The sequence below is a fragment of the Falco cherrug genome, chromosome 10 (genome assembly GCF_023634085.1).
Source record: "Falco cherrug isolate bFalChe1 chromosome 10, bFalChe1.pri, whole genome shotgun sequence".
In the NCBI taxonomy this organism is placed as follows: Eukaryota; Metazoa; Chordata; class Aves; order Falconiformes; family Falconidae; genus Falco; species Falco cherrug.
Window position 1 is genome coordinate 27,600,000 of NC_073706.1, and position 467,943 is coordinate 28,067,942.

Below are 467,943 nucleotides of genomic sequence, written 5' to 3' on the forward strand. Positions count from 1 at the left end.
CGCGGGGGCGCGCCGCGGGGGCCCGCCCTGCCCGCGGGGGCTGTGCCGCGCCTCGCCGCGCCGGCAAAGCGGGGTCCCGGCCCGGGGACCGCGGGCTGCTTTGTACGGCCGGCAACCGAGACAGACCCCGCAGCGCGTCGGCTGCCGCCTTCTAAAACTCGGAGTGCCGAGACGCTAGGTCCGTCCTGGCCGGAGGCAGCCAAATGGTCCAAACCCCCCCGAGGCGGCAGAAAGCAACCACGGCCTCCATGGGAGCGACCTCGGGCTCCACGGGAGCCGGAGAATCCCGGGGCAGAGGTGGGCCGCTCCGCGAAGCCGGCATTCCCTCAGCAGCCAGGCCGAAGGAGCGCTGAGCAGCTCGCACCGCGGCCAGCTGCCCCGGCCCCGGTGCGCAGGTGTGCTCAGCGTGCAGTTGGTACACGGGCTATCTGTGCTCCGACCCCGCTTACCCCACCGTTTGTTGCCAAAAAGGCTACGTTATGCCGTGCCCTGTCCCTGTATGCTGTTTCTTTCACAACTAAATATTGCACAGATGGACATGCATCAGCTTAAAAAAAAAAAAAATAAACATCCAAAACTTAGGAAACATCCTACATAAGCTTGCACAGCTCATATTAATTCAGATTACAGTGCATATAAAGTATTATGAGAATTGTTGTAAACAGTCTTTGCTTATGCAACCACATGTTACTTTTTCCAAATGGCTTCTCCTTAATCCAGGCCATGAGAATAGGAGCTGTGTTCACATAATCTGCAGCAAATGAGTAATCACAGAATGGTCAAGGTTGAAAGGGACCTCTGGGGATCATCTGGTCCAACCCCCTGCTAAAGCAGGGTCACCTAGGGCAGGCTGCACAGAGCCATGTCCAGGTGGGTTTTGAACATCTCCAGAGAAGGAGACTGCACAGCCTCCAGGGACAGCCTGTGCCAGGGCTCTGTCACCCTCAGGGTAAAGATTTTCCTCGTATTCTGAAGAAACTTCCTGTGTTGCAGTTTGTGCCCATTGCCCCTTGTCCTGTCGCGGGGCACCTCTGAGAAGAGCCTGGCCCCGTCCTCTTGACTCTCGCCCCTGAGATATTTGTAGACACCCATAAGATCCCCCTCAGCCTTCTCTTCTGCAGGCTGAACAGGCCCAGCTCCCTCAGCCCTTCCTCATCAGGGAGATGCTCCAGTGCCCTCATCATCTTCTCCGCCCTCCGCCAGCCCCTCTCCAGCAGTTCCCCATCTCTCCTGAACTGGGGAGCCCAGCACTGGACGCGGCACCCCAGGTGCGGCCTCACCAGGGCAGAGCAGAGGGGCGGGATCACCCCCCTCGACCTGCCGGCCACGCGCCTCCTCGTGCACCCCGGGGTCCCGCTGGCCCTCCTGGCCGCGAGGGCACGCCGCTGGCTCGGGGCAACTTGCTGCCCACCGGGACTGCCAGGGCCCTCTCCGCAGAGCTGCCTCCAGCAGGTCAAGCCCCGGCCCGTGCTGGTGCCCGGGGTCGTCCCTGCGTCGGTGCAGGCCCTTACCCTGCCTTTGCTGAACCTCATGAGGTCCCTCTCCGCCCAGCTCTCCAGCCTGTCCCGGTCCCGCTGAATGGCAGCGCAGCCTCTGGGGAACCAGCCGCTCCTCCCAGGTCTGTATCATCAGCAAACTCGCTGCGGGCACGCTCTGCCCCTTCACCCAGGTCATGATGAGTAAGTGGAACAGGCCTGGACCCAGCACTGACCCTGGGGGGCACCGCGAGCTACAGGCCTCCAGCCAGGCTCTGCCCGCTGATCACAGCCCTCTGAGCTCTGCCATTCAGCCAGTTCTCCATCCACCTCACTGTCTGCTCATCTAACCCACACTGCCTGAGCTTACCTGTGAGGGTGTTGTGGGAGAGACAGTCAAAACCTTTAGAGGTCAAGGTAGACAACATCCACTGCTCTCCCCTGATCTAGCCAGCCAGTCACTCCATCATAGAAGGCGATCAGATTAGTCAAGCATGATTTCCTGCTCCTGATAACATTCTTTTCCTCCCCAAGCTTAGAGATGACCTCCAGGATGAGCTGTTCCATCACCTTTCCAGGGATGGAGATGAGGGTGACCGGCCTGTAGTTTTCTGAGTCCTCCTTCTTGCCCTTTTTGAAGACTGGAGTGACATGATTTCATCCTTATTGTTAGATGTGTACTCATGATTTATCTACTCCATACTATTTAAACCTAGTACCTAAGTACTTATTGACAGCCTACTTAGAATCACATAACTCTAAAGTCTTTATCATAACTGTTAGTGCACCATTTTTCAAAGACACTATTTCTCAGAAAATACACGCTTATTGAAGCTGAAGCATGATCTGATCATCTGCCATATAGGAAAACCAACTCAGACACTCCAAGGTGTGAGTCCAAATCTCCCACCATCCTGATGAAAGGTTTTACTGCTTTGTTCTGCACTATCACAGCACCGATGTTTTCTTTTTTTTTTTTTTTTTTTTGTAGTGAAACCCTGACATGTGGTAGGCAGCCTTACTGATTGTAGAGATGATGAAGCTTTTTTGTTTCAGCTTCCCCAGTATGGAAGAGTCCATTGCAGCAGAGATATGCAGATGCATAATTGCAGTTAGTGCACATAGAAGAAAATGTATTTTAAAAAAATCTCTATTCAGTATATGCAAATTAAAGTTTCTCAGATTATTACAGAAGTTAATTTTGGGTGCATTTTGCAAAATCACTTTGTGAAATGTATCTGTGACACCAAATGGAAGTAATGGGGAAGACAATAATATTTCAGTGTGAGTACAGCAGTGTATTTTGTCCAGTCTCATTTTTGAAAACAGCTAAAAAATAGCGGGGCTTTAAACCTTGTCTATAATAAGTACCGTATGAACTGATAATCGCTGTAGGTCATTAATGATAAGTTATAATGCAATAACAGTGCACCAAGTGATTGCCCTGGTTTCGGCTGGGATATAGTTAATTTTCTTCTTCTCAGTAGCTGGTGCAGTGCTGGGTTTTGGATTCAGTATGAGAGCAATGTTGATAACACACTGATGTTTTCAGTTGTTGCTAAGTAGTATTTGTACTAAGTCAAGGACTTTTCAGCTTATCAGGCCCTGCCAGGGGGAGGGCTGGAGGGGCACAAGACATGGGGAGGGGACACAGCCAGGGCAGCTGACCTGAACTGGCCAAAGGGATATTCCATACCGTGGAATGTCAGTATATAAACTGGGGGCAGCTGGCCAGAGGGGGCTGATCGCTGCTCAGGGACTGGCCGGGCACCGGTCAGCAATGTGGTGAGCAATGGTGTTGTGCATCACTTGAGGGTTTTTTCCCCTTCCCTTTGGATTTTATTCCTCTCCCCTTCCCTCTCCTTTTCTTCATTATTATTATCATCATCATCATCATCATCATCATCATCATCATCATCATCATCATCATCATCGTCATCATCATCGTCATCGTCATTGTCATGATCATTTTATTTTATTTCAATTATGACTTTTTATTATCTCAACCCTCAGGGTTTACTTTTCTTTTTTCCTGATTCTCCTCCGCATCCTGCTGCAGGGCTGGGGAGGGAAGTGAGTGAGCGGCTTCATGGTACTTAGTTGCTGGCTGGGGTAAACCACAACACTGATGCATTCAATATAAACTGCTGCTTGTAATAATAATTAAGCAAATTTTGTATCAGAATTTTAAACCCCATTTCTTTCAGAATAGGGGAAAACCAGAAAAATACATGTAGAAGTTAGCAAGCATGTATTCTGTAGGCTGAAAAGAGTGGTCTCTAACCAAATGGCAAAGCACAGTGTGAAAGGCACAGATTTTCTTAATTTTTGTGCGTTCTATGACCTCCATACTTCTGATGGAAAGGTCTCATGCCATCATCATCCACCATATGCCATTACCACAAGCTGACTTTAATGACAGCACAGCAAAGCGCAGTATTAGAAAATTATTTCAGATGCCATCAGAACATAAAATATAGAGCATTCAAAGCACACTTGTCTGTGTTGATCATCTGTGCAGTATACAGTTCTGTCCAGTGAACTCAAAATAGCAATATGTTGCAATGTAGTATTATCTGTCTGAATTAGTCTTATACTGCACTAGGACAAAATGTCTCGATAAAGCAGACTTATCACAAAGATACAGTGCGAGTTACCAAGGCTGTAAAATTTCTTCAGGATCTCAAGAGCCTCTGAAATTGTGGGAATACTGTGAATCATAACGGTCTGATTTTTTTCCAGATAACTCTTTCAAAGTCACAATTAATTTATCCCTCCTAAATTATTTATCAGCAGGAAAATATAATAGTGACATAGTATCACGATGCATTTGCATTTTAATGTAGCAACATAAGTTTGCTACTCAAAGAACCTACCAAACTGGTTATTCAAAGTACCATTGTGAATTTTTCATCACAGGAAAAAAACGAGAAGATACCAACACAAACATGCTCTAGTCTGGGAGTGCTGAATAAATTATTAAAAAAAAATCAAACACAGACTTGCATGAACTAATACTAAAAAAAAGTATTTGAAACTCTTTTACTCAACACAAAGAAGGAGCATGACGCAAGGTTATAGAAATCTGTAAATAAATAAATACAAGTGTCTGCAAAGCTAAATCATGGTTTGGTATCTATGAGAGCACAAAACAAATGCCTACATACAATCAGAAAAGAAAACAAAAAAAGGAAACAAAAGAAAACAGAGAGATCCAGTTCACGCCACATTTCCAAGCAATACTAGCAAGTTTAGTTCACAGGAATCTTCCAGAGATTATACTTCACTGCATCTCTCTAATTTAAAGCAAGGCCAACAGCTGTAAGAACTCTGTGCCTTGTATTGACCGACTCATAGGAAACTTAAATTTTGCATCCACTGCCTGGACTAGGTTCCCCAGTTTCCCTGCTTTGAAAACTGAGAAAACTGTCATTGGCAGAAGCGTGAGAGGGCAAGTGTCAGGCCAAAACCATGAAGTATCACTAGAAATGAGAACCATGCTACGGGAACACTGTTCATATAGAAGCTTTGTTTCTGTGTGCATAGCTTCATCACGACATACCTCTGAAACAGAACTGGTTTTAGGCAAACGAGAGTCATGTATGTTTATTTCAGTCAGCTGCAGACATGTTATGAAGGTTGGGGTTTTCTTACATAAACTAAAGCATCTACTTACACAAGCTAGCTACTTGTGAGGACTATATGGATGCTCACTTCTATTTCTTGCTAAAGGTAACCCATTTAATGAAAAGGGAGTCAACAAAAATTTTACTTTCTGTGCTACCAGAAGTATGCACACAGGCAGTTTCTGTTCAGCAAACTTACGCTCTCGTAATATTTCAGTTGTGCTCATGCTGATAGGAGTTTACAGTCATACATAAAGAAGGTATTTATAAAGGGTGTATTTAGGACATTATGAACATTAATAGCTCTTATTCTTGAGCTGCAGTGCATTCAACTCACAGTTATATAAACTAAAATTTGCAAGCATACCTCTGTATGTGATGTGGTACAAAAGATGCAGTTTTACAGAAAACCCAGGGGCTTTGTATGAGCAGTAACTAACACAGTTAAAACTATTTCTTTTCTAATTTGAGGTACTATGGTTCGAAGTTAAGGGTCTGATCAGAACTAGTTAAACCAGTTTAGGAAAAGTTCAGGAGCTTATTTTCAGCTGTGTATAAAAGCTAGTTAGAATATTTAAAGATATCTTTGGATTCAAATCAGAGTAAACACCTCATGAGAGGAAACTTACAATTTTACTTTTCAAAGAACTGATAGAGTTTTTCATCAAGTGCTGCTTTTGTCTTTTACTAATAAATCAACTGATTGAACATACTTATTTAGTGTTGTGAGAGGCTTTTAAATTTACTTCTGAATGTATTTAACACATAGTAGGTATCAGTGTACAAACTGAATGGGTAACATGTATTGTTTGCAATTGAATGTATTCTGCTACCTTCTGTATGTTTTTCATGCTAATGTGCTAATACTTTGGTATTCGGAAGTGACTGTTAGGTTTACAAAGTATGTTCAGTAAAGATTACTCAATTGCTAAATTACGGAATGGAAGAGACCTCTGGAAATTGTCTAGTCCAGGCCCCTGCTCAAAGGAGGGCCATGTAGAGCAGGTTCATCAGGGCTGTGTCTAGCTAGATTTTGAGTATCCAAGGACAGTGACTTACACCCTTTCCGGGCAACTCATGCCAGTGTTTGACCAGCCTCGCAATAAAAAAAGTAAAGATTTTTTTTCTTTTGTTTAAGTAGATTTTCCTGTATTTCTGTTTGTAGCCTCTTGTCCTATCGCTGGACATTACCGAGAAGAATCTGGCTTCATCTTCACTCCCTCAACCAGGTACTTACACATACTGATAAGATCCCCTGAGCTTTCTCTTTTCCAGGCTGACCAGGTCCGGCTCTCTCAGCCTGGCCTCACATGACAGATGCTCCAGCCACTTGATCACCTTCATGGCCCTTCACTGGAGTCATTCCAGTGTGTTCTGGTCTTCCTCGTACTGGGACCGTAGAAATGACTCAGCAGTGCTGAGGAGAGGGAAAGGATTAACTCTCTCAACCTGCTGGCACTGCTTTTTCTGATGCAGTCCAGGAGGCTGTTGGCTACCGTGGCCATGGGGGCACATTGTTGGCTCATGGGCAATGTCCTGTCCAGCTGGATCCCCCAGGCCTTTTCTACAAAGCTGCTTTCTACCTGGTTGGTCCCCAGTCTGTGCTGGTGCATTAGGTTTTTCCTTCCCAGCGCAGGGCTTTGCATTTCCCTTTGTTGAACTTTTTAAGGTTCCTGTCAGCTGATTCTTATCTCTTGCTGCATGACTACACACAACCACCATTTCTCCTTTTGCATTCTTGCTGTGTTACTTAAAAGCAGCAGAAATAACCATCATGAGATCGAAAGTATTAAACAATTTCATACTCTTTATTTTGAAAAAAACTGATTAAAATACCTTTTAACTGTACCGGCTACCATGCCGAGTCCTGTCAGCTTGATATTAGTGATATTTGTGTTTGATATTTTCTCTCTTCTTTGTTATTGAAAATTTCTGATGTGATTGCATTTTGGCATATCAATACATTTAATTGCATTTTAGTACATTAACTATACTGATAAACCTGTGGTTGATAGGAACAGTTGCTAGGAATGACTGATGTCTCTGAGGAGTGCTGTAAGGTGAACTGATCCTTTAAGAGGAAGGACGGAGGCTTACTTACGACTTGATCGTGTGAGACTTAGGTCATCACACCATTTAAGAAATGTGGCTGTCTGGATCATATGACTAAAATAAAACAGTTCAGTAAAGGACAAATTTGTTATAGGATAGACTTGTTGAAAGGAACCATGTATTAAAGATGTGAAAGTTTTTGCTCAATTAGAAGCAGAAGAGTGGCTGAAAAAAGTTGTGAGACAGGTAGCCCTGTTACAAACATAGGATTAAAGGGAGCCTAATCTGGTGCCCGCTATCACAGGCACTAGGTCACACAAGTCCCTTTGTGAAATGATTGTGTTCCATTTTCAACACAGTTGTACTTTGCTTCTTCTAACCTTCTTTTAATTTGCAGCCTAAATGCATTTACCAATATACACCTTTATTTCTCTGCCAGCACTTGCCTTTTTATCCAATAATCCATCGCCACAGTTACATTTGTAGAGAGCAATCTTATCCCATTTCAGCTTTCATTTTATCAGGCTAGAATAGCCATGTCCTATAACTTTCTCTTGTGTAGAGAATCTCTTAATCATTCCAGGAGCCCATCTTCATATCATTTTCTGATTCAATTCAAAATTTTATACAATATTCCGGATGAAGTTTTGCTGAGATCTTACACAGCAAAAATATTTTCATACCTCTACTGAAAGAAGATCATTTGATGAAGCTTAGGCTTATACTTGTTTTTTCTCATAACTACCTCATGTCAGCAGTTCATAAAAAGTGTGACTTTGATGAGAGTATTTCGATTTCCTCTTCTGTCATGTCAAACGGTTGAGGTTCTAGCACATAGTGCTGTTATTTGTTCCCAAGCACAAAACTACACATTTCTATATCAATGGAAATTTTCTCATTTCTATTACTCTAGGCTATGGGCTCTTTCAGTATTAATTCTAATTGGAAATCTTTAATTATCTGTGTTGATGATGTTTCTTCACTTTATTAGTGAATTTCGTTAGCATATATCTATGTCAACATTATTTGTAGCCATTTCATTTTGTGCCAGCTCATTTCATGCTTCACTTTTCCTCTTTATTTATTAGTTTTCCATATCAAAATGTTGAAATCTGTATACTTTTTTTGCTTAGTAATTATATAACATACCCTGAGATTTGATACCTTCGAACTCACAGTCATTTCTCCCTTCTGTTTCTCTTTTAGTTATCTTTTTCTTGCATAAGCTTCATAATTTTTTCTTAAGGACTGGTTACACACAGTCAGCTTTTAGCTCACATAAACAGGAATAGTAATTTCTCTACCTGTATAATTATATAAACTATGTAAGTACTCATTTATGATTACTTCATAATTTTTGATGGTGTTCTATTAAGCAGTTTAATAATAGCCTTTAACATAAGCAGAACATCCTGTCTCAATGGTATTTTCTCCAGAGTGATTTCTTTATAGGTTAGTGTTTCTGATTTTGTGGGTTTGAAATAGTTAATGTGTTTCCCAAGTTTATGCTTTCCAAAATAAGCCATTTCATGCTTTCAGCTGTGAAAGAAAATAGTACCACTTCAGCAGTCATATAATCACTGTTTCCAATGTTTGCACTTTGATGGTGTTTATTGGATCTTTTATCCTTTAATTGATAATGTTGTGTTATATTCGTTGCAACTTGGCACAACAGGGGCAGATCCGAAGACTGAAGCAATCAGTCCTGAGGCTGCTCTTCATCAAAGGCCTATGCAGAGAACAGTGCCCATGTTCTCAAGAACAGGTTTCAGTATTGGAAGAACTGGGACAGAGCTATTTATGCCTTGACTATCTGATGACAGGGATGGGTGAAGTTGAGTTCTGAAGATGATGATCCACCCAACAGTGATCAGTTACCTCGATGCCATTGCAGCATGGTGGCCTAAGAGCCTGTGTCTCCTGTGAAGTCTCCTGTGGCTGCCTATAGTAGGCAATGCAGAATGATAAGAGGCATCTGCAAAGCAGGACCTCCCTGCATGAATTGCCATGCCATGCCCTGTTGGCAGCACTCCTGGTTGCAGTGCTCCCTCGGACCGTTTAAATTTCCCACAGTTGCTCCTGGCAATTCCCAAGCCACATCAACCTCGGCTGCAAGAGCTGCTGGCTCCTGGTGGGGTTTTCGGCTCTTGCTAGGGTTTCCCTGACTATGGGAATCCCCTCTCCACCTCAAACTAGTGCTCAGCCACAGAACTTTCTATCACCGCCACTGCATGCCTTGCCAACCAAGTGTACACTGTTTCCTTAAGCGTCTGCTATGGGCCATACTTAGGGCAGCATTGAGAAAAGAGAATATTGGCTCGGTTTAGCAGTTATTATCTTCACCGATACCCGCTGAGCAGATTTACAGCAAACGAGAAATGTAACCTAAGTTTATGATGCATGATGCCACTGATGCTGAGACACCTCTGATAAGATTAATTTCTCATCAAGCAGTGAACAATATGAATTTTAACACTGAAAAATGCTTTGCTCAGGTAAGTTACAGTAAGTTGAGCCACGTACTAGAAAGCTGTTTAATCTTCATGTTAACATTAGCCATATTAGGCCATAATATTATGATCTTGGAAACTCCACCAAATGCACTGTTGTAACACCTGTTGCCATGACACTATTTCTTTTTAAGACACTTGAATTTGGGTGTGTCTATGGTTTAAGTTTTAATTGCAGCTGTGGTATTGCTACAATATTGCTGCAACCTCAAACAGGACTTGACTTTTAAAGCAGAGTAATCAGGTCTTCAGGTTTCCAAGGATACAGCCATTTTTTGCAGAAGATTCTACGGATATTTTGAATGGGCAGAACTTAAGGATACTGGACATTTGTCAAGGATTTCAGTCCTAAGCAGACAGCAGAATGTTCAGAAATGCCAAACACTGTAACAAACACACACTAGTTAGGGCAGTTCCCAGAAGATTCAGAGCTAATGTGCATGTGCTGTAGCAATGGTTTGCAAATGGACAATACACCCAGCAAACTCTGTGTCTGTGTTTGAGTTAGAGAAAAGGCTTTGTTTTCTCATGAAGAATATGTAGAGGTGGTCTACTGCAGCCTCGATGTGTTAGGCTCACTGTTTATGTGCTAAATAGATGGGTATATACTTCTATCCAGGCAGAGACTAAAGAGCCCCAACCTAAGAATATCTGTCTAAATGCAATAGTCCTTACTCCACCATAACGACTCAGAAGTATATCTGAACTGTGATTTCGTTTTGGAGAAGTCTAAAGATCCAGTAATCTGGCAATTAAGGTACCCACATTTGTATTGACAGACCTGATTTCAGTGCTCATTCTGCTTGGTTAGTAACTTGTGTTAATTCTTTCTCCCATGGTCCTTGAGAGTGACCTTGACAGCAGGCTGCCATAAAACCTGGGTGCCAATCTTCTGTAATATCTTACTTGTACTGTTTTGTTTTATATAATATATTCTTCAGAACAGGGATGTGGATGAGAGACAGAATGTGGATTAGAAAAATCTGATTAATTTCTCCTCCTAAGGGAGGAAATGAATACCATCGTCCTAAGGAGAGAAGCAGCTTTCTGTCATTTGGGGTGTAAATTACATTTGTCTCTGTTCTTGGCAGGCCCAACTAGCAGGATTAGACATGAATGCATTGCCTAGAGAGCCAGGGTTTCCAATCAGGGGCTGAAGCAATCAGATGCTTAAAAAGTCAAACACCTTGCAAACCTTATTCAGATTGATGTGGTGAAATTTAAGGCTAAAGAGTAGAAGAAATCAAACTGACTATTTTCCTTCTGTGAGACATTTTAATAGCTGCTCTTATTTGACAATGGGTCAGAATCTCCAGTCTTTGGCCATACTCTGGATATGACATTCGGGGTGCAGTTGGAATTTAAATCTTGTTTTCTTTTTTCCTCCTCCTTAATGCAGGATAATTTTGGCCAAAAATATTATGGCATAAAATATTATTTTGTACTGTGAGACTGTTCTGTCAAATCCTGTTTTCCCTGGTATTATATCAATTGCATTTAGCTTAACTATTTCCATTAATTAAATGCCTTCACATTCTTTGGTATTTCATGGGAATGAAAACTGTAGCACTTGGTTCCATTAATTATGCCTGAAGTAAAGCAATCGATTTGGTAGATAGAATTTGAAATAAATCAAGCCTTCATATTGCCTTAAAGAGACTAAACTTTTCTTTAATTTCCTCTGCTTCTCATTCTTATTTCCTCACGCCCTTATCTTCTCCTACTAGACTGGATGCTCCAATCTCATGGAATCTCTTAGAATCACAGAAAAATTTTAGTTGGAGGAGACCTCATATGGTCTGACCCCCGACTCAAAGCAGAACCAACTCCAAGGCCTGAACAAGATCAATCTGTCTGCCCTGGCTGCAAAGCCCCCTCCTTCTGTTACTCTATACTGATCTCATCTCTATTTTTTCTGTAAATGCTTAAGCATGATAAAGGACCTGTAGTTGTTTTGGAATTAACCTAGACACACTAGAAGCATAGTGCTTGGGTGTTTCATTTTGTTCTTTGCCATAGCATGTAGGTGGTGAGTTCTGCTGTGCATCTGTGAACAAAGGGTCATGTACAACCACACCACTGTAGGGCTCTGTACTTCCCAAACCCTAAACTATAATGCAGGTAAATGCACCCAGCAGTAATTTAGGACTAAATACACTCCAGAGATGTAAATACACTCTTGAAATTAATACTCAATCCAAGTATTGAAAGACAAGAAATTTCAGAACAAAGGTTACCTTGAAAAGAAAACCAAACTATGTTTGATAGAGCAACACATCTCTGGCACTCAGTGGTGATACCAGACAGAAGTTATGGGAGTGGCAGGTAAAGGTATTTTAGGGTTTGTGATCTTCAGTTAAATTTCATGTAATAGCATGAAATGCCTCTGCTTGGCTGTTATATCACTGGAAGGGGGAATACAAGGATGCAGACAGTTCTCAAAGCATAGCAATAGCACTGACCCTGTGGCTTTTTAAACAGGATTACATGCTTGTCAGTGAGTTAGGAGAGTAGTAGCCAGCTATGCTGAGAGCTACAGGCAGATCGATATCTACTTCTTCCCCTTAGAAATGTCATTAAATGGAGCTTTTGCTCGTCTTGCACCCCCTCTTAGAGGCCTTTTTCCATTCCAAGGTCCTACCCAATCATCTAGGGTTGTTTGCTCAGGGCCTGGATGCACCCCACAGGAGTGCAAAGCATGCAAAGACCCCTAAGCAAAGTCCCAGCGGGCTAGCAGAGACATATGTCCCAGAAGCAAGCACAGTGGAGACATTTAACTTAAGCTATAATATATTATAAACCACATCGCAAGCTGAAAAAGCCTTACCTCTCATCGCCCAGCTAATTAGTTTGAGTGCAGTGCCGTGAGGATGCAGTGATACTGATTCCAGTTCTGGGGTTAGCACAGCCAGCTGGGCTATCTGATATCTCAGTAATCTGGAAAAAACACACATATAGTTTACCTTTGTAAGGGATGGTAGCCTAACTATTTCCTTTGACAATTTTTAACTCAGTCAGAGGAGCATTCTTTATCTGAAAGTCTGAAAACAAACACTTTTGGTCATCTTTTAACTGTAAATGCTGCAGCAGAAATAATCAGGAGTCATATTCCCAAAAGCCTATGCTTTGGACAAAGTCACATACTCTTTTCAAAATGACAGAATCTAGAAAAAAATAGATGACAGAGTTAGCTGTTTAGTTGTCCTGGAACTAAGAAACAGTGCTAGGTTTTCTCCACTGATCAAACTTGCTGCCTTAGGGACATACCGACGGTTTGGCTGATTCCCAGTCTTTTCTACCTGAGTGTAGATTGGTGGTCTGGGAATGCCTTTGGGCTCACAAATACAGATGTGAGCTCTAGCCCTATCCTGATTCCACATTGGGGTGTGACTTGACTATCCATCATCATTTCTGTCCTTTTCTCTCATGTCTTGGTTTACATGAGAATAAAATCGGGGGCTGTGGTTAGAAAGAGGCTGGAGTGCTCATTAACTTCTTTATCTGTGCAGTCAGGGGACAGGGACTCTGAGGTCCACCACAGTGCACAGTTCAATATAGTCTTCTGAAACAGTCTCTGTGGCTTTTACCTCACATTTCTTTTAAAGTTTTTCTTCCTACAGAGAAGCTCCTTTCTAGAGTTTTTTACTAATTTCCAGTTTTCCAGAAAAGTTGTGAAATACTATTTCCAGTCTTTGTGCACCCAAAAGTTGTCCAAAGATGTAAATGGAAAATCTGTTTTTATTCTTCTTCCTTTGTTTGTACATGTGGGATCATCCCTTCAACATGAAAGAACTTGTTTTAATCCCTAATCTAATGCGGAAGACTTTGAGTTTCTATTACAAGGCTTCAGCTTTTCCAGGCTGGGAAACAGTTGGGGGTTTTTTTGTGTTTTTTGGGTTTTTTTCATTTTGCCTTTCACATATCATATGCAACATACGGTTTCACCCTTATGTTTCACATCTTATCTTTCATCTACCTCTTTTAATCTTCTTTTGGGCCAACTTGCAGTTACTCTTTGCCCCAGCCATCACAGTATTTCTTCATGAGTGTTCTTTGTTTCCCTCCAGTCAAAGGTGCTACTGCTTGTTGGTTTTATGTTACTTTTTGGCAGGCTAATCTTGCTTATAATTTATGTCTGGAGCCATATCCTAATTCTTCATCAAATGCATTTGGTTTTAGGGTTCTGCAAGTATTTATCCCACAGCAGGGCATTCATTTTACAAGGACTGCCTGTCCTAGCTGTAATAATCATTTTTTGTAGTCCCTGGTGCATTTGTGGCTAGCTTTTTATACTGCAGTTCTCAGAGTAGTCAACGCTACCATATTTGATTTGTTCAGCCATATCCTTTAGTAGAGGGTCAGCCTCACTTATGACCAACCCTTACGCCTTCGTTTACCCTAGTTTCTGGAGGAATCTTGCCATATACATCAGCATCCTATTTTCTTTCCTGAGCTGCTATCTTCCATTTCTCTGGGATATTTATTATTTAGGACTTGTGTCTTTCTATTGACATTTCATAGTTTCCTACATACTTTTTTGAAGAAGTGCTGTAGGCTGATTATTCCAGACATACTCCTCTAGTTCTTTAGACACATTTACCATGCCCTGGAGCTTTCTCCAGAATACTTCATTGTTTATAAAGCCACTTCATTTGCAGCTCCTGAGCTCTTTCTGATTGTGGTTTCCTTCTGACAGGGAATACAGTGTTTCTGGGATTCAGGGACTGTCTTTTTTATTCCCAAGTCAGGCTATTTCTACTGCCTGGAGAGCAGTGGAAGACTTGTGCCCAGATGCAATTTGAAGTTACGTAATCCCAGCTGAATGCTGGAGAGTTCGTCTTTCAAGTAATAAAATATTCATTTGTTCCCACTGACATTCTAAAACCCATTAAAGAAGCATTTATACTCATTTTTCCATTTGTTAAAGCTTATGTTTAGAAAACTCAGATTTGGATTTTATTTAATCTGATGGCTTCATTTAAAACTTTCATAATGATGGCTTACCTGTGTGAAACAAAAACGACAACAGAAAGTGCTGTGTTTTGAAAATGACGGTGATAATGATCATTTGTTTTGAAAATATGTGAGTATTGTTGAAATATTTCAGATGGCTCTTCATGTTAAATCAAGCACTTCTCCCTTGAAAGACAGGATATTGTTCTTTGACTGTGACAAATCTCTCAGAAAGCTGTTGCTTGCCACACCTTTGGTAAATTAAAAAGACATAATGTTGGGTGAAACTGGTAATTGTTTATGGAAACACCTCATAAAACAAAGAAAAAGTTTCATCACTGCTGAATGGAGTTCTCCAGAAGGAAAACCTTTTTCTAGTAATTCTTAACAAAAAAATGGCTCAATGAAACATTTGCTCTAATTTTCTTGTAATAGTCCACACTGAGGGAAGTCTAAAGAAGTTAAGGCTGATTCTAGGTGAAAGGAAGAAAACTTCCCCCCTCACGGAGAAATTCTCAAGTGTTGCCAGGCACAAAAGGAAGGTATACATATGTAACTTTGGCACAGAATACCCTCGGAAGGACAATTGATACAGGAAACTCTAAACAATGAAAGAGACTAGAAAGTTCCTGGAACTTGTTATTTTCTTAGGTTTTCAAGTTGTTGCACAAGGATAAAGAGGGTTTTGGTTCACAGAATGTTGCCGCTGAAGCTAAAGTTGCTTAAATCCTTCTGTGATGGAGGAAGTGGCAAAGTTAGGGAGGACCTAAATTCTTGTTTTTCCTGGAAGGCTTAAAATGTAAGAAAATAAGAGTAAGCTGACTACTTCAGCCAGGAGGATAAAAAATAAATACCAGAATTGATTCAGAAAGGATCCTATGTGCCATACCCAAAGCATGTGGGGATAGGACTCTTCTCCAGTTAACAAGTGACAGGACAAGAGGAAACAGCCTCAAGTTATGCAAGGTGAGGTTTAGATTGCATATTAGGAAAACTTTCTTTGCTGAAATGGTGGTCAAGCATTGGAACAGGCTGCCCAGGGGTGTGGTAGAATCACCATCCCTGGAGGTGCTAAAAAACTTGTAGATGCAGTGCTTAGGGACGTGGTTTAGTGGTGGACTTGGTAGTGCTGGGTTAATGGTTGGACCTGATGCTCTTAAAGGTCTTTCCCAGCCTAAATGAGTTTATGATTCTATGATTCTATGATCAAAACAAATCTTGTTCAGCTCAACCTTCAGATGATCATTTAGAAGCAGTAGGAGTTGTGTTCATTTAGGGTGCAGCTGCATAAGCCTTTTACTTCATATTAGGCATGCACTTCCAAAGTAAATCTCCTGATCCTCTCCAGTGATCATGCTTTGGTTCATGCAGTGGAACAACCTGAAACTAGAAATTTACCCTGGGAGCCCTCCTAATGTACCCCAACAACTAATTCACTTGATAGCATTGGAGTAGTATCCCTGAGCACTGGAGTAACCCTTTCCCAAGACACATATAGAGTGAAATCAGGCCCAAAGAATCAGCTGCTTTACTTTACAGATCCATTCCTGCTGCGCCATGGTGCTTGCTAATACAAACCAAGGCCACAGTCACAGATACATGTGTGTGTTTGTGTCATGTATAATCACACTTGCCATCTCTAGTCATTAAATAGTACATATGAGAAAAAGCGTGAGATCCCTTTTTAGAGTGTGTTGGTTTGCACACATTGCAAATAATTGGTTTCATTGTGGATATCTAAACAACTAATTTCATTGTGGATGTTTATACAAGGATGAAATATTTATTCTAGGCATTAATAAAAAAAAGAACTTGGGGAAATAGTGTTACAAAAGAATGACACATAAAGAAGGCTATAAATTGTATTCTATTAATTCATCCATTCTGCATGAAAATAAATAGCATGCAGTGACTGTAGTCTCAGTGAGACTCTGTACTCTAGGTATGGGATAATTATTTGGGCTTGTAAAATCACAGGCTCTTGTAGTGTTTTTATGGTTCTCTCTCCAATGATTCTACATTATAGACAGAAAGCAGAGCTGACCCAGTTGCTGTGCAAACGGGTTGCACTCCACAAGCCTCAGACAAGGTCACATTCTGAGAAGGGCACTTCATTCCAATGGCCAGGATATATCTGCTTGCAAATATTTATCCTTTCTGCAGTATATTTGGTTCCTTGGACTCAACAACACTTAAAAAGAAATCAGGTCACTATTTTAGTTTTATTGATAGTGAAACCGAGGTATGGAAAGGTTAACTGACTTGCTGAAGGCTAAACAGCCTGCCAAGGTTAAGAATAAGATTCAACCTCCTAAGTCCACAGTTGCTGCTCTACTTTCTAAGCCAGACTGCATCCAGCTCTTCCCTACATACATATCAAAATATTATAGCATTATGTTTATCTAATGGCTTCAGCAAATGTAGCCATGACTACTGAAAAGCTGAGTACATGGAAAGGCTGCTGCTGAAAGTTCTACAGCCTTGGAGAGAAGATATATGTAGAAGAAATAGCATATTTATGACTCTTCTCAGATAGAGTGACCCTGAGCATTGTGCATTCTGTTGTGCCCTGCAGATGTCCATGTGCTATTGAAATATTGGTTTATATTTTCAGTTATATTTCTCCTGATGCACAACTGGGATTGCGAGTAGATTGTTTGCTTTACATTTACCTTAGTTCCCCCGTATTTGGGGTTAGCACATGGCCCAGCAGTAGCCCAGGTTACATTACAGGAGCTCTGCAAGCAAAATGGATGCATCTGCAGTGATAGCTTTAAACCTTAATTTTTTGATCATACCTACCCCTACAGTTATACAAGATAAAGATTAACATGAAGTGCAGTAACGTAACTGAATATCTTTGTCACACTGAACTTCTGTGTGCTGAGTGCACATTTAAGTATTTTAATAGGATGACTTTAAATCTAAGGACCCTTCTGTAGAGATGATGCAGCATCTGAGCTGGTTCTGCTCTGTGTGTCCAAAACTGACTCTGCATGTCCTCTCACACAAGATGTATTCTTTTGTTTAGCTCAGCCTGAAATGTCATTCTTTTTGAAAACATTTGCTTTCTTCCAGCAAACAGAGAGGGTGCTGGGCAAATTTTGTCCAGAGCACAGAAAAGTAGCTGAAATGTCAGTTTTCTTTAATTAATTTTCCTCCATCCAATTTATTATTGGTAAGAAGTTATATACCTGATAGAGCCATCCACTTGCAATTATGTCATTTGCTGATGCAAATTATGTAAGTCATATTCATGAATGGGCTAGTCACAAGTAGAGCAAACTATGTTGTGGATTGTTACTGATGACAAAACTCAATACTCATGATAATAAATGGTGCTCTGTACTGATCATAGGAAAATAGAATCCAGTGAAATGGGTACCTGTATAACGTATGAGTCATGCTAAATACTGAGTACTGATGTTATCTTTCTCAAGGGAATTATGAACCTCATTCTTAGAAGGGAGAAAAGGAGCATCTTTCCATTCACAAAGATGACTCAGAAGATGGCTATGCATTTCATAAAGCATGTTCATGCAACTCTCAATATGGTTTACAGGCCTTAGCTCCTGCTTTCCCACTGACTTTAAATCATCTTGTTACCCTAACAGCAGGTGACTGCAAGAAACTGCCACTGACAACATGAACCACACTACCTTTACCTAGATAAATGTATATGCTTTGCACAGTGTGGTATGATACCTTAAGGCAAGAAGCTAGGGGAGCAACTTTAGCATGAAGTTTATGCATTAATGCGTTGTGTCCGTATGTGGGTAGAGACATGCAAGGAGTCTGTGGTCTACTGTAATTTAAACCTTTAAGTCATTAATTTGGTATGAGCTTTATACTTGCCTCAGACCTGTGCTCTTTTTCCCAGCTAGGGAAATGGATTAGAGCTGCTGTATGATGGGCTCCCATCTACCAGTTCTGATGGTGAGTACAAGTGCAGCTGTACACAGTCAGTCTTCTAGTGTCATTTCACTTCTCACCTCTACTCCCTTTCTTCCTACTTGCTCCCTCTGCACACAGCCTACTCGCTAGATTAGATATATGTGACCGCAATTTAACCCTTTCACCCCATGACATCTGTGTAATTCTCTGCTGCAGCTAGGAGGACAGAGAGGACAGAGAAAATAGTGGGGTTAATAAAACAGAAACCACTGTCAGAGAAGGCATAATGCTGGACAAACTCCAGCCTGGAACACAAGAACAGCTATGCCAGTAGATACCCTGGAATAATATTCTGAGGAGCAGTTCAGAGGCAAATCTGGAAAGCTGCATGGTGAGGATGTAGCATCAGCATTTCAGTCATATAAGTGGTACCTGCCACCTTAGTTTTTAATATAGAGAAAACTATGAAAGTGTTTCTGAAAGTTTATTAATAAAATTGCTGTTATGGAGGATACTGCAATAGATGTCATGCTGATGATATTAATGTTAAAAATAATCTAACCCATGCCCCTTACTCTAAATCAAGTTTTCTAAAAACTACTTTTTGGTTAATTAAATCTGTAATTCTACAGATAAAAATATGACAGGTGAGAATACTTTAATAGATTTGTACCTTCCGTTTGATTTTTCTTTTCAAAAGCTCCCCTGACATCAAAATCATTACTGGAGAAAATATTAATACTGCAGCATGCACTTTCACAATTCTATGTGCACTGATTTCCTGACATGTATAAATCCTGAAATATGAAAAAGATTTGTGTGTGTTCAGTTAAGGACATGTCTATCATGCTCATAAGTAGCAAACACTTTTTAATGCACCAGTAACTGTGTGGGACTTTGCTGGGAATGCTTTTACAATTTTACTGTTTAAATTATTTAGTGTTTTAAATCATATGCAGGCAGAAAAACTTAGAGCAGAAGTGATCTGTTTTAAAAATGGCTAGTGGAGCAGATTCTAGAGAACAGAAGCTAAGTTACTCCTAATATCAGGTCTTACAGGAAAAAAAAACCTCCAATGCAAGAGCCACAGTGAACAAGTATTCTTGAGCATTCTCTCTGTATAGCTTTATTCACTAACAGTGTCACATGAAGGTTAGAAAAGCAGCTGTTGAGTCATTCCTGTCATGAAACAATGCTTCATACAGTATTTTCTAGAATCTCTCATGTTGCAGTCTCCCAAGTTTCAACTTTCTTTTCTTTTCTTTTCTTTTGTATTCTAACCCTGGTTAGCGCAAACTAGAGTCTCAGTTGCTTTTGTTCAATGCATTTGGGTACACTAAAGGCCAGTTTTAGGTAATTTACAGCTGTGATCTTGTGCTATCTGAAAAGAAATAGACTCTTTACATGTTGTCTCTTTATGTCTGACTCTGCCAAAAAAGAATTTGACATCCTGATGATCACCACGAACAACTGGGCGTTCAGCTTTACCTCGAACTGGAACAACTTGTATGAACAGAAACTTAACGTCAAGGGAAGGAAGGGAAGGGATAACGAATGATATGTCACAATAGGGCTTACTCTAATGTGAGTCTAGAATGAAAGGAACAAGATGCATAGTTGTCACTACAGGGGAGAGAGAACAGAAAAAAAGTTTAGGATGGATATTAAGTTACTACAAAAAGTAGGCAAAGCCACTCATTCCCTAAGGGTAAACCTAAATTTCAGACTTATCAGCAAGATAGTACTGGCCTCCAAAATCTTCATTTGTTTCATTATCAATGAAAATGTTCCTGTGTGTCACTGCTGCAAGTGGCAGAAGAAATAGGAAGTGAATGGTGGGACCGAGAGAGCCTTATACTGATGAATGACACCTCAGTTAGAGCTCTCTCTGGGAAGGACCATGCAAGAGTAAGATGAGTTGCTTGCTGAAAATAAAAAAGAACCCAAAAGAATGCACAGTATTTATAAATGATGTAAAAACTTGCCTTCTGCGCAAAGAAAATGGACCTTGTCAGAAGTGTCTGAGACACGTGAATCACCTCTACCTTCTGCCATATTTGCACCAATGTGAAGGAGAATGCTGAGTAGAAATAAGCACTTACAGATCCACACAAACCACACACCCAACAGTGAATATTGTTCTTAGAAGAAAGTATTGACCTTCATTGCTAAAATGTCCATTATGACCTAAGTCCTGTACTAGTTTGAGACCCTCAAAGGTCGCACTTGCCAGGAGAGGTGGTAATTGTGAGGGAGCAATTCCAACATCAGAGCAGTTGTAGATACAAAGAGAGTGAAATGTGAACACTCACACAGCTGTACAAGTTGGTATTGCTGTGGCAGTGTGTAACTCTCCTACTTCCCCAGGAAAAATACAACCTCTCAGCTGGAAGGCCTTTTGCTGTGCTCTTACACTATGCTTATTCTGTGCTACAAAGCAGAGCCTAGTCATACTTCCTCTCTAGAAAGGCGTCAAGAAAGGACACCTTAGCCACATGGAAATCAATAGCTGTGGTCTCTATTTAAAAAAGGAAATGTTAAATCACCCCCACACACACACTCTGAGCACAATTTTCAAGACTTTGAGCAAAACAAGAAACCTCTTTGCCTTTGTTTCCCGGTTTGTAGTGCTGGACTATTACCTGTTTGGAACTGACATTATTTAACCATGAAGGTATTATTTGAGTAATGCTTATTACATGGTTTAAAGTTTTATAGAATTTGCACCTTTATATTGGAGTATTCTGTGGTTTCAGCACTTATTTTCCTAGAATTAAAATCACTTCCTTATACAATCTGGGGGATATCAGTTATCTGAAACAAACATATGGTATATGCGTACGCATGCTAGCAAGTTTTTTTCCTTGTTCTTTTGAGAGGGTTTATATTGATTTTGAGACAATTGTGAAAGTTGTAATGAAAAAGCTAATGGAAGTCTTTAACCTCAACGTGAGAGCACCATCTAGAGGCAAGTAACATGTCCAGTACCAGCCTAAGTGTGCCCAAACTGGCAATAAACTGACAAACTGCTTTTGAATATGGAGAATGCTTTGGGAAAATAATCGAAAATTTCTCTGTATTAGGGGTTATTTTTTCCACTACATTGTTTATTATTGAATTGATCTCTCTTTTCAGAGAGAAGGATGAGAGAAGTCAACGTTCAAAAGAGTATAAATCGTTTCATGACATCCATGGTTGAAGAATGATGCAGTCTTTCTTCCAGTTCTCTGGAAGCATGATTACAGTTGTTCTACATGCTGAAACATATGATATTTGTGTTTCCCAGTCTGAGACAGGTGTTAACGTAAGGATTTCTTCAAGCAACAGTCCATACCAGAGTACTAGAGTACTCCACCATTTAGCCGGATAGGTACATCGACATCAGCTATATTACCGTTCGCTCAGACCACACTAGCATCAACAGAATATCTTCAGACAGCTTGGTTTTGGGCTCCACACCATGGTGAAGCTCGTGCTACCAGGTCTTCATTATGCTTGCTATATTAAGTAGCTGGATTATAAAGAGCCTGAATGTGTCTGTTCCCATCACTTTTGCAACTTCCCCTAGCTGTGCAGATATGCCTTAGATAGACATTTTATGGCATTACAGTATACCTTATAAATTCAGTGTAGTCCTACTGATACCACAGCAATACTCAGTGGTTATGAGGATTCCTCTAAACCAGGGTGACAGAGCTCCCTGGTCCTGTAGCCCTTTTACTTTCCACTTCTTGTTCTTTCTCTTCCCGTAGCTCTATTCCCTTCTACCTTTCTCCATACTTAATCAGGGGTAAATTACTGTAAGGGACAGTTAAAGGTGGCCAGCAAGGGACTTTCTAAAAACTCTTAATTATTTTTTTCTGTTTATTTACATTGGCTAAAGGAAAAACAAAAGGGTTTTGTTTTTTTCTAAGTGAAAGAGGTTCTTTCTCCTCCCATGTTCCTCCCTCTCCCCTCACTTAATTTTACCTACCTTGTCAGGTTTTGCTCAATCTCTTCCTGGAAAAAGACGTGTCCCCTTCGCTTGATCATGCACCATAGATGTGGGCAGTGAGATGACAAATCTCAAACAACTGTTTCCTTCTCCAGTTGACTCACTGGTTGCAGTGGTTAACCAGGAGCTAAAAAAAGAAATAAAATATTAAATTAATGACCTTTTAGTGAAAAAATTATTTAAATTATTCACCCTCTTACTTTCTTTCTCTGGGATGTCACTACCTCCTTTTCTGTCATCATGAAGTTTCCTAGGATAGGTAAGGTCTAAATTTTATTATGAAAATACTGGCTTTTACTTTGTATTTTTAGCCTTCCTTAGTGTTTGCTGAGGAGAATAAAATCTAAGAGGTAAGGAATTGTTTTTTTCTTTTAGGTTTATGTCTGGAAATCATGTGGCCTGCACAAAGCACCTGCAGAAGGTTGAATGTGTAGCATCTGTTCTCTGGAGCTTGATTGGATTTAGATTCCTGTGCTAGGAACAAACGTCACTTGACAAAATGTCACAAAATACAGTTGTGTCCACTCCTTGTAAGTCTAGCAGAAGGCAAAGTCAGCTTTAAATGTTGAAGGAGAGTTAAGATTTTCCTGGAATTGCAGTTGAAATCTATTTGAAGGATAATTTCAGGTCTATACTTTGATAGATAGATAGATAGATAGATAGATAGATAGATAGATAGATAGATAGATAGATAGATGACTATACTGTATATATCTATATACAGATACCAGAAGATAACTGAAACTGAAGATATTCTGAGAATAAAATTACATCCTACAGGATATATGTAAATGTCCCCAGGGAAAACAACATGAAAGATATAAAAGTATAATTTTATTCTCATTGGAGAATAAGAAACTGTCAAGGTATTTTGTTTCTGTATTTTTTGGGTTTGGGGGTATTTTTTTTTTTGTACTGGAGGAACTAAGTGGATAGTGGGAAAGTTATTTTAACACAGATCAGTGATTCTCAATTCTTATACGTTGGATCACATGATATAGCCCAAGTCCTAAAAAAGTGAAAGATAAACATTTTCAAAAGCTTCTTAATTACATGGTTTTTAAGTATTTCAAGTTCTAATTCCATGAAAATCATGTGATGGTTATGAATAACGAACAGTTTAACACGGTGGCTTTTTGTAATGAACAGATCTTGGAGATACATGATTTTGGAGGTTACGATTGTATTGCTGCAGCAGAGTACTGATATAAGGGCTATTGTGTGAATCACTATTACTACATGTACTTGTTACTTATGCCTGATTTATCTCAAGTATCTACAAATTTTGTTCATATAGGCCTAGTTCCTGTTGGTTTATTCTGGGTAGAAATCTGACAGTCCGTGCAGCTGATTAGGAATGATCAGATGCCTAATTCATGCAGCTCAATATTTGTGGCAATGAAACCTAGCTGGGAGGGGGAGTCGACAGGTAAGGCAGTAACTTCCTAAAGCATTCTTTCTAAATCTGTAAGAGTCCACCTGTCAACACTTAAACTGAACACAAAAATTAGCTACAACACAGTCCGGATTCAGCTTTTATGCACGCACAGTTCATTGACTTCATCAGAATTACTGCAGGGTTATCTTGGCCCAGCTTGTCCTTGTTAACACAGGAGTGACTGTGGAAAGATTCTGTCATATTCTGTATTATTTGCATGGCAAATTGTTCAGATATTTTTTCTTAGGAGTAAGCCTTTCAGCTGTTTTCTTCTTGCACATGTGAGAGATTTGCTTCTCACTAATAAGAGTGAGGCATCCCATATTTTTGGTTTCACTAGCCAGAGCAAGCCTATTCACAGTGTTGCTGATGATTAGATGGCCATACACTTATGTTAAAGAAACCCTTTCCCTTCCCTCCACGAGAGGGCTGCATTGCTAACGGCATACTCAGATGCCTTCACCCAGATGCTTTTTTAGCTGTCCTTCAGTAGGTGTTTGTTCTGCAACTTCAGTGTGTGTAATAGAGAAACGTCTTTAAAATAAAATACAGAGGGAAATGTTTTCTTTTTATACGTATTTTCCAACCTATCACGATCCACTAGCACTAAAATCTGGAAAAAACATGTTTGATAGCATAATTAGGCCCTGATATACAAACAAAGTGACCTTGCTCAGCTTTCTAATTGCAAGAATTGAAGAATATCCATGTAAAGTTTATAAGCAATTTACCCCCAGGCTTCTTACCATTTTAAATCATTTCCCCAGCAAGTAAACCCCTATCCTGTCTGGTGGTACATGGGACACTTGAATCTTTTATTGTGGATGTCATCAAAGGAAACAGCTGTAGAAGAGAAGATCCCCAGGTCAAACATCAGTCAAACCCTAAGTTCCAGAACTTATCCCTATTCTAGGTGTTGGAAGGAGTCACTTAGAAACCCATGGCCTCCCTAAAATTTCACCAGCTCTGCAGGGGCACAATTTACAGACCTTTTTTTAATTTAAACTTTCATGGTTTTGAATAAAACCTAAGTCCATTGATGACATCACTAAACTGACATCATATATCAAAATTTAATACAAAATTGACTTCACTGAGGGTAGGCTTCCTGTTGTGCATCCTTACCTTTACAATGGTAAAAGAACTGGTTTTGCTAATGAATGCCTAGTTGCCTTTCAGAACAGAAAGCTGGGAGCTAGGGAATTTGATCTATAGGCCAAATTCTCCTTTTGGGATCACTGGCACAAGTGAAGGGAGATTCCCTAGTGAGAACCTTAGGCTTGTAAGAGCAGTGCTCTCTAAGGAAACTTACATGAGGTTCAATGCTTGTGAAACTACAAATAAAAACCCCCAAAATCCTGGCACTCTGGTTTCAAGACACTTAAGAAAATCTGATCCCTCTAATTTACACCGAAGGAAGTCACTGCCATTGAACCCTTGAAGGTGTTGTCAGAGCTCTTGGGTCAGAAAACAAAAATATTGAATACATGTATAAATAATCTGTATAATATACGGTAAATGAACAGAAAAGCATTATAAAGTGCTGCTTCGCCTTGCTGCATGTGTGATTTAGACAGTATGATAAGTTCAAATTACACCTCCTCCCGCATAATATTTTGTAGTTTTGATTTGTTTTTCTGGTTCTAAGAAAGATACCTGAAGAAATCAATTAGCTGTACAGATGTAATCATAACATGAGCCAAGTAAAATGCATGCTATGCAAAGAATGACCTTTGTGATACAACCATCTCAGCAGATCCACCCCTCATTACAAATACATGACTAATAGTATAGTTTTAATTATAATGGAACACTTATTGTTGAGATGCTGCAAATGCACCAGATTTTCAAAAGCTTTTGTATTTGAATGTTTTGCAGTGCTTGCTGGAACCCCTTGAGAGGCAAAAATTTTCTGTGAAACTTGGCAAAGCCAACTTGTAGCCAAAATATTGCATGATAAAAATATAAAATGAGGTAAAACACATTGATTTAAAAAATAAAAATTACATGCACAAGTTTTCTTTCTTTTCAGATAAATAGTTTTCCAGTAACTGGCTTCTTTTTCTGATGAAAACAGAAAGTGAGGGGACAAAATCCTTGTGGGAAACTCATGCTCCAGTGGATGATATCTCTTGACATGAGATATTCTTAGGAATACAGAGATTACTAAATCAGGTCATACTCAAGGTCCTGTTTGTCTTCTTTATCTACTTTATTAGCATATTCAAATAATTTTGAGAGAGAAGTGAAGCTGGATCTTCTTTATTTATTTTGGTTAATCTTTCCGTTTTTTGTTATTCCATTTTAATTCTTAGGGCAACCCATGTATCTAAATAAAGCTTGCTATCATATAAGACACCATATGACCCCCAAGAGCCTTTTTCAAAGACTGATACAACTGGTTCACTGTCCTCCAGAGCAGAGGCTATTTCTGCTGAATGCTTTGCTTAGTGTAAACAAAACTAAATACTGAAGATCCTTTAAGTACCTTACATAACTTATTTCTGTAATTACAATATCACTTTCCTTGTATATTAATGGGGTTTGAGATGTCTAGTTCAGCTTCCTTTGTACAGCTAAATCTTCCTTATTTTCAGTCAACATCTCTTCATATATATCTTTAAATGAAACATCCTTTTTCCCCTCTTGCTTTTTATTTTGCATACAAAACTTCAATGTAACTACCTCAGCCTGGAATCCTTTTTTTTTAAGAAAAAAATTGCTGCAGAGATGTGGTGGAAACCATGATCTAACTTGTCTGCATGTCTTGCATATTTTTCCTTTCCTTTAATAAGCATGATCCTGGGAATTACAGGTCAATCAGCCTCACTTTTGTTCCTGTACAATCACAGCATGAGACTTGGGAGCCATTTCTGGGCACATAAGGAGAAAAGTGACAGGGAATACCCATCATGGCATTGACTGGCCTGAAATGGCTGTGAGATGAGAACAGCGGATATTGTCTGCTTTGAGTTTAGCAAAGCTTTTGACACCATCTTCCACTGTATTCTTGTACCAAGATGGGATTCAGTCTAGACAGATGGACTACTAGATGGGTGAAAACCTGCCTGGATCAGCAAGCCTAAAAAACAGTGGTTAATGGTTTGTACTTCACCCAGGGGCCAATTACAAGTGGAGTTCCTCAAGGGTCTACTCTGGGACCGATCTTTTTTCGTAACTTTATCAGTGACCCAGAGGATGAGAACAGAATGTGTCTTCTGCAAACCTGTGAGTGGCACCAGCCTCGGGGGGTGGTGTGTGTGTGTGCAGCTGACAGCTCAAAGACAGGCTTGCCATTCAGAAGGATGTAGCATTAGATTAGAGGAATGGGCTTAAAGGAACCCCATCAAATTCAGTAGAGACAAATGCGAAGTCTTGCACCTGAGATGGACTAATACCTTGCAATAGTAAAGGCTGGGGACTGACTGGCTACAGCAAACACTGCCAGAAAGGACCTCTGGGTCCTGGTGGACAGTGAGCTAAACATGATTCAGAAGTATGCCCTGGCAGCAATGAAGGCTAAGAGCATGCTGGGCTCTATCAACAGCAGCACAGCCAGCAGACTGGGAGAAGGGACCATCCCCTGTTACTCAGCACACTAGGCTGCACCTGGAATACTGTGTTCAGTTTTGGGGCCCCCACTAGAGAAAAGATGATCAAACTGAGCAAATCCAGCAGAGGACCACCACAATGGTGGGGGGCTTGAATCACGTGCCCTATGAAAAGGAGATTAGAAAAGCTTATTCAGCCTGGAAAAGGCTTAGGAGGGCCTAGTAACAGCCTTTCTGTACCTGAGAGGAGGTTGCCAAGAATACACAGAGCCAGGCTTTTTACCAAGGTGCATTGTGAGAGAATGAGAGACAATAGCCACAAATTGAAATATATGAGATTCTGACTAAGGAAGAAAAGGTTCCCCTTAAAGGCAATTAAACACTGAAACAGGTTTCCCAGAGAGCTTCTGAGATCTTTGTCTTTGCAGATTTTCAAGATCCAACTGGATAAAGCCCTGAGGAACTTGGTCTGAATTCATTGTTGACCCTGCTTTGAGCAGCCAGTTGAACTGCAGGATTGCTGAGCATCTAAATGATTCTGTGAAACAGGAGATAGTTTAAAACCTCTTCTTTTAAAAATGTTACATGGACAGTAGTCTTTTCTGAGTATTGAGAAATTTGAAAAGCCCTTTGTATTGTTTCATGGTCTGTACTAAAAAAATAAAGATGCAAGATATTTCTTTGGAAATGCAAAATATTGATGTGATATCATCACCTGGGTACTCTAATGCTATTTACAATGCAGCCACAGAAGCTGAATGACTTGTTAACACCTGTGTTTCACCATCACGGAAGGACTAGGATGGAAGTAAATGCCTGTAACGAAGTATTTATCATACTTGTGCAGTGAGGTAACACAAAGAAGTGTTTTATTACATGGAAGTGGGATTGGCATCAGCAATAACAGCTGTCAGTACGAGGCTCCCCAGAAATCCAAAAAATGACAATAATTCCATTCGGTGTTCATATTTTTGCAAAGAGCTTTTACTTCATGCTTCAAAAGAGCAGAGCTATAAATTAAGCAGAACAATATGTATTCATATTTCTTCAGAAATATGGTACATAGTGTGCCATATGACTGATTATAAATTAGGAATAAAAACCCAGTAGAGAACCACAACAGAGATGAATAAAATAGTGAAGGCTGGTGGAAAGAAAGTAAGTATGTCTCTAGAGCACAAAACATAAGACACACATAGAGTGAAAATCTGGTAACATCCAAGAAGCTTCAAAAAACAGTCTGCAGATTTTGTATAATTCCTCTGTGAAGATCAATACAGGGAAGACAAGATCAGATTGCAGCCCTAGTAGAGTGGGAAATATGTCTCTCTTGCAGGTGTTAGATCACTTGTGGCAAAGAGCTTGTAAACATTACATAATTGAGCAGTAATAGACTCATAGCTCTGTGGTCTGCACTGCTGACTGGAATGAAGGACTTCACATACCAAGCAAGTTCAGCTTTCGGTCTCTGCAGCCATGTTACGCAGTGTGGACCACTTTTATGGGAAAGTATCTCCACTTAAACTCAGTGATACAGGTTATACTTCGGATCATTCTAAGTAGATTTCAGCTTTGAGATTTGTGGACATAGTTTTTCCTATTTCTGTTTGCTCATCTGTAAAATGCACAAAGTAACTCTTCCCTCAAAGATTGTGTGAGAATTACCATGAACAAGAGACCTGTTCAGGCCTTAGTGATAATACAGGTCTAGAGCACTCTTTCCTGAAAGGATATTATTCCTCTAAGTATATCCTTAATGTGATGAGGTCATATTTAAGCATGTGTGACTTCAGAACTGCCCATACGAATGCAACGTCTTCTGTTTACATTATTAGGCTGCTAGGCCGCTGTAGCAGTGACATACGTGATTGCTCAGCTTGAGAAGGCAGTAACAGAACATAAAATTGTATGCATTAAGGACTCCTGTGGTATTCTGTTTCCAGATACTTCCAATACACAGCTTCATACTTCAATACAGCCTTAGAGTGTCGGAGACTTAGCATTTGATCCAAGAATGGCATTTCCATTTACAATACACTGGGTCCAGATTTGTGTACAGTTGCTCCTTTAAGAATAGGTTTCAGAACTCCAGACTGAGACCTGTCCTTTAGTATACAGTGCTTCTTAAATACTACCATTTTCCAGAGGAAAAAACAATTCTCCAGCTTCTGTTGTAACCTTAAGTTCAAGGACAGTCTTGCAAATGTGCATGATTCATTTTGAATATTTGCTCCCCCTCATATAACTCAGCCATGTGCATTCAGCCTTGTGCGTCAAAAATATGCCCTTTTGAGTCTACCTAATTTAACTTTAGAATCAGTGTTACAGTCTGATATTTCAAATCTGCTCTTCTTTTTAAATGCACTTTATCTGCAGCCAAAGTCCAAATCCTCAGATGCTGAAAATTAACATTGCTCCTTTGAGTTAATACAACTATGTCAACTGAACAACTGTGAGTATTGACTGTAAGCTAGAGGGATGCTCTAATTTTACACTGGTGCGCAAAGAACCCAATTTGAAGAGTGAACGAGTATGTTTAGAGAACAGAGTTATGTAATTCATCTATTTTGGGGATTAGCCATTCCTGAAGTTCTGAAAAAGGTAACTGGGTTGGGCTATTTATAGAGTCTGTTCTTATAGTTACAGCACAGATGCTAGCATGGAACAAAAACAAACGGTTAGTTCAAGCCATCTCCTCTGTGCACCTTCATAAATTTATACTCTCACAAATGTTTATAGGCCTCTCAGAATAAAAGTGATTTGGGGGTCTAGGATGCTATTGTTGCCTCAGCATCTGTTTGCACATTAGTACGCCCTATTTCCTATTAGCTTTTGACAATGACTTTGCTTTTCAGGCCATTTGTACTACAGAGAGATGCAGACTCCTTTTAAAGGAGTTTCCCAGTGCATGAGAGAGGAGAAGGGGCACTAATCTTGGGAAAATTCATGCAGTAATTGCCTAAATTATTCTGATGTTTCATTTCACAAGGCTCCAAGGAATGATGATTCAGAATCCTTCCTTTACATGATTCTAAGATGCATTGTAGGATCACTGTAAAACTACAAAGCCCTTTTTTACTGCTACAGGATGATGACTGCAGAAGAGTTAATGGAACAATGCAATCCATACTCAGGAGTGTACAATCTTGAGGTTATGCAGAACTGTACAACTTACAGGAAGGGAAGAAACAGTTTGTAGCAGAATAGTGTAAGTTTGGGTTGCTTCTTACAGATTCTGCTTTTTTATATATAAATATTTGTCTATATACAGTCATTGTTATTTTTTCTTACATATTGAAAAACAGCTGTTTTGGTAGTGGACAGTAAGAAGAGGGCAAGAGAGACAAGAAGAGGAAATTTACCTGGCTGATGGAGAAAAGCTTGTTCCTAACAGGCATTATCACAGAAAAAATCAAGTTAGGGACAGGATTCTATAGGGATGACCATTTTAAGGACTATGAAGCATGGAAAATGAAGTGACTTGCTTAGGCAGCATTGGTTAATTCTTACCTTCACTAACCTATCCTGTGAGATAGGGAGATCACAATTTAAAACAAAGGATAGCAAAAAATGAGGGCAGAAATACAGGGTTATGTCCTTTACTACTCAGCATCCTATATTGCCATTTGTGCACAGTGCAAGCTAAGCAAATTTTTATTTGTTTGCATCCTAGCCCAAACTAGGCTAATTTTACATAGGCCTTTTACAAAAAGCCCAGAAAAATAAGATAGTCTGAATTTCATATGGAAGAAGAGACAGCCTAGGAATAGATCTCAGCAGAGTCTAAGCAGAGAACTGAAATTTAACAAGAAAAAATTTAAATTGAGATACTCTGCATAGCTCTGTGAGAGAGGAGAAATATGCATGTCAGGAAGATCTAAAGAGACACAGTGACTAGTATAGTCTATGTAATTCACTGAAACTACCACTACAGTTAATAATGATGCTCTCCTCTATTGAAGATTGTAGTCAAAAAGGTCAGAGTGATGATCTATAAAGCCAAACTCCAATTGTTTCTTCTTTTGAATCTCACTGGCTCAACAGGGGGACTGAAATGTAGAGAAACAAAGAAACAAAAAGCAAACAACTGTTAAACCCTGAGACCCATGCATCTTACCATAAAGTGTATTTTCTCATAGACCACATTGTCAAATCTAACCGAGAAAAGACTGAAGTAAAAAGCAGAACAGGAAGTGACTGATGCTCAAAATGCATATAAGGTGTTAGACTTCTTGATGAAGTAGATTATGAGAATTCCTATAAGAATTTCATGTTAGTACTGACATTTCAGGGAGGTCTAAAAAGAAAAATTAGTTTTGAGAAAATTACTGATCAATATAGAAGGATTTAAAAATATACATATAATGCAAATAAAATGCATGTATTTAAAATGTCTTGACTTCTGTAAATGAAAATTATTAATTCAAGAACTTGATTATGACAACTATTAATAATCTGGCTAATAATTTAGAGAAAAGGATCGAGTAAACAAAGCAGGGAAAATGCAGGAAAAGTATTATCACTTCAGAAACAGCATAAATATATGTACAAGTGTATTAAGATAATATATTGATGATACTTCAGGTTGAAATATTTAACTACTGAGTTAATATTCAATGTCTTGTTCCTAGAAGGTTTCATTTAAAGGACTTTATTTCTGGGACAAGATCTTTAATCCATAACTTAAAACATTTTATTTGCTATAATAAAAACTTTGTATAAAATAAAACACGTTTTTCATCCTTAGTAGCAGCATTATTAAAGGGTCTTCATCTTCTTGCATGTTTGCATAGCACCTAGCACAGTATTTTCTTTCAAAACCCAAACAAACCAATGAACTTTGCCAGTTCTCTCTGTTTTCAAGTTTTTCAGCTGACTATGTGCTAAGAGTTTTTTCAGGACATGCACTGGATTAAAGGAAAGGTCTGAAATGTCATTATTCATTTGTAAATTGTACTCGTCATTCATGAGATTTCATCAAGCTCCAGATTACTTACTTGGATGCTATCTGCTCATCTGCAGTGACTGCAAAAAATATGGGAATATGAACTTGAAATGTCTTTTCAGTAGAAAGGATAGAAAAATATATGGCTACCTGCATAAAAATGCAGACCTTCGTTGTTCCATCCTGTATCATCCTGAGTTTTCAAGGTTATTTTATGCAGAGCTAGCACATTCATTCTTACAACGGGTTTGTTAGGTCAAACCTGATACCTGTAGATATCTTCTGCTCCCTACCTCCCAATTTCAGGATCAAGTGGACACTAATATTTAATTACTCAAACCTTTTTTAGTAGATACCTTAACTGCTTTTAAAATTATGATTTTTCACAATGTGCATGTATGTGCCTGTGTGAGCAGAAATATGCTGAAGAGAGGGTTCCTGAATCCTGAAGTCTTGATTACTCAAACCATTTTTAGTAGATGCCTTAATTGCTTTTAAAATTATGATTTTTTACAATGTGCATGTATGTGCCTGTGTGAGCAGAAATATGCTGAAGAGAGGGTTCCTGAATCCTGAAGTCTTGAGTGAGGTGCTTCAGACTGGAAAAGGCGTGGGCATGGATTGTAGGCTCACCCCTGTTTTAATGTTACATGTATTTCCCTCTGAGATAACTTATGCTTTCAAAATTGGTATCCTTGTGTGGCTTGTCAGGGATGCCATGTCGGTTTCAAGGATGAGAAAAATCAGCATGAGCCCCTCATCAGAGCTCCAACCACATTGCATGTCATTAAAAGGGAACTCAAGCCCGCACAAAGTATTTAGAGCTAGTAATAGCTCAATACACACTCTGGCCTATATATGTGTGCATATATGGTATTGATCCCAAAAAATCTGATGATCCAAGAGCAGTTTTGAGTACTGTGCCAGCTTCCTACCTACTGGAAATTGTTATAAAGTACTGTATCATTCATTATAGCAAGGAATTCAGCAAAGCATTGACAGTACAGCATTTCAGTGTCACGAAGGCTAATATCCCACTAGGTAACTACTGACTGTAAAATAATTCATCAGAGCATTTAAATCCAGAGTAAAACCTATACTTGCACACATGATTCTATAAATACTTGCATATTTAGTTTACAATTCACTAACAGTACTTTAAAAATGTGCCAATATGTATGTTTCAAAACCACAGATTCTTATTGTTCATGATGCACAATAACATTTTCGTTACTGACCACTGAACTATGTCTCTGTAGAGACTAAGAGGTACCTCATCTTCATAACTTCCCTTAACACACATTTTAACATTCCTCCAGGCTGCTCTGGGCTGCCTCATCAAGCTTCAGCTTCTTCTCATGAGAGAGAGATGAGGTAAGCAGGGGTCTCCATTTAGGCTTCGAAACAGCCATGTAATGCTATGTGAAATGCTATGCAGCCATGGTATAGGGTGGCATGCTGAGAGCAAACACTCATACATCCATGATCATATCATCAAAGCCTGGCGTGTCCATGATAGGTCAATAGAGAAATTCCATGATAAATTGGATAGCTCTATTAGACACCATGGCTAAAGTGCATTGAGATCAAAATGGGGTGTCCATTCAGACACTGTGTATGTTTCACTTAATCAGTGAAAACTCTACAAATGATCTGGATCACTATCAACATTACAGTGGCCATTTATCTCCCTAGGTAAGCACAGGTACTTAAAGTCTGGTGACTGTGGCTGGAATCTACCAGCTTCTGTTTTCTCTCTTATCTTTTTCTCAGTTGTGCTTGTATTTAATTTGTCTTTGCCTGAATGTCCATAACCTAGAAACAAATACCATCAGTATATGCTTTCCTCAGAAAGAAATCGGGGAGATTCAGGAACATTGTGGTTTTCAGATGAAAGATTTTGTGCAACTGGAGAAAAAATATACTGGCAAGCAATTATTTCTAAATTCATATTTGCCAGTAGCTGCTAAAAACACATTGTGTGAAGCAGATTGGACACAAATTAAAACTGTGACAGGCCATCTTTTGATTTTCACGTAAGTCTCTGTGCTGTTTTTTCTCTAATTGGAAACTGGCATGCAGTCGAAGTTTCATCTAGCTGCAAGAACCCAAAACCCACCTGAAGATGCCCAACATTGCTTACATAAATTACCAAACACACTGCTGTGGTATTTGAAAAGCCACAAATCTTGTCAATCAAATGAAGTTCTGAAGAGTTTAGTGACTGTCACTTTGGCTCTTCATTGTGTCAAGACAGAAGCATTCCTTGGACACATTTAGAAAGGTTGCCTCACCAATCATCCAGTGTGTCACCAATTACTTTGTTTCCTTGCTCTATTCTCTTAGCCATAGTGGCAGTTAAAAAGCATTTTATCTGGAACTACCCACTGGAACACACAAAGTTGACAAAACCTGCTTTTGTACATAGCACAGGAATAACCTGACTGCAGTATTTAAGCCTTAAATCTAGAGGATGAAGAATTCTGTAGGAATATTAATACACCAGGTTCCATTTGTGAAAATATGCTTTAGTCACTTAAGAGTATAATTCTAGAACACTTTGTCCTTTAGCCATATTCAGTAATGTACCTCATGATGTGTTTAATTTCAAGATGCATATAGTATTTTTCCCTGACAAAATGAATAGAATATATGAAGTAGATTATACAGAATTCAGAAGTTTTAGAATATGACAGTTGTTCTCCTACCTAGCTGTAAAGTCTGTCTAATTGCTTTCTGCTTGTTTTCAACCCTGGAGTCTGATTACATCCAATGGCACAAATTCAACGTTAAGTTGCACACCACCTGCAAACAAAGCAACACAGAGATTTTTTCATGCACAGTTGTTTTCAAGTATCTGTACAATCTATAAGGGAAGGTCAGGGAAAGGTAGTTAATGTGACTGATCAAGAAGAAGTCTTGTCAGAGGAAAAGGCTGTGGTCAGCTCTTCCCTCCCATACTGTCATTCCAACACCTTCAGTTCTTCAGTCCTCTCCCTCATTTTCAGTAATGCCATGCCCTTGTTTGATGTCTGTAAAGCCTCATGGCACAAAGAAGCCATTACTGTAATAAACTCTGGAGTATATAGCCATATTTTCTCATTTCCAGTATAACATTCTATGGGTTTAGATGATGATAGAAGAGATTAGATCTAGTCTGAGACAGTTTGCTGCCGTACATGAATAAATAATCACAAATTTGAACTACAATGTTCTAAGCATTATTGTATTTCAGCCTAAGCCTCAGAAGTTACCCGCTCTCACTTCTTCCTCTTCCAAAGGAAAAGAAATTTCAGTATTGATAGTGCAACATATGCACCAATAGTTTGCAATCAATTTCTGAATTGGTTGCCTTTGTCTGGCAGACACCCGAAACATTTAATGTTTTATAGTTTCTTGACTGCTCTATTCAGCTGTGCCCACTGTCTCATGCACTGGCTCATTCATAGTCTGCTGTTTTCAGAATACAGAAAAGAGATTCAGATTCCACTGTGTTTTCCCTCCTCTTATCCCAAAAGAAGCAAAAAATTTCTCCTGTAGGTCAGTCCTCATTTGTAGGCAGTTGACATGTATCCTCACTAGTAGAAGGTAATTTCCTAAGAAACTTGGGGCATTTTCACCCATATTTTACCATTGTATTTATACACATAGCCTTATACCTGCAAAAGATCATGAAATGCCTTTTCATTGAGGAGACAGTATTTGTTTTTCTTTCTGTCATAAGAGTTTATCTACCTCTTTTTTTACCGTATTGTCTGTAAATTTGGGTGATCTTAACCCTCCTACTAAACAGAATTTCTGCAGGTGTTAGCCCTGATTTCCTGGGTTGGACTTTTCTGTTAATTAGTGCCCAAAAGAGATCTGAATTTTTTAAAGAGATGCTTAAGAAAGAAAAATTTGAATCTGAATGTGAACCTCCATCTTCCTGAAACATTAAAAGAGCTCAATACCATTTTCAGCTAGCTCATCATTACACAGTGGATATGCTGTATCCACACAAAAATATACACAATTAGAGTATTTTGTAAAAGAACTACATTCACTTAGGCTATTATCTGTCATTCCCACATTTGAGACGCCAAGTTTAGATGTAGATGACATGGGATAAGCTATTAGCAGCTGTATTTTCAAGTAATCTAACTTCTGGATATCAGGGGCAATAATCCAAATCAAGTAAGTTATTTTTTCTACATAAACAGAAAAAGCTATGCCAATTTTGAACTGCAATTTAAAGTTTCTTTAATTACCATCACAAGCTCTGGTTATTCACAAATAGTGGGGTTTATATTTCATATTTTTATTATTTTTGTATCTTCACTCATCTGAGGCAAACAGTGCAATTCTAATTTGTCTTGTGTATTTTTTCACATGTGAATATTTCTAAAGCATCAAGTTTAGTCATCTTTGTTTGGGATTTTAGGTACAACCTATCGAGTACCTTTGAATAAAAATGACAGTGAATAAGACATCCTATTTCAGAGTTGTTTTAAAGACTAGGTAAGCAGCAAATAAGCCAACTAAAATTACATCTTTTTTAAGCATATCTGCACTAACATACTATAAGCTGTCCAAAGTTAATCAAGTATTTTCATTTACAACATCATACTCTGGTGTTTTCTCAGTCTCACTTTTATTCAGAAGTCCAGCCTGGGATCTCTTCCAGATTTACGTTTGTGTTGTAAGGGATGCAGCTGTAACTAAAAGAATAACGTTGGCAACTGAAGTCTGCCAACACACATTTTGTAATTGTTACTAATGGTTTATTGCCCGTTTTCACTATCAGTTGCTGCCAGTTTCCATGAAAGTATGATTTTTTTGTGTATGGACACTAAATTTTCTAATGCTTGTCCTTTAGTTAAGTCTTTGCTGTTATATGCTAGAGGTTCCATATGAATGCCAGGCCTCTGTAAAAATACTGTCTTGAGGCTTTGAGTTAAAGGTTTTGCAAGTTTGTTATGGTAAAATCTAAAAACCTGAGCCTTTCATTATCAACTGTGTAGAAATTTTTCAAATCCTTTCCTGGCATGCCATGTCCATTGTGCACTTTTAGTCACTACAGCCTTCATGTTAGTAACCCTAGTAGTCACATCTGCAATAGAAATCTCTGAACAAAACATATCATCCCCATAAACTTCTGTATATTTTTTATGTAGGTGGAAAGATAGTGACAACCGACAATATAATGTGGGATGCCATCTCTACCTTGTTTCCTTGAACTTGTTTAAGTGGACTATTTCTTTATTTCTCAGGTTACTATTTACTGAGGGAACCATCAGATCTCTTTAGAGCTTTGTGGATTTTCTGGTTCTTCCTTTCCTTTCCCCATGAGAATACCATCTATGTAAATCAATATTATAAAATATCTTTTTTACCTTTTTGTGAAATACAAGAGGTATATAGCATAACTAAAAAACCAGTCATGGTAAAAGCAGTAATAGCTTCCAAATGGTGTGTTAAAATGTGCAGATGTAAACTTTTTTTTTCCTGGAGAAATATGCTGGAACTCAGAAAAAGCAACTAATGTAGGAAAAATATCTTGCAGCTAAAAATAATCTTTCTTCATACATATGGGAAAGTATTGCTGATTTACACATTTCACTTCTTAGAATGTAGGCAAAGGGTTCTATATTTCTTTTCTAAAATTTATAAAGTACTAATTTATATCGCAGCCTTTTCAAATGCCTCCATTTTATCTAGTGCATTTGAGAGATTCAGGGATTTTAATAGGTATAGGTATAATGGAACAGGGAGAGTCTAACACTGTATTTTAACAACTTTTCAGTACCATCAGTTTCTCATTAAAACCACGATCCTCTATCATCTTCTGGTTTCTGCTCCTCTCCAGTATATTCTTTCACAAAGAAACCTAGTATCTGACCTGAAGTGACAATTCTTGTTTCCCACAGGTATTACAGAAGTCAACTTTTCAATATTTTGTTTTAATTTTGCATTTGTAGATGACTAACCTCACTGTCTAATGTAAGTTTTACCTGCCTGCATTTAACAACACAAAGTTTTCTTTGCAAATGCTTCCAACAGCTTCAGAGATCATGTTATCTTGCGCACAAATCTATGAGTAATAGGGAATCTGAATTTAAAAGTCAAACTTCTTCACAGCTACCCAGGATACTTTCTTTTTGCTGAGACCTTTCTTTTCCCTGTAAATGCCAAATTAACAAAAGCATCCGAGGGTGGGTACATGAGGGTCAGGAGGGTGTGTGTTGAGAGTGACATCAACTGAGACAATAAAAGGGCTTCTAAGTTACTTAGAAGCTCTATTTTAAAGTTACATTTAAGGGGTCCACTAAACCAATTCAGTAGTCTTTAAATATACTTGACATCAAGAGACAGTCATCTGCCGACATACCCAAACCAGAAATCTGTTTAAGACACAATCTGGTAAGTATATTCTATTTTACTTCCAAGTGCTCTAGAAGACTTATTTAGAAAATTCTACCATTGATTCTTTATTAATTTTTATATTAGCTTTTTTTCAGACAGTATTTAAAAAAAAGTTAATATTAGTGAGATCAAACTGGTTTATTATCTGAATCAAATTTGTGAAATGAAAAAATCTGAGACAGTGAGTTAGAAATATCTTTAATCTAAGTCCTGAATTTATAATATTGGGTTAGATGGACTGCTAGGACCACATTCATACTATCATGTAAGATACCATGTAATAAATGCTTTTCTGACCTAGAGTAAAGCTGCAGAAAATAATTGCAAAAATGACATGGTGGAGTTCTATATTTATATTTCTTATATATTTACATTTCTTAAGTTTCAGTTACTCTGTATCAAATGTCTTCAGTTATAACAAAAAGATGCCTTTTCAGGCTGCCAATAGTGAAAACCCAAGCTGGAAACTGGTATTTGGACTGTGTCATTACTGCCTGTTGTAGTATCATCAATAATAAATATTTTTCAAATATATCAAAGTGGCAGTTTTGCTGATGATGCACAAAGCAGAGTGGAATTCATACTGGCAATGCAGGTTTATCACTGAAAAGATGAGGGGCTCAGTTCTGATTTCTTTTATGCAATTAAAGGGGAATGACATAACTGAGTAGAGTTATGCCTCTATGCAAAATTGCCAAGGAAAGTGTCAACTTCTTCATTCTAAAGGATATACAAAAGAAGTAGATAAAAGAACAAAACTGTCAGCTTCCATAGCTATATAAAAGTATTTCAACATACTTGGAGCATATAAAGTAGATGATGATGACAATAATAATAATAATGATAATAATAATGATGGAAGAACATGGTGCTTTTCTCCCAGTTATCCAACAGATGGGCACCTATACAGTGATGATGATGCAGGGCAACTAAGGCTGACAAAAGTCTGTAGACTTGCCTGTGAAGTAACATTAAGTTGCTCACAAAATTAGTATTAGAACTAAATCCTTCATTTGCATTCCTTGCTCTAATCCATTTCACAAACTCAAAATTTTTCAAAATCACTTTTCTGATGTCTGTCTTCAACTTTTTTCTAAACTAATTTTCTTTGGAATTAACAGAAATTACTTGAAATACAGATTTATGCCTGTATTCATTTCTATCTTTATAGACAAAATGACCTCTATAAAAAATCTGGCCAGGACTGCAATCATTTTATATGCCATATGCTTTTTTACAAACTCTGATGGAAGACCGATGATGTAAGTACATTTTTATACACTTCCAAAGTTTGGAGGATGACTTTAGCTGTTCTTGAGAATATGACTGGTTTGTCTGTACCTAAGTTATGTGTATGAGAGTTTTTCTGTCTCTGCTTTTGAAGACTTTGGCCAAGCTGGCCAAATTCTGTCCTCTAGATACAGCTGTAGAGATCTCAAATACTCTGTGTTCTTACACATTTTTGGAAAATAGGCAGCTGAGTAGAGGATGAAAAATCAGGTAAGTGTTCTTAGGAATATCATTGGGTAAACTGCATCTCTTATTAGACGCTTAGCGGGGGGTCTACACAGGATAACATCTTTTTTACCATGCGAGAATCTAGCTGGAACTCAGATAACATCAATCAGCATTGAGACACAAATCCACAGGAAATCATGCTTCCTTGGCTCTAGTGTTCACGGAAAATTACCACTGCATAAATACTATAGTTCTATTAATAAATTTCCTATTATCATATAAGCCCCAAGTTCATCTACAAAAGCCAAAATAAATGATGAATATATAATCAAACAATACAGTTATAAAACTGGACTACCCATTTTTCATGCCTTCTCACTAACATATCCATTATTAATAAAAATCACCATCCAACCTCCATCTCTTCTCCGTATGTCATTCTATCCCTTACAGATTAGAAAGTTATGCTCTGCAGCTCTGTATTGTGATACCTCACGAAAGTTCCCAAATCTGGGTTTCTGAGTGAAGATCTAGAATTCAAGAAGGGCCATTATTTGTCTCTTTCTTTGCTTTTCTTTCATGCAGGAAAAGATCAGTGAGTGAGATGCAATTAATGCATAATCTTGGAGAGCATCGACACACGGTGGAGAGACAGGACTGGCTTCAGATGAAACTGCAGGATGTGCACAGCGCCCTTGAGGATGCTAGGACCCAGAGGCCTCGAAACAAGGATGATATTGTCCTGGGTGAGATAAGAAGTCGGAGGCTGCTCCCTGAGCATTTGCAGGCAGCAATGCAGAAGAAATCCATCGATCTGGGCAAAGCTTACATGGATGTACTCTTTAAAACAAAGCCATAGTGAAAAAAACAGAGCATTGTGTCTGTCCAAGTAAGCATGTGTCTGTATATCATTGATCAATTAGGGCATTTTATTATTATTTATTCAAACTGCAATAAGGATTAAAGGCTGCACTCAAGATTGCAAGATTGTAGTAGTCCTATTGAGTTAGACACTTCACAACCAAATAATAAATGATAAAATGCATTTACAGTCCACCTGTGGCCATTGCTGCTAATTTCTGCTGATTAACTTTTAAACAGCTAAAGTATCTTAGAAATTTCCAGCATAAAAAAAAACCAAAACAGTAAGAAAGTTGAAAAATCATTTAAGACCAGTTCTACTACTTTTACATAGACAGCAGTTGTAGTAATCACTAGTTCTGCTTGCACTGTTAACTAAAAATGACTAAATGCAATAGAATTTGTCTCCAGAGTAAGGCACCATTTTGCCTAGGGCTAAATTTTGTTCAACTTTGTACTAATGAAAATATGTAAACTTAAATCCACATTTATTTTCAGAAGAAGGCCTAAAATCAGGTGAACATTAATTACATAGCAAAAGCTGCATGATAGTAATTTAGGATTAGAAAGTGCAATCAAAAAATGAAAGGCAAAAAAAAAAAGACAAAAAATTAAAGGCAAAGCTTAATCTTAAAGTACAATAGGATAAAATAAAAAAACCCACAACCGTATGAAATAGAAAAATGAAATTTTGCAAAATACTGAAATGAAGGGAAGATTTAATTACCTTCCCCTCCTCCAATAGATGATAACCTATAATCAACTGCAGAAACATTGGGAGCAGAGATGGTAGCACTTATCAAAACAGGGCCCTAACTATAACACTGGGAAATGATTCTATACAAGACAATTATAACTGAAACAAAAATCTTGCAATATGTATTTTTTGTCCCTCATTTTCTCTGTAAACTGTCTATCTCTGAATTTCTGTATGTTGTGTTAGGCTTCATGTGTAAGTATTTTTTATTTGTGAGAGCAGTGGCTCTCATAAATAAAATTACTCTTTTTCACATGCACTTTTTTGTAGAATTGGGATCTCACTTTCAGATCCTCAAAATTAGAACATGCAGAAATCAACCTGGGAGAGGAACTATTAGCTGTAATACATTTAAAGTCTAAGCAGGACTCAAAAAGAATCAGACATAATAGATGGGGAAAAAAAAGAATTATGATAACAATAATTTTAAAAAGCAGCAAATTAAAATTATTATGAATGGTATATGCACATATGTGCTTAAAACCCTCAATCATTTCTGACTAATAAGAAAGTTTTCTCAGTAGGAATAATGGTGGTTGCCTTCAAATTTGCCATTATTTGAGCTCAAATCTAGATGAATTGCTGCTCTAAGCCAAAGTGTCTCTATGTATGCTCCCGTATCACTTCTTATTTGTTTGTTTGATGTCTAGCTTACTTTGGGGAACCTAGCAAAAAACTTATAAATCATTGCAAATATAAACGCAATCTGCTGAAGGCTAGAAAGGTACTTGTAACTAGTGAACTGTAGTTCATGATCTTGGCTATACTTTCAGTAATGTAAAGGCTCTGATGCTGCAAGCAGGTAGTATGTCTGTGCACATCGGTGCACCCCACACACAGGCAGGGGTTCCATGCCACTTGTCTATTTGTAGAATCAAGGCCTTAAAGTGCACTTTCTATTTATTCTTTTAACAGACCTCTGTGCTAATTTAAATAAAATTGCATTTTTTAACTATGTCTCACTTATGTATTACTAAATAAAGTGGACCAAAAGCTCTTGGACATTCTTTTAAAGCATAACAACTGGCTGACCTGTACAATTCAGCATTTGGGGCAAGATTTTTAAGTATTACATCAATATAAATACAAAAATCATGAAAGCAATTTTTCCTTTGGTGTTTCCTGTGCACAAAATGATATTGATTGTTAAACAAAAGGTGTTTACCTAGCAAAAGCTATTTATGTACCCTTACAATAATGACACATGCAGAAACTATATAATCTTCAAATGCCAAACTCAGAAACTGTTTCATTTTGATCTAAACAAATAATATTATTATCTAAACAACTTGTTCTTCCTAAACTTCAGCTACCCAGTAGATGAAAGATGCTTACACAAATATTTAAACTTTCTGTACATTTCAAAAAATACTTGTTGCTTATAAAGGGCTTCAGGTTTGGAGAGGTGATGCACCACTGACCATCATTTAGCTAGAAACATGGCCACAGCCAAACTATGCTTAGCATTGTCTCATTTATGGCTGAAGTCATGTTTGCTTTGCCCACATACAGTATGACTCTTCAGAAAGACTAAAACCAGCACAGTGGCAGGTGAATTAGTGCTAGCTAATGCCCATTAGAAAAAAGAACTAATTTGAATTCTAATACTTACTAATGGCAGTTATCTAGAAAACAGACTTGTTATGGCTTTTCAGCTCAAACTTCTGATCAGTGTAGCAGCAGTCAAAAGAGAAAAATATTCAGCGTGGGGCAGAGGATGTTACAAAAAATACTTTAATACCATGATACATTGCTAAGATTCATCTTCACCTGGACTAATGTGTAATTTTGGTCATCTTGCTTTCATACATGAAGAGGACTAGGAAAATGATGGTGAAAAATAATAGGGCCACTGAAACACCTACATATGATAATAAATGGTAACAACAGCAGTCAGAAAATAAATAAATAAAAAGAGGCATGATAAAGATATGACGAATTAACAGTACAGAGAGATAAATGGTATTGCCCATCTATCTTTCTAAGAAAAAAAAAAAAAGTGGAAAATTGAGCTTGCACATGGATGAATGTGGAGTTTTTAGCTAGTATGAGCCAAAATCTCATCTCCAGCCAATGGTCATTGAAGGAGACAGTGGCATGACTCTTGGGGATGCTTGTGTTGTTTTCCCACGCATGCACTGGAACGTGCCTTAAGTCTATGCCGGGGTGTGTACTTGCATATAAACAAGGTAAATACTAAGTGAGCCTGCACTTCACAACACTCAGATATGCACGTGACTGCCAGATTCATGTAACTTCCTATGTCCCCTGTTATAGTGAGATTCAGTTAGAAAAGTATTAGGTCCACATCTCTTCACATCCACAGGATCAGCCTTCCAAAGATAGGGTCTTTGGAAGTCTTCCTCTTGAAGGCCTCTGTCCTCCCTGAGGAATGTGGTTTCTATGCACATACTTCCTTTCAAGGCAGAAAACCTTGCTTTATGATCTGACGTGGGCTTTTTGCCAAGACCTGTGTCCTCGAAGACTTAACCTGTGCAGATGGGTATCTACTGTACACACCTGGTTTTTATAAAATTTTTAGTGAAATGAAATATAATTGTATCTTTCACTCATGACTCATTGAAACAAAAAGCACTAATATCAATATCCACCCTTATGGGAAGTAAAACAGTCGCATGTGAAAGAAACCCAAATCCATAAAAAATTAACAAAGCCAAAATCACAAGGACTCTAATAAAAACTAGATAAATTGTAAGATCTGTAGGTAAAACCTACTGCTGGTGATTTAGCTGCTAGTGATTTGGCTTTCTTAGCTGCTTCTCAGTTTTTCTGCTGTAAATAATACTGCTGTTTAATATTGCTCAGCTCACTATTAAACGGCAGGTAACATCTGACTCCTCCCCTAGTTAGCACATTCTAACAGCTTTTGTGCAAGTTGCTTGGCCGTCACTGTTCTACGGGTGGATTTCTAGAACTGTGTAGTTTATCTCTGTGGCTATTGTTAAAGGATGGAAAAGACAATTAATTTAACAGATTCATGTTTTGCTGTATATTGTAGCAAAGCTTCTGTCTTTTATGGGGCACTTTGGTATAGCAAAGGCAAAAATCTTTGCTCTCTTGCCCCTCTTTCCCTCCTCTCCTTGCTGTACATAAGGTGTATAACTTGTCTAATATTTCCTGCCTGAAGCAGTCAGATCTGCTAATGCATCGGGCAAGTACAGAGGTGTACATTCACTTAATCTGCAGTTTAATGCTTAGGTGCCCCTGAAAGAGTAAGATGCTCTGTAAGATATAGAAGAAGCACACAAGAGGCATTTGCTGTACAGTTCCAGTCTCTGAAACCTGCCAGTAAATTTGTCGGTTTCCTGCACCAGAGGTTAAATCATAACCCCTGCTCAAGGTGAATACACTCACCAGCAGGATATCAATTCATGTTGCCTCTTACCTGCGTGTTTTCCCTGGGAGGTTTGGCCCAAGAGTGGCTTAGAAATGACATTTTATGAGACTCTGAGAAGACCCCATACATGGTGGTTGATCTTCACAGTCGGGCTGCCCCAAAATATCCACTGTGCAACCCGACTGGCTCCCCACAGTGCACAAGGGAGAACAGATAAACATTCAAAGGTTTGGGCAGAGATTTGCTCCTTCTATTCCTCCTCCCAAACTGTCTGCCAATTCAAATTTGCTTCCATATACTTATTGTCTAGAGTCCTACAGTCCTTTCACCTGATACAGAAGTCAAGCTCTGCCTGTATTTAATAATGATGCTATAGAGAATATCTTAGAAAAAAAGAGACAAATGTTGTCTTTAGATATGAATACAGTTGGGTCTTGGTATTGGTTTATTCTGCCTCTGCGAGGAGTGCAAAGGGCTTAGTGTCACCTCAACAACTGTGGCACTTCAGTACACTGAAGTTGCTTACAGTGTGGGACGTGATAATTCTGCTAGGGTATTATGGAATGAAAGCCACATCTGCTAATTGTATTTCTAGATAGGCTGCAAGGTTACACAGACTCTATGTAACCTATAGGGCTGGACAGGCCTAAAAATTATAGTTGTAATGTAAGTCAGGAACGGGTTTTAGGATGAAGGCTGAGACAAAAGAGATGTCAGCTCGTCTAGCTGAACTGCATTATAGCCTCCTTTGGTTTTATTTTTTTCTGTGCCAGGCAGGTACAGACAGACGATGGTGCCAGAGTACCACGGGGTTGGAGTGAGGTCCGGGTGCTCGGTACGTGCCGCCGTGCAGAACCAGTAACGGTGGCTCCTCACGACACCCGTGTGCAGGCACCGACGAGCCCCGGCACAACGGCAGCCGCCCAGTTACCGCCCCCCCGTGCATCGCTGCAGGGGAAAGCGTGGCTCACCTGCCTCATCTCTCCTCACCGCCTTCCCGCGGCCGCAGGCGGGAGACGAGAAGCGGCTCTTCCCGCCGGCGGGCGGCGCTCGCTCTCCGGCACCGCCTCACCGCCACCGCCTCACCGGCCCGCGGGCCGGCAGCCTCCACATTCGGCGGGGCCCCGCTTGTTCGGCCGCACACCCTGCTGCGGCGCCCGGCGGAATCGCGGTACGGGCCCCGGAGAGGGAGAGGTAGCGGCCCCTCGGGCAGCCCCGGGCTCGGCCCGCCGCCGCCCCACAGACACCGCAGCGCCCGCCGCCTCACAGCGCCGGCCCGCCCCTAGCAACGGCGTCGCCTCGCCCCGCCCCCTGCTCCTCAAGTCTCGTGAGACCTGGGCGCCACCGCCTACTTCTCCTCTGAGCGCCGGACAGCTCTCGCGAGACCTGGCGGCGGCGGCGGCTGCCGGGCCTGGGCGCAGCGGCCGGTGGCGGCGGGAGGCGGTGGCCCGGCCGGGCGGTGAGTGGCGGGCGGGCGCTGCGCGGTGGGGGGGCTGCGCGGCGGGGGGGCTGCGCGGCACAGCGCTGGCCGGGAGCTGTGTGCCGGCGCCGCCGGGCCGCTTCCCCCGCGCCCGGGGCCGTTGCTGCTGTGGCGGAGGGGGCGGGCGACGTGCCCCTCCGGCCCGGCGCTGGGCCCCCTCGGGGCTGGCGGGAGGCCCGCCCGTCCGTGGCTCTGCCGGCCCCGGCCCGTGAGGGAGCGGCGCGGTGCTGTAGCCGCCCGCAGGCGGCTCGGAGTGCCCCAGCCGGCCGCCCGAGCGTGGCACCTGCCCTCCGGCCTGCCCCGGCTTTCCCCGGCCCTGTGCTGGAGCCTCTGCGCTTTCAGGGCATGGCAGGGGCGCCTTCGGCCGGGGGCTGTGCCGCGGTACCGCTGGGACGTGCGGTGTCACGAGCAGGCTGAACACTGCTTAATTTACCAGTCTTAATCGTATAATGTTTGTTGGTAAAACCTGCAGTTGCTGCCTGGGCAGTACAGACGCACTGTTACTGCTGAGGGCTGCTTGGTAGCGATCGTCTGATTCCTGAGCATCCTTATTTTACATAATCCTTAAGCATCGATTTGCCTACTCAAGCTGTCTTCATAATGAGTTCGATGTCTTTATAAAACTTTTTTTCACGTAACCGTCTTTTATTTGCAGAAAATACCAGTTGCTTGTATGACAGATCTGTCATAGCACAATTATTTGTTGCAGTTGCCTATCATTACCTTTTTTTTTTCTTTAAATTCACTTTTGTTTCTAGCTATTGCTTCTGCATCTCTTTCCTTCTTATCTCTGATCCCATCGAATGTGTCACTTCAGAACTCCTCTCTTTCAGAATTTGGATCCAGCTCCATCATAAGACCTTTTCCAGGTTTGTGTCTGTGGGTTGTCTGCCTTCTTTGCCCAAAGAAGTGGTTGAACATTGTATCTTTTTGTTCTTTACTCATGGCTGCCTCTTACGAATTCGAGTACATGATTAATACCTGGCTCCTTGGTAGCCTTTTGACTGTCATCTCTGTTCTTCTTCTTTTTGTTTGCCTTTTTCCTTCATGAATCATGTGTAATGATTCATTTAAAGAGTACTTATTTCTGTTGTTGCTTCAGCTTTGGTGATCCTTTTCCTGGAAGACCCTCTCTTTCTCTCTGCAATTGCTATTGAATTAGATGATCCAGAAACATGAATTATCAACTTCACATTAATCACAGTTCGTGACTTGATAGCTCACACTTATTTTCTTTTATCTGAACTGAAAAAAAAAATAAATTGTCACTGCATCATCTTGTGTCGGTTACCTTGAATTCCTATAGCTTGAAAACAAGTACAGTCAAAAGGAACTGGCTGATTTTTCTTTTCTTTTTTTTTTTTTTTTTTTTTTTAACCATTTCTCTGTAGTTAAGGCAGATTGTTCCATTGTATTTGTTTTGCAGGTCTGTCAGTGTGGATTTGTCTTTGACTAGGTCTCTTTCTTGCAAAGCATCAGAGATAATTTTTTTCTGTTAAGATGCACAAATCTTCTGCCAAAAGCCTTTGCATATTATCTCTTGATTTGTACCGTTTCTGTCTCAAAAACTCATAGTCTATTACATGCTGCCTGTGATCATCATTGCCATCTACCGATGTTTAAGACTGTTCTTACAAGTTTTTTCAGCACATATTTGTATTTATGCTTTTGCCCAGTGTGTTAATGCCAGGGAAACTGGGTGTTGAGGAAGACAAGTTAAAGCAGCTCTCGTATTGCACATTAAATTCGTTCTTGAATCCCAGTTTTCCTTTTAGGTGCAATTGCGTTTGAAAATGGTGAACAGCTGATGTGTGGATGACACTGCTTATTAAATTAGTCACAAGTATAGTCACCACTGATTTTGCTGTCACTTTGTTATAAACTGTATGCTTTCGTAGGTTGTATGCTTGAGGCTGGGGCTGTTTTGTCCTGTGTGCATATGCAAAAACCAAACCCTCATATGCTAATTTCTTTCAGCACAGCTTTCCTTTAGCACTGTTGCTTAAATCTTGGCCTGGCTGTTGTTTATCAATAAAAGTATGTATCTTTAAAACACATATGGAATCAAAAGCTAATTTAGAATTCATTTAAGATCTGAAAAATCATTTGGGATTTTCTTGTTCATTTGAGATGTATTGTCACTGCTGGGTACCACCATGGGTGTAGACCTTCCTTGTTTCAAGAAATGTAACTGATAAATTGTTTCACGCTATTCATTTTGTTACTGATGCCGAGTGTTACCAAGCCCTCTGTCGTGTCTGCCTTCTGTTTTTGTATTGGTGGGCCACAGGTGATAGGGCTAGTAGTAGTGGCAAGAAGTTAGGGTTTGTGCCTTTTTCCTGCAGTGATAAGCACAATTTTGCTTTTGTGTGGGAGAAGTTGCTAAATCCACTGCGCTTTTTACAGGTTTACCTAGGTTGTGTTTACACAATGAATCTTAATACAGAGGAGGCATTAGGAATCATCTGCCTCTTGCTTTTTAGGCTTCCGATATCAGATAGGTGTTTTATAGTCGCGTTCCTTTTAGGAATTACAAAGTTAAAGCTGACAAGATAGTCACAGGCTGTCTGTTGCTCATGGTGCTATAGAAATAGGAATATCATCAGCATCCCATGACTGCTCAATTATTATTTTTTTTCCTTCTTATTCATCAAGAGACACTTAAATCCTGACCTGCTATGTTAATCTTGAAACTATCGCAGAGGATGTCTCTTAGCTATGCTTTGATCAGTGTTGGTTTGATAACATTTTGATGATGATAATTTATAAAATCTACTTTATATGGCTGATGTCTGCCCTAGTTTGCAAGAAACTCACTTGGCAGGTATGGATCTCCATTATATGTGGTGTCTGCACTATAAGCATGTGTGCTTTGAACTGTATTTCTTAATTAGGATGTAATGTCACTGTGCTTGCATTCCCTGTAAATCCTACTTGTAGGTTAGTTTTTGTTATTGCTGCTCTTGTGCTTTGATGACTAGAAGCAGCAAACAGCAGACTGTCACCCCTTACAGGAAGTCTACATAATCTGAATCTTGGGAGTTTCAGTGTCACAACTGATGCCAGGTTTTGTCCTAGCTGGTTACATGTCTACTGGATCTTCCAGATCATCCTGGTTCGCCCTTATGGTGTATTTCATTGATGGAGCAGGTTAGAGCAGATGAGCTTCTGAAACCTGTCCTACTTTAGGAAATGCTTCTGACCAAGGTGTAAAGCTGAGTAGCTGCCTGAAGTATTACATGTTAGTTATCTGAATGTTGTCCTCTATACTGACAGCTGGGGCAATCGGTTCTTTGTTCCATCTGATGAGCTGGCGTCCGGAAGATGACATCCTGGGTCTCTGTCTCAAAACTTCAGGCTATTTTAATAGTGTTCTTCAGTAAGACCCCAAAGCTTTGCTGCCTTACAAGTTTTCTCAATAAATGTAGTGTGGCTGGCTGTCTTGAAGTGTACTGATAATTAGTTGAGATTAGCTTTACTTCTTTCCTGAAAGACTTCCAAAGCACACTTTCCCCCTGCTCACTTGCAGTACCTTGAAAAGTGAAAGTCCTGCATCTCACAAAAATGTATGTCCGCTTCTTTCCAGCATCTGATATTGCCTAAATCTTGCTTAATCTGCTGTGCATCTTTGGTGCATTTTATTTTGTCATGGCACAAAACTGAATATGCTTTAAGTGTTATTAATATAATAATATATTCTACAGCTATCACAAGTTAGTGTATGATACATCCTTTCATGAGCTCTTCAAGTAGTGGTGTAAACACATTAATTACTGTATTTTGCAATGCCTAGGGTGGCTCTACCGCATAAACTATTAGCTTCCACAAACCCACTGGGTGTCTGTCTTTACAATTCCTTTGTGTTCCAGTAGTCTACAACTTTGAGAAATGAGTGAGGATTCTGGCTTCAAGTTGATGTTAGCAAATTGAAGTGTTCTAGCTGTCTGTGTTGACAGCTTTGAAAGTTAGTCTACTTCCTGATTTACCTATTTTACACAGTTATTCTGTGTAATAATTCTCCAGAGTATTAGCTTTCTGCAGAGGGGTAAGAAATCATTCTTTAAGCCTAGAGAATTGCTTATTAGCTAATCAGAATGGCAATCAGTTTGGCCAATATGATAGTGTTTTGTGATCTACAAAGGATATTTGGATTTGATTATTTTTTTAAAATTTTATTTCATGTACTCCCAGTGCCTTTTTGCCTTTACAAACATTTCAGATCAGTTTCTTGATTTCATGGGAGGCATTGAATAGTACTTGTGGCGATGTACTCTTGCTGGTTTTTTGTTTTGCATGCAAGACCAGAATGTTCAGCAAAAAATATTTTCTTTGTGGCCCACGATGTGAATTGAAAAAACCCAACCCAAAACTAACAAAAAAACCCCAAAACCAAACATTTGAACCACAGTTGAAACATTCTTTTCTGTTGCAGGGAAAAGTGGATTTGTTGGTGTTCAAAAATTTATCAGGAGGACTAGTTAGTTAGTTTACAGAATTTATATGGCATTTGTTAATTGAAAAATTTCTATTTTCAATAGAGAAAAGCATAAAAAAAGTTTCCTTATTTATTGTCTTACAGGTTTGTTAAAACTTGAAATAAAAACTGATAAATGCGTTTGCTTATAATCCACACAAAAGCTATCAACAATGGTCAAGAAAAAAACCCAGCTGTGTTACAGCAAATTGTTTCTGATAGAAGTGTTATTTGTTAAGATCCTGCTGAGTGAAGGATGGAGGGAAGACTGTTTCTTGTTCACAAGCTGATAGTGTGACATGCTTTAACTGTATTAGAAATTCCACAAAGATGTGGCTTTGGATGATTTCAGATTGTTTATCTTTTAACTGTGTTCTAGTTCCGAGTTGTGTGCCAGTCAGGTACTTGATCGGTGACACTGCTGGGGTTCTTCATATGCTTTAAGTTGGGAAAAGGGAACACTGATGTTCGCGAGGAGCAGTCCCATTTGTTTCTCTTCTTCTGTGTCCTTTGGCTTAAGCGTGTAGCTGTATAGCAAAGCAGATTGAGGAACTGATCCTACTTAAAACCATCTTTTTCCTTGTGAACCTATATCCTCCTGTTGAATCTATTGCTTTCATTAAATGAAAGATGGGGAGGAGGCAGAAAAAGTGAGAGAATTTAAGAAAGTGATTTGAAGTTTTCCTTTCAGCTGCAGTTCTCATGAAAACAGCTGCTTTTACATGTCTTTTCAGTGTGAAATTCAAATATTGACATCTTGCTTCAGTGAAATTAGTAAGAACTAGCTGCTGGATGACAACTGGTTTCTGATAAGGCACCTGCTTTGGTCCATACCTGAGAGGATGAGGTGTTTATAAGTCTATTAGCTGGCTTTAAAGAGAAGAGAGAAAAACGAAAACTTGAAAAGAAACGGGTGGTGCTAAATGAGCCCATCACTGTGGTGCTTGTCGGAGCAGGGCCCTGTGCTCCTGTGGCAATCGGTAGCAGGGAGTGATTCCAGAATGGGAGTTGTGGTGTTCTGCTAGGATAATGCTGGTCTTCACTTCTTTTTCTAACCAACACTGTTAACGTGAGTAGGAAGACTCACTGTATACCTTGCTCGAGTGACTCCATCTAGCGAACGCAAATTGTTTCAATTCAGGATACAAGGTGCCTTTATTTTTGTTTTGCTTGTGTATGAAAATGTTACATCATGTTGCACCTAAGTTCTGAATGACAGCTGGCCAAGTAACTTGTGACTGGATTTATAAACCAGCCTTCCTTCCCCCTTCCTACTTAATAATACTTTTTCCATTCTGAAATAGGTTGTAGGTTTCTCCATGTTAAGGATCTAAACACACCTGATAAATGTGTGTAAATCCTATAACCTTCTGTGTTTGTGTAGTATTGTCACGTGTTGACTGTGTTTTGATAACCTGAATTTCCAGGTAATACACAATGAAATGCTTATCAGAGCTTTTTGCTTTTTTTTTTTTTTTTTTTTTTTTATGAGAAAGTTGAGTATTTTCTATAATTGTAAATAAAATGTTTTTTCCTTTCCAGACTCTATATGGACACCTGACCATATGAGTCTTCCAATCCAAGTGTTTTTAATTATAGAAGCTGTAATGGCGGGGGGGGGGGGGGGGGAACCATAACCCTGTGGTGGAGATTGTATACTTGGTATAAAATCTGTTTTCTTTGTTAGAACTGAACATGAAGGAAAAAGTCATATACAACTGACATTTTTAAGAAGCTTGTTCTCTACTGTTCTCTTGCAATAAAAATTTGAGTTTGGATTTAGCTAAAAGAATCAAATTTGTCAGAAGGGCTCTTTTATTTTCCACGATTAGAGGGACGTTTTATTTGAGAAGCTACCTTGTTTCAAAGAAGTTGCAATTCCTTTGGGACTCACTTAAAAAAAAAAGAATCAGTTTCATTGATTGCAATAAAGGGGTGTGGGCTGGACATACAATGTTTCTGAAATATTTAGCTTAAAACTTCAGAGAAACATAGTAGGCTTATCTGTCTGTAATTTAATTTCTTTTTTCCAGATGCTGTACAATCATCAGCTCTTCACTTGTGGCTACTTTTTCATTTTTGTAATCAGATCATTTGGAACTATATAACTCAAGTCTTGACACAAGTGTCACTTATAGGTATGACTTGAACACCAGTCATTGAAGATTGGCTGTCTTCATTGACAGTCACAAAGTTGTTTTATCTATGAGTGAATTCTGGTGAGTTGAGCATAATACTGGAGCCCAGTCAAGGAAGGGTAGGCTTATAATGTCTGGTTTTCTATTAAATTTTTGTGACTTTTCTGCAAAAGTCAGTGAAACTGGACTACATTGAGTGTTTCTAAGGATTGCTATTTGTTAATCTTATTCCTGTTTTCCTCTTGGGCAGCCATTCAAATTATAAAACTTGGTCTCTCTTCTACAGTTGGGATCATTCTTTGCATTAACCACACATTTAAAAGAAAATTATGATGTGTTTGCCTTGTGTTTTATGACCAGTGACTTCTCTGTTTGGACACAGTGAAATTAATTGTGGCAAAATTGAAGTTGTCTGCCAACACTTACAGAACTGTATTTCTTATAACAAAATCTTCAGTGCAAGTATCAGCAAAACATATAGAATGTTATTATCAGGCAATTTAGAAGTTGTGCTTCTGTATATCTTGCTTTCTGCAATCTTTATTTAAAAAAACAAAGCCTAACAACACAGAATTCTGCATGTCTGTAATTTTTTTTGTGTGTGGCATTTAAAGGTAAACACTACTCTCTTAATGTAGGTTGTGAGTGCTGCATGTATGCTTTTCAGAGCAGTAGTGTGAGGAAGCTGGCAGTGGAATGGCAGGACGGCCTCATCCTTATGATAGTAACTCCAGTGATCCAGAGAATTGGGATCGGAAATTGCATAATAGACCTCGTAAACTTTGTAAACATTCAAGGTAGGTGCTATGTACCATCTATTGCATCTCAAAAACCATAATAAAAAGTCCATTCTAAAGGCTACTGTATCTGGTTGTGGCAAGTCCTGTCATAAATTTTGTAGTTCTTGAAAGAGACACTAAATCCTTTAAAATATATTTTCTAACCTAACTGATTTGTCAGCTTCCCTAATCCATGCTTAGATTTGTTTTGCTGTGGGTGGGATTTTAGTCTTTTTAAAAAAACCTAAATGCTTCGCGTGTATATCAAGACACCAGTTGAGTGACTAAATATATGCATTTTCTTGCGGTGCTTGCTGGGAGTTACTTCTCTTCATCATTTTTTAGTTGTTGGTACTCTGTGAAGTAGCATACTTAAAATATGTGCAACTTGTTCATGGCGATAACTGATAGTTTAGTTGCTTGCATGCAAGTGACGCGCTCTAGTACTTTCTTTGTAAAGCTGTGTGTCAGATCTTGCTGTTGCCTGCATCCCTCACTATAAGAATGTTTTTAAAATGCGTCTTGATTTGAAAACATAATGAAGTTAATTAGTGTCTTCCCAGCATATAGTGCTCAAAAATGAACTAAGCAAAGCAGTTAGTCACCTAACAAATGTATGTGAAAAAGCATGTTGCTGGAAATATATATAAGCATCCAGATAAATGTGTATCTTCCAAGTACATTGCCCTTTTAGAAGTACTAAATATAACTAAAACATCTCTGATAGCTAGCTAAAAATGTTCACGATTTAAGCTTTCACACTCCCAAGATGATAGGGAAAGAGCTAAGGAGCACATTCAGTAACAGCAACTTAATTCACATTTTTATTTCATAGGTTCAGATAAATTGGACTCAAGCATTGCCCAAAGTATTCTATGGACAATTAAGATTTTGGGTTATTTTTCTGTCATTAAATCTTGGATAATTGTGAGACATCCAAAAGGGCAGGAAAAAAGAATGCACCAGTAATTAAAAGGCTCACAGGGAGACCCACATAATTATAGGCCTGTCTGTGAAGCAAATAATGGAATGGTTAACATGAAACCAAGGAGGGTGGCTGGTGCTGCCAGTTAGTATAGGCTTATCGAATATAGCTTTGTACAGTTGACGTTTTTATTAAGATGACAGTGTCTGGTAAGTGGTTGAGCTGTGTTTCTTATTTAGGATTGAAATGTGGCGCAGTATCAGCAAATGAACAATATAGGTATAATAGGACATTGTATGCAAGTTGAGGACTGTTCGCTGTCAGGTCTCGGAGTGTGATTGTAAACGGGTGATTCATTGCTGAGTCCGGTTCATGGAGTTCATCTCTGATCCCGTGCTACCTCCCATGACTGGTGATCTGGAATAAAACCTAAAACTGATATTGATGCAGATGACCCATGATGGGGAGCCCTAAATAATGAAAAGAAGTCATGTGATCAGAGCGGTTTGATAAACTGGGTGGAAATAACTGCATTCTTCATATGACTAAATACTGAACTTAAACGTATAGGAAAAAAGAATGTAGGCCATTTTTGTAGATTGTATCAACTCACGATCATCAGCGGTATTGGCACCGTAAAGAATATGGACTCAATGGGTAGTCAACTGAACCGAAGTCTGCAAGACCTGAGTCTGGTCAAAAGGACTAATGGAGCTGTTGGATGTATAGTGGAGTTATTGGAAGTCTGGTATCAGCAGTTCTGGGAAGATATTGATTAGAGGGGTTCTGAGACACAGAAGTTACTAGGTATTTTTTGAGACGGGGAAACTCAAAGGTTCAGTAATGACATCTGAATCAGATCCTCGCAGAAACGGCATTGTGATGATGAGCTGTAGTCAGTAGGTAGATTTGTAATAACATGTCGTAGCTGGAAGCTGAAGCTGGGGAAATCCAGTCCAGAGGAGCAGTGTACATGTCTTAATGTATGTGGTCTGTTGTGGATTATCTATTTTGGGAAAAAAATTTAAGTAAAAAGCTGTGCAGCTTTAGGAAAAGATTATTAGATGCAGATAGGAGTTAACTCAAGGAAGTCTATGGCCTATGCCTTTCAGAAGGGTTGCTGTTGATCATTTGGTACGGTCTGAATTCAAGGTTTACGCATCAGCTGCAATTATTTATAGGCATAGATTTTATGCCTTCTAAGTTGGACATATTTCTGACAAAACACAATTTGTGTTTCCATTAAGATGTTGAACAGCCAGTGTTTTATGGAAGCTTTTAGTATGTATGATAGGGATATAGTAATCAAGCTAACATCTGATTTTTTTTTCCCCACCAAATAATGTAAGCTTGTTTTGGAAATGTTTGAGGTCATAACAGAGTAAGGAATAAATTAAGGAGAAATATTTTGTTACCTTGTTCCGTTGAGATACTTGATTACTTCAGAGAATTCAGTTATTGGAAAATGGTGTACTTTATTCAAAAGCCTGAACAAAATAATTGGATTTTGGGTGGCTGAATATAGACATACTACTATCATTTCTGACTTCATTGACACTTTTTCTCCAGACAAATTAAAATCTGTGCAAAAAATGCATTTTTTCCCCTCAGACTGCTTTTGGAGACATATGTTTTAATGATACAACTTGAACAGAACTGCTTTGTTAAAAGGTTTGAGTACTGCAGTCTTATTTGTCTTGCACTTCAAAAATATGCCTTGTACAAAATAAGAAAAAAAACTGCCTGGGGTTTGAGAAGTGTAATGGTGAAGTAAGAACTTTAGAATAAATCTCAACAAGGGAGTAATGTTTAAGATGGATGCTTAGCTTGTCACTTCTTGGTGCTTTGGAGTGTTTAATCCTCTAGCCTTAACATTCTTAAAATAGCTTAGATAATTTTCTAGACTCATAGAAAATATAATCTAGGACTGTGAGCTGTCCCTCTGCACGTAAGGATTTTGTGGCAGCAAGGATAGCCATGGGACTTGGCTCCCTTCACTGTGCCGCCTGTGTGAGGCAAAGGACGTGTGGCAAAACTGTCTAAGGGGGTGTATGTATTAAACAGTTGCACAGGTTAACATGATATCTTTTTCTTTCTGGTCTGGCAAGTTTCCAATTTTTTAAGCCTCTGGCGACTTGCACTGTTTTTTTCTCTTCCTTTTTCTTACTTGTTCTGAGATGGGCAATGTAACAGAAAACTCTGGAGACATTCAGAAAATAAGGATCAAAAATATAATGGAAGTGATCCTTGGTATAAACTTAAAGAGCCTGACAGGATGAAATTATATGGTATTAAAGCTGGCTAATTAATGATACAGTCTTGTTGGTCCAAGCCATTACAAAAAATCTTTGAGATTCTTTTTATTTAAGTACCTGAACAAGATGGAACAAAACTTTCAGAAACCATATGTTGACTAAATGTTAGCTTAGGTTCAAGTCAATGGTCTCTGAATTCATATTTTCATTATTAGATATTGCTGATCTGTATTTTCTATTTTATTTTTAACTGATTACTAGCTTCCCACATGTAACTTCTCTGTAATGCTCTCATACTTGTTGGGAAACCTTAATTCTGTTGTGCTAAGTGCTTTCTCTGGAGTTGTGAAAAATCTGTGGCTTAAATTTGCCTCTTTCTTAACAATTGTCCAGGATTTAACTTTCAAAATTTGCTTCTGGTTTAGGCCCATTTGATAATCCCTTGTTTGTTCATTCTGTTGATAGTGTTAAAACTCTTGCCTGCCCTACTGCATTAATGAACAAAATGTGGCTGTGGTGTGATTCTGTTGTCTTCATTCTTGAACCTCTTGAGTCTTTCAAAAGCTTCAACAACTTTGAAAAATTTTCTAGAGATGACAAGTTATGGTGCAGATGCTGAATGCTGAGATTTTTTTTCCCTAATATTATTTTTGCATGCTGGGAGGATGCATTCATGAGTTGTGAATGGAACTGCCACTTGCCTCAGCATTTTGTAAGTACACGAAGCATCCCCAGAAGAGTCCTTTTCTCATCTCTGGATTGATATCAGAATGTATAATCTGTTTTCTGCTGCAGGATGGGCTTTATTTTTCTTCATGAAATTTGGATTTCTGCAGTTGAACATTTTAGAGCATGGGCCAGGCCTACGCCATGTATGACATGAAAATAATTTAGGCCTGCTTTTGCCATGGGTGCAAATGAATGGATGAATGTGCATCATTTGCTTTAACTGCAAACATGCTCGCTTTTAATTGCAAACTGGTATTGGCAGATCAAGATCTCCTCTTCATCTAGCTTTTGTTGGCACCAGGATATAAAACCCTCAGAAGAAACTGAGATGGGCCGGGAAGAGGTGATCTTGGAATCTAGAAAAATGGGCTGCACTCAGTAATGGCTTTCAAAAATATCAGTCTGCCAATCTTCTGTAAGGTATCTAAGGTATAGTGAGTGATCTTAACCAGTTGTTTTTGTTGGGTTTTTGGGAGCTTGTGAACACTGCTGAGAAAGAAAGTTTAGTGACTTTCTGTGCAAAAGCACACACTAAATCCTCTTGAAATTCTCCAGCACACAAATGACCTTTTCCAAATATAGTCATATGTTTTTTGTGGTGGACTTTGGCATCATGTAAAACTTGATGAGACCCTGATTTTTTTATTAAAACACAAAGCACTTCCAAGGTGAAGCAGTTAAGCTCAGAACTTGAGTTTTTACGGACAGCTCTTCTGCATTGTTGTCTGCTCCATTCTGCTCTGAGAGTAGAAACTATAACGTCTAGATAGAGGTTCAGTAAGTGTTTACACTCAGTCTTTTTTAATTTGGACGTCTGAAGCTAGTTTTTAGTAGATAGAGGTACTTTACAGTTCCAAGAAGGAGAACATGCTTCTGAGTTTCTTAAACCTTGATTTTTACCTAACATCCCATTTTGAAAATGGAGTAGGAATTGGCGCATAAATAAAGGCAGCCCATATTCCTCTATGGAGGGTCGTGTATTTGGGTAGCTTGACAGAAGTCATACAGTGTGAGAATGTATACCTACCTAAAGGTAACTTCCTTGCTGTATGAAAAATCCCTTTAGTAACTGCACACTCACGGGAATTTTTTGTTGTTTTCTTCCTGAAATGGAACGGAGTTACTAAGAAATGTATTACAGTTGACAGACCCACTGAAGACCAAAATTATCTGAATATTTAAGAATTTTGGAGCAGGGAAGTGTTCATGGAGTTGTTGTGTTGAGATGAGGGACGATCTTATAGTGCTCCCCACATTAAGCAGAGAGAATTCTTTCTGAGAAGTTCCTTAGTAGGTTGAAACCCAAGTTAAGTGTGACTGCTGGGCTGTGCATCTACAAGGTTTTCATGGATGTGTGTCCTGGACTGAGGGGTAGTTTTGTGGGAATCAGGAGCTAATCTGTCCATGGCATGTTCTTTCTACCTGAAATTAGGAGTAAAGGCGAACAAAACATACTAATTCTGCTGTGGATAAAAGACCTTGCGTAGGGAACCAGTGCTGAAAAAAACTGGGTGCACTTGTACTTTTTCTTGCTGTGGAGCTGTTAGAGGCAAAAAAAAAATGCCCGAAAGAAGGTTTTTCCAGCATGTATTCTATATAGCTTGTTACAACCATGTCGTCCATCGCTTTTTTCGAAGGGAAGAAGAAAGGCTTGCAAGACTGGGGGTTATTCTGCCCTGGGGCATGGGAAGGGTGGTTGTGTGAACCCTTACAAGACCCTAAACCCAGAAGAAAATTCATGGGCTCAGGTAACTGAAACTGTGTGAGCAGAAATTTTCCTTCCGTGTCTAGAGCTGACTCTTAGTCAAGAATGCTAGTGCTTTCCTGCCTTCCTAATCACAAGTCTCTTGGTTTTGTTACGTCCTCTTTATAACAGCAGTCGTTAGCTCAACAATCCCACTTGCTCCTTCAGCTTTCATCATATTTTATTTTCTACTCTACTGCTTATGACATCTAGATTTTTATTTATTGTAAGACTTGCTTTTAAACTATTCCTCCAGTGCATTGCAGCTCCTTAAAACAGCCTACAAACATTCTGAAAAGAATAATTAAAAAAAAAAAACCAAAGAAAAAGCTGTAGCATAATTCTTATCTTCCCCCAAAGAAAAAACCCTTAGAAAATTTTATCCTGACATGTATATTAGTCTGCTTCCTTGTTTTTTGTGCTTGGTGGGCTCGACTTGTCAAGCATTTGGTTGACTTATTGATGTGAAGATGCGCTGCAGCAGGACTTGGTGAACCGATTTCTGATTGGTGAACATACTGATTCCTGTAACTAAATATCTAATATTTAGATTGTCACAAAGCTTAGATTTTCCTGGCTTAGACTTAACTACAAACATCCCTTTCCCAACAAGAAATGGAGGCTGTGCTGCCTTGTTCTCAAAAGGGTGTTGCTGTACCTGCTTATGAACTCAGCGGAAGGTGAATTCCCTTTAAATATCAATCCAGGCAGACTTTACAGGAACGAATTAACTGTTGCCTGAAACTTGCATGGATTTGTCGATCTTAAGTGATCGTGAACACAAATGAGAGCTGTGACGAGAGAAAGTTAGCAATAACCTTTTTCAGATGTGGGGTTTGTGTGCTGAAACCCGACGAGCTGGCAGGACTAGAAATAGCTTCGCAGATGGTACTTGGCAGGGTACGGAGCAGCTCGCCGCTGGCACGCTCGCCTCCCTGCCTGTCAGTCGCGGTGCCCAATGGCTGCGTAGGGATGGGAAAACGGCAAGTATGGATTCAGCTCACAGGAGGCTGCGAGGTCAGACGTCAGGATTGCACTACGCATGGCTGAGTCGGTGACTGTGAGAAATGGAATTGAATTAATATCTAGAGGGGTTTGCGTCTTTGAACACTTAATGGACTGTATAGCTGTGATCTCCTGTGCTTGAGGGGAAGATGATGGAGGAAAAAGTAAGGCTCGCTGCTGGTGCGGTGAACTACTGAAGAATGATGGAAATGGCAAATATGCTGAACTTAACAAGTAATGCCAAAGGATGCTGATCTGGCTTGCAAAGCTGCCTTCTTGGAAGGAACAGAATTCCTTTGTCCTCTGATCTCAAAATTATTTCCATGCTTTTGTGTTTCCTCCCTGATAGATGCAAGAGGAAGGTGCGTATCTGTTAAGAGAAATAATCTGTGGGCATTATTCATTCAGGAGAAGAATGAGGAAAAGGAAAAGTGCTGTCCTTTGTGTGCACTGGTCAATTGAAATGTCTGCTGACAAAGAACAGACTTCAGGGGGAGGAAGAAGGGCATAAGCACTGTCATTGTGTAAGTTCTAGCAATACGAGCAGGACAGATTTCTTCTAAAGCCTTATAGAACTGTATCCATAACAGCGTATGGATAAAGCTGTATATCCCTGTTCTACAAGTGCTGCTTCTGTGAATTGTCCTAGGAAGGGATGGGATCTAAGTTTATATTAACTTTTATTAAAATGTAAGCTTTAGACAATAAGGGAGAAAAAAAGGGGGAAATCTTGGTTAATATTACACTGCTGTGTCCCTTTCATTTAAATAAGGTTTTAGGGTGGGTTTGGGGGTAACAAGTTTATTGGTTTAACACCATAATTCTGTGTAGACAAGAGGCAGTTTTATAGAATAAGTATGTTTGTTGGCAGCATTTAGTAGGATGCACATGAAGTTTGGGTGTTGGAATGCATGCTGATTGTTTTGACAGTAGAATTAACTCAGTTTAATGACTTCTTTTAATCATTAGTAATGTATTCAGAGCAATATGTTGTTATGTATAAAGACAAGCTGAAGATCTCCTTCCACAGATGACTCCAAAGCATCATTAAATTGAAGAGCATTTACATTTTTTAAAAACAGCTCTTCCCTTACTGCAAAAATAGGAAGCATATCAGTATGACAAGTGTGCTGTTTTTGACGGTACCATTTTTCCTTCTTTATATCATATTAAATAGGTTTGCTTAAATAAAGTCTTGAACTTACTTTGTTTTCTTTGCGAGGTGGCTGCTTTTAAAGAAAATGCCTTTTCCCTTTACAAAGGCAGAGCTTCCTTGATCCTTGACTGAGGGGGAAAATAAATTCTATCACCAGCTTAAAGTTCTTGAATGGGTGCAGTGCTACTGTCCCAGCGTTCCTTTGGAGCCAGGGAAAACTGTGTATTGAATTTTTGAAGATTGTCTAAATAGATCCGTATTCATAGAGCTGGTTTTGTGGTGGTGCGTTTTTGTGGTTTGCTTGTTTTTTTGTTTGGGTTTTGTTTTTTGGTGTTGTTTTTTTTAACCTGTAGGGAAGTAATTGGTAAAGCAAGATTCTCTTACCTTTCTTTTTTGGTATTAGATGGGCTGCATGTGTGGGGCTTTTTCCAGTTCTAGTGAATGAGGAAATGAGGCTGTGCATTTAAAATATTGGGGGTTCTTTTTTCTCTTGCAGTTTTAAATTAAATGCAGTATGTTATTAAGTGTACAGGAGAACATTTTGCTTATAGGCTGGTGTTGTGCTTTAGTCATTGCCTGTAGCTTCTACAGCACAGCGTGCAGCTGGTGGTCATCAGCTGGGAAATTAATTGAAAGCTGACACTGCAAATACTTCTTTTCAGAGGGAGATAGAGATCTGAAACTATAATGACTTTCTTGGCGACTTGATGTAATGCACCATGCAGAACACCACTGACTGGTGTAGGCTGAAATTACAGATTAATATAGTATGGTAGCCAGGTGCTGCATGAGACTAATGGCTTCCTAGCACTTTTAATTACCCGCAGTTCACTGCTGTGTGAGAAGTAGTGCTGTTTTATCTGGTCTGTATAATGCTTCTGTGAAACACAATACTTCTGAATAGTTTGCCTGTTCTTGCAAATGGGGCAGCTCTGCTTTTGTCAGTCACTTTTCTGTTGGTGTAGGTAGATAGCTGTGTCGACACAACTGTGGAACTCCATAGTGAACGTTGTTTGTCTTGCCCCCATCGCTGGGGACAGGTTTGTGATTTAAAGGTCTACACATTGCTGGCATAGAGCGAAGGGGTTTTGTTTCCCTGCAGCAACAACCTACTGTCCCCAGGGGCTTTGTTAGGGGAGAAAAACCAAGTCCTTCAGTGAAAAAAAATTGAAATTATTTGGTAGTCTTGATGTATTAATTCTTTTGAACACTTGCAGCTTCTTCTAAAAGCCTCTGTACAGGAAATAGAAGGCACAGGTCTTCTTTCATATGTACTAGCCACAGATGTAGCTCCTTTTTCAGACTGGTGGAGTAGCTCAGTGAGACAGTTTTCCTAGTCAAATATTGCAGGATAAAGCCCGTGACCATCTCTTCTGATGTATTATATTCTACCTCTTTATTTTCTCTTTCTTCAGATTTAAACTCACTTTAGTTGTCTTGTTTATTGCAGAGCAAAGTTGTATTTCAGTGGTAGTTCTTACCTGAGTACACATACTGTCAAGCAAATGGAACTTCAGAATTTTTTTTGGTATATTTCCAATAGATGAAATTTTATAATTTTTTTTGCATATTGTGACTCAACTGTGATGAGATTTAAGATTGACATTTTAGACAGCTGTTAGTAAGATGAGTGAAGTCTCATGATTCAGATGGTGATGTCTCAAGCCAAACTGTTTGAATTCTCTGAAATCTTGCAATTTTAGCTTCCATCTTGCATCTTCTGGCTAATAGATAATGTGCCAGTCTCACAGCATTAATCTGTACGTTAAAGGGAGGAAAATACCGCACAGAAGCAAGCAAATGAATAGTGTGGCCAGCTACAATTGAAACAGCTCTTTCAAATTATTTACTAATCTATCTGTTTCAGAAACGATTTAATATTTAAGGATCCTGTCCTCCTCCAGCTGGCAGCCTCCGCCTCTTTTGAAGTGTGGTGTGCTGAATTGCTGGCTGGTGTGTCTGTGCTCTGAAGGGATGGACGGGGCTGGCGGCAGGAGGCACGTTACTCTGCGCACGCTGCCCTTCTCTTCCCAGGCTTGCTGGCTATACGTACCGAGGCAGAGGTAGCCCAGTTCCAGTACTCGGAAGGTATAGCTGAAACAGTCGTGCCTGGCGTGTTTAGTCCTTCATTCAGACGTGACTAAGGAGGAAGTATGATGCTCGCTGAGTCAATGTTATTTCCTGTAGCACCTGTTTTTCTCAACTCCTGTAAAGAGATTATTAACCAGGGTTCGCCGTACTTCAGTGTGAACTCTGAATCACTGGTTAGAGGGTAATGTGGCTTTAGATGGTTTTCTGGATTAAGAATCACATTTTAATTGCCTTCTCTGTTAAAGGGTAATTCATATTTGCTCTGCCGAAATGCGTGATAAGCCTGCATATCCTTACAGTGGTTCAGTTTCATTTTCTAGCGTGTTTCCCTTATTTAAAGCAACTAGAGTGCTTTAGCTATTGAGAAATAGTGAGTCATACATTTTGATACCATAAAACGTGGCACCTGCAAAACTCTGGTTTCTCACAGCATGGTTAGAAATATTATCAGGGCTGGGATCAAAGCACTGCTTTAACAAAGGCCTAATCACATGGGGCTTTATTAGGATTTGCTGAGATATTTTGTCACAGGACTGCTATGTATGTGTTTGAGTACTCCACATGCACAGAGCCCCCCACCCCGCCTCCCTCTTCCTGGGATAGCTGGTTGTACCATGATGTGCAAATATAAATGCACAGATGAGATACAGAGGTTTGGTGGTTGGTTGGTTTTTTTTTTTGTTTTTTTTTTTAAAAAAAGGTTTGACCATTTCTTGGGAAGTTAAGCTGTAGTAGTAATGAATATCATCATGTATAAACAGGGGTCAGACTTGAGTTTCAAGTTAAATTTTAATTATAGGCTTTAGTCAGCATTTCTGGTAACTTGTGGATATATTTTGTAGCTATTAAACTGGTTATGTATTGTATGCATGCATATATATATATATATGGAAGAGAAGGTGCAAAGGTTTTCCGAAATTGTTGATGTTCTTGAAAGGGAGGTTTGTAGATCTCACTGTGGCAAACTTAGGTACATTTCACTTCCATAATTCCAGAATTTACCGTTCTCTAATAGAGAAGTAAAACAAGTAAGGAGACATGGCAGCCATGCTGAAATGCTATATATCTTAATACATTTTGCATTGCACTGCTTTGGAAGTCCTGAGGAAAATTCTATTTCCTTTCATTAAAATAGGTTGGATCATCTTTATTCTTGGACTGAGCGTTTCCAGCCATAAGCAGGGCTTGCAGTTCTTTTACCTTATTCAATAGACCTCCGGCTGACTTCACATCCTAAAGATGCATGTCTTACTGCAGCATATTTTAAGCTTGGCAGGAAACAGTATTGCAGTAGAATCTCTCTGCACCAAACTTCTGCTTTATTGGATACAGGATCCTTCCCTCACTCGGGTGGGGTGGGGAGAAGCTTGTGTTCCTTAGTTGAGAGGCAAATTTCTTATTCTGTGCGTTGTGCTAATACTCACTCTGTGCCAATGTAAACTCCATAAGCTCTATCATAGCCTGTTTGTTCCGATCTAAGCTCCTCTTACCGGTCACTGAAAGCTGAAATACGTCATGCTGGATATTCACTTTTTCAAATAGTCTTGATTTTTTTTTTGGTCATTACTTCTAAGCAACTCAAAAAGAGGATGTTCTGCTCAACTTGCTTGTACAGTTCTTGCTTTTAAAATTTATTGTGCTTTTTGTAGCCAGGTGGTTATTTTTACCTCTTTGTGTTCTTGAATCCTACAGTATTCCTAGCAGTCGTATTTAAGGTCTCTTGGTAAAAGCTGTGGGATCTGCAGGCTTTAAGTGGGGCATTGATGCTCCTGTGGGAAATTATGACCCTTCTTTGTCAGACCTTGTAGTTGTGCAGACTTCTGTCTCTGTTATCCAGTACCTGAGGCTTTTGGAAAGTTCTTCATTTAAACCCATAAGTAAGGAGTGCTGTCAGGCCCACACTTGAAAGGCAAATAGCAAAGGAACTGATTTAGGAATTCCAGTGGGGTGCAAGGACACAGGTATGTCCTTGCTGTCCTGATATAGAAACTTCTTATTTAAAGAGTACAGATAAAAGGCATAAGTATTTTTTGGTAAAATCCAGCAGTAGCTGTTGCAAGTTGATATTTAATTTTTTAGGTAGTTTCTGAGAGTATTGGAACTTGAAACTGACTGGTTTTGTTGCAATTAAATGATTAATTGTGAAATGTAATCAGTATCTTAAATTAAGGAATATAACAACTTAATCACGGTCTAAAAAAAAATCTTAAACTGTTACATCAAGATTTGTTACTTTAGGCTAGATGTCCTAGTTGTTACTGACAGTGCTTTAGTATATATATCTTGTCTTTACTATAGTCCATATGTTTGCTGTCTGGGTTGTGGTGGCTTACTATTGTTCCTCCTAAGAGGAAAGAATGTGCAGAAATAAACTCTTGGCTAGTATGCCGTGGCTTGGTGTATCAACTAGTTTAAGGCTGACCACCTTTCTAAAGGGCAAGCTGCAAAACAAAGTAAAAGTCAGTATTAAAAGCCTGTGTTCCAAGAGGGGTTTTCCAAAACAGGTTCCACAGGAGAAAAAAAATGACCCCTAACTTTTAATTTCATGGTTTGACTAGAATGTTTAATTTAACAGTAAGACCCAAAATAGAATTCTCAGTTGGGTTTGACTTACCTGTCTGGAAGGGATTTCTATGAATACAGGTTCACAGGCAGGCTCAGCTGCTCATGCAGTGTCTCTGTAGATCACACAGCAGCAAACAGGTAATTCTTGCTGTCTACTTAATGTTCCAGATCATTACTTGTGTTTGTAAACGTAAATGTGGGTACAACAATCAAAGTGGAGGGGGATAATACTAATCTTCAAAGCAGGTACATGGAGTGTGAATGCCTTTAAAATTTGAGTGCGTGTTTCTGAAACTTTGAAATGCTGTATGTTTCTCTTATTTCTGTTTTCAGCACCTCATCTCGTATTGCTAAAGGAATAGACTACACAAAAATGAGCCTCCATGGCGCAAGTGGTGGACATGAGAGATCAAGGGACAGACGCAGATCAAGTGACAGATCTCGTGACTCATCCCATGAGAGAGCAGAGTCTCAGCTCACTCCATGCATCAGGAATGTCACTTCACCAACAAGACAGTATCATTCTGGTGTGTGCAGATCTGTAGCATTTCAAGGATTAAAATTCTTCATTACTGTTTTGTTAAAAGAATATAATAAAAAGCATTAGTTGTTGATGATACAACATATGGATTCTTTATGTGTGCCCTGGGCTGCAGGTACCCCTTTTTTTGATAGGTCGTAACTTTTTTCTTCAGTCTGCAGTGTGTATTCCTACTTAGCTCTTACTTAGTTCAAATCACAAGAACGGTCTAATTCATCTAAGATGGTAATTAACTAAACACTTCCCCTTCACTTGGTAGGGTTTAGGTATTTAGAAATACAGGGAACACTTCTCTCTTAAGTGACAACTTGGTTTGTTTCTTTGAGCTGCAGCACTGAACACCAACTGTGATGCATTGCTTCTGTTATGTTGAGTTGCTTTTTCAGTACTAGAAAGCTGAATTTCTCTTGTAACGGCTTTGGGGAGGTGAGGTGGCTTTGACAGTGATAGAGACCTAAGGATCTCATATATGGACAGTCATTTCTGAAGGTTTCTTTAATTAGAATAGATTTAATTGAAAGAGTTTGTGCTTAACAATTTGCAATGTTTTGTGCCTGGAAAGACATCAACTGCATAGAGCTCATGTAAATCTATAACTTAATTTCCTGTTTCTTCTCCTTCTACCTCATCCTCACTTAAGATCGTGAGAAGGATCATAGTTCATCTCGACCAAGCAGTCCTCGTCCTCAGAAGACTTCCCCTAACGGTTCTGTTGTTAGCATGGGCAACAGCAGCAGGAACAGTAGCCAGTCAAGTTCAGACGGGAGCTGCAAGGCTGGTGGGGAAATGGTATTTGTATATGAAAATGGAAAAGAGGGAGCTCGGAATGTAAGAACTTCTGAACGAGTAACACTCATAGTGGATAACACCCGATTCGTTGTAGATCCTTCTATCTTTACGGCACAACCTAATACAATGTTGGGCAGGTTGGTATCTTTTGTTGTTGTTGTTGCCTTAATAACTAGCTGTAGAAGAGAGCCATAAATGCCTTGTAGATATTAAAATTGTTTAAATAGCTCTTGAACTCATATTGTTACAGCTGATCTGCTAATGTTTAATATTATCAGTTTGCGAAGGTGTTTAAGTAAAAAATGATGTAAGTTCTTCTCTATATCTGGCAGAGATGCCAGCAGATTTCCTAGAGGCGAAAGAGTTTGTAAGTAAATTAACATTTCATGATGTACTCATTTCCTTTTATCTTGCTGGGCATTGCTTCTGTGTTCAGTCTGATGCATTCCATCTCTTGATTTTTAAAGCTATCGCTTCATGAAATTAGTGAGTATAGATAGCTTTTCAAAACAGTAAGGAGGAAAACCTTGAAGGAATTTATTTTGCTTGATGTACCTACCCTGACAACACTGAAGCTCAGCACTTATCTTCTGAAATGCTTTTTGGACAGGGGCGTGTCAAATAGTATAATGGATCAGATCCTCTCAGCAGAGACCTACATGCAAAATGGTCAATGCATGTACTATTCTCTGCAGAAACTGTAATGAGCAACGTAATTAACGTGCTTACTTGGTGGGAAAGGATTCTATGCTTTACTCAAATACTGGCTGGTTTTGCTTTGTCCGAATGTAGAGAGCACTGTTTACAAAGTTGCAGCAAGGAAGAGATGAAGGGTTATGTCCGTGTCACTTTGGATTTGGCTTTTTTCGTTAAAATGTGGCTGTTTCTCAGCCCATAAGGGTATAATCTTATTTAAGATATATAGGTATATGTAAAAAGCTGTTTGCCAAAGTACAGCTAATAAATGTGATCAAACAATTTCTGCTTTAAGTCACCACTGTGTGGGATAAAGAGTACCTCAGTTCCCTGTTTTGTGAAAAGTCAGGGAAGAGTTACAGAGAAAGCAAAAAATGTTTCTTTATATAAACTGTAAAGGGAAATAATTTAATAGAATTAAATCAATGATGTAAGACACTTGTGTATGTCTAATACGTGCATACATATATACATGTAAATATCCAGACCAATAAACTGGGAGTGTATCAGCATGAAGTTACGGGGTGAGAGTTCCCTTTTCCATGCCCAGCCCTGAAGCGGTGCTGCCTAACGCGCCACACTTCTGTGTGCGCGTGTGCGCTGCTGAGTTATTCTCCCTTTGGGATTGGTTCAAGGAACAAGCTTATTTTATCTAATGGTAATTCAAAAGTAGGTTAATAAAGATACGGAAATACTGCTCTAAAACACAAGTTATTTATAAACCCGCTTTCCCCCAAAGTCAGTTCACAGGACACTTCACTGTAGTGTCCTAGCTTGAATGTCCCAGCCTAATAGGAACAGCTTTGCTAGGGTTCTGGGAGGCAAAAATAACTGTAATAAGAATGTATTATTTGCCTTAAGCCTATAGCTCTTTCCTAAACGTTCTTTCTTGTCTTGAAGAGTGGTCAGAAAACACATGTCAAATCATGAAGTGAAAAAAGTTACTCCTTTCCCCATTATAAATGCCCAGGGTATGCCAGCTCTGTTTCTCTGGGTTGTACATACGAAAGCAGAGCTTTGCCATCGGGGTATGTTTGTAAGCAAAATGAAGAGCAGATTGGTAATAATTTTTGGAAGGTTAGGGTGTAATTCTGTATCAGAGGTGTGTTAAAAAGTCAGATACTGTTTGGGACTTGCAGTTTTCTCCTTGGTCTAACTTTCCTTGCATCTGTGAGGGAAGAAATGTACATGCTACCCTTAAGTATGGGTATCTTCTATCAGAATGTTACTTTAAAGTTTGAATTAACTAAATCCTTTAAATGAAATTGAGGCAAGTTGCACGTACTTGAACACAAGTTCAGTTTCCTTAACTACCTTAAATGTCTTTAAATAATGAGAATTCTACAACAAAACCTGTTCTGCCACATAACCCCGCAAGTATCCCACAAGCAGACTTGTTTCAGGTTTCCCCCACTTTTGGCACTGGCAGGAAATGGCCTGGTCTAACTTCTGTTTAGATCAAAGGATATTGGCAAGTTAAGATGGAAAAATAAAACTAGACTTTCCCAAGTTACACAGGCCTGCTTCCTATTTTCTAGTAGTCTTGCTAAACATAAATCAAACTGAACGAGACGGAATAGGCTGGGTTGGTTTTTTTGTTGTTTTTTCCCTACCGTTTCAGCACAATTTTTGACATCTTAGTTTTCAGATTTACAAAAAAAAAAAAAAAAAAAAAGTAGTCACAGTAAGGGATTCTAACCAAATTACTTCTGTTCTTGAGCAGGATGTTTGGATCAGGCAGAGAACATAACTTTACACGCCCTAATGACAAAGGAGAGTATGAAGTTGCTGAAGGAATTGGTTCCACTGTGTTTCGTGCTATTTTGGTGAGTTTTCAGGGGCAAGTACTGTTAGAACAAGCACTGTGAGTATTAAGAGGCGAAACGTCTTGATTTAGCCTTACCTGCATATCTGGACTGCGTGGATGGAATAAATACCGTTCTTCTATATTGTTCTCTAGAGGGGGAAAAAATGCTTGATATGAAAACACGCCTAGATTTTCTAGACATGTACATGTGACAGCAAGAGAGAGAGGAAGCACGCCTGAAATGAACTGAGCAGCTACTGCCTGCTAGAAATTTTTTGACCACCTTCTATGCATCTAGTTCACCCTAGTTCAGATATATTCAACCCTTCTTGTGCTTATTAGATGAAACGGAGTACTGAAGTTAACTTATTGCAGCTAACAGGAGAAAAGCAAACTTCAGTCTGAGAAGAAAATGGCCCCTTACGTGTTTCAGAGCTACACAAAGCAGAGCTGCCATACTGCTTGGTCAGCAGAATCGGAATAGCAAAAGCTGAGTGAAGTATAGATAAAATACAGTATACACACACCGCAATAATCAGTATTAATAACTGGCACCTAAATAACAATTTCAATCAGAGCTCTGCTCTGAAAGCAGCTCAGAAAATTGTGAGTTTTATTGTCCTCAGGTGTATCAACGTTTAATATCTCTTCCTTGTATACATTTTAGGGGGCTTGCTTGTGGAGAAAGAATCATAACTGAAATTTTGAAATGTTTCTGTCGGTTAATGTTGAAGTGCATTGTGGTTTTTGTTTGCTCTGTTACTGTAGGATTACTACAAGACTGGAGTGATACGCTGCCCTGATGGGATATCTATTCCTGAACTGAGAGAAGCGTGTGATTATCTCTGTATCTCCTTCGAGTATAGTACTATTAAATGCAGAGATCTTAGTAAGTGCAGAATTTATTAAAATGATTTGAATTATGAAGACTAACTTAAGCAAATATATAGGGGGGAGTAATTCCAAATTGTATCTTTTATTGAGGTAAATAACATGGCTGACACTACGTGAGCAAAATCCATCCCTTTTTATCTCTTACGGAATAAAGTCTCAAAAAGGATGGATGTACACTTTTTGGAAAACATTGTTTCTGATACTTTGGTGTCTGATAGTCATGTTTTTCTTCTGTGGCCAGCTAAGTGAAGTACTACTGATGCATTTGCAGTACAGATACAGTAACTTCAAGTGGCATCTTTATTTGCAGAGGACAGGGAGGATGATTTGTTTAACTTCTTGCTGAAGAGAATTAAGCTGTGTTGCTAGCAAAAGTAGCGCAGCTTCGCTGGTGGTGTAGGGTGCCTCGTGGTTCCCAGCGTGTGGTGTCTCTTCAGCTCCTTCCTTCCCTGAGCACAGCCAGAGTTATGGCCAGTGTTTACGTGACCTGGCCTGTGCCTCTGCTTCCTTTGGTCTCGTGGTGTTTGTGCAGAGCCCGGCGCAGGGCCAAGCAGTGGCGTTCCAGCTGGGAGATCTGCGTGGGGCACCTGTGCCGTCACCGGCAGCGCCGTGCCCTCGCGGCGTGTTGCCTGCTGAGTCACGCTCTCGGTGCACTTTGTCCTTAGCAGGAGGATTTAGCAGCTCATGCTGTGAGGGTTTTGAGAGGCTTTGGGTTTTAAGCTACTGCTTATGAAAAGTGGGTTGCGTGCTGTACTCTTTCAGCAGCTGGCTTAGAAAACATGTCTTTTGGGAAGCCTGAGAGAAGTCTTATACACAATTACCAAATGTTTAGTAGTAGTAAAAGCTGAAGGACATCTCCTCAAGGTCACTCCTCTGCCTGCCCAATGTTATGTCAATATCTGCAGGACAGTCAGTTTGAACTTCTGGTAAACATTTGAAAATGTTCTGATCTTACACAAACCAACAGATAAGTGTCTTTACGGGTGTCTGCAGTAAATACTACAAAATAAACAGAACTGCTGTTTCTTATTCCTGCCTTCATTTTTTTTAACAAACTTCCAAATGTGCCTATGCTTAAAACTTTGCTTCAGGTGCTCTCATGCATGAATTGTCAAATGATGGTGCTCGCAAGCAATTTGAGTTTTATCTAGAAGAAATGATTCTCCCATTAATGGTAGCCAGTGCCCAAAGTGGTGAGAGGGAGTGCCACATTGTTGTGCTGACAGATGATGACGTTGTTGACTGGGATGAAGAGTATCCCCCACAAATGGGAGAGGAGTATTCACAAAGTAAGTTTATTTTCATTGTTTCCACCAACCCACGCTAGGGTAGGGGTAGCAGTGAATGTGCTGATTTAAGTATTTTGTACGTAAGTGCTGGCAGCAAAGCCTTTTCAACATCCTTAATGTCTCATAAAAACAGCCTTACTTTTGGTAGCTCTGCTTTTGTATTTTGCTTCACAGAAGTCTCTGTTGCATGTTACGTTCAAATCTAATTAAAGAGAGGAGCTAGTTTTTATTATTAAGGTATTGTCAGTCAACGAGGGAGAAGGAAATAATTTTTCAGAAAGAGCTTGATGAGAAAAATGGATAGGAGTCTTGTTTACTGTTGGAGAAGAACTAGAGGGTGGGGGTTTTGTTTTTTTTTTGGGGGGGGGGGGGAAGTCTGTCAGTATTTTGGAAGTATAACAGTTTGGTGTATAGATGAAGTAAAGCACTTCTGAGTGACGTGCCCTGCCCTCTGTCAGTGCTGTCCTTGTAGCTGAAAATGTTCCTTCAGTGTGAAAATTGAAATTCAGGGGTTTGTGGGGGCAGGTGGGAGCTGGAGATACTTTGTACTCCGGTAGTATAAAAACTTCTTAGAAGTCTCTTGAAGGTATTACAGTTTCTGTTTGGATTTTTTAAATTAAAAACACCAGTAAAAACAACCCAAAAAAACCCCCAAACCTGCAGCCTCTCCTAAAGAAGGGTGGTTTGATGGAAGTAGAGAACAAATGTGACTAGTGAGTGTTCTAGTGTAGTAACGCAATTGGCTTGGGTTTCTAGAACCTTCATGTCTCAAAGATGTCAATTAAAAATACCCCCCACCCTAAGCGATTAGTTAAGCACACCCCTGCCTTTTCCACTTTTCATGAACAGTAGATTTGGATCTCTGCAGCTGTACAGGGTTGATGACCCCAGTCCCATCTTTTAAGGTGCTGTCATCTAAATTTCAAAGGTGTCCTCCTCCTTCAGCTTCACAAATCTGGGGTTTTTGAAACTGATTTGCAGATCTCTCTTGCATAATGGCAACAAGATGGGAAGATTTTTTTTTTTCTTTTGTCTGCAGGAATTCCATCAAAAAGTGAAAAAATGGAGGTGTCTTTTTTTTTTTTTTGTTATTATTTTTTTTATTATTATTTTGGTGCAGGTGGAGTTGGGAGGTTTACTCTGAGATTTGTTCTATTGCATTCCTAAATCCAACAAAAAAAAACCCTAATTGGATAAGCCAGACTAAATCGATAGGGAGAAAAGACATGTGCAAGCAGCCCAACTCACAGTGCCTTAAGCCGGTTTTCTCAAGAGTTCTTGAGTCTCTCCCCCTGTTCTGAAATAGAAATACTAGAGTAAAGCAAAACAGGGAAAAGGATAACTCTCTTGTGTTTTAAGACTAAAAGTTTAATCTTTCAGTACAATTTTTCCTCATTAAAATGTATTTTTAGTAATTTACAGCACGAAGTTGTACAGATTCTTCAAATACATTGAAAATAGAGATGTGGCCAAATCAGTTCTGAAGGAAAGGGGGCTCAAGAAGATCCGCCTGGGCATTGAAGGTAAGAGAAGCATGGCATGGCTTGCACACTCACTCTTCTGGGAAGGTCTGCTGCACTTCTCTGCTTTACATTTGTGTTTGCATTCTTACAGCTTCGTATATTCTGTTCTTGGTCTGGTGTCCTTTTCAGGACTTGAAATGAAAAAAATTGTGGCAAGTAAATACTTTCAAAAAGTTTACAAAACTATTAAATGGATCGTTGAAATGCAAAGAAACGTTAATCTGAAATAAACCTCGTAAGTTAGGAGGCTGATCTGTAAAATCCCAGCTCTGGCTTTGCAAAAGAGATCTACATTAACTAGTCAGATTTTTATTGTGAATGCAACAACTGGGTTTATTTACACTTCATTTTCCTTCTGATCATTGACCCCAAATACTGAAAAATCCAGCCTTTATAATTTGCAGGATTTCCATCATTCACTCACCAAGTTGTTGTTATTACGTTTGTAATTTGCAAACCAAAAGGAAATGCTTTTAAGTGTTTGTGATCTCTAAAATAAGCGAGTTCAGCTGAAAAAGGTGTGAGCCTTCAGACTGGCATGTCCTTCAACTACACAAGAACCGGTTTTGTGCATAATGCTGGCTTGTTCCAGATTGTTTCTGCTGGCACTTTGTGTTTTAGGTGAAGAACGACTGTTTGACTAAACTCTAATGCTAGTGCCCTGTGATAATATGTAACTTCCTAGTAATGAAAACTATTGCTTAGGCAGTGGGCAGAGATGACTTAACACAACATAAGCAGAATTGAGAATTGGTCTAAACGAGTGTATTTTTATCATTTGGGAGAGCTGGGAGGAATGTGTGAGGATTCCACTTGAGAGCTGAAACCAGAGCCCAGAGCGATGCTGTTCTCTGCTCCTTTCCCACTTTCCAGGACACAGTGCCTGAGAAACAGCTGGCTGCTCTGGCTCGGGGAAGGAGCCACTAGCTGTGCCTGTGAAGCCTGGAAGCAGGGTCTGGTGGCATTACGTTCTGTCGATAGCACTGTAGTCCCTCTCCTTACAACCCGGTTGCTAGCTAAGCTGCTGTTGCACAGATAACGTTAAGAACACCATGATGGCACCTGTTCCCATTCAGGATGCCGACGGTGACAACTGCTGATCTTTACTGTGCGCCCACACACTGCTGTCTTGTAATAGAAAGCCCCGAACTACACAGTACAGAAAAGGTGACCTGCTGCTGTGCTCTGTTTCTTAGGTTACCCGACATACAAAGAGAAAGTGAAAAAGCGGCCGGGCGGAAGGCCGGAGGTGATCTACAACTACGTCCAAAGACCATTTATTCGGATGTCATGGGAGAAGGAGGAAGGAAAGAGTCGCCATGTCGACTTCCAGTGTGTGAAAAGCAAATCTATTACAAATTTGGCAGCGGCGGCAGCAGATATACCCCAGGACCAGCTTGTAGTAATGCATCCCACCCCCCAGGTAGATGAGCTGGATATTCTGCCTATTCATCCTCCACCTAGTAACAGTGAGATGGATACCGAGGGACAAAACCCACCGCTCTGATCTCGACTCTTACTAAAACAAAAGCATGCTACTTACTTTGAAGTGACTCTGTACTCAACTCATACTATGCTGCAATGCCAGTTTTTCCCATTGTGTAACGGTGTTTAGGATATTGCAGTACAGACCTTTGACAAGACCAAAGGAAGCGCCCGCTTGTTTTTGGAAGAGTACAGATCAAACGCCCTGGGGTTACCGTTACATACATGTACATGTTTACTGGTAGGTTTGTGACATTGGTGATTTGTATGCTGGACTGTCCTCACTCTCAAGCCCATCCAAACCCATGGGATGCTGGTGGTTGGTGTACAGCGGTGGTGTTACACTGGCGTTAGAACGCAGAGTTGGAATTGATAGTAGCACTTTACAAATGGTTGATAAATGGAATTTGAAGCCATTTTTTATAAATGTATTGCACAATACTAACAAAGTGCTTCTATCAAAAGTATTAACTGTAAATAGTTTTGCTCTGAATAGATTGACCCTTTTCAAGTTGTTCTACATGGTTGAGCACAAAACTACTTACTACTGGGTTTTTGGATTGAGGACATGATTCAATTACCCATGTAACATCTTGTTAAACTCTAAGTTCTTCAGTGAATTTTTTCACTTGTTTGCAGCATGAGCCATGTTCAAAAGTTGTGAACGACAGAGAGGGGCTTTATCTTAAATCTTGCCTTACCTTAATCTGTTCACAAATATTTATTTAATACATTTTTCATAAGTGTCATAAAATAGGAAAATGCAAATGGTTCATTCTTCATTTATTAATGATTGTAAACAAGTTTTTCATGCAAATAAAGTTTCCATTATTTTAATGGGTTGGTGTTATCTGTGCATGAGACTCTGCAGTTACTTTTCTTTCCTCAGGGGAAGATGGTTAGTATTAAAGTGAAAACCCAGGTATTCAAGAGAAAGGGGGTAGTGTCAGACTTTACTGTTGTTCTCGGCTTCAATGTTATGCTAAGAGTAAGTGCTAGAGAAGCTGTAGTAATTTACTGTAGGGGCAAGGTCCTCTACATGTATTTAAGGCAGTGTTATGTAATCCCCTTTTCCCCCTAAGGGTGAAGAAATGGTAAACACCAACGGCTTGTAGCATGCACCTTTCAGCAGGGTTTTTATCAAAGTAAAAGCTCCATCTTAGAACAAGGGAAACATTTATTTTAAAAATATTTAACTGTCTAATACATTACACTTTAACAATATTTATAGTAAAGGATTCTTACAAGAAAGAATAAACAGCTTTATGGTACAATTAGTATAAGAAAGATCCACATGGGGACTGTTTTGCAGTGTAAAAACACACCATACATCTGAAATGGTCATTTGCATATAAAAGCTACCACTGATGCCAGTGAGTTGCACAGTGATTTTTAAAAAAAATTTCAAACAACAAAATCCAAAATATACAAGTATTGCAAGCTATACACAGCTAAACAAATCAACACAGAGAACACTGTAGCAGGTTATTCCACATTGTCTGAAGTTACACATGGTAGGATGAGTTGCTTTCTGATACAGCTTTCATGTAATTTGTACATAAAAGCTTCTCAGTCCAACATGTTTCACAGACTGCAGAACTCCACCAGTAAATGCACTTTGATACTCAGATGTTGAAGCCAGGTGCATCATTTACAAGGGCCACGGCAAGTCACTGAAGTCTACAGGGCCACCAAGACCTGCATCTGCTTCAAGAAGGCTCATTATCACTGCCATGGCTGCTTCATCGTTGCTGGGGCTGCTTGATCCTTGATCATTGTCAATCATGTCAATGCCTATGTGAGAGTTCTCCCCTGTAAGCATAAATACAGTAAGTTACCAGGAGTTCACGGTGCTCTGCTGATGCAACTTGCTGTGGGCACTCGCCCTGTGACCCGAGGTAGAATGTCTGAACAGCCTGAACCATTTTGGGAGTATGAATCTGTCTGAGTCCCCGGCTGCCTGTTTCAGTGGTACCACCACTACCTGGGCAGAGGACAAAGGTTAGGTCACTCCTCAGGGAAAAAACACTGTGCCACCTAAGAATGATCCTACGTGCTATACTTCAAAAATAAATCTAGATCAACATCTAAGAGCCAGCCTAGCCTTTTTGCTTGTCTTCAGTTGTTTAAAAACATTCACAAAAAGCAGGTGAGGAGTTCAGTTAATTCACAGACTCAGCAAGAGAAGAAAGGCTTCACCTGGAACTAAAAAAATTACAATATAAAGTAAGCCAGCAAAATAGACTGCCAGACTGCTCTTCAGGCAAACAGAGCAGCAGGTTATGGGCTTTATGCTGCCTGTGGCCAGTAAAAGCGAGTTATTGCTAAAACCCACCAGCTCGTTACAGTCGTCTGCACGTAGCTGGTACCGAGGGATGTTGGCGTGTGCCTTCACTTACCGAGAATAGAGGAGTTGTCAGAGTACGGGTAACCAGAACTGTCTTGGATTTGCCCAGACAGTAACCCAGCTGAAGAAATGTCTGGAGTGCCACCATTTAATATCTTGAAAGAAAAAAATAGAAGCCATGAAACAGCATGAAATCTTGCGTTACATCTCAAATATATCCCTGTATGGGGATTTTTAATATTGGGAAGATGGGCTTTCCCAAAAAGAAGCTAGCTAATCAGACTAGTTGTAAACTAGCAGCTACTACCCTCTGTATTACTCCCATCAAGCAGGTGTCTGGTGGCGATATGCTATCCATCTAAAAGGAAGAGATCAAATCAGTGCTACATGCTAAACTTGAGAAAAGCTACTGGGAAAAGTCCTGAGGTGATTTCTGTGGGTCAGCTTTGTAAGTATTCCATCTGCAAGTGATAGTAATTACAGCTAACTACAGAATACTTCTGAATTCACAAATACAGTAAAGTACTGTCAACCAAGATCCCTAACTTTAAAAGGAGAATCATCCCAGGTAGAGAGACTGCATGGGCTCAGCATTGCTCCTGGATCGTAAGTCCAACCAGCTTTTGGTGTGGAGCAGCACAGCAGCACTGCGTACACCAGAGCTCACCAGGAACAGAAGAACCTTCCCTGGGATTCTTAGTAGCAAGGGAATAACTGAACTGGAACCATAGTTTTCAACTGCTCAGACATGTCTACACTGGAACATAAGCACTTGTGAGCTCCCTTCTGAGGGCAGCATCCACTGGAACTTGGGATACTTCTAGCAAACATAACCTTCCAACGAAGGAGAAATGCTGAGGGGGTAACCCTATTATAAACACACAACTCTCCATGTGTATTTTCCTTTATTACATTACAGTAGCTCCTGCTATATGTAGGTGCGGAATTATTGTAGGGCAGAAGGAGCAAGAATAACTGTTCCTAGGATTACAGCTCAGTTTGTTCTTGAAATAAAACTTGAAGCTGGAACAAAGAGAGTCAGGAATAGAACAGAAATATTTACTGACAGCTACATGCTCTAGCACAAGCAATTCTTATGTATAGTCATCATGATTTCTGGGGGGAAACAAAGTCAGTCTGAGGCAGTGTTCAAATGCACAGAAGGATTTAGATAAGTGCTCTTCTTGCTTTGAACATAATTACCATAAGCAGCAATCCACTAGACAACTTAAATGCAGCCAGTACAAGTGTGTTCAGGTGGTTAAGTGCTGGTAATGGTATGTAAGTGCTACTCAAGCTGTCTTAGCACAAGGCATGGTCCATGGTATTGGTTATAAACTAAAACTGTCAGTGCGCAGTAAAGCATCTAATTGTCATATTTCGTGCTACAGCAGTACAGTAGAATTGCTGTGATTCACAGAACGGTCAGGGTTGAAAGGGACCTCTGGGCATCATCTGGTCCAACCCCCTGCTAAAGCAGGGTCACCTAGGGCAGGCTGCACAGAGCCATGTCCAGGTAGGTTCTGAATGTCTCCGGAGAAGAAGCCTCCACAGCCTCTCAGGGCATTCTGTCCCTGTGCTCTGTCACCCTCAAGGTACAGAATTTTTTCCTTATATTCAGATGGAAGCTCCTGTGTTGCAGTTTGTGCCCGTTGCCCCTTGCCCTGTCGCTGGGCACAGCTGGGATGCGCCTGGCCCCGTCCCCTGCCCGTTCCCCCCCAGCACCGTGATGGCCAAACGGCAGCACTTCCAGCGCCCACCAGTACGGGGTGCTAAAGAGTTTTTGGAGCATCAAGAGATGGGACAAGAGCTGTTCCTTGCAGCTCTGTTAAAAAAAAAATAAAATAATTTATATACCTAAAGAGCAGGTGGATTTCAAAAGCTGCCAGTGTTTAAAAACTACTGGTCTCTGCACTGTTAAGAGATTTCAGCCACCAGAATACTTTGATTTTTCCAGCCAAGCAGCCAGGAGTTCAACATCACCAGTAATTCTATAAGCATCATCTCACATTATTTGCCACTACTGCTACATGAGTGTTTGGAAAGCCAGTTCTTACCTTCTTGCCTCCTGGGGAGGACGTATCAGGTGGTGGTGTGCTGGTAATATTCAGGGGACTTGAACCGCAGCTAGAAGGTGATGATCCTCTTATCCTAGAATATTGATAAAATAAGGAATTAATTTACCAGCAACTTTGAGACTCAGGTACCAGAGACTTGGAGTTTCAAATGCTGGCTTTATTATCAACAAGCATAAGGTGTTAACAAGCATGAACTTCATTTTCGTAACTTCCTCACCCTTCAGCGTTACTCAAATCAGCAGATGCTACATTTTTATTTGCAGCTGATAAACAGTTATGTAAATTGTCCAGCTTGCTCAGCCTGCAAGCTCTTCCTCCTCCTCCCCTGCATAGCCTTCACAGTGTCAGAAGGAAGGTGTACTGGCTACCCAGGAAAGCCTCATTTTTTGTTTTTTACTTCAATTTAGACCAGCTAAGAATTTGAGCTGCCTCAGTCCCAATAACCTAAAGTCCTTAAATGAGCTACTGCCACAGAGCTACACAAATACATTGAACATTCGATACAGTTACTATTTTTTTTTTTTTTTTTTTTTTTTTACAAACTGGCCAAAGCAGCACTTTTCACTTCAATTTTCCATAGCTTGATCAAGTATTTTTTTATTAATGAATAATGTACTAACTAGAACCAACAAACCTCTAGACCAAAGGGAGGAGGGGTAGTTACAGAGAAAAGCAATGGAAATGGGAACCTTATCCTTGGCAGAGCTCCCCTGGGAAAGCTGAACAGAAGGCAGCTTGGAAAATAGTAACAGCTGCTGAAAAAGGACTGGAACTAACCCAGGGTCTTGAAATGAAATGAAAACATAAGCAGTAAAGCTATACTACTACACTCACTGAGGCTAATTAAGTGTTTTACAAGTACTAAAAGGGATGGTTAAAGTTTCTAAGTGTAGGTTCAGTCTTGGTGTGCCTTTTTTTTTTTTCTTTCTTTCTTTTTTTCTCCTTCTTCCTATTCTTACGGACAGGAAAGAAGCTATATGCGATAGGTCTGTTGCTCCCTTAAACAATACTGTAAGTAGTCCCTGGCTTGCAGCAGAAACAAAACTACGGGAAACAGACTGAATGTTTTACTGCCACTAAACATCTGCTGGATGAGACCACTTTTATAGGAAAGGGAATAATTCCCAAGAGGAAATTCATGAAGAACTGGGATTGTTAGCCAATAGAAATCAAGTGACAACCACTGAAAGTAGCTGCTCACACAGGTGAGAGATAAGACTGCTGCTCTGAGATACAGCCGTGTATCGCTACAGTCCCTTACTGAAGGGTGCTGCAAAACTTGTTCCACCCAGAGACGTCCGTCTCCGAGACGGACGGACTGCCCTGGGAAGGCAGAGCTTCATCATCGTGTCCCACGTCAAAGAGCTGTGGGAGGGAGAGCTACAAAAGCTGAACTTACATATCTAGCAACTTTAAAAGCATCTGAGCACAATGGATCACATCAGAACAAACCTTTTCTTCTTTTTTTTATTGGCATACAGTCAATAGCTTTGCCATTTGGAGGTTGTGCCACTCACACCCTTAAGTCATTGGGAAAAGAATGGTCTTGGAAAGGAAATTGTTTCTAGTTAGCAGTTCTTTTTAACTAGTTTCTGGTAAACAGATAATATTATCACCATTACAAAAAAGTTTCAATATTAGTCTTTTACAGTAGAAAGCTGAAAGGCTGTAACTTTCTCATTCTTTCACCATGGGCTTTTGATGGCCTGAAGCGTTCTGAATAGGCACCTGTAGCTGTCTACTTATAAAACACAACTGTATCATTCCATATTCAGCTTGAAGAAAGACTTCCTTAATATCCTCTTAAAGAGCAATACCAATTTTCCTCTAACTTCATACCATTTTCTCACCTGTGAATCTCCATGATTTCTTCAGCAATCATCCTTCCTATTTTACCCGCCCCAGCTCTTGTTCCACCTGGAATTCCAGGCACAGTAGGATGGGTCCTCTTTGGGCCACCTGAAATGAAACCTTAAGGTCAGATAAAAGCTCCCAAACCATTTCTAAAAAGCATTTGTATTTAGGCACGCTTTGACAAGCTGCAGGATTTTCCCCTATTTATTTACAATTCTACCAGCTGGCAAGTACTTTCAAATGTACGGAAAGCTCTGACTCGCACTGAGCTATGCTGTGTCTCTCGGACACGCTGCTGCGCCGGCAGGTCCACAACAAGGTACGCAGCATACCCTGACCCTTATCAGACTCTGGCTGTTCCAAGCATCTGGTGGTGCCTCTTCTCCTGAGCTGGCACAGAATAGCTTGTCAGACTTGCTTTATCCTGTGCCTGAAGAGGTTTATCTCCAAACATGCTTGTTCTTTTCTTTGTGTCAAGACCTTGCTAGCACATATTCCATTCAATACAGGATAAGCCCAAGCCACCTGATGAATATAAATAACCCCCCTGTAAGTAACTGCAAGTATCTAAAAACGGAGGAAAAAGTGAGGGCCGAACAGTTAGAAACTCACTGTTACTTTAATGTGATTTGTCACTTGCACAACACTTGAGAGGTGGCCAGGAAGGAGCTCGACACACTCCAAGGCACAGCAAAGAAAAGATCATGTACTGAAAGGGCAAGAGAACCCTTAGCATGGCTTATCCATAATGGATAATTGCTGCCTTTTAGAAATTTGTATTTAACGATAGCAACCCTCAGCACCTGTGGCTCAGACCCTCAGGAGATGAGAAGGTTCACCTAAAAGGTCATCAAATCCTTAGCAGAGCCAGAACCGCTGGAAATTAAAACTCCACTCAACTTTCTTTTCATCAGGGAACAAGAACTGTCCGTATGACGACATCATACATACGGTTTCTTTCCAAAGGCTGTTTTGTGGCAAAAATAAGCTTACCTTATTTCTATGTAATAGTTTGTTCTATATTTTTTTCCACTCTCAGAAGGCCCAAGTCACCACGTGACTGCCATTACTCCACCTTCAATTACTAACCATCACGCCTACGTGGCAGCTTCCATTCCTACCCGTCAGCTGTCCCATGTGTTGCCACCCTTCCCCCTCCAGCTTCACTTACTGAAACTCATTTTTCACAGAGATAACTGAAAAGCCCAGCACTGTTCTGCTAAGTGGATTGTGTACAGCTTACAAAGTAATTCCAGACATCGATATCCTTGCTCGACAGCTATAGAAGCAGAGCTGACAGAAGTTATAAAGGCATAGCTGATAGAAGTAGCATCTAGTAAATAGGGCCTCTAAAAGCAGTGGCTCCCAACTCTTTGGAAAGAATCTCAGTATTATCACCAGCTTTCTATCCCCATCTTTCATCCACAGGCTGCCACTGCATCCTTCTATTCTACCGCACTTCCACCCTGCTCTGTTATTAAATCCAGCGCTGCTGTGCATTATGCTGCACACCACCTGTCATAAAAGATGGTTTGGTGATCTGCGGCATTCCTAACAAGCCCACGATGATTACTAGAGGTCAGTTTTCAAGTCTTGACAAGAAGTCACATTAAGGGCACGTGAAGGGCATTAAGCCAAACGGCCAAACTATACAATCCATTTGCCCTCCAAGCAGTCATCCACACTGACCACAAAGCTTGAAGTCACTCTTGGACAATGTTCAAATAGCACCATCCATGGAGGCAAACCCCTTGTTTCTCCCCCACGTCACTCCTCCAACCCTGTTTGCATTTGTTTCTTAACTGGCTCATTCACTTCTCTTTGACCACCTTCCATCCAGAGCTGGTATTTAAGTTCAAACAGAGCATGAACTGCATTAGCACTTTTTTTGCCCTAAAACTTATTTTTCTTCAGGATATTAACAAATTTTCGATGCAAAAGGGCAGCAAATTTGTACATGCAGGATTAGCTGCTATAACAAGGCATGACTGCCAGTAATTCCCGCAGTACAGCAGTTACCTTCTCCAGCCTGAAGCACACTGTCCATGCTGTGTGGAGAAGCTGCAAGCTGTGGGAAGGCTGCGTCTCCACTCTCAAGTACGTTGGTGCTGTGGATTTCAAGAATTGGAAGAATCAGTGATAGAAAAACCTGCAAGACAGCTACTCTGCCAGTGCATCAGAATGGAATGCTTCAGGATTTAAGTAGTTTGTGAGCCACTATCGCCTCTGTGAAAGAAGCACTGTGATTGACACCAAGGCTAGACAAACAACAAAAATAAACCATGTTACAACTCAAAGTGGGCAATGCAGAACCCGAGCAGCTTCTCAGAAGAAAATTCCTCTACCGCAGTTATTCTACTGCAAAGTCACTGCACCTGTACAGAACCCTTATGGAAAAAGTGGAGGAGAAGCCCCTCCCAAAGCAAAGAAGTGCATCTCCTCTAAGTCCTACAAAGACTGGGACTGCAGTTTTTCCCAAAGAAAGAAAATATCTATTTTTTTTCTATTTTATATTTATTTATATTGTATAGGCTTTAACAAGCAGATATTAAACTACTGAAATTAAACTAATTTCCTTCTCCCCAGGTATGCAGTTCTGGGTGTTACCAGAGGAAGACACCTATTGTCACAGAGAAGATGTGCACATATTTGGGTCAAATCTAATCTGAAAACAGGGCAAAGCCATCAGTATTTACATGCATCCGCCAAGAGAAAAATACTTACGAAACGACTGTATTTGTTGAGACAATGTATTCTACTTCTTTGGTCCAAGGGTTCATGAAACTGAACCAGCGACTCCGCAATGTAATAAAAGAGCCATCTTTTATTTTAAACTTGTAGCAGTTAGTCGTAATTTTTTCTCTTGTCTGCAAAACTAATGACAGGCAGAAAGCAAGTTACCCTCTGTCAAACAGGCACCACTACTGCATAAGCAGAGCCCTTATCAGGGAAAACTCAGTCAACCCCTCCCCTTCAACCCTGAAGGAAAATGTTGCCTCTGCAGTTATCCCCCCCACCCAACCTGAACCTCAAATAATCACTAAAAATCCATGGAAGTCTAAGATAATCATATTGTTTGGCACATGCAGCACAGTGTTCTTGACTGAAGCATTTGCAAACAAAGAGGTATCCAAATCTTCTCCAGTTTTTGGGGTTGTTGTTAATACACAATTGTTCCCAATGTTTTTTAGAAAATTTCTTTAATAAATTGTTAATAATCGTACCTTGTCTATGACATTCTGCAAGGTGTCCTATATCATCTTGATGAAAATATTCGTAACACGAAGTACCTAGAAGTTCCTGGGGTAAGTATGCCAGAATGGCTGTCGCCCTTGGGAAAGGGAGGGGGGGGGGGGGTAGAAAATTTCTTTTAAATTGAAGTATTAGTGACAGATTACTAAAACTCACACTGAAGCTGGGTAAGGCTCAAGTAATGCAGAAAAGTATTTCCAGCTTAGAAGGCAAAAAAAATAAATGATTAAGAATACTGTTTTTAATTCTCAGGTAATTAAAAAAAGTACATAACACCAACAGCTATTATATTTGACCTATTGCCACTGGAAGGGATGTAAGACTTTCAAAAGCTTTGGAGATATATTGTAATTTTCAGAATTTAAACCTAAATCAAGCTGCCTTGTCACAGTCAGAAGATAATACAAGGTGTTCTGCATAAAATACCATCAAAAACCAAACAAAGGTTTGAAGAACTGCCACATTCCCCGTGTACCCATGGTGCAGCTGCTGCACAGAGGCCAAATTGTAGCATAACGAGTGTTTCAGGAGCATTTTCTCCCTTCAAATCCTAAGCCTTAAGAGTGGGACAAAAAACCTACCCCAGCAAACCCTGCACCCACACCCATAAAAAAGAAAGGTTAGCAAATAGAAGTTTCCTGAGAAAGCACTAAGAGACCTACTATGTCTCATGATCGTGTTCGATTGAAAATGGAGAAGCAAATAAACGAACTTATTGTTTCATCAGAACCAGCCACAAAGTCAACTCATTTTCTTCCTCCTCAGAAAACTTTACAACGACATACACCTGTGATCTGCAACATGGGAAAGACATGGATTCCTGATCTGACTCAGTAGTGTTCAAGGAGCTGCTGGCAAGGATGGAGGACATCTAGGAAAAAAAAACTTTGTACATCAACATGGTAACCCAAGCTTTAAACTAAGTCCGAGAGGAAAACGCAATGTAACACTGCAGTAAGTGACAGTGAGCCATACAACAGCCCAACGCAAGGCGAAAGGGTCGCTCTCGACAAGGAAAAAGCTACTGTGGGCCAGTATGCTCAACACCCAGAGATATGCATGTTAAAACAAGACTACAAGAATTATTTCTTGACTTGTTAGTGGTTTAGAAGGTGTAACAACTTCACTAGGGTTGCTCACCTAACCCAGAATACCAACATGAAAAACAAAACAGATGGGGAGGCGGGAGAAGAAAAGAGAGTTGCTGTCACCTTGTACATTAGGGATCTGTACATTTGCCTTCTGCCCTCAAAAGATCACATACCCTCAAAAGTATGGCTTATCTGGGAAGGGACAGCACATTATTGCTACCACTGTGCACAGAACACAGCCACCACCCAGGGAATTCACTCTAAGACTTCCTGGTGCAGGAAGAAACAGTTGAGAAAGGAACAAAGCAGGACAAGCCATCCAGGTCCAGAAAGATCCTGAAACGCACACCATTTAATTCAGAAGACAGAACATGGTCACAATCAAATCTGCAGGAGCCCATGTGAAACTCCTCAAGAACATCAGAGCAGAAAGTACCATGGCTGAATGACTCCAGGTAAGAGTCTGAGATGCTCCGTAGAAGAACAGGAAGCAAACAAAAGTACTGAACTACAGCAAACTTTGATTTTCTGTGTTTTCCTTGGGGAAAAAAAAATTACTGAAGTAAAAAATGATAGTTCCTTGAAGAAATCAGAGTGAAAGTCACAATTCCAAGCTACTCCAATGCAAATTAAATAGGAAGGGTAGTAAGGAACAAGCCTAGGTAGATCATCACCTCTTCAGCAGTCTCAAAAAAGCCCAGTGTAGAAATCAGTACATATTAATAACTATGACTAAGAACAGCAGGAAAAACACTGAAGCACAAACCCCATGGTATTTAAATGCAGGGCGTTTTTGTATTTTCCCCAGGCACACTAAAAGCATTCAGCACCCGTCGGGTGGCTTACACCTGATGCCCTCATTGACAGGGCGCTCTATGACCTCGGCCTTGGAGAAGGAACCATCACAAGTATTCATGCGACAGAAATTTTCAAACTGGCTTTTGTCTGGTGAATGTTATCCCAGGACACTGAAACTGCTGACACCTCCAAGACTGCTTTGATGAATTATCTGAGAGCCTGTGGAGAACCTCAAAGCAGCAAAACGTAGAGTCTGTCTTTAAAAAGGAAGAGCTAGGAACTAAGTCAACCTTATTCCACTATTTTTCTAAGAACTTTAGTAACCAAGCCTTTTAACAATACTGCAGTGGTGGGAAACCTGACAGTCATGGGTAACAACCACTGTGGGCACCACCAAGTAACTGTAAAACCTCTACATTTACTGTCATAGAAGAATAAACAGGCTTTTTGAGAAGATGCACGAAATTACAGCAGATGTCAAAAGACTTGCTGAATTCAGTATCTGACCATATTCTATTAAGCAAGGAAGGAAATCGTTCTTGTCCTTGAATCTCATCCTTTCTTTACTTTTTCTCCATAGGTTGCTTCTCCCAACTTAACAAGGCAGCTTTGAATTCTGAAGCTGTATACTATGTCATCTGCACATGTAACTTAATTTTACTTTCAAATTCACCATCCAGATTCATTAAGAGTAGTGAAGGAGTAAGAGGTGGGATGGTTCTCTTTAGAACTCTCTCCAGTGTAAACTGCCATTTGGACAGTAACTGTCGAGTTTGGGCTACTCTGCAGTAGCCCAGCTAGCTCGTACCTAATCTACAGCAGCTCTTCTCCAAGGACCATGCAATCCAGCAGGACAAAAAGTTAGGGTCACAGAGAGTTTTAAGCATCTTTCCCAGATTCCCTTGGACAAATGATGAAGTCACAGTGCAAGTCTATATGAACAAAAAATCCCAACGTAGAAATAGATTAATAATTTTCAACTTTTACAGGTGCCTAAATATTCTCCAGTGGAAGCACAGATCATAGGATGCCAAGTTTAAGCCTACAGATGAGGTTTTCTTCTAAAAAAAAATAAGAATAAATAAAATATTCCCCAAAGAGACCTTTGAAGGAGTATACACATTCCAAGGACTGTAAACAACAGCTGGAAACAAGTGAATAAAAGCATATGTGTTTAAATCCAGTGGGCCAGTGTTTTCTGAGTCTTATTATTTTAGAAATACTTCAAAATTCTCCATCAGGGGAATACGTCTGATCTTTTGAAAATAAAGCTCATTCATGCCTTGGCCTAACAGAATGGCACACCTGCTGAGCAGCAGAAAGGCTACGAATGTTCTCATAGCTCCCAGAGTGATCATCTGCACCAGTCACTGCTGCTGAAGAGCTGATACTTTAAAAAGCTTTCTATTAAATTAAAAACAAAAAAAACCAAACCCAAATAATCCAACCAAAACCTGCAAACCCAAACAACCCAACCACTCCAACCAGATAGATAACATTAATAAAAAAATTATCTTTATTGCACTTCCCCTCCAGACTATCAGCTCTCAAGTCCACTAGAATTCAGCTGACACACCGCGGCACCCCTGAAAGAAATTCCAGCAGGCAGATTCTGTCAGATTTTGGAGCCCGGGGTTTCATACATTGCAAACAAACGAGCCTAAGCCCCAGGCAACCTGAAACAGCCTCACCTGGGCAGCACCAATCCATCTTGGCAAGGGAGGGAACCAAACAATCCCTCTCCAACCAGCCCAATGTAACCCCTCCACTAACATCCTTCACCCATCATTTCTTCCCTTGACGATGCCAGTTATTCTGAAGGAAGACCCAGGTCATGTCTCTCTGCTACTTCATAAAATTTAAGCAACTTTGAAAAAGATAAGAATTAGCTTTCTGGATAATAAATAAACCTGATATCTGAAAGAAGATACCACACTGGTACAAGTTCTCAAACCTTTTCCAAGAAGTAAAGCTTATGAAAAGCTTGTTCTTATACGTACAAAAGATTACACATACAGAAGTATTAATTCAGCAGAATGTGTCCGAAAATAAATGTATACACTATCAAAGCCTAAAGCAGCCTGTGCAATAACTTAACTACATAGTCTTTGCAAAAGTCTTCTAACAACAAAGAGGTAGTAATTACAGATTCCATTTTCAAAACAGGACAGCATATTCTTCTGAGGATTACATATATACATTCCCTTAATAATGGCAGAAATGATCCCTGGATTATTCCGTCTAGTAAGCCATATTACTGGAGGGGTTTGGGGGTTTAAATTTAATCATTAGCAATGAACAATACCTTTGAGCTCTGTCTCAAAAACCAAAATCACATGCATTCAGGATTCAGTAAAAAGCTGAAAACAACAGTCATTTCTTTTGTCAGTAATATTTACACTGCTTTAAGTAAAGCTGTCAGCAAAGCAGTACTGAACAGTGACTTACTGTGGAAGTTACTACAAGTATTCTTACCTCTGATCTACAAAAACAAATTTCCCATCTATTGCATGGCGAGAAACATATTCTGTAGGTTTCACCCTGATCTCCCCGTTGACTGGCTGTGGCACTACATGAGGATGCAGCCGTCCAATTGCAACAAGACAGCTTAAATTACAACCCTCGTTATCTGGTTCATTATCTTCATCTAGTCCCATTTTTGTTGGCGGCCAGCTTTTTAAATATCCTGTACTATGAATAGTGCAAAAGCTTTTGCGATCTGCTGTAAAAAGAAAAGAACAAAAACCAAAACCAGCAGTTAGATCATGGATAGTGCTTTGGAGAACTTCATCTCAGTTCTGCTAATAACGCATCTCCTCTATTATGCAGGGAATTTGGGAATCTGTTCACCCAGGGATTTCCAGCGCACCTGCTTCTATGCAGCTAATCTGAGGTAATTCAATAAGCAATTTATCTCTGCAAAACCACTGTTTATACTGAAACATCACATAGTTCAGCGCAAGGTCACTTTTGATTAAGTAGAAACTGCATCCCATTTTATTGGTTCAGCAAAGGATGCAAATAATCTAAAGGATTGTTGAAGGAATTAGTATATTAATAAATAGATGCCTTCTTTTTCAATTCAGCATGAGGCTCCTACAAAAACCAGGAACAATTTGTTTGGCCGAATATACCCTGTTTGAGGTGTACAGGGGATAGCTGTACACAGGGGCGAGGATGAAGGTGCACAATGACAGGTAATGCAGTCAGTGTTGGAAAGGAGAACTATTCCTCAGCACTGAGCAAGCCTTTAAACTGCAAGGAAGACTTTCACAGAGAGGCGGGGTAAAAGGCTTATGCTCAACTGCACAAACCGGCTTCCTCACGAACGAGCACTTTAAAGCATCATCCCAGGTTGAAGCCGTGTCTGAATCTAGCAGGAACTACTTGGGACAGCTGCCACATCCAGAGACAACACACTGAAACTGCCTTCAGTTCTCTAGTTGACACTTTCCACTAACACCAAAAGTATATCCAATGTATTAGGAAAAAAATAATATTATTATCAAAGAATAAATTTCTGAATTTGGACTAAATACATATTCCAACACCTCTAGAGTAACACCCCACAGAGGAAAAAAGTATTACCAACTTTGATAATGTTACGATCAAATATTTCTGGTATAAAAATGCTATGTTTCCAGTAATCAGAATGTACCAGAACCACAGATGAACTCAGAATAAACTAATTTTTCAAGGTGGATATCCATCCAAATACCACTTGTCAAACATGGAGCAGAGAGATAGAATGGGTAACAGCTCCCCTTTGTTGGAGACACTGCCTAGAAGGTCAAGACTGAATGTTATATGATCAATGTCTAAAGAAGATGCAATAATGACACCACAGCTGTCAGCACGAACTGACTGCAAAGATTTCAAGAAAGCCAAAATCTCTTCTCTGCTTTATATGCTAATACACTGTATAAGAGCTGGGGGCAGGATGTGTGTGTGCAGTATGAATAACAGGCCTAGACATAGTTCAATATCTTAGTAAGAAACACTGACAGGGTTCAGTAAGAAAAAAATAAGTCAGCCACTGCAAGCGAGAAATTGTATTAAAAACCCAAACCTGACAGCCATTACATTTGGCAATAAAATGTGTAATTGTTACCTTTCTTCTTTGAACAGGTTGAAGGAAAATCCTTGTCTTCTACTTTCACTGAAGGTCTATTGCACTTCATCCTACAAAAGAAGGACCTTCTTGCTCCAGAGCATAGTCGTGATGGCCCAGGTGTTATATCAGTCTTAACTGGGAGTCCAGCTGTAGCAAACAGAGGAAGTGAGGAATCCTCCTTTGTCAGGTAAAAAGTTAAACCACACAAATGCTTACATCCTATAACCCAACTGTACAGTGTTTCAGCTTTGCTGGGACTTTTACATCCTTCCTCTGAAGCAGAAGTCCTTTTTGGAGATTTTCATGTAAGTGAATATGTGCAGGACTCAACTGACCACATCAACATTACAATTTCTGATTACACCTTCTAGTGTGAAAACACCGATGTATGCTTGAGAGCACAGGGTCTAAATGCAAAAAATAGCAAAAGATTGTACAAATCCACACAAGTTTTGCAATAAACACTGTGATTTCTTTGACCACTAATCAAGTGATTAAAAATAGATTATTTATCCATAACTAGTGCAGTACTTCAAACATGGTGCAAGTACTCCATACACTCGATAGGACCCTTCAGACTGGAAGTCTTATCTACCACTACACCCACCCAGACAGCACATATGTATGTACAGAGCAAAAAAGGCCCAGTGCCATTCCAGGTCCATCTCAACTGCTGTTTCTAGACATCAGATTTTTTCACTGTTCTGACGGAAGGAGGTAAAAAAGCAGCAGTGACCTACACAGAGATCGCAAATCCCCAAGACCTCCAGTTACGTGCAAGAAGCCTCTCTAGCCTCACAAGCCTCACAGAAATATGTGCGTATGAACATACCCTAATGGTAAGCCCTGACCTTGACCATATTCTTGCAGGAGACTCTTAAGATTCTTTTCTGTGGAAAGGAACTGGAGAAACACAGTACCGAAACACCTATCAACCCTGGGAGCCAAGAGCAGAGCACCGGTACAAACACAGCTCCGGGAAGATGCCTGGCGTGCATGAGGAGCACAGGTATTAGCAACACCAGGTATGCAGCTAGAGCTGCAGGGGACAGTGCTCCAAGAGCTGGTGGAGGATTTAAATCGCATACCAACTTTTCCACAGCTTGCTATCCACTTCAATCATTTCTGCATGGGGACACGTATAAACAAACAGCTATAAAACACGTACAAAAACTTCTAAGGCCCTGTAGGCTTTTAACACAAGGAGGAAAACAACGATGCCAATGTTCTAGTGTAAAGTGTGCCTCCCTTAAAATTAGAATTGAGTGAGGTCACCTCAAGGAGGTCAGACTGTCCTGTACCACATGCACTCTAAACTGCTGTTCAGTGGTGAAAGTACAAGCTGTGCCTGAGTCACTCATGCCAACATAAAAATAAATACATACATACTAGTACTCTTTAAGAATATGAGTTCTTGAAATTCTACCAATCAGTCTATCATAGCAGATGGGAAGACTGTAATTCATAGTATTTATTTTTGCCTAACTTTGTCAGAGGCATGCAAAAAAAAGGAGCTAGCATTGGATATACATGCGTGACAACCAGACAAAACCAGGAGCCAGAAAAAACTTCAGCTGATCCAGCTGGAGCCTCTAGGCTCAATGCCCTGGAATGATCTCTCCCAGCTTCAGTTTCTGAAGTTGAGCTGGTGGCTTCTTCGAGATGAGATCCTAGATCCTAGAGATCTCTGCTCCTGACAAGCATGAGACTTAATGACCTGGAAATCTGCAGTTGTAACATACCACCTTCTACTTAAGCAATGCAGATGCCTGTTAAGAGAGTGAATTAAACACCTACTCGCCTCACAAGCGGCAGAGATACAGAACTGCTTTAAAATACCAGAGCAGAACAGGGCTAAGAGACATAGTAGGAAATGATTCCAAGAATCAGGCCAAAAACCTTGCTAAGAGAAAGGTTAGGTCATTGATGGAAGTGACAATATAAATAAATAAAAAGAATCCTCTAACTTGACTGACAGCTAAGGATTACCAAAATTAATACCAAGTGTACCCTGACCATTAAGAACAATGACTTAGAACAAATGCTTCATATGTTTTAATGGGAAAAATTAAACTTTTGTTGCCTGGAAAAGAGGATACCTCACAGGTGAAGCCAGTAAAACTAATAGATCTATACTGCAGCGCACACCAAACCAACCAGCTTCTACACTCAGGTGTCTGTTTCAGACTGTTTTTTGGGTATTGTCCTGCAATCCAAACCGCACCCCCACACACACTCACTTTTGACATGGCAAATATTTAGCAGTAGTGCAACTGACTACATGCTAGTTTTTCACTCACTTTTTGCATCTATAAGCCTTTCTCGAGGCGCAGTGTCAGAAGAAGAGAGCTGCTCCTTCACTTTGGCAATGTCTTTAGGATGAAGGTAATCAAATAAACTTTGACCAATCAAATCATTCTGTAGAGATTGAATAATCAGTCAAAAATGAAAATACATTGTTCAGTAACATTTTCTCAATTTTAGCAATCATTATAAACAATCCTCTTACATATAGGCCTAACCAAGGAACATCAAACATCTGAGATCCAGGAGTTAACAGAAAGCATGCTTTCTATGTATATTTAAGTTATTACTACATTACATAGTAATTTCATAAGTGTTAGCACGAATTTTGCAGGAATAGCATGCTCAATCCACCACCACCAAACATTCTGGTTTCTCTCCAGTCTCACTTCATATGCCACACATTTGAAGGAAGAAGTCCTAACTGCAGATGTTCTCTCTCGATATTTAGATAATGAGTAAGTAGGTAGTATACACCTAACTAAAGGCTGGCTGAAGTAAACTTCTGAAGCTACTTCAGTTTTTAAATTTATTGAGGAGGGCAGATGACAGAAACAGTGGAAAAGATTATTTATACAACTTATTGTATATAAGTATGTAAATATAAATTATTTATACAATATATGCTGCAAGTTAAGCCTCACGTTAAGCATATATTAAAAACCTGGCTTTGGTATAATTGCTTCCCAGTTTTCGTCAGTTAAGTATGCTAGAAAAACCAGAGCGGACAGGAAGACAACAAAGTCAAAAAAATTCACGTGAAGCTACCGGAAGAACCTCACGCTTATTTTTCAATATTTGCTTACGTCCCAATTAGATAATGCTTTTGCAAGCCTGAGGGTAATCCCTGATCAGAATGCAACAATCAATGAAGAAAATTTAGTTCCTTTTCACCTCCCTAGTTTGAGCAGAAAACAGAAACAAATCTTCTCTAATGACATGGCAGAGCAAAGCTCTTTCTTCGCAACAAACCTCAGCTTTCCCGACAAGCTGTTCACATAAATACCCCTCCATATAAAAGCATAATCATAGAAAAACCCCACACCCTTCAAATCTTTTAAGGCCTAACACTACTTAAAATGGAAAATAATACCTGACTATAGTTGAGGATCTTGAAGACAGATTCTGAAACAAACAGTATCTTCCCTCTGTCACAACCCACAACAAAAAGAAATCCATCTGCTGCCTAATTAGGGGAGGGGATAAAAAAAAAAATAAATTACTGAGTTAAACATCCTCATTCCATCATTATAACCTTTAAAAACACCTCACATACAGTAGAACTTCTACACTAGGAGAGCTGTCTTAACATTTAGAGATAACTGAGTCAACAGGCAAGATATGAAATTACAATGAAGCGTTTTTGCATCTGCAAACATTTTTTGGCATCTTTCTGGGCATCAGGCCAAGAATGTAAAACTATTTCTATGAGGAAAAAAAAAATCTATGTCTTGTCCAATAGAATTATGATTATGTTTAATAAAGCCTTCAAATTAAAATAATATTTTAACTGTATTTATTCCATAGTTCCTCTGCTAGAAACCGGATATAACCTGGGTATTTATTTATGTGTCTGTAGGCAAGTAATTCCCATGTCAATAGTACTCTTTTTCAGTCACGTAAAAGCATGCAGGATTAGGCCCTAATTTTATAGCTTTAGAGTCACAATGCTGCAGAAATTGAATTCTGCATATGCTGCATCTGGACACTGCAGTGCTTCAGAAATTACACAACCTACAAGAAAAGCTTAACTATTGACAAATGATACAGGCTCTCCATGCTATAAAAGAAGTATACAGCAAGCAGCCAAACATAATAAGTCACGTTACATCAGTGACCTCAAAAAAAAAAGGTGTTTGTTATATCACTGTACACTGAAAATCATGTCAAGGTAGGCCACAGCAGAAAGTCTGTAAGAAAATAATTTATGTGATTTTGGTAAATTCCATGAAATAAATTTAAGAGTCTGGTGGTTACCATCAAAATACCAGTTTCCTCAGATCTCGCATATTTTTCCGCTTAAATTAAGCGACACTAGTCATCATTAAAACCCACTGACTTTATGCAGTAGGCTTGCAGATTTCTTTGTTATCCTCCATATTCAGAACATTCTCAAGCTGAGATACAAGGCCGAAAAAACCTGGTGTTTTGCTTTGGGAGAGTTATATTCACAGCCATTGATAACTCTTAATTAAAAACTGAAACGTACCCTGAGAATAAGGTGTTTTAATTCATCATCTGATAGAAAAGCAGGCTTATAGTTTGCTTCTGTATATGGGTTTGCAGCACCTAAAGAAAAAAAAAAAACAAAACACCAAACAATACCCATGTCACAAACTTAACAATACATACTTAGAACTAGCAATTTTCCTTTGGCTCCTTCTTACACTGTTACTCACTGCAGGTGTTCTTGAAAATGAAAGTTGTTTTCTGGTTTTGATTTAACATGAGCTCTGTTGGTATTAACTTAAAAAAGGATGAAACTTTTTTGCTTAAGCACAAATACTGTGTTATGTAGTAATGCAAATGGAATGCCTTCTGAGATCTAAGTGTTCCTTGACATATTTTTTAACGCAAATGGTGTCCTTAATTTATGGTCCTGCCTCAGAATTGGGGTGTGGATTAAAAAAGATATTAAAGAATAAAAACCTTCAAGCTATTTCTTCTCTTTATAATTTATAAAGTGACAAGGTCACATAAACAGTCACTTAGGAACTTTACAAATCAGTTCTCTCATTCCATGCCAAAGTCAAAAAACAGCATCAGAACATCATCTCGCAATGTCAAAAGCCCAAAATTACTAACAAATGAGGCAGCTGCTTAATAAAGAGTAATTCTTCTCATTCTATTCTCTTCATAAAGACAAAAGTCAAATTAGGAACCACTGAAGTGCTATGAAGTACTAACCTGATCAAATGCAAGTGGCAGAAAAAGTGAAACCTTTCAAAACGCTAGGATAAATGATCGGAAGACACCAATTCTCCTAGAAACTAGAACTGTGACTCTTTAAATTAGCTGCATCACTATCTTTTCTCAGGGGCGTATTTCTTGAAGGCTTAAGCTTTCATCACTGATTGTGCCCAAGCACTGATGCACTCTTTTGTGAAGCTTTAGGACATACAGGAATTTGCAACAACCCAAAATCTTCCAAACCTGCATGCTTCCCTTTAGGTTCTTCAACAGAAACTCGTTAGAGACTAGAATTGACTTTTCAAAGTACTCTCCCTCCTTTCACACAGAGCTAAAGGTATGAACACAAAACCTGAGAAGTCCTGTAGGAATATTACTTACACCTAAAATCTAACCTCTCTGTCCAACAGGTTTTACACACTGCCTGCTTAAGAGCACTGCCCAAGAACACTGCTTGGTGCTACAGCCGATCCAGCCACTCCAGCCCTTTGCTCCCTCCCTCCTCCAGCCTCCACTGCCTTTCTATCATTGCATCTAGCAACGGTGCTCAATCATGTCAGAGGATGTCAAATTATTCTTTTCTCACCCACAAGTTTTCCCAGTCAGATCAGGATATTACACCATGAACCAGTAAGCTATAACCAAATATGCTGCATCATTGCTAAGAAAAGGAGAGAAGTCCTCTCAAAGTGTATTAACTTACTCTTTTGGCAAAAGGGCAAGAAAGGGAGAGAAGAAGTATGGCTTTGGGGAAATCCCATTCTGCCACTCTCCTACAGTCCTGCCCACCCACCCCCCTCCACCCACCCCACCCCCACCCCCAGTCAACTTACCACGTAGTGTTTTCATGTGCTGGACAGCCATCCTCAAGACAGTGAGTTTATCTAGCTTTCGAGACATAGCGTTGCACGTTGGTACCAAAGATGCCAGTTCATCTATAAAACTGTTCATTTTATCTCTACGCCTTTTTTCAATTTGACTATGAGCCTCCCTAGAAGAGTAAGGCGGTACAGAAAAAGGGAGAGGCATGAGAAAATAAATTGCATTAAAACCCACAAATATATATATATTGCATTAAAACCCACAAATATAACCTCCTGATAATTAAGTTACCCTTTTATCCTTGTGAAAACTACATCTACATACAGAATTCTTCAATCATTTTATGTTCATTATTTGGATGAGTAACACAAACAATAGGCAAAGCTGCAGCACATGGTTCTGATTTAGCAGAACACACATACAGTGTGGGCCATACAGTACACTGAATCCTCAGTTCCAAAACAATCCACTAAACGGTACAAAATTATCTTGAGATTTCTACTGTTGTACGCCACTTTTGTTCTTAGAATATACACTGAAATGTAACTGGAATCAGAAAGGTCACAGATAAGCAAATTCCAGTATTTATGTAAACACTGAATAAAGCATTCAATTAAGAATTTGTGATCAGTATACTATATGAATGTACTAAATATTTAAAACTACCTTTTGCTGTGGCAATGTAAGCCTCCTACTCATCCTACAGCTTTCCACTTGAAGTATTTGAGATACCTCTGAACTAAAGTCTTCCTCACCAGGAAAAACAATGATGAACACTAAATGATTTAAGTTTTGTTTTATATTTTCCCGGTATCAAAGAGTCACTGTTAACAGTTTCACAGCCCACTACTGAGTTTGAAATAAACAAGATGAAGAATATAACATAATCAGAAACATAGAGACTTCAATTTCAACATTAACGAAGTGACTAAAACCAAGTTACCTACCAATTGGTATCTGCACAAAACTATGCAGTTTATACAGGCAAAAGGTTAACAGTGCAAATATATAGAAAAGCAAGAGAAGGTCAAAGCTGGAAAAAATGATTCTTAGGATAAGAAATATGTAAATATGTAAATATTTCACATAGGCAAAAAGGCAAGAGATAATTCTTTTCAGTATACTTGTTTTAGAGTATTACCTTGCATTTTTTATTCTGCCTTGTTGGTCTGTATACTCCAATCTGTTGAGAAACAGTATCACAAAGTTACAGTGTGGAAACCACTAAACCCAATTATTTTAACGTATCTTACATACTACTGATCCTCACAAAAATCAGGGGGGGGTTAATTTGAACATTTATTTAACCTTTCCTCAGAGAAGATAATTATTTATAATATCGTGGCTCAAAGTATTGGGGGTTTTTTTGTTTGTCTGTTTTAATTTGTTCAACAATCTTAAGCCTTTGTCCCAGCAAAGAAACAATTTGGGACACATGACTACAGTGACACTGAAAACACGTATCTACACACAGGATCCTATGTCAGTACTGTGGAACTAACACTTTAGCGACATCAACAGTACCTTCCATGTTGGTCATCTTTATCTGTATCCATACCTTCCCTGCAGAAACAGAATAAAGCAATATATCACAAATTAAGCAGGATTAGCAAAACTTATCAGCTTATCATAAAATTAGAATAAAGTATTCCTGTCATCTTTAAATCATAAACACAAAAATAGGAATATAAAAGTGAGAACCTGGAAGGACTAAAGAATTTGTGTGGGTTTTGCAATATTAAAACATTTTCTTAAATTAGTTGTGTCTCCTTCGGAGCTAATAAAACTTCACAGTTCGATGTGTTTGACAGTAAAACATGCTGCAGTTCAAAGCTATCATCTGTTATAAAAATGTTTTTAGTTAACTGGGATGGGGGGGGGGGGTAAGATGTATCAATGTAGATATTTTTTCATGCCTTCATCAGAAACAGGGCTACTAACTTGCGTTTACTAGAGTTAAAAGGTCAACCACAGGCAGTTAAAGTGCCTAGCATATAATTCATAAATTGTCCTAATTACTTTGTGCAGATGCCTGTGTGCTCTACACTTAGGTTGCCTTATGGCAGCCAGCCAGTTTTGGAGTAGGAGATGGTAATAATTTAGACCAACAAAACATTAAGATGACCAAACGCATGGACAGAAGGAAAGACTATGACAAGCACATTTGAAATTAGCGTCAACTACCACTGTAGATACATGGCTTTTGTCTCAACATGACAAAAAAAAAAAGAAAAAAAAGGAGGCATAAAGAATAGAAAGGATCCCTCCCCCCCCCCCCCCCCCTTACATTTTAATACTGTAACCATAGGTACAGAAATAAGGAGAGGAAAGTACAAGTCTTCACAGCCATATCTGGCAAAAAAAGTTGAATGCCTAAGACTACAGTGTTGGTAAATAACAGGAAGAAAATGTTTTGATATACATAAATCTGTACAACTGTGTTTAAACAGCCACCTTTAGGCCTAGCTTATTCTGGTTTAATTCCTACCTGGAAATTTAAAGTAAGTGGGAGGGAAAACACCAAACATCTTTTTCAAGTGAAATCAATTATTAAAATATTTATACTTACTCAAAAGGAAAGCCATCAAGTCTGAAAAAAAAAAGGAAAAATAAAGTATACCACATATAGAAAATAAGAACATCTTGCATTTTCTGCTGAAGTTCTCAAGCTAATTTATATTCTTATTTGAAATAAAAAGCACAACGAAAACAAGACAATAGCAGTGAACACATTCTGAGGAAACAAACTTGTTCAAATTCATCTGCTTTCTGAAAGAATAATTCTGCTTTTTAAGAAAAGATAGCATAGTTCATTACACTTAATGTGAAAAACTAGTAAAACAACTAACCTAAATTATGTTATGCAAATCACTGAGATATTGTTTCATCTTCAGAAATGAAAGATCTGTGCTTTATGCATGTTGCCCTTGTGGTTAGATAAATGGGATTTCAGAGGACTCTAAGGTCAGAAATAAAAATAAAAATAAAATGAAGTATCTCATGTTTCTCAGTCTTTGATTCTGCCCAGCAGGACAGATAAACATTTTCTTTTAGTCAGTATTAAAGTCCTAATTCTGAACTTTATACAGACTTTATCATATCATAAAGAAAATTACGCAGAATTTCTACATGCAAGCTAATTGTTGGCATCACTTCAAGACTGTAAAGTGACCTGAAATACCACTGAGCTTTGTTAAGAGGCTGTTTTATAAAAGCCTTAGGAAAAGTCTTCTCATATTAGCCATTAACATACCAGTTATTCCTGTTCAACGTGAGACATTAGCTTTCCCAAAAATAAACATGGTAGTCTTTCATATATTATTCATGGCACTTCTATATCAATTATCTTTGCAATTGGTTTTTAAAAGAAGCTTGAATAACGCGAAAGGTTTTCTTCATCTCTCAATTTGCACATTTTGAGTTACTGTCTTAGGCAATAGCTCAACGCACTTCTGATGCTCACAAAGAAAGAGCACGCAGGTCTGTAACAGGACTTGGAAACAGAAACGAGGCATCGGTTTCCCACTTGTGATGCCACCTTTAGCTACGGGATTGCTTGTAACAAAATTCTTTTTAGCCTTAGAAAAACCCTGAAAGTAAAAAAAATTCTAGAAGGGGTATAAGGTAAGTTATAAACGCTTCAGGATAGTTCACTTTCTTATCTTACATTATTTCAACTGAAAACACTACTCCCAAGAAAAAAATTAACTGTTTATAGACCTGTACATGAAATCTTGGATTCTGGCGTTTGACTAAAACAGCCTGTAGTGGCAAATGGACAACCTTCGCTGAAGTGACAGCGAAAGGTTGACAGGAATTTTCCGGGAAAAGTGGCAGGAGAAAGAACTGACAAGAAGCTGGTGTGGAGAGCTGAAAGCACAGCTGATCCACATGCCTGCTTGTACACGTGGTGAACAAAGAACCACGCTAGAACAGCCAGGCTCTGCCTTCCTTATTCCCTGCCTTCATGGGTAAATGAAGCTGGACACTGACAATTTATATAAAAAAAAAATTGTTATCAGGCAGCAAAAGCTGAACAGTAGCATTTCTGAACATTTATCAATATGTACGTACATAAGGAAGGATCAAGGAAGTCTACCTCAAGTTCTGTTTTAAAATAGGAATATTTACTAGCCACCGTTTCCTCTGCAACACAACATGAACTGTGGTATGACGACAGCTGTTGTAAACTTACTTTACTTAGTACTCAAGGAAACAGTATTATACGTATTTTTTAGAAAAGCACAACCTAAAGGGCAGAACTTACAAGAGCAAGCTGCCTTTTGGAAAAGAGGACTTGAGCAATGCTTCCTACCCAGAAGAATAAAGATGGAGAAATCCTTTCTAGAGAAGAGGAAGTTGGTAAGATTGAGACTGTTCGCTGAATTTTGTAGTAGTCAATTCAACTAGAGGGACTCATACTTCTCAGGAAGACTAAATGCCTACTAGAGGGGGGGTACATATGCAGTATGTCCATAGTCTTTAAACAGTACTTAAAGTTTTATGTCTAACTTCTCCTAGAAATACATCCTACGCACAGGGAACCTAATTCTTGTCATGCTCAGCATGCGTTACAAATTCTACCCCTCCCTGCAAGAACTGCCAACGATCCAAAGGCCCACAACAATAAAAATCATGCCGAGTTACATAAAAATGGACTATGTAGCTGTATTAACAACGATGGGACCCATTCCCAAGTTAACCTGCAGCTACTAGGCTTTGTAACATTGCAACACACTTGAGGTTTGCACAAGGACTTAAGAATAAGTAGGTTGATCTTGGTGTACCTAGTGCAGAGGTTATTACACATTTGGAAATCTAGCAAACTTTACTACAACCTTCACTATTCTAAAGTTGAGTTGATGTGATTTTTTTTTTCTATTTCAAATACCTGTCTCAGGAGAGAGAAGCTGTGGCTGGGATAGTGCTTCTGAGCACTTATTAGCCAGCTTCCCTTAAAGAGAAGCAGCTTTCTTGAACAAAGCCACATTCTACCACCAATTCAGAAGAAACCGGATTTTTATTTTGTCAGGAATAACAGCCTGTTATTCCTAATCGAGGACCAATACAAGACTGAATCAGTTGATGAAATCAAAGGCAGATCTACTGCCTCAAACCTGAGACTATTCAGATCCACACTCAACTGGGAGACCAAAATAGCACTGTCAAGCAAAGGTTGGCAGCACACTGACAGGAAGTGACTAAAAAAGGCAAAAAAAAAGGTGAAAAAAAGGAACTACTCCCAGTTTTGCTTCTGCTTTTTAATGAATTTATTATCTTCCCTCCTGCCAGCTGACACTTTTTCCTATGTAAATGGTCAATATAATCACCCTTCACACCGTACATTTCAACAGTATTAATTTTCCCCCCCTTACCAGCCAAGGGTTTCTTTGCTCAGCCTCCCCCCATCTGATAGCCCTCAATTCTAGCTGCACATAGATGAAGGCTTTCTTTTTATTATTTAGTAATGAACTTTCCTTTTAGTGCATAGTAGCTTTTTTCTTTATTAAAATCTTGACAACAGGTTGTCAAGAAAAGGTTATTTAGAAATTGCTAGAAGTATTTCTATCATCTCCCCCACTGTATTGTTGTGTTACAACCTCTTTTAGCAGTGTTAAATTAAGAGAAATCCAACTTACTGATAATCGGTAGAGCTTCCCTTTCGTTTCCTATTACAATCCATTCCCGAAGTGCTAAGGGAACTGGAAATCAAGTCAGCAGGGTCTGGTGACATAAAGTCACTAATTGTAGAAGATATGTCCATCCTTTGGTCTGCCATTGGATTGTCTAACATTAGGGGGGAAAAAAAATATTGAAAAACCTCCCCACCAACCCAAAAAACATTGCATTAATAGAAGCAGAAACATACATATTTTTGATCATAACAAAAACAACAAAAAGATCAGATCTCCAACATAGTGTTCTTTAAAACTGCCAGAATCACAATTCTATTATTTCCTTTTGCTGTAAAGCAGATAAAAGGCAATTTCTCCTTTTCCAGTTACTGGTGTATTGAATCTTGCACACAAACCATGACCATTCTCAAAATACGCTACTGAACACAACTGTTTTTCAGGAATTGTCAACATTATCTTTATCAAAGCCAGGTTTACACTTATGTTAACTGGCCAGCCAACGAACATACCTAACGTAAACAACAGGGTAAGTTCTGTCTGTCTTTCGCTGAGTGGGAACACGAGTTCTAGTATGTCTCTCCATTTGAAGATTACACTATCGAAGTTCATAAGCTTTGAGAGTTCCAATTCCACTGAATTTCACAGAACAGAAATCAGAAGTTTTCCATAGAAAATCAGGTTAAACACACCCCTACCCACAGCAGATGACAAATAAAAAACTAATCACTCGATGGTCAAAGAAGACTAGTTAAAGGTACAAACTAATTTAATTAGCTTTTTCATCTAAAACATACACATCTTAATCCTCTAGACTGCCAAATAATTATACTGTTGAAAGAAACCCTGTGAAAAGGCCATTCATAACTAAATGGCATTAGCTGTGACACAGAAGAGCTTTTACCTGAAAGCCTGTCTTGGAAGCCTAGGTCCACCTGGGGAAAGATGATGATGCTCAGCCTGAAGCAGCTGATCACCTTAAAACTCTTCCATGCCTCATATTCTCTTAGTCAAGTACTTTCAAAAACCTGAATGGGAAAAAACCCAGCAAGGTTAAACACTTTCAAAACAAGTTTGTTTAGCACAATTGTTTTAGGCACAGTTTAAAACAGCAAATAGTCATTTTCTACTCAAGGACTGAATTTTAGTTTCCTCATAAAGCACAGAAGCTTTATCCATCACCAAAAGGCTTAGATGTTGGGATGTGCATCTCCAACAGCCCAAGCTTTGGAACAGAAGGAATCTCTTCAGCATCACGACCTTCTGGCCCTACATTTCACTCTTTGGTCTTGAACAAAATCACTCCGCTCACAAACAAAGATCAGATCTTAACACATTTGTTGTCAGATGTTACCAGAACGAGTCAAACCGCTGTTACAGTGCAAAGGACAAATCTTCATTTGCTTTATCCCTTCCCTTGCTGCTGCCTCACTATTAAGGTGGCCCTAGCAGTGAGACATTTGTGCTTGGCTTACTATTTTAGTTACCCTTGCAACAGTTGGTATTTTCAAAGGAAAGGCAGTTAAACATTGTTCTGTTCTGCAGGCTTCAAGTTTTTAAATAAAATCCACACCCCATACTGTAACTCAAGTCCTCAACTATGCCTCACAGCTACGCTGTAAACTTAGTGGTGCTCTGCAGGTGGATGTCCTTCCCTTCCAGACTTCTGTCACAAAACAACTTTTCCAGCCAAACTTACTATGCTAGACTTAGAAACAGTTTTAAGCCTGCCTGGTGCAAAAACCCTTTGAAAGCCTTTTGGATACACTGTTTTCTGGTTAATGCATCTGTGACATCACGACAACCTTTCTAACCTGTGACAGCAGAACTTCCCAATTACACAGATCGGCAAGCTCCTGTCACACTCAGAAGTCAATCAACCAGTATTGTGTCAACACGAACACACAACTGATTCCAGTGAATCACATACATGGACATGCGAGGAGTTATAAGCTACAGAAACCTCACAAAACTCTAAATCAACGGTATAATTTTATTCAGCTCTGCCAGAATATTCAGAACGTATAAACTTTCAAAAGTTTAAGTTACCTAAATTACTGATCTTGTTACAGTAATAAGAGTCAGGATCAACAGCTCTTAAATCTAAGATCAGGCAAGTCAGTGCCTTAATACCACCAACTTTTGAACAGAGGATCATTGTTGTTCTAGAAGCAGTGCTTCCAAATTGCGCTGAGGGCTCACCATCCGTATTAGCCGACAACTTCTCTATGGTCCTTTCTCAAAAATTAAAAGGCAGTCGGGTTACCTGCGAATATGTGGACACACCGGTACAAGTAAGTTATGAGGCCAGCTGACACCAAATGGTCACTGACAAAAGCTAAATCAGTACAAATTTAAGTCAAATTATAAACTGCCATTAAATCCATAATGACACTCTTTTTACAAGGCTTTCATTCACACTAATACAGTTACTTGTAGATCAAGCCTTAGTTTCTTCCTATATCAGCCTTTTCCTAGTTGGCTGCTTTGTCCCTCTTACTCAAAATAATCCAACAACTATAAACTCTGTAATGTTACTGTGGTTTATGAAATTACTGCAGCTTAATTTACAAAGCACCAATTAAACCACAGTCACTGACCGTTTCTTTGTGCTTGGTTCAGATCCAAAACCATTATCTTCAGTCTCAGTTGATGTGCAGAAGTTAGTTACAGCTGAACTTCATGTGGCCAGTGGCTAAGCCCTATGAGTTCAGTGATAAAAATTCTGTCACATCAACCTACCTACAATGCCTCTTTTTTTATGTTGCCCAATTACTCCGCATCCATGATTCAGTCTTGGAACCCAATATAAAACCCAAGCACTGTATAATGCACATACTAGAAACAAGTAATTTTTAAAATTTATGGTCCAACCACCTACAATTAACTTCAGAAGCTCCTGAGCGCCTCTATATGTGACCATAATTGTTGAACTTGCATTTTACTAAATATAATTTCATAGATCACTTACAATGACTTCAGATGGAAAGTTGTGATGAGCTGCAACTAAAAAAAAAAAAAAAAAAAAAAAAGAAAAAAGGGGGGAAAAACCCACACAGGGGTTTGTAAGTTTAACAGTCCTTTCCCTTTAAGAATGCCTGCCACAGTCAGCATTTTAGCTTAATAAGCAGAACACTGCATAAGTCACTAGTATGCTTCAATGAAAATAAAAATAAAAATAAAAATTGCTTTGTTGTTCATATTAACACAAAAATTCCAAAGCAGTTTTACAGCAAAAAAACTTCAAATCAAGTATCCATTCAACTGGGCTGCTATTTTAAGTTATAACCAAGCATCTACATTTGATAGATTCAAAGCAGCTATTTTAAGTGTCTTGACCATTTAAGCAGAACAAAATTACATAAACAGAATTCTCAATATTGGTTTTTTTGTCAAATATTGTCAGTATTTCACGTCAGCCCTTTTTCTACCGTGTCCCAAATGCTCAGCCCAATCCTAACCACCATAGCCCTACATTTTAGCATTACAGGAGTTAAGAATCACTCATGTCTCTTGAAATCAGGTTTAAAAGTTAAGAAAATGTCAACCCAATGATCAGAGCAAAAATCAGCATGCCCTGCTACAATAAACAGTGACCAGTTTAGAAACATGGTTTTTTGCAAGGCTTTCTTAAATTTCTGACAAATTGAGTATTTAACTATTTTTTCAGCCTCCAGCTATTAGCTGTTCAGTAGCTCAAAAAAGTCCTCTACGAGAAGGAACACAAAAGTTACCCATTTATATAAGCAAAGTTCAAATCTTCCATTTACGATGCCCAGGCTGTTGCCAAAGTGCCCCAAGGACCTACTTGAAAAAAATGCCGTGTAGCCTACTTCCTGATTAACTTCTCCTGTAGATGAGAATCAAATGATATGTTGTCATTGTATCACATGACAGTGTCTGTCCACAGCCTGTTTGGGACTCCTTCCTTCAGGATTCCCCTCCTTTGCACCCAATCTTTCTCCAATCCCTGTAACAAGGCTACTGAGACAGTAAAAACAAATCTTACTGTTCATCCCTTCAAAAAAAAAGTTAGATGACATGTGACTAGCTTAATCATGCAGCAAAGCTGATCACGAGTACATAAACACCTCTGAGCAAATCAAGGTCACAGCTAAAGTAGGTCAACTACGTCTGCCAACCACCCATCTGGAAGTCAAGACCTCTTTACACAAGCACCACCAGTTTCAGTTACCTCTAGGCAAGAGTCAACTCTCTGCAAGATACAAACATATTTATTGTAAAAGAAGTGCAATTCGTAACTTCATGAATCACACAAGCGTCTCGTATCGTAAAAGCACTATTTTGCAATGACAGAGGAAAACCGTGGTGTGGTTTCCTCAAGTAGCAATTGAAAAGACACTCATTGTCCCTCTGTGTAATGACTGAACCAAAAACAGCTACAAAAAGGAAATCATCTGCTTCCCTTCGCAGCAGTACTCCATCTCCAAAGTTAACTACCACAGTACAAACTAGCAGGAAAACAGAAGGATTATTTCTCTTTGCTCCCTGTGTATCTTCGCAAGGTGGTGTAGATGTGTGGCTCTGGACACGTGCACACTCAGTAATGGTGAGAGTTTCTGCTCAAGGGCTGCTGGCGTCCCTCTGATGATTTCAAGATGGGTACTGGCACACACGGGCATGGCTGCTGGAAGTAACAAGCAGATCCTACATCAGAATCTTCAGTATGAAATTCTCTGTAGGAGTCAAAGGAAGATCTCAGAACTAAAGCAGTGGTATTTTCCTTTTCCTTCAGTACTTAATGAGCAGCTGTCAGAATGCTTCATATTTCCCTGATATATGGACGCCGTTTTGTTTTAATGGCACCTCTCTGTTCCTTGAAGTCCGTAACGCTATTTGCAAGAACTCTCTGTACTGCCAGAAGATAGAAAGCCCTGTGGCTCTCGTACATGCAGATGCACCTCACCCTCTGGAACAAAGAAGTGCTTTTACCCTGGTTTGCTTGTTGAGGTCATCCTTTTACCACTCACCATCCGCATGTTCGCCAACCTCTGGCAGCCTGCGACCCACATCTGGGTTTGGAACTCTTCCAGACCCAAGCTCTTAGCAAGATCAGTAGCTCGTGTTTTGATCCCGTCCTTAACCACACACAAAGAGCAGCAGCGACCCAACAGCTTCCTGCACCTCTCATCTCGGCGGCTGCGGCTACCCAGCCCCTCGCAACAGGGCGCAAGCATCCCCCTACCCTGGGGAAGGCAGAGACACAGCCTTCAGCTGTTCAAGCGACTGACCATCCCAAAAGTGCTCCCCAGCCTTCCTAAGGAAAAAGTAGCCAGCTGGAGGGAAGCAGCCCATGAATTGAAACCAGCCACAAAGCTACAAGATGAACCATTTTGACATGGGGGGGGGGGTGGGGGGAGGGAAATTCTCCAATAAACAGAAGAAAAACTCCACATGCACACAGAACACCCTTCAGCTCCAGGAAGTTAAAGGCATTTTCTCAATAGATCAATATACTGTCCACACACACTCCGCCAGCAAACCCAATTCTGTTCATTGCTAGCATCTCTGAGAAAAGACAGAACAAGTCATATCCTGGCATCACCTCACAGGAGTTTTCCAGACTGTCATAGCGATAATCGAGCCACAGGAAAATATTCTGAATTTCACCCTGTTCACAGATCACTCAAGACTTCCAGTTCAGGGCCTCAGATCCCATCTCTCCTTGCTTAAAAGGGGAAACACTTAAAACTTTTACTTCTGGCTATTTTAACAAAGGACTTCTCTGTTGCTCCAAAACCCGGAATAAGTGGTAGCTAAAATAACTTTCTCTTGCAGTGGGGAGCTCTGAACTAGACCCAGGAGCACAGAAGTGCCTGACCAGTGCTCAGGGAAGGGGAAGGATCTTTGTCCTCAGCCTGCTGGCAACACTGCTCCTAATGCAACCCAGGAGGCTGCTGGTTGTCTTTGCTGCAAGGGCAGCACTGCTGGCTCAGGGACCCCCAACATCTTTTCTGCCAAGCTGTTTTCCAGCTGGTCAGCCCCTAGTCTGTACTGGGGCATGGGGTGTTTCCTCTCCAGGTGCAGGACTTGGCATTTCCCTTTGCTGAATTTCATAAGGCTCTTCATGCGGTTCTTGTTGAGAGTTTTCTCTGGCCTGTAGAGATCCCTGTGGCTAGCAGCACACCCGTACGTGGTCTATCCATCACTCCCTCCCTGTTTTGCATTGTCTGCATCTCCAAGTATGAAGCTTCAGACAGCATGGTAAGATAGGAAAAGAGGTTGGTTCTTGAAGGAGAGCCAAACACATTTAACCCCCCCAAAAAACCCAATCTCATGTTCTTCTCTCAGTGAAGCAGAAAAATGTCTGTTTCAAGGCTGGTGTAGTCCCATGACAAGGCCTCATGGACAGAGGTACGGACCATCTTCACAGCAGAGAATGAAAACTGGAACAAAAGCAAAGTCAACCCATCCCACTTCCAGGAATCAAACCTATTTAGACTGAAAGTCTGTGCTATGCATGAAGTATTTCCCTCCCTAGTAGGGGACTGGTACATAGCCCTGCTGATACAGTCTAAAGTCTAGCATACATACACTGGGTCTGGAGACCGTATCATCAGCAGCAGCATCCTGACTAATCAGTTGACCTTCAGACACAGATTTTTGTTTCCTCTCACACCCCTCTACCTATACAGCAAATCCCAGTTAAAAAGTCTTTTCAACAAAGCTTGCTAGTTTGCAACCATTACTGAAAGCTTGATCTAGTATAAGCTTCTCATCAGCCAAGATTAGACTCTTTGAGCTCTTATTCTTTGAAGTAAGCTTATGTTGGCCTGTTCAAATATTTCATTTTGGACAACCATCAAAAGGAAACGTCACAAGGGAACTAACCAAGCCCTTGTAAAAAGGTGGCGATGCACGCTCTTGGAAATGAGCACTAACACACTGCTGTTACCGAAGGAACTTGCCCTGCTTCAATAATCAATCCTCCAGCACATGTACTCCTTAGGTTTCCAGAAACTGCCTCCACAAAGAAAACAAAATGGACCTGCCTTTCTTGGAAGACCAGGTTTCAAGGGATTGCTGCAGGACACCTAAGAAACATGGCTATTGCCTACACATGAAGCAAACTACAGCCTCCTGGAAACAACAAGTACTGGTCCTCACATCACTAGACACCGAGTATAACTGTAACAGTGCCGAAGGAATTCCTACACTCAGCCACAGTGGCCAGAATGAGATTAACCAGTTCAGGCACCTCTGCTTTGAGCAGGAACCAGTGAATTCTGCCTCAGAGTGCTGCAAATATTTTACTGGGTGCCTTATAACATTTTACAGACACACAGAGATCTCCACAAGTATTCTAGGAAGACATTTTTGGATTTCCTCTCAAATGTCAAGATGGATATTTTAAGGAGGCTTTTACAAAAAAGTATTGCTGTAATACAAAATCTGTAAAATAACAGCTGATCTCCTACAAAGAGTAGACAAATTAAACTAAGAATTCAATTAGCACACTCCTTTGTGCCTCTGGATCCCTTATTTTAACAGGTCCTGCTGATCAAAACCATCCAGTTTTATTTCATTGGAAATGAATACAGCTGAAATGGAATAAAAATCAGTTACTCTGAGAAGAACTGCTCATAAGAAAAGGACTAAGCTCAATATCACAAGTGTTTTAATTATTAAAAAAAAACACCAAACACAGCAACAAAAATACCCCAAAATTCAAAACTTAAAGACAGCGCTACAGACATTTCGTTGAGCACAGCACCCCAGAATTTGTGCAGTGGAAGTTACAGAACAAAACAATTGTATTTTACATTTAAAAATAGGGTCCGCCAATGCTAAAAGCAGGTAAAGTAAGTTCACAAAAACTATGTTACGATGTAGTATTTAATATTCATTTATTCCAGTCTCTCAGAAGACACTGTGCATGTGTGGGAAGGAACCAGGTATTATATTTTCAACAGTGGGGAGGGTAGGAAGACTTAAAAATTAACAGACAACAGAAACTTTTAAGTCCTTTGGGCCAGAACTATAATTCTACTCATTTAACTCCAAAATCAATTACTCTTAGCAATGACAGACCCATACACAGTTAAAGTGGAAAACAACAACAAGAAAGTCTACTCCCTCAATTACTGAAACAAACTTAGTTGAAGTTCTCAAACCGAGTTTCCAAGGCAGGTCCAGCCTCCAACTTGTGAAGGATGTACTGTTCCACAACCACTGACTGCAATCCTTGTTCATCAATCCTAAGCCATCCAAAGGATCGGGGGGTGGTGGTGGTGGTGGTGGTGTAGGGTGTGTGTATGTGAAAGAGAGGGAAATCCATCCTGCCATACGGGTAAATCAATTATCCAGCATTAACACGTTTTAAGTAAAAGCTTAATCAAAGGTACTGTTGACTTCTTTAGTAGCTTATATATTTCCAGCATGCTTTGATCAGAGACCTTAAAAAACCACAAGAACCCCACAAAACAACAAAAACCCTCTCAACTGAGGCGGCAGTGGTTCTGTGAAGCATCCCAGGTTGTACACAACACTTCTGTCAACAAAGTAAAATGTCTTACCTTGTACTGCACTTCAGAGTCAACTTCAAAGCAAAAATTTTTAGAAAACTAGAAATTTATCCCTAAGAGGACTGTACACAACCTGGACTGACATTTCCAGAGCAGGAGAAGCATACAAGATAACAAGTAGGTAAGCTACTTAATTCACTTCTCATGTTTACACAAACAGTGGGAATTTACACATCGCTGCATCTTTAACTCACAACTGGGAATGCCTACCTTGTGCACTTGCAGTCTAAAAGATGCAGCTTTCTGTTTCAAGATTTCACCTGACTCCTAAATATCAGCACTAGTTTATAGCAGATGGATGCTTTAGATACAAGTTTTCAGGATATCTTAACCCTTCAATTATCCATACTGAACAAGCTAAGCTTCATGCATTTAAATATGCATCTTATAATTTGGGGCTTACAAATAAATACCCCAAACCCCAACTGTTCATTGTAAGTATTATTACAACTGCGATATGCTCTGGGCAAGCTTAATTTTCTTACTGTAGCTAAGGGAAGCCCCTGTATCCTCACAATTTAGCAAATCTTCTTTCTGTAGTTCATGATCTCCAAGGTTGTCTTTCAGCGGCAGGAAGGTAAAATCCTCTCACAAGCTAAGAAATGCATCTTCTAAAAGGCATCAGTATGAAATACCAGCCTCCTAAACACTTCCTCATTTACCTCAAAGGCAGAAGCTGTATGTCACATGAATGTGTAGTACTTATCCAATTCTAGGATTTCTTCCTCAAGCTTACAGCTACTGCTTGTGCTTTAATATAACTTGCAATAGGATGTCTTGATTTAAAGGTTTCAAGTGAGAACAAGCTGTAAGTCAATCCACTTTTCCCACTGGCAAAGCACTACGTTAGTACTCCATTAGTTACTCCAGCATCCAGTCACCAAATCCTTCTGTGCTTTTGTCAGGTTTTCATTTTCTTTTTCCCTCCTCATCCTACAGCATTACAGGCACCAAAGCTCTGGCATGACTAATACCACCCAAGTAACAATACCTCACTTGACTTTTTAAAGTTTATACATTCGGAGATGCTGGCCATTTTTCAGTTTCACAGGTTGAGCCACTACTTTTAGTCTTTGAAGTACATTTATTAAGGTGACAAAAGCTAATTTCACACATTTTCTTTTGGGTTAAATCACTCCGTCCAAATACTGTTAGACATACTGCATACAGCTGATTCTGTTTTCCAGTCACATTATTACTACAAACAAACTCAAACGCCTTTGGCATGTGAGAGACCTTTCATGCAGAGATCTATCACCAAACAACTAAAGCCTTCATATCTGCAGGGAACAAAGCATAGCAACAAAAGGGGAAAAAACCATCACAAAAAGGAGTGTAGACACAGGTGGTTGTATTTATACCTTTTACTTTCATTCCCAGTTTTTGCACGCTCCCTCTAGTCCTGCTAAATTCCATCTCTGGCTGGGAGAAGCCAACCCTGCTGTCGGCACTCTGCCAGCCAAACAAAGAAAAGTCAACAGGCTGTCAGTTTCCCTTCAATCCTAAAGTAAGCCTTGGGAAAATGGAAATATTCTCAACCTGCCTGGAACCAAGCTGGGGTATTCCCCACTCGGCTGCTTCACTACTGTTTCCTCTAACACATGTGAACCTGACAGGTTCGTTTTCCCCTTCTGGTTTCTTAAAAGCTCTTTTTGACTTAACTTTACCCAAGATCAGCTGTCAAACACGTATGCATCACATCCATATGAACATCAATATTTCTTCCTCCAGACCATCTCAGTACTATATTAGAGGCTCAATTTAATTTCTGTTCACCCACTATACCACTGGGTTTTGGATGGGAAGAAATCACAGCTTTTTATTAAGTATACGAGTAGGCTGTCTGCTAAAAAAAAAAAGTTGCAGATGAATGCACAATGATGGCATAGCTACTGTATGTGTTAAAAGTTTCTGTGGAAATGGAGACATTTACAACTTTGAATTATTTACAAATTTCCAGTTTTAAGAAAATAACTCCTCACCCCACACACTCATGCAAACAGCCTCAGCTACCCATCTGCACCTGGAGTCCCTTTGATATATGCAGAGGAACAATAAACACTAACATAAATAAGCTCAGCAGTTTGGTTCCCTGAAGCTACACTATTTGCCAGTTAAATCCAAATTAAAATTAGTGAAAACTGAGACACTGTGACAAATTAGCACTTGCATGTTTCCCATAAAACATGCAAAGCCACAAACATCAAAAAAGGATATCTATGCCATTTTCAGTCTTGTTCAATGTTTCAGAAATAATAACCTCCCCCATTACTGAAATCCTGTTTTTCAAATAAGTGATCTACTGCTACCACTGAGAAAGGCAGCATTTCAGCACTATGACAGCTCATACTGTGCCATTATCTGACACTGCTCTTCAGAGAGATTCAGATAAAGCAGTCAGGAACTGCAGCAATAGTGAACACTGAGAAGCAGGGCGAGTACCCATCCCCTCCCCCCCCCCCCCCCCCCCCCCACACACACACACAGGGCCAGCAGTAACATTGATACAGGGCGTTATGAGCAGCATCGCTATAGCTGAAGAGTACCCATCCACCGCCCAACCAACAACAGTGCTTGGTACTGCTACAAGGCAAGCATGACTGCAGGACAGCTTCTTCCAGTCTCACATCATTCTTTCACTAGCTTCAAGTGATTAAGAAACCAGAGCAAAACTAAAATAAGTCCTTTAACAGAACATGAAAAGTAAAGTTAGATGCATCATCATACAATACACTGAATGCATCAGTGACATACTCGGGTTTTCTTCCGCCACAGCACTAGCTACGTTTCCTTCTCTCTTACTTGGATAACCAGAATGTGCAACGTGACATATCTCCACGCTGAGCCCCGAACACCCTACAATGTGCATTTCACTAAAGCCAGCATATGGGAAATTTTTGCTCCTGAGGCTTTTAAATCACAGCATTCAAAGTAGACTTAGTGGAGCAAGTCAAGTGAGAATTTAGGGAGAAACCACGCAGAATATTTCTCATCTTTTACATTCACGTCCAGAATGGTAAGTACCTCAATAACAGCTATATGGCTTGGAAAAACCTGTACTTGTCTAGCACAGGATAAGCACGAGATACTGTTGAAAACTTCATAGAAAAGTTCCACAAAACAGCTGATATAACATCTTGGTGCCATCAAAGGGATGGCTTCACTCCCTTTTTTCTTCTCTTCTCACCCTTCCCCCATATTCTCTTCCAGTACTCCAACACAGACTTTATATAGTCTCCAGAGCCTGTCTGTACAGCGTGTTGAATTCATCAGGCTGAATAATAATAACCTGACAGAAAGCACAGTCTTCTGGGGGGTTAGCAAGCTCAATCATCTTACTGAAAAGTCAGATGATACTTAGAACCAGCACAAAGCAAGGGGTGAGACATGCCAGAACAGGGGAAGGGCCAGAACTGTCCCTTTCAACAGCAATAAAAGGTCAAAATATCTGTTACATCCCTTAAACGCACTTTTCAGCTTATTCACAGCACTCTTGCGGGATTCGTTTTCAACATGCAAATCCCTGCGTAGTTTGAGCACAGAAAGGTATGCTGAAACCTTTTTACTGGATCCACACCTGCACTGTGACATTTTCTCTGTTCAGGAGTTCACTCTTTTGTGAATGACAAGTATGAATATATAGGCACAATAGAAGAGTATTCCTATCCACTCTGTATTCATTGCTTCAGTGGGAGTATAACGTTCATTTCCTTGTGAAAGGCCTAAAGCAATAGCAAAGCCCTTTACAGAAATGGCTGATAAAACATACTTATTTTTTGTACATCTATACATTAATGCTGATGTTAAGAACCACCAAATTTCCAAACCTGTGACATTCAGCTGCCAGAGATGCATCCGGATACAAGTCTCAAGACTTGCATTTTTCCAGATGGGCTTTAAAATCTACACTTTCTGATTTAAACTCACATTCAAGTTTGAATATATACTTTTACATTATAACTGAAACTGAAAAAGTGTTTTAAAATTGCTGTTGTATTTAGAAAAAAGACTCACATTACCAAATCATGACAGAGACAGAAGAATGATCAGGGAACACCAGCAATTCACTTAACACCAAGAGTCCTTATGCTATGCAGACATCTCTTCTGTTACAAAGAAAAGAAAAAAAAAACACAAAAGAAATACCAAAAAACCAGCAAGTGGGGAAGAACAGTGTGTCATACACACACACACACAAGATAAAAAATCCTGCCAAGACCAAACAGGGGCAAGAGAAAGAAAACTTCTTCAGAAAAAAAACCGCAAGAAAACCCAGCCACACAAAACACCAAAGGACTCTTGATGAAACTGAAGGCTGAGGTTTTTTGGTGTTTTGTTTTTTTTTTTTAACAATTGCTTTTGCTTGGATCAAAGATCCACCCATGCAACAACCACCTCCCCCTCCAAACCAAGAGGGGATACAATACAGAGCAAATGGACATCTGACTAACAGTTGCAAGAGGAAGTTTTTCCAACCCATTGTTTTGTTCCAAAAGAGAACATTCCACAACCTACGCAGTCCGATCCCAAAGGGCCTAGGAAGAATCACTAGACAGTTCACATTCCTCCACAAAAAGTTTAAGTAGGTTTAGATGATCTTATTTCCACAAGTAGCAGACTTGTGCCAAATATTAATAATGCAGTGCCTTAATTACAACTTACAAATGCTCATAATTATTTACAGCTCCTGAACAGTATGGGGGACGACTTGGATATCACTCAAAAAATCCACAGCAATTAAATTTATTAAAAAATGGAAAAAACTTTCTAGTTTCACTGAGTGAAACAAGACAGGCAATGAGTCTTGAAAAGAATTATGAAGTAAGCTAGTGACAGCACCAAGGTCTAAAAAATTACCAGATGTCACAGGGACTTCAACCAAGCTTTGTTCGGTAGGTTAAAAACAACCCAGCTCTTTGCACATGAGGCAGTAGGCTATGGAAACTCTCTGCCAAAAAAATAGGAAGGCTAGAAGTTCATGTGGTTTCCAAAGAGAGGTAAGACTAGGTCTTTGTTGCAGTGTGCAATGATAACTCTTACCTTCTTTCAGAATTAGCAAAAGAACATTATCTCAATTTGTAAGTATTCAAGGAAAACATCTACTTACGAGTAAGACATACATAGAATACCCATAGTTAAAGTGTGAAGTATAGAACATGCTCCAAACCCCTTTCTAGGTTACCTCTGGTTTACGTCAACTAACTTGCCATATGTTAGCACCATAATATCACTTAACATCAGGTGGAAGATTTGAATTCAGTCAGTACACATTACACTGAGTTTAGCGTGGCAAACGTAAAAGCTTTGCTCATCAGAAAAAAATAGTCTAACATAGAAAACAATATGTACATGTTTGGTATCAGCTTTCACAAGTGGAATTTCAAACCCAGTTTAAACAACTAAATTCCTATGCAGCACCTAGAAACAGCAGCACTAAGCGGGGAACCATGTAACAGCAGGCACAAACCACCCAGAACACTCAGAACGGCAGTCCCATGCTTCACCTTGCTAAGCACTTCAGTTAATACACCCTGTTCTCTCACCTAAAGTCTTACCTACAGTACGAAATTACATTTCAAATTGTCTAGAGCTCACAATTCTCTTAAAGAGGCCAAAGGAGCCAGCAAAGGAGGGAAGCTGTTACTGATAACACACGGGAAATCCCAACCAGACAAAAATGCTTACAACAGAGAGAATCCTGTATTTCAGGGGATCACACACTAATCACTAGATATAAATACTTCTGCCTTTTTTCAGAGTCCTGTTTTTCTGCAATGCTCCCTTTGAATCGATCTAGATTCTCATGCACTGTTTTGCCCTGACTAACTGAGAAATACATACACTTTTTGTATGAGCTTTTGCCTCAGTCATTCAACTAGTGCTCAACTGGTTTTTAGGGATATCTGCTAAAGCCCCTTCAGCTGTCTTCAACAGTTCTGTCTCCTCTTCCATATGTGTTGAATTTATTCTTTGTCCCTAGAGATACAAGCTTAAGTTCACAGTCAATAAATTCTGAAGTAGCCGACTAAACAGACAATATTGACCTTAACTGACAAATATAAGTATATTTTAATTATCTTCACGTTAAATCTTTTCCTAGTATGAGTATCAGCTTCTCAGGTTTCTCTCCCCCTTTTGCCTCCATCAAGTATCAGTACTTGAAATTTTGTTACTATACAAAGGGTTGGTATTAAAACTTTGTATTACCTCAAAAATAGAGCAGCATTGCATTTTGCTCCCTTTAGTCATCAAGATGACAAACCAAAAGCGAGCTTTTCCTATTAGGATTGCTGAACAAAACTCTCAGGTATTACATTTTATCTGCGCCTTACAGAATAACAATATGAGAAACCCCAGTAATGTGTTTAACCTTTTAAGTTTTGTTTTGAAGAAAGGTTGAAAGAGCCTGTATAGATACTCCCTTCCTTTCTACTACAAGCTTTTCTGGCCCTGCTTCTCCTTCACAGACCAGTTAAAGCTGTACGCCCTTCAGCTTCCTTCTACTCAAGTACATAGCAGCATAGAGCTAAGTTTGTAAGTTTTATCTTAACAGAAATATCAGATACATTCCCATTTGTTCCCTCGTACAATCATATACTCTGATCTCCTCTGTAAGAGGAGGCAACCCCATCTACTATTTTATGCAACAAACTGCTATGCTGTAAATCAGGCCAAAGTTTGTTTTAGAAAGATAGCCTGGATGAACTGGGATGTTGCAAGAATCTATTACCTTCCTCCTATCTTTTCTGTTCCAAAGCTTAGTTCCACTTACTCAAAACTCCCAACTTTTCTAGTCTGAATTTGAGTAAGTCACCTATCAGCTACTAAACCTCATTTAATCTTCTACCAGGTAACCTCATCGGTCATTAATTGAAAGATGAATCCAGTGAATTGCTTTTTCCTCCCTTAACTAAGTTTAGTTGCATTCCTTTGATCCCACATGGTGGGGTTATGTTTGCAAACACAGTTCATTCCTTGAACTATTTTCAGTTGTCTACTAACACTTCATGAAATCCGGGAAAGTATTAAAGTTAACACATAACCAACATCATACATAGATCAAACCACCTTTGGATCCAGCTTGATATCCTTGTTTACCAAGCCAAAAATTCATTTGCCCACCTCTCTAACACTGCACTGGGAACACCCAGTCAATAAAGTCCTCCTACCCTCAGTCACTTCAAACCCTCATCTCCAATGATATACAGATATATGACTGTTTGTCAGCTAGCTAGAAATGGCATGTATATTTCTTAAGCAAGATCTTATACAGCAACACAGACTGTTGGAGCGAGAACTAAACAGACCAACCTGCACCACTTGGCAGTCTCATTGGTAAGAGTCTCTTCCATCATCGTACAATTGATACGGATCCCGACTAGTGTAACATCAGGGACAAAGCCAAGTGGAAATTGCCAGAAACAATGCTACTGACTAATCCTTGCTTAGATCACAAACAGTAACTGTATGCATCAGTTAGCTACTTCATTTAATATACGGCTACGTCTTGGGGCGATTCATGTGACAGAATTCTTACACTTTTTTATTACGTGAGAAGTTGCAAATCTAAACACTGAACTGTTTGTAACTGAAGTGTGACTGCAAGAGTTGTTAACCTCCAAGCTTCACCTTTCAACTGTGTACTCCCGTGCAGCACTGGTACTTCAGTTACCCCACTGTGAACTGTCACAAGATCCAAAACGGATTAAAACTAATCCTGCCAAAACATAATTTTTAAAAAAGCTCCAAGTCTGAGTAGATCTCAGTAAGGTGATTCAGGGAGTCAAACAATTACCAATATTGTACAAAGGAGGGGGAGAGATGATGAACTCAACAGTAAGTGTACACGTAACTTTATCTAGCAAACACATACCTGAACATGAGAACACACAGGTTAACTTCTATAGAGATATTATAGAAAGAATAAGCCTACAAAGCTTCCAGTGTAATAAAAGCATTCAAGAAACAGTCTGAGAAGTGGTATTTATTTTGTCTGCAAGCTGCCACTTGGTATAAATTTACTCCTTTTATAGAAGGCTCTTTTATCAACACCTGAGTTAAAGCAGTCTCCAATACACAGGAGCACAATTAGGAAAAAAAGTCTTCATGAATGCTCTTCAACATCCAGGCAAGTTAGGTTTGAGAAACATCATTCTGTATTAGAATGGCACATAAATGCCATCAAAATACAATTGTACTGATATGACTCATGTTTACAGACTGAAAAGCAGTAATGTGAAAACTATGAAGATGAGCAGCAAAGACCACCACAGGAAGCCAGCAGGACTTAACTGACCACCCCTTTTAAGAGTGGAAGACAATGATTAGCTCACATGTGGAAATTATCTGGATGAGTATATTTTTGGAAGGATGTGTGGAAAATACAGAACTACACCATAAAGAAAGGCTGAAGAGAAACTTACATGCTGTTGCCAAACAAAGACTCAGCCAAATTACATCACAGGGAGGTGTCAAAGGGGATACGCTGTGTTGTATTTAAAAGTGGAAAACTATGGTACTTTGCTACAACATGCAGTTAGGCTTGCTAGAAAGGGCAATTAAAGTTAACTGTTAGCCCTAGTTAAAGTTATCCCTAATGTTTCTTCTTTAAGTAAAAACCTTCTAGTCCACCAAGATTCTTCCAGGTGTTCAAAGGCCAGGAAAATTCCTTTTCCTGCTCCCTGAAAGCCTCTGAAATCCACTCACCAGCTGCTCGAACAGACAAACCTGAGAACCTGCACCAATATTATTCTCTGACCTGGTTGCCAACACAGCACCATTCCCAAACACTGCCATCGCAACAAACACACACACACACACACAAAAGCAAAGCACTCACAAAACTCAGGCAAAAGGATAACAAAAAGCCAACACAGGCAACTGTAAGGGGAAGAAAAATCTTTTTTTGGGTGTGTGTGTGTAAATAAAGTCTGAGAGCAGTTACCAGTTTTTCTGAAGTCACCAAAAAAAAATTCAGCAGAAAAGTTAGTTTCATTGACAAATAAAAGAAACCAGTATTTTTCCAGGTCTGTCAAGGGACACCATCATTCCAATATGTTTAGGGCTACAGGGAGCTTGCAAGCCACAGAAATATCCTAAAACTAGAGGACAAGTCAGATGACCTACAGAATATTTGTTCTAAAAAATAAGTATGCGTCTGAAAGCTGTGCCAAAGGAAGTAGATTACACAATTTTTGCAGCACACCATGAATGAATCCATGGAACTTTTACTACTTGCCTAAGCAAATCCTGTTCTAAAAACACATTAATTTTGCCTCTAATGAAAAATTTTGCCTCAAAAGTCTTGTAAAGTTGAATAATTATCAGTTCACCTAGACACAAAAGATGATTAATATGCTACAACACTATCTAGATCTCTAAAGATATACCAGTAGGCACTTTTCCCTTTTCTTTTGTTACACTGAGGATTTTTTTTCCTGCTTCTTTCCAAGATGTGCAACTATTTGGCCCTTACTAGTGTTTGTACGGTCTATGAAAAAAGGTAGTCATTAATTCATTTTAAGTAGAAGGCATGGGTTCTTCTGTTGTCTGCTGACTTAAACCATTTCTTACTTTCTGTTTATATTCCAAAGTAAGTTAAAAAGTTTCAGTAAACCTTTTTAAAAGTGTGTATCACAGCCATACAGAAAACAGATTTTCACTTACACTGAACACAAGGACAATTCTCCTTAACGGCTATTTGATAAGAACATCATGAACAAACTAAGGTGCCAATATTTCACTAAAGGGAAGCCCGAGTAGGTTTGAGAGTGCTTTGCTTCCAGAAAACAGAATATGTAAACAAACTGACAGCAAGATGAGATCCATGCCAAGTTAGAGAATCATTCTTAAACAGCAACTCAAGATTATTATTTTTCTAAACAGACAGATCCTCTCTGAGAACAGAGCAGAGGTGTGCACAATTAGTGTACTAAGTCTAACCCATGTAGTGTCTTTGTGGAAACAAAAATGTTCTTCCTTCCAGTCTTCTTCATATATTCCACGTCCCTCAGATTTCCTGGCAAGCCTAACTGGAGATGCTGCCAAGTCTCTCCCATTTTTAGATAAATTATCAGCTTGACAACAACCTGGATGCATAAGTTTTCAGCTGGCAGAGTCAGGTGATCGTGGTAAATAAGCTACTGAGAGATTTGCTTTTCTGAAACACTTCTGTATCTGTTCATCTGGAAACCCAGAAGCACATGGGCCAGTAAGGGAAAAGGGAAAGAAGTCAGGGGTCTAGCTGAGTTACTCTCTCTTGTTATGATTTTTTTTTTTAATGGCACAATAAATAGCAAAGAGTTCCGCTGTACAGCTCCACAGATGAAAGCAAAAAGTTGCTTACTTTTCTTGCTTCTGGGTATTAGTATCAAAACCAGATTTTTTTAAATCAAATTTTTATGTAGACTTATGAAAGAAATGATCCAACACAACTTAATCAAAAAACATCCTCCTGTAAAAATCCTCTTCTACATCAAGGTTGCAGTGTAACATACTTCAAACAGCACTCTTCATGAGTACTGCCTCTCCTACTCTTCAGGGCTACTCATTTCAGGAGTTGTGTCATTGCCTAACCTACAAAAGCAGAAACATTTATGAAGCCACAAGTTGTATGGTATCAGTGAACTGAGCAATCTCAAATCAATCTCTGGTTGAAAAAAAATTATCCTTGAGCTGCAGCAGATTCCCCAGTGCAGTACATTTGCCCAAACACACGTGCCACCCTGGAGCAGCGGGATAGGATACACAAATAGAAATGGTTTGCCAGGAAGGAGTTGGAGCGTTGATGGATTGCCCATAGCAATCCAGTTCAGATGATCACCAAAACTACTGTCCAAATTCATCCCGCTTTCAACGAATGTTGCAAAGGATTCACGTTACTACAGGACAACTGCTGGGCACCAAAACCAGAGGATTCTTTTTGGTCATGGGTTTTTGCTTTTTGCCCTGCCCAAGTACCTAAGCACAGCTTTGGTAATACTGCCCTGAGCCACGGCATTTACCACACAGGTCCCTGAAAGTCTGCAAAAATTCATCGGTCAGACTGGAATTCTTGGGAGGAAGACAAAGGACGCAGCCACAAACTCACCCAGTGGCAACAGCCATATACAATTGTTAAAATTTGCTCCAAGCTGGTTAGACTACAATCTCTTCTGGGATCAGGAATGTAGAAACATCAGTGTCTATAACAGCCAACTGCTGTAACGTTCTCCTCTCTTCCACCCCTCTCCCCCCATCACCTTATTCTTGATGATGACAAAAGCATTAGAGAAAGACATATAAAGAGTTACTCCAGCTAAGAAAAAGCAGGCATTTGCTATGGAAGAGTCTCATGGTCAGATCAGATGAATGAAGTAACCCCTGTCCTAGTTTAACAAATAATGCAAGTACAGTAATTGAGATCTCTTTATTGCTAGCTGGGATATCTTAAACAGACTGAACTAGATTTTTAAATGCTCTAATAGTGAAATATCCATCTTTCTTCAGACTGTTCCTCAGCCAGACAAGCTGACCAAGATGTACGTCTCTGATGTGGAAAAACAAAAAAATATATATATAAAGCCCTAGAATTTCTAACAGAAGTGAAACAGAAAATTCCAGCATAAATCCAAACTACCATAAACTCATTGATCTGATTTCTCTCTTCCTATTGGAAACAGGAATATCTAGTTGCTGGCCTTGTATTTCTAAAACACAAATAACTTCCAGAACTTCTAGAATTTGCACCCCAATGGCATAGCAAGCACTTAACACTTTGAACAGATTATTCATCAACTATCAGAGCACTTCAAGCAACTCCAATGTTTCTATGTGTCAAGTCCCTCTAAGAAATCACTTAACTGACAGGTTTCTAAAATAAACTGTAATATTTAAAGGCTAGTTTGATCATTGCAGCAAAATATTTGTTTCAAAACAGAGAAACAGGAGAAACCCTTAGAAAAACCCAAAACACCCACAACACTATTTGTAATAAAAAATTTCCAAGCTAATGCACAACTTCTAGCATACATACTTCACAGGATTTTTCACTAAAAATGGCACTCTGAGAATGAAGGGCTGTAACATACATAATTTAAAATTTCCTGATTTCACAAAAAATCGCTAAAATACTATGTAAAACATGTTACTCTAAATAAAAGTTCTGTAAATTTTGACAGCATCCAGCATCATAAAACTTCACCTAGATTTTAAAAATTAAGGTGATGAAGATTTTCAAAACTCACAAAGCCATAATAAACTGGAGATAGATTAAAACTACAGTATAACGTTACTCTAGAACAGTAAGTTTGCATAATGACTGATAGAACCTCAGAACATTAAGAAAAAAAAACCCCAACTAGATACCAGAGCCTTCTAAGGTCAAACTCAAGTTTAAATTTCTGGATTTATGAGTTTGGGCCATATCTCAAGTGTAACACAAAGATATTCTAAAGTATGTTGACAGCACAGTGTTAATCTGACTTTTTTCATTAACACACTGAATTCATATCATCTGTAACAAACCAATTTGTAAACTCAAATTCAAAAATTACATGACATGACTTGGCAACAAAACATACTGGGAAAGGGAGCAGAGGAAGAAATAGGCATCCTGTTTCTCAGTCAACAGTTCTAGAACTGCAAACTGGAAAACCCAACATGGTCAAGACAAGGTCAGAAAACACATTCTAACATAAACCTCAAAGCCTAACAGCTGATTTTTTTGCAACATATTCTAGACCACAGAATTTCTCTCTGAAAAATGACTAGGCCATTCAAGTCTATGAGCAAAACAAATACTATTTTAAAAGGTTACACTAAAACTAACATGCCAGTGGCCAAACTGCATCATAAAGTCCAAATCTCAGGGGGATTTAAAATACAATTATCAGAGGTCCTTGAGCGAAAGGTAAAAATAAAAGCAGAACTCAAACCAAAGCCATTTTGCTGTCAGTCTCAACACAAGCACAATGGATACACGCAACATAAAAAGTAATAAAGCTCTTCCCCTTTAATATATAATTTCATTTCAAATTGGGACAGAAGTCCTAAACTTCCCAACGCTCTAAGAAAAATCCATAGATAACAGAGAAATCCATTCATAACAAGAAAAAAACCCAACCAAACTAATTCAAGGAAACTATAAAACTAACACCTATAAAAGACTGAAAAAAACATTTTTCAAAAAAATTTAGAATGAAAGTTACTAGTTTTATTTTCTTGTGTTTTTTCTAGGAAAAAAACTTTTCCTTCTCACTTCACTCCATTAATATTCTGCAGCACACCATTATTTGGCAATTCCTACCAAAGTCTTTCTGATCTTGTCCTTTTTTGTTAAGACAGACTACAAAACACAAAGCTACCTTAAGGAAGCTTGTGAGATAAAAAGAACCTCAGATCAAGAACAACACTCATTTCTGAGTTCTCCGATAGTCTTATTTCATTCTCCCTCCAAAACCTGTATCAATCCCAAATGGCTAAGACTAACTTCAGAGTTTTCCAAGTAGTCTTGGAAAGTCAGTCAAGACCACATCCAATCTTTAGAACACACGGATTCCATTAACTTATTTTTAGCTGACACAATAAGGAATCAAGGCAAACGGCTGCAACTGAAAAGCACATACGACCTACTGTATAATGCCTTCCTATGAAAGTGATTTGAGGGACATGACGCCAATACACTCTTGCTTGAGAACTGCCAGACATGTTCAAACTGCCTTCCAGCGTTACAGCAACCGCACGTTGGAAGATGTATTTCCATCACAGCCGCACCAAGTAAGGACTGTTAAGGATTTCGCAGTATGTTTGGTGCTTCCTTTACACAAGGTGCCACTAAACTGCCTGTACCTGTGGGAAATAGGGCCTGCTAACATTTGCAAGCAAAATACCGTCAAAACAAACATGAAAACTACAACCCTCTTCCTTAACTGCTCATATGTATATGAATGAGCTTCTGTAAAATTAGAGACCATCAACACCTTAGACCACTAGAAAAGCAGCTTGTTATTTCACCATTCTAAAAGCCTGCCAACGATATTTCTTGCTCTATAAGTAGCCTACTGGCACCATTCCTTACAGAAGACCAACCTACTAAACTACAGCATGGCTTCAGCTCAGGGTCACAAGTTGTTCTAACACCAGCAGCTGACCTAGAAGTGTGTCTGACATCAGAGACACTGAATAACAGCTTCTCAAATGGCAGGAGACTGAAAAGGTTACAAATTCTGTATGCGTTGGCTAAGAATTATCTTTTTGCAGCTGCAAAGGAGAAAAGATGACCTGAACATAGAGAAGAAAAATGAATCCTCGCAGGCAAGGAAGGGGCAGGGAACACACACAATCCTGCACTGTACAAATGATGAAGACATTATGAGCCAGCTCTTGAACTGAGTTAAACTATACATCCACTACAGGAATTTTAGCAACAGTTAAAATAGATTTGAAGTAATATCAAATGCAACAGAAACTATCTATATTCTTTGGGACAAAGATTGAAATGTCAGACTGTTTTTTTAATTAATGAATATTCCAGAATAACAAAGCCTGAAGATGCTGTTTTGATCAGTGTTCTGCTGCAGAATGGATTAAAAAAGAAATTACATTTCTCAACATCTGGTGAAAGATCAGGTTTCCAAGGAGATGAAGTCTGGGCCTTGGATAAGTAGCCTTGCTGCATTTTTCCAACGAACTGAGGTAAAAAAGGCAGGTGGAATACGCACTTCATGCCAGCAAGCTATTCAATTTAATACCCACCTCATTCAATGTAAAGTTCAATTAAGTATACACCACAGGTTATCTGACAGTATTCAAACTGATTAAATACAGATACAAACAATTTGACAATTACAGCTGGGATCTCATCCTCCCACAAAAAAAAAACCAACAAACCCCAAACCCAACAAAACTTAAATAGGCTTTCTATATAACTCAATATACTAACTCTTATAAAATGAAGATACTTCTCTTTTTAAGAACATCAATTTGTGTTATGTTCCAGCATCTTGAGTTTCACCCATGTAACACCACAGGAGCAGGCAAAAGTCACCAGTCTGCGCTTTATCTAAACCTGGAACATGTTTACTACTACAATGCAGAACTACCACATACATACATATATATATATATATATATGCACATACATAATACACAGACACACATCAGGCAGAGCATACTTCTGCTTTAGTTTAGTCTGTTATCTAAAAATCTATCTATAGCAACTCTTAAAAAGACTGAAAGACCAGATCAAAAGCTCTTTCGATGCTTTTGAAAATGCCATAAAACACCTTATTTGCATCTTCAAGCACCTCCAAAAGATAGACTCCTAATTTCTATCGGCTTGTCAAGCAGAGCTTTCAACAGCTAAGCACAAAAGTTGATGCTGAGTTCCAGTCAGTATCATCTCAGCAACTACATTTATCAAAATCTACTGGTTTAGTCTGATATTTTCCAAGTATGATGACAGCCAAAACCAAAGGTTTCAAACAATATTTAATGTATTAAATAGAGAAACCTTAAGTATGAAGGTTTAGTATTAAGAAATATTAAGCATTCTGTAAACTTACTGGGAACAACGAAGCTATGTAAGCCTAAATATATATATTTATTTTGGGCTTCTTTTTGCAGTCATTTGCATAGTATATGCCTTTACACATCTTTTATTGAGAACAACTAACTTGAGAGAACTTCCTAATACCTGGGGATACAGGTAGCTGCATTTTACTGCTTTTCTGCCCTCTTGCAGAAACAGAACTATGTACAAAACTGACGTGATAACGGTTAAAAATGAAAAGCATACAAGTTACAGTACTAAAAAAAGGAAGTCACTAAAGGATGCACCAAATTTGCTGTTTAACTTACCAACAATGTATTCCTTCATGTCTTCCTGTACCTCCTGTCGAAGTGTAACCATACACACAACTGACTCCGAGCTAAAACCAGCTTAAAATACTGAATTTTAGCATGAAAACAGCACTTCTGCAGTCATCTAAACAAATTAACCTACATGTCTCTTGGTATTCCCAGCATGCTTGATATCAATTCACTTTGAAAAACAGTCTTACCCATCTGCAGTACACAGGCTGCAGCTATCACACCGCATCTCAGCTTTGTCATCGTAGTCTTGCATAGCATTAAGGAACTCTGTGTGACTTTAAGCTTTGCCAAATAAATCCAACTAACGTTCACTTGTTCCTATTCTTGGTTTCCCCAAAAGAATCTTTGAGACCAGGTATTTGAAGAAGAAAAAAAAAAAAAAGGAAGTCTCCAGTAAACCAGTAAACCCCTACAAACATCACCTCCTAATACATCCTTAGCAATGGTCCCCAAAGACAGCAAGCTTCTTCATAGCAGGTGGTGACAGTGGTGTGGTAGCAGGCTCTAACTTCAGCTCTGGCTTTGTGGAATCCCACTTACAGCCAAGGTAGTTTACCAACACCCCCGTGTCTGCCCAAAGGGCCTCCTAGGGAAGAACAAAACAGCTATCCTGAGGTTCTTTGCAGTACTTTCTTGTCTAGGCAGTCTCCCAGCGTACTTCCCTTACAGCCCTTGAGCCTATACAGTGCCGCACACAACTATCATGCAGACAGGCAGTGGAAAAGCAGTGTGGAAGAGAACACAGGATAAAACAGCACATTAACCTATAACCACCATACTTTACGGGGTTATTTACACATTTCATTGCTACAAGCAGGCACAAAAAAAAGCCATGAATGGTCGTAAGAAATAGAAACTCACAAAGCTTCAGAAGTAGTGAAGACTCTCCCTTAATAGGCAACTGCTGTTTATTCAGATGAGAGGGCTAGTTTCTGACACACTGAATAGCTATTTAAATTTGCATATTCCTAGAGCATACAAAACATACATTCTTTCCAGGGCAGCGATTAACCTCAGCCTTCTGCAAGACCATGCACAGAGGCAGTTTGCCAGCATTAATAGTTAATTAAAACAACCAACCTTTCTTCTTTCCCCTACAAACTTAGCTGCAGCCTGTGTACTACCAGTTGCTCCCATTTAACAAGTCTTTTTGATAGAAGACAGACTAAACAGACAGGGCATGTATTTTAATACTAACCTACTAAAAAAAAAGAGAAAATGTAGTTTCATTTTTAATGTTCCTGGCCCAGCATTTTGAAAACAATTCTACTTGGAGACTGAATGAATTCTGAGAAGAGATTAGATTGAAATTAGATTCTAAATTGGAAATTGCTTAAAAAGATGATCAATTTCTGTGATTGACCCTTTATCCCTCAGACACTAAGAAAATAAGAACCCTTGCAAGCATATTTGCTTCAAAAGCAAGGAAAAACACCCACTTGCTTCTTCACCGTTATTTTCAAGTACTAAAAATCTTTCCAAAACTGTTATAATTGAGGCACCGGAGCAACAGAAACCTCAGCAATTAGAAAGGCAAAGCCATTCCCCTGCCTGCCCCGGCGCAAAGCCCTGGTCCGGGGCAGCCACCGCAACATTCCCAGTGCCCTGCACTCACGTTGAGGAAAACCGTTCGTTCCCCCTTTGACAGCAGGGACGCACCTACCAGAAGGAGCCCGAGCAGCGCCAGGACGCGCGGGTGGCCGCGAAGCCTCAGGGGGCCACCGAGCCACAGGGCGAGGAAGCCCCGCGCCCCACACGGCGGGACCGGCCACCGTGCAATGAGGCCAGGACCCACAGCCAGCCCCGACCGCCACCCCGGTGCGGGGCCTGGCCGCGGGCTAGCTCCATGGCAAGGCAGGGCACGGCACCCGACGTACCGAGAGCCGCGGGGCGGGCTGCGGGACAGAGGCGCAGGGAGCCCCGCCTGTTGCAGGGGAAGGGGCGCCAGCGGCTCTGCCCAGCGACTTGCCCCAGCCTCCGTGGCCCTGAGAAGGAGACTCCAACACGGCAGGAGCCCGGCGCTGCCTCCGCCGAGCCCCCGGCCCGCCGGGTCTGCCCTTCTCCCCCCGCTCCGCCCCGCCGGGGCCGCCCGCCAGCGGTGCCCCCGGCCCCCGCTCTGCCGTCGGGCTCCGGGCGAGCGGCCGCGAGCCCCGGGCCGCCCGCAAACGGCCCCGCTGGCGTCCGCCCTGTCACCTCCGGGTCCCGCCACACCGCCCGGGCGGCCCCCGGCCCGCTCCCGGGGACACCGCGCAGCACCGCCGCCGGGGGACCCACCGACCCCCCCGCCGGCCCGGCCCCCTCCCACCCGGCGAGCCGCAGCCCCCAGCCCCTCCCGGGGCAGGTAGCTCCCAACGGCCTGCCGGAGCCGGCGGCTCCGCCGAGGTGGCGGCGCGGGGTGGCCGCGCACCGGCCTCCCGCCACGCTGCAGGGGGACGCGGTCTCCTCAGGCGGGGGCGCGGGCCAGCCCCGCCGCCGCCGCCCTCCCGGCGCTCGCCCCCCGCCCGTCAGCGGCTCACCGCCAGCTCCGCGAGCCCCTTCACCGCGCCGCGCCCCGGGGAAGGAGGAGAAGGTGGGGGGGGGGGGGGTGTGGGGGGGGTGGTCGCCGTCCCTCGGCAACGCACTGCACGCCCGGAGCGGCGCCCGGCGCAGGCAGCCCCCGTCCCTGACCTACTTTCCGCCTGGCTTGCCACCCAACGGCGCACCACTAACCTACTTTCCAGCCAATGGCACCCTCCTCCGGCCCCAGACCGGACGCGCCCACCCGCCAACGAGCGAGCGGCTCCCCGGCAGCCTTGCCCAATGGCCGACCAGCAAGCAGGCAACGCCCGCCCTCCTGAACGGCAGCTAATCCCCGGGCGCCCCTGCAGTGGGAGCCAATCAGGAAGGCGGTTGGTAGTTTTGATCCCGCCCCCAGCCGAGGGCGGAGTTGGTGGGCGGAGGGAGGGGCGCGTGCGCGGTGATGGGTTGGGGGGGGGGCGGCCAGTAGAGGTGTGGGGGACCCGGATGTGGCGGGCGCGGCGGTCGTGTGGTCGCGGGTTCCCTCAGCCGGGCGAGTGCTGTGGGCAGCCGCCTCTCGCTCCCTTCCCCGCCCCTGGGGCTTGCCCGTGGTTCTGCGTCAGTCGTGTGACGCTGGCCTGGCCGTGACGTTACCTCTGGAGGTGTTAAGGTCACACGGCGGCCGCAGCGCCGCTGCCTCTGGCGGGAGGTGTTGCCTCTGCCTAGGCCTCGCCTCCCTCAGTGGCAGCAGCGCGGGGGCCAGTTCGCTCCCTGGGGGCCTGAGGGAGCCAGGCGTTGCTGGCAGCCGGGCAGGAGGCACTGCTGCCCGGCTTTGGCCTGTTGGTGCGGGCTCTCCGCCCCTGCGCTTCCCTAGCGCGGAGTCACCGCCGTCGCCTTGTGGGGGCACGTGCTTTTTAGCCCGCCGCTGCCTCAGCTGTGTCCATAGGCCGCGGCATCACTCCTGGTGTTGGCAACCTGCCTTGGTAGGTCCCGACCTGTGCCTGCCTCACGTCTGCATACGCAGACCTGTATGCAGTGTCGTGCCCGTAAATCGATGTTGCACCGCAAGCTTTGTGAGTCCTTGCACAATAGCCTCACAGCACCCATCAGGTATTTCAGAAGTGTGTTTATAACGCTGCAATTAGTTTTGTTACCATAAAAGCTCCATCATCTCCCAGTGCGATCATATAATGGGGATGATTGGACACAGCAGTAATTTTACCCAGCATGTGAAAAAGGCTAGTGGTGGAACATAGTAAAGCCATCTACTGTACCATGTTACAGTCTAAATTTAGATAATCCACGCAGCCGTGTGGAATGTGAAGGGGATGTGTTGCAAGAACATAATCACAGCATAGCTGCTTTCAGATGCAAGCATTTGCTAAATGTGATAGTATTATTGCTAAGTCAGATTATCATTGCCACATTATAATTGCCTTAACATTTCCTGTCCTGTTTTGCCACAGCGCAAATGTTTGGTTTACATTCACTAGTATAACATCACTGGAGAAGCTTGGGTTGCAGCATTATCACATTGCAGTGTGATTGTGGTTATTCCAGTCCACTATTGCAGAGCATGAAGTCATCCTATGACAGCAGCAGAATTTGGTTTCTACCTAATTAAATTGGGGCTACAAAAGCAACAAGTGGCCCCTGCTGGATGCAAACTTCCTGTTCACATCAGGATATTCCTACTCGAGGAAAAACCCTCCAGCAGCATAGGTTAAATGAAATACCATACATTAGCAAGATGGAAATGTATACCATAAAGGAAAAAGAGAAAATGCCTCTTTTTTTTCCCCCGCAGCAACTGTTTTAGTGGTGTTGCTTTGATTTGTTTTAAGTGCACAGAAGTTATGGAGGTGGAGAAGTCTCCTTGACTACTTCTTTCTCACAAGTCTTTGTAGTTTTCATCATTATTTCTACCCACCTGTAGAAATAATGTTCCTTATGGACTCAATCGCATACAGTCTGTTTTAATGAGCCCAGTGGCTGTTGTAGGGAATGATGCCAAGAGTAATGATCTTTAGCTATTTCTGTAGGAAAGCAGCTTAACAGGCCATATGTCATATTTCCCAGTAAATGATTGTTTTGAGTTGTTTTTATGCTATAGTTTCTATTCATGAGATATTAAAGAAAGTAACAGCATCTGGTTAGTCAAACTCCAGTTTTCAGCGTATGATGACATGTATCAATACTGTTCTGCACCTTTCTGTACAATAGATTTTCTCTTTAAGTTCAGTGCAGGGAATTTCTTTCTGTAGGTTAATAAGCATGTTACGGGTGACTATGATGCTTTAAAATTTTAAGGGTGCAAAGTTTATCAATGAGGAGCTAAGAAATGACAGTTTGAAGTTTAACAAGACCTGAGTTCAGCTACTGTTGCCAGAAGAGTGTTTGCATCACCATTCTACCATGCATTTCTAAACACAAAAAGCATATAGAAGAGGTTAGGCTTGAGCAACGATAGAATACTTTCTCCATGAAGAATATTACTTGAAGAAGCACTTGAAACTGAGATCATGGCACAAAATGTGGAAGCTACTAGAAAGACCAGCTCAGTTGTGTGCTCTGCTCAGGGCGCTCTGCACAGGTGTGTCTGATACATCAAAAGCATTTCCTCATCCAGTTAAATCTCACTTGATTAATTTCAGATTTTATGCTTCTTTAAAAGCAGGTAGTAAATTAGGTCTTAAGGAGAAATTGAGCTGCCTCCTTAACTATGTTAATGTGTTAATGGTTACACCATATTTAAACATCAGAATTCAGACTCATTACTGGCTTAAAATTATGATTTAAAAGCAGAAAGAGAGTATGCTATGTGCGGATTGTACTGAAAAATGTGTCTTATTAATAGAATTTTGGAACAACTAGCCTATATTCCAACCAAATGATTTTCTTTACTGTATTCACTTTTAAGCGTTACAGTAACCACTTTCCTGGTCTTAGGATTTTGACTTTGTGTCAAGAAGAGTAGATACGATCGTCATTAAATGCAGTCTAAGACATAATAAGGCTATGTGTCAGTGGTGTTTAGAATCTGCAATATTTCATTAATTTTTTTAATCAAGATATCTAATTCCATGCACAAAAAGGAACTAGTTTCTCAAACGATAACCCAAAAACTGATACGTTTTTTTGTTTGTTTTTTTTGGGCAGGGGTTGCCTTCAAAGAGTCCCTGATATATCTCTGGAACAACAACAGATGTTCAGAAGTAACCAGCCAAATTAGTCCTTTGATGTTTTAGTTGTGTTTTCTCTGAAACGTTGTTCATGACCCTGATTACAGATATGGAGGGACACATTCTCTGCGTCTTTGAAGCACAAGTTTTTGTAATAGAGTTTGGAGATAATATTTTCTGTGTTTATTTTTTAATGTCTTCCCAAATATGCCCAAGATGTGTTAGATATTTTAGCACCTAACTCTGAATCCAGCTGCTTTACAGCATTTTAAGCAGCTGCTTTTTATTTATAGGGTTTCAGACATGCAGTATTAACTTGCCAGTCTTATCCTTTTATCCAATCTCTTTCTCCATTTGACACTTGACAAACAAGCCATGATCTTACCTGCAGCAGGAGAAGTTATGGCTCATAGAAAATTAGCAAGACTTAACAACTTGAATACCTGGATTTCTTGTTCTGTCTATACTTCAAAAAAACAGACATACTGAGCCGTATTTCTCACCCTGTTACACAAAGCTCGTGCCATGCTTCAACCCAGTTACAGAAGAAACTGGAAACTATGGCTTGGACTGTTTGCAGAGTGATGCAAAAAACCTCATAGTGGTGGTCTATTTACCACGGTCTGTCATGGCTCATGTGGCTGGCTCAAACCTCTTCAAAACAAAAGTTTTGTCTTAATGAGCTATTGCTTACTCATTCTTTTCATGGTTCTTTAAATTCTTGAGTTATTACAACATCTAAGCCAGGGGAATCTTGGGTTTTCTGCTTTTGTTCATGTAAACACTTGTTACTTTAAAGAGTGTACCTCCTAACACAGTATTTCCAAATTTGAGCATTAAAAATTCTAAATATAAGGCAATACATGTTGACTTTTTCATGTGCCTGCTTTCTTCTGAGCTTTTTAAAATCCAGCCTTCACTTTCCCAGCCCTGGTTGTAATTTCAAGGGCTAGATGGTTGTTTCAGACAAAAGGAGAAGATTCTTAAACAATCCATGATTTCAGCCTTGGGGTCTCTAAGAACACCGATGAATATTCTGAGACTCAATAGGAACTCACAAGAGTTGGCAATCCAGTATCTGGCAGCATTAACAAGAACAGGAAGAAGAATGTAATGAGGAAAATGAGGCTAAAGCCAGGGAGTTAAGAAATTCTAAGTACTTCTCTGCAATATTTTTTCAATCTTTAAGGAAGGCTCAGGAAAAAGAATTTCTATCTTTATCTGGATTCAAACTCAGTGGAGGTCAAAGCACTTTCAGAGTTTTTACTTCATTAAAAAATATATGGAATTTAATTAGTTTTTTAGAGACTGGAAGTCTGAATTTGAAGTAGACATGGTAAATATTAAATATGTTAATAAAATTTTGGTGAATAAAATAGTTCAAAAGTCTCAAAGGCTGCAGCCTTTGCAAATAACATTTTTTCCATTAGGGACTTGTCTTCCTACATTGTTGGTTTATTTTTTCATTTTTCCAAAATGTTATTAAAATGTTTACTGAAGTTATATTTACCATTTTTGTTGAGAAAAAAAATATCTGTATCCATTCCTGGAGTAATTTTGATTCAACACCATATTACTTTTTTTTTTTTTTACGCATCATTTAAAAACCTGGAGTTAGGTGGTGTGAGATTCTTGCCTCCCCACAAAAAAAAAATATTACAAATTCTAGAAGCCATTTTGTTAGAAAAGATTTAGAACAAAGACAGTCTTGCAATTTCTGGCTGCATTTCTTCAAGATTTGTTGAGGACACTAAGATTCACAATAGAGTTTTACTGCCTTTTTTTGGTAGGGGGTGTTACAATTTTCTATGGTCCATTGGTAACTGCATCTTTGAATAGCATTAATCTGTTTCTTACTAGCAAGGAAAGATAGAGCCTTTATAGCTCTTTTTTTTTCTTTTTTTTCTTTTTTTTCTTTTTTTCCTTTTTTTTCTTTTTTGTATCTGTCTTGCATTCTTATAAGAGTAGTGGCAGCTTCACTTGAAAAGTGGTATGAGAAAGATAATCTTTCTCTCAGAATAGTGAAAAAAAGGTCTGTTAGTAGTTGATGCATTTCAGGAAAGTAACAACACTCCACTATGGTAGGGTAAAGCTTAATTTATTATTGGAATAAAGCTTTGTTTAAGAATTGCAAAATCCATCAAATCTGTAAGCTAAATTTTACTGAGTAGCCAGAACAAGGCAGTACTTACGCAGCTTTGACTTGAAATGATGCTAAGTATCAGTGAGAAAAAAAGCAACAAGAAGGCTTTTCCCTTTGATAAGGAAATGAACAGAGAAAGCTTTTCAGCGTGTTCTGGATTTGCTTGTTTTAAGGGGTAAATAAGAGGCAGAATCAGTTGAACAGGAAGGGATAGCTGGAACTCCAAATATTATTTAAATATTTGAAGAGTAACTTTTTTTTTAACAATTAATAGCCACAGACTGTATTAATTAAATAAGTATATTATCCCCCCTTTTACAGATTGGAAGAACAGGCCTGGAGATTAAATGAGTTGGCCAGGGTTACACCCAGACAGGAAGTCAGACACAAAGCCACAATTAAAACTGGAATACCTCCTGGCAGCCTTCTAAAGAATTTGGTAAGCCACTCAGCACCTCTGGTTATTTTTTCATATCAGTTACACAAAACATTTTAGTTGTTTTCCAAATGCAAGGAAAACATGATGCTTAGGACACATACTCTGAAAAGAAGCTATGAGGTACTTAAACATTAGGGGCTTGATTCTATTTTCAGTTAGTGCAGATAACTAATAAAAGCTTAACAGTCCATGGTTTTATTAGAGGATAGTACAATTTGGATCCATTCCTTTAGGATTCCCAGATTGCCAGGCTATAATATGACAATGGGACTGTGATTTTATTTTTTAGCATTTCATCTTGTAAATATACTAGACCTCATTCTGAAGTTTTTACTTAATTCTTACACAGTTAAAATTCTGCGTTGATTTCCTACTGATTCCATCAGGCATTTGGAGTAAGGCCTGCAAGGTTAAGCACACGGCATAGGTCTTACTTCGCCTTAAAATCACGTGTTTCTGTATTCTTGACAGTGGTTTAGGGTAACATGCTTTCGAAGAAGTGGTTGGCTGTCTACAGCAACCATCTTCTCAAGAGAAAGAGCAATGCATCTTTATGTTCAGCATGAGCTATGACTTCTCCATTGTCTACAGACAATTACTGAAGTAGTCTATTAATATTGCTTTGATATATATTAACATTAGGCAAACAACATTTTTGTTGCCAGAGAAAATGCATGCCAATTTAAAAACGGAGGAAAAGCAGACTATTTCTGAGGCTTATGGGCATATCAACCAGTAGGTGTGCCTGGTGTGTTGTAAATGGGAAAGGTGGGAGGACTCCGTCTTGTTATTAGTACATGCAGAAAGACAGGAAGTACTTAGGGAAGGTTTCCCTCTTGTTCTGAGTTCCAGGAAAGTTATTCAGCCAAACACATGAATCACAAAGCAGACTAGAAGGGAGTTTCTCTGTGGCATGAAAATAACAACTGCATTTTAAAGCCTGAAAAGTCAAACAATTTGGTGCTTTTGTTCTGCTGCAGATTTTTAATGGAAAATAACAACCCCAGGAATATTTGGCAATGGAAAGTCTTAGTGCATGAAATCTGAAGTTTATATAAGAGATACCATCTTACTCATCATCTGCTCTATTTTAAGCCCTGCTCAGCATGAGGACTTTCATTTTGTGATCTATTTGGACAGCAGCTGGTACGTTAGAGTTTTACATTAGCTGACATCTTTACAATCTAAAGGATACTTAACATAATCCTGTAAAATCTATTCTCATAGTTCTGCTCAGTCACTCATATTCCATCTTAGTGTGTTGTCTTTTCCCATGTACATTTTCCGTCCATTTCATGTTAAAAATAATGTCAGTGTATCAACTGTATTAAAGTTAGCCCACTGTAATGTTTTGCTGAGATGTGATCAAAATATATATATATACAGCATATGCCATAAAATGGATGTGCCATTTCAGTGACTGAAAAAGGCAACAAAAAGGAATCCATAGTAACATATGTTGGGGATAAATTCCAGCGACTAGCACAAATAACAGAAAAGACAGTATGTGTTAATTAATTATATACAAAGACAAACTACATACATGACTTATATTCACTCGGAGTTGTTTACATTGCAGAAGTATAAAATGGATGCCAAGTTACAACCTAATTCCAAAATCTAGCAGTTATCAAGTAGTTTGCCTATTGCCATGAAGTCCTAGGACTTTATATATCTGTTCATGCAGAGGGAAGTCTTTTCTATCTTTGTGGATTTTAAATCCCAGTCAGCTCTAAATAAATGACAAAATAGTCACAACAGAAGCTAAAGACACCTGTTCCTGAAGATGCTTGGGAAAAAGACTGATGAGAAGAAAGGATGAAATATGGGCACTGTTGAGGATGGCGTTGGACCATTGTACACAATTTGAAATGGAGCTACCTGTCCAGCCACCTTGCAATGCTTTTCTTTATCTTCCCACATCTTCATAGACCATATTTGGGCCCCACCAGCCCTGAGCTCTGATGTAGTCACTTGCCTTGCATGCTCAGGAGTATGTGAGGAGTGGGAACTGAAGCTGGGAGTACCAGAATGTCACACTGATGAGTTCAGGTGCTGTGAGGGTAATTTGACTCTTTTCTCAGCAGTAAAACTGTCTAAGAAAGGTAGAAAGCTGCTTTTCTTTGCATATTTTATTTCATGCATGAGTGAACTGGCATCCATTGGGTTTTGTATGTTCAGCTGACCTTGGTTGTTGAAATCTTAAGCACCAATGTCATACGGAGGATTCTCACCAGGACTGTTGCTACAGTCTTTTGGATTTTGGTGGGATGGATTTAATGAAGGAAAACAAGGGGACTTTAAATTCCACTTCTCCATCATTGATGGTAGCCGGGAGGTTCTGCATCCTATGACTCACAGTGTGTTCACTCAGTCAATCAGCTTCACTTTCACGCTGGACTTGCATCGGCCCCTCGTTTCTCCCGGAGCTGGCCAAACAACCCAGAATGATCTGGACTGACTGATCTTGAAGAGGGAGCGCAGAGTTCCAGTCTGTTTTTTACTGTGTGTAGGATGTGCTTCTGAGTCTGCGAGTCACATGAAAGGAAGTTTGCTGTGAGTCTTGACCTTATTGCGTTGCAGCAGATTTGTACTTAAAGCAAAGCTACCACATCTGATACAGGTCCCACCCTCTCCACACCCACTTCATTGACTTCAGAAATCTGATTATTAATTTTGCGTATGTCACTGGGAGTGGCATAAATATTAACTATTATTGTATATTGCACTTCTTTGATAGCCATCTGATGTTTATATTTCTGTGTGTGGCCACAAACCTGGAAGTTAGGGCCTTCATAGAATGGTTGATACTATTATAAATTATGTTCCTATTTGCAAGCAATTGTTTTTTCTTTTAACTTCTGAAAAAAACACTAGTTCTCAGACAGCATGAGGAGCCAAAAGATACTCTTTAACATTGTGGGATCAGAAAGAGCATGAAAGTGACCTGTTACAGTATTCGTCTTAGACAAAGCATAGACCTACGCACTCATCCATGAACATGGGTTTGAAGACAAGCAAAGAAGAGAACAGGAGGACTGGTCTGGATAATATTTACACTGTTCTTAAGTCAATCCTGTTGAAGTTTCTTAAAAGTGTGATATTGCAGCTTGAACATGCAGTCAGAGTGAGTGTAGGCAGTATGACTACAAAGTTTAGTGTTGCCAGATAAATAAGGAGTTGGGAGGCTGCCTCATGGGCCCAGGGCAGTGCAGGTGGTGCTACAGATTTCTGGAGGATAGTTAATCAATACACTTTAATAAACAAACAAAACCCTCTCATTTTTTAATCAAAAAAATGCCAGTGGTCAGTTGCACTTCTTGTGCAGTATTACTTCAATGATTTTCATGTAAAGCGAATGAAATTTAAGATACTTACTTACTTTTAATAATTTAAGATTCATTTACTATGTTTATTTCCCCTGCCATTTTTTTGCTTGCTTGGATGTGTGGGAAGTTGTCTATATTTATTTAAAAGTTTTGTATCGTCTTTAGGTGTCCTACGGATCAACATATGAACCAGAGATGGAGAAGCAACCCATGAGATTACAGAGGAGTCTTAAAAACTTAATGACAGACAAACTTGCAACACCCAACAAAATAAAATCCTATTCAGTGGTTCTTCACATGCTCCTCCTGCAGGCTGTCTCCGTCAGAGAGCTGAACCAGGTGGCTGAGCCTGCCTCCATATCAAAGTTGGCATGATACTTAGAACTCTTTTTCGTCTGTGAAAAGAAATTCTATGCTAAAAATCTTTTCTGACTTTTTAGGAGAGTAATCATCCTTTTAGGTATGTGGTTTTCTACTGTTGTTTTAGACTTTATCTTTTAATTATTTCACACTCCCAAGTTGAAAGTAGAAGCTTGGGGTAGCCAATTATTTTCAAATTCCTTGGGTTTGCTCTCATAATCCTTATGCTGTGTCATACTTAATTAAGTTGATGGCATGAGGTAGTGTACAGTTTTCCCTACATAATTCTTTTAATTTTGTTTTGGAAAATACTAAGCCTGTCATAAATAAGACTTATATCATCCCTAGTATAATTTTACTAAAATATACTATAATATAAGTACAGTTTCATCAGGCTCCTTCTACTCCAGATTCTAATGAATATTCTCTAATGTTTTGTTCGCAGTTTAATATCAAATACTGGTTACATGACTAGAAAATGTAGGGAATAAAAAAAACCAAAAAAAAAGAACATGTATTTATGCATGTATAAATGCCAAGCATGAAAGGATTAGTAAAGATGGATAAATATACTCATTACAGCATACACTTTGCTGAAATAATGAATTGAATGTCTGCTCTTTAGAAATCTGATCTACATCTCAGTAAGTCAGTTGAAAGACTCCCCTAAGTGATCTTTGTATCAGGTCTTCACTGAAAGAAGAAAATGTTCTTGTGTGTTTCTTTCAGGTTTTTATGTGTTGTATTGGGAACTGGATGCAAAGCTGTTGTTCAAGCCAAGGACAGTATCTGTAAGTATGCAGACCAAATTATTAGTGAGTAATGAAATGCAGTCCACAAAAAAGGCTGAAATATTGCCAGTGTTCCTAGCTTATCAATGCCCAATTAAGTTCCTTTTGTATTTTAGTAGTACCTACCCATTTAGTAAACATATATTTGCTACCCATGCTAAAAGTTATAAGGAGATCTCATGCCTAGGACACAGAAGAGATCCACAGACTCGTGAAGTTACTTCAGACCAAATCCTTTGTTTTCAAAGTGAATTATTTGCTTAAACATTTCTGAATATGGGTCTCTGACCTTTTGTTTATTTGTAGTTGAATGGGGATAATATTAATTTACTTTGGGTATTGCTTCAAAGCATCCTTTTTAGTATTTTTAAAGTCTCTCAAGATTATCCATCGAGATACAAGATAAAAATGCAAATCATTGTCATGCTCTTTTTGCCAGTGTTCTGTTGTGGTACACCTAATTCTTTTTTCATGTTGGCTTTTTGTTTGTGGTATTAGGTACTAGCTTGAGGTTCAGAGGATAAAAGGCTAAGATGCCACAAATAATAAGTTAAGATAATCAGTAATTATATTAATTAGCCAATATGAAGGTTTTGCCACTAATGAAAAAAACAGACTTCTATTACTTGGCCTCTGTTCAAATATTTTTACTTATTACATTTGGTATTTCTCATGAATATTGAATTAGTGAGTTCTGAAATACAACTCAAAAAAAAAAATTAATCACACACAAAATGGAAAATGAATTGTAGCCAGGATTCTCTTAGAACACTAGAAATGCATTCTGCTATAAGTTACATCTCTTGTAACCCTATGGAATCCATTTGGATTTTTTAACAAGCTGTATTTTTGTGTAACTTTTCTAATATATTAGTGGTATTGCAGTAATTAGTATAGTGCAGTAGTAACTCTCATTAGGAGTGGGTTCTAGTATGCCAGAAACCATACCAGCAAAACAGAGAGGTGGTATTTTTGCAAGTGTTTAAGCAGCACAGGAACCTGTTCCCATTTAAAAAAAAACTGTGTAGACACTTGGAAATTGCTGTTTTAATGAAAGCCCATAAGGCACGGTATCTTATCTACATAATTATTTCAAGAATGGAAAAATGGAATTTCTTCAAATTTCATCCTGGTTAAAATGTTACAGTTTAAGTGTAGGATTTGGTTATTTCCATGAACACAATAATGAAATTTAAAATAATTAATGATTAATGTGGCCTTAACTAAGCATATCTGCAGATATATACAAGGTAGCTCTGAAACTGAAGATTCCAATAAGATGAGAAAGAAATTGCAAGAAAACATTGTGCAGACAGTATCTTCACTTTTTGTGGCATTAATCTGATCTTAAATTTAAAATTTTGTGTAGATTTGAAAAACAATTGTGGTAAATAGGGAAAACAGATGGTAGTATGGTGAAACACATCGTGCATGTGAGGAACAGTGAATGTGTATTTCATTCAGCTAACATAGGCCCAGAAGATGTCTTTAGTTTTGGCATACAATTCGTTATAACTCAGCGTCTGGGTTTCCTAGCATCTTATCTAGGGCATTTTTTTTTATTTTTTTTTTTGCTAGTACAACTACCAGAATGATAGCTCAGTTATTTATAACCCTGGTCAGCACAGCCATGCTGACAGAAATCTGCAATATATTTATGACCTAAGGGTCTGTGCTTTGCTTCCATAAAAACTAAATAGACATATGGACAAAGAATACAAGAAAAATTATGTTTATCATAAAAGCTTGCAGAATTAATTTATATTTTTTTTCTTGTCCCTGGGAAAGTAAAGCTGACATATCTCGCATGATACACAGGATCCTGGGAACCTACAGAAAAGAAAGGGCAAACCAGGTTTTCCTCTAAGGATATTAAGCCTTGTGGATCCATATGGCCTCATTGCACGATTTTGAAGTTTGTATACAAGTTTGTGGTGAGCTCATTTTAGGAAGTGTGGTGTTGTCATTTGGATCATCTGGGCATATAAACGAGTGTGCCTTAGAAATACTGCTGGCTTGGAGGTGAGCTTGGCCTTTGAAGCCAGGAGGGCAACCAGAGGAGAGTTCTGATTCTGTAGTAACCACTGGGCTAAAGGAAAGAAGAAAAGAGGTCTGATCAATTTGTCTAATGATGCTAATGCTATAAGACTAAGAGAGTATCCGTTTGATCATGCTGACACATTTTGGCTCTTTTGAGTCATTGCACACCTGTGTAATGTAAGTAATGTGCACATATGTTGTGTTTTTTGGGTGTGTATATTCATAATTTTATTTCTCAAGTAGATATAATTTGTTGAGATGTATTCCTGAGGAGATTTTTCTTCTGCTGTTGGTCATAGCTTGCTTATTACAGCAAGAAATACATATTTTCCTTTTTTCCAAAGGTGTCTCTGAGGGTGACTGTGTTTAAGGATTGCAATTATGGTTGGTTAAACAATGTTTTGTGGGTTTGGCCTGTCACAGAGGAGGCAGTTAAATATGCACATGCCTTATTATTTTAAGGCAGATAGTTTGGTCAGTAAATCATCAGCTGAGTGTCTTAAGCATTTCTGTATCTGTTAAATTTGGGGCTCTCTCCACATGGTGAGAAAACATTCTTGATGCTTGGAACAGGCTAACTCAGATGTCGCTGGCCGTTGGTTGCATAATCTCCATAACTACAACCTTAGTCTAAGGAAACCCTTCTTCTTCAACAGGGCCCTTTAGGTTTTCATGCATATTGTTACTGTTCCTTTTCACATAGTAACCATTTTTACCTCATTTTGTCTCTGCTTTTAAACTAGTTCAGATGCACTCAGTGCTTTAAAAACAAACCTTTAAAGGCATTTCTCTTTATTTTCAGTAAGAAGCCACAGTAAATGCTATATGCTTTTAAGCATTCAAAAGGCTTTGTGGACTTTGCTTTCTGTGTTGTTAATGCAGTTGGTACAGATTCAGCTAGCTTTCATGTGTAGCAAATTCATCACATATCTATTTTCTGTCTCTCAGCACCTCTGTTAGTTTGATGTCGGGCTCTCACTAGCTCTTTATATTTCCATGGTTACAAGTAGTCGCAAGGGTTCTGTTAACCCCCAAAGGCAGAGTGATTATGTCTTTTTTTACTGTAAAAAGCATAAAATTAACAAAATAGACTCTATATATATAATGAAAAGATTATTCTGAACATTACAATAAAAACTTGTAAAGTTAATTTTCATTCACTCAAAAAACATTCAAGTCTTTTGCCACCATTATGACTATGTCACATTTTTTGTAAAGATGAGTTTCTATTCAAAAAAAGAGGGATCATTTTTTCTTTCACTTTTAATCTTGACTGAAATCTGCAAGTTTGAAGGCAGTGGCTCTAAGGTAAATAGTGCAGGTTCAGACCTATCCTATACTTAAATAATCACCGATTAACATTAATCGTTAGCATGTGTACTATTGCTTGTTTTTAAAGATAGAAAAAATGGAGCCGCATGCTAACTTGCCCAAGAACACAGTTGTAGACACATCCAAGTCAGACTGACAATTTCAGATCTCAAAATGCTGTATTTCTTTCTAACAAGAGGCTGACAGGAAGCCCTTGCTGACTTTCAGATCTCATCTCTGGTCAAAGCCTAGATCCTTCCCAATAAATTAAGTGCAGAGATTTGCACCTTCTATGACTGGATAAGAGACCCTTAATAGGAGAAGGCAGCTGGAAGGAGCTTTTTTTTTCTGAGAGGCTTTCTTTAGATCAGATTAAAGCAATAGCAGGTTTGAGGATTTTGATAAAGAATAGACTGACATAGCTGTGATTTGTTATAGTCTCTTATGATGGAGAGCTCTGAATCAAAGAGAGGTTTCTGGATCTTCACTGGACAGAACAGGTAGTGAGTTACTGAGGGCAGAGAGGTGAGAGGGAGAGTTAGAAGAAAGATGGAGAAAAGTGTCTAACAGGAAAAGAAAGAAGTGTTGACCGAAATTGCAGAAAGTGACCCTGCTAAATAGTGGAACAGAGCTCTGCCGGGGAAAGAGAATGAGACTTTCTGTCATCACCTATATAGAGTTAGTGCCTCAATGCATAAGGAAAAGTGTTAGAATCTTCCTAATTGAAAAGGAGAAAACTCCCCCTTCTGCTTTCTTTTTGGTTTTCTTTTTAACTGGAGACAGTAAGTTTGCTGAGTCACGAAATCGTAGAGGAATAAGCTGCTTCTATGTTAAAATAACTAGTAACACTGTAAAATAACTTGTTTAAATAGTACAGCTATAGGAGAAAGAAGTGTGTTAATGGGAGAAATGAGCCAGAAAGCACGTATCATATGCTATATATTAATTTGAAAGATAGACAATAGTAATGACACAATATTCTTTAATCCTCAAAGTGTATTACGAATGTTGATGGATGTTCAGAGTTGCAGTGGAATGTGTGAGCACCCTGCGTATATTCAGATATAATGTATGAGAGATAAGAAATGTATTATTATGCAGTGTATCTAAACACTTCTGAGCAGAAACATAGTCCAATTACACATGTGAACAATTACTGAAAAATGGAACAATAATAAAGATAACCCAAACTGGAACATCTCTAGTGTGATAACTGCGCTGGCTACTTCCTGTTGGTCAAGGGTGTAACTTATATACTTCAGATGTTAGATTGTCAGATAATGTGTGCATGTCTCTCATGATGACTTCTTACGTATGGAGCAATAATAATTACGTATAGCAAGTGTTAAGACCGTTCTTCCAATCTGACAGTCAGGTCAAGTGTAAGCCCAGGCAGGGAGATGTGTGAATCTGAACCTGACTGACTAGTTTGGGGCAGAATGCCACCAGAGCCACCAAGCATCTAGAAAGGGAGCATAATCATAGCAAAGAGCAGAGTTTGCTGACATGACTTTTTAACAGCCTGTTTCAGATCCCCCAGTGACTTTAATGGCTAGTTCTGCTGAACTGGATGCCAAGAAATGGAATCTATTGGATCTCGGGATTTTCTCCCTGCCAGGTTCAAAGTTCTTAACACTGTGGATGTATTAGTTTGCTCCCAAGAATCGTTTGGGTGTTTTTTAAGTAAGGGTTATATGTCTCAAAGTTGGGGGCTACTACTCAGTTCATCATAGAGTTTTCTCCTAGTAGTGCACTTACAGAGAGATGAAAATGTTCCCCCACATTTCTGTGACTGTATTTTTATTGAAATCAGAGCAATTTGTTTCAAACTTCTTGTGAGTATATCTGTAAGAACAGCAGTGCAGGATACTCAAAATGTTGCAGTCAGAAACTGCCTAGATAAAATGGTTAGAAAAGGAAAGTATTTGGTAGATGTGTAATTAGTTAGTGTGGAGTCCTTCTGGAATCCTGTAAATCAGCATGATAAACTCAAATTATAATAGAGTGTAGTCAAACTAATTCTTCTGTTTCCAGAGTGGGAAAATAGTATGTTTGGAATTGAAATGGATCTTGGAAGTTAATTAATTCTAAACTTACTCTGCAGGATATCAGAATATGCTAATATTTGCTTAAAATATTGTTACTTTCTAATATTTCATTACATCAGTGTGAAGTGCTTCTAAACTTCTTAGTATTGTTCAGTCCTACATCTGACTGCAGTAGAATTTATGAGTAGCTTGTGAATCTATATGTATACATATAAATTTTCCCCCTCAGAACAGTAGCTTTGCTATTTGCCTGGAAAAGATCTTTGGCCTCTCTATATTGCAAAAAGCATTTTCTACAAACATAATTTTCCAGGAGATAAAAGAGGCAATACCTGTCTTTATTTCCATCATAGCCTATGCTAGCAGAAGTCCTGACAAGGGTAAGACAAAGACTTTTCTTTAAAAGCAAAGACAGATATTGCTGTTAGGGATGGGAGGTTAGAGCTGATCCTTTGCTGAGTGCTTCAGGTGGCAATGAGGCTTGGAGTTTCTGACTGCTTACAGGTTGGGGTGAGTCCCTCTTTGGCATAATTCCTGATCATACTGTAAATATGGCTATATGAATAGTAGTGGTTTGTAAGCCTTTTACTGAAATATTTACATTTCAAATTGGAAGAATTTTGTTCTTTTGTGCCCACAAGAACATTTGTTTGGCCTAACCTGTCCTCACTTGTCCAGCTATTCTGTGTTTGGAAAGCAAACTTTTGGGGTTTAGCTGTTTATTTTGTCATGAACTTACTAAGGTTCTAAACTCAGCTGCAACCCTCTGATTACCATGAGGGGCCAAGACCCAAAGATGACCCCTTTGCAGGGTCGTTTTCAGGAAATCTTTTTTGTTGTAGCAAAATTTAATAAGTAAGAGTTTTCGTGTTATTCTACAATATTTTTACATGTTTCCATTATCATTGTTCACTCTGCACAAAACTTAAAAACACTTAAAGCAGACGACTTTCCGTGTTGTTTGTATACCTTAGCAGTGCTTAGCCTAGAGTTTCACTGTGGCTTTCTTTTTTGCTAAAGGAGATTCTGAAGTTGCTAGGACCCCATTGTGCAAAGCAATATGCAAGACTTCCTTGTTCATGAAGTCTAGTTCTGGTGGTGAAGGTGAAAAGACTGCCATGGAAGCCAGGAGGGAGGGTTGTAACAAATTTTATTAAGGTTTCTGACTTGTGAGGGACATTTTTATAAGTTTTCACTTTTAGGTAACAAGCCTAGAGTTTGTTAAATACATACAAGAAGCATCTTAAAGGAATAGACATGGGAAGGCAGTGTCATAGAGAAGTGAAACTTCAGATTTTTAACTCACTGAAGCAGGAGATACCACTCAGATATCAGAGTATATGGTTGTCTCTCAAAACTGTAATTACCTAGGTGTTTATTGAGGTTACACAGTGAAAATTAGATCAGATTAGGAAAAAAACCCCTTATTTATAGCAAATATAAAGTGGAGTATTAATAAAGATCTTTCTACAAAGAAAGCAACAGCAAAAACATAACTGCAATTTAGTTTTGTTGCAGAAATATGTAATTGTGTTTCTCTTGTGATTAGAAGATTATTTTCTATCCATAAACACTTAATGAGTGATAGATCAGGATCTAGAGGAGTGATTGTAACACAATTCAGTGCCCTGTAACCTCCAGCAAATTAGCCTGTGGTCAGTCTGGCTCTTTTCTGGTTGCTGTGCTCGAAGGTACCGTTTGTGATGTCTCTTGCATATGTTGAATAGACCAGGAGAGGGCAGGACTGCCTAAGTGTAGTCACTTCCATGGGCCTGACAGGCATCTGTATTGTGTAGTTAAATGAAAATAAGTGGAAAACGAATCTATGAAGAGATTTGGTGATAACTGTAGTTTAATGTTCACCTAAAATCAATTTCTTAGATATTCAGAAACTACTTATATGTATTTTCCACATAGATCTTTCATTGCTGCTCTTCTATCAGTGAACATTTCTGAAGGAAATGCTTTCTGGTTTTTAAGAGCACTACTAGGGCAACTCAAGCATTTAACTGGATTATTCAGTGTACACTTGAAACAGAGTTGTCATTTCCACTACTGAAGGTTACTATGAGTCTGGTTTGGTTTTGCTTCTAACTATAGTCTGGCTGCTTTTATGGTTTCTAAAGCAATTAATGTGATGGTGGTGGGTGCCTTTTCAGGTTTAGAATAAAAAAGTACTTGTTTTTAATATATAGGAAAATATTAGCTTTTTAAATTAAAATTTAAATTAAAATCAGCATTTCTCTTGAAAACATTAATGGAATGGAATGCAACAGCTATTTGTATTTTCTGTAGAGAATCTGATTTAAAGGCCATTAACTCAGTGGTTTAAATCAATCAATGCACTTTGGGTAAATTTGGCTGTTGATACAGTGATTTTTTCAGAACAAGGCCAAGCTTCTTCCCAAACAGTTTGTAGCTTGGGTAGAGAGCAGGGACAACAGTCACAGAGCAGGTCTTGGGGCAGAGGGGAATGAGTGGGTGAAGGACAACTGAGGAGACCGTAAGATTCACTGTTTGATTTGATACTGTATTTTTTCATTGTTGTAGGCTCTTTCTAGCAATAGAGTCTACTGCTTTTCTTCCTGGGAATTAGATTGAAACATATAATCAAAGAATGCTAATATTTATGCTCCAATAAAAATTATTCATGCTAATGGTAAGTAGCTTCTGCTGTAGTAAATATTTTGCAAGAAAACTGCAAGTATTGGTTTTGAGCCTTTTGGTGACTATTTTTAAAAAATGGCAAGAGTGTGCTTAAGCAAGTTCTTGAGATCTACAGAGTAACATAGCTGGCTGAATATGTTATCAAAATGAAATGGCTAAAATGGTGTCATTATCATAGTCTGGAGGTAGAGTAGGCAGAAGGATTCTGGAGATATTTAAATCACTCACAGTAATAGCAAAACAGCCTTTTGATGGTAAATAATACCAATATTACGCTATGTTGCATAAGTACTATTTTAGGAATTATAAATAGTCAATATTGACGTCTGTCTAAACTAAGAGAGAATTATTTGGGTTTTGTTTGAAATTGTGGATCAGGAATGCAAACTTTGATATGAAACAAGATTTGCAGATCATATGGAAGCTGTCTAAACCTAACAGCTGTCTCTTCAGCAAGCTGGAAGATAGTTTGGTTTACCAGAATCTCTGTTCCAAAAGTTGACAGTTTAAATCCTTGCATTTGGGCTTATTGGACCAGTATTATGTCATCTGTATGAGCAATTTTGACTGCATTGCTGTTTTACTAGATACCATCTACTAATTCGGAATGAATATGGACTGCCATAATTCCTTGCATGAGCAATAAAAATGTTGCAAGCATCGTGACTTGTATTCTTCTAATAGCAAATGACTTTTTATAAGTTGAGACCTCAGTTCTTGAAATTCAATGATAAACTAATATAGTTGTGTAGTATTTTGATACCAACCCCATTACAGATGATCTGTATCTGTGAGACACAAAACCCAGTACCTATCGGCTGTGAAGCAATTAGGATCTGTAATATATTGCAAGCACAGAATACACATTTTCCTGTAGAACCATGCATCAGGGTCCAACTGGTCATTTAAACAGTGTTGTTATGTGGAAGGACAAATCTTGAAAATCTGAACTGAGTGTAAACTGATTCAATGCGTGTTCCTGCGTTCGCAAGCCAAATGTTTTGAAAGGGCACCCTCCTTTGGTTCTCAGCATGTGAACTTGGCATCCCAGACCTGACTATTCCTACACACATACTCATTTTCACTTCAAATCACTTTAGCAAAAGCACCCAGCTAAAGTCTAAAAATGCTTCTAATATTAACTTCATAGCTTCCAACTTCCCATTTCACCTTTTCAACAGGAAGTTATATTCTGAAGGCCAGAATAGCGCTGTACTAAAATCTGTACGTAGGGAGCCAAATAAATATAGCATCTTGAGCTAATTTTTAGTTGTTTGAAATGCAAATAAACACAAGCTTTACTCATCAGTGTAAACTTGCTGGATGATTCAGACAAACAGATGAAGGCAAGGTTGTAATTCTCTGAAAACATTTTGAGAATTGAATCTGATATTTTTTTTTAAAGCCTTTTCTTCTACAGACCTAGGACAGTATTTGGTATTTTTTTATGTATTCATTGCAAGGATCTTAACAGGTTTAGATACAAAGTGCACTATTAAACTTTCTGAAGTGAAAAAATTGCTGAAATTAGTATTATGAAACCCCAAAAGTGAATGCTTATATTTCAGTCACATTCGCTGGATGCTGTTAATACCAGAGGAATATGGTTGCTGTTTCTGTGACATGTGTTTGCTTGAAAGAAAGTAAAACATACCATAACTGGCAATTATGAAGGCTTGCATTTTCCCCCTCAATTAAAATCATGGCTTATTTTGCAAGTCATCTAAATGGTGAAACAGAACATAGATTTACAGAAATGGTGGTTTCATATCAGGTAATATATATAGAAAAATTATTGAGTAATGGTTTCTGCTCAGGTTTATCTGCTCTCAGAATCTGTTACTCCTTGTATATGAGGTGCCACAAACTTCTTAAGTGACTATATAGTTATTATGTGATCATATCTCATGATAGATGTGGTCAATATTATCCGAATGATAGTAAGGAAGTGAGCAGAGTAGAGCAAACCTTAGTACCCCTGGAGGCACTGGTGGCTTCCTAGGAGCTTTGGCTTCTTCAGAGAAACAAGATCATTTCTGCTTTTACTGGATCTCCTGTAGATCCAGTGTAGATCTATCTGATAAGAGTACTTTTTCCATAACTAGCTTTCTTACCTTGTTTCTGAGTCTCAAATATTTGGTGACAGTGACAAGTTGTTATTTCAGACTAGATGGTCATGATTCATATCCTACTTCAGCAGAAGCAGGTTTGCTTTCCTTAGTGAGAAAATCACGAGATATGAGCTTCTCTTTGCTTTTTAGTTTGCCACCTCCAGTCTGACTATAATTTTAGTAGCATAATAAGATATCCCTATGTAAATCTTTTTTTTGTTCATGACTTCTAATTCAAAATGTTCTAATATAAATTGTTAATGAATGAATAATGTTTGAAGCCATGAATAATTATGGTTGATTTATTCAACTTACTTTCACCTGTAATCTGGCATATTTTATATTACCTGTTTGGAATTTAAAAACTTATGAACAGCCTCAAGCATTTCCTCTCATGTTCTCCTTCTCTGTCAGATAAATTGCCATATAAACTAATGAACTTTAGAGAAATTAGCTTGCTGAGACCTTGTTTTTTTCACAGTTCCCAAGATTTGTGCTACAATAAAATTCATTAGTCTCTTCACCAGGGTAAAATCTTCATTACTAACCACTGTTAATGCCCTAGTCAATTTTCAGTCACTTCTTCAAATTAATTTAACCTGGAAATGCTTCTTGAATGAGTGCAAATTGCATAGTCTATTCTCGAATACAGTGATTGTGTTGTATTCTGCATCAAACCTCATACAAGTTGTGTTTAGAGTGTATTTTTCTTCTTGAATTTCCAACAGTGACTTCTAAAGAGTTGGTTTAAAGACTTGAACAATAGACAGTAGCTGGGTTAGTCCTTTGTCATATGAAAATTTCAATTATTTTCTTCTTTTGGAAGTTGTGAGTGTTTCTATAATAAAGTCTTTACTCTTGTATCTTCAAAACAGATGTCCAACTGCTAGAGATCATTATGATTGCATCTGCCTTTTTTTAGAACTTCTAGCATGTTTAAGACAGATCAGAATTCTACCTGCATATTTCTACTATTTCTAAAAACAATAGTTTATTCCCTTGAGGTTATGGAACATATTTGGTTTATTCTGTTTCTAAATAAAGAATGTGTATTTACTGTATCTAGAAAAGTTTCCTCTAAGAGATTTTTTTTTTGTTGGCTGGTTAGCTTTCACTTGAGTTGGAGTTCTGAAGCTGTGGAATCTATGTAATGTTGTATTTTGCTTCTTCAAGTCTTATGATTTTGGCATGAAGTGGGAGATTATTTTCATCTTAATTTTGTGGACACTACTTAGCCTTGCCTTTTGAAAGGCATGATGTTTGATGCGGTATACAAGAAAATCACTTTTTAAAATGAACTTTGAAAAGTTCATTTAAAAGTCTAAATGAACTAGAAAACCCTTAGATGCTTCAGAATATCACTTTCCGTCATCCTTTCATTGTGACTGTAATTCTGCCTACTGAAGTATCATCTCACACAGTTTCTACTCAGCCACACCTTCTCTCTATTTGAGATCAGATGTTCTGCTTCCCAAGTTGGCATTGTTTTCAGCTTGAGATAGTATTCACGGGGTCCATTTTTGAGTGGTAAGTTGCTTAGAGGTTTGCTGTATTAGAGCAGCTCTGGTTTCATGTATGTTCAGGAATTAATATAACGCTTTTGTAGGGAAACGATACCATGATATTTGTTATGAAACATGACAGAAGGATTGTGCCCAACTGGCAATCCTTTACCAGCTGAAAAAAAAATCAAGAAGTTTTTGGAGTTTCCAAGTTAATTTGCATTAAGAAGGTGAAGTCCACGGTGGAGAATTCTGTTGCTCTGCAGAGGTACAGGAAGGTAGTTCACTCTGTTTCCTTCCTCATTTAGCCTTTGCTTCAGCGTTCTCCATTTTTGCTGACTCCCCCTTTCTCACTGTTTGCATGTACCCTCTCCTCTGTTTTGTAGTATTTGTCCTTTTCTGGGCAAGTCCAGCGGTTTCCTCTGTGCTAGAGCTGATGGATGAAATGTCAACCTAAACCGGACCAATTCTGTCAAGATGCACTTTCTATTAATTCCTGGAAAACAAGGTGAAACTGAAGTTGGTCAATTCTACTTTGACATTCTCTCTTCTGCTGTTGCTTCAGCATGTTGGGGATGCTGCGTGAAGCCAGACAACAAAATGCATAATGACAAAATGAACTTTGCATGAGATAAATGAAAGGAGAGAATGTTGCCTTATATGAGATATTCCTGCTTTAGGGAAGAGGACTGGCACCTTGACTAACCCTGTTGTTTATTCACTGAAGAAATAACTTAGACCTTTGCAATCTGGTTAATGGGCTTAATTTAGAACAGCATCTAAATACTTCTAAATGAAATGCTGATTTCAATTTTTAAAAACCATAAACTGTTTTTCTTTTTGTAAGCAACAGACAGGTGCTAACTCTGTTTTTAATCTAGTTGTTTCTGTGATTAATATTTATGCTAGCTGTTTTCTAGCAGTATGACTTATTTTGGCCTCTGTCCACCTGAATACTGACCCGTAACTTTTGTTATCAAACACTGCGTAGCAAGGCTGAAATCTATCTGTAATTGGCACTATAGGATTGTATATTAATTTCTCCAGTGCTGAATAATTTTTCCCCTCTTCATTTCCTTTCAGTCTTCTCATTTTTTTACTGTTACATTACAGTGATTAACTTTTTCTGTTTCTTTTTAATGCAAACTACCCCTTGGCTTGTGTATGTGTACATACTTTACATACATAAACACTGTCTTTACTAGGAAAAAATTATAGTACTTCGAAACTTGTCCAGCTTCATTGTCTTGATGGTAGAATCTGTTTTCAGACTGATAAACTGAAATAAAATGTGATCTTTATATTTTACACAGAGACAGGAAGTTAGAATTTAATTTCACATATGAGTTGTGTGAAACAGTATTGTAGAATCATCTGAAGTTTTATAGAAATTTTATATCCTTCAAATCTAACTTACTTCATTAATGGTAGAGATTTCTGCTCTCAGTTTGCTCTGAAAATTCCACCTACTAGCATTTGAAGAATTTGTTTCATGTAACTGCCTTCAAGTTGTTTTCTGTATTTTAAGATAAGTTCATTGAGGCAATTCTTAATCTTTGAAAGTACAGGCATTCAAACTAAGAGTAAAATGATAGAATCAGATTGTGTTATCATCGGATTGGGGATTGCCAAAGCTTACAAATAGTTACATATTATTTTTTAGTTATTTAGATGATTCCCTATGATTTAAACAGTTCATATTTCCTGTAATATTTAAGCATACTATTGAAAGCTATGAAGAAAAGAAAACCTGGAATTCAATTATATAGTATATACACTACATAATATATAAATCATTTATCCTATAAATATAAATAGGAAATAACTTTTCTGAATTTAATGTTATTATAAAGATAAATAATTCTGTTTTTCATAATTCACATTTTATCTGTGTAGCTAGCATTTTTATTCCAATTGAAAACTGGCTTTTAAAAAAGCCAAATGTAATCGTTTTTACTACAGCTTGTGTGTCGTGTGGGTGCTGGATTCCAAACTGCTGAAGATGTTTCTTGTCTTCAGTTTTACTCATTCAAATATGGTTGGAGAATTAATAACCTTGTTTTTGCTTTCTGACAATTTTTATTTTTAAAATTTGATTTTGATATATAAATTTTTATATTTGATCTTGAAAGATTGTCATCTGTGATAATCAGAATAATAATGAATTTTTTTAACTCTTTGGGGATGGTTAAGTCTTTCTAGTCTGATGATTGGAGGGATAACCTTCAATTGCTTTTAATATTTTCTGAATGTAAGCATTTTATATGAAACTTCATTAAGCTGAAGGGTCTATGTTTGCATGTGCAAATTTTTAATAGAAGCTTCTTCATTGGGTTTGTGAAATCAGGAGTTTCATAGTTGGCCTTTACATCTGACTTCACTGCCAGATGCAGTCCTTCTAAAGGCAGCAGATTTGCTAAGTCTAAAACTTAGTACTATTACTATCAAATATACTGCTGTAGTGTCAGGAAAAGAGAATTAGTCAGATCTTGAATATGGCACACATATTCCCAATGTAATATTTACTGAAAAATACTTATTTGAAATTATTTTAAAACATTGCACTAGAAAAGGTATTGTTCCAGATTTACTTTTACAGAAAGTTAAAAATACGAATTATCATAAAATCATTTAAGTTTTGAAATCTGTTCGTCTTATTTTCCTCCTCCATTTACTATCTTCAGTATCTCCAGGGGTTTCCCCCTTTTCTTTTGGATGTATTTATCAGCTACTGGTATGGTCACTAAATTTTACTGTATCGCATGGGTATAGCTGGCATGACACTTCGATGGCCTATTGAACAAGCAAAACACCTGTGCAACATCTTCAGCTGTACACCAGTTTACATGTGTGATTATTAAGTACATGGTTATAAAGTGAAATGCAGGCTCTGCCACCAGCCTGGAGTCTCTGGTGTGGTCTTATTTCACAATAACTGGTGGGGTTTTAGGTGACTTCTATGGGAAGTTTGTTTCAGCAGGCTCAGTCATAAAAATGAGAGCAGCACGGATCTGCCATTCTATCCCTGTGAATGGCATAGGGCTCACTGCAGCATCAGCTGTGGCAAAACTCCCCTCTGCCCAGCCCCTGTGCTGGCCAAAACTTTGATCACTAATGTCCTTGAAATTGTTGCAGTATGTTTTGTCACATTCTTAGGTTATATGTATGCACAAGCCTGGCATTCAAAAGAGTGGCTTGACTTGTACTTCAGCTCCAAACATACTTGTTGCAATCAGAGGACCCCTTTTTCTGTTTCTGTAAACTAAGCCACTAGGGTTTTCCAGGTACCAGGCATGGCTCAGTGCCACCACATCGTTATGCAAAATTAGGGCTTAGAGCAATCCTGATAGCTGGTGTGTTATGTACATGTAAATAGCTAACAGTTCTATTTCCTCTTTTTGTTTTTTAGAAGTAACTCCCATGTGAGCATCCCAGAAATGGCATGTATCCAGTGGGTTCCTCATACCTTCAAGCAACACTTTCTCTTCAATCAATTATACCCTTAATTTAATGGCCTCTGACAGTAAACTATTTTGGAACCCCTCTCCCAATGGGTAGAAATACATGCTGTTTTAAAAAGTGTTAGGCTATCAGCTGTGCCAAGAAATTCTCTGGCAAGCGGCTAATTATGTCCAGCTAGAGCCTGACAAAAAATTTGCTTCAAGCCACAAGTCAGAGGCTTAACCATTATTCGTGGCAAGTTACTTTACAGCTTGTGACTTTGGTTAGTTGGGTGGGAATGTGGCTGTGAAGCAGTGTTCTTTGTTTGAGACACAGGCCCCCGCTTTAGTCAGCTTATAGAGCCATACGTAAAATGGCCTCTTTGCTTTCACTTAACAGGATGCCGGTCACCTTTCTGCTCTGCTGAGCACCATTTCATGACTTCACAGCCCAGGAATTAAACCTAACACACAAAGCAGCTTTACCAGTAATTGTCTGCAGATTAAATTAAATGCCTGTTCTCATACAGTGTATCTGAATTGTATCAGACCCACTTCTCAGTTTACACACTTGTTCCTGTTAGTAAGAGGGAGCTGCTGGAAAATGTTGCAGTCCTTGGGAGCCAGTCTCTCAGTGATTCGATGAAAGTACCGGGGATTTTGTGTGTTCAACATGATGTTAATTCTATTGTGTTTCATAATGAAAAAAAATAGCTTAGTCTGCTAGTATCACACCGATGTATTTTATCCATGGTAGCTACTGCCAGTAGCTGTGTTTTATGCTGCGACTTCTAAATTCCCACTGTCCCAGTGTACGGCAATTTGAAATTTTGGTTTTATTTTTGATCAAAGTTTTGAGGAATGAGTAAGATTAAGATATTATTTTTTTTAAGTAGATAAATTGGCATAAAATAATCTTGACTAGTTTAATTAAGTTATGCCTTCTTCCTTTCACTTTTGTGCATTACATTTTCATATGTGGAGAGTATAGATCTATTCGTTTCAGGCAAAAAACATTTAAACATAAAATTAAAGAGCTAGTCAGTTTCTGCTGAAGTGGGTTTATGTATGTATGTATTCTGTTTTTATTTTCTCATGGTTGTTTATTGTATAACTGAATTGTGCAACTGTTCCAGAAATGCTTGACTCAGAATGTGCTGCAGCCTGCTTTTTTACTTAAAAATTTTATCTCACTGTTGACTGTCCAACTGGTGTAGCTGATGAATGTTTGGGGCTCATCATCTTCTTTAAAATTTCACAACCTCTAATTTCTCATTAACAGTATGCTTTATGATTGCCAACCTTATCCCACCAATCTTTCAAAGACCAGCACATTATCACATTACTCAATATAATCTTTGCATACTTTCTGTAATGATGTTATATGTGAAAGTAATCTCGAAACTTGGGTTTGGGGTCATATTCGGGAAAGATGCAAAGAGAATATGGACTTACCTTCACGTTTCTTGATGCAGGGAGGTCTGGTGAAAAGTTGACCCTGATTCATTCAGCTTCAGTCAGATTTTACAAATGCTCCTGAACTATGATCGTTTTATTTATGAAAAATGCCAAAGATCACTCCTTTCAGAACAGTGTAGTCTTTAATGACCAGACAGCCTTTGGAGTGAGTTGGTTTTTAACATTAAGATCTAAATTCCTCCAAGTTTTAACATGTTCTTGTGAAGCAGTTAATCGATGGGACAACACTGAGTCATTTTTAAGAGTGGGTCACGAACGAAGGTACTTTCTTTGAACTGCACACTATTTTCTAGTCAGAAAAGGAGATAGAATAGACTTTTGAAAATTAAATGCAGGTTAATTGTTTTCTACTAATCTTTAATATTTTAAAAATTGAAGGATTAAGCTTTTTGAGTTGCACAGAATATGAAACTAGTTACTGAAGGAAAAAAAACTTACAATTTTTTTTCTTCTTAAAGTTGATTGAAAAGATGCATATCATACCAGGTATCTTGTGTGCTGGCATTAGAAAGATTTACAGTAAATGAAGTATTTTATTTACTGCAGTACAGTCATCTTCAGACCATTTTTCTTGCCTTTGTGTTAACTGATACTTCTGAAATGACTGTTGAGTAGGTGGGAATGCATGATGTTCTCTGAGGTCTACTGCACTTAATATTTTGTTAGAAAGACTGTCTTTCATTCCAAAACCATGGCAAGTTTTTACAAAATGGTTCTAACATGAGACAATATTGATGTATTCTTTCCTGAACAAAATGCCAAGTCATGGCTTTGTCAGAACTTGGAAAGGAAGATTACAATATACCACTGGAAGTCTCCATCAACATAATGGTGATTTTCGTCAGCAACGCAAGGACTTCAAGAAAGAAAAGGAAAATCTGAAGATTATGTTTCTACCAGGAATGTGACATCAAAGTACTTTCTTAGGAAGCACCTGAGGATGTATGTCTTGTGTCTGCAGAACCAGCTGCACAGCCTCCTTACAGCACATCATTTGTATTCTCAGCCTGGCTTTACCAAAGGTATATAGTTAGGAAGATGAAAGTACAAGCAAAATGAGAACCCAGTCTAAAATGCTGTTACCTTAAATGCCATGCTATCAGGGCGGTATGTACATGATCATACAAGTTATTCCACACTAGACTTCACTTCATTGCCTTTGACTTACGTTTTTTTTCCCCTCTTGCTAACATGGTAGATTTACTTCTTCCTACTCAACCTCAGTCTGATTCAGCTTTTCTTCTCCATTTTGTTCTCCATTCACATGACCAGAACGCTCACTCAGGCCCTTATCATTTCATGTCTTGACAACTCCAGTCATCTTCATTCTAGTCTCAACAAATACTGACTTGCAACATGTGTATGTTTTTAAATATTTTTCTTCTTGTTATTTTGGTGTTCCATTGTTCCCTGTCTTGTACTGTGGAATTATTTGCTTTAACTTTTTAGACCGCACCTTACAATCTCTTATACGCTTGAACTGCTGACTGTATAGCATCTGCAATGCCAGCCTTTATTGCCTTTATAAGTGTTTCCAACAAGTATCTTTAAATTTCCCCCTATGTGATTTAATGTGTGTAATTAAGTAAAAATCTTCAGTGCTATTTCACTGTCCTTTTGTACTTTCCGAACTGGGATCTCTAAATTCTACTGCAGTTTGACTATATAATAATAGTACTAACCTATCATAATTTACAAAGCATGTGGGAATTCTTGGCTACTACCAAATGTAGCTCTGGGACTAAATTTGACTAAAGACAACATGACTCTTATTAAATACACAGTATTCATGTGCCTTAAGTACAGCTTATCCATTACAATATTACTCGTATTAAAACTTACCGGGAGAATGTTGTAACTGAATGTCTCATTCATATCAGTCCATCTAATGTACTTTTCTTGACAGTTCTTTTCCTTATGCATGCCAGTAGAGCATAAGCATCTCTTAGTTAGATACCTCAGGCTAACATTATATTCTTCTGACATCCTCAAAACTGCTCTTTACCAACAGCTTAAAAACAACAGACACCCAGATTCCCATAATATTATCTATTCTTAGCTAGCTAAAAAGTTTGCCGTGCACAATCTGCTGCCGTGCACCATGCCGACATGCAGCTCGGTAGCTAACCCCTTACAGGTTTTAACACAGTGTTCACCTGTCTCCCTCCCTCCTGATAGAGTTCTCTCTGCTAGCACAGGCGATGGTGAATTTTGAGGTTGACATCCTTGCTCTCATTGGGTTTTGCTTTGAGTTTTGTAACTGTAAGGAAAAGATTGACTTGGCTCAGGTTCCTGGTGCCAAGAGAGGATTTTCATTTCAGACACAGGTAAACTAGGCACGGAGATGGATATGAACTGTCAAGTGATCTTCTCCTATATTTTCTGTAATGACTGGCAGAGGTAGCATCTTCACTTTACTTTCTGTCCTTGGTGATCTCTTTGTAAGGTGCCTTGCTTTGCCCCGGCATTTTGTACAGGTCCTGGGTGCCTGACTTAGAGTGCTGCTTTCCATTACCTTACAACACTTAAAATTAGGCATTGCAGTGTTGAATGGAACAATATTGAAGCCCCTTTGTGGATTATGGCATAAATATTTTCTGAGAATGAGAATTAAGATCATATTCACAAGAATCTAGAGTTGTCTAATGGTGAAGATAATCAACTAATAGTGTTTCCGAATAAGTGTATTTTCTGAGAATGAGAATTAAGATCATATTCACAAGAATCTAGAGTTTTCTAATGGTGAAGATAATCAACTAATAGTGTTTCCGAATAAGTATAAGCAGTTTATTTTTTTTTTACATAATTTGCTAGTGTCATAATTTTCTAGGTTCCTCTCTCCAGTTTCTGTCTGCCTGTGAAATCCCACAATTTTGTAAGAGGTGAAATATTTGGGGGATGAGCAAGTGGAAGGGAAACTTATCTACAGTTATCTACTTATGTATCACAGTGGCTTTGAACTACTTCATTACACGTTCATTAGTTCATGTTACAGTTGATACCAAGTTAATCCTATTAGTATTTAGAATGTTATACAGCTTTGGAAGTGATAATATGAGAGGCTTCTGGAAGGAACTAGTTTGTAGCCATAGACTGCTATGAAAGATTTCTTATTATCTTTGTTCCAAGCTGGGAGAAGGAAACCATGGTTGAAGACTCTTAGGGATCACGAAGGAGATTTGCATTATTTTGTTAGAAGGAAATGTACTATAAGCAACCACAAAATAGTAATGTATCAGACTACTGTAAGTAAATTTCACAAATAGGGCAATGGCAACTTCCTAAGTACTTCTTTCTAACCAATGATAGCATGATCCAAGACACTGTTTCCCATGTGCAGTAAATCTTCTCTTTCACTTCTGATTTAATTTTGAAGAGTGAATTGTATTGAACTTCTCTTGGCAATTTAGTTGAGATTTCTGTTTAGCCTGGACAAGATAATCATAGAAACTAAGTTTACAATATCATGATTAATCACTACTGTGGCAGAGGGGAAGAAAAAGTAGAATTTTGAAGCAGCAAATTTTAATTTGCAAATGTATAACAGTACTGTATGGCAGTGATTTCTGATAACTTTTAATTGTGAAAAGGCCTCGGGGAAAGTCACCTGAAATTTAAATATGCAGATAAGTATTGGACCAAGAATTAGTGTAGGATTGTAAAAGTAGAAGGTAAGGAAAACATGGCAATAAAAAATGGTGGGATAACGGCTGTCTATAAGGATTCCTATGTCTGTAATCATTAATAAATGCAATCTGTGAGTAGTCTGCAAAGGTTTTTTTGCATTCCCAGACTATGCATAACTGCGTTAGAAAGTGTTTAGGTATAAATTTAGCATATTTAAAGAAACATTCCTTAAAGAGTATTTGGGATTGAAAATTACACTTGTAGACAATGTAATAAATGCAAGAAGGATGTCTTTTGAAATGGACCTTTATTAAACTTGATCACTGCAAAATAAAAATCCAATTAAGGCATTGAAAAGATAAAGACAGACCATCTGTGATGGAATTTGCCACAGATCTAATGGTAAGCTAATTTTTCAGATAAAGTGGGTACCGTACTTCTCAAAGGATGAAGTAAAGAAGTTGGAAATCATTTTAGATTGATTTTTTGCCAGGAATATGAACAAGTTAGATAAAAGCAGTGGAAACAATGCTTGTAGGTCAGTTAAACACAAGGTTATAAATACATTCTTTCTAGATGGTGACATTGCATTCCACCTGGTTTCTGCAAATGCCTCAAGCGATGTTGCGGGAAATGTAATTCCTACCCTGAGAAATCTTACCTGATTTCTAAACTCTAGGAGTGACCATATGCACTAAACTTCATTTTGTCCCAGAGCTTATATTAGTGTGCATGGCATAATGAGTTTCATGTGATGGAGCAGAGGTAGCTTTACTTAACTGAAGACTGTTTTCCACTAAAAACTTATTCTTGATTGTTTGTACTAACGGAGGAAGATAAAGTCTGTTTTGCTAATTTTTTTACAGGTAAGTTTTCAGTTTCTTGTAAACAAATTCCTTAACCAAGAAAAAAAGATTGTGTAACTCCATAGAGAACTAATTAGGAAGAAAGGTTGGATGGTGATTAGATTGCTTCACATGGCCTGGTCATAGTTACTATAACAGTGTATGGTCATGACCTGCTTTGTAGCTCTGGCTACACAAACGAGGCAGCTGAGAAAAATTGAGACATTTGCTTAGAGCTTAGCCTAGATTAGATGAAGGTAATAGTGTGGTGCTGTAGGTGCTTTTTCAACTGCTGAACTTTGCCTGTGCAGACTGATAAGTTATGTAATAAGAGTTTGATTTGTAGATGAAAAACTTTGATTTATAGATGAAAAACTTGCAAAATTGTCCTATTAGTAAAGTTAGAAGAATTTCTCATTACAGTACCTGTTAAAGAATTGTTGATCTTCTGCAATATAGACCTAATTTATTCAATAGCCAGCTATCTAATACCTAGGAGGTATGCTTCAAAGTCAAAACATTTTTTAAATACTGTTTAAACCCCTAAATAGCAGAGAATAGTCTGCACAGAAATCGTTGATTCTGTGTATTGTGTGTGAGCAGCTGTATCAACATGATCAGTACCAGTAACTCTCCTGAAATGTTATTTAGATCTTGTCTGTCTGGAGGTGATCAGGAAAATTAACGGTATTAGGACTGTGTGTGTGATTGAAAAAATTTAAATCCCACCTCTTACTTGACTTATCTCCCCTTCTCTTCAGTAAGCTTTACTAAAGATGTTTAACTGCTTAGCTTACATTAATATTGTGTATTCCTGTAGTGGTGAGCTTGCTGTGTAGTTATATATTCTCTAATTAAGATAAAAGGTCTTAAAAAGAACAAGTAGAAGAACCCTGTCATGGAATATAGGAATAGAAAATATATTCTACAAGGAGCTAAGTATGATAATAAACATTGAGATACGTGTTTAAGCTCTGAATATAAAACCAGCAGCCTTCTGATCACATCATTCTACTTAATACTGTTAAGCCTGCATATATCAAATTTTTGTATTTATGTAGTTGTAATTATTTCAAGGATGGCTCTAAATACCTCCCAGTCTTTGTAATTGGCTTCTTTATTTTATCTAAGCTTTCTAGACCTAGTTAAATTTTTTTGCTATGATAGTCAAAACTAAAGGTGCCACCTGCCATGGCAAGACTCATAACTAATCCAGTATTTGCTAGTCAAGTGAAAAAATTTAGTATTACCGTAAAGTAAGCTGCTTAAGTACTTTATTGCATCCATCTGCTCTTTTTTTGTTGTTGTTGTTTTCTTTTCAAAATACAGGGACATCCAGACCACAGCTATTTTTGATCCTGTCAGCTGTCATTCATGTGTAACAGAGAGGGAGGTACGTTGCATGAATAATGCTTGAAATTTGATTTCATTGGCCAAAGTGTATCTCTTTATTTTAGTATGGTTTGTTTTGTTTTGAGTTTCTCTTACCTCCTTGATACCATGGGAGTAACTTTAGGACAACCTATTGCAGTGTCTCCGCTTGAGTTAGTGAATCAAGAGGCAGTGCAGGAGACACATTCATTCAGACAAAGTTTGCAGAGCTAGTCTCTGAAGCTTTTTCCACCCCAGATGTTTTGCTTGAAGCTGTTTTTAGGTATAAAGCCTCATTTCTGACCTTTGTGAGGAAATAATGAATGGTAGATGACAGTTAAAGGCCAAATGCCAGCTATATTTGTTACCTTTTGCAATACTGCTTAAGTAAATGAAGTTTGTGAGAGCCTTAAAACAGCACTTAATCCAGAGGTGGCTGTATACAGAAATTGCACCATCTTTCATAGCAATTTTGGTTTGTGGTTGGCAGATCGATGAGCCACAGTAGTCAAACTGAATCCGAAAGCGTTCTTGTGGATTAGGTTGATGTCACTAAGGTCAGAGGCTAGACCTAAAGTACGTATATGCATGTATCTCTGTTCTTTGTCTTTTACATTTTTACTATATAAAAGTCTGCCCTAATATATTCACCTATTTTCTGCCTTTCTGCAGTCCTCAGTGATGATAACAACTATGCAGGCATTAATGCACACTGTGTAATACACACAGTATTTGTTCTATTCTTAACATGCCTGATTTATTTTATATCAACCTATGGGCCTCTGTCTACCAAAGCACTTACAAGAGTCCATAATATAAAAACAGTGAACACTTCGTTGGCGTTTAATTAGTGTCAGTACTGGATCTATGTAAAACTAAAAGTGCAAAAGCAAACATAATTTGTGCTGTGCTACATAGTATTGATATCCCATTGAGTCCTTTTCTTTAGGAACAATTGTCTTAGACACAACAAATGAGATATATTTTTCAGTTTGGACACAAGTTCTTAGTCACTGAAGAGAAAATGGAAGGGATTTGCTGATAAGCGGTCCTATCAAGAGAGACCTTAAAATACAGGAACTACATTTCTGCACTAATAGAAACTGGTATAAGATCTGGTATGTGTTATCGTAGAAGCCTCTCAGATTTTTTGTGTTGGTCTCAAAGATGCCTGGCTCAAAATTTGATGTCAGTGAGCCTACTGGCATTTTACAAGCAAAGATGATCCCTACCAATTTCAGATAATGCGCTTAAACCTATAGTCCCAAAGAAAGACTTGTTTTTTAATAGTAGTAATCCTTTAATTGTCTGGGTGTGGAAACACCACAGGGCCTCTTCTGGATTCCCTGATGAGAGGCTTTCTGTGTATAATCTGTTGCAGATGTTTTTAAAAAAACCTCGTTATAAAGCTCAGTAAGTTTTTAATCTTTGAATATTTGTAAAGCTACTATGTTCAATGCATTTAATGATATAAATTCACTTTATGCAATGGATATTAAGATGTAGAGCAAGCACTAGATGAAATAAGAGTTAAACAGAAGCTAGCAGAAAATTTTGTCCATTGGGAAACAGTGCTTTAGAACTGTATGTAAAGAAAATATAAATTATGTGGAAAGAATAACAGAAGATAAGGATATAGGCTTATTAATTTTTATTCACATATGTCACCTAAGAAGATGTTTACAGAAAGTGTAAAGCTGCAGTGCTGTTGTGTCTTTTAGGCCCTGATAGCTTGTCCTTTCATTGGGCTCCAAACTACTTTCCTGCAAACAAATGTAACATATTTGTAATATTAAAATATTTACTAATAATATTGTTTTCTATGCTTTCTTTTTGAGCACCTTAGAGTTAAAGTACTCTAGGAGTAACCAGCAACATTTTTTGACAGCAGGTTGAACCAAGGATAATAAAATTACCCTGGCTATCCAGAGCTGGAAACATTATATTAGCTTAGGAAATCTTGTGCACTATCTGCCAAGCATGTGATCATACAGCACATAAAAGTGCACTGAATTGTACTTTATTTAGAGTGAAGTACATGAAATACTTTCCTTAGAACTTTTTTGCAATGTAAGATATCTAAAGGTAGTGAAAGTATTCTTGCTTCATAGTCATTTTACTCGTTTATTTGAACTGGAACGTCCATAGAAAGCTTGTAGTAGGACTGGCTAGAGCTAATTTTAAAACTGAAAAGAAATATTTTAAACACAGAAAAGGTTATGGATAAAATGAGGCAAACATTTAAGAAGCTGCCATCAAAATTTACTTTTTGTAACTAAGTTTCTGCATTTATAACTAACTCCTGCATTGTAGAAAACAAAAGTAAAAATATTGGTATAATTTTCTTTCTGTTGACCTTTTCAAATATATTTTAAATCAATAAAATATGATAATGTCTCTCAATGTAAATCAAGAGAGAGTATATATATTCAAAATGATCAAACTTTTGATGCTCCTTACCCCTTCCTCCCTCCTTATTCCTTTTTACTCACTTAGGTCTTTTTTTCCTAAGCCTCATGGTTCTGCATATTAATTTTTTAAATTTTTTTTTATTTGTCCCTTTATGAAGGCTATTTTTCTTTCCAAAGAAAGGAATCTTAAAGAACAGCTTGAAGTATAATGTACTGTAGATGGCTGGCTGAATCATTAAATCCCTAAAATACTTTTTAACAACTGAAATCTTTAACACAAAGAATAAACTTCTTTGCAGTTTTTTGTTGCAATATTTGATTACCTTTTTATCAAATACTATATATAATTTTGCTCTAACAGTCTTTTCTGAAATTAGAGATGAATTCACTGTTTAACATTTCCTATCTGTTCGAGATACTTCTGCCAAGATGAGGTATTTTAAGAGAGAAGATAATATTAATCCTCAGTTTTATATACTATACCATTGCAAGTAGACAAGATTTTTATACTGTAATAAACATGTGAGAGATGCGCCTATTTTAGAAGTTGTTGATTCTATAGGAATATACTGAGTTTTCAAGTCTGATTTGGGGAAAAGCTACAATCATGTCAAAGAATTAGCAGGAAAATCCTTATATGAATGTTATGTGCATTTTAATTCAATTTCAAACAACATTATTTCCTAGGTATCATTGAAGCTGGTTTTAGCAAAGGCTAACAACTTGCCATGATGGAAGAAAAGGTAAAATACAATGTATTGCACTACAGCAATTTAGTGCTAATATTCAGTGCTATAGTAAGCATCTGAAAGACATTGAAGGCTGCCCAAGGCAGCATTCTGCCTTCAAAATAAGTGAAAAATTTCCATGCAGTAATTTGAGTCCTGCTTGGGGCTATATTAATGACTTCCTAATTCCTCTAAATTTTATTAAAGATAACACTAAACAAATTTTTAATCAAACTAAATGTCGAATTACAGTTTTATTAAAAGTAGCACTGGAAGTTTCTTGATGACATTCAGTGACATAACTGACAATGATTAGGAATTTCATGATATATTCTTTCCTTTTACATTTTTGAGACATTTGATCTAAATAAATTTTGAATTGATTTAGAATTTAAGCAGAAGACCAGGATCAGGCACTTTTTTTTGCTGCTCAGTGAACATAAAATCTGTGGACTTCCTCTTCAGCTTCCTGATCAGTGGAATGGGAATAATACCATAGTGGAAATTTTTTTAGAGTGGAAGTTTTTGAGAAACTTTGACGATTAAGTACAAAGTATTGGTTTTGAAAGCTAATCCATGAGCAAAAAAGATGAGTAAGACATGCCTGAGGAATAAAATGGTTCTGTCAGGGGCGCACATGGTACGAACTGCTCTTTATGTACAGATATGGGGCATTATTCCTGATTGTGTTACAGAGTAGAGTGCAGGACTCAGAGAGTTACAAGTGCAGTAGTTTGGTGTTTGGGCCCCGGCATAAATGACATCCAGGGTAGTGATTGTATTTTGGTTTTATTTTTTGAGTGTCTATCACAGAAGAAAAACAAAGCATAGTGGATCTTAAATTTTTATCTCTTCTGTTTCTATCCCCCAGACCGCTGTTTGTTTCATAGACATTTATCTGAACTGGATGTACAACTCTTAAGATGTTGGGCATAGCCCTTCCAAGTTCTCATGTCCCTCAAGTTATACTCTGAGAGCAGTTATTCAGTTACGCTCTGTCAGCGAACTGACAGACTCCGATTGCCCTAACCAGCCAGTAACCATCTATCTCTTTAATTTTCTTCTGCAACCTCTTTTTGCCATCCCAAGCATTTAGATGCCTGTGTTTGAAGTCAGCTCTGGTGCAGCATTGTAACTTTTCATCAGACTGCTGTGAAACAGTCAAGTTGTGAGAAAGAGCTGTGAGAAGTGGAAGCAACGAGACGGTGAGAAAGAGCTGTAAGACGCCTCACTGGGGCCTCCAGCCTTACACCTCTACCCACTGACTCACAAGCTGCATTTAAACTCAATGCCTTGGCTTCCTGGCTTGGCCTGGCACCTGCCTCATTGCTACAGACTTGTCTGGCAATCTGGACTCTTGCCCAAGACCATTGCCATCACTGGACCTGCTTTGCTCTTCTTGTTTGAGTGGTTGGGGAACGGTGTACTTTGTCAGTGAGGTCACTGCCCTGCTTGCTGTGCTATCACCCTCAATGCCTGGCTTGCCTTCCTTTATGGAGCAAGGGCAACTGGAAGCATGTGATCATCAGGCAGTGTTTATTTTGGACCAGAGAAAGTACTAGACTGCTTATATCTTTAAACCACCTTGTTTACTTAGGTAGCATGCTAATTTGCCTATTGTTCTATATGGTCCTTAGGCAGGGTAATAAGACTCAAAATGCTCCTTTCTAATCATGGAGGAAGAGACAGTCCTGGTCTTTCTGCATTTTTTTTAAACAGTCAAATATATTAATAGTTAGATGGGCCTGGATGTTTTTGTCATTTAAGTAGAAGCGCATCTGAAATACAGGCAGGCATAGAAAATAAAAGCATAAACCAAAGGTATGTTCTACCATGAGTTATATAGAAAAAAATAAATTTGATATAGAGAGTAGCCATTCCACTTCTGTGCTGCCTTAATGCAGTGATCTCAGAAGTCTAAGTGAACAGGAACTACTACTTTGGATGTTTTTCATTCCTATTGACTGATTTTGGGGGAAATTCCATATAAATCAGCATTTTAATTAAATTGTTAAGGTAAATCCTTCTAATATAAGCATAGCTTATTTAATATAGATGTATATCTTGTGCATGTATTTTCAGATTAATCATAAATTTATTTTCTGAAAGGTGGAATTCTACATGTTGAAACATGAACTTTTGTTTGCTTGCCAGAAAAGTGAATTTTTGAACTATGCTGCTGTTTGTAGCTGTTAGAGATGCAAAGTAACAATATACACACATGCACATTTATGAATATACCTATTGCTTTGAGGAAATGCCCATATTGATTTCTAATTGTTTGTGTAGTATTTCAGTGATTGGTACTGTGGTTCTACCCTTAAGTACTTAATTGTACTTATTTCTTCTGGTCACGTTTTATTACTAAACGCTGGTACCAGCAATAGTTAGCCAGACCAATAGTAAAGGTCATTTATTTTACTGGATGTTTCTTTGTGCGCCGTTTAACCTTAAATGGAGTAGCATAGATTCACTTCACAAGACACACCAGATGTACAGCAGGGTCTAGTTTAGTCACTACATCGGTGTTTGTGACTCTCAGGGAAAGGAAAACAGATGCCCATGCTTAACAGAAAAAGGCTGCATCTTATCTTTCATGTCTCTAAACAAAGTATTATTTGTCCTCTTTCCAACTTCTTGCCTTTGTTCTGGTTCATTTTGTTAATGACTCCAGTGGTACTTTTGCATTTGGTCAGTCAACACAGAGGATCTCCTTTTTCATTAGCCATAGAAGTTTCTCTTCACCCCTAGTTTAGTGAAGCATTCCTTCTCCAGAGTCTTGGTGGTTGTCCTTACTCCTATCAGCACCGCACACTCACCACATCTTCGCTAAATCTTTTACCACCTCCACACTATCAGTAGCTGATGTTTTTTCTGTTGCTTAGACTTTTCTGCTGGCTAGTCTAATGCTTTGATTAGCTTTACTTTTACATTAGCTTACTGATTGTGACTCTCTGACTAACTGCCCTGCTGGGTCTTCAGCTCTAGGTTTCTGCCCAGCTTTGAGTCCCAGTACAGCTCCTGCTTCACATTAATGCACAGCTTCTGGGCCGACTTCAGTGTTCCTTTGTCATCTATTTGCAAAATTTCACTCCTACTCTTGGCTTGAGTCACAAGGCTGCTTTGATATTCTCACACTTTTTCACTTGCTTTTCTGCTTCCACGGATCCCTCTCCTGCCCCCTTCTTTCTGTCTTAACTTTTTGTCTGTCTCTGTCCATCTGTCTTCCTATCATCAGGAACATATTCTTGCTGCTAGTTCCTTGTCCATTGCAAAGCAATCTCCCTTATTTCTTTCCCCTCTAAATAATTGCTGGCCAATATGCCATATCCAGCTGCCCTTTTTCGTTCCTTCTTTCGTTGATCACCTTGACTTGTGCCTCATATTAAATTACTGAGTTGAAAGGTGAGAAACTTGAAAGCAATATGAAACGATGTTTTGGGACAGCACATTGTTTGTGGAACATCAATATGGTCTAGATTGTGTTTCCTTTCAGTCAACAATAAATCATCTGCTGATGTGGATAGAGGCAGTTGTATGCTTTGTATTACTCTAAAGCATATATTTGTATCATGTACTGTTCCGCTACGGGACTCTTTTCTTTGTGTTAGAGACAGAAAAACAAGTGAGACCTGGTTTGCAGTCCTACATACTGAGAAGGACACATCTGCTCTGATGTTTAAGAACTTCTAACTGTCATATACTTTATAGTCTGGAAATGTTTTCCAAGACATAGATAAATTACCTTTTAAAGAAGATGTGAATAGATTACAGAATAGGTGTTGCTATGCATTCTTGACATTCTGAAAAAGCATAGGTAACCAGTAAAACTGTGATGTGTTCTTTTAAATATTAAGGCAAAAATTACAATTCTGGTCACAGTTTAAGTTTGAAATACTTCAGAAGAGATAGCAAGTAAAGTAGTTCTATGAACACCTACAAAAGCTCCTCAATTTGTGCTCTTGAGTATAATCATTGTTATGCAGGCCATGCAATAAAAACAGCAGATAGCTGTATGCATACACCTTTTGCAGTACTAGGGTAAGTTCCCAGTAAAGCATTCCTTTTCATTTTGTCGCTTCTGTTTCATAAAAGTGATTTTTTTAAAACGTGGCATGTTGATTTCAGATTACATTTTTCATGTAAAAGTTCTTTAACTACCAGCTCTGCAGACTTGTTCTGGTTACTTGAAGTCAAGGTTGTGCAACCTTCAGTAGTAAAGATACATCAGGCAGAATGTAGGTACCAGTCACAGAAATTGCTACACACAGCTTGCAGACTTGGCACACTAATTAACTTCTGTTAATGATACGTGAGGCAAAGAAGCCATGTAAAAAGATAAAACTAAATGCATGGAAAGCAGAAGTTTAAAATAGGAATGTACTATTTTTATAGAAACACTTCTCTGACTACGCTTTCATTTTAGTCTTATTAGTTTAATTAAGAATGAAAAATTTTCTGGTTTGAAATATACCTGACAGAAAATGAGTAGAGGTAGGAAGAATCTTACAAAAGGAGAGGGCAGGGGAAAGGCAAAGCAGAGGTACAGGTATTCCCTAGCAGATGATTTTTTTGTACATACAGCATGAGTCAATACCAACAGGGGTCTTAAGTCTCCTGAATCCCTCCACTCCTAGTAATTCTACTCCGAAGTGTGGGGGCTGCAACAGGAGGACATTTTCCTGTTTAAGAAGGGGAGAGAAAAATCTGCTAGGCTTTACTGGGAGCCACATTTAAAGGAGGAGAGCTTGCTTCCTTGTGACATTACTTGTCACTGTCTAAGCGTGTCATCCTTAGTTTATGCTAAATCATTTACTTTCCATGTGTCATGGCTCCAGAGCATGGGAAATACACTAAGGCTGTAATACCATTTTTTATATTAAGAAGACAGTTTCTGACTATTAGCTGAATTGGCATGGAATTCTTTTTCTAGTGGAGAGCATTGCTTCATGGTCTAAGAACAGGGAAAAACAGGATCACAGTTTATTTTTCTCACAAGTTTGTAATAGGTGACAGCTTAGCTGCTGGCATTTCATTGGGTCAGTGTATCTTGGCAGATGCTTTTGTGTCTTATATAGACTCTACTGTATGGGATCCCACCTACTGTGACTTTAGGAAAAAAACATAAGTCTTACATATCAACAGACTCAACACATCTCATTTTATACCTGTCAACATACTCAGAAATCAAGTATATTTGCCCAGACATCTGGACTGTTGAAGTATAATGCCCATTTGAAACAACATTGAAGAAGTTTAAATTGCAGCTGGTTAGAGAAAGATCCCTGTACATCTGCCATCTGCCAAAGAGGATAATGTATTTTGTAACTGGCATCTCTTATTAATATTGTAGGCAGCAAACCTTGCAGACAGGGCAGGAAACAGATCCTGACTCTGACGGTATTCTGTGCAACCCTAGGAAAATGGCTTTCCCCATGGAAGTAGGCTGTCTGGCCCACTGGCTTCTGACGTTGTGTACTCAGAACCATTTTGTACTGTTCTGTCACTTTTCTGGTGAAAAAAAAAAGAAAAAGCTACATGACTTTAAAACATACTCTGATGAAAAACTGCCTATGAACTAAAATAATGCTCTTGAAGAAAAATTCAACTGCATCTTTTAAACTTTAAAATAAATCAAGCCTCGTTTATGATAAGGGAAGAAGGGGATCTTGATGATATTCCTGCTTATCCTTTAGTTCCTATCATAATTAACAACAAAGCTGACTGTGATCCTCAGGCTGCTTTTACAGTCAGTCAGTATTGCTGAGCTCTACAAGCTAGCAGGGAGTGAAACAAAACTTTGGCCACTGCCTTCTAAGCGGACTCTCCAATAACCATTTTAACAGTCCTTTTTCCCTCATGCAGCAATGCTTTCCCACAGAAGTTTGCAGAGAGCAGTGAATTGCTTTATACTGGCTAGTATTTAGTCTGCAGTTAAAGGCTTTGAGATTTTTCATCTAGCACTGATGATATCTCTTTGTAGCTCATTAAGCTCTGTAACCCAAGTGAAAGACGCCAAAGGAGTTGTCTGAAGCAAATGCACACTTGCTTCTTGCTGTGGTGTTATGGTGCACTTAATGCCATGTGGTTATCTTGAATGATAACGTATTTGGCAGGGAGAAGAAAATATCTCTGTGGAGATAGCGGAGGGAGCTTTTGTAGTGTGAACTCAGGTCACCCTTCTTTTTGTAGCTTTTTGTCTGTTGGTGAATTTTAAAGAAGCCCTTAAGGATTTGGCACAGAATAAAAGCATTATGCTAGCTTCTCAAGTCAGACTATCCCTTCACCTTACTGCACACCCAAACCTCATTTGTGTTGCTTGTTTTTCTCTCAGCTGGACTGAAGAAGGAACTTGCATAAAGAAGAGTGAGGTGGAAAATCATCATTCTGAGAGTCAGGTTTTTTCTGATGTTCTGATTTAGGGTTTTTCTGTAAAACTCCCTCCACCCATTACAGGTAACTAAGATTTGTAATTGGTGCCACGAGCGGCATAAGTGGTTATCCAGCATTGTAGTACCTCATGCAGACTGATCTTCAGAAGAAATCTGTTACTTCTGATAGAATTAGGCATATCTATGATGAGTAGAATGTAAGCTGGATGTAGCTACTAGTTTCAGTCTCAGCATTCCTGAAGTTTTCTTGTCAAACTGACAGTGCTCTGCTTCTTCTCCAGGTATTGTGTTTAATAAGTACATAATCTCTACAAGGGGTACTGTTATTTGAAAGTCAGAAGTTGATTTATGTTATTGACTTATAAGAGAAAAATTTGCATCTATTTTTCACCTGGGTTTTAAGTCCTGATACAGCAAAGGCTGTTTCCCTTCAGAACATAATCCTGCAAGTACCTAAGACTTGCTTTATTTGCTTTTCCACAGCCAATAGTTTTACTGTCACTAATTATGCTCTGTTTTTATCAGAAAACCTCGTGTAAAAGGTATTCACTAACCATTTAACAGCCATATCAGATTTACGGTAGCTGTAGTTTTGACAGGGGCATCAATACATTTTCGTGGTTTTATCATACATTAAATTCTCAGTAGCTGCCTTTGATAGTTCTGACATAGAGTATTATGTGGTAGAGAGAGGAAGAATACCTGGAGGAAGGTGGATGAATGGTAAGTGGAATTCCTATTTAGAACAGGCATCTCACACTGTACAGGCTTTAATGGTACTATTACCAAAGACCTCTTGTCTTTAGTGCTTTAATGCTACTATTACCAAAGACTTCTTGTTTTTAGTGCAAACAATCCAGTAAACAACTCAGTAACACCATTTCTGCTGTTCTTCCCTTCCAGCTGTGGGCCCTCGTGGCTCCCAGGATGAGGTCAGAGAAAGCCCCTCACTTGCTCTCACAGCTGAGGCTGATAATTGCAACTGATACTCAATGCAAAGCAGGTGGGTGTCTAGGGGAAGCTGCTTCTCCTTTAGCCCATGTCGAAATTTGGGCTGGTGTCTTTCTGTATAGTGACTGACCTCCAATGTTAGCTGTACTAAAAATATAGACATTTATTGGACTTTACAGAGACAACATCAGAGCAGAGCTTGTTAGGTAAGACTGACTGTGCTCTTGTCCTTTTCTTTAGTTAATAGGGAGATAATGCAGCTGGAAACAATTAAAAGTGGTAGGATTTTGCATTTTCTAAGTATGAGTTGATAAGCAGATACTTTTGGTATCTTAAGTACCTATATTCAATCTTTCAAGGTTGTTCAATGTTTTCAGTTCTGTCTGCCCTTGAGAACACCTGAAGATATTCAGTATCACTAGGATGTGCTGAGGCATTTTAGAGCTAGTCCTTAATATCTGTGTTGGTGTAGCTCACTTTGCTCTATTAAAATGGCCTTCTTATTGCTGTAGGCTGTGGTAGCTTAAGTACAAGCACAGACATGCTGCTGTGTTAACTGTTAATGGATTGATTGGTCTCTTCAGGTTACCTGTATTAGATATTCTTTGGAATAATTACACTATATTAAAATAAGGAATGGGCTAGAAAATGAAACAGTTCATGAGAGACCAGTAGCTGATCTGTAGCAAAGCGGTGATCAGGTAAATTAGGCTCTAATGAGTTCAAAACAAACTCTAAAAGTTGCTGTGCTGGAAACAGTGGTGTGAAAATGTTTATATGGGGTAAAAAGTCCTGACTTAATTTCAGAGACTTCTGCAGGGTTTTGTTTATATGTCATTGAAGTATAAAACGCTGGAGACGTTACCTGCTTAGATTGCTATACCACTTCAGTCTCTTCAGCTTTCTCTATGTGTTTTAACTTATTCTTAGCTTTTTTCATGTTTCTCTTTGCAGTGGTAGCTAGAATCTGTGGACCTCTTTGTGTTGGTGTTAGAGCTTTGCTTCATAACTAACAGCCTTAGTGCTAGGCTTTGGAAACAGCACTGTTTTCTGGAGGGATGACCTCCCCTTGTAGTACATCCACATAAAGCTCCCTACTCAATTGTTTGTGTCCTTTGGATTGAGACCTACTTACAACTGGGAAGGCCTGAATTGCTGGTTTACTTGATCTTGCTTTAATGTAGTGCAGGGGTTATGGTGGTGGAAAAAATGCATTTTTCCAGTGATGTTTGGTACAAGACTTGACCAGTGGTGAAGTTCATCAAATTGCCAATATCCTTCTAATCCTTTTGCAACATGACAATTATCACTTTTAACATTGCATAAATGTTGAATATGTTCAGAAGGGTTTATCGTCTCTCCCTTTTCCCCTTCACTGTTTGAGTAGGGGAGGAGCAAAGAAAATTGCCATTAGCTATTGAGGAGGAGGAATAAAGTGGAATTCCTGCTCTTGCAGCAGCTGCAGGTAGCAGGGAGTGAAAAAAAGGTGGGGACTCTCAGGCTAGGCTGGCTGCAGGAAAGCAAAGCTTTGTGTGTTCCGTGGGACATGCAGGAATACTACATTTACCAGTCCTCCCATGTCACTTGAAACTGGAGAAGTTTGTAGAGTATCTCAAATGCCTGACATTTAAAAAATCAAAACAAGACCAAACCCATTTTCCTTGAAACTCTGTCCATAATGAATTGTGTTATGTTTTGTTGTGTGGCTTTGTTGGTGTTTTTTTAAGGGGCAGTAAAGCTATACAATTTTTCTCCTACTTCACATTTTTCATGTATAGGATTTAACATGAAATTCTGGTTTGTTTTACCCTTTGATAGCCCGTCTGAGTGATTTATAAAAACTTTTACAGAGGCACCTCCATCTTTGATGCTTTGTTAGGAAGCCAAATCCCTCCAGGTGGCTTAGACAGATGCTAGCACCTTGACTACGCCCTAGTTTGTATACTGTTTTAATAGTTACTAATTACCTATTCAATGTCATTACCATGTTTCTGGTTTTGGCACAAAATTAGGGAGCAAGTTACAACAGTCACTCAGAAAGATCACTGTGTATTCTGCCAAGAGCAGAAAATAAGGATTGTTAGGGTGCTTGCAAGGTATGTTGAGAAGTTAGTGTGTGTACTTAGCTCTTAGAATGCAGAAAGTCCAAAATAAACATGCATTCTTTATGATTTGTTTCTGGACTGGAACTGAAGAACCTGAAAAATTACTTCTTTTAAGTGCTAGAGAGCAGATCTACTTTGGAGAAATGGCATATTTTTTACAGTTTGGGATCTCTCATTGAACAAAATGAAAGCTCCTCAGACGCTTTGCAGAAATTTGTAAATTTTCAAAAGTTGTAGTGCTGAATATTATTCCAAGACCAAAGCTGTTAAGGCAAAAAAACCCACCCCGGTCACTTATAATGTTAGAAGCTATTCTGTGTAGTAAATCAAGTCTTTTTTTATTGTGGAAGGAAATAATCCTTAACAAGATATCAAGGAGAATAAAAGGTTTTCTTTTCATTTACCCCCCTGACCCTGCTGTGTATGTGAGACCCATTTCATACCAGGGCTTTTAAACCCTGTTAATTCCCTTGTTCAGACCCCTTTCTGAAGAGTGTGAACGTCCTGCAGAGAGAGATGGTTTCAGAAGGGCTAGTTATTTGGGGCAGAGCACCATGTTAAGGCACATGCTTCTAGTTTTAGCCCTAACTCCTCAGACACTGCCCTGTGGGTAAGTGCTGGTGCTGCACTGCACAGGGTAACCACAGATGAAATACCTTTCATTGCAGATTGGCTAGGACTTCTGATCTGATTAATTGTATGTCTACAGCAGGAAGTTTTCCTGGCATAACTAAGATGATTAGTGGTGTGATTTGTTTTGGGAGCATTGCTGTGCTGATAAAAGCCTGTTTTATTTTTGTAAAATGCAACAGTGGAAACACTAAGGGGGTTTTGGCTGGCTTATTTAAACAGGAAAAAAATTTATAGTGAGAAGTCAACCAACCCCCCTCTAGTAAGATCTTATCTAGAGCAGAATACTTAATTTTTACATTTAAATTGCTGTTTAGTTTTCAGAGTTCGCTTCCACATGAAAGATGTAATTAATAATTACCAAAGCTATTGTCTGGACAGTCTTTGAGGCAATAATCCTTGTGCTTGAATTTATTAACCCATAGACAATCCACATTTTGAAACCTAGCTTTTGCATCTGTGCCATCTAGTCACTCTTTTAATTCCTTTGTCCTTGATTTACAAATAATCCCTGGAAGAATAAGGGCAGTGCTCAGTGTGAATAAGAGTAGAGGGACTGAGCCTATCATCTATAAAATAAAGTCCAGATTCTGGATCACAGGACCTGAACCCAGCTTTTTCCCTTTACTGCTGCTGGTGGGGAGCAACTTGCCTCAGTCAGCGCTCGGGACTGGAGGAAGCTTTCCCATATATAAAATTTTTCTGTCATCCATCATGCTATGCATTTCTATAACCTGTTGCTTCTTATTTCTCACTGGTGCTTAGTCTGAATTTTCAACTGAAAAATAGATAAAAGCTTGAAGAACCGGGGAGAGAGATTTTGTGCTACTGTGGGTGTCAGTATCTGCCCGTATGTTCACACTGCACGCTTGATCTGAGATACAACCTGCCGTAAGTTTGGTCTCAGGTCTTTTTGGTGGTGAATGCAGACTAAAAGTTTATTACTTATTCCTGCAAATATGTTGCTTTTTGCTTCCCCATCAGTTCTCCACCTGTTTCCTGAAGCGGCCTTGTAAGCTGGACTAGTGTAATAATTATCGCCTGACAAGTGCAAGCTGTGGTGCCCAGGGAGGGGGGGAGTGGAGAACTTCAGCAGCAGGTTGTGGTGCAAAAAGGTATGGTAAGACACCAGGGTGCTCTAGGCTGGCTCCTCCACCTGCAGGGAGGTGTGTGGAGCTGTGCTGTGCAGAATTAATTGCCAGGATAGCCCAATCCTATATCTTAATCATCATGTTGCAGAGATTTATTTGAATTACTGTGTCCTCAGTGGTGATCCTGTGTGAATCATTGGAGCTTCTGAAAACGTAGCTCTTTCTGTACAGGAATAAAAATCAAAGCTACCTTATGCTTTTTTCACAATGAATTGTGGGGAAAGTTTGTGTCCTTGTAAGTTCATTGGGGAAATTACGTGGGAGGTCAAGTAACAATGTTTAGCCTTAGGCTTACAGTCTTTTTAAATATGAAAGGAAGAGAATTTTTTTATTTGTGGCTGAGAAATTGGAGCCTAGGGTAACTCTGCAGTTAAAGCATATCCTTGGGGCCAGCACTGCCAAGAACACAGGATAGGCTGTTCTCCAGTCTACTTATTTTTGGACAGTATCTTCTGACTTATGGACTAGCATTCACTATAGTGCTAAATGAGAATAGAAATAGGGAATACATGAAATTCAACTTGCAGGCTAAATAACAAAGTGTACTGACTTTGTTAACAGTTTTTCTTTCTGGCCTCTCTTACAATAAAGTTGTCTGCTTAAAACTTTATAAGCTTTGTATTTTTATAATTATTGCTGAAGCGGTGTCCATTTCTTGGCTAAATTAAGGCTGTGCAGATGTACTTAGAATGCTTCCTGGCTTTAATGGAAGTAGGAATTGAAAATACTTGGAGCCGGTACATTTGTTGTTTTCCAGTTAAGGAAGCTGGCAAACGATGTTACAAATTTTTGGAAGAATTGCGGTTTTACAGACAATGAAAGCAGTAGTTAGAACAACACAATGTCTAGATACTATTGCTAAGAACATAATTATGATCAGTTTTCTGTTGTATAACTGATAAGTAATATGAAAACCTCAAATAAATTATAATTGTAGGATGATACAACAAACAGCCCTGAAGTCTGACAGTTGCAAGATCAAAAAGGCTATGTGAGATCTTGCATATTTCTTGTTTAAAGAAACTGTTCCATGACACAGTAGCTGTAGGCACTGTACCATCTAGGCAAACAAATCTCACGAAGAAGCTGTCTGGTGTAGAAGTAAGTAACAGTTTGCAGTACAAGCTCTGAAAATCCAACAGAAGTGAGCACTTAAAATATTGGCATTTGGAGATTGATTTCTATAATTAATTATCTTACTTGTTTTTTAAAAAATAATGCTTTCTTTTTTTTAAACTTATATTTACATCACCAGAAAGTCCTGTAAGTGCCTTGCAATTATTCTGTATGCTGCCTGGGATGTTTTTAATAAACAGAAGCAGCTGAACAAAATCCAAGCTTGGAAATGGTGGGAGAATTGTCACGTGTGCGTACAAATCCTGGAAAACAGGTACCTCTGACAAGTATTTGGGTTTCCCAGGTTATAAGCTGAGGGGAGTGAGTTTGCCTTTTGTTAATGGCTGTTATTTTAATTTTTAAAAAACAAACCCAGTATTTATGGCTATAAAGCTTCTGAGAGACTCTGATAGATAGAATCAAAGGTCTAAGGCAGTGTGGACTCAGAATCTTAACTTTTTTTTTTTTAAGTGTAGTGTTTAGCTAGTCCATCTGCTTTTGAGTTCATGATGGAAGATGTGAGTGATAGAGAAATGAACTAGATGTATTATCATCAAAACAGAAACGTGCAAACATCTAGGCTGAATCTTGGTATAGAGAGATTATTTTTGAACATAATATCTGAAAATCTTATTTTGGCTCCTTTAAGTCTGAGAGTTTCTGCTGAAAAAAACCATGTGAATCTTCAAGAAAATTACAATGTCCTCTTTATTAGTTATTACTAAGGTATTATTTCTTAAGAATTTGAAGCATAGTAAGACACGACTCTGTAATAGATGGTAGACTTAATTTTTAAAAATATCAAAACGTTCCCCTATTGTTAACACATTTTGTCCAGGCAAACCTTCTATCTGCTAGCATATAAAAGTGCCTGCAGGAAGTGTTTCTATAAAAAAATTAGTCACAGATCTTTACTTGCTTACCCAGTTGTTGACCACTGCATGTTGTAAAGTAGGCATGTTCCCAAGAAATGAAAAGCTGGGAAAAGTGGTCACAAGAGCACTTGTACGTCTTCACCCTCGCTAGCTTGAAAACTGCAGATTCTCTTGTGGTTGGCACCCAGTACAAATGGATTGCTTGTGAGAGCAGAGGGATGCCCACAGTGCCTCCAGAAATTTGAAATTACAGCAAGGATATCTGATTTTCATTAATGGTTATTGCTTTTGTGTGAAGAAGTTGTTTGTAGCTACTGACTTCTCTTTGATTAGAACGGAGCAGACAAGTTCAGCTTTCTGAAACTTTGAGCTTGTGTTAGGTTTGCATGGCAAAGTTCGGGGTTGGTTTTTTTGGGGGGGAGGCTACAGGGGTGGCTTCTGTGAGAAGCTGCCAGAAGCTTCCCCCATGTCCAACAGAGCCACTGCCAGCTGGCTCCAAGATGGACCCACTGCTGGCCAAGGCCGAGCCCATCGGCAGTGGTGGTAGCACCGCTGGGATAGCATATTAAGAAGTCGGGGGGGAGAAACAGCTGTGCCAGTGGAAGAGAGGAGTGAGAATATGTGAGAGCAACAACCCTGCAGCCCCCCAGGTCAGTGCAGAAGGAGGGGCAGGAGGGGCTCCAGGCACCGGAGCAGAGATTCCCCGACAGTCCGTGGTGAAGCCCACGGTGAGGCAGGCTGTGCCCTCAGCCCATGGAGGTTAATGTGGGGCAGATCCCCACCTGCAGCTTGGGGAGGGTCCCATGCTGCAGCAAGGGAAGAGTGTGAGGAGGAAGGAGCAGCAGAAACAGTGTGTGATGAACTGGCTGTAACCCCCATTCCCTGTCCCTCTGTGCTACTCAGGGGGAGGAGGTAGAGAAATCAAGAATTAAGTTTCTGATCTGTTTGATCTTTTGTAATATTACAAAATAACTTTGTTCTGGTTTCCTCTACCATTGTTTGTATCTCCTCGCTGCTTCTCAGGAATGGTACTGATTATGTGAAGCTGAGTCCAGCTCCAGATCTGGTTTTGAAACTCTTTGTAATTTTGGCCAGATGGCTTGTGGCTGTTGTGCACGCTGATGCTGCTGAGAGTAGCTGTGATCAGGCTACAATGCAGTTGCTCTGTAACTGTCCATGCCAGATCCTCAACTTGCTGACAGCTCTGTTATTGTGTAGATAGTGTTTTCAAAAAGATTTGAACAAAGTACAGACATTAATTGAACAACAAATTGGCTTTCATCTCACATAATTGAGACTTCTGTTACCTGGAAGGAACCTCAGTGTGATGGAAGAGAACACAACAGTATCTTTTAAATTCATCTCACTTGATTTGGTAGTTTTAATGCTTCCTTTTTTTATTAAGTAACTTATACCGACTGGAGGATGGGAGGAGAAGGCATAATCCCCATTAAAACAGTGGAGAATGGTGAAGTACAACCTAACAGACAATGATCTTTTCAGCACCAGCAGTGGTCTGGAGCCAAGAGAAGACACGTGCTTGCAGCTTGAGCCTATAGGCTAGTCATGCATGTTTGAATTTTCATAAGTTGGACAAGTGAGGTCTCCTGAGATGTTAATTTTAAGTAGTCCCAAATGATCATGAAAACTCCTTCAGAAACAGAAATGCTGAGTTCTTTATGGTGTAATGTTGATTCAAAGGAAGATGGGTAACATTAGACATCTGGACTTTATTCAGTGTTTCAACCAGTTTCAATATGACCATTTCCTAGATTTGACACTTATTTTATATGTTGCTAAGGCCTCTTTCCATCTAAAATTCCTAGTTTATGTGTATGCAAACCTCAGTTTACTGTTAACTTGATGTAAGTAACATCATGACTGTATGCCAACATCTACTTGTCCCCTTAGCAATACCTATATGAAGCATACAACCAGAATGTAGGCTATAATGCTGTAGTGAAAACTCTCAGCTGATGGTATGTGTTTTAGTAGGGAAAGGGTTAATTCATGACAGGAATGCATTTTTAATTTTAAGGAATAAATAAAGGAAACTGTTGGGTTTTAACAGCTGGCCAAGAGTGCTCAGAAAGACTTGCAAGCTCCTACAGCAATTAATCCAGATCAAGAGCGGATTAACTTTGAAGTTTAAAATATCCCCCATGCCTGAGGAAGGACCAGTTTAAAGTGCTTGTGAATGGGGTAGATAGCTGATTTGTAAGAGTGGGAGTTAATTTATGGATATGAAATCTGCTTTTTGATTTTGTAGTCTGGACTTTTAGATTGTAATCTTCTGTAGTAGATCAGTAGCCTGGTTGGATATGGAGTGAAAAATATCATAGATCATCTTAGATTAGTATAGACTGTAAGAAATATAAATTACTTGACTTGCTATGTTTACTGCCAGAGCCAGGAGTTTGAGTTTTCCAACTTTTGATAATCAAGATTTCTAAATAGACCAAAAGTGAATTTGAAAAATCTAAAATTATTTTTATTTTCTTACAATTGCTATTTCAGCTTGAAAAATAGGTTCACTTTTTAAAAGGAACTTTTGGGGGGAGGGGTAATATCTATAATGAGCAGAATATCCTGCTAATTGTAAAGTGAGTGTTGCAAACTAATCTGCAAGTGTATTAGTAAACTTCATGCCAGTTTCTGAAGATTTTAAATTTTCTGGAAATAAAATTTCAATAAGGGTTTTTTTTATGTCTTTGAATAAAATAATCTCATTGAGATAATAATGTGTATTATCACATCAACCAGAGTAAGTGACCAGTCACAGGGAAAAGATTTTTTTTTTTTTTGGACTGGTCTGAGCTGTGTAAATTAACAGCGATTGTTTTACATTTTGAGCAGGCAGCTTCCCCCAGTCTTCCTGTTACGACTGCCTTGCATTTTGATGGGAATATTTGGTTCTCAATCCTTGCCAGTGTTTCTAAGAGGCTCTTTGACTTTTCTATGATTATTTTCTGTCATAAAACCATGAAACTCCTACTGCCATTTTCATTCTTTTCACTGTCCTCCTTCCTCCCCACAAAAGCAGAAAGCGAAGCTATTAAGGAGCAGCCGTCGTGTAAGCAAAGGGAATTCTGACAGCTTTCCCCTGTGGACTGAAAGTCTCTCAGTCTTTGTCTTCCCACACAAACTTCAGGCGTCTTTTTTGACATGAACATATCCTTCTGTAAAACCCTCCTTCATGTGCCTTGATGAAATTATGCCCACCATTGACTGTAATGCCAGGAGCCTGTAGTGACAACAGAAAATTGATGAAAGGTAATTTGGAGAAAACCCTTGAGCTCACGTGCCTGTACTCTGTCTTATTAAGACTTGCTGTGTGATCTCAAAGTAGGGGACATGATAGCATGTTCCTAGTATGAATAGTTCTCAACCTGTATGACAAAGTACTGCAACAGAACTGAAAGTGTTACAAACATCTGTTCACCAGATAGCCATGGATGTATCATTACAGTAGGCACCGACAGCTTTGGTGTGTTGGAAGGGGAATAGGGAAAGCATTTAACTTCACAGAATGTGGAAGGGTGTGGGAGATGGGAATGGATATGGAGGTGTGATGATGGCAGCTACTTCTAATGAAGATCTCTGTGTCATCAAATGATGTTCCAAACAAATTAATAAGAATACCAACAGAACAGGACGCTGGCTTTGAATGTTAAGATGGAGAGGAGGGTGAGGAAGAAGAGTCTCATCTTGCGCAAAAGGACAGAGAGGGTAATTGGTTCAGAAGAATCCTCATGGATGGAGCTAGATAGCCAAGAGCTTAGGCTAAACTAGTTTCTGAAGGAACAAAGGATCTTGCTGAAAAATATGATCTAATATTGCTTTTTCTTGTTTAATTGTCCTTTTTGTAGGTTGTCATTTGGAATGTAACATTTTGCTGTGTTAAACTTGGACTTAAATTTTCTTGTTGGAGCATTTCATCAAGTGTGATCTTGGGTTTTTGTTCCTGTTGCCCAAGTCTAGACTTGCCTTTAGGATATATGCCATGACATGCTTTAGAATCTGGTCCCCTCATTTTTTGAGGTGTTTGTGCTTAGAACATGCCAAGTCTCCTGCATGGGGTTAGGACGCAGCTACTACCTGTATCTGTGAAGCAGAGCATGGGGAAGGAATAGCTGATGTGTGTTGTATGTCTGTCTTATGCTGACTTGCAAGGCAGTTAGGTCACGCATCTGGATCAAGAATTGGATCATACTCCTCAAAGTTGTAGAACAAACCTACTGTAGTTATTTCAGAGGCAATGAGCCTAGGCAATGAGCCTATGTATATAACCTAATGTGCAGTTGTAGGTAAGTGGAAATGCATACAAACTATAATGAATTTGGGAATTTAATGCTTAGGGGAAGGTTACAGAGGTGAGAGTCTTCAGAGTTGGAGTTCCTCTGCAGCCCTGCTCAGCTGGGGAAGCTAGGACATGGGCTGAGCTCAGGATGCTCAGTGTATTCTTGCAGTTGGGCTCACCTTTCTGTGCTTCAGTCTAGGTTTTGGGTTCGGGAGGCAAGGTTTCTGAGCAGGATTTCTGCTAGAGTCCTGCTCCGCCTGGAAAGCGTGAGGCTGTAGGTCAACACATATCTGGGGCTAGGCAAGCACTGTGCTTTGCTCTGGGATAAGGTTGAGGGCTTTCAGAGATGGAATTGCATTGGAGTCTTGTCCAGTCCAGAGAGCTGATGGCTCAATGTGGAGTTTAAGGGCTGATATTGCTGAAAATCATGTTGGGAAAAACTTTGTAAGAGCAAGAGCAGAGTTTGTGCTTCTCACAAGATTCAAATTCACATTTATTATTGGTTTTCATATTAAAGATATTTTCATTTCAAATCTACAAGGTAAGATGAATTGAAGATTTTATGCAACTCTAGGATGTTATGATTTTTAATGTTAAATGTTAGTGTGTTGAGTGAGATATCTTTATCACCTACTTAAGCCTGAAATTCTGCACTTTTTTCATGTTATTTATTTTGGAAAACATAGTGATGTGTTCTTCTCTCGCTAGTTTAAATGAAGGAGAACAACTTGGCATTTGTAATAATCAGACTGACTGACTTAGGGTGGAATAGCAATTAATTCAGCACAAGCCAAAACCAGGAGATTTCAAAAAAAAGTCAGCATCACCATGTAATGAGAAAAACTATACCAATTCATGGATGCCAATCTTTTAAAAGAAAATTCTGCAAAACTTGGCCTGTATTGCGTATTAGCCCCTGGCTGGTTTAATTTATCTGGCACATACTCAACTCTGACACTAGCTGATCATATTACTCAAAAAAAAGGGGGTGGTGGGGAAATGTATCATCTCTGCACCAGTGTTTTTATATACATACCCCTTCTGTGTCATAGAACAATATGCTGACAGGTGGTACTTAGTCATCTGTTATGTCTGTTGATTATATGCTTTGATCTAAACTTTATTTTGCTGCTCTTGGAGCTGTTTCTTAATCCATTGATAAAACCTGCTTAATAAGCACTTACAAGAGCATTGACATCACCAGAAACAGACTGTTGGTGAAATCATGACGTGATGCCTGTAAACCCAAAAGAAGCTTTGTATTCTAGGCTTTAAGCAAAATACTTTTTCTGAGAAATAAGTAACAAGCAGTTGTATACTTGCTTTGCATAGTTAAGTCTGATGCTTCCTTGTGTTCGTTTCAAATATATCAATTAGGAGAGGACAGTTCAAATATCTGCTTTCTTAGGAGGAGTTTGTATCTTGCCATGCTAAAAGCTTCCTTTTCTGTGTGCTAAGACTATCTGAAACATTATTTGATCTTCCCTAATTATGTGTGTAAATATAATTTTGTTGTCATGAAGTAGCTTTGAGAGCCATTACCTTGTCTTCCTGTGGCTTGCTGTGACTAAAGAAAGCTGACAGTTTGCCATGAGAAGTGTGGGCAGCTAAAACACGGCACACTTTTTGTTTTGTTTGGGCTTTTTGGGGGGAGTTTGTTTTGTTGGGATTTTCTGCAAAAGGTAATGCTTTCTGGGTTTTTAGTTTGAGGGTCCTGTTACTCATTAAATTCCTTTTGGTAATGACACTGTGACTAATCAGAACCAATTACAGTAATCTTAGTATATAAAACTTGATGGGGGGGGGGAACTATAAATCTTTGGTATCTTGAGGACTTCATTGCATTAGCATTTCAGCAAAATCAGGTGTTTCCTACTAAGCTGTATGACCATGTCTGGCCAACTCATACGTCACCAAGCTTCCCTAAGAGGGTCACGCAGTACAGTTTTGCTTGCCATCAGTTGGCTGGCAAGTCCCTTCATCCAATTATCAAGGCATATTTTGTCAGCATGCAAGCAATGTCTTCTGCCAGCTTTGAGAGCTTTCCAGTCCTGGAGATCTGCAAGGCTGCAGTGTTGGAAAACTGATTTTTTTGGCATTCTCTTTGCTTGGACAGCTTGCTTGATGCCCTGTGAAGGAGTACTGGAGAGCGCCTAGGTAATTAATTTAAACTAGGTGGGTAAGACTAAGTGACATGATATTATAAGAAATTGTCTCCTTTTAAAAGATCCATCCTCAAACAAAATATTGAAGTTTCCCCATGGAAGTTGTTAGACTCCCTATGGGGAAATTACATTTATTTTAATGCAAGAAATCCAAAATAATGGAGATGATTATGGACAGAAACCTGGAGGTTTCAAATTCTTAATCTGGCCATAATAACACATTGAGTGTTGCTGCTTAGATTCTCATTGAGTTGTGTTCAGAATAGCTCTTTTGTCTTTTAAAATAAAGTGACAAGGAAGTTAGTCCTTATGTTTTTTTATTGCCCCTGTGGCTGTTCACTTGAAAATGGGAGCAAAGTATTTTACAAATTTTGCCCTACAAGATTATGTAAGTGAAGTACCTGTGTTCCTGTATTTTTTTTTCTTTGATAAAGCAGAATCTAATAAAATTCCTGAGCAGGTGTTTAAAATATGAGTTCAAATTTTAAAATAAAACTTTTTTAAAAAATCATTTTTTCTTTCTTTCTTTGGTTTGACACAGGAAAGGCTGATTTTGAAATGTAGGCTAGAGAACTACTGGTTAAACTGTAAAATACTGGGAAGCATGTTAAGACATGACAGTGTTGCACAGTTAACAATCGTTCTGTTTTGGCTTGTTGCCCCTAGAGACACACTAAAAAGAGGAGGAGAGGGGGTGAAGCAAGCAATTTAGAGCTTATGCTTAAATAAATACAGATATATTTTAAAAATAAAAGAAAACAAAAACCCCAAACCGCAACCCTTCAGAAACTCCGCAGTCTCTGGAAATCTATAACAAAAATACTCCCAAAAGACAAAATGCTGTTCTTTATCAGGTATTTCTGCCCGCCAGACTTGGCGACATATAAACTGCCAGACATACCATCTGTCACGCAGCCATTTCAGCGTTGGGCACTGTCAGGAGTGTTTGCACAGCTCAGAGAGGGCACAGCAAGGGGTGGGTGTATGCTGGTGTGGAGTAATGCTTGCTTGAAATGTGGGTTTTTTTCTAGGAGGAGAAAATGGAATTTGTGTGTATGTATTGGGGAAAAAAGCAATATGTATTTTATCTTAGGAAGTTCTCAACTGGAGAAAGAGAATGGTTTTTGTGGGTATTTTGCTTTCTTCCCGGGAAGGCTTTGGGCTTCCACATAAGGTGATGAACATGAGGGGAAAACCCCTGTGACTTAAGCATATACTTCAGGTATTTTTTAAAATTAGTTGTTAGTTTTGATTAATGTTCATCTTCTCTGTAGTGAATACTGTAAATGTTTATCAGTTTGAATATTAAAGAATGTGATATTTAACTTCTGGCTGATGAATATACACACTTCAGTGGTATAAGAAGGTGTATATTGGGGAAGCATTTAATAGTTTCATTTGGTCTTTTTTTTTTTTTCTTCTTTCTTTAGTTATGAGAGTGTCCCAAGAACCAGTAGGCTAGAGGAAAAGAGCTTTTCTTCCCTCCCAGCTCTTCTTTCTAACTCCTTTGTGTTAGGAGCCTTCTCCCACTTTCACCCAGATGCCTTCCCCACCTACATACATACTGGGATTTTCAGTCATGTCTGTCCTCGTTGTCATGCACAAGAAGTGTTCCGTTACCACTTCCACCTCTTTTCTTTCCTACAGATCTCCAAAAGCCTGGCGAGAGTCCTTTCGCTTACTGTTTTACAACATCCCCGTGTTCATCACGTGACGCTGCCTGTGCCTGCTCTGCTTCCTATTGCTGGTAGTGCAGTAGTGCATTTTGCCACCCCTAGTTTAGGCTGCAAAATTAAATTCTGTCTGTATTAATGTGAGTCAGTGCCAGGTGCAGCAGAATACACCTCAGCTTAGCTTCGATATTGCTATCATTCAGTGACGATGAAGTTAACGTTCTTATTTAAAAGCTGCTGGAGAAAGACTCCCTAGAGGGCTAGCCCTCAGCTCACAGGCAAGGAATTGCAGATTTTCAGGGCTTCAGATGAAGACATCTATGCAGTAGTTTTATGTGAAGGATCTTAATGAGAAGGTGCAGTGGTAAATAAGGCAATCAATCGATGCAGTAATTCTGTATTAGCTAGAAACATTTTTCTTGATGATGGTCCCACACTTATGGAGTTTTTAATGTTTTGTAAATAATAAGTTGTCATGGTTGATGTTCTGGCATCTGAAAAAAATTGAGATCATGGCATAAACTAGATTATTAGCTAAATGTTATTGTGAGCATTTTTACACTTTGATGCTGAAGTTATCATCTTGGATTGCACCACTGGCAGTCCTCTCAGATGACTGAGCCAATTCACTTTCCCAGAGTGTCTGCAGACTTAAAAATAGAATATCTTGTCTACTACCATCTTCTGATTAGAAAGTATTATTTTACAGCTGTAAAGAAAAAAAATATTTAAAATTCAGAGTGGAAACACATGTTCAGCTGGAGAGAATACTAGAATTATTCAGTGGCTGTGGATTTGCCATACATTTAGGACTGTGACTGTGAAAACTTGAAGTAGTATTTCTGGCTTGTTGTTTTCATTTGTTTTGTTGTTTTGGATGGTGGTTTTGCCTTGTTTTTTGTTATTATTATTCCTTTTAGACAAGCAGATTTTAATAAAAGCTTTCGTTTGTTGGGGGTGTTTTTGTATGTGACATGCTAAAAGGAAAACTGGTTGCAATGCGCGTGCTGAAGAGGGAGGCCTAGGCCAGGAGTCAAACATTCCACATCAGTCTGCAAGGCTGAAATGTTTGTAGTTTAGCATTTTACATAGTTTTTGTTGGAGTCTATCCAGATATTTGCATGTGAATAATTATTGCTCAATGACAAATTGTGTTGATACAATCTAGTATGTCGGGAAATTTCCACTCTGGTATGGTCCTGTGCCAGGTATGATACCTTTTGGGAATACTAAAAAAAAAATTATGCATTTTGGCCTCAAAAGATAAGTGGACAGCAACAGCAATTTTCTATAATATTGGAAATATCGCAGTTTCTATATCCCTAATTGGAGGCTATTTGTATTTTTTGCTAGTTCATGTGAAGATTGTAATACAAAAATCTGAAACCATAAACCATCCATCAGCGTCTGTCAGATACTTGTCCTCTTAGGAACAGGAGTCTCCACATATATGAGTACTTAGGCTATCCATGCTCCAAAGGGTGATTCTGCAAACGTGGCACTAAGTAGCACTTTTTTCCTAAGCAGTTCAGATACCATTGTGAAATTTGCTTTGTGGATGTTATCTGCAAAGCTGGGGTCTGGCTGCATGGCAAGTCCAGTGTAAAAGCTAAGAGCTGGATTGTTTCATCATGTTCATTGTCTGTGTATGTTGGAACCAGTTTCTTTTAAGAACAGGAACTGTTTTTCCTTAATGTTCAGGAACTACTGTGTGTACACATTTGCTACTCAGCTGCAAACTGAGTAACTCCTAGTTTACACAGTATTTCCAAAAGTATTCTAGCACATTGTTGTAATGATACTCAGTGCTGCACTAAATCAGAATAGCTGATATGGTAATTAACTAGAGCCAACATTAGCTCACAATAGAAAATGGTACCTATTACACAGCAGCTAGTGTGCTCTGGGAAGTAACGAATTCCATTTTAAATCTGCTCTTCTGCCTTTTATCTTGTGTATTTTCTGCTGTGTAGAGGCTATTTTGGAGGTTGTTAGTGGACACATTTCTCAGTCTCATTCACCTCCCAGAGCTCTCTGCAGCAGAGCTCAGCTTCTAAGACCAACAAAGCTACTGAAACTCTGGCAACAGCAACCTGCTCCTACAGTAAGTGCAGTACGTCTGGTAGTACAGAGCCATTATTTTGTAAAGATTCACCTAAACCTTTGGGCAAACTGTGATGCTGTAAGGAACAATCTTATGCTGGAGTGGATGTGTAGAAATGTTCTGCTTTAGAAAACCTGGGCTTAACAGGTTGACATATACTTGACAAAAACGTTTGAAGGAAAGCAGATCTGATTCAAAGACCGGTGCAGCCGTGCAAACACGTTTTAAGCACAGTGGATGCTGGATCAGGCCTCTTAAGTCCTTCCTGCTTCTGAGGTTTTTCAGGCAAGGCTTGGAGCTCCACCGCACACACTGTGGGTGGTGAGAAATGGAAGAAATTCCCATGTTCTGGATTTTAGAGCCAGGTACTGAAAATCAGACATGCAAAAATCAATCGGGAAGTTTTCGTATGAAGTACTGAAGAGTGCTTCAGTGGGCTAGCCTTAAAGGTAATAGCAATAGGTTTCCTGTGTTATTATTTTCCCCTCTAACAGCCTTTGCAGCAGAATCTGTGTAGAAGAAACTACGCCTGAAAGAGGTGTGTGAAAATGAAGTATATCTGTGGTATATTTGCCAAAATGAAGTATATTTGTTGTACATCACAATAGCATTCTTTTGCCTTCTTGATAATATAAACATTTCAGTGACATAAAATGCTAGTTGTTGAGCTGACTGACTAAGCGAAGAAGGGCCTCACACTTTTCAGCCTCAAAACTTCATGTAAAAAATCAGTTTTCTTAAATAACTGGATATGTGATATCTAGAATTTCAGTATTAAGTTCAATGAGGACCTTTCAGATAATTTAATGCACTTGTACTCTTGATAAGTGTTTTTTATTTGGCAGTGAAACAGTTGTAGGAACAAGGATTAATCTGTGTGTTTTGTGAAGAGATTACACTTGCCATTTGTTGCATTTCATGTTTATGTTGGAATACCTCTGACATTAGGAAGTAAATCGAAAAGACTTAACTTTTAAAATGACAGCTGAAGTCTTAACACTGAAAGCTTTTTGATGATTAGAAGACGTGTTTTCTCTTGAAGAGTGATATGGGAAAAGAAAAAGTGTTAGTGCGATTCAGGTCTCTGTCAACATTTTAATTACACAGCTCACAGGTTTTAGTCACTGTGCTTAAGTCTGGCTTTGTGTGTAGTTTTTATTTAATTCCGTTACATCATTTTGTAGTTACCTACTGACCAGTGGGCAATGTCACACTAATGTAGTACGTAATAATGTTATTACTACTTGGGAGCAGGGTTTGTGGGGTTTATTTTGCTTTTGATTTGGTGGTTGGGGGGTGTGTGTGTGTGTTAGCTTGTTTTTTTAGACACAGTGAAGGGGAAAGATTTCAAGGTAAATTCTCAGTAGTTGGCAGGCGTATGATTATAAATGTTTTGTCAAGTCCTGTGTAAACTCTTACTTCACCTATTCTGTTCCTGTGTGACAAGTTCTGTTTTGTGTAGCAATTTGAGTGGTGATAGCTCTGTATGTGTTTGGTCCCATGGTTGCGTTTGTTGACATAAAATATTGGCTTGCACACCTTGTGAGAAAAAGGTAAGTGTCTTTGATTTCAAGGGCTAGCTCTGTTTGTATGGAGCTGATGATAACGCTTTTAACCCCTTCAACACCTTTCTTGTAAGGACCCACCGGGATACAGATAGTTTCTCTACTTGGCATGAAGCACTGTGGCTGTTGTAAGAATCACAGAAACAACTAACTAATCTATCCACCTTTCAGGAACATTGTTTTTCAGCAGGGGTAATACATATAAATAGATGTATATACATATATGTACTTGTCAGTCCCTCTTGTTCATGTCTTACAGTCCTGAAAGGCTGGAAACATCCAAATTTAAAACCATTAAATACATTGCTAGTAGAAGTAACAAATACAGTTTTAGTAGCTTACTAACATTTCAATGTAGTTCTTTTACATACTGAATTCCACAAAATTATATTTATAATATAAATTTATATCCTTTATAAGGATATAAAGATGCTTTTGCCAAAATCTATCCAAGAGTGATGGAAACTGGTCAAAACTTGGAAGTACAGGAGAATAATGACATTTTACTACAGCAGCTTAGAGAAGTCAGATTTGTCATTGTGATGACATGGGCACATACAAATTTCATTTTCACAGACTTGCTGGAGTTGCTTGTAGCACAATGCGTTTTCTAATTCATACTGTCCTTTGAACTGTGTATTTATTTTCTTTCCTCCTTTTTCATCGCCCTTTTTCCTTTCTTGTTTCTTCATTTCAATGTCACTCCAACTTTTTCTGCCCAATTCTTTCTCCCTCAATCTTTCTTTTCACTTTTCACTCCGTTTCTAATTTCGCTTCTAGAATTGTTGCTAAAGTAATGTAGAATTCACAGAAACTAAGGGCTTATTTCTGTCACAGAGTCTATTTCCTGCAAAATAATAATATTTAAAGATCTAAGATTTGCTTTAAGGATATAGAGTGTACCATTCAAGTCACAAGGACTAGAAGATCAGTTCAGGACATCACAATATCTCTAATCTAGTTTTCTTTTGTGATATCTTGATTTGGTTTTGATGTGAAAAGGCTTCCTCTGCTTAAGCAAAACAGTTCCATAGGGAAGCAAACCGCTTTGCCATAGCAGAAGCGTTGTGGTCCTGGTGCTTTGCCTGTGCCAGGGTCTGGGAAAGCTAGCTGCTGCTGGGGAGGGGGGCAGCACCTAGCCGGGGGTAGCTACTGCTGGGGAGGCAGAGCCACCCAAAAGCCATGCTTGGTGCCCAGCCCTTCCCACCATTGTACCTCTTCAGCTGGCTCAGTGTTGTTCTCGATTCCCTTTCCTTTTCCCGTTCCTGCCAGAAGATCTGGCTGGCCCTGGTCCCATATTCTCACGCAGGCTTGCTTTGCTGCAGAGGAGCCCCGAGCCGATGCTGTTTGTGTTGGTTGCTCAGTGGTTTATGTGAATTGAGTTACTGACCTTTCTGCTTCCTCAGAGGCAGTGATTGCTTCACAGCGGACATCACCTTGTGAAAATAACATAGCTGGGAGCTGTAGGAACTGAATGAGTGAGCAGGAAAACTGGGTGAGCTTTCGGTTCAGCCCAGGGTGATACAGCCGGTGTGTGGGAACCATCCTTTTGCCTTTCCTCCTCTTCAGTGCTAGAGGAGTCCTGCTGCTGGGGTGATGTCCGGGTTTTGGCTGGGGTAGAGTAGCTGGTGCAGTGCTGTGTTTTGGATTTAGCATGAGAATAACATAGATAACACACCGATGTTTCTAGTTGTTGCTAAGTGATGTCTGTACTAAATTAAGGACTTTCCAGTTTCTCAGCCCCTGCCAGTGAGAAGGCTTCACAGGCATGAGAAATTGGGAGGGGACACAGCCAGGACAGCTGACCTGAACTGGCCAAAGGGATATTCCATCCATGGGACATCGTGTTCAGTATATAAAGCTGGGGGGAGTTGGCCGGGGCCTGCCGATAGCTGCTTGGGGGCCGGCTGGGCGTCAGTCAGCAGGTGGGGAGCGATTGTATTGTGCATCACTTGGGGATTTTTTTTCCTTTTGGGTTTTGTTCCCCTCTGCCTCTCTCTCTCCTGATTACAGTTGTTGTTGTCATTATTATTAGATTTAAATTATTAAATTGTTTTTATCTCAACCCATGGGTTTTACCCTTTCTCCCAAATCTCCTCCCCATCCCTCTGCGTGGGGGGTGAGCGAGCAGCTGTGTGGTGCTTAGCTGCTGGCTGGGGTTAAACCACAACAGGCGAGCAGCCTCGCAGAGCATGCAGGCAGTGCCATGTCAGTCAGTGATGAACTACAACATACAACCTCCCTGGTCTATAGATGGCATCATGCAGTACTGCCACCAGTAAGGATATTTCCATGTGACATTATTTTATAGATTTTCTTACATGATGTTTCAATAAGAGATTGGGCTGACTGTTTTAATATATTTTTATGATGGACTGAATGATCAGCTACAATTTCCTGCAATTGCCTGTAGTGAAACCTTGGACTTAAGCAAGTTCTTCTCAATTGCCCCGCTTTCTGAAGATTTTCCAGGAAACAAATCTGTTTATATGCATCTATCTTATACGCAAGGAAAAGAACAAGTTAGATCTATGAGGAGCTGAAAACCAAAAAATCCTCCATGCTCTTATAATAAAACAAGAGCAATAACCCAACATTTTGTGTAGTGCAGAACACTGCTGCGACCATTTGTTACTAAATATTATGGAAGGATGCTGAGGGGTGTACATAAACCAAATCTGCTTATTTTCCAATAGTAGATCTCGTAGTATTTTTCTTGGCAATCATACTCATCCTCCTCTTTCAGACCATCTTTTTTTTTTGTTTCTAGACAAATATCTTCGCTGCTTCAACATACACCTATTTATTTAGTGGATTCTTTTAAAATGAGTTAACATTTCTTGCTATCAAAGTTGGTACACTATTAAAACTTCCTTCAGCTAGTCACTCTGATGAAAAAAGTGTTGTTCTCCTTCCTACTCTGAGGTTTTTCAATGATTCATTTCTCTTTGGAAGTATTATTGGGTTTGATCTCATACTTAATTTGCTCTGCATTTCTCATAAGCTTGCAGAGTGCTGAGAGCTTGCTGGTTTCAGAAACGTGCCAGTGTTAGTTTTGCATTTGAATTGGTTGCTGTTTACAAGCCAAATGCTAACGGAGCTGGTTGCTAAAGCCTCACTGTTGTCTTTTTGGGAGGATTTTTACAGCGGTGTCAATGGATATAGTGATACCAGGCTATAGTGTGCACAGCAGAGGTTACACAAGTGATAAGGACAAGACCTTCTGGAGTTATAAGGCCTTTTAAGAAAGGCTTCCAGCACCTTTCAGGCCTTGACAAAGCTGCTCACCTGTGAAAGCTTTACCAGTAGCAACTTGTTGGAAGGAAAGCAGATCCAGGTGACTATTGTGTAAATGTGGGGAGACCTTGTCTGAAAGGTTGTTAAAGGGAGAGAAAATTAGAAGAGGGAAAGTAGATGTTTTAGCTTGTCCTCATTCTGGGGCTGTTTGTACACATGTATGAGAGAGCTGTCCGTGAGAAATTGAATCCTGAGATAATTTCACACTTGTGACTAAATGTATTTAATTAAAGTTATTTATTGCTCTTTCTCCCTGCTCCCACAAACACATACTCAGTATCTTTATGTGACTGTTAAAGGGTCATTAGAGTAGAAAAGAAAGCATATGTTTTATTCCCTGACTATTGGGGAAAAAAATCTGGCTAGAATTAATAAAAATGCCAGGTTTCAGATGTGCTCCAAATGACTGGGGATATGCAAATGAACACTGATGGGGAAATGGCTTCAACTTGTAACTGTCTGTTGGCTAGAGCTGTTTTTCAGTTCGTTTTGATCATAGATGTTTTGAAGAAACTTTTCTTATTACTGCATATTTTAAGGATTTTTTGGAGAGATGATACGAACTTTCTTGTAGTTTTGTTGTGCGGGGGTGGGTTTTTTGTGTGTATGGGGATTTTTTAAGATCTACTTAATTTCATCCCCCAGTAAGATTCTTTTCCATCTGGGTGGTCTTAGTTTCATTTTGAGCAAAATACAGTTTACTATTCTGACCTATTCAAGGAAGTGTCTGTGCGTGCATATCACATCACACACAAATACCCGTATCAGACTTAAGGCAGAATATCAGGCCTTACTTTCCAAAATCTCAAAATTAGAAGATGCTGCTCCTTCAGCCCTAGTCACAAAGCTGAAATTATTTTAGAATTTCCATTACATCTGTATCACTGAGAATTATTTTTCTCCCTGCAACATGGAGAACTTGGATATGAAAAGTCTTCATTCCTAAAAAGAATTTTGGTGAAATTCTTATTTATTTGATTTTGAGGGGGCAAAAATTCTTAAGTAAATGAAAAAGTTGTAAGATGTAATTTTTATAATAGACTTCTAAATAAATGCAAAGGTATTAACAAGCTGATTTACCTGGGTTTGGCTTTATATAATGAAATTATAGTGAGAGAACACCCAAAAGGTTACCTTGTTCTTTTTTTCAGCATACATTCTGAAAGCAGAGTTCGGTCAATGTCATTTAGTAGCAAAGTAGCTTAGCCTTTTCTACAAGTCCCTACTCTTCTTGTGGGTTGTGGGGTACGCTTTTTGGCCAGTTATCTTCAGACAGCCATGAACTATAAATGCCAAGTTACCATTCCCTGAGTTAAAACAGTAGCTTCCTTTCACAGATCTAGTCTCACTTTTTGTTCCTGCTCATCTTGCATGTTTTGTATAGGGCAGATGGTGGGGAAAAGGAGGAGCAGCTTAAAGTGTGCTCAGTATCCACTGAATTAAAAAATTACCCTTATCACTTAGATGAGTACAGTTAAAGCGTGTTACCCCGCTTAGATTTCGGCTGGTTTTTTGAGCTGTGCAATGCATAGCTGCAATTGTGCAGAACTGTAGATGTAACGTTCCCTGAGAATTCTAGTTTCAGGTCAATAACCTTGTCTCTGTACAGTATATAAGAATTTCAATGTATGCTATTTCAGTAGCCCTTGGTAAGCTGAAATCAATATGGGTTCTTGCACTTTTAAACAATATACTGTATAAGAAACCATGCAAGGCAATCTCTTGGGGGTTTCTTTTTTGTTGTCATTTGAACTATATGTAACAGGAACCACAGGGAAAAAAACCCAAAACTTTTCAAAGAACATATTCACTAAAGTGCTTGGTGTGATTCAGCATTGCCTTGAAGGGCAAAAAATATCTTAAAAGTTCAGGGGGAAAGAGGGAGGTACACAGAAGGGTGATTGTACCCAGTCATTTGAGACAAATGTCAACAGCTTCATGCTACATGAGTCAGGTATTTATGTCATAATGCTTACATTAGAGAAAAATAAGTGTTTTCTTTCAGGTTGAGGATGTATACAAAGTATAGAAGGATTAAATCACTGGCTACATTTACTATTAAAATATATATATGTCGGGTACAACAAGATGAAGCACTACCTGCACTATCTTATTGTTTGTATCTCACAGACAAAAGTGCTTCTATCTGTTGATGTTAAAATGAATCATGGCATTAAACTTATAGAAGCAAAGTGAATTTAAACAAAAACGCCTGCTGTTTATCAGACACCTCCAAAACCTTGTGTTATGAGGAGGTGAAAAGTAGTTAACAGCAAGTAGAAGAGAGTGCTCTCTTATCTGGTAATTCTGTTTCAGCCTTGTACTAGCAAACTTGGACACTATCATTGGGCAGAGAGAGAGAAGAAAGTTTTTATAGCTCTGAAAGGGTGTTATACTATGGTAGTAACTACTACAACATACAATATTTTTTTTCATGAGAGTGGTTTTTGAATCCTTTTTGTTATATTCCCAGCCATATTCATGCTGTGCCCTTGGGATGGTTATTCTCCAACAGACAAATGTATGGCTTGCATGTCTGAAGCAACTGTGAATTTTTGGCAACAAAGCCGTTTTTCTTGCATCAAGTGAATGAGTTATATTCAAACAAATGGCATGGTTTTAAAGATAGGTGGTGTGGAGCAGTGCTCTGTAAATTTGCTTGCTTTTGGGTAACTGCTGACTTCCCACTGTATACGAGGTATGGAGTCATGGGAGAGCCGTCCCTGCAGACACATTCTTGTTCACAGGGCCACGTAGGTTTTGGGTGTCTTCACAGAAGTAATTTCAATAAACATGCATGCATTCTGAATGTCGATCTGGTATTCTAAAAGGGGATGTGAAAAAAGCCCGCTCCCAATTCCTTTGCTCTGGAGTAAATATCAAAAGAGATTTAAAGGAAAGAGAAGGGAATGCTAACATGAGTCTGCAGGTTCAACGCTTCAGATTGCATCTGTGATTCCCCGTCTGAAGTCACTGTCCTATTGCTCAAAATGTTTTCTGTTTATTAATCTCCCAAGAAAATGCTTTTCCAGAGTTAATGCTTCAGATCAAATCTGGAATAGGCATTAGATTTTCTTTCAGTGAGTAAGAAGTCACTTGATATTTCAAAAATTCTGGTAGCTGAGGGGATAAAAAACCCCTCATTTGAATCTGTAGATTTTCTTTTGTGAAATATTGGAAGGCAGTCTGTGGAAGCTGGTACTGTCCTGGTTGGAAGAACCCTGTGATTGTTCTCATGGTACAGCTTTGAGTTGTTCACAGAAAAGTTTTTCTATGTCTTATACATAGAAATATTTTACCCTACTCTCTTTATATATTTTTAAGGTGAGGTTGGTTCACCACCATCTTTTTCTCTGGAGGCTGTGAATAGTTTGGATAGTTTCTTAGAAAACAGATTTAGTTCTTCTCAAATAGTAAATTTATATCTGTATAGGCATTCAGATCACAGTTTCTGGTGTTTGTCAGTGCATGGGAAAATAAGGGATCCATAAATCCATAACTGAGAAAATTCACCCCATCTTTGATATGATTTTTTTTTTTTTTTGAAAGTGAAGAATGAATGACTTCATTTCCCTTGCGGAACTTGTCGGTTCTGTAATACAAGTGCTTTCCCTAAGTTACTCATACTACTTTGAGTAGAAAGATCAAGTAGGGACTTGAAAGGAGATTGAAATGAGACTCCAGTGACAAAAGCATCTCCCATCAGCATAAACAAACACAGAATTTTGGTAATAAGATAATCAATACGACAGTCAAATGCATTAAATTGCAAATGCAACTGATCATAAAATACAAATTGAAGTCAATCATTTCTATTCAGATTTTTGAATAACATAACCTAAATATCAGAAAGTCCTTCCATATTTATTTCATTTGTGAAAGTGAGATGTATGAATTACTAATGTGTTCTTTAAGAAAGATAACTTTTTTCCATAATGATTCCAATCTCAATGGTTTGAAAGCAATCAAGATCGTGTTGCTTGCTTCATACTCTTCTTTATGTACTTTTCTGGGTTTAGAATTTCTCACTATTTTCTCTGTTTAGCATTCCCAAATATTAAGCATTTTTCCCAAACCGACCGCTGTAGTGCAATCTGAAATATAATTTTCTATATTGGAATTGCAGAAAATATCATGTATATGTTTTCCAAGTGCTTTGCAATGTAATTGGTCCTTTCGTTGTGCTTAGCAAACCTAGGAATGATTTTCCCTGCAGATAGTCTTGAACACAGAAGCTATAAACTCAAGAATTCTCATAGCAACCCATTTACTGTTAATGTTCTCCTGTACAGCTATATTTTGAAAAAAGAAAAATCCTATTAGGTGATAATGGAAAAAAAACCCCAAACAACAAGCTCAAAATCAGCTGAAGTGTATTTAGAGACGGGTCAGTTTTTAGAAGGAAAATGATAAATTTTAGACAGGTTGCAAAATTAAAGGCAGTGTGTGTGTATGGTGCATATTTTAGGTTTTTGTTTGGCTTTTTTTTTTCCTCATTCATCACAGATTCTGGATCTGAGCATTAGTTATGTTTATCCTTTAATCCTACTGTCTGGGTTTGTTTATGTAAGATTTATTATATAGCCAGGGTGGGTAGTTAAATTAAAAATAAAACTGACCCTCAGTCAGTGCAAGAATACCTAAGAACAGATTACTTCACTCTTACATAATGAATTGAGAATAAATTTGTATGAGTTGGGCTCCATGTTTCCTGAGTCAACATGAGACGGAAATTACTGTCAGTTGTAATTATTTTTTTTTTTGCACTTAGCTTTTTAATGTATGAACAGCAAAACAAGGAGGAAGAGTATCTGTGTACTTTTTCTAGAAATATCTTAAGATAGAAACTCACTTAATGACCATGTTTTATTGTTCAGTTTATTAAAAATCTATTATAATTGAATGTACTTACTACTGTCTGTGTACAAACCTCACCCAATAGGATTTTTGTTGGTTCCTGGTAACCTTTACAGAAAATAGTTAATAGATACCAGAAGCATAGGGTTTGGGTGAACAAACATGAAAACCATAACATTGTGAGTGCTCCCCCTTTTTTTTTGGACACAAAGCTAATTTTAATAGGTATAAATTGTATTAGGAATTGAATGTATTTACCTTAAAATAATTGTTGATATTACAGCTTGTTCTGCCAGGGCTCTGTAGTTTGAGGCTAGGTTCCTGGTGCTTTTTGGCTTGGTTTTTTTTTTATCTCTTTATTTCATGAATGTGCTGAAGCAGACTGGAAATAACCACATTGCCTAGTTGTCTGGGCAGTGACTGAAATAATAGTTGTGGAAATCACAGAGGTTTTCACTTGGTGTGCATTTTGTATTCTGTACTCATAGGGCAAGCGTAGAAAAATTGTGGTGTGTTTGTCCTCATGTGCTGCTAGGAGCTACGGATTAAATTTATCCTGGTTTAAAAGACCTACTTGAGGGGGTTTTTTCCTCCTTAAAATCCCACTTAAATCCTGTTTTAATGTCTTAAGTAGGATTTAAATGATGTCTAGTATATGCTCTTTGTAGAGAGGGAAAAAATGATCCTATAGGTTACTAGGAACATAACATTTAGCAATTTCATCAAGCCATATGTAACAAGATTTCAGAGCCACTGATGGGATAACCTTTTGTGAAATCCTAACTGTATATTCTTTGATTAATTGTTTCCACTTAATTAAAAAAACAAAGGAACTCAAATGGTTAAGTGACCTAGCTTAGGGTCTTAACCAGTGGATATTACTAGCTCTGCATATTCTCTGACTAGTCCTTGTGACTCCCTATACACTTAGTTAATTTTAAAATGTTTTGTTTCATTTTGAAATAATTCTTTGGGAGGTGTTTTATTCTTTGGTTTTAACATTGCCACTTGTGAAACACTCATGCAAGCAAAAGGCAAAGTAAATTTAAATCTGCTGTAGCAGAAATAGTGAAATCAAAGCTGTTTAGGGGGGGAAAAAAAACAAACAACAAGAACAAAAAAAACACACCAAAAAAAAAAAAGCCAACAAACCCAAACACCAAAAAACACCAAAAAACAAAGCTGAGGAATCTTGCCACCCCAGCTCGCTTGCTTTGATCCCTCTATTGGCTGTGTATTTGTATAATTGTTCATGAACAATCTAGGTGGAAATGTCAGTTTTCAATTATTATATTTTTAACAGCAATGCAAAGAGGTTAAAAAGCCTAGTGATGACTCTAAATCTGAAAGCAAAAGTTTAGTGGGGTTACACGGTTGTTCTGAGCCATGGTATTGGTTGTATAGAGGAGACGTAAGCTTATCCTGAAAATATGTTTTCATTAAAGTCATGTTTCTTTGCTGTGAGTGCAGCAGGTTTATGGGGTGATGTGGGTGTGTGGTCCTGTGGTTAGAACAGGAGAGTACAAGTAGGACAGGAACTCTGACTGCACCAGCTCTGCCATTAACTCTCTGTGATCCTGGGCAAACCAGAAAACCTCTGCTGTTTGTTTTGCCCCATTCACACTGGATAAAATGCTGATTTCAGAATGAGCCAAGAACTTTAGTTAGCAGACATTTGATTTGCTTGAGAGTCTCAGAAAAGGGATACTATGGAAGCTTGAAAAGACACTTAATTATTCAGCTAGACTACAAAGTTTTCCAATACCCCAGCACAGTTATGCAGTGAAAGATACTGCGTTCTCTTGCTGTGTCAAGAGTAGGTGGTTTTGGCTTTCAAAGGCCAGAGCAGCGTTTAATTTACAGTTTTAAATAATTAAATATGAACTCATACATCTGTACAGTGTATTATTATTATAAAATATATTTAGGATAATATTTTTTTTGTCAGCTCACAGTTGGTTTATGACAAAGTCTGAATCTAATTCATTGCTGTCACAAGCTTTTTAAGGTGTGGTATGAGTGCAGGTTTTACTTAATTTCCCCCCTTAGGCAAAATATTTGTTAGTTAATTATGTGTAATAATTTTCTATCTTTTTTGCTCATCTTGGGAGCACTAACAAACAAATCAGGACATATGTCTGTCAGAAGCAGCATGAACTGACAAAAGCAGAACAAATCAGTGGGTGGGACATGTGGCAAATGTTTTTTTGAGGCTTTGTATTCAGAGGGATTTGGATAGCAAGACTGACTTTCTGCACCTGAAACCATTACTGAAGTGATGAATCAAGCCTGAGGTGTAATTTAAGGGAGGGTAGTTTTAATGCAACGCAACAGCCCTACTAGGAAAATCAGGATTTGGGGGTCTCTAAAATAATAATAGTAAAAAAAATCAGAGTAGGGTGGTGGTTTGGTTTGGTTTCTTTTCCTCCATGAAATATTCTGCTGAAGTGGAAAAAATACATTTAACAAAATGGTCATTTAAACATTATTTTGGTCAAAGCATAACATAAGACAAAGTCAAAGTCATTACGTCAGCAAAAAGTGGATTAAATTTGTTTCATCTTTGCTAAATACAAATGCTGTGTGCATGGGGAAAGGGTTGGTGATACAGATTATTAAAACACGGTTGTAAAACATGTATTCTCTATGATTGCCTTTGTGTACTAGTTAACGAGAAAAGTGTTGCCAATCGCTTTACAAAATTGGGCTTTAAAACATTAAAGTTTTAAAGTCACAGAGAGTCTAGCTTCTGTATGGGCTACCATTTGTAATGTCTATGTTTGCACCATGTGTAGCAATTGAAAGCAATTTGGATTTAGAAGGACTGCACTCTATTACCTCTGTGACAACAGGAACTACAGCTTCAATTAGTGGTCAAGCCATTACAGGAGGCATAGTACATTATTGTGAGTAAACACAGGATAAAGCGGGCTGTGTTTGGCCTTGAGGAGCTTAAAACTGAAAGACGTGCTGACAAACCATGGGCAAGATAACAAGGTCTGCAGGCAGTAGGTTGATATAAAATGCAGATGTATTTGCAAGAATAAAATTGTTTTATTTTCTGTTTTGCTTTGTCTTTTCCAGGGCAGTCATTCTGTTGGCATTCGGGAATTCCAGATCAGGACAAGAAGATGAAGATGAGAGCAGGGTCATCAGAAGCAAGTGTTGAGAGGTGAGCATTTCATGAACTCTTGTTGCCTGACATACGTGACAGGGTGTTTTGCATTACCCAGTCTAAATTGGTTTGACAAATACTAGTTTCTCAAAAGATCTGACAGCAGTTGTAGGGTAAGAAGATTGTAATTATCCAGACAGACTTGTCCAAAACTAATCATTTGAAACCAACTTTACTTCCTCTAGGAAAATGTTACAGGTGGCATGGATAACGAAGGTCTGGCTGGTACCATGTAAGGTTTTTCATATCATCCTGCATGCTTATCAGGCAGCATCTCATTTGTTACATGGACTTGCTGAGACAATTCTGAAATGCATGTACTAGTTGGCTGGTAAAGCGTGTTCAAGAAACTGCTGTCAGTGATCCTCTGTCAAAAGAGAAAGTTGTTTTAATGGCATTTACGCAGGGTTTGCACTTTTGGGTTGAGTACAATTTCATGCTTTCCTTGCTGATAGGGATGGTAAAATAAAAAGGGAGCATATTGTATTGGCAGGTGATGCTACGCTACAATCAATTTGAAAAATGGCGATAGCTTTGAAAGCTGTGTACTAAAATAATATTGAGGAAAATAAAAGAAAATTAATTAAGAACAATTATCAGATTATGCAGATTAGAAAGGAATAGTTAGATGGTCATTCCATAGGAAAAAATGCATTAAAAATTGCTGGGGCTTCTGGTGGACTGTGATGCAAATAGTGGTCAATATCATCTTTTTGGAGGAAAAAAAAAAAAGACAAATGGGGATGTTTAAGTAGATGTCATCTGCAGCTGATGTAAAGTAATCCTCTGCTCCATTAAATGTTCCTACAGTTTCATCTGAAATACTTTTTTCTGTTATTAGCCTTAAGTGGCTAGAAGAGTAACAGGTTAAACATCAGGAAAGGTTTTGTTAACTTCAAAAGTAGTGTAGTACTGGAATGATTGCTGGGTTGGGGAGCTTCCATTGAAGATCTTCAGGAACTTGTTACCTCTTCATTAGTTAGGTGTGAGTTGACTGCACCTGAAAAGAATGGGTGTGGGCAGCCCAATTAAAACCTTAAACCTCTTTTGGACCCATTTTCTGCATATCATTCATATATGCATATGAAAACCCTGCTTTTGAATTCCCTTATCCATTGTTCATGCTTAGCCCAGAGATTTGTGATTTTAGTGGGATGTAAAGTGAGAAATCTGCACACACTGCCAGAAGGCACTGGTGTTTTGACACTTCCATTCAGTAATGTTGCCTGAGAATCTTTTGAGGAATGGAATAACTACATGCCTTGGACAGCACTTGCTCTGAATTTTACAAGCCAGATGTATTTTAATACATGGCTCAGTTCGTTATGGTACACTGAGTTCATTTATAGGTTGTGTTACATCTAAGAACTTGCTAAGGGGCTCCTTCGTGGCTCCGGTTCATTGACAATCGCAGCTTTGCTAGGTTGTGATGTTTGTTTGGGAGAAGTTGGAGGTGAACCAAAATCAAGCCTAAAGTTGGGATTTTCTTAATACAGTGAAATATGTTCCAGATAACTATTATTTATTATTTTTGAGGGGATAGTTTTGTGTCAGATTCCTGTGGAAAGGGAAAGGAAGTTCTCATACCTTTTTGCAGTCTCAAGTGTACATTTCCAGGTATTTGAACAAATACGGTCAAGTAAGTGGTAGCTTTAAACTGCAATTTCATGCCTCCTGAATGATCTAGATCATCCTGGGAAACATATGTAATTTCAAATTACTACTTCAACAGTGGGAAACTTTTGTGATATTTTCACATGACATCTCTAGGGTCAACCAAGGAATTCAAACAAAGATCCTTGTAGAGAATACAAGGAAGGCCAAAATGTGAAAAACTGGTTGGATGATAGCTGAACCGTGTCTCTAGAGCTCTGGTTTGTGCCAGTGAAAGGCAACTGCTGAGAAACTGTTTAATAAGAAGCCAAGAATTCTCTAGTTGTGTGTCAGGTTTTTAGGTGGAGTACATGAACCAGTTTGGGTCTCTACTGTATTCTCCCAACCTCCTCTATAATCCCGGCTATGAATTATAGATTATTTTATTGCCATTGTTTCCAAAGAACTGCTTATCCCCTGAAAATTACCTGCAAGCATGCTGATACATGTCGAGTTCCAACCAAAAAAAAAAAAAAAAAGTGCATAGATATGACCTGAAGAAAGCAGACCTTTGGACTGCTTTCATTCAGGTTACATAAGGTAATACTTTATTGCATTCTGTCAGTTGTTAGGAAGCTTAGGATGACACCATTTCCTAGGATTTAAATGATTAATTAGAAGCTTGGGTTGAGATATAAAATTAAATACTTGTACCAGTATGGTCAGCTTGAATTTTACTAACTGAAACTGTAACGGACTGCTGTGTAAGGCCAGACATTCCCACCTCGAGCAAAAGTAGAAATGCAATTGATATGCAGCTCTTCAGCAAAAGATAAAACAAAACCTAATTGCTTAAATCATGCTTCAGTTCTATTTGCAAAATATTTCTAAACCACTGGACTGTTTCCCTTTTATTTTCATTACATGACTTGAAGATTTTTGAATTTGGTAGTGTGTTGGATCAGTGTTCTGATGGTGCTCGCTTGTTACAGCCTGTAATGGTTCCTGTGATCTCTGGCACATATAAATGGTGATGGTAGGAGGAACAATCATAGCTGTCACCTTCTTCTGCTGCCTGTCTGCAGTCTGTGATCTCATAATAGAAAGGGATGCTTGTGTGGGGCCAGAAATCTAGGCCTGAGAGTGTTCTTGCTTCTGATTGAATTTAGTATGTTCTCCCACGAGATGACAGGGCGCTGTGTGGGGCTGTGGGATCCTGTGGTTATACTTGGCACAGTGCAGTGGTAGCCTCAGGTTCCAGTACAGAAAGCCAAAGAAAAGCCAAGCAGGGGAAAATCAGTGAAGAAACCTTTCATAGTTTATTGAGGCCTATTAAGGAGTGCAAAACACAAGAGCCTTATGTCACTTCCTATGTGGTTAATTTCTAATGGGGAAGAAAACCACTGAAAGTTGACAGATGTGGTATTTATTTGAGCTACTTTTATCTCTTTCTCATTTGGCCGGGAAAAACTTCTAGATCAAGGAATGTAACTTTCAAAGCAAATACTTGTGGATATTTTTTTTATTTATTTTTTTTAAATATTCAAAATGAGATGGTTCTGGTCACGGGTTTTGGACATGACCTATCCAAGCAAAACTTTGGTTGAGTGAATAGGCACATTTTTATGAATATTTACATAGAGAGCAGCAGTGAGGAGCTGGATAGAAGAAACATTTTTGAGATTAAGCAAGTCTGAAGCCACAAGTGTTATAGCTATGCTGGTGAAGTAATAGTTTAACCCCCTGAGTATATTACCTTATACTGAGAGTGTGCTGCTAATGACTGCTGTAAGAGGAACATAAATTATGAGAGGTGGGGCTTGGAAGAGCTCTGAAGCAAAATCTCTGATGTTGGGACCTCTGTTATACCATTTGTTCTGCATTTCTGGTGGGTTTTCTTTTACCCTGATTAGACCCTGACACTGATAGTGCAATTTGGATGTTGTATGTCCCATTTCTGTGCTTTTGATGTTTGGGGCATGAGAACAACATGTTTCTGCCCTACAAAAGTGGGCACTGGTGGTGATGTAGAATATTCCAAAATAGTTTTCTATGACACAAAAGTCTCTCTCCTTGCCTAGTATTTTAAGTAAAACACAACAGTAGATGGGTGTAGGCTGGTATTCTTGTCGTACTGAGAAAGGACAGCATGTCAGCTTGAAAAGCACCACCATTCAGTCTCTCCCCTCTCCCCCAGCAATGAAGGCACCTAGCCAACGTTTGGGGTTTTTTTACAATTGTTAGGTTTTTTTCAGTTGTGAAAGACAACTTGAGATTCCAGGCAAAGGTAATTCAAATACAGTATTAAACCACGCTACAATGTGTGTTTAGAGTGGACTGCTGCATGTTTTAAGTAACCACTGAGGTAACATACCAGAAAGTCTGCACTGCAGAAATACTGGTGACTTTCCAACTAGTAGTTAATTTGGCTGAATAGTTTTTACCAAACTGCCCCAGAGAAATTATCATTAACAATTAAAATAACAATACCATATGCTAGTAAAGACATTTTCAAATATCAAGAAGCTGCTTAACTATCAATTATGCTTCATTATGTGATTCCTGATGAATTCATCAGCTAAATTAAGCTTCATTAAGTGATTCTTGCAGTATCGTTCAGAAATGTTTTAATTATATCTCTTTTAAATACAGGGAAACTGAGGTAGGCAATTCAGGTGGTTTGCTAATGGCCATGTACAGCATTTACTGGATAACCAAAATTGAAGGCTAGGTTTTAAAACCTCTAGCGCTGATTTGAAACCTGTTTTAAAAACAAAACAAAATCAACACACACACACACCCCTGCCCCCCAAAAGCACAACACTACAACAGACAAAAAAAATAAAAAACCAAAACCCTACCCCCATTAAAAAAAAAAAAAAAGCCCAAAACAACCACGAAGACAAAACAGCCAAAACCAGAAAAACTTCCATCTTGTTTTACAGAATCTTCCATTTGACTGTACTAGTACCCAGACAATGTCTGATAATGATTACATTTTAGAAAGGGTTTTGATATGGGATAGAAATTAAAACAAACTTTTGTTTTTCAGACCAAGTTTTATTAGTCATGGTTTTGCCATTTGTAGGCTCTATGGTGTATGTTTTACAACTGTTTCTCTAGGCCAGAAATGCAACATCTTTTCTGTTGGGAACATTCTCATAAAGTGTGCGTTTTGACCTTTACAATTCATAACAGTAATGCATCCAAGTCATATAAAGATCTTTAAAATCCCACTGTCTAGATAAAAGCATCCACTACAGAACTCGCCGCCACTTCAGCTGAATGACCTGCAGAACTGGTAGTATAAAATAGCTGAAAAATAGCACCCTAAATTTGATTTTCCCCTACCACCTCTTTCAGATTTTCAACTCGCTGTAAAAAGTGGCAGGACTGAACTTGTGCAAACAGGCTGATGTCTTTGAGTGTGGCTGAGAAGCACAGGGAAAAGGATGAATAAAATGTTTCTCTAGCTCTTGCATAACTGCATCAGACACGTTATGTGCTTCCCCCAGTCCCTGAGCAAACCGGGGCAGAGGAGCAAAGCTGTGACTCTCTTACAGCTCAGCCAGTGGTGTTCGTGTTGCCTTCTGTGCATGACTTTCTCTGCCTTCAAGCACAAAGAAATGTACCCCTTGGTGAGGCCATATTTAAAAGTGTAATTTAACCCATAAATGAAGGCTGATTCTGTCCTAGGGACTAATGTTTTCTCTGGAGAGAGGGGAAGAAAGCAGCCTTTCAAAGCAGAGTCATTTTGTCTCAAATTTTATTAAAAGTGATTAGGAATCAGATTCTTACTGTCATCTAGTTAGTGTGTCTTAGAGGACACCACAATTGCAAGCAAGTGATGCTAGCTCATGAGATGCTGGTGGGTTTCTTTGCTGCTCTTCAGCTGGACTCCGTGACAGGCTGCTGTGAGTGCAGCCTCAGTATATGTAACACATTGTTATACAATTATTATTTTATTTATAAGACAAATATTGAATACTGTTCAGAAAATAATAAACTATAAGATTGTATTGTGGTGCAGAGCAAGCAGATGTCAGAGCTTCCTTTACTTTTTGACTAAGCAAAGACTAGTGGTGTCCTTGTGTAGACAACACGTAACTGCTAGTCATGACTGTTTTGAAGAGCAGAAAAACAATAGCTGATCATTTACTTAGAGCAAACTTTCAGAAACTATCTATTGCACATCCAGTAATGTAACATGTTGGACTAATTCTGCCCTTCTATAATACATAGGTAGGCTAAACACTGCAACTACCTATAGGCTGTGTTCCTTCCTTTCCTGAGATAATTCCAGTTCTCTTTTGATGGAGTAATGCGTGTCACAAGTTAGTTATAGTTCTCCTTACAAAGAGTCCATCTTTGAGTATTCTTGCATGTGTGTTCCACTGCTGGCTGCGATAGCTTGTGTGCCAGATGCCTCTGAACTGGGGATGTATGGAGTAGCCCTTGCAAGGGCAGCACGTACAGCCCTCTCTGCCCGAAGGGTGGCAGGGCTCCACCCTGACCTTTCTTCTCATGACCAGTGCTGCCAGTTGAATCTTCCCCATGTTGCCTGAAGCTGAAGTTGTTCTTGCTCCAGCTGTTTACATATAAATAACTTACACCAACTCCATTAATTAACAAGTATATAAGTGGGGTGGGGAATGGATGATGACAAAACTCGTTTTCTTCCAAGTGGGAAGGAATTTTATTTTTCATCGAGCCCTAGGGTGTTTTATTTGATACTCTACGGTATTGACACCTCTGAATTTCCAATATTGCCCTTCTTGCATCTGGAAAAGTGTATCACTTCGGAAAAAAAGCTCTCTGAGAGAAGATGAAACATTTGCAGGCTTTGAAGGCAGATCGCTGGGCTGGTGGAAGGTCTTGATTGCTGAGGCCTCCACTGGAAAACATGTGCCCCATGTTTGAAAAATGGGATTTTTATTTGGAGAATCTCATGTGTGTTTACTCTGAGAAGAGGTGTGAATCCCCTTTCTGATGGGGTGCTTAGACTGCTGGGTACTGTAGCCCCTAGGTGACCTTTGAATGAAAGTTGGTAGTTCCTAAGTCTGCTGGCTGGGGGGTGGACAGGAAATCCAAGAAATCAACTTACGCGCTCTCACATGCTGGATCAAAGCTAAGCTTCACACAGCCCCCTCAGCTGTCAGCAACACTAAGTCCTTCAGGTACAGCTGTCATGGTGGGGTGATCAGTGTTCCAGCAGGACAAGACTGTGGCCACCCCTACAGCCATGCCTCCTCCCGTGTTTGGATCCCAGCGAGCACATATATTCTGTTGTGTGGCTTGAGACTTTTATCATCATTTAATTCATTCTGTGCTCAAGCAGAATCAGTATGGCTGTAAGTTGAGGGACTCGGATCCTAGGTCTAAGGATGACCTTGGATCCTAGTATGTACCTGCTATGGGTCCTAGTGGAGATGCTTCTCCCTCTCACATCTTTGTCAGCACTCGTTTTCAATGAAGGGAAGGACAAGCTGAAGTACTGCAGAAATACACAGAAGTTACTGGTAATCTATGTGAAGATGTTCCATATGTAACACCTGTATACTTGTATGGCCCCTTTAAACCTTGTGAAAAGGCATTTAGCAGGCCTCAGGTCCTCTGACTTGTATAGCTGAGAATGAAAACAGAGAATACTATAGATCTAGGGGTTTCCTTGCATCTGATGTCAAACATCTTAATTATAACTGCAGCAACTAAAAAGCCACGATGGATGCAACCTTCCTATTTGGAAATACAAAAGTGGCAAGGCTTTATACTTCCTTAAGGATTCTGGGATAGTGCTTTATGCTTTAAAAGGCATATTGTCCTCCTAAACAGGCAATGCAAACTTCAGCAACAGAGCCATCAGGACCAAGCCAGAAATACTGAAATCTAGAAGGGATGTCAGAGTTTGGGGGGGTGGGGAGGAGCAAAATGCACTTGTTAGTCACACTGTTATATTAGTTGCCTGATATTTTGCAGTAGCTTGAAGAACTGCAGATTATTAATTGTCTGTATTTCTTTGTTCACTGTGCTTCCGCAGTGACTGACCCTTGATCTTCAAAGGCTGTTGGATGTCAAGTGCTCTGATGTTAGGTGAAATCGTACTGCTTTCATCTCTTCTATTTCCACCATATGCAGGGATTCCTCTTTCAAGATGGTATGGTTTAAATGACTTGAACACACTTCATCTAGAAGCTGTGGAAGACGTTTCATAAGCTTCAAGAAAGCTGTGCTTTGCCTCCAAGAGACAAAATGGGTTTGGTTTGCTGACCTTTCCTTGTTAACAGAAACTGAACACCTGAATGTTAAAATCAAGTTTCAGTTGGTTTCTCTAGCATCCTTTCCTTGAGTCAGCAGTGTATCAAATCGATGATGTTGAGCTATATCGCTGTGAATGATTAAGCTGCTACAGGACTGTGGAGAAAACTTGGCAGAGGTCCTGGTTTCTGTCCATTCTCTTTCTATTTTAGAAGGAATTAAGCTGGTGTTTTCCATCCAGCTAAACGTAGGCTTTTACACATACATTTACAGCATAATTTTACCTTTTTGAAAAGGGAATAAATTATTGTTGGCGTGGATCTGGTTTTTGCTGTTAAAGCCAGGCTTGCAGGACCAAACGGAATGAAAACAACTTTTCTTTAAAACTTGGAGATGTTGCAAGGGCTGATTCAGATGCCCTTTACATCTGACGGGTTGAGTCTTCTCTGTTGGAGGCCTTGAAGAGCTGTCAGTCCTTTAAGTCTGACTGGATTGACTTGGAAGGCTGTGAAGATCGCCCTTAAAAGAGAAATAAGCAAAAATATATTGTGGTTGAACTCTAAGGATGAATCGCTTCAACAGATGTAGTTGCAAATGTAGGTTCCTTCTTCCTCCATTACTTTTGAAGAGTAGGTCTGATCAAAGCCTGTATTTTTCTCCTGAATGGCTGTGGGCATTTTTATGGCTCACGTATTATAGCTGAGCTGTATTTCTTTCTTGATGATTGGCAAATAAGGTTGGAGGATGATACTTGCACAGAACTGTAACTTACCTAGCCGTCATTGCATGTTTATGGATAGCAATTCCTTTAATGCCTTAATTCCTATGGAGCCGCAAGTAGTAAAGACAAGGTAGTAAATTCTACTTGCTCAAAGTTTACTTGTAGGTGAATGTATATTGAAAGAAGTAAACTGAAGAGGGATGATCGAGTGCTGACTGTTGTGGTCTGAAAACACACTAAAAGCAGAAGTGTGTGACACTTGAAAACCCTGATTCAGGACAGGAAGGCTTTGCAGCTGGTTACACAGTGGGGTGTTGCTCTGTGCCCTCATTTAAGCATTAGGTGGCCACTTAAAAAATAACATCACTAGGCTTTTGCCCTTGTGAGTGTGCAGGCTTTGTTATCTTATAACATGACTTTTAAGGAAACAAAAAGCAAAAGAATGTGTGAAAGCATTCCAGTGCATCTGGAATGATCTTCTGTAGCTTCACAGCTTCTCAGTGACAGGCAGACAAAGGCGTCCCCCTCCTGCCATTGTGCATGTGCTCCATCAGGAAGCGCTGGCTGGCCTGCCACCCTCTGAGAGAGACCTGGAAGCCCCAGCAGTCGAGGGGATGGAGAGGTAAAACGGCAGAAACATCAGTCCAGAAAAACACTCTGCACATAGGTGGACACACGTATGTGTGTGTTGGATGCTACCTGTTGTAAATTAGGCTTTGGAATCACTGAATCTATTTTAATTAACTTAAAGGAATCATACAAAAAATTACCTACATGTCTTAAAAGCATATTCTACACCTTAGAATTAAAGGTATTTTGCATATTTTAGGGGTGCTAATTATTTCCCTTCCCCCACCCTCACCCTCCAACCTTAACGTTTGTAGTATTTTTCATAAGTTTGTGATGAAGGTAGAAAAGATTTGGTGTCTGTAAAATATCTCACAGAAGCTAGCACTTTGTAGCTTTGATCTAGATGCAAGCAGGAAAATGAAAATGCTTGTCTCTTGTCCTTCATTCTGTTTAGACAGTAAGTAAGCAATGAGAGTATGGAAAATGGATGAGTCTTTAAGTATTTTCATTTTGATAAAACCATGTTAATGATAAAAGAAAATATTGAAAATGCTATTATACAGCTATGGTTCTGATTTGACACTATTCAGAATAACATGTTCTGAGTGAGAAGACTCAAAACATAATTTGCATCGCCTTGTTTGCTTCTGTGTCTTGGAAAATAATTGCCATTAATTTCAGGAAAGAATTACCAACTTCAATTTGTTCTCCTTCACACATAAAAATAAATGTAAGGTTTGTTTTGTGGACTTGTGGAAAATATGTCTCTGGCTAGATTGTGCATTTCCAGGTCAAGGTTTCAGAGTCAGTTTTATCTGTGTAAGGACTGTAGAATTTTGATCAGTGTTTAAAGCATGGCTATACAAAAAAAAAAAAAAAAAAAAAAAAAAAAAAAAAAGACTCATTCTCCTACTTGCATGCAAAGCTTATGTGCACTGATTTGTTGTCTTTTCTCCAATTAGTTCAGCTGTTTAAATATCTTTCCAGAAACCGAGGTCTTTAGTATATTACTAATTATACTTCTCCAACTGCAAATAATTTATTTATAGAACTCTTTCATGCAAAAAGATAGAAAATAGCATTAGATAGGTAGTCATTGCTTTGATTAAGTGCTTTGAGTTACTTCTAGTGAAGATAATATAATCATTTTGGGGTGGTTTTAGGCTAAGAATGGAAGACCAGACCACTGGCCTTAGCTCTAAAGAGGAAGATGTGTATTTCTAACTGCATTTGACGTGTATAGCATACATGAACAGTAATTTTGGAGTTTATGAAAACTCTGTCTCTTTATACCTGAGTAGATAAGTCCTCTCCATCCAAAGCATTCCCATTTTTCATGTCTTTGAATTAAGAACAGGAATCCTTATGCTGTGAGATTTATTTGATTGGAGGCCTGCTGTGTGACTTCTGTCACCACTTTGGACTTTTTTTTTTTAATTACAGTAAAGAAAACACGGTATGACCTGAAAAGCTTTGTAAATTAGGCAAGCCTCTGTTTCAATCAGATGAAATAAATTAATATATCCTTCACATTCTAAGAGGTATGAGTCAATTTTAAACCAGTTCACTTTTTTTAAACTTTGGCTGTTACTGTAATTTCAAATCTGGCTTTTTAAAAACTAGGATCAATATCCCACTGTAAAGCTTGGCTTGGGACTGCTGCTTATTGCCTGACTGTGTAAGTGCCATGTAGCATCAAGACATCATCATCATCAGAAATTGGCACAGTTATAGCAACCCAGGCAGGACCTAGCAAACAAACATGCCTCCGTTTCTTGTTTCTCCTTTGTAGAAGGTGCAGTGTGTGTTCACTGGGTGGTGTTCTGGGTGGCGTACCAGGAGCGTCAGATAGAGCCTATGCATATCTTAAAAGCAATCTCTTCAAGCAGGCTGTTAGTTCATCACCACCATGTTATTCATGTACTGTTAGAATGATAAAAGCTAACCCATCCTCACTCCTACATACTTGCCTTCAGAGTCTTTTGTCTTGCAGCTTCTTAGAAGTTATTGTAAGTACTTGCAGCTGAGGGGGAGGGGTCACCAAAGGAAACTCATTTTTGGTCTCCTCCAATTCTTCAGCTGGGTTTCAAGTGGTCAGTCTCCTCAGGAGGTAAATGGGATCTGTTCCCTCTGGAGCATCTGCAGTCAGTGCAGCCTGAGATGCTGGGCTAAGGAGCTCACAAACAATGCTAGGTACCTCTCTGTCCCGCTGCTTTCATTGACAAAAAAGGGAGGAAGTATCTGACAATGGCAAAATCTGTCTATGTTGTGCTGAGAGGAACTGAGAAGAATCATTAGTCATTATTTTAATTACTTTTGGGCAGGAATGCATTTGATGTTCATCTGTGAACAGCACCCAAGATGTACTGAGGAGTGTCTTGGAGTAGTATATCCACGTGACATTATGGGTACTAAGGTACCATAATATATTCAGAAATTGAACAATACTGCTGTGAGGTAACTATTATCCTCTCTGTACATGAGCACACAGAGGAGTAAATCGGAAATTAACCCCCTTTCATCCAGCTGGCTGTGTGGTGGTTGTCAGCTTTGTCCTTCACAAGGTAGGGGAGCAGATGATGCTGTTCTCCCTCCACAAGCAAGCATAGGCAGTGGCAGGGGGGTGGCCTTCGCAGGTTAGCAATGTTGGGCAGAGGCAGGCTACAAGTAGATGCACTATGGAGAAATACAGACCTACTACTTTTCCATTAAAATTCTGCTCCTCTGAAGTGCATTTCCCTAGCTCTTCCTTCAGCGGTAGGACTGCAGGGCCCTTACCTACTGTAAAGCCGTAGGTAGGGCGTCGTGTAGCTGCTCTCTGCAGTGTTACCAAGAAAAATTGCTAAAATATAAAGGCTTAAAAGATTTGCATGAAATTGTATCTGGTTATCTTCATTCTGATGTGTCATTTAAAATGACTAGCTTTAACACTGGTATATTAAGCTCCAAGCATTCTCTTCCATAGACTAATAAGGAAAAGAATAATAACACCTATTGGTTTCCATTACTATTATTTCATGGTTTTTCTGTCTGACTTTGAAAAGTTTGTGGCAGAGATTTTTTTCTCTTTTCTGATCCCTGCTGATAAGTTATGAAGGATACTGCCAGTAATCCTTTGTTATAATTGACAGAATCTCTGTGCCAATTCATTATTGATCTGCATGCAAAGATGTGCAACAACTTCCCATCAGGGCTTGATTCCACAGATTATACAACGTGAAACTTGCCACCTAGTAACACACAGAGGTGAAAAGAAGGTATTATTTGCTACAGAAATACTGAATAGTCTGAAGTATGGTGTGGGTTTTTTTAAACTAATGTTTGCTTGCAGATGATCAATTGTGACACATTGTGCCCTTCCTTAGGTAGTCAACATCGCTTCATACTACTGTTTATTAAATCCTCATTGGTCTACAACAAACATGCTATTCACTCTCTTCAGTTAGTCATGGCTAGCCTGACAGAGGAAGGCTTTCACTCCCATTTCTATGACCATCCCTTGTACACAACTGCTAAACAATGGTGCACCAACTGCAGTAAACGATGTGATCAATTTATAGTTTGAGCCACAAAAAAATATATAAATTTTAGCAAATATTAAACTTAAAATGCCATTCATGGTGCTACTGAAATCTTAACCTGTTAGTGAAGTTGATGCAAACACCAGGTTTATCTCTTAGTTTCTCTTACATACATTAAAGAAGGTTCTTTAATGTGTAAAAATGATGCATAAATTATGTAGTTAATATTGTTACTGCCTAAAATTCAGTTTCCTGTTTCATGCTGAGCTTCTGATACGTCTTTGTATTCATGTATGCCACTTAATGCTCTGTTGAGCAATATTAAAATACGAAAATCATCCAATAATACAAAACATTCACAGTAGCATCGAGAGCCCATTCACTGAAACCAGGCATTTCCTGCCTTTTTTGTTTGTTTACCAGTTGTATGTGATGCTTCTGACTTCTGGATTACATCTCTTGCCTTCTGCGTTCAAGTGATACCTAAGAGAACACCAAGTTTAGCAAGAAAAATTTCAAACAATAGTAATGAAAAGTGTCATTCTACCTCGTTTTCAGGTCTTGGGGTGCTTGCACATGTTCCTTGGAGTTCTTGCTTATTGCCTTTTTCCATGCTCCTCTGGATTCATAGGGTTTATCTCACACAGAACCAATAAGATTAAAATATCAAAATCAGCCACTATTTCTGGTTTTATTACTATTTCTCAGGAGTCAATCCATAAACAAATTGAAGCTTTATCAACCTTCTTTATAGCTGCTGAAATTCAAAGAATATGACTATCTGTAGAAAATACTCATTCATTGAGTATTTAAGCAAAATGCTCAGGACAAGTCTTGAAAATATTTCAGCAATTAAAATTAATCATGACCTAATTAAATGACTTCCTACTTCATTTCACACAGTCATGACCCTCATGACATCTCCAACTGTGACATCTCTGTCACTATTTCCATTTAACCTCAGCCAAGAATTTGGGACGTTTGCCATAACGGAATAGCTAAAGCAGACTTTATCTATGTGATTCTTAGCACCATCAAGTCCACTAGTGTCACGTTTGTGGTATGCCTAGAGGCACTCGGTATAAAGTGGATCTTTTATAATAATTAGGGCAGCAGAAGAACAATATACATACTGTGGTCTTACAGTCCAATGAAAGAGGCCTTTGTAATATTGTACATTTAATTATGTCCAAAGGGTTAAAAGTAGCTGTTTTCTACCACGATAATAAATAACAATTTCTTTTTTAACAAGAAACTTCTTATAGAACCCTTTCAGTGTAGAAGTTCTTTAAGGAAAAAAAAAAAAAACCCAACAAAATCCAACCACCCAACCAACCATACACACACCCCAAAATAAACCCCAAACACTTTGTCAAGCTGTTTTCTTGTGTTACTTTTCAAATAGAATATTTTTATCAGACTTGGCAAAATTAGCAGGATGAATGTTTCAGAATTTGCATTCATGCTTTGCGTATAACAGGCTTTTTGTTTCTTTTGCATGTAACTTGGCATTCTCTCTCTATTTCATTCCTTTTGTTTTTTCCAGTTTCTTTCATTACAGTTGCAGCCATTGGCCACCTGTTTATTTCCAGAATCTGCAGATATTCTAGGCCAAAACGTTATATATCACTTTTTTTCCTAACGACATGTACAAGCATTTATTCCTATGTCCATTTTTCTTACACTCAAGGTGAAAACAAGGTTTTCTGCTTTCTGCTGGATGCTGTAGTGTTAAAATGCTGCAGCTGAAGGGAGTTTTTAGGAGTCTTGTGCTGAAACTTGGGGATGCTCTTGGGGAATGTTTCCCTGGGATCTAGTCAGCTTCCTTTTAATTTTTTTCTTTCTGGTGGCTGACAAGTAGCATTCCTTCCTTAAGAGCAGCAGGCTGGGAGTTTTTTGTCTGAGAGTGTACCATGTGTCTTAATGTTTTTCCTTAAATTAGGAACCTTTCTCTTCACTCTCCCCACATTAAAGTGTTGGGGACTTGTTTGAGTCTTTCCCTCCAATCACACAGTTTGAACACTGTGCTATTGTACCAGACTATCAGCTCACTTGCAGTGTTTTTCTAGAAGAAAATCTAAATCATTCTAGTGGAGCTCATTTTCAGTTTGTAATGATTATTTTTTTTCTTAATATAGAATGCTTTATTGGGAGAACATTGATTTCACATACCTTCTAGTGATGCAGATGTAAACACCTAGAAGAAAGCGCTTTTTTTTTTTTTTTTTTTTTTTTTTGAACTGGCCTGGAAATGATTTTGTGGGAAGATATTCAATTCCTGGGTGTGAAAGGGTTCATTCATTACGCAGAAGAAATATCTGTTGTTGTTTTCCTATAACCATAGCAAGACTGCATAATGAGGAAAAAACCTATGGATCCAGTAAGGAATCTGGGACACTGTCTACTGGTCTTAAATTATCTCAGCAGACACTCATCTCTGTTCTTCATTCAGTTCTCCCTATTGGCAGCTCCCTGCTCATTCAAGAAGCTAAATTATGATTGGATTCCATTAACTTCTTGCATCCTCTACTTTGCTTTTTACAAGGTTTGTCTTTTCCCTGCAAGAATCTTAAATAGATGAAAAATACAATAAAATAAGTAGGACATATTGTTTGAAAGTGATCTGATGTGAATGGACTTAAAATACTGCAACATCCGTGTGTTTGTGTCGATGACTTCTGAAGCGTTACAAATGAGCGATTTTGTGACAAAGATGTAAGTGCAAATAAATACATCCTTCAGGTTCAGAGGAGAACTTATATGTAGATGCTTTCATCTTGCCCCTTCAGGATATCCTACACCTTTTCCCCTGACATTCTGGTTACACGTAACACAGCGTTTATATGGCAAGGCTGGCAAAAAGGGGTTGTACAGCGGGGAGCATGGATGTCTGTATGCACACAGGCTGCTGTGCATCTGGATGTGGATGTGAATTCTTGCCCCATTCTGAAAGGGAGCCTAGTGCTTAAGAGTGTTTTGAAAGATTTGCTTTATATTTTGGAAACTCTCCCATACAATTTGCTGTGTTTTGGAAAAGTAGGTACATTAAATCTGGATGTGTAACATCGAAAATGCTTTGTAATTTAATGCTCAATGATATAATTAATCAAAGCAGTTTTAAAGCAAGATAAAATCAAGCACACTATGACAAAACATTGGTTTCTAGATGAGAGTTATTTCATGCTCCTGGTTTCGTAAGCTTTTAAAATGGAGCTGGGGGGGCGGGGAATAAATTGTCAATGCTTCATATCTCTTCTAGAAGCAATTTTTTCAAGCAGGTCTAAACTATTCTGCTTTTGAATGCTAGCTACTGGAAGCTGATCTTTATTATGCTGCTCCTTTATTATACAGACTGTTCTAGGAATTGAATACCAGCTTAGTGTCCTGTGCAAGACATTTTCTGTGTCTCTGTACCTGTTTTATTGTAGCAGTTGAAAGGATGGTTGTCTGTTTAAAATCCTTTCCACTCCTCCTCTATTCAGAATCATCTTGTCCTTCTGCCGTGTCAGATGGTAAGATTACAGTTCCTGGCCATTACCAAATGAAAGGTATTCAGACAAGTTGCGGACAGTCACCACACAGGAACAATGAAATATCTGTTCCCTGGGTGGGAGCTAAGGGATTCATCCTCTTTCTTTTGTCAGTTGGTGGAACGTACTAAGCTCTTGCAGTTCAGTTTTTCTGTTTTCTCCTCTGTTACTAATCTTTTAAGTATAGCAAGAAAGAAGCTTGCTAGAGAGTTCATCTACCGACTGTGTCACTCTAAGACTGACTAATAAATCCTTTGAGCCTGTTAACATATTTGTTTATGGGTATTTTTAAAGTGCTAAAAAGTATAAAAAACCAAACCCCTTCTAAACTTCCAGAATACAAATCCTTGTAAGGAAAAGCACTGAAGCTACTGCAAGAAATTAGGTTATATCGAGAATGAGATTTATCTTATTCAAAATGTGATTATTTTTTTTAATTCTTTTTTTTGGGGGTGATGGTGTATCTTTTTATATTCTTACGGGCCTGAACCTGTACCCAGTAAAAACAATGAAGTTTTTGCCATTGACTTCAGTGGGAACAGATTAGTACCAGTCAATATTAGAGCAGTTACGCAGATTTCATGGTGTTGCTAAACTAAAAGAAGTTCAGTGAGTGAAATGTATTTCTGAAGTTATCAAAAGCTTAAAAAATTACTATCTCAAAATATGTATATTTTATTATGGCTGTTAAGCAGAGCTAAAGGATGAACACTAAATCCATTAGTGGTACTTAATCCTTCACCAGAATATTTCAAAACAAATTAAAGAAATGCGGTGTATCCAAATGAAAGCTTTTTTGTTTTAAGCAGAACACTTTCTTGTTCTGAGCAGTTTGTGGGCTTCCTTGTTGCAGTCGTATTGCTTAAACAGATGATGGCTAATGTAACACTGAACTTATACTAATTAGCTGTCTTAATTTTACATTCAGCAAAGCTTATTGGCACAGAGAATAATCAGCCTGTGCAATTCAGTGCCCTCAGAGGTGCTCACAGCAGCCTCTAAGTAACCTGAGAGATGCTTTTCTCCCTACAGGACCTATGTAAGACTTAATGCAATTAACTCCATGGGCTCTGGGCCCTCTAAGGATGGGAGTTCAAGGCTTCTCTAGCATGTGGGCAAATCTCTTCTGGGACCTCTGCTCAGAGCCAGCATGGTGTAGAGGTGGCATATGAGGCACTGGAGATGCTTGTGTGTTTCAGTCCATCGGTCTTACAAATATTATTTGTCTTAATGCTCAGAGTGCTTAGTTTTTAAGGTATGTTATCTTCAGAAAACATTGAGTCAGTGAAGCGCGATTTACTTTGATTTTACTAGAGAGGAACTGAGGCACAAAGAAAGGGCTGATGAGGTGAGTTGCAGAATCCTGAGGGCAGCTCCTCGTGGGCAGCGGAGTGTGTGAGGGGACCCGGAGCTTGGTATAAGAAGCCATCCTGCTGATCAGTCAGTGTGCGCAGCACTGGAGAAAGCCATTAGGAAGCACTGCGCCAGGGGTGTGTGTAAAACCACACCTCAGGGCGTGTGAGTGGGAGAGGAGGAGTAGTCCCAGCTTTGAAGTCTCATCCAGAAAGCAGGTTACCCAGGTTTAGGCCCCTCCTTTGCCTAAGGGGATCCAAACCCACTGCTCCCACCTCCTTCTGGAGCTCCTTCATCTTTGTGCTAGGGGCCGCTCTTGGGTGGCAGTTATCTCCGCCCTCTCTGCTGAAGCTGTGCCCACACGAGGTCCTTGCAAAAGCATCCTGACCTTCCCCTTCTTCCATACCTTCAGTGAGCACCAGAAGCTGCCTTGTGCACCCGTTCCTTGTTGTAGGCTGACCATTCCCTGCTGTAATGGACGTGGTTAAAGCTGGCCTGAGCAAGCGGGGTACCAGCCTGGGAGGAGATGTAGCGTGGCAGCTGGGCACATACACACGGGGGAAAAAATACCCAACTTTCTACTAGCAGCACAACATTGGAGGGGGTCCTTCAAGCATATTTTTTGCATTGAGAAGGATGTGAAAAAAAATGGAACTTCTCCACCCCCAAGTTTCAAAAGAATAAACATTTGTTGGGAAGCATCCATGCAAAGCCTTTTGGCATATTTATACTCATATGGATGTGACTTTGATTACTCTGCATTCCTTATTTTTCAAGTGGAACCATACAATCTAAGGCTAATTAATGCCAGTATGAGAAAGAAAAGGCATCTAGGACTTTGCCGTTCTGATCACAAAGTTAACGTAGGACTTCAGTATTGAATGTTTTGGACAGGACACTGAATGAAAAGTTATGCCAGTACAATTTGCTAAGCCATGACATTTAACTCGGCATTTATGCATCATGTTACAGCTGTTCTGGCTGATATTACATACTTAATAAGCTTTTCATCTGGAGATCTAAGAATGTTATACAAACAGTAATTTATTTGAACTTTCCTATGTCCTGAGAAACTTCCAGTTGCAGCTTTATAAGAAATAAAAGCAATAAAGTAGATTTTCTCTAGCAAGTAGCTTTGAACATCCAACTTTAATGATACCCTAGCAAAGTTCTGGTTTTGTTTATATTGAAAGAATTAAATGTACAAAAGACAGACACTTAGGGAAAGGCTTTTCTTCCTTCACAACCATCTTTTTAAAAATCAGGTGTTAGCAGTTAATTGTGGAATACTCTTGTTTGATTTGTATTGGCAAAAGCCACATATTTTTCATACAAGTTGCATCTAATTCTCTACTAAATCTATGAACATGTATCCCAGCCTTTTCCCCAAGGTTGTGGGAGTGCAGAGTAACACAATAAACTGCTTAATAAAACGAGTTGTTTTGACTTCTTGAGCTCTTCTTGCTGTTGCTTCTCTCTGCTCCTAGAAACTACTGTATAAAAAGCTGTGACGCTTTGCATAGTCTTGTAAGCACAGCCTGTTTTCATGACTAGAGCTCATATGTGTATAGCATGGATGCAAATGTTCAAAATGTAAATAGGTTTTGATCCTAAGATCAAAGTGTGTCTGGAGTAGAGCAACTGAAGTAGCTGATATGCAAACTTACTGTCACATACATCTCACCTAGTGGTCAGGGGCTGATTCCCTGCATATGGCCAGAGAAGAGAAAGGCAAGGCTTGTTTCTATAGGAAACCGTGTAGGGGAGGAAGAAGCTGTTGCATCTTCCATAGAGCTGAGTTTATTGATACTCTTAAGCATGAAAAAGGGATAAAAAGATTTCTTGAAGTGAATTGCTAAAAGTGTATCAGGCTGGACTACTGTGAAAATGTTGTAACCAGCGCAACTGACTTGCATGTCTACCTGGCGCTTTTTCAACTCTGCTTTTCATGGGTCACATAGTGTGCCCCAAAGACAGCAATTCAATACCCAGCCACTTGCCGCTTTAAACCTACATAAATATTTAATTTTAAGCTACTCTGAAATCAAACCAACTTAAAATTATAGACTGGTTTTATGCACCATAAATTCTATCTCAGATACATCCTAGAGATTGAGAGTAACAGCACTTTGCTATGGAGTTCTTTTTTTAGGAGAATCTTCATGATTGTTTTAAGAGCTGCCACCTTTGTATCATGTGTTATAGTAAGCCACCATTGTTTATCATATGCAACAAAGGTTCGTAATTCTACAGGGGGAAAAATTTTTTGGTGGTTTGGTTTGGTTTGGTTTCTTTTGCTAATACACTAATTGGAACATCTGGAATCATTAGAATATTCAATAATACTCCAAAGCTTTGCTTTTCCCGAGGAGGTGTATTTGAGAAATGCTCACCGAGGCATAATATATCATCCTTGTAGTTTCCTGTGGTTTCTCTCTCAGCCCTCGTAGGAATGAAGTCATGAGACTAAGTTGCAGGCTACTCCAGGTCTGTAGCTCAGTGAAGTGCCTGGTAAGTTGCTCAGTTACATGGTTCTGTTCCTGGTTTAACAGCAACAAAGTGGAGCTAAAAAGCGTCTGAGTGAATAATTAACATTTTCCCATAAATGTGAGATCTCCTAGAGGGAGAGTCTCTGTTCAGAAGTATTATGGGGCTTGCACTGTGCTGCTCCAAGACCTCGAATTCCTGAGGAAACGTGGTGTTTTGGCCAGAGGAGTCGCCCCTCCTACTGCTTGCCTTCTCCCAGGAGCTGGTTGCCTCCTTTCCCCTGCTCCCAGTCCCCTGAGGTCACTGGCGCCCCGTGGAGCCTGAGCAAGAGGCACACCGAGGGGACTGGTGCCTTGTATTAAGGCCCAAGAAAGCAGGGGGCAAAGGGAGAAGGAGGATTTACGTAGCAGGGAGAGAGGAAGATGCAGCCATGTGAAGACAGCAGATGTTATCGCTGCTGGCGTGGATACTGGATGAGCGGATTGAGTTGTTAAGTATAGATTATATCTTGTAGCAATTCTCACGACTCCTAAAACAAGTCAAAATTGCCTGCAACACAGCAGATGATTTGTATAAAAGATTAATATAGTTTGTTTGCCTAATAAGGCCCCTTTCCAAGACACTGCAGCTCCTCTATGTCTTGCTTTGGCTTCCCTACTGAACCAAGGCGAGAAGGAGGGTGACTGTCACTACGATACTCACGAGGAAATGTTTGGCCTGTTCAGCTGCTCTGTGTGGGGGGGGGAGGAGGCAAAGTCCTTGGGCAAGCTGTGTTGGATGCAAGTTAGCTGCAGCTCTCCTTAGAAAAGCCAGGACTTTTTTCAAGCACTGGAACAATTAGCTGATGAGGTGTCTAGCAAGGAAGAATTTTTTGAAACATGTTAAAACTGCTGCAAACCCCACTCTGTAATGCTCCTTCCCCACATTTCTTTCCTCGCATGCTGTCATGCAGTTGCATGGGAAGAAGGCAGTGTCACAGTCAGCTCTTGGCTACTTCTTGCTTTGCTGCTACGGAAACCCATTTCTCCTCTCATGGCTTTTCTTCAGAGAAATGGGGCTTCTGCTTGCTTCCCTCAAAAAAAGTTATTCCTACGCTCAGCCTCCATTCTCCTCTCAGCCAGGGGGAATGAAACACAGTCTGGATTCAGGCATGTCTGCAGTATAGTTTCACCTTGAGGTAATTGTTTGCTCTTTAGAAAGGCTAGTCTGGACACTCCCTGAATGTTTGTTTTCAGGCTATAAATGTTTGCTGCTCATGGTGAAGATGAAGATGTATGAATTTTCTGTATATATAAAATTAAATAGATTTTTTTATATGTATGTGTGGTGATACGGCCTTGCATCTTCTAACTTGCTGACATTAACTTTTGGCAGATTTTTTTCTTCCATGAAATATTTACTGGGCTAAGAGGATTTTTTTAATGCTTCTAGCAATGAGTTTTGGCTAGAAGTCCACCCAACAGTAATGATTGGTTCTTTTCTTCCCTTTGCCAAATGATAGGGAGGAAAAAAGGGGGGATTTATATCAATGCCTTACATTTGTGTGTAAGTGGATTTCTTCCCTCTAGATTGCTTTACTAGCACAAGATTAACATTAAAGCTTTCCATAAACATCTGTTTTCATGCAATTTTGCTCCATAAACATCTCAAAACTATCAGCGCAGCACATCTTGGGGACCTGCATGTACCTCTCCTCTTCCTGCTTCTGTGCTGTGTAGTAAAGTCAGGAACAGAATGATGACAGAGGAAAAAATGGCACATTTCATGGCATGATTCTCCGAAGTCAGATTACTGTTCATGTTCACTCTTTGTGTGGACGCATCTTTCCTCACGGGCAGGAATATTAAACCTCCTGAAGTGGATGGAGTTACTGGTTCTAGGCCTTTCACTGGGTAGGCTTATAGGACAAAATAATAAATACATAATAATTATTCACTCCCTTGGCCAGTAGTTGAAGTATGAACCTCAGATATGAGTTTGGTTTAGCCTGTGTTACACGTACTGATGGATTGGTTTTATTCAGTGAAAGCACACTTGGTTAGTTTACACCACTAGGAAGAGACTGGGCCGGACAGCAGAACAGCAACCCATGTTAGCCTGTTGAATGGGAATTCTGGGGTCCCCTGGCAGTGGATCTCTGAGTTAGAGTCAGGAGAATATGAACTTGGGTGGTAGCCCAGCTTGCATGCTCTGCCCCTCCACCTGTCAGCAAAGTGGGGCTCTTGTGGGCACCTCACTTGTTTGAGGTGGATGGATCTGTCGATGCTGCCAAAGCACTTCTGTTATCAGCACTGGCGTCTGTAATATTAATTACAGTAGGTCAAACCTCTGCCAATCCTGAATGCAAGATTGCAGTGCTGAGGTTTTTTCCTTGATCAAAGGTATGGATAGGTTTCCAAAGCCAGGCAACTAGGGATCAAGCATTTGCATACAGCGTTGTTTCTGCCAGCTACCTTTGGATGTCTTGTATTCTTAGTATCCTGGTGGAATAGTAGAGCTAATCTTATGCCTTTAGTAGTGGTAGTTTTTGACTTGGATTTCATTCTGTGAAAGCAAATTGGATGCAGGAGCACTTCTTAGAAAGAATCAGGAGTTGTGACAAATGGGTTTGGTTTTTTTCCTTTTTGCAAATTCAACATCAGCCGAGCATCAGCTAAGTCAGGCAGTTGGATTTGTGGAAATCTAGGCATTCAAAATAAACCTTTGTGATTATGTTGCTCAGTTGCTCTGTGGACCTGCTCAGATGTGGCACTGAGATGTGTGTGCTCAACATCATACTATGGTGTATGAATGTGAGCTTTTAAAAACTAGTTCAGTGGGGCAATGCTGATTTAATTCACTTCCAACCCATATATTACTATGACCTAGAAAAGGTGTGCTTAGGAACGATCCTAAATATTTGCATGTCTGTTGTCAGTCTGTATTTCAATAAGAACAGGACACAATTCTTTGGAATGGCAAAAAGGTCACCAGTAGTAACTGTAGACAGGTTTTAATGTATGAAATTGCAAAAATTCTCACTACAGAAGTTTTCTTCTTGTCTAAACCAGTATGTTTCCCTTCTTATTAATTTACAGCTTTAACTATCAAAGGCATAATGTTTGAATTATGTAGCAGGGCTACAATTTTCAAGAAAAGTAAGTGATTTTGGACTGTTTTCACATGTGATTTTCAAAAGCAACAACCTTTTGGAGGACAGGTCTCACTGGGAGTCAAAGACACTTAAACCTGTACCTCTTCTGAAAGCGGGACTTGGGTTCCAAAGTAGAGAGGTGACTTTTGGTGTCTTATCCACATGCTCTCTCCCTTCAGCAAAGGAAGCCCCTGTGGGCATACTCTGGGGTGGAGATGGTGTTTGATTTGAAGTCAATGACTGTCAGTCCTGCCAGACCGGTTGGCTTGTGCTAATCCTTTTTCAGAAACAGGGCCAAGCTTTGGCATGATGCTCCAAATGGCGTGATGTTTTCTTAGCATCAAGAAAGATGGTTGAATGCAGTTGCTTGGGGACTACTGTTCTAGTATTTTTTGAAATAGTAATTGCTGGGGGCGGGGCGGGGGGGCGCGGAATAGAGGATAATGCTATTTGCTGAAAAGAAAATTACACATGGGTGTGCCCAAGTGACAAGTGAGCAGCAGACTTTTCAAACAGCATGATTTGATGAATGTCTTGTTGTAGGCTTGTATTTGTTTATGGATAGACTGCACTCATGTGAATGTATGACACTCATGAATGCCATGGAAATTTTAACATTTGTACTTTGGGCTGGAATTTGACCCTTATTACTCCTAGCAAAACATGCAGTGGATTGTTCAGCTGCATTTCATACCCTTAAGGATTTAAAAAAACCCAACCAAACCAAAACCACACACCAAACAACAACAACAAAAAAAAAACACCAAAAAAAAAATCAGAGACAAAACTACATTTTTGGCCAATCTTAATATACTAGAAGTTCTTTATATTTGAATACTGAATGTAGCTGAATCTTTTAGCTTTTGCACTTTTAGCTTTTGCACTTGTACATGTTTAGGCTCGATTTGCCAGTGAACATAATAATAGATTATTTAATTAAGAGTCATTTAAACTGAAGACTGATTACACACTGCTTACAAACATTCCATGCTGAAATTAACTTAATTTTTCTCCTTAGTAATTTGAATTTGTACTTGTCCTTCATTGACATACTTTTTATCTAGTGATGTCAAAATGATATTCATACTTTATATAGGGGATCAGGAGGAAAAATTAAATCAACCTTAGTCATCTTGTGTTTAACCAACATGAGTTCTGAATTTTTGTAAACTTTATGCTATTGGAAGAATTCCTTGGGGATTGTGAGGTACTTTTGAAGCCTCTCTCTTCTATTTGAAGTGTATGTTAACATGCACAGAATTTCTTTACTTCTAAAGAAATCTTGACTACCTGTCAACTTTAAAGCAAAGAACAGGAATAAGATCTTTATTAAGTCCTCTCATCGCTCATAATTGAGCAGGATTTTAGTTATTTTGTTCAATAATTGACTATATTATCGTTAATATAACTGTATATAGTAATCATGACGTTCACTTAATCCACATTCAAATGCATTTCTTCTATTTGCAGTTCATTTTTAAGACATATTTTGCAATACTCTAATCTGGTTTGGTTAGTGTCTCTGACTGCCATAAGAGGAGATACAATCCAATCAGAAAACAATAGGAAAAGAGCATATGCATGTCATACACTAAATCTATGTAAAGCCATATGGAATGTTGAAAGCAACTTCCAATTGCATTGTTTTGCCATTACTTCCATTTCTTGCATTTTTTCCATCTAGTAAGTAACTATTCATGGACTGCTGTTATTAAAGCTCATAATTCAATATCTAAAATGCTTGCAGACTTAGACAGTAGGTTTGGTACTTTCCATTCTTGTGTTTGATATTTTGTTCATTAGCAGTTTGAATAAAAATGTAAATTTCTCAGGTTAATTATAAACTATGTATCATGGCTGCCTTCCCACATACAAGCTTTTGGTGAGGAACCAGCCTGTTTGGAACTTGTAGAGCGCTAATCACAGTGGGCTCCTAGACAACAAAGCCAGCCATAATGTTCACTTGTATTATATAATAACGAAGGCTTTCATCTAGACAGATCAAAAGATATATGATAAAATGTTTGGAGTTGTTCCTTTTGAGCCCTAGTGAAAGATGCAATCTTTCTTAGTATTGAATATTTGTGTAATAAAGCCTTTTGTGGCAATACAGATCTCCATAGCAGTGCCTTTCAGTAACTTTAAAATATTCCATTTGTATGTTGAGGGTTTTTTAAGTAAAGATGAGAACCTTGGGACTGAGCTCAGTTCAAATGGCTGCACTGGCCATAGTCCGTCTAAAGGAAATAATCTTGCCTTAGGTGCCGTAGCTACCGATTCTGTTATCCTCTTCACCTGAAATTGCCAGGTATGGGTGATGGAAAAGGAGAAACTTTCATGTTGGAGCCCATCTGAGAGGAGCCCAGGCAGGCTTCGTAGGGATGCCTGGCACTAGGTGAACCACCTTTGTCAGACTCTGCACAAAGGATTTTGCTTTTGCTAGATTGGCATATCACAATACAAAAGCCTTGTCTGAACTTTCCCAACCAACACTGTTCTCCACTGTACATCATGTGAAAACTAATTGGCTTTTCACTAAGGCATGTTTTAGTGCACTGATACTTGGCTGTTTTGATGAACAATGTGAGTGTCCCGATTTCTGGTATCCTGTGATAACTATCGCAAACTTTAGGCCAAACTTCTGTTTTTGTTTCCATGGAGCTACTCAAAATCTTTTGGTGTCATTTGAACTGTTGACAAAGTTTGGACTTTCGTGATCAAGAAATCTGAGAGAACTCTCCAGACTCATGATTTTGAGTAGCGTATAACATAAATATGTAACAGTAGTACCTAGAGAAAAAGATCAATGATAGAGCTGGGTCCCGAAGTGAAACATAAGCAAAACTTATTTTTTATTGAGTCCCAAAGCTATAGGTTTGCTAAGTATATACTGCTAACAATACTGAAAAAATTTAGTTGGAAATTGATACTCCGGGACAGATCTTTACAGTATGTGTGGTTTTTCTTGTTACAGATACAGATATCCGGGAGAAGGAGAATGAAATGTGTTTATAGAAATAGCAGCTATTTATGCCACTAACATGTAAATGAATCAAAAATCTTCCTCAAACCATAAATTCTCAGAGTATAAAAGTATAGGCTTGAGACTATTAAGAGACTGGGTTATGAAATGCAATAGTCTAGTACAATGCTTTCCTCATACTCTTTGACCTCCTGTATTTCTTCAATAGCCTGAATAAGCCTGCACATGTTACCTGGTATACGGCTCCCGTGGCAGTAAGGGGTGGAGATGGATTTATACCTTGCCTGTACCACATCACAGCCTGGAAGCGTGGGTCTAGCAGAGGGGGAAATGGATTGGGAGTTGGGAGAGTTGGCTTCTGATCCCATCCTTGTTACTGACCTGCCGTGCACGCAGTTCAAGTCACTGCAGCTCCTGTGCCTGTCATCTCAATTGTCTGGCTTGTCTGGCTGTACAGTGGTCTCATCGGAGCAAGGGCTGCCTTGTCCTGTGTCTGTTAAAAATACATGGTGTAACAACTTTCTATCCTGTGCAGTCCTATTCCTGTACAAATGCTAATAAGAATGGTATTATTTAGTTGTAGCTGAAAATGTACGAATTAATCATTGGGTTAACTGGATACATCCGTCTTTCAGGGCTTCTAACTTGTCTTCTTCTACAAGCAGATTCCGATATCCTGGGCAAAGCAGTGGACCTTGTGCTCTTTTGCGTAAGCTGGATGTCTGGTTACCCGTCTTTGAACTAGGAAAATGTCTGTTCTTCAGTTTTATAAGTAAAAGAAACCCTAGAATACCGGTGTGAAAGCAACCTGGCTGGAATGCTTGTGACTTAGCAGTTGTAAGCCTTGAGTGGAAAGTGTGTGGCAGATGACTTCTGAGCAGGCAGGTATCTCACACCCCTGTTATTTGCAAAGATGAAGCCCAATTGCTAATGACTGGAGGAAAAGAAAAAGGGTTGGAAATTCTGTGGGGAAAAATATTGGAGGGGAGGGGCAATGAGAGAGAAGTTAATAACTACATATATGTTCTATAAAGGTAAACTATTCCTTTAGGCATACTAAACCCATAGGAGTTGATAATTATGGAGGTGGTTATGAAGGTGAAATGCAGAAAGGAGCATAAGTACAGGTCCAATTAATATTGTCAAAACATGGTAATTGTAGATCACTTAATCTAGTTAATGAACACATGTGAATCACTTCAGTGACACATGACGACAGACTTTAAACAACTGAAATTTAAATCTGGCTCAGTTGGCTTGTTTTACACAAACTAGTTTCCAAAACATACTTAGAAATGCCATTGCTCATGCTTTGCAAGCTGGCTTGTGTAAACTGGAGTAATAGGTCTGGATTTGCTTTTACCTTAAGCTTGCCTATTAAATTAAGCGAAGTACCCCGTTTACTTTGTAGGGTAATGTAGGTAAACACTTAGAGCAACATGACAACATCCCAGATCATAAAACATCAGCTAAGGCTTAATGATCTAGGAGAGGAGTGTGTTGCAGAGAAACTCTGATGATATAAACTGTGTATCATCTAGGGAAATATTTATTCCTCTATATTTACCAAGTATAAGTTAAAAGTGAAGGAAAAAAACAACTTGAGTGTGACACTTCATTTTCAAATTTTCAGCACGCTAGCCTATTGCAAATTCTGCAGTCACTGGCCTGTGTAGGAAAATCACAAGACTGTCGTTGATGGGGTTTTCCTAGAGTTTACCTGGCTGCAGTGTTGATGCATTGTGAAGATGCTGCCACATGGACTCGGGTCCCTCCCAGGCTGCTCTTTGTTAGGTGGTTGTAGTGAAACAGTTGGAAGCACAAGATGCACTGCGGTTGTCACAGGCTCAGAGTTTTGTCCTGTGTTAGAATGCGGGAGTATCTGCCTGCTACTCTCCTACAGTCCAGGCTTCTTGCTGGTTTTTGTCCTTTCTTGTTTGTTGGTCGCCTTCAGCTACCTCCTCTCCAGTTTGGGTTTCCTGGGCTCGGTGCCACACTGTTCTGACACTGTTTCATTCTCCACACTCTTGTCCCTGTCTGTCCCTACTTAGGCAGTGCAGAGGCAGGAAAGTTTTCCTTCCTCACCAGAACAGAAAGCAGCAAGGTCCGTGCTTGTTACTACCCTGCCTCGTTTATAAATCCCTCTGAGCCATTTTCTTACCTAACTGTACACCTGACAGGTAGGGAGCAGGGGATACTCCTTTTAAAAACCCACACCCTGAAATCAGTAAACGTGTGAAAACTAATTCAAAAGAATCAGATTCTTCTGTTTCACATTGGAATCACCTACTGAAGGTCATTAGTCAGCTCTGAGAGGGTTAGGAATAATTTACAATATACTGGCTTCAGACCTGCCTCTTCCTGTATTAGCCTAGGAAAGACTTCTAATCAGCTCCCTTGTGGATGGTGGACAGCTGTATGTACTGTTCTGTGTGTTACAGATGCAGGACACCTGGAGCTGTGCACACTGTATCTTTGAAGGATAGCAAAATTAGAATGCCTGACCCTCTCTTATCTGGTCAGAGTAATTTTTTTTTCTAAGGCCAAGCAGAGAATAGAAACACAGAAAATGTGCAGGGACAGGATTATAAAAGAAGATGACAAGCCTGGCTTTAAGCTTTTAACCTGCTGGTGATTCATGAGTCATCCGGTCACTCTGAAAAGGAAACCTGTAGTAGATTTACAGAGAGACCTTACTGTGAGAAAGTGAGGAGCAACAGTGGAAAAAAAGGGAAATATAAAAAAAGCTAGAAGTTTGCAGCTGAAGGCAAATTGTTTGCTTCTGTGCTAGTGGTAGGAAGAACAAGCACCAATGTTTTCAAAAGGTGATCTGTGTCTCAATTTTCAAAGTCATTTCCCGTCTGTTCTTAAGATATGTCTATCAAGTGGAGATTCAGTGGAAGGCAGGAAAAAAAATTATTAGGTTACACTGATAATTAAATGCATAAACTAATAGCCTGATTACATGTTAAGAAAAATACACTCTAAGAGATTAAAACAAGGGGATTACATTACATTGAAACAGGGATTAAATATTTTTCCTAAAGGCTTTTAACACATTTTCCAAAGACCTGCTTATGAGCACAATTTGACTGCTGAAAAGTATTTCTTTTAGAGATAATAGACGAAATAATCACATAATTAAGCCATGTGCAGTGCTAGTAAGCTGATGATAGTATGTTTCAGATATGTAAGAGCTCTTTTTATGAGTCACAGATATTTTGTGTGTGTGTGTTTTTGGTTGGTTTTGGTTTGTTTTTTTTCCCAATAAGCTATAAAATCCCAAGACTGACTTAGCAGGATTGTGTTCTGAGATCACTCTGCAGTGGTTTCACTGGGCTCTTAAATGGGAATGATTTGAAACCATTCAGATAAAGGGAAGCACGTACACTTCAACGTTAGGGGAACTGAGGCACAGAACAGTGAAATTGTTTCTCGTTATAACAGTACCTAGAAGGCCTTGAGTAGATCAGGCCTCCTTCTGCCAGACAGCGTACAATCACACAGTATCTTTATCAAAAGCTTTTGCTTCAAGGGAAATAAGTACCACTCATTTACTCAAGTTATTCTTCGAACCAGGAATAGAAACTGTATCTCTCTACCCCAGTGCTCCACAGTAACATTCCCCCCAAAATACCATCGGAGGAGATGTGCTTCTTCCTGGTGTAAGAAGTACTTGCCTCAAATTAGGAGAAGGGAAAAATTCAGAAAGTTACTTGAAAATATGTTTAAAGAAAAAAAAAAAAGAAAAAAAGAAAAAAGAAAAAAACAAAGTGGTGGGAGCAGGCAGAGGAGTTGAGCAACAGTGGCATACAACAGCTGGCGAGAGTATGTCCTTAATCCCTCTGACATGTTATTACATAAAGAACTACAAAAATACTGCTGAGATTGCTACGTACTACACAAATAATGAGTTTTTGCCAAGACATAGAAAGAAACTTACTTCAGGTTTCTTACCAAGTAGGATCCTAATACTGAATCCGCGGAGTCCCACCAATTTGAATGAGACTATGTATGGCATTCAGAGCAGATGCTGATGAGTAGAGGAGGAGCAGGTAGGCAGGAAGGAGCAAAAAAAAGTCATTGGGAAGGGAACTGTTTTTCAATGGGTTTCTGGAACACTTTCAAAACTGAGAGAAGGGGATTTAACAAAAATGGCCAAATAAAACCTAACGTGTAAACAAGCTGGTATGTAGGTAGTGTCTAAAGCCTGAAGAAGTTATATTTTAAGGTTATATTCTAATGCCCTGGTAGTTTTAGTACTGTACACTCCTAGAAACTGGTGGTCAACTCAGTAATGTTTTTCAGCACGTGAAAGGGTGTGACAATCCACTCTGCATGGAAGGTTCTGCTCTGATGCATTTACACAAATAATGTATTAAATTATGCAGGCAGTGTTTTTTAAATACTATTTGATAATTCTGCTTGAAGATATTTGGCTAATTGGCATATAGAGCCCATTTTCCCTTTGAGATTATTAATTTTTTCCTTTCTGTTAAGCTTCCAAGTTCATTTAGCAATGTGAGTTTGTATAAAAGAGCTAACATCTGTGTAGACTCCCTGCACTTTGCAATGCTCATTTCTTTAAACTCTGTATGCTAGCTTAGGAGCAATAATATCAAGTGACTTCAAAGGACAACTGCTTCCAACAATCCGTAATGGCTTGTATTTCAACCCAGTAACCAGCATAGCTCACCAGACCTGTTATTTTATTTCAAGGCCTGTGCTGCTCTTTTCATGTATTGAGCTACAGTCCCAGCTCAATGCAAATGAAAGGGGGGCCAAAAAAATGCCCAAAGTAACATAGAATTGGGATGTGTATGGGGGGTGTGTGTGTGTGTCTGTGTACTTGCCTCATGTCAGAAAAGGATCTGTCACTGTAAATCAACCAGACTGTGATTTGGCTGGCTACATGCTGCTTTAGAATAAGTGGCAATAATTAATAGGTCATTCATTTTGCATGTCAGTGGTGTTCATTACAGTAAATGTATTTGCCTCCCCGCTTCCCTCCCTGTTTAAGGCATCAAATGATATCCCTACAAAGTGCTTATTCAAACTGGCTCTTACATGTGTTAAGGGCTAGAAATATATCAAATTTGACACACAGTTTTCATTCTGATAATATTGCTTAATAGTGGATTTCTGAAACAAGGTCAAGGCTGAAAGCTGGACTTATTTGGGGTTTACTATAGGTGACTAACTGATGTCAACGAAACTTCAGATCCAGCCATAGCCTTCTACCAGAAACCTCTTTAGACTGTGAGGGGTGAGGGGGGTGGGGATATTTAGTCTGAACTGAGCTTTTGCCAACATGCGAGTCAGCATAAGTCAGTGCCCATTGCTGAAAGAATCTGTCCTACCTTTCCAAGTGCCTTCAATTTCTCATTTTTACCACTGTACTTTGTCATCAGCAGAAACGTTTGTGTGACTGTATATTGAGCTACATCAGGCACTCATCTAAATTAAAGCTCATCCATTTTTTTTCTGATCTGGTTCACTATCTGGTCCCACAAACTCTTCTATAGGCACAAAAGAAAACGCCATGTAGGGTCAGAAAAAATGTGGCCAAGGGCAGCAAACAGACAGGACTTGTGTAGTAGTGCTTGATAATGCTTGTTTAAAGGGTGCCTGAAACGAAGGCCTGTTTCTACTCTGATTATGTCTCCCAGGCAAAACTCCCTTTGATTTCTTGTAGGTATTGTGTCTGAGAAAGGCCTGGCAGCCTCAGTCTTTGGCAGTTCCTTTGAGAAGCAGATAGGGTGTGAATAAATAGGGCAATGTGGTACTATACACAGATTTATCTGAAATGGATCATGAGGCTGTTAGGTTTTATACTTAATTCATGGCTATCTGTATCTGCTTGTCTGGTCTTAGGATGAGAAGGATACTACACTGGACTTGACTCTGGAAGATAGGAGAATGGTATTAAAAAACCCAACCAAACACAAAAACCAACCAACAAAAATCCCCTAAACAATAAAAAAACCCAAACAGGTGTTGATTGGAGCTTTTACCTCTCTCTTGGAGGTGTTGGACAGTAGACTTCTGTCATGATGTTGGTTGGGATTCTTTTCTGCTGCTATCTGTGCCTACCATCCTCTCAGAATGGGAAAAGGAGGTAAAAATCCTGCTGTTCTACCTGTGATTCTGAATCAGCTCTCCTAACCCTTGGCTATGTGCCCAGCCAAACCCCAGAGCCAAGTTCCCTGTCAAAGCCAAGCATCCTGTGGCTTGTCTCTATTATGTAAGTGAGGATATACAAGTCCAGGAGAAGATGGGAAGGGAAAAGTACCTGGTCCAATGCAAACAATGATTTCCTCTTGTATACTAATGTTTTAATAATGGTTTGGGAGAGAGAGGGATTTGTGAAGATGTTTGAATTCAGTCTGTGTGCAGGAACTGAAACTGAGCCCATTGCAATTGCATTTGTAACTGTTTCAATATCAAGTAAATATACCCAGTTTCACCTGCACAATATAGGAACACGTTCAAATACATGCTGGTAGGAAGTCACTGCAGCTCACAGAAAAACCTTGGGACTACAGTGCCACCTGCAGTGTTCTCACCCCTGTCCTTGTGGGACAGAGGTCAGCAGCTCAGCAGGGTCATGATCTACCGCATCACATCTGGGGTGCTGAGAGGCCAAGAGCAAGCACTGCACGGTGCCCTGCACATGCTGTCCCTTGGAGACCTAGAGCAAAAGTGTTTGGGGTTTTTCCTAGCTAAGGATGGGTAGGCAGACTCTGCTTTGCAACTTTGCATTTCCTGGCATCCTTCACCTCACACATCACAAAATACCTGACGCCTATATCAATAGTGTAATGATGTACGGCCTGTTGCAGCTTATTTCTACAACATGCTTGCTTTTTATTTGCTTGGTGTGGCTAATGGGAGAACTTACGTAAAGCAATTTCAGGTTTATTGCTTACATCACTCACCAGAGAAGCTATCAACAGATACTTGCATCACCCACCCATTACATCCACATTGGTTAGTATGATGCAGGGCAATGACATCACTCCCCTACCCCCTAACTTACCCTTCAGGTCTACTTCCATGCAAGTATTTTTAATTGCAGAGTGGGGTGAAATTCCTCATTCTGGACATGTGCCAGCACTTCTAAATGCCAATACACTGCCCCTGCAGTGACTAGGTCTGAGGAGTGTGCACTCTTACTTGTACCGGAGGGAATGCCTCGTGCCATCAGGTGAGGGGATAAGCTGTCATGAGACAGACTGCAGAAGTCTGACTTGGTGGATCTTTCCACTCACTCTGCAAGAGCGTAAATGACACCACAAAATAACACAACAAAATCCCAGACCTGGTATATATGTATTTTGGTTTTAATCGCACTCAATTGGGAACACTTATTTAGTCTTATTAAGAGTTTTATTGGCTCTAAAAATAGGTTCTTAAATATTTCCCAACGTTGACTAAAATATGAAAAACAATTATATAATCAGTGTTTAAAATAAACCACAGTTTGTTATAACTGAGACCCATTCAGTGGAATAACATTTATCAAGAATGATAGCATATAGGGAATTGCACAGCCTCAATAAATCCACAGACAGTATTTCTCTGATTGCTTTCAAACTGACCAGCTGCAGAGCGTAGCCTTCTGTTCTCCAACAGAATTCCTACCAGCAAGAACACTGTGAAAGAGTGGAACCTGGTCTTTAGGTGAGGAAGCTGCAAGGGTTTTAGTTGAAAATAAAGAACTGGTCTACTGCTGTACCCCTTCTTTATACTTTCTTATTGTTAAATGAAAACTTTCATAAATAGCCTTACATAAATAATAATCTCAGAAGTTTTAAAAAGTTCACACCATCAGTCGGACCTGACTCAACATTCTCTGGTCTCTCACTGCTTAAGCTGTTTCTGCAATTATTCTGGAATACAAGAATCCTTAACATCTCTTATTGTAAGAGCAGGTTTTTCAGTAAGTTAAGCTGCAGAGGAAGGTTTGGCAGTTAAGTGAAATGCATGTTACAGCTGATGCCATATTTTTTTATTGGAATAACTGAAAAGATCAAGCTGTAGTGCAGGTAGGGCTTGAGTCATGCTTTTATCGTTGCATCTCTTGGCCTGATATGAACTGTGCTATTAAAAACGGTAGCTCAAGCCGATTCTGTACTTTGTTTATCTACAACCAAGCTCAGCCAAATATCAGCTAGCCTAGTGAAAAAGCTGTAGGTGAAGGCTGTGTACATAGAGACACTAATTACTTTCAGTGCCTGTCAAACAAACATGGACACTAATAGATTTCTTAGTATGCCTTTAAACAAAGCACTCTTATCTATGCATAAGAAAAAGCACTACGCAGAGCAAATACATGTTAATCTGTAGTTTTAGTTTGTTCTTTTTTTTTTTCTTTTAAAAAAGTGATTTATCACCCCTTTTCGTTGCCAAAAGGAACTGCAGTACCTGCTGAAAGTTTGCGCCCTGGGCGAGCCCAGTGTCGTTTCAGGGGTACTGTGACCCCTCTTTTCTTCCGTAGCGTTTAAAAGATCAGCAGCTTTAGTCTCAGTAACTTTTTGCCCGTGAAGGCGCCGGGTGTATCTGTAAGTGACAGGCAGTATGACCCGCCACCTGACTTCGCTGAGAAGCTGTGAGGGCGATAACTGCTGGCCCCTGTGCCGGCCGCCCGCTCGCCCGGCGCTGGCCGGGGGGCAGCCTGCGCTGCGGCGGGCAGGTGCTGGGCAGCCCCAAGGATGAACAGGCCCGGCAGGAGAACCGGCGGGCAGCAGGCGGCGGGGTTTGAGGAGCGAGCGGTGCCAGACGTGAATGAAACACAAACATGCTGCGGGTTTCTCTTCCTTAGATAAAAGCACCGGCGAGCCAGCCTAAGCGCTGCCCGCGGAGGGCGAGTCAGAACAAGTTTCAGCTCCCGAGCTGCAAGGCAGACGGCTCCTCCGTGTGCTTGCCTCCCGCGGCGGCCGGGCCGCCCGCCCGCAGCCCCGCACCGGCTCCCGGGGCGCCCGCCCGCCCGCAGCCCGGGCGCTAGACGAGGGACTCGCAGACGGGCAGCGAGTCCGAGTCCTGGCTGTGCATGGAGCTCAGCCCCGTGTCCGAGTCCTCGTCGTTGTCGGCGCGGTCCTTGCGCAGCGCCCGCGCCTGCTCCACCCAGCCGGCCGCGCTGCCCCCCGCCGCCGGCCGTCCCCCGCCCGCCGCCCCCCGCGGCTCCGCCGGCGCCTCGGCCGCCACGTCCAGGGTGCCCAGCGTCTCCAGCAGGCGCTGCAGCTCCCGCTCCTTGTCCTCCCACGCCCGCTGCGTGTAGTCCAGGTCGGTTTTGACGGCCTCCAGGTCCGTGCTCAGCTTGAGGCCGATGTAGAGGCTGGTGCTCAGCTGGGTCTTCACCCGCTCGTGCTCCAAGTGCAGCTCGCCCTCGCCGCCGCCGCTCAGCTCCGTGGTGTCGCAGTCCGTCTCGGCCAGGCCGGGCCCCGCCGCCAGCTCCAGCTCCTCCCGCCGCCGCTTCATCCAGCGCTCGTTGAGCTCCTCCTGGATCTCGGCGGCCAGGTGCTCCAGCAGCTCCTCCTGCTGCGCCCGCTGCTCCTGCAGCTGCAGCACCTCCTCGCACTTCCTGGCGTAGTCCTCCTCGGGGCGGCCGGCGGCGGGCTGTGTCTCCCGGACCGGCTCCGGCTCCCCGCCGCCGGCCGCCCCCACCAGGTAGGTGTCCTGTACGTAGTTGACGCCGTGCCGCTTCATGCGGTCCAGGTGGATCTTGGCCTCGTACCTGTCGATTTCGCGGTCCAGCTCGCGGAGCCGCTGGATCTGCTGCCGGATGGTGTGGTCCTGCGAGAGCACCAGGTGCACCAGCGTCTCCATCCTCTCCGCCGACGAGGCCTCCCGGGCCAGCGGCTGCTGCCGCTTCTTGTTGATCTTGGCCAGCTTGCGGAAGGCTTTCCTCACCACCCGCCGCTGCCGCTCCTGCGTGAGCGCCAGGCTGGCGCGGGCCGCCCCCAGGCCGTGGCCGGGGCGCTCCTTGCTGAGCACCACCCGCGCCTCGGCGCTGCGCGGCCCCGCGTTGGGCAGCGAGGCCTCGCTGCGCACCAGCACGAAGCGCACGTTGTCCTGCTCGTCCCCCCACGCCACCCAGAGCCGCAGGATCTTCGTCTTGTTGGGCAGGATCCGCTCGAAGCCGCGCCACTTCTCCACGATGCAGTAGGAGTGCGGCGGCCCCGACAGCATCCCGCCGCCGGGCTCGGGCAGCGCCGGCCGCTGCCGCCGGTGGTGGCTGTCCTCCAGCAGCACCCGCACCACGTCCGAGCAGGTGGTCCGCCGGGAGAGCCCGGAGATCAGCTTCTCCTCCTGGCAGATCCACACCGAGATCTTCCGCTCCTCGGGCTCCATCGGGGGCGGCTGCGGGCGGCCGGCCGGGGCCGCCGGCTCAGGGCTGGCGGGGCAGCTGCTCCATGGGGAGCGCTCAACGGAGGCGCGGCGCCGCCTGCCCGCCCGGCTTCAGCATGGCCGGGACGCCCGCCCGCGGCACCCCGCCCGTGCGCTCCGCCGGCCGCCCCACCCCTTCCTGCCCGGTGCGCCGGTCCGCCGGGAGGGGCCCGGCCCGCTGCGGCGCCCCGCTCCCCGCCGCCCGCGCTCTGCCGGGCCCCGCCGCCGCCGCCGCCGGGTTTTCCTCTCCCACCACGTGGGCGCCCCCCGCGGCTCACGCCCCGGCGGCCGCCGCCGGCCCCCGGGCAGCTCCGCGCCGCACTCCGCCGGCGCGGAAACTTCAAGGCAGGTCGCCGTCGCCGCGGTGTCCTTCTCCCCGCCCTGCCTCCGCCGTGAAGGAGCGGCGTCGAGGGATCTTCCAAAGTGCCGAGGGACAGGAGCAAATCCTGGAGCTTCAAAGCAAAAGCCAGGACTAGTGAGGAATTTCCAGTTTTAGTCCATCGCCTGCCTGTAATTAGGAAGTTCATGTTTGTAAAGCACTTCGCAGATGAAATATGCAAAGGACGGGAACGTCTAAGTGTTATTAAAATACTAGCTGAGCCAGATTTTAATGGGAGCTTGCCGTGCGCTTTGATGGGAACAGGATTGGTCTCCGAGTGCGGATTAAAACGAGGAGGAGGTGTAAAAAAAAAGGGTAATAAAACGCAGGGTTGCGGCACTGATTTTCACAGGACGATTGCATTGCGGGGTTCACAGACCTCTGCTTTGCTGCGTGGCTAGGAGGTACTACAGTGGGTAAAGGGGGTGCACCCTCTAAAACCTGAGGGCTGAGCTGCACCTTCCAGGGGATTTTTGGAGCCAACAAAACTGGCACACCGTGCAGAGAGGACTTTTGCGTGAATAAGGTTTGTGTTCCAGCCAGTGGAACAGAACGGAGTTGCAGTGTTGTAGCCTGACCGCTGTAATACTGCTGTTCAAAACAACGAAGCTGGGGCATGCACAGTAGCGGGTTGACAATTACGCAGCCCAACACCCCCTTTTCCCCTAAAGTACACGGGCTCGGTGTGGGCAGCTGCTGCGCTAGCTTCTCCCGTATTTACGTGGAAGGACTAGTTCTGGGGAGGGCAGCCTGCCTTCTGCTCTGGCTGCGTAAGGCAGCTAATTGCGACAGTGGTTTCTGCCGTGCGGCCTCCCGGCTGGTGAGGAAGTGGGCTGAGGGACCACCGAACGCCAGCATTCCTGGAGCCGGAGATCACGCGGATCATGTGCCTGCTGTTAATGCCCCTTTCCTGTATTACTGCAGGTTAAATGATTCCAAACTGAGGTGGCCACTGCGTGTTGCAATAAGGGCACACAAGGCAGGGGTGTTGGTAACAGACTGAATTTGGCTTCCTCACCCCAGCTGCCTTCCATTGAAGTTGCCTATTCCTATCCAATGGTAAAGTCTGTCGCTGCCCATTTCAGGGGCAAGCCGTTTTGCTCTCACAATGTATCAGAAGTGCTAGATCGCTCTGCTTTTTTTGGTATAGAGTGAAGCGTTTCCTGATACAAGGTTATTCCCAAGATGCAGTCTTTTTGTTCAGTGCATGGATTATACCTAAAAGCATCGTTCACCCCAGGGCAGAGGCCGGTGGGTCCAGTTGTCGACAGCAGTCCTGTCAGAGAACAAAATGGCCTTAGCAAAGGGCATCGTAAGGACGCTGGGACAAACCCAACAGCTCGCACTGCCCTGGCAGCGTGGTAAGGTGTTGGACAGGAATGGCATGTGAAATGGGACTGTACAGTTCAGCTTTGCCTCTGAAAGGTTCAAGATGAAAAATACCCCGAACACTCCACAAGAGCAGGCAAAGAAAAGTTTCATTGCTCTCATCAGGCTGGCAGAAACTTGGCAAGAAAGACCATTCCTTGTTGTCTTCTGCAGAATCAGGTGCAGCAAAGGGGTTAATGAGGCAGTGAGAAATTGTCTGATTCCTTTACGGTGGTTCCTTGCCTTTCCCATTTAGTTTTGATCTCATTTTACATGTATTTCCTATGGGAATGTCTGTACCTACTTTGTTCTGGCAAAAACAATACAGAAAGAGCAGGGTGTGATGTGAAGAGACATCTTATGCTCCCCACAGGTCAGGCTGCTCCAACTTGTCTGACTGCCTGTATCTATCCAGCATCCCAGCCTGGCTTTGTGCGATGAAATTGGCAGGTGATGGTTCTGTCTTTCCTTGACCACATCTCTGTGTATGGAAAAGTGGCTCTGCCTCCCCAGTGGAGCCCCCAAGGCAGTGTTGCCGGAGAGAGGACAAAGATGTTGGCAATTTGGAGGCAGTAAGATTAAGGAGGCAACCAGGTACCTGACTTTGGTAGGATAAGCCTATCGGATGAGTGTGTATATATAATCCATGGTTAAAAAGCTGGCGTTAGAAATTTACATTGTTAGATCCCAAGTTTAACTCTCAGGAATTTTGTTTCAGGCTGTCTGCAGACTCAGGAAACTGCCACCAAAGCATCAAAAGTTCACAAGCTTAAGCACGTAAACACCTATCTGAAGCAAAGTTTGGGCCCTGCAAGGCTGAATCCCAAAAGGTGACTGAATGTGGGCAATTCTTTGCCTTTCCTCCAAGGATCTTAAAGCATCCTACAGAGGAAGGTGATGTTATTATCTCATTTTTACAGATGAGAATGCTATGACATTAAGGAGTCAAGTGCCTCACCTAAGGTTATATAGCAAGGCCATAGCAGTGTCATGAAGCAAATCAGGTTCCTTCACTCTGGTGCCATTAGTCACTGAACTTGACTGCCTAGTGCTCTGCCTCCTTCCTCTCCTTCTCTCCTTCTTTTAATTATTCCATGAGAAAGGGAGATGAGGAATGCTTTAGTTCAACGACTCCAGGCAGTGATGAAATGAAAGTGCAATCTCAACAGTCAATATATTCTGTATCTCGGGTGAGGCAACAGAAGACGGTGGCATATAGGCTACTTCAGACATCTCCTGCCTGGTGAAGTCAAGTCTCCTACTTCAGTTGACTGTGCCTGCAAACCTGCAAGCCTCAGCAGTGACGTGCAGAAAGGCTGTGTCATTAAAATATCAAATTGGAGGGAAAGACAGCTCTCTTCATTCCCTTCCCCGCAGAACAGTGATATATGAGGTCTGCTGTAATTTCTGAGTCAAGCATGTTGCACGATTTAAAGCTTAAAAATGTAATAAACATGATCTGCTGTAATCCAGAGGCTGTTCCTATACTGCTCTATCAATGCAGAGCTGTCAACAGGCTCTGTTTCTGAAACACGGTACTCCTTGACAGAATGCTGTCTAGAACATCACTTCATGGCATATATTTCTTTGATTTCTTTTATGAGTTGCAAAAATTCAAAGCTGAATATACTCTTTAACAGCCACCTAACTGCCTAAAGGAGATTTATGAGCTTAACATTTCAGGCTGTGTTGAAAAGTCCAAGCCCAGGTATAGAACAGTTTATTTTTACCATTGCAGTAGAATTACAAATGATGGGAAATCAGCTGTGTTCTGGTATTTCCCATGAAGTTCTTTCTCTTCCTTCCTTTTTGTTGAGATGTGCAAGTAAATTACCATATCTTTCATGATAAGAACAGCATTTCCCATTACAGGGTTGGATAGTGTTGCACCTGTTTCTTTTTTTAGTCTGTTTTTATTTTGAGCTGAGCTAACAGGATGAAATTGCAGCCCTGATATTTTTAATAAATAAAATGGTGTAAGACTTTATCTTGAATACTTTGAATCTAAAACAAATAAATAAAAATGTATTTCCTGCTTCCACAATTCCTATAGCAGGAAAGTGGAGGAAATCTTAGAAAACTGTATTTGAGAGACAGAATTAATTTCTTTCAAAGGCATTTAAGTGGAAAAAAGTGTAGGATTCAGATTCAGGATATTTTTCTTTTTTTCCACAGTGAAGTTGCTTTTACTTTTTAGATCATGCTCAGGACAATTTACTTATTTTTCCTGAGGTTACATTTCAAAAGAACACAGTCTAAGTGAGATGAGTGAAGGCAGGCTGCAACTGGTAATCTATTGAGCCATCCCTGTCTGGAGAAGTTATTCTTTGTTGTGATGCAGAACAGCAATGCTGCTTTCCCGGCTTCTCTTCCTGTGTTTCTGTTAACCTTATTTTTGTGAGGTTTGGCTGTTGGTCCCGTAAACTTGTTGCTTTCTAACGTTTTGCCTCGACATTGATGAAATCCTAGAACGTAATTGGACTGGTAATGTTAACAGACTTCTGCAGCGCTAGCCTGCCTTTACAGATATATGAACAGTGGAAGGGGCTACTTGAGCTTACAGGTCTCTCATGGGTTCTTTTGTCTTTTGTACCTAGTTTTTCCTGAAAGTATAAAGCTGAATAAACAAATCATGTTGTGAATAACCAAATCATCCCTAGTTAGCATGCACAGAATGAAGCACTTGAAAAACTACCTCTCTATTAGCAGGAGTATCCAGGCTTTAGTCAAAACAGTTGGTAGGCTTGAGACTTTCATTTGAAAGAAGGTTGTTCAGTTTGTATCTGAACAGCTTTAGACATGAGAGAAAGCTTACTTTCTGGTTTTCTGTTGAAGCCGCTGAAGGAACCAGCACTTTTGATAAAGATGACTTCTAAGAGAAGGGTAATGAACTCTTGATCTACTTGTGTGAGCTATAAGGTCTGCAAACTCTTGATCCGCTTCCTTCAGTATTCTTGCATCTGACATGTACTGTCTTGCTTCTGAATGTCACCTGTGCAACCAGTACAAAATTTGGAGTAATTATTTGCTTCGCATCACTGGTGACACTTACGTGCTAGTGTGATCCATTTGGGAAGACTGTGGTGTGGTCTGCTTGGATAATAGCTGCCAACGCTGTGTTATACTGCTTTGATTACTTTATCCAACTACTTCTTTTTAACGTGCACACACCCAAACTACAAACAGGTATGTCAGGAAGAAACTCTTCCCGTGAAGTCAGTGGGGGCTACATGGGTAAAAACTTCTGCAGTGCTTTGAAAATGCAGGTACACCTATAGACTACCATTAAAGAAAATTATAATGATGTATATTTGTATTACAGTACAGCCTGGAAGTCTTGATGTGCTAGATGTGATGCAAATGCATGGGAAGAGACTGTCCCTGCCTTGAAGGCTTAACCAATGCCATGCAGCAAGTTAGGGGCACAGCAAAGATCAGTACTAAGAATACAGATTTCCAGCTTCTCATCTTTGACCCAAGTCTTTAACAAATTGGTTTTGTTTGTTATGTGCCTACGATTCTTAGGATGGAAAAGAATGCCTCTGCCTCTACACCTTACACCTCAGATTTTCTTTTCTTACTGAATGATGTTTAGTATAAATGAAGGAGAACAAAAATAATTGAGCAGAGTAGAAAACAACTTTTTTCCTTATAATGTGCATAAAAGAGATACAAAGCTTTGATTCTAAGTCAGTCAGTGGAGATGCACTAGCATGCTTTGGGGGAAAATATGAGAAAGATTAGATTCAAATGATGGCTATAACCCTCCTTCTCCAAAAAAAGTTAAATGTATTTTGAAAATGGTTTTGAACTATTCCTAATAGCTTAGTCTTAGCTTGAATACTTAGTCTTCATTGATCAAAAATTATCAAAAAGGGATACAGAGAAGTTGTCCAAGCAGCCAGGGATCAGGTTAGGAAAGCTAAAGCCCTGATAGAATTAAATCTGTCCAGGGACATCAAGGGCAAAAATAAAAGCTTCTATAGGTACATTGGTGATAAAAGGAAGACTAGGGGAAATGTGGGCCCTCTCCAGAAGGAAACAGGAGACCCAGTCACCCAGGAGATGGAGAAGGCTGAGGTATTCAGTGACTTGTTTTGCCTCAGTCTTCACTGAGTGCTCCAGCCACGCCACTCAAGTCACAGAAGGCAAAGGCAGGGACTCAGAGAATGAAGAACCGCCTGCTGTAGGAGAGGATCAGGTTTGAGATCATCTAAGGAACCTGAAGGTGCACAAGTCCATGGGACCTGACAAGGTACATCCACAGGTCCTGAGGGACTGGCGGATGAAGTTGCTAAGCCACTATCCATCATATTTGAGAAGTTGTGGCAGTTCAATGAAGTTCCTACAGACTGGAAAAGGGGAAACATAGATCCCGTTTTTAAAAAGGGAAATAAAGAAGACCTGGAGAACTACAGGGTGGTCAGCCTTAACTCTGCCTCTGTGCCCAGCAAGATCATGGAACAGATCCTCCTGGAAACTATGCTAAAGCACATGGAAAATGAGGAGGTGATTGGTGACAGCCAGCATGGCTTCACTAAGGGCAAATCGTGCCTGACAAATTTGGTGGCCTTCTACAACAGCGTTACAGTGTTGGTGGATGAGGGAGGAGCAGCTGACGTCATCTACCTGGACTTGAGCAAAGCATTTGACCCTGCCTCACATGACATCCTTACCTCTAGACTGGAGACACATGGATTAGACAGGTGGACCACTCAGTGGATAAGGAATTGACTGGATGGTTGCACTCAAAGAGTTGTGGTTAGCTCCTCGATGTACGAGTAGAGAGTGTTGATGAGTGGTGTTCCTCAGGGGTCCATACTGGGGCTGAGGCTGTCTAACATCTCTGTTGCTGACGTGGACACTGGGGTTGAGTGCACCCTCGACAAGTTTGCCAATGACACCAAGCTGTGTGGCACAGTTGATGTGCCAGAGGGAAGGGATGCCATCCACAGGGACATTGACAGGCTGGAGAGGTGGGCCCATACAAACCTCATTGAGTTCAGCAGGGCCAAGTGCAAGGTCCTGTATGTGGGTCAGGGCAATCCCAAGCACAAACACAGGCTGGGCAGAGAATGGATTGAGAGCAGCCCTGAGGAGAAGGACTTGAGGCTGTTGGTGGTTGAGAATCTCAACATGTCCCAGCAATGTGTGATGGCAGCCCCAAAAGCCAGCCCTGTCCTGGGCTGCATCAAAAGAAGTGTGACCAGCAGGTCAAAGGAGATGACTCTCCCCCTCTGCTCTTGTGAGACCCACCCTGGAGTACTGCATTCAGCTCTGGGCTCCCAGCATAAGAATGACATAGACCTGTTGGAGTGAGTCCAGAGGAGGGCCATGAAGATGACCAGAGGGCTGGAGCACCTCTCCTGTGAAGATGGGCTGGGGGAGCTGGCACTGTTCAGCCTGGAGAAGAGAAGGCTCCTTGTAACCCTTATAGCAGCCTTCCAGCACCTAAAGGGCCTTCCAAGAAAGCTGGAGAGGGACTTTTTATGAGGTCATGTAGTAATAGGACAAAGGGGAATGGCTTTGTGCTGAAAGAGGGTAGATTTAGGTATTTGGAAGAAATTCTTCTCTATGGGGGTGGTGAGGCACTAGAGCAGGTTGCCCTGGCAGTGTTCAAGGCCAGGTTGGATGGAGCTTCGAGCAGCCTGGCCTAGTGGAAGGTGTCCCTGCCCATGGCAGCAGCATTTGGAACTAGGTGATCTTTAAGGCCCCTTCAAACCCAAACCATTCTATGATGCTCAATGCAAATATGACACTTAAATATTTAGCACTTGTAGCTTCTTTGCTTTCACATTAAACAGTTATTTTACCCTTGAGAAAATGTTTGAGGCTCTCACAGTAATTATTTCTTCAGTTTTGACCATTAAGCTCAAAGCAGATGTACTGGGTCATTCATTATCTTGTTGAGATTTATCAGGAAGGCTTTTAACTACTTCAGGGCCAAAATATTCCTGCTGGTTTTCCTCCCCTCCTACCAATTTGTGAATATCCATTAGAATATACCTTCCTTCTGAGTAAGTAAGCAGCGTGGTGATATGGTTTCCCATATAGGCACTCAGATGTCCTTTTTCAGATCAGTTTTATAGGTACGGAAGGGACTTGAGCTTTCTGGCCTTAATGGGGGTGATGGTTAGTGAAATGTTCTCCTGCTGTTTGTTCTGTACAGGCCAGGTAGAGGAGCTGCTCTGTCTGCCGGGATTGATGAAAAAACTCCTGACAGGTTTCACTGGGAGCTGGCTCTAGAGTGCCGATAGCTGGAAACATTAGTTAGGCATGAAGCAAACATCTGTTTTCATGCTGGCAATGTGAGTAACATGGTTCCTTAACGTAACTGCCGTGAAGAAAGAGACCAACCCTGGCGTTACGTTTTGGAAAACATGTCTGGCTCACATGTGCTCACAGGTATACTTATGCACTCCACTTCTGTAGGGCAATTCTTGCAGGTACAAAGAGAGGGGTTGAATTTAATGATATATTATTTGAGCTGGAGAACAGTTAGTGACGTACATTCCTGTCTGTGAGTACGAAGTGTCTCATTCTACTGCCTTACAAACACATTCACTCCGAAATTTCTAAGAATCAAAAGATTTGTGTGCAAACATCATTGTCTGTATATTGTGTATGAAACTTTTCTGTGTTTAGATATAGTGACATCCTTTTCTCCAGGGAAATGCATTGCAGGGAGCTTTCTAAAAGTGTCAGAAACCACCCTGAAGTGAAAGATGATAAAATCAGGATGTATTATTGCAGGAAGATGTTTTGGCAGATTAGAATGAGGACAAAGGAATTCTCAGCCTTGGAATCAACAGAACTTTCAGCATTTCCAGTATTACCATGAAATTGTTTGATTTTGAAGTCTGTCCTATAAACGTGCTGAACAGGCAATCCATTTTACCTGTCCTGTTTGTAGGATCAGTAGTTAGTTTCAGCTTTTACAACACAGACGTATTCAGATAAGGGTTTAAATATGTGGCTATGAATCTATATATAAGAAGTGTAATTAACTCTTCAAGTATAATGAAATCCTTACTGAACTGAAGCTGTGAAATTATTATGTTCTCCAGCTTCTTCTGTCCAGTGGAGATCTAACTCTCTGCAGAAAACATTCCCAAAGCTTTACTTCTGAACTTTTGTATTATTACCTTAAGACATTTATTTGTATCTTTAACCCATTTCTAAACATTTTTCTTTTGTATTCTTGGTAGTTCATCATAATATTAGCCTAACTTGAACCAAGCCTTTCTGAGTACCTCAAGTGAGTAAATAAAACTCACAGATGGGTAAATATGGATGCTTTAGAAATGATTTCGACAAAGGATAGTGCAAAAGGACTTAAAGAGAATATGAAGTTGGATATAGACTCTCTATATTCCTGTGGCCCCAAATCCCATTCTGACATCAACAGTGGCAACTGGATTAGGTCCAGAGGCCAGAAGTTTCTTTAGAAAGCAAGATGATTTCAATGATGCTGTTCTTTCCCTAGAGCGGATTATGTCTTGGATGGGTTCCACAGACAGAAAATAAAATGAGATGTAGCTTAAGCTGGTGGAAAAAGTTGAGTGGTGATACGCAATATGAGAAAGGAACCTAGGTTAAAGTAATGTGGAAAAAGCCTTGGAGCTGGGTGTATGCAGCAGGGAAATAAGGTGTGTTATTTGTTGAAGCGTGGCTTTCCTGAGAGTCCCAGGAACATGGTGTGATGTAAGGCAATGGTCAGTTTTCCTCAGGATGGCCCAGCACAGGCCTGACGAGTAATATTGTAGAAAACCTGAATTGTTTAACGCTTGTTATATTGCTATAATAAAAATGGTTTTGCTTTATCCTTTTCCTCAGCTTAATAAGACAGCATGTTCCCTAGCTAAGCTGTAAGTATGATATCATAATGAAAACAATGGAGAGACAACAGCAAGTGCAGTGCAAGGAAAATGAGAAAAGAAAAATTCAGGGGATGTCAAGACAATCAGTTGAATCTGGCAGTTTCTAGAGTTTTGTTCTAAAGGAAGTGACAGCAACATTGATAAAAACAAGAATTGACACAGCACTGTAAAATATAGTGAATGATCCTGGCAGAAATGGGGACCATATCTAGAGGCTGCATCTGTGTAGTGGCAACCAAGTTTTTAGAAGGCCTAAATCCTTGCAAAACAATGCAGGTATTACATGCAACAAGTGGAAAGACTGATTATTAATGTGCCTGCTCTTCTTTATAATGCTGTGACTTTCACACAAGATTTTTCAGGTTAGCTTACAAATTGACAACTGTATTAGAAGTGAGATTGTATCTGCCTCATTTACTTGTTGCTCAGGAAAGAATGGTACTCCATCCATCATCAGTTCCTTGTGCTGCAGTGGGCCACTGCATTGTAATTCTCATTGTAATTGTAAAGAGCATCCAGTCTTACCCTTTACTTCATGAACAATTCTCAGGGAGTCTCACGGGGCTACTGAGGTGGGTGTAGATTCTGCTGGCTGCTGCTGGCAGGATGCCTTGCATGCATTTCTACTGAGCACTTGTAAAGTCAGTTGTCAAAAGCAGACTATTCAGTGAGAAAAACAACACCAGCAGGCCTCATTTAGTGTTTCCTGTTGACTGGCCGTTAATGACTGAAGAGTCATAATTTTTTAATGGTTTAATATTTACCGACTGAAAAGGCTGCTGTTGTAATGGAGCATATGTATTTTGCATCTAGTGAGGGCTTGAGACTTATGTATCACTAATTAGCACATATAATAATAAATAAAGTTAATTTGGGTGGGTTTTATATGCAGAAAACAAGTCTATTACTTCTACTAGGAATATTCAACATAAATCAGATTTTTAGTAGCTTAAAGTAAATTAACTTCTTAAAGCTATGATGACTTATGTCAGCTTAAGGTTTGGTCCAGACTCTTTTTTGAAGCTGTATTTCCTACAGTTTCTTGTTGATGTAATTCGTGGCAACCGTTGAATCCTGTTTACTTTGTTCTAGCAAGGAAACTTACTTAACTTGATTTCATTTACCATGATAAGACGCACTTTTAACTCTAAAACTTTGCCAACTACTTGTTCTTAAGAAGGCGGTGCTGTTTTTAAGAAGTGTAAACTGATACTATTTGAACTGAAAAATATCTTAACTGCAGATTTGAAATCTCACATTGCAAGTCCTCTATTCTTCTCCATTTCGTTTCTATCCTACTTGTACCAGCATCAGTCATTGGTTTTGGCAGTGTTTCTTAACACAGATATGAGGAAGGAAATACAACCTTTGAGCAGGAGAAGTTCAGTGCCTTTTCTCCATCCTGGAGTTTTAGCACTCTTGACAGCTTGAGGTCTGTTTTTCCTAAGGAACTTGTCAATGACAAGGAACTCATAGACATATCCTCAGACTTGTCACGTTGCTTACTGCTTATTGCTCTGTGCTTTGGGTATGCAGCGTTCTAACATGCTTCTTGGCTGCTGCTGTATGTGATCTAGCTCCACTGAACCACTCCGACTCTGGGCTATGAAAGCTGCTATATAAAAACAGCAAAGCAAACCAACCAATTATAAAAAAAACCCACAAGCCCAAACAAAAAAACTCACAACTGAACCCATCACTGTGGTGGTGGTTTTTTTCAAGAAAAAAAAGGAGAAAAAGAGGACGAAAAGGGAAGTTTGACATATTTTGGCAGAAATCCTAACATTAGTAGCGTAGAAGCAGTGTCAGGAGTGAAAAATAGACCTTATTGAAAATCCCAGGAGAATTGCTTTCTGAATGAGTGAAGGCTTGATCCAGAGAGATCTTGGGTTGCTGCCACAGGCTTCAAGGAAAGCTGGAGATGCCCAGAGCTATATGGCACAATCCTCCAATCTTCATAGCCTAGGAGAAGTTCAGGTCTCATCTTTCCCTTATTAGAATACATGCTTACTCATACTGCAGCCCAAATTACGATATGCAGCCTTTTGGCTGAAAGTTGAAAGGAAGCCGAAATCCTGTATCGGGGTGTTTGACAGTGAGGTTCTTAAAATACATCAGACAAAATCCTGAGAACTGGAGCCTACCTGCAGCTTGGTGCCCTGGTATAACACAATGATCGATGTGATAGAAATGCCTAGATAGTCACAAAGCCAGTCACCATCTTGAATGAGAGTGGACTGGTATGAAAACTTTTAGTCCAAGGATTGAAATGAAACCTGAGTGAAGAATTCGTTGAGCAATTTCCCCGAACTTTCTGTTATATACAGTTTTCTGTATTCGTAGGGCTAATTGTGGTTACCAAATGGTGGGTGGAGGCCTTTGGGTAAATAGAGTTCTACAAAGGTCACAGCCAGGGCCAGGGTGCTGTCAGGCTGGTTACTGTATAGGCACATAGGTAAAGGTGTATACTCTCAGGAGTGGGACTAGCTAAAGGTATGCTGGGGGATGAGAGCAGCTAGACTTCTGTTTTAGAGAGAACGAGGATGCAGAAACAGACCAGGCAAGTTTGAAAATGTACTGGCTCTGGATTTCTGAGTCTTACTTTGAAAGCCACCTTGTAAGCGGTGGACTTGCCTGAGTTGGGGGGAGTTGATCTGGCAGCCCCAGCCTAGGGCACAGAGGGTCAGCTTGGTGCCCTGAGGCCAGAGGTGCCATCCTCTGCTCTACTGCTGCCCCCAGTACCGGCCACAGCAAGCTGGTGCAGGCCAGCTCAAGAGGCAGTAGCTCCCACAGCTATTCCTTTGGGGTCTGTTGTCCTTCAGTGGCCTATTCCCACAGCAGTGCAGCATCTCCTATAGCTGATGCGCCGCAGTTGTCCAGCCCGCAGCCAGGTGTGGCTGGCTCTGTTTGAAACCCGAGTTGGTTTGAGGATGAATATGGATGTGTAATGGAATTGACTTTAAATCTCTCTAGTGTTCTTTGGCTCCTGCCTTTCTTTTCAATCAGTACAGTAGAAAATTCTTTTGAAGGGAGATAATTTTACAAAGTGCTGAGTTCAGTGTTCCAGAGCCTCTGGCATTCAGCAGGAGACTTACATTCTTTTAATCTATCTCCTGTGTTCCTATATTAAAGGAAATGTTTTCAAAGTGATTTGAGCAAGTTACTTGTGTGAAACCTGTTAACAAATAATAGGCTATACGCATGTAACTGTTATTTCACTTTCAAAGTTTGCCCTTAGGAGCAGAAAAGATTTCTCATTGCTAGAAATACTTTTTTCCTTTAAAAAAAAAAAAAAAAAAAAAAGGCTCTTGTATGTGATTTTTCATTCCTGTCTCTCTTCTGCTGGCTTTATTCATGCAAACCTCCCACCAAGGTCAAGGGGAGTTCTGGCTGATTTACAGACTACAGGAACTGGGAAGTTGATGCAGATTTAGTGACTCTCCCCATAGGACTGAGGGACATAGTAAAGGCAAGAAGCAGGTCTCAAACACAGGAACCTCTTCAGTCATTTCCCCTTCACCAGTATTTCACTCTCGGAGAGAGAACCCCCCCCATTGTTTGAAGGGAGAATTCTTGAAGAGATCCTGCCTGCATGATTGCAGCATTTTCCTATCGAAGATCTGATCTTGTATCATGTGTTTGGGCTGGTTAACACTCCTGTTTCCCAGTGGGTTGGAGAATGCTGAAAGTGATGAAGTCCCACAGACAGTTTTGGTAGGCTGTAGTCAAGGTGAAAAGTGTGTCATAACTATGCATATATGATGTTGCTTCTTACAATTTCAGTTTTGGTAAGAAATGAGATTTCTTCAACGTTTTATATAAACTAAAAATAGGCAAAATTACAGCTATGACAAACTGTAGGACCAGCTGTGCAGTAGTATCTATCCACATGGTGTGTTGTGGCAAACCCCAGGTTATCCCTCTTCCACAGAAAGGTTAGCCACCTCCTGTTACTGAGGAGCAGCTAACATGCACTGATTTGTTCCTGTGTGAAGCAGCAGTTCACAGCTTCCATGGTCTACAGTGTCCAAGACAATGGTAGGACCTGCATTTCCAGGTGGGAATGCAGGGCATGAGTGCACCAGAGTTATTTGGGAACGAGTGAAATGGGCTGGGAGTAATGTGGGCAGTACAAACTTTTGTATTGGTTTCAAATATTAGGTGAGAAGCACAAGGATCTTGGTGTGTAGCATGAGGTAAGAAGTAAGAATGTGGGAAGGTAGTGCGCAGGGAGCAGCAGTTGTGTAACTGGTAGATAGCAGAGGATATGTGATGGGACAGTCATGGAGCAGCAGCTTTATTTGTATCCATCAAAAGCATGGCCCACCAGCAGACCACTGGAATAAAACATGTCATTATTTGTTTTCATTTATCGTTACTTCCTATCAGGAGTAATTGAGAAAAAAGACTTTTTTTGTGGTGACTCTGCTGTTGTGCTTTCCAGTCTCGAGAGTCTGCGTCTTGAGCTGACATCTGTTGTAGACCAAATAATTGCAGTCTGGTATTTGAAACCCTGGTCTTCTGGCTCATTTGGTGCATTTTTGGGGATCAAGTGCCTGAGAACATTTTAGGCAGTCCCAGCTTTTAGCTAAGACTTTACTGATATTTGGTACTTAGGAAGATCTTATTGGCTCTGTGTAGTATAAATCTGCAGGACTATGGCCAATCTTAAAGCACTGTCATTTTGAGTCCTCCAGAATTTCCTTAAACTGGTGGAAACCTCTCTAGATTACCATAGCAGGGAGCAACAGTGATCAAATGGGGCACAGAACATGTTTGCTATTCTGCCTTAATTTTCTGTTCTGAGAAACTCCCTCTGCTTCCCTTACCTGTCTGTACTTGGCAGCGTGCTCCGCTCTGGGCTTGCTTGGTGCTGCAGCGGGAGAGGCTGAGGTCACAGAGCTGGCTGTATCAAGAGCAATATGACAGAGCTTGGAGGAGTCCTGTGTGTGAAAGAGATGGCTGTGCCGGGAATGAACAATTTGCTGTCTGCTCAGCACAACGTGGTGCTGTTTCTGCGGTTTTGGTATAAGCATAAAAGTGAGTGGTCCACAAAGAAAAAGAAAAGAAAAACAAAAGCCTGGAAAAGAAAGGGATATCACTACTAACACTGCTCCTTGGGCATTCAGACCATGATCTTTTGCTGAGTGGGGTGTGTGCACTGTTGTTTAACTAGTTTTGCATCGTTTATTTGATCTTTCCAGTTGGATTTGCCCAAATACATCTCCAGCGATAAAATGTGGCAATGTAACTTACCAGTCCTCCCTCCTGGAAAGAAAAGCCCACTGCTCATTTGTCTTATTTCACATTCCATCAGTACCTCCACTACCACCCTCTTCTGTGTAGAAGTAATTTTTCTGCGAGTCTTTTTCATCGTTACGAGCTGGTTCTGAAAAACTATGTACATTGTTGGGCTGAGATGTAGGCCCACAGTGAAGTAGTAGGATTTCTTCCCAACAAATACTGGAAACCCTTCCTCCCTGCCACTGGCACCTGGCACCTTCATCCCACCTCACTCTGTTCTGCCAACGCACCTGCTGTTGTCTTACTGATTTTTTTAAATTTTTTTTTTCTTTTTTGCCCCTCATTGCCTTAGCATGGGTTAAAAATAGGCAGCAATCTGCTCCATTTCATGTGTCAAAACAACTTCAGGCAGTGTCTGAGGGAATGATGCCGCTCCATGACTTCTAGGTGGTGTCAGCCTCGCGGGGGGTCCCCCTCCCTGCCGGGATCCCCCTCCCTGCCGGGGGGTGCGGCAGCACCTGGGGGCGCAGGGCCCCGCACAGCTTTAGCTCTGTCACCGCTGGACGCGCCGCCGCCTCCCGGACCCCGGGCTCTGTCCCCAGGGCCCGCAGGGACCCCCCGCAGCGGCCACCAAGGGGACCGCCAGACCTCCCGGCGGCCGCCACAGCGTGGAAGCTGTAATGCGCTGGCTAAGTGGCGGCGTGCGCGCCCGCTGTCCGGCGTCCTGGGTCAGTGTGTGCTCTCCCCCCCGTCAGGGACCCGCCCGTTTCCACGCGGCGCGACAGGGCCCTGTCGCGACCTGCCCCTTCGCTGCCCCGCGCGAGCGCTGCGCGGCATAAAGCGCATTTCTGCCACCGGCTGGGCTGCTGCGGTCGGTCTGTGGCGCCCCCTGGCGGCCTGCGGGGGAGCCGGCGGGCTGGGAGGGAGCGGGCTCGGTGCCGCCTCAGGCTCGGTGGCGGGCGGGCGGGCAGAAGCGTTCTCCGGGCTTTCCCAGCTCTTTCCTGAGGGAAATGTGGCCCTGCCGAAGCGCCCTCCGGGCTTCCCGTGCGCTTTCCTGAGCGAAACACGGCCTTGCTGAAGCAGCCGGCGGGAGCGGTTCTGCGTTGATGGGGTTCGGGCTCCAGCGGGGATGCCCTCGCCGGCCCGAAAGCGCCTTGGCCTTCAGCAGTGCTTCTGCGTGGCTCCCCCCTTCACTCGGACGGAAAGCGGCCGGCCTTCTTCTCAGAAGCAGGCTGCCCGCAGGAGAGCCCCCTGCACAGCTGAAACCCTGCCCGGGCCGCAGTTGTTACCTCAGGGTGGTTTGCGTTAGCTGCGGCCCTGGCAGCCTGGACCTCTGCAACTCCATGTTGTGCAAAAGAAATCAACAAGAAAAGCAGTTTCCTGATGTGATATTTTCCCCTCAGAATAGGGTTTTTTAACAGATCCCCCAAACCTTCTCAGGACGCTGGGTCCTTGGCTTTGTTTTCAGGGGCTGGGAAGGGCAGAGGATCAGCTGATAGCCGAGGAAGGCCTGGCCGGGCAAGAAGGGCTCCTGCTTGTGCTGTGAGGCTGCAGAAGAATTCCAGAGCCATTCCCACCGCCGGGCACCAGCAGGAGTCATGCCTGCTTGGGAAGCTCTTTGTTACTGTACAGTCTTTCTCTGTAACCCAGCCTGGAGAAAGCTAGAGTAGCCAAAAGCTATGCTGGTTTTTTTTCTTCGGTATATCTTCAGATTACTGACAAGAAACCTTTAGCACAAACCACATCATCTTCTGGCGTTGGATAATAGTTTGGTAATCTAGCACGAGCGTTAACTAAAACAGCATAGTCTGCACATTTTGATCTGAATTCTTACCTCTTTATCAAAAAAGTTTATTTTGAGACTTTGTAAAGATGAGTAACTGACTATGAGGCTGCATGTAACAAGGAAAGGTCAAGACAGCCATTACAGCACCGGAGTCCAGCTCTGCCAGGTCTCGGCACCAAGTTCCACCCCCCCACAGCAAATCTGCTGCAGGTTCCCACACCTCCACGATACACGTCACACGCTGGCGGTGGGTAGGTTTGCGTAAATTTTACTGGTAATGAAATGAAATGAAATGGAATGTAAAAAGAGGAAAACTAATTAAGTGTGGTAAATAAGACTGCCAGAGAGATTTCATTCATGAAAGTAGAGAAATGAGGCAAATTCATTTCTCGTTTACAGTAATTTACCTTGCATTTTGCTATGAGGATACTAAGTTCAGTTGCAGACTGTTTTGATGGTAAACTCTCATTTAGCAAGGTGTCACCTTTAAATCAAAGTAGTTTCTTGAAATTAGTGATTTACATATTTAAAATTAAGGATGTGATCAAATATTTTGACAGGAATGTTCAGTATCAGTGGGCATTTTCTGTATGTTGAAACTGAACTCTATGCATCTTGTAGCTTATGATGGTTAAAGGAAGCAATTTTACTCTCCTAATAACATCTCTTAATTCTGAAGGTGGCATGATCATTTTCCTGCATTAGCGATCAAAATAGTTTGTGCCAGGAGCTAGATGATAAGAGTCCTCTTGCAGTCAACACTCATGTTTTGGAAAGGAGTGCCTAAAGAGGTATTCATATGGCGTGGACAAAGGGTTGAGAAAGTGGCTTTCACAGTAGTATTTGCACTTAGTGGGTTTTGTACAAGCAGCCTCCCACTCTTTGGTTTTCTCCCCTCCATCTGCAGCCACACCTTGAATACTGTGTTCAGTTTTGGGCCCCTCACTACAAGAAAGACATTGAGGTGCTGGAGCATGTCCAAAGAAGGGCAATGAATCTGGTGAAGGGTTTGAAGAACAAGTCTTACAAGGAGCTGGGATCGTTTAGTCTTGGACAAAAGGAGGCTGGTGGAGGGGGGGTGGGGGCGGCGTCCACCATTCCTTCCTCCTTCAAATCAAATGCAACTTTCAAAATACCCCTATTTAATGTCTTAACTCGGAAAACTACATATATTGAGACCTGCAAAAATTTATCAAATTACTTATGGTTTGCAATCAAAGACTTGTACTTCGGTACCCCTCCCAAATACTGGCATTTTTCTCTCACATACTTTATCTATAGTGTAGATTATTTCCTTCAGGCACATAGACTTTTCTCTCTCTCTAAATCCATGTAATTTTGTGGCAGTATTTAACACTTAACCAGTGGACTCACAGACAATTAAAATTGACTTCACATATTTCATATGTTGTGAAGAAACACAGAAATGAGCAAATTTTGTGGTAAGTATTTAGGTGTAGTACTCCACGTGCTCAGGGAGCGCACGTTTCTTTAACTGGCCCTCTTACTGCTTTGTACTTCTATTAATTTCATTTAGATTTTCTAAATGAGACAGGCACTAGCAGTCCCTGCCTGCTCCATGAGGCTTTTTCACCTCCCCTAACACTTTGCTGCTGATCGTTATTTGTTTATAGAGCTTCTGCCAATTTTCCATCCTGTGACTGCTTATGTCTGAGACAGCTTGAACCGAGTGTGACAGGGACCTGCTGTAACAAATGCCTTAATAAAATCCTCACAGCAAAAGCCTGTCGTACTCTTTGCATCCGCTAATTTTTCAATCCAATAGCAGTGCAGTTTGTGCAACAAGATTTCTTTGCAAATGCACATTGTTCATTGCTCAGAGCTGCAGTTTTTGCTGGACAATTTGTAAATTTGGGCTCCAGAGACTGTTGATATTTTACAGGTGTCCAAAGTAATTGCAAGCACTACTGGTGCTGTACTTGCTTTATTCCTCTGTGGCACATACTGCAGTGCCGGGAATTTTTAGTGAATATTCCAATGAGATTCACAGTGATGTACTTCAGGGCTGGTAGAGCTTTTAAGGACTGACATTAATGTGAGGTCAGCATTTCATTTCCTGTGGTGCATGAGTGTTTATTTCTGTGTATTTTACAGTGTATTTGACCTGAAAGAGCTTTGTATTTGAGGCAGAACTCCCACGCTGTTGTGCCTAGGGTCTCATCAGCAGTTCTGATTCACTGGTTTTGTTGGTTACTCTGTTGGGTGTTTTTTCATTCTTATGTCACAAATGGTCAGATACAAGCTTAGCAGACACACAGACAACAAGAACACCTGCTGTTATACCATGTTCCCCACCCCCACCCCACCTTGGAGAGTTTCAATTATTTAATAGTATTTAGGCTCCTGTACTGCTTTTCATCTCAAAGCACTTTATAAACATTAACTAATTAATTCCTATTACTTGTAAGCAATCTAATGTTTTTCCTATTCCCAACCCTTCTTCTCTCCACCCACCAAGGAGAGAGATCAGTCTCTAGACCCTTCACTAGAATTAGAGCTGGAGTGACTAAGCAGTCAAAATATTTGCATCACAGATTTACCAATCTGCTCTGCCAAAAAAGCCACCCACCCTTTTTTTGGTATTCAAGGCACAAAGGTTACAAGACTAAGTGTAAGTTACATTGGCTGTCTTTGGAGAGAAGTCTAATAAGCACAGCCCTTGAGGGCAGGTTGTCGCTCTTCAGCCACAAGCAAAAAAATTCAGTGTGAGTTTTGGAAGTTGCAGCTGCCATTTGCGTGTACATATTTTAAAATGGTGAAAAATATATCAGTCAAGAGCGTACACAAGAGGCATCTTGTAAAGGTCTGTTTGTCTTCTGTTAGATTGATTGATTTTATTGATTAGGGTGTTTGTTTTGGGAAGACTTTGATATTCTGAATATATTCTGTCCCCATGTCGATCAAATACACCTGTACAAAATACACATGCATCATGTCTTCAGTTCCCTGTGGCAGGTTATACAAAGGCAGATCTTCCCCTTTCAAAGAAGTCACATCTTTGGTTTCAATTCAGATAATCAGGGGCGGCATTATGACCAGCAGGAGGAGGATCACGAGCTGAGGCTGCAGTTCTGGGTACGCACTGGGCATCCTCCGTCTCAGCGTAGTGCTTGTTTACAGGCTCCCATTAAATACAGGCATTGCACTAGGTAAGAATACCAGCATATAGAACATAGCAGGATACTAGGAACTAAATAGTGCTCTGCAGCGTGTGTGTGTGTATTTTTTACTATGCAACAACATATGATCATACCGAGTAAATCATACTATAGAAAACAGAATTAGATTAAGCTTTATTTTGCATTAAAAAAAAACCAACTAAATGCAATGAAATGTTAACTTGAGAACCAAATTCTGCTTTTGTGCGGGCAATCATAATTCCATGCAGGTGAATGGCTCAGGTTGTGTCTTAAGGCAGATGCAGTTTCATTGTGGCTGAATTCCAACTGCTGCACAACAGTGTAGAATTATTCCCTTTTCTTTTAAAGTAGAAATTCGGCATTGCTAAGTTAAACTTTCATAGCAACAGCTTTTTCTTTCTTCAAACAACCTGTCGGTGTTTGTCACAAAACAAGCTAACTGTCCTAAAGGAAAAATCTTTCCTATGTTTGTTCTGACATTGTATCTTATCAGAGCTGGAATTGGATTCCTGTTTCCTGCTCTCTCTGCTCTCTGTGAGATAACACCAACAACAGTATGTCATAGCTAGGGATGCCTGCAATGCAACTGCTTCTGTGCATTGTGAGCGGGCACCTGGGTGGTGCAGGTTAAGGAAAAGAGTGGGAGCTCCATTGCTGTGAGATGCAATGGAAATGTTTTCTAACTGGAATATTTCAGAATTCTTTTTCTTTTTTCCTCGCCAAGGTCAAACAAACTAACTTTTTCACAGTGCAAACGTTTGCCTTAAAATAGAGCATTCTTAATCAGCTCTGCCTAAACCCCCTTTGAAAATCACAATTTCAAGCCCAATAATGTAGTGATATTTTTGTATGAGGCTCCCTGTATGTGAGGAATCATTTGGATGTCTAAAATGTGAGCAGCTGGCTGCTGTATTATGGTCATCACCTGTACTGTGTGAGACAGAGGCAACTCAGTGTCAAGACTGAAATAGATAAGACAGCCTCCCCCCTCACCTGCCATGCAGTGCCAATATGTTAAGTAAATGTTTGACAGCAGGGTGATTTTGTGTCATTTAAACCTTCTGGACAGCAGTGCACAGTGTTCAACTGGTCTTTGTGCAAGTCTTGTTGCAAAACCCAGCAGTGGCAGGCGTGTGGCTTTTCCCACTAGCAAGGAGTCAAATAGAGCAATGGCAATTGTGCTTTAGCTGTGTCCTGAGGGGCAGCACTCAGCATCTCCATAAGATCCAGAGCAGGGCTAAGGCTGAGAGCCTGCTAGAAGGGAAGAAGGAATTTCAGTTGTTCTTTCAGCTGTTTCCCATATGTACATGTGAAAAGCCATGAAGGACATGATCCTTTCATCCCTTCATTCAAAACCATCCAGCCAGCAAAGTGTTCTGAAGAGGCTGTCCAGGTTTCAGCATCATCTGGCCCCTTCAGAAGTGATTTAGGTAAGCAAGAGCAGCAGAAGTGGGCAGTTACTAAACCAGCTCTGGAGTTCAGAGCTCTGTCTTGCAGCTGCCTTCAAGGTATGGGGTGGGGGCTCCAGAGTGAGGAGGCATCTTTGCCCTTTGCATGAGCAGCCTCTGCTCCACCACCAGCCACCCTACAACCATTCAGCTTCTTACCAGATCTTTCTTTCGCGCCTGCCAGCATTTGCTGCTTAGCTGATAGGACATTGAATTTATCTGGGCAAATCACGTTTTTTCCCTTTCTCTTGAGATACAGACAACCTGATAGATACCCGATCTCCCTGTGGTACAGTCTTCTATCCTGAGGAATCAAACCAGTGGGATCGAACCAGTTGGACAGTCCTGAGTAAATTAGGGAAGAGATTAGCTAGCTGCTAATTATTGAATGAGGCTGACAAGGGGATTAAAGCATATCCTCTCCAGAAGTGAGTACTGTTATTTTTTTGGCAGAGATACCAGTAGTAATCTCTGTGCTATTTTGAAATTTACTTTTCTTCCTTAGGAGGTGAATATTGGCAGAAATTAATGGTTTGTGGGCTTTGTGTTTTGGGGTGGGTTTTTTGGGGGGTGATGGGTTTTTTAAGCAAAATCTCAATGGTTTCAGCTGCAAATCTGGAGATTTGCCTTGTTCACCTCTGGAAAACACAGTAGAATTAGGAACAGAGGGTTCAAAACCAACCCAGTTTACGCAAAAGGCTGTGTTCATTGATCAAACCAGAAAAGACAATTCTAACCATAGATTTCAGTTTTCCATTTCAGCAGATCATCAGAGTTCAGTATCTTAGTTTCTTTGAACTAAAGCACTTATTTTAGAAAATGCAATCAATTTTGAATATAAAATCTGTAATGAAGCAAAATCCATCATTAATCTTTGTATGGTTTTCCAAGGTTTTATACTTCCTTTTGAAAAATGTACTATATTTCTAGTGTGAATATTGTAGGGTTTTGGTTTTCATCATTGCACCTCTTAATATTTTTTGTTATCTTCATATGAGAAACTAAAACATTTTTTCTCAGCCCTTTTAGTCATTCTCACGGCTCTTCACTGTCTTTGCTTCAGTGTATCAGGTGATCTTTCTTCACTTCTTAGCACTGGAACTAGGTACCATACAGTTGCTGTAGTAATACCAAATGTGTTGGTATTAAAAAAACCTAGGCAGGGTTCCACCATTTCAGCATCCAAGCATTGCATTCACTCTTTTGCCCCACTGTAACAGCTTGTATTTAACTAAATGCCCATCACACATCAAGTCATTTTCAATGTCACTGCTTTTCAGAATGAAATCTTCTGTCTGTAACACTTGGACTCAACCAGTAAAAGTCTTGGGTGGTACAGCCATCTTCCAACGCCTAAGGTTAAGGTAGATTTAACTCTGAGTCAAATTTTAGTGTGTAATACCTTGGGCATGCTGACTGTAAAGTTTTTGGAAGCTCTAGGTGCATCGCCTCTACAGTCCCAGGCAAGCAAATCGCTCATGAACAGGTCACCTGTGCAGAGCTGTTCAGATAAGCCAAAAAGCCAAGACAGACATCATCTGACCAGTCCATCTGTGAACTTTTTCCCTGCATAAGTGTGTTTGCAGTGGCCGCTTTGCCAGGTGCCCAGCAAGCCAGGAAACTGAATATTCAGAAAAGCAGGCAGTTGCTATGAATACGAAAGAATGTGTCCTGTTTGACATTTCAGGTCAGATTTAGGATTTCACATTAGAATAAGAAAATGCAATATCATATGAGATGTCTGGCAAACCATAAAGTGGACCGTACAGTCATTTTAAACAGAGGGCCCAGTGTGAGGAGCGTGCATGTTGTGCTCGCTGCTTCTGCTGTTGACTGTCATCGTTACTACCTCAGAAAAAAATAGCACTGCGTCAGTCATTAAGCAAGAACTCCTTCTGACATGTTTTTTTATTATTAATTCCAGGAACAGAGCATGACTAGGTAATACTTTCTTTCAGCGCACCCACTCAACAAGCAGGAATCATTTCCATTTTAGAAACAGAGACACTGAGGTAGATAAACAGGCTGCAGCGTGTCAAAGGATGTCACCCACTGAAAACCTGCAGCATCTCAGGGTTAGAAACCAGGAATGTCCTTTGAACCTTTCTCTTTATGTGCTCCCCCAGACAATTTGCAGAGGGGACAGAGTAATTTACCATGCGGTCCAAATCTGAGGATTTAATTGCACCTGAGCAGACTACAAAATGAATATGCTGACGTGTGTTGCTGGGAGAGGTCTGAGTGAGCAGGAGCAGACTGAGTCACACAGGAATGAACATAGTGTTACGCAGATCTTTGATGGTATTTTAGCGGACTTTCTGTTCCCAACTTGGTTGATTCCTGTGTGCATAAACAGTGGGAGGACAGACGGACCTCAGGCATTTGGCAAGTTTAGTAAAGTAAATTCTTAACTTTTTTGGTTTTGTTATTTTGAACAGTAGGCGTATCTGTATGTGGGTGTTGGGAGCTTTTCATGACAACTTAACTCTGTTGAAGTTTACTGTGTTAGTATGTTTTGGTCAGCAGAGAAAAAGGTGGAAAACTTTTCTCTGAAAAAACATTAAAACACCATCTTGGTCTGGTGCCTTCATCAAGTCCCAAAGTAACCACAGGGTTCATTTGAGTTCCCCTCACTGTCCTCCCCTGTATGGTTCAACGCTTTTCATGGACTCTACTGTATCAGAAATGTTGCTGGAGGGGGGGGGGAGAACTTTCAGTTCCATCGCTTTGACTGAAGAGCCTCCAAAGAGTTTTCAGAGGATGACAGCTAATAAGCCAAACTTTGAACCCAAATGCAGACATTTACCACATGGCTCCTGCTGAGTACAGACTCTGGAATTTGGCGTTGCTGCCTTGGGCTTTCCAGGATTTCAACAGATGTAGTGCATTGATTTAATGTTTAAAAGGGAACCCTGCTGTGGCTTCCACAGCTTGTTTCATCGCTTTAGAAATCAAGCAGTAACATACAAACAATACAAGCAATTTTGTATTATAAACAACATCTAATGTTTAGGGAATCAGGATTAAAATAAAACGTCTTCAAGACTTTTGGCATTCCCCTGTCCTCCATCTGGAGATCATTTTCTTTTTCCAGACTCTTCCCATTTTTGTCTATTTCTGAATTATCAGCGTTTTCCTTCTAACTTGGAAATATCTTCAATTTGCACCTTTTTTTTAACCACACACTTATCTTGACAAAGCTTGTTGTTTGCCCCGAATAATTCAGAGCTAATATGAAGGCTAACTTCACACAGTACAGTGTTTGTGCAATGATCATTCCACAGTGCTTACTGCATTGTACAATACTTATATGCAATAAGACACAGAGCCCACAATAAGATCATTCCTATGTTAACATCCATGCTTTTGCTTATACATTCTTGGGACCCGATTCTTATACTAAGCTCTCTCAGTTAGTATGCAGTATGGGGATGAGGTCATCACGCTTCTGAAAACACTTCTAGAAACATAAAAGCACAGAGATTTACTACATCTTTTGCCATTTGCTTTCAAGGAGTTGCTTTCAGAAGCATTCAAAGGAATTTTCAGTAATAAATCCAGGTTCCTTTACCTTTACTACTGTGTAGTTTTATGATTATACCTCCAAAGAAAAATATTAGAGCTAGAAAAGATAAAGGCAGATTAGAGTAGTAAAAGATATGGACCACCTTCTATGTTGAGCATGATGTGAGGTTTTGTTAAGCATCACATGAGGTTTTTAGCTTAGCAAAAGGCAGCTGAGGGGTAAGGTAGAAAAGTATAAAAATCACGCAGGGAGTAGAGAATGTAACAGCAAAGCATCACTTACCATTTCTCATTGTTCAAGAAGTAGGTGGCAAATCTGAAAGAGATACTTCTTCAAACACAATGTAGGTACACTGTGAGCCTTACTGCCAGAGGTTGTTGTCCATGCCAGGTTTACCTGTATTCAGACTACACCCATTTGCAGAAGTACGCTTCAACAAAAGCTATTAAACACAAATGTTACCATCTCCGGTTCCGGAAACTATTACCCTGTGTATCTCTGAAAGCTAAAAGTGTTTGTCGGGGGAAAAGTGCTATACACTTCCACCATTCTCTTTCTCTTCCACCTGCCATTCAGCACTGTTGAGACAGAATACTGGGCTGTACCCTGCTGTGAAGTCCAGCAGTTCTTATGTTTCTAGTCTAAAGCTTCATTTCCTTCAACTTAGCTTCTTTTCTCTTTGTTTCCTGCCATTTCTATTGCTCTTCAGTTTTTCCATCTATCAAGCCATGTTTTTTCTGCCTTTACTACCTCTGCTATTTTCTGCTTTCTGTAGGTCACCTTCAGAGATTAACTTGTTTGACCTCCAGCAGATCTTTTACCTTGAGATGTAGAAAAGACTTTAGCTGGATGACATCCATCTACATTTTCTAGTTACCAATGATTTGGGGGTCTAAGAATGAAGTATCTCAAAGAGAAGTTGGAGTATTCACTGCCTGAAAAAGTAGGTTTGTTTAAGGAGTCTCTATCCAATTACCAAAGAATTGTAATATGCAAGAATTTTGTTGTTACTACCATTTTACTTGTGCAAGTGCTTGTTAAATTTTTATGCCTTTAGCTGAGGGGTGATTTTTAAAAATTGAGTTTGTGTGACTGTAATATTGGGCACAGTGGGGATCATGGAAAATACCAGATGGAACAAAATTATTCTGATTTTTGATCCACAAAGAGCCTAACTGTCAGTCATGCTGAGCATCCAGCAGCTCCCATTGAAATCAGTGGCCCCAGGCCAATCCTGCTAGAACTGCTTAGTTTAGTTCACTGGATTGACATTACTGCTGAACCTGCCTCACACCACAGCTGAGCTTTAAGAATACAGAAAGAGATGATAGTGTCAATAAAATAAGGAGATGCAAAGAAGCCCTAGGGAAAGGCAAGAGATTGATGCCCTACTTTTCCTTCCTTTTTCTTTTGAAGCTCTTTTGCATTTTCCATTCAAGTGCTGAGTGTCCTTTCCATTTACCACTGCTCTACTCTGTCAGGTCTATTTTGATTTAGTAGGACCTGGCAGGAAACATAACTGATTTGGAAATACAAATTTGCATTCAGGTAGCAGCCTGAAGTCATACTTGCTGAATCCTTTGCCTGTTTTGTAGTACATTCTTTGGAATATGGAGGGAAAAATCCTTGTGATCATGCTTGATCGTGGTACGCTGCTAGGCATGGCTGCAAGCAGCGGAGCAGTTCCTAAAAATACATTTAGGATTGACTTGTGAAGTTTATTCAGGGGATTGCCTAATCTTCTGTTTTGTTTTAGAGCATTTTTCAGCCAGCAGTTCAGTTTTATTCTGAAGCACAACAAAGCTCTAAATCAAACCACACCTGAAATAGAAATATCAAACTTCAGACCCAAAATGTAAGATTATTTGGATGTTTGTATCCATGTCTGCATTTAGCCAGTTTTTGAGGACAATGGAGCTGTGATGCAGATTCAAAGCCCAAACCTAATGGTTTTATTTGAATCTGTCTCTGTTAAAATAGCAAAATAATTACCGATGTGTTTAGAAGAATAAGCATACATACTCTGTGATCTGTTCCTCTGTCTGCATGAAGATAAACTCTTTGCAGAACAGAAGGATCCCCTCAAAAGGTTCACAAGCAATAGAAGATAACATGAACATCAAAGAATGAGGCAGGGATGACAAAGAAGAGGTAGGAAACAAGGAGAATAACAAGGGACCTGAAAACTGGTCACTGCATCTTCTGGATATAATTCTTTTTCTGTTTCACAGATGCACACCAAAGTATTAACAGGTTCAGATCCATGTTAACAGAAGCGTAATCATATGCTGACCTGTAAACAAGGAGGGACCTAAGTCTACAATTCACTTGAAACACATCATGAACAGGATGCTTTCTTTGAAAACCAATCTTTTACCGTAAGCTGGTCTGAATTCTGCCATCTACATGGTAAGACCCTTTCCTGAGATGATACCATAATGTCATGGAAATCTTGCAAAAGCATTAAAGTGGTAGATAGTTGTTGCTTACAAATTTGCTGTTCAATCTTCTAGCAACACCTTTCAGTCTAGACCCCAATACACTTAGGCTTGTGATTTATTAGTCTCCTATTTTGTGTTGCATAGAATGATGATAGCTGGGAGAAAAGAAAAATGATAGAAGTAGGAATGGGAAGCTGGAAGTGAGTGCTAAGAGCATTGCAGGTGTTTTCCCATGTGAAGTTTATCAGTCTGCAGGAGAGGCCACGGCTGTTAATACTGACAGTGGATAGTTGTTATTGTCAAAGACGCACAATTAAGCTGCTTGGACCGCCCAACATCTCAGCCCTGTTACATACACAGTATTGGAGGTCCAAGAAGTTTAATTGCTGCTTCGCACCATATCCACACATGTCAGTTACGTGCCTCCTGCCGTATGGCAGAGCTGCATGGTAGCACACTGCCTGAGGATTCACAAATGTGCTGCCAGCCCAGGTGCGTGTTTTCTCTGTGCTAGAGATGAGGCAGTTGTGGCAGGAGAAGGCTGGCCACTAAAGCCAGCAGATGGGCTTGTCCTTGAAGCAAATCAAGCAATGAAGCCAGGTGGCTGAGAATTCCCAGCTGGCCACCTGTAGCTGGAGATGGCCCATCTGGAGGATCCAAACTTGAAGCTTTATCCCTAAGTTTATGGAGGCTTATATGCAGCTCCACAAGAGACCAAAGGGAAAAGAAATGGGAATTAGCATGATAGCAGGCTAATATTTTGCCAGGCTGCTTGCTTTGATTTTCGATGTCACAGAACATCATGAACAATTTCTCCAGATGGTCAGACCTCCTTCCAGCTGTCATTTGAGGGTGGACTGTAGGAGAATGGGGTCTCCTGGCAAGTAGTTGCAACATAAGAAGCCTATACCAGAAACTCTTAACTGTCATTTGTGGGTTTTAAGTGCCAAACTTGGACAGGCTACTTTTAGTTTGCTTGTACCAATCTGCAGCTTGGTGGCCAAGTTCAGCTTGGTGTGTAGCCAGTGGTTACCCCAGGATAACTGCCTTACCTGGTTGTCAACCTTCTTCCATGCCTGGAAAAGGTAGTCTGTGCAAACTGGTGTTGTCAGAGTGTTGTTAATGAGCTTTTACTCCGTTGCGAGGCACTGAAAGGTGTGTTTTCACCTAGCTTTGGTAAGTGCATCTACAAGATGAAACAGATGAGATCTGTGTGAGAGAATGAGGTGTGGTTGCTTGACCAATTTACAATATTGATAGCTGGCAGCAGATAAAGAGATGTCATGTTCAGGAGGAGTCTTTGTATTATACGAGTTTGAATTTTATTTTTCTACAGCAGACAAGAAATTTATGCTACCAGATAGTTTTTCTTTTTGTGGGAGACATGATGCAGCCTTTTCACTAGGTGTTTTGAACATTCAGAGCAATTACTCAGGCTTTTTTCTGACTCTTAGCTAGCTAAAGGTTTCTATATATAATATCAATCCACCCCTCCAGCCGTGGCTGTTGAAATAGCCAGGCACAAACCCTGAAGAGAGTAAACAAGGAAAAGTAAGCTTTCTATATTGTATGCATATGTGAGTCCTAAACTCTGCACACAGCCGAGTAGATGTACTATCTCCTTTTAAATGCTCTAGCTGTATTGATTGCATTGACATACTATACTGTGACTACTGCTCTGGGCTGATGCTTGCTCTGGCTCTCAGCACTGAGTCTGGAGCTTGGGAGAGGCACTCACCAACAAACTGGCTGCTGTCCAGCAAAGAAAGGGGGTTATTTGTGTCTGCCTGCATGGGGTTATTTGTCTCTGTAAATGCGGGCTCTATTCAGTGCTGACAATTCCCACAGTTTTATGATATATCTCAGTATTTAGTGCTGGCGTAAGAGCCAGACCTGGGGAACTGGGTGAGATGTGTAGAGGTAGGTCTTAGGAATATAAATGTGAAAAGAGATGTTTTCATCGCAAGGTGGATTGGAAACACTAAGAGGTAAAAGCAAAATTTTCCTTGAAATTGGTCTTTTTTAAAATTCTGTCACACAATTTTGGGGTGCATGACATGGTTTCTGGCTGGCTGAAGTCGACAGCGCCACATTCATCTGTTTTCAGTGAAACCGTGGTAAAGTCGGAGCCTGCCTTGGCAGTGCCTGTAGCTCTGCGCTCCATTGTGCTGATGCATCACAGGTTTAGCAGCACAATGTTACTTCATGGTGTTTTCTGCTCGCCAGCTCAGCAAACGGCTTGTGCTAACCTGATCGCTTATCGGCTGTGGCTTATGCTCAACACAGACAATGCTGCTGGCTGCGGCGGCTTGTGGGGCAGAAGAGCACTGACACAGGGAGATCCCTCCTGCCTGTTGACCTGGCTGATGAAGCACAACCAAGCTCCTGGGGAGTTTGTTAACTGCTTCTCAAGCAGTGTAATTTGTACCAGGTGCCAGGCAGATGGGAGCTCGGAAAGGTGGCCAGCGGGTATGGTGTCTTGTGTAATAAAGCTAGCGAGCACTTAAAAACAGGTCTTCCAGCCACGCAGGGAGCTTTTGACTCTCGTGAGGGGAGAGAGAAGCTATTAACCTGCCAGCAGATTCGCAGGTTTAAAGCCTGTAGGACCCGCAGCGATAATCTAATCTGATTTCCTGTATAATACAAATCGTGGAATCTCCCTGGCCTAATTCCTGCTCCGTGCTCACCCTGTGTGTCAATGAGAACATGTACATCGGAGAGGGGTCCGGCTGCGGTTCAAGCACTTCCCGCGGAGGCAGCTCCCGTGCGGGCCCTGCCGGAGGGTGCCACGGCGGGCCGGGGCCGGGCGGGGTGCGCGGCCCCCTTCGTCCCGAGCCCCTGCGGGACGCCCCCGGCAGCCGCAGGGTGTCGCTGCGGGGCCGCGGAGGTGCGGGAGCGGCGCGCTGCGCTGCGGCGGGGCGGGCAGGCTGCCGGGGCCCCGGGGACGCGATCTGCCCCGAGGGCACGCAGGTGGAGCGCCGCAGGGAGTTCGTCTGGCCAGTTTGTTGGGCCAGAGCCTGCTCTCCGTCATCCCAGGAAATCCAGAAATTACCTCTTTGTTTATCGCCTTATCAGAAGCTTTTGATGTGACACTTCATCCAGTGACAGAACTTTGAGTTGAAGGTCCGACTGCTTTTCGGTTTGGGCCACTGGGGTAGTTATCCGCCATCCCTGTGATGCTGGAAAGCCTGAAACAATGATGAGGACGGGGAGTAACAGATTTCCCAGGCTGACTCCATTCATTCCCAGAAGATTTTTCCCGCTGTGAGTAGCAGTTTGTCTAAAAAGATGTGCAGTGTTCCGGGTGCTGAAAATCAGGCTGCAGAGGGAGCTAGTCTCAAGGTAAAACTCTTTCTCCGCGTGCCCTTTCCCTGTCAGTTGATGTTATCCCTTCAGGTTGTTCTCAATGCTGCAGAGGTAGGAGTACTGAAAATCCAGTTTTCCCCGAATGCATCTTGTGGTGTTCCCCAATATGACTGTTTTCCAGGCCAAGTTCGAGGATTGAAACTGTTTGCTTGGGATTTTGTTACAACAGAATGGGTTAAAGGGTAGTTTTGAGTGATGAGCCAGTCAGCCAGAGGTATTGGCCAAGCCCTGCAAATGTGTGCACCAGCACCACAGTACGGGTCAGAGGGTCTGATGCAGCCTTTGATGTGTTGGAAGGTTGCTGCACAGGTGGTCGGTGCTTGCAGAGGTAAACACAATGTAGACAGAACCTAGTCAGATTTACCACACATGCTTGTATTTCTGTACAGAAATACAGTGACTCAGGGATCCATTGAGGACCCCATGACAAATTAGTTTAAGGACTAGAGCCAGCATAGCTCAACCCTCTGGCAGCCTGGGTACGGCTGAGATTTGCAAAGTGCTCTCAACACTCATGGTTGTTACTTTGCCTCCTGTTCTTGCAACACAGTAGTACGTCCCTTGACTTACAACATGGCTACCCCACAGCCCCAGTTTGAAGTGACATGTTTCCTTCTCTAGCTCTTAAAAAAACAAAAGGAGCATAAAGTGAAGAAAAGTGCTTTCAGATGCGCAGCTCTCAAGCTGCTCTATTATGGGAGGTGATGGTGGTTGCCAACTCCATGTCCTAGTCTGGTTCTGCATCTCGTGGTCTAGTCAAGCAGAAATCTGGGGAGGACAGAGTCTGTATCAACTCCTGTACCATGGCAGGAGTTAACACTTAGTTTTTATCTGGCTTTGGTTGCTTGGCCCCTGACTGTGTGTCTGTATACAAAGTGTTTTAAATCTGTGTGGATTTGGATTCCTCTTCACCATGGAAACACAAAAAATGACAAGTGAGCAAAGACAGATCGTGCCAGCAATAGGGAGTAAGATGCAAAGATTTTGAACCCCGTGGATGCTGTTACTGTTTGATGAGTTTTCTGTGGCCCATGTGAAATGATTCAGTGTTGCAGGGTCAGCTCCCACTTTGTCTTCTGCTCTGTAGCCAGCAGGCAATCACAAGGCATGTCTTTATTTCTGAGGCACATTGAGCTGAGGTGATATACCAGTTGTCACAGAGGTGATCAGTGGCAGAGATGGAAGTAGATCTCTGTATCTTAGCCCTGGTCTGGTGCTGTAGTTACCAGACTCTGATTGTCTCATGGATCTGCACATATGAGCACAGCTACAACTCATGCTGGGATTTCAAAATCTTCCTCCATATTATTCCTGTATGAGCAAGCTCATAGAACCTCTTTTTCATTTTGTTTCAGTCCCATGGCCAGGAAAACGTAATTTCACTTTGTCCCTTTTAACCTCCATTTAAACTTTCGCTTAACAGAGTTAGAAGAATAATTTGTCATTATTTATCATAATTAATCATCTGTTTATATCATTAATAGAGAGAAACTATTGAAAAAAAGGTTCTAATGAAAAAGTAAACAGTTTTAGAAACAGTTTGTTTCAGGCCGTGGTATTGTATTTATGTGAATAGAAACCCAAATGCCAATGGCACAAGGAGTTGAAATGGGAGTCCATCTCTGTCATGTTTTTAAATTAAACTTATTTCTCAGTACGTCCCAGGCTTTGGCTGAGGGGTAGGGTTTCAGTAACAGAAAGTCTGCTCAGCACAGCTAGAAGTGCTCACAGCACCAGGAATCCTCGGTGCCTGGAGGTAAGGGAGAGCGCTGCTGGCACTTGGACTGCTCCCCACCAAGCAGGGGAACGCTGTACTGGATCTGCACCACGCACTGTACCGAAACAAAGCCTTTCAGCATCTGTGGCAGGAAAGTCACCAATTGCCATATGTCACTCTGCTGTGCATATGTTAAGTGGGCCCAACCAATCGCATTTGCACATTCTCTGTGTGACTTGTTGTCCCACACAATGAGTGCCCTGTTGTCACCAGTGCTAATGCTATGCAATCTGCTTTGCCATAGTGCAGCAGGCAGCTTGCCTCTTCGTATCGTAGCACATTTTGCCACATAAGCGTGGCCCCGGTATTGCCGGATGCTTTGCAATCTGTTGCTCTGCCGAGTGCAAGCCCTGCTGTCACGTTTGCTGCAGCCTGTTGGGCCACAAAGGAGCAGGCGGGCTGCGGGCAGGGACACGCTCTCTGCTCAGCTGCCGTCTCAGAGCTGCACAGCCCCTGTACGATGTCTGGGCTGCTCAGTAAGAATCAGTCACGTAGCAGGAATGACAGGTGCTGGTAACAAGCTTCACAACTCTATTGTCCATAACTAATCATTCCCATTCCTTAATGATTTTTATTTGTATTTGCTTCATGCATAACAAGCACACCCCAGACTGCAAGTCAGCCTGACTTGCACAAAGGAAAGGAATGGGGTAGTTTCTTACATTACTTGAAGCACTTCTTACACAAACAGCTGATATAGGCAGGGTAGAGTAATGGCCCAATACTTTGCTAAGAAACAGAGCTCGCTGCAAGACTCTTCAGAAACTCTTTGTATATCACCCTTTAATTCAAGTTGAGGAGACATACAAGGCCTTTGCACTATGAACTTCACTGAAACAAACCTTCGAGTGATACAGCCTTGCTGAGGACTGCAGGCTGAACGTCTGCTCAGAGGAACCCCAGGAAAATAAGTACCTGCTTCTGAAGTAGTCCTGTATCATAAAGGTTTTCCCCAGGATACAGTTCATGATGCTAGGGCCACCTGTTGACCAGTGAAGATGTGATAAGTATTGAAAATCTTGTGCTTTCAGATGTACCACTAAACCCACTAGCATCCATTTGGAGTTTGTACTCTGTAGAATAATGTATATATACATGGAACCTAATTTAGGACTGGGAGGACAGTTTTAATTTAGGCGTGCCCTAAGACGAGGTGCTTGGTTCCCAGACTGTAATTCCTTATTACAGCTTTTCTCGATGCAGAACAGTTGGCTGTCCTGCCTGTAGTGTCTTTTGACATCTAATTTGCATAAAGTCAGAAAAAAGCCCTGATTTAGCAATGTAATAACATTCACACATCTGTTTCCACCGAGGACTTTGAACCCCAGTAAAATGGATAAGATAGAAAAGAAACGAAGAGACAAAGAAAAAAAACCCTGCCTGTGGAAATATGACTAATGCCCAGACCTGTCTGTACTTGTTAAACTGTGCTAGAATGACAATGTTAACAGCTTGGCCAAACATCAGAAAATCACTACTTCATCTGATGCTATTAGCTGAGTTATTCAGTGAAGGCAGAGCTGGAAAAATAGCGATGCGTCCCTGGGCCTCGGGGTGGAGCGGCAGAGAGAGCTCACACGCCTGACTAAGAGATGCTAATGAGAGTCTGGCCCCTTAGCCAAGCTGCCCCATGCTGCTGCCACCCTGTCTTGAGTGGCCTCGTACCGCAAAAGCGTTCTGTATTGAACCAGTCAGTAATTTGGAAGGTGTGTAACAGGAGGGGCCCTTCCTGGCCAGCACTTCAGAAAGAGACAAAAATGCTACTTTATATTTTGCTTGTAGGGCTATGTTCAGGCTGTAGAAGAAATGCCCAGCGCAAGTCACCCGCCGCCAAGAATGAACTGTGTGCCTGATAATCACTTCCAAATGTCCCGCTTCCCTGAGGGTGGGGTTTTTGAACAGGAATACAAATCCCCTTCAGCTTTTGTGGTATAACTTGGACAATGATATTTCTACAGCATTGACACCAGCAGTGGGATCTGTCTCTGGTGTTTATCTTTGCCTGTGCAAAGGCACACCTTTGGGAGGTGAAGGAGTTGATCTTTGGATTTGTGCCTCACAGTTCTCCTAAAATGCTGTGCGCTGCCTTCAGGTTACAGGCCCCGTCATGTCTGCCTTCCAGTGAGGCACAATGCTCACCTGGCTGGCTGAGAGAGGGGGAGATCTGCTGGGTTGTGTTTGTGCTAAATCCTGTCTAGCCAAGTGTCATCCCCTGAGCAAAAAGTGACGCAGAAGAAGCCTGTGATAAAGCCAGAGGTGCTTTATACTGCAGCTTCGTGTTTCCTGGAAATGTCTCTAGGAGTAAAGGACAGTGCTTTAAACAGCACTTGCCGTAGGCATGTACTTCATTATGCTCTTCATGCAGGGACACATTGAAATTCAGTTCAAAGAGAGAAGGAAAACCATTTTGCAGTAACCAGAGATCAGATTATTTGGTAAGCACAAAAGCCTTTTGAGTAATACGTTTTCTGTGGAGAGTCAGATGGTTTCTATATGCTTAGTAGCCTTCATTTCTCTTGAACTGTGTAGTTCAATTGAGGTGCTTTACTTGGCTTTTAAACCGTATCATGCCAATGTGTCACAGCGCAGCTGGATGCCTGGAATGGCAAAGCCACAGAGCATCTCTTGCAAGGCCAGGTTCTGCAGTGTTTGGCCTTGATCTTCTCTGGAGGGATACAGCGATACTCTGACTAAAATCCAAGTCGGTCTCTTCCAGTGACCTACCTTCAACAGTAGTTTGAAGGAAGGCTGGAAGTAAATTGCTGCTTTAAATTTCTGTTTGTACTACACTAGAGGTACGTAGAGATCTCCAGGAGATACAGGACCTCTGTTATTTTGTGTGTCTTGTGACATAGTGTGTTACATAGGCCAGGTGATAGAGAATCTGGATCCAAGCCAGGAGAATACCTGGTTTACTGTATTGGAAGTGATGCAAAGAAGTACAGAGGAATAAGCAACTGACCTGAAACAGAACTAAAAATTAGATCTTTTTTTTTTTTTTTTTTTTTTATGTTAACTTTGCTGTCTCAGCAGAAGCCGCTTTGTTATGGTAACTGGTACAGTCTTCCTTCTCTTCAGCTGAGCTGAATGTTTAATTGATTTAGCAGCTGAAAGTGACAGGTAGGATGCTGCTGGTGCAGGGAGAGCTTCGGAAGAGAATGGAAAGGACAATGTATTACAGTTGTGTATACACTAGTACTTCCCTAAAAATACATGTAGCTGAGGTAGTAGATACAAGCTATTCCCAAGTACCAAACAGTGTTGCTGAACCAGACCATAGTGAGAAAGGGGAGGAGGATGAACAGGTGTTTTTTGGTAGTAGTTGTTCGCGTGGATTAAATCTTTCCAACCTTGGTGACTAATCTATGTTGATGGATAAATTTCTACATTATGTATTCAGACTGTGTGCTACAGAAGACTGAGAAAACCAAATATCTTACCAAACCCTGCTCACCTTGTGCTGAGAGCCCCATTCAATATTCTGTTAATTAGGCAGGAAGGCATCAGCCCATCTTCCAAGGAGACTCAGAAGGAGTTGCTGCTCAGAGTTATTCATTGTGAATGCTGCAGCTGCCCTTTCTAAATGCAGATCCAGAAAGTAGAAGGGAGACAAACTTCAGGATTTACAGCAGAGCAAAGGAGGGGCAGTGGCTGGCAGGAATATGGGAGGGGGGAAGAAGGGGGAAGGGAAGGAAGTTTCTGTTAAAAAACATGTGACCTCCTCTGCCTGCAGGTCACCAGTGTCTTTAAATTGGTAGTTCTTTTCTCTTTTGCTAATTAGTAGGGGCTACAGTGGAAGCGCATATTCTGTCAGCTTAAATTCAGTTAGTCAAGAAGGTAGACTGTGCCTTTTAGGTATTCTTTTAGGGTAAACTCTTCCTATTAGGCACAGTATATTATCTAGGGATCCATCCTTCACTCACCTGAGAGCGTGGAAAATTTCCTGTGTCCCAGCTGGGATCACAAGTGTGTCCAGAAAGATGAAGAACAGAAAAGCCTATTGCTTTCCAGGATATTCTAGCAGTGAATGTACACATAAGCAGAGCACACTGGACAGATTTGTTAGTACTACCACCTATATGTCCTATATGTCTCTTTCTTATTTGTCTTAATATATATGTATAATTCAAAGACCATTTACAATGATTCCCTTTATTTAAACATCCTCTAGATTCTATCTGCTTGTTTGTGCCTCCAGGAAAATCAATCTGTGTAGCGTACTGAGCGCAACTGTAATAAAGGAGAAAGACATAAAATAGACAGTGAAATACAACGTGCTCTCTCCAGAAGGGAAAGTAGAAGCCTCGAGCCAAAGTCCAAAGGTTACATACCATGGTAATGGTCTTATCTAACCTGGTTATGTCTAGTACTTGCAGGTAAACAGATTGAGACATGCTGCAGTCATGAAATGACTGCAGCAAAGCCTGATGAGACTCACTGCCACCCCATGCTCCACCTTAAAGTGTGTTACAGCAGCAAGCACCAGAATCCTTCAAGATCTGGCTGTTGTCTTAGGGCCATATCCTTGTCTTAGGCATCCCCAAAGATCTGGGTCGCTTTGGTGGAGAGCCTGAGGAGAAAATTTGGAACGTGCATGAGCCTCCTGGGCTCCTGGCTGAGGCACTTTGTCAGATGTTAGATCACAAAGTGGTACTTCGTATAAGCACAAAACCCAACTTCGTTATCATATGGAGCTTTAAATCCAGTTATTGTAGGGATAGATACACTCTTGAAATGAAAGGGAGTAAGCATGAATATTTCTTTTAAAGATGTTTTGGGTTGTATCTTGGTCAGACTTTCAAGCTATTTTGTTCACTTGCTGGCAGAGAAGTTTCTGCTTTTTTGCTTCTTACCACGGTCTCTCTGTATGCCTGGCATTTCTATGTAATGGGGGGCTGTGCACATTCTCAGCATCGAGGCCACTTCCTAGTTTGCAGCAGAGCTGACCAGCACATGCTGTGAGCCCAGAGCCCCAGCTGCTCATCAGCTACTTTTCTAATGGCTGAACAGCATCTTTGAGTTTAACCTTTGAACAGAAAGCTTAAATATTATACAGAATTCCTCTTTTACTGTTCATTAAAGAAACCGGAATCCCCCATTACATGGTTATATGCCTGTTGCTTGGTGAGTATGAGGGTAACAAACCATCCACACTGCACAAATTTCTAAATTATTTTGTGCGGGTATCAGCATCCGTAGATCTCCTCTGTAATCGTGACCATCTCTTGCATATAAATACTTGCCTGTCTTGTCAACAGGCAGCTGAAAACAAGCTCCAGATGACGTGGTACTTTTTCAGCCATGAGTACGTATTTGGAGAGCAGTTAGTCTCACCACTTCCCTGTTCCCCCTGTTTCTCAGATACAAGCACACCATGCTGCCTCCTACCACCACACACTCTTCTAGTAAGGAAGAGCTGGTTGCTGGAGCTGACAGACCGCTTCACAGGTCCACACTGTGCGGCTCTATCTCCATGGCTTTTATCTCCTTGTTCCCCTCGACCTCCCATCTGCCTCCATCACAAGAATCCTGTGGGCAGCCCTGATCTTGAACTCTCCACCCCCTCCCAGATCTTTCTTATCTGTAAATCTGTCTACTGCTGAGTCCACAGCTTTCCCATGCTTCTCACAGGCACACCTAAGAAAGTCTAATTTGCGCGGTACCTTCTGACGCTGACAGCAGTCACTCGCAGCTATCCAGCCACCTGAGCACACTGAGCTCTGCACCCGTTCTTGCAGTGCTTCAGGGACTGCCTGATGTTCTTCTCCCCTTCCACCACCCAGTGGTTCCCTGCCAGGTTACTGGCCATATTCATATTAATTCATATTAATAAGCACCCCGTATACTTTCCTGAGGCTGGTCCTCTGGGTTCATTTCTCTTTCTCTAATACTTTCCCAGCTGCCTCCAGTTGATTACCACCGACTTTTGTCTCTGTTCTTTTATGTGTCTCACCAGAGGTAGTGGAAAAGTCTTCTCCTCTGCAGTTCTCTGAAACAGCCTTTACCCTATCTCCTGCTTCATCTTCTAATCATGGCTAATCCCCATGGCTAATGCTTCCTTTCTGTTAGTATTCAGGAACCTTCAAGCTAACTTTCTCAACTGTGCTTGTACCTATTCTCTTAGCGCTACAGTTTGCAGGGGTAGACAATTCTCTTCCCACACCTCCTCCTGAGCTCAGAAACCACGCTGGCCTAGAGCAGGGCACATGGAGAGCACCAGCCTGCCTGCCTGCCCGTGGCTGCCCTGTCTGTCTCCTCTCGGTGGCTCTTGAGCCCTTAGACATGCTCTCTCAGAGTGGCTGTTACCTTTGTACAGCTTCCAGCACTGATGTTCTTAATGGGAAGATGTTTTATTTGCATGGAAAAAAATGCTAAGCTGATGCCATAGTTGTGTCTGAGTGCTCTGCATGCCCTGCGGTGCCTTACCCAGAGTGAAGAGGATTTGTGAGCCTCTCAAGTAATCGCCTTTCAGAGAAGGGAGCAGTTAGAGAAAAACTCTGAAAAAATGGGGAGTGGGGGTGTGTGTGTCAGATCTCGAGAACCCCCCGTTCACGTGTTAGTTCACTGCCCACATGGCATTGTGTCCTTTTGTTGGCCGAGACACGTGTGAAAGTGGGCAGGAAAGCCAAAAGTTTTGGAGTTTGCTTGTTACTGCGCCACATCTACCTGCTCCTTTGCCTTATCCAGAGCCTATCGCTGTAGAGTCTTGGGGCACCTCCCAAACATTACTCACCACCACCTCCCTCAGAACAGGAGATCATTGGAGGAGATAGGGGAGCGTGAACCCTGCTGAGACTAGTGTTCTGTCTCCCACATTATTGCCGTAAACTCTGGAGGTGAACTGCTCCATCGAGTTCCTGCCCATCGTGTGTTCTGATGATAAAGCTTACATTAAATCCTACTGAAAATACAATATAGTCATAGTAAAACCAGTAAGTATATTTTATAAATGAAGCCATCAAACTGTCCGTGCTGTGGAATGGTGTAATATGTGTGCAACGTGGTTGAATCTAGTACTTTGCTGCCTGAGTTTGTCATATGTAGGTTCAGTTTAAAACTAATAGAAAAGCCAAACAACACGAAGACACAAGTATTCCCCCTCTATCCCCTTCCATTAATGCAGAGCTGCATCAAAAAGGAAGTGTTCTCATAGCGTACTGAAGGGAACGGTTATAACCTGCATGCTGATCTTGTACTTTTTGCCAAGTATAATGCTCACTAGGAAGTTCAGCATCACAGGTGAAAGGATAAGAAAAGACAAGTATCTTGGAAAAAAGTAAATTCTCTGATAACACTATAGAGAACATACGATCTTAGCAGAAAGGAATGTTTAAAAGTCTGGAAAAAACCCTTATCTTTGGGCTCTGCCAACAAAAAAAAAATAATTGAGACGTGTCTTTAAATATAGCTAATAACTTTACATGCTTGGGGCAGGAGAAAAAGAATAATCAGTCTGTAGTTTGTTAATCCACTTGCAAAGGCAGCTGCACATACAGCTCAGTGCTCTGTTCAGACAGAGTAAGTCTGGAAGCTGCTGCCATATTCTGTCTTTGCTGGAGGTCCAGAAAGCAAAGCATTACGGTGCATTGCAAGGTAAGTGAGAGTACTGAACGAATCCCCTCTTCGAGCTGTATAAATAAGAGGAACGAAAACGAAAAGGGACATGTACATATTAATCACGGCTCTGCACCATTTGCTCCTGATGGCCCCAACCAGCATCCTTAGTGGGACATTGAATTTACTGGAGTTAGAGAAAAGCTATAATGCCAAAGGCTCCGAGACTGCTCCCTGTCTGTGGACATCTCGCACAGCTGATAAAGATGTTTGAAGCACACTCACAACAAGCTTTTTTTTTTTTTTCTTGGTATTCTGCTCCTATTTAATAACATCGAGGTTACCTGTTCATGCTCTCACCTCTAGGACAGAGTGAGGGGCATGGAAAGAAACGATTTTAAAATTCATCAGTCTAAACCTATAATGGACTCTGACTCTGCACATGCACCCTAACCCACACATCTGTGGAAGGAAAGTGGCTTGAGAAATCACCAGTGCTGGGTAAATTGAGACCAGTCACTTGCAGTCAAGTGTTTTTGCTGGGTAAATTGAGACCAGTCACTTGCAGTCAAGTGTTTTTGCTCAGCTGACTTTCAGGTACTCTCCTGGCTCTCCCTGTACCCCTCCCCGACCCCCCCCCCCCCCCCCCCCCCCCCCCCCCCCCCGCAGTTTTCCAACAAAACCAAGCTGACAGCTCTTCACCTATCAAGGAGGCTACAGGGTGCCTTTCTGCTGAGATCTTTTGGGCTTTATTGATACTCCAGGACAGTGAGGCACACAAGAACAGAAGTCTACAGCAGCCCTTTCCTTAAGCTTAGAGAAGGGCATGTCCCCAAACTGGAAAGGGTTATATGAAACAATGCAGTAGGAAAAATACCCCAACACCAAACCATTTTTTTCACTGACTTGAAAGCTGAATGTTTGTTTTGTTGTAGCCTTTTTCTTATTTTACTTCTCCCTCCTTCTACTGGTGGATGTTGTTGTTGGTCTTCAAATGATCCTTTTCCTCCTTTCTTCCTATTTTCTCCTGTCATCAGCTCTTCATTTTCTTTGAAAAGCAACACCCTGCTGCTCATTTTTTTCAGTCACTTGCATTCCAGGTTTCTACAATTTCTTCTTCCCTCCACTCCTAGTACAGCCCCTCTACCTTTACCAAGTTTCTAGTGTCTCCAGCACAGCTCTAGCTCTCACAAAACTGCAGCAATCATGTAACAATTTACAGCCCTTAACCACTTCAGTGTCACACCTCTCTACAAGGTAGGTAACTGTTCATGAACATTGCTAAGCTACTGCTGTTTGGCGTAACAGATCGTTCAGCTGTTTCTGCAGAAAGGGCCCCAGATAACAATAGTAAGGCTGCAAAAGGTCAGGGTTGGGATGAACAGCTACAGCTGCGTGTCAAACTATAGGCATCTGCTAACACACTGCTCAGCTCCGAACCCTCCTTTTACTCTCAGGTTTGCGAGCATTACATGTCTTCTGCATTTGTGTCAGATAGGCTGTATCTTCAAACCAGTATTTTTTGGGGGGAAAAAGTTCACAGAAAAATCCATGGATCACGTAGAGCTCATCATTCCACGCTTCACACAAAATGGCACGGAGTAACTGGTCTGTCTTCTTTGTTCCCTGCCCGTGCTGCTGTGTTCGTGTAAACCAGTGTGCTTAGTCAGGGAGAGGCTGTTGCTTCTGCTGAAGGCAGCTCGTTAATAAACTAATGGTGTGATGTTACATGGGGACTCCCAACCTGAAATGCGGTGTGACGTTTTTCCCCAAAGGTGGAAATTTTATGGTTTTTAACCTGAATTAATCAAGAAGCAGAACCTTAATTAAGAAGCAGGTTGCTTCTGAAACAGCTAACCCACTTCAAAGGGCCAGAGCTGTATACTTAATGGGGAACAAAGAAAAGAAAACGGTCAAAACAGACCATATCTGTGCCTTGTTCTCAACCCATTCATCTTCCACATGGGGGGTGCTCTGCTGGCATTTTAAAAATGGCAGTGGAACATCTGCCACCCAAAAGGAGAATTGGGGGGTGTGAGAGGGCCATGTGGTTTATTCAAAAGCCACTGCTCCCCTTTTGAAGCAGAAGATGAGCCAGATGTACCTTTTTTTTTTTCCTCTGCCAAGTCCTGGTCATGTTTCCATTGATTTCAGTTGATCCAGGATATCGCTCTTATTCTCTTTTTCTTTACTTTCTTTTCCCCGTCCCTGGCTAGGTGGTTTCGCTTAATGAATGCGGCAGGCAAGCTGATCCTGTTTCGTCCTCTCATCATACTAGGTACAGCTGCTAGCTGAGGGGCAAGTGGTTTAAGAAAAACAAGAAATCTCTTGAAAAATGTTACATTTCTTAGGACCTCCGTTCCCGCAGAGCTCAGTTTCCTTCTGGAAGAAACACCTCAGCCTCAGACAACTAACGTGTTCCTCAGTCAGTTCTAGTTGCCAAGTCAGTGATGTATATGATGCCATTTATTAAGTACAGTTTTGATTAGGTCATTCATGCTTCTGGAATAAAGGGGGATGGGTGGCTTTTCCCATTAAAACAGTATGGTTTAAATGATGTTTCAAAAAAAATCCACCACTGTTTCTTTAGGAAGACGCACAAACTAGAGGTAGGCATCTTTCTTGGTGATAGTGCATATGGACTCGCTGTTGAACGTGGTTTCCAGGTGTGCCAGCCTTGAGTGCCAGCCCTAGAGGTTTTCTACGTCCCGCCAGATGTCCACTGCACCTTCAGGTAGGTGCAGGGTATTGCTGCAAGGCCGGCCTTGTGCTACTTTGGAAAATGCTTTTGAAAGTTGCACCCAACATTAAAAAGAGATTGATGGAAGAGATTAAGATAAATGCACAAAACACTTTCATTTTCTTTATTTTCAATCGATACTGTATGAATACAAAGTTTCTAGAAAGCTACAAAAATTCTACCACTTTATCAAGAAGGCATCAAAATGTGTCACTTTGCAAAGACATGAAAACACCTGCAGTAACCGACACAAAAATAGCATTTTTAGAGTGATGAAATAATTGCACTTAACTGTCATGGATATTAAAGTTATCACACATATGTACCGCGAAAGCTAGAATACGTTTTTTTTTTTTTTACAAAGCACTTTATAAAAAAATTCTCTGCACACAAAACCTATAATTTTCATATTACTATCATACTAAAGATAAATTCACTTTAAAGCCAACACTTAAAACATTTTAAACAAAAAAAGGTACCAGTACCTACACACAGACAATAACAAATACAAGAATACTGTACTGCCAAGAGGTTTGACTGAAACTCCTTTTGAAAGCTTCTGCAAATATGTTAAGAAAACATTGGAGAACATTCACTTTTTTTCAAAGAGCCTTCCCTCACTGTCTAACCTAGAGGTACTTTATCATCAAAAGGCAAGTTCTACATCAAAAGTTACCAGCAGCAGTACAATATTAAAGTAACCACTGACCATATATGAATATGCTTAAGTCACAAACCCATTTTATACACATTACACAAATAAACATAAAGTGAGAATTCCATTAAGTCATTTACAAATGTGAACAAATGCACATGGCAAAAAAACCCCAAAACAAAACAAAAACCCAACCTGTTTTACATAAAATGTACTGAAGAATTAAAGGCTATTCAGGTTTTCAATGTTATAAAATTCTTTTGTCTTTTTTTTTTTTTTTTTTTTTCAGGCACATATTGTATTTTTTGTCTGCAGTCATGAGCCTGAATCAGAGGCCCATAAAACAAAACAAAACGAAAACAAAAACACATATTCTGTAAGGAGGTAACAGGGATCCATCTCCTTTTAGTCAACTGAGTGCATTTAAGATTTAATTTACACACTAAAACTAATTACATGATCTCAGCAAGAATGACCTGAAAAGTTAAAAGGTGAAGATGTCCAAAGTATTTCTTGTACTTTGACTTATCCAGCCTCAGTGTTTTTTAGGGGGCTAAAGATCTCGTTATGAAAGATAAGAGGGGGAAAAAAGAGATCATCCTGAGAAAAGTACAAACCCAGACCCTGTTATACACATCCGCTGTGTGAGCGGGCACGTGTATCCGTACGGGTCGAGTAAAGGGTAGTCGAAAGGTTTCTCAGTATGACTGATTGAGTAATCCAGGAAGAGTGTAAGGGCAACTGCTTGGGAAAGCAAGTGTGCCCTAGGACTTGCAGTGGAAAAATAAATAGCTATGGATTAGTACATCAGATGTTGTTATCTGCCTTGAACTGGCCAGTTACTTACATTCAACATTAATGTACACCCTTCATTATTTCAAATAGCCTATACCGTGGAGGTTTTAACGGAAGAAGCTACTGCCAAACTTAACAAGCTGTAGCTGCGGCAGAAAGGGAAAGTGAGAAACAGGCGTGTTATCTGCAATTCCTTCAAAATAGTGGTGCAGTACCTAAATAAAATCATTTTGGAATTCAAGTAAGTACAACTACATTTGTTAGCAGTAATTTTTAACAGCCCCGGATGGTACCATTATGCTTATTTTAATGAGACAGAAGTGTAGTTGATCACAAATGTTGACTAGTACAGCTGAAACGTTTGGTAATAACTGAAAATATATGCTCTACCTGTGGGGCGAAAGTGTCTTTGCCCTACCTCAGTCTCATTGAGTTCAACAGGATTACTTGTCTTAGAGAGGTAAGTGAGATTTAGACCTCGAAGGAATAACAAAAATAATATTTTAGAGACGGGGAACTTGAATTATCACAATATTTACCACACAGTGTCACAATATTTCTATATATAAAAAGTTCATCTTAGTTTTCATCAAATACTTTAAAAATCAAGTTAAAATTGTATTCACAACTATATAATCCCTCTGACAGCTTTTGGTTTTGCTGATATTTGTTCTAACATTGTTTTCTTAAAATCTTGCTCCTCTTCCCATCAATTTTAGTTATCGTGTACAGTATGGCCCCCGTTCACAGAAGGTATCAAATACAGATGCATTATCAAGAGGAGCTTTTTTTATTTTTTCCAAGAAATCATCTGGGAGAAAACCAAAACAAAACAACCCTGTGTTTTGAATCGTGCTGGCCAGAGTTTCTCTAACAGCACCTTCATCCACAACCCTCACACTCAACATTTCAATGCTTAATAACACACAATTGCATTTACCCTAGCTATTCTCTGTTCCCCATGTTTTAGGCATCTGACTTTCAGCACGCACAGCTTTGTAAACAAAATCTTCTGTCTAAATAAAAAATCTTCGCAGATACCAAAATATTATTGAGGAGAACAATAAAGTCACATTTGTCCACTGTCTGAAATTCTGCAGTATATGGTTCTCTCATTATGCAGATGCACAACTGGATGAAGAGAATATAAATGTGAATAATTTTCATTTTTGTATCACAGACTAATCAGTTGCTGGTTTGCAATGCTGTCAGAAATGGCAAAACAGTAGATTATTCTTCAGCAGGTTGATCATTAGCAAAATTACTTTGCTATAAATGGTGCTCTTTTGTGAATGGAGGCCTGTAGATTCAACTTATTCCAATAAACCAAAGGCATTACGGTGATAACTAAATATTTTTGGTCTCTCTACAAATTGTCATTATTATGGCAGCACTTTTCTAAGCTGGAATTTCAAACCAAAGGCACTTTCATGCTAGAGTGCAGAAGAGTCACAATTAATTATTTGGTCATGAAATTTAAAAAGGCAGCATTTAGTAATACAATTCACTTTTCACGGAGAGCTAAGAATCTGTAACCTTTCCTTTTGGTATAGGCATTTAACTGCGCACTCGTGGGACTGACTTGTACGGAAGGTTGGTTTAGATCAAGCAGTCAAAAACGGGTTCTGTGGGAGAAAATACAGGTATTTTTAAAAATGGAACCAATTAATAAAACAATATATAAAATTTATGTTAAGAGGCTAAAGGTACTTCTAATGTAATGCTAAGGCACTGCATATTGTAATGCTTTGGCAGCTCTCAATTAAAAGGTTCCTACAAAAAAGTAACAGTAACAAGATAAGTACTTCCAGCTTACAAAAGAGCTCACAGTTTACAGGCAGCCTGTTGGACTACACACCCCACACCGAACAGTTGAAGGATTAAGGCTTTTAAGAATTAACATATACAGGGTATGGATTCATTTACAGAAGTGTAAAGAAAAGACGATGGAAGTAGTTTCCCTAATATTACATATGTGAACACCAATAAACATTGTGACTTTTTATACCCTATAGTTATGGCATATGTAGTGTGCCAGATTCTATTAAAAAAAACTGTACCTGGTCTTGCAAATTGACTTACATACTTTATATGCCTCAAAGAGTTTGCTTGTTATTTAAAAAAAAAAAAAAAAATAATCACCAAAACCACAATTCAAACCCTAAATAAAAGACAACTTTAGAACAAAAAAAGTAGTTTTTGACTTGTAACACCAAGTGCTTAGAACAAAGGGCTACCATTAGGCTGTTACAATGCAGTGCTTTTCCTGATGTGATTGTTAGTGTTAAAAATGAGTGTTAAAAGAGACCTTACCATGGACATATTTCTCAGTTCAGTTCAACGGAATATAAACCAAAAGATCATCAGCCCTAACATCCACGAGCCGGTAACAGCTAGACATCACAGCAATTATCCGCCTACTAGGGTTAGATCAGAGGCAAACTAAGGAGTTTAAGCAGCCACCCTTCACCTGGGTGATGTTGGTATTGTCCCCTAACCCGGGTCCTCACCAGTGCTAAGTGTGACCGCGGTCTGACGCAGGTGTACAGCGACCCGCTACCTCACCTAGGCGAATTCTGTTCTAGATAACTCCGCAATGGGCAATTCTAACAAAGTGTTACGCAGATACAGAATATAAAAAAATAAGACTGGCTTTTTTGAAGACTAGAGCGCTGTGCCTGGGAGTAAATTCTAGACTTAAATTGTGCATGGGCGCTTCCGGGTCAAGGGCCGGGAGGAGGGACCTGCTAACTGTTAACTTTGACTCAGGACTGCCAAAGACCTTCCCAAGAACGCTCTCTGCTCATACCTCGTGGCTGATCCTTAAGGTGGCTTGTGCTTGGCCGGGCAGCCCTCAGCCTTTCAGACAAGCGTTTTGCATGAGAACCCGCTGCTGGCCCAGCAATTGCTGAAACAACTGCTGCTCGGGCAACTGAGGGGCAGTGCTGGGGTGCAGCAGAAGGAAAGAAACTGAGCGACACTCTCTGGTGTAGCCAGGAGGAATGAGACTATTTCTCTCACATGTGCGTACCTCAGTCGCTCACACCCACATCCATGGTTCGAATCCTTACGGCATTAAAATGTCTCCAGCTGTACTTCACTTCCTGGAGTCGTCCCTGAATATATTAGAAGGATGAATATACTACCACATCCAGATGCAAAACGACATCAGACCCCACGTGGTACGTACGTGTCTGTTTCGTGTAAGGTCTTTGCCAGTCAGAACTGGAGAGACAACTGGGAGAGGTGTAAGAGCACCATGATAAAGAGGAAAAGGAGAAAAAAAATATCTCCACTTTCCAATCTTCTTTGCCTGATGGTGGTTCTGATTTTCTAGCGTCTCATAGATATTAAAGCTGCTGATCCTTTCAGGTGTGTACGTGTTCTTCTTTCAACCACATTAGTGTTTTGCTTTCAGTTTACGAATTACTCGATGCTGTCGCAATGTCAGTTGTTTCCATTCATCTGTTAATTTCAGAGTTGCAAGTTTTTCGCTCAACTTACTAGAAAACATAGTTGTCCATATAAAATATAACTGCACACACAAGACTACATATAATGCAAGTCTAAATCTTCAGTATTTACCTACTTATTGCAAAATGAGCCATCTTTTTCATTAAATAATCAAATTTTCATATTAGTACAATACAACTTTATACTCTTTTAAAATACACTAGATATGTTAGGGATAAGGGATGATGTTTTCTTTCTCTGCAATACCTGTTTGAAAGTTTAATGGATTAGAAGATTAGTTTTAGCGTTGAGAAAAAAATACAAAATTTGCCTAATTTTAGGACCTGTCTGTTTCTATCAGGCATTTCTTAAGGCTATATTTTTCATTTGGTTTCAAACAGAAAAACGTTTCATTTTAAAAAATAATTTAGTGAATTACATTCGTCCATATCTTCCACCCTAATTAGTTACAAAGATAATTCTATAAAGATTATTAACTTTGTGTACTCATTTACAGTTATAGCTAAAGATTCATTTCAATTTCACTTGCATTGTAAAACAAGTATTTCATGTTGGAAAAAAACCCAAAATAAATTCTTATAAATGCTGTCAGTTTTTCCCCATGGCAAATGCTCTGTCATACATTTTTCTATCAGAATTAAAAATAGGCCTCCACAGACAGAGGCGTTAGGTTCTTAAATACAGTCTTCCCAAAGAACTGTGGTTTACAAATTTGAAGAACACTTAGTTTTAGAAATAATTTTTACAACTGTACCAGAATTTCACAGCTACAATTATATATGAACACATTAAAAATGACTTCACTAAAACAGGATTTAGAAAAATGTGGGTGAAAGTTGGGCCAGAGGCACTGCCACTTAGTGTTGAGGTTTACAGTCTGTGTTTTGATAAAGAAGTGAAATGAAGTGTATATATAAATAACTGCTCAGTCCTTTACAAGCCTGTAGATATGATGCTGTGCTCCATGTTCGCTGTTCGACACTTCAAATACACAAGCCATGCAGAGCAGGGTTTCTTGCGTATCCCTGTTTGTTACAACCTGTTTCAGGGGAAGGAAGAGTTAAACAATATATTACAAACGTGGAAACACCAGGGCCAAAGCAAGAAATAACTGGCTTAATTTGGACAACCTTTAGAAGTGGCCATTTGGGATGCGTGTCTGCGTGCCCTCTCGTTGGCAATGTAAATGCTCTCCGCGACCACCACGCTCACACGCTGCGCTCTGGGGCTGAGCTGCGGGCGCAGGCTCCCCGCGGAGGGCACCAGGATGCAGCCCGCCGCCCACCGCGGCTGCTCGGCCAGGAGCCTCCATCGCGTGGTCCGGGCTCAGCCTTCCCCAGCCTGAGCCCGCTGCCGCAGAGAGAAACCGGCGCGCCCCTGTCACCTTGTGCTGGCTGGCCGAGCGGCAGCTGAGCAGGGAGCGCGTGGCTCTGTGCTGGTGGCCCTGCCTCTTCCCCACGCCACCACCCCTTGGGCCTGCCCGAATCCTACGGCGGCAGCAGCGCACGGCTCCACAGGCTTGGCTGAGGTGTCACCGCAAAGCCCCAGTGAAAACAAGTTGGGCAACTGGATGAAACTGGCTTAAAGGCCACCATGTGCACCATTCTTCATGCTTTATATCACCTGTGGGGCGTCACCATTACAGCATGCTTTCCTGGCCCAAGAACTAATTAACACCACTGACATCTGCAGTATTGTAACTGACATCTCAGTAAGAACACATTAGATGAATGGGATGGTTCAAAGTTACTGCCTCAGGCTCTCGACAAACACCAAATAGAGACTTGTATGAAAAAAAGAGAGAAGTAAGCTGAATTGCTGGAGAGTAACAAAGACGTTTGTTCATGTTCTCAGCCAGCTTAGCCTTTTCATCCTTAGCGCCTGTAGTGCACAATTCCAAGAGTATTACTCTGAAGTCAGTGAGGTGATTTATTTAGTAAGCAACGTGACTAAAGGACTCTGAAACTGCTTCTAAATATTGCAAGTTAAGCAAGCCATACAAAGCCTGAGAGTATTTTAGAAATGCAAAAATAAAAAGTGAGTCCATACCAATAAAATTGTAAAATTTTCCAACACGCTGTTCATCATGTATTTCTCTGGTAAATGCTTCAGCTTGTGTATGAAGTTGATCATATATTCACACATTGGAGAGCGATTTATTCTGTACACGAATCGGCCGTTCTCAAACCTTGCATATTCAGTCTAATAAAAAAAAAAAAAAAAGAGCATTTACAATTCAAAAATAGCAAAAAAGTGAATAATAAATCTGGGGTTTTTTTTCTTTCTTTGTGTAGACAGAAAAAAGAGAAAGTGGCTCTCAGACACACAGGCAGGCCTACTTGCTAACTCCCTGCCTGAGCTATGCAGTGCCTTGCTAAATATTCAAGGATCCTTAATTATTAAGTTATAGTATCATTACTTGTTCACTAACTTATGAATTAAAAAAACTGAACAAATGAGGATTACATAAAGGTAAGTCCAAGTCAAGTAAAAGTGACTTAAGCTGAAAGCTTTGTGGTAAGATGATTGTACATCATTTCAGGGCAACTGTCTGCAAAGGAAACAGCAAAAATAAGCTTGTATGTTTATGCATAAATACACACGTAAACATAGCTACATTATTGCATGATTTAACAGGCAATTTATGAATTACAGAAAGATGCAAGACTGCAGCTGGAAGAAACCCGGCCTGATTTAGATTGCAGGGTCTCAGAGGGGCTGAAGGAGGGTAAGGCTGTGACTTTGGACTCCTGCTGCCCAGCTACCAATTGCTCAGATGAGCTTCTCAGCAGCTTGTGGGGTTTTTTTTTTTAGCTTTCTCTCAGCTTGAAAAAATGGAAATTATGGAAAAAAATTTTATGGTCACTATGCACAGAAAACATATTTAGTATAAGAAGAACACAAACAGTGAGCAGGACATCCATAAAGGGCTCAGCCTGCAGCTCTAGGCTAAAATTCCCATACAGAAACTGTACTGCAGGTAAAAGATGTGGGCGTAGGGCTTAGGACACCGAAGACAAGTTAAATAGCTGCCATACCATTGTACAAAAGGCCAACCAGCTACCTGAGCATGCCATACAACCCTGTGCTTTGAAAAGAAAAGGTGAAAAATAAGTCACAGCCCTTGTGTGTTAAAACAATACACAACTTTGTATCCAAAAGCTGCTGGTGACTGGAGAAAGCATGCTGGCCTTTGCGTAAAGATAAAATAAGCATGGGGATAGATGAAGCGTAGCACACCATCCATTGCTATAAAATGTTTAAAAATCTGGATGACAGAGAGTAGCTTGGCACTGTAGTGTGGTTCCAAACAGGCTACATGGCTGGCCAGGTGGTTGGAAATGGGAGCCAAAGCATTTTTTGCTTCAGCTCTTTTCTGCCAGGTGATGGAGGAGGCGGCACCAGCGTCAGCTGTAGGCTCCCCACCAAAGGGTGCCACAGGTGGGGTAGCGGGGGGTCTGCAAAGAGCAGGGAACTGTAGTGTCACCATGCACACCGTGATTTAAAATGGACCCAAACACTGCTGGGAGGGAAAATACTCTTTCAGGAAGGCTTAGAGGAAGGACGGAAAAGCCAGACAAGAGCAAAGTAAAGACGAGAGGGAGAGAAAAGCCTAAGTAACATGAAAGAGAACCAGAGCATCATCCCACACATCCTATCACAACACCCACCTCTACTTTTTCTACTACTTGCTTTCCAAATGAGCAGACTTTGGTGGAACAGGTGATTGTCATGTTTTCTGAGCTCTCGTACTGACTAGTGACTCCATAAAATGCTCCTGTATCATCTTGAATGTTGCAGTTTAAGTCAGCCTGTTGGGAAAAAGTAATAGATGCTGAAGATTTTATTTTTCATTTGACAATGTCAGTAGCACAAGCTATAATTAGCTCACCGTTCTTTTCAGCGACAGTGGAAAAAGCCTGTCAGGAAAGTACCTGCCTAATTGTTGCAGTAAAAACCTTAGGGAAGTGGCAATTCCTTCAAACTTTACAAAACAGAAGACAACCCAGTATTTCCCTGGGCTACAGGTGACGTTCTTGTCTGGCAGATAGCTGACGATGTCCCTGGAGCAAGGGGAGTGAGCACCTGCGAGAAGCCTTGCTCCAGAGCCGGCTCCTCTGGAGGGAACCTGCCCTGTGGCCTCAAATCCTGCTCCCGAGGGACCATAGTTCACTTTCTCCTTTTCATTTCTTACAGCAATGAAATCCTCACGGGACAGGGTGACAGCTGAGCAACACGGGAATCGATCACCAACAAGATTCTGACAAGCCGTATGGTCCTGGTTCAGCAAAATACTTGACTTCAGGAGCTGTATGATGCAACTCAGCGGCCTCCCCTGGGCTGCGCGCGGAGCCCTGCCTGCCGCACCAATAAAATCCTACTGGCGGTATGTGATTTCTTTCAGTGTTTCTCTGCAGCCTGAACCACGATCCAGCTGCCTTTGATATCTAGCAACAGAGACTGAGACTTGCAGGATCAAGTGAGGAACGGTGCTACCTTTAATTATTTATATCCCAAGCCAAGTCCTGCGCACAGCAGGATTAATTTGTCTACAAAGCAACAGCACAGGTCACATGCTGAATGCGGCCTCCCCAGGGCTGCCGCGGCACCGAAGCTGTTCTGCCACTGTGCTCTTTGTCATCATGAATCCATTTTCAAAAGCCCTCAACTTAAAAGAGCACCAATATGGATATGGGCAGAGTCTAGGGATAGCCACAGCTGGATTTGTTGATTCAGGCATTAGCTCTGCTGACATCTTCGGTGCCCAAGAAGAAAGTGGGCAGGGTTTTCTTTTTATGTGGAAATAGCTGATCAGCTACTGCAGTGTAACGTCTAAGAATTGCCTGAATTTTTAACTTGCTCCGAGACAAGCATTTTAGCTGGGAAATGCACTTTTGCAGCTGTTGCACTTGCAAGTCTAGCTCTGCTTGCTTTTAGTGCTGATACAGAAATGTAACACAAAAATTTTGACAGATACCTTTGTGCCTACCTTGAGACTTTTAAAAAAAGCCAGTTTACAGGTACGTTTATTTACTAGTTAGCGTGGAACGTTTATAATCCTGCCTTCGCTATAGTTCAGGCCATTTGTAACTGCTATTTAATTTTTAACTAGGCAACAACTCATTAATTCTACTTGGTGTCTACAGTCCTTATTTGCGGTACAACATTCTGAGGCAATATGCTGATAATAGCACATACTGAGCTAGTCTGTGGTATGGAGAAGACACAGGTCTAAGATTACTTCGGGTTGGCTTTGGTAAATTAATCAGCGGAGAAGTCTCCTGAGGTTTACACACAGTAACACAAACAGCCCTATAGTCACGTATTTTGCATAACAGAAAGAAATCCTATCGCTATTACACCTTGTTTCTTGCACGTGTTTTGCATGAAGTCAGCAGTTAATGTTTAATGTACATCTAAAGCAGTGTGTTCACAGTGAGCTAAAAGAAATTGTTCCAAGCTAATAGTAAATAAGCAATTTGCCACCGCAGCTGGCTTGCAATCAAAACATGACAAATGGCGAAACATGGCAAACTGTAGCAGCCATCAGCCGTGCTACAGCTGCTTCACCGGAATTTCTCAAGAATACGGACTTCTGATAAAACAATTCCATTGCTGTAAATAACAGTAACAATAATAGTAGTAGTAACCTCTTAAAAAGTGCTTGTTCCTGCTGCTACTACAACTACAGTTTGACTGTCAAAACATTTTCTTTTTTTCCTTTCAGTTACGAGCAAAGTATTTTAGAAATCATAACTAAAACTCTCCTCACACTTTCATGTTTTCAAGAGTCAATCGCATAGACCTTACATTTCAAGCTGCAACTCTAAACAACTGTTTATAGAGTTAAAACCCCCAACTTTTTATTTGCTGCCTTCTGATTTTGAAGCCTGCTGAAAAAAACCTATCAAATTGTTGTATTTACATGCTGACATTTAACCTGGAAAAGTAACACATGTGGCCATCTGGCGCCCTGTTGATCACTCCCACAGCTCTTCCAGCTCTTGCTGAAAACACCAGGAGTCCTGTGTACACACAAAATACGGGCTGGGGCCCTGACGTCTGAATGAGGAACAACTGAAATTATCACTCAAATGTCAGATTATTATATTGCTAATATACTTGCTAATTATTTTGTTAAAGCTTACATAGTAAGAGGTTTGCCTAATCACATACACCCGAAAGCAAAATTATATTTCTTGAACTGACCAAAGCAGGCCACAATTAAAATTCAGGTGGTCCCCCCCCAAAAAAGAAAGGTTTTGAGACTACCAAGAAAACCCCAAAAGGCTGTGCTAGCGATGGGCACTGCTGCGGCTGTGAGAGCTGTTAGCTGTAGCTCTGAGCAGGACTCAGGTGATGTGTTACCCCAGCACTCAGTTTTAGCAGGCTCCTTACTACAGTATTGATTCCAGTTTTTGTGTCTACAGTTTAGAAAGGATGTTGGAAAATTGGAAAGCGTTCAGAAAAGAGTTACAAGAATGATTTCAGGTCTGGAAAACATCCTTTGTAGTGAATGACTAATGAAACTCCATCTACTTACTTTTTCCAAGGGAAGTTTTTCCACGACTTTGTCATAGCCTACAAGTTGCTACATGGGGAAGAGTCTTCTGATAGATTAAATCTTGCAGAAACGGACATTAAAAGACAGAAAGCTAAAGCTACACAAAAGCTAAATGGCAAGATTAAATGCTACAAGGCAGAGGCCGGTAATCCTGATGGCAATGAAACGCCGGCATAACTTTCAGATGTGGTAGAATCACCATTACTCGGGGTCTTTTTTAACCACGCTAGCTAGCTAACCAACAGGGATGCTCCCAGTCAAGTAGGCTTATTGTCCGGAGGCAGACATCACTTAGTAAGGTTCACTGCCTACATTACAGAAGAGGCAGGACTAGATAAATATAGTAATAACAAAATTGAAATATAGGAATGTATCTTATTAACCTTCATTAACCTCTTCCTTATAATTTCCCTTTTCAATGATCCCTGTGAAAAGCATGACAATAGTCAGGCTTCTGGAGCGCTGTGCTCACAGCCTCTCGCACTGCAGCCAGCTTTGTCTCATTATTTCCTCGGTTCTCTGTCTCTGGCTCTTCTCTTGCGCTTCAGACGGAGCCTGCAAGCCCTCCTGGGCTGTAAACCAGCTTTCCCTCCTGTACAGCTTCCCATGTGACTACGCTCTGACCCGTGGCTCCAGGAATTAGGGATGGTGAGCGCAATTGTAGCATGTGCAGACAAATAACCTTCTGAATGATGATTTCAAACATATTGGCATGATTTCAAATACTATGGCATTTCAAATATTATGGTATGCTCACATGTGATGAACAGGCGTCCATTTACTCACTGAATTTGAAAATACAAGATCAATGCAATTTAGGAAAAAGAACCTCAACAACTTAAAACCACAAGTGGAATATATATATATATATATTACTTTCAAGAGTAAAACTCTAATTTGGCTTTATTTCTAAAAGCTGAGATTTATATTAGCTGAATGCATTTGAGGGCGGGAGAGGCACTCAGCTTTCTGGCACCCTGTCTACAGTGGTTGTGTAACAGCCTGATTAATTCATTAATAAAGCATAGCTTGTTAATGGGTAGCACTGAAAAATTACATATTAAAAGCACCAAGCGTTCAACATGCTGCATGGAGAAGCCTCTGCCGGTGTGCCAGAGCAAGCACCAAAACAGAGCTGGCTGCAACCAAAATGAAGAGTAAAAAACCAAATAAAAATATCTCCACATTCACTTCAGCAGAGCTCTCAGGCTCTGTGTTAAAGGCAGGGGGCAGAGGGTAAAGCGCTTGTGTAATAATAACAGCTTTGGCTAACAAAAAAGCAACTCCAGCAAAAATTGCTGAGAAGAGTCTAAATTCTTCCTGCTGAGTAGAAGGAAAACAGCACCTACTGGAAACAGTGGGATTTGGGGAGGGCCGGAACAATTTACACTGGCATTCAGTAGTTAACATTAAGCACATAAGGTCACTTATTAACGACATATAGGTTTTAACAACTGCTGACTGCAGGGAGGTGTGTTACTCATATGACCGCATCGTGCCTCCCCTCCTCCTCTCCAAAGAGCGATCAAAGAGCAGAGATTCCAAATTGTGAAGCAATTTTTTCCAACAGGAGCATCTGGGTTGCTGGCACGTTTTGCCGCGCGTTACAGTGCAGCTCAGGAATTGCGCCCAGGTCTGCCACATGGTTGGGCTTGTGATGGACAGGCCAAGCTGCTCCGGCTGCCCAGCTGCTCGGCCCCTTCCACTCATTAGCCTGCCTCCAGCGCTAATGCCCTCGCATCAGTTTGCGAAGGGGTCCTCCATGGGCACCACGTGAGCTCCCAGTGCCAAGAGGGTTGTGATGGGGAAAAGAAAATGGATGTCTGCTTTCTTCCATATCTAATTTGTTTTGCATGCATTTGCATGCTGGCCATAGACCCATTCACACTACAGATCCCGTTTGTGAGCTGCAGATGATTTGCCAGTCAGAGCTGGCAAGTGTGCGTGTGTGTGTGTGGAGGGAAATCCAAGATTCCAGATTATGCAATATAAATGACACGTAAAAATAGAAAGGAAAAAAAAAAAAAAAGGCAGTAGCCACAATTGTGCGTGTGTGAGTGAAGGGCACAAAGAATCTCTGGACCTTTTAAGATGGTTGGAGGCACTTGGGGATAAATTCAGGAGGGGGTGGGAGGAGACCACAGGCGCAAGCCATTTCTGAACACTGATTACATGGGTAAATTGTTTGTTCCAGTGTATCACAAAGAGAAGGAGCATTATTTTTCATGCCACAGCTGTTTTGAATAAGAATAGGAATAAACTTAACTATCCTCCTCATGTTACTTACCACTAATTATGGCATATATTTACATCTATAAAACAGTGAAATTTTGGGGGACATAATTTAATGCCCCTTTATTGTGTAGATTCCTTTATTTCCATCCCACATTTGAATTTCAAAAATGTTTAGGACTTCAAAGCATCTTTAAAAGCTTGCCCTAATTATAATATGCATTACTTTCTAAAACTCCTAGTTTGCATTGCAGATTCCTGCAAATAGAGGCATTCATTTTAAACATCAATTAATATCGTCCATGCATCTTCAGATGAGTTTGGGTCTTTATTTCAGAGTTACACTGGGCTGTGACTAAGCTTTCCTCAGTTTGAAGGGTAGTTCAAGCTACTGCAGACATTAAAAATTAAGCCAATGGATCAGACCAGTAGAAAGCCCAACAGCCCAATGTTGAGTTATATCAGCTGTTTTTTTTTCCTGTGTCACTAATTAGAAAACAGCCCTCCTCCTTTCAGATGTATTTGCTCCCTGTATCTGTTCCTGTATCTGCATTGGCAGTGTCAGAGACACAAGACCCGTGGCCACGTTACCCAAGGTGTGCTCACCCCAGCACAAAGGATCCCGACGCAGGCACGCACCCACTGCACAAGACTGTAGGTTACTGAGGTCCTTTCTCAAGTCACAAAACCAGCTGAAGTACAAACTAACCGACAGGTATGCTGACGTCGCTCAGAATAAGATTAGATGGCGTGGGTCATACCTCATTGTTTTACATAGATGGGGGTTATCCTGCTAGTGACTGAGGTAACGCAGGCAGGATTGTGCACTCAACCTGCATCCAGGGAAAGGGTTCATCTGCTGATATTCTGCAGCCTTGTCTGAACTCCGCATCACTGTTCTAGGAAATGATTTTTACAATTATTTAAGAAAATTTATTTTTGTTTTCATTTTATGTCCCTGTAATCTCTGGTTTCCTATCACTGTCACACATCACTAGTACGTTGTTCCTCACTTGCTCGTTGCACTGAGCACACAACGTAGCAAGTAAAGTTCCTTCCATGTATTACTGTACAAGCCTGTCCCTGGGGTGACTCCCCTGAACTCTCTGGTTCCCAGTGACTACCTGGGATAAACAGAAGAAAAGTGACCGTGTTCAAGGTGCAAGACAAGGATCAGGAAACTGCTTTGCAGGGCGGGAAGGCTGGGTGGTTGAGGTGGTGGAAAAGGAGAGGCCTTTTCCTTTTACACCTCCTGCGCTGTTAGGTAGGAAGAGGCCCAAACGTGTGACATCCAGATGTGTCACCAGGACTGAGGCCAGAACTCATCTGTTCCCAGCATCAGGTTGTCTCTCGCAGGAGATACAATCTATATGAACCAATAAACCTCTGCAGAGCAAAACAACGCGTTGCTTTGTACTCTGTACCTGTCATGCTTTGCAAAGTCTACGCCACAACTGCCAAATGTCTTCTTGCAAGATCCCAGACCTTTCCCTCCCACTTCTTTGTATTCCAGCCTTATTACCTTGAGCACAGGGAAAACCATGCTGCTGAGAAGCCTGAAGCAGAACTAAATGGGAAAGAGAAGAGGAGTACTCTTTCCGGTTACCAGAGCTAAGCCGCTTTCTGCCTTAGTCATCCTCAACGCGAGTGCTCCTCTCTGATCTTCCTGCTTCCCGTCTTTCCTTTCCACACTAGATTTAATGTCTGAACAAAATACCCTTTGTGCTTCCTCCAGCAACCTGCTGACTTCTCTTTAAATCCGTTTACAGGCTCACCATCCCTTCTGGCATCAAATCCTTACCTTCGCTTTCAAGCTTCGACATGCCATGACACCCGCCTGCTTTCCTTCTCTGGTTCCCCTTGACTTCTTTCATTCATAGTCTCTCATTTTCTTTTGTTGACTCTCCTGACAGTGCTTTCTCACCTGTACCTACTTTCACTACACAAATTCATGTTCCTCTTTTACTCATGTTACAATCAAATTCCACCAAATGCAGATTGTGCCTGGACACCGATGCTAGGATCCACCAGCTTACAGCGCCGAGCAAACTATCGATGGTTTAATGATAATGAAGGGAGAAGAGAACAGGAAGGATGGGAAAGGGGAAATGGTTAAATAAAGAGCGAGAGAGAGCACTGTGAGTCAGCAGTAACCACACAACATGAACAGAACCTGGGAGAAGTTAAACTTTCAGAGTAGGAAGAGCTAGCGCATGATAAGGAGAGAGTGGATGCTGATTCAGAAGTGAATCTTAATTCACAAGAAAAGGATGAGAACATAAAAATCTATTTTCATATTAATAAACCTGAAGTTACTAATAGGGTCAAAAAACGTTGTCAGCAACCTTTGCCAGCGTTACACTGGTAATATATGACTGTTCAGAACAGTTTCTCAGCACTCCCCATAAAAATGGGAACAGCGTCCTTTTTTCTGAAGAAATGCCCTACTGGGGTGAAAGAAATGAAGGACAGTGAGCTGACTGTTTAGGATCTAATTCTCATGACTAATTACACAGAGATCTTCTGGTTTTCCTCGACATGTTTCTAGATGGGGAGCACCGGTGTGAAGTTTATTCCTAGAAAGTTTATTCCATCGTGACTCTCGCTGCACCCAAACACTGCCCCTGACACCTTCCCTCTGCCTCAATCAGAGAGAAAATCCACTGGCCTGTTTTAAGGTCACGGCTCAGAAAGGCATTCTCACCACATTTTAATGTATAACTCAGAAGGATGTTAGCACTGTACGGTTTTTAATCTCTTACGTTAATACAACACAAAATTGTATTAAAAGACCATTATGTTGGAAGGCACAGTGAGGTTAGGAGATGTTGGATTGAAGTTGCCTGCACATCCTGACTGCTGAACTGCATCATGATACAGCCTCTAGCTACACGAGTGCATGCTCGCCCTCTCAGCATCTATACAATATTTCCTTGTCTTCATTATTCAGTGTGGCCCAGTCCCTATTTCCTGCACATTACTCAAAACCTGTGCTGAACACAGAATTATTAATTTTATAAAGGTTTTCCTCACGGCATTATCTTGAGTCTTTATAAGCAGCTGTGAGTTTGACTTCTCAGTGACCATCTGACCTGAAGGGACGTTATCACCCCCAAATTACAGATGGGGAACTGAGGCAAGAGCGTTAAAGGTGTGCACTGCCTGTAGGAGATCAAGCAGAGAAGGCTGGCACCTGAATTTTCGATGCCATGAGTACAACACAGATCTCAATGATTCAAAGAAGATCTCTAATGGCTTTAGATATATCTCTGAGCATTCAGCATGCCTGAAAATCAGTTTCCACATTGAGAAAAAGCAGAAAATACAATACATCAATGACTCTATCACAAAACCTCTGCTGCTGCCACGCCTAATATAAAGTCTGAGGCTTGTCATGCTCTCTGGGAACTGAGAACAGGCAAGTGAGGTGACCGGCATTTTTGCCAGTGGGTTTCGCAAGTGTTTGTTATGCAAAGTGGCCTGGTGAGCTGATGGTCCTTAGTTTAAGCCCAGGTTTTGCAAGGAAATGTATTTAGTGGTCACAGACCCTTAACCTCCAAGCTCTATTCCTCTGCAGCCAGATTTCTTCTGCCCTTCTCCTTGGCCTGTTCCCAACCTTTCACATACCTGTTTCTGCCATATGCCTTCATCCCTATGTTTCCCTGCAGGCTCCTTATCTCAAATGCTCGCTCTTCCCACTGCCTCCCTCTTTTTGACCCGACATTCTCACCTGCCTTTTCCAGGCTCCTTGTCCCTGCTGTGTTTCAGCTTTCAGTTCTCTGCTGCCTCCTGTTCCCAGCCTCGTCACTCAGCCAGCCCTCAAATGCTTGGTCTACAGCTCCCATGCCCAGTTTTTAAGCCCCGTGAGTTCCTCAATGGATTTCTTTTGAAGTTCAGAACAGGTTCTGCTCAGTGGTTTATCCCTTCTACACCCAGATTTGAGAAAAGACAGTCTCCCTCATTCCTAGTTTCTGGTTCCAAATCTGGTGCCACAGAAACCCTTGGCAAGGTACGAAGTCTGGGGCATGTACAAGGTGGAGTGTGTTTCAGGTCACACAGAAAGCACTAAACACCAGGAAATCTCATCATAAGCAGTGATTCCGGATCAACCTTTTCTGGTTTCAGCCTAAACCTGTCCACCCTGTAATTAAAACCTAAATATGCCCCTTTCACTGAGGTTTTAAAAGACAAATTCAAATGTTTAGGTGGTAACTGTTGCTATGGAAAGGAGTATACCACAAAAAAATACCCCAAAAAGTTGAAGAGTAGAAAAAGCTTTAGTATAAGCAATAAGCTCCAACCTGGAGATTTGACAATCCTTTTGGACAAACCTTTAGCATCGCTAACATGAAATTTTGTGAATACAGTAAGAAAAATCTGATCTACCACTGAAATTTATCATAACTAGATCAATACACAACATCTCAGCCTTCCATTCAAATTCTTTTTTCACTCTTGCTCACCACTGGTATAAACAGATACAACTTCTGGAGCAGAGTCCCATGGCTGACTAACAGAAAGGCAAGGGGAAAGCACATGTGCTCTAGCAACCAAAAAACGTTTAGGAAAACCCCTGGCACCCTCCCAGGCTCACAGTCGTCCTGCTGCACACTCAGTTCAAACCCTGCTTGGCCCTATCTGCGTGTGGACCGATGGCAGGACTGCTACTCTGACTTTTGCATTCGGCAAGAGTTAACATAGGAAACGCTGAAGCGCGGTCCCCATCCCTGCAGCTTCCCCTGCAGCTTCTCGGACCACTAGATGGCAGTTCCCCACGTCCGAACCAGGGCTCCGTTACCTGTGCGCTCCTGCCCAGCAGCTGTGTCAAGCACAGTTGAGGCACGCATCTGCCTTTGCATCTCGTCTGCAACACAGACTTCTGGTGGGGCTGTCAACAAGAGTGGCTCTGGGCCAGCGTCCTACCTGAAGGATATACAGCTTTGCACTTTCACATGACAACAGAAGACATTTCCACAAGCGCCCCGAAGGGTGCTAAATACTAAACACAAGCCTTATTGCAAGAGAGGTTCTCCACATCATGTCTTACTCACCCAGAATTTTACGAGGAAGAAAGCATTTTGGGGCCCCTTCCCAAACAGTTCCTTTAGACCGCCCTTCTTTTCAGGAAATTTGTCATAAATCTGACGAATGTCCACCGATTCAAGCAACGGGTCACTGTAAGAATGGTTAGCGTGTCCAATGTGTACGAAGAGGTGTTTATTGTACTGCAAGAAAGAAACAGGAAAATCAGTGCTGTACAAAACAAACAGAGCTTTATCGCGGCATGGGTCTGCGTGTGCTCCTGCAGAGGGTAGCGCGCTTTGATGGATTAAATGACTTGCACATTACTCCTGGGACTATGATTTTCTGCAGCATGATTTCCATGAACAACTTCAGTGATTATGTCGTAGCCCCCTGTGAACAAGGGTCAACATCAAAAAAACCTGTGTCCCTACTGCAAACCACAAAACGTGGTCATCTTCAAGGGAGTAATTTATACTGGAAGACCCAGCGGCAGCAGTGATAGAGCCCTTTGCAGAGCATAGTAAGATGAATACACTCACGAGGAAAGCCTCCTTCTGCCTCTTTAAACCATGCATTTTAATGTCCATGTCCTCCGAGCCTGCACTTCTACTAGTGCCACAGAGCCCACACATACACACCTCCTGCCTGTCTATTCAAAAAACCCCAAACCTCTGTCTACAGCACATGCTAACGCCACTCAACCAAAAGAGACGGAAGGGATGTTCTTCTAACTCCAGAATGACAACAAGAAGGCCAGTTACTCTGTGCTGCTGTTACTATAGAAGTGGTCCTCCTTGTATGTCCTCCAGTATTTTGACCCATTTAATATTAAAGGACCAAACTTTTCCCACTTCCCTCGAGAACTAGCTCTATAGATGACCATCTCTGCCAAAACACATTCAGCTTCAATTTCCTGTTTCTTAACTTCCTCCCATTGCACCTCATTATAATCATGGGAACCCCCTTCCTGCCTGGGGGAAATCCTTGGCCCAGAGAAGTCCCCTACTGAGGCCAACACAGCCTTTTAGGGGCTGCCATTTCTCCCAGATGACAGCACCTTTCAGCACCTGAAATGAAAGCAGGAGGATGAACCCCAAAGACCTTCTGCCAGTCAGCCAGCAGCTCAGTGTCACGCAGGCAGAGTGAAGGAGCTTGAGAGCGGCAGGATTAAACATTAGGGGGTTTAACCATGCAGATCACAAAACATTTTTCTAACTCTACTGAAGGAAAGCTGATACGCAGTCAACAAACACTAGGAACCCCTGTCATATTGAACAGATGCTGTATATAAGGGGCAATTCCCAAAAGCTAAGCACAAATAAAATATTTAAAAGCCCAAAGCAGACCTCATTTAAGCTATTTTGTTTACAATATACCTGCCGAATGAACAAATTGAAATGACAAATCTAAATTAATTGGACAGCCACTCAGAGCCTTCCTTTGGTGTAAGCAGAGTCTTCCCTAGCAGATGTCCAAAACTCTGGGGAAAAGGAAATGGACTGGCTAGATTTCTGCACTTACAAAATTAAATTGAAATCTATTTAAAAATCATCTAGCACAGTGAAATCTGAATTTAGAATCAGAGAACACTCATCTGTGTATGGGGCCAAAAATGAGATACCGTCTGTGCTTTTCACAGGGTTGTATTACTTTTTTATTTTTGCGGAAGGAAAAAGGAAAGTGTAACACTTATTAAGGTGTTTGCACAAACAAGTCCAAGCCTGAGAGCACCGGTTTCACAGATTTTCCTTGCAGCTCTCTTTCAAAACAATGCTATCCCAGCTTTTCCCGTGCACGCGTGGAAATCTTGGCCAGACTTTAGTTAGTGCATGTGGAGTCCAAAAGGGGCAGAGCTGATCCAAAGAAATTGCTTCTACCTTGAAGATGAAAACAGGCATGGCAGAGAAATAAATGGGCGACGGAGAGCTGAATGCATGCATGCAGGAGTGAGTGTGCCCAGGAATGTGTGCCAGCTAGCCCTCGCCCAGCACTGGTTTAGCTTGCACACTGGTCATTCACGCATGATACAGGAAATCTGTACTGGTTGGCAACCAGGAGTGCCTACCATAACACCGTCCACGGTCAGATTTAGCATGTTACTCAGCAGTGGCACAAGTGGACTAAGGAGACGTTTCAATGTGACAAACGAAACGAAACCAAAAAATGTCAAGAAACACGAGAAAGTACCATGGCTCTGACTTCTGTTTTTTTGACATCATCACATATTTGTCTTGTAGCACTAAGCAAATAACTAAAAGTCATGCTGAACATTTCTGATGTATCTTGCTGCCTACTGAAAAACTTCGATCTCAGTACAACGTATCAGTGCCCCATATACCTGGGAACTGCCAGGTTCTCCTGCACCCAGGAAAGCGACCTCCCCAAAAGGGTGTCTCTCTCCCAGGCTCAAAAGTGGCTATGGAGGGAAGGAGGAAGGGAGAGCTGTATTTTACGGTTTGGCCACTGCAAATTCCCAAGGCAATTCAAACACTGTGCCTTGTTCTGCAAACCAGGAAAAAATACAAAATGCTCAGTATCCAAACATTAGTAAAATCAAAGACATTTATAGGACCACAGAGCATCAAGTCTCAATACTGTTTAAATATAAAAGCAAAGTTAAAGGCAGCTGTAAAGCTACCACAGTTGTCTGCAGAGCTTGCCAAAGTACCAGATGCTGCTGCAGCAAAATTTCCGAGGGGGTACAGTAGGACAGATGGTATGACATCACCTGACAACATTCTTAGGACCGAAATGTTTATTTTGATATTGCAATATGTGATTATTTTCTCCTTATGTTGCTGCAATTCCTATGCTAAGTACAATCATTACTAAGCTAATTAGATATGGCATATTTCTACAAACTAACAAACAATATAATACTCGGAGCAGCAGGGTAAATGGATACTGAACTGATCCCTATCATTTTTATACAAACATACTGCATGACAGGAATTTATGTGTAGATGAAAGCAAAGAACCTAAATTTTATGCCTGTATTTTTGAGCCCATTAGTGTCTGAACAGCTTACAAACATGCTCATTATATTGAGAATTCACTGTTATTTTAGACTAAGTATTCCAGAGCCATTGAAGTATATTAGATGCTGAGGAATTTACCCATGTGACAACATTTAAAGGATTTTCATCTGGCATTGGGGTAATAATGTGCTTTAGATGCTGTAACCATCATAGGTCAAATCCTGTATTTTCTGAGAATAAAAACTATATGAAAATACAAAGAACATCTTCGGCTATGTCTGAAGCATCTGCATTACATGACATGCCCTGGAGATGGCCGCCTCTTACTGAGTTCGTTTTCTTAAGAAAATTTTAACTATCCAAAGAATGCAGTAAAGCCATGAAATATGACTGTTGTCAAATAATACCACGAGAAAAATTATAATCCACTTAGGAATTTAGAAGAACCAAGACAAATTGCCAATGGCAGGGGATGCAAGCATTTAAGCTAGTGCAGAACAAAGACAAACCACCTACATTTGTTTTATCAGCCAGCATATATATTTGTAACCTCTCCTCACCAATTTTGCACTTGTATTCTAAGGCAAAGCCTTTCTGGTCCATGAAACGCATGTTTGCAAGTTGCTACAGCTCTCTCTGTCACATCCCCATGCTTTCCCATACCTGTGGAGCTAAAGCCAAGCCTTGACAAGCCTGTATAGGACCAAGTTTTTAATTAAACAGTAGCGTCCAAGATACAGATGGCAGCGAAGCTAACCCTCTCAAGCTCCCAGTGCAGGTGAGCTGGGCATGCCGATCTGCTGGGGTACCTGCTCCGTCACTGCTCCTGTCCACCGGGGCTGCACGACCCTACAACGCCATGCTGAGCAGCACGTGGGGGCGAGCAGCTCCCCAGGCCCTGCCGAGGCTGGGTGACAGGGATGCGGAGCAAAATGGAAGGCAAGCGGCCTGAGAGAGGGCCCTTGGGAGGTGCTTCTCTGGGGATACAATCAGAGGATCATAGAATCATTTAGGTTGGAAAAGACGTTTCAGTTCATCAGGTCCAGCTGTTAAATGACCTCGCTCATGGGCACAGCACCCTGACTGCAAGGGCGCTGCACCCTCCCGTTGCACCCAGAGGCACAGCTGTGACTGAACTCCCCTCAAACCACGCTCACACGCCTGGGAGTCTCTGCAGACACCCCTGGCCTGCAGTGGCACAGCGAGCTGGTGCCTTGCTGACCTCGCACACCCACAGGAGGGTTGAGCAGGATACAGGTGGCAGCACTCTGCTGCCTCGTCTGCCCTGCACAGCCTAATGACAGCCCCTCACCAGCTGGGCTGCTCCGTCACAGCTGTAGGTTCCTGCAAATTTCAAGCGTAACAACCACGAGGGTGACGCCATCTATATTATCACTTGCAGCAACAAGCCCCTGTGAGAAAATACCATGGGGAGAGGCTGGCAACTTGAACAGATCATGTGCCCAAAGAGACTCCACCACCCAAAGAAGGACATTAAAAAGGCTCATGTTGCAGGTCTTCCCTCTTCCCGACAGAGGGACAGACCCTCGGCTCTCTTTGCACTGAATATATTCTGCACTGGAGGTTACAAGGACTCCTGCCGCAGCTCAGAGGGACAGGTGAGTGGAAGGCAGGTGGGACTGTCACCAAAAAGAGAGAAACCAGCACTGCTCAAGTGCCTGGCAACTCCACAGACTGGTCCAAGCTGCACTTCTGGAGGAAAAAGGAGCCAGGTGGGGTAGACTGATGGAAAAACAATCACTAGTATATCAGCAGTCTGTGTGTGGCTCTAACCTGTGCCCTGCCCAGCCTCAGCTCTGCTGTCTTGCTGAATCTTGTAAATCTGACACTCTTTAATTTCCTGCCGATGCAAGAAAATCACTTGGTCTGCCAACAGTTTTTCTTATTTCTACCAAAACACCAGTAACTGAGTATTTCATTCCTGTTGCTGTTGTCCTCCACTGAAGCAGATTGGGAGTTATATTTATAACATTTTAATGCTATAATTGGAGTCTGTACCAACTCCTGTTACTAAGGTTTTTAACACTTTCATGTGAAATGTTAATTGAACTTTTTTTGTTTGTATGCTATGATACAACTGCACGGTCAACCTAGTCTTTCAGGGACCTCCACGCATTCACACCTGCCTGGATCCACTCAGGCATTGAATCTGGAATGTGAAGTAAAAGGAGATCTTCGGCTACTTTATGGTTGCAGAAATAGAGAGGTAGGTGACGAATGAGAGTGGTTCCCAGCCCTGACACATCAGTGCTGCCCAGCGCTTCCCAGCTACTGCCACAGGAGTCCCAGTGTGAAACTGGGACTTGCTGGCTGGGCAAGGTGCTCACACATTTTCATCAGCTTTCCTGTGGCAGTGAAGACACATCCTGCAGTTCTGGCCTGTCTGATTTGAGACCCTGAGGTCCCAATTCCAGAAGTGCTGAGTGCTCAGATGGGAAAATTATGCCTGAAAATCGGAAGCTCTCAATAATGCTAAGTATTCTGCAAAATCAGGCTCATGACAAATCAAAGGGGACCCTCAAAATCAGTGGCCCATTCATTCTTTTGCACCTGAACTTCTTGCGTTTGTCAAATGTGAGTAATAATGCTCCTTCATCTAAAAAATGACTGCACTAATACATCTGTGAAATGCAAATGAGGGAATTATTAATTCTGTTTGAAGGAGAGGTTAGACAGCACGCAGCAAGCAGGGCACAGGGCCACGCATTTCAACAACAGAAGAAAACAAACTACTGAATAGTTGCTTATCAAAAGAAGGGCCATCTACATCTACACTGAATGAAGCAGGAACAAATAAACATGTGAGCATGTAATTAACTGCTGCATTGTAGAGCAGACATACGAGGACATTTCCCAACTTCTGAGAGCCTGACTTTGCAGCCCAGCTAGGCAGTTTTGGGGTGGGTGTAGGGGTGTGGGAAGCTGCAGTGGAACGAGACGGGAGACCTCGGGGCAGAGGCACAGCCAGGTGCAAAGTCCCTCGGGGCGAGCACGAGCACTTCTAACTACAGGCGCTTGAATATGAATATTTTACAGAGCATGACACTCGCTTCCCAGGGCTAACACGTAGCTCTCCAGCACCGTAAAAGAAATGACCCTTGCGTTTCATTAAACTTTGATTTCAGATTAAAATGATCCCAGATCCTGAGTCTGCTACTCCAAGAGATTTATCCTAATGTGGGTTTGCTCCCTTGTCCTTTCACATCACTTGGGGTTCAGCACGCAGGCAGGGCAGGCACCGCGAGGGAGACGCACAGCCACAACCCACCACGCTGCCAACGCCAGTCCAGCTCACGCGTCCCCCCACTCCTCCTCCCCGTGAGAACAGTGCAGCGCTGTGCAAGGCTGTGGGAGGCAGAGGGCCCCCCACTGCGATGACCCCCCTGATTTTACGGCTCTCCTGGGCTCATCGCAGGAGCTGTGTGCCCGGGCTCCACTCCAGCTACCCCACAGCCCCACTCGCTCGCTCCTTCCCTCCTCGCCGATCTCACATTTCCCTGGGCAGGGCCGGTGCCCTGTGCGATGCCCGGCAGCGATTTCCAGCGCCGGGGCTTTGTGCGACGGCAGGGCTGGGGCACGGCCGCGGTGCGGGCCCGGCAGAGGGAGCTGCCATGGCTGCCGCAGCGCTCCGACCCAGCTACGCGAAAGCAGCGCTTTTAAATTTGCTGGGAAATTTCCGGCAGCAGCAGTGGGCTTTGAGAAACGGGAGAGCGCGTGTGAAGGCAGCGGCGAGAGCGCGCTCCGGCCCCCGCAGTCTTCCCACCCGTCCTCAGCGCCTAGTGCGGGCTGACTGCGAGGAACAGACTGCGCTCGGTCCCTCTACCCGCGCCACCGTGTTTTCACGCCAGGCCCCTCCCTTGAAAAGCCCATGACGCTACAGCTGGGCTGGGGGAGCTGGCCCAGGCCTCCTGCCGCATCTCCGCGGGGTCCCCCGGGAATGCCGCCAGCCAGGCCTGCTGCGATGCCGTGGTTTCAAGATTGGAGCCTGCGCCAATACTGGACCCCCTTAAAGTGGTTTCTTGGCACTTCTAACTACAGACACCTGAATATGAACATTTTACAGAGCATGACATTCGCTTCCCAGGGCCAACACGTAGCTCTCCAGCACTGCAAAAGAAATGACCCTTGCGTTTTGTTAAACTTTGTCTGATTTCAGATTAAAACGACCCCAAATCCTGAGTCTGCTACTCCAAGACATTTATCCTAATGTGGTTTGCTCCCATCCTTTCATATCACAAAAACGCTACACCGAGAACTTCGTTATGACTGAAACGCTGAACTGCTTTTTATACGCTTTACAGGGAATACAGAAAGGATAAACAATGCCTGTGGCAATGGATATTGTTCAAAGATGGAGGGCTTCTTTTGAAAAGACCTCATTTATTTTTCATCACTTAGGTGGTTTGATTAACTTTGCTGAATTTTACTGCATTTGGCTAATGATGGCAGGCTGTTTTTATGGCCCTTGAGCAATTGCTTTCACTTTCTCGTTCTCAGGCACAATTCTCCCTGGGCTTACAAAGCCCTTTTACAACAATAATAAAACTTGAATTAAAACATAAAGAATATTTTATTTCTTCACCACACTTTAAAATACATTTTGAAATTTGGACCTAACACAATCTGACAGTTTGGATAGGTGGATTAATACTGAAAACACCCATCACCCATGTTCTTTACAGCCCTATATAGGTATTTTAGATGTAAAGCTGTCTGAAGCTCTCACAGTCGAAACAAATGTGGCAGCAAGAGTGAGAAACCTCAAAGAGGAAGAGAAGAAAGGGGAGTTTTTGTTGGGTGGCGGCAGGGTTTTTTTCCTGATTGGAAAGCAAGCTTGAATATATATATGTATATGTATATATATAAAAAAAATCAGAATTATTATAATTTCAGTGTTACAGTCTTACAATTTTATAGCCCCTGTGTAACAGTCAGTTGCTTAGATCTCTTCTAATCTGCTCGCATACTGAGTTTATATTTGTTAGGGAACATGGGATTACTTGGTTTAAGCATTTGTCCTGAACTTTCACAGAACCACTGCAGTAAAAATGGAAAGTCCCCATTAAGGAAAACCTGTCATGAAAGCAGCAGATGGGTATATAAACTTGTTAATCTGTTGAGAATACAGTTACATAGGGTAGGCAATAATTAAAGGTAACTAAAAGGCTGGTGCTTGGACCCACAAGGGCAGCTTCTATGCACCATTTAGGAATTATACTTGAGCACAAAATACCACAAAAGGAAAGTACAGCCTGACGTTTGGAAACCTAATTGATTTTCGTGTAAAAGGAGGAGTAATTTTACCCATCTAACTGCAGAGTCAGTATTCCAAGATTTTGTAACTGTGCCATCTTATTTCCCACAGACTTATCTTCTGCCATGCAGAGTTACAGCGAGGGTTGCTTATTGTTTCTATATTTTTTTCTTTTGTAAATGGAACAATTTTGTGGCTAGGGAAGGGAAAAAAAGTCAACAGCCCTCCACAAGTGACAGGACTCCACAGAGCACATTTCCGACCCACCAGAATGCCCACTCTAAATTAACACAACTGCCTGACATTGCAGGGCTTTTGTACTTTTAAACACCAATTGCCATTGGAAGAACCCCAGCAATGTTTAAGGCCCCACTCCTACAATGAGCTCCCTGTGGGTGGACCTTTGTGGCCACACACAGCCCCACTGAAGCTGCTGGGTGTCACCTCGGGCAGACAGACCTACATTTCTAATTGCTGTACAGGAATACAGACTGCAAGGGGCTCCAGGTGCCACGTCAAATAAACTTTTTTCAATAACCTTCCAGGTTACATTTTAAGGTGGAATTGGTCTGTCTGCCCCCACTACTATAAGGCTTTCTCACCTGCTTTTGGGATGGGGGAGAGAAGGAGGAAGGGTCATCTTGTTTTAATAAAATGTTGGAAATGCATCTAATCAAAATAATGTATTATGTCATTTTCTGTAAAAAGTCAGAAGTGTAATGAACACGTAACTATCTTTTTTTCGGAAGATACATGAGAACTCTCACACAGTTCTCACGTAGCAGCATATACATATATTCATTTCTGAGGTCAGCAAAGGCACAAAGGCATACAGGAGATGCAGCAACCACAGCACATGCCTAAACGACTTCATATGCACGTTGTGCAAAACACACATCTTGCCTTGCTTGCTGATTTTGTTATTAAAAAGTAATAAAACCCCATTCTTGCTATGCTATGCAAACCATATCTGCAATAAAATGTAGCACCAACACAAAGAAAGATGTACAAAACCACAGGCAGAATTCACATTTTCTTCAATGAAGCTGGGGGTTGGCTCTCGCCTCCTCCAAAAATGACTTTTGAGGCTTGCTGGAAAAGCCTGTGCATTGGAGACGGGGAGGGCTGGTAGGAGGCAGCGCCCCTCAGTGCTATCCCTGCAGACAGGCATGCACGACTGCCTCTGCAGCAAATGTCCTTCTGCATTTGCCCTGGAAACTAGTCACACTGTCTTGGGTTTTTTTTGTTTTTCTATGCTCTTGTTTAAGATTCAAATAATCAAATTTATTTAATTTGATCTAAACAATGCCTCCCCTTCTCCTGACTCCCCTTTCCTGGGCAGTGGTGGTGACATGCTGCCCATGGAAGCTTATCCCTTGGCCCCCACACTCCAGGTTGTCCCCACGCAGCCCTTGCACAACACTGTCCCACTGCTCTTGCAGTGTAGGCGTAAAGAATCATCTAAATTGGGATTAATGCATGACTAGGAATTGACTTTTCTTCGTGTCTCATTTTTGCACTGTTACAGCACAGGAGTAGCTGTTTTTTAAAAACAAGTCTGGGTAGTTTGACGCTCTTGCTTGTCTAGCAAACCTCCTGCATAAATGCTCTGCATTTAAAAGGTGGGTTTCTCAGCAGTATGCTCGCAAGCTGGGACAAGCTCCAGTCGGCCTCACTGCACCCTCAGGAATTCCAAATAATATCAGTTTACTCCAAAAAAGGCTTTACAGTATTTACGGGGCCATCCTGGGTAACCATATTTCCACTCAGGCCTCCACTCTTTCTCTGCAGTGCCAGTGGATGTGCTGCATTCCCCAGAGCCTGCACCTGCCTGGAAAGTGAGAGCCCCAACGTGTCCCCAGGCCGCCCGCCCACCCCCCCACTGTGAGCACAGCCGCCTCCGAGCCGTGCCACCGGGGCAGCGCAGGACCCACGGCTCCTTCCCTGCCAAAGCAGCACCTTCTCATTGTTGGTCTGTCAATCACGTTGTGAATATATTCATGTCACTCAGCTGGTTTCACGGCGCAGACACCAGTGGTGTGACGGGCAACCACGTGTTATCTGTTAAGAGTACACTTGGCTGGAGGGAGATATTTCTTAGAGGGAAAGACATAAAAGTTACTTAGTTGTGATCTCTCATTCACTCCCTTTTATGTGAAGCCACACAAATACACAGAGGTGTCTACACCTTTTAAGCCCATGGGTTTGCAAATAGTTTTGCATTATGAACACCAATAGCAAAAGGATAATTAGGTAGTATACTAGCAAAATAGTAAATCATAATACACTGAAATGCCAGTTCATTCACATACAGCACCATAATGCTGAGCATTACATGGCTGCATCCTGTTTTCCCGATAAACTCGAGGCACACACCTAACACCCTGGTACGCGGCAATCTGGGCATGGCAGAGCCCATGGATCAGCGGGATACGTTACACGGGTTCAGCGAGCCAAGGACTCCAAAAGCTGCCTATCAAAAAGGCTACCTGACGAGAAAACCTGGATGTTGTGTTTCTGCATCAGAAATACACACCGCTGTCTGGATTGAGTCAGGGCTGGGGATGGAAAAGGCATTCCAGCTGTGAATTAGTCTGGAGGACACTACGGTGAAGCTTTAGCCCACCAGAGGCAGGATTGCCGGGAAAGCGTGGGAATCAGGGCCGTGGGAAGACAGAGGGATTGCAGGGAAACCATGCGGCATCTAACAGTCAGGTAAGCACAGAGATAACCGTACCTGCTGCCAAACACTTCCTCCCTCAAAGTTAATTTAACCTGGCAAAAGGTGACATTTAGCAAACCAACACGCTGCCACATATTTAGTGTATGAATAGCTGAGATACGGTGTATTTTCATAGGGATGTTTCTTCGCCAGGAGCATTCCTCTGTTGTAAGGTTTCTGGGCTATGTCTCCCATCTCCATTATGCAGGGTAAACACTCCCTGGATAACACCCCTGGCCAAAGCCCATAAATGCTATGGTTTCCAGTGCTGCATTATAAGGAGCAAGTGATAGCTTCTCTCTGCCTCAAGCTGCTGTATTTTACCAGGAATCTGAACAAGAATGGCCCATCTGTATCACCCATTCATGACAGTATTTGCTTTTCAGAAATTCTCTCATTAAAAATTCTCAGGTTCAAGCGGAAAGAAGCTCTTTTTATTTATTTGTGATGCAGTAGAAAGAGTGCTAGGCTACTAACAAATGTTCTTGGTAAATATATGATGATTAATATCAAGGTTCAAGGCTTATTGGACTAAATGAAATATTAAAGCCAACTTCATAAACTACCCTTGCAGGTATAGAATGCAGACTAAAATGCAAAACAAAAACAAATGCTTCCTAAAAAAAAAAATCCCTAAAAAATCCAAACCTTGGATTGGACCCCAAGACACAATTAAAGATCAAGGAAGACTGAATGATTGGACATCTAGATACATAACCTCAATCAAAAATAAAAATAATGTTGATACACTTAAATGGTACATGCTTGGGAAGATGGAACCAAAAGGGATAATCCTGATACTCAGAGGCTATCCCAAATGTCAGGTACTGAAAATAATGTGCACAGTTTCTATGCACGTCTTTAATTTTGCTTCTGCTAGGAAACAGATTAGGCTTTAATTTAAATGTAAAGTACTGAATTACTGCCAAAAAGACGATGTGATTTGGTACAACTGCTAAACTAGGTCAACAGTGAGACAGGTGCCATATCAAAGCACGCCTGCTTTCAGAGAGGCCTCTCACTTCTGCAAATGGGCAAAAAGAGGGCAAGAAAGGAAAACACAGTACTACAGTAAAAGGAGTATTACACTGAGCAGTAGCGAATGCAGAAATACCATGTGTATTCCATCAGGCTTAACCCTGGAAAGCATCCTCAGAATGTAGGGAGCAACAAAGAAAAGCTGAAGATTAGCGGACACGAGGGCAACACTTACTGATTCGGGATCCCTCTGCTGTTCAAGGAAAGCTGAAAACTCCACCAGCCTGAGCTTGGTCGTACCAATCGATCGGCCCTGCCACGCAGGCACTGAGGGAGCTGGAGCTGACGTAGGCTCAAATCCTAAAAGAAAGGAACCATTTTCATGCAGAAGTTGACAATTCCTCAGTTTATGTTCTCCGAGTTAAATATAATCGGGAATTATGCATGCAGCCCTTGGATGTTTGTATTAATTTTAGCAAATAATGAATTCAGAATGAGTTAAAATTGGAAAACCACAGAACAATATGTAGAAAAAGAGGTCGCAACCCAGCAAGCTAATAATGGTGCAAATAAAAGACTGACTTCTTTGTTTCCTTGGGGCTGTAACTCACTGTAGAATTTTTGTTTAAATTATATACTAGATTATAGAGATTTATAGAGAGTTCACATAGACTTATACCTGACCCTTCCTCAGAAACTGGCAGCAAGACTCACACAAGATATTACTGCCTTGGGAGTCAAGAACTGGCCCCTATTTCTGGCTCCTAATGTGCCACATGTTACAAGTAAATCACCTCTTCTTGCCTATTTTTCCTGCTACTCTCAATTCCCCTCTCCTATTTAGAGTATAAGGCTTCCAAGGCAGGGACTGTCTCTTACTATCTATTTGCACATTGAGTCTTTGACTTCTTCTGGAGCTTTTAGGCAGCATTATATTACAGATAATAAAAAATAATTATTGTAGAGAGCCAAATCATACCCTGAAAAGAAAAATAAGGTTTTAAATTGATAATAAAGAGGGAATGACATGATCTAGAGAGAGAAGGGATGTTAACCACCATCTCTAATTCACCTCAAGAGAAGAAATAAATGCTATCTCTTGCTCCTCATCATGGGAAATTAGACGAGAAGGAAACAAGACTGTAAAGGAAGAAGGGAGAGGCAGCAGCAGCTCGAAGGCAAAACTGATCAGGGGAGAGACACAGGCACAAGGAAGGCAGGGGAGAGGCACCAAAGGTTAGAAAACAAAGGTAATCCTAAACTAGGTTGAGAAGGAGGAAGAGGTCACAGGTAGCATGTGTCCATATCCCGTAATGGGAGTATGGTACCTGTCTCCAACCCTCAAATTTAGGCAATGAAGGTGTAAGGCTTGCATGAAATAGGAAATTACAAACGTGACTGGTTAGACATGAACAGCAATTCTAATGAAGCAAAAACTCATGCATGAGTTTTGACTGATTTAGAAATGCTAATAATCCTATTCTGAGAGAAAACATGGAAGAATAAAAAAAGGCTATTCAAAATGTCTGCCTTAGAAAACAATGTTATCAGTTAGGGATATCACGAAAAAGGAAATAATCAGGGATGCAGAAAGACAGTCTTAGTTTTAAGCATTAAATAGCAGCAAGTTAGGAAATCATGAAAAATGGGTAAGAGTCAGAAAACTCCAGTTCAGAGTCAGAAGCATGGTGTCATTTGGTAAGGGAGATGTAAAATTATTTACCATCTATAAAGAAATCATGATCTTTCCTGAAACTAGCCAGGAAACAAACTTGGGAAAAGGAGTAGGGAAGTAGCCATGGGAAGGGCTTGATCAATTTGAGCAAGTGAAGTCAGAATAAACATTAGGTACTTATCAAAGTGGTACCAGGCAGAGCAGGACCTTCAGGAGAGGGAAGAGTTATCAATAACCAGATAAACAGAGATGTTTTATACTTAAGGCTAAGCATATACGGTTTTGGAAGAGTTTTTAGTCTCAGTTTAAAGTAAGTTAAGGCTTATTCTCATTACAGCAATTTGGAATGCTGACTGGAGATCACATTACAATTTCTTGCATATGTATTGGTGCTTCCTACCTAAAATGCAAAAAAAAAACCCCAACCAAAAAACAACCAACAAAAAAACCCCAAACCCAATGATTTTCCCTCAGGTATAATCAGAAAATAGGACACTGAGACTGGCGTTTGGTTTAGCTACAGGAAGCGTTAGACATGGAGTAGTGGCTCTGTCCATCTCAGGAATTAATACATCACATTCAATACACAATTCAAGTCTTTCCAAAGTATGAATGTAAGAATTACCTGAAATGGGAGCTGTGACTGATGGCTGTATGGGATAGGCCTGCTGAACAAATGGCTTTACGCTGGAATAAAGAGTTACACAAAAATCATACACCATGCCATTCACAGTAAATTCCATTAGAGCCACACAGTATAAGAAAAGACACGGTTAATGACCTTTACCCACACACACCTCTCTTCCTTGCATAGCATATTTAACAGACAGACAGTAAAGAAGTAATAAAGAAAGGGTGAGATGAGAATTACACCCATCATCTTAAAGGCAGAAGCTCATCTGTGCTGTCATGCAGCAAGAAACCTGACCCACCCGTTGCAACTGTCGCAGCAAACAGGGATGGTGACTGCTTTGATTCCCAATAAATCCAGAGGACACTGCACTACAGGGGTACAAAGACTCCCGTGGACCTTTGACCAGAGGGGCAAAGGCTTCCTTAAATACCTTAAATAAATTCCCCTTGCCTCCAAATACATTGCTCACGTATCTAAAAGAGGATGGAAGTATTTGTACTGGAAACTTATTCACAAGCAAAACCTCCCCAGCTGTTTCCCTGGCATTATCATTGCATCTCACCATGCAATGAGAGAAAAAAGGAGTGTACCCATTAGGTACTCAGCCTCAGCTTTGAGGTTTGGAATCCCTTACAGCTTTTTGAATGTGAGTTCACATCCCTGTAAAGGCTCTTCCTTTCCCTACAACTGTCTTTTCCTCCTTCTTGGAAAAATGTGCAAGTTCTTGCCTCATTGATAGCTTCTGGCAGCAAAGTGCACAAGCCAGCCCCACACTGCATATAGAAGCACACTTTAATTTTCAGACTTACTCTTGTGAGGATCCAGGCTGCCCCGTTTGAATCATGCCCGGCCAAAACTGCAAGAGGAAAAGCAAACAAACAGACCGACAATTGTTTTCTTTGTTGAAAGATTTTGGATATTTCTGAACAAGCATGATTCCTTTTGCAAACACAAGTGAAAGCATTAATCCATTCATTCAGCCTTAGTTTTCTACTGAACGCTGTTAGAGAATACAGGGGTTTTTTTGGGACTCGGCTAACAACTTACCCCAGGTGCCCCAGGAAATGTAGGACGGGGAATTCCTGGCAGGCCCAGCTTGTTGTGAATAGCAGTAGCTGAGACTATCTGAGCTGATGACATTGCTGCCATGTGCTGGAGTGCTTTGTCCTTTGCTGTCTGATCCTTTAATATGACAATTACACGGAGTCTTAAAACATTTGGCACAACAAATGATGTTAAATAACTGCAGCTACAAGCACATAACTAAAAACTTAAAAAGCCACACAGAAAATGCAAAAATAGCAAACCATGCAGGGAAAAAAAAAAAATACAGCACGGAGTCTAACACTCAAGCTACCTCAAGGCAAAACCTCCTCTCAGACATACATGGTAGACCTGAATTCTCACAGTCTGCTCTGCCAACACGCAGGAAGCTCTGGGAGAGCAAACTACTGCCCACTTGTTTATCTGGGCAAATTCTGCTGATTTTAAATCAGGCTGGACTAAACACAGTGTGCTGCTAAGGCTCTGCCGGCAAGACAGGGAGCACTGAGATTTGAGCTCTATCATTTAGATCCAAGAGAAGTTTGCCTTTCGTATTATGCTGTAAGATGAGAACACGGAACTGCGACTGACTCACAAACAATGACAGATTTTTTTTCATGCTTACAGGTTTAGAAACAATTTGGATTCTGTTTTACGATAAGTATTTTAGAAGTTAAATCACAAAAATATAAATAACATTTTAAACTTCCAATTCTGGTATTTTACTGATTTACAGTGTTCCCAAAGAAAACAATCAGCCATAAAATTTCTGCTGTTTTCAAGCATACAGGAACAAGTTTAAGAAAAGACGGGTTGTTATCGATTACTTGTATTAGAACAGCGCTGGGAGTCCTAGTCACTGCCAATCACGTATGATCACAGAATAGAAAAGGAAAGCCTCTTAATGCAACAGTGTTAACTAAGTGGGTATCTTAGGTCAGGTAAAAGTAACAACGGACCGTTACTATCTGGTAAAGTGGGGTTCCTCATCCAGAAGTACTGTATTAATAAGTGCTAATATTTAGGTATGTGACTTAGAATGAAGGAACACAAGCAGTATTAGGCAAGGAGTTTGGGGGATTTTTTTTCTGGTTTTATTTTTACAAGCAAAGTAGCAAGCATGCTGGCAAGAGATGCATGCTCTTATATACGATATATGCCTTTGCACATATGCTCCCTCTAAAGCTTGTATGTAGTAGTACTATAGGTGAGCACTTTCTTCCTTTGAATAGCTCCTTTAGAAACAGCACAGGCTGAAAGTACAGGAAAAGCTAGCCAAAATCTCTGCCAAGCACAGCTAAGGTACATAATACTTGGTTTAGTTAAAATACTTACCATGCTTGTTACCTGGATACAACAACAAACAGTTTATTAAAATACTTGTGTAGAATAGCAGATTCTTAGCAAAATATGAACAAAATAGTAAGAGACAAAGGAAGAGCAGTTTGCTCAGCATTAATATCAGCTTTAAACGAATGCATTATTTTCACCTAGGGACTGATTCATTAAAAGGAAGGCGGGGGCGGGGGGGGAGGCTAACAACAAAACACAGGGGAGGGATAGAGGGATAACCCTCACCTCCCTGAGTGAAAGCTGCAGATACTGAATGAAGGGGATTGTCTCTGAGCTTGTTTCCCTGAGCCACGCGAGGAGCCCCTGCGGGATGCAGCCCGGGAGGGCAGCAGGTGGAGCAGGGGAGTAGCTGCTCCAGCAGCATCCCTGCTCCGCACCTCGCAGGGTGCCAGCCTGAAGCGCAATGGCTGTGGCGCTGCCTGCAGCAGCACCGACACCTGCGGGCTCAGTGCGCTGCCTCCTGCGCAGTGGCACTGGACACTGCTTTCTGAGCGGCCCGAGCGTCGGGGACTGCTGACCGTGCACCCACAGAGCAGCTTCTGTGCAGTGCGTGGGAGGACACGGCACCCATCGGTGTGTGAACAAACCTCGGCCGTTTCTCCGACTTGTAGCTTTCCCATAGAACCACAACCAATTCACCGGGTAAGAGCTGGATGTCACCTCTCACTCACCTCTGCCTGCCCCAGGGGTAGGAGGGTGCGCACAGCAGGTTTGCTCATGGCATGTTTTACTGGCAGCCTTTGGATATCTGCAGACCACGGGGCTAAAAACCGCTTTGGTGGGTGTTAAAGAGGTGGCAGTGCCCCATGATTCACGCAGTTCTCCAGAAAGCTGACCTGCTGCACAGTAAGGACACTCGCTCTTACCATGAAAACGAGGAAATGTCCTTAAGCAATATGGAGATGTTAGTCCCACCGAACTTTTCTGTTCTTCGCCCCTTTTTTTGTTAGGTGAGCGGGCTTGGAAATGCCAAACCGTGTGAGTCTTACCCGCGGTCTGCTGAATTGTAACAAAACCGAATGTACAGGGGATTGATACCCCCCTGTGTGTGAAATGCATGATTTGAGAAACGTGTCTGGGTCCTACTAACCTCCAAACTACACAAGCACTGCTTTCGTGACTATCTTGCTATTCCCCAGAACTGCTGTGGCACTACAGCCTCCTCTCCTGCAACGCCTCACAGCTGCAGGCAGCTACGCTGTGCCACCACGTGAAGGTGCAGCCGGTGCCTGTGCTCCTGCCAGGTTCCCAAACTCATACCGTTCTGCTGCTATAATGCCCTTACCATTAGGAGGAACTGAACTGAAGTAGAATTTAAAAGCAAAAGCTTTGTTAGAGATATACAAGTCCATAGCTGGGAGTTGCCTGAGCCCAGGGGTAAATTATTTATCTGTGCCATAGTTCACCATGCCTCACTTCAGCCACCTGAAGTCTCCAGTCTAAGGCAGCTGGCTAACCCCCTGCTATTGTCAGTGCAGTAAGCACCTACAGGGGACAATGTATTTCATCCTCACCAGGCATTGAAACCATCGGGAGTGCATTACTTTCTGTAATTATTGCTGTCCAAGGACTAGAAGAGGAAGGAGCCTGGACACCCAGCTTCTACATGGCACCAGCTAGGGCAGGTAAATCCCACCATAATAGATGAACCAAGAAAAATTTTCAAAGATTTACACTTCATTTAAGACCTTCTGTTCACAAAAGGAAGGACACTTAGACTGTCCTGTGGAGCTCTTAGCTGCCATTAGCAGTGAGCCTGATGATCCTGAATATTAGGAACAGCAACAGTAATTTTTGGAGGGAGAAAACATCTTTTGTTTCACAATGTGAGAAGAGATGTGCCCTCCTTCTTGTCAGTTGCTGCTTTTCACCCTAGAATGTTCCGCATTTTGTGGTGGCAATTCATCTCATCCTCTTTGACCGATTATATTTTCAGGAGGATGGAGAGAAAGCAAAAATGTTTAGCATGACAGCCAGAAATACAGCCCTTGCAACAGGGCTAGTCTTGAGGAGTTTCAATGACTCCTACAAAGTTTCCCAATGGTGACAGATCTGTCAGCTCCACTGGAAATCAGCAGACTCAAGCCAACACACATCAATGGGAAGTTTCACCTTTTGTAGGCTTAGGAACCCCTGCATAGTTGGAGGATCAGTTTTTCTCAAAGTAACTGTTACTTCACATTCAAACATCAAAGAAATCAAACCCAAAGTCAAATAAAAATACATAAGTGAATCTGACTTCCATTGGCAAAAGGGTACCTTCAGCTCCAGGAATGTTTTGGAGAGCTGCAATGTGGTGGCCTATGCTTGTATAATCAGGCACACTTCATAATCTTCAAAAACAAATAGGAAATCCACATTTTAAAGCTGTTTATTTAAACTGAAATATTAGCTTGTCTGCCACTTAAACAAACAAGTATATGTTAGGGGGGTTTTATGCCGTAATGGAGAGCACTCGTAACAAGGAGGGAGTAACTCTTTCTTCCTATCATTGCACTGTGGTTGCTTCTGGGATGAAACTTGGTAACTGATTAATAACACACAATAGTATTACATCACAGTTTAGGCAGCAAGAGAAGTAATATATCCAATTAAAACGGCAGGGGTAATTTAAACAGGCAGATTACGGTAATCACCCAGGTTGGAATTTGGCCAGGACAAATGGGTTAACACCCCTACTCTAAACAGGAACATTGTGGGATTTTTAATGACCTCAAATAGTTAAGACTTTGATTTCCTATCTTGTCTGAGACAGAAGGGCTTTGCTTTTGCTCTCACTTGTGCTGCTGTGTAAAGCCGGAATAAATCCTTTCGGGTCAATGAGGTTTACACTGACGTATGTAAAATAAAAGTTTGGGCCAGCGTGCTGCAGAGTCCCGTGCTGAGGTTCAGCAGAGGCTTGGAGGGACAGTATCTCCTACCGAATCATTAAATCCTGCCAGAGCTTAAGGTATTCCTTGGATAGTCCCAGCTGGCCCTGACCTGGCTTGACCCTACTTAATTTATGAGCTCTGATGGGACTGCTGCTGCCCAGGAATGACACTGTACTAAGTAACAGACTGCACTCTTAGATCGCTGCCTTCCCCTCCCCATATAAAAGTCCTCTCTGCTGTGGTACGTAATTAGTAGCGACTGTTACCAACGTGAATTTACAGTACAGTGAAAATCTGGTCTAGTTCCACTAAACCCCTAAAATATCGTCACTGTAATGGAGATCAGGATCTGCCTCCTGTTTTAGCTGACTGCTTCTGGCTGCAGTTGCTAACACTTTGGTTTTGGAAGGTGTAAGTGCTAAGAATCTAATGCAAGGAGACTACGTAACTTTTAATGAATCAGGCCCTTGAGGTTTACTTTTCACCCATTATTTTTGGAATGCAAAATACATAGTTAAATTAGATAATAACAATTCCCCAGTATCATCCAATTATGAATCTTAATATCCATAAAAGCCCCACATGAAACAAGAGTTCTACATGACAAGCACAGAAGGATATGTGCTTGACTTTCTTTTAATCCAACATAAACAGAAGAATAATTCAATCAATCAGTTCAAATGAGTTCTACAGCAAAAAATAAAAACTGTTAGCCTAGAATGTAGAATGATAAATGGGGCTTTGAATACCATGTTATCTATGACTCTGGGAAAAAAATCAAGACAGTATGAGGAAAAGTAAGCACAACAGAACACAGTATTAACTCAAGAAGACTTAAAACCCGTACCAATATTTAAAATACAAAACTTTTCTTGTAAGGGAAAAAAAAAAGACATAAGAGAAGAAACAACAATTTGCTCACAAAATGGGTATTACAGTAACACTAACATAAAATAGATTCCTAATAAGCAATTTTGCAGATGTTATTTCTGCTCAGATCTTGCATTGATTCAAATAACCTTTGCAATAATTAGCTGTAGCTCAAAAAAGATAAACAAATCATGACAATATACAATTGTTCTGGACAAAAGATAGAGAGCACTTCAGTGTTTCTAGCCCTGATCTCCAATTTGCTTATTATTAGAGAAGACAGGAGTAAATACAAAAGCTGGCTATTTCAGCCAGGCAATAGCTAATGCCAAGAAGAGAATGCGCATTCAAAGCTGTCCCAACTTGCTGCCTAATGAGTAGCAATTAATTCATCTTATTGTATTTCAAAATGCTGAAGACTCCATTCACATCAAAGGGAATTTTTCAAGGCTTTTATCATTGTTCATTTAAAAAGTATAGAGCTATCTTTAGCATTTTATAATTGACAACAATATTTTCTTTTTATCCTTCAATGTGGTATGTAGAATAATGGATTTTAAAACATGTAATACATGTGAACTATAGGCATTTTCATGTTTCTTTTTGTCTCTGTCTAATTAATCTTGCACTATGAAAAAATATGTGAAATGAAAGTCTAAGACAGATGTATATCCTGCTGTGAAGACCTTTACTCTCTATTTTATGCACATCTTCAAATCCAACTTTTCCCCCGAATGGACGGAGGTGACTTGGGTAACCTATCAGTGCAAAGGTGGGAAATGCTGCAGCGTAACACTATGGGCTGGTGTATTTGACACGGAAATACAACATTAGTCTTAAAAATTCTGCTTTGCCTCCTCCGGCCCCCGCATGAGAGGAGATGTCATGAAGAGGAGCTGCCTTTCAGATCTGTCTCCAAGGACAGCTTTATCTCAATCACTTTTTCCACTTTCATGAGAAGAAATGTCTCTAACTTCAGGAAGATTTTAATTACCTCAAGAAATCATGATTAACATGTCTAACATAGGAGTATTTTCCTGCTGTAAAAAGAATTAAAATGCACAACCCTGGAAAGGCTCAAGCGCCATACCGTCCTAGTTTCAGCTGGGATAGAGTTAATTTTCTTCTTAATAGCTGGTGCAGTGCTGTTTTGGATTTGGTATAAGAACAATGTTGATAGGACACTGATGTTTTTGGTTGTTGTTGGGTGATGTTTATACTGAATCAAGGACTTTTCAGTTCCTTGGGCCCTGCCAGTGAGGGGGCTGGACGGGCACGGGACATTGGGAGGGGACACAGCCAGGGCAGGTGTATTCCATACCACGGGACGTCATGCTAAGTATATAGACTAGGGGAAAAAGAAGGAAGGGCGGGACACATTTGGCATTATGGCGTTTGTCTTCCCAAGTAACCATTATGCGTGATGGAGCCCTGCTGTCCTGGGGATGGCTGAACACCTGCCTGCCCATGGGGAGTGGTGAAGGAATTCCTTGTTTTGCTTTGCTTGCATGCGTGGCTTTTGCTTTACCTATTAAATTGTTCTTGTCTGAATCCTCCAGTTTTACACTCCTTTCTGATTCTCCTCCCCATCCCTCTAGATGAGGGGGGAGTGAGCGGGCGGCTGCGTGGCTGGGGTTAAACCACCACACATTCTCTACTGGTGGTGAAATGCAGCAACAGCATTTACACTCAAAACTTCTTTTTCTTGCAGGCTAAGTATCCATCCATCCAGAGTGACTGTAGGCACTTATCATCAAAGCAAAGGGACTTTGCTGGACTAAGCAGACTTTATGGCACACAGGTGAGGTTTCAATCTACTATGTAAGCTTCAATAATACTCTATCCAATGCTGTGGGTGCAGATAGCTCTGAAACCCTTCCATCCATTTTGATTTTTGCAGAAGATAAACACAGAAGGATTCGGCTGAGTCCTCTCCTCACCATAAGCAGGATTCAGACCAAGGTGAGACAGAAACATGTCTCAGTATAAAATAAACTCAGCAGGTACTTGGGGAACAAGAGTTATTTGTTATACCCTTCCTTCATCAAAGGAAGAGACCAGCAACTGAGGTCAACAGGACAGATTGGCCACATCCTGAAAGACTGATAGGAAATTATGAAGAAAACTGTTAGCAATGGGTGTCAGCTAGGGGAAAGAGCCTCTGTCCCATGCCCCTGCAATCCTCAAGAGCCTGCCCGTGACTTATTTCAGCTAAAGCAGCACTGGCACACAGGGAACGACCAGTATCTCTGCAACACTCTGCCTCATGCATGCATGGGAGGTGCTCAAAGAGGATGTCTGGTGGCAAAGAGGAAGAAACATGGGAGACAGAGATGGCCTCGGGTCAGAGCTGACTGAGCTCATAGCTATGGACTGGCATGAAGGACCTCTGCATCAGTCCACAGAGTGCTTTTCCCTCATGCTGTAGGTGGGAAACTTGACATCAGATGCATGTGGTTCTTTTAAGTAGTGACTGCTCCCCTAGATGCCACCAATCACAGGTTGAACAGGGTAATTGCAGATGGCTGCTCATTGTTAAAAGGGCAAGATCAGCCCAGGTCAGCAGCAGTGCTTCCCTTGGCCATTTTCTTCTTGGTCACCCCTTCACCAGCAAACACAGGCAGCACTTGCTCCAGGAGAATGAGAGTCCATCATCTTCCTGAGGGGGTTGATGGGGTGGTCCAGGCTGCTGGCAGAATGGCCCCCGTCGAAACAATGAGCACTTCTAGATGCCAAAATGTAGAATCTTGTCTTCCTTTCACATCAGTGATGTCCTTCTCAGGCAGTTTTCAAAGGACACTGGACCATACAGGTGGTTCAACACAGAAATCAAAATGGGCGGTAGCACTACTGACTCGTCTGGAGGAAAGAGGTTTTATCTGAGATCCAAAACTGGCATCTTGTCCTGCTTCCAGAGGGTAATTGCAGCTCCCTGGAGAAACAAGGAGGGCTCTCTTTCTCATAAAGGCATCTTCCTTACAGCACCTTCTTCAATCAAAGTTTCATCTCTTCCTTGCAGGGAAAAAGGGGTCTGTGGGAGGCTGCCACTTCCCTGGAAGGGGCTTGTGCAAGAGGGCAGATGCTGTGCCATGGCACCTAGTTCACTGAGACCAAAAATGGCAAGAAAAAGAGGAGGGAGATGGGGAGAGCCTGGCTCCTCTGCCCTTTCTGGGTACTCCTCAGGCTGGGGGCCATGCAGGAGTCACCAGAGCTGTGCCAGGGCTCCTGGGGAGCTAAATCCTGGGGCAGCATGAGTGCCCAGGAGAGGGGCTGGAGGAGCAGCCTGGGACCCACTGGCCAGCAAGACCCACTGGGGAAGGGCTAGGGCAGCTTTTGCTGACAGTGACACCTGGAGGGCAGCAAGGCCAGGGGCCAGCACATCTTCGTCACCACTGTGCACCCTGTCCTCGCCACGTAGTCATAGAGAGTTGAAGCAAATGCCCCTGCAGAATGTTGGGAACATGGAGGTGGGGGACTTCCTGAAGCAATTAATTCCTTGCACTGAAATGGCAGCTCCCCCACTTTCTACTCAGCGCTGGGGGAGCTGCAGCCCCCTGAGAGGTGGGAAGGGGCAGCAAGGTCTGAAGCCCTTACAAAATATTTTGTTGCCCTAACAGATCTTCCCTTCTTCAGGCAACTCCTTGAAACGGAGAATTCTATTTACTGCAAACAGCATCTAGACTAGAGGTCTCAAATATTATAAGGGTTTAGCTAGCTTCTGCCTTCTTTGGAAGGCTTTAATAAAAACCAGACAGCAGGTGCAGTACCTAAAAATATGTTTTGCTTTATAAGTGTCCTCATATTTTAAACTATTTTGGACATTCAGAAAGGGAAATATTTTAGAACAGTAAATCCAATATTTTTGTTAGGCTCCTAGGCCTGTATTTTGGTATCTAAGTGGGCTTCCTGATTCTTGTAGCCCTGAATGCTCACCAGCCCCCTGCAAAACTCCCTGGGAACCGCTGGTGCCAAGCGCCTCTGAAAGTAAGGCCACCTATTTAAGTACTTAATTTTAGGCATCAAGGATTGACATTTTAAGCTTAAAATGCTACATATCTCTGTATTATTGCACCCTCGGTTAAAAAGCAGTACGTTTAAGTTGTCTTAGTTGTTCTTTATGAACCCCAACTGCTCAGCCAGTGCAGCTAAAAAGCCAGCCACCAACAGCCATACAAGCTTGCCAGCATGCTGCCCACTGTGGACGAAAAACCCAGTGCTTCTGTCAAGGGGGCCTGTTACAAAGCCAGGCTGTTATTCTTACGCTGCAGTTTCAGGATTGTGGTAAGCATCTGCAGTGCTCACCCCCTAGTATTGTGAAATTACTTTCTGAAACATTTTGCTTTTCAGCTAGAACAAAAACATGATTTGTTCTCATCTGGTGGTGGGGGGGGGGGGGCGGCGGGGGGGGGATCGACAAAAAGAAAAAAAGGAGGGAAGTAAAAGATTTACAAGTTCCTTCACTTTTTATTAAAAAGAAAAAATCAACTGCAAAAACTGCCAACCCCCCTCTTCCACTTTTAAGTAATGTGAAAAAAACACAAAAAAAGGGGTCCCAAGATCTCCACTGGAAAACTTGAAAAAAACAAGCAATCCAAGAAACCCCTATTAAGCATTTCCAAGAGTTTCTTTTTAGCCTTAGAATATATTTTATGGAAAGCAGGGAAAATGGGGACATATACAATTCATCACATCAGATTAAGCAAACATACTTAATATTCCCTGAACAGGACTCTGACTGAGGCTCTCCAAAGATTAAAAGTCAATATTTTACTTAAAAAAATGAAATTTCAGGGAATCTTGTAAATAGTATGTAACTTGAGGTGATGCTAGATTGTACTCTAGAAACACCTTATATAGTTAGAGAAATCTTAATAAGCTGTGCTCTCTGGCACTTGGAATAAACAATGTATTTTAAGTATTCTTGATAGCATTTCAAAAGCACAGACAAAAAACATTTGGGAATGGAAAACAATTACCCCAATTACCCCTCTAGAAAAAGCAAAAAAGAAAAAGCGTCTACACAAGTGCATAAAACCCCTGTGTATTTAAATACACTTCTAGCACTTAAATATTAAAAAAAAAAAAAAAAAAGGCTAACGGGTTAAAAATCAGGTTTAGGTGCTGAGCTGTTACAAAGAGTAGTTCACTTTGCATTTGGACAGTGTTAAAACAACGTTTTTAATGTGGATGCTAGTGCAGAAACTAGAGATTAAACACAAAGAGACGCAGACAGCTACCACATGCAGGAAAACGAGGTTACAGGCACGGCAGCACCAGGCGCTCGCCCATCACCGCGGGGAGGAGGAAGGGACAGGCATAGCAACCACAAGCCCAAAAGCAGAAAAGCGCATACCTTCAGCTTGGAATGAAAATCACGAGATTTCCTTCTGGCAAGAACCTGAATGTGACTAGACACCTGCAGGGTAGGGGAAGGGAGGAAACAAAGGAAAAGCCTGTAACCATGGAGATGAAAAGCCCCCTACAACTGGGCAAGCCAAACGTACCTTAATGGCGGCTTGAATTTCTCGAACTTTCTTTCTTGCTAAGACCTGTATGTGACTAGAGACCTACATTGTTCAGGTTTATAGGGAAAAAAAAACAACAAACAAACAAAAGAAAAACAAAAAGCAAATCAAATTTAAAATGTCTATTTTTTTCTTTTTTAAAAAAATAACTTTTCTGAGGGGAGGAAGTTATTTGCATCTTCAGTAAGCTCTGCTGTTAAAGATACCACATTCCCAGCCAGATACCAAGCTCTTAGCTTAACAATACAGGTCATCACTGCAGTGACTTGATTAAGGGGGGGGGAAAAAAGAAAAAAAAAAAAAAAAGTGTAACCCACCAGGTTGTGCATTCAGCTATAAGATAGAAGACAGAGTTCGCAGTTGGACGCAGCCCACGTGCTTTGGTACTGATCCCATCCATGGCCAGGCCCTGCGCTCTTGTGCGGGGAGCCAGCAGGATTTCTACCCCATTTGCCAGGGATGCAGACGCCCACTCGGACCATTTGCCACTAGGCTCGAGACATAGCTTGGCACTGATAAGTTTTATCCATTATTTATTGTGTTCTGCAGCTCTGCTGAGGAGCCTGAGGCTGCATTTTGACCTCACTGAAACGCTTTAAATTCTGGCACGAATGATAAAATACTGGCACAACATAGGTCCCTGAACCTGTGCTGGCTTCCTCGACAATCTCAGCATCCAGTCCACAAAGCACTGATGTAAGTGGGGACCGGTAACTTGACATCAGCATGACTGATGTCCAGGTTTGGCTCATCGTCATTATATTTTAGTAAGATGTGTAAACCCAGTCCCACACCAGACCAGTTACTGGTCTGAAGTTGTTGCCTGTGCAGTAAAGGGCCTGGGCCCACATTCACATTCCTGTTTGTTCAGGCATGTACTGAAATCCATGCTATTGATGATGAGGATTTAATGATGCTGCCCAGCATCACTCGGTAGTGCTCAGCATCCTACAGCCCTCTGTGAGAAGGTTTAAAACTTGCAACGCTGGTAAAAACCACTACAGAGAAATATCTCACGCTTGTTTGACCCAGGGCATACTGTATCAGGTGTTGCACATTTTTCCTAAGTTAGTTACAATTCCTGTCTGGGAAAGAACAAAGCAAATGAAAAGGAGAAACAAAGCTGGATTTCCTGCCTCTATAGGACTACTCCATGACGACAGTACCAAAAAGCCTGTATTTTTAGTAGGGAAGCAAACAGTAATACATAAATGTGCACAGCCCCTGAAGGCCACCTTCAGAGACTTGTCCAGGAAGCCACTCAGGAACCAGTTTGCAGTAATTTAGTTACACTATTGCTTACTAAGCAATTTTGTAGTCAAACACGTAGACCAAGTTTTCACACGTGTTCATTTGTTTTGCTTTCAGTGGGATATTAGTACTGTTAAAGGTTATACAAGAAGCATAATCGTAACGTTTAATTGCTCAGTTGAAACTCAAAAGTAACGCAAATCAAACTTTTCTGAACACTGAATCTAAAGTGATTTATGAATCACTATAGAGGGATGTACAAGTACAGAGGCAGAACATGGCCATATGTCAGCCATCACAGCCTTCTTGGTTTCACTGCAGCTCTGTCAGCACATGCTAGCCAAGGATCTAGCCCCAAGGTCTGCATTTTGACTCCTGATGCAACTTTAAGATCCCAGCATATCCCCTGACTCTTGGAGCTTGCGTGGGCATAGCAGGGCAGAACTTGGGACTTGGACTTTTGTTTTAGATTTCTTTGCCCATCTTTTGTTTGCTCCTTCTCCACGCACTGTGGCTTTTCTCCGTCTCGTGTCTTTTTTCATCCCTCGTACATACATTTTCTTCCTAACTGACAAAGGACACCACCCAGGGAAAAAAAAAAAATAAATCACCCAGTTCAAAGTGCTTTAAACCCAAGTGCTGGCAGCAGGCCATCTTTGTGTGCTGACTGAGCGTCACCTTACCCTGCGCTACGAAACACGCCTAGCATGCAAGTGTATGAGCCTCTGCCTCCCCCTCTGTCACGCACGTGGGTGGGGAGAAGGGGAATCTCGCACTTGGTGTTAGAGAAAGCAAGGGGACTCTGCGATTTGCGAAGCATTTTGAAACAGTGCAAGGGTTTAGTAACCACTGCATAAACTACACAGAGCATGTGCCTTCTATGAGGCTGCTGATCACCGTGGATACTATACATTAAAGGATTTAGTCATATGAGATAAGTTAGTGGTTATGTGATAATCATCTGAAAAAGACTTAAGACTGGTTGGATGTTTATTCTGACTCTTTTGATGAATGAAATCTTACTGTGGTCACAGACCCGGAGCCTAAAGGCTCTTCGGGAAATCTTTTAATTATTTTTTTCATCCTGTAGCAAGTACTGCCCATGAGCTGAAGCTGTGATTATAATCAGTCCTGCTAGATTGTTTTTATTTATTTACTGCTCATATCCAAGGTTCATAAACTATGTTACATAGGCAAATGGTCTGGACTTTTAGAAGTTCCATTATCCACCATCTCAAAATAATTATTATATTCTGTAACTGTCCTGATAGAGAAATAAGGCACAATGTTTTATGGTTCTGCTTCAACTTCTGAATTTTTTTTCCCCGAATACAGGGGATAATGGCTTCATGTACACATAGGTTAATAAAAAAATGCATCCTCAAACCGCAACTGAAATGATGCACAACATAAAAACCTGGAGTTTAAAATATTTTCTAAACAGCATGTATTTAATCTGAAGAGTGAAGTCAATATATCATCTCATCAGAGCTCAAGCACAGACAGCCACTGCAGCCAAAAATGCTATATTTTGTCATTCACTGACATGCATACTTCCCCACTGGGTTATTTTACCTGCTTCCTGGTCCGTGTCTTCCCTGTTCTAAGTTTGATGTATCTGGCTATCAATTCATTCCTACCTGAAACAAAGAAAAATTCATGATAAGGGACAAGCAGCATCACATCCATAAACACCATTAAAATACCATACTTAAACACATGAGCTCCACGCAGATGAGGCTTATGTTTTCTTACACCTACTCCCCTTTGCAAAATATTTATCACTATTTCTTCTTGTTCATCAGCATTTCTCTTCCCTCTCCTTAACAGACATTTTATGTGCTACGCGAAATACAGAGGGCTATGCGGTTCAGCATCTTCCCACCAAAGTCCTGCATCTGTTTGCAGGCAGAGGCACACCTTGGCCAGCAGTGGTGCCCAGGATGATCTCTAACTGGAGAATCCCCCATATTGGGGGCTGACACAAGGTCCAGGCTCCTCTGGTTTTGCTTCCGACTGTGCTGGGTGATGTTTGCCCCTCAACCCACCTAGAGACCTGCTGGGAGGAGCAGCTGCTCTTGAGAAGGTCATGTGCCACCCAAACCAAAGCACCAATCACCCAGATGTCACAGTTTTGCATCAGCTTTTCCCCAAGTTTTCATGCTACAGGGAGGACAGCAAAATCCATCCTCCCTGCCAGGAAGCACTCTGCCTCCTGGACTGACCGTTCAGCAGGTTGTCAATCACACCCTTAATTCAACGCACCAGAGTTGTCACCCTGCGGTGCCTACGTTCCTGCTGCAGCGGAGCCGATCAACATGGTGGTTTGTTATTCACAGCTCTGTTTCTCTCAGAAATAGTATTTCCAAGTTTCTAAAATGGCTATTTGACTCTTCTTCAGTCACACATTATGCTACCTAATACAAACTAATGTTTTCTTTCCAAATAATTTCCTTCCTAAATATTGCTGACACAGAAGATAACACAGTTTTATGTGGTGCCCTGTTTATTTTCACTGCTTACTATGTTACTTCTCCACAAGTTGTAAGAACTTAAATACACTTGTTCAACAAGTCCTAAGTTATGGAGTTATTTGCATTCAGCACAGGGGATAAGCAGCCCATGTGTAGAAAATGAGAAAAATTATTTAGCAGCAAGCTGAAAATGGGGAGGTTAAGAACATAACTTGTCACCCACAAAGTTATTTTAAAGTGGATGAGTACATAGCTGGGGAATGCAGAAAGTTATTATATCAACCAGGCTCAAACTCTTTCAGTTTGATGTTGTGGGGTAGAGACAGGGAAGTTTCAAAGTAGCCTGCCTATATCTGAAGGGCATTTTGTTGACTGGAAGACTGAAGACAATTAGTCAAACTAGACCTTCATTTTCCTTCTTATTTCTGTCTCTCCCTCTGAGCCTTATTTTACACCCTTTGTATCAAATGCCTCATGGTTCCTGTCTCTTCCGTGGTTTGTTTGCTAAATGGGTACTAGAATATGAAATATCAACATGCTTCAGAGTAGAGCTTTGTTTCCTTTTTTGTTTTGGTCCGGACTGTGTGCCAGGTTTCCTGCAATGCACCACTGTAATGGTGACGAGAGGTTTGTAATTCTTCAGCAGGTCTCTTCAGGACAAACTTCCAAGAGGTAAATTTTGCGTGAGCAAACAGTTGCACAGACAAGCAGCACTTCTTGCACACAAATGAGGGATTTCCATATGCAAACAGAGGAGCAGTTTAGTTAACTAATTTCATGCAAAGCCACTGTCTTTTGGCTGGACAGAAGTTCTGCAGCCTGTCGTGCCCACAAGGTACCTGCCATTTGCAGTGAACAGGAGCCTTTGTGTTCATGGGGTGAAACTAAGGAACGCTTGATCTCTGTATCTCTCTGTTCTCATGTGTTTTCTCATGTTCTTCCTGAAGTGAACAGTTCACTTCAAATTTGGAGAATAAGTTTTCATACTGGTGCTCTTCCCCTATGTCCTTGTGCTGTAACAGCAGCTACCTCACAGTGACAGAACTGCAAATTCACTTGCAGGTGCTGGGCATGGACCGAAACGAAGCTGCTCTACTCTTCGTTAATATTAGATGGAAAAGTTATACAATGGAAAAATATCATATGGTTTGGGAAAACAAACTGACAGAGGTCAAGAGCCTGAGGCCACGGCAATGAGAAGGGAGCAGAAAAGGTATACAGCGATGGCACATCCTACTAAACGTGCTTTGGACAAGAGTTTTCAAAAACCTTCTTGCTTGGTACTTCTTATACCTCTGAAGTGTCCCTTTAGTGAGTACTAGGCTAGCAGACAGCAAAGAGGTGCACAAAAATTAAAAGAAAACCAGGAAGAAGCACTTCACCGCCTGCAACAGAGAGCCCAAAGGGTCGGTAGCCTGCAAGAGCAGCCCCCTGCAATCTGGTGAGTTTAGAAATCACCGCATTCCTGCAATCACCAGTAAGATAGGTGGTATAAACACTTCCATATCTCTAAACGCACATTTTCATTTAATTGGGGAATGCCCCCCTTCCAGAAACTACCTTCTTTGCACATCTTCAGGTACGTGCATACATTAAGCACACAGACTAGTTTTTTTGGTGCAAAAAGCGTTGTCAGATTGTCCTTATCAGCAACTGGCAATTCTGCAAGGTCAGCGACTCTAAAAGGGGGGTTAAAGGATGTGTTGTCATCTCTGGTCCCTCAGCCTGTACTGAAGATGCTTCAGATACATGGTCACTGCACGAGTTACAGCACAGCCACCCCTTGCCCGTTAGTGCAGTCCTGCGCAGCCCTCAGCCGTAGCTGAGGAAGGAAGAGTTAAACCTTCTCACAGTTTCACAGTTTTCTTCCCAGGCAAGAGCATTAAAAACCTATTTTTAAAGGAAAGCTCAGATTCCCAGGCAGCCACTTGACAGGAAAAGCAGCTTCATAAAAAACACCAAGTACTGAAAGTCTAGACTGTATTATTCAAAATACCAGTCAAGTGCTGCCTCCAGTTGAGCCCCAGTCCCTCAACGAAGTGGCCTGAACCAAGGAGGGGTTTCTCTAGCCACCACCTTAGCACAGCAGGGTTATGACTAACAAGACTGTGGTTTTGTAAAGTGGTCGCTTCCCCTTAAGGTGAAGTCTAACAGGAGCCTAGCTTGAGAAGAGTCAACAGGGTGAAATAATTTGCTTAACTTAGATGGAGGAAGAACTCTACAAGGAAGCATGCAAAGTGTCTGAGGAAACAGCCTTAGGTTTTCCTTACAGCCATATTTTCCACACAGCAAATAAATATGCATCAGATTTAGCCAGAGCAGGAGATACTGTAGCCTCATGAGGCTCACTAAATACCTTCTGCCCAGGCAAAATGATCTGAGAAAAGTCATAAATTCTTTTTTGGACTATCAAAAAGCCACAAACACAAATACAAGCACTGCCTGACATATACAGACAGACATCCCCAACTAAAAGTTTACAGCCATTATGTTATCTACCAAACACTGGTGACTCTTCTTTACCAACTCTGACAGATATTAACAGCAAAGATCTTATCTCCTGGTCAGCTAAGGCCCAGAGAGGATTTTTAAACTAAGGAAGGCTTAATAATCCTAAAAACACCCTTTCCTGTTCTTGGGAATGAGAAGACTCTGAAACCAAAGAAAGCTCAAGGAACTTCTTTAATTGGCCATTAGAAAACTTAGGGTGAAAAATACTCATTAATAAATAGAACTGTTTTTCTCTAAGAAGAGCTCAGCTGTGGAAATACTTTCCATACACGCCTTCCCTCTCTCTCCCTGTCATATATAACTAGGAAATTGCCTGGCAGTTGAGAAGAGGTCAGGTTTATGAACTGTAAATGTTCAGCTCCTTCTTCTTGTCATCTGCTGTGACAGTCTCCTCCTCTGAATGCTTTAGTTCAGGTATAAAAAAGAGGTGTGGGGAGGTGCCCGGTCAGATAAAACATCTTCATAGCACAGAAATATTTTCCAAGGATCTTGAAAGGATCAGGAAAGGACCACAACCAACATTTTATTTAGGCTTCTTCTTGTGGTTTGGTTTTTTTTTTTCCCCTTTTAAATTCAGGCTTTACCTGTCATGCCCTTCTGTACTGTCAGTACAATTGCAAACTATAATTCTCCCTGGACTTCCTCTGAGGAAGAGGCATTTTACACAACAGAACATCTTTTTTAGCCATGGCAGAAAGTATAAAGGAGGTTCAGCTAGAAAACAGCGCAGATGCTAGAAAACCTGCGAGGCTTTGCGGGGTGCCAAAGCCTCACCGTGGCCCCCAGGGCAGCCCCATTCCTGCCAGCAGGCATGGGCTCCCTCCACCTTCCCAAGTATTGCCCCGTCCCTGAGGAGCAGCACCCCAAACCAGGGAGCGTGCGGCGATCCCAGACACCTCACAGGCAGCATGGAGGACTGACATTTCTGCTCTTCTTGTTCAAAATAAGTAGAAGCAGCTGCAAAGTGGGGAGGCTCCCACCCGCCTCTCCCTGTGGGAGGCAGTTGTTGCTCTAACAGAGGGCCCTTGTGCAGGGAAGCCTCCCCCACTAACGTGATTTCAAAACCAGCCTAAAGCAGCCAAGCATCAGCCCCCACAAAGGTCTCCGTGAGGCTCCCAGGTGCCACCCTTGGTGCTGAGGGGGGGTTCGGCCCCACTCGCCCAGCATGGGCAAGGCCCCCAATGGTGAAAATCACCCCCTGGGTGAGGAGGGTGTAAGTGGCAACCCCTTTATTGCCCAAAATCAGCATCACCACCTCTGTACAGGGGTCACCACAGGCTGTACCAGGACCTACGTGAGCAGCTGACATGCCCCCAGCCATGCTGTGTCCCTTTCCCCAGTCCCGGCCACAGGCATCACTGCTCAAAGCCAGTTCCCGCCAGCAATAGGGCAGCAAGCCGGTGCATCACATCCCTGCAGAGCTGCCGGCCACAAGGCAGGCAGGCATCTTTATTTAGAACATTAATGACACAAATTAAACCTTCTCCCTCCCAGTAACTGGCACCATCCGAATGTGATAAAAATAGGCAAGTGTGGGAAATCAAGTGGGTTAGCAATTTGAAAATGAACAGCTAATTTTAAAAAGTTTTCATACTCAGCAAAACAATTCAAGAAATGACCAAATGGCCTGTTCTTTTCAGATAAGGACATACTATGAATTTCTCCAAATTCTGTGAGACTGTGGCTCAAAACAGCCACTTCACATCCTGAGTGCAAAGTCTGGGGACAGACCTGCACAAACATTTCATCTCCTAAGTCACGCTCATGGCCGTATTTTCACCATGGCAAAGCTTTTCAGCTGGTTTTGGTAACCTCTATTTCTGGTCACCTCTCCTCCAAGCTGCTATGCAGCCTGATGATCTCAAAAGTGATGCGCTTGTGCCCAGGGGTCAAATCTGGAGAGTTACCAGGGTTTTGCTCGATGAGGAGCCTGCTGCCCAGCTCACGGCTCCTCAGGCAAGCGTCCTCCTGGGACAGCCTCTGCGAGCAGCACCGAGCCCTTTGTCTGGCTGCTGAGCGTGGGCCAGATCCTGATACCACCCGACATGGCAGGGGTCCGTGCGTGGACATCATCAGCAGGGACAGGCTGGTTTGAAGGCTTTCCTCCATCAGAAGGTGGCCACAGGGACATTGGGCGGCCAGGCTGGTAGCCCATGGAGAAAGAGCTGCCCTGCCACGTGCTGCGGTGCCCAGCCTCGTTGCTTTTCTGCTCCGTTTCGCCGGCAGAATATCTGGCTTTGGGAGAGCTTACCTAAAATTTGCCAGTGCCGCTTTCTGAAGACGCTTTAAAGCTAAATTGGCTAACAAAAAGCCTCTTGTAGATAAAAGAGCTCTGCAAGTCAACAACTGGCTAAGCAGTTTAAACCCCTAAGTAAGGCATCCTCTATTTAAACGTTATAGGCAAATCTAATTTAAGCTTTTAAAAATATTATGGGCAGGTGTTTAAGTCGTCCGCACACTGGGTTTTGCGAGGGCTTCGGAGGGGGCTGGGCGGCGCTTCCCAGGCAGGCAGCATTTTGTTCAGACAAGCTTTCTGCAGAAGGCCACGTGACATAGGCCAAATAAACAGCATCTGGGGATTTTCAATTACAGACCTTCACCCAGCATGCCTGCACTGTAATCTCTACCAGATGAGGCTCAGGCCTCACTATTTTCAATAATTCACACACTGTGTACACATAACATGACAATAAGGGCATTCATGCAACCGCCTGATTCGCACATCAAAGCTCCCAAATGGCCAGCTGTAAGCATGCTTACTGCTGAATAATTCATTCTTTTCAGAGGCTTGAAAAAACGCTCAGCGGGAGTTGGCAAGCTTGTGTTCTTTCCTGTGTGGTATGCTAAACTCAAATTTTGAAAGAGGTACGGCCCCACTAAAAAGAGTCAGAGATCCAACTATTTAAATATGCGTTTGCGAGCTTTCGGATGGCTGCTCACAAGAAAAAAAAAAAAAAGAAAGAAAGAAAAAAAAAAAAAGGTACTATGTTTCCAAGTGGGTAGCGGAGATCAGATGAAATAGCCTACATGTTTTCTGGGGCAGGTGCTTAATAGAAATAAGATGATAAAACTGTTTTCTGGATGGTAAAATATTTTTTTACATCTATTATTCCTTGCGAAGTATCGCAGATATACCAGAGGCATAACAGTTATCAAGTTCAGCAAACTTGAAATTTCCACATACTTAGCATAAATTTGCTACTATATGGCAAACAAGGTTTTAGTTCAGACTAACACATATGAAAAAGGCAAACACAGAAGCATCAGAGCTAATTCTGTAACTCCTATTTACTGTTCTCACAAATATGGGTTGAATACTCATTTCTAGCTGATATTTTAACAACTCCAGATTTGCAGCTGTGTCTCTGGACATTTAGCTTGCAACCAGTGAGTGTTCCAGATTTTGAAAATACTTTGGCTTTACACAACAGAAGCATCATTTCTTTAAGGAAAAAAAAAAAAAGGGCAGGGAGGGAGAAAAAAGAAGGCTCTGCTTCATAATATCAAGTTTTCTTGGCTGTCAATCAATGCCAGAACCAGCAGGATCAACTAGTTGTGACCTCTCCTTATAGCAAACACATGCTGCTTACCAGCTGTGGACTGTGTTTTTTACACCCTTTTCTCTATCATTCAGAATGGCTTCCTCCTAATCACAATAATCCCAAAAGTGCTAAAACATATCAATCGTCCTCTAAGCCCTGCCTACAAAAGGCCAGCCGTCCGGCCTTTATGGGCTTGTCCAACAGCAGCTGATACTTCATTCAACTACAAATCCAATTTAGCAGTTACAAGAGGTTTAGCATCACTGGAAAAATATTGGTGTTGATCCTGCACTCTTAAGTCAGCAAATATTCCTTTGCCATATTGTTTAGCTTTTTCTGCCGTATTTACACTTCTGCTGGATTTCCCTGAATGACTTCAACAACAGCATTTAACCTCTGAACTGGTAATATTTACAGTTGATCAAACAGCGATTTTTAAAATATGTTTACCGCAATTAGAAAAACATGAGACTATTTGTATTCCAACTGTTACAATTCTGAAAAAAAAACCCCAACCAACAACCCTAAAAACAAACACAATCATTTCATTCAAAACAATAGAGCACACTTTATGTACTAGTTATACAGGATGTTACTTATTATAGCCCTTTGGGCAAGTTCGTGGCAATTCTTTCACTTACGTATTTTTAATTGCCAAGTGAGCCAATGCAAACGCTCCCTTGATCCCCCTCCACATTTTTTTTTCTTTTTCTTTTTTTTGTCTTTAAAGCAGCAGTATATGTAATGCCTTAAAGTACAGATGGGAGACCCTACCTAGGGAATTTACTATTCCCTAGCCCAAATCTGCAGATCTGTGGGACCTCTCAGTTGAGGCACCCTCTAATAATGGGCATGTAAAGCAGGAGGTAACTCTTCCAGCCCTGTGAAAGAGAATGGGAGCTATTTTTCACTCGCTTTGTAGCGAAAATAATCAGCCTCAAACCTGCATCAAGCACAGGACCTCCATCTCTCTGCACCGGCACTTGTCTGGGTGCTGGGGTTGCCAGCAGCCAAGGACATGGGCAGGTCCCCACAGTTCTCCAGGCAATGGGGGGGGGGGGGGGGGGGGGGGGGGCGGGCAAAAAAAATAACCGAGAGTCTTAAACCTGCTGGAGCTTGTTACTCAACTCTGCACCGAGTCCTTCAAAAGCCAAAGCTCTGGCTCTGGCTCTACGTAGGGACCATGCACAAAAGCAGCCATCCCAGGGCAGGACCGGGAGGAGACAAAGACCGCAGCGTTCCTAAAATGGGTTATAGGGGCTGCCCGAGTGGGGTGTGTGTATGCAGACACACACACACACACAAGATTACAATAAGCCACTTAAGTATTATTATACACAAATGAACTGCCTGAAAAGTGTACGGTAACTGGGTTGCCCAAGAAGACAGGGAAAAGATTCAAGAAACAAAATAACTGAAATAATCCCTACGGATGCTAATGAGCAAACAATTACAATGACTCATTGAAGTTATATCACAATGATACTTCCAAAGAAAAGAAATTTTTTCGTGTATTGCATTAAAACCACCAACAATAAAATAATCCCAGATTGAAGCAATAGCACAATTTGATTTATACAGCAAAAGGGAAATGACCTAATAGTAGCATGGAAAGATATTCTCCTCGTATCAAGTCTTAACCTTTTGGTTTTTATCCTGGCTTCAGTTTTAAAGAAAAGAATGAAAAAGACCCATAGACACATCTGGTTCAAAAGTCTTCATTGACACTAAAGCAATGCATTGGATTCTGTTTGGCAGGTCTTAATACTGGGAAATATTCCACATAAGCCGTGTTTATTAATTTTCTTCTTTTGAGTTTTTAAAAACACAGACAGAACATATTTCAAAGAGGAGAGATCCAGAGATGTCTCTGAATATTCATTAATTAGTATTTTGTCAGTGTCAGTTGTCTCAACAAAAGAAGGTTTTATGACTTACTCTAAACCCCATTTAATTAAAATTGAAATATTACAAAAATACATGGATTTTTTTTGCTCTCTTGTAATTATATTATTTTCTGCTTACTCTAAACTGTATTTTACTGTAACCAAAAATGCATTTCAAAACAAACAGCAATTTTTAGGCTTCAGAATATACAAAGAAATCCCCATAGGAAAAAAAAAATTCCTCAAACTTGACCTTTGCCATTTCTCTGGATCAGCTACAGATGTTTAGTAGATTATACAAAAACCTAGATGTCCTTAATCTGACATCCTTTTTTTTTTGCCCCTGCTATGATAGGAACTCCTAGTAACATATTTTGTGAAGACCCCATGCGACTTTCATGTACATATGTAATTGCTGTGTTATTTTCCAAGGTAGCTGCAATTTTTCAGTGACATGAGCAGATCAGAAAGGAGAAGACTCCTGCCCAGTGCTACTGACAGAAAGTCTGATTTGGACAGGAATCCTTCAAATACACAGACAATGGGCTGGCTGACCTGTCATGCATGATGGATGAGTTAAGGGGATTAAAACAACGATTTGCATTAGAATAGATAAAAATTAGCAAAATAGAATTTCTCAGTAGGTGGCTTCAGTTCTGTTTGTTCTCTTAGGCAAAATGAAGTTCATTTTTAAAGGAATTATGATTGTTTAAGTAACGCTCATTTGCAGAGGAGAAATTTTGGATGCTGGTTTGCTTTCTGTTGTTTATTCTTCAAGAAATCCATTTTAACTATCACTACAACAGTATCTTTTTTCCCCCATGTTTAATATTAAAGCATTACACAACTACAATCTTCTAATCACCTCAAACTGTATGTGTATCTTAACGCTTACATGTTTCTAAGCTGCATATACCCAAAAAAGTGTTTTGAGTTCAGAGAGATGATAAAAAAGACCAAAAAATTACTTTAAATTGTGTATCGATGCTTCGCTGAGGTTCTGAGCACGAGCTTGTGACTCAAGAACTGTTAGAGACAGATGCTTGAAATACTGCATGTTTCTTTTGGCTAGATTCACGTTGCACACGATGATGGTACTTAAAAGACTCGGAAATGGCTGCACAAAGTAACATCATGAAAGACTTGCCTTACAGAATAGCATTATATTGTTTACACATTATAGATTTGAAAGAAAGCTATATGAACAAGTCAGTGTACCCAAGTAGGCAAACAGATAGAGAAACTGCGGAAACATCCATGGGCCATCTCCCCTCACTCTTACAGACAGCAACCAAGATTGTCTGTCAAACAAAAGTTGTAAAATTAACAGAGGTCCCCTTCTTTGCAAGGCACACACAAATCCAATCTGCAAACATAAAGTCCATACATTTTTTAAAAGAAAAACCACTTTTGTGTACTGCCAAATACGTTTCTGAACTCCTCACCCATTTTAACGGTGCGCTGTGGTCAGACGGGTGATATATTCCACTATGCCCTATAGCAGCATTAACAGAAAGCAAAGCTGAGGCACTAAGGAGGTAAACTTCTGCCACTGATGACATTACAAACGGGAAAAGCTGTGACATGATTTCTCAACTCAGCATTAGCTGTAATGAGATTTTAAGAGAGCAGGTCACTTCTCTTGCTCAGTGCTGGGGGATCTGGCCAGATCCAGAGGCTGTCTGAAACACGTCAATGCCAGAGCCCACGGTCAGGGCTGGGGTCCCACCATACGGCTCCCGGGGAGGGGGCATTCATCTGCAGGCGAGGGAGGACCCTGAAAGCTGCCTTCATTTTCAGCTCCACAGACCCTGCACTGGCATTTCATGCAGCTCTTTGCAAAACCTGTTTATTTAGCTTATGAATTATTTGGTGTCTGCGTTCCATGCAGTTAAGATGCTTTATTTTCACAGCAGGTGCAAAGAGGTATTTAAATTTGCATTATGTCCAGGGCATTTAGACCCAGTTTGTGTTAGATGACAGCTTCTGACAGCAGATGGGCCAAGTGGAGAAACATTTGACCGGCATATGAAAGAGCTTGGGATACATCCAACACTAACCTTGGTTTCCAAGTTATTTCACAAGCACGAAGTAACATTTTGTGGAGATTTTATAGCTAACATTGTCGTTCTAGCTACAGTACAATAAATATTTTGCTCCAATTATGAACCCACAAGAGAGACCCACAACATACTTGAGCTACAGAGTAAGTAATTTCTTGCAAACCCAGTCTCAAAACATGCTTAAAATTGGGACTCCTTTAACACTTTTTTTTTTTTTTTTTTTTTTTTTTAGTCTAAAGAAAGACCTGTCCATGCTTCCAGATGTGATATGAACCTGTCCAGATCAGTCACCCATTCCTGCCTTCCTGCTGATCCCATCTGGGTCACTGATGCTCAAGCGAAGGTGGAGGAGAACAATACACCTGCACATCTCAAGGATTCCAATGACACCAGTCCAAGTGGAGAAAAAGAAACCTAATATCAGCCTGAACTCGGGTATGAGAACACAACAGGCTGCTCAAGAACAGAAGATACCACTGCTTATTTTGAATTTTAGCTACAAGAGACAGCAATGAAGAGCTGAGTAATCAAAGAATACCGCACCATAATGTATTTTGTTTAAATTTGGAAGCGTTCCCCGTAACCTACTTATTCATCAGAGTGAAAAATGCCTACCTGACTCTTCCTGCCCCTCGTCCCAGGCTCCATGGCCTCTAGTGACTCTAGCAGTCTACAGTACATCCCAAGCATGTAAATACTGTGTTGCTGATTTCATTGTCATTGAAAACACCCACATGCGCCTTTCAAAATCTGCAGGATTACCTTGGAGAATCATAAGTTTGCTTTGTGTATCTGCCAAATGCATGAGTCCTAACATTTCTAGTTTTTGTTATAAATTATTTTACTTAAAATGATTGTTTTGGATGTCGAGAGGGCTTTTTTAAAAATAATTTTTAAGGGGTAGGACATGCCAGAGAACCCCAAGAAAATTACAGTTATTTGTAAACTTCTTACCACTTAGTTGTTTCTATAGTAAATCATTGCTTTTGCTTCCCAGCTCATGCCTTTACTTAGCATTTATCCAAAAAGCATACATTTGGAAACCTTTTCTTTGTTTTGGATGAGTAATGAAGCGCAGACACAGTTTTACGCGTAATTCTTAACCCCACTTTCTTTAGGCCTGATGCAGTAGGAGAGAAACTTTACAGTCAGGTAGTTTTCTAGCTGAGTACTGTTGACGTTGGACTGGCAGAAGAAACTGGGCTTCCAGCTGCAGCTCTGCCGAGTTTCCTTGTTCAGTCCCTATACTCTCTTCACAGTTTTTGCCTGTTATATAGGTTAGCTCTCTCTAAATCATCGTGAAAAAGGTGCGTGAAAGCTCAACAATCCCACTTTCTAACCGATACGCCTCCCCTCTACCCATGTCCATGCCAGCACAGCTATCATACTGAACAGCCTCAGCTGCCAGTGGCTTCTAATTCTGACAGCAGCACGGACATTTCACAAGGAGCAGAAAGACTTTGCTTCTCAGCTCCAACATGCCTTGCTGGGGGCTGCTGGCCCACGGCTGGCGTTAGGACAAGGACATGGGGGACATGTCCCAGAGCAGTCCTTCACAGCTAACATCACTAGACCCATGACGGGTGCACAGGCAGGAGCTGTGAGCATGGCAGCCTCATGCAGCAAAGAAGGAAAGTTTAAATACACACAGATCTGGAACTGCACTCAATATTTATTAATGTCACTTAGTGATTTCTACCACTACCAAGCTCTCAGTTTGCAAATGTGACTTTATCATCTGTTTAGTCTAACTTGCTGATCTGGTAATCTGTAGTCTCCGGTGCATAAAAGGATTTAATTTTTCTTTTGAATGATGGCTCTTCATGAAGTTTTCTCTCCCTTCTCTCAATGCCCTCTCTCCCCCGCCTCCCCACCCCACTCCCCCTCCTCTCTTCTTAAACCATAAGGACAAGTAATACCAATCCTTCCCCTTCCTCAGTTGTTTCCAGGATAACCCTCCATCCCATAATGGTTCAGCTTTAAAGATCACTGCCCGTCTACCCAGCCCATACCATACAGACTCCAACCTCACGAATGCACAGGCTGTTACACACCACGGGAAGGCTATTTTGCAGGCATCACTTCCTAATGGGCAAAGCCCTGAACAAGACTCCTGCATCTTACTTCTGACTTGGCCAGTGGCCAGGTGGATGCATCTTGACACATGGAGAACTGCAGTATGGCGTGAGAGAGTGGTCTTGAGCTTCACTAGTGTGCAGCTAAGACCGCCAAATGAAAAAGGGTTTTAAAGTATTAAATACTGTACAGTTGGTTTCAACCTTCTGACGCTGATATGAATTCAGGTAAGTCCCTTGGCAAAAGGGTATTTCAGATCAGTGGCAATGCGACCGGCATCCCCGTTCCTAATGCACAAATTTCTGCCTATGCAAGCACAGGAATAGTCATCCCATGCTTTGCTAAAACACAAGCAGCGCATAGAGCACTCTACTGTACCTAAACTTCTGCCAAGTCCACCTGGCACCATATTTCTTAGCTTTACAAACCTCCAAGCACTCCACTATATTTTAATCATTTTACAGTATATGTATTGGTCATGAAGGCATTTTCACTGAGGCAACTGGCAAATCCATCCTGAACCTGGCAATCACACCAGTATCAACATTTTGGCACACTCCAGGTTTTTCCTATTAAAAGACATGAAGAAATGGTCATTGGATCAGCCACAGAAATTCCACCTGACATCAGGCACAGCTATAATATGTGCAGGAAGAGATTAAATTGGTGCTGCAGAGACTTATCAAGAGTGCTTGCAAGAGTAACATCCCTTTCATCTTTTGTGAGATGTATATGAGTACATCAGCACTCGCCCCTCCAGACAGTGAATTGAGCCATAGGCTGATTTTCCGTGAGAACTGGTGGCCTTGGTAGTATTAGGTTAACGGTTGGACTCGAGGATCTTAAGGATCTTTTCCAACTTAAATGACTCTATGATTCTATGACATAAGAACAAGAAGTAAAAATATACTTACTTACCTCAGAGACTCACAAATGTTTATATGAAGCTATTAAAAAGCTGAGATTTAAAACAACACATTCATTTAAAAGAAAATGAAAGGTTGTTTCTGGTATGGCTGATGCAGTTATGTGTTTTCTGTTGGGGGAAATTTATAGCAACATTATTGCTGTCAAGGAGGGTAGTGAGCCACAAGGATTTCCAGATGCCATGTGTGAAGTTTCTCATTTCCCCTGCTATACTAAAGTACATTATCACCCAAACGCAAACAAGCTTTAAAATGTATCTGTCATTAAAACATGTGTGGCCCCCTTGCCTGGACTTAAAGAGATCTGGGTTTTTTCTTTTCCTCTCTTTTTAAGGGAGACTGTACTGCAGCCATCCTCAGGGGCCTAATACCGATCATGCTGATATCGATAGTAATACTTGGGGCTGCATCCCTATTGCACATTGCACCCTGTCAGTGAGAAAACCTGGCTCTCCCAAACAGAAACATTTTGCTTGTAGAAAGTCAAAGGAGTGGAAGAATTGCTGCCATGACATTTCTCAGGACAGCTGTGAGATTTAAAAGAACGCGGGAGATAAAAAGAAGAACATGTTCAAGTCGCACCTGTACCTGTAAATACAGGCTGCTGCACCAGCAGACAGCTGAGGGACCTGTCCTGCTGTACAGACACCAGTGAGCAGCAGGGACAGCCTCCTGCGCAGGAGACCACCCTCACATCTAGCAGCGTGTTCACAGAGATGGCAACCCAGTGCCAAAAGGACATTCAAAGGCAAAGATCCCCTCCAGGACAGCTTCTGCAAGCCTGAAGTAGGAACAATCTCTCTGTGGCTGTCTGGGATTGCTGTACGCTCAGGCGTGAGGCTTTCAGGTGGGAATGGGTGCAAAAGAATGCCTTGCAACTATTGACCGTTCTGACTCTAGGAGAATAGTAGAATTAAAAGCTAGAAAATATTATGGGTGAACTTTTGTTCCCAACCGGATTTGTTTCAAAAAAAGGAAACACAGAATTTATGCAAACATTCAACACAATGGTGCTGAAAAGAAGATAGAGATGAACTATCAGAAGGCTGATGCTGTACAGTCCCCACTGATTTATTTTTTTTATTTACAGTGAAAGCCGCCACCTCAAAGCAGGTGTTTTGTTAAATGATGCTGAGTTGAATCTTTTGCTGAGGCTAAAAACTAAATGGGAGATTTCTGAGTCTAAAGCAGGGCTGTCCCTTCTGGAAGCACACCAGCAACAAGATCCTGAATGGGAGCAAGAAAAACAAGTTTTGCTCAAAATCCAGAATGAAACAAAGTCGGTTAAGGAAAGAGGGACTCAGCACCCCTCAGTCCAGCTGGAGATCTTCCCCACTTCTACGGGGCCACAGGCACAGAGTGGCATCCATTTCTGAGGTACGCTTAGCAGAATGAAGGCTGAGGACAGCATCGTGCCAACGCCAGCCTAAATGATTGTATGCCAGTTTTATCTCATAAGCTTTTGTCCATTATCTCAAAAACTGTTTCCTTGTATTCAAATCTTTCTTATGGTACTCCCAAAGACAGTATATACAATGTAAGCCTCAGATATCAAAAGGACACTCTTAGAAGCACTAAAGCAAATCCCTGAAACTGTTTTCTTAATCACATCAGACACTTGGCTTGCCGTTATGCTATAGCATTTTCTAAAAGAAACTCAGATCTAAGTAACAAAAATAGTTCCTCAGAAACTCTCATGCTTCACATTAATACTTCAGAAGATAATTGAATCTGTGCCACAGCAACTGCTGCAAATAGCTGAAGACTCAAGTGCAGAACGTGCATGTTTGACGAAACAGAAAACAGCCGATGCAATTATTGCCATAAACTTAAGACAAGTAATTATAGACAAACCCCTCTTCAAATCTATACAGGGAAAAATCATTACCTTGCCGTAGCATCACGATTGAAGCTGAACCCCTGAGTCTTCACAGTCCTCACTTCTGGCTACATAAACTCATCCAGAGTGCCGACTGCACCTGTCAGTGCTTGATACTCCAGTATTGTTAAAAACCCAAGTTAATACATTGAAAACAAAAGTGTCATTACAGTGCTTTTAAAACGATCACTCTGGCTTCTCCTTCATCTTTTCATTTCCACTAGATTAATTACAGACTTCAATTAAAATGTAAGCCAATTTACAAAAGTTTTTAAAATTCAGTGAATCAGATCTTTCCATCCTAGTACTTATTTTCTACTGTAACATCTGCCATTATGGCAGGCTTTTGTTTGCAGCTTCTCCTGTTCTTACCTGGCCGAAAGGCTCTCTTTTATTCTCCAGATAAAAGAAAAGTGAAGATGTCAGACATTTCTATGTGCATAAGTAAGGTCTTTCAAGGGTGAATATGAGCTGAACAGCCTCAGCAGCTCTCAAAATTGATTCACAAACTTTTATGGCTGAATTATTTGTTGATTCTCTGAACACTGGAAATACTTTGACTTGCGCATCTGAGAAAGTGAATCTCCACAGAAATCAGATCTCAGTCCATCTTATTTCTGTTCCTTCCCAAGCAAGACCCCCAAAGGCTCCTCCCTGCCTGTCAAGAGAGAGGTGTAAATATTCAGGTGTTTGTACAAGAGAGCATGCAGTCAGACTCATGTACGTCTACCAGGCAGGCGCTTGGTGGTGTACATACCCATGCTGCACAGGGGAGGCACAGGATCGTGTGGTGACAGGATCAAGGTCTCTCACTTGAAAACGCCTTTTCTTTGTCCCTGCCTTTGCTGAAGAGCTGCCAATTGTTACTCTGCCCACAGTCCACCCTGCCGGCGTTATCACTTAAATTAAAAGTTGTCCTTGTGTTGCTGCCAACAAGTAGGTCTGAACAAGTACTTCTGCGGGCAGCAGAACCAAGAAGGCCTGGTTTCCTATGGCTCTGGGTGCCGACACCAAGGTTTTGCATGGATCCTGCTGCCTCACCTCCAAAGGGCTATGTTCAGCCCTTCCCCAGCAAGGCATTCATAGGATCTCTCTCCCATCTACCCACCTTCCAGTTTTCAAGAAGCTTCAAAAGACGTTTCCTAAAGAGCATCACCTCTCCAATTCAGTTAACATTGAGCAAAGGATTTGCAGAAGTGACTGGGGAGAACTGACAGGCAGACATTTGTGGGCTCCTTTGGAGCCGGGAACAAAAGGTTCGAGAGAGAGTCCTGTTTCACTGTTGTATTCAAATCTGCATGTAAAGCTCAGCTGCTCCGGACATTTAAACATGATTGCAAACTGTGGGCGAAGAAAACTCATGTGAGCCATCTAGATCCTCTATCCTTGTAGCAAGCACTAAAGAGCACAGGAAAAGAACAACAGAGACCAAACCAGACCAAGTGGTTTTCCTCTTCAAAAAGATTTTTCTCTTCTAAACTTGTAGTTTCATGGCTGTGCTTGAGCAGAGATGGTAACAGAAAACTGGGATAAAGCTCTTTATGCTGGAGACATCAGTGGGCAAAATAACAAATTCAATCTCAGTTCCTGCATCTGGTCTTTTGTATAGCTGATGGTTCACTTACTCAACACAAATCTCTTACTAAACATGGGTTTAAAATAGTTTAGGATTAAGTAGAAGTTATTTATATTTTACAATGCCAAAAGGTTTATGGATGAAGAGATTGAGACAGTAAAACTGTTGACCTTATAATGTTAAATAAATGTTTATTTGGCTTTAGGAATGAGTAAACTGCACTAAGTTACATTAACTGTTATAATTTATTCTAATTTGAGAAGCTTAAAACTAGAGCAAATTATATAAATTAGGCAAACTTAATCCCTGTGCTTAAGACCCCTTAAGGTCAGTCGTGTTCGTTGGAATTTGAAAGGTTTCATTGAACCTTCATGTCAGTGGCATCTTAAGGTGTGTATATAATGAAAAGCTTGGTTTTAAATTAAATACAGCGTATTTTAATTGCTGTCATAAAATAAAACGCACTAGAAAAATTCTCTTTTCTTTCATGTAATGTCTTCCCTTTTTCCTAAAATGTGGGAAGTAAAACCATCTAGCATTCAGTACTGTGCTCTGTAGAAATAATTGGCCCAAAAGTTCAACGTTCCTTTCTTCAACCTAAAATCCAATACATCCAATAACAGATTACATTAAATTTGACCTAACCAGTCGGCAGGGTTCTTTATCCAGAAATAATATCTATTTTCACAAAATTGGTATTTTGAAGGATCACAATCTTAAAGTGACCTATGGAAATATAACACCTCTTGTATCCCCAAGAAGAGTACACTAAACCAAAGGATGGTACACGCTTACATCCAGCAAGGCAGAAATACCTACTGAGCCATGTAGGAACAAGCCTCAAATATAAACACCTCACACTTTTTTCAGGAGCAAAGAAACTATGCCGCTTTGTCTAGGAGAGTCTCATCCGAATGTAGTTCAGTCTGTAAGAACAGAGAAACGGACCCATTTCACAACAAGTGGACACATTGCCAGAAGACTTTCTTTGGTCAAGATTTTCCCATTTTCCCTTTATCATGCCACTCAACCTGCAACACAAATGCAGGTTTCAGTTCCAAAAAAACATACCAGCACGCTGAAGGCATCTGGGAGAGCAGTAAATTACTAGTAGATTGGAAAGATTGATTTGTGAGGAACTTACAACAAAGTGGAGACATTGCAATCAGCATGTACATGGTGTAAAGGCCAAGTCTCCCAGCAATCTCTGAATGCCCTCAATTCCCACTAGCAGACTGAAATCAGTGGGAGCTCAGGACATTCAACAATTCATAAAAATTAAAGCAGGGCAACAACCGTTTTTATTGTTTGTTCTTGGCAGTACCCTCTAAGAGCTAGACGCTGGAGGAATGCATGATCTATGTTGTGACAACTCTGCAATTTAGAAAGATCTAAGCAAAAGGGATAGAGTAGTGAAAAGGGGTGTAACAAGTGAATAAAGTGATCAAAGCTGATGATGGCTGGCATTCTCTATTAATACAGCAATCTCTGTGTTATGGGTAGAGACTATTCCCAAAGCAGCTCAACCTACCTGTTATTGACATACTCATTTCCTACAAATACGGTAAAAGGGCTTCTCGCGTGCTTCAGAAGGCTGTAATCCAGAGGGCAGTGGGTATTGTATGTGGAGAGATTTGTGGGTCAGCTCCAGCACTGCACGGCACTCACGGGGGGAATGCACAGCAGGATGCATGCACTGCAGGTGCGAGTGAAAGGGGTTGATAAACGGAGATGGGGAGACCAGGACAGGGGGCCAGGGGCTGCTTTGTGGGCACAAGCAAGAGCACTGCAGTCTGAAGCATGGAGGAAGACACATGAGCTGCATAAAGACACGAGAGAAGCAGAAAGAGATTTCTTTTGACTTGGTATGTGAGAATATACACAGAGGGATGATCTTAACAAAGCGAAGTTTAAATATTAAGTGAGAAAATACCTTCCAGATCTAGAACAGGCTCCAAAGAATGTCCCATGTTAAGGCACTAAAAACTAAATTAGGCAATGCACTAGAAAATATACTGAGAGGAGGAACCTCCCACCGTTTTCCCCCCCAATAGATATATATTTAATATTTTCTTTCTGTATGACCTAAAAACCTATACCTATGACAGAACACCAGGTCATAGGCACACCATAAACCATGCAATAGGCTTGCAACACAAATGTCCCTGACCCAGCCCAAACTCAAAAACCCTGTGGTACCAGTACTGTTATTTAGTTCGACTCATCTAGTTTAGTTTTAGGTAGTCCTGTGAGAAGTAGGGAGCTGGACTCGATGATCCTTATGGGTCCCTTCCAATCCAAGATATTCTATGACTCTTCTCAGTTACATTCCTCTAAACTTGAGAGTTTAATAGCCACACACACTCCTTGCTTACTTTTCTGGTTTTCTTACACCAAACAGAGTAAGAAAAGTAGGAGGTGATAAATCACTGGATGATTCCTCTTCAAGAATGGCTGCGGCAACTTACGTATTGACATAATTTATCTTGTTTATCTCACTTTTTCTAACAAATCGCACTTTTTATTTAAGCACAGACTCTGCATTTCTTGCACACACAGAATATGCCAAAATACTTCCACAGGTCATCTCTTTTTATATGAGGGGAAAATGAAATAACATAAAATAGAATAAATATAAAATAAAATAAAATAAAATAAAATAAAATAAAATAAAATAAGGACCTGCTGTAAACGCAATGAACTGTCCCCACCTTTGACTTCCTTTTAACACTTAACACCAGTTAAAATTGTACCATATAAACACACAGAAGCTGAAACACCACAAGCAGCCCTTCCATCTACTTTGCTTTACACATTAAACGATGATACAAACACAGTCCATTAAGGCATCTAAATGTGACTTACCACATGAGTTAATTGGGTGGGAATAAAAAAAAAAAAGAAAATACAACCCTTGAATGTGGACATTTATGTATTCCCATTATTCAGACCCTCTTGATGCCACAATCTCCCACTTCTATAGTTTATAAATGTTTGATTTAAAATATAGCCATTTTATCATTTGTACCACATTTACCTCATCTTACCACTGTTCTGACTGGATGAGAAGCTAATGTAGCCTACACTGTCTGGTCAATTATTGCATGGACACCAGGGACCAATTAATGCCATCCATAAAAGCCTGAATCATTCTGTCAATTAACTAGAACTAACTATGTCATCAGATATATTACTGGTGAGCAAGTCTATTTGGTTGCAATATGTCTTGAAGGAGAGCAGTATCAAATGAATCACAATTGACTTGGACAACTGCTAGCATAATTTCAGAAGATGAAAAGACAAATGTGGTAGTTATTAGTGGTCCCCTGAGGAATTACGGCCAAGCAATTGTAATGTGCTAAGACTGTACTAGCAGGTGCCCACAGCACAAATCAGGCAGAGGGTTAAATCAATATTTTCAATTTCTTAGGATCAATCCAGTGTTTGAACAAGATGGAAACTTGTTAGCAATTGGCAGAATGTGTAAATGAAAAGTCAAACTTCTTATTATTTGTTAAAAAGGAATCAGCGCTCTGCATCATGCCCTTGGCACAAGGTAATGCTTTCATGATCCAGTTGCTTGGGCATTCACTAAAAGTCTAGCAGTTCTTAAATTTTAATAGAGTGCAAAAGGTTACTTTAATACATGCCACACATTCAAGATCTTTAAAAATGATTGAAGTGTCAATAGGAAAGTTTTCGAGCTGTGACAACAGCATAGTTATTAATGATTAGTGCAAGAAGCATAAGAAACCTTGATCGCTTTAGGGAAGTTCACCAGGAATGGAGCTTGACATCTTTGGTACAACTTCACATTTATTCTGTTTTATGGAAGAACCTTAGGAACATTAAGTGATCCTTTACCAATTAAATAAGAAAGAAAAAAAGTGACCTTACCAATTGATTGCACTTATAGCTGCTGGGTTTAAAGATGCCTATAGGAGGACCTAAAGCACTGGCTTCATATCCTTTAGTTTTAACACAAAGGTATCAAATGCACCCTTATTATTGTTTTACAAAAACAAGTCTCCAGCTAACCTGACAATCAGGGTTTGGATAATACACTTAAAATTGAGTTAGAGAAACATACCCTTACAATGACACCTTAGGGCACAGCCAAATCTCTGGGACTTGGAAGCAGAAAACTGGCAAGCAACACTATTGTACCTGGGAAAAAACAGGTGATGACAGGAAAAGCTATTTCCATGACGCACACCCAACTCTTTAAGCCCATTATTTCAAACAGACCAAAACCTTGAGCCATTTTTCATGTTATAGAACTAAGGCAATTTTTATTAGGAAAACAAAAAGAAAGCCCTGATGTGTTAACTAAAAAGAAGAAAAACTACAAAACACAGTTTTGAAACACATCTGCTTAAAAGAAGCGCCTATGCTTCAAACATGAATACATTTCTTTGTATGTTTGGCTGGTGTAGGAATTCTTTGTATCGTCTTCAGTGTTTGGACTTCAACTCGTGGGCACAGACAAGTGAAGAGGTAGGTGAAGCTCCTCTTCCATAATTGCCAGGGACAGAAATACTGTTTTAAATGGGTTTTTTTGGCTGTTCTTTAATTGTGCAGATAACAATAATTACAGTATTGAAAAAATGGTTCATCTGACTGGAGTGCCTTTCATCCAAAGGATCTCTGAACACTCTCAGCACCAGAGCAGGGAAATGATCTCTCACTCAGCATATGGTCAACCTGTGATTTCACTGCTACAGTAAGTTATTAGCAACACCTCTCTAGCTGCTGTTTTTAAATAATAGTTGCAGCTTTCACTGATACAGGCCAAAAGAATAAAGAGCACTTGAATGCCAAGAAACTGCAAACCCTTTTAAAGCTTTACATTAGGTGCTGCAGATGAAGTAGGAGATATTTCCTCTTTCTCAGGCTTTTCATGGGAAAACCAGGGTGCTGAGCCAAATGAAACAACAACAAAATCATCAGATTTCCCTATTTCAGGGTTGGCCCAGCTAATCCACTATCAATATCTACCTTGCTGCAGCTTTGTCTGATTTGCACAACATTTCTCAAGAAGATCTTTTTCTCCATGTACATTTAACACCATATGGAGGGTGCTCCACACCACGGAGCATCGGGTCCAAAGCACGCAGATACGCTATCAGCGTGAGACAAGTACGATAGAACTATGGGAATGCAAAACGTCGCAGAACTTCCTACTAGATCAGCCCTTATTAATTAGAAAAATAAGAGAAAGAACTCATTATAGTAATGATATAGTTATTCTTTGAAGAATAATGCAGGGAAGATAAGCCCTTTAATCCAACGCACACAGCCAATAGATATTTTTTTCTTGCCTAACCCCTCTGTCTGTGCACCGTGTATCAGTAACAACGTGTTTCTGGCATCCTGTATGCACCCTCAGGCGAAAACCATTAGCTGGCTTTATGGAGGATACAGCATACATGCACTTCCTTGTGTGGGACTGGGGGAGCTTGGGAGAACCTACACCTTTAAGAAGCACAGTGCACCAGCGCAATCATTTGAAACCAAGGTTCAGCAAATAGGAGACAATAAAATACGGAGTAACTTGAAACCAGCCCACGCACTGCCCAAGAGAAATCTCCAGCTTGTCTCACTCTCAGACACACCCTTGCAGCTCTTCTGGAAAGCTGTGCCCAGCTCGCCAGACAAGGAGCTAATTGATTCAATCGTCTTCTGTATGCGCAACTATAAAATAAAGTGCATGGAGAACAGTGCGGACATACAGCTCAGCTGACTGCATTAAAAGACTCTGCTGTCTAACGCCGTGCCCATCACAGAACAAGTGCCGCAATTGTTCCAGCCAGACGCCGCAGGACCAAGAATGCACAATTTCAGTACTTGTGTGTCCAACAGTAGGATATGTTGGCAGCAGAATGGCCAACCAGCTGTAAGTTCAGCTATTGTTAACATTTTTCTCTACCATCTATGGAGTTACCAAGACAGTATAGAAGCGGGGCTGGTCCACCCTCCATCACCAGCTCACACACCTGCCAGAATGCCACCTCTCCCCATGCACAGCAACAGATTTTCATCTTCAAAAAGTGGCCGTTTTGTTCCATCTAGAATTTATATTCTTTAACTTTCTCTGTAACAACCTTTGAGTTGGAGTTACTGCAGTCGGTCAGAAACCAGAGAAAACAAAACCAATCTTTTCAGACTGAAACTGATATACCAATCAGTAACTCCATTTGATTTCTTTTACAGCATGTATTATTTCACAGACTTTCTGGTTCTGACCCAGTAAAACTCACCAGGCTGGAGGGAACCTCTGACAATGGATCTATATCAAAGTTCCCAGCGATGCAAGGGCAGGGTTGTCTGCCACAGAAACATAAGGAGAATACCTCAGCTGTACTGGGCCCAAGGTGATGGACATAAAGGCTCTACCATTTCAATTCTTCTGAACTATATGCTTAAAAGCAAAATGGCATGACATACATTTCAAGCAGAGTAAGAAATGTGCTATCTTTGTATTCATGTGGCAATATTTCTGCTAAGCAAAGGCATCAATCAATTCCACTAATGACGAAAGGGAGAAATTTTATGCCAGAGCCCATTCTGCAAACTTGAATTCAAACACTGCTCTTGGATCTCAAACATAACAGAACTCTCTATTAATTAAGAACAAGCTGTATAAATCTTGATATTAAATAGGTCTAAAAGGCTCATGATATATTTAAAATGTTATTTTTTCTCTGGAAATCATGATATGAAAACATATTTAAAATATATACTTTCTGTATGAAAAAACGTATTGAAAGTTCTGAATATCTAGGAAAAACCATACAGCAGAAAAATAATTCTAAGAAAGTTTCCACACAGTCACTGAGCTTCTCGTATCAGTTCTTCTGGTTTAAATACAGAGTAATTTCACCAAACAGGGCAACAAAGTCAAACTGGTGTAAAAGTGGGGTCTGTCTGAGGAGAATCAGCTCTGAAGTATTTATCAGATTCCACAGATTTTAGATACACAACTTATAGTCCCCACGAATGCAAGTTAGTGGAGAACCAGCAGTTCTCCACCAGGTAAACAGGGGCTACGATTTTGGTCAAGGTAGAAATTGATTTCCAGGTCTTGTCTAGATAAACTGAGCAAAGCAGAAAGATGATAACAAATTAGCGAGCCCATGAACGTCATGCCCTCAGCTTTCTGACAAAACCAACAAGAAGCAGCATCTGCCAGGTGTCCCCATGGACTTCATGACAGGATTTTACCTCAGGGTTTCGGTTGTCCCTTCCCCGCAAACGAGTGACTTCTGCTGAAGTTGCCAGCAATGCCACAATTCAATTCAGTCAAATTCTTGCACATGATTAAATTCAGACAAATTCTTTCTGGAATAAAGGCAGGGTTTGAGGATCACATCACAGGAGGAAGTATTCACATGTTGCATCTCATTTCACATGGGTTTGAGTTCACCGAATTCAAAGGACTTGGGGACAATTTGCTCACAAAAAAAGTGAACCTGTGTTTTTCCTTTCCTTACCTCCTTGCTCAAGCCCCAATCCCTACGCTAATGAAAAACAATGACCCATAGTCAGCCATACTCAATACAAGAACCTGAATCTGATCTGCTATCAATGCTCTTGTCCTTTATTTGTCTGTAGTGTTTGCTGATTTTCAACATACCTGAGTCTGACTCTCCCCTCACCCCCCATTTTACGACTCCATAACTCTTGTGATGAGTCAGAACACCTGTAATGATTCCTCCTTGTCAACCAGCCGTGCAGACTGACTTCTTTCAGCTCCTCTGACACCAATATGATCCACCTTGACCTTGCTACACCACCTTAGTAGGGTGTTTACGGAATAAGGAGCCCAGGGGACAGAGAGGGCAGGAAGCAGGGTTTCCCGCCAAAAGAGGACGAGGTGAGCGCCCCTCTCCCCTCAGGTGAGCTGAGGGGCAGCTCCCCTCATCACCACAACCAGCAAATAGGTCTCCACGTTAACACCCCAAATAACATCTACAGGGAAAATAAAGGCAAGATTCTCAAGTCTGTTGCTACACATCTATTATTTCCCGTATTTATTATGATTCCCGTTGTTTCCATTGTGTTACCAGCATATTTCTGCCACATAAAAAGTATTCTCAACAAGATACCCATCTTTTCTTTCCAGAATTATGTGCTTTGAAAAGCAGAATCACAACTCCGTACATTCTTTTTTCGACTAGAATTTCTCTCCCATAATGCTGTGAAGAGGAGAACAGCATTTTACCACAACCTGTTAGTATTTTGCTGGGATGCAGTGCTGTGACTAGCGAAAATGGAGGGCCGCAATAACCCTGACTGATCTTCACTCCAGGAAAGACACCAGAACCAGGAAAACCATTGCAACTAAATAACACTACCAAGCCAAATGCCGTGTGTCACTTTGTGACCAATTTTATGTTATACATTTAATTACAAGAATCACAAAAATGTACCTGATTATTTACAATTCAAATCTAGCGTGCAAGGGCAAAACGGAACCTCGTGCATCCTAAACTCTGCTTAAAGAAAGAAAAGGAGCCTCTGTAGTTTTGAAATTAGTTGAGTTGTTACTCATGCTCCTGCATAACTGATTCTGAACCCTGCATAGTTTTGTTCGAGCAGATATACTGAACACAGGCACTCAGTATACAAATGCTAGTGAATACTTATTTTATTCACAACACAGTGTCAGATTTTAAAAAATAAGTTGCAAATTATTCCATGATGCTGATGAAGGTGTTGAATTGCTCTATCATGTTGATGATGTTCTGCAGAATAGATGTGTATAGCCTGCATGATTTTGGCTTAGCATATTAAATATATTTTTATGTTAGATCTGAGTAAACTGGTGAAATCTATTCTAAGTCTAAGGCAATGAAGTTGTCTTCCTAGACTTATTCACATAAATATGTCCAATCACTTTTGGATTCACACAGATCTTATGCTTATACAGAAGAGGTGACTTCTTGCTTAAACTGAACTTTGCATAAGTTAAATCCCTAGGGAAAAAAACCCCATCCATAATTATAGGTGCAATATCATTCACTGAAGAACACAGCTTTTCAAATTTAATTATAAACTCTAAACGTACTTAGCTAATCGGATCAATTGCAAGTCACAGCAAAGCACATTCTAATTTTCAAGACAGATGAAATTTTGTCACCTCTCAGCTGCTGTGAGAGCCAACATCAGGTGAAAAGTAAGATAAACCAGACAAGCATGTTTTCCAAGCACCACATTACAGCAAATTTTATGACTGTGTGTGCAGAGATGTTCCCTGCAGATCTTTGATTTGCTAAGGCTGGTTTTATCTTGCTGAGCCTCTGCTAAGCAGCAGCCACCCTTTCGAGGAAGCAGCAATACCATCGTCCTTTCTTGCCCCAGAAATGCAGCAGGCCAGTTCTCAAAAGCCTCTTCATGAATTTATGGGGGCAAAACTGAACTTCCACTTATAGAAACATAGGTGAAATCCCAAAATAGCTCCTAAGAGGTCCTGCTCCAGACCATAATTGCTGTGCTTACTCTAACAGACCAGCAGCAGAGACTGAAGTAAAGTCTTTCTTCAGGCACTCACTCCAGCAACATAACTTTGCCACCGTTCCCCTTCCGCTGCTGAGCTGGGGAGGCTGTAGTGTCAGTCCAGCTCTGCAGGATCTCTGCTGAATAACCAGCCCCTCAGAACAGGAAGGCGGCTGCTGTGCTGCGATTCTGGATCATCAAACCCTTCTGGAGTCCTTTATCTTTTCTGTAATATCAACCCCGTTCCCTTTTCTACAACAGTGAGTTCTTTCAGGTGGAGACCACCTCCTCACTGTGACCATGCAGTGGCTAGTATAACGAAAAATAAAGCTTAGAGTACTGCAGGACAATCATGTTTTCAGTGCTTCAGCTAGGTAACAAGCCATCAGACCATGCAACATACAGCATCTCTCTTCACAGGCCCCTGGTGTAATTCTGCTTTGGTTGCATATACCGTCATTCATATGCATGGTCTTGAGGGTACTCTGGGCAAAAAAAGGAAAACTGAGCCCAAAACAAATGGTTTGCAAATGCTAAGATCAATACTGCAGTCAGTCTACTGTAAATAGAAGGCAAAAATTAGCATATACAATAATTGCCAGTTTGTTTCACAGTTCTGTTTCCTTTTATTGTAAACATCTTAAAAGCTCTTGATGACACAGCAGTTGCAGAATTAACTGCTCTAATCACAGCACACTCTCAGGTTGACACAAAGGCACTCTTAAAAGGAATTAGTATTGCATTATAATTACATAGCTATAACATTATTTATTATTTGCAGTATTTGCAGTTACTGTGAGGTCTCAGTTCCATGGTCCTGGCTGTTTAAAAGCAGTTTCTCAAACAGCTTGCTTAGCACAGAAAATCAGAGACAACAGGTAGATGTAATGGGTAGGCGAAAGGCACAGCAGAGGGGTAAGAATAGCCTGATAGCTGTGCCAGATAAAGTCACCAGTATTTTCCTCTCTTCAAATAAATTTTGGCACACGTAAGGGCAGGCAAATCAAAGCAATTCAAACGCTGCCAGAGCCCTATTGACGCCTATACAGTGTGCTTCTCTACAAAAAAATGAATTTCCTCTAAAACACCGCACAACCTCCAAGGACAGGGAACGTGCCCCAGCATCACCCTCCCTAATCTGTAAAAAACAGAGGAAGTCTGGGCTGGGAGAAAAGCTCCAAGATGCACGAGGATCCTGAGGAAAGACAAACAGGTGGGCGATCAGGAGCCCAACAGCAAGGAGACCACTGGTTGTACAAGAAAAAACACTGAAGAGCAGTATGGTCTCAGATGCATGAGACTGGGGTGGCACCCCTGGCCAAAGCCCAGTAAGGCTAGTGTCCCACCCCTGAGTAAAGGAGAGTGAATGTGGGGACAGCTCAAGAGAGTTCTCCCAAATTCAAATAACTTGCAGCTAAAGTGCCCTGAGCCAGAAGCAGTGAGTGCTTCTGGATATAATATGGGATTTTTCTCTTCTCCATTTGCTTTCTGACCCTACATACGCATTTAGCTTCCACTGTATCTTCCAAAGAGTTTCATGGCTGACCCAGATCTTGTATCAAGAGTTTATCACCTTTTGGGTTTTTTTGACCCTCTCACCTAAACTTTAAATTGCTGCAGAAGAAGCAGTGAGCAGCTGCTACTCACTCACCTTCTCTATGCAACTGGATTTTACAGACTTCAACGCTATCCCCCATGACTCACTGCTTCTGGACTGCAGAGGTACAGTCCACTGAGTCACTGCTTGTGTTGAAGCTGTTCACAGGGAAATTCTTTAATCCTCCTCGTTACCCACTTTGAATCTTATCCAGATCTGGTGTTCTCCTTCCTGAGAGGAGGAACCAAAGTGCACCGAGTATGCAAGGCTGCCCTGGCTTCCAGAATACAGCAAATTTTCTCAATCCTGCAGCACCAAGGAAAAGCCAGACTTCTCAAAAAAAAAATCCTGAAGCGCTTTGTGCAGTGCTGCCACAAAGATTCTCGCTTATAGCACCTAATAAAATCTAAGGCTAAAAATCAAATAATCACTTGCCACTTTTATTTCCTTGCATTTTTTTGCTTACTTGCAAGTATGGGACCATTAGCATGAACTGGATTTTTTCAGTTTTTGAAATGTGTACTCCGCTCACAAGATCTTTTGATGTTTTATGGACATCCAGACATCCACAGACCACATGCTGAGTAACACTGCTGTTCAGTGCTTTAGCAAACAGCCAAACGGGAGTTAAGGGGACAAAACAAGTTTGACTCAAACTGCCCTCTATGGTACAACTAACTGCTCAGGAATTTTCTGTATATATTCAAAACCACTTACACATAATCTGACGCTCATTTCCCATGCTATAAATTCACACGTGTACACTTGAGTGTGGTTCACTGTTTTGGACCTGAGGCACAAGAGATTAACGCTTGCTTGTGAGGATGCGTCTTAATATGGAGGTAAACCCAAGAACCACAGGGGTTCATAGCTGAACTAGCTATGAACCCCCAGACACAGTATGAAGAATATGGTCAAAACCCTGTGAAAGAGATTGTGCCTGTGTTTTTAGGGCAAATACTAACAAACATTAACCATTTTCTCACAGTAGCTTACCTAAGCACAAATTTTTATGACTCATTGAAAACTTGGAGCAGCTGTAAGAAACAGTCAGTAAATTTAAGCAAGACCAGAGTGGATCAGCAATTGTACTGAAACAAAAAGTTAGAAATCCGAGTGATAAATTGCATGAGATGCCCATAATGGAAGGCTTGAGGCTGCTGTTGCAAAGGATCACCCATGAAGACAGACTCACTAGACGAGAGACAAAGTCAACATATTCCCATGGATATAACCATTTTATTGCTTCTAACTACCCCTGCCTAACTTTGTAGATCATAAACTGGAAAAATTCTGATTGAAAGAATGAAAACTTCACATCTGCTTGAATTTATTATTAACCGGCATCACAATTCCAGCAATTCGTAAATTTCCACGCTGGTCAACAAGCTATGACCTACAGGGAAAATGTTATGCTGATCTTACTGCAAGAGCAATACTAAAACCTAGAAAACACAGGGTTATCAGTACTTTAGCAATGGCATATAGATGGATTCAACTAGCTGAAAAACTGGTATGATACTCAAACGTAAATGTTGGGAGTTGTGGAAAAGAAAATTATTGAGTCCATATGTTGTGGAAAAATACAGGGGGTAACAGCTCCTTGGGAGAAAGGTTGCAGAGACTAAATATGATACCTACAATCTACATATCCAAAGATTATAAATATTTATTCTATATTATTTAGGCTTGTGGGTAGATCTAAGGAAGCCACAAAGAGTAAGTTTATACCGAGAGAAAGTCTGGTGAAAGAAAAAAATCCAAACAAAATCCCCAAAATTCTACAGCGGAGGAACATGGCAACATTTTTAGCATTTGATATCATGTAGTCCACTGGAAACATAAGAACTCCTATTATCCCTCAATCAGCAGCTCACCTAGTTTAATATCCTGTTTCTGCCAGTTACAAGCTTTAGATGTTCCAAAAAAGGTTCAAAACCATGACAGAATAACTTGGCCCACAGCTTATTCCCAGTTTGTAACATGAAGAATAGAAGTTTATATTCCTTACAAAACGTTTATTTCCTCTAACATAATTGCACGTTCTTACTGTCCACGTAAATAGCTGATCTTCCCTTGCATCTCACATGCTACAGAGTCATAGTACTGAAGGACCTGCATTTCCCAGGTTTACCACTGGATCCTTTTTAAAGAAAATCTGCTTCCTTCCAGCTCCACAGTTCAGCAGCTAAGTCATTCCCCCTCCCCAATATTTATGTACACATGTGACTTGTTTTCATTAATGACCCAGGCACTCCATTCTACAGTTCCATTTTGCACCTACAAATCCAGTTTTACTGACCTGGTGGCAATTAAAAGCAATTCCTGCTTCTTTCCCCCCACACTCCCTTTACGTAACTTCACACATTAAATTCCCTGGGGTTGCTCCGAGCTATTCTGTTCTGTCTGTCACAGAGGCACAAGAAGAGAAAATGGGTGAAGGTGCTCAGTGGTGCCTGAACACCCTTTAGTCCATCTCCAGAGCACTGCAGGGGGTGGCAAGGACACTATCGAGACTTCCTACCCCAGAAAGCCAGACAGCATCACCACTGCAGGTGCTTTATTCTGAAAGCACACCAACAACCATCAAGCTGTAAATAGGGATGATATTTCAAATCAATGAGAACACAGACGCATCCAGGAAGAAAAGTAGCCATCCCAAATGACAATTATTTAAACACTAGCATCAGAATTGTCTCTGGGGGCTGGGGGATAGAACCATTCTCATGAGCTCCGCGACGTATGCAGAGGAGGGTGAAAAGGGAACCGTGGCCCACTTGTTCCCAGCAAGCCAAATCCTGGAGGTGCAGAAAGCAGGAGTACCCAGCCTATGCTCCAGTAGCGGTAGAGGTCTCCACCAGCATACCTGACACCAGCCTCCACTGGAGGACTGAGCACCACACCACTCCCCCTTTCAGGAAGGTTTATGCATTTTTAATTACAGACATGAACCAGGAGAGAACTCGGCATTGAGTTTCCCCCTCTCTTGCCTTGTTATAGTTGCAATATTTAGTGTTCCATAATTGATTACATGCAATCTGTACCAGCTGTAGCTACAAGGTACTGCAGATTCACTTTGGAGGTAGGGGCAGTAAAATTAGAAACACTCAGGCCACCAGTGCAATTCAGTGAATACATTTGGCAAGACAGAAACAAGGGATTAGTGCACTGGAGACTAACCTTTCAGGAACAAGACAGGTTTACTCTGAGCATTAATTCTGAAAGGAATGAGGTTGTGGTTTCAGTTCAGTCTTTAATAGTCTTCATCATAAAAGCACTACAGATAATACCCCATAATCAGTGATTTCTGATCAGGAGAGTCCAATAAGCAATTTTCCAGCACATACTGGAACTAAGCTATTGCTGTAATCTGAAAAAAACCCCAAACAAAACAATGTTCCAGTCTACATATATCAACAGGCAAAACAATTTAAGTATTTTGGATGTTGAGCCATTTGAGGGTCTGGCCACATCCTCCATTAAAATTAGCAGCCAAAAACTGGAGAGTGCTTTGGAGCCCTCACATTTAGATTTTTCTTAGTGTATATAAAACATCATCTTTTATTGTTGCTTAGCAGTGGTGACTCCCCCACTACCAGTCTTGGTCTAGAAAAGTAAAAGCATTCCAATTTAATGCAAATTAGCTTTTTATCTGTTTTGTTAGAAAAACTTGGAAAAATCAGTTTGAATTAAAATCAGTTCAGAAGGAAAGTTCAATTTTACATCCCCTCTAAAATCAGTGTACATAGTTATTATTAATTTCTGAATCACACCATGTGCTCTTTCCTACAATAATTGCTAACTGAAGTCAACAGCAGTACTGTCATCCATTTTAATGGGCTGGGATCACGCCACAAGACACAAAATAAAGACACTTCTTGTTTCAAAATGCTTAGGATCAAAACAAGAAAAACACAAGAGACACACTGGGAAACCCAGAGGGATGAATGACTAGGAATTTAATTTCTCATTTATTGCTAATATTATTGTTGACTTGCTTGTTAATGTAATGTAGCACTTACATTAAGGGATCTGTGTCAGAGTGACCCACTAATGATGATTTGTATCTGCTGCCAGGATAGGCAGACATAGAAGAGACTATTTCGGTGGTGTTCAGGGGCTATTTCCCTGTCATTTAGGGGATTTAAAGCTCTTAGGCAGTTACAGGCTTGTTTATTTTTTAATAATTAGAGCTGGCTGAATTGTAAGTCAAAGAAGACAGAGGCAGGATGAGGGGCCTCTGCTATCTATAGTGCAATTGCAGCACAACAGAGAAAGCAGGAGCTACAGGGCTGGCTTTCCTCCCCTACTCACCAAGTGGGGAGGGTGGATGATCCTCCTAATTTTCTTGCGCAATGCTGCAGCCAGCACACCTATGTCCCTCTGCAGGTAAAGGCGGCTCCTTATCACCAAAGCAAAAGGAAGAACAGGATTTCCTAAGGCACAGCTCTCTCTGAGCGTGTGTGGCTGGCGTTCATTCCTCACACAGGACTGACCAGACCTCGCTGCTGCACTTTTTCTGTACGGTTGCATTAGGCACCGACACTAGCTGTGCACTTGGCCTCATGCTCACAAGGCAACCCAAACAGCCTGCTGGAACTGAGCTGCCACAGGAGCACAGACTGGAGCAAGGAGCTCCCTGCTTATAAATATTATAATTTTTGTGCCATGCTGATGCATCATCTTGATTTCCAGGTTTGCATGGCCAGCGCTGTGAAGCCCCAGCTGTGGCTGGGGAAGGGGCCACGGCAGGAGAGGAGGGAGAAACCTCAGCATTGCATAACTAAATTGGACCCAAGATTGGATCTAGTGAAGCCATAACTATCTAGCAAAGAAAGCTCTACAGCAGATAAATCTTGTCTAAAGAACAGACGTGGCAAATGCTTTTTTTTGCCAGACCAACCTGCAGTCTCCCGTGGAGGGCTCATCACCACAGCTGTTCTAGCAAACCTCTCCTAGGGTACACAAGCCCGAAAGTCACAGGGATACACCTCCAGCCCAAGCTTTTCAAAACACCTTCCACCAAATTTATTCTTTATTAGGGGTCACTGATTGTGACTGCTTAACAGAAAGAACACGGGCAATACACACTCAGAAACATCAATTTGTAAGACAAGGAAAAACCAGCTGCTTGTAATGGCAGGCATGGACAGATGCACAGGGAAGACTGCCCTAACACCAGCTGGATTTGGTTTTGTCTGGTTGCTTTTCAAAACACTATACTTACTATTCCACCTAGGAAACTGGTATCACTTACTGATGATATGTGTAACCCTTTACTACAGGGAGCATTCATGGACAAAAGCGTCCAAGCAGAGTAGGCTGATTAAAATAGGCAGAACACAATTAAAAATACTTAAGTGGCAACTAAACAACTGCTGCTTTTAATCATGGGTGATGTTTATATCTGTGCAAGTGGGTGTAAAATTCTTCTGTTATTAAGGCAAAGCAGTGGGGAACCAAGCCTGTGGCTCACGCTGCAATGGCAATCACGTTAACCCGTCTCCCATCCTTGGCCTCCACTATGTCTATGAGAGCCAATACCAGCAAGAAATCAGTAACTACTCTTCACATCTGCATGTTTGTTTGTTTTTAAATCGGGATCATACAGAAGCCCTCACATATCTATAGCAAACACTGGAAGGAAGACCGGGCAACAAATACCATCCACGCCCTTGCACAGCAGATGCAAACCAACTGTGTTTCTCGCCGTTCTTTCCTTAACTGGGCTGGTGCTTTACCCACTCCATCTACAACTATTTAGACTGCAGGCTTTTCAGGCTGAGGACCACCTACTGTGTGCGTGTTCCTACAGTGTCCGGAACAAGGCTTCCATTTTTGCTGGTTCTCCCTAGGCTAGACCATAATAAATATGATTATTTTAACAATAACACACATTAATAATCGTTAGTGCATTGCTTGAATTTTCCTTTGAAATGCAATCTGTGCTCTCCTCCCTCTCAGCAGTTTAATCGCTGGCTGCACCTTTCTCAGTTAACTGAAAGTGCCATAGGTAAGACTTGTTCCATTATCAGCGCTTTTAATCTTTGAGCAATTTAAAGCAAATACATCTTTCTCTGTGATTGCAAATGAGCCCAACTGTTGGGGGTTTTCTTTGTGGTTTTTTATTTTTGTTTTGGGTTTTACTTTTCTAAACTTCTAAGTTACTTTCTAACAGCAACCTGTCCTGGAAGCAGTAGCGCAGACATGACATAATGCTGGCTCTTAATGGCTTCCTAACGCCAGCTGTCAGCTCTCCCCATTTCAACGAGAGCTCTCAGAACCTCTGGAACCTCACGGTGCTCCCGGGCTGGGCCAAAGTCACAACTCTGCATATGACAGCCAGCTCCCTTCAACGCCCCTGTCTTCGTGGACTCAGAAACAGGGCTCTACCTCATTTAAGTGTGGCTGCTTTTTCATAGGCATCTTCAAGTTCCTGGGGCTGTGGGAGGTCACACCATTCTCAGCTTTCCAGCACGTCGCTGCGGGAGCGGGTCTGCGCTGGCAGCACTGAAACACGTGCGGGGGCGCAGGGGAACAGCTGCCTGGGCAGAGCGATCGATCACCCTCCCAGGCGGGCGGGCGTCCGCCAGCCAGAGAAATCTGCGTAAATGCTATGAACTTTGCTGGTATGGCGTGCTGAGGAAGGGAGTCAACCAATGCCACTCTGGCCCTGAAAATCACCCCGCTGCCAGGGCTGCCGGCTGGTGCCCGGCTCCCCGTGCCTGCTGAGGAGCAGTGATCGCACAGGGCTGGCCACACTCACAGCACATGGGGCTCTGCCCTGTCCCTCTGTGCCAGCTGTATGCTGCCGGGAGAAAAGTTCGGTCCCCTCAGGGAGAAAAAATTCCAGCATTTCAGCTGGCTGTTTAGGTTTTAAAGAACTATCTTCCCAACACAAAGAACCCCTCTCATCTTACTCCACATCAAACACGGTTATTTATAGGAGTGGTACGTATGACAGGGAGACCAAGGGGCCCCATCGTGGACCAAAACCCCACTGTGCTAAGCACTGTACAAATACAGAGCAAAGAGCTGATCCTTTCCCCAAAGAGCTTACATCTAAGCATAAAATGGAAAAATCTCATTATTGACAGATTAATGACCATCTGTCAGAGCAGCCATTCCTATTAGGAGTTCCTTGTGCAGAAAAGTAGTACAGGGCCCTTATAATTAGCTAAGGATAGCTAATCTGATGCAAAAATTGAACAGTTAAAAAATTAAGGACTCACCTCCATGGTGATACTACATTGAAAATGGTGAGTGTGATATGAGTACGTGGAAACATTTTAAACAGAACATGCAGAACGGTGACTCCCAGGGAAGTGGCCAATGAATGGACTTCTTTTGTGAACGTCATGAAAACATGCAACATATAAATCCTTAGAACGGGTGTTTTTAACTATCATCTGCAGTTTTTCCTCTTTCAGCCCAGTTTACTGAGTTTTTTGTTGGGTTTTTTTTCATATTAGTGCTACCTTACATATATTTGTGAAAAGGTTTTCCTCAAATTTGTGTTTCTTTTGCTTGATCATCTATAATTCAGTTATTAAATACTGGCCAAACACAGTGCTAAACTTCCTGAATCACACAGCTTTCAAAATTATAAGAAGTTGGTACAGGAAAGGTCATAAGTATTTGTTCTGCATGTACAAATTGCATCCACACACAGGGCTTTCAACAGCCTAAGGACAATTTCACACTACTCTCGTTCAGTCTCACAGTTGCCATCTGAGATGGAGGAGCCTTTTGATATTCAATACAATATTTGACAGTGTCGGCACTTAGATGATATCTAAGTATATGTCAAGAAACACAACTAGAAGGAGCTTGAGGAAAAAAAGATCTTACATCCTCGTGTGGCATAGATGAGCACGCACTCATGCATGCCAGTGAAAATCACGCTGATTTACATGATGCGAGCATCTGGCTCTTTTCCAAGGGTAAGGACTTGCCGCCCAAGGGCAAGAAACAGCCCATGACGTTATTTCACATGGGCACATGATTTTCCCTGCATTATTACTGGGTAACTCCCACGTGGCTTCTCCAATCCTTGAGAAGGAAAGATTCTGACCTCGACTTCAAATGAAATTATCCAGACTGAAATTACCTTGGCCATGAAATGTTCAGGCCCCCGGCTAGGGCCCAGAGCACTATTTTTGTACCATCAGTGTCTAACTTTCAGCATTGGGACTTCTGAATTTTCACACATGTATTGAGACCAGTCTTGCTATTTACCCCGGTTACACTATCACCAGGATACACACACTGTTTAGGTCTAATCCTGCAGCCTTGACATTAAAAAAAAACCCAACCACCCAAAATTCAGTTGCAACACTGCATTAAGCCCTTCGTTACAGACTTATAAAAGGTGTTTAAAACCAAACATCATAGCAGCAAGCAAACTCTTTTGTACTGAAAAGCAAAATGTACACATTTTCAGTAGTTTAATAAAAACAAGACAATTGTTCAAAAGTGCTTGCTGATCAACAGGATGAAAGGAGTGTGCTAAATATGAGAAGAGGGAGTTTGGCATTAACTGAAAGCATATGACAGAACACAAACAGGGCAATTCTACTTCTCTAAAAATTAAGATCTGTCAAATTTTGAAATGACAGCCACTGATACTTAAAGAAATCCATTTATGGTTTATGCACTGCTTTAAGAAACTTCCAAAGATGGAAGAAACTGTTCCAGATTTCATACAGTTAATGTATTATACCATAAAATGCCTATTTTTGATGTTTTTCATTGTCGCACACTGATATACATTATGTCATTTGAAAAAATGGCAGCTTTGTCTGTACTTAATAACTACAAGGCGTGGGTAAGAAATAGCTAAAGCATAAAACCCTAAGGACAAGGCTTCATTGTGAGCATTAAATAATTATTACAATGTAAAATTAGTCAGAGTAATATCTCTGTTTTACTTCAAGCGATGTGAGGTCTGATCCAGAGCTGAATTTACTGTCAGCTCTAGTTACGATGGCATTTACCACTGTGTTTTTTTGCTTATAATTAAAGGGGCAAAATCTATTTTATTTTTAAGCAACCAGTTTCATTTAATAAATGCAGTTTCTGATAATAATTAGTTTTAGACTTTAAGCTTGCCCTAGTGTTATTTCTAAGTGTATCTGAATTTGTTTCTTCTTATGTAAAAAGCTCTTTGCCATAAGAAATAGACTACACAGGGGAGAAACAGTGGGGTTTCTGTCTGTCTTCCCTGAAAGTGATAAATAGATATTATTAGGAATTTTGAAATTAATAATTTTGAGAGGAAAATAATGTTCTTTTAACTACCATTATACTTTTTACACAGGAGTAGATGCAACACAGGGTCTAGCAGCTGGCACTATACTTTCAAGCAATGTCCATATTTAAATTCAGTCACTTTTATATTTATCAAAAGAAACCTGGTGCATTCATTCTCCTAGGGAGAGGAGCTGTAGCAATAATTCGTAAAAAATGCTGCATTAAACTGAATGTTAGCATTAAGAAACCTGTTACATATCTATCTGACTACTATTCACAGAGTAGCACCCTCCCTTTCAAATCCAAGAGCAGAACCTCACTGCGCTAGATAAAAAAAATGAATAAATAAATTAATAAATACACTGCAGCAGGTCCAATTGGCAGGGGCAACAGGGCTAATTGTCTCCTACTTCTGCCACAGCTACAGAACAAAAAAGCCCACACCTAAAAACAAGGAGAAAAAACCCTGTCGAGGTGTGTTGTGGCCCACCACCCAAAGCCTGTACTGAAGGGTCTTTTCCCCCTGCCCCAGCACAGGTCTTTTCCTTGAGGAAACACTTTTTTCCTGGAGCATATGCAGATCCAAACCAATGACAGCTGAAATATATGTCATTCTAATGGGTCCTGTCATACCTGGGCAAAACACAGCAATGTTAGAAAGCATTTATCAAAGATATGACAGGGCTTTCAAATTAATGCTGCCTTTCAACCCACTGCTTAATAAAAATGTGTGAAGTGATAGAACACTTTACCTCGTCAACATCGCTAGCAGCAGTAGACTTATTTTCTTTGAGAGCAGCTATTCAAAAGTAACTTGACTGAACTTCAGAGTTGTAATTATAGAAACTACAGCTGAGGGTTTTGAAAAGAAAAAAAAAAAAACACCTGTGCAACAAAGTAATTATATAAACCTATTATCTTCAGAACAAACATTTCAGCTCTAACAAAGCTGCTTGCTTTCCTTTCCCAAGATGAGCAAAAATTCCCTTGTTCACGTGAGTCCCCGTGCAGCTCCCATGGAAGGGAAGCCTGGCCTGAGCACGGCTCCCCACGCCTCCGCCACACCGCTGCCATCCAACAGACAATTCAGCTGAAGAGACTTGCATGGCAAATTCTCTCAAGCTTCCTACTCTACTCTGTGTTTCTTACATGCTACCTTAACGCAAATAAGAGTGAAGAGTATATTACCCTAAATTTTCCCAAGCTTGCTATGAGGCCCACCATTTACACCTTCAGAAGTCACGAGAAGTTTTTGCATTGATTCAGGTGGGGTCCAGAGGGGCCAGAGAAGCTCACGTCCTGCTGAAGACGCTGATGAGTTTCCACTGCTCTCAGCTACAAAAGCAAGCCCCCATCTCGCGTCACCCTTCAAGCACACACCAAACCATCACTCAGTTTTCACACACACACAAGAAACCTCCTTCAAAGTCCACAGACTTCAATGAAACCAGAAGCTCACCAACACCGTTTAATTTTGATAGACTGCAGTGCAGCCAAGTATGCAAGAACATGTCTAGTATTAGTCGCTTGGAAGTTTTCTGGCTGGCTTTTGGGATGGGAAGTGTCCTCAGTTACAACCTAGTATGCAACAATTATTTGTAAAGCTCTGGTTGCTGAGATGGCACAGCAACTCACTGTGAGCATCTCTGACAGGCAGGTCCTGTTTATGAATTTAGAGGTCTAGATTTAAGCAAGCAGTTTTGTATATTTTGCCTTCCAGGTCTGAATCTGGCTGTTATCACAAATACTCACTGTGACAAAGCGTTACGAAATATAGCACATAAAAGATCTGATTATATCTTAGGTTTTGTGTATGAAGGGCTCTACTGCTTACAAATATACTTCTGTTTCCCTACCTAGTAACGTTGTGCATTATGGACATCTTTCCCTCTGTCTGTTTAGTACCAACCTAGAGTCAAGAACCTTAACACCAAATTTCCATTGCTTAAGCCTCAAACGCTTTACATTTCTCTTATGGCCATTTCACTCCCTGTCTTCTACTTAGGGCACAGAAACAAAGCCAAAATCCAAATTCACCTCAGTTTCTGGAATTTCCCCCTCTGGTTCCCCATTTCTTTATTTCTGCAGTGGATGTTTTGAGCTTGTTCCACACCTGACAAATCAGCCATTCTTGTTTAACCCGCCCCGACTACTTCTGTTAAAGCCCTGCCATCCAAACTTTGCAAGCCTTTGCTCTCACTGCTCCTCACTGGTTGCAAGTGAGAGATGTGAGCAGTCAGCTGTCATGGGGCTTTCTGCAGGCACCTGTGTTATCTTGCTGGACCAAGCTGCCCAGAAGGGATGTCCCGCCATGGAAAGAAATGACCTGCCTGCTGCTACGTGTACGCCAGGAAGTTGAGGAAGACCACGTTGTTGCAAAGGGGCAAAATCTTCCCTTCGAACACCCTTTCAGAAAACCATCACAAAGCCTAAAAACCCACTGATGACCCAGGAATCTGCGAAGCTGCCCACGCCATGGAGAACTCGGGTACTTCAACAGATAGGAATATTACAAGTGTTAACTGGACCTGTACTAAATGATAGACAGCCTTGCTCTGTTCCTACACATAACTTGCATTTCCCTCTGAGGCACCAGTGCAGGAAACGCAGACACAAAACCTACGTCTCTCCCTAGGCTTTCATTTCTCCTGCCGGGCACCAGCCCCTCCTGTCCCAGCCTCCATGCTCACAGACCTGTGGATTCGCTTTTTGTCTCACCACATCACTGCACTTCAGCCACTGCCAGTGTCTTGTGTCTTACATTAGGAATCAAGAGGGCAATGCTGTAAAATAAACTTGCCGGTCACATGCCTCTTCCTTGCTGATTTCTCCCAGAGCCCCTAATAAACGCCATTATGTTAAAATACACACAAAGTAGTCGGGCACATACAGACACACATGCATGCACACTCCTATTTATTAGGCATAGTGGCTTTATATTTAAGGTTGTATATCAGAGCCCCAAACAGAATTTTTAACTCATATATTAAACAATTACTCCTTTGGCAAGAAATTAATTTAAGCCTCCATTTTCAACGAGTTACTGTTTTTGTATGGGTTCTCCAGGGGTATTCAAACTAAACCATGCATGGCACAGGTGTTCAGCCCCAGCTGCCTGAAGGGACCTCCAGCACAGCAGCAGCTACCCAGACAATGCGATCACTGGGCAAACTGTGCAGAGCGGGCTGGTTTCTCATGCATGCAGCACCTTCATATCCATAACCCTAATTTGGAGGAAATGCCATTAAAAATAACCCATGAACTCAGTTCAACCTTCCATTGCCACACACTTTTGCCTGAGAGCGGTCTTTTACTTGTATTCCGTATGTGAAATAAAATAACCACCCTGCCAATTTTCACAAGGTGAAATCCTGGCTTGTGACATCCCAAAATGAAACATTAAGAATATATGCAAAAACATCCTCGTAAGCACTCTCCCGACTGTCGTGGCTATGGGCCAGATTTTTCATGATGCAATTTCCCAGAGGAGCTGGTTTTCAGGCCAGAATCTTGCCTCATCTGTGCTGAAGAAACTCCAGTGGAACTGCATGGGTGAATCTGGCTTTTTATGTGTAACCTGCTATCGCATTTTTGTCCAGAGAATTTTGTTCTGTATTTTAGCATCATTCCTCTTAACAACCTGCAAGACAATTTTCTTCAAAGAAAGCTCTTATTAGGCTTTATGTCTATGACCTTAGGTTATCTTTTATAGTTTAATCTACACAAGCTTAGAAATCAAGTTTTGCCTGTGGTAGCCAGCCCATCAATTCATTCGATTGTCCAGTACAACTTCCAATTCTCACAAGCAATTTGACAATTGCGAGTATTTCGCACTGCATGTTATGAAGTCTAGTGCTGCAAAAATAATGAGACCTGGAATTACACACAGCATTGCAAGTCTCCTCATTTAACCATGAATTTTCAGGTAATTTAGATGTTTCAATAACAGGCATACTACAGGCCAACTTGTCATATTACTCTTATCACAAAAATGTCACATGCCTGTCTCCCGGCTTGCACACATGCCGACTCTCAGGCTGTCATCCAAGCCTCCCTAATTCACAGGATGCATAAGCAAAATACATTATTTTTAATGGATGGCTTTATAAATAGCAGAGCCCTCCAGCCACTGAACAGTGCTCTCAGGTCATTTACTAAGCTTTGTAATTTATTAATAGGGGATATATGAATATCCCTTGAAGGGAAAGACAGAAGAAACCTGGGTCAGCTTGGCCCACCGGAGGCACAGAGCTGCACTCTGCTCCTGGTGACTTCTGTCACAGGCAGGTGAGGAGAGGGGTGTCCTCCCTTTCCCCCTCAGTCCCACATGAGAAAGGACCCTTGCCCAGCTATCCTGGAGTCAAATGCCGGCACAGGCTAGAAAGCTGCCACCCACGGCCACCCACTCTGACCCTGTGCCAGGGTTAGGACACTTGTCAGCAGGTCCTGACGAGCAGACTGGCCACAGCACACCTCGCACGTGTCTGCTGCTTAGAAAATAACTTCTGGAGCACAAATTTGGTCCACATGGCAGGACGGGGCAGTGACTGCAGGAATGGCTGGGGCATGAGTCATCGTGGCAGGGCAGCAAGCCCCTGATCCCGCCAGAAACTGGGAGGGGGCACCTCACCCCATCTGCCAGGACAGGGTGCCCAGGTGCCCCTGGCAGCAACGATGCTGCAGGTGGCGGCATCATAAATAACAAAAATCATAACAGATCATAAATCACATGATTTATGGAATGCAAAGAATTTATGAAACGTCATGTAATTCTATGAAATCATAAATAAATCATAAAAGTAAAAAGGCAGCCACACAGCTCCGCCAGACCACAGAGCGATCTGGCCTGGCCGTACCCACGCAGTGATGGCTGGCTGTCTCCCATCACCAGAGAGAATTTCTCTCCCACTTTCTCCTCCCTCACCTACTGGCTAAATCACTGCGTGCCCCGGTGGGTGGGAGCGGAGGCAGGCAGTCCGTGCATAGCTCAGCACCTGCCCTAGAAATGTGACTTCACAACTGTTTGCACGGCCCAAGTTTAGCAATCTGTAACAATATCTCAAATCCCTCTTACTGCTGTATTTAAAGTTAGCTTTACTTCTTACTGCTTTTATTTCTGCAGTCAATCTGCAGCTTGGAGCAAATGAATTCTGAAGCGTTACAAGACGCTACAGTATGGGGTTAACCTGCAGTATCTCCTTAAATTACACATGTGGTTTAATTCAAAGAAAAATGAGCAGGTACAGAAAAGCCAGACTGAAAGCAGATTGTAAACACTGTGTTGCTTTCAGTAAGTTCAATTCACTTCCAATTCTGATCTAATATTTTTATAGATTTAATGAATCTATCAGCTTGATACCATTGCAATGGGATAAGTGAGCAGTCAGCTTTGTTGTTCAGGCTTTGTATTCATGTTTCCAATTAAACACAAAAAACCCCAAGCAATTAATGGGAAACATTAAAACGTAAGAATGCAACAGCTTTTAAACATATGGAAGGTTTCATCTGAGCAAGAATTTCCCCTGGAAAAGATTGAGGTGAGCTCACAACTTTCAATCAAGGATCTCTCTATTTCTAAAAAACCTAGTTGAGGTTGGTTAAGGTTATCACATAATAGGTGAATTTACACAAGTTTAGAGACTAGCTTCACTAAAATGAATTATTGATGTCTTACTTTCATAAGTGAATGACTTGCAAAAACCAGCGTACAGCACGTTTCACTGCTGCAAGCTCTGCAGACTTAATGCAGCTCTGGGAAAGCAAGCCAAATTCTTTCTTGAAATTGCACATCAATGAAAACAAGACTGTAAAGGATACAGTTACTTTGGAAACGGATCAGTCTTTCAAATGTTAAAAACAATTTCTCTACCTGAACCCCACCAATAATTTATGTGGCCTTGTAACTGTTTTTCCTGTTTTCAGAAGTTTTCCTCTTCCCCACTGATAGAACATCTATTTCAGTGGAGCTCTGCCAGTTCATACAACCTGAGGATGTGGCCCATATTTTTAAAAAGGGAGGTCCTTTCCACTGTTTAGCCATCTGCCAAGCTCTACTTTAAACTAATTAAATAACGTCAAGTCCTAGCAGGCATTTTCAGGCCATTAGAGTTTTCCACTTCTGGAACCCTAAAGGTACCTAGCAAGTCTGGCTTCAGGAGAACCGAGCCATAGATTCAAAGGCGCTAACAATGCTGAACACCTTCTTAAAAGCCAGAAAATGTCCTGGCTGTTTGGACACTCTCTGTGGTTTCCATCCAAAGTGAGTTTGTGTAAGATCTGTGAACATCAGCAAACAATCTTACACACTTGGAGTTACTGAGGGATCGCCTTCAACCATCTGTTGTTTCAACTGTGTCATCCGTCACTAAAGTCAGATAGTATGAGAAACAAACCTCCGTAATGCCCTGCAATAGACTGAAGGGTGCAGACAGCTTGCTCCGGATAAAGAGTGAGGCTATTTATCACGTTGAATTGTTCCCCTGCTTCAACAGACCTCACGTTGCCAACCTTGCCTACCCCTTGGTCCAGCGCCTCCATGAGCTGCCCTACCCACAAGCCTCTTCCCACCCCACGCTCTCCAGCTTCCTCGCAGCACCCTACAGCCGCGGCGCCGGCTGCAGAGATGAGCATCATCAGCTGCCTGCTGGCAAAAAGAAAAGCATTGTATTTACCTTCTACTCTATAGTTACAACTGTAATAAAAATCGAATGTCTTGGAGATAACTAAATGAGCAGTTACTCCATGTAACCATGGATTTCCTATCATTTGTAGCATTTTCTTTCCCTCTCTGCTATTCATATGATAAACCCACTTACGCTACTGGTCTTAAAACAGACTGTAAACAGCCAGAGCAGAGATTGTCTCATCTTGTGTGCACAAGACCTACTACAATGGAGCCTTTATCCTGCCTGCAGACTTTCAGCACTGCTATAATTCAAATACTACTAATAATGATAGCGAATGTAGAATAGTACAAGCAAGACATTAACATGAGCAGAGAATAACCCTCTATCAACCAGCAGCTCTATAGGAATAATGGAGTACACCAGCAATGCTGGCAGGGTTTGCACGCATCCTGCTTTTTATCCTGAAAGGGCCCCAAACACCTTCTCAAATCTAATGGAAAGACTGTTTCAAACCATCATATTGAGTGAAGCCTTTTTAACAAGATGCAGCAGCCCCACGTCCCATTTGGGGCTAAAAAGGAGAATGACCTTTGCCAGTTGAAACCGTCAATGCAAAAGGGGAGGGAGGCCAGTGTGCATTGGCATGGCTGAACGACAAGCTCTGGATTCTGATCTGCCTAGGACAGAATGAGAATTACTCCAGTCAAATCAGTCTCCCATCCATTGTAGTGCCCACCAAGAAAACAAACAAACAAAACAAAACCCCCACAATCCAAGCATTAATAAGCAAAATGTCCAGAAAACAAGAAAATGGTACTTGCACATAGCCTCTCATGCCAGGAGCATCTTGGTTTCAGGCCAGACATAAGTGTCAGATCAAGACACCAGTAAGATTTCACTGTCATTTCAATGACACATTCACACCTTCAAGTAAGCCTCTGTAGAGATGGGTGTATATGTGGATACACCTCTGTATAGAATTCAAACATGATTTAAGTACATCAACGTATTAGTACAAATCCATGCCTATTGTAATTTTCTGAGTCATATGAGTACACGGCAAGTATTTTAACACCACTTTAATGGCTAATATAAATAAGCCTAAATCTCCAGCGTACTTTGATGCATAAGACCACAACAGCTAATTAATTTGTCATATGGAACCAGATTTCCCTTGAAACAATGCTGATATAAAGAAAAACCAACAGGACTACAACGTTCAACACAGTTGACCAACGTACAGCAACGTCCTCCTAATGAACAAGCTGGAGCTGTCTGAAACAGCCTGGATTTGCAGGGAGGTAAGATTCCTCATGGATTTAGACAAAGGTCTGTGCCTGTGAGGCTCATGGGCTCAAAACGTGTTACAGGCAAGGGAACACCACGTGGGGTAGGCTGCAAGGCACTGTAAAAAAGGCCCAGAAGTAACGCGGTATTTTAAAATGCACAGTATTCCTGGCAAGTCACATGCTTTAAAACTGGATGTAAATCATTGCAAACTTCAACTTTTGTTTCCACAGAACTTTTTAAATGTTTTTGCTTTCACACACAGGGCCCTGTTCAGCATCTTGCTGCCATGGTGTTTTTCTATCTTGACAATTCACTTCCGTGAGCAGGCATGCAGCCAACTCAAATGAGACTCAACGCAGTGAAAAGCCCTTCAGGTAAACAGTGTGATAAGCTAAACTGCAAAAACGAGACAATGTTTTTGGACTATGAGGCAGTTGCTATGGAGACGGTTGCTAATTAACTGCATTCAGCCAAGAGAACAAAGGGTTTAAGGGCAGACAGGACTCTGTATCTTAGAGTGAGCAATGCATAACGTCTTATGCAATCTGGACATCTATCATATCTGGAATACCTGAGTCTTTGCTTAGGTTGCAAAATAGCTCAGGAAATGACAACAGGGTGGTTTGTTCCTTTAAATTTGAACTAAATTTTAGGTAATTAATGATTTATCAGTATTTAAAAAAATATTTTAAAAATCCATACTTAGAAGTCACAGGTATCACAAATCAATGCATCGAACCCATACTGTATTAAACAATGAAATTATTTATGTTCGTTCAGAGTTACTACTTTCACAATGTACTAGGTTTGTGTGGCAAGGTTTTGGTAGCAGGGGGTACTACAGGGGTGGCTTCTGTGAGAAGCTGCCAGAAGCTGTCCCCATGCCAGACAGAGCCAATATCAGCCCACTCCAAGATGGACCCACCGCTGGCCAAGGCAGAGCCCATTAGCAATGGTGGCAGCACTGCCGGGATAGCATATTTCAGAAGGAGGCAGGGGGAAACAGCCCAACAGCAACTGCAGGCAGAGAGAAGAGTGAGAATATGTGAGAAACACAACCCTGCAGCCCCCCAGCTCAGTGCAGAAGGAGGGGCAGGAGGGGCTCCAGGCACCGGAGCAGAGATTCCCCGGCAGCCCGTGGTGAAGCCCACAGTGAGGCAGGCTGTGCCCTCAGCCCACGGAGGTTAATGTGGGGCAGATCCCCACCTGCAGCTCATGGAGACCCCCCGCTGGAGCAGGTGGGTGCCCAAAGGAGGCTGTGACCCCGTGGGCAGCCTGTGCTGGAGCAGCTCCAGGCAGGACCTGTGGCCCCATGGGGAGAGGAGCCCAAGCTGGAGCAGGATAAGAGTGTAATGAGTCCTCCCCCTGAGGAGGAAGGAGCAGCAGAGATGTGTGATGGACTGACTGCAACCCCCATTCCCCATCACCTTGCACTGCTCGGGGGGTGGGGTGGGGGGTGGGGGAGGAGGCAGAGAAATAATGACTGAAGTTAAGCCCAGAAAGGAGGGAAGGGTGAAGGGAAGGTGTTTTAAGATTTGATTTTATTTCTCATTATCCTACTCTGATTTCATTGGTAATAAATTCATTTCCCCAAGTCAAGTCTATTTTGCCCATGATGGTAATTGGTGAGTGATCTCTCCCTGTCCCTATCTCGCCCCACAAGCCTTTCGTTGTATCTTCTCTGCCTTGTCCAGCTGAGGAGGGCAGCGATAGAGCAGCCTGGTGGGCACCTGGTGCCCTGCCAAGGTCAACCTACCACACAGATAATAAAAATGCCATTGAAATAAAATCCACTTCTAAGAGAATATAATGTACCTTGTCTATTATTCTCTCTTACATCTTAAAAATTACAGTGCTTGGAAAGCTTAAAATGATCAATTCTTCAATTCCTTCCTAAATGAAGTTCTTTGAAATAGACCTTGGACCTAAAATACTGTTATTTACATTAAAACGGGCTATTCTGAACAGACAGTGAGTTACATTACTTTAAAGGACTTATATTTTGGGATAGCTACATATTATGATTCTTCACTATTTCCACAATGCACTGTAGGCCTACAGGACTTCTAAACATAAACTTGTCAGAGGTGACATAAATCCCAGAACAGCACAGTTCCAGCTTATGGAGTCCCCAGTGCCACTGGGGAAACCACCCACATGCACAGCCCCCCTGCAAACCCCAGCGCCAGGCACCTCCCGGACCCAATGAGCCTCGCACAGGCTGTGCTCGGGCCAGACCAGGCACCTCCGCGCAGAGCTATACGGGCAGATACTAACTCACTTTTCAGACGAAGACTTCAAAAGTTGACCTCTTTTCCCAAGTGAAAGCTGAGAAAACCAGTAAAGAGCCAGCTGCTTATTAGAAAGCCCCTTCTGCTAGAGACGAAAAGCCAACGGATAAAATACATATGTGCTAGCACAAGATTTCTTTAAGTCTGTATAAATAAGGCAACATTTTTCCTTTTTAAGTCATTACATATATGATTTAAATAAAAACAAAGTAGGGATACTTTTTTTAAAAATTATTTATATACAGTTACGATTTAAAGGGTCACACTCAATTTTGAACTTAAGTCCTTAGTAAGGAGAACAGGATGAGTTCACACCTCATGTGACGGTATTACTTCAGCAAAGCTTGCTGTACACTGAACAAGCAGCATATTAATTTACTACACGAAGGCCTTAGGTTTGGGGCTTTTTGACATTTTAAATTATGAGGCATCTGCAAACAGATCCTAAATCTGAATTGCACATGGATTTTCCACACCAGCCAATTCAGATTGCCCCTAGACATCCCCTCCAGCATTAATCACTCACCCACACTACTGTAGTTCATATTTCTTTTACAGAAACAGAGGTCTACAAGATTCTTAAACTCTTGCCTAGAAAACAGAAATTATTACTTACGTGGCAAACTGAGTTTTAAACATAAGGGACCCAATTCTGCCTTCAGTTACACTGCCATAAATCTTTAACAACTCCATTAGATTTATAACAGTGCAACTGAGGAGGAAATTGAGCCCAAGATATTTTCTAAATCGGTAATTAAATAGCAGAATTTCAGCTTGGAACAGAGTAAAGACATCTTAAATTATGTCTTTGGATAAGACTACATACATTTTTGTCCCTTGAATAATGATGTTATGAACAAATTATATCATCTTATTTTCACCAGCCTCTGTATTACTCTGTGGAAGGACCACATCATCTCATGGAGCATCAACATGGGGCTAAATATTGCCTCATTTTCCCATCCACTTTCTCTCTCTCTTCTCCATTTAAATGTTAGACTCTTTATAGCTGTCCATTATTTGTACACAGTATAGAGCACCTCAATGACCTTTTCTTGTTTGGTTTCAAGGAACTACTATATTAAGCAAATGTCTAATAATAAGGGAGCTGGCTAAATGCCGCTTTATTATTAGAGGTGCAAGGCATCCTGTGGTCACATTACGCAGAGATTGTACTTTTCAGAAGATGCAGCCTGCTCTCCCAGCGCACAGGATGTGGTACAGGAAATATGGTTTTGCCACAGTAGCCCTAAGCTCCCCAGGGGTCACTGGATAAACTGTGAAAGGGGCCCCTTCAGCATTAAAACAGAGATGGCACTGGGGGGAAGAGGGCTCAATTCCCAGCTCTGCTATAAAGCTCTTGATGACATCAGAAAAGTTACTTCATCTTTCTAGGTGGCTTCTCTTCACTGGGGTAAAGGCAGCCTGTAAAACTTCCTGTCCCATAATTTTAATAGAAGTGGGTTTTTCATGGTTATTTTGCCTCATTTTTATCTTTGCTCAGTATTACCAGTTCTAGTGCATCTTTCCTATTCTTCCCACTTTGCTAACCTCACATGCCAGAGTCCACACCGCCCTCACCAGCTCTGCATGTCACACTCGCAGAGGTCAGTGGGAGGCTGTAACTTGGGACAACTGCTGAAAATGGGGACTGAGAGAGATCAATAGCCTTTGGGGCAGCCAGGACAGGCCAAAGGGTTTTTTGAACTGTCCCACCTGCTAATGACACTCCCCTGGCAACCCAGCTATATAGGTCCAATAGTCTTTTTTCACTGCCCTGCGGAATGGAAAATTCTGGAGGTGGCTCCTCCATACGCCATCCCTTACAGTAATTCTCCTCAGCACTTTCACAGGCCCTGGTGATTAGACCTCCTACAGCTAAAAATACAGATGCAATCTAAATATGTAACAGACAATATATGCCTGCATACCTCAGCTATCTAAATATATGCCTAAATACCTATCTAGTAACTACTGCAAATATGAATCATAATCTTTCTTTGCAAATAGCTCTCACAGTAGGTTGCATTCAGTCACCAAAGCAAGAAGGAAGGTCCCCACCAAGAGGTAGCCAATTCATTGTGTGTAGACCTCATTATTGAGGTCTCTTAAATTCATTTTAATTGGCTGGAAGGGAACGCATTATATTCACACACACACACCCCTGCACATATATGTGTGCATATATGTATGTGGCTATTAGTAAGTACTTACTTCACCATTAATTGTACTAGGCGGTTTATTGCTGACAGGCTATCCAAGGAAGAACTAAACAAACGAAAATGCAATTCTTGTTCAAATAATTCAATGCTGAAGTTATCAGATCACATAAAAGGACCTCTTAAAATGATTCAACGAGTACTTTCACTCTGGAAAATTATTTTAGTACTTATCTACAGCTGTCAACAATACCCACAAACAACAGTAAGCCTGCTGTTCCCAACCACCTGCAGCTGAAACCTCTGGGTTAACATTTTCTTCTTCCCAATATCTAAGACAGTAGTATTACCTGTTAGTTTAGGGGTAAGACTGATGTTGAATCCAAGTGACTGAAGATGCTTTTTTCATCTGTGTTGCCTACTCACTTGCATTGCTAATATGACATAAAAGGCAATTTAAACTACGATTTCTCTTTAAGTAATGCTTTTATTTTTCAGGCTAACCAGTTGATGTTAAGGTATAAGTAAGCAAAAGTGAAGCAGCTTTAGGCAAATAAACTTGGAATGTTTTAGCTTTGCTGCAATGATTAGGCATGCTGAAAAAGCATTTCGCCCCTTATCTGCAAGCATAGTATGGTCTACCTCACCTACTTCCACACAGATCACTGGAATACGCTCCCTATCACTCCCAGGCATGTATTTTGTGTTGCTGCCCCCAAAAGTATCAGACATCAAGTCTGATACTGTTTCCTACAGACACACAAAGATTCAGTCCAAGCCGAATCCATTGTTGCCTGTCAGGTCCCCTGTCTATCCCCTCTCCAAGGAGGACAACCCAACAGGGAATTGCATTGACGATCTGATCTTTTTTGATGGGTCATACACACAGTAACCTCTGCCAACCTTACTGCCCCCTTACAAAGGCAGGCCAGATTTTGTGCTAACTAATTCTGTGCAAAGCTGCTAAATGCTATCAGATTGTGTGGGTGCAAGACAGTCTGATATCTGGATACCTCTCTCTCCACCTCCCCCCCGCCTCTTTTTTAAAAAAAGAACAAAAACAAAGAAAACCACCCCAACAAGACAAAAAGGAGCTCTCAATAAAAGGACAAAATCTGCCTACATCCAGGAAAATCCTCAGGCAACTTGACCTAGTTGGAGATGGCTGTTGTAGGAAGGCTGTAATTAAGCAGTTGCGATAGTGACGCTGACTTCTCACACCAGAGAACGCGCATGTTGACCACAGTTTCTATTAACAGTGCTTATTTGAGTCCTCTGTAGGTAAAATTGTAATGGTGTTTGACTGACATCCCAGCAACTCCCACGGTGTGCAGTACTTTCTCAGGGTTTCAATTTCCTTGTGAATTTGGGATGCATTGTTGTCCCTTTCACAATAGGCCTAACAAGCCATGCTACTTCCCGATGTTTAAAAGAGCATTCATGAGATGGAATTAGCACATTTATGTTCATCTTTCTTCCCCTTCCCCAATTCATATTATTTTTGCTTACAAAAATACATCCTTTAGTCATCCAATGTAGAAATTGTAGTATGCCTAGAACAAAACCAGAAAAGCTTCAGAGGAATCTTTTTCTATCAGCTAAATCATTACTTCTACTGAAAGTCTGTAAACTGTTAATCCATTAGTGTCTAATTCCTTAAACTATACAGCCAGGCTAAAATCATCTGGAAGCCCAGACTCTGAAGTGTTTCCCTCTGATGTTCCAGACCAAGTGTCCCACATTAAACTGTTTGTAGGATAGGAAAATATTCATACAATGGTATGACTACCATTTCTCAAGGGCATCACAAAAGAAAGAAAGAAAGAAAAAAAAAAAAGATATTCTGCATGCATCTGTGAGGAAATCCCTGTAAGACACAGCTACGATACATACTAATTTTGAATAGCATGACCCTCAGGGAATTGTGTAAGACTCCTGTCACAACAACCACAGCATTTACTCTCCCAACAGTCATCCCAGGCTCGCTCCTGTGAGGTGTGGGTTGGTATATAAACCTACTTCTTGGGAAAATGCATGGCCCCAGAAAACCAAAGGTGTTGCCACTGCTCCTTGTTCCCTGTAGTGTTATTTGTGATCACTCCCACACAGAACAAACCCACTAGGGGAGAGGGGGAACATTAGGATGAAGTTTCGCTCCCAGCATGGTTCAGATGCCTGGCTTTCACCACCCGTCTCACTGGCCCCAACTCCACCTGGCTTGAACAGCTGGCTGGGAGTCTCCGGTTCCAGCAGCTCTTGAATGCTGGTGCGAGCCATGGCAATGGTGCTGACTGTGGCGGTGCTGTTGCTGCTGGCAGTTAAAGAGTTAGGTTTTGGTCAATTCTTTTCTGTTACTGGTTATGTAAGTCATGCTCTGCACTGTCCCAGTCTCTTCCTTTATAAAACAACAGTTTCTACATTTTCTTACCTCTTCTGCTTCCAGGAGGATGCTCAGAAAGGGTTGCCTGGGTTGTCTAACGTGAATATAACCCACCTTCCACATTGCCACATAAGCCCTTTAATGGTCATGTGGGTCCACGGGCTGCTGCTATGATCGTGTGAGATAATTCAGCTGGTTATTTGAAGCTGGTAAGAAAACAAGGCAACTTCTACCATAATCTCATACTGGGCTCATGAAAAGGAATCCAAACTTGACAGCCCATCATAAACCCCAAGAGCATGTGGGCCTTACTTGTCAAACCGAAGTTGTCCCCAGGTTGTTTGAACCAAAAGGTGTTCACCCTAACATGCTTTTAGGAGGAAACCCAGTTCTACAAGGAATGAGACCAAACAAATGGGTACATGATTTTCAATTACCTTGAACTCTCATTACTGTGCAACCAACTAACCCACTACATCAGCCTGATCAAGGCTGTTTTAACTACCTCCTAGTGCGACAACCCTATTTCTTAAGGCTGCAAAACGATGCCTTCTGCAATTACAAGATCACAAGTTCAGCTTGTGAAATCACTGCTGGAAGGAAAATGAGCTAATATAAATCATACTAGACAATCACCTAAATGTATCCTGGATGTTCTAGTGAGGTTGCATCATGTCAGTGCTCTCATGCTAACATGTGCCATTTCTAAACAAGGGTTTTACTAAAGGAGCAACGTAATAAAGGAAAATCATCCTCTTACTCGGTTTAGTATAGCCATTTGAATAGGACTAGCCATTAAATGACTCTTAAGTGGTCAAATGCCTAACCTGAACCTGCCCTTGTAGCTTCCACTTAGTTCCAGGCAAGAACTAATGTTGCTAGTAGCTCCTCTAATACAAGGGTACCTGCTAAACACTGGAAGACTTGGGCAACAGCCCTGCAGTTTGACACCGTTTCCCACAAACAGGCTATAGACAACTTTCTGCGAGGAGTTCTTTACACAGATGACTAAAGAGAATATACTTAGCAGACAGAGGACAAAACCCAAAGTGCTAAAAAGCACTTCCAAAGAACGTCCTGATCTTTCTGATGCACAACTTTTCAGCAAAACTTCCCATTTCCTTTGGAATACATCATTCTCCTGACCCAACACAGCCAAAAGAACATGCACAACTCTTACAGTCCCACTTAGATTTTCTCTTGAGGATAGAAGCTTATGGCAGAGAGGAAAAAGAAAAGATTCTCTATCTCATGAAGACTCTCTGTCTCATGAAGACTCTGCCACTTTATCCCGAACCATTACTTTTGAAAGCCCAGATCGAAAGATTAAACCCTGTTCCCCCACATTGCAGAAATCCTCGACAACAAGTAAGCCCAACATCCTTCATTTCTAATGACGGCAGCGCCTATTGCTCACTGACAAAACCAGATTGCCTTCTCGCAAGCAAGCATGCTGATGTTGCAAGAACATCACCAGATTGCAAAAACGTTTATAAACAGATTGTTTATAATATGAGTAATTTAAGTAGTAACTTTTCAAACAGACACTGTATCTTCGGACCTTCATTTTCTTCACTTTTAACTGATTGCTCAGCACAGGTTTGCAGCCTGCCTTAATGCATGCACTGTGCCATGACGTAATACAGCCAGCAATCACAGGATTGCAAGAATGTTTCTAGACAGATTTGTTTACAATCTAAGAAACCCAAACATTAACTTTCATAATAGCAGTCCTACCTCCAGTGCATTTTGTGTATATTGCTGAGACAAAAAAAACCACCCCAACAAACAAAACCAACAAAAAACCAACAAAAACAAACAAAAAACCTAAAAACCCCCACAACCAACAACCCAACAAGAGTGTATCTTTGTACAATGATTGCAATAACAGATGAATAAACATGCAACCTGATACTTCACATCTGGTATTTCATCACTCCAAGTACCTTATTCACATTCAAATATACTTAATACTGTGGAAACTTTATAAGGTAGTGATGTCTTTATAGAGGCAGTAACTTGCATGGAACTTTTAAAATTAAAAGCAACAGTAAAAATAATTTGTAACATGTTACTGTATTCTTCATAAAGCTAGTTAGCTCGCAGTTTCCTAATAGGAACCCAGAAAGACACCTAACAATAGCAACTAGCTACAGAATCACACAAGCGTACAGAATAGGATTTCTTTTGCCAACGTACTGGTTCAAAGTTCAATTTTAATATTGCATTTATACAAGGTGCTTTGGAAATGAAGACTATTATTACTCATCGTGCAAAAATTCTATCATCTGAGCAGAAATTTTTATGAAAAGTATCATTTTCCCTTTTACTGTCATGGTAATGCAGGCAAAGAGATTTTATGCATGACCTAATAAACATATACAACAGTCTTGAAAGGCTGCTATGCACCTTCTCACATTAATTAGTGCTCATTCTTCTCTGTAAAACAAATAAACATGCTACAAAACTTCCTTGTAAAATAATCATTAATACACTTTTAAGTAGTTTTGTTGCAGAGATGAATACCTCCAGTTCAAATCAAAACTGATTCCATTCATAATTGAAGAGCTGTTTACAGGTCCCAAAAAATAAGTGCAAACTATTTTCTTGTCTTAAAGGCAAAAGCCGCTTTTGTTAGCAACGCTGATAGTAACGTGACTGCAGGCGTTATTACACTTGCTAGCAACTTATGTTCCTTTGGCATTGACCCTAGAGCTGCACTAAAGCTATGTCTCTCTATACCTAAATTTCAAGAAAAAGATGAAAACATGCACACAGGGCCAAATCCATTCCCGTGGTAACTCCAGTGACTTCAGTGTTACAGAGGGGATAAAAGTAGGGCTGCATTTCACAGCAGCTTTCATTCCTGTAATCTTTTCCAAAACATTCTCCCAGGAGCAAAGACAAGCACAGGCAAATATCCTGCCAATAAGTGAGTTCACAGGCATTGCTACAAGTAACTAAACTGTCAGCAGTAAAAGACCAACAATCCGAACAAAGTACAAACACAGGACAGCCAATGCCCTCTAACGGGCTGGAGTTTTACTATGCACTGCATAAAAGGGCACAGAAACTCATCGGCACTGATCTCTGGGAGACGAGGCAAATCAGGGTATCCTGCTTTGCACTAGTGGATGATATTTGTGTTTTATCAATGCTTCTTTTAAAACAGTACGGGTGAAATCAAATTCTTACCAGCACCTTGCAAGACAAACGAAAATGGGTCTAATGGATGAGTTCTGCATGGGCTACACTCAAGTGCTTTCACAAAGAGTGTGAGCATCAGTTTATAGATGTGCTCTTCTATTCCTCCTTCAAGTTTTCGTATTTATCCCCTCCTCACCTTGTTATTTTATTTACTGCTACTAGTCAATACTCTACTAGGAGCAACCCCATAACTGTAAGACCATCACAACCACACAAGCACACACACACAGGGAGGAGGAAAAGGAGTGACCAGTGTTTTCCTGCAGAAACGTTATCACTGGTCCCTTGACCTTAGAGCACACTCCCTTTCTCTCAAGAATTTCCAAACTACGGTTCCTGGAATCTGCCCCTCTGAACCAAAACAAGCGTCTTTGCTTCTTACCCAATCATTTTCTATAAATTTAAAAACAAGAGTTTCATTAAGTTTTTATTTGGTTTTCTAAGGGTTTCTTCAAGGAGCCGTAACCCTGTACTGGTGGCAGGGTCAGCGGCAGCCAGAAAAAAGCTCTCAGTTTTGCACAGGTCATGACTTCGTCCTTACAGCCCAAGGATGCCTCAGGGCCAAAAAAAAACCACCCCAAGACATCCCCTTCCCCTTCCCAGCCACGAGGCCCTGCAACCCTTTTTTGTGGGGGTAGGATCAGAAGTCTTTTGGTCTCGTGGTCCTCTGCTACCTAAGTTACTTTTTTGGGAAGGCAAGGGGAGAGGAAAACACCCTCCCCTCCCCTTCTTGTCCAAGACCACAGCTGTAGAGGAACAGCTGAAGCGGTTCAGGCTGCCCGGAGAGGTCACAGATGTCCCTCGGTACCACTGGGGCTGCTCTGCCAGCACAAGCCACGCTGCTGCTGCTCAGGTGGCACCGCAGGCAGGCACTCCTCAGCCACCCCCCCCACACCACCCAGTCCTGCCCGAGCAATCGGCCAGCTCCCCCTGAGCCAGCTGACCAGGAGCCTGTACGCAGCCCTCTTAGAAACGCCACTTTGAAGGACAATTTTAGACCACCATAAAGGAACAGTGATGAAACTGGCTTCTGATTACATGCATGTCGCGAAGCTCCCATTAAATCAAAGGCAGAGACTCAAAATATTTCTTCAAGCAAAATCTCTGCTCTTCTCAAAGTCTCTCTCCAAAGATAAAAAATGACAACTGCTTAACTTAATCCACACAGAATGATCATTGTATTTGCCTCCGTAAAGATCATATTTGTTCTAGTGCCTATATCTAAAGGTAATTCCAGTTAGAAAATGAAATTGTGCTCTCTCGACCTTTTGTCTTACATGGTTCATGAATTACTGACACATTACAATATCCCCCAACACTATGGAAGCTTAGAGATACTGCAACGTCTCTCTTGTAAGTGAAATAAACTTGGTATGCCACTAAAAGGCATTAAATTATTTTCATTATGCCACACTGAATCTGTAACACTTATACTGTTTTGATTTCAAAATCCTTGGAGAACAATTATGCTCTCAGGGCCATAAGACTCTATTAGAAAGTCCTCAGAAACCTAGCATGGTTTCAATAAATCCTCAAACACTACAAAGCAGTTACTCAGCTTGAAGAATGAAAACATGAGTTCATCCACTGCAAAGTCAGGATGCAAACTCTGCTCACACAGGACCCAGCGCTTCCTAACACAGTTTTTCCTTCCCAATCTGGGCAACACTTTTAAGTCAGGTTTGCGGCATCGAACACGCATACCTTCTTTTTTTGATTGAAAATAAACAGTGTTTGATTTAGGATGAGCATAAATATATGAAATGTGCATATGGTATTACAAGCTAGCAGTAATAATCAGCAGTTAGAGATGCGTAAATAGTTTTATATGTATATAATCTAACAAATGTTAACATTCAGGATTAGAGAACCATTAAATTAAACCAGCGATCGCCGCCAAGAATGGATAAATATGTTAATTTCTTTAATTTATACAACGGCACAAAGAATGCTTCAAAACGCCAAACCCCAGATTTCAGGGGTGATTACTGCGGTTGTAGGGATCCCGATATAAAAAAAACGCAGACACCCTTCTGCTGGCGGACGATTCAAGCCTCAGTGGAGCTTTTGAGCACACAGACACAATGCGCTTGTTTGTACATACGTTCTTGTGTCCGCCTAGAATGCGCCCAACCTTCTAATTAAGCAAATCATCTCCCCTTTCCAAGGGAAAATAACAACACCGAAATGCAATCCAAACAGGCGGAGACGGAGACGGGCGAGGAGTGGGCGAGGGAAGCGACACTGCTGTGGGGGGGACACTGCCCTACGGGGGACACAGTGCTGCCGGGGGGGGGACACACTGCTGCGCGGGGGGACGACGACGACACAGTCCTGCGGGGGGGACACAGTGCTGCCGGGGGGCGGCACCTCGGCGCCCGGGCCAGCCGCGATGCTGCAGGGCGGCCCGGCCCGGCTCACACGGCAGCTGCGGCAGGGGCCAGGTCCTGCCGGGGGGGCCGGGTCCTGCCCCCGCCGCCCGTGACCCCGGGCGGGGCAGCGGGGGCACAGCTGGTGGCAGCTGCAGCACCATCTGCTCGGGCCTGCGCCCCCGCCCCTGCCGCGGGGCGGCCCGGCCAGGTAGGGGCAAGGCCGGGGGGGCGCAGCAACAGCGGGGGGGTCCCGGGGCGGCGGAGAGAAGGCTGCCCAGCCCCGCGCAGGCCATGCAGACGTCGGTACCCCTCCGCGGAGCCTGTACTTATGGAATGCTGTCAGCGCGGCACCTGATCGACAGCAGTTTGTGCAGAGGGAAGGGGAAAGGGAGGGAAAAAGGAAAAAAAAGAAAGGCACAAAAGCACCCCTAACTTGCCTCTTTAATCGAGAGGCTTCTGAACACAACAAGGACTTTACCGCTTTGCAATTTAGTATTGCATATGCTGCCACGCGATCACACAGACTGTATTTCTCATTTCCCTTCCTTCATAATTTCTTGAAAAATAATAATGAAAAAAAAATGCTTACTTTTGTTTACGCTCAAGGAATGACACATTTAAAAACTTCTTTTGAACAGCCCCGCTCAGCCGCAGCATAGCATTCATTCAAGACAATTCCGCATCAGCATCGCTTCCCAGTGCCAGCGGCAGAGGCAGGGGTTGGGGCAGCCCTGCACCACGCATCAGCCCAGCTGAGCCCCCTCAACTTCACACAGCTCTTCCAGATTCACTCCAAAAGTACTCAAAGCAGAGCCAGGGATTTTGTGTAAAAAAAAGGCGCGCTTTGCAGTCCCCATCAGGATAATTATTTCCAAAGACTAAATGTGTACCACTTACCATACATTTTGCCTTCATCTGATAAGATGATTTTCCTCCTCCCACATGGTGGATAGATAGCTAGAGCCTCCTGAAAGCTCTGTTCAATGTCAGGGCTCCAGACACCTTCTGCATCATTGTCAATAGGTTTATCTGCAGAATCACTCATTCTTTCAATATCTTCGGCAGGACTCTCGCTGCCGCTCCAGCTGCTGGGCTCAATGATGATGGCTGGGGTCTCCAAGCCTAAGCCTGGAGTCTTAAAGGAAATAAACCTACAAAACAAACAAACAAACAACCCCAAAAGGCATTAAAGACATGGAACTCCAGGCAAACATTTCTGTCTACTTCTGACACTAAGTTAACAGCAGCTGAGCAGTAATGGCAGTAACACAGGCATGGGAAGCACCCAGGAAGAGTGAGAAATTAACAGCTCTTCTATCTCAAATCAGCAGAGGTGAAGTGATAAGGCTGCCAGAAGGAGAACTCTTTACCACATTTCTGTGTGCAATTACGTGAAGGCATAGAGCATCAGGTTATTTTTCACAGATAGTCAAAGTGGGTCTTAATACTGGGGAAAACTCTGCAGCACATGACACATCTCATCTGGCTGAAGACTGGCACCCTTAAAATATTAAGCCAGATCCTCAGGCGGGTGTAAATCAGCATACTTCCACTGGCTGGAAGGGAAACACACCAATTTATGCCACAGCAACCACCAGAGCCTAAAACCACTTAAACCTAAAAACAAAAGCAAAAACTATTGTTCACATTCATCCGGATGTCAGTGGAGTAAATGGAATTACACTAGCGATGACACAGCTCAATGTGATTAACTGGAAAAGGCTGTAATTTTCAGATCTTACCCAAATAAATGATACAATCAGAATCCGAGCTACATACAAACAGAAATCTTTACAATGATCATACCAGAGAAAGGAATGACAAGAAATGGTATATGCTTTGCCTATTTTAAAAGGTCTCTGTCACAGAACCATAGCAGAACAAAAATTACAAGCTTCAAGTTGCTGAATCAATTTAATAAGAAATAATTTAATATAGCTGCACCTGCTCACACCACCAGAGCTGCAGATCTGTCAGTGTTCCTTTTATATTTTTGAGAGAAATACAACTCTTCTGTAAAGACTTGCTCCAGGCAAAAAAGCCGCTCCACCAGACCAAATTCACCTCTGGTGTAATTCTTTGAGAAGTCAGTGAAACAACACCAGGAACAGATTTGGCTCAACATGTCTAGACATAATGCAGTTTTATTTTGAAAAACGAAGAAGTTTGGTGACTCTAACTGATCTAAGTGGATGGGAGTGTTCAAACATGCATGCATGAGCTGCACACGCACTTAAAAATCCAGTTAGTTGGCTAAACACTCAAAAAACCCTAAACGACAACATTTTTATTCTGCTGGGGGAGATGCAAGCACGATCTCTCTGCACACAGAAGAGAGGGGCTTCCCCTCCTGCACCCCTCCATCCTCACACTGATAGCCTCCTGCCCAGCAGGGTCTCGGCGCATCGTAAAATAACAGGTGAAAAGCGGCAGAAGGGCATTCACCCCCCAGAGAAAGAAGGGGAGGCTGTACGTCAGTGGCCGTGACAGCTCTGACCAAACGCCTCTGGGCTGGAGAACTCCCTGAAAGAAGGAATATTCACAGCAGCCCTCACCCAAACCAGGCTATCAACCAGCTGCTGGAGATAACCCAAACCTGACAGTCTGGTGCCTTGCAAAAAACCAGAGCTGGAACTGGGGAAACAGGGAGTGGTCTCAGTCTTGCTAACCAACATTACCAGTCTGACATCCAACGTATGGGGTATTTCCAATTCTCCAGGCTCTAACTGGAGCTGGGAGGAATCAGTACATGCCAAATGGACTCCCAGGAATGTTCTTTTCCTTACTTGCATGCCTGTTTCTACAAAGAGGCATTTCTTAACTTCACATTGGTTTGAACATTTCAGCACAGTTTATGAAAATGTTAGTGTCCACCCACCAGCCACCTCAAGTGTCTCAAACGCCTTTTAATAACTGATAATGAGGGAACAGATGGATTCACAGGGAACCACACACAAATGGTAAGTGAGTGGGAAGCCTGGCCAAACATACCACTTATTGTCTGGGAAATCCAAAACGTACAAAATGAAGTTTGTACATTTTGAAGAATGACACAGAAGGAGATGTAAACCTTTGTAAAATAGTGAAACAGCATCCTTCAGAATTCTTAGAGGCTGAAGGATAGATTCAACCTCTGCAAGATTTGAACCTCATATGCAAGATTTAGCCTAAGCATAAACATAGCAATACTGGGAAATAACTGACAAAAATAATCATGTCCACTTAAGCCTTCACATACAGGGGGAATTTTAGGTAAATAAGAGATAACTGGATGTTGACTGGGATAATTAGGGGGGTTTCAGTTTTACTGCCATAGTGCAGGGGAAAATGGCTACTGGAGATTTTATTGGCCTCACATCATCAAGACCATGGTTTAGCATTTCACCAGAAGACAGCACCGGTGGGACTGGTTACTGGGTCAGTTCCCCAAAGGTGACTCAGGGAAGGAAATCCTTCCCCTCCCCGATCCCAGGCACGACAGCATGCAACGCACAGCCACGGGCACCTTTCACTCAGCCCAACCACCCTCTGCTTACAAATCTGCCACAGTCATAGCCTCAAGTCTTATTATCGTCCTATAAACCAGCTCTTGTTATTACATTATGCTGAAATAATAATTAAAATGCACACGAGGAAAACAGAGAGGCTCTAAAGTAATTAATGTTACTTGATATTCAAGTCAGATCTTGCATTGTGTTTACCGGTGAATTTTCACTAACGTGCTATCTCCCTTCCCATTCCATTTTACCTACTTGGATATCATTTTGAGGCATTAGCAGCTACTATTCCAGCCCCGAAAATGTAAGACAACCAAGTATTTTTTCCAGAACATCTGTACAATAGCAGTGGGGAGCAACCTGCTGGAAAAAAATCCCTCTCATGCTAAAGGTTGCTTTTAGTGATTTCCATTTTGGTGAATGCTGACATTGCAGATCAAGTTTAGAGGACCAAGGAGCAAAAAAACCTTGTATTACAACCACTAAACAGCTCCTTCTTATTCCAGGAAAATAATGAGCCACTCAGTTAATCACTTCCAGCTCAGCTCTACGTATCAAAAGGCAATTCCACCTCCTTCTTAGCTTGAATTGTAAGGACCCAACTGTGATGAAGAATTTCAGACCTGTTATGCTGGAGTTCAATGTGATTACCAAAAATAATACAAGCCATCAACAGGCAAGCTTTGTTGCACATTTCTAACGAGTGATAAATCTCTTGTGAAAAATGTGGATTTACAGTCCAGTTTAAAGTTATAAAAATTTATAAAAAGTAAGCTTTCCTTATATTAGCAAACTCCAAATCTTAAAATACAAACTTTTGGTGAAGGAAGAGTTAATCTCCTGGAGGCAACTGACCCCACCCCTCCCCTCCCCAAAAGCAGAGCTTGCACACATGACAGATTAAGTTGAAGAGTTCTGTATTTGCTTTTTATCACGTTAACTTTTAGAGAACCCGTTTTGTACTTGTACTTTAACAAAATTAAACACCTTGACACTACCCAGAAAACCAACCAAAAAAGCCCAAACCCGGTTTTGGGTAACCTTTTTGTACTTTCTAAGATTGCTTAAAGCAAGCTGCAGGTCAGGAGGTCTCTCTTCAGAGTTTCCCTTTTAACACCAGTCTCTCTCTTGTACATTATTTCAAGACAGCTTTCCCTGCACATAAAGCTCTTTCAGTTGCAAACCTAAATGCATCTTTCTTGCAATCGCTTTCTGATCTTTCCAGTTAAGGCAATTCTAAGTATATCTGGGGTTTGCACTTCCTCTATGCATGATGGAGGTATGTTGCCCTCTCAAACAAGGTAATGCTACACTTAGCAATGGAGAAACTCTTAGAGTTAATACTGGATTTTATAAATAGGTTTTACAGACAATCCATTCAATACAACTTCAGAAGGTACAAGATATAACTTATTATGCTCACTCGTTAGAATAACTAGAAAAGTTATTTTAAAAACTCAGAGAAACAAGGATAGCTAGTGTCAGAACTGATCAAGCCAACGGATTTAACTAAAACCAAACGATGATCTACAATATCTTACCTAGGGAACGACTTCTTTGCTTGCATAAAACATTCTCTTATGCCTTCAATTTATTAGCAATGCAAACCTGGACTTGCCCAGAGAGCTGCTGCTTGCAGACCCATAACTGAGATCAATAGCTCTTCACAGAAGTGTAGGACAAGCGCAGATTTAAGGCCTTGATAAGTTTCACATCCTTCAATACTTGCACAATGAAACACGGAAACACTGTCTTTCAAAGGCCACTGGAGCTGAATCGTACTTTACAACATCTTGCAAAAGTTAAGCCATTTTGTCTGTCTATTCAATTAATTTACTTTCTTGAATTTCAGCGTACAGGTGCCAAATGGTGCCTTCACTGAGGTATTGCATAACCACTGGAAAAGGATTAGCATTCTGCAGGTATTGGTGCAGGAACATGAAAAGACTGAAAACATGCCTTGATTCTGAGAGATTCTGAGAAAAAATCATTCCGTCTCCCCGATCTTCTAAATTGTCTGTGCTTGAAGGGGATCAAGTGCAGTTATTTTTGAGATAATCTGCAATGGCACCTGCAAGAATATGCAGCTGAGAAAGCACCAGTGTTGTTATCCACACCAATCTTCTGGCTATAAATGGCTGCAGAAGGCTACCAAATAATTCTTACAACCAGCCTAATATTTCTAAAACAGTTCTTCCAGAAAGAAAATCTTAATTCTCGAGATAAAGATTTCAAACGCTGAAGTGGTAAACTGCACTTTTAAGAAAACATTTTATTTTTAGATCATGAAGAACTTCATCTTAGCTTCAGTTACATAAAAACAATGGGACCAGGAATCCAACAAGCTTTTGACAAACATCAAGATGATAATGAGCAGATGGGCAAAACCCAACTAATTCTAAATTTGCAGATGGCAAATTTTCTCTCAAAGCTTTAAAAGTTACAGCCCCATGGGATTTTCCTTCTGCTTTGTTCAGCAGTACAAATCCACAGCTGGAGTGCTAAGGCTCTGGAGAGAATCCAGAGGAAGAAAGTTATCAGATCTAGAAAACATGACCTACCAGGAAAGGAATTAGGTTTGTTTAAATTTAGAGAAGACTGATGTGAGAAGATAACCACTTTCAAATAAGGAAAAGGTAACAGCAAAGCAGAGAAGCGGCTCTTGGTCATTTCTACCAAGGGTAGGACAGGAAGCAAAGAACTTAAGCTGCAGCAAGACAACCATAAGTTAGGCATCTGGAAGACTGTTCTGATTCTACCAAGTCACCCACCAGAAGCTATCAGCCTGGGGTACTGGGATACTGCTGAGGGGACAAAGGTTGCTAAGAACAGATGACACAAATGTTTCTCAGGAATGATGCAGCCATGCTTTAGCCCTGTCTGAGGTAGAAGAATGAACTAGATGATGCCATGAGACTCAGCAGCCAAGACAGAATGTAAAACACACCAACAGAGGGAAACCTGCAGTGGGAGCACATCCTTGACTAGGCATGAGGGAACCCAGATGATTCACAGATGAGACTTCATAGATGTCCTAGTAACCTGACAGGACAGAAACCCAGGGGAAACCAAGCTTCCCACCACTGATGCCTGTGGAGCTACATGCTCCTTCACACTTCACCATTGTCCTTGCACGGCTGCTGGGCAGAACATCACTGGCAAAAGCCACCTGTGAAGTAGCTTATCAAGACAGGCAGGACGGGGAGGGAGAGTAAACCACCAGGCTGGGGAGAAGAGGGCTCCTTCTGCTGGTGCTCTTCATGGAAGTTTTGGGAGATGAGGTTGCCTCATCCACAGCTGCCCCATTCTCCTTCTAGGTATCTGTCGAACTAGCCAGTCTCCCATATCACATCTGGATTTCTCAAGCTCTTTCTGCACTGATTAAAGTAAATGTGGAATTGGTGGCAAGTTTGAAATCTGCTAGGAGTTTGTGATTCTACTTTACCAGTAGAAGTACCTTTGCACTGTTTATGCAAGTCAAGCAATATGCTCAAGCCTTAAAAAAAATATAACTTTTTTTATTTAAAAACAAACTCATATCCTGGATTTTGTAGCTGTGACGCGTAAGTATGTATGGATCTTTCAGATTCTTGGAGGCGTTCAAATGTCATCGCTTTCAGGAAAACACTAGATATATATACATATATTCAAGCCATTTTATGTATGATTTAGTTTTATGAGGAAAGGCTATAACACAGTAGAAAGAAAAAAATGTAAATCTTAAATCATTTACAGAGCATCCAATGGTGAAGTCATTAGCTTAAAATGACTTTATATTGTATTTTTGTTATTACAAGGTCTATCTACTTATCAGCAATTACTCCCTCTAAGAAGAAAGAGCATCAGGAGAGAGAAGCAGCCCGTTTCTAGGATAAAGTACTGCTTTAAAACTCAGCCAGACTAATTCAGCCATTCACTTTTACCATTGAAACGAAATAAAAAAGTTTTTCCTCTGACTGCATGAACACTTTGGGGAGAAATTCCGATGCTGCGCTTTTTTGGCGATCAAATAGTTGCATGTAATCATGCTTCCATGTACTTCCTATCATTCATATAAAACAGTTCTGTTGTCACATGACTGAAGTTGGCATTTCTCACTTGGGATTCAACCTGTTTGCTAACTGCAAGCTACCTACTTCAGATTTGTCTTTGGGATCTGTGGAGGAATAACACAGAGTACCTGTGAAAAGCAGCACCATATTTTTTCTGGAGTGAGTGAATTGTGCAGTGAGCGAATTCAGGCATTACTTTCTTCCCCTCAACTACTGCACTCAGGGTATGTATAAAAGTAGCAGGAAGACAGACAGTACCATGCCAGCGTGTAAAATACAAAAACATGTAACTTAACATCTGTAGAGTGATAGTTTCCTTCAACTGTAACTCTGTGTCCCACTCATCTGAGAAGATTTACATGTGTATTTTCACAAACTGAGGAAATGTACAGAACAAAGAATGACTTAGATCCCCGAGAGTAGGCAGCATATAGGCCTAAATGTGAAATTAGGCTTATATGAACTATTTCTAAAAAGAAACAATGCATTCTCCTTGAATTGCTCATTTTTTTGCTTATAGAAACCGATTACTCAGCAAAGAGTGGGCTGATGATAATATATGGGAATTCTTCCCTTTGCAAAACGGCTTTCGTCTCTCTGCACTCTTCATGCAACTGAAAAGAGTATTTCATACCCCTTTTAGGGCCTAATTTTTTTTTTTTTCCCAAAAGCTGCTTTTGTTGATATATAATTATTGTTGTAAGGATGCTGAGTCATTGACTCCAGCCCAATTTTCTTTTCCATTAGTTTTAATTTCATACAATTAATAAAAAGGTTCATCCTCTCAGTGGGGAAACAACTGGATTCTGCCTATAACTACACCACATTTGCGGGCTCTGTCAGCTTTGTACTGGCTCACCAGGACACCTTCTGCAAGCAGCTACAGCTTCAAACCATCCAGAACATTTAGCTAGTGCCCAGCAATCCAGCGTGCAAGGCACTTTGTAAGGGGCTATGTATTACTCGTGGTCCATGGTCTGCACTGATTACCAAGTTATTACCGGGTAGGTGAATCTTAACATGCCCGTTGTGAATCCCTATCTCATTACGGTCACAGCTGTTTGAGAAACAATTCCTTCCTCATGTGATACTGAAGCAGCCACATTCATCCTAGGTGCTTGCGCTCATTTACGCCCAGCTGGTTTCAATTATAAGGGTGTTCCTGGGATTTAACCCAGCTCAAATACTGCATTGTGGTGGTAACCAACAAAGATTATTCTAAATATGACTTGGCACCCAGCAGAATGAAGAATAGCGAGAATCATGTCTCACTTGCTTTTGCTAATTACCAACATGAAGCAAGGGAAAGGATAAAATATTTACCAGCTCTCAGAAGGAGAAGCCATTCTTCCTGCAACTGCAGGAGGCGACTGTGCAACAACCCAGCTGCTGTGCTCTGCAGCGGGAGCTGATGGTGCACCTACCGTCACCCATCAGGGATGGCTTGTGAACGGCAACATCTATTACCAGTGTAACACCGTGGCGTGCTTACCCCAGCTGTGACTTTTTTCTATGGCAAGAGCTGCTATATTGTGAGGTGGAGATTATTAATAATTTCACCCATTTGCCAATTATTCAGCTTTTCGAAGAATGCTCTGTGACCAAGGTGGGTCTGTTCATACCGGGGGGGGGGGCGGGGGGGGGGGGGGGGGCGGGCTCCGCTCCTAGGGCATGTGAAACAGCTTGGGCTGGCTGGAGGACAATTCTCTGGCACTGAAAATACCGGTCTCCAAACTACCACACTGCGGCCTGGAAGAAATGCTCCCCAGCCCTAAGACCCATAAGTAGAGGCCATAGTATAGTCCCTCAGGGCAAGGTCTGCAACCACTGCTTTGCTTGGGGCATGTTTATGGAGCATGTGTTTGGCAGCTCGCTGTAATTCACTCTGCTGCCAACACAAGTAAACAGAAAATAAAAACTAGTATATGTAGCCATCAGGAAAATGCGCTCCTTTTTTTTTCTTTTCTTTTCTTTTTTACATACAAGACTGGAAAAAGGGAAACAAAAATTGACACAGTTCCTTGCTTACATGCAACAACTGTCCATTCTTTCAACGGCTTTTCAGTCACCCAGTTGAGGCTAAGGCAGGGGTTCAGTCTGCACAGAGGCTCTGGGCCTTCCCAGCGACTCCACAAATTAAGAATTACAGTATTAAAAGTTAGAAGAAAACAAGACACTGGCTCTCCTTCAGCTCCAGTGGTCACCTCTCCCTACCCCTCCACACGCATAACTTTGGCAGCCTGACCTGGCTACTGACACAAACACCCTGAATACCATCAGAGCAAGCCACCTCGTGCACCTAATGGTGGTTTTGCCGCTATTTCAGTCCCATCTGCCTGGGAGTATGTGAATGATGTAAACACAGTCAATGGTTTTCACGTGTGCAAACAGGCAATCTCGTCTTTTGTAGTAACTAGCTTGTTGCAGCTGCCTTCCCACAGCATCACTGAGCGTGACTGGTTAATTGGTACCCCAAAAGCCAAACTAGAACTATTAATACCACATACCAAGTATTATAAATATTGGAATTAAGTACATCCTTGGTCTCTGGTTTGTTACTAGCTTCCTGCTGGGACCAGATATGATCCACTGCTCACACATATGACAGACCTGGCAGCAAGTCGTTCTCTCTAGATGTAGCCCTGAAACAGTTTGTTCCCCTGATTCCCTAAGCCTCCTTGGTTCTATTGGAGTTCCCATGTCACAGAAACATTTGCAAAACCAGAATCAAACCTTCACATTCATAGTCATACACTAGGACTAGAATGAGAGACCTAACTAGTGTTCTACTTCAACATTAGAATTCTCTCATTTTTCTTTAATTTTAAATAACTTGTTTTCAGGATGAAAGGGTTTTTTCCACAATGCCTGCAAAAACATGAGTGTTCACTTTAACAGCTCTTGAGTGAGGTGGGGAAAGGGACAGAAAACCACCTGCTTGAACAACTTTATGTAAGTTTGGTCAGGAAAGGGAAAACCAATGCTATTTGAAGGGTGGTCCAATGTCTGACTGGTTCGTATGTAACATAAAACTTTCATCTATATAAAAAATATTTTATATAATGATTTAAGTATTCTGTTAAAAAGGTACAAAAAAGGCACAGTAAAGTAAAAGGTTCATTCATTTACTCAGGTGCATTTGTTTAAATAAGAAATAGCCACAAGATTAACCCTTTCCCTACTCCAAGCTGAAGAAGGACCCTTCTTTTATGAAGGGGGAGAAAGGCAAGTTTTGGGATAACAGCAGCAACATCCATTTGGCCAAAGCCACCCCAGAATCCAGCACTGGCACCTTTTATCCTTCAAGCCCACTTGTCCTCCGCTTTGCAGATGTTATACAAACACTCCTTTGCGTTAAGTGCAAACACATACACACACACACTTTCTCAAGCATTTGTTGAAAGAGCTAAATTTTAGCTAAAATTCGTTTTACAAGTTAACAAACTCTGCCAACCCCCATCTACAAGCTCTGTCCCTCTAAAGCTGCTACAGGAGGTTGCGAATGCCTCACGCTGACCTGAATGTGCTGATTTTTTAGCATGCAAAACCAGGAGAACACAGTTTTATTCTGCTTTGGTGTTACTACTTGAGCTGGTGCCCCGGGCTCTGATTCTGCCAACACAGAGCCATTTTATACATATGAATAATCACTCCAAGTTTAATGAAGCTCCTCACATCTCCATTAGCAATTGTTTTGGCTGGAAAAAGGCCCGGCCTATCAGCCCTGGAGGAGCCTGGAAACGGAGGAGTGATAATACTGGGAGGCTCACTTTGGGAAAGGCTGTGGTTTTCTGGTGATAGGACACAGAATCGCAAAGAAAAAAAAAAAAAAAAAAAAAAGGAAGGGGTGAAATCACAGCATCACGGCCCTCAGCAGAGCTGGGATTTAATCCCAGGTTTCTGGCCTTGTTCTCACCGACTCTAAACAGAAAGATTCCAGAAACCAGCATGTGAGATCAGATAGGACTTGGGGTCCATGTCAAGTAGTCACAACACGTCTAGCGGCTTGTCTTCATCACAAGCCAACAGTGGAAACTCCACCTTGTGTTTTTGTGTATAGAGAAAAATCAAAGCAACAATTTTGTTTGCAAGTGCAGTAGCTGTCAAATAAAAACATCTAAACTCATTTTGTTTTCCAACTGCTAGCAGTAGTGTTATGGACAAATTACCTGCCAAATTAAATTTTAAGCCTGAGTTATTTATCTATGTAGTAGAAAGGAAGCCTCCTATGTAAGGAAATGAGCTTTACTAATACAGCCCTTGGACACTCCAACTGCCTTCTTCCATCTCACACTTGCCAATGCACTCACCACCTGTGGAAGGATAGGTGTTGGAGGCATCAGCTTTACTTTGTCAGTATGACTGTCTCATCTAGGTAATGACAGATCTATAGATCACATTTTGTCCATAATGGAAAATTTACTTCTGACATCTCAAGTAAGATTCTCCTGAGAAGGAAGGATGCTTTTATGCAGCAGGACTTACATCTTCTACAAAGGAGTAGAAAACACTCCCCTGCTGAGATACTGAAACAATCACAAACTGTAGCAATCTTTAATTGCTAAACATAAGTAAAACCTACAATGACTAGCTATAACATTTTGAAAATTCAGCATAATAGTTATGTAGTTATTCTGCACTTCTCTTGTAGTTATCACCTGTTGTGGAAGCAATTTCTGTCTTAAGCTCCGACTTATGTTTCCAGTCTATTTCAGCTCCTTGTTTGCCGCCGTTTAATCCTGCTTCAGGAGCTGTCGATTTTCTGCAAAAATAACTTTGCTGGCAACCATGAGAATTGTGAATTCACTGGACGCCAGCAGAGTTAAAAAAGAGATGGCATGGTCCAGCCAGCAGAAAATAAAAAGTATATAAAAAAACCAAACAAAAAGTACAAGCCTAGGAACTAATCCTCATCATTCTACTGGACTTTAAAAAATCTTGAATTTAACAGAAATACCAATTTCATGGCGCACTGTCATCACTGCCACAGCACCCCTTCCGCCCCTGCGCTCAACATTCAGTTTCAGGGCCATCACCACCTGCCTCTCACTCTGCCTGAAGCACGGCTTGCCTGTCCAAGACCTGGCTTCTTATTTCCAGCCTCTCACAAGCCACCCTGCCAAAGGTAAAGGCACGTGTATGCCTTCTGGTGAGGCAGAGACCATAACACCAGCATGTCCCTGAGCTAGCAGGCTGTATGGAAGCAGGTCCATGCTTCAGCTTAGCAGACCCCTGACATTTTCCCCCACCTGAGTCACCCTTCTGCCACACTGCAGCTGGAGCTGTTTCTTGGAAAGGGAATGTTGGACTCATCCAACCCCACACGGAGGTCTGTGCTGGGGATTTTCACTGCTGTCTGCTCCCTCATGCCTGGCACTGACGTCTGTCCCTGCCACATGTGGGAGAGAGGGGTGGGAAACGAGCACAAACAGAGAGCCTTGCAGAAGGGAGGCTGTCCAAAGAAATGAAACTCACAGAGCGTATTAGAGAAATAGAAAGGAAATGCATGGACATGTGTTGTCCCTTAGTGCTCTTCACTTGGGACCTTCCATCTCTCTCTGTCTGTCGACCCTCCGTTTGGCAGGAGGGACACAAAAGGGATGCGTTCCCTTGCAAGGCTCATTTTAGCACTCTCCACATGGGCAATCACCCCAATAGTTTTCTGTTTCAACAACACATTTTCTCCTTTTTCCAGAGCCAGAGCTGCTGCTGTGCCACTCACTTGTGATGGCCACATGCCTAGTCAGGCTCCCATGGCCACAGCACACCCAGCTCGTCCCCTCGACACCCGCTCCTGCACCTGCCAGGTGCTCACGGAGGATCCACGGGCACACATAAGCTAGAGGATGACACCCAGTGCTGTCACCAGGGTGATGTAAACGGCCTACTGTAACTAATTTTACTGTACGTTTTCTCCAAAAGGCTGTGATTGGGTTCAAGAAGACCCGAAGTGGTTGCATTGGCTCCACGTTGCACATGCTGCTCCCGAAACGGCACAAGCACTGCAGCATCCAGCTTGGTTCTCTGGCCAACGAGGGTAGAAAAACCTTCCCAGAACAATGCTGTTACTCTGACTGCAAGGTCTCTGAAGGAGATAGAAGGTGGTTTCCCAATGTTTTGGATATAGTTTTACCGTCCTAATTGGGGTCTTCAGGAGATAGTTTTGTAGTAGTATGAAAAGATATTAAATTCTACAGATTCCCCAGGGGGAAAGAAGTACGTAATAAAGTGCCAATAACATCTTCAATGACAAAAGAATAGTGTCGCTGACACACTGGTCAAGAATATCTTGCTAAAACCAGATGACAGTTGTATTGTCTAGCATAAACACAACGCCCCTAACACAAGCATTATTTAGTATCTATCTGCAGGTTAGACAGTATCAAAATCTGTTTATGAAGAACAGTTAATGCTCATGCATGCACATAGTTCTATACCAAAATGTTTTGCCAAGCTGAGAAAAAGACAAATAGACTCAATCATTTATACTTCTAAATTACGTTAAATCATACTCACTCTTCAAAATTACCTCTGTTTTTCATAATGTTGTCTATACACAAAAATTCCTTTAACTCAGTGGATGCTTTTCTTGTAGGGAAAACAGAACACTTGTAGCGTGGCTTCTCCGGCATCTTTCAAATTAGAGGCTAAGGGTGGTTTCACGTTGATGATAGCTGAGACATCAAATTTCACAATTTTAATTCACCACCACAAAACATCATTAGAGCCCTGCACGTTTTTTCTTTTTAAACTCAAGTTGCAGACTTTCCAGTCCTTGAAGAGCTGACCTCTCTTTAAGCTACAACAACTTCTGGACTTGCAGGGTAAGCAGATGTCAAAATGGCAGGTCTCTGGGAGATCCTGAACTATCTAGTGGTGTTTCTAGCAAATCTAACGCTTCAAGAAAAGGATTAGAGTGCCCATGATTCTTCTCCTACTTAGCCACTGACTTGCTATATGATTCTTTAAACCTTCCTGTGCTTTACCACTTGCCATATCCTCTTTGCTGAGAAGCTCGGTCAGGCTGCGATCCAGTGCTTTCAAAACCAAGTAAGCCTTTTTCTACTTACTGCCAGTTAAATCCTTGGAAATCCTAGGCAAAAGTATTTCATTTGAGTATTTTTGTTATTATTAAATGAATATGAAGAAGGAGAGAGTGACCCAGGAAAAAAAGAATGACTCAGAAAGGGAATGAGCCAGGAAATGACCCAGAGAAAAGAAGGTATTTTGGCTTTCTTCCTCAGACTAGCAGTTGGTTTCCTCAAATGACATTGGCTTAAGTTTATTTGAAAGTATTAAAAAAAAAATGTTGATGAACATTACAATAGAAGTAAGCTTGGCTCTTGGTAGAGAAACATGACTTAGAGCCAAGGACATTTATTTTTCACATTTGAATTATTTTTTAACAGCATTTTCTGGCTCAATGTCACTGCACCACAGATAGATGTGATAGCAGATAAGTGTACAAGGTTTACATCAACAAGAATGTTACTTTTACAATGAATATATTTGTAGTCAGAGCTCAAAAGTGGTTTTATTTCTGCCTATGCATGGAAGATGTTGTATTACACGCTGTTTTACTAAGACACTTTTCTTTTTAAAACGGAACGTAATTCAGATTTTCTGACACTGCAGCTGCAATTCAATAGTTGGACTTACTAACCATGTGGATTTACAGTAACAAACTCAACAATTTTCTTTCCCTCTCTAGCTCACCTTTCTGCCATCTTGATTTATTTCTCTTTCACAGCTGCGCCTACAAAATGATTCTTACTCTCCACACTTTTCCACCTCTTCCTGCAGCTGATCCAAACTAAAACACAATTTTTCTGGGAAGGTGAAATTAAAGAACTCTCACAGCAAGAATACAATGCCCAGAACTGAAGGGAACAATTTACTGGGGAAGGGGGATGACAATGACACATGGACAGACAGACAAGAAAAAAATACACAAAACCTGAAGGCCAGAGGATCAAATTTAGAAGATTAAAAATTCTCAGTTTAGATTCCACCATCAGTAGTCACTACAGAACACCAATAACTCTCCCATCTCCCACAGATGCTATGGAATTTATTCATCTCCGCTATTTACAGCACTAACCACCGTCAGTAGTAATTGCTTGAGTTACATCAATATAGTCAGAAGCCCCAAATATCCCGCTCTCAAAATCAGTATTGCTGCTGTTAAAACTGGCACCAGAAAACCTTAGTAGCACAAATGTGATCCAAAATACAAACTGATCCAAATAAATAACAAAAACCAGATCACAACAGAAGCAGAGAACAAGCAAACACCGAAGGCTGACAAAATGAAATTGGTAGGTAAAGTAACGAAGAAAACCGAGGGAGCCTGCTCTCGGCTCCTTTCCCTGTAAGACCTCTCCACGGAGCACAGATGCGAGGGACATCTGGGTGCAAGGCATAGGGCACACTGGAACCCTGCGGCTTGCTCAGCCCTGTGCCCCAGCCAGCAGAGCTTCCCCTCTATAGTTACAGGGATTCAAAAAGGCACAGCCCAGGATGAAACTGTAGCCCTGTGTTTAGGTATTAATTACTGAAAAGTTACTTAACCTTGAGCCATATCCTAATGTAATGAGCTTGGGCGTTCTTAAGTCTCTCGGAAAGGGAGCTGAAGGCAAACCGTCTGGCTTGTCTTTACTTCCAAGTAGCCCTGCCCCTGGGTCTTTGTAAGTACTCTAGACACTGCCCATCAAAGGCAGGCTCTGACAGCCCAGTAAAACGTGCAAATTTCAATTACAGGGATTCTGCACTTCTAGTGCAGCCCAGCTGCCAACCATGCAGAGATCTGCAGTGATAACAATTATACTTAAAAGTGTTGCTACACGTTTGAATGCATTTACACATTCTCCTTTTACTCTCTATTTATTATTAATAGCAACTCAACTAATATCAAGACCCCAGTGTGTTTGGCACTGTAGGTGTACAGAAGGACAGCAAGTTCTTGCTCTGAGGAGTTTACAGTCTAATTATAAATGACAGCAGATGGAGGGTAAACATTATGAGCTGTTCTGCTTTTCAACAGGAAATTCAACTCAGGTAACAATTTTTAACCTGAAAGAAACAATTACACATTAAATCATGTACCACAGGCTAGGCTGCAGGCATACCCTAGTCAATCGCACACACTGTGGTGGCAGCGGCCACTTCCAAAACAGACAATCAGGTCCCAGAAGATCAAGATGACCACCTGTACGGAGATTTTGCAAAAAAGGAATTTAGCTTTGTTCAAGTCGCACTCACACTTACATGTAAGTGTGTATTTAAACTCATGTCTATTCACCAGAGGGCTTAATAAGTAAGCCCAGCATGAGTGTCTGACGGCATTTTGCACTTCCTCACATTTCTAGGTGTCGTTCCAAAGTCCACCATAAATTAGCTGCCTCTGTAACTTCATATTAATCCTGCTGGGAGGTCACAGAAGTCACAGGTGACTGTCACAGATCTCCAAAAAAAAAGGATTTTGAAGACATAACTGATAAAGCTTGCCCACCCGAGGACCATACTGGTCATTCACTGGGAAACTGGCTGTACCTGTTTTACATATGTTGAAAACTGGCACCCACCCCTGCCGTGGTGGCACAGCCTGCAGACTGTACGAGAGGCACCAGGCTCTGTGCAGCTGGGTACGAGCTGCACGCTGCCACGTGCAGACCCCTACAGCCATCACGGAGGAAAGCACTGGGGGCTGAGGGGCTGAGCTGGATAGCAGCCGCTCGTGGGGGAACGGCTCCCACGGGAAGCCCAAAGGTGGGAATGGAGAGAGGCTTCTGCAGCAATCTCTCTACAGTACAGAGAGGCCCTTGTGGCTGTAGCTGAGAGGTGGGCTCAAGTGAAAAAGGACCCTTGTGCCTCCCAGGCTGCAGCTGATCTTGCTTCCTAGGTGGCAAACACAGAGCTCACCTCACTGGGGTGACCGGAGCAGGATGGCTGCGCTCAGCCCTCTCGGTGGCTGGACCTCAGCACCAAAGAGCACCAGGGACTTACAAGCTGTGCTTTAGGTATAGAAGATCAACGTCATGCTGAGATTTCATCTGCTGCATTTCCTACTGCTTTACAAGATCTGGGCTCTGACTTGCAGGTGCCCTGCAGGACCAGAGGCTGGCTGCGCCCTTCCTGGGGCCCTGGGAGAGCCGCTTGCGCAGAACCTCGTGCTCACCCTTGTTGCAAACAGCCGCCCCACCAGCGCGGGAGCTGCCAAGCACCACATGATCCACTGAAGCCAACTAGTGTCACAGGGGACTCGCCACCCCACAAGGACAAGAACGGAATTGGCTAATGTGGGGTACAGAACCACAGGCACTGCTTCCCGGATTTGACAGAAAATGGGCACGTGAAGTTCGTAATTCCCGCAAGCACACGCAGCTGGTTTAGGAAGCCAGGAGTACCTAGCAAGCTACTGACCACCAGCCACGTCCATGTAGAAGAAGGGTTAGCTATTGCACCACGCTGTGGGGATGACTGCATCAGCTGAGTCCTGGGCTTAAGATTCATTATGTTCCCACTAGTTAAATGCACAAACAACTCATAGAACAGGAGAAAAGGTTTTTACGGTTCCCTTATTTCCAAGGCCTTCCCCAGGCTACCTTTGCCCACTTGCCACAGCTAAGACACCTCAGGCTACTCCAACCCTTCGCTATGCAATGACAGCACTGTATGTGGCACCTTGCCGGGAGAGAACTCTTTCTCCAGCTCAGACACAGCTACCACACACCTATGCCAGCTATGGATCCCACAAGGACCAGATTCTTTCTGTGTTTCACTCCGTAATGCTCTCAGACAGACAAAGGTTCACACAGGAAGCTGTGCGCTGGCTCCCGAAGTCCCTGCCCACCCGATCCCTGCCTCCCACCCGCACATCCCGGGCTCCCGTGGGCAGGGGGGGCTGGCCCTCATGCGCAGGCTTGTAGCCATGAAGTCCAGACAGGGCATCGAGCTATTGTTCTGGAGTAACAGTACAAACAGGGGACACGCTTCACAGCACAAAGAGGTCAGAAAACCATTTTGCCACTGAAAAAAAAATAATAAAAGATTGACTTACAGCAGAATTGAACAATTAATCTTTTAGGATTCAGTTTAGCCAAAAAATAGCCTCTGTCTCTGACAGACATTCTGCAACCTTCTTTACTCTAGAGCCACAAAAAATGATAACTCAGAGAAAAATGCACTGCATTTCAGGCTTCCCCTTCCTCAAAAAAAAATGTCCTTGACAGAAGGACTTCTGTCCCAGTCAGGCTCACCAGAATGGCACACAGGGACTGCAGAAACTCCAAACGTCTGAGTATCCTGGTGATTCCCCCCTCAAAGTAACCACCATGGATCAGCTGAAGAAGAAATCTGAGGAGGAGACAGCTGAATGTCTGGATTACACGCCTTCCCAGATCCAATGCAGAGAATAAGAGTTCATACCCTTCAAAGACAGAATAATAATTTGAAAATTATAGGTCCCTCCTCCCCAGCAACATCAGGGTTAGACAACTGATGCAGAAAACAGAAGCAGAAGATCTGAGAATGGCTTGAGGTTTTACTACAGTAAATTCATGTCAAATTTTGAAAAAATCCTCGAGCCACCCATAAATCGTCTACTCCTTTCTTCAAATGATTTCAGATACACTGGTAGGCCAAGGGAGAGGGCAGTGAGTACGTGGGCGCTGGTGACACCAGACAGAGTTGGCTGCACAGCAAATCAGCACCAGAAACAGAGGGTGACATCTTGAAGACAAGAAGGGTGTTTTCTATCACCCGCGCTGTATTTATAAACTCGACTTTCTGGGCGGCAGTGGCAGCCCAGCTCATCGCCAGGACGATGCAGAGGCAGCGTAACTTCGCTTCAGCAGCTGTGAGCTAAGAGGGACTTCTCACCGAAAGCATAAAGCAGAGCTGCACAGTGGGACCTGGTGATGTAGATGAAGGAAGCCACATCTCGTTGCCCTGCACCCTCCGCTACATCAGTGAGGAGCTGGCAAAAAACCTTCCCCTCCGGCTTTCTCGGGCTTTCAGCACACTCCAAGTAGGGGAAGGGCACCTTGGCTTGCAGTATCACATGCCTGGCCACATCTCTCTTCTCACTCAGGTAATGGAGCTTCTGGAGGACTATACACAGTGAGCCAGGGCTAACAGCAGAAGAATTTGGACATGAGATGCCCGTTACCAGGCACCGTGGGTCAGAGAGTGTCGATCCTGAATGAACCCTGCCAGTTTCAGTGTGAATTCTACAGCTGGTACACCGGCCCAAGAGACACGCAATCCCCCTCCAAACAGCCCTAGTGTCGGACACACCACAGCTCTACTCAGCCCACGAGACAGCTATCGAGGCACACGGCGCTGGCAACGCGTAAAGGTCTTCCTTAATATGTGGACTGATTTCACAGGAATATTAAGGAACAAAGGAAAAAACAAATACATACACACATTCATGCACAGCTGGAAAAAATTATGATTTTAATCCTGCAAAGTGAAGAAAGTGTCAGATCTTGTTAGTTACTTCATACTTACTGTGGAGCACAGGATATTTAATGTCTACATCCAATTCCAACAAAGTTGCTCTGATTTTCAGGGAGTTTGGCTTTTACAATTGGACGGACATGATCATGAATGATTTGCATGAGGGACTTTCCCAGGCATGCTTTATAAGCTCACCAAGACTGCTGAAATTGTGTCAGTCTTTTCTGTCTCACAGTAAAACTTTAGGATTTCTTTCCCAGGGATTTGGAACTGTGTGCACAGTATTTTGCTATTAAGTGAAAACCTTTTCTACAAAAAAAATGCCCAAATAAGAGTATCTGTATCCCTGTATCTTCTCCCTTCTCATCTTTCCAGTGTCTTTCTCCCACAGTTTTAATGTTGTAAGTTTTGCAAACAACTATTCCTTGGGCAAAAATTAGGAAATGTTCTTTCCAGGCATTTAGCACTGAATCTTTATCTGTGTCTATGAGCCCACTGAGAGTTTCACATGAATTCCAATTGCTTTTCCACTCCACTTTTTTTTCCATTCTTGAAGATGGTTGTTTCATAAAGGACTGTAGGATTTATTTTATTTTATGTTTATTTTTCTGCTATATAAATTATCTATTTCTATCTGGTACTCTTTTTCCTTTCAATGATTTACTTTCCTGTGAAGGAGGAAAGCAAGTTTTACACGTCAGTAAATAACTAGATAACTGCAGGAATAGTCCAGTAACAATGCCCCACAACATAGAAATCATAAATAAAAAGAACAGTATGCAGATAACAAACTATCTCTTGTTAGACATATCATGAGGCTGCTGTGACCTCCAGACCTGTGGTCACAGAAGCCAAAATCGGTTAAAACCTGCAAAGAACATTGTAGATTCTATTTAAGATTTGCACCGAGATCTCCACATTAGAAAACTGTGCTATTATTTTCATTCTCGATGGATGATTATTTAACTTAATTTTGGCTTTTGCTTTTTTTTTTTTTTTTAAATGAACACTAACTAATGGTTTCATTACAGTCTTAAGGAGGGCTTTGTTTCATGTGCAAAGCAAACATTTAGTGAAGGGTGCGATTAAAGCCAAACACGTAAATGTTTTACAGAGACAGCTTAGAAGCTACAGCACAACAAAACAGGTAGTTATTTAAATGCTGAAAACCTGACCTGTGTGCACAGATGCCCATCTTGTCTCGACTCCCCCCATCTCTTTTTTGTTCTATTCTTTTGCTTGCAATTTATTCAAAACCACCAAGACATACATTGGGAGCAAAGCAATGTTTTCAGCCCCAAAACAAGTTCAGGTGCCTCAAGTTTTTCAAGAGGATGTTGCTAGTAGCAAGCAGGCTAAGCACAGCTTACTCAAACTGCCTTCAGCAAGTACGGCAGAGTGTAAAAAAAGGGGTAAGGGGAAAAATCCATATTTTGGACTCTTAGCAACTGCTGAAACAGCAGAACATACTTTCACCTCAAGTGTTTACCCAATAATTCATCAGGAATTAAACAGAAATTATGACCTCTCATGTGGATATTTCTGTTCAGACATCAAGCTATCAGAGGGAGGGGAGATTTCTAATCTGTTTCATAGAGAAGCAGGCAGTCATTGTTCAAGGCTGAAAGCCACAGAGCCAAAAGACGGAGAGACGCAGCAGATCCGGACTCTTTTCTGGCTACTTTGGTCTGCCCCAAAGCGGGGGGGACGTTCTGCCAGTGCAGCACATCCCACAGCACCGGGTACACCTCCAGCACCTGGCACGCAGCCCCAGGGAGGGGGCGAGAGGCTGGCAGGGGTTTGCTGTGGGACCGCTCCAGGCACCAGGTGGTGGCTGAGCCCAGGCCAGGTACCAACCCGAGCCCAGCCATCTGTGCAGCGAAGATACGCCCGTTGTATCCCAGCAGCGACCCAGGCGCGATCTTTCTCTGCAGGAAAACTACCCTCCAGATAAAGGGTGGCTTTCTGCTAAACAGGGAAAGTAATCACTGGGAGCAAATCTGTACAAAGCTATTCACCGCGCTTTTCCACCAAGGGGGTTTTCCTCTCTCCTCAAAAAAGTTTCCAAAAAATCCTCACTGTTCCTATCTGTAAGTGATAGTTTATGGAGAGGAGGGAAAACACAGGACAGGCAGTAAATCAGCCTACTAACTGATCCAGAGTCCATTACCAAATGTTTTTCATTACAAGTATGGCTTCACTAATTTATGCAATGCATTGTAGGCTATTTCTGGAAGCTTTAAAAATGCGTGATGTTTCTGCATTTTAATACTTAACAGTATAGTTATTTCAGTTTATTAAGCAAAAAAAAAAGGGGGGGGGGGGGCAATCTGCTTAACTGCAACTGGCTTTCATGTCACAAAAGGACTAAGCCAATGCAAAAGCAGCCAAGCAGGAACCCTATTTAAGTCCAGCATGAAGAAAACCTTTCCAACCTCTTACACCAATTAGGATAAGCTGGGTCTTTTGATGTTAAAATCCCCAAGAATCATATGGAAATCATAAAAAAGCACAGTATTTAAAACAGATTCAGAATGCAGATAAAATCATTTTTCCTTCCTAGCATATCCACCAGAGCTGGGGGCACCATCAGCTAACAAATTCTTTGTAAAGCTTATGTCACTTGTACTGCAGTGTTTGCCTTCAGCCAGGGGAGAGGACAGAGGCCGTCTCTAAACGTAGCCACTCATAACCACCAGAGCACCTGGGAGGTGAAGCTGGGACACAGCTGGAGCTGGGCTGGGCAGGCACCACGGTGGGCAAGCAGCAAGGCCAGCCCCAGGTCCCACTGCGGGGGAAGGAGACCGAACAGCTACACGGCATGAACCACCGGCCAGCTTCTGGAGTCTCAGCCCTTGGACACTTTGGTGGGCTGTGTAGAGACTTTCCTAAATGAATGGCATCCTGTACGAACATAAACAGAAGCTACAGACACTGAAATAATGTGATTGAATCTGTGCAATGAGTTGTCTTTAGCTGAGAAGCACTTAAGCCTTGCATTTCTTCTTTATATTGGACTATTGTTGAAGCATTCAAATTTCTCCAAGTCTCCTACTTCCAAGGAAACTCGGGCAAGAATTCTGTTTGTCTTAACGATTCAAAAAAACCCACCATGGGCAGGCAAGCGAGGGATGTTTTGCTGGATGTAGAATTGCAGAGCTAGAGGGATGTTTCATTTTCTTTAAATAAAATTCTGATCAAAAGTATTTTGCTGCGAAATCTGATACAGCAACAAACCTTTGCCAAAGTGTACGTCTATACAGAGAGACAGAGAAGGTAATTTTACAATGTTTTTCCAGACCATAACATAGGATTTACTGTAATGGGAGAGGTTAAAAACACCTTGTGCAATACGAATCATCAATATAGCCTCCCTATGGAACCAGTTGCACACTCCCTACCACATGCGTGTAAGATGTTGTACAACATAGTTCCCTAGAGGCAAGGAGCCGAAGAGGTGAAAAGACTCTGGGGTGGGGAGGCACACACACAGCTCAAGAACCTTACATTGGCATTTGAATAAACTGAAAAGTAAGCAAAACTGTTCCGTGTTTATACAAGCAACTTGACTGTACTCTAACAGAGGACAAGGGTATGAAACTATGTCCTTATAAAGTAACGCTCATCTTTTACTTATCTAACAAAAAGAAACACAGGAGAGGGTCAGAGGCTGCTGAAGGAAAAATACCCAAGTGTTAAGGCTGGAGAAATGGAAAACAAAGTTTAACAAAGATAGGCGTATTTGCAGATGGAGCACACAAAAAAACCTTAAATACCTGCTTATTTTTCTATTAAAATAAACACCGAATATTGTTGTCAATGGTATCCACACCTCTGTGAGAACCTGATACTTAAATTGTCAGCCTGACAACCAATAAAAATGGTATTAAATAAAGATTAGCATTACAGTTCTAATAAAATCAGTAGTAGTGTTACATATGAATGTGAAATCAGTCCTTTTAACTAATCATCCAATCTTCAGTTAAGTGTATGAAATTCTCATACAGATTCTGAATTTCCTTTTATGTCTTACGGTAATACTAGAGCTATAATTAATATTAATTACAACTTCCATAATTTCACGGTGCCTGAATTGCTTGCTGTTCCTAGTATTCGTAGGAAACAAGCCCGGCAGTTCCTGACACAAATATTATTCCTTATTAGTTTTGCAGCTGAATAATATTCAGCCTGTAACAGAATCCTCCTAGGACCAAAAAGTACTCTTGAGCACACGGATACACGCACAAAAACAACAACTAAAAGCTAAAAGCAAACTTGCCGAGAACTTCTGGGTCAGCTTTTGACATCACCCATAGGAATGAAATCAGACACCAACCCATGAGGCACCATGAGCCTGGCAGCACAAAATAAACAAAAGCTGGGCCCAGGGCTCCAGGATGAGGGAGGGAAGTGGAAGAGACTATTGTTCCAAAAACTTTTAAATGATGTTGCTTTATTTATTTCTTTTGACAATGCTTGAACTGATCTTTAAAAAGGGAAAGGTCCCTCCTCCCGCAGGATCTGTTAAAACAGAGTTGGGAGGGGGGGTTCTTTTCCCTGTTGCTATTTGTTCTCTTTAACAATGTTCCGCGAGCCCTGTAAAGCCAACAGCACCGTCCCGGCGCGGCGTGTGGGAAGGCAGCGTTCTTCCCAGCATCTCACAGAGCCTCAGCACCAACACTCGTGCCAAATTTTCTGAAAAGCTGGGCAGGCTGGGTGCTAAGCTCCTTTCAAACTCCGACCCTTATTTAGGTGCCTTCCAGGAAGCTGAAGTCTTTAGAAATCTGGCGAGGAGCACAGATACTGGGCATTTCGGGAAGCCAGGGCAAGGACTGCATGCTGGAACCACCTATCTGCGTGCTGTCCCCGGCAGAAAAGCGTCAGCTCGTCTCGTCTTTTTGCACCGTGCGTGGCTGAGCCTGCCCGAGCCCAAGCTCCTGCCTGGGACTGGAGTGACCGATTCACACCAGCAGGCCAGGGAGGACGATGCCCCACACAGCGTCATAGCTGCGGCGAGCGTACAGCCGATGATTCACTTCTTGGACACTCTAACCTGTCACTGAACTCAAAGATTTAGGATTAGGCCCAGAGTTCACTAAAAGCACACATGGTGTGGGGTTTTTTTCAAAGTTCAGCTCAGCTGAACAAAGCTAGCTGAATGACTTCAATCCTCTCAGTGCTTCCCCAAGGAAAAAAAAAAAAACAGAAAACCAACCAACCTATGTCTACAGTTCAGACTGGACTTGCTGCCCCTTTCCCACTTCCAACCATGCCACATAGTCAAGTGTATAGGGACAAGTAAATGCATTCCAGAATTAAAAGATAAACTCATGGGTTCTGGAGCTGTACAGGTAAAGAATATCAGTCATTCTAACATCTTTAATAAAACAGACCTTTTTCTACTCTTGCCAAGAAAATTAGTCCTAAGGTGCACACAAATAATTACATACTGTGGAACAGTAAATTATTACAAACGCCATAGAATTCAAGCAGCCCCAAGTCCGCGCCAGATTTTCAAATGTTTTACAGATGTTTATGCTTTGCTGCAAAACTTTTGTCAAGTTACCCACACAACACAGCATTTACTGAATGATTTTGGCACATGGCAATTCATTTTCTTTGTGCAGGTGTTGCATTCCAGAAATATTTTGTCTTCTTATAGAAGACTGCTGGAATTCTACTTAAAAAAATCATCATGAAAGAAACCAGATCCTCCCATCTGGGACAGAAAATAACCAACCCCCAAACTCAGTTCCTTTGCCTTTTCTTTCTTTTCAAATAAAAGAAAAGCCCCTTACAGGTAAAAATCTATTCAAAATATGTTACAGGTGTCTGGTATTTCTGCAAAACTGACAAATGCATGGTTCACTACACAGTGAAGCCCTAGGTTGCCTCTGATAAAGATGCTGGAGTATCAAGTCCCAGATAGTATTTCAGTGGTTAAATTTACTTACTGGAAGCTCACAGTTGGTGGGGCTACTAAGGCCTAGCCCTTGACTGCAGCAGAGAGTCACGTAAGGAGACTTTGTCCAGCACACCCCAGGCAGAGCCACAGCGGGGACCTTGCGCAGGCAGCGTCAGCATCCCCACGTGCATCCCTCGCCATCCCCCTCAGCCTCGCGACAAAGGCACCACATGCACCGCAACGCTCTCTTTTGTTATGAGCTTTTATTCCACACTGCGTGGGGCAGGAAGCAAAACACAAAACGGGGCTGTGCAGCACTTTGGACCCTTCCTTGACTGATATGTTGCCTGGAGGCAAAGCAAAATGAAACCCTTGGGATTTAGCAACTTTCCCTTTTAAGCATATGGAAATTAAACATTAAGCCTAAAAAATTTTCCAAGAGCAGATATGAATCCAGATATAATATCACTTTGTAGATATGGAAAAATACAACCAGCTATCTTCGACTTCCTAGACATGCAAGCCACTAAGTTTTCCTTCGGGGTAAGAAAGCAAAGATGAAAATGCCAAAGGACTGTTAACCTTTAGAGACACATTTTAAGAGATAACATGACTGAACCCAGATAAATCAGAATTAAATTTAATCAGCCTCCCACTCCCTAGCTACGCTATCAGAGGAGCAAAATCTACAATTAGGAACGAAACAGAAGGAAATTCAAGCATCTTAAACTGACCAAGCTCCCATCTCTGCTCTGCAGCTTCCCTGATGACACTAAATACTGCAACTCCCACCTGCAGTATTACAGACTTGCTGCCTTAACAGTCCTCTTAAAAGGAATCAGTGGAAGCGAACATTTAAATAATCTTTTGGAGAGCATATTATCTAGATTTGGCTGTTGTTCTCTCATGTGGAGCAAAATGAATCTAAATTTACAATTTAAATACTTTGCTTCAAACCCTTAAATCACCCTTTTTACTCAGTGAATGGAGGTGTTAGCATCTATGTGGTAGCTATGACCCACTAATTCATGTGCTCCAATATAGTGGCTAAAAATATATAATCACTTAATCTTTTGTTCTGTGACTCCACCTACAACTCCCTGGCACTAATTTAAGAATACAGACCATGATGCTTCTAATGAGCAGAACATTAAAGCAAGATTGACTGTCACAGTCAGCAATCCGTTGCCAAAAGTGTTATGAAAGTTGGAGAGGTGTGAAGGTACGTACAACAGGAATCGTTAATTTTTCAGTGACAGATGAGGACTGTTCCAGCATGAATACAAAAGCCCGTATTAAAAAGAAGCTTAAATATATATTATTAAAATACAGATCCTTCTAGTGAGTGCATTTTTTGTCTTTTTAAATAAAACCATTAAGTTATGATACCCTATATTATGTTTTACCTTATTCTAAATTTTCTTTTAAAATGTTCACATGATTTTATTTTATATTGAAGCTGTATGTGTGTCACTATTCAGCCTGTTAATTTTCATTTTTCTGGAGAAAGCTAAACCATTGAATGCATAGCTTTCACTGCCTAGGCATCTAAAACAGTATGCTGAAGCTTTACCCTGGTTGGGTTTTTTTCCCCAACAGTGGTTTTTTTCTGCAAGTTACAGCAACAGTTTTCTTCATTATAATTAGTTCATTGCAAATTAGGAAAACACTTAGGAATTCAGAAAGCAGGAAATTCTGCTTTCCTCTTTCCATTCAAGAATAAAATTGAGATGTGCAATGATGAGACTACTTAAGTAGTTCAAAAAACTTGAACTATTTGGTGTCCAGATACAATCACACAACGCAGGAGCTGTAGATACTAGTGTAGCAGATCAGTTTTAAAAGCACAGCATGTTCCAATATAAATTTCTGCCTTGTGTGCCAGAACATCAAGCATAGTTAAACCACTAAAGCAGTCTTGAAATATCACTTTTGCGTATTCTAATTGAATTCAAACTACAATATTTTGCTAAACATGAATCACATACGATTAAAAAGATCTATTCTTTCTATTAAGAAATGTGATTCACTATTTTCTAGCATAAGAAGAACATAAAAATTCAGCATATGAGTAAATGTATGTAAGCAGTACACGTGTATTTAGAGAAACCCAATTGTGTACAACAAATAGCTCTGGTTAGCAAATTATATTGACCAATAAAACTGAGCCTTTGTTTAGGAAAGTAACTGGAAAGCAAAAATGCAAAACAAGATTACACTTAATTATTTAAATCAAAGTGCTCTGCTTGTTGATTTAAATTGTGATTAAAATCAGGGATTTAAATTAATCCACTCTGGATTGCATAAACATCACCTTATTAAGAGGCAGCAGTAGCTTCATCACCCAAGAAGTCATTCAGGAAAAGCATTGTGACAGAGCGCAAAGGACCGAGGAAGTTCATTAATGGATATCCCTCTGCTGCCCAAACTCTCCGGTTTCTCCCACAGACAGAGAAAGCAAACGCATGAGTGGGAGGAAGTGTTTACAGCAGTGTGCATGCATAAAAGCATGCACAGGTACGAGGTAAAAAAAGGATGATAATTTTGCATTAAAAGCAGGACTTCTCAAACTGAAATAAAGTAGATTGCTCATGCATTCCAGCTATTCTTCCTTTTACTACTAGCGTCCCTAGAATAGTCCGTGTTCATACTTCTCCCCCATTAGCAGGAACAAGGAGCGTACTCCCCGTGTACCTGATACTGGTATTAACTAATGTGTCATTTAAACAGAAAGCAATGCTAAATATTATATTGAAGTGTATCTAGCTCTGCACTCAAATACTCACACCCAGCTCCTGTTCCAGCTTCTACCAAATCCCAGAATCTACATTTCTTCCTAGATAGCGGGGAGGTAAATAGCACAAACCCAAACAGTACATCTTACTGTTGAAGGAGATCTACTCCAACTTAGCTAAAAGTCTAATGCATTGCCAAGATGATCAAAATACCAGTATAATGACAATGAAGCATAAACTAAGGTACTTGACAATGCAACCTACGGCATATTTACTCCAAGGGGACTTTAATACCTTATATGAGAACATCCTCTCAAATAATTGATGTGTTTTTCAGCGGAGGTCCAAACACAATTAAAATAAATGAAAGGAGGTAAGTCTTCTTTCTGTTTCGCAGCTTGATTGTGAAGGACAAGCTACTCTGGTTGAGCCCACTTCTAATAGGTACTACTTTTCTTTTTTGATTTTACAAGAAGTGTTTTACAATCCAGAGAGGATGAGTCATCAGAAAATCCTTGTCTAGTTGCCAAAAACCTGCCCCTCTTCATTATGAACATAAAGATAAAAGCTCTTACAGTACATTAGCTGGCATACGCCTACACAGACAGTACAAATAAATTAATTGTGCCTAGCCTCAAACATCCAAAGAGGTGTAGTAGGAGCTCAGTCCATCTTGTTTCATTAACAAATTAAACTGTAATAGAGCATCAACAGTTCTCTTATGTACATAAAACTTGGCGGTTATTCAGAAAGGTTTTGCAGGTATCACGCTTTCTGACGTGCATACACTGTAATTCTTCTAATATTTGAATTACTTTGCATACACTACATAAATACCAACAAAAATGGTATATTGCTGGTGAAAAAATTGCAAGTGTTGGAGTAAGCCTGTTGGCCACCCTACAAAACAATTCAGAAACTGCACAGGTTTTTTGGAAGTCAAGACTGGGGCGGTGATGTTTACTAAAAGGGTATTTTGGGTATGACACTTTCACACATGCAAAATTGACAAATTCTTCTGCATCTGGCAAGAAAGGCAAGTATATTTGGAAGTGTGAGTGGACGGCATCTGGTCTGGTATATTCAGGTTCATTTGAAAACTTCACTACTTGCAAACATCAAGGCTATTTCATAAAAATACATACACGCATGTATTTTACAACTCAGCCAGTGAGGATACTGTTTAAAAGGAAAGTCACTGTATGAAGTACTGCACATAGACTTGGGGCCAGAATTACTGGAAATAATCAACATTTGCCATCAAACCTCTGCTACGAACTGTTTTCCTTCTGGAATGCTCACAATCTTTAGCATGAGAAAGTTATACACAACCAACTTGAAAAACAAGTTTAACTCTACTTAGCCACAAGCTAAGATTACACCCTCAAACACACCTTTCTAAGATTTCTTATGAGAGGTTTGTTTGTGCAATCCAGTTAAGGGCAATTTGTTAAAATTGCTCTGTGATTTTCTTTATCCTTTAACTGCATAATTTAAGCAACCTGCATTTTATAAGTTCAAAGATTTAATTTTTTTTTTATAATTACATATTTCTCTCTGGTTTTTACCTCCTGAAAAATGAAAAGTTGTAAAGAAAGAAGACAGAAGAAAGAATGGCAGAGAGAGATTGTGATTGATCTATCACAGAAAGCAACTTCTTAATGAGAACGGAGAGCGAGTTAACATAAAATACAAGGGTTCAAAACTATCTTCAGCCTGTGTTACTGCTGTTCTACCTTTTTGGCCTCTAACCCCAGGGCTGGGAAAAGCCAGAAAGAAAAGCAAGGCACCGACTCCTCTGGAGGCCAGGTACTGCTGATCCCCAAAGGCCAGCAGCTCCCACCTGCCCGAAGCCTCAGTGATACCCGTAGAGAATTTTGCCCTCTGTGTTTTGGTCAGGCAGTTGTTAAGGTCCTTTCCCAGGTGCAGCAAGGGCTTCACCAGGGCTGCGATGTTCTGGCTAGCTCTCAGGCAGGGCTTCCTTCCAGCTTCGTCCCTCCTTAAGTTTCATTTTGTATCTTCAACCAGAGACAATATTTTTCTTCTCTTCCTACCTCAGGAAAGCACACTGCTGCTCTCTGAAGTTAGCAGCTGTTAGGCGGTATTATTACACATGCGGACACAGCCCCAGCAGCTCCCAAACAAGCTCCAGACCACCTCTGTGAGGCCAGCACTGCTCCGGAGGGGTGACACGGCACGCCCAAAGACACGGATGCGCACCTTACAGCGCCGTGCCTCACTGCTCCCACTGCACATGCTGTTGGTATTTTTCCAGAGATCGGTTTTGACAAGCACCCAGGCCAGTGCAGACACACTGGCCCGGACTCGTGACATCACCTGATTAATAAATCCAAGGAAGGTTTGGCAGCTCTGGCTACAGGCAGCCAGCCTGCAGGAGGACGGCAACAGAGCAGCGCGAACTCACCGCTCCATACTGCGTCTCCTTCAATAAACAACTTCCTCGCCAGCCCGCTGTGCTACCCATCGGTTTATGTGGTGTGTCCTCATCAGCAAGCCCCAGAGGCCCCCCAGCTCTGCCCCCACCCCTAGCAGTGCCAGCGTGCTAGGGATGCTGCTCACGGAGCCAAGCCCCTACTCTGCCCCAGATGTGCGGAGCCTCACCAAGCCCCACCGGAGCTGTAGAGCCCACGAGGCTGCTATAAGTCCTTTTTTTATTTTTTATTTCCTTCCTTTATGAACGGTGCCTCGTTATTACAGAATTATGCGAGTGCTTAATTAACGCTACGAGTTAATCACTCTGCCTGAAGTTTCCCTCTCTTTCATGAATAAAGGACGCCAGCCCAGCTTCCCGTTATCCAGCTACCAGCACCGGCTCTAATAAAGCACCATCTTCGGCCAAAGCCAACCGCAGCCATCGCACAGATACGTCACGTCTGATGTGTAGCTGTAGATATCCTTTCTTCTGTGGGGTTAATACTTGCCCTTGGGGATAATTGTGCAGGACTTTAGATGAGAGATCTCCATAAAAGGCAGTTAAGAGTCACCCAGCTAAAACCACACATAACTCAAGCTAGTTTACCCCTTTGCATTATTTAAATGTCTCCCTTTAATGTGAATGCATCAATTTAAAGGCACAGTGCTGCCAGCGCTCCAGGCAGGCGGCTCTTCTCTGGCGACCAAATGGGTCTCTTCAGAATTTAAATTTGCATGCATTTCAAAAATGCGCCTATTCCCTGGGCCTCCCGGCTGCCAGAAAAAACAAAGACCTGCTCCTGCCTTTCCCATGGCTGCCACGGAACCCGCGGTCCTGCACCCCTCACCTGGGTGCCAGGCAGGTAGGGGCTGGCCGGCTCTCCCAGCCGCATGTGGAGAGGGAGACCCAGCACACGGGCATTTCAGCCCCTCGCTGCTGGGGACCCTCCGGACTCCGAACGAGCTCCCGGCCACCCTGTGAGCGGACCCGCAGGAGGAGGAACCGCCACCGGCTGCTCTAGCCCTTCCGCTCCGCTTCCCTGTTCCCGGAGCACGGACTGTAGCTCATGCCTTTCTTGCAAGCACTTCTGCTAAATCAAAATTTACACCAGTATGTGCAGGTAACCAGAGACTTTCTGAAATGACTTGGCTTTCCATTTTTAAGATTACAATATTTTTTTTTCAGATTTATTTCTATGTATATTTATACAAAGATCACCAGCAAGGTTCAAGTTACAGCAATTAATGAAATTTAACTCTATTAATAGGGAGAGAGCCTTTTTGAAAACAATTCTTGTTTTAACATTAAAAAAATGCAAACAGTAATAAGAGTGAGGTAGAAATATTTTCATTTGATTGCATGATTCTTTCTCTGACTACACGCATGAACTTGTTTCCTGGTCAAAGGGAATTTTTGCGGGTAGGAAAAAATAATTCTGCCATCCACTAGTCCCTGAGTATCTTGTTTTTCTAAGGCACAAAGGTTTTGTCGGTCTGGTTACCTAGGAGTGAAAGTTATGTCTCATAATCCGTAATTCTATTGCCCATTACACACCATCTGTTGACAAAGGCAAAGATAATCTGATTTTTGTCTTTTAAAAACATCGCATAGCTATATCATATGGTACATGCAATATGATAAATAACTTATTTAAATGTGGTGCTTCTGTATAGCTTACAAATCCATGGTCACTCTCCGTTAACCTGAAAGCAGTTTTGAGCAGGGTGTTTTTTCGTCTGTTATTTCAAATGTCCACGTCCCTAGCTAAGGTTTTTTGTCTATTTACAGTCACACCTCAAACTGTACGATTAAACAGCTAGCATCTAATCTAACCAACCTTTAAGAACCTGTTACTGGAATTCAAAGCTTTGCATCTACAGTGGAACAAATACAATGGCAAAGCTGTTTCATGTCCCAAAACCAGCCACGTCTTATTGCAGTGTCTTTAGCCGGAACAGCCTGATGTAATTTAATTACAGGCTACTTGTTCAATGGGATGCAGGAGTTCTCAAGTATTTCAAGTAGATTCTGGGAGTCTACCCACAAAGAGCTACTTGCAAGATAATGGTCCATCAATATATCTGCAGGTTTGCAGCAGATTTGCTTTTGTCACTTTATTTTCAGTCTCCAAATGTAATCAAAATAGATAGTGAGTTGCCAAAAGTTGTCTCCTCACGAAATAAATCAAAACAAGAATCAATCACGCCGGGCAAAAGAAAGCTCTTACACAATTAACCTGGTGAAGGGAAATAGGCCGTTTGCTGTTGCTCAATTCCTTTACCAAACTGTTTCAGGGGCCCTGACATTCTCTGAGGCCAAACCTTCAAAAAACAATCTCATCCCCTTCTAATGTACAAGACACACCCGAAACATTTTCAAGAGGAGTGGAAAGTAGTAAAAGAAGATTTCTGTGATTTGCAGTCAGGTTATTCTGGGAAGATTACATATTTCTAGGAGACTATAACGCACATGTACATCTGTACCTCTGATACAATCACATAATCACCATTCAAATCTAGATAGCTATTTTTCCATGCAGATTTTTGTTATTTTCTCTTCCTAGAAAATTAACCACTTCCAGGACTCAAGAACTGAAGACTTAATCTTCACCTGACTCTTCAATTAGAATTCTGAATAATTCCCATTTTTCTTGCAGGCCAGCTTTAAATCAGTCTATCGGGCTGCTGCGTCCTTTTGCACTGGCAGGTTTCATTCCCACCAGAGCCTCTGGGCAAGCCAAAGCCAAGACACATTCCTACAATAATCTCCTTTAGTGATACACCTGCATCACTCACCAGAAGTTTCCACGGTCTCAGGCTTCATTCGGGGAGAGGGAGGCAGCAGTGCTCTGATGAAAGACAATTCCTCGCAGAGTTTCATGTTAGGCAACGGCTCACCAGCAGCCCAGCCACACACCAGAACATTTCTGCAGCCTGGCAAGCACAGAAGATGGCACACGAGCCCCAGGTCCAAAGTCACAGGTGTTCCATTATGTTGCTCCTCTCTCACATGCACCTGTGGAGTCCTAAACGCACCAGACTTCATCCACAACATGTGGAAAGTTTGCTCCATTTCCTCTACCCTCTAAATTCTAGTGTCCCATGCTTGCTCCCTCTGACCAGGCTGTCCAGCTGCCTATGCCTATCAGGTATGTTCTGCTACTACAGGGATTTGAATAAAGCATTTAAGTGTCTGGCAAGCATTTTCTTCAATGAAGACACACTATGAACTAGGCAATCTTATTTTCAACTGTGCTGCCTGCCAGAAAAGTGCACAAACTTCCAATAGCAAAGAAATGAGGTCATTTTGGTCAACTGCCAAAATCAGCACATTTCCTCTTTTGGTTCTGGATGCTGCACCTCCACACTCCACGATGTGTGACAAGTTGTGAGAGGGAGATAGATGCAGCCTCTCGGAAAAGGAAATAAAAATTAAACCAGTGGATGTTATTGAAAAAACAAAGAGTGGTTGAAAAAAAATTATGAAGCATGTTGATGTCCCATTACCTCCTCCTGAAGATCTACGCAATTGGGGGCCAGTGTAACCTTCCTAAGAGAGGTGTAAATGCCTTATCTTGATATTGCAGAAATTTAAAGTCTCATCCTGTTAGAGGAAATCAAAAGGCTGACATGAGGGGTGCAGTTTTTGGTTAGAAGGGTGGACTGGAATTTAGCAGATCAGGATTAAACCCCAGGCTTGCTACAAGCCCCTGTAGGGCTAGAGCAAGACTCCTAACTTCGCTCGCCTGAGACCCTATCTTGTGCCTGGCCTCGTGCATTTAAAACTAAGTTTTCCTGAGCTGTGAATATGTCTTTACAGTAGAGCAGAGTCCGGAACAGTGGATTTTGGATGCTCATTTGGGCCTCTTAATGCTAATGCAGCACAAACCAAAATGACAGTAGTAGTAGTAATAAGAATAATAATAGTAATTATCTCTCAGTCTTTATTTTCAAGTTAATGTCTGCCAAAAAGTGTTAGAGAAGTTTCTCATTGTAGCAACTACTACATTAATGTGTGTAATTTATAAGCAGCTCATCTAAATAATTTGAATTTTTTATTAAGATTATTTTCTCATTTTCCATTGAGAAGCCTTCTTAGATACTGACTCACATTCAGCCTTGTAGGGAAAAGTGCCAAGCATTTGTTTTTCTTATGTCTCCAGTAGTCGACTCCTGCATTAAACTCAGCAAAGCCAAAACTGAATAGGAACAATCTTAATTTAATTATTAAATATATTTCAGACTTCACTGTGATTTTAAAAAGATCTTTCACGAGGGGTAGTGGAAATGTGCCAGGGAAATCTAAAAAACTGTATGTAATCCTCTCTCCCCACCCCTTCTTTTTTTCAGCCTCTCTTAAAAGGAGGTTAGGCGAACTCAAATCTAGTGGAGTTAGGGTGAGCTAGTTTCACGTCAGGCTTGCTAGAAAAAAAAGTTACCAGGGCATCATGCCAAGCCTGCCACTTTTGAGATATATAAATATGACTTTCTTTCAGGGCAGTTTTACAAGGGGCACAGCAAGAGGCTCGTATACCACGGCAATTCAATTGCAGATTTAGCTACGCAGCAGCTGCCACTGGTTCATTACAAGCAACAGTGCGCTCCGAAGTTCTCTTAAGAAGTTTACAAAAGGGACAGTGTCTTTATCTGACGCCTGTTACAGTGGTGTGGAGATACACAGATGGCCTTCGACTCTCACCTTCTGCATCACCCAGAGCCAAACCCAGTTCTGTAGAAAGGGTTAGACCTTAAAATTTTCCTGCTCTTTTCCTGATGACACTCCCCTCATCTATCTGATGATCAGAGACAGCTTACTTTCCTTGGGAGGGTCAGATTGGCAGATGAACCATAGTGAGGAAAGGAAGCATGTTAAGTACGAAAACATTCTCATAAGCTTTCACAGGAAAAGGATGTAGCTAACAATAAAAGAGAATACTGCATTTTTCTGCCAAACTTTTATCATACAAGATTATGCGTTTCCAAAACTTACGTTTATACTGCTTAAATACTGGTAGTCTTACAGCTACAGGAGGCGTGTCCCAAAATACCTTGCCTGTACTCCCCGTTGTCAGTCAGTTCTGGAGGCTTCCTTTAGAGGTTAGTAACAGGCAATCGTGTCGCCACCTGACTTGACTCAGGACACCAGCAGAGTGCCGGGAGCTACCAAGAGAACCGCTTCACCATCTGAGCAGTCCCATGAGCAACCTGTCAGTGAACACCTCCAAGAGCCACTCGGCAGGGCTGTCACAGCCTGCTCAAAGCAAGCTTCGTTCACCAGACCCTCACCCCTAGTATTGATGGCCTGGCCTCCTGCCAGGCACAAATACTGTTTGCTGTGCCGTTGGAAGGCTAATTACTTAAGGTTTGTCCTTCCTCCTCTGGGGTCATTCCTCGCACTTCTTCAGCTTTGCAAAGCTGGTACAGTAAAGCCAAAGAGTTGATAAAACTACGGTCTGGGCATGGCTTTGAACTGCTTGCCTTTTCTTGGCTTAGCAGCCATATCATTTGCGGTTGCACTGAAAAGCTTCAGCTCTGACTGTTCTGGCCAAGTTTCACAGCTTTCGGTACCTTTCTAGGGAGCAATCAGAATGCGCTTTTTGATGGCCCATCCCTAGTCCAAACATTATTCCCAGAAATGCACCAGCCAGCGGAGACCCACTGATGTTTGCTTGCTGCCCTCCGTGCCACCGGGGCAGCTGGGTTTGACTCATTCCTCATTTTGTTCACCTGTGGACACGTCTGCCAAAGAGGCAGCCCAGGTGATTTGTCCCCCACACAGGTGGCTGGACAGACATTCATTCGCACGCCGCCCTCAGTTCACGTTTGGTGTCTCACTGGGGGGATGAATGCCCGAGTCAACACCTGCGCTTAATTTTACAAATGCTTACAAAGAAAGAAAAGCCGCTGGAAGGACATTCTCAGAAGGGGATCCAGCGGGCTCTGCAACTTGCCTTATCCTTATGGATCTGGAACTGCTGCACGCGATGAAAGCAGTCTATTAACAGTTCATCATAAAACATGCTTGGAGATTTTACGTCCTAAATTATGTATATGATTGTTTTGCCTGTTTGGTGACTCTTGGCGTAGTGGGAAGTCCAAATCACTGTTACTACACCTCTAACCAAGGCTACACCTGGCACCTTTAACTATCATTTAAATTAAAAAGGGAAAAAGAAAAAAAGACAAGTCCTCAGCAAGAATATTTCAAAGAGCTGTGATCATTGCGTGCAAAAAGCTGTGATCATTCTGAGAGCAGCCTTAAATACTGACTTGATGTTTCTTCTGGTCCTGGGATACACCAGTTTCATCATGTTACTTCAGAGGAGAATCAGCTTTTCTGCAAGGACTGAGGCCTATGCACCAGTTTCACCGCTTAAAAACGGTTCTTTACATACATTTTCATAATAAAGCACTTTATAGCTATTACCCAATTATTGCTTGCAGCATTAAGTAACAAGGTATTATTACTCTAATTTTACAGAAGGGAGCAAATCATGAAATCTGAAATACTTATTCTGCTTTTGTGTAGGCTTTCTCATATTAATTAATTATGAGACTTAATTACACTCAATCTCACCACTCCAAGTCAATTACAGAAAATTGTGTAAAGCAAAGAAGTAGGGAAATCTCTATATCAGAGACAATCACTTACACTCACAGCACTTTCCACATAGGTATAGAAAAAGTCTTTGCAAATATTAACTCACGCACCCAATGCAAAGGGATGGATTTTTCTGGTTTTTCCCCAGCTGCGCCTACACGACTGGTCTGAGCAATGAACACTTCTCCCAGCTTCCTCACTCAACTCTGCCCCAGAAACCAAATGCAAATCTCTGCCCCCTGACTTGTGCCTTAATCACATGATCACCTTTCTTCCCAGAAGCAGTAAAAAAATCCCCAGGCATGTTAAAAACACCAGATTAAAAAAGCTGTAATCCAATGACTTGAAACATGAGTCAGTAATAAATGGCACATGAGATAGATATAGATATAGATATAGATATAGATATAGATATAGATGTGTTGCAAAATATTTTTAAACTTTCTATTTATTTTGAATCTACGGCAATTAACATTGCTTTACAAGTTTTTGTTCTGCTCAAGTATCTACGAACGCTTCCGCACCCTATGTTGAAACACTAATTCATGATTTCCTACAGCACTTAAGACACCGGGATTCACAGCACGTTTCAATGCCTTCAGCAGCAGCAGAATTCCTCAGGGAACCATTCTCCTATTTCCAAATCATGGCTCTTACAAAGATGGACTAAGCCAAGGCAAACTGGCCTTTTTTTATTAATACCAACTGGTCCTCCCATAAAATGCACAGATTTAAAATCAGGGGAGAAACGAGCAATTACCATCTTTGGCAGTTTGTCTAAAGAGGGTATGAGTTCAAGTAAATCTGCTTGATTAAAATTGGGGAAAGACACTGAACTGAAAAATAATCCGAATTTTCCTTAATCTCTTTACTCTGCCAGCAAATGAATGCTGCTTTAAAAGACTCCTTGTGAATAAAGCTGTAAATGTAAGTGGAGGAGACTCCATTCGCTCATGACTTTGACTTCTTTGGAGCAGAGATTTCCCCCCAGTCTTCACAGTTATGACATTTTGTGTTCGATCTGGCCTATTCCAGCAGAATATCCAGTCTGCACGTCTCGCAATTATGCCTTGTTTGCATCACACCATAACAAGTGCGCTACGAGATTTCATGCGCCGGAATCTACCACGCAGTATATTTTAAATGAGCTCCAGTTGTCTAAGTCAGCCTCATGGCACGGCAGAAGAATTAAACACAATGGGATCTGGCAGGCTGCATTCACAGGACTGCATCGTAAAAAGGGGAAAAATAAACACTCGCATTTTGACTGTTTCTTAGCATTTTTCTGAATACTCTTAAGTAAAACAGAAATACTTTGCTGAGACTGAAAAGCCAGAGTTTGCAGGTGCAGTTAAATTAGGCACCTATCAAACGCATTCTTCCTTATTCTGCAAAGCTTTCCTTTCTTTGCCCAGTGGTACTTCCATGTTTCCATTAATCCAGGAAAAGGCAGCTACAGTCTAAAACAGGGAGAGATAACCTAGGCATTCAAAGGAGTGAGATGCTCAAATCTATGCCTGAGTTTCCATACCTAATGACAGCTTCACCCCGACCCGGGTAATTCCCCTATTCAGACAAGGGGGATGCCATCCACCTCCATTTAGGCACAGAGGGTGCATGGCCAGCATCTCCCTCTGGAAGCCTTCAAAGGCACACAGCTCTCTCCTCTGAATAGACAGAGAACTAGGAACTTTCTAAGAGTGGCTTACCAAGCATCAAAAATTTAGCAACAAAGCTTCAGAACAGACACTTTCCTTGAAGATGCAGACTATAAATGGCAAGCGTAACATAAAAGCATCAGCCTACATCTACCATAGTATCATTAAAACTAGTATCAGCGTAAGTTCTGTGTTAATAACTGTCATGTATTTTCCATGCTTTTAATACTAACCCCTGAGCTTAATTATTATATTTAATGTCTACGGCAGCAACACTTCCTACCCAGCACCCATCATCAGTCCAGCAATTAATTACATACCACTGACCTTCACAGAACACCATGGCAATTTTATTACTGTACAACTCAATTGCATTTCGTACAACACTGCCCCATAACTATGTCTTATTGTAAAAAAATAATGTGCATACAAAAGGGATAGTTGAGCCAACTCAACTACTTATAATTTGCAAGAATAAAGAGTATTTCACAAGGTTTGCAACATACATACAAAAAACTTTGCAGCCTTAATACAAGACAAATGTTACTAAGATTTACATTATAGACAAAAGCGGAATGGAAAATATTCCCTGAAGTCACAATGGCAGGGCTATGCAGTATGCTATTTAAAAGCTATTCACCAACGTCCTTTCCCTTTTAGCCAGTACCCTATGGTAAAAATTCAACTGAAGAAAGTCAGTTAATTGAAATTGTGGTTCTACAGCTGAGGAATTGGATGCGTAAGATGGAACAGCTGAAGGACAGGACTACACTTCGATACACTATCCGGCACTAAAAGAGAGGACTAGCTTGCATGCCCTGCGTCTTCTGCCTTGGATGTACCTCTGCAAGTTTGCCACTTTGAGGGGGCTCCATCCTGCTCATGCCCTGCCTCACTCTCTCCTCTTGTTTTTAGGATAATGCTACCACTCAGCACGTTTCAAGTCTCCCTTCTTCTTTCCAAACCAAATGGTTCACAAAATAAATAATTATTGTATGACTACTCTAATTACAAATTGGCATGCTAACATAAAAGCTAATGTAAGTAAGGGCAAGAAGACTTTCTCCCTGGGTCCAAGGGCTGTGTCCAGAATGAAATAACTTGTCACGCCCAGGATTTCCATGCTACCTTCCAAGTTCCCAGACTCAAGCGACCCAACAGGACACAGCCACAAACCTCCACACTAACACATCTGCACAGCCACAGACTCCTAGAAGGAAAGGGACTGGTGCGGCAGGCAGCATAGACCTTTTGGAAGGTGCACATTGCACTGAGGAGTCCCAAGAGCTGCTGTTTTGATAGTCTGCACTGTCCTTGCGCACTTTTAAGTCACCCAAATTTCTTACTGGAGCCATTAGTAGGCAGTGGGCTGGCAACATGCATGGTGAGGCGAATCACCCACCTCTCAAAGTTGTAAGAATATCAAGGGATAACTATGGAGTAAACTGGAGGTCACCACCAAGCTTTCTTGCAAATCAAATGAGCAAGGTATTATACTTATTTTAAAATACTGCATCTCCCAAACACCTTGTTCAGTTTTTCACAAGCAAGGAAAAAGCTTTCTGCCATGGCAAATACCACACATCTCAGGCAACACATTTAATTTCACCAAAACCCAGTTACAACTGGGTCTACCATGTCAATCCGGTTTCAAACTTTTTTTGGTTAAATATTTGAAACCTATAGTGCCAACAACAGCAAGATATCTAACAAACAAAACTCAGCAGCAGCACTTGGCTTTGAAGACTTGCCTGCACATTGAATGGATGATGTGTCCAAGGCAATTCAGAGCTATATGACTGTAGTGGGTTTGTTTTGTGGGTTTGGGTTGGGTTTAGTTTTTGGTTTTTGTTTGTTTGTGTTTTTTTTTTAAGTTCATAAAAATTTTTCCGTCAATATCAACATTTTATTACTGCCTGTTTTCACAGATCCTTCCATTTCTACAATACAGCAGAGGAAGTGCGAAGTAAAACTGGGTTCATTGTAATGAAAAAGGGATCTCATAATTAAATTCACTTTGCTCCCTAATCACAAATGCACAGAGAGCACAAACCAAGGAAGAAGTATGTAAAGTGATGCTACAACGTAGCATGCACAATTGAAAATCTTGTTTCCTGTAGAAGCGTGAGTTACAAATCAGAATGGAGAGTACACACATTATTGAGATTACTGAGTACACACATTATTGAGATTACGGAAAAGTTGTGGGCAAGGCTGTGATTTGGAGGAAACAACCCTGCTCTGTTTGAAACTAAACACAAAATTCCCTTTGATTTTGCTGACACCTTGGCTTAGATATTCTTGAGGTCTGATCACAGGGCATAATAACGTGTGTACATAAATGCCTGGAGTGACTTGCTATACATCTTGATGTAAAAAGAAGTTACGAAGCGAATGCAAAGATGACAGATGAGCCTCCCCTCTCCCAGCCAGGAAAGCTTTTATTGCCATCTCTTCAACACTTTCACTTCTGCCAGAACTCCCCTCTACCCGCTTGGCCCCTCCAGCTGTCCAAAGTGTCTCTTCCAGACAGCACTGCTGAGCAGGCGGGGCGTGGATTAAACAGTATTAGATGTTCTTTCTGTCATTTTGTTTTCGGTAATTTAGAAAATTATTTTTCTTGTTGTAGATATTTTTAACTGGGGTGGTGAGGGAGATGTTACAGAAAAAGTAAGAATCTCCAAGATCAGAATATATCAGAAGCTCAACAATGCTTAACGTGTCTCTGTGACCATGAATATGTACACAAGCACACACACGTGCATGCACACACACATTAAGATTAAAGCCAAGTCTTCTGGAGAAGGCTCACAAAAAAACCCAAAAAACAAACAAACAAAAAACATGTTCAACAGGAAGAGTCTGTTTAATGTAGGATTTAAGCAAGGCTCTCTCATTTGCATAGATCACTTACAGCAACAGCAATTCATTAAATTCTCCCATAAAAATCGTGCTGTATTTTGTCTAAAGCGACACATTCCTTGCAGATCACAGTGCCTTTCTCATGTTGTTAATAAGATAATCTGTTACATGAGGCTTACAAATCCATTTAAATTGATTTTAATTAATGAATCAATCACTAGCCACTGATGACTTGGTCTACAGACAGCAAGCAATCCAAAGCCCCAGGCCTCTAATCCCAAACCAAAATCCACATTAGAGCAACAGGACATCTCTCTGATCGATAGTAACACAAAGATGTTCAGTTCATACACATTTGAAGGGTATGAACTCAATCAAAATGTATCTCCAGATCTTATGCATTACAATTCCCATATTCAGGACTGTTCAACTAGGAAAACAATATTAAATCATTTACATTTCTTTGCAAGTGAAATAAATGAAATCAAGCAGAACTATAACCAGCTTCTAAACTTTTAGATGCTTATTCCACTTGAAAGTTTTTTTCTTTGTTCTTAAACAATCAGTCGTTTAACATTAATTAATAGAAAATTGCACTTCATATGGTCAAACATGAAAAATGCCTTTTACGTATGCTTTGATCCTGTGAAAATTCACTGCTGTTCTCTGCTGCTAAAGTGCTTAAATTTTCCCTTAAACAGAAAATAAGCAAAATTTCTATCCAAAAGCAGCATGCAGAAGCAGCGTGAAGAACATCCTTGTTATTTCAGTAAGTTAATTAATATAATTATTGTTATTACAAGAAGTTAATTACAATGCAGTAAGTTAAATCCACAGTAGGTGGTGTGATGCTGAACATGGCAATCCTTAAAGCATCACCTCCCCATAGCAGAGGGGACACACCTGAGTGAGGCTGCTTCTCCTATGTACACAACCAGCTGGTGTTCTAGCCCAGCACCTGTGGATAAAGCACCAATTAAAACAACCAACAGAAAGGAAGAAATGATCCATGCCTCCCCAGGAGCCTCATTCCTGGATGTAAGCATCTAGCCCTTCTTTCAAAGCCCACTCCTTTTTCTTAAAACATGACGGAGAAGGAAGGGTGAGACAAGCCAGCTTGCCTCCGTAACAGTCCAGCTGTTTATACACGGTGCTAAGCCCAAGGCACTCTGCTCACATGATGTTCTGCACTGCACAAGCTCCACGGCACAGATTTCTGCTTGTCTGGGACACGACTCTGTACTGAGCTCCCCCACCTGATAAGGACTTGCCACCAGAAGCAGAGCAGCAGGTACTTGGAGAAATTTAGTACCAAGAAATGAGATCTCTACAAACTTCTTGTACCAGAGGAGTTGGTGCTTTGAGAATTGCAGTTATGGACCAGTTACCTGTTCGCATTTTTTTCAATACTATCTGCACCTTCATGGTTCAATAGCATCCCATTAAATATTCTAAGAGAAATGCAGATTTCCCCCCCACCAGCTGAAAAAGCCGCTTGCTTGGGTGCCCTCTGCTGCGCTGAGAGTCCCAGCAACCCACCTCAGGCCCAGCTCCATTGTAACTGAACACATCCAGTGGCCTGTCCCTGGATGGGTGCTACCAGCTCCACTGTGGGGAAGAAGAGCAGTTGTCATGGGCCACTGGAAAAGCGCCCACAAAAACTGCGCTGACGCAAACCTGTCCATTGGGAGAGAAGAGTCTCTTCCTCTCCCTCAAGGGCAACCTCACCCACAACTCAAAACAGTCCCTCAAAGGCTCCAGTGTCCTTGTCTGAGCAAGGGATCGACCTTCTCCAAGCCTTTCTCATGGACACGGAGTTGTGCGGACAGAGGGAAGAGGTGGGAAAAGTCTCTGTTACAGATCAGGTCTCCACATGAAAAGGCTCTCGGGTCCCAGCTGCCTTCAAGCTGGTCTGCGTTCCCTCCTCCTCCCCCAGCCCAATCCTCCTCTGTACCGTACCACCTGACACACACAAGGCTCGAGAAGCACCACCCTGGACACCAGTATGGGATCACTTGTGTCAGCCACCTGGCCGCTACACTGAGGTCCACCTACCAACACTGAACTGCACCAGCTAAGAAAGAATCCAACTTGTAAATTGCTTTATTAAAACAATTTCACATATTATCCAACACAACAGATGTTGTTGCCTGACGTGCAATAACCATTCTGCCTGTTTAAACGAAGAGCTCAGTATTTGTTTTTAATCAATACTGCATATACAGTTTAACCAATGCTGTCAAAAGTAGCTTTATATGCAGTGTCTCACTAGTTTATTGCTCTCAATGCTTGTGTTCTTCCCAGTTTCTCATGAACAAATGATTTTCTGGAGGGAAGAACAAAAAGAATAATTACAGAAGGTAGGTCTGGCTTTTATGTGCTGCTAATTAATTAGTTAAATTAACCAAATAATAAGTACAAGATACCAAACTATCTTTCATAATATTTACGAAAAACCTGAAGGGTTGAATACTTTCCAGGTGTAAACACATTAAGACCAACCTTGTACCAAAGCTGAATCTGTCCCAGTTAGCTCAAAAAGGTAAAGAGCGCATCCTCTTGCAGACGGGCCGTAGCATACAGGCACCCCACATTTAAAGAAACAGATTCTGCAGCCACCAGCGCTTCATTGACATAGAGATAATCAATGTGTCCCCGATTATGAGGCGACAAACAGTTTTCACTACAAAAAAGGAGACTGAAAAACAAATCATGTGTTTTTATTTTACAAGATCCAAGTTTGGGTTGTTTTTTTTTTTTCCCAAGCCCTTTTGGAGCACTGAATCAGAGTAAAAATAGTTTGTTGCACAAGAATAAAACAAAGTAACTGCTAAATAAACATTTTAGATTTACTCCTGTGTGTTAAGTTCTCATTCCCATTACTCTTCAGGAGTTGGATGATAACACTAAAATATCTCCCTGTTGTCTGGTAAACTGATTACATGGGTTTTGTCCAAGAACTGTGCCATAACGTGTTCCCTCTATTTCATGTTCTGAATATCGCTGCTGGAAAATGTACTGCAGCACAGAATGTAGTATATGCCAATATATCCTGACATTCAAATCAAGACCACAAATTATAAACAGTTTCAGCAAATTGACTTGAGTGCCTTTGTTCCTCAGACATACATCTTCCTATTGCTTACAAAAGCAGCATATACTAACCACTAACGCTGCTATAGCCAGTACTGGGAAAGGAAGTTATTGAAGCCTGGATTTCCTGCTTTCAGTCGTAGCCAAGAACTGTGAGGCTTGTAGTGGTTTCAGGAACTGACTCATCTAATGATTCATGGATATGATACTGGTTTTAATATATTTCTGATCATAAGACTCAAACTTCAGAAACAGTGATGCTTAATTTTTATTTTAAAGTAAAAAAAAAGTACATAAATCAAGTAAACAAATCTTGTCATGGGACAAACGGGCTAATAATTCTAGATGTGTTTCACAGTGCACTCTTTTTAAAAAAATAGTATGTTAAACTTCCTAGGAAATCATTTCAAGAGAATGTTGACAATGAATTTAAAATCCACTGTCAATAACCCGAGTGCTTTTGTTGCTGAAATTCAAGTGGAGGACAGGTAGGATATCAATTGCATTTTTAGATATACCCTCAGGTACACATCTATCTACTGCCACATATTAATCAATGAATCCTAGAGCTACTACTGTTAATGCAGGTGGTTTCTTTAGCTGTGTATAAAAGAGTATCATCAAAAGATCAGCTGGTAACAACACATTCGGGTGTTTGAAACAACAGGAAAGTTTTGTTTCAGGAGACTGGAGCTGTAGAGGTCAATATTAAAAGCAATGACTAACACTGGATCTTAAGCACTCACAAACACATGCACTTTGTGCTAATTCAGAATTCAAACCCAGCCATTTTTACGCATTTGGTTCTCCCAGAGAGAAGCATGCCCTCCAGCGCATCAAAATGCTTTTTGCCCACAACACAAATCTCATCAGTATGCTGTAACTTGAACTGCCAGGCTCTTGCACCTAAAAAAATAGCTTGTGATGGAAGCTTAATTCTGCTAGGCTCATGTATGGAAAAGTACTGGTTTACTTTTTAATTTTTGAACTGCCAGGCTGCAGCTACTCACATGCTATGTACAGTGTCGTGGGGAGGGAGAGGGGGATGTTAGCATTTCTATATTTCACCATGTGCACAACTAGCACAAAAAAAAATAATGCATGTTGCTTGGAGGGGGAGAGGGAAAAAAAAAAACAAAAAACAACACAAACCAGCAGTTAAAACAGTTGACAAGAAAAGGCCAAAGTGCGCTCAGTGGCTGGCAGTCATTTTATGGCTATAGTCCTACAGCAGATTTACTTAGATGACGTCAGTGGCTCCAATCCAGCTTTTCTTTGGTAGCATTTACCACTTGCCTCTTGAAGCCTCCACTATGCTACAGAGCAGTAGACCATAATCAAAATTCCCTTTGTGAAATAGAGTTTACCTCAGGGCACAGAGGCATTGCTAGCTGAATTGCAGGCTCTTCACCCTGTACTGCATGCCCAGAAATAAATAACCTACAATACTGTACTTTCCTTAATACAGAAGAACCATTAAAAGCAGCCTGCTACCTAAAAAAGGGTTCTTTAATTTGTTTCTGAAATCTCAGAGGCCAGAATATTAGTTAATTTTCCGAGCAACCAAGAACTATGATAATTCTACTACCCTTTGGACTTCTTTGTATGTTTTTTAGAGACTTTGGAAGATAAAAGTTATTTATGGGTCATTGTTTCACTGACAAAAAAAATATTACTGACGCGAGAGGCTAAAGTGAATCGGTATAGGAAGCTGCATATTTAAAATTCTTTCAAATGTGCCTCTAACTTTTCAGCAAGCATATATATTGTAAATACACCAAGAAGCAGAGCAAGAAATTACTATGCATAAATACTAGTCAATTTAAAAGGCAAAATACACATTAACTGGAGCTATAGACTCCCTATCACAAAACAATGACTGGAAGCAATGAAACACTAGTAAACCCATGACAAGCAGATACCAAATCAACTAAAAGTTCACAGGCTCTAAAGTTTAACAAAAAAACCCCAACAAACAACACAAACCCTGCAACCATATGAGAGAAGCATGTTATTGCACTAAATAAATACAGATTTGTTATATTTTGATGGACTCATCAGCCCAAAGACAACGATACTCATTAGAGGTAGTAACTAGATACACTAGTGGACTGAAAATTGCCTCTCGCAGTTAAGCACTTAGAAATTACTTATAGGGGAGATGCACACATGCCTCACAGAACTGGAAGTCTCAATACCTCTCCTTTCTCAGCCTCTTCACTTATCTTCCCCCAAATCACATTAGAACAAGAGATCACCGGTCTCATCTACAAGGAGCCAGAAGACAAAAAATGCCATTATCACCCAACCACATGAGTCACACCACAGACCTGAACTCTGAATATAAAACAGATTTAAAATTTGAAGTGACACCCCCAAAACCAGCTCTGTGTAAACAGATGCTAGCATTTCATGGCCCCGCAGAGAAACTACAAGCCTCTGTTAGCAGCCTTCGGTGCCAAGCCGAGGGCAGGAATCCTTTCTCATTTTCTGCACGTGTCTACGTTGAGAGGGAGCATTCCCTCTCGCTTCGCTGCCCACCTCGTTGGCCTCCAGGTGCTCTCTGACAGCTCCTGCATTTTTCCATGCAGTTCATCTGGGTGGACTTCAGTGGGGCATTAAAGAATGGCCACTGTTCCAGACTGTCACAGAAAAGTTTTCTTCTCTTTGACTTTCTTTCATTACTAAAAAAGTGGCATCAGCAAACAGATTTAGAACATCACTGTAAATTTCTTTGAGAAAGAATCTGGTCCTTTTATCAGTCATTAAGGATCCTGGACACGAAAGGCATTGTATAAGCACAAGCAGTCCTTTCTTTCCAATAGCCTGGACAAGGAAGGAGTAGAAGCACCACAGCAACTGGGATGGGCAAAAGGACTCAACAACGAGAAACCACATCTGTGAGCAGCAGCAGAAGAGGTAGGGTAAGGAGGACCTGGCAAGATGGATAGCAAAAGGCAGGGGGGAAGCCACCAAGATCCAAAGCAAGGACAACCTGATTGATCCCTGCCCAAGACAAGTGCAAACCCAAGGAAAAAGGAGGGTCCAGGCAAACACAGACCGATGCGGTGCCCTGTACGGAACAGCGAGACGGAGCCTGTAGGGCAGAAGACACAGAGGAATGTGCTGCAAGGTCAGAGAGCAACGCGGACAGATCCAACCCTAAGGACATCACGGCGGCACTGAATGGAAGACTCTATTTATGGTTGGAGACTTTTCCTGCAACAAAATAATTACAGCCAAAAAAAGGCAGGGGGTAGGGGGAAGATGAAGGAACTTTCATTGAATCATCAAGCCTTCTACAAGGCTTTCTGTTGATTGTGGAAAAAAGGAGAAATACAAAAAATCTTCAAAGATCAGCTGACAGCAGATATAGGAACACTATTGTTTTTAAATGTTAATTTTCTTCAAAGAACAAAGGTAAAATCAGGAATGGAGAAATGAAGCTGTTTACAGAGTTCTCCCTTTTACTTTAAACAAGCTTTAGGACAAAAAGTGAGCATGCATGGTGGTGGTAGATTAAATATGAATAAAATTTCCTTTCTCCCATTAATTAATGTCTCAAAAAATATTTTTTTTAATTGAGATACACAAAACAGAGGCTTTAATCCACTAAACCTCTATGAATTTACCTTTTCTTCCAAAGTCTGTACTGACATTTTCTCCCCTCAAAACCGAAATGTCATTCCTGAATTATAATCTTCCAACAGAAACAGCCACGTAAAAAAATATGCCAGCTAATTCCAAAAATAAGCACCATTGTTCACGGCACCATGAGGTGAATGAATGGCAAGAGATTCCACCAAGGGAATAACTGTGATGTCTATAATGTTAAGGAATAATTTGGCACCAAAAATACCCAAGGCCATACTGGCTGGTGATTCAAACATGAAGCATATCAAAACGCTACTGATAAACTAAATTAACAGATAGCTTATCTGAAGCATATACTAGCCATATGGTGCCACAACTTCTGTTGCGGGCATAACAATAGGCTACTGCAGTCTTAGACTGGAAGCACTATTTGACAAACTGTCAACAGCATTTTTATTTTTTTACAGAGCTCTAGGGCAATGGCACACTCGCCTATTTGCATTTTTTTTAAACAGGTGAACAAAGAGTAAACCAGATGTCAACTTTAGAAATCGAGCTGTCTGGATCAGGAGATTTAACAGAGGCAGGCATACTGCTACAGCTCAAATCTAGACAATGAGCTTTTCTAAAAACACTCTGGCCTAGGGGAGTGGCTATTTAAAACACTTGGCTTCTTTTATTTCAGCACTATGGAAGTGAATTCTGCTCTTAAGTGCCAGCTCAAATGAAGTCATTTTGTTTCACTGGGGCTTTCTTTGCATTTTAGAAATGTAGCATGTACTGTAGTAAAGGAAAAGACAAGTATGAAAAAGAAAAAAAATCTGATTCTTTTTCAACTAGAAGCTAGGGGGTAGAAACTAACAATTTGATCACATACCAATTAAAAAAAAAAGTGAGAGGATAATTTGAGTGCAAGTTAAATGAAATTTATTTTCCCCTTATTAAAAGAAAAAAAAAAACCCAACCAAAAAAAAAGCCCCAACACTTTTGAAAGCTTTAGAAAGACCTGGTATTTACAACCCCCTCAAGCTCCAGGAAGATGAAGTGTGAATACTGACCGATAAGCAAGACTTACAATGGGACTTTAATACGTTACAGAAACACTATCAGTTAATACCAAAAATCATGAAAGTTGTCTTCTTGCTTTATTTAAGAAAATAAAATATTTGTTATTAACATACTATTTGAGGGGAAAAAAAAAATCTTTTAATAACAACCCAGTAATCCACTCAATCGTTTCAAAAACTGGCAAAATAAAAACTACTGTCAATCAATATATAGTCGATCTGTCTATGGTATTCAGTTATGAAAATGTGCTTTTAGTTCTGTTCTGTAGGAATGTGAAAGACATAATGAGAAAAATAGATAACTTTCTGTTCTAATAATCTGTTCTGCTTTGATAGGCAGTTATGGGAACATTTATTTTCTGACTTATATGCAGCTAAGTATGTAGCATTTTTAGATTATCTTTTCAAATTGTTCTTGAACATTCTCGGTTTAAAGAAGAAAAAAAAAAAAAACCAAAAAAAACAACTCCTTTCATGTTAAGTTGAGATTGCACTTGAACTCTTTCCAAAAGCCAGAGCTGTACTGAATTATGATAATTAGAAAGCTGTGCGCATAAAAGGCAGCACAGTTGATGCATTTAAAAAAGTTCATGCCAGAGAATATAAGTTCAATATGTTCTCACATAATTAACATTTCCCATCATTAGCAGCAGTTTTCAGTTCATGTATCTGTAAAAACAACAGCACTCGTCATTGTTTTAGATTCCCAGTCAATAGTGTTTTAATAGTTTTACACATAATCCTAAACTCTCCTTCCCTTCCCCCTCCCAGCACACAGATTTCACGTTCTACCTTCTGACCTGCTAACAAATACACTTCTATTTTGTGCTCATGTGCTTCTGCCGCTGCACGGGTGCCTGCGATTCCAAAGTTTAGTGAAGAGCTAATAAGAGCTAGAAATCCAAGAAGGCCATTTGGAGAGGCACGACAGGATGCAGAGGGAATAATCACGTTGTTCCAGTCAACAATGACTAGAAGACAAAGAACAAAAAGTTGTAGGTGATACCTCCGACTGGACAGGAGCCAAACTAAAAAGGGGTTGGCATCCTTTTGTTGCTCTGAGGCAGGAGCTGGGGGGACCAGGAAACGGGGTTGCAGCCCCGCACCAACCGGCCCAGCGTCTATAAACCCCCAGCACACTCTGCGGATTTTCATCGCGTTCCTGACATATGTACAAAAATTCATCTAACAAATGAGGGCATGTAGCACATGACGGGTTACTCTTTGAGACATTTGTTGACTTCCTGTGTAGAGTATCTCAAATTAGTTGTTAAGCGCCAGGTTTTGACACAGACTCATTGCCTTTTTTTCTCTTCCCCCCACTTCTTCAATCCCTGTTATTTTAAAATTCATATAGTCCTGGTGGAACTTTAATAACTTGATACAGTCTAGAAGTTTTGGAAACTGGATCAGAGAGAAATTTTGGCTTTACCAAACAAGATAAAACTCACAGTGACTGCAGCGGGATCAGGATTTCATACAAAACCCAAGAGGGGTACGGGGTATTAAATTACAAAACTCCTAGTTTAATTTTATGTGACACATCCAAGGAGCAGATTTTAAGTTGGTGCCTCAAAAGATTGAAGGCTGCAACTTTTCACTCTCTTATGTTTTGGAAATGAGCAATCATTAAAACCAAACACAAAATTATTCCAGGAAATATTATTCCATCCTTGTTCCACTTGCAGAAGTCAAAAGGAGTTTTGTGCAAGAACAGAGACCAAGATACGGTCATAAAATGGGAATTTATTGCAGAGATTTTTCTTCTAAAAATGTGTCTTCGGTGTGGCTTAGAGTTGGTTGGCTTTACAATAAATAATGCCATTAATCTGTTCATGTATCACAGGATACAATTTAAATTATACGGTACTTGCATAAACTGCCACAGAACCTCTAACAGCCATTTCTTTCAGGGAGATTATTTACCTCTTGAAGGTTCTAAAATTTTGTTGAGTCTCACTTAAGTTATTTTTTTTTTTTTAATAGTAAATGACTGTAGTTTAGGGATATAAAACATTCCTGCCATTAGTGCTTGCCTCAAGTAGACTGCAGCATGGTGACAAAACAGTAATTAAATCTCAAATCCCAGAAATAAGTAACTACTATTTCACTCATGCAGAAGCAGGTCCCACTGATGAACTGGGGATTTCAAAATAATTTTTAAAGAGCCAATTTGCACCCTCATTACAGCCAATGTAAAGCAGCAACAGGCCAGATGAAGCTGATGGAATTAACCTGAACTTAGACCAGCTTTTTAAAAAGTCAGCCCTCGCCTCATATTTGCAGGTGCTATGAATAAGAGCACAAATGGAATGAGCAATCAACTTTTAACAGACATTTGCCTGCAAGTTTTAAACAGATTACAAGCAAAGCAGAACACAAGCCCCGTACAAAAATTTGAAAAAGCATCTGTGTCAAATCTGATATTCTTTTTAATTGAAGAAACAGAATAGCACCATGTCCTTCTTTAGACATCAAGTATCATACTAACCATGTACATACAGCATATGCTGTAAATATCTTAGTATTTGATCCAGCAAATGTTTATTCCTATGAGTCATCCCAGTCACTTTAACCTGAGTAAGGATTGGATCTAGCAAACCTTTCCTCTTAAATAAATGGAATCACTTCAGAAAGACAGTTTTTAAACCATCTCTGGAAAGATTACAGCATTAATATTAACGTCACAATGAAATACCAGATAAAAGGAGTGATGTGTGCGTGCGTGTATATACAGTCAGAAACCATGTGTTCAAAACGTAACGGTTGAAGGCAATCTTCTCCCAAACACACACATTCAGAACTGTACACAAAATCTTCCCGTTTGGGAAACAGTCTTAGGCACCTTCCAGTAAGATTACTTCTAGTGAAGTTGTTCCAACAGTGTAACTGTCCTACTTTACAGACTGAAAACTGACAGCTATATCAAAATACAATTACATATTTTTATCTTTCACTTTTTTTTTTTTTAAGTGAAAGACACCAGAACTTCTTTGCAGCTCCATGAGTCTTCATTACACTTTTGCCTGCACTGCAGCTTTAAAGTTTGCTTACAAAGCGATGTACAAAGGTAGCTAAAAAGAAAGGAGGAAGAAATCCTTTTTCCTCTGCATGTGACTTAGCCGAGCTTAACTTTTCCAGGCATGGACAAACAAAGCCTAAAAACCACTTTAACGATATCTAAAACCACTACACTGTCCAGCAACAACAACAACAAAAAAAAACACTAGTTACAAATTATACCAAACATGTTATACACATGCTCCCACATCTCCACGTATCACAATACGTTATCATTTCTCAGCTGGAAACTCACGGCAGGTCTAGCTCATAATAAGTTTCTGTTGTTCTTTTTTTGGCTTTTTAATTAAAACTCCTTTAAGCAGAGGCTGTCTTTACCCAGACTCCTGTCAAATCAAAATTTTTCCTCTGCTTCACTGCTCGCATACATCCCACTCAGCACTGACTAAGAAACTGTACAGAATATAAAACCGTAATTTGAACCTCAAGAGCTGTTGTTACACTCTCCTGGGTGCAAAGGCTAATAATATTTACTTCACCAAAGCAGCGTATGTAAAATTGATGCTCGAAATGCACGTAACATGTTCAGGAATAAAGCACTTTCCAAAGGTATTTCTAGATCACTAGAAGAAAGACGGAAATAAATCCTTTGCATCCAAAATTTCTGCTTGGTCAGCTGATAAACCTGCAGCAGGCAAAATGCAGAATTACCCCTACTGGTACAGAAAAAGCCTTATGACCTAATTAAAAACCAGTGCAGTGTGAAAAGCCAAGTTTTACCATGAAGGTGAAAAAAAAAAAATGCACCTCAAGAAAGTTCACCCTTAATGAAAATAATTTCAAAAAGTTGATTTTAAAAACTTGCAAGTTCAAGACGTGACCCAAATATAAAATCTTCATTTTTGTGTTTTAAGAACATGCACTATGTTAATTCCTGTATTTCTATTCCCAAATAAAGTATGCATATGTGTGTGTATCTATAAATATATATATATACACATACACACACAAACATGCAAGCTTCCCTCCCACTCCTAGAAGTAATTTAATATACAGGTCTGTGTCATTTTTAATAGCACCATCTTACCATCAGTACAATCTAATATCCCTGTAATGGTATTCCCCAACTATTTATAGAGACAAAATACATTATACATTACAGACACACATTCCCAATCTAGGGTTATAAGAAGAATCCTACATAATTTTAAATTAAGTCCTAATGTAATTATAATAATTTTTGTTTTCATATTCAATTGCAGGTAGCACTTAGTTATTTGCATGGATTTTCCTGTAACAGGAATTCCCACAGAGATTTCCACACCAGACGTACTGCACAATAACTGAACATTCAGCTAGAGAAAACAGGGGTTTGTCCATGCGGCTCCAAACTTTGCCATTGTCTAGGTCAGATATTTCCATAAAACCGCTAACTGGCAATACTGTGTTTCTAAACTTTATCAGCACTGAGGGAAAGCAAATACGCTTCTGTTAGACAGGAATACAGCTGTATTGGTACTTTTTTTTTTTTTTCTTTCCCCCTGAGGCTCTGCCATTTCAGCTTACATTTCTCATATATACTATTTTACGTCAGAAAGCGCCAGTACGAGCTGACGTTTCTTGGCCTTTCTTTCCCAGATGGTGTTCAACAACGAACAGTTAAAAAATACCGGGAGCCATTTACATTCAGCAAGCTAGAAGAGAGCTGCTCCCTAACTTTCCAACACTTCTAGAGGTCACTTTTCATTTCTTCCTATCAAAGGCCGGCACTTGTTTCTAATAAGTTAACAACTCTCCCGAGAAACGTGGGTGGCTGGTATTTCATTGTTTCATAAATATTTTTATACTGTAACACCGTTCAACTTAAAACAGATTTCAAGAGGAGAAAAATCACGACTAAGATTACGTTCCACCCAGGCAGGAGCGCAAACTTTTTCACTTGGTTAAAAACAAGAGCTGGGGAGTTTTTTGCCCCTCTGGCTTCATTTCTCCTCCTCGGTTTTGTTCAGCTGTTCGGAGGGCACAGCTTTGTCTTAATTTTGTGACAAAAGCCGTACTGTATAACTTTTTCCCTCCCCCTCAGAAGTGTACTTCCTTTGAAACGCTCCTTCTGCGAACAAAGGCTGCCACTGGCCCTCCGCATCAGTGGACATCTGTGGAATAGATCTCTGTAAAACCTTACGGATAAATAAATAAAAAAATATTTTAAAAAAAAACACAAAACAACCTATGGTTCCTACCGAAAGGAAGTTTTCCAGGGACAAGCTCCTCGGTGGTGGTGTAACTGCGACTTTGTCTTTTTTGGATACAACGTTTTTGCTGACTCCCGAAAATTTTCCACTTGAATGTGCAATTAACCAGCAGCAGCGGCAGCAGCAGCTCTGGAGAAGGAGAAGAAGCAGCGAAAAAGGACATTCCTTCTTGCATCTTTCGGAGGGCAGCCGGCGGGGAAGGCAGCCCGGCGCGGCGGGCAGACCGGGGCCGTGCCGCTCGCAGCCCGCACGGCCGGGGCTGGGGCTGAGGGCTGCGAGCGGCTGCGGCCGGCCCGGGGCTGCTCCCAACTTCTTGCTTCCCCGTGGAAAAAAATGTGAAAAATGCCGAGGATCGGTGCGCGCCGCGTGTGTGAGGGGGGATGGGGGGAGCGACTGAGAGCGCGTGTGTGTGTGTGTGTGTGTGTGCGTGTGTGTGTGTGTGTGTGCGCGCACGGGGTGCGCGCCCGGCTGCCGAGCGGTGACTCAGGCAACTAAGTGCGGCGGCGGCGGCGCGGGGAGCGGGGCGGGCGGGCGGGCAGCGGCCGCCTGTTGCAGCTCCGGCCGCGGCCCCGCCGCGCCGCCAACTCCGCGGGAAACAACTTCTCCCCCCGCCGCGGCCCCTCTCCCGCCGGCCCCGGCACCTGCGGGGGGCGCCTGGCCCCCCCGGGCCGCCCCCGGCCGGGACCGACCCCCCGCCCCGCCGCACAAAGCGCCGGCGGCGCGGCCGTGCGCGCCCGCGGGCCCCTCTTACCTCCGCGCCGCGGCCCCCCTCCGCGCACCGCCAGCGCGCCGCGCTCCGACGGCAAACTTCGCCCGCCGCCCCCGGGCCGCCCCGGCTATTTATGGCCCCGCGCCTATTTTTAATCCGCCGCTTGGCTATTTATACCGCGGCGGTAGGTTGCCGCGGGCCGGCGGCCGGAGCCCTCGGAGGATGAGTTGCTGCCCGGCCGGCGGCGGGGCGGGCCGGGCTCCCGGCCGGGCTGCGCGGCGCCAGCGATGCGAGGAATGCGCGGAATGAGGGGAGGAATGAAATGAACGCGGGAGCGGGGCGGCCGCGGGGCGGAGCGCGGCCCGCCGCCCCCTGCGGCCGCGGGCGGGCGGGCGGGCGGGCGGGGCGGCGGGCGGGGCCTCCGCGCCGCGCTGACCTCATAGGGGAGCCCGCGGGAGGGGGCCCGCCGGGGGGAGCCCGGGGCACGGCGGCCACTCGGCCGGTGGCTGCGGCGCGCCACAGCGGGGTCCCGCGGCGGGGGCGGCAGCCCGTGGCGGCGCAGCGGAGTTGCAAAGTACGGGGTTGCACGGAGGGTCTGCAACAGGGGGCTGCGGTCTGCACGGAGGGTCTGCTGGGCGGGCGGGCAGGCTCCCCTGGCAAGCCCAGGGGTCTGCAAGGAGGCTCTGCCGGGGCGCACCGCGCAGCCCTGTGCAAAGCAAGCCCCGCCGGTGCCCAGGCCCTGCAGCGGGGGCGGGAAGGCCGGTGCGCGTCGCACCCGAGCCGAGGCGGGCGCGCAGGGCCCGGGGCTCGCAGGGCCCGGGGCTCGCAGCCATCGCCCTCCATCCAGGTCACCACCCCTCACGCCAAACTGGCCCCAGCTTCAGCTTTCACCATGCGAGTTTTGCGCCACCGCCAGCGCCATCTTCACCCGTGTTGCACTGGCCCTAAGCCCTCCCCCAGAAATGCCCCCAAGCATCATGGTGAGGCAGGTCTCCCTGCCGGCTACGTATCTGCCACCTCATGGCAGAAACCGCAGGGCAGGCACAGCTGTTGCACGGGTGAAAATTTGTATTTGCATCAGGAAAATGGATAACTGGACACCTTGGTGCTTGTTTGTGAAATAAATTGCCTATTTTGATGTGCAAGCATACATTTCTATCCACCTTTGAAAGTCTGCCCAGCAGGGCTACCACTTTTGGAGATGCCACAGAGGAACCCCATGCTGGTGTCAGCAGACAGCACTAACATCCTCCTGTCGCATGTAAGTTCATGACATGCTGGTGGAATTCACAATAAATGCTCTGTATATCACTTGTGTGTGACATTAAGAAAAGATCTCTCTGCAAATACCAGAAACACACTTGATCTGGTGCTTTCCCAGTACCAACCCTGTAAGACAGCCATGCTGACAGCCGCCGGTGTAGCAGGTGACTGACCCAGGAGCCTCCTGAAAACGAGTCACTTAATGCTCACGTTGCAGTTTACACAGAGGCTGTGACTGCTTTTCACCTCTGCGGACCACGCACAGAGCATGTATGATAGGCAGCGCAAGCAGAAGGTGCAACGTTCCCACAGATCACACAATTGATACTGACTGAAATCTGCTAAAACCTAGCCCTACAGAAACGGCACGCAACGAGCAGCAATATCAAATGAAGCCGAAGTTTGAGCAGGTATTGGTCAAAGGAGTAGGCAAATGCAATAATGAACACATTTTAGGATATTTTTTTCCCCACACCATGCTGGCTGAAAAATTTCTTCCCCAAAGTAGGCTACAAAGAACTCCCTCACAAACACACAGAATTTCTTTTCTTTTCCCTTCCTCCTTTCCAAATAGTCATACTTATTAGTCATACTGTCTAATAAGTGCCTGAGAGCCTGCACGATTTGTAAAATTCACTTTGCAGATGTCTGTACAAAAGCCATAGTCTCTTGAGGGTACCCAAAGTTTACCGACTCTTTTCCAAAGCTGGAACGGGAAAATGGGAAAAAAACGTTGCCCCCTAACACCTGTAGCGTAGATTTTTTTAGTCACTAGGCTAAAGCTCAGTCCACTGTGTTCACTGCATGCACAGAAATGTGAAATGTCTTTACATTAATGTCTTTTTTTTTTCCCCCCATAAAACTTGCAGAGAAAGTACCAAGAACTGCAGAGAAAATACTCTTTAACTTCTCCAGCTTTGTGAAGGGCCCCCAAAAGATCCCATATCTCTGTACACATGGAGGGGAAATAGCACATTTTCAGACAATCAATAAATAGAGTTTGAAAACTTTTTACCTACAGCAGTTCTTACAAACAATAGTGATGAAAAATTTGCAGGATTATGGTCTCCTAGTGGAAAAGTAAAAAAGTGGGTTGTTTCCACACCCGTGGTTGTGGATGAACACAAATCAAACACAGACCGGGTTGTAACTGTTTGCCTGTATCTGCAGACACTGTTCAGTAGCTCTTCTGCCATTCAGAACTCTTCCAACAAGAATTTACCTGATGCCTGTGCACTTTGCTGTTAACCGAGACCAGCAGGGAAAGATCACAGAACTCTGATTATTTCTCAGGTTCTGAAAATTTGTACATTAGCGTTCGTCACAGGCACTGAGGTCTCGAAAACACATGCACTGGCACAGGCTACCCAGAGAGGCTGTGGAGTCTCCTTCTCTGGAGACATTCAAACCCCACCTGGACACGATCCTGTGCAACCTGCTGTAGGGGAGCCTGCTTTAGCAGGGGGATTGGATGATCTGCAAAGGTCCCCACCAACCCTGACCATTCTGTGATTCTCTGATGAGGTCTTCCATTAGCACAATGGAAAAGTTCATTCGCAATCCACAGTTTCCAGCTCACAGCTGAGTCCTGACAATGTCTTGCTCACAGGCAACAATACCAATTAAACTGCCAAAACCGAGGCCAAGATGAACAGCAAACTAGTACGGTGACTAAATCATGGCACTTGCTGAGCACAGGTCTATGGGCCGGCGAGCTCCAGACAAAACCAACAGCCTCTAACCACCAAGGTAGGGAAACTGTCAAGTTATTGATCTTTCTTGCCTCTTGGGTCATATATCCTGTAGGCTGTCATGTCACGCCATGGCGTGGCACGGCATACCATACCATATTGGCAGTCACTTCACAAAGTACATACCTGGAATCCGATGAATTTCTGACAAAAAAAAAAATTGTGCACTGGGGTGACAGAGGTCTGTGTGCTTTGACAGAAGGTGAGGATGAGGAAAGAGAGCATCAGTATCACCCAGCCTGATGGTCCTGCCACTGCCTTCACGTGAGGGTAGGCTTCTTTGGAGTCCCTGTGGATGAAGAGGGAAGGTGTGCTGGAGGCACATTCATACACACGGAACTTTCTCTGATGAACAGCCTCCCCTGCGTTCACTGATGAACAGCTTCTTCAAGCACACAGGTGTGCTGAGAATTACAAAAGCTGAAGAAAACAAAGGGACATTGGGACAAGCCCAGACAGGGGCGTTTCCTGGGGACAAATGCTTATCTCAGCTAGAAAGGAGACAAACAAGTGGGGAATATGGGAGAATATATTAAGAAAGAATGAGGTTCAAGAGATGGACACCATTTAAAAGACTTTGGGGAGAGAGACTGGCAAAAGAGAAGAGACACAGGAAAGAGGAGAGAAGGGAAAGTGAAGAAAATATTTGTGACTATAGAAAGAGGGCAGGAATAATAAAAAGAATGTTTAAAAAGGGGGACAAAAATGGAGAAAGGGAAACCTGATAAAGAAAACGAATCAATGGGACAGAAAGAACACTTGAGGGGAAACCAGCTGGGAAAGCCAGGGAGACTGTAGTTGAGGAGAAGAAAAATAAGAAGCAGTAGCAACAGGAGATGGCAGCGAGGAAAGGGAATGAGCTTAACAATGAAAGGGATAAGGGAAGGAAGGCTAGAAAGAACAAGCGAAAGAACATATGATTAGAGAATAAATGTCTGTAGTACTATCAAGCCTTGCATTTGTCAGTGAAATACTGTTTTGAGTTCAAGCCCTATTGAAGCTTGGGCAGGGGCAAGTGGGAACACACTTAGGGGTAAGATGGAGCCTGGATTGTGGTTTACATATAGGAACCTCTTTTATCTTCATTAATGAGACCACTGATAGCAGGGGACATTAGGCAGCCTAACAGAAGAGCTGTAGTTCCCTTCCCTTTCACCATTAGCTATTCCAGGTACAGGGCACACAATTTACATGTTTCACCCCAGCCACCCAAAAACAGATGATGCCTTTAAGTCTCCAAGAGATGAAACAGTACCCAGACACAGGGTTAACAGAATGCCTAGTTTACTCCAGGAATAAGTAAAGTCTCATCTGCCTAGAGAGAATTGGCAGATGAAAACAAGATGGACTTCGCAAATTCTAGATGCAGAGCCCATTTTTGGACTTGAACCTCAAAGCTCAACAATGCTTGGACACAGCATTTTCGTTACAAAGACTGAAAGAATTTTAAAACTTTGTATTTGGATTGCAGTTCAGATTAGGAAAACCACTAATCTAAGGAAATGCTTAAAAGCAGTATGTAGATTAGGGTTAATCTATAGTGTGCAAAGAATTAAATACCCAAATCAACGCGCTGTTGAACATGTCAATGAAAAAAACTACAGGGAAGCTGTAATGTAATGGAACAGAGCTCTCGACATTATAAATCTAGCTGCTGAGCTTTGCAAAGCAGCAGACAGTGTAAAGAATGAAAACAAATAACAGTTTAATAATGAATTACAATAATTGAGTCGAGAGGAAGCCAGGACATGAACCATGGCCTCAGAGCTCAACTGAGTTAAAATAGTACACAGAGTGGAAATATATAATTTCAGACAATTCTGGTTGCTTATTTCTAAAGGTGAACCGAGAGCTTTTTAAAATTACACGACCGGAGTCCAAGGCTGTGTATTTCTCCCATTGATGAAATCACTGACATCAGAATGGTGTGGCTCTTGTCCTGCTTTAGAGCAAACAATATAAGCACAGCAGCCTATTCCCTCTACTGATAGCAATAATTCTTAGCACCGCTGATTGAAACAAATTGCTGTGAAAACCACTTGGGTGGCTGAGCTTTTAAAAAACATTTTGCACTACAAATTTTGTTTATATTAGCATCATTTCCTGTTGGGGGGGGAGCAGGGCGGGGGGTCGGGAAGGAGAAAAAAAATCCCTATACAAATTCCCAAAGAATCTCTTTTCTTTGATTCATAAAAATTTCAGGTTTCTGAGCACTTCTCTGCCTGCTTAGTATGCAAATGGCATGTTTTGTTCCCTCCCTTCACGTTGCCCCAGATTTCCAATGGTATTTAGATACTTGGAGTTAGGTGTAGGTATTTTTAATCCTTTTCGGTACCTAAGTGCCTAATTCCTTTGATTTCAATGGGTTTTAGGTAGGTACCTATTCTAGAAAATCTCAATACTTATCTAGACACCTGAATAATAATAGTAATAGCAATAGAAATAACAATAAAGACACCTTAATGTTTATCTTAATCACCTAAGTATGGTTAGAGGCTTGCTTTGGATCACACTCAAAATCTACACCCAAGAAATATTGTAAAGCGCTTAGAAGCACCACCTGCAGTGAGATCTGTCGTACAAGGTCATTCACAAGCGTTCATTTATCTCACCAAAATGACTCCACAGGTGACCTCTACAGGGAGAGGCAGCGGCCAGACTTTCTCCTTTCCGAAGTGATTCATTTTTGAGCAGGCCTTTTCAGGTGAGAAGGACACACAAACACCATTCCTGGTGCCAGTCCGTCCCAGCACGCTGCTGGGCAGCCCAGCTGGCTCTCCACCGTCTGCCTCTGCCTTGCAGGCTGCAGTGTGTCCCTCCACGGGCAGGCCTTGCCTGTTTCCCCTGTAATGATGCTGCTTCCTAATTAGCCTGTGGCCACCTCGCCACCACCACAAAGGCAGTGGGTCCCACAGAGCCGGCTCCCTGCTAGGCCTGGACCCGGGCATCCATCCGCACCATTTGGATAGAGAGAAGCATGTTGTGGGATGGTAAGGTCATTCACCAAGTAAATTCCAAAAAGCAGCAGCAAACCCAGGAGTCATTATACCATCTCAACACAAGAAATGGAAGATACTTCGCTAGAGAAAGTGCCAGGCAGCCTCCTGAGAGAGAGCGACTCCTGCAATAAGACAAATCCCACTTCCACAATTGACTTTGCTGAGACTGCAGAAGGTGTAAATCAGGGCAGCGCTTGGACCTATCTATTTATAGACAACTTTGGGCACAAGCTGGCACCCGGGTGACACGGAGCAGCTGGCAAACATCTGGATTGCCCCTCCTGCTGAGGCTCCTCACCCCAGGGTAGGAGCAGAACGGCCGCTTCCCCCGTCACACCAAGGGCACACACAGGCTCCCCTGGCTGCTGCTTCACCAAATCCCTACAAAGCTGCATGCTAAGGGAGAAATTGTTGGATATTGGGAAAGGCTACCAAAATCAGTGAATCATGAGTGACAGTGTCTAAACTGAAAACAACTGTCCCCTCCGAGGAAGAATTGTTTGACGTTCCATATCCATACAGTGTCATTGGAAGTTCTGATAAATACAAACCCAGACTTCACCTGCAGCAGGCAGGATACCCGATATATGACTGAGGCAGGGAGGACAGATTGCACCCTGAAGGCCCAAGTAGAATCTCGTTACCCTTATTTTACACTGATTTTTCCATTTCTCCGTTCATAATGCAGGTTGAATCACACATGGTAAATAAAATTGGGAGAAAAACAAAGTAGGAAAGTCTGAGCTCTGCAGAGGTGTAAAGGGTGATGTTGCAAAGGAAGAAAAAAGTCAGAAGAGATACGTCCTCTTGTCACACTCTCTTCTATGTCATCTGCATAATGAGACCTGCAAAAGTACCCAAGTTCCTCTTGCCTCATTATTTTCTCAGTGCATGCTCTTCTGGTATAATATAAAAAATAGTTCCAGCCACCTGCAAAGCTCAGGGTTTGTTCAGGACAGGACTGGGGAGCTGAGAGAGCGCAGCACTATTTCTGAGGCAATTCAAACTCAACAGGATTCTTCCTTTCTACTTTTGAAGGGGGGGAGTGGGAGAGGAGAGGCAAAGGAAAGGGACTCGTAGAAGAATGTATTGCTCTTTCCTGTTAAACTTGACTATTTGGATGTTCAAATGAGTATAAGAGGAAATCTAGGGAGAGGTAACGCATTCCTTACCACAACTAATCCTTGAGGGCCAGGCTTACGTGGCTTTTTGGTAGGAAAATTACAAAGAGTAATTTCCAGTTGGTTGGGTAATGAAAGAAGAAAAAATTAGCTAAAGCTGCTGGGAAATCATAATGGTGTATGAGTGTACGTAGTTAGATGGACTTAGTTCACGGGGATGAGAACTACTGACTCAAGTTTCTGTAATGGCCATTACAGAATTTGTAGTAGTAAATATCACTATGTAAATCCCGACCTTTTCTTATCCTTCCCAGGGGGAACCACAAATACTTTTCATCTAGCCTGCATTTAGGAAGATAATTTTGGAAACAGGAGAAAGCAAAGTCATCTGAAGATGTAGGAGCCACTGAGGCTAGCTGGTGCGCTAGTCTATCAGAATAGGATCCCCACCTTTACTTTTAATATTGGACTGTCTCTCCTCTCACTGCTTTTTCTCTGTCATGTTCCAGTAATGACAAACAGTAACCAAATTGATGGTGTTACTTACTTGAAATCAAAACAACTGTTTAATGCTCTTAAAATTCAGAGGTTTGCAGCTTTACAAGCTCCGGTGGATGGACTGGCTGCTGTGAAGCTTAATCCTGGTTGCAAATGCTCTCTTTGTTCTGGCTTTTCTGCTTATATGCCCATGATGTGTTCCATCCCGTAGACAGCCAGTCAGGACACACAGTGTTTGAAGCGGTCCGCAGAAACGAGTATCCTGCAAACGAGTATCTCCCAAAGGTGGCAGAATAGCTGTACAGTCTTAATGAACAGTTTTGGCAGTAGGAAGACAGAGATGACTGCAAGTCATGCTTGACTAAGTCAGCGTTCATGGCTCGGGGCTGTGAGCCACACAGCACACGGGGCAAAGTGCTCTGCCCACAGCGGGTATCACAGGTAAGTGGGACACATAAGGAGCTGTGAATCACAGGTCCTGTAAATGGTCATTAAATAGTTGGGTAGAAGTGTGTCAAACAATGAGATGATGTAATGGACAAATGCTTATCATAAACATAGAGAATCCTGACCTCATTTCACATATGATTTCATCTTAGGTGACCTCACAAGTGCAGTTACTCTACCACCTGCACAGCCTTGTATGTTTTATGTGCTGCTTTTACCCTCTAGATCCTGAAGAAATTAGTTAATTTGTTATTTTTCACATTCAGTCCCAGATGGATGATGTCTGTCAGCATTTCCTTTACATAACATTTATCATTTTCAAAGCACTTTATAAACACTAAGCAGTTGATCCTCACACCACCCCTGTGCTCTAAGCATTAGTACTTCCTTTTTACCAACTGGAAATTGTTACGGAAAGTCAATGCAATCCTCACAGTAGCTAAGGTAGCAGTATAACTCGGTACCATCCAATTTTTTACCTGCTCTTTACGCATCTAGTACATCACACTTCCCTAATGCAAATACATCTACAACACTGCCCTCCGGTAGTTCTTTTTTCTTTCTTATTTACATATAAAAAATCCTCTCCCCAGCTCTGCTAGTTCTTGCAACTTTTTGGTCTCTGGTATAGTTGAAGAGCCAAGCTCCCAACTTGTCCACAAGTCAACTTCCAAAACACTCAAAAAACAAATGAGTACAACTTTTGTGCCTTAAGATATTGTATCCCAAATGTCTGTTGGGTACAATCAATAGCTTTAAAAAGTCATCTTTTTAATTTATTCACTTAATATGAGGTCACAGAGTCATCTAAATTCTTTGTGGGTACAGAACTGAGGTTCACTGAAAATTGGGCCCCAGCTGAGCTTTGGTGAATTTTTTAAGTAAGCAATTAAATGGCTTGTAAAACAGAGCTATTTCAGAACTGACAACAGTAACTGCTGGAAAGAACTGAAACTCAGAACGGCTGTGTTCTTAGCTGCAGTAGAGCATTCAGCAATGTTAAACTCCTTCCAAGCAACTACAAAGAGAAGTAGTTTGATTTATTAATAATAATGGCCTTACATACATGGTTATAGGCAGGTGAAGGCTTTTGAGTCACTTTGAAGCACTGAAGGCAAGTAAAGAAGAAACACTGGGTAGCAGTTAAACAAAATTAGAAGCCTCCAAGCCCTTCCTTGGGCAGTGTTTCTTCATCTAATCTTGTCCGTACTAGCAAAGAGTGGTGGTACATGGCTGAACTCTGCTAGTACACCCCACGTGCTAGCCCCTCAGCACAGAAAGGCTCTGTGAGCCCTCCACTCATTTGAGTCATACCATTCGCACAAAAAATTATCTGAACAGAAACACAGCACAAGAGCTTTTGTTTAATGTTGTCTTTTCCTTCCTTCCTTCCTTTTTAAAATGTTTTCCCCATATTGCCATAGGTGACCTCAGACCTGATGCTCTTAAGGATAAACCTCCCCAACATTCGGTGTTGCAATTCATGACTTACAGGTTTGCTTTCGCGTTAGATGCAGTGGACAATGCATGGGAAAAGCCAGGTGCCTGAGAAAAAGGTTCACCACAGGTAAGTTAGTTAGAGGTACCTAGAACTAGCTAAAAGGGAAATCCTTAGGAAAGCAGTTAGAGGCCTGGCCTCTGTCAGCATAAAGACACTTCGCCTGGCGTAGCAGAAGGTGTTCTCTGCTTGCAACGCAGACCCTAGCTGCCTCTGCTGAGGGTGGGTGTCTCTGCTCTTGCTTTTGAAACTGGCAGCTGTCCTCTGTGCTTTGCAGCAATGAGAGGAGGGTGGCAACATTACTACCACTCTTTGTCCTTCCCTGGCAGCAAAGTAGGTAAGCTTTGGTCCACTCAGGACTGAAGGAAACTTAAGGTTAATGTCCTTCTCCACCTGAGATAAATACATTCCTCCAAGCCCACGCAGAAAGCGCTGTCTAGCAGGAGGCAGCTCTCTTGCAGAATGGTAGGTTCTCCTTCACAACTATTCATGGCATTTTACTGTGCTCCTTGCAGAAGAACGTGGGTCTGATCCAGATTTTCTGGGCAATCCATCAGTGGATGTAGCCCTCCAAACTGGCACATGGCCCTTTCCAGGAGACCAGGAGCATGGCCACCAGTACACCTTCTCAAACAGGTAAGTGGGCTTCACTGGTTTTGTGGCCTTGGTGTAGCCTGGGCAAAATTTACTTGTTGGCTGCATCTGGGCTGAAATTAGGCATTAAGGTATCTCTGCTGTATAACTCACTCTCACTCTGCTCCCTTTTGCAGTAAAAGAATTGAAGGTTGAAAATGGGCCAGAGGAAATCGGAAATCTAAAGCCAGTTGGAAGGGCCAACTGCTCGGAAGGAGCATTCATTGACTTTACATTTTGTATCAGTAGGCTCAGCGTGCATGCTCCTTCTGATTGTGCATTATAGCAAAACAACGGGGAAAATGAACTTGGTGGAATCCAGTTGGTTTAGTAACGTGTCAGTATTAACATCCTACATGTACAAAACGTTGTCCATACCTTTTTCGTTCAGTTTTCTTTTCTCTAGGTGTCTCATGAATTCAGGCCAGCAGAAAATAGTAAGTAAAAACTGTTTTGGACAGGGGTTTGTTCAGCTGCCCAGGTTTGAAGGGGGTGAGATATTTACCTACATTCCATTTCAGCATTGGCTCAGACACACAAGCCCGTTACAATGGCTTAGCCAGGCAATGCGTATCAGCTGAACTATGGCTGCTCAGTTATGTCAGAGCTCTTCTTGGCATGTATGTGAATCCTACATACAGAATGTGAATTAGGCATCCAGGCTGCAGCACTGGGAAGCAACTTTTACTCCTGCCTACGTAGTTTTCAATCTCCAAAACCATGAACGGAGCCATGACAGTGTGGCAAATGAATGACTGGGTGACACATGTTGTGCTTCTTCTATGGCACCACTATTAACGACTGATGGCTTATGTTATTGGTGAGGAGGAGAGTTAAACTATTAAAAAACCTAATTTATGTCTCTTTCTTCACTGTGTGACTCAAACCAGTTTTGCAATCTGTTACAGGTTAACTAGCCAGGCTTAGGTAGGGTGGGGCCTGTAGCAGATTGCAGAACTGGTTTATTCAATTCACAAAGCGAGAAAACATCCTTAAAAATAGGCATTCTCAAAGACAACCAGATACCTTGCTGTCAATTATGGCACACCATGCAACAAAACAGATTTTCAGGCCCCTCAGCTTTTGCTGCTGCCTGGAGTGAGACACTGCGCGCAGGTCACGTGCAAGCAGAAGCCACCCACTATTGTGCTGCAGCTGAAGAGCATGCCTGTCTTTCTGCTCCGGGCTACACCCTCACCTGCAGCCTCCCTCCTTTCCTCCCTAACTCTGTGTGCCAAGCGCAGCTGGTTAATAGATCACAGATCAGACCGACCAGCTGCTTCCAGCATATGGGGTCACGGAGGAGGGGAAGCTGCAGGGCTGCTCTGCAAATGTGTGACATGCAGGTCTGGAGATCAACAGGTGATTTCAAGTAGGGAAAGAAATGGAAAAGAGCTGTACTGTTTTTGGCAACAGAGAGAGGGAATGCAATCTGTTGCCTCCTGCAGAGCTTTGCTCTTTTTGACAGGGTAGGCAAGAAATGCAGATGATGTGAGTTGCAGGCTTACCTTGTGGGGTATCATGTACAGCTTCACCTGGACAAGGGACATACCATACAAAGCAGTGACATAGGTGTATCAGAAAGCTCTCCTTTGACGTTAAACTAAAGAAGATGGAATACACAAAGCATGGGGAAAAACTACTACATTACATCAGAAGTCTGTTGTATACGTGTTAAAATATGTGATAGATGGTTCCAGAATCTTGCATCCTCTCTTGTTATCAATGCAGTTCTTTTTATTGCTTCCAGACAATTCAAATTTTGGCACTGTACAACACTATCAAAGAGAGAAGTATACTTTTCTTTAGGCAGCCAATACCATCATTGTCCTAGAGAGTTTTCCCAGGCTACAGCCACAGAAGGATGATCAGAAACTGAGAGCCTTGCTTTCACACATTGGTGGGCCCTTCATATTGCTCTGGCAATATGAAGAGGTCCTAAAGCTAAGTTAAACCTAAACGTGAAACTCTCTTTAGCAATCCTTTCCATTGTCATGGCAGTACAAATTTGTCCCTACTATAAACATAACACAGCCATGTTCTGAATCTCTGTTACATTGCAATATAATGGTGAGACACCACAGCATACCAACCGGGGAGCCAGATGAGCATCCTTCATGGGAAGGTTTTGAGAATTTAGGATGTGCACGTGCCAGGGTGGTCTGGGAGTATTTGATCCTGTCTCAGTGCAGGGCTAGACTGAGTGATTTTCTGAAATGCCTCACAGTTCTGCAGTTCTAAAGGTTTCTGTTTCCTAAAGAGACAATTCCTTTGTGTGTCAGTCAGTGTGGTCTGGTCTTATCCCCAGAACATTACTCCATATTTTTGCAAAGGCTATCAGTTTACCCACCGTTGGACTGAAAATTAAAAACTACATTCCTGAAATTGGCCCATTTCCTAACAACATACCAAAGAAAAGCAAACAGAAAAGGTATCACACATAATTTAGTTAAGATCGCTTCTTTTGTATTTGCTACAGTGCAAACATATATTCCCTTCTTGTTCCCCCCAAACTGTCCAGCCCAGCTGAATTGTGAACTGTGATTCTAAGAACATCCAACTTCTGTGCTTTTTAAAAAAGTAATTAAAATTTCCCCGTTTCATCTATAAGTTCCCTAAAACTTCTTCAAGTCTTGCTCTGTCTAGACGGAAGACCCTTTTTTCCTCAAAATACGTCTATTTTAAAAGGAGACATTTGTTTCTGAGCACAGCAGCCCCTATTCATTTCACGCCCCTATTTGTTTCACAGCAGCGACTGTTGGGAAGGGACCTTCATGATGCCTCTCAGTGAAACCCCAGATTTTACAGTTATAACATCTAGGACCAAAATGAACGTTCATGTCAAGTGTACATCCACAGCTCTCCTGTCCCTTCTCCACGGAAGTGGCCAGTTTCAAACCAAAGCTGTTCAGATTTCCTCACGCTGCCCCACAGAAGAGGCATGGGAATGCCCACCGCACAGCAGAGCAAGCCAGAAAAGCGATCGGGCTTGGGTAACGAGAGTCACCTCGCTGCCGTCCCATGAAGCTGCTTCACAGGGTAACGAGCCTGTGTGGTGTTTTGGGTTGTTGTGGCTGGGCTACCCGTGGTACTCCAACAGGCTCTGTCACCCCCTGCAACACCAGGTACCTCTGCAGTGCCAGCGCAGCCCGGCTCCCAAGTTTCAACGATGAACACGAAACTTCAGTTTGCATACATGTTAATGTGAGCCTTTTGTAGCCTCACGTTCATGCTAGAGACAACAGCCCCAAAGGAATCGGACTAGAGCTTCCCTGGAGTCTAGGGAGTTCCCTGGAGAATTTCCCTTCCCTGGAGTCAATGAAGCATCCCTCGGTTAGAGCTGCGGTCTGGGAGACCGGAGTAACGAGGTTCTGCAGCCCATAATTTTGCACTGTGCGTTTCCTCCCTGAGGAGTCGCAGGGCTGGTTTATTGAAATCACACACAAATAGGTCTTAGTGCATTTCTTAGCGGCTGATATTAGAAAAAAGCTCAGATAGCCTAATTGTGAAATACGCTGGTGGAACCTGCGGAAACGTGGGCTTTATTCCTGGCTTTGTGACCCGCTGGAGGGCTGATTTCAAACACGTCTTTTAACCCATCAGCTTTCACTTACCCTCAGCTGTAGAAGAGGGGTGCTCACCCCCTCTGTGCTACTGCCACGTGCTGGCATGGGCTGAGTACATTCTGGGAACCAGGCTGGGTAAGCCTGTCCTGCTGCTGACCTCCAGCACCTGTTCCCTGGATAACTGGAGAGCTTCAGCTCCAATGGCAGCCAATACAAGACCTTTACCAGCACTCTATTCGTTAAACAAACATGTCTTTTTATTGTTGTTATGGTTGCAGTCAGTTGACAGAAATCCCATAAAACTTGATGTTGTAAAAAATCATAAAAACATTTAACACTACAGAAAAATTACTTTGATACTAAGCGCCAAGTTGGCATGACTTGTCACAGTGTCACATGGCAGTGTCACAGAGAGCAAAACTACTAATGTTCCTTCCACGCACTGAGAGGCTTAGGCCACTCTGGCCAGGCTCCACTGGGTCCCTACACCCCCTCACCACACACCTTCCAGGAAAAATCCCTCAGCAGACCCTTCTTCCACTCTCAACTGAAGCTACTTCAGTAGCTTTAAAAGTGGCTCTGGGCTGTGCTGCTCGACTCCAGTTCAGAAATTGCACTTGATAAAGAAAAAGACGCTTTACTCTTTGCCATGACTTCATGCTGTGGACCACAGAAAACCCAGCAGTGACATGGCTGTCCCCACCTTCTGTCCATGAAATGGCCACGTCTGATCATTTGGGGAAAGCCATTTTGTAAGCTGAGATCCTAATTTTTAAACTGTTGTTCTGTAGGTCAGCCATTAGATTTGATCTGCAGTTATTTCTTACCTTGGGATGATCTTTTCTAGCATCTGAATTAGTATGAAACTAAGCATTTTTCCAGCGCAATAAAATTCCCATTTTAGAAACTTCTGAATAAATATTTAAGAAAAAAATACAAATATGTTAGGTAAAGTTTAGTTTATTTTAATTTTTATGACTCCTCTGGATGGCAGGACAGCTGTATTGGCTGCATAACATATTTTTCAGAGTTAGAAATATATAGCCATCTGTTCAGCTTGTAACATGTGTTAACAGGTATCTCAAATTTCAATTCAAGAAATAATCGCCTTAATAAATAACGTAACAGCAGGAAACTTGGGTTAACTAATGGAGACCTAGCTGTAGTAGTACTACATCTGTTCAAGTTAGTCATTACAGAAATATTCAGGTACAAAGTACTTGGCTTAAATGGGACCTTTAGCTAAAAAGCATTAGAAAACTGCATTTCCTGGAAGTTCGAGACTGAGACGAAGAAAAAGATCTAGCCAAAAGATTTCCAGCCTTATGCTGTCACTTGGTTACATTTTACAGAGATGAGAGACTTTTACTAACAATATACCCACCCCAGCTTCAAAATTTCTCCTATGGACTTGGTGTGCCAGAGGTGACCCTTTAGATAACTTCAGACCTACCTGGATTTGAAGTTCGGACCACTAACTCTAGAGAAAGAAAAACACCCATGCAAAATGCTTGTTGTTAAGATTAAATTAAACTCAAATTGTGTAGCCCCTGTAGGATGATATCCTACTTAAGTGGTCTCAGTGCAGATAACGATCAGCTCTGAATTTAATCTGAAAGGTGAGTTAGTACTGGAGGATAGTACCCTATACTTGTACAAGTATGCATCAAGACAAATTACAAAATAAAGTAAAAGTATGACCTTTTTATTTTCTTTTCTTCTACCCCAAAAGGTTCTTTTTGCTGCACAGTAATAGGCAGCATAAAGGGCTGTAACTCTACGTCTTTGGCTGCCAAGATGAAGAAAATGTCACTCTCAAGCAGATGGTACTGCTGATGCAGAAGGTCATAGACTTGGAAATTCATTTAAACAACGCAAAACAAAGGAATGGTAACGATAGTCTGTTAATAGTTCGACTATTGAAAAGAGGGTTGAGGAAGCACAGCAAAAAGAAAGGCCAGTCTATCCTTGGATTACCTATAGAAAATGCATTTGATTTCCTTAACGAGAACTAGAGGGAAACATAAGCCACCAAAAGAAATCATGGTCAGATCCTTGGACCTCTACAATGAGGATCTTATCGGGGTATGGAGAACCACAGAGGACACGGTGTCACTGTAATTAATGGTCCAACCAACCAGCTGGATGCTGGAGGGGCCTAAGCATCCTAGTTGATGCTGTTCCTGGTTCAGCCCTTAATTTTAGGACTGAGAAGCACAGAGAGCAGTTGACATCTTCCTCACTCATCTCCAGTCATCTTCCAACTACAGCTCAGCAGATTGGTGAGTTCCAGTCCTTTGTGGCTAGCATGGGGCAGATGTCATACTGGAGAAGTTACAAGAATATGACTTTATCATTTCATAAAGTACCTTCACAGGAACTAATTAGGGGGTAACATTAACAGAGAAACCACCAAGTTATGAATGAACTGTCGGCTGCTGTGCCAAATAACTTGCATCAGCAATTATAGTCATAAACGTTCTGGGTAAAAGCACACTTAATAGGACCCTTTCACGGGCTGTGCAGTCTCTTGCAGGAACAATTTAGTGATTCCTTTGTTTGTGCCAGCTACAGAAGGGCCTGGAAGATCTGTGATCTCTATTCAACTTCTGTGACATGAATTTGCACCCATTTTTGCTATTCATTAACCACTTCCCTCCCCTCCCCCAACTTTTTAGCTCTTATGGCTGTGGAGAAAATGTGTTTCAAACATATTTTGAGATGGCAAGATCACCCTGAGTTTGTGGGGAGCCTAGTAAGATGCTCGTGAATATGAACTGCCCTATTTATATTGATCAGTAGCTTCACTGGTAACTTGCAGCCTGGTAACTTTACAACAATATATTAAAATTAATTGAATTTTTCAGGCGGGCTTTGCCATAGACACAGGGCATTTCACTTTGTTCTATATTCTGCTGGAATCCCTCAGCAGCTGTTTCTATCTCAGCACTCTTCCTACAAGCAGGAAATCTGTGGGATTACGGTACATCACTCCCAGCCTCCCCATTCAGTTGGGCAGCTGTATAACTCACCTCTGGCTCAGGCCCTGGCAGTGTGGCCACACTGAAGTGACACCAGGAACCTGCACCCACACCAAAGTTACATCTCCCGGCACCCACACCATGCTTCTGTATCTTGAAGCTTGCTTGTAAATTGGTATTATCATGTCACAAACTGCCAAACCATCTATCTATAAGTAGCAAAATCAACCAGTATGTTGTATTTTTTCCTGCTCTCCTCATCACTAGGACAACTTGTAGACACTGAGCAACTTTAAAGAGTTGCACACTAGGGCATAGGAATCTGACAAGCTTTCAGAAATGCGCAGCCCTAAACACAGAAAAACTTCCCACATAAATAGCCTTCCGTAGCTCAGCAGCAGACACAGTTTCAAAACTCTTGCAAACAGAAAGAGACATGGCATCTGACTGGAAAGAAGAGCTTTCTATCTTAAATTCAAAATGGAGTAAAAAACCATTTTTATCTTCCATTCTTGACTCTCTCTCCCAGATTGCATTTTGAACCTGTCCCTTGTTAAGAATCACATAAAAAAAACCCCAAACGCTCACCTTAAAGTTTCCTCTATAAGAAACTAGCTGTTGGTACACTATTTCCTATGTGTTAGCATTCAAGGATTTCCAGAATATGATTAAAATATTATGACCTGCTTTTGTGAGAGATGAAGTCATGTAAGATTTATATAGGCTATTGCAACCTTCCTATCAACTGTAACTTTGCTTAAGGCTACTGTTTATGCTTTCAGAAAATACTAGAGATATCCAAGGTCTAAGGCAACAGAAAAAAGGAAAGGGAGACAAGCATCTGTCATGGTGCATAGAAAATGAATCCTTCTGGCAACTCCCGCCCAGCCCTAGATTAATATGGATTTACAATTAACATCATCAGTGAATCAAGCAGCGTTGTAATTGTTTTTGCAGCTATTCCAAAACTTTCTTCTGCACAGACATAACCTAATTCTAACTTAGTGAGACAGAACAGCTTGACACATTTGTTATCTGAAGACCACTTCAGCCAAGGAACATAATGAAAAAGCATGGGAACTTGACTCAGGAGCAAAGGCTCTTCTTTAATATTTGTTCCAAATATAAAAAAAAGCCTCTCCCCCCTACATGTCTCATTATTTCTTAGTCTTGAAGCTCTAATTTTGCCCCAAGGACTGCTTAAAAAATACATTCTCTTTGATAGGATTGCTTAATACTGCTCAGTCAAGTGGGATTAGAGCCTTAGAAGGGAAGGAACATCTTTCTTACTCATTTTCTTGACTAATTAGTAAAAATGGCTTTGGGAAACCTTCATTGTAGAAGTATCACTCACCTATTCTTCACAGTGGGGATTAATAACCGGCATGCGCTATCGCTCGACACCCAAGCGCAGCTGGCGAGCAGCTCTGTGGCACCAGCCCCGGACCCTCGCGGAGTGAAGCGCTGCGGCTGCAGCCTCCACACAGCACCTCATGGTCGCCCGCATGCCAGGAGCAAACCTGTTACCCCCCTCACAGGCACACTCTTCCCGACTTCATTACTACAGTACCTAAGGGCTGCTGCAAAGAGGGACTGACCAAGCGTTACCCTGTTCTGGAGTCATTCCTCCAACTAGCCTTTAGGGAAAACTGAGCGAGTGCTCCGCTTACCTACCAGTCGAGGGCAGGGAATATACCTGTGACCCAGCTTCTGGAAGTGACAGGAATACGAGCTGGAAAAGGCCAGCCATGATGACGGAATCTGTTTCATGTCCTTCCTTCTCCATTCTGTGGCCAGCCAGCCAGTCTGTGCTGAGAATTAATTGGCCAAATATTTCTCCAAAAGCATATAAGTTTCTTTCCTTAAACTTAAGTAAATTTGTAGATACACACATAGTAAATAAACAGAACATGCCTGAATCATGCAAACATTGAAAGCTTACTTCCAGAGTTTGTTCAGCTATGAAGTTTAAGAAGAAACCAGGGACTATCACTATGTGTGGTACTATGTTTCACTAAGCATTACACCATCAATACACTGAGGTATTGATGCTTGAAACAATTTCCAGTAAGGCTGAGACAAGGCAAAAATCAAACCCAGGGATGTGAATCTACAGTCCTCACTAAATCAAAAGCAGGATTGTTGTTGACATGTATACAAAATAATGACTCAGACTTTAAAAATCCATTATGTTGGCTTGCATTTGTGATTTCATTTTTTTTATACACAAGACTGTTTTCAGAATTCCTTATGCGGGTCCAAGAATACAGCCTGGCCACTGCATTTCCTACAGTTGATATACTGCAGTATTTTTCTAGTCCAGTACGTAAAACTGTCAGGGTGTGATGCAGAAAACCAGGCTTCATAAAAGAGCATGAGACCAAACTGAAATGAACTTCCCAGCAAAGGGAGAAAGGGTTTTTTCTTGTTCCTCAGCACCGCTGCCCACCAGCTGAGCTCAGCTGGAGCGGCTGCACTACAGACAGCCCCCTCAGTTGCTTTGTTGAGCCGTGAGGCTGCAAAAGGTCTTCTGACTTCCTTGGAAAGCTGTAGCTCTAAGCGTTTCTCTATGGTTTTCTGGGATAACTGGGGATGTCAGAGTAATGCTCAGAGGTAAGAAGAGAACACAGATCCTGCAAGAGGTGTTAATATTTCTGCTGAGAGAGAAAAGTATTCTAGGGAAAAAAAAAACATGTTTTGAGGCATAACTTCCACTCTGCAGTTACTGAAGAAAGAAGGACTTCTTCCTTTGCCTAAGTGTCCAGTCATTAGTAACACGCTGAGAAGTGTGTCTTTTTTGTGCAGAACCATATGCACCCATCTAGGTAATGCCAGGGTAACACGGTGGGAATTGTTGTTTCCTCATGCCCAACCAGCATCTTTCAATTGCTGTCACAAGTCAATAGGTGTAAAAAATAAAACAACAGAAGAATGAAAAGAACCCAACAACTTAATTCCTAAAGCACTGTCAGAGCTCCCCCTTAGACAAGAGCAGTTGTGCCTGTTACAGCAGGTAATGAAATCCACTTCTCTGTGACAAAACGGGACCCGATCATATGATTTTATTGCTTGTTTCTCTTTCCTGAAGAAGTTCTGTCCTCCAAAATGGTCTCTGAATTGACAATATTAATAATATTAATTCTGCTTGACAATATTTCAGGACTTTTGCAAAGAGCCCTCAACTAGAGCTGAGCTGTAAAAAAAAAAAATCCTATCTTTTAAAAAATGTAGCAGAATAGGATGTGCTGCCATGTACGCCAACTGAGAACATGACTTTTCATCAGCTATAGGGATTGATTTAATACAGCTGCAACCATGAGGCTTCTGAAAAGCACAATGGGACCTCTGGGACTCTTGCAAGCCTCCCTGACACTTTGAGACCGGCACTCTATGTCCAGATTTCTCTCTTAGGACTAAAACCACCACACGAGGCAAAAAGGAATCTGTGACAGCTTCAGAGCAATTCTGTTCCTGAACAGAAGTGTTGGCTCTGGGATGGTGATGGTGGGAACCATAGAGAAGGAGCCAGGAGTTATTCCCTTTCTTTAACAGTGCACAGCAGTGACAACATCTGCAGAGCGAGCACAGGCTGGAGTGCCAGGCGTAGATGCTATACATATCCCACTTGCCCAACAAAAGAGTCTTCGCCCTCGTCTTGCTTCAGCACTACTTTGGAACAGCCATGGGGAGAGAAAGACTGAGCCTGTGGGAGAGGTGGTTTTAGGGATATTGCTGGGCAGGTCTTCAAAGCTTGTTCCTTAGCCGTATTTCCATGAGTGTCCATGAAGACTACAATGAATAGCCAGTCATCTTGGTCCTTCCTGAAGTCAATGCAACAGATACCAGGGAGAAGGGGCTCAGTTCCAGATTCTTTTTAGAGCTAATGGTATCTCACAGTTGTTTCATTCCTAACACCCTGGCAGCATGTTAGGGAAACATAAGACACTCATGGCCTATCTCCCTCTCCATCTCACGACAAACCTGAAGAGATCAAGAGTCAATCAGTCTGGGGTGGGAGTCAGTAACAGTGATTCTAGGAGATGACCTATCTGCTGCTCTGTGTAGGGCATAAGGAAAGGGAGCAAGAACAGCCCACAAAGCTAACAGTCAATCATGGAGTGACTCTTCTGCTCCTGGTGGGTACAGTAGCTACCCACCTGTAGCTTGCCTGGCCCAACAAACTAATCCTGAGCATGTTGGGGATGGAGAAACCAGGACCTGAGAGACCATACAAGTCTGGGAGATACACCACCATCTGTGCTAGCTCCAGGTCTGGAAGATTCCAGTGCAGCATTTTACCTTCCCCCAAGGTATCAGAGCTGGTCTGAAAAGGCTGCTAAGTAGACCCTATACTAATACACCTGCACACAGCAAAAAGACATCCATCAGTGTGATGTCAGAAACACCACATCACAGGGCTGTCCCTGCAAGAGCCAGCACCAGTGAAAATGGGGCATGTTTTGCTCTGGTTGCACGTTCGCGATGGATCACGTGAATGGCTCCGAGTTTACTGCTGTGGGAGCACACCTGGGATCTTTGAACCTTGCTGCTGAACGCCTCTGTGTCGAGGAAGAGGGCAGCCCCTCTCCTTGACAGATATGCTGTTGTCAGGAGGCTGCTGTGGCGCAGGCTAGCTGTGCCGGCTGGCGGACGGCTGGCAGCCCCTGGGTCTCCACGTGTGCATTAGCCAGACGAAGACGGGTACAGCTGGGAGGGTGATGAAAGGGCAAGGCTTTCGCTGCATAGCCCGTGAAACATCTGAGGAGCTGTATGTTTGAAAGTATGGCTATTCATAGCGTTTGACCTCCAAAGATGCTAAAGTGACAATCTATAGAGGGCTACGAAGGACTGAAAGCCTCATTCTCCACAATATTGGGGCACCTATCTGTATTAGCAGGCCCTTAAGGATATAGGATAGCAGTTCAGATTTATTTAGATCAGTGCCCACCACAGTCCTAGGTCTTCAAGCTCCTGGTTGACTAAGCCTTGGAGCCAGACAGTAAGGGATGCTTGACATTGGCAGTGAGGTGGACATATATGACAAATCTAAGTAAATTAGCCACAGTCATGGTGAAAACAGGGCAGCAGAGTAAGGAAATGAAATCATCTTATTGCCAGAGATGCGGTTCAATGCCTAAACCACTGTACTGTACTTAATTTCAGAATTCACAAGCAGTCCTAACTGAAGAACTAAACCAATCAAACTCTTCTCAAAATATTTCACTGCTAATGATGTAACTGGCTGGTTCGATGCTGCAACCAGAAGCAGATCTAAATAAGTATAATAATACGATGAACTGATGGTATAAAATAAAGTTACAACAGTAATTAAACACAGAACTCTGTTTAGCAATGCAGGTTTGGTTATTAATCTTGCTGGGTTAATGTTCTGGCTCGGAAGCAGTTAAACTTCTGTATTTTGATTTTGATCTTGTTTTGTTGCAGAATAAATTTGAAAGTTCTGTAGGTGGTATCTATGAAAAAAACTTCCAGTCCGAAGAGCAGGATTAGCATAGGACAAATGTTCTATGTTGATAGGCATTTGTGATCACATCGAAGATTTTCCTTAAATCAAGACACTTTAATACCCACATATACTCTATCTAGCCACTGGGAAGCAGGTTCTGTGGGGTCAGGTAGACCACTCTTGGCTACTTCACAGCTACTTCATTCACAACACATTGTCACAATTTAAGAAAAAGCAGTTCCACCATGGTGTATTCTGAATTACAGACAAGGCTCAAATGGTCTCCACAGATGCCAACTCACCAGTAGCCTGATTCAGATACCCCATCTGTCCAAATGTCTATTGCATTTCTTCAGATCTCTGGGTACATAAAAAAAAAAAAGTAATTTTTGCTGCCTCTCTTCCCCCTCTCACCCTCCTCCTCCAACATCACCTCCTTTAGGATGTAATGCCCCCAAATGGCTTTGGGGCAGCTTTTACAAAGGATTCCCATTTCGGATGCTGTTCTGACTCACCGCAGAAAGAACAGTCCTCTTCCCTCCTCACACAGCAGTGTGCACCATTAATTTTGTAACACAAAAGCCCTGAACCAAATCCATCCCTAACATAACTTTACTAAAGTCAACAAAATTACTCCAAGAATTAGTTTGCCTCTTGATTTTGATACCAGAAAATGCTTCATCCAGCATAAAAGTAGAAACTTAATACACACTTTGGTGTGTTAGACAGCCTGGTCATCACAGCACTGTCTTTGCTGTTGAATAGGATTATTATCCGTATCTGTGTTGCTTCTAAATCTGGATATTGCATTTGTTACGCAAAGAGAGAAAATTAGTTTTACTATTTGAGATAGGGACTGCTGAGACAGCTGAGTTTCAGCATATGTTAATAGTACAACTGTTCTCATTTAAAGAGCTATTCAACCCTCTAATAAAATTTGCGTTTTTAAAGATTTCCTCTACTAAAGTACACGTGAAGTACCGTGTACCATTGCCATCTAGTGGAAAGGTAAGTAAGAACACAGGTTTCCTTCACATCCACAATGATCACTGATTATTATTTTAGCTAATTTGAAAAAACCTCTGGAAAGCATACAGTAAAGCCCCTACAGCTCTCGATGCCTGCCCTGCTCTCAGGGAAATCGATAGCTTCCTGTTTATTTCATCTTTTGGTAGGGTAAAAAGAAGTGTTTGACTGCTGTTAACAATCTTACTGATAGAGTGTTTCTTTGGAAACAGAGGAAGCTTAGCTTGGTCCCTTATCTTTGATTAAATATAACATTCACTAACTTAATTGAAATAGAGCGTGTTAGTGGGTACACATGGTCAATAAGAATGTATTTCAGAGACAACTGCTGTGAAAGGGGAGGTGGTGGTACAGCAGAAATAGAAATAATGCTGTAGTAATGCAGCTTCTCCTTGGCTTGTCTAAAAGAATGACATTAACCCAGCTTTTTGCAATTAAAAGCATATGCATGTTTCAGGCAGGCTGTCAGATTATGCATTAAATTGAGGAGCTTCTACACAAAAACTCTGGTCAGGCTAAAAGACATTTCTTGTAACCATTTGTTTAATGAATTTACATCTGCTGTAACATTCAAAGAAGTCAGTAGAGCTCAAGTGCTTGACAGCTGCTCTTAAAAAAACAAGGAGGATGCACTTTGCTCATCTTCCTCACAGACTTTAGATAAGGATGAGAAATGTTACAGAGATGCACTGGAAAGCCTCAAAGGCAAAATACATGATATCGAGTTTTACTAGATTCTTATCATTTACAGTTCACCCTAAAACTCCCACACATTTGTTTCTTAATGTCCCTCATGCTCTGTTAAACCTCACTGCAGCAATGTTCCCATAGGAATGTGGCCACTTGCCAGACTCTCTCATGAACATTTCATTAATCTTCTTGGCTCTCATACAAACTACAAAACATTATTTGTTAGCAATTTAACTGTTTTGCTCCCAAATGTGCCAGAAATGTGATCTTTGCTATGCTTTCATTCAAGAATACACGAGGATAATTATATAGTAAGTGAAATGCATTTTTTCTACATTTAGCAAGATACAGTGCCAGGAAAGGTAAACTGATTATATCTTGTTTCTGGAATTAATTCTCATGCTATCCTAAACCCCAAATCATTCTCAAATGTTAAGATCTAACTTATACTTAGCAAAATAAGTCCTTAGATGGAGTATTATTTCAACACATTACACAATGATCTCTGACTTCTTTATTAATTCGGACCATACCATATAATCTACCTACTTCAGAGGATAACTTAACAGAAAATACTGTTTCTGTGTTCTGGAAGTCTGGCCTGACCCATGTCCGATGATGTTGAGAAAAAACTATTACTGGCTTTGCAATAAATATGAAAAGTGTCTTAGCATGCAAAGCTTTGAAAGCACACACAACTTTGCTAGAGAGAAGGGAAATGATTTAGAGAAAAGCAACTTCATCCTCTGCAGACCAGGGAGGACTTAATTTTAGATAGACAGATATACAACTCACGTCATAAAAAATGGGAAGCTTCAGAGTGGTATCAGTAGATAAAGCTGTCCTTGGGTGCCTATAACACTAACAGTATAGAAGCAGGTTTTATCACTCAATCTCATATAGGCTTAAAACCCAACAGTATAACAATAGAGAGACATGCAGATGCAAACTCAGCTTCATGTGAGAAGTGTAACATCTTCATTTTCTAAGTTTGCGGTATTGCAAGGAATAACCTTCCTATGTGTCAGCTCCATGGGGTTTTTGTAACTAATCTATGGAGTTCAGTTAATTCCTCAAATCACATTTTCACTTTGCAACAACGTGACTGTTTTCAACAATATTCTTCCACGGCACTACAGGCAAAGTGGTATGCATCTGCAACTGAGGGATGAAATGGAGAGTAAAGAGTGAATAAAAACTGCAGTCATTTAAAAAGACAAGATCAGAGAATTAAAGGGAGGGGAATGAACAATAGCACATTTATAGGCCTTTCTGTTTTCTCTCTGACTTCTGTAAGTGCACACAAGAAACCAAAACATTTGGGATGCATCCAAACTCAGGTACTTTTGTTTTAGCAGCACTTTTCTGGCTTAATATTGTTCTGCAATGTAATGGGCAGAGACAAGCAGCCA

At 41.2% G+C, this 467,943-nt stretch overlaps 5 protein-coding genes and 1 long non-coding RNA gene across 24 annotated transcripts; 3 read left to right on the forward strand and 3 right to left on the reverse strand.

The window, feature by feature from the left end:
- The first annotated feature begins 40,016 nt into the window (after positions 1-40,016).
- PTH (parathyroid hormone) lies at positions 40,017-41,157 on the forward strand. Its single transcript, XM_005442713.1, has 2 exons — positions 40,017-40,102; positions 40,884-41,157. The coding sequence occupies exons 1-2, from the start codon at positions 40,017-40,019 to the stop codon at positions 41,155-41,157; spliced, it is 360 nt and encodes a 119-aa protein (XP_005442770.1).
- A 5,484-nt stretch (positions 41,158-46,641) lies between these two features.
- Positions 46,642-76,476, forward strand: BTBD10 (BTB domain containing 10). 6 transcript variants are annotated; one of them, XM_055721781.1, is made up of 10 exons: positions 46,690-46,733; positions 53,262-53,447; positions 54,005-54,163; positions 66,949-67,142; positions 67,797-68,082; positions 70,365-70,467; positions 71,217-71,337; positions 72,434-72,631; positions 74,044-74,154; positions 75,351-76,476. In XM_055721781.1, the coding sequence occupies exons 3-10, from the start codon at positions 54,063-54,065 to the stop codon at positions 75,659-75,661; spliced, it is 1,425 nt and encodes a 474-aa protein (XP_055577756.1). In that variant the 5' UTR covers positions 46,690-46,733; positions 53,262-53,447; positions 54,005-54,062; the 3' UTR covers positions 75,662-76,476. The 6 variants fall into 6 exon arrangements, with proteins under 6 accessions (XP_055577758.1, XP_055577759.1, XP_055577756.1 ...); XM_055721782.1 differs by having other exon boundaries at positions 46,692-46,733; positions 53,262-53,366; XM_055721783.1 differs by lacking the exon at positions 53,262-53,447 and having other exon boundaries at positions 46,642-46,733.
- A 275-nt stretch (positions 76,477-76,751) lies between these two features.
- Positions 76,752-130,049, reverse strand: BMAL1 (basic helix-loop-helix ARNT like 1). 4 transcript variants are annotated; one of them, XM_055721777.1, is made up of 19 exons: positions 129,950-130,049; positions 103,747-103,870; positions 102,849-102,996; positions 99,779-99,799; positions 98,734-98,772; positions 98,351-98,392; positions 97,221-97,378; positions 95,687-95,766; positions 94,571-94,663; positions 93,474-93,591; positions 91,171-91,320; positions 89,535-89,781; positions 85,143-85,249; positions 84,643-84,793; positions 83,938-84,026; positions 81,915-82,023; positions 80,044-80,137; positions 78,039-78,141; positions 76,752-77,451 (listed from the first exon to the last, which is right to left on the reverse strand). In XM_055721777.1, exons 3-19 carry the CDS (start codon positions 102,986-102,988, stop codon positions 77,291-77,293), a joined length of 1,902 nt encoding a protein of 633 aa, XP_055577752.1. In that variant the 5' UTR covers positions 102,989-102,996; positions 103,747-103,870; positions 129,950-130,049; the 3' UTR covers positions 76,752-77,290. The 4 variants fall into 4 exon arrangements, with proteins under 4 accessions (XP_055577752.1, XP_055577751.1, XP_055577750.1 ...); XM_055721776.1 differs by lacking the exon at positions 129,950-130,049 and adding an exon at positions 129,912-129,935; XM_055721775.1 differs by lacking the exon at positions 129,950-130,049 and adding an exon at positions 129,757-129,920.
- Positions 130,050-139,688: 9,639 nt separating this feature from the next.
- Positions 139,689-291,570, forward strand: LOC114016801 (uncharacterized). Its single transcript, XR_003561474.2, has 4 exons — positions 139,689-139,833; positions 139,919-139,980; positions 201,826-201,913; positions 290,243-291,570. It is a non-coding gene; the product is annotated as an uncharacterized LOC114016801 (long non-coding RNA).
- RASSF10 (Ras association domain family member 10) lies at positions 236,959-238,541 on the reverse strand. Its single transcript, XM_055721972.1, has one exon. The coding sequence runs from the start codon at positions 238,413-238,415 to the stop codon at positions 237,066-237,068; it is 1,350 nt and encodes a 449-aa protein (XP_055577947.1). The 5' UTR covers positions 238,416-238,541; the 3' UTR covers positions 236,959-237,065.
- TEAD1 (TEA domain transcription factor 1) lies at positions 281,232-442,911 on the reverse strand. Of its 11 annotated transcripts, XM_055721973.1 has the most exons (15): positions 442,634-442,911; positions 441,871-442,011; positions 387,548-387,801; positions 328,621-328,685; positions 325,774-325,836; positions 325,623-325,685; positions 316,509-316,520; positions 315,177-315,311; positions 314,939-314,985; positions 314,121-314,182; positions 312,056-312,180; positions 299,894-300,067; positions 289,717-289,857; positions 288,095-288,247; positions 281,232-287,084 (listed from the first exon to the last, which is right to left on the reverse strand). In XM_055721973.1, the coding sequence occupies exons 3-15, from the start codon at positions 387,693-387,695 to the stop codon at positions 286,971-286,973; spliced, it is 1,302 nt and encodes a 433-aa protein (XP_055577948.1). In that variant the 5' UTR covers positions 387,696-387,801; positions 441,871-442,011; positions 442,634-442,911; the 3' UTR covers positions 281,232-286,970. The 11 variants fall into 11 exon arrangements, with proteins under 11 accessions (XP_055577948.1, XP_055577951.1, XP_055577950.1 ...); XM_055721976.1 differs by lacking the exon at positions 325,774-325,836; XM_055721975.1 differs by lacking the exon at positions 325,623-325,685.
- Positions 442,912-467,943: the final 25,032 nt, after the last annotated feature.

Excerpts from the sequence above, each read along its gene's own strand:
- PTH (XM_005442713.1), top strand. The coding sequence starts at position 40,017 with ATGACCTCTATAAAAAATCTGGCCAGGACTGCAATCATTTTATATGCC. Across the intron at positions 40,103-40,883 it reads TCTGATGGAAGACCGATGAT|GAAAAGATCAGTGAGTGAGA; the intron begins GTAAGTACATTT and ends TCTTTCATGCAG.
- BTBD10 (XM_027810346.2), top strand. The coding sequence starts at position 61,041 with ATGCCAAAGGATGCTGATCTGGCTTGCAAAGCTGCCTTCTTGGAAGGA. Across the intron at positions 67,143-67,796 it reads AACAAGACAGTATCATTCTG|ATCGTGAGAAGGATCATAGT; the intron begins GTGTGTGCAGAT and ends TCCTCACTTAAG. Across the intron at positions 68,083-70,364 it reads CCTAATACAATGTTGGGCAG|GATGTTTGGATCAGGCAGAG; the intron begins GTTGGTATCTTT and ends GTTCTTGAGCAG.
- BMAL1 (XM_055721777.1), bottom strand. The coding sequence starts at position 102,988 with ATGGCAGACCAAAGGATGGACATATCTTCTACAATTAGTGACTTTATG. Across the intron at positions 93,592-94,570 it reads AGATCCTCAACTATAGTCAG|AATGATTTGATTGGTCAAAG; the intron begins GTATTATTTTCC and ends CAATCTCTACAG. Across the intron at positions 82,024-83,937 it reads TGTGCTTCAGGCTGGAGAAG|GTGGCCCAAAGAGGACCCAT; the intron begins GTAACTGCTGTA and ends GTTTCATTTCAG.
- RASSF10 (XM_055721972.1), bottom strand. The coding sequence starts at position 238,415 with ATGGAGCCCGAGGAGCGGAAGATCTCGGTGTGGATCTGCCAGGAGGAG.
- TEAD1 (XM_055721973.1), bottom strand. The coding sequence starts at position 387,695 with ATGAGTGATTCTGCAGATAAACCTATTGACAATGATGCAGAAGGTGTC. Across the intron at positions 314,183-314,938 it reads CAGCCTGGATCCTCACAAGA|CGTAAAGCCATTTGTTCAGC; the intron begins GTAAGTCTGAAA and ends TCTTTATTCCAG. Across the intron at positions 312,181-314,120 it reads AGTCACAGCTCCCATTTCAG|GATTTGAGCCTACGTCAGCT; the intron begins GTAATTCTTACA and ends CCTTTCTTTTAG.